Here is a 518844-nt window from a genome sequence, read left to right on the forward strand (position 1 = left end):
TTTATTTCTTGGTAAGGAAATTTGATCAAGACACAAAGATTTAAAAATTTGACCATATTAAAAATTGAAATTTCCGTAAAATAAAATACACCATGTTTGAATTAAAATATAAGCCCCAGGAGTACATACTTGCAATTCCTGCAAATAAAATATTAGTGTGAAGATTAAACTTATGCAATTCATACAACAAAAGCTATCTTGGCATCTGGATGAGGGAGCCCCCCTGCCCTCACCCAGAGGTAAATGGCTAACGGGCATGAGCAGGTAACTCGAGGAAGGAGAAGGAAAGCCAACTGGAGGCACAGAGAAATTATGTTTTAGTTTCACAGGGAATTGATACAACAGGTGGTGCAGAAGGAAAATGAGGGTGACGGGAGGAGAGATACTCTAGTAACTGCTGCCACGAACGAGGTTATGAACCAGGGGATGAAGGGAGACAAAGGAGCCAGTTAGTAGTTAATTGAGGGGGAAAAAAAGGTCAAGGGGATTTGTGGGGTGAGGAGCAGACAAGGTGGGAAGAAGTGACAGTGGCCGTGCTGGTCCCGCAGTGAGAGCGTGAACGCCTACCTTTGAGCGCTCAGAGGTTTGAGAACTCCGATGGCTAAGCCCAGAGTTTGTCCACGAAGGTGGCAGGTGGAGGGGAATGAGGGTCCCTGCGACTGAGAAGGTCAAGGTGTTGTGGGCGGATCCACTGAGCACTGAAATTGCTAGAATGGGAGGCAGAGTTGGTGCAGACAGTGGTTTTTTAATTTATTTTAATCCTGAACAGTGCAATCAGGTCGCCAGGTATAAAACCTATGAAGCAGTAATGGAAACGTAAGGATGTAAAGCCTTTACCTTTTGCAGATCAAGTTTGGCAAGCACGTTTCCCTCCTGTATTGACCTCTAAATTAATATAACCAGGAAACAGGATTGAGACAAAGGATTGTCCTACATGCCCTAAGAACGGAAAAAAATGTAAAAGGCCAGCCTCTCTGTCGGAACGAGAGAGGGTACTGGGCGTAATCCGGCAGCTCTCACCTGCAGATCAGTGTGTTTTCACACGCTTTCACTCATCCCCTGCAAACTCCTTGATTACTAATTGATCTTCTGCTACGTCCCAGGTCTGTTGCTTCTGATGAGACTTCAAATCAATTCTAAATCATTCTCCGTGGCCCTGCGAGCTCCTGCAGGCGGAATGCTGAGTATTTAGAGGCTGTAAGAATTGATGGGGCTTCCAGCTCTCCTTTCAGATACACGGCCTGTCTTCCTCCGCAAGTGATCGTGTGTCATCCCACTTGGTTACGTGTGTCCCAACAGCTGACGAGCAATGACGTGCTCAGCGGAACTTTAAACAGGGCACGGAAGCTTCTGAAAACACTGTATATCATTGACAGCGGCAGTGCTTAAAATTCCTAAGTACTTCTCAGCGTAGAGGAATTGAGAGCACCCAGCTGAGACTCAGGGTCCCGCGTTCCAGGCCTGGCTTGCCTCCAACCAGCTCTGCACCCCCGGGCAGCTCACTTACAGAGTGTTTTCATCTCTACACGATTCTCACAGGCTTCACATATAATAGGGGTATCCGAGCTGTGCTGATATTGTGTTTTTAAGAAGTTAAGGAAATAATACAAGTTAAATGCACACACACATGTTCACAAGCTGCCAAAAGGAGGAGTGGAAGACATGCATTAAATCAATTGTTACACTACAGCGCACCTCCCTCCTTCAGAAGTCCCCATTCGCGTCATTGCAGGTGGATGTTTTCCCAGTCGGAGCCCTGCATCCTGGCAGGCTGGGCCACGTGATGCTGAATGCCGGAGCTTTAAAACAGCTATAGTGTTTTGAAATGTAAAACAGCTACCTCTAGGCTGACCATACCGCTTTGTGATGTGTTAAGTGTATTTAGAGACGTTTACTGAAGAATTACTATTTTAACTTCCTCAATTATTTTGGATTAATTCCATACTGCTCTCAAGTAATAATGCATGTGATAATTTTTAAAGCAGAATTTAATTTTTCTTCCTCTAAAATAATGAAATAAAAACAAAGTATTAATATAGAACTGCATTCATCGCTACGATTTAATCTGTGTCTAGTTATTATTATTATTATTAATTTAAATTAAGAAATCTTAGCCCTCTTTGTCTTGAGAAAACCGAACAATGAGTAGGGTTTTATGTAGTATTATTTCACGTATTAAAATAAACCTCTGTTTCTCAAAGCAAGCTGAGGGGATGGAGTCCCAGAAAGTGGATCTCAGGGATCACACAGGTTAGGGGGTTTGGGATATACTTTTACTTACTGGTGATAGATTTCCAACCATGGGAATTCTCAATGTCCCTCCTTGTCAGAAAGCTTCAGTGTTCACTGAAGGAAAAGTAACAGACCTTCTTTGAATTCACTTCATTCAAATCAGGAAAAGGACAAACATGGAGACAATGGCTGCAATTTGCAAACTGTTATGCTTTCTAGAATCTTGTGCTTGAGACTCGCCTGCATTAAAAATTTTGAGATACGAAAGAATGAAGCCCCAAAGAAAACATTTTTGTCATGTATTTGTTTTTATTTCAAATTGTAAGTGACTTTGCATGCTGAGACTGGAGTCCAAATGCAGACTGGTTTTTGACCGTAACACACGCCATTCATTTTGCGCAACTTCAAGATACACAGTTGGCTTCATCTTGCTTGAATATTATAAAACATAAATCAGAATACTTTTTGAACCTATTTGATAGCAGTTAGCAAAAATTCTGATTTATCTAGAATCAAAATCTCAACAGTGAGCCAGATAACTAATGTTGGAAAAAAAACAGAAGACTGAGAAAATGAGTTAATTTTCCAAGTTATTTTTCTGAAATGTGATATTCTAGAATGCATCAAAATAACTTCAGTTGTCTAGTTCATTAGGATATTATAGTCAAAATAAAATAAAAATACTTAAGAATGACAAATTAAAAAAAATCCAAAAGTGTTGGAACACCCATGATCGAGACACATACATTGTATCCCCCCATAGTGTCTTTTTTTAAAAAAAATTTGGGGGGGGGAAGAAATTAGGTTTATTTATTTTCATTTATTTATATTTTATTATTTTTAATGGAGGCACTGGGGACTGAACCCAGGACCCCACGCGTGCGAACACTCACTCTGCGCCTGAGCTGTACCCTTGCCCCTCCCGTCGTAGTGTCTGGATTCTACTCCGTGTTCAGGAAGTTTGCTGTATGAATGATTCTTCACCTGCTTCTCCACTGTGCACCCGCAGGTGGGACGTTCAGGGGAAACAATTCTCATTTCTCTCGAGTATTTCCTTTCACTCACATCACATATAAAAGCCAAATAAAGCAGTCTCTGGGAGTTTCTGTGGTGGTGACGTGCGGGGCTCTGCCCTCCTCCCCTGAGACGTCTTCAGAGCAGAGCTCCTCCGCTTGGATTCAGTCTGCGTGTTAGGTGTTAATGTGAGAAGGTGTGTGGATGAAGGGTTGATTAAACGGGTAAAACCGCTGTTTTAACTGTTGCTTATGGGGCATTGCCACGCGACGCGGGAATGAGACATCACCACGTTAGCACAAAGGTCCAGGCACGCGGAAGAGGAAAGTGGTGCCCGCGGGGCGGTGAGCCGTCCACGCGCACCTTCCAGGTGGTTCGCTCACATCGGGGAAGTTTGGCCAGTTTCTGTCTCGGGCGTGTGACTTCTTGCCAGTTAAACGGTAAACAGCAAGTCTGTCTGTGCACACTGGGTACCCCGGGAGGGTGCCGTCCCAGGTGGGCGAAGTTATCACTGTGGTCCAGGCTGACCACGCTTCTCCGCTCCTGGAACCTGGCTTTATATTGCAAGTGCTCCGTGTGGCTCTCAGCTCCACTAACAGAGTCACGCTCCCAGGGATTACAAACAGCAAGGGTGTATCACAGGCATTTGTCAAAAAATGTGATTAATTTTGAAACTTGTGCACTCATTTTTGCCAGCATATTTTTGACTCATCCAGTTCTTGGCATTTACCTCCAGGATTTTGGCAGACCATGTTATTTTCCAGCAAAAGAAGAGATATTTCCTTTTTCTGGCCATGTGTATTTTGAAAATCAAAGACCTAATTGTTTACCATCGGATTAGAGAATCACTTACCCTGTTAGGACTTCCATCGAATGGGGACACTGACCACCATCTGAGTCTATGGCAAATCCCACAGAACTCTTAGTAAAGCTACATAAAATCTGGCTTCTTACATGTTTTCATTTTTATAAGTTGTGTTTCTTTGGTCTGGTTTCTCTCAAATTTGTCACGAAGCGTGTATTTGCAATATAACACCATCTTATATTAAAACCATGAAAAGGATGTAGAAGTCCTACTTTTGGTTTTTAGTTTTCCTATTTGATATATTTAGGAAACGTAGCAAAATAGTGTTGGTGTCAGAATTGATTGTTACTGAACCAAAAGAAGGGGTTATTTTTCGCTCACAGAACGTCAGACCCGAGCTGGGTGACGGGAGGCTGGTGTGGTGGCTCCAAGTGTCACTGGAAAAAGGTATGAAGTTCTGGTTCTCAGCTGCTCCGCTTTCCGGGTGACAGCCACAACTTCGTAGTCTGAAGAAGGAGGCTGGGCTGAGCCACCTGTTTCAAGGGGGAAGGAGGGAAAAGGAAGAGAGACGAAAGGTGGCTGATGCCCACCGGTCTGCTTGTGTGCAGAGCTTACCTCGAAGTGACGCCCTCTCTCCCCTAGTGGCTTGTAACTCTTTAGCCAGAACTGGGTCCCACAGACCTCAAGTTGCAAAGGACATCTGGGAATCTAAACATCTAGCTGGGCTTGTTGCTGCCACAGGCAAAAGGATCAGGGGCTAAGAGGAGAATTGCATCAGGCAGCTAGCAGTGTCTGACACGCCCAGAAACACTAAATAAATTGAGAATTAGCGACCGATAGAGAACATCCCTGGATGCAGCTACCTACATCTTTCCACTTTCGGAATAAAGAAGGTCTAGGTAAATAAAGGGTGACGCCAACTGTACCACAGCCATGTAATAGCCCTCAGGTTGACTAAGAAATGTCAAAAAAAAAAAAGAGAGAGAAAGAAAATTAAACGTCGAGTGGGAGAATCCACCAACACGCCTCTGGTCGCATCCCCGAGTCTGCGCCTGGTGCCCTCTCATCAGCAACACTGAGGTGCACACCTTGCGACGTGCAAAGCTGTCAAAGCAACCAGTCGAAATGTGACAGTTACAGGTCATAGAGACCAATGTTGCCCTTAGTTTCATCAAACTAACCTGCCTGGGTTTTTGGAAGAGTGTGTTGCTCATTTGTTTGAATTCTTTTCTGTAACTTGTTATTTCCATTAGAATGCAAAAGGTACGTTTTACACATCAAGCATCATAACGTTTCAAGGAAGTAGACACACCCTCCTTCTTGCGTTTCTACCAGACAGCTGGTTAGATTGTTACAAAGGAAGGACCTGCCCCTACCTCCTCTCTCACGTTTCCTTGTAGCTGGATCAGCAAGCCCTTGAAGAAAGATTTCCCTGAAGTCATAATTCCACTGAAAGAAATGTCAATCTTGTTATTTACATCTCAGTATTTCTTTGATTTAGCTAGGAACAAAATTATAGTTTCCATTATAAAAGCAGATTTTCAGTTACAGTCTAAATTTGCTTAACTGTCTAGGACTACCAAAAGCTTCCAGAACACATGATGGACTCTGGGTGATCATGATGTGGGAGTGCAGGCATCAGCTGTAGCAAACGCACCCTCTGGTGGAAGAGGCGGACAGTGGGAGGGGCTACGCACGGGTTGGGGTAGAGGTTATGCGGGAAATCTCCATGCCTTCCTCTCAATTTCCCCATGAACCTACTAAAACTGTTACAAAAAAATAAAGTCTTTTAAAAGATGACTCATATTTGGTAGATTTACTTTTTAAAGCATTAATTTTAATCACATTAACTTTTTAAAGAAAATTTGAAAGACTTAAATGGAACAGAATAAGGAAGCATGACATTAGATTTCTTCCCAAGCTTGTCGGATTTGCTGTTTTAACCCAGGAAGATGAAAAAGTGACATGATCAAGAGACACGGGGAGAAGCCTGTGGTCAGAGGAACACTTGAAATTACTTCCCAGGCTTTTGGGTATGTAGCAAAACCCAGAATTGTCTAAGAAAATTTATTTTGCAACATTCTGCCAAATCCCAAATGCCAGAGAATCTTGGCAGACGCCTTGATAATTCAGTCTCGCTGCTCTAAATCATTTTCCAGGGACCAGGCTTTGTGATGCTACATGCAACAGTGTTGAAAGGAAGCAAAACTGCTCAGATACCATCCTATTTTAGAAAAATGCCAAAAACCAAATATGCTTTGACTTCTACTATGGAAAGGTTCTTGCTCACAATGCCTTTGTATTCAATTTCTTTTTCTTTTCTTTTCTTTGTTTTGGTCATTTTACAGTTGCACGTTGAGGGCATAATGCTATGATTAACGTTTCTTGTCTGTTACCTGACCTACATCTGAAGAGAGCAATCAAGCTATACAAGGCACTGTTTGGTCTTACATATTAATTTGTTATATTTAAATGGATACATGTAGGACATAATTAACAGATCAAAGCTTTTGAGTCATGCTGTGCACTTTGCTCGTGATAACTTCTTACTGACAATGAAATGAAGATAATTTCTCTAGTTCATGTAATACTGTCTTCATATAGATGAAACATTATTTCATAGGTAAGGTGTAAAAAAATAATGTAGCAAGTCAAAATTTTTATATTGGAACAAAATCCTTAAAAGATGATTTAGTAATTTTAGAGGTAATTGGGAAATGCCATGTAAACTTGAGTCCTAATATATATATGTGTTTTTCTGAAAAAAAAAAAAAATCATGGCCCTCAGCTCAGTGGCTTAAACCACTGACAGCAGTACTCATGTGAAACCACAAATATGCACCTTCCTTTAGGACTGTTTTTCAGATAAAGGGATGTGGAGTCCTTTGAGAGTAGCCCATTCTATTTTGAGGAAGAGGAAAGAATTCAGGGGATCCGGCAGTATTTTACTGTTGCAGGCAAGCAAAGATACTTTAAGGAATTGTCCAGGATCGTGTTGAAAGAGGAAAGAGCCCTCCTACTGGTAGGATGGCGGCCAAGATGTAGGTATTTGAGCGTCAGTAAAAAAAAAAAAAATTATTAGTTATGCCAAGGTGAGTCAGTGTCTGTGAAAAACTGTGTATTCATAGGAATATTCAAAGAGAGAAAAGTTAAAAATAAAGTTTAAGAACTACTTTTACTGCAACTAAAAGACTTATCATAGGGTACCTATTTAGTGAGCTTTGAGTGAGTACTGATGAATTTGAGTATTTTTCTGTCAAGAGTATGTCAGCTTATAAAGTATTGATATGCATTCTTTCTCTGTAAAAAGAGTTGGCACGATATTGAAAATTTTGAGTAAGCTGAGTAGTTCTAGGGAAAGTAGGGATTGTCCTGAGAATAGAAGAACAAATGGACCCAGCTGGTCAGTACCAGGGCAGGGTGGAAGGGGTCCCGCTGGGAGTGGGGAGCTGATGGATCAGCCACAGGCTGATATAAGAAACTGTACCAATAACTCGCTGTGGAGATGCTCTCTTCCTCTCTGTCATCTCCTGGGAGATAAAAATCACAGAATAACTCTACGAATTATAACAAAATACTGCTTAGAAATATGTAGTTTTGCAGATTTGCTAACAGATCAGGTCAATGTAAAATACTGGTGTGGCCATAGATTATACACCTCGAAAACACATCATTTTGGAGAAAGGCTGCATGTAACAGAAACTAAAACTCGTAGGAAAGATGTAAGATTCAAAAGTTCCATGGAGGTAACCACTGAAGCTTAGCTGCATAATGAGGGTCCAGGAAGAAGGCACAGAACTTGCAAAGCCAGCTTGACTGGGAAGATGGCTAAAACCCGAGGAAGGTACAGAAACGTTACAGTCCTGTGGCGGCACAGGAGTAAATACCGAGGGGACCCTACAAGGCACGCAGCGGCGGGGCTCCCAGCCGGCCGCTCACGTCACCCCTGTGGGTCCCCCGGCCCCTGTCTGGTGTTCTTTGATCAGAAGCCTCTCTGAGTCGTTCGGGACACACGAGGCTTCCAGCTTCTCCCCAGAAAGGCTTCTTGTAGACCAGCTATCTTAGAGGACCTTGGAATGCAGGGAAACAAGCAAACCAGGGCTCCCTGTGTCTGGAGAAACCGATTCGTGGGACACAGCTTCCAGCCTCCCAGCCCGGCTGGCTTGTGCCCCTTCCAGAAAGACAGGGGCGAAAGGGCAGTGAGTTGTGAAATTAGACAATCCGTGTTCGTGTGCCAATCCCACGGCTTCTGTGGGCACTCACTGGATGTACTGGCGGCTTACTTTCCTCATTGGAAGAGTGGGTCTGCTTGCACTTTACAGGCTTGTTTAAGACTGAGGAGAGAGCGCACGTGGGCTGGCTGCATTCTGTGAGTGGCGGCAGAATCGATCGGGACATGTTCTCAACGCCCTGCCCTGGGTGGCGCTGTGAGCAGCACCTGGGGCGTCCGGCTCCGGAGACTGGGATCAGAAAACACACTGGCAGTTCTCTCTTTGACGGTCTTTGCTCTAGTCCCAAGTTCTTACTACTGCTCTTTAAAAAAAATTCCCCCCATTGTTACCATTTCTGGCTTCTCTTTACTTGCCCGTCTTTCATACTAGAAAGTAGGAATGGTGCCGTTTTAATGCCATTGTCAGTGATGATCACCACTATTTACTGAGCTCCCCTAAGTGCCAGGAGCGGTGCCAGCTGCTGACATACGTTATTTCATCTCATTCACAACTAGCACATTTTACGGATGAAGCGAGTGAGAGGAGGGACTTTGAATAAGTTTTAAAGCATCAAACGGCTAAGTAATGACCAAGCTGGGTTCCAAACACCTGTGTGGTTCCAAAACACTTGTTTTTGCTGCTGTAATAGTTTCCCTCCGAGGGTCCATGGTGTGCAGACCATGACAACGGAGTCCTCTCCACGGTTTTAGGTCCAAGCCACCATGATGAAATGAAATAATAAACTTGCTATAGTGCGTCACGCACAGTATTATTTTATAAACATTTTACTCATTCATGGTGCGTGTGTGTGAGCAGGGCCACGATACAAAATGGATTCTCCAAGATTATGAAAACTAATACATGTCTGTTCGCGTGCGGCTGAGCGTGGTGCTGTACACCGGAAATCGGCACGACTTCGTAAACTGACTTCAGTAAAAAAATCCGTGGGCACACAGACTGGATTCTCAACGCTGTCGTACTGAGAAATGCTTGAGAGTCCCTGCTGCTGCATTTGCCAACCAGAACAGTAAGCCTCAAAGAAGAATGCACACAGCCAAGGGGTTATACTGGAGAGAAATACTAGGATCTCTGTTTTTGCTATTTGTTTTTAGTGTATAAAATAAGGAAAGAAACGATGTTGTTTGGCCACGTTACGGGTAAAAACAAATGGAAATTTGATAAGAAGTCATGGAAAGAAACACTCCAAAACTAAATGATCAACTTTTGTATGTTAACTGTACTTCAATAGAAACAGAGAAGAAAAAATAAATTACCAAGAAGACTGTTCAGAATATAGGTTTACTCACCATCCTTCTTTAACAATGAAATTTTTCTTGACGTATATATAGATGGGCCCTGCAGATGTATGCAAAAAGCAGGGTGAAGCCGTGCCGCAGAAATGTGCACGGCATTTAAAAACTGAACAAATGGATTATAAAAACAACTGTCTACCTAGTTTTACCTAGTATAAATTATTTAATCCACAATTTACATTTTATAAAACTTTGCCAAAGTTTATGCTAAGGGTTTAAAAGTTTCTGTTTTGTTTTTTACTAATAGCGGAAGACAGAAATCCACACACTGCCAGAGAAACGTTTTTTCTTCCTACAGTAGCAACGAAAGTGGCAAAACGCATGACAAATGGATAGCCACACGAGAGCAAACTACAGTGTGTTCCTTTGTGAGCAAATACTCGTGTTATTGGAACACACGGGGAAAATATTGCTTAAAGTTGAAAAAGCACGTATCAGAAAAAGTTACGCAGTTTTGGACAAGTGAGACCAGCGCGGCTGGTTGGAAGTAGATGCATGTTTCTGACTTGTTCTCACGGTGGTGCTCAGCGAAGCAGCTATGAGATGCAAGAAAAATCACTGTTTCTGTGGGTCACTAAAAGAAAGAGGTACCAGAGGAGGTATCAGAAGTGAATAATATTTTTAATAAAAATAAATATTTTGTGGAAAAGATGTATGTGTAATCACTAACGGAACAATTGCTTTGAGCTTGGGATAACAGAGGATTTCAGGATAAGGTCACAGAGCTGCAGCCTCATAATATTTATTCACTGAATTTTTCATAGGCAGGTTATTGCAGCAAAGAAGCTGAGAGCAGGGATGTACAGAGTTCTCCAGGACAACATCTGTATCTGTGTAGTTAAACTTTAAAATAGGACTTTTAAAATGTGGCAGGATGCTCACAATATTTTGTAATGAAATAGGGAGTGATCATTAACTATTTTTAACACAAGATTCACTTGTCATTTTGTGGCAAAGCACTTAATAGAGTTATTGAACTTAAAGATGTTAACTTTTTTCCTTTTATTAAAAAAATGGCATTCCAAATTTGCAGACATTTTCTGTGATAAGTTACTGATCAGTATTATGCTACCAAACACAAATTAAAAAAAAAATAAGTGCATTTACTCACCCTCTAAAGATTAAAGTGAATTTTAAAAAAGAGTAGAAATTTGACTACTTGTCAAAAGAAACCCATGCCATGGAGGGAGAATTTTGAAAGCGGCTATCTAGAAATGTTTTCTCCATTATTATATCAGTTGCTGAAAACAACGTATGTGCTACCTATAAAAAATATTTGTGAATATAAACTTTAAAAATTTGGAATTAATCTAAAAGGCCTTAGGCAAGAAAGTTACCATATTAGAGAGATAGAGAGAGAGATTTTAGTTAAACCAGTATCTTCCAGACAGATCTAAAAATATATGAAAGTGAACAAAATATAACTGATATGAAATAACATTTCTATGGTGTTTCCAGTCTTGACATTCAGTAGATTGGCTGTGATTTCAAATCACATTTTTTTGACTGAGGACTAAAGGAAGCTGCTCAAAGCAGGCAGTGTGTGTGAGCCTGACTGAGAAAACCTAGGTACACAGGCTAATGTTGATAGGGGAAAAAATCCTTTGTAATCAGCAAAAATAATAGTAAGGTAGTTGATTATTTTATTTTATTTCACTTTATTTTTATTTTATTAAGAATGGGTTTGCATTAAGCCTTCTTTTTCTTGTAGCTTTAGCTCAAAGACAAGGACACGGAGGAAGACTGGCCTTTCTAGCTGCAGGGATGCTGAGGGGAAGTGTGGCCGGGTGCCCAGCCACCCGCCAGGTGACGCTCCCTGAGGGAGGGGCGCCCCTGAGGCTATGGTAAACCCCCCCCACCCCTTCCCAGTTCTTCTGTCACGTACCTTGCGTCAGGCTGAGTGAGCCCATCTTGCAGACGGTTTCTAGGACACTAGATTTCAGGCAGACTCCATCATATCTCTATTTTGGAGATTAGGGGTTTCAATTTTATTTCTCTGTTTGCGATTTTAGACAAATAACATTTTTTATTAAACCCAATTTAAATGTAAGTGTGTATGTTTTTTCACCCCAAATGTCTGTTATCTAATGATTATCGTTAAAATTCAAGGCCAAAAAAAAAAGTGAAAGTAAAAGAAAAAGAAAAAAGACTTGTTTAGGTACTTTCACTGTAAGCTTCTTTGCCACAAGCTGCATGACTAATTGGCTGGAAGGCAATTTTGCCACAAAAAATAAAATAACTGGTTGACAGTGTTTAGTTTGACAGTTTGGTTTCAACTGGCTGCAGCGCATTAGCGACGTTAGAGATGGCTTCATCAAACTGACAGATGACGATGACTTGCCCCAAGGGCTGGTTTCCTGTTTTGAAACGTGCAGCATTGGAGGAAAAAGAGGCAGCGGACGGCCTGGAAGGAGCGGACCCGCACCCACACCTCCCACAGGACTTCGGGACGTCTGTCAGGGGACACTGACGCCATTCTGAGAGCAAACAGGAGTGTGGAGGTTTCACCGCACGATGCAGAGCTCAGTTGCAAACACGCATCCTTGCATTTGGAAAAGGACCCCTCTTTTAGTGAAGGAAGAAATTTTAGTGAAAAAGAAAAAAAAGTGATGCTGAGCAAGGAGACAAATCATCAAGCAAAAAACCAACAAAAACCAAACAAAAGAATGTATACATGTGCCAAACACTACGGACGAACGACTCGGAAGACAGGCGCTTGGTGCCGCCCACAGCTGAGCTCAGCTGCTGGAGCAGGGCTGCCGGGAATCTGCACGCGTCTTCAACGTCTTCAAATATTTTTATTTCGCAATAAAGCCTTCAATTCTGTTATTCATTCCTCATGTTTCATTATGCCCTTTTTAGTGTCCCTCTTTTATTGTTTGCTATTTTATCTTTTGTATGGCAAAAAAAAAAAAAAAACAAAAAACCTCGTGGCCAATTAATTGTGCAGCAAAAACGTCCACGGCAAAGGTGCTCGTGGTGAAAATACTGGACACACTTTAGAACTAATGGAAGATATTCTGACCACATAATTTGCAACACTTCAGGTGAGACCATCTGTGTACACACCTGTTTGTGCACTGCATGCACAAAGGGTCTGCTTTTGAGTGTCAGCCTAGGGGAATGTCAATCAATAATTCCGCAGAGAGGGCTGGCCAACGTGCCTCAGAGCCGGGACACTGGTGAAATTGCGCGGTGCGCGGATTCAAGGCATTTAATTCTACAAAGAGTTTATGCAACTCTTGTTCAGATATTCTGATGGGCTGTCTAAGGATGACGTGCTGCTTAACTATGCGTTGCCTTCTGGAAAACATGCTAAATGGTCATTGCTGTCCTGTGTGAAAACTGTTAATGCATCGTGATGGGAAGGTGGAGGCCTCTTCCCAGACCGCATCCCCTGGAGGTGACGGTGATAACCTGCCTGAGCATCCACGCTCACTGCTCGCCGGGGAGAAAGAGTAGAAATTCTTCCTGGTGAATTTTCCTCTTTTCATTCACAAAGTCCTAGAGCAGGTAAGTAAACTGTAACTAGTCAAACTGAACGGGTGTTTTTGGCTTTAGACAGAAACCTGATCTAGAATATTAACATTCTACTTTGGGTCTTGGGAAGCATCTGAGAATTGATGGTATAGGAAGTCATAAAAGAACACTTCACGGAGTAACTCAGTCTATAAATTGTCCAGTAAAGACCCTAATATCTGTGTGCAAATTTGGTGGGAAGCAAACACGATTGACTCATGATCATCCTCGAACAAAACATAATCTTGACAAAATATTTCCCAATATTAATTCTGGACTCAGGAAGTAATACACATCTGTTCATAAAGTTTCTTTTTTGGTGTTTGCATTAGTAAAGGTCTTGAAGTTGTTTCTCATTCAGTTTGTTTCACTAAGTTCTTTTGTGACAAATGTGCTTTCCTTGGTCAGTGTCCGTACGGAGGTGCCGTCTGCATCGGGAACAGGTAAAGACATCTTCCTCATTTATTTCAGGAAAATGATCATTCCTATAAAATAAAACTCAAATATTCCAGTGGAAAGGCGTGTTTTGAAAAGGAAGAGCTTAGCAGAAAACCCAGAAGACAGTCACTGTAAGCGTGTTTTCTCACGCCCCAGCACACTTAGTGCCCTCTGTCTTTAACTAAGGTGATTAAAACAGTTTACTTGAAACTGTATTTTCATTCCTGCACAGGAGTGATTTTTGAAAAACATCTTGTGAATGATATTTTATGTGAAGATTAAAAAACTGGTAAGGTTTTTCTTTTTTCCATTTCCTTGTTGATGGTCCCTAGACATGGACGTCTGGGGACAGTGTTTGTTGCTTTACTGAAACATCAGACCACGAAAAATTACAAACTGCACAAAGTAACGAAGACACAGCAATTTCTCTTTGAACAATTAAATCAACAGCTTAAAATAGCACAGACACTCTATCCACAGTGGGAAAAGGAGTTAAAACAAATAGGTCCGCTGACAGAAAAGTAAAACCAGAAATTCTTTAAAAAGCATTTATAGCCCTCTCAGCATAGGAATCCAGGAGAGCTTCCTGGCCTTTGTGTGACCGGGTGGTTCTCTCTTAATTCTGCTCCGTAATGTGCAAAATTCCGTCAGCCACTGAGAGGACTATGTACGGACTCACTTAATATTGGTAAAAATAATATGCAAAGTATTACTGATGCCACAGGAATGCAGACAATGTTCGTTAAACCTCAACTTAGTGTCTATAATTTAACAGTAAAAATAAATTCAAATATAATAACTTTCATGACAAATCAATGGGGTAAATTATTTTTGGAGCTTTTCCATAACTACCTCTTTTGAAAATTACAAACCATCCCTCCCAACTTGCAAAATAACGTTCAGCTGAAACAAAGACTTCGTCACAGATGGGATGCTTACACTGCGTGCGTAGTTAATTCCAGAAATTTCAGAGTTCGGTACTTCTTACTGTGAATTTAATGTCAGAGCATGGATTTAATTGTTTTTTTTTTTCCTTTGGCCTATTTTCTTGGATTACCGTGAATGAGAATTCCAGTATTTACTTGATAATGTTTCCTTTAAGTTAGGTTGGCCATGTTAAGATGACTCAGATCTGAACATCTTATCTTATCAGCAATTACACTATGGAAATCAATTCCTGCATATGGAGAAAACTTTGAAAACCGAGAAGGTAAGCGTGAGATATAAAATACTGTGTGATAATCATGGTACAATGGAAAATATGATGAGAATTCAATCAAAATAATGGCTGATTGCGTCCATCGGTGTCTAGCTGTTACCCCCAAATCGGTGGCAGATGACGGACTTCTGCTTGAATTCCGTTGGAAGGAAGCTGTGAATAGAATGCAGGTACACTGCATTTTCTAAGTGAAGCATCATCAAGGCTGACAAATCAGTAGTTTTTTATTGGCTTGAAAAAGAGAAAAATAGCTTTGGGAGAAAAATGAAGTTTTATACTGTTCTATTTATTATCTCCCTCTTTGAGGCTCACTTGGAGACACCGAAGTCGTGCAGAGAGGAATCGACCACGGATAAAATTTCCTCCCTTCACTCCACATTCCCGCTTCCTGCGGGCTCTGTGAGCGGCGAACACCACAGGTCGGGGTGGTGGAGGGAAGCTGGATGAGAGGCCACGTCCATCCTTGTCCCTCTGGTCCTTGGTCCTCCTGGAGCCATACAGTGTCTGTTGAAGCTCCTGCTTGACCCCTCTTCTTGGTCCCATTACGTCACCCACACATTCACCCACGTGTCCACCTACACACGTGCAAGGGGGATGGGCAGTTGGAGTGATTATCCGAATAAACTGGCCTAAAACACTAGAATGGAAACGTCTCGTTGTAACTGGAAAATTGGAAAAATAACAGATGGAAAGAGGAAGAACAAGAACCTAATACACTGCATCACTTTTCTTTCCGAATTTAAAATCATGTCGGTTTGACCCAGGCCGGATAAACCCAAGATTAAGACCGATTCTCTGGGTCATTTTGCAGTTCCTGTGCAAGAATTATGATCAAGTTTTTCTCAGTGTTTGTGGAGCCTGATGGATCAGAGTCAACTCATCCTGTAATGGTTATTAAACACCCCACATGTCTTCTCCGCCTTGAAGTTCATCTGTTTTGCTACCTCTGCTATTCTTACGTCCCAAATAAGAGGGACCTGCATCACATTTCTCACGAAATCTAGTCTAACCTTCTCCTCTTTCAGCCTCTCCTTGCTGGTGTCAGTCGTTGAGCTGAAAGTGGTCTCCAGGAGCAGAGTTTTGCTGCCATTGACAGACTGAGCGGTGCGGGAGAAGTTGTTCCTGCCGCGTCTCCATCTAATTTGTCTTTGTAGGCAGTACAAAGCCAGATGGACGGGGGGAAAGGGTCTATATTGCGGCACGCCTTACCAGGGGACGTGCGGTCACATCTGTGCGTCCAGATGTTGTATCTTTAGTGCAGAAATAAACACAGCCCCTGACACCCATTCACCATCAGACACGGTGCCCCCTCCCCCGCCCCGCCATCAGCACAGAGAACCCGGAACAGCTGGTCTTCACGTCGGCGCCTCTGCTGTGTGTCGCAACCCAGCTCCGTTCCTGGGGGCCAGCGTCCACGTGCCGCCGGGCCGGCCAGTGTGGGAGGCGGGCGCCAGCCGAGCACCACCGCTAGGGACGTAGCTGCTGCAGACGGAGACGTGGGAGGGTAAACAAATACACCAGATTGTCAACGTAGCAAAGGTTTTGTCTGGTTTAGTTTCCTTTTCTTCTGCAACCCAGGGCTTGTCTGCCACTCCCAGTTCACTTTTAAAAGCGTTTTCTTAAACCAAGACAGTTCTCTCCCTTTTAAATGTTCAAGCTCCAGCAGTCATGGAGAGGGCTACTGTCCCCACCGACCTGGGGGCCTGAAAGGGGGATCCTGGGGTTCACCCCTGACATGAAGTAATTTTGGAGTGTGCTCTTGGAATGGAGCTGAAGGTTGTCGCCGGCTGTGATGTGCTGAGGGGTCGGGAAGCCAGAACCCTGGTTGCGTGTCTGTAGGGATGGTAGGCTAGAGTGCACCAAACCCTGGAGCCCGGCTTGCATTGAGGGCTGTTACGGGTTAAACTGTGTCCCCCCGAATTCTTATACCGAAGCCCCAACTCTGGAACCTCAGAAGGTGACTGTATTTTATTCTCAAGCATCTCACCACTTGCAACCAGCTTTATGCTGCTCTGAGCTGTGCCACACGGTCCCCCGGCTTCTGTCCCTGCCTGATAAAAATCACCCAGAGTATGTGTCCTCTATTTTAGAAAAACAAACTACACACATTGGCAAAAATGTGGGGGCAGATCTGTGAAGGTTTTAGGAGTCATCCGTGGGGCGCATGAGCGGCTGCAGCACGGTGACCGGTGACCGTGAACCATGACCGCTGGGGATGTGAGACACAATGAGTGCCCCCGGGGAAGGGCTGAGGTGGCGGGGCTCCTGCAGGGAGGCGGGGGAGGGGGGGAAGAGCTGCCATTCACGGCCTGAGCGCTCCTGCACTGATCTTCCTACAGAGTCTAAAAACAATGGCGCCCACAGCCATCCGTCCTAGCTGCGGATCAGAATTTTACCCTCAGGGCAAAGGCCTGGCTTTTGCTGTAATTTGCTCCTGATGAGCGGACACCTTCGCTCTGTACGCAGGGGACCTGGGCGGGTGAGGACGAGTGCCTATTAGACAAGGGTGTGCTGGGTGCTGTCCGGACCAGCTCTCCCTCCAGGGGCAAGTGGGGCCCACAAAGCCTGTCCACCTCCTGCCGCAGGGGCGGACGTGAACTTCGTGGCTGATGAACTCAAAGGGGGTTGAAGCCCCTTGGGTGTATCCACAGAGAGATGCTGCCTGATTCAGCAGTCAGGGGAGCTGTCAGTGCTAACGAGCAGCACGGAGGACCCACTGAGCCGAAAATGCTTTCACCCAGCGCTGTGTGTGTGTGTGTGCTCGTGCAGAATGCTTTTTTCCCCAAAATGTTTCGGGTGACACTGTTTCATATATTTAAACCTTTTATTCTTTAAAAAGTTATACTCTTTGGTAAAATGTACTTAAACAGCTTGCATAACTAATTTCTTATAGACACCCCCAGATTATGCACATTCAGGACCGACATTACCGTGTAAGGTGATACTGAAGCGGAAGAACCTGCCTTCAGAGCAGGAACGTGCGCCCGCACCCTGAGCAGACGCCGCGGCCGCTGACGGCGCCTCTGGCTGTGTCCGAGCTGGCCTGCTCGCCTGCGTCCCTGCCACGGACGGGCGCGGGGCTTGCTAAAACCGGTCATGTCAACGTACGCTGTCTTCACGTGCGCTTGCTTCGTTGCCTGGCTGATCTAAGTGGCTGGATTCAGTCTTTCATGGCGATGGAGCTTATGGCTCTCTCGCTTTGTTTCTGCTTTCTTCCAGCACAAAATGAGGCTGAACACATCCCCCTGAATATGATGCTTTCTGTAGAATCCTTTCTCCTGTAATTCTTGTCCAATCTGCCTACTGTAGGGGCAGGAACAAAATACAAGGTCATCTCACTGGTGCCTGGTGCCCACGGCAGCCGTGAGCACAGCTTAGCAGGGACCTGAGTGTCCTGAGGGCCAGTGAAGCTGACAGTTCAAATCCTACTAAACTTTAACGCCCAGGGGTAAAGACACCCTTTTCTGTTAGACGCCAACCTCCTGTGCCTTCTTTCTGCCCCCAGGCTGCTCCTCCTCACATTCCTAGTATTTTTCTTGTTCTTTTTTTACTGAACTATAGTTGTTTTACTGTGTAGTGTTGGTCTTGGGTGTACAGCTGACGGACTCGCAGTCACAGAACTTTCCATTGCAGGACGTTAGAACAATGACTGGGTCGGTGCTGTGTGCTCCACGGTCCCTGTGACAGCCAGCTGGGATCTCTGTATGTCTTATTCAGAGATTTCCTCTTTACTGTGTCCAACATTAGGGATACCTTTGTTCCTTGCGGCCAGTCCTTTTTACTTCCTGCTTACTGGATCTGTAATTGCTTATGCATTCCGTTTACTCAAGGTAATACATCTGTCTGCCTGAGTCTGCCCTTCACATCACCGAAGCTGCTTGTACCCCTCTACCTGGCCTGCCCTGCACCAAAGGACAGTCATTCCCAGCCAATCCAGCTCTAATTTGGGCTTTCGCACGCCCATGGTACCCAGAGAGTTGAGTATGCTTTTGTGATCTCTATTCAGGCACTTTTGAAATTTTAAAATTAACCAGTTGGTAAAATATGAGGCAGATTATATATTCTTGATTCCTTATAGACTTTGACAAATGTCTACATGATTTCAAATAATAACAAGAATAAATTATAATGGGGAAGCCCTAATAAAATAGGGTCCACACGTTGTTATTTTTTATATCTTGATTTATGGATGTCAGCCCTTATCATTGGTAACATGTTGCATAAAGCAGGTTTGGGGAAGAATCAGGGAGATTCATGAGGAAAACAGTTTGGACGATCATGTAGTTACAGTCATTTCAAAATGAACAAATGACTTCCACGTCACTGCATGGTCTTTCCCTTAAAATATTTGGTAACCAACAGACTCAGTCTTTTAATACCAGCAATTTTCTAAACAAAAACAACTTTTTATTCACCCACATAAAATGCTAGGTTTTTGGAAACAACAGGAGAAAAACCCAAAGCCGCAGCAGCAGTTTCAAAGGCATCATTTGTAATGCTCCCTCAGATTACCTCGTCAGGCCCTTAGACGGATCTGCCTTTGAAATAACAGAAGTGAATGCTTCTACGGTTTGAAATGGAAACATTCCTTGCTTCTTTGTATTTGGTGAATGTGTGTAGTATTCTACTGTAAAACGCAAGTCAAAAGCTTGCAGTAATTGTGTCTGTCTCGTGCAGAGCAGCCAGCTGAAGGTGAACGGTCACCAAGTTTGGGTGCTTCCTTGAGCTGTCATTTGAGGAGGTCACGCCACCCATCCCAAAGTGTCTGAGCGTCTGCAGAGCCTGGTCTACTTCCTATGGGGTGGTTGTGCACAGCGCAGGTGCCAGGAGACCTGCTTCCCGGATTCACCTCTGAGCACACGTGTGAGCTTGGGCAGGGCAGCCAGTCACACTGGACTGCACTGTCCTTACCTGGGGTGTTGTGGTGAGATGCCTGCCTTACATAGTGTGTGTGGTCACACTAGGGGAGCTGCAGATAATTCAGAATGACTAGGTCACGGGGTGGGATCAGGGGAGTGGGGAGCAAGGAGCCTGGAGCAGAAGACAGAGGCCAGCTGACAAAAGGCACAGAAGCACAGTAGTGATCTAGGACTCACCCCGCAGGGTTTGTGTTAGCCAGAAGTTTGTAGTAGAACCGTATATTTTTGTTTTCATACCTCCTTTTCAATTAAACTTTTAATTTCTTTATTACACCCCCAAGCAGGCAGCAACTTTAGGTATCCTTAAGAAAAGTTACACCCTTTATTCAAAAAGGTGTGTCTCAGAGAGTGTCACCTCTTGTGAAGGCACTGCCGGATAGCATTTCAACTAAGGAAATAAACCACCAGGAAGCAAAAATTTAAACAAATGTCGTCAAAACTAAAAATAGTAATGCTGGGGTAAATAGCACATAAAATACGTCTAATCCGATCATCACACACATCCGCGGAAGTCCAAAGTCGGATCTTGCCGTCGGGGCCGGCTCTGCCGCCTGGGGTGACCTCCAGTCACGTGGGACTGCGGCCCACTTGGCAGGTGCCTGGCGCAGACACAGCTGTGCTGTGGGTGTGAGACACACCACGGGCTTCAGACAGCTCACATGAAAAGCACGTAAAATTCTTCAGTGGTGTTTTTATACTGATTATACGTTGCATGACAATAGTGTCAAATAAAATGTATCGTTAGGCTTAACCTCACTTTTTCCCTCTTGTTTAACGAGGCTACTAGAAAATATAAAACTGTATACGTGGTACATGCACATTCCATTTCCATCCGAAAGCGTGGAAATTCTAGATCATTCTAGAGCAGGCCTAGAAACAGGGGCAGCGACTCAGTGCCGTTATTTGCTTTTCAGGTACTTTCTGAAGAATGACTAAAGCTACTAGAAGACAGAGGTCACGTTTCCTTTCATTCCTGGAGCAAGTGCTGTGTATCTCGGAGGCCATGCGTGTATCCTTCTGTGTTTGTGCTTTGAAAAAATAGTCGGGAACTCACCGCGGAGGCTGGCGATGTTCCTGCTGAAACTTGCATCTTGGGATGACCTTGGTTGCTGGCTGGGATGAGTCTCTGTGCGCGTGTCGCCCCTGAAAGACCCTCTTCAGAAAGCACAATGTGCGAGGCTGCGGTGCGAAGAGATGGGAATCCGGGGCGTAAAGAATGAGGGCTTCACGTCCGAGATGCCCCGCGGGGAGCAATCAGCCACTGCCATCAAGTAAAGAATTAAGTCCTTTGCATTGTCTCATGTCCTGAGCCAGCGTTTACCGTTACCTTCCTGGAGGACAGGAAGTGTCACCAGCCAGCCTCCTGTCCCGCGCAGGCAGGAACTGGGCAGGTCCTTTTCAATAATAAAATTCACAGAGTGATCTGACTTGCCCTTTTACAGTCGTGCTAATGGTCTGTGCTCCCACATCAGGTTCTCCTTAAATTTTTTTTTTTTAGCTGCTAAGTCTCAGTGTTAAAGACTTTATATGTGATGGAAAAACACACTTCTTGGGCATTTTCACTAGATGAGATAGGAGTTGTACAATTATTTCTAGCTGGAGAGCAGGAGGTATTTGCCTGTCTGAGTTCAACCCATTTTCACTTTTGTGCGCACGCAAGAGATGAGGACCGAAATTCCAAATCAGCAGCTATGTGTTCTGGACACCTAATCCCCAAACGGTAATAAACTGAGCTTCTGGAAATGCCTTTGACAAAAACATCTGCCTCTTGGTTGACATGCTAAAAATGAAATGAATAGTTTAAGGGTCCGAGATGCTGAAGATAATCCTCTGATCACGTCAGCGTCGCTGTGCAAGCCCCCCTCCAGCAAGCAGATTAGCTCCTGATCCCCTTGTCTTGGCCATAAAGGAAAAAGAGCAAGGATGAAAAGTCTCCTTGGAAGGTTTACAAACCCGCATCTAAGAATATCTTGTCGTTTTTCTTTGCAAGAACAGAAAGGAAACCTCTTCATCAGTTGGTAAGTGCTGAATCTGGTAGAACGATGAGACAAACAGCAAACATTACCCGGCGGGACCACATGCCAATTCACCTTCCTCCTCCCGTGAAAGGTGCACCTGTCAGTCCAGCTGGCAAATTGGAAAGTGATGTTAAAGACTCAGGGATCTGAGCAGCAGGCCCAGACTCGGGGCTGGAGCTCTGAAATGAACTGCTGGCGCAGGACCCGTGGTGAAAGCGGGTGGCGTTCAAAGCCACGTTCACAGAGGAGAGCGGCTGGAGGAACAGCGATAATTCAGCCCCGCAGGTTTTCACAGCTGGCGCCTCAACTTGGCGTGGCTGCTCCCTTGAGCTGTTAAGTACGTCAGGTTTTCTCGTGACAAACACAGAGGTGGGGGGGGGGTCCCCACACAGCCTGTTGGGTCTGAACAGCTTAATGATAATCACACTCTTGGGGTTCTGAGCCCGCCCCACAGGGGCTGTTAGCTAATTGTCCAGAAAGCCCTCTGTGATGAGTGCACTCGGGGTGGTACCAGCTTCCGTCTGCTGGAATGCCAGGAGTCTCCGCTATCAGTCTGTTAACAGCAGCCATGCAGTGATGTACGTTTGTGCATTTAGGTAGAGCGTCCTTCACACTCACAAAAGAAGTGCTTTTTTTTTTTTTTTTTTTGGTCTCCTCACCTAATTTACCCAAGGGGCTCTTGTCTTCCAGACATCATTAATGTTGTAATGTTGTCACTTCCAACAAAAATACAATTTTTAGCAGTCTTCAATATTTGAATATACACTTGCTGACTTGATGCTCCTCTGACATTAAAAGCAGGTAAGGCGGTGGGGTCTGGAGGCATTGGCCCAACCCCGCGAGGCCGGGGAGCTGGGCGGGGGCTCGCAAAGGATGTCCTGACGCCCCGTCTGGTCCCAGTCTAGCCACAGCAGAAATGAAACAAGCACCTTAAGCTGAGGGTTAATATTCGTGTGTCCACAACGAGGGTGCTGTTAAACCGTGGATGCCAGGAAGCACACCGTGGCCGGGCCGGATGTTGCCTCACAGCCTGTCTGGGACCACATCCTAAGGGCTGTGTGGCTCCAGCGGCGTTCTAGAATGGAGGGTGTACTCAGGGTTGCTCCGGCTCCAGCATTTCATTGCCTCCAAAATAGAACGTGCCCATCTGGGAGCACCTGATGTCATGAAGGGCAGAGGAACCGGCAGAGAATAATAAAGCCACAGGGCTCTTGCCAGAGGCAGGCCAACGCTCCCAGGCTTACCGCTCGGACAGTCGTGAAGGCAATTTATATCTTCGCCCTTCTGCAGTGAGTGCACCGTCTTCGCAGCTCTGCACTTCTCCAGAACGAAAATCGTGTAACTGAAACAGTGGGTGTCTCACCACAGCCCTTGGCTCATAGCTTGGGTGCTGGGTCTTTATCTCCAGGAGTTCTCCGCCTCTCCTCTAGAGGAACTTGGTCTCACAGAGCACGGATGGTGATAATGGAAGTGATGCTGAAAATGAGACTGGCCCTCTTCGGTCCCGAGCCTGCATCTGAGATCCGCCTCACCGGCTTTCAGAAAGACGCTTACCCTCCCAGAGCACCAGCTGCCACATCTGCGGACAGAGTTGCAATCACGCCTGTTGCACAGGACCGCTGCAGGATTATGCGAGCCCAGAGGTGTAAACATGCTGTGCAGACTGGCAAACATCTCTCCAGCATCAGCTGCTTCCCATTCCTGCTGTCGCAAGTCCAGGGTCACAGGACCGATTAGCGGAGGCGCTTACAACTGATAAGGTCTAACCCTGGAGCAAGGTCACGCACGTGGAGGACTCACTGCCTGCTGACAAGGACACGCAAAGTCGATTGCTGAGGACCTTCAGCTCTTTGGTACAGGATACGCGCCCCCTCCCCCTCCCCCGATTTCTTTTTTTAACAATTTGACTTTTTTTTCCAATAAAATCTTCCTGATACATTTAAACTACTTAAAGAGACAAGTGGTTTAGTCACCTGAAATGGAGGCAGTTTGGGTTGAATTTAACAGGCATTTTGATACTATAAGCAAAGCCACCTCTATCTTTAGTCTTCAAATATGAGAACATGTAGCTCTATTTTGATGTTTGTTTTCATTCTACAAATCACTCAAAGTGTTACCTCTGTGTTCTTTGAAGTTTTTTTCCAATTACATCCTTGACTGAGGTCACAGGCTCTCTTAACTGCATGTTAGCTGGTTTATTAGTCTGTCTGCATTCCAGTATTTACAACTCAGGCTCTGGGACGCGGGCTGCACAGAGCAGTGCCTCACCTCGCTCACGTCACGGTGATAACTACGCGTCTTTGTGTCTGGCTCTCTCAGTTAGCGCCGTGCTTCCAAGCCGCGTCCAGGTGTTGCTGCTTCAGCCACAGTTGCAGTGCTGTTCCAGCCCTTCCTTTCCGCTGTGTGTACACATTTCACTCACTCATTCATCAGTTGATTGATGTTTAGATTGTCTCTATTTGTTTTACCATTATGGGCAATTCTGCCATGAATGCCTTATGTAAAAGTTTCTATGTGAACATGTTTTCAATTCTACTAGTTACATACCTAGAGGTAGACGTGCCAGGTCAAAGGGTAATTCTGTTTCTAATCTTGTGAGGAACGGCCACAGTGGTTGCCCCGTTCTACCTTCTCTGCATGTGTGCAACGGTTCCGGTTTCTCCACATCTTCTCCAGCACTTGTTATTATCCGTCCTTTTAATTTTACTCATCTTAGTGTGTGTGAAGTGGTATCTCACTGAGGCTTTGAGTTACGTCGATGGCTAGTGATGTTTTCACGTGCATGTTGGCCATTTGAATGTCTTCTTCAAAGAAAATGCCTGTTCAGCTCCTTTGCCCACTTTAAAATTGAGGTTTTTTTTTTAAATTGACCTTTGTATGTTCTAGATATAAGTCCCTTCTCAGATGTATGATTTGCAAATATTTCCTCCTATTCTGTGGGTCACCATTTCATATTCTGGATAGTTTCATTTACAGCGCAATTTAAAAATGTTGATAGTAGCTAATTTATTAATATTTGCTTTTGTGTCGTGTGCTTTTGCTCATTATGGTAAAAAAAAAAGTAGAGACAATCTAAACACCAATCAACTGAAGAATGAGTAAGTGTGCAACTCAGTGGCATTTGGTACATTCACGTTGTTGTGCAGACACTCCCTCTTCTAGTTCCAAGATATTTTCCTTCACCACAAATAAAGCCCCCAGTCACGTAAGCAGTCCCTCCCTTACCCCCGCCTGCCGCAGCACCTGCTGCCTTCGGTATCTGTGGGCTTACCCAGTCTGGATATTTCTGATGTTTCTGTGGTGAGATGGGCGCTTTGCGCTGTCTGCTCTGCCGTGTGCCTGACGTGACTCCTCTAAGAGTGCTTTCAGCTTGAACGCTTGTAGCTCTGTGTATGAGACCTGTTGTTTGAGCCACCCATTCAACCTTGCTAAAGGTTTGTCAATTTTGTCTGTCTTTGCAAAGAACCAGCTTCTGGTTTTGCTGCGTTTCTGTATTGTTTTGACTCATTTACCTTTACACTCATTTATTCCACATTTATTTCTGAGGGACAGCCACCATGCTAAGGCTCTGGAAGTATGGATAAAGAAGTCCACTTTCCTTGTCTTCATGGAGGGCACCAGCTTCTGCATTCTTCTCAGACTTCAGTGTGAAAAAAATCTTCCTGTAAATATTCAAAGGGGACTATTGCTCGGTCATACATTACATACATTGTATCTCCTTAAATCTCTGCTAGGACCCAGGGCAATTGGGTGATTGCGATGCATTCATCTGCGCTCTGTACACTGAGATGCACAGCTCTGGCGAGTGAGCCAGAAGCACCACGACATACTTGGGGCACAGTGAAAAGCGGCCCTGAAGGAAGTGTGCAGAGGCAGCTGGGAAACAGAACGACCGAGGAGAATCAGTAGGACTTAGAGGCAAAGTAGGGCGTGAACAGGGAAAGGTCTCAGAAGGAAACAGCAATGGAGCTAAATTTTAAAAGTATAAATAAGGCTTAACTAGATGAAATGATTGGGGAAGAAGAAGCTAAGCCGGCGGGGGGTGGCCAGGGTGAGCGAAAGCAAGGCGGGGAATTTAGCATCGTCCTCGCGGGGAACCACAGACAGTCTGATGCTGCTAGACGGCAAAGTGGCGTCTCTGTGTGAGTGACTCGCTTAGTTATGTCTTTTTTAATTTTTCCCTTTTAAAAATCCTGATACAGTCTAGCTGGGTTATCATTCTTCAAAGAAAACCTGTGTGGACTTAGGTTTCAAGTTTTTAAAATTTTTATTAGGTCATAATACCATCACCAAGGCACTGTCATGCTGTTGGAGGTTACGTACCAAGAGACCCAGCTGGTTCATTAGCTCAATAGACTTGGCACATAAGCGAATCAGTTTTCAAGGTATGTGAGGAGCCAGGTGGCAGTGATTATATGAAACTTGACATCTATGCCGGTCAATTAATTAATGGCAAAAGCAGAAACAAGTGCTCTGAGATAAGGGACGGCACATTTTCTGCGCTCTCACCCGGAAGAGTGTCATACATGCATGGGGGCGGCAAGGGGGAAACAGCGGAGCTGACGACCACTGTGAAAAATCAAAAATAAGCGAGAGTCCGTGCTTCTTACTGTGTGGTTCGAAGACCGAAAGAAATTTCCGGTGTGCGTAAAATATGTTTCTAAAAACGTCTGCATTGTATACCTTTATATTCAGAGAAGCAGCAGTTTTAAGCCAGAGCTACTTGCCTTCCCACTCATATTCTTGATTTCTCACTTAAACAATCCTGCTCGTCCAGTCAAGGAATCTCCCCTCTGAATTTTCTGTTAGGCCTGTAGAATTAATGTGGAAGAAAGCCACAGTCATTCATTCAGCAGAATTTCCTATTATGTTTTCAGCTCTCCGGGAAGACTTAGAACTCTTCCCTCCACTGGATGTGACATTTGTTCTTAAGAGTAAAAGGTGGGCCAGGGAAAAGTTATTAGAAAAAAAAACGGTGCTGCAAAGCCAGACTGAGCCCAGAGCAAGAAGTCCTTTTCCCCTTGAGCCCTGGCACAACCTCTCCATGGAATGAGATTTTATTCCTGGAGTCTCAATGGTGGAGAAAATCACCTAGGGTTTTTTTTTATTATTGCTATTACTATTATTATTATTATTTTATTTTGGCTTTAATCTTAAACAATGTAATAACTGAGTAGCATTTAACTGCACACTGACGGCAGCATGTAACCAGTGTCACTGCTTGTGATAGAAACAGTCACTTTGCATCAGGTCTGCTCGGGTAAGTCCTCAGCGCAGGACCAGTCAAAGGTGTGCAGGGTTCCCTGTCCTGAATCTCTTCACAAAGGCAGAAGGTGCACAGTGTCTGAGGGCGAGCTATGTTTCCTCACCACATCTGTGATGCTTTTGAGACAAAACGCCGAAGGGTCAAGCAACGTCTTGGGTTGATGGTATTTTAAATTGCGTAAAACAGCTACCCGTCACCCAGGGAGTGCTCGCTTAGAAGAGCGCTCCTGCTGCTGCTTTCTGTGCTTCTTTGTAAGCCTGAAACGCAAGGTCTGTGCTGGTCGGGCACCAGGCTTTCCTGGGTTGCTGTTCCCTTGTCTGTGACGTGAGTGAGTTGGACAAATGGTCTCTTCTTCCCAGTTCTAAAAGCCTGCACTTTATCTTACAACACCCAGAGGTTGCCCTAGTGAAGACACCAACCATGCATGTTGCATTCCTCATGCATCATTTTCAGACAAGCTCCTTGAGCAGTGGGCTGGCAGGCACCACGTCCTTCCCCGTGCTCTGCTGCACCTGCGCCTGCTGAGACGGCGTGCGGGTTTTGGTTTGCTGAGTACGATTTCATTAAAATAAGAAAAGTGATCCCCAAGAAATCACCTTAATGATCTCTATCTGAATACATGAATAATATTTCCTATTACTCTGTTTCTAGTTTTAGATCACTCTAAGTGGGCCACCTATTAGACACTTATCACCTGGGTACAAATGGCGCAGGTAGGATCAAGTGAGCTACGGGAGACAACAGGATAGGGGGGCAGCTGACCTTCTGCCTTCCTCCCCGGAAGTGCCTTAGTTTATTCCTGGAGTCCTGGCCCCCAGCCTGATGCAGGTGCAGGCTAGATGATAAATGCAAGTCACCCCAAGCCTTAGGAGGTCAATTCAAAGGACCCAGAGGGCGCTGAACATCCGGCCAGGAAATTAATGACCAAAACATCCCAGTGGTCTTTCTTCCCTCCCTCCCTCCCTCCCTTCCTCCCTTTTCTCTGCTGTGTGTGGGTCTGTTCAGCTCTGGAGCTCTGTGGGCTCACTGGCTGATGGAGACGGTAGCAGTGTGAGGCCGTGACCCTTGACTTCTTACTGCAGAGGCGTCATCGGGCTCCTGGGTGGCGGCGGCACCTGTGCATGTGTTTTTCCCTAACTCTGATCCATCAGATGTGTCCACCTGGTTGCTGGTCCCTGATGGAAGACATAAGCAGAACTTGAAGACAGGCTTCAGGGTGACCCCCGTGCACTGTGGACAGAGGCAGCCCAGGACACCTTGCTTCCCAGCTGTCTGAGCCGCTGGGCTTCACATGCCGCCCGATGGGTCTAAGTCATAGTCCCCAATTCTGAAGGAGACTCTCCTCACTGAAGCGACCCTCCCGTGTGAGCCGGCTGCACTTCCTGGCGTGGGCAGAGGTGGGGACACAGCCCTGCGGGGTGCCCTCTAGCTCCTGGAAAGGGCACGCAGGGAAAGGCAGCAGGAGGGGAAACAGCCCCAAACTCCTGGTTCTTCCTTCTCAGTCACCTCGGACTTCAAAACCAGCATTTATCTTAAAGCAGCACCGACTAGTCCTAGCGCTGCCTTCAGACTCACGTCTGACAGAAATAAAACCAGTTGTAGTGAGCTCTTCCTCGGTGCCAGGTGCTCTTCTAAGTCCCCAGTAGGTGTTAAGCATTTAATCTGTAAACTAATTACATAATTCAAGCTCTATTAATATTCCCTTTGTGTAATGTCCAAACTCATGTACAACTAAGCTAATAATTAAGTTAATATCTTGTTCTTGGTAATAAAATATGGCTAGAAGGTAAAAAGGCTGAAATTTGAACCCTTTACTAACCCATTACTAACCCAACCCTAAACCTAACCCTAACCCTAAGCCTAAGCCTAAATCCAAACACAATCCTAACATACTGTCTCCAGAAACCTCACTCTTAGCCTCTGTGCTATAACGAACTATCATTTGGGCACTAGTCAAATCATTCAATATAAAAAAATGCATAGAGTTCACCATCTGCTGAAAATGATCAGATAACTTCACTAAGCACAGTGATAGATCATGAATAGCTCAGTGTCATGGCTTTGAGCTAGTGACTGGAAGGAAATATTTAAAAGATGTATTTGTCATTGTTCCAGCCTAAGTTCCACATGGTTTTCAAGCAGAAAAATGCTCCATTCGGAATAAAAGAAAATGCATTTGTGAGGGTAACAGAAATGGGAGTCTCATTTTTAAAGTTGCCTTGTCATTCTTAAAAAAAAAGTCCTTTTTGTTGGTAAGACTTTATCTTGCCTCAGAGATGCTAGTAAACAGTAACTGTATTCTATCATCGAAATAAAATGCTGTCAGAATATTAAGTTAGTTACATAGCAAGCTAGTTACGGAGCACACACATACTAGGTCTGCTGCACCCCAAAGACTGGCAAGGGGCGAAGGAGAGCAGAAACCATCAACGTTCAGATGGATTTGCCATGAACTGAAAGCTCATTTAGAAAATGACAGATTCTTTCCCTTCGTGAGCCAAACTCGAGCCGTAGGGTCGATGGAAGTTAAATTTCACATTCAGTTCTACGTTCAAACACAGTAACAATCAAAATCAGATCCAGAGCCCACAAGCAGGCCGATAAAACAAGGCAAAGAGACAGCCGAAGAACAGCCCGCAGTGATCCTGTCCATCCCAGGGCTTTTGCCCCAGCAGAGATTAGAGGCGGTCCCTACGCACCAAATATGTGCTTCGCATCTATTGTTGACCGAGTGGAGGAAACGCGCCATCACAGCTGATCTGTATGTCTGAACAGATCGAGAGAGGGACACTTCAAGACAGCGATGAACCATGCCATGTAATTTCAGCTAAACTGCATCTTCTAAGAGCATATGGAGAGGGTAATATACTTTTAATGTGTTTGGGTTTTTTTTTTTTTTCTCAGCTGATAGAGACATAAGATGCTTCATCTTGTTAAGGAGCCTGAACATGTTAAAAAACCACTCTCTGATGACAGATTCTCTCCAAAACGAGATTTACGGAGGAGTGAGGACTGGCCTCTGCGTTTGGTAACTGTGGGCATGAGCGTGTCCTGATCAGACTGTGTGAGTGAATGCAGCGTCCAGCGCAGCGGGGGAAGGGGGCCGAGGGGTGCGAGCAGCAGGCGGGGGCTTCGCAGCCTCTGCTCCCAGGAACAGCAGCAGGTCAGCGGGGGGCGCGCCCCCCTGAGGCACCTGGGTGCTAACTCAGCCCGGTCGTGGTTCCTCTGCCCCTCCCCTCACACGGGCCGAATGGTAAACTTCACGGCGTGCCCGCAGTTGGGCTGCTTGCTTCGTAGACGTATGTGACACAACCTGCAGAGGTTCATTTTACTCTTCTGCTGAAATCCTGTCATTGGACTCCTTTGTCCTCAGGATAAAACTGCAGACTTTCGAGTGTGGATTCTGAGCCCCTCCGTGAGTGCCCTCCCCACTCGCTGGGCTCCATCATCTTCTGGCAATTTCTCCCTCGGTCATCAGGCTTCAGTCAATATTTTTTGCTCATGATATTTGGTTCTTCTCCTTTCCGCTTGCCACTGTTTCTGATCATGCATCTGTAAGTGTGCTGATTTGCTCAGTGCTCTCCTTCTGGAAGGAAGTGAACGGTCCCCAGCAGGGAGGTGAGCCGTCAGGGTGGGTGCTCATGAAATGAATGAAGCAATGACCCCTGACCTCAAGGACACTTGGAATGCAGTGGGGAGACAAGACAATGAACACAAACCCAAGGATCCCACAGGAGGGGGAGGATCCTACACATTCTCTGACTGCAGTGTAGACAATATGGCAGCCAAGGAAATGAGTGATCTGAACTGGGGCTTTTGGACACAGTTTTGGGTGGAATTAAGCCTGAGTAGCTATAAGAAAACTGGTGGGAGAGGTGGTGTAGGTGGGGAGGTGGCCTGGGCGATGGGAGGGCACCAGGCTGGGGGCGGCTTCCTTGCAGGAGGTGTTCGTGGGGTTCTGGGACCTGTGTGCACCTTGTGCCCCATCACAGCTGCTTGTGGTCCACACGCTGGGCAAAGGTGAAGGCTCAGAATGTCAACTGCCATCAGAGCTCTGGGAGCCGCAAGGTTGATCAGGCCAGATACTGTCTCTGTTTTAGCTGGCTCCCCTCCCCACAACACCTGTGTGGGGGACACTCCTGCTCAAACTATAGTGTTGCATTCTAAGTCCCTGACGTCAGAGGTCACTCCTTCATTCACTTAACAAGCACGTGTCCTCACAGGTGTTGGAGGAAGAATTCTGACCAAACAGAGACATCAGATTTGGCCAGAGGAAAATGAAAAGAAATGTCCCGACTGTGGGAGGTGTGGTTCAACAGAGGGATAAAGGCCCACATTTGTGTGACGAGCATCTTCCTGACAACTCCTTTGGAGATGACGTCAAGGTCTCAGTCAGAGGCTGGAGGCCCTGAGTGTGTGCATCACTCAGTGAGTATCAACTCGATGTGCACTCTGTGCCAAACACTCTTCCCAGCGCTGAGCACAGAGCCACGAGCGGGCTCCCCGCGGGGCTTACGGGCTGAAGCCGAGAGGCGGGCCCCCTCTAGGGACTCACGGGGGCGCTCCAGGCCTGAGAGCTGACACTGGACAGAGAGAAAGCGACCAAGCTAAGACAAATTTTGAAGGGAAACAGAGCTGTTAGGTGTACATTAAAAATGGCAGTACAGCAGAGTAGGACCATTTTTAAGGACAGCAATATTGGGAAGGGAGATTTTTGGGGGCAAGTCTGACAAGTTAGGTTTTATGTTCACCTGCGTTGAGGGTGATGGTAAAGCAGACAAGTCAGAAACTACTTGAGGCCTTAAAATGTGAAACAAGAGAACAGCAGATAGGCCAGGGCGGAAGTCACCATGTGAGTGCTGGACGGGAAAGTAGTTGCAGGTGTAAAAAAGGGAGATTAGACTGGCAGAAGGATTCATAAGACTATTTTTAAGAAAATCAAAGAGGTAGAGTTGATTTCATTAATGTTGCACTAAATCATCCACCACAGGAAAAAATACGGAGTCAAAGTTGGTGATTTTTGAGACATCCCAAAACAGTTCATCTTCAGTCTTAACCAAGTTCGGTGGCTTTCTCCCTCTTCTCCTAAGGTGGGAAGCCCCATGAAAAAGATGGCAGGACCTCCAGGCAAGGCCACTACCCTCCTGCCAGCACCATTCGGTTTCCTGGCCCTTGGCATTACCTCACTTTTTAAACTCTGAAACAGCTTACTTCTAGAAAAGTGGAAATTAGCCCTAAAATTCTATTGGTTCCCTGAGCTAACTCCTGATTGGTCCATTTGTAGTGCTTCATTTGCTTGGAGCTCACTCCTGATAGGTCCACTTCCCTCACTCCTGATAGGTCTGTTTCCCTCACTCTTGATTGGTCCGTTTCTCTCACTCCTGATTGGTCCATTTCTACAAAGCTTGTTCTTAATTAGTCATTTTTGTTATACCTTATTTGCATATGATGTTACAAAATGTTGCAAAGTATAGACTGGTGTCCTATAAAAGCCTGTGTAAACCTACGGATGGGGTCCAGAGCTTGGAGTGTTAACTCCTCTGGGACCACTGGTGTAATAAACCTGACTTCTCCAACTCTCCGAGTGCTGCTTGGTCTCTCGCCGGGATCCAGGTTTTTGTCACAACTGAGCTGTAACGCTGAGCTGTAGCACACTTTGCTGCAGCACTCCGACACGGGTTTCCTCTGGCTGAAGTTGGTACGACTAGTTCCTTCACTCAACCTCATGTATCCATAGAATAGTTGAATGACTATGTGGATATTCTGAGAAACAAAGTAGGAATGAGAAATTTTAGTCTTTGGATGAAATATTTTTCTAAATACTCGATGTTGAAATCTACTAGGTGATTAACATCTTAGCAGAAATTAATTTTTCGGATTTCTTTTTTTAACGGTAGAAAGAGAAGTCGGGGCCGCGGAGAGTGCTGATGGTTTGGTTTGTGTGAGGGGAACGGAGGCAACCCCATGGGGTCTGGAGTGGAAGACAAATGTGGGCCCCCCACAGACAGTGCACTCGCCTGCTCCCGCCCCAAAGAGACAGCCTCTGGGATGCTGTGTAAACCTGGAGGTCAGTGCTTAAAGCATCAGCCACACACACAGGACCGGCTTGCCCAGGACTCCCTCTCCCAGACTCTGTGTGGCTGCAGAGACAGAAGCCCAGGGACGCTCTCCGGGGCCGCAGCGGCCTTGACACAAGCAGCCCTGCTAGGGCTGTTCTTACACCCACCCTGGGGGTGGGCACTGCTCCCAGCCCCATTCCCAGCCTCTGACCTTTGATCTCCAAGGCTTTGGAGCTGGGTCCCCCGAGCACGCAGCCAGCGTGCCCTCCCCTGCAGGCTGCGCTCTCCAGTGTTAGAGTGGGGTGACGCTGAGACAGTCTCACTCAAACTCTACCTGACTGTCAAGACACTTGCTTTGGAGGGACCGCTGCCCAGTTACCACGCAGCTCTTGATTGCAGAGACCCGGCGGGGGCAAACCTGGGGTTGAAGGGAGGGCAGGCACTTCTGCAGCCAGGTGCCCTCATGGTTTGGACTCCAGGTCTGGGCCCCCGAGGAAACTGTGTTTTGGGGAAGGACTCTTCTGAGACAAAGGAGTAACTTGGTTGGTGTGCGGTTCAAAGAGGCTGGTTTTAAAATAAATTAATCTGCTTTTCATGAACAAAACCGGACCAGGGCCAAATTGGTCCTTTCATGATTCAATCCACTCCCTTTTCCTCCTGACTGCTTCATGTCCTGTGAGATGTCTCAGAGACCGAGCTGCGGCTCAGCACGCTGGGAGAGGGAAGGCGCGTGTCTCCTGCCGTGCTCAGGGGTCTTGGGACGGACGTGGCCACTGTAATGGGGTGCCATCTTGGCTGCTCCTGGCTGAAGCATCTTGTGACACAGAGAGTCATTCCGTGCTCATGAACCAACACAGCATCTTCTTTCTCTGGGTTGTGACTTTGGAGCACAAGTCCTCCCGCCATGTTTCCCCCTTAATATGTATCTTATTCCTTCAAACTAAACTGTTTTGAGCCCCCCAAGGGCGTCTCTCCTGGGTTATCTGCTGTGCGTTCTACCTACTGGAGAGTTACTAAAATAGCCTTTCTAGAACATAATTGTTTATCCCCCCCAAACTCCAAAAAAGCTTATGATCTTTAAAAATACAAACTTTAAAACAACATCAATAGGATAATGCAACAAACGACCTCAAGTTTAAATAAAAACTATAAATCACTCTTCTCCTTACATCTGAAAAATAGTAGATTAAAATATATCCTTCTCCCTCAAAAAAAAAAAAATAGTGACACAAGAACATTTATTGTCCTTTAGTCGTCGAGAGCAGATGAAATCTTTTATCACTATATTTAGATGTCAACCAGGCAGGTTGGTGCCATGGCAACGGCTGCACAAAGAAATGTTAGCAGGAGACGCAGGCTGGCTCGGAGAGGTGCTTAGTTAGTGCTGCTGGAGTGGATTAAAGATTGGGCCCCACCAAGGCCACGTGCCCAGCTGCTCCTAAGCCCTTGCAGTGCAGCGGGTGGGGGGGACCTGAGCACTGCTGTCACCAGTGATCGCTCAAGTCCAAGAAATGACTGAAGGGTGGATGCAAATGGCCCTCTGTGCGCTAGTCCCCTCACCTGGATCCAGGCTCCTCTGATCCCAGTAATGCTGCCTTGGCCTTAAGAATTCCTATTGGCCTTGAGTCCCGGGATTGTTCTAGATGCTCACTTTGTAATGAGATACAGATGAAAAGTTCATTCCCTGCAGGGGTGTTCCGTGTTATTCCCGCACACCGACCTCCTGGAAGAACTCACAGAGCTGACGGTTCTCACTGGGAGCCTGCCTTTTGTCCAAGACTATTCCAGGCGCCTGAGATGGAGAAGCAGAAAAGACAGGCAGGACGTGTCTCTCCGGCTCCAATTCCTGGGAGAGAGCCAGACTGCAAAGTGCAGTCAGCAGTAACAGCAGTAAATAGTTCGTAGGCAAACATTTTAAAACTCCATACATGCAATGACGTGAAAACCACCACGTGAGGCACACGGCGGGGCTGGGTTGGTGGGTGGAGGACCCAGGGGCGGCTGCTGGGAAAGACACTTGAGTTGAGACTTGAGTGATGGGAAGACAAGCCGCCCAAGACACAGAGCACGCCTGTCCGGGCGGGACCGCAGCGCACAGGCCACGTGCCAGGATGAGACAGACATCCTGTGGGGCAGCAGAGAGGCAAGGGCCAGGCCAGGGCCGCACCAGCTTGCCTGGTCCGTCACCTGCACCCTCTTCGGGAGCTCTCATGTCTTCTGGAGCCCCTCAAATAGCCTAGGAGCCCCCAAGAAGTGGCCTCCCCTGAGATCTGCAAGGAAGGGTGCGCGCCTGCCCCGCTCCTTCTCGGTGGGGAGCTGAGCTCGCACAGCTGGGCCTAACGCCCTGGGCGGCACTAACGCCCTGGGCGCCCGCTGAAGGGCCGCCGCTCCTGCTGGGAAACAGGAGGTGCCGCCTGACGGCGGACTCTGCTCTGGCTTTACAGCCGCCTCCCGTGGCACCTGCTGGTCCCCAGGCCTTTGTCTTGCGCTCACAGGCACCCCGACGGCCCCAGGCCTCGCTGTAGGGTGGCCACGGTGGCCGCTTACGTCAACGCCAGGGTGACTGTGGGAAAGCCCTTTGCTCGTCCTTGGATGGCGGCCTTCTCTCCCAGGACTCAGTCAGAGCACGTGGGGGACCCCTGGAGCAGGAGGCAGGCGGGTGCCTGGCTTAAAGCCACCTTTCCCCTCAAGGACTCTCAGCTCCGAGCACCTCATCTTCCTCTTCCCTTGAAGTGAATCTTTTCTTCCTTTTCCAGGAGGCTTCCTAGTTCCTCATGCAATGGTACCTCCATCAGGCCTCCGCAGGTACAGCTAGGCCAGGCTCTGAGAAGGAACTCAAGTCGGCTTCGTGTGGGTTCTTTATCTAAGAGCATTTACGTGTTAATCGGTCTTGGACGCCTCTCTCCCCGGAGCTATTCAGAAATGCGCATTGCGTGGGTGAGCTGTGTGGCCAGGACCGCAGAGTCCACAGAGTTCCAGGAAGGACTCGGAGGGCGCTGGCTTTCCTTTCCTGGGGGCGAGGACCTGCCCTTCCCGATGGATGGCAGCAGGGTCCACGATGACTGGGCAGTTCCACGGCAACACTCTCTCTAGCAGAGTAGACGTAGGAAGAATAAAGTCATCTTAGAAAATACGGTTTCACTGGCAAAAGGAAGGGTCTCCTGTGACCTTTTATCTAATTTCTACCTAATCTGGCCATAAACGCTTGAGGGGGAAAGAATTCAGGATGCGTAGGAATATGGGACATGGTCCTGAAGACACGTGTTTCCTTAGACTGCCCGTGCGACCATACTGTCCATGTCCTGGTAAAGAATATAAAGTCAACACCAAAGAATTAATTCCCTTTAAGAAAAGGATGGTGCATGTGGGCAGGACACATATGGGGCTATAGCTTAGGTTAAAATACAATTCGTTTTGTTTCATATGAGCTTGCTATTAGAAAGGAGAAAGTGGATCTTCCTCTTTGAGATACTGACCCTTAAAGGAGTGAGAAAATTTATTATGTCCCACATTTAATAGGAACTGCAGAGAGTCAGGACATTTGGCAACCTGCTCAAGAAACATTACGAAATACCCATCAAGGGGAAAACAGGGCTGAGGCTTTGGGGTGGTCGAGCCCAAGCAAGGGCAGAGGACCGTTACCTATTCACTCACCCAAGGGTCGTTTATTGAGTGCCGCCGGGGAGGTGAGCTCCCACGGCCGGCGTCCAGCTCACAGCAGTGCCAGCAGCGCCTCCTGCAGGGCTTCTTGTGAGGAAGACGAGGGATGAAGTTGCGTGACAGTGCTTGTTAACCCGTAAGCTGGTGGGGGATTGGTAAAAAAGTATTTTTCTGCCTCTTTCCACCTTTTTCAAGATAAAATACTGACTTGGTGTTTATGACTCTTAAGGGAAAAACTCCCGAACACCTGTTGGGAACCTGGAAGTCCTGTTACAACAGTGGAGTGTTAGTTTGTGAGTCCTGACATAGCAAAGCACCACAAGTGTGGCTTTAGCAACGGGAGCTTATTGAAGCCTTCTGGCTGGAGAGGCTGGACGTCCCAGATCGAGGGCACAGTGGGGCCGGTTTCTTCTGGGAGGGACGGGTGTGTTCCAGCCTCTCTCTTGGCGCGTGGACGGCTGCCTTCCTGCTCACAGGCTTGCTCCCCTTGCTTCTGTGCCCAAATCCCCCTTTCTATGAGGACACTTCACTGATGCAACCCCACTGTAATGACCTCATCTTAAGTCGTGACATCTGCAAGAACACTGTTTCCAGATAAGGCCACCCTCTAAGACCCTGGGGTCAGGACTTCAGCAAGTGAGCTCATCAGGGGTGGGAGGGACGGGGAGGGGAGGGAGGGGGCCAATTCGACTGTAAAAGTGATGAAGCTATTGTTTGACTTGCGTTGTTCGGACACATCCTGTTCTCCTCCACTCTCTGCTCCTTCTGTTCTCCTGAAACCCCTTCCTGTTGAAGCCGCCCTCACCCTTCAAGTCGAATCCCAGGCCCGCCGCCTCCACGTAGCCCTTCCTGGTTTCTCTCGGTGGAGTTGACTCAAGTTTTTTCAATCTTGAATGCACTTGTTTCACTTTAGTTTTTAAATAGCTTTTTGTATCCCAGGACTTGTTTTCTGTATCATTGACAATATGGTACCATTCAGTCAATAAATATCTTGAGTAAATGTGTTTGTAAAGATGTTTCTTCTCCCTAAATAGACTATAAACTCAGAATAAGGGGCCATGGTTATATTTATTTTTATAACAGATCTTTTTAACATTCAAATGCAGGGTGGATGAACAGAGGAAGTGCTCAGGTAGGAAAGAGGAGGCTCATCTGAGGAAGAACCCCGCCCAGACAGAGCCCCAAAAGACTTCCTCAGTGGCACGAGGGGCCCTTCCTTTGCAGACTTCACAGTACAGAAGCCAGCTCTTGGCTTTGTTAGCTTTGAAAGCTAATTCCAACAGCAAATGGAGAGTGGTTTTATCTTTAAGATAAACACATGCATGAGGTCGATGGATGAAATCAGAACATCGATTTATTAATTCACAGTGAGAAATGAACTGTCATACACTCTGAAGGGCAACGTCTCTTGGCTAGACCTACGTGGGAAGCCAAATATAATCAGAAGTTTGCCGGGTGAGCATGGATTCAGATCAAGGGAAAATCAATAAGTGATTTAAATATTTAATGGCATCAGGCTAAGATAGTTTGATGCGTTTATCTGCATAGTCATGATTATGTTGCCAATGCAGTAACATTCTCAAGCCCATTGGCTAAATAAACAGCCACCAATGTTTGAATCTTGGGCCCTTCTTTCTCTGTGTAAACTGGGTGTCTTGCTTTATGATCCCCCTGGATCATACCCTCCGTTTAATATCCAAATAAAATACATTATGACTCCCATATGGTGTGACTATAAAAAATCCTGTCATCTCTCAAATATTTCTGATTTTATACTTCAACTCAAAGATGTTCATAATTCTTTTAGTGCCAAGTTCTTCAAGGCTACCCTTAGTGGCTCATGTACTTCATAAATGTATTGAGTGAGTAAGTCCCATCAGAGCACAGAAATAAATGAGTAAGAGTAGATGGCTACAGCTTTTTTTCTGTTAATTTTTAAAATGTTCTCTATTTAAGTGTTTTAAGTTAGTGTGAAAGGACCGCCAGGGTTAACCCAGCAGCAGTGTCTGGGCAACCACAGACAAGCCCCTTGGGGTGGAAGCTACCCACGTTTTACTTGGAAAGTCTTTAGATGAAGAGTCAAATTATCACAGTAAAAACGTTTCAAGTTGATAAGGTGTCTCTGAACTTCCTGCCCGATGCTGCAGAACGGAAGGCAGTAGTCCCCCTTTCCTTTCCGTTGGCCACCAGGCTTATGCTTTCCACTTGTTTTCATGGATAATGACACACTTAAAACAATTCTCAGTGATTTTTCTCAAGGTCCTCAAAGTTTAGAAGAAGGCATCTTTGCTTTTTTTTTTTTTAAGAGAGTGGTAAATTTATTAAGGAGTACTAGGTTGCTACACATTTTATATTTCAGAGTGAAACCAGTTATAAATGAGCCCAGCAGCAACTTTGCTTCATTAATTACTATAAATAGCCTTCAAAAAATTGGGGTGGGGTCTTGGTTTTATTATCAAATCACCTTTTATAATTTTGTAAGTGCAGAATTTGGTGTGTTGAGACTAAATGAGATCAGAGTTCAGACTCAGCTGCTCTGACCCTGTGTCTCTGTCCTCTTTTCAGAACGATGCATGTCGCACCCAGACTCCCACTTCTCCCCCTTGTATTTTACTAGCAAACTGCTTAAGTTCCTTTTCAGTAGATGATCTGTGGGACACTGGGCAAGTCACTTAACCCCTGCAAGTTTCAACTTACCTCTCAAGTGAGAAATAACGCAGCTTATAGGGTGATGTAAAGACTAAAAGTGCAAAGTCCAGCATAGTAGTGGATGATTAATACTTAGAAACCCTTAGTGTTGTTTCTTGATTTTATATATCACTTATCAGATTTGTGAATTTAGGAAAATTAATATGACCTCTCTGAGTCTCTTTATGCTCAACAGCAAAATGGGGAAGACAATGTGAACCTCAGGAATGTTATGAAGATTAAATGATTGTATATATATGTGTGTGTATAATCACTCAATGCATATCAGTTCATTCTTCTCTCCCTCTTTCCTCCTGCTAATAATTTGTTCTAGTTACTCAGAACCAGTGAACAGTTTAGGTTGAAATTTAGATTGAAAGGACTTAATGGTAAGGGTGCTCGTGTCTTCAGTTTCGGGGGCAGGGCATCTGCCCGTCCACTCCAAATGTAGAAGCAACTCATCTGTTGAGCTGTGGCTTTCTTTGTTTTGAAAGCACCTCTTCCCTTCTGATGAGAGGTTCTTGCATTTAGAACCCCGCCTTTAGTGTTTCTTGCATCGCAGCAGCTCTCACTCGGGGCAGAACTGGTCAAGGACGCCCTTCTTGGAAAGGCTTATGAGCTCTCGAGTTTACCTCACAAAGAGAGGAGGTTGGAGCCTATGGCCCAGCTTCGCTCAGAGTCAGCCGTCTTTCCGAGAATGATAATTTTGTCCTGCTTCTCTCAGGGTGCAGGTGAGGATTCCATCCTTGCTAACCAACACGTAACCTCTGGCAGGTGGATATGTTCTGCGTGGAAGCAGCGGTTACTTCGTTCTTTTGCAAACTTTGGATGTGGAGAGGGGCAAGGCATTTGAAAAAGGATTGTGAGAGGCACCAAATGGATGCAAACAAACTGCTGTTTCTGCCTCACACCCTCCTCAGAAGCAGAACAGGATGCTTGCTGATTATGCCAAAAACCACAGGTGATTTGTTTTCCCTTTTATTAAAATAAAATGATTCTTACAATAATTATCAATGTGTTAATAAATGTTTAAAACAGTTCTGTGGGGAAAGTGACCTAGCCGAGCATCTTTGTTGCTGGTGTTATTAGAGGACATCGCGGCTGCTTCCAGTTTATAGCAAACGTAGGAGCTCAGACTAGACTCCGTGTAACAGCCAGAGCTGGAGTCAGCAGAACTTGATTTTATTTCCAATTCTAGAGTTTACTTATTGGAAGAACCTGGAAAAGATAATGATATACTCACTCTGACAGCAACAAAGCTGAGATTCTCTGAGCTACGGTCACTGAGAGGGAATGTGAAGTTCAATCAGATGGTCCATGCGTGTGCAACTTATCGCAAGTCCCAGCATCATTCATGGAACAGACTGTTCCTGCATCGCATCTTGTTTAATTAGGAGACACAACTGGAAATTGAAGTCTAGGAATTTGTTAGCTCCATTTAACACTGCTCGCAAAAGGTCCCGGGGTGATCCAGTTGCAAACAGCAAAATGCTTTACCCCTTACAGGTTTATGATTTATTGATAAGAAAACAAAGGAAAATATTTTGATATTGTGCATTATTTCTACAGAGAGATAATGTGTTCTGCTAGCATTTGTTAGCATGTGCATTATTATCTAATTTTTAATTATCTAGCTTTAATTTTATTCCTTGTTTAAAAGGAAATGAATCATTGTCATCTGCTTGCAGCAAATTAAGTTATAGACAATGTGCTATTAAAAATCTTGAATAGGCCTTGATAGTCCAGCAAATAATTCTCAAGCAAATACTTTTCAATTCTTAAGATACTGCAAACTTTGGAATGACGTATTTTGTGACCTACTGGAACAAAAATGGTTTTTAACTGACTTCACCACAGAAATCATAGAAGAAAAAGTTGCGTTTTATTGTATATATTTGCATCTTGTTATGATTTAAGTAGTTCGTTTGGTATTAGAAGGATCTGATTAATTCAGACACATCCAGACCAGTGACAGCAGTAATTATGTAAATGAAGCATAAATAATTAAAAATGAAAAGCAGTGAATGTCTAGATGTAAAGCTTTCCAAAGTATCGTGTGTGTTCTAGAACCAGCTCATCACACAGAGCAGTGTCTAGGAGGGTAAAGTTAAGTAGGAAATCACACTGTAGACTTCTCACTTTAATCTTCTAAATAATACTCAACTGCCTACCCACAAATGAAAACATACTCTCATTATCATTTAGATACTGTTTTGCCAAAACATTCATTTGGATTTCAATCTCCTTTTCAATTAGAAGTTCAGGAAAGCAGACATGTAAATACCTTACCACTAAGACACCAGCGCTGGAGATCAGGTGAGACACCACTGCCACAATATTGTCCCGGTTTAGATCGAGTCATTTGTTTGCTGTTGCTATGTGAGAATTGCCCTTTGCAGGAAAGTCTTTTAATATTTTCCTTACAGTACTAAAAAAATGGAGATAGATTTAGAGTATATTATCCAGTCAAAATACACATTTTTATTTATTAGAGCAACTTCTTTGGGGTCTCTAATTTACTGTCTAGTATGAGTTTGGCCCCAGAAGAAACATAAATTTTCTAAAATAGCTCATTTCCCCTAAATGCCTGTCTTTCTGATTTAAAGTAGGAGCAAGAGAAGCAATAAAAAGCGCACTTGTTGGAAGTTGTCCTACCCAGATAAATGCTTGATTGAAACAAAGGGAAATGTATTTCCTTCTCCTGAATTTTTTTGGCTATCACAATTTTTATAATGAAAACAATTTTATCTTCCATTTATTATACCCTTATATAATATGGTTAAAAAATCACATGGAAAATATGCCCAAAGGTTAAAGAATGTGAAAAATTTGGGCTAAATATTCCTTATTTGAGGGAATGTGTGTTTCCAGGTGGATGGAGTAGAAATGCTCTTTCTACATTCCTGCCACTGAACACAGCTAAAAACCCTGGGCGTTACATGGGTACCAGACATAAGAGGGCTCTGAAAGGTGCAGAGAGGAAGGAAGACTGACTGGGGGCATCAGGACCCGAGGAAACACATGCAGGTGGATTCCTCAGTCTTTCTTTTTGCCTCATACATCCCAGACCAAATGCCAGAGAAGCTAGCAGCCTGGAAATGCTAGTAGGCACAGGTTAAAAAAAAAAAGAGCCCCAATAAAAATCCTGCTCTTTCTAGTAAAATGTCCAAAAAGGGAGAAGTCTAGAAAGACAGAAAATCTTTTAGGCAGTAACCACTCTACTTTGGCCAAACACCACAGAAAAAGTGTGGCTGCCTGTCCACTCCTGCTACCAAAGACAGAGGAAAGCCTAGATTTCCACTCTCGTCAGGCTGTAATAAGATGCTCAGCCACATGGACAGGGCGACATCTGAGAAGAATAATAGGAAGTCAAAACGTTCACCCCTGCTGGATGGTAATGAGGCCCCCTCCCCCCCATGAGATGTCAACAGAGACCCTGTTAAACTCCTGAACCTCCATCCCACCTGGCAGTGATGAAGTGCCCCTCCACCCCCTCCCTGAGGTGGTATCAGGGGAGGACTAGTGGAGAGTCGGGGCTTTTATCACTATCCAGAGGTGACAAGGCCACACCCTCCCCCATGGTGGGAGTAGAGGACACCTGGGGAGCAGTAACAGCACACCTGACACTTCTCCAGTGGAGGCCCTATAGGGTGAAGGAACCCCCACCCCATCCAACAGTAACGAGGCTCGCATCACCTCTGGTGTCAACGCATGTCAAGTGGGGAAGATGTGCCAACGGTGATGGGGCAGCACCCACTCCTTCCCCTGCTAGAGTGGCGTCAGAAGAAGCCACATGAAAAAGAAGATGTGAATAAGATCTAGAGGCTTATCACATAAAACCCAGAGTGTCTAACCTTTAATTAAAGATTACACATCATATTAAGAATCAGAAAAATCTCAACTTGAATGTGAAAGAAACAATCAATAGACATAGTATTGAGAGGACAATGATGTGAGAGTTACCTGACAAAGACTTTTATGCATGCATCATAAAAACGATCCAGTGAACAATTATGAGCATGTTTGAAATGAATGAAAAAATAGAAGATATTAGCAAATAAATATAAAGGAGGAAGAAGAATCAAATGGAAGTTTTAGTACCGATAAAATGAAAAGATCAATGGCTCAAGAGTGAAACGGAGATGACCAAGGAAAGAATCAGTGATCTTGAAATAGAACAGGAGAAATTACTCAATCTGAATGACAGAGAGAAAATAGATGGGGCTAGGGTAGGAGTTGGGGGTTGAACAGAGATGCAGGGATTTGGAGGACGATAATGAAGATCTAACGTATACGTTATTGGAGTCCCCAGAAGAAAAGAGCTAAAGGCATTTGAAGAAATAATGGCTGAAATTCCCCCAAATTTGGTAAAAGATACATACCTACAGATTTAAGAAGCTGAGGAGACTCCAAACAGGATAAATCCAAAGAAATTTGTGCAAAGACACATCATAGTCAAACTTCTACAAAATAAAAACGAAAAAAATTGAAAGAAGTAAGAAAGAAAATCTCGCCTATAGAGGAGAAACAACTTGAATGATGGTGGATTTCTCATTAGAAACCGCGGAAAACCAGTGAAAGTGGCACAATATTTTCAAGCGCTGAGATTAGAAAAGAATTCAACCAGAATTCTAAGTCCAGCGCAAATGTCCTTCAGGAATGAAGGGGGACTCAAGACATCCTTAGATGAGGGAAACTAAGATAATCTGTTGCCAGCAGACCTACTTTAAAGGAATGACTAAAAGGTCTGCACACCAAAAGGAAATGATAGAAGGACTCCTGAAACACTGAGACAAAAGAAAGAATAAGATAAAGAGGACACTATGAATGAGTATCTACTTTCTTCTCCACTTGAGTTTTCTAAATTATGTTTGGCCGTTGACATAAATAGTACCACATGGACTGATGTGATTCTCAATGTAGGTTGAGGAACTGTATAAAAATTATATTATAAGTGGGAAGGTAAAGGAATGTAAAGGGAAGAAAGATTTCTATGTGTCAGACACACTAGTTAAACCAGAAGACTGGGGAAGGTTATGCTTAAATAATATAATACCTAAATAAAGCACTAAGTCTCTTTGTATAAGGAACTATATAAAGAGAAACACTCAATAACACTTTAGATAAACCCAAACTGGAATTCTAAAAATGAAAAAAAGTTCAACTGACCCAGAGGAAGGTAAAGAATGGAAACAGATCAAACATAAAACAGAGAGAACAAACAGAAAACAACAACAAAAAAAGAGGACATATGTAAGCTCTATAATATCAACAACCACATTAAACATAAACAGTCTAAATACACAAATTGAAGGACAGAGATTGGCAATTTGGAATTTAAAAAGAAAGCTCAACCTAACTATATGCTGCTTATAAGAAACTCACTTCAAGAATAATGATATATGTAGGTTGAAAGTAAAAGGATGGAAAAAATGCCCCATAAAAATAGGAATCAAAATTAAGCAGTAGTGGTGGCTACATTAATATCAGATAAAGTGTACTTTAGGGTAAAGAAAATTGCCAGTGATGGAGAGGGCCGTTATATGATAATAAAAGGTCAATCTAAGAAGAATAACAATCCTGGCATATGCACCTTAAACAGTAGAACCTTAAAATATGTGAAGTAAAAGTGAGAACAGAGGAAAAACCAGACAAATCTGCAATTATTGTTGGAGGCATCAACAGCCCTCTCTCAACAATTAACTAGACAGAAAACCAGCAAGGATATAGAAAAAAAGTGTCAACTGACATGTATAGGGCATTCAATTCAATAGCAGAATGTACATTCTTTTCAAGTGCCCAAGGAGCAGACATCAAGACCGATCATATCCTGAGCCATAAAACAAACCACAACAAATTTAAAAGAATTTAAATCAAAGCAAAAATGTCATGATCTAGAGTTGCACTAAAAGTTATTACATGTGAAAAATCTGACTCACAAAAAAAAAAGATAAATTAAAGTTTAAAATTTTTGCTTTGCAAAAAACCCCTGATAAGATGATGAAAATATAAGATACAGACTGAAAAGACATTTGCAAACCTTGTATCTGTTTAGGGACTCATATCTAAACTCTATAAAGAACTCTCAAAACTCAACAGTAAAAAACAAATAAAAAATCCAATTAGAAAATGCAAACAACATGAAGAGACATTTTATTGAAGAAGACATACAAAGAGCAAATTAGGACATAAAAATGATGCTCAACATCACTAGCCGTTAAGACTACAATGAGATATCACTACACACTTGTTAGAACAACTAAAATTTAAAAATAGTGACAATACCAAATGCTGGTGAGGATGCAGACAAATTGGACCTGTCATTCATTGCTGGTGGGAAGGTAAAATGGTACAGTCATATTGGAAATTAGTTTGACAGTTTGCTAGGAAATCTAAACATGCACTTACCTTGTGAACCACCAATTGTCCTTTTGGGCATTTATTTATGAGAAACAAAAACTATGTCCACCCCAAAACCCATACATGCTTGTTTATAGCAGCTTTATTCGAAATAGCTCCAAACTGGAAACAACAAAAATGCGCCCTACTAGGTGAATAGGTAAACAAACCCATCCCGCGGAATCCCAGCCTGCAGTACAAATGAAGGCTCACAAACAAAAAGGAATGGAACAGCTTGGAAAGATCTCTCAAGGACACTATGCCAAGTGAGAAAATCCAACATAAAAAAGCCACTGTGTAATTTCCTGTATGAGTCCACTTGTGTAACAGTCTCACAATGACAGATCTATGGAGATGGAGAACGAATTGGTGCCAGGGCTTAGGGGTGGAAGGGAGAAGGGAGATGAGCGTGACTACAAAGGGCACCACGAGGGAGAACTTTGCGGTGATGGAGTAGTTGTGAATCCTGGTTCCGGGGGTGGTGACCTGGATCTACACGTGTGGTAACACGACAGGACCCAACGTCAGCTGCCTAGTTTTGATGTCATACGCAGGAGGTGACCAGTTGGGAGGCAAACTGGGTGAAGGTTTACAGGTCCTCTCTGTACTATCTTTGCATTTTCCTATGAATCTATAAATATTTTAAAACAAAAAGTTCTATAAAAATCCTAATTTGGCTCTGATGTTCTAAGGCACACACTGTATATTTGACATCCTGTGGTGCAGGGTTTTTTGTTTTTTTTTTTGAGAAGCTTCTCCAACCTGGTGGTAATCTGGTCATCGCCTTCTAGGTTACTATCCCTTCGACTTAGGAATGATCAAGAAAGTCCTACTTGGGCTGAAGAGTTTGGGAAGCAACCTCCGTTCCTTCATTATTTTAAAATGCAGAATAAAGCAGTGATGGACACTCTTAGTCTTCTATAAATAAAACGCTTCCTCTTTCTTTCAATGGAGACGGGCAGATTGAGTCCCTGCTGAGCGGCCATTAAGGGAAGCACCATCTGGCAGGTGCATATCTAGCTGCCCGGGAGGTGATAAACGGTTCTGGAGCTGGTATCAAATAACAGACATTTTTCTCAAAGTACTACACTTTTTATGCTTAAATCTTCCTGAAGAGCCATGTATTAATCCTAGATTTAATCTTAATTAAACTGAAATTTAATTTAGTTTTTGTTCTAGGATTAGGGTAACTAAAGCAAGCGCGTTTGTCACACACCTAGCTTTCCTCATAGCGCACACCTGATGTGATTTGGCAAGTTGTTTTAGTTCCACATCCTTCAAAATAACTTTTGTGCTACTTTCTGGTGCCAGGGCGATCCAGATCATAAAACTGAAAAAGAACTTACACATCGCCTGATCCACAGTGCTCAGATTGTCACCAACAAGTGTTCTCTTTTGGAACACGACTATTTATTTATTTACTGGAGCTCAAATGTCTTTCAGTTGAGCACAGATATCCATTGGCCGCAGCCCAAACTAGTCTCTCTGGGTCACCTCCATTTTCTCACGATACATTCCTTGCTTGGGATTTGAGTGTGACACTCGCCCTCCCGGTTTAGTTAGCACTCACACAGCGGAAGAAACAGAGAACAGAGGCCAGAGGAGGTTTTTTTTATTACGATCATACAGCTAATTCACTGCAAAGCTGCGTCTACACCTGCCTCAGTCTTTCTGTTCCTCACTTACTCCACTGGACTGTCTACCCAGCGGGCATGAAAGAAAAGCCAGGTCCTGGGGAGAGAGTTTCTATGTGTGTCCAACAACACTCCAAGGGGCAGCCCAGTGGGACACCCAGGCCAAGTTCAGACTGATCTCTTGTTGTGTAATGTGGGTCACTCGCTGCGAGAAACACCCTGCGTCTCTGCTGTCTCTCTCCTACCCCCACCCCCGTCCAAATTGATTTTGTGCTTCCTGTTTTTCTGTGCTTGACAAAGAGAGCAAAGTAACATGCAGTCGGTGGGTGGTTGCCGAACAAGCAGAGTGGCCCTTAAAAAAAACACTTGCTTCACATTTCCAACAGCAGTTCAAAGTTGCTCTCCAAGCAGACGCTGCATTATGCTAATAATATGCTAAATCATTAAGGTCTTCCGATCTGTCTATTGATTGTTTAAGTAGAGCGTTAGGACAGGGAAGCGCTGGTGCGGGAAGTATCGGCCCGCCCACCGTGCGCTCTCCAGCGGGCCACGCCGGCGTGCGCCTCGCACTAACTCTGATACGTTGCACATCGTGAGCCATTTCATCACGCACAGAGATGGTCTTTGGGGAACATTGACACTCTAGAAAAATTGTAAAAATATAGGTCATATAAAAATAATAACAATTCATTATTTATCGAGTGCTTTCCGTGAGCCAGAAACAGTGCTGGGAGCTTTCCCGGTCTTGTCTCTAGTATGTCAAGGCCACCCACAGGGATTACTGTCCTCTGTGCACGCCTAGCAGAACTGAAGCTCAGAAAGGTGAAGTCATGCTAAACTCTCTTGGCTGGTCATGGTCGCCATCAGGATCTGGACCGAGACCCAGCAGAGGTGAGGTCCCTGTCTGCCTAAGGAGCAGCTCAGATTTACCGAATCAGCTCTCTCTTTAACCTCTGGGGCCCTGGACAAAGAGTTAGTGGTTTGGGGGCTCCATCTTGCAGTAAAGGCAGTTCTCGGTGACCAGGTGAGGGAACGCTGAAGGCGGAGCTGGCGCATCAGGGTGGGGGCCCCCGTGACGTGGCAACAAACACGTAATTCAGGCGCACCCCCGGCACCACCCAGCGCCCGGTGCACACTTACTGGTGATGTGGGCACATCTGCCTCTAAGGGCACATCTCCCTGGAAGCCGGCAGAGGGGACGTCTGAGGGGACAGAGAAAACCTGGTTTAAGAGGCTTACTTTGACACCTGGTAAATAGGATTTTCAAAATCTTGGATCGTTTGCAAAAGGCTAAATAAATTACAGAACAGTTTTCAAGTTGAGATCCATGGGGATGTCTTAACAGACAGGAGCCTGGGGCAAGGGGCAGGTTGGAGAGGTGGGGACTTGAAATGGCCACACTCTGGGTCCCACCCCCACGAGCAGAGCCCTGCCGGTGGTTCATGACACAACACAGACACCGTACTAGCTTCGTCCTTTCAAGGTAGTGCTTCTGGGTGGGGGGCGGGGTGGGGGTGTGTGTGTGGTGGGGGGTGTTGGTGGTGGGGGAGAATCTCCAAAATAGGAGTCGAATTGGCCTGAAATGTTTGGAAACTAATCACAGATGGTATAAAGACCTATTTAGAATTTTCTCACTTACTTTACTTTATCTTTAGAATTTTAGAAAGATTTGTGTTTTTGAACCATCAGATCTCTGTCTGTCTCTGTCTCTCCCCTGCTCCTATTCGATCCCACCACTCACCCCAGCTCTGAGCCTCCCGTGTTCCTCCTCGGGCGCCGAGAACAGCCCCCGGGGAACGTGGCTGCTTCTCCATTCACACCCCTCACGGATCAGCCTTCGTTAGACAAAGGGGCGGCCACTGGATCCCACCCAGGAATGAACAGCAACATCCTTTCTGTCATCGGGGACTAATAGTTTTTCTGCCTTTTCTAGCGCAGTGCACTCAGAGCTCCAGAGCCTCTCTCACGTGCATGAGTTTTCCATCTTTAGTACCTCTTTCTTGCCCAGGCCCTCACTCATGAATCCTTCCTACGCGAGCCCCGTTCCCTCCGCACGTAGGGCTGTCCCCTCTCCTGCCTCCGCTCCAGGCTCTTCTGTTACTCCGCTCTGGGCTCTGTTCAAAGTCTTTTTACATACCGGTCTCCTCTTCTTTCCCTTTTCCTTTCCTCGTGGCATTATTTACCTAAAGCATTTAGGAATGAAACTTCAAGACTTTTCCCAAGAATTGACTCTCACGAGCTATTTTCCCCAGAGACGTGGCATCACAATTAGAAAAACCTAGCGTTGCTTTTGTCTCAGTTCAAGAAACCTTTGCTGTGCCATGTGCACGGCACCCAGAGTTGCACAACTCAGCTGAACACTAAGTGCCAGAAACTGTCCTGCCTGACCGCTCCGCACGCTTCCTCCCGACCCTCCTCAGCACCCACACTTCGTCTCTCACCTTGAAAGAAAAACAAACAAAAACTTCCCGAACACACCCATCCCCAAGTACAACAGATGCTCTCAGCTTCACAGACACCCTTTCAAAGCTGGTATATTGCATTTCCTGTCCCCACGCCCTCATCTCCTGCTCGATGCCCCACTCCATTGCCACCTCGCCCATCTGTTCCCCTACCACCCCATTTTGCTCCTACTTTAAAAAATATATATCCTACCATTAAAAACGCACTCTCATTATTCACTCTGCACTTGCACGTGTGTGTTGTTAAGGCTGTTTTCCCTGCCAGGCTGAGCCCCATGAGAACAAGGATTATGTTTTACTTATTAAGTTAAATCATGTTAAATTGCTGTTTAAATTGCCATTAACTGGTTTTAACTTACAAAAGCAGCAATTACGGTTCAGTCTACTACCCTTGTATCCTTAGCACCAAATACGGTTTGTGGTGCAAAGTTTAGGTTCAATAAATATTCCATAACTGAATTAACACATGCAATGTCCACACTTTATGGACTTATTGAATAGTTGTTGCAAACTTTTAACTGACATTTATTTCTCAGAATTGATCACCTCTTAAGTGATTTGTCCTTTTAAGCTTCAAGAATCAAAACATATTTTGCTGAGAGAAAAAGTTATCTCTTAGGCTTACAGAATCTAATACATTATGAATATAATATACATAAATTCTTGTCTATATACTGAAAGTATATATGAAGCCATGTCATAGATCTCTGAAATACAACATTTAACTTGCCATTATTATATTACAATCATGAAAGTTGTAGCTAAAATTTGAAACTCATATTGCTTCCGTGTGAAAACTATTTCGGTTTTCACTTGGGCGTGTCACTTTAAAATAAAAAGGTGACGCCATCTTTCAGAAGCAAGTTTCTGAGTTACATTTAGAGCAGTAACCTGTTTTGTTTTGTTTTGTTTTGTTTTCTTATCACTTGGCAGCGTTTAAGTGTCAGGTAACACTGATTCCTGGCCATTTCCCTGACTTGGGGAATTGAGTTCACCTTAAAATTTTCATCTTCGGAAGCAGCACAGAGACCTTCTCTCTAACCAGAAGCACATCCTGAAAAAGACAGCGAGGTATTCTAGCTTTCCTTCTCTGTAGGAAATGCATTTCATTTTTCCTTTGTCTTTGAATGAGTAATGTTTTCCCAGTGCTCTTTCCAATGGCTTGATTGTGATCCTGGATGCTTTTTGGATTGCTGGTCCTGTGGCTTGTTTGTTTGTTTGTTTGTTTTGTCTTGAAGGCTGTTGAAATGGGAACACTGAAAATCCAGTGCATCCTTTAAGTAAGCAAGAAGAGCAGAAGGAAAAGTATCCAGCACAGGTCTCGGGGACATGGCCGCCTTTATGCCGGCGGGGAAATCATTGCCCGGGCACGGAAGCCAAGTCCCCCATGGATTCCACTCCTGCTCGCCCCCAAAGCCCAGAAGTATAATGGAAGGGACCCTCACCGCTGTGCATCCCTGAGGCGGGAGGCCCACACCCAGTGGGTTGGTTTGTCCGACTGCGAAAGCGGGTGAGAAGCAGAGAGCTCAGCGGTCCCAGCAGAAGGAGACCCCAGGTGAGGGGGAAGGAAACAAATGATGACTGTGCAGATGCTGTGCGCATTCACATCCACCTGCGTCTAACGGGGGATGAAATGGCGTAACCGGGTAAAGGGAAAGGGTAGCCCAGGTCTGAGGTCGTGCTTTGGCAAGAAAGATCCAAATGGCCGTGCTAAAGGTAAAAAATTCTTATCATCGTGCAAATTTCACATTCACAAAAGATACAGTGACTCCGATTCATTTCAAAGGAAAGAAAGAACCCAGCTTTCCAGAGGGTAAAATGTTTACGGAAAACCATGTGATGGAAGAACTGAGGAGTCTGAAACCAGACGCAGTGGGTTAGTGTTGCACACGGTGGCCTCGGGCAAGTGGCTGGAGGGTTGGGCTGTGGCTTCCTCGAATGGGAGCGGAAGCAATCCTCACTTCTCAGGGCTATGGAGAGCGCCGAAAGCACTGCACATGGGGAAGTGTCTTGTTCATGGAAAATGTGAAACGAACGCTGACTATCTTAGCTCCGCTTCCAGGGGAGACGTCCACGGTAGGTGCTGCCTCTGAGCGCCCTGCGAGCTGCCTGTTACCTTCTCACTGGCCTTTAAACGAAGGTGAGGCCAAGCACGAGGAGGGAGCTGGATGGTCAGAGAGACTTTAGCTCAAACTCCGGCTCCGTTGCTGAAGAGCGGAGCCAGCCTTGGAAAGTCCCTTGCCGGGAGGCCGGGCGGCAGCACGAGCGGCGCTTACGGCGCCTGGCTCTGGGTTTGAAGTCTCGTCTCTCTTTCACCCCTGCCACATAGCAGTCGTGTGATGTGGGGGAAGTTGTCCCACCTCCACTGATCCTTCTATTAATTGGGGATGATGAAGTGTATTTCTCAGAGTATCGAGAGGAATGCTAATAATGGCTAATATTTCTCAGTTTGTGTCTCGGGAGTGTGAACCAGAGCACGGACGGGCGGACCGTCCCATCGTGCTGACAGGGCCTGGGAACGCGGAGGGTCCGCTTCGGGGCAACACTCAGAGGCGGAGCTTGGACAGCGACGCAGGTAAGTGCCCCTTTCCTTCCCTTGTGTTGCCCGTGAATTGGGTTTTAAAGCTCTGCTCTTGAAGGAGACTTGTGGACGAGAGATCATTTATGCTTTTGAAGTGAATAAAGAAGTATGATTCTTAAAACTCACCAGACAATCTGGTGTGTAGGGAGCTTGGGCGAAGGGCGTTGAGCAGATCTGCAGACTTCTGAGTCTCCCATATGTGAGAAAAGCAAACTGTCACTTGAAGGGTCCGGTGCTTCCACAAGGCTCACCAGGCTGAGTCCCACGCCACATGGGCTGCCTATAAAATGGGCAGAAAAGGAATAAGGTTTCTAAAGATACTCACCTCCAGAATGTGGTTTGTCCTCAATGACCCTCAGAGAGCCTATGGACAGGACACTAGGCAAACGTTTCAGTGGCTGTAAACCCTACAGATCCTTCTAGGTCTCCAGGAAGAGGGGCAGGAGACGGGGCGTGATTCACACACAATGGCATAGAAAGCCAGTTGCCATCACGGAGCGCAGCCCTGCTATTTGGGGCCCGTAAGGCCTATTCTATATCATTCATGAAGGAGAGATGCCATCATCCCCCAGCCCAGGCAACGGTCCCTTAGTGACAGGCAGCACCCCCAGCTCTGATCTGGAAGGGTGGTGCAGCCTGAGAAAGGCCGGGAACAGCAAGCCATCTCCTGCCTGCAGGTTCAGTGCTGTTTCTCCACATTCTCCTTGTGACCAAAACCCCAAAGCAATGCTGGAGTCTCAGCTGAAGCTCATCGCAACTGGAAATCCACCCACTAGGGCGGCAAATAGGTTAGTGGAACAGATCTCGTAAATACTCTTACTTACAGTTAATTAATTTCCACAAAAGCATGAAAGCGATTCAATGGGAAAAGAAGTATCTTTTCAAAAAAAGGTGTTAAAACAACTGGTTAACTACATGGAAAAAATTACCTCTGACCCCTTCGCCAGACCTTAATAAAAAAATGTATCCAATAAGAATCACGGACCTAAACGTGAAATTTTACAAGTACGTAGCTTCTAGAATGGAGCATGGGATGATATGTTTTTGACTTTTAGGTAGATGAGAATTTCTTAGAACACTGAAAGCAAAAGAGAAAAAAACAGAAGAAAAAGATAAATTAGACTTTATCAGAGTTAAGACTTCTGCTCTTCAAAAGATATCATTAAAAATTGAAAGACAAATAAAAGACTGGAGAAAATATTTGTGATCCTCGTATCTGACACAGAGTTGGTTCCAGAACAGATTAAAAAAAATTTTAAGTGAAAAAGTACAAGAAAAGAAAAAATAAAAAACGGCAGAAGGCTTGAGCAGACTTCAGAGAAGATCTCTAAATGGCTCACGAACTTACCAGAAGTGCTCAGTATCGACAGTCATCAGGGAAAGGCGGATTAAAAGCACACGAGGAATCCACTCCACCCCATCAGAGTGACTAACTACAAGTGCACAGGACATTAGAGCCCTCGTATGTTGTTGGCGTGTGTTCGTGACGGTACAGCCGCTTTGGAGAGCAGTTTGCCAGACACTTACAGATTTACACACAAACTCTTCTATGACAAAGCAAAACCATGTGCCCGTATCTGCAGGAAGAGGTTTATATAATAATGTTCATGGTGGCTTTATTTGTAAGTTCCTAAAACTGAAAATAACAGACATGTCCATCAAGAGGAGAGTGGAGAAACACGTTGTAATATTCATACAGGGGAGTACGTCTCAATCATAAAAAGAACCAGCCCCAACACCACAGGATGCACTTAAAAACAAAGCCGTGCTGTGTAAGTGGAGAAGCTGCAGGGAGAGCACCAGCTGCAGGGTTCCATCCCGGGGAAGTTTAGAGAACAGGCGAAACTAAGTTGCAGTGATAGAAATCAGAGCGGAGTCAGCTCCTTGGGGGGAGGTTTAGTGCAAAGAGGAACAAAGGAACTTTCTAGGTTGATGGTTAAAATGAAAAACATAATTATTTTTTCCTGTGTAGAGAAAAGCCCAGTCCTTCCCTGGTACAATTATTTTTTTCCTGTAAGTCTCCTTCATGACTCACATAAAACAGTTCCCTTCTGGTCACCAAATGTGTGGAAGTCCTTCCCCCACCAAACAATTCTTGTGACACCAGATGGGTGCCCTATAATTTAATTCAGTTCGGATACTGTTGACCCAGAGATGGCGTCAGATCCCACCGGCTGAGGGCTCAGTCCCGCACGCCTGCTCCCCACCTCCCACCAGCACATCCACGCTTTACATGCCAGTCGCGAGCTCAAGTTAGCTCCGGTGCTTCCGACCATCCTGCCACAGATCAGAGGTTCCAATGACCCTCTCTTTCGGTTCAAATAATTTGCTAGAGGAGCTCACAAAACTCAGAGAAACACTTCCTTACATTTATCAGTTTATTAAAGGATAGGATAAAGGATACAGATGAGCAGCCAGATGCAGAGACACACAGGATGGGAGGTCTAGGAGGGTCCGGAGCTGAGGAACTTCTGTCCCCATGGAGTTGGGGCCTTACCCTCTTAGTGGTACAAAAGGTCTAAGAGCCACCAAGTAGAAACAGGACTTTTACATTTTTTATCCCAAACTGTGGCCTTGTAGGCCCGGATTCATCTTGGGGTGGAATTGAGGGAAAGGATTGTGGTGAGAGATGGGCAGGAATTAGGGCTTCCAGTCATGTCAGGATGTGCAGCTCATGGCATGTGTTTGTGTTGTCATCATGACACTAAAAATTATTGCCATTCTCTTCATTTTATGGATTAGGAAACCAAGGCTAAGAGAAACAAAATTGCCATTTTGAGGTTTCAGGGCCAGTGAGAGTCAGAACCAAACTGGAGAGTGCCCAAGACTCCAGTCCCCCATTCCCCCCATTCCTGGACAATTTTCAACAAGAAGGTTAGGAGCCAGCAGTTTCTGTGTCCTGATAGGACAGAGACACTCTATCCTGGGCTGGACAGTAGACTGAGGAGGTATGATTTATGAGCTAATGGGAAACCCCACCTTTTCATCACCCCACTCGACCCCAATGCCCGGGGGTTTGGAACTCTACAGTCAAAGATTCATAGATTCAAGATTAATTACTTTCATAGGCATTTTTAAAAATCAAAATATCCCTGAAAAAAAACTAGCTTCCTCCATCACTCCTACGTTAGCCTTGTGCTTGTCTGACAGATGGCTTCCCTCTGGCCAGCTGACTCCAGCCTCACGAGAGCACAAGCTACTCTCTTGGAGAGGAAGGGGACTGTCTCCTGGAAGGTGGAAGGAGGTGGACCCCACCGCTGAGCGGAAAGAGCTCCTCCTTCACCCCTCGTACCACCGAGAGCCTGCTCTTTCCTCAGGTGAGTGTGCCTCAACAGAGGGCAGAGATGATTCGTGGGTCCTGCTAAGTCCAGAACCTCGGTTTGAGCTCTGGTGGGAGAGTGGGTCCTCCCAGGGGGGGGAAAAAAACGGGGGGGGGGGGGACTTTCATAAGGCAGATTTCCAAGCTTACTACTTGAGTTTAACCTGTTTTTCTGATGCTTTCCATTTAAAGTGCTAACAAATCTTATTTTTATATTAATTTACTTGGCAGGAAGTTCATGATGAACACTGACAAGCTTGAGATGCAAGAAAAAAAAAACAACTCAGCCTCTTCCATTATCGATGAAAGGAGGGAAACAGGAAATCAGCGCTGACCCTGGTGCTGAAATCATTCTTAAACTCCAGGATGCGGAAGGTCCGGACGCAGTCCAACAGGGTACCCAGGTAAGGTGTATGCAGATAATGCTAAGGGTACAGGTAACGATGCTGACGTCCACGGACACCATTATTCTCTTCATTTTCTGATGTAAAAGACATCTTTGTAATACTTGATATTTATGCCAGTTACATTTCTCCCTTCTTAAGGCTCAGAGCATTGGCTGCTGAATTGCCTGCTTGGGTGTAGGCAAAGGAGCAGGCTGGGTAAAGAGTGTGAGGCTCTGACCACACAGTCAGGGTATCGTGGCGGTTGGTGGGTGTTCCCCCGGTGCCTCCAGGTTAAACTCTTACTTTTTTAATATCTGTTCTCGTTGCACAAGACCCATACTGTCCCTACTTCCTGTGCCATTGCTCTGATTGTCACGCAAGTCTCTGATGGCCTCCTCAGTCTCCCTCCCACGTAACATTGCTAGTGAGTTCCAGAATCCTTCAAGATTTCCTCCTCTAACAAGACATGTTTACCTTGACAACCACATTTGCAGGCTCTCTCTCCCCAAACAGGCTGATGGAGAAGGAAGACAGAGATACAAAAGCTGGCGAAGGGCTTCTTACCCTCCTAAAGATAATTGCATATGTCAGAACTCCAATGGACCAACTGCTAGAGGAAGATGCCCGGGAGGAGCACAAGGAGCATGAGGGGGTCAGACGGCGGCCGTGAGAGCCTGCAGGAGGTGGCAGGACAGGACCGGCGTCTCACACCTGAGGAAGACACTCGAGTTTCCCATTCTGAAAATGAAGGTGACCGTCCGTCACCTGCCCTGCTTCCATCCGAGTGCGTTGTATTAAGTGTCATCTCTGGGACAGCCTCTGGAACCATACATTTTTCTTGTCTGTATATTTATAATGCTCTGAAGGTTTTAGTCTGAAGTTTGTTGCTGTCTTTTTACCAATAGTTTTTGAAAAATAATCTTACATTTTCAAACTAAAAGGAGGGAGGAGCTGAGCCATGGGACAAAACCCCGAGCACTGATCTGCCTCCTGCTTTTCTCCCACTGGGCTCCCTGTGCTCCGAGCGCAGTGAGAATAAACAGTGAAATGTCGGGGCGTCTTGCACAGCTTCTCAAACTGCAGCTCCAACCTTTCCTGCCCCAAACCCTTCAAACTGAAGTTCAGATCCCTTCATCTGGGGCTCAGCGTCCTCTTTGGTGTCTTCATTTCATCTGAACTGGATGCCCTTAGGGTTTCTCGAGTTCACTCCACCCCAGCCCCCTCCCCAGAATCTTCATCTGTCAAAATCCTGCTAATTCTTGATGGTCCATCTAATTCCTTCCCCTTGATGTAAACTCTACCTCTGTCCATCCCCTTAGCACACTTGCAGGGGGTGGTCTGTGTGTGCTGCATCCATTCTGCCCTGTATCACTCGGTGTCCTTTGCAGTTTCTAGTGCTGTAGTGTAGTGTCACACAGCTCTGGTGACATGAAATGACCGTTTGCTGAGTCCCTTTGTGAAATTATACTTGGGTGGGGACCTCATCCCTCTTCAAGGTTAAGAACTGTTAGCTGATAACTTGGAAAGTATATTTCTCATGTTTAAAGAAGAGAATATTAATTCCGGGCGAACACGGAAGGCATCCTTTGTCCATCTCTTTGGTGCAGTCACGAACCTGAACCAGCCAAGGTCTCAATTTTTAATGTCCTGACTTCTCCATATTTTAATAGCCCCATATCTTTCTATTTTAAAGGCTGAGACATTGCATATTAAAACAAAGAATCTGGGACAGCTAGAGAGAACTGAAACTGGGCATAATGGAAAAGGACTTGGTAAGTTCTGTTTAAGGAAAATTTAACTGAATTGGACTTACCCCAGATATCTATCAGTGTCTTTTATATTCAAAGCAACTTCCACTGACTGTGTTGCTAAGTGTGTGGGGAGGAAGGCTGAAAAGACCAGGGTGACCAGCTGTCCCTTCTGCAGTGCATTTGAATGAGGCCTGTGCTTCCTCACTTAGCAGCTGTAGAGGCTGTTCGCTGGGCTTGCTGCTATTTTTGGGTCTGCCGTCTTCACACAGAAGAGAAAGAAGAGAAGTCAGGCCCTCCCTGGCAGCCCCCACCTCCCATCCTGCTGCTCTCTGTCCACCTTCCCCGGGGTTAGGACGGTGAAACAGCATGCAGCCCTGTGATTTTTGTTCCCTCTTTTCAGTTCACTTTATTGCAGTGGCTTCTTATCCAATCCACAGTCGAACATTAACCTCACTTCTGGAGCAGTAGAGAAGCTGCAAGCACTGTTTCAGTAGAGGCAGCTTGCTGGCTGCATTCCAAGGCTTCACTCCCCCCTCCCCTCATCTAGAGGTTTATTAATGGGTATTAGCTCCAGGGTGACACTGGTTAAACCGCCCAGAACAATGCCCTTGAAGTGTGAGGTACACCCAAACCTCCCAGCCACATGTTGTCCCCAGTCAATCTGTTGTCCCCGGCATTACGATCCACAGCCCAACCCAGACCCTCCATGGACGCGGCACCATCTTGAACGCAGCCCTGGGGTGTGCTCACTGGATGTCTTGCCCCAGGGAGCAGAGTGTGATGACTACGTCTGGATCTTAATTGGTGAAGGAAATCTCTGGCTTTATGCAGATGGATGTGTAGCATCTATTTCGCATGGGCTCACTCTCCCTCACTGGGTGATGGGCCATTAGAACACATTTTCTTGCATAAACCTCCAGGCTCTAGACTTTATGCTTCTGGCCTACATTCACTGACGTTGAGGACCTTCTGCTCCTGCCCGCCAGGTCCTCCTGTGTGGCTAGAATACTTCGTTCCTTTGACTTCACACTATTTTAGCTAAACAGCTTAAATGTCCCCTACTGTGACCTCCACACGCAGCGCCAGTGTTTTCCCACCTAGCAGGGAAGACCTGGGGGAAATGCGGACTTGCTAGTGTTTCCCTCTAAACAGCGTTCAGTGGAAACCATCCTAGAATATTTGTACAGTTTATAAACCTCCATGGTCTAACTGATGTAAACGCACAGGATCCTCCAGAGCCAATCCTGGCCCTTCTCCTCCTCCTGGAGACAGGCACTGGGGTATCAGGGTCACAGGTGTGGTGCTGGAGACTGTGACTTGAGTTCATCACTGGGCTCTGTCCCTTGTGAGCTTCAGCCCTCTGGAAGCTATTCACTTCCTCTCTCCTTCAGGTAAATTTTCTGTACAATGAGAGTAGTCATGGTACCTGCACCATGGAGTTGCTGTGCAAAATTATACAAATAAATGTAAATTAGTTAAGCTTTGAAAAATTCTCGTTTATGTAAACAATGTTATATGATGTATGACTTATAAAAATCTATGAAGTCTTTGAAATCCAGTTTTCAGAGTGTTGTAACTGGCCAGGATCTTGCCTGCAATGGATAGTTGACAGATGAATTCCTTTGATCAGTTTTTGATAATCCATGTTTCCCTTCCTGGGTGTGATTATGATAAGGATTTGAAACCCTTATCTTTCTTCAGTAGTTTAAAAGTCATGGAAAAAATATGTAGAAACTTTTGGTGTCCCCTTATTCTCATCATTTTGAGACATTAGAGGCTGACTAACTTTGGGAACCAATATCTATACATACTTAGTCTTTCCTAAAATCTTAGCATGCAGAGAATCATATATTTCAATCAAAACTTCCGTGAGCATTTATAAATGCACTGAGATATGCCTGAGCCGACTGTTGCCTTCATATGTTTTGTCATAAGTGAAATCAGTAAATTCCATGTCAGCATTTCTCCTCGGAATGCTGGTAGAAAAAGTATATTTCTTATAGTTTATGAACACAAATCAGCCAAGATCACTTAGGCCAAGAAAACCACCACTCAACGTTTACTAAATGTCGGAACTATGGTGGGATGTTACTGCAGAGTGAGCTGGTTCTGTACAAGTGAGAGGGACACGCAACACCATTCTCTGTGATCAGCGCTGGTGCTTGTGTTGGTAGAAAGTTACAGTTTGGTGGGTCTTATAAACGACTTACAGCAGTCCTGTAATTTTATCAATGGAGTCGCTGAAGCTCAAAGAGGTGAAGATCACAAAGCTAGTCATCTTGTGACCAAGTTCATTGATCTTCTCGCCACACCTGCGTAAATCAGAGCAGCCCGTGAAGAGAAAATGCAGCTCCTTTGAAGGGTTCAGAGTGGACATCTGGAATTGCCACGAGCTTACGGAAATCTGTAACCTGTGAAGCAAGTAAGTGCGGCCCAAAGCCCCGAAATGATGCAGATCTTTTCTTTAAGTCTGATCTACTCAGAAATCTGTTTTTCTCAGAAAGAATGAAACCTCCCCTGACTGGCCGTCTTCGCTGGCCAGAGCGCCGAGACCGACAACGCTGGGCTAGAGCACCTCTGTTGCGTAGTGCTTCGCTGTGGGAGAAAGCACCAAATCAAAATGTAAAGCTGGTCGTGTTGATTTGATCTGATTCACGAAGCTGCTGTCCTGACTGTACTTTAAATGAGATCAGAACTCTCCTTCAGAGTTTCGAGAATTGTCCTCAAAACCCCTACCCTCACCGCTGACTTTCTTAAATGCCATGACAGCCGTGTGTTACTGCTTTGGCGTGGGGTGTGGGGACAATGGTAAATAACTCTCAGGTCATCTCTCTCTACAAGCGTCAGGCCAGCAGTAAGAATAAAAGCACAGAGAGTCTTTGTCTGTATCTGAATGTTTGCATATTTAAATATTTTGTCACTTGAATACTTTCCCCCGATAGCTTATGACTGTTTTCTTTTTTAAAGTAGAAATCATAGAAATGTTCAGGAAGAAAACGCAGTTCCTTCTTTGCAGTAGGTCTGTACGTGGATTTGGGTTTCGTCTTGGAGTGGAAACACCTTTTAATCTGTATTAGCCTAGTGACACGCTCTCATCTCTGCCTCTCGTCCTCCCACCCGGCTTCACGGCGTTACAATACGTGATCTGGATCGAGATTCTTTTGATCGCTGGAGATAGACTCTGGACTCAAATGAGCTCAACCCAAAAAGGAAATTTATGCATTTGGTCTCTTAGGAAGCTCAGACTGGATCTTGGCCTCACACAAGGCTGAAGCTAGGAACTCAGACAACATTGTCAACTTTTCTCTCTTTTTGCTCTCTCTCCTCTTTCCCAGAACTTCTTCGGATCCTCTCTTGCTGGAGATGTAACTCTGTCTGGGGCAGGGTGGGTGGCAAGACGGAACCCCAGGTTCATAACTTCCCAGTGTCTCCACCTAGCATCGTTTGTGGAAAGACTTCCTCTCTTCCCATGGACTCTGACGTCAGGTCCCCAGCCACGGGTTAATTAATAACTATGGCCAAAGGGATGGGTTACTGCTGCAGGTCCAGCCTGTCACGCCCACCCTTCAGGTGAAGGCTGAGACGGGGACACTGTATCAGAGCCACAAGGAATGAGAAGCGCTGCCAACAGCAGGGGTTATAATCAGCAAAAGGACACGGGAGAACGTGGCCAGCAGACCGAAGACGGCAGCGACCGTGGCCCGGTGCGCGTGGCTTCGGGTGCTGCGACGAGGCCGGCCTGGGCGCAGCTGACGGATCCCGCCCGCACGGTCTGCGGCTGCTGCTGCTGCCTCAGCCCCAGCTGAGGAAACGCCCCACTCCTTCGGCCCCCGGGGGCTCTCAGTCATTGTCCCTTTCATGAGCCTCCCCCTGTCCTCTCTGCCACGGACGGATGGGTGAGGCTGAGCTCAGCTGTCCTGCTGAAGGACAGAGACAGGCCTGTGAGCGACCAGGGGCCGCGGTCACTAGAGCGCAGGCCCTGGCGTCAGAGAAGACGCAGGGTCACACCCCAGCTTGACACCTCGGCGACCTTGTGACCCTAACTTCTCTGAGCCTCGGTTTCTATCTCATTGGGGTCTTGTGAGGATTTATTAAAATAATGTATGTAAAGCGTTCAGCATAACATGTGGTGACAGGTTCGTTCTTCATAAGCGACGGTTGCCATTATTATCAAGAATATCTTCTTACTTCCCCCCGCCCGCTGCTCAAGCCGGGAGTGGAGAGCGGCAGCCCGGGGGCGTGGGGCCCTCTTGACTTAAGAGCCCGGTGTCACAGCAACACGCACGTGGCTGCATCGGCGCACAGAGCGCCCTCAGGCAACAGCTGTGTGTCGTCTCATCGAGCTCTCAGAGCCCCACTGAGCTGCATGTCATTAATATCCAGCTTTCAGGGAGGAAGAGGAAGCCCGGTGGGGCTGCGATTTTGTCGGGTCACGTAACCGCGGAGTCACGGAGACAGGATTCGCACGGAGGGCTCTGGACCCCAGATGCCGTCCCCTCCCAGTCCTCCCACGCGGGGAGGACCTGCTTTCCTGGGCTCGCTCATCAGGCAAATGATGGAGAGCGATGGGGGCTCGAGGGGACCCTGACCGTCCTCGTTAGCTCGCCAAGGGTTTGCACATTCTTGCCAGGGATTGTCCCCAGAGGTGAAACCAGCTGGCATGCTGTGACCTGTTTGGGAGCAAAGAGGAGGACAGAGTTGAGAAGAAGGAGGAGACGCTGAGGGAAAGAAAGGAAAGGAGGAAGGTCGGGATGAGGAAAACTGAAGTCTGTTTCACAGAGCCAGTGGGACGCCGAAGTTGTCCTTTAAACGTATTGCACTTCTGGATACAAGAAAACAACTTATTCTTGTCCAAAGGCAACAACGGTTAGTGAGGGAGCCTGAGAAAGGAGCAAGGGAAACAATAGTGCTCGTTTTAGGACTCACTTGAATTAGGTTTCTCTCTGAATGTGTAAAATTTTTAACCTTGAGAAAGTGATATCTTTTGGGATTTCCGTAAGTGCAAACTTATTTCGTTTATTTAGTTTATTATTATTTAGTTTATTCCCTTCCCATACAAAATCTCAAATTTTAACTTATGTATCTTTTTATTCAAAATCTCACCCTATAAAAGACTCTTCATCTAATCTTGACACAGGCATTTAATTTTTAAACCCAATTTCCAGCTGTCTCCAGTTTTCTCTGATAATCGCACCTTCTCTCAGGGAAGAGGCTTGACGATCTCTTGAAGACAGCAGCAAACACATGGAAGTGGCACATGTCCTGTGCACTTGAGCTTTGCGAAATGTCAAAGGGTGCGTCTAGGGACCGGCTTTACCTGCAGATCCCACGTCTCCAGCTCTGCCTTGCGCCCTCCCATCGTCCTCTTACTCCCTCTGGCCTCCTGGCCTGCCGGCTGCGACGCCAGTGTGCCAGGAGCCCTCCTGCCTCCAAGCGTTTGTGGAGGAAGGCTCCTCCCCAGATACCAGCACAGCTCACTGCTTCTCCATCAGGCCTCTGCTCAGTGACACCTGCCGGAGAGGCCTCCCTGAGGACCTGACGCAAAACGACACATCCTGTTCCCTGTTTTCACCCTTCTTGCCCTGCCTTATCGTTCCTCGTAGCCCTTGTCAGCACCTCAGCGCGTACATGCTGAGTGTTCATTTGTTTTCTCTTTTTCCCCTAGACGGGCCAACGTGGGTTCTTAGTAAATATTTGTGGAATAATTGGATAAATAAAAGAATGAGCGAAGAACAGACACCAAGTTGGCTTTAGGGACCGCCTCTGTCTCCTCTCCTGTCTCTTGGTGTCTCTGCTTCTCTCTCTGTTTGCTTTATTCTTGTTCTTTCAACCGACTTCTGACTCTCTGCCCCCTCATGACAGTGGGGACGCAGAGCCTAATGACGGGCACCCCCCGGCTCTGCTCACAGCTCCACCCACACGTTTGCCTCCCACTTCTGGTCCCCTCTCTGTCTCTTAGTTCAGAGACACTATTTACCCAGCAGGAATTTTCCTTGTTAGTTTTCTGTCTTTAGGTTTTTGGAGGAGGGGAGTTAGGTATTACAGGCCTTGCTACCTGCTCCTTGTAGGTAGGGATTCTTCCAGAAATGAGCGTGGAGAGAAGGCAGGCACTTGAAATATGTTTTTCAGGGTAAGATTTCAGCAGAGGGAAGCAGAGAAAGGAGCTAGTATGTTTGCTGAGTCTCTGATAATTGCCAAGAATCATGCTCAGCACGTGGAACGCAACATCAGTCAACCTCTCTGCCGGCTTTCCAAGCTGGACCTCACCCTCACCTTCTCACAGAAAGGTGAACCCATCAGGACAGGATGTTAGACTGGTTCAGGGGAAACGGAGCATCCAACCCTGGGCGGCTGACTCCAAAATCACTGTTCTTCCCTAGAGAACACTGGAAAGTGTTTTACCTTTGGGTGGGGTTGACTTTAGAGTGGAAAAAAATGTGAGGGAGGGCTCATAATGGAAGGAACATTTGAGACAAGTCAGGTACAGTGTGGGCCGGCCTGAGAGAAAGACGCTGCCGATGGAGGGAGTGGTACGAGAGAAGGGACAGGCGGCAAGAAGGCAGGGGTGTTTTTCTTTCTCTTTCCCGCTTACTTCACTTAAAATGACGATCTCCACTTCCATCTATGTTACTGCAAATGGCATTATTTATTCTTTTTTTACTGCTAAGTAGTATTCCATTGTATAAATATACCACAATTTCTTTATTCAGTCATCTGTCCTTGGACATTTAGGCTGTTTCCATGTCTTGGCTACTGTAAATAGTGCTGCTGTGAACATTGGGGTGCATGTATCTTTTCTAATATCACTCAGATGTGGAATCTAAAAAAAGAAAATTAAAAAAGAGGACACTAATGAACTCATCTACAAAAGAAACAGGCTCGCAGACATAGTAAATAACCTTATGGTTACCAGAGAAAGGGGGTGGGAAGGGATAAATTTGGGAGTTTGAGATTTGCAAATGTTAACAGCTATATATAAAAATAGATTAAAAAACAAATTTCTCCTCTAGAGCACAGGGAACTATATTTAATATCTTGTAATAACCTTTAATGAAAAGGAATATGAAAATGAATATTGTATATATATGCATGACTGGGAAATTACGCTGTACACCAGAAATTACAGAAATCAACACATTGTAACTTTTTTTCAACAAAAAAAAGAAGGCAAGGGGAGCACAGAGGGGAGGGGAGAAGAAACGGGGCTGGAAAGTCATTTGGGATCAGTTGTTCATGCAAGACCTTCAATGCCAGGCTAGGGGCTTTGGATCCAATAGACTTCATACAACTGGGGTTGCAAGTTTCTGACGAACAGAAAGATTCAGTTTTTCTGGCATGCATTTTAGAAAGTGGGATTTTCTGTTGCTATAATGACTTGTATTAGTCTGCTCAAGCTGCTGTAACAAAATGCCACAGATGTCTAGGGTGGCTGCAACATGTATTTCTCACACTTCTGGAGCCTGAGAGGTCTAAGCTCGAGGTGCTGGCTGATTTGCAGCTAGGTGAGGGCTCTCTTCAGGCTTGCAGATGTCTGCCTCCCCACTGTGCCTGCACATGCCTTCTCCTCAGTGTGTGTGCACGGAGAAAGGGAGAGGGCGCTCTGGTGTCTCTTTCTATAAAGGCACTAACCCCATCAGACCAGGACCCCCATCCTCACGACCTCACCTAACCCTAATTATCTTCCAAGACCCCATCTCCAAGTATCATCACACTGGGGGCTCGGGGTGCAACGTACGAATTTTGAGGAGACACAAACCTTCAGGCCATATCTTAGGCCAATCCAAATAAAGTAAGAAACACAGTTAATACAGGGACAGCTTTAGAATGATTTCCTCCCTGGGGAGGGTCTGTCTCCTGCATAAATCGGCAGGACCTTCAGAGGGAACTGGTACCCACAGAGGCAGACGTGCGAATTTACACTGAGAATCCAGCACTGAAGGGCTCGTCTTTCTACAGGCAGACCTCGGAGATGCCGTGGGTTTGGTTCCAGATCACCTCAATAAAGCAAACGTCGCAGTAAAATGAGTCACGTTAATTCTTTGTTCCCCACTGCAAATAAAATTAGGTTTACAATATAGTGTAGTCTGGTAAGTGTGCAATAGCATTGTATCTTAAAAAACCCAGCATACATACCTTAATTAAAAAGTACTTTATTGCTTACAAAAATATGCTAACCATCGTCTGAGCCTTCAGAGAGAGGCAGTAATAACATCAAAGATCACTGATCACAGATCACCGTCACGAACATGATGAAAATGAAAAAGCTTGAACTATCATGAGAATTATCAAAATGCGACACAGAGACACAAAGGGAGCAAATGCTATTGGAAAAACGGTGCTGACAGACACTCATCGCAGATCGCCACAAACCTCCAATTTGTAAAAAAACAAAGCACAATAAAGCAGAGCCCGGTGGAACGAGGAAGTGTTTCCAGGAGTGCTTGCTCCGTGTCCGAGCCTGAGCACTTCCTCCTCAGCTGTTCTCTTTGCTCTGACATGTCCCTCAGATCCTCACCGCCTGCCTCTCCTGACGGTGCTCCGGGAGGCGTATGAACCAGGAAGGAAGCCTGTATCTCAAGAACCATCTCATTTATAGGAAACATAAAGCAGGGATTTTCTCTTGTCCTGAAATATCCAAATAATCCATCCACAAAAAAGGAAAGAGTAAATCCCTCGCCCCGATTCCTCGCTTTGCTCTTATCTTCCGCTGTCCTTCTCAGCCACCTTGTCCTGGCAAAGCTGGCTCAAAGTCAGAAGCCAGTCAGTGTTTGGATGACACTCAGGAGGAAAAGGAAGGGAAGGAGTGTTTTCTAAGCATCCGCCCACCAGATAGCGCATCAGACGCTTCACACAGTGTTCATTTAAAAACCACAAAGGCCCTGCAGAGAGGGTACTAGTATCTTTACTGTATGAGTGAGGAAACTGAGGCTCAGAGAGCATTCAGTCATTTGCCAGGACTCTCTCACTGGCAAGTCAAGGAGCCAGCGGAGAACCCAGGGTCCCATGGATGTTTCCCTGGCCGCTCCCCATGAATCTGTATCACTGCAATCTGCAGGACTTCAGTCACTTAAAATAGGTTGGAATCGCTTAAGAAGCCTCAGCAAGGCTTTAAAATTCCTCCTAGGTCAGAATGCCAAAAGGCTGCTTACTAAGTCTCCTTCCCGAGAGAGAGGAGGAGTAGGGTTGCTGTGGAGCCCCATCAGGGTGTCGCCAGCACTCAGGCACACGCTGCGGCTCCTCCGGGGACCCCCGGGTTCTCCAGCTGAGGACCACGCCCCCCTCTTTGGCGCGGTGCTTCTGCGTGTGCAGCGGGCATTCCGCTGCCCTGCTGGCTCCCCGTCTCTCCATTCCTGAATCACGTTTTCCAAGGAAGGTACGTATTATCGGCTGGACTTTTAACAGCTACTTCCGTATCCCTCAGTCAGCACCGCCATTCACCTCCCTAATGAGCCCAAGTGATACTTTTAAAGAGCCAAATGTTTATTCCTGCAGCAGAATTTTATACCAAACAATTAATTCTTTAAAAAAAAAATAAAGTCCTTCACAAGAATCCTAAATCTTACCCTTCTATATTCTCATGGCACCAAAATAAAACTGGGAGCAAAAAGCAGGTTTTCAATGGCTGTCCACTGCATGTGTGATTTGGGGAAAGTCTTAGATGGCAACCAATCGTTATTTTTCCAGCATGCAGGATGGAAACTAGAAACAGCAACTTAGCTCCCGCACAGGCGCAAGCAGGGCGGAGGGGTGGCGATGAAGTGGGGTTAGTCCTTACAGTCAGGGAGCGTATCTGCTAACTGCCTCTTGGACTCGCATTGGGCTGTTATTAAAGCAAGCGTGCTTTCATTTTCTCACACACACGGGGGCTTTGGCGAAGGATAATGGTGTCAGTCGTCTTGTGATGAAGCTTTACCAAGGAGTCCGCTTTTATTTTTTTTCCAGTATTAATCTCCGTGTTACTTCCTTTTTTTTTTTTCAAATAAATGCCAACTTGATTTCCCAGATTTCTTCATGTGAAATTATAAAGGTACCACAATTACTTATGAAGAATGTCAAAACAATACATGAATAACATTGTAGAGTTAACATGTGATCTGTTCACGGGTGATACTGAGCACTTTGCTAGAACGGTGTGTCGGTAAAGAACAAATGACTTGAGCTGTGAGCGTGTTGTCTCTGCACTTTTGACATGTTCCAGCCAGCTCGTACTCCGTTCTTTAACCTAAGACCTGTCCTTCCCTCTGAGAGCTGATTGTCCACGCGGCTTTTCATAGGATGACACGAGAGAGTGATGATCCTATGTGGACATACTTCTTTTTCTCCAAAGAAATTTTGCTAGCTCTACTGGAGAATCATAGCAATGCATCAAATCAATAACAGCAAAAGCTGACATGGACATTTCATTGGAAAGCCTTTCCATCTCCTCTTTCCATAAACTCCCAGCTGTGTGCTTTGAGTGGGGCTACCCTCATGCCCCACTGAGAAGTGAGCCTGATTTAGCCCCATCTCTGTGGTCCATCCCTCTGGGATTTGTTATGAATGAGCTCATGTTACCGTTTGGGCCAGTAAGACTGAGAAGCGCACTTGGGGGCCTCTGAAAAAGAAGCCGCCTCTTTCTTCCTCGGGGCCTACCAGGAGCTAGTTTCTTTCTCTGGATAATGTGCTGTGGATTTGAGGTCTGAACCACCACCGCTACGATGCCTCTGGGACAGGGGTAGGAGGGCCTCGAGATGATGGCGACACCCAGAGGAAGCCCCAGCTGAACAACCTGGAAACCCTTGGACTAAGCCTCTCCCGAAGCCAGATCTACTATCATTTGTTCACATCAGTCAATATATTACCAGGTTTGCTCAAACCAGTTTGCGACATGTTTTCTATTTCCTGTCAGCAAAGCAGGCTGATAAATGCAGCCTTCTGGATATCTGAGAGTCACACGGCTACCTTCTGTCGGTGGTAGTCTTTCTAGTGCCCTTTGTTTCTCTTTGGATCTTTCATATGTCAGAAAGGCCTTAGCTCTTTATCTGAAATTTCAAAAGTAATTTAGCCAAGGTGTGGATTTCCTCATCTGCCTCTTTAAGGAACTTGAGAGGCAGTCAGTCAACAAGTATATGCTGAACACAGACTGTGTGACCACTGCCCTTTCTTCTAAAAGAGCACCTCCGTTTCCATCTGTCTCTATTATTTGATGTCCACATGGTATTCGTTTTGACTGAAGAGTTGCATGGTTAATATGCACGACTACTAACTTAGTCTAAACTCCTCATCTTAAACATCACAAAATTGAGCCTGAAGGAGAAGTTAGGTGATCTGTCCAAGGTCTAAAGGTAAATCTCAGAGTTAGAAAAAAAATTCCTGGTTTCCTGACGCATGGCTCAGCGGTCTTTCCTTACTGCTTCCTCGTGTTGATTGTCACTGCCTCTGGTAATAGTTATGATTTTATTGTTTTTTTTCCCAGGCTTTAATTATCCAAGTCAATTTGGTCTGTAAAAATTGAATCAGAAAGCTAACAAGAGCTGACTTTCCTGTGAAATTTCCAGCACCTCCTATTTTCAGACAGGCTAGAAATACCCTGTGAACAGCCTTTCTCATAAGAGTTGGCATCTGCCTCTTGCTGTGATCAGAAATAAAAAGTGTAGAGGTTGGAGAAAATTAACTAGAAAAACATACCTGCACTTCCCAACGTCAGCCCCAGACACTAGTACCACCCAGACTCTCTTGATTTTTCCCTCCAGACCGAACGTTTGTCCCGGCCGGTCCTGTTTTCACACCAGTCATTTGCTTGATACAAAATCTTTATGTTGTGATAACACTAATTTCAAAATTGAGGTGAACAATTTTTGTTTTTAAAAATCAGATCCAGGAATGATTATCGATTGACCGTCTCCCCTAGGCTGTCCACTTTCTCCCAGGACAAAACCACAGGGTCTCCCGGACGCTCATCTTGGTTTCTTTGTGTCCTAGTAAGTGATGACTCAGGTGATCGCTGAGAGGAGCCAAGGGGACAGAGGATGACATCGTGATGCTGCTTCAGACGTGTGACCTCCTTCTGTGCTGCTGCTGTAGGGCCTGGAATGGATCTGCGCTCCAATGCCTGGAGTTCAGGCTGCTTGCTTTGTATCTGCACTCACTATACTAAACCACTTCGTCGTGACCAGCTACGTGCTCTGTTTAATTACTGTGCTTTCCATTAATTGTGTGTAATATCAATTCTCTCCGATGCCACACTTGGTCTTCACGTGTAAATGAGCCCTGTCTCGCCTGTCTGTCGTCCATCACTAATGAAGACCCCTTCCCCGTGGTGGCCGTGCTGCTTGCTGGGGAGAGCGGACCGCACCTGTCTGGCTGGCTGGCCCGCCCACCTGCGTGGGCCAGCCACTGGGGAACAGGTTTTAGACTTAAAACCCACTCAAACGTGTTGTTCTTATTTTGATCAAGCCGTGAGGGCGGCAACTGTAATTTTAGAGATTGTCCTTGGGGATTATCATTCCAGCCCTTCAAAAAGGGGGTTAACTCCAAGTTGCTTACATGAATGAAGTGTAAGGAGAATGAAAACGGAATGGGTGACTGGAAAGGACTTGCTTGAAGAGAGCGCAGGAGGCCCAGACTGAAGAAAGGGGCGTTCGACCTTAACAGAGAGGAAGGATATTTCTCTTTCTGTTTCTAAACTTCCTAACACTTCATACGGACACTGAATACAGGAGATTCTGGATGGGCAGGAGGGGGGATGGATACTCACATGCGTGTGTACATGTTTAACGAGGAAACTTCATTAGGAAATAAATCACCCCAAAAAGTTCATCCAAGTCAGGAAACAAATAACCAGGAAATTTTAAAATTCACTTGGGTAGACAGATCTATAGAGGAATAAAAATTTATTTTTATCCTGGCAAGTATTTATTGAGTTACTTCTAACAGTTTTGATCCTGGCTCCTTCATCCATCATTGCTCTACAAGGAAGTTGTTGCCAGTTGTCTGTAGCATTTAGATAATGGGGAACATGCTGCAGAATACTGGGTTTTGTTCACTTGAATTTGCTCCAATGATACACATTTGAATAGATCCACTTTGGATATATCACAGTTGTTAGTATATAATAAAAAGTGAACACTACTCAAGGCTTCTTAACCAAGAAGGAAGGTCACTAATCGGTCCCGTGGTGTGGGCAACTTCAGTGATTCTTCACAGTGTGTTTTCAGGACAGCAAGCCAAGTGCTGCGTCTGAGTTTTCTGTTTTTAAAATCCTCATGATACAAGTTCATTTCACTCATTGGTTTCACCTAAATAATTTACCTATTGGAAAAGCCCAGCCATAGGTAAATATCATTTTAAGAGTTGACGTGCCATTGGCAGCCAAGAGCAAGAAATCCTATGACACCCCAGGGGACTCCAGCTCACGGCTGGCTGCATGGTCGTCGAGCCAGTGTTTCTGAGTGAAGATCATTGTCCTCTTTTCCACAGTCCTCGTCTCTTACAAGCCTTTATACTTATAGTTTCTACACAATTGGGAACAACCATCCCTAAGAATGACTTGGTAAGAGCATTTGGTACACCAGGCGACTCCAGGGCTTCAGCTAATTTTGATGATCAGCAGGGTTACTTTCCAGGTTCAAGGGCAACACAAGATTTAGCAGCCTAGCACCTACCTTAATGTCACTCTGTTGATCCTAATACCACAGCAGTGGCAGATCTTGACGTCTTCCCCCCAACCCTGGTTGATCCTCTTCCTCCCCATAAAGCATCTCTCATACCTACACTCACCACCTGTGAAGAAAGCTGTAGACTCCTCCTTTTCTTGATTCAGAGAAGTCAGTTGACTTCCCCAAGTTCTGAAAGCAGGAAACCTCGTTTTACCTTTTGAAGAACAAAGTCTGACTGACCTTCATGCCCTTGGACTCAATGACACCAGGGCTCAGCCAGAACCAGACATCCGTGAGTGAAGCGTGTGCTATGGTTTATAACTTGCCTGTTCAAAAACACGCTTGTGTTGAATACACGATGTGATGTTTGCGCAGTAATCAACTCCAGGGCTTTCAAGTTCTTGGGAGGCCCTGATGGTTGGGCAGTCCACACAGCATCCATTATGTACCCTACCATGCTTAGCTGAACCAAATGTCTCGTTGGAACCTGCCTTCTGAGAGTTATTTTGTGAGAGACCACAATTCTGTCTGTTCTTGTTCCTGTGTGAATCTGGTAATGGGACCCAACCTTTGTAAATTTAGAAAATAAAAACTGCGTGTGAGTGGAGAAATTATTTGCTAGGCTTTTTTATGCTCTTTAATTTAATTATTCACATTAATCCTCTGTACGTTTCTAATATATATTTATGTAATTTCTTAGGATTTTCCCATTGTCCAAAATAATATCTATATATTTTGGTGGATGCCTTACTGACTAATGTCTTTATTATCAACTTTTAAAAATTGTCATGACTCAGTTTAATTCAACTGAGTTCAAATTCTCCTGAGACTGTTTATGTAGAAGACTATCACATCTTTATTCTTCCTGACACATGGTTTATTATTATATTTCTCCAGTTTGTCTGTAACATGTGCTAGAGCGTTTTGGAAGCAGCAGGACCATTAATTCTGGCTATGGTAATCCTGGCTGAGGGTTGCTGGGTGGTTTTGTTTATTTGTTTGTTTGTTTTGATTTGGTTTTTGGTTTTTAGTTAGGTTTTTTTTTTTTTTTGAAAGTGCTGTATAAGGGTGAGAGAAAAGAGAACTGCTCCAGGATTGCCCATTTTAATTTTTATGTTTAGTCATATCTTTTTTATTAGAATCATTAACAGTAATTTAAATCTACATCTAATTTATGAAGAAGTTAAGTTGAAATGTAAGGCCACTGGGTTTTTCAATTACTTCCAGTTTATTAGACGAACAATAGGGAGTTTCCGTGTCCGCTGCCTTCCCACCCTCGCGTTTTCCGAGGCACGAGTGAATCACCCCCGTCTGCCGGAGTGCTCCTTCTCAAGGAACTTGGAAACTTAATTAGAAAAAGGGAGTTTGGCAACCACTGGAGCAGGGCCCGGCCCTCTGACTTGAAGGAGCTCCCGCTGCAGAAGCAGTTCAGGAGAGGCCAGGCGAGGGGAGCCCGGCGTCTCTGGGCAGTTTTGGGGTCTGCGGGCTCTACCCTCTGAGAATGAGGGGGGCCCGGGGACCCAGTCCAGAGGAGGGTTAGGGGTGGCGGGCGCCAAGTGCTGTGGGGTAGAACTTGCTCGTATCAATACCAGAAACATTTATATGACAACAATTACGGTTCCAATGCACCCGTTTTTCACTAGCCATCTTGAGTATAGTCCACTTGGATTCATGGTTTTGAAAATCCTCCTGTCCTCGTGTGCTGTATCTTCTTGTGAAAGATTGCTGCGCAGACTCAGTAAACGTGCCACGCTGTCTCATGCCAATTTATTCTCGGAAATTCTTCTTGCTCTGCACGGCGCGCACTCCCCTCTCTGCTTGTCTGAGAAATTCCCGGAAGCCCTTCAGGGACCCTCCTGCCGTCACCTCCTCTGCAAAGCCATCCGGGTTCCAGAGGGCTGACTGCTCTCAGCTCGGAGCGCGCGCTCCGTGGTGCACGCGCGGCTGCCCCGCGCTCCCCGCACTACTGCCCGCACCTCCGTCTGTCTGCCAGGCTGGGCGGAAGCTCTGAAGGCACGAGTCCCGTCTTCTCCGCTTCTGTCCTCCTCCGCCAGGTACAGAAAGTCACTGCCCTCAGCTGCTGCTACCGTCTCTAAGGCGTGCGGCCGTGCCACAGCCGCCACGTGAAGGAAATACAGGATCTCCAGCTTACCTTCAGGTGAGGAAACGGACTCTCAGAATGTTGTTCAGAGAAGCAACCTTCGTAAACACCAAGGATTCCAGTCCAGAATGACGTCACGGCCAAAGGGACCTCGAAGTCCAGGCCCCCACGAGGCACCGCTGTGCTCGCTTCCTGCAGACCCACACACCAACCACCATTTCAGACACTTGGAAAGTGTTCTGCCAAAGCCTGTTCAACCAGTGAAGCGATCGACTTTAAGAATTCACACCACCCTTGGTACTGGTGGTCTGTGTTAATGTGCGTGACGATCGGCTCGTGGTCAGTAAGAGACGCTCGTCTCCAGACGTAAGGGACCCTGGAAGGCAGGGCTACTGCATGTCACCCCCTGGAGTAGATGCTGCGTGACTGTGAAGCGTGGGGTCCACACAACACGGTGCGCCTCCATTATGGTCACATCAACAGACCACGACCCACAGGGTCAGAGCACATGTCCAAGGTAACCAGCTAACAAGTGGCAGAGAGGGGACCCGTTAAAAGAGGCGTTCAGCCTGGACTTCACGGCGTGACCCTGCCACGTGGAGCTGACGGCCGCTGTGGCTACTGCTCCTTCCCTCTGCCCTTCACCACCGGGGGCTCCTTATCACCGTTAGCATCTCATGTTTCTGCATTCTCTGCTTTGTCAGTTAGGACCACTTACCGATAACCCGTATCCCCCTTTGTTGTAAGTCATTGCAGTTCATCTTGTTGGGGCTTTTGTATGACTTTTTGATGCTGAGTGTGGGGATCGAGGGGTGAGACATCTAGTGGAACCTCTCTTGGTTCCAAGGTGTGAAATTAGCCCAGATCCATGGCCAGCATAACTGGGCTCTGGGCGTGTGTTGATAAGAACTCAGCAGAATATGGGGTGCGACTGCCAAAGCAGGCTTGGTGGTAAAAGTTACACTTGTGATTCCTCCTCATAGTGCCCGGGCTGTGGTTGGGGGGGGGGGGGTGGGAGGCCACTGCAGGGAAGGCAGAGAAACGGTTCACCTGGGGAAGGATTCGTTCATACTGTGGTGGGAGAAGGTCTGGCATATAAGCCTTGGCCAAAACATTGACTTGAGTGAGGTCAAAGACCTTCCAAGTCTTGCCCCTGTGATGTTGGCTAGAAGAATCACATCACAGGAACATCCTATGGTTCTGTGACCCAGAATGTGGATCCACTTCTTCCTCTCCCAACCAGGATGCAACCATCACAGAAAGGAGGATCGAAGTACAAACAGCACTTAGAACCCAGCCTTCCCGGCTCCCGGCGCAGGGACCTTCAGTCTCACCACACAGCTTCTTACTTAGGAAACTTAAGCTTCTGTATTTTCAGAGCAATGCGGAAGAGTTATAGACATCAAAATGCAGGAAGAGAATTTTAAGGAGATGATTTTGTTGAATTTGAATTCAGCTGATCTGTATTTTTGTATCAGAGTTAGAGTCAACGTAATGGCTTACTTCAAAGTCAGTACTCTCTTTTTGACGTAAAAACCATTGTTACTGCTTTATTAAAATTCCACCTTTGTGTTTTTATTAAAAATGTTCTTATTTATATTAACGATAATGTTAATTTCCAATTTCTTACTTTTGTATTTTAATAACCTTTCTACAAAAGAAAATATTGTTGGAGTTCAGAGATCATTTTACCGGGCATCCAGGACAATGAGAAGACAAAGTTTCAAAACAGATTATTATTCCCACTGAACTGGGTAAACAGCATTGCAGATAGCTTCACTGGATTATCTGGAGGTGCAAAAAGGAAAAAAACCCAGAAAGGCAGAGATAAAGGGAGAAGGGGAGGGAAGACATACTAAAAGCACACGAACAAGGTCTATAAATGTACAAAAGAAGGACTGTAATGTTTCCCTTCAATTGTTCATCAAACTCTATCACGTTACTTTTTTATATAAAATTTCTTCCAATAAGAATGTGATTTCATATCCTTCTATAAAATACAAGTGGGAATTACTTCATGTGAAAATATTTTCCTAACATTAAAAGGCTCTAGAAAACAGATTGAAAAGGTCTGTTATTGGAGGAAATAAAGACACTGTATCACTAACGTGGTCGGCTGTGACAGTGTGTTGTTCAGCTGTAAGCCTATGTAACAAGGAAGCCGCTTGATTTGCAGTTCGTTTGTGTGACCTCAGATGTGAGTACAGTTATGTCAAACGGCAACATGCACGTGCGCACGTGCATACGTGCACACACGCGAGCATACGTGCACACACGCGTATGTGCACACACATGCATACAAGCACCCACTCGCATCCCTACTTTTATGAAAATAATAGTTTTCCTTTGGTCTTCACTGTGTTTCTTCCTTCTTCTTCCCAGTTTGTCTTTTCCTTTCCTTTTCAAACATGCAAAAACATGTTTGCTCAAAAGTGCATCAGAGAAACAACAGTGGGGGGAAGTAAACACAAGAGGCTAAAAGAGAACTAACTCCAGGTTCTGACACGTCACCAAAAGGGTGGGATGAAAATAAATCCACACTGAGCTCAAATGAGCGGGTAGTCATTTGATTGCATCATTATGGCCCCTCCCTGCGTATTTCTGGTAGACGTGTAGGTTACTCTCTCAGGACTGCAGTAACAATTCACTACAAACTGGGCGGCTTGATATGATGGAAATCAATTCTCCTGCGGTTCTGGAGGACAGAAGTCTGAAATCAAGGTGTTGGCCAGGCTCTGCCCTCTCAGAAGGCTTAAGGGAGGAGCCTTTCTTCTCTTCAGGCTTCTGGTGGCTCCTAGCAATCCTTGGCTTGTGGCCACATCACTCGAACCTCTGCCTTTGCCATAAAATTGCCTTCTCCTCTGTGTCTCTGTGCATCCCCTTCTGTCTCTTGTAGGGACTCTGGTTGGATTTAGAGCCCACCTTACTCAGGGATGATTTAATCCCAATCTTCACCTTAATTGCATTTACAAAGACCCTATTTCCAAATGAGGTCACATTGTGAGGTTCAGAGTGGATGTGAATTTTGAGGGGATGCTATTCAAGCCACAACAATGTGTGTGTGTGTGTGTGTGTGTGTGTGTGTGTGTGTGTATAAATGCCCCTAAAAGCATGGCTGACGATGGATCCTGTGTACATGAGCGGCATGGTGCCCATTGCTGTTCCTTCAGGCCCAGCCTTCCCACTGGGCTTCCCCTCCTCAGTCTGTCCACTGCCAGCCGACCTGAGCCTTGGGGTCAGCCACCTGGCAACCTGTGCTGGGCTTTGTTCCCACCCAGTGGCCTCTGCCATGTCCATCCTCTGTTCTGCCCTCCAGGTGCATGTGCACACCTGGAGTAAGGGACTCCTGATTGGCACCACTCCCTCCCCTTGCAAAGGAGCATCCATCCAGCAGCAGCGGGGCGAAGCCTCTGCCCGAGGTTGCGTCGTGTCTGGCTCACCCTCTGCTCCCGGGCTGGTCCTGGACTGGCTGTGCGGCCGTGTGCTGGCTCCCTCCTTTTACCTCATTTTGTGCAGTCTTGCAAGTTCATCTCTTTATTATGACATGTTTGTTCTTTCTGCTTCTCCTCCCAGTCCTCTTCCAAATTCCAACGGCTCCCTCGCAAAAATTTGCCTCACTTCTTCCTGACTTCCTCTTCCTTGCCTCATACGAATTTTTTTTTATTAACCTCTATCTCCCCAAAGCTGAAAAGTTAAAAATGCTAGTGATATATCTGCACCAAAGAAAAGGAAGACTCTAAATTGTGAAGTAAAATTAGAATGAAGAACACTTACCATCAGTTTCTAATGTTCTTGAAGGTGGGAGGGTCTCCTTCAATATCTTTGTAAAACTCTCATATTTTTTCTTCTAAGTTGTCACATTTCTTTTCATAGAGTTGTTCATCGTGTCTCCCCTTACGACCCATGCGTGCTATGTTCAGTTCTGTGAGGTTTATCACCTGTGCAGGTTCATGTAGTCCCCTCCGTGGTCAAGACACAGAACAGCCCAATCACCACCAGATCTTTTTATAGCCCCCACCTCCATCCTTAACCCCTGGCAGCCACTCCCCTGTCCTCCGTTTCTGTATTTTTGTCATTTGAAGAATGTCACATAAAGGGAATCCCACAGTCTACACGCTCTTGGGTTTGGCTTTTTCACTCAGAGTTGATTCTCTGCAGATTCACCCACGTTGGTGCCCGTATCACTATTGGAGTGTTGCGGTTGGTGAGCGGCACTCCACGGTGGGGATGTGCGCTGGTTCCGCTAGTCCTCCACCCAGCTGAAAGACGTCTGCATTGTTTCCAGTTTGGGGCCACTATGAATAACGCGTCCATGAAGATTCTTTTTTTTGTGGGAATATAAATTTTCACTTCTCTGGGATGAATGCCCGGGACTACAATTGCTGGACCATATGGTCGTTACGTATCTTACTATCCTTTTAACGTCTCTGGAATTTGAAGTGATGTTCCCTGTTTCACGCCTGATAGTGATAACTTCTTGTTCTCCCTTTTTATTGACCAGTCTCGTTTTTAACTCTGTTGATCTTATTCATATTTCAAAGTATGATTTTTTTTCCATTTTTCAAGAAGCTAAATTTTAGAATAGTTTCAGATTCACAGAAAAGTTACAAAGATGGCACTGAGAGCCCCATCTTACCATTTCCCTTATTGCTAACATCTTACACTAGTGGACTTACGTTTGTCACAACCAAGAAACCAGCACTGAGGTATTACTACTGATCAAATTCTGGATTTTATTCCAGTTATGCTGGTGTAGCCATTAGTGTCTATTCCAGGATCTCATCCAGCATTTCACATCACATTTACTCGTCATGTTTCCTTGGTCCCCTCTTGGCTGTGGCAGTTTCTCAGACTCTGCTTGCTTTTGATGACCTGGACAGTTCAGGGGAGAACTGGTCAGGTGTTTTGTAAAATCCCTTCCGTTGGGATTTGCCTGACGTTTTCCTCATAGGAAACCTCGCAGGCTTTTGGGAAGATCACAGACAAGAAGGGTCCTCATCACCCCATCAGGAGTACCTGCTGTCGACGTGACTGAGCGTCACCGCCGCTGACCGAGGCCACCCCGCCCGCAGAATGTCTCCAGGTCCCCTTTCCTTTCCATACGCTGTCATTTGACAGCAAGTCCCTAAGTGCAGGTCACACTCAGGGGGAGGGTGTGGGGAGGGGTTAAAGTCCTTCTTCTGAAGGGGCTCATACGCTTTTAAATTCTTCCACTTTTCTTTCAAGCACCAGGATCTAATACAAATAAAACTCATTCAATATTTTTAAAAATTGGCCTAAGTGTGAGTATGGAAATGATATGTTTTCTGCTCTTTTTTAAAATTGCAAATGTGTATTTCCGCTGTGTCAGGGTTAAATGGGTTTTATTGGCTGGCTTGGGGACTTAATCATTGTGTACCATTTTGTTCTTATGGGAAAGTGCATTTTAAGACTTAATGACTCACTAACGTACTTCAGAAACAAAACTTACTTCCCAGTCAGAGACTATTATGAAATATAGAAAGAAACCCGGGGCCCCTCTTTCTTTCCACATCACATCTAAGCCTGTGTTCCCAGCTTTGGAGACACTTCATTTCAGACCCTAAATTGCATCTCATTCTATTTCTTTTACTCAGCTAGGGTTGCTATGCCAATTTGGAAATTAAAATATTGCGGCAATTCAACCCTCTAAATTCCTCTCACCATTTTTGGTAATTGTATCCCTCAGCACTCATCTGCTCCTTCCCCGACTTACTTCTAAACTTCAAATTCCTTAGTATTGCTCTAAATCTTGTTTAAAGGCTCATTTTTTGTTTGTTTGTTTTGTTGGTTTTTTTTTAGCATTTCAGAAGTCTCTGTGCTTTTGCAGCTTTAGCTTTTTGAAAGCCACAGTTGCAGCCCCAATGTCATCAGAAGAGGTGCCGACTATTTGTCTGGGGAACCTGTCCCAGAATATTTATCCAATGACCACTGATACGTCAGTCACGGTATTAGGCTCTGGGCACGGAGTGTACGTGGAGGGCGGGGACCGTCATAACTCACGAAGGGCCTTGCACAAGCCCCTGTATCCTTCTTCACTCTACTGCCAGCATGGTCATGCTAAAGTGGAAATCTAGCCACGTCTCTCTTTTATTTTAAATGCTTCAGGAGTCTTCATAGTTTTGGGGAAAAAACATTGTATCTTCTTAACTTACCCTGTAAGAGCTGTGCAGTCTTTCAAGCTCTCAGAGTTTCGCCTGACTTTCCTTTTCACAAATGCTGACAGGATGTGTCTGGGTTCTTTCACAAATGCATCAGGAGGTCTTAATAAGGCAACTGCGCCTGAAAAACATAGGGCAAATTATAGTTTTATTTCCTCTTGGTTGCAAACTCTTTATTTCACATTTTTTTCCCATTAAAAGGCTATGTATTATTCTATTAATTTAAATGAAAGCTTGAAGAATGGCTAGAAGTCAGTTACTAAAATGAGTCTTGGGGTTAGGCAAGGAGTGTGTGGTCCAGATGTCTGGAGAAGAGCGAAAATCGCCCCACATCTGGAATCAGGCAGTGCAGGGTACCTGGCATGTGGGAGGGGGTCACTGGCCAACACATGAAACCAAACGGCTCCAACATGATGGGTTCCTATCAAGACCCAAGATAAAGGTGTCAGCAGATTTGGTTCCTGGCTTGAAGACAGCCTCCTTTTGCTGCGTCCTGACATGTGAGATAAAAAGAGGAAGCTCTTTTCTCTCCTCCTCTTCTTATAAGGCCACTAATCCCATCACTGGGGACTCACCTACATGACCTCATCTAAACCTGATTACCTTCCAAAGGCCCCACCTCCAAGTACCATCACATTAAGGGTGAGGGCTTTCGCAGGTGGATCTGGGGGGAACACAAGCAGTCCGTAACACACGCCAAGGGGAATGCTTAATCCGTTTTAACGCGCGTTTGACCACCGGCTTTTCCGGCTGACCGCAGGAGGCGGCTGAGTCTGCTTCTTCGTTTCACCTCTACCCTTTCAGGGTCAAATAACGGGAGTCAAATTATTTAATAATGACTCTTTTCCACTTCCTACCTCTCCCCTTGGTCCAGAAGTCTCTTCCCTATTAAGTTCCGTATATCTCCTTTCTACACTTAGATTGTAAAAAAACAGAAACATACCCTGGATGGAACCAAACAAACCCTGCTGTCCACCCTCCAAATTCCCCTGATATGAGTCTTGAGGGCAAACGCGCATATTCTGATGCGGTTCTGCGCTGGAGCTCAGGGGTGAGCTCAGAGCCCCGCGGGGAGTGTGCTGGTTCTCTGCAGAATGGGGAGGCTGTCCCGTCCCCGTTCCCCCACGTTAGCTGCCATACTACACAGCACAACCTTGAAGGGGAGATCAGAGTGGTGAGCTCGGGCCCCAGGAGACAAGCCAGGTCCCCTCCCCTCGGCCTGGATGTGAGGACTCCGCCTTTGAGTGAGGTGAAGAGAGCATCTCTGTATACCACGAGGCTGGCCAGGCTGGAGGTAAAGGAGGATATGAAGTGAAGACCTGAAGAAAGTGAAACCAGCAAGAGGATAAAGTGAGCAGAGCAGCCCAGGGCAGCAGCCTTCCTGCTGTGTTTGAGATGTGCGGCTGGCGTGGGGGGACGGCGTGTGCGAACAGTAGGAAACAGGGTCAGAGGGAACCTGTGGCCCAGAAGTCAGACTGAAAGGAGCCTTGTAGGCCAGTAGGAAAATGTTCCTTCTTACGTGAACAAGATGCACAGATGCTGGATGAGCGTTCAGTCGGGCTGCTGCGGGGGTGTGTGACCAGAGCAGGTGCCGGGGCTCCGAGGGGCCTCACACTTTAACGCTCTGTAGTTGGTGTTCTCTAACCTTTGAGTCTGTCTTTTTTGAGTGAAGTCTGGCAGGACAACGGAGCCTGCGCCAGGGGCTTGGCACGAGTGGTCCTGCTTCCCTAGGATGGTTCTCACTACCTACCCACCACCTCCTGGTCCTTCAGCCCCGCCTGGCGTCCCCTCCGCACCCACCCACCCCCTTATCACTGTTGTCTTCCATCCCCCAGGGGCACCAGGCATAGAATTGGGGAGCACTGGGGCCAGGGCGTGCCCCAGGCACTTCAGGGGGACACAAGGCCACGGCCCTCCCCTCCTTGGGCGGCAGCACCCTGCGCACTCGCCGGGCCCCTCCAGGCTTCAGGTGCTGAGCAGGTCCCAGCCGGAGGGCTGCAGCCTCTTTAGAATTGCTGGTCTAGTGTGGGTGGAGGCAGAGGCCCAGCGGAAGGGAGGCTGACTTCCCTGCCCCCGGCTGGGGTCCTGCAGTATCATTCTGCCCTGGGCCCCACAATATGCAGCCCATTCTGTGTTAGCAGGTGAACAGCATGAACCAGTTCGCTTTTTTAAAGGAGCTTCCTGACGGTTATGTCAACTGTAGGAGAGAAAGGGTGAAAAAAGGAGGATGAGTAAAGAGGCAGAAATCCAGGTGGGAGATAATTGGGAATCAAATCAGAGTGGTGTCAGGGAAGATGGGAAGAAACGATCAAATGAAAACAGATTTTGAAGGCAGAAGGAAAAGTATTCTCTGGCAGATTAGATATGGGGTCTGAGAGACAGACATGGTCAAGGAGGACTCCGCTATTTTTGTCTTGAGACTCAGAAAGAACGGAGTTGTCTTTAACTGAAGTGAGGAAAGAGGAACAGATCTGGGGGAGGAGCTGAAGGTCAGTTTCAGACTATTTAAACCTGAGATGTCTACTAGGCACCCATGTACAGGTGCTGAGAAAGCAGTGGGGTGCATTCTGAGCTTAGGGGGACAGATCCAGCCTGAAGAAATAGATACGGGAGTCACTAGCATATAGGTGGCATCTTAAAACATAAGATTTGATGAAATTAGAGGAAGATTTGAGGACTGAGCCTATATAAAGACAGAGGAAACAGGAAAGAATTAGCAAAGGACCCAGAATTAGCCAAGAATCAGGCTTTGAGATGGAAAAAACCAAGAGTGTGTGGTGTAGTGGAAGCTGAGCAAGGACCACACTTCAACCAACGCGCAGGGAGCAATCACGGGGCAAGCAGCAAGAGGGCTGAGCCAGGTGGGGAGCGGCGCCGCAGACGTGGTGCGGGCAGTTCCCGCGGAGCACTTGCTGGTTTGTTTGAGTGCGTTCAGGAGGACAGGAGGACGGGGACAGAAGGAAGCCAGGTCAGGCAGCTCCAAGAGAAGTTTGTTGTAAAGGGTTTCGGAGAAATGCAAGGGTAGCTAGAAAGGGAATTGGAATCAAAGGAAGTTTCTTTGTTCTGTTTTTGTTTTTTTGGTTGGCTTTGGTTTTCTTTTGGGGGTGGAGAGGGGAGGTAATTAGGTGTATTTTAAAATTTATTTTAATGGAGGTACTGGGGCTTGAACCCAGGACCTCGGGCATGCTAAGCATGCGCTCTACCACTGAGCTCTCCCCTCCCCACTCCCCAGCTTTGTATTCTAACTCATGAAATAGAAACACGTTTGTATGGGGCGGGGATAATCCAGCAGGGAGGGAGTTCATGATCATGGAAATTAGTGTTGAATTGTACTCTTGAGCAGTGAGATGGGGTGGAAGCTGGCGAACAAGTGGAGGGGTCCCCTTGTGGAGGCAGAGGCCCAGCTCGTGGGTGTAGAGGCTGGTTGGCGGGTGCTGAGCGCTTCATGGGTTCCGTTCTGCTGTGGTGGCTTCGTTTTTCTCAGTGAAATGGGAAGCAGAGTCAGCAGCTCAGAGCAAGGGTAGCAAAGGAGGCAGGTGTTAAGTGTGTGAGGAGGGGATGAGAAATTATAATTTAAAAAGTAGGAAAGCGAATGGACCAGGAAGATGTGGTGTGATCTGTGATTGCAGAGCGGCCCCAGACTCTCCTTCAGGTTTGTGGTCACGCAGCTAAGGGAGCCGGTCAGCATGGCTGCCCTTTGTCCAGACACAGCCAGTCCCACAGGCTCAGGCCTGAAGCTGGCGCAGAGTGGGGTTTGGGCAGCGTTGGTGTTTGGTCAAGTAAGAGGGACAGCAGAGATGCAGACATGTTTGAGGGGTGCTGACGGTGCTTGATCATGGGGTTTAAGCTGTGCAAGGAGAAAGGTGAGGGCATGAAGGGGTTAAGAGGCATGAAAGCCAGGCAGAACTAAGTCCAAGGGAACTTAAGGTAGCGAGCTGACCGTTTGGGAGTCAGAGAGGGAGAGGCTCGAAATTGAGATTATGAAGCAATTGAGTGATGACGTGGTTTAGGTCATGACAATGGGAAAGAATCTCTTGAAGACAAGAGCATTGAAGGAAAGGAGCTCACAGTACTGACAGGCCAGGAATGTGAATTTAAAAACAACGGATTCTGATGCAGAGGGTCCAACAACTGTGTTCCCAGGAAATCTTATTTTAGAGAGAGTTGACTAGCTAGCAAAACGTAAAGTGTTAGAGTTAAATCAGAAAACATGAGGAGGTGGAAGAAATGTGAAAAAATATTAACAGAACGTTGTGTGTTGAGTGCACAGGACTTGGTGTCAAACAGTTTACACACGTCGCTTTATTATTCCTGGAAGCAATGCTGGGGCTAGAGATTGCGGTCATCCCTGGTTTACAAATGATGAACATGACGTCCAGGGGGTTAATAATACGCCCAGGAACACCTCTGTCTGAGCCCCAGCTCCGAGCTCTTAACCAGTGTGTCCATCTGCCTTGACAGGTGCAGCAATTACGAGAGAGGGGGTGGTATTAAAATCCGTACCCTGAGATGTGAGTAATAGGCTCACGGGGTTAGAGACTCTTAAGAACAATATTGTATACAAAGCGCAGTAAGAAGCATTGTCTCATCCAGTCCTCATATTAATCCTGTTTATTAAGCAATTTGCCCAGATCATGGGGCCAATAAGTAGCAGAGCCTGGATGTGAATGTCCATCCTCTGACCTCCTGCTCATGCTCCTCCCATTAACTCCCACCACCACTTTCCAGAGATGATTCAGACAGAAACTTAAAAAAAAAAAAAAACTAAAAATTTTTGAATAAATGTATTAATAAAGAAAGTATTACAAGTTGTTTCTTTTTTAGAACCTAACAGGATAAGTCTCATACTTCTGGTTTCCATGGGAACATTCGTACAGAATGTAGCATTCTTTCTGTTGGGGAATATTCTATCAATGCAAGCATTCATTCAATGGGTATTTATTGAGCAAAGAGTCAATGCAGCCACTGTGACAGATGCAGAGGATACAGCTGAGTGAGAAACATCCCTGCCCTAAAGGAAACCCCAGGCAGCTCCAGGCCTTCGGAATCTCAGATATTCTGCAGCCTTTGATGTCTGGTGCAAGTTAAGGAATTGCCCTTGACCTAGAAAACACTCTGTCCCTAAGGACCCAGTTACCTAAGAAATTATTCCTCTCCCCAATGGTTTGGAACAAAGTAAGATCAGCTACAGTGCCCTGGAGATGGAATCTTAGATTTGGACCTTGGGGAAAAAAAAACCAGTGTGTTTTCCGATAAGAAAAAAAAAAAGATGGTTCTATTCCAAGAGGGTCCAGTTTTAAAGCTAGATTTAAAATACACCCTTAAACAACTAAAAATAGACTTACCATATGATCCAGCAATCCCACTCCTGGGCATACAGCCACAGGAAACTCTAATTTGAAAAGATATATGCACCCCAGTGTTCACAACAGCACTATTTACAATAGCTAAGACATAGAAGGAACCTAAATGTCTATCAACAGATGACTGGATAAAGAAGCTGTGGTATATTTATACAATGGAATACTACTCAGCCATAAAAGGAATAAAATTATGCCATTTGCAGCAACATGGATGGACCTGGAGATTGTCACACTAAATGAAGTAAACCAGAAAGAGAAAGAAAAATACCATCTGATATTATTTATATGTGGAATCTAAAAACAAATGACACAAATGAACTTATTTACAAAACAGAAACAGACTCACAGACATAGAAATGGGTACCAGGGGGAAGGGAGTGGGGAGGGATAAACTGGGAGTTCGGGATATGCAGATACACATTACTATATATAAAACAGATAAACAACAAGGACCTACTGTAGAGCACAGGGAACTATATTCAATACCTTGTAGTGGCCTATAATGAAAAAGAATATAAAAAGGAATCTATATAAATATAACTGAATCACTATGCTGTATACCAGAAATTAACACAACATTGTAAGCTGACTATACTTCAATAAAAAATAAAATAAAATAAAAATTAAGTTAAATATACCCCCTGCTTGGCAGTCTAACTGGCTCCATGGTCCTGCACTGACCCTCATTCACCACTTACTTGGCCATGCTTTTGCTAGAAATACTGGGTTTGTACATGTCAGGTAATGTTTATGGGCTCTCTGGCCCCACACCCTCCTGCCAAACTGTCAGGCAAAGGCCACGGAAGGCAGCCCAGGACACCAGTCTATAAGAATAAAGGACAAGGGTGGGCAAGTTCGGCTTTGTCGGGGTTGGTGCCAAAACAGCGGCTGAGCCGCAGCACAAGACGCCTGAGGCGGCTGTTTCCACGTGCTGAGACAGGCGTGCACACCTACCTCACAAGGCTGCTAATTAAGAACGGCACACACAGTGGTTCGAACTGAGCGTGGGGTCTACAAGCGAGCGGGAAGGGTGTTAGGTTTTGCCTCCAGATTTAGAAGACCACACTGGTGCTCTTCGTGGCAGGGTAACTCGTGTTGCCTCACTTCCCTCTGGTCTTAAAACATGTGAGTCACGGTATAATTTAAGAATTACACTCTCTATCTCTTACATTTGCAAAAGTTAAGTGAGACAAATCAAAGACTAAGTTTTCTTATCAAAAAAAAAAAAAAAAGAGCGCGCGAGAGGATCCTATTACCTATCGGATTTTTCAGAATCTTTTCGATCAGGAAAATGTTTCATATTCTCTTTAAATCCAATTTGGTGAACCACTCCGATCACAGATTTATTTTATTCGAGTCTTTTCTGTAGTTGCGGGATTACACAACTCTGCAACTCCTATAGCTTTAAGAGCAAGTAATTCTGTTTTAAAGCAGGGGAGGTGGCGCCAGCTCCCGGCTCAACCACTCCTCGCCTACGGGCCGGGCTCCACTACCGGCGGCGGCCGCCCCGCCCCGCCGCCCGCAGCGCCGAGAGCCGCAGCCGGTGTGCCGCGCTGCCCACCTGCCCGAGGGCCCGGCTGAAGGCCGCCTCCCGGCCTGCCCCGCCGCCGCTCCTCCTGACTTGGCCGTTTCCGGCCGCTGAGAGCGCATGGGGGTACCAGCCCCGCGGCCTGAGTCTGGGCGGCGGAGGGCGCGTGACCGCCTCCTCACCCCGGGAGCCTGGGGCGCCCCGGCCTATCCAAGAAGCCGGAGCCTTCGGGCTGCGCCCTCCTTCCCCCGAGGGCGCGGGCTCGGCGCTCCCGGAGGACCCGCCCGTCCTCCGCGGCCCGGAGTACGCTCTCCGCGCCTTCGCGGGCCCTGCACGCCCTCTGCCTCCCTAGCTCCCCAAGGCCGGGCACACCCACTGCCGCTGCCAGCATTCGGGGCCCTGGCATCCGAGTTAAACCCAGACTCCCAACCCTCATCGGCCCCAGCTGCACACCCAGCCCTTCTCCAGGTACCCGCAGCTCAGAACGGAATACAAAGAGGCCTGCGCCTCCCCAGTCCTCGCCGCTGCCACACCCGCCGGTGCCCACTCTCCTAAGACCTCCGCGCTGGCTGGACGCGGCGACCCCTCCCCTCCGCGCTCTCCTACTCCTCCGCCAGGGTCGGTCAAATCCACCCAGCGTTCTCCGAAATCCCGTGAGCTGGGGTCCTCAACCATCTCCCTCCATCCTCTTGGCCGCTCCTCCCGGCCCCGGGGACCGGCCGCCCCCCACCCCCACCCAGCCGCGCTTCCCGGCCCCGGCCCCTCCTCTGGGGCCCTCCTCCTCCCTCGCCCCTCCCGAGCCGGGGTGGGAGCGGCGGCAGCTGGAAGAGAAGGGATGAGGTCATCCTCTCCCTCGGAGTCAGCTGGTGGAGGAGAGGAAGCGGGAGGAGGGAGCGCGCGCGAGGGGAGGAGAGGAATGTGCAGGTCCGAGGAGCGCCGCGGCGGCCGCTGCTGCTCCTGCTGCTGGCGGCGGCGGCGGCTCGGGCGGCAGCCGCGAGGCCGGGACGGCGAGGAGCGCGGGCGGCGAGCCGGGGCGCGCGCGGGGCGCCGCGAGCAGCTTGGCTCCGCGCAGGCAGCCAGGCGGCGCTCCTGCCGGCTCCAGGCGCGCCGCTAGCCCGGCCCAGCGCCCAGCCCGGCGGGCGGCGGGCGGCGGCGGGCGGCGGGCGAGCCGGCGCAGGAGCAGGAGGAGGGGAGCCGCGCCGCCAGGGAGGGAAGCCGGGGCGAGGCGAGGAGGTGGCGGGAGGAGGAGACAGCGGGGAAAGGTGTCACATAAAGGAGGGCTCTCCACCGCTTTGGAGGCATCATGGCCGCTAAGTCAGACGGGAGGCTGAAAATGAAGAAGAGCAGCGACGTGGCGTTCACCCCGCTGCAGAACTCGGACCACTCGGGCTCGGTGCAGGGATTGGCTCCGGGCTTGCCGTCGGGGTCGGGAGCCGAGGACGAGGAGGCAGCGGGGGGCGGCTGCTGCCCGGACGGCGGCGGCTGCTCGCGCTGCTGCTGCTGCTGCTGCGCCGGGAGCGGCGGCTCGGGCGGCGGCTCCGGCGGCATCGGCGGCCCGGGCGGCGGCGGGGCGGGTTCGGCGGCGCTGTGCCTGCGCCTGGGCAGGGAGCAGCGGCGCTACTCGCTGTGGGACTGCCTCTGGATCCTGGCCGCCGTGGCCGTGTACTTCGCGGACGTGGGCACGGACATCTGGCTCGCCGTGGACTACTACCTGCGCGGCCAGCGCTGGTGGTTCGGGCTCACGCTCTTCTTCGTGGTGCTCGGCTCGCTCTCGGTGCAGGTGTTCAGCTTCCGCTGGTTTGTGCACGATTTCAGCACCGAGGACAGCGCCGCGGCCGCCGCCGCCTCCAGCTGCCCGCAGTCTGGAGCGGACTGCAAGCCGGTGGTCGGCAGCGGGTCTGCAGCCGCGGAAGGCGAGGCTCGTCCTTCCACGCCGCAAAGACAAGCGTCCAGCGCCAGCAAGAGCAACATCCCCGCCACCAACAGCGGCATCAACAGCAACGGGGCCACCCGGGCCAGCGGCAAGCACAGGTCTGCGTCCTGCTCCTTCTGCATCTGGCTCCTGCAGTCACTCATCCACATCTTGCAGCTCGGGCAGATCTGGAGGTACCGTATCAGGGGTGGGGGAAGAGGGAGATTTGCTGCTGCTCCTACATCCCCACTGCTTTGCTCTTGCACGAAAATCGTACAGGGTTGCTGTGGGAGTAACCCTCGTCTCACTCTTTTTGTTTTGTTTTGTTTTAACTGGGGCTTTGCATTTTTAAATGTGTGATCACAGCCTAGGGTGGGAGAGGAGTGGGGAGCAAGGGAAAGGCAGCAGAGTGGCTTTGAGCACCTCATCCCTCTGTCTCCCCACTGTTTCCCTGGCTTCTCTCTTTATATGCTACAACCCCCACCCCTACACACACATATTTTTAGTGATGGTTTTAGTGAGTAGGAGAGGATTCCTATCACGTTTTCTAAAAATCTTTTTTTGTTGTTATGTTGAATTTGAGGTGTATGTTGCAATTTGGATGGCTTCTTTTGTTCCCTGTGAAAAACTGCCAATTTTAGTTAGGTGGGAATTGTTGTTGCTCAAAAGTGCCCACATTTTAATTATCCTGGCTAGAGAAGTACTGTGCTTCAAGTAAAGAGCTTAGTAGGGACACACCTGTCTTTTTGGTAGATTTCTGTATTTATATTTATCTCCAGGTGTAAGCACACTTGAGGGGGCCCAGACTTATTCTAATGGTGCACTTTCTGATTAGCTTGCAGTATCTCCGTATCTGAGCTCTCATATAACTAAGAACCCTTGGGGAAAGGTGGTGCGTCTTCTAAACTTTGATCACACTTGGCATCTTCATTGACTGGCTTTGCTGCTTGTCATCTGATTCACCAAGTCCTTTTACACAGTTGTTACTTCCACTTACAAACTGGACCACAGGGCTAAATTCTTTGGGCAGAGGGAACCATCATTTGAACAGTCACTGCCCGGGTTTAGGAATATAATAGAGCAGTATGCTCAGAACCATGCTTCTCAGAACCATGTTTTTGAAAGCTTTTTGAAGTGATATTTTACATCTACAAAAATTATTTGTGTTGAAGCATTTCAATGCTAACATCCCAGAGTTTTGTTTTTTGCTTTTTGGATTTTTTTTTTTTTTGGTTTAAAATGACTTAGTACATGTAAGTAACGTGAGGAAACTTCCTCACAAGTGCACTGATGTGGGGCTACGTTCTGCTAAGCCAGTGTCCTTTTCAATTTCATTTGTAGTTATTTTTGTGATTTTAAAAAAAAGCATTAGAAGTCATTATCTATGCTGAGTTATCCCACATGGAGACAACTCAGAGAGTTTGTGGAACAGAACTAAAAACTTCTTTTTGTTTCTGGTGAACTGTAGTGTTTTCATTAAGACCAAGTGTGATGATTTTTCAGCCTTTCCTGGGACCATTGCTTTGTAAAGCAGGCTAGACATAACCATAGACACAGACACGTAGCATTGCCGAAGTTTCAAATTGTGAAACTTTTTTTTTTTTTTAAAAACAAATTCTTTCTGGAAAAGTGCTATATGTTATGCAATCAGACAGACTGATGTTGGGAACCTCCCTAGTTTGGACTCAAAGGACTTTTTGAAACGTGTTAAATATGACAGCTCTATTTCCCATGATTGACTATTGCAAAGACTTACTGTTTGATGTGCTTCCTCAAGTTTGGTGAAAAACTCAAATGTTTTATTTAATTACTGAAACTGTTTAGTGGCTGGGATTCATAGGATAAGCAGGCTTAATCTGATAATGTAGCAAATGAAGCTTAATGCTCCATTTGTTAACTTCTGCAAACTTTACCAGGATTTGGAAATCGCTCACTTTCACCTTTAGAATTTCTAGATTTATGTAAATAATGCAAACACTTCTCAGCTCTGTTGACTGAAGAACTATCTAAGTTTCTTGCAGATTGATACTTTATGAAAAATTGGGTGTCAAATTCTGTGAACTGAAGAGTCGTTTTAATTATAATTGTGTTTCCTAGACCTTCTAAACTAAATACTTTCCCAATTGAAAAATGACGTTTAATATCTCAGGACGTAAAATGCAGAGAGTGAGAAATAATTAGGAAAAGAAAAGGGGCCTAAACACATCTCAGTGAGACCGCAGCCACTGGGTCAACTGGCCACACAGCAAAGCTGTCAAGGGGGAAGGGGGAGATTGAATGAAGAAGGAAGACCACAGGCCGTCAGACAACTGCATTAACCAACCCAACACTTGGAGGAACTGTGGTCACACATGGCTCCTTTTTGTTAAGCATTTCTACAGTGTTTCCCTTAGAGGCTTTGAAGTTTGTTCTGCTAACACGTGGTCATCTGGGAGGAAGTATTGTTGGAAATGTTTTTAGATATTTGTCTACATGTTCAGAACAACGTATTTAATATGCATGTCTGAATTATCTAATCCTACTGTTCCTGGGTTCTGGTTAAGATATTTGGAGGATGGTGGTAACTTGGTGGAAGCATGATCTAAGACTCAGCCTCATTTTCTCCTTATAATGATTAAAAGCAAAACAAAACAAAACACTTTAGCCTAATGTAGGAAACTGAAACGGGATCGGAGGGTTCATGAATTTTGCACTTACATGCATTCTGAATTGTTTCGACTTCCCTAAGTGTACAATGTTTGAATGGAGCTTGGGGCTTAGATGTATCTTTGACAGTAAGCTGGTGAGATGCAGTTCATCTCAGATTATTATAGTAGACCATCGTCTTTGGCCACTATGGTTCCTTAAATTAGGAGCATCTCTGCTTCTTCTAGCTTTTCTTTTCAAGGCATTGTACACAAATGGTGCAGAAACACCAGGGTGTGAGTGGTTCAAGGCTCAGGGGCCATTATTCATGTTTTAACGTGCTACTTACTAAGATCAATAAAATAGATTTTAGCTAGGCTGGTTGGTAACTGTTCATTGTATTTCCATGGAAATCTAGTTATTTTAGGTAAGGGCCACATTCTAAAAGCTCTCTGTAGAGAAAATCCTTTGAAATAACATCAAAGTGTTTACTTGTTCAGGAACAGCTATTTGAAAAAATTTGGACACAATTTGCATGTGTTCGTACATGTATTACAAGTGCAACCGCTATAAGGAATGATGCATATTCATTTCAATTAAAGTTTACTAATGGGAAGTTAATGGCAGCTTTTAAAGTTGCAGGAGTTGATACTGGGAAAGAGCCATTTGAAATAATGAATTTTTGCTACCATGTGAAAAGAGCAATTACAACTTTAAAGGAACCGCGCCTGTGAGTGAATGAAAAAGTACTGTTCTTTCTTGCTCACGCAGTGTGATCCCGGAAGTTCCTAGGAATGCAGTTCAGCCAGCGGGAATCATAAATGCCCAGTCAGAACAGTGTTTGGTCTTCATCCCCATGACCAGTTATACCTCGGTCTTCTTCCCTCAGAATTTATGACTTACCCTTAAAATTCCACCTGAACTTCTCCTACCCGCGTATGTGTATAGGTTTGTACATATTTAGTTGTCTCCTAGAAAACAGGCCCGTCGCAAAGTCAATGGATGGTAGAATGGAGCGTATTTTTACAGTTTTGGTATTTGTCTCTGAACATTTTATCGTGAGAGTCGCCTGATGAAAGAACAGCTTTTCCTGCGTTTCCCATGCTTAATCCTCCACAAGGTGTTAGCGTGTGTTCCACATTCACGTGCGCTGAGGGAATGACGTGCTGAAGACACTTAAACAGATCTCTCCACAGCAGCGCTTCTCACATCCTTTACTTAGTCAGCTCTCGTGCAGTTGTCAATCACTTTTTAAAGGCACGCCTATTAAATACTGTCATAATTGTGTGGCACACAAAGTACTTTGAGAAACATTGTCCTATGCCCTTCCTAAACATGGCCAGCAAGAATTATAATAACAAGAATTTAATATGGCTCTTAAAAAAATCTACAAATATTTTTATACTCCTTATCTTTTCTAATCATTAGTACTTTTACGTATGATAAAACTGGTTCAGAGAGATTAAGAAACTGGCACAGGATTACCCAACTGTGACGTGCTGTAGCTCGGAGTCCAAACCAGGCCTGTCTTATCCTAAAGTCTGTGCCCTTTCTGGCTCAGTTAGCTAACTCCAAATGCCAACTTCGATAATAAATACACCATGTATGAAAATGACAATTTACCTTGACTAAGGTTGGCAAAGTCCGAGAGGGAGCTGAGTTTGGATAAGGTAGGCTGTTTCTTCAATAACATGCCAGTGGCTGAACGGCAGACCAGAGGCTGGAGCTCAGACCATCTCCGACCAGCGTCCTTCTTTGTTTCACCACTTGGACATGCTGAGATTGCTGCCTGAAATCCCAGCTGAATAAGGTGATCTTGCAGTGGCCTTAACGATTAAATGGTGTAACGTACGCAAGCAAGCAGAAAGTGCTTTGCAAACAATCAACAGCTCTAGAGATAAAGAATGGATAGGAAATTAGCATATAGGTCACACCTTCAGCTACTGGAAAAGTTCCTTATTGATTCTGAGTTAGTTCTGGATTCTGCTGTAGGTCAGGAAAGATGGGTGCCCTTCCCTGCGTTTATTGAATGGCCATTCCCCACATGTCTGAGCTCCTTCGACTGCACATTAGCTTATCTGTTCATCTGTGTTGAGCACCTGCTCTGTGCAAGGCACTGTGCTAGTTACTAATCATCCCAGGATGAGTGAAAAAACACATCTTCTTTCAAGGAACCTAATGTCTCTGACAAGGAAGACAGAATAGTAAACAGAAAATTTCAGTACAGGGAATGAAACAAGAAACTCAAACCACCTTCATGGTTGAGGTAAGGCTCTGGAGCAGAAGATGTGTGAGCAAAGGTTTGAATGGGGGGAAGATCTGTTATCTGAATCAAGCTGGGTGTTGGCCGAGGAGCCTTGGGTGTGACTGTGTGTAAGGGCAGAGATGCAAGCAAGAGCGAGGCAGGACAGAGAGTGAGTGAGAGTCACTAGAGATGAAGATAGACTAGTTGGGCTGGACGGTGAAAGGAGCTGAGGTTTTATTCCGAAGGCGCCGAGAAACCACGGGAGGGTCATTAGGAGGAGGACTGGTCACAAAAAGGCAAAACATTGTTTTATTTCGAAGACAGGCAAGAAGTTGAATGTTTCAGAAGACTTGTCATCAATTCCTCTCTAACTTGATCATGTCCTTTCTTTCATAAAAGTTTATTGATTTTAAAGGGATTGAGTTTGGATATAATTAGGGCATATAAATAAGCCCAACGTGGTGAGAGCTGATTTTTCAGAAAAACAGATTGGTTGAAATTAATTATATTTATACTAAAGTAGATTCTTGGCAAAAGTTTATTTTGTGTTACTTTTTGAAGAGGTTTTCCTTAGGACATGGTGGGCTTCACCACGCTGAGATTTAGGTTTCCTGGGTCTCAGAAGCGTGTCCTTTGTATCTGTGTCGCACTTCACTTTTCAGAGGGTTTCCGTGTCTTCTTTCTTACGTGATCTTCAGAATCATCTTTGAGGTGACGCTTTCATTTTGCCCACGTGGAAACTGAGACGGTGGATTGTAAGTGTTTTCCCCTCCAGGTCACATAGTTCTGCACAGACTCTAGGCTAGAATTCATTATTGATGTGGGAGGTGGGGGAAAGGAACATGAAAAATGGTTGATACGCGTGAGGATGGTTAGATAGGAAAGAAGCCTGAAAACCTGAGAGCTCTCTGGTCACCACTGAAGGATTATAATGTGGAAAAGACTTTTGTGTCAACCCTCTGGGACGAAATGGATGGGACCTACAGGAAGAGATTTTGAATTAATGTATGTAAGGGAAAACAATTTAAGTAGTCAAAAGTATCCCAAGATCTACTAAGATTCCTTAGAAGCAACGAGTCCTGCATCGCTGGATTGTCTGTAAGTACAGTGTGGAAACCACAGGCGGAGCTGTGGTGGAAGCAACTTTAGCTCGTACACAGAGGGTTGGACTAGATCATCTTCCAGCTCTGAGGTTTTATGACAGTTTCTCGTTCTATGCTGCTCTAAACGTAGTGGACTAAGCTTTGCCTTTTTGCGCATGAGAGAAGCACCAGTTTGCTCGAAATACTGCAGTTGTGTCACTCTGAAATCTATTCATTGGTTCATGGACCCAGTATCTTCCCTGGAGCATCACAGATCCATGCCACATCCTAGAGTGTGTTAGCTAACAGATGACAAATCCACACGCAATCAGACAGCCCTCTGTGCGTTTACTTGGGTTTCTGTACGAGTTGGAATAATTTACGCTTAAGTCTGTGTGGTAGATACACCTGTTTCAGGGTCTTTGTCGTAAGTACAAAAGTTGTAATTTTTCCGTTCACTTGAACTCTACACCGTTTGCTTCACAAAGATAAAAAAAAGTTAGGCTTATTACACCCCAAGAAATTGCAGGCAACTTTCACAGAGCAGTTGAAAGTAGAATCTATACGGATGGATTCTACCATTTTTGAATAATGTCCACAATCCCTGGGTCAGGAGCTTTGAAGGTCTTTGCTCAGTCACTTACAAAAAAAAAAAAAAAATTCCTTAATGTTTGAATATCCAAGTACATGACTTGCTATTAATATGTCCTATATTTTGCAGTTTCAATGAAATAGGCTACCCATGAATTTAAGTAACACCAGTCACTGAGTAAGAGATACAGTGATTCCCCTATACACGAAGTCGCTGGCTAATCTGATCAGCACATTTTCTTGGCTTGTTTTAGAGTCTGAATGGCACACATTCTAGGCGTGTGGAAGGAAAACTAGGAATTAGAATTGGATTTGCTATTCTCATGCATTATCAAATATAAGGTTCAAGGTGGTGCTAGTCATGAGAAAGTGTTTATTAGTTATAATCTTATAAAATACTTGTAGTATGTTGATATATTTCATGGAGACAGCATTCAGTAATTCTCAACAGGAAATATTCTCCTGAACAGCCTGTGTCGTTCTGACCACCACACCAGCTATATGATGGTGTCCCCAGTAACTGTTGGCATGACTGGTTGGGAAGGAGGCCCATGGACAAATCTCATGAAGTCACTCAGTGTTTGGAACTCAGGTGTATAGGAACGCATATTCAGTGAATATTTACTCAACTGTGAAGGAAGCCCAGGTTATTCTTTCTTCTCTGTAAGGGTGTAGCTGCACTTGCTTGATTACTTCTTGAGTTTCCAACGGTGCAGTGAGTCAGAAATGGTGCAGTGTTATCTAGAGAGGATACAAGTGACCCAGCTCTTTTTAGATTGTTAGTGCTAGGGATGTGGGGCTAAATTTCACAAAAAAAAAACTAGTTCTCTTCTGAGAAAGATGCAGCCAAAAGCCCAGCTTCACTTTCCTGTTCCTGCTGATAGAAAAGTCAGATGGGGGAGGCTTTGGGGTAGATATTTTCCACTTAATTCTTACCTGCGTTTGACCTTCTGAGAATATCCTTATAAACAGAATGATTTTTGGTGTTTCGGGTGCTCCCATTTGTCTGCTTATGGAAAACCTTCGCTTCCATTGTTACTACCACCACCCACCGCCACCGTCATGGCCATAATTCTTGTCACCATAAAACACTGCTTCCAAGTCTAGCATCTGTACAGAACTAATACATACTGCAAGGGAAAATGAAGATGGGTTAATCTGGCCATGAGTCAGCCCAGAAGTCCCCCAGAGGCAGGAAGGGGTCTGTGGGACTGTTAGCGGTTCTCTGGCCCTGGGTTGAAGGGAGAGGGTCATAGCTAGAATATCAGTGGTGGGTCCTGTTTAGAGGGGCAGCTGCCCTGGGGGGCACTGGACCCAAAGGGGAGACATTAGAGGTGCTTCAGCGCTCAGTAGCCCAGACCCAGGCAGGCACTGAGCTGTCGCGGGTCACCTGTGGCAGCACGAGCAGCCGATGTGACAGCCCCGGGACCCCACGAGCTGATCTTCTTTTGGTTTCCTCCTTCTGGGTCTTACTTTTCTATCCGTGTGATGTGATTGGTCAAAAGTAACGTCCAAGGTTCTTTCCAGGTTGAAAATTCTGATCCTGCTCTTCCCATGAACACTTGCTTGCTTGCCCAGCCCCCAGAGCGCGTGCGCCGGGAAGACCGCACCTCTTCCTCCGAAGCCGCGCCTGCCGGCGTGTGAGTCCGTCAACGGGGATCTCCAGGGGGGTTTTCCAGAGCTGACAATATCAGTGTCTAAAACACGGGACCTCGTACCATTTACGCGTAGAGAGAGAATCTTAAGCTCATTTGTATAATGCAACTTATTTTGTGTCAGTTCTGAATTTTAGTTATAATCATATCAGAGCATTTTCATTAAAACCCATATCTTAGTGTTTGAAGCTGATGTTCGAAGTGTTGCACGTCGCTCGTTCTGAGAGGTGTGCCGCACAGGCTCGGGGAGCCGGGCTGCCTTCTCCATGCCACACGGCGAGGTGTGCACAGCTGGAGCGCTGTGATTAGCAAATGGGAACAATGCTTCACAAGCTTAAAAGGAACGATCCATTATGTCAACGAGAAGGCTGTTGTCAGAGCTAGATTTGCTTTTAAATTAAAAGCTTGTCCTGGGTTACACTGTCACTGGTTTAATATGCTAGAAATTGAATTAAACTCCATACAAAGATACTGTATCCAGGCCTGCACCTGCTCAAGGGCAGGGCTGTGTCACCCTGTGCTGGAAGAAGAGATCCACGCCGTGCCCTTTCCTGGTTGGGGGCTGCCTGGATCTCTAGGATATTGGATTTGTCACGACGCTGAACAATTTTCAACCCCATGACAAGATTTCAGACTTTTACATTAAAAAAAAAATGTAAGCATCTATTTAAAAATTATCTGAAGTATGTCAAACTATTTTCTCTTCATTATGACTCAGAAGGAGGCTGTTTGAATCAGTTCTACTTCTTTTGCTTGATTTATGCACATGCCCTGTTTTCCTGTCAGGAGACTCCTTCTGCACAAACAGAGCAGTGGGCAGCGTGTGGGGTGGGCGAGGATCAGGCAGTCACAACCAGGCATACACAGAACAAGTAGGCTCTGCAGTGAACATGAGTCTAAAAAGACTTGAGCTGACTTTGATTTGACTTCCCATCAAGTCCACAATTTAGAAGGACAAAGTCATCTTCTGGAACCACCAACCTAGGTGTCATCATGCAAATAGCAGTTTGACTTCCTCTTTCTGCAGCTGAGATAAAAACTAGGAATAAGGGAAAGGTATCGGACTGGGGCTAGCTTCTTCACTTCCCAGGTCTTTTTTTCAGTAGCAGGGAGTCAATACTCAGAACAAAGGCAGCCCTTGTGGCTGTAACAGTAACAAACGGTTCCCCATCACTTCGGTCATTAGATCATGGCGTAATCACCGCCTCGGTGTAACGGTGACAATGAAGACACCATGCTTCAGGAAAGCAGGGGAAAGGATTTGTAAAGGCTTCTTTTGTCTTGACAGACTTTCAGCTCATTAATTTGCTGTTTTACAAAACTAAAATTAATAGCAATCATTTTTTTAAAATGTAGGTCAATTCTAGAAGACTATCCAAAGTGATTTATCGTATTTGCGTCTGTTATTATAGCAGAAATAAGGAAGCATATCCCACAGGGCTTCGTATTTCCAGGGGATGCACTACGGGTAAGAACGGCAGTCACGGATCTCCTTTGGGATTTTTCCTGATTTGGTTCGTGATGTTTGGGTTTGAAAAGCTGAGTCCTAGATGGGAACAGGTTAATGTAACACCATCCCAATGAAGGCATAAATGTTAGTTGTGTTCCTGCTTCTGAAAAGTAATCCAGTTTTACAATTACTTAAGGACATGCTAATATCTACCTACTTTAAAATAAAGTTGGAATCAAATGAGTAAGGGGGAGAAACCCTGAAGTTTTTACCAACGAACGTATGTCCAAATACCCTGGAAACTATCATGACATCCCATTCTCTGATCTGCTGGTAGGAGAGGAGGGTGCTGGAGATAAATCATGCATTTATTACCTGGAGGAAGAAAAAATCAGCCGTGAGAGAAGTGCATGAAGATAGAGAGATTTAGTCCATAATTAGAGGAAGAATTTTTAATCCTTGGTAGTGGGAAAATTGTAGTGACCCCTGTTGTAAATAGCACATCGCAGCAAAGCTTGAAGCCAGGCTTCATCAGCCAGACCAAACTCCCATCAGACAAGTCTGTTCTGGGGGCAAGACGGCAAAAGCTCAGGTCGTCACTGTGGTCAGGTTGAAGGGATCACGTTGAGGCTGAGGGCACCAGTGGGGTCCGCAGTCTGAGGGTGTTTGACCTGAGCCCTGTGTTACCACACAGGTCAGAAGTAGGAAAGAAGTCAGCTGGTGGTGGGGGGGTCAAGGCGAGGGCACGTCCTCACAAAGGGGGATGGATTCGGAACCCGAGAATCTGAGCGAGGGACAGAAACAAACCTGACAGTGGTGAAAAGGTGAGAGTCTGAAGTCAGGGGCGTCATGAAAGCAAACCATGACACTCGGGCTTCAGGGTGGAAAACTGAAGGGAAATTCATTTCATTTACATTCTCATTACATAACTTCTTCCTGGTCAGATAGCGAGTAGGACCTAAAGTTGGAGATTGAGTTCAGTCCCACTCGGGGGAGGGTGGAGAGCTGGGATCGAAGGCAGGTTCTCACTCAACCACTGCTGACACGTGCAAATTCCTCAGTAGCCCATCGACAGGATCACCACCTGGTTACTGTCATCGGTTACTGAGAATTAAATGAAAAAAATAAGTGACCAACGACAACCTTTTAATCATGGATTCCACAAACATCTGCTGAAAATCATAGGAAGGAAAACACGTTAAAAAGAAAATGCTCTCAGAAGGTTGACTGTCTAGGAAAGGAAGCAAGTCATGTTCAGACTCCCAAAACCTGTCTGTGACGAGGCTTTGTGTGGAGCTGTCGCCTTGCAACTCGAGGTCAGGTCTTGCAACTCGAGGTAGAGCCTGCAACCAGCGGCTCAGCGCCACGAGGCAGCATCTCAGAAACACAGGAGCTCAGGCTCGCCCCGGCCTCCTGAGTCACAGCCTGCGTTTCAAGGTCCCCAGGGGATTCGTACACATATTTAGACATTTTTTTTTTAATTGAAGCATAGCCAGTTTACAGTGTTGTGTCAATTTCTGGTGCACAGCATCCTGTTTCCGTCACACATAGCCATACTTACATTCATTTTCATGATAGGTTAATACAAGACGCTCAATGTGGTTGCCGTGCCACACAGAAGGACCTTGTGGATTACCTGTTTTATGCGTATGTAAGTTTGAGAAGCAGAGTGGCGTCCATTCTGCTACGGAGAAGGGAGCGTCCCTTTCAGCTGCAGTGATCAGGGGAAGCCAGTCCGAACGGGACATTCGCGGAAAATGCGCTCGATCAGACGCTTCAGCCGGCGTCCTCACCCGGTGGTTCTCTCAGCGTGACGGGGAGGGTCGGAGCTTAGAAACTGTGATGGCAGTCGGGACACGGGTACACAGGGGCCCCTTTACAGACAATACTGTAAGTTAAAGTATGACAAAGAAAGTGAAAGGTTTTAGTAAAATCTTTATTAAGAATCCATTATTTTATGGTTTTGTTGTCCACAACTGGTCTCTAGGGAAATAACGCAGCACGCCAGCTGCCCTCCCCTCGAAGTTTTATACTGTACTCAGACCTCATGTCACTTGTTCACCTGGGATGGAGTGGTGGGAGGGGGGCCAGACCTCCTCAACAGAGGGGGGCCCTGAGGAAAGCGCTGGGTTCAGGGTAACCAGACGCTGAGGCTAGGGGATGAAAAAAGGAACATGAGGGTGGCAGCTCTTACCAAGAAAGACATAAGCTGTCTCTGCTTGGAGGGGAGGAGTTGGACTGGCTGTGGCATCCTTATTCATATTTTTCTGAAGAAGCAGCAGCCTTGAAGGTGAACAAAGGACATTGCGTCACTGGGTGTCGGGGATGGTGGAGCGGGAGGCCAGGTGCTGGGCATCCCTCACCCTCAGCTTCTAGTCTGATGGACCAGGGGCCTCTGCACCTGCATGGGAAAGAGGAACCCCGGGAGGAATAAAGGAAACGAGCCGGGACTCCAGGCTTGCCAGGCTAAGCGCTGGCCAGGAGTTAGGAGGGTATTTTTATAAAATGATACAAAAAGATTTCCGATGACCAACCCGCTGTGTGCAGTTCGGCTCTTCACGGTGACCCTCGAGGTCCACGGGGCAGGTTACACCGTGAGAAGAAACACAGTGGTTCAGCCTGATTTTGTGCTTTCCTGTGTGTCTTCCCAAGTGCGAACTGGAGCATCAACAGTACGGCAGCGTCTGTCAGAATCTGTGTTGCGGGATAACGAGGTAATGAGACCGGAGCCTCAGAAGAGGTGCGTTTGTGTAGACGTGTTATCACTCTCCTTGCGTCACGTTAAGCAAAAATAGAAAAAGATGACCTTCCCAGAAACGCGGCTTCTCAGAGTAGCGGTTCTCTCATTTCCCTTCCGTGGCACAGCTGGAGTTGCTCCGCCGTCACTCCTGTTGCTAGGGCTCCCTCCCCCGTCTGTGCGCTGGGATGTGGTTGTTCTGTCCACTGTTCTCAAGTGTTTCCATGGAGAGTCACTGAGTTAACTTCCCTCAGTCGGCATTATCAGTAGGTGTGGCCGCCCCGCCGGGCTCTAGACCTGCATGCCTTTCTGAGATGGTAGCTGTGACCTGCACACGGCTGTTGAGATGTGGCTGTTCCCGACTGAGGTTAAAATGTGGCTGTTCGCGACTGACGTGTGCTGTCACTGTCAAACGCCCAGGGAATCCTGAGGACTTAGTGGGGATAAAAAGGGATGATAACGACCTCATTAATAATTTTCATATGAATTCTATGTTGAACTGATAGCATTTTGGATACACTGGGCTTAATAAATTGTATTATTAAAATTCATTGTTCACCTGTTGCTTTGTTTAAACTTTTTAACTGTGACAACAAGAACATTAAAATTACAGACATGGCTCGCGTTACGTTTCTACTGGACAGAGATGCTCCACATGATATGAGAGCTCAGATCTTGGGACAGAGAAGAGGATAAACCCAAAGGGAAATGTTTCAAAGTGCTAAGATAAGACTTGACTAGAAGTTACCAGGGGGAAGGACAGTGAGTGGCTTCACTGCTGAGGCAGGTTGACTTAATGGGTTTTGCAAATAAGACTACCTGCTGGTAAAGACTGGCTCTTTAGGACATAAAACCCCTAATGTGGGTACAGCCCATTGTCTTCCCTGCTTCCTGCCTTGCTGAAGGCCCAGCGACCCGCTACGCTTCTTTGGCGGCTTGATAAATAGTATTTGATGATGACAATTAGGACTAAATCTTTGCAAGTGCCGCTGTAGCTCGCCAAGCCCACTCGCTTCTGTTAAACCATCCAGTCTTCACATCAGCCTCTCAAGGCAGGAATTACTGTCGTTCCCCTGTGAAGATGAACAGACTGAGGTTCAGAGAAGGTCGGAGGCCGGCCCTCGGGCACACAGCTAGTCAGCAGCAAGGACCTGCGCCCACATTCATGCCTTCAGCTTCCGAGTCTCATGCTTCTCCCACTGCAACTTGCAAGATTAATCCGAGAGCATCACTTGGAGAAGCACTTCTTCACCTTTCAGGCTGGCGGCTGTGCTGAGGACTGTTTCCTGCGACATCAGTGGGGATCAGTTAAGACCAGTTATGGGGTTTCCTCTGACCACCGGGAAAGGGAGACACACACCTGAGGAAGGGAGGCCAGGTTTGAGTCTTGACTTTGCTGTAAACTCCTCAACTACAGAACAGTGGGTGGGAGCTAACATCAGATCATTTCCAAAGTCCCTTCCACCTCTGTAATCCTCTGCTGTCTGGTGTCTAAATGGAACACAGTCATTCTTTTCACACTCCTGATTAAATGTCCATTCTGGGGCAATATGCATGTTGTATGGACCTGGGCTGGGTTTCTGATAAACTACTCCTGCAAATGATATTTTACCCTGAGCTTCAAATACAGGGATGATGGATCAATTTTATCCATAATGTGTTGCTTTCATTTGATACTTGCTGGTGAAACATGTGTTGATTCCACTGGGAAATGCGCGACACTCGAAACTGTGAAGCAGGCTGCGGTCCCGTGTGGGTAGGACGTCGGTGGCCGGTATTTATACCCTCATTCTGCACGCAGTCATGCCTTGTGCATGTCGGCGCTCTGCCCCCCATGTGTTCATGAACTATGAATTCAGCTACAACCATGAAAGGCAAACCCTGCTGTCAGTCCTCTCTCTCTCTGAGACCAGCAGGGTTTACAGCCATATGACACAACTTCAAATTCAACTCCCAAGACCCGTCTCCGAGGACCAGCACTGCAATAGTCCAGCATGTGCACATGCTGGGAAATTCACCCTCAGATGCACACAATTCAAAATTTTCTGAGTCAGACACAGCTAGTCTTTGTAAGAGCAGTTCCAAATATTCATTTCTAAATATCAAAAAATCCTCCCCAGAGACCCCCACCCCACCCAGTGGATGTGACTTGCCGACCGCATTTCTTATTATTACTTGGTTGTGGTGGCATCTCATGGAACATCTCATTATATTTCAGTGGTGTCATTTTTCTTTTTAGTTCAATGGCATCTTTGGAAAGTATAGTTTTTCCAGAGAGACTGATTTCCAAGCATGTTTTTGATGTTTATGACACTAAATGGGTTCTGATTCATTGTTGTTTTTTTTTTAATCCCAAGTGATATAGTCTAAGAAGCAGACGTGTCTGTACCACTGTTACTTTTCTCATGATTTTCTTTCACATGTGTGTATACCTGACCATGCAGTCATGTAGGTTAGGACATGCTGAAAAGAGCAGAAATGATTTAATTAAGCTCAGGAAGTCTGGCATGAACGTGCTTTCACTCATTCATTCAGTAAATGTTTCTCAGATTCTCTGGGGGCAGGCTCTGGGCGCACTGAGACGGAAGAAGTGCTCCCTGTGACTTAGGGGAGTTCACTGTCTGGCAAGAGAATGTCTCGTTTGCACCTGCTTGCACTGCAGAGGGTCATGCGGCACCAGCAGGGGCAGGAATGGGATTGTTGGGGAGAACAGGGGAGGGTCGGGGGAGCCTCTGCCTGGAAGATTCCACGAGGGAGTAACATTTGGGCGGGACGTAAGAAAATTTCAAGCAGAAAGCAGAGAAGGGACAAAGACATCTCATGCCATGTTTGTAAAGAGCTGAAAGGGAAGGTGGGAGGGGAAGGTAGTGTCAGCTGATGAGTTGTGAGTTTGGGGCTGAACTGGCCTCGGCCTCGGTGCCTTCCTAGGAGAACTGGACTTGATTCTGTTGGTGAATGAAGGCTCGGAGGGACACGTTCAGATGTGTATTTTCAAATAGTTCCCTTTTGGCAGTGGGAAAGAGCGAATTGCAGTCTGGAAGCACTGGAGAAGGATGTCTCCTGTGCTCTTCAGAGGCAGGGGAGAGAAACTGGGAGTGAGGGCTGGACTGCAGAAATATTTGGAACTTTAAAGTGCATTGTAATGAGTGAGTGACATGGAAACATGGCAGGGCTTGGCGATTCTCACTAGAGATTCTGACAGTACTTAATGAGCTATTGGAAAAGGCATAAACATAAACAGAGTTAAATAACGATGCTCTGTAACGTAGGCCGGGCAATTACACAAGATTTACCAGAGTAAAGCTATGTACAGCATAGTGGATAATTAATGGGCCCATGACAACCCAGTTAATAACCACCCTGAACCTTTACAAAAGTGCACTAACACACGTGCGTGTCGGGGGTGGGGGTGGGGTCTGCTCTTAGCAGCCAGCACCAGGTAGCCAGGAAGTTTCCCCAGGAGTGAATTCGGGCTTCCTGGAGATGGAGGTCAGGTGGACTGGCCTCCCGACCAGCCATGACTGGCCGCTGTTTATTCACGGCTTCCTGGCTGAGCCTAGAAGGAACTTGGTTATAAAGTCCATGCTCCCTTCCCGCGGTTCCCTGGGCTCTAGTTGCTATATTAGCTCTCAGTGAGATTTACCTTTCCTAGTTTGGGAAGAGAACTTCTGTCCTCTTTGTGGGTAAGTGAACTCCAGCTTGGAAAAGACCTCTGTAGATGAGGGCGCCTTCCCCGAATGGTCCCCTTAGCATCTGGTGGGAGCAGAGATTCCTCAGAGGAAGGCGCTTTGAGACCCAACTGGCCTCTTTTATTTCAGTATGTCCTCATTTAACAACTTTGAAAAATTTCTTAGTTTTTAGTTTTTATGTGGTAGACTTTTTCCCCAAGCAGTTACAGGTTTACAGAAAAAAATGGAATTGAAAATACAGAGTTCCCATATGCTCTTTTCCCTCGCCTCCAGCTCCCTGTATCACTGGCACCTTAGATTACTGTGGTTGGTACAGGATTGACACATGGTCATGAACTGAAGCCCATAGTTTAGAATTCACTCTTCGTGTTAAAAGTTCCATGAGTTTTGGCAAATGTGTAATGACTTGTATCCACCATTGCAGAATAGTTCACTGCCCTAAAAATCCTGTGTTCTGTCTGTTCATCCCTGACTGTCCCTCCCAGCAACCACCGATCTTTTTACTGTCTCCAAAGATTTGCCTTTTCCAAAGTGTCATATAGTTGGAATTGTACAGTATGTAACTTCTTCAGACTGGCTTCTTTCACTTAGCAGTATGCATTTAAAGTTTCCTCCATATGATTTTTTTTTTTTTGTGGTTTGATAGCTCATTTCTTCTTAGTGCTGTGTAATATTCCAGTGTATGGATGGACTACAGTTTATTTATCCACTCTTCTACCGAAGAACACCTTAGTGGCTTCCAAGTTTTGACAATTATGAATGAAGCTATTATAAATATTTGTGTTCAGGTTTTGTGTAGAAAATAAGTTTTCACCTCATTTGGGTGAATACCAAGGGGCACGACTGCTTTGTCTGATGGGAAGGAGATGTTTAGGTTTATAGGAAACTGGCAAACCATCTTCTGCAGTGGCCGTACGATCTCACATTCCCCTACTGAACAACTTCTGAGTCGGTACCGCGTGCCAGCCGCCCCTTGTCTGAGGACACAAAGGCAGTGAACCAGGGCGCGCGATGTTATTCCAGAGCAAGTTAAGATACCATGAACTTGTTCACAGTACGAGTTCGAAATTTTGGAATGATTTGCTGATTAGATCTATGCTTTATGGTACAAATCACGTAATTATTCTTAAATGAGACATGAGTAAAATAAGTAGAAATTTATCTCGTAGTGAAATCCTTCAGGTGCTCCGGGGGCGCGTGCGCGGAGCTTCCAAAGTCGCGCTGCTGGAGCGCCAGACGCCGAGCCCTGGTGCCCGCTCGCTGGTTTCACGGGCTGAACAAGTTACTGGGACAAAATTAGTCTTTTTTTTTTTTTTTTAATGTCCTTTGAGATTAGTGATATCACAGATATATAAAATTTCTTGGTAATTATTTCTTTAAAAAGTGTAACCATGGGGTAAATGATTTCTGTTTTTCAGGAAAACAAACCCGCAGCATGCGCACACGTGCACACACACACACACACACCCCTCTGAAATACGGTGGCGTTCTGCCAGGGTGTGGACAGTTGCCCTGGGCAGCAGCAGTCTGACTCCCTTTCCCTAGTTCAGCTTGGACTTGAACAGAAATTGTACACAGATGGACGGCAGAGAACTGGTGTCCCTACCTCTTAAAAGGCCTTGTCAGAATCTTTATTAAATCGTTTCATTATTAGCTAAGATTGGAGTGCGTTATTTTTGTAAGTCTTAAAAGCAGATAGTGAATTAGAACTTTGTTCTCATCTGTTCAGCCAAAGCAACAAAGAAGACGTGCATGTTAATTCTTTTCAGCTTAAACTATATGATCAGATATTTTTCCTGTTTCCTTTGTACCACAGAGAAATAATGTTAAGTACCTGCATCAAATATCTTTGCATTTCGCACAAGGATTCGTTTCAACCCATGTTCCCACATTTGCCTCCATGTTTCCAACTTTTTCGGTTTTAAAATTTTATACAATATTTGTGAAACCGAAAATTTTGCATGATGTGAAACGACAGTTCCAGTCAGACTGTCCGGCTGAGGAGGTCAGTAACCTTCACTACTTTCATTAAAGAGAATCAGCCATTCTGTCTGGTTGAGGCCTCGGCTTTGAAAGGGGTTGACATGTTGGCTTCTCTGTCATGAGGATAAATGTACCTCTGCTGACTACAATGGGGTGATTTGTGAATGGGCAGTCTGTGGGCACTTGATTTTGGGGGGATTAGTGAAGAAATGCTAAAGAATCACTTTTTCATGTGCTTGGAAGGAAGAACAAAGTTTTATCATGTTTCCCTTGGAAACATGAATGCTCTGAAATCCACTGAATTAGGAACAAGGAGGAGATACAATGAGAACAGAAAAGGAAACACCTCACCTGACTCTGGTCTGCCTGCCGGGACTTGCAGCCAAGTGCTGCCTTCCCTTCTCCATGAGAAATAATTAAGCCTGCAGTCACCTGGGGCTTCTGCGGTGTCACGAGGTGGGTGGGGTCTCCTGGGATGTGGGAGGAAGGTGCACGGAAGGGTTGGGCGAGGACAGGACGGGCAGGCTGTGGCTGGGTCAAAATCGCCTTCGGGAACTGGCCTGGACCTGCCACGTAGGTGCTGGCTTGCTCTTCTTCAGTAATCCCTCTTGCTTGTTTTGGAATGTAGTTTCTGGTTAAGATTCGCGCTTGGTTTTGTCAGCGTCACACTGGCTCGTTTCATTTGTAAATTCTGTTCCTTTTCTGGAGTGTGTGCTTCGTGAGAGCAGAAACAGATTTGTTTGTGGCCGTGTCCGCAGCATCTACTCCGTCTGGCACGTTGCTGTCATTTAATACAAACTTGTTGATCAAATGAATGAAACGAAAATTAGTGAATCATCTGAGGGCTTTCTTTTCATTCCAGTAAAAGACGTGCGCACGTTCCTAATCTCTGTATGTTCTATTCTACTTGCGAATTTAACCCAGGGATTAAAAAAGCATGTGATGCCCAGGGCAGCCCCTTGTCTTGTGCCTGATGACCCCCCTGTTGACTTTTGCAGTTGGCATCAGGCCAGTGGACAAAAGAGCTGGACTTCTGCAGCTCCAGGACTGACTTAGACGCCAGAGCGTAGGCACCCGGTCTTCAGAGCCCCAGCATGAAAAGACACTGCATAGTCTAAGTGTGCTTGTCAGTCCCCTCTGAGAGCATCCCGGGAGCAGCTACCTGCCGAGATAACTGTGTGCCTCCCGTCCCAGAGCCCGGATGAGCCCGGCCCTCCGCACGCTGTGGCTGTGGTTCTGCTGGTTCCGCGGCCCCTTCCCAGAAGCAGCCTCCTTGCATAATACTCTCCCACAGTGCGTGTCCCACAGGGAAGGTCCCCGAGGGCCTCCTAGTGACAGCCATGATTTATGACTCCAGGTGGTCCCATTCTTATTTTGTCTTGCGGAGTAAGAGTGAGCAAGAGATACAATTTGCACCATTTTCTTAGACCCTAAACCTTCACTCTACACTTAACAACTCTGACTGGACAAAAACCGACGGCAAAGTAATCCTAGCGTCACGTCATTTTTACCTGCCTGCTTGCCACCCTGGAGTCCATTCATTACAGCAGTCCCTCGACGTCTGCTTTCTTGGATCTTGCCACTCTGTGTAAAGCCAGGTGAATGCTCATGTTTTAATTGTGCCCCGTTTTCCTCCCCCCTCCCTGGCCCCAGTGCTATAATCTTCGCTTGTGTAATGGTTTGCAGATGCCTCCCCGCGTCCACCTTTCCGACCCTGGGCACTCTCCTCTCTCTAAGTCGGGTCCCTTCTCCTGTGCCCCTTGGTGGCTCTTCTGTCTGCTGGCACTGCCTCTCCGTTGCTGTGCCCTCTGCTGAGCTCTTCCTGGGAAGCCAGCAGAATCTGCGTCTGCCTTCCTTCTCCCCAGCCTCCTTTCCCCGCAGCACAATGCGTACCTCCTGAAGGCAGGGCACCAGGTGCCTTGGTCGTCCTCGTACCGGAGTTCCGTTCTGTTTGTTTGTGACACCAGGGCTGCTAGATTTGAAGCCCATTGCTGTTGACGACGGTGGCAGAGAAGCAGTGCGGTGATACGGTGTCGCCCTGTGCTGGTGTGGTTTACCTTTAGTCCTTTACAAAGCATTCTCACGAGCTTTTAAGGCTAATTGTATTTTTATGACAACTTCTTCTATAGCATCAGAGTTAAGTGCTGAGATTCAGAATAGTTGTTTTTTTTTTTTTAAATCTGAATAACGTGGAAATTTGACTGCGGTTTTACTGGTTTCTCCTCTTATTCACAGCCACCGTCCAAACCATTTAAAATATCCTTGTTTTTAACTGGAAAGCCAGATTGAGGTTTCCAAGTGTAATACAAGCTCACCATCGTTTTCTTTGGTGATAATTAATCATCCATGCTTGAAATATTATGCTCAGTAATTCATTCGAAGTATTTAATAAGGTCCTACCAAATGCTGGGAGTTCCACACCGCCACCTAGCCTCTGCGATCCTCTGAAGATATTTCCCATCTGTAAAGGTTTTAACATGAAGCCATTTTTCCTGTAAAATGATGTTAATGGGAGAAATAATGTCATCCTGCAAAGAAATCCAGCTTAGCAAGCATTGTTCAGATGGCTGCAGATTGTGTGTGAGAGCCGGAAGAAACAGTGCTGGCTCATCCATGTTATCTTGCTGGGTTTTATTTCTTTACAAATAAGTGGGTTTGCCCATTAGTGTGGTAAAATCCTTTTGCATGCACATACACAAGCCACACACTGTTGAATGGTATGTGATAAACTGGATAAATATCTTTGCAACACATACGTTGTAGACAAAGGGCTATTTCTCTTAACAGAAAAATTCTCACCAATCAATATGAAAAAATGGGCAATAATCACTTTGCAAATGGGCAAAGAATGTGTGTAGACAATTTACAGGAAAAGAACGTCTGTAGTGCACCACCAAGGGACAGGTTTACCTCCAATGGAAGAAACTCACTTTGGTTTTCAAGCTCCGTTTGCCTTTGCCTGACGTAGGGGGTCTGCCTGTGTTTGTTGAACACAAGTGCAGGACCGTGTGCATCACCCAGGTGGTATGTGTGTGAAGCGGACCCTGACTCTAGTCTTCACCTGGAAAGCTGAGATTTTTTTTTATATATATTTTTCTGTATGTATTTCCTACTTCAGTTTGGCTCACCGAACCCCCACGGCAGCTCCCTTCTAGGGAGTCTTAAGTGATAGAAACTGGAAAGCTTAAAAAACAAAAGTGAGGATAGGGTGGGGAGGAAAGGAGGAAGGGATCAAAGAAGAAAAAGTTTTCAGTCCTTTCATGCAGCTAGAGAATCTGGTTCTGCCGAAAAGTTGCATTTGTGATAACCTGGAGTGATGACATGAGGAGGTCAAGGTGATGGCCACGTGCTGGGAAGTGTTTTGTTTTTTTCCGGGAAACCGTGATGGAGAGTGTGGTGTCCCCATCCTGACCCTGTGGTCCTGAGAGCTGAGCAGCGGGTGGTGGCTGCGCAGCACTGATGATGGAAGAGAAGCCTCAGGATGTGGTCAGTCATCGCCCAGCTGCTTTGCTCCTGATCGCGGAGCATCCCGGCGGGTCCGTGATGACCCAGAAGTTCTTCAGGTCATCTAATGCCTTGTAATAAATCTTCCTCTTAAACTGGCTGGAGTGGAGTCAACAGATACATTTCAAAAGTAAAATTGTGTTTTGGGAACCAGAGGGTAGAGATGGAAGATGGTCAGAAAATAAAGGCACATAAGTAAATAAGCCAGTCAAAACCAGAAGGAGTTCCACAAAAAGGTTCCATTAGGAATTTTCAGTTCTGGCTATTTTACTGCCAAAGAACACTGCAAATTAAAGCTAAACTTGCTTTTGGGTCTCCCCACTGAGATCTCATAAGATGTCATTTTCTAGACATTTGCTCACTCATTTAGTCAAATAACATATATCAATCAAGTGCTTCATCAAATTAACCACAATTACAGAATTCAGGCACACTTTGATTTAGATGATACGTGTATTCCTTAAAATGTATAAACCCACGTAACAACTTGCCATTTTCAAACAATCTTAACAGGAATCCTTTTAAACATATAAAGAGGATTCAAAGACGAACAGAATGTAGTTTCTCAGCCTCAAGGAAATCTCATCCAGTTGGATAAACAGGTTAGAAAACCGGTCATAACAACGCAGCATAAATTGTCTGTCGGTCGGTTGCATGGAGCACAAGGAAGACGCGAGACGGGTTGGCAGACTCAGGGTTCCCCCACGTTCCAACCATTCTGCTGTGAGGCAGCTAGCACGCCCTGCAAAGAAGCATTAAAACCTACGGGTGCCCATCATTTCAGCTTAGGGGTCTGACCCTTCAGTCCAGAGTTCTCCTGGGACTTCCCTCCTTGCAGGCGTGTGCAAGGAAGTGTGAGCATCGTCTGTGAGTGGTCCCTGAGGACATGCAGGCTGGGGAGCCGGCCTTGGCTTGGCTTCAGCCACAAATGTGCATTCCCGCTTTGTTGGATAAAGATTTAGCCGAGTCTGTGCTTGAAGCCAGCCTGAGCAGACGGGGTTAAGTGTCTTCATTTTAAGGAGGCGTCTTGCTCATTGTAACGAAGCTGGAGCAACATGGCTGAGTCTGTCCTGGGTGATGGTTTATCCTTTTGGCTCATATAAAGCTAGTGATACGGCCTGGAGCTTTCCTCTACTGAATATCAAACCGGAAACACAACAGCCCCTGATATTTCAGTTCTTTATGTCTGACCTGCACAGCAAATAGATTCTTGACATCTCTTTTGGGAAAAATTTTACAGGAAAAAAAATAATCTCTCCAAAAAATGAATGGTACACCACAGTTGTAAAATCTGAGGTTGGTGGTTGGAAGCAGGGGTACATAACACCATGTTGTGAACTGACATCAAGGGGTTGATGGAATCAGATCTCTAAGGCTCTGTCACCACCCAGTTCCGGGGGCTGAATCCGTCATCACTGGTTTGAGTCTGGAGCCATCCCTAAAGGTTCAGCAGGTGTTCTCACCTAGTGTCCTTTGAACCTGCTCCACATCTTCTCAGCACCTCTGGAGAAACCATACGTCTGCTCCACCTGCTGACAAGACTCCTCAGCTCTACTTCCAAAATGTGTCCAGTGGGTTCTCTCCCCTCCATCTTCATTGCCAACCACCACCACCACCACCACAGCTGCCACCAAAAGCATTGTCTTTGTCTGGACTAGTTCAGAACCCTCTTCACTGTTGCCACCCATCCCCACCCCACCTCCAGCACAGTCTCCACTCACCACCCAAAGCGATCCTTTAACATGAATAAAGACTACAATACAATCATGTAACTCTCAAAGAAAAAAAGGGGATGGTGGTTCAGAGTGCCAATGTTCATGGTGGGGCACCATCATTCAGGATGTTGAAACACAGGTGCTTGTCGCGAGGGTGGATTAAGAACTGGGACTTGGGGGAAAGGTACCCCGAACTTTTGATTTTGGGGTCATCTCACTCGTGGTAAGAGGCTCTGAACCCTTCATCAACCAACCCCAGGTGAACTGGAAGCTGCTACCAACATTCTTAGATTCCAGCTGAACTCGGGAGATCTTTGAATCAGAAGAGGGAAATACTGAACTTACAGCAAGAAAAACGTATTTTTCAGCAAAACCCTGAGAAGGGATGAATGTCTCTTGAGTTTTGAAAATGGAGAGGTAACCCAAAGACCTCAGTTTTGAGGGAAAAAGTGTATTTTTCTTTCTGGTTGCAAGGCTGGTTACCCACATTACATTCTGAGAGCCTGTATGCCGCGTCACGAAAAGAACTTCCCACGATAAAGAAGTGATGGCCTCAGGGGACTTCCCCCCTCGGGGCAAATTTCTGTAACATAATTCTCTCCAGCACTCTGCAAGTCTGCTGCCAGGGGCGGAACGGCGCGTTCGCGGGGCTGCACCCCAGCGCGAAGCCAGGCGGGGTCAAGGGACGACTTCAGCTGACACGCTGTTCTCGTCACTGGCGGCGGCAGCTTGGCCTCGACTCTGCGGATGTTAGCTTGCGGCCTGACTGCGCGGCGTTCGTAGACTGAGGAACGTGGTGCGCGGCTGTCGCGGGGCGGCAGGCTCCGCGGGGAGCAAGTGGGGGAGGCGCGCGTGGGCAACGCTGGAAGGGCCTGACCGCGAGGCGGGGGCGGGGGGGGGGGCGGGGATCGGGGGCGAGGGGGGAGGGGTCGGGGGCGGGGGGGATCGGGCGGGGGTCGGGTCGTGGCGGGGGGGGAAGGGCGGGGGTGGGGGCCGGGGGCGGGGGGGGGCGGGCGGGGGGGGGGTCGGGGCCGGGGGCGGGGGGGGGAAGGGCGGGGGCCGGGGCCGGGGTCGTGGCGGGGGGGGGAAGGGCGGGGGTCGGGGCCGGGGGACGGGGGGGGCCGGGCGGGGGTCGGGGCCGGGCGGGGGGCGGGGGCCGGGGGCGGGGGGGGAAGGGCGGGGGCCGGGGCCGGGGTCGGGGCCGGGGGCGGGGGGACGGGGGTCGGGGCCGGGGGCGGGGGGATCGGGCGGGGGTCGGGTCGTGGCGGGGGGGGGAAGGGCGGGGGCCGGGGGCGGGGTACGGGGGTCGGGGCCGGGGGCGGGGGGATCGGGCGGGGGTCGGGCCGGGGCCGGGGCCGGGGTCGGGGCCGGGGGCGGGGGGACGGGGGTCGGGGCCGGGCGGGGGGGGGGGTCGGGGGCCGGGGGCGGGGGGGGAAGGGCGGGGGCCGGGGGCGGGGGGGGCCGGGAGGGGGGTCGGGGCCGGGTGGGGGGGGAAGGGCGGGAGTAGGGGTCGGGGCCGGGGGCGGGGGGACGGGGGTCGGGGCCGGGCGGGGGTCGGGCCGGGGTCGGGGCCGGGAGGGGGGTCGGGCGGGGGTCGGGGCCGGGAGGGGGAGACTGCTAGCTTTTCTTCTTTCCTCTTCTGCAGTTTCTATTCCTTTGTGCCTTCTTCTCTTTTGAGTGGGAGAGTCTGAGACTCGTTCGAATATGGTTGGATGGACCCACGAGAGGGTCCTGAGGCCAGCCTTGCCATCACATGTAGGCTTCTGAGAGGCAGAGGGGAGTGATGCCCAGAGCACAGGCAGGAATGGCCCTTCTCTTCTTGGATGGCGGCGGGAGGAGGGAGCCTGGACGGGCGGGGGCTGCTGGCCACGCGGTCGTTTCCGTTCTTTCTGTGAACTGGGACACAAGGTCATCTTTTGCGGGAGAGATAGGTATGTGGTTAGAGCAGGGTTTATGAGTTTGAACACATAATGACTTAAAAGGATGAAAAATTACCAGACTAAAAACAGCTGGTGAGATGAAGTGTTGGGGGCCAGGCTGAGTTTGATGCCCTTGATTCTGGAGCACTGCCAGTCTGCCCGATGTTTTATTTCTCTCTGCAGCATTCAGAGTCTCAGAAACATTCATTTAGACGTTTGTCAGCATTCAATCAACTTCTTAAAAAAACTTAGGTGCTGTTGTTGGCGCTGAGTATATGGCACCGTACACCCCAGGGAGGAAGTGTCAACAGTAATTTTAAAAGCTAATAAACGCGCAACGTGCCAGGTGACGTGTGCTGTGAAGAAAAGGAAGGTGGGAGGCAAAGATTGCTGATTCGTAGGATGTGGTTAGGGAAGAGTGTTTCCAGTAAGGGGACATCTGAGCAAAGAACTGAAGGAAGTGAGGGGCCGGCCATTGCAGGCACCTGGGCAGGAGCAGGAGCATCCAGGTAGCAGTGTCTCACCTGGGCGGCTGTGGAAAGGAAGAGGGACCAGAATGGCAGGGGCACAGGGAGCAGGTGGCTGAAGAACAGGAGGGGAGGTAGCAGGGGCCATGCTTCTTGGGGCCTTGTTGGTGACAGAACGGACTTTGGGCCTTAATTTGAGCGAGTGGATGTAGACTGCAAAGGGTCGACCGTGAAGCAGAGTTTTGTCGGGGTGTTGAGCAAAGGGCAGAAGAGCACAGGTGGACGGTCTTTGCAAGAGAGTGGTGCATCGAAGTTGGATGGGGCGGTCACTGCAAAGAGAGGGAACTGACTAGGAAAAGTGAAATGGCCCAAAGCCTGCCACACCCCATGATCTTAAAGGACAGCTGCATTGAGGGTGTTTGAGGAAGCCCCCTGGAAGGACGGGAGGCTGTGGTCAGTGATGTGGGAGACAGCGTGGAGGAGGTGGCTCCATTCCAGTACACACTGGGCCGCATGCTCACTGAGGCCAGTGCCCTGCTGGGTGGGGGTCAGTGGCGAAGGAGGTGGACCAGTGTGCTGATGTGGGGACGCTGTGACCGAGAGAGCTGCAGCCTCACACAGAGGCTGAGTTACCTGGAGTGGCATGAGTGGGAGTGGACAGCCTGGCCAGGGCTCTGGCGCTGTCTGTGAATATTCCTTCTGGTTTTGCCCTGAATACTGTTTCTAGATTCCAGTCGTCTCGAGGCAGGAATGACCAGATGACCAGGCGCCCACCGATGAGAGAGTTTATGTGACTTGTGCTGTGTGTTTGTGTGCGTGTGTGTGTGTGCTGTGTGTGTGTGCTGTGTGTGCGTACACACAGGCTCCTTGGCAGAGGGCAGGTGAAGTCAGCCCGCGGCCATCTGGATGTGGCCAGCTGCCCTGTAGTTCACTTCCGTTGCCACTGTCAGCGCCCTGCACCTTGATCCTCAGAGCTCAGTCCTCACCCGCATATCACAAACGCAGACTCTTGGACCTTAAATCTAATGGATTAGTATCGGAATTCACATTTGAATCCCCAGGTGCTTTGTGTGCACATTAAACTTGAGAAGTGCTTCTCTGGAGATCCTCAAAAACAAAACAAAACAAAACAAACAAGCAAAAACTGAAGGGTTTTAATTTTTTCTGTTTAAGATCTTTTTTTGCCAAGGTCCTTCTGGTTGGAAGCACGCTCTGTCAGGCCGGCTCTAAGTTCTGTGAACAAAGTAGAAACACTTGTATGGTCACGTTGCTACAAAGTGGAGCACACATTGCCTAATTGCGTCTGTAATGGGAAATCATTCCTTTTTCATCGTATCCTTTCCTGCAAGATCCAGATCCTTTTGTCTTTCTAGATAAGAGTCCTCTCGCCTTGAAACTTGGACCACATCAGCCACATCAGATGCCTCACTTCAGCTTCCCCCAAACGTGGCCGAGTTAAGTAAGTCACACACACACTCAGTATGCTTTTCAAAAGGGTGTTCATGGAAGTTTTCCAACATCTCCTGATGTCAGCTGCAGGACGGGTGCTGCCCGTGCTTGGCCTTGAGCAAGTCTTCTCCAAAGTCCTTCCGGGTAGAAGACGGTCCTGTCTCTGCCCTGGCAGAGCACGGCAGAGCGGTTTCATCCAGGGGGTGAAGTGCCCAGCCCAAGGGGTGTGGCTCCGCCATGTCATCGCTCGGGCCATAGGCACGTTCAAGCAGCTGGACACCCTCGCAGGCGGGCAGAGCACGGGGCAGGGACCCATGATGTGGCTTCAACGTGTGCCGGGCACTCTGCTTTGCATACGTGATCTTTCAGTCTCATAACCCCACCATGTAAGCTCTGTTATTTGCCCGTTTTACAAAGAGATAAGTTAAAGGCTCGTCCAAAGTCACTTAATTAACAGCTAAAGCGAACCTTCAGATCCAGACGTACCCGACTCTAGGGTGATGTTCTTAGCCTCTGCGTTAGAACTGCTTGTGAGAAGCTTGGGGGTCAGACCATTAGCTTCAGGGAGCTTGGCAGCGACGGTCAGGAGTGGGAAACCTCAGGGATACGGTGGGACTGGCACATCCGGGATGTTCTCAGGAGGAGGAGGAAGAGGAATGAGGAAGAGGCCAGGACCCAGGAAAAAGGCAGGTGACCTGTTACCCAAACAGGTGTGCCCGGTGGTGGGTGTGACCTGAAATGATGCCCCTGAAGATTGGTAGGGATGGCTGCACACGCCTGATCAGCAGTCAGGCTTGGTCCTGCCTGGGGCGGGGTTAAGTCCGTGGATGAGAAGTGACTCAGTGGCCGGGCTGGTGCTTGGAAGACGAGAAGGTCTGGACCCATCTGAGAGGTGGCGGTGGGAACGAAGGGGAGCGACGCATGTTTCCTGAGCAAGAAGTGCCCGTGTGCCTTGCTCCTTCCGTTTCTCCAAGTGCACAGTCATAAAAACGGGATTGGTCATCGGAAGGCAGCCACAGATTTATGGAAAAGGAGGTGATGGGATAGGCAAGGGTTTTTTTTTTTTTTTTTTTTTTTTTTTAATCTACCATGAAGGGAAAATGCTGGGGTCAAAGTACAGCTCATGAAACTGCTCTGGTGGGAACTGCCGTGCCGCAGTCCGGGGGCCGGAGCGCGCGCTTCGTCCTGCACAGGAGCGTGGACGGGCAGGCTTCAGCGCCCGCGGCCTGGGAGTCGGCCCCGGCCCGCACACACGGCTCCCGTCCGACTCGACAAGTTCACTTCCGTGGGAGACGAGCGTGCTCCCCGTGGGGTGGAGTTCGGTGGCTGGTGTGATGGGTTAGGGTGAGAGGATGGTTCGTGGATGGGGACCATGTGCTGGGGCATCCGGGTCTGTGACTAAGCAGATGACAGGTTCCTGTGGCGGCGGACCCTGGAGATCGCTGGATGATAAGCCAACACCCCAGGGCACAGGGAAACAGAACTGCTTACTCACCAAAGTCGTCAAAGTCTTGAATTAGGAGTTTTGATACATAATGGATGATGTTTGCTCCCCTCAGTAACTGTCATCAATTAAAAAGAAGAGATGGATGGGGAGAACCGTGTTGCACTTAATTTTGTCTGAATATTTAAGCACAGATAATGGAGATGAAAATCCATGAGAGGTATTTTGACCTTCTGGGAGATGCGGCAAAGTTACTGCTGCTGGAGCCTCCGCAGTCACGACTGCTTAGAAAGGGAGGGAGCCCGCAACAGCGCCAGAGGCCTGAGGCTCAGAAGCTCAGCCTCGTACATGTTTGGGGAGAATTTTCCTTCCAGATAGAGTTTTTTCTCTAAAATCAATTTGTAAGTTTCTTCAATTATTGAATTTGAAAAGAACATAAAAGACTGTTTATAACAACTGATTAGAGAAAAAATATTTTCCCCACAGTGTTAAAATATATCAATACCTTCTATACATTGAAATTTTGTCCCAAGTGGGAGCTGCCTAGATCGGCTGCCCACATCAGTTCGCCCAACTTCTGGCGGAGAAAGCGGGCAAACGTTAGACTCCTGGATCTATTTGGAGCGGACATTTCTTTGCCTTCTTTCAAAATTAGTTGGATGTGCTCAAGAATATTTCTGAGATTACAAGAAGCTATTTGCATATGTTTATACAGATGACACAGCCAGTATGCACTTTCTGAAAGTAAAGAAAGGAAAGGTCAGTACATTCGCATGCAAATGCTGCCTTCATGTAAAACCTGTGAAAGGACCAAAAGGAAGGCAGAGGAAAAGACAGTCAAAATCATGTTCCCTGCAGTTGTCTATCCATTCGGTGCTCACACCTCCCAGCATGGTGGCTGCCCCACCTTCATGGTGGCAGAGGCAGTGCCGTGCAAAGGGAAGTCACAGACCTGGTTTCTGCTTCCTCGCTGCCCTTCATTAGCTGTCTGACTTCGAGGAAATTACAGCCTCTGAGCTGTAGTTTCTTCATCTGTAATCGGGGCAATACTTCTGTAATCCAGTCCTGGCAGGCTCTCGTACCAGTTGAAGAAGGTTGGTGAAATTCTCTCATGCCTTTGATGAAAAGAGCTTAGATATGTACGCACTGCGGTGAGCATTGCAGGTGATTCCCCTCATGTGATTCTCACAGCCCCGGCCCCAATTAGCAGGTGCAGAATACGGGGCGCAGAGAACTTTGAAGGCTCCAGGCTAGTAGGTGGGGAAACTGGTATTTGGACCCTAGTGGCAGGGAATCTATGATAGTTTTTTTCTCTCTTTTTTTTTAAATTTTACAACACGCATAGTAAGAAATATATTTATTACATTGTGAACTAGTACAGAGAGCCATGGTAAATGCAGATGTATTAGCTACACATGTGTATCTACACATATCTCGATGTGTATGCGTGCAGAGTTGAAACAGAAATTTCATGAAACAATGGTCACATTTTGTGTCATGCAAACCATATGTACATATGTAACATATATACATGGAACAGAGTGTATCTCTTTATATATATGGACTAGAATGTATTCTTTTTTATGATGGTGTTAATGTCCTAGATTGATTATGCAAATTAATTATGCTGCACAACTTCAGAAACACTAGTCTAAACCTCACACTCTCTAGCCCCTGTGTTATAAACCTCTGTATTTGACAAAGTTCTTGGTACACAGTAGGTATGCTAGAAGTATCGGATGAGTGTTTTATGAATAATGAATAGGAATAATGAAATGTGCAGATCCTCCAAAGATTGCATCTGAACCAGTAGCTTCAGCCTTTCTCCACCTGTGAAGGTAACTCTTTTCCTTCCACTGAGAACAAGCGGTGCAGGCCGGTGACAGCACAGCTCTCGGCAGCCGCCGCAGGTGAGTGGTGGAGCGAGGGCAAGCCCAGGGCAGGAGTGTCGCCAGGTAGTTGAGTTTTCAAAGAACAGCAGAGTAAAGCCCCAGCTGAAGTTTGCCGTGGATCCCATTACACCGTAACATCAGCTTCAGATTCCTGGGTGACTCCTTTTCACAGCCTCAGAGTCAAGGTGAAGGAGATGGGCTGGCTGAGTGGCGGAGCAGGGCATCCGGTCACACCCGCCTCGGGTGCCTCCCAGATGCCAGTCCTGCTGTGTGGGTCTTGCCCCATGGCTACTGTTTTAGGAGGCGGGGAGCTTCCTCAAAGAAGAGATTGGATACAAATCTTTTATTTTTCTCCTAGATTTTCTTTCAACATGGTCAAAAGTTTGCCTTTACTGCAAACAAATCACACACAATACAATTACACACTTATTTTATTTTTTTCCCCAAATTTTTAACACAATTTGATTTTGTGATTTCAAAGATGAAACTTGATCCCAAAAGAGCCTTCCAGGTTCACACGCCCCAAATGCAGATTAAACACCCTGTGGTTCCATACACATTGCTTATAAAGTGAATTTCTCTCTGGATGTGACTAAACCTTACAAATCTGTATCTTTTTTAACACCTTTATTGTGACATGGTTCCTGATGGAAATGGTCGCTGTCTTGATGATGGTAGTGGTTTCACTGGTGTGTACATCTATCAAAACTCATCAAATTGTACACTGGAAATATGTGTAATTACACACTTATTTTAGAACCGGGGTGTATATTGGACACACCTGGGGTGAGTAGGGAACTGTTTTGGGAGTCGAAGATTTTTTTTTTCTTTTTCCTTCCTTCAGAGAGAACAGTCTAAAATTTCTAAATATTCACCTGCCCATCCCTTACAGATTGGAAATGAAGGGATTTACCTATAAAGAAAGTATCTCCTCAGTTTAGCTATTGGTCTAAGGCTTTCTGTAAGTATGTGCATTTCAAATAAAGACCATATCCTTTTTTTCTTTTTCTCACATGAGCAAGGTGCTAGGTGCATGAGAGTTGGAATAAGTGGTATTATGTGGGGTGATAGTATATTTGACACAATATTCTTGCTTCCAAAAACAGTGTAAAAGCCTGTACGTGCTGTGTTACCACAAAGGCTGCCCTTTAATAGTAACTGGAGTAGATCAAGTCTATAGGTCTCGATAATTTTTGTTGCCTGATAGTAAATGAATTGCGGTTTCTCCTTTTACTGTGGATAAATCTGGTGTGATCCAACAAATCGATTACTTTCTTTAATTAGAAATGAAGAGTTTAAAGTGGCAGTTGGGTGAAGAAATGAGAAAGCCTGCTGAATGATTTTAGCTAAAGTGTAAACCATTTGCGCTCCTAAAATAGTTTAAAACAATGCCCTTGGCGTCTCCCCTGCCTTCCGGTTGTAAACAGCCTTCAGCACGGAAGGAAAGAAAAAGCTAGATGTTTCTGAGAAAGACGGGACCCTTTAGTCCTGGAGCGGGGCTTCCGCGGCAGAACTTTACGTCCAGTGATCTTTAAGACGAGGCTCTCATGTCAACTCCGGGACAGATATCCAGAGAATCTGCCAGAAGAAAGTTTGGAAGGAGTTCTATGAAGTCAAAGGAAAGTTGGGAGGTGAATGGGTAGGGAGGGAAAGAAGGAGAGGGGAGAAGAAGAAGATAAACAAGAGAATTCCTGAAATTCCTTCCAGGTTTCTTAACCTCTGCCGAGATAGAGACCTTAAAATGTACCTTGAAGGTGATGACTCCAACTGTCCATTATTATCCAGTCAAGTTCTATTTTGAGCACCGACTCTGATGAAGGCATTCAATTAAGTAAAGAGAAATCTCAGAAAAATAGCAGGTTTTCTCAAGCCCTTTAAGAGATTATTATATAATTGAAGAGATAAAATATAAAAATACACCCCCCCAAAAAGCTGAATAACTAACAACCCAAAGCTAAAAATGAGGAGGGGCACAGACACTTCACAGAAAATTATAGAGCAGCGAAGACCCAACCTTGCAGTGAAAGAACAATTCGGACAGAGTGTTCATAATCCCTAGTGCAGAGGGCGCACGTGACGGTGTTATTTGCACTAAGAAGCAGTGGCTGTCCGTGCATGCCTAATACAGAGTCTGGCATCACTCAGGGGAGCGTCCAGTGCTGGGGCAAGCTCTCTAGGCGGAGGCTTTTGCAGGGGAGTGGGGCGCAAAGATTTCTATCACTGGAAAGACAGGAGGAGGGAGGCTGGATCAGTGACTCCTTGAAGCCTGCATTACTTTGTGTCCTAACATGGATACGAAGGAGTGGGGCCAGTTCCAAAGCAGGTCTCTGTGTATGGCTCCCTGGTCCAAAGGATGCTTTTTTGAAATTGTTGTCTCACCCATTCTTCATTTGCTGACATTTGGCTCAGCTGGACAGTTTACTAGCTGTTAGTAAGTTAGGTGAAAAGGTATGATGGGTGAGGAAGCCATTGAAACCAATGGACGTAACCATCTGCAGGTCTCAGAGTTCATTCTGTTCTTGCCCTCCAGTAATGGGTCATCTTGAAGGGGCTGACTCTCACGTTGCCAAGACTCCTTCTCTTCCTCCTCGTCCTCCAGAGCACACTCTCCGGGAAATATTCAGAGAGCCTTCCAGGAAAAAAAAAAAGGTGTAACCGATAAAAATGAAGTTCTTCATTGGATGCTCTAGAAATACATTAGTTACAATGACTGCCAAAGAGGACCTTGGATATTTCTAAAACATGGTAGCTAAGAACGGATGCTAAGCCCCGCCGAAGCAAAGGCCGGGCGACTGATGAAAGCTCACTGTCGGTTACTGATTTCTCTTCTCAGTGAGGCCTGCATTCAGCTCATCTTGTTTTTCCAGCAAGTATTGTTGACAGTCGGCCATGCTGGGCACGGTGCTGGGGGAGGTGATGGCAGAGGTTCCAGGTAGGAATGCAGGGTTGAGGCAGGTGATTCTTTTGTTCATTGTTGCTTACTTTTAAATTTTTTTTAAAAATGAGAGAGAATTAATACTGGCAGCGGAGGAGTCACGCCGGAAGATAAGCTGAATCTACGGGAAAGAGAGGAAGGAACCGTGGAGGCAAGCTCGGGAGGAGAGCAGAGGAGTGAGACCAGGGACAGGCGCCAAGGGGCCACCCTGGGGTAAGAGTGAGGCAGCGCCCCGGCCTGCGGGGTTAGAACTCGGTCCCTGCTCTGCCCGCAGCGGAGAGTGAAACCGCTAAGTGTTGCCGTGTGTGTATTTTTTTGTGTTGTGACAAGATTGTGGAGGCTCCAATTCCACTCCTCACACAGCTCTCTAAATTGAAACTGGTCCATCTTCTCTGAAAAGGAAGTAGAGATGTTGACCCCATCTCTGTCCCAGGAGGGTCCAATTCGTCGACGAGAGAGGACTTGTAGGAGGGAAAAGCTAGAAGTGCTGTTTAAGTACCTTTGAGCCCTCACTGAAATAGGATTCCACCGAGACGGGTTACTCAGAGGACAGGATACTTGCTGTCAGGGCTCTGCTGTCAGAACGGGGGTGATAACACCGGCTCTCTCAAAAGATTCGTGCGCGCATTTCACGAGCTACCAAATTTAAAGTGTGCCTGGCATGCAAGGCGTACTCAGGAAGGGTTAGCTGCTGTTTATGTCGTCCTCGTCGATAAAAAATAATATTAAAACCTTTTTTTTGTTTAATTAAATATGTACACCACTAAGCACATGTCCTTAATTTACCAAATTATGCATAATTAAGGGTAATGTATTTATAAATCATTCGTTCCTTTTCACTTAAGTTAGCTAACATTTGATTTTTAAGCTAGCAAAAAATTGGGGAAGTCTTACAGGAAAGTTCACATCCTATATGATTTATTAAATTAGAAAAATATCACTTTTTAGACCATTTTATATGGTGAACTCTTTCTTTATAACAAAAATTCTAAATTATTCTGGATCAGTACCATCTTGGCAGAATATCTGTTTCTTTCTTTTGTAATTATCTCAGAGTTGAGTTTGATCTGCACACTCAAATAATTGCTCATTTCAAACCCTGGAGTTCATTTCAGCTCTTAGGGGGAGAAGTGTGAAAACTTAAGCGTGTGGTCATCATGGAAGTCTGTGGAAAAGGTTTTCTTTGGGGGCCACTGTTTCGATCATAGACTGTTATTAAGGCTTCAGGTTGCGATGCCGTGTGTGACAGAGAGACGTCTTCCCTTTGCTTATTGAGAGATGTTCCTGTCACCGGGGCCCCGTCTCAGCACCTGACACTCTCAGCTCAGTGAAGGGCTCCCTCTCCAGGGCTGGGTCGGAGGCCCCCATGCCCCCTGCCAGCACCTCCGCATGGGTCACTGTCTCAGCCTCTCTCCCTCAGGTGCACTGAGGACCACTGACACTGTGGCACTGGAGGTGCGCTGGAAAATACGATGCTGGGGTTTTCAACTTCTCTGTCCTTTCATTTCCTTTCACACTGAAGTGGACACACAAGCATGTGCAGGGGGACAGATGGCACACATCAGCCTGAGTGTTGCTACTGGTCTGAAGGGTGCTTGTCCCGCCTGGCTCCGGGGACCTCCGGCTTCTGGGGGCTGTCAGCCGTCACCCCCAGCACCGGCGGCTCACTGCTGCTCTCCTGAGTCTTGTCCTGTCCGTCTGTGGGTCTCATCAGAGAATTGTACTTCACTGAAACTGGCTCTCAGCCCTCTCCTTTCTTTCTCCTCTTTTCTCAAAAGCAGAAGCAGCTGCCATTCTGCTAGAAGTGGAAGGGGCAAGACTCACAAGGCTCTCTTCAGCTGCTCATCAGCTGCTTCTTTCCTCCTCGTCCTCTCGAGGGTCCACCTGCCTCTCCCGGGCCCTCCGTCTCCGGGTCCCGCGTAGCCCTCCAGAAGCTGTCAGTGGTCCGATCTGTCCTTCTGGGTCCTTCTGAGGGGCAGACCTCAGGGCCAAGAACTTGTTCAACATGAAAAGATTTCTGTATTTTTAAATATTGATTACACATTTTGTTTTACTCAAGTATATTTTAAAACATTTTATTTCAAGTGTATCGTAGATAATTTTTTTTTTTTACAACTTAGATTTGGAGAGTTGACCTACAGAGATTTAAATATAGAGAAATAAAAAAGTGGGACCTGTAAGTGTATTAATCCTTAGTATTCAATAGACTCTTTTTTCTTTTAAAATTCCCATTTTTGGTAAGTAAATCCACCAATATTCAGAACTTTGAAACTAGAAATGCTGGATTTACACCTTCTGTGGTTGTGTCTCAGTAAGCATGTATTGTGTGAGTGTATGAAGTGTAACATACATGCACAAGCATGCACAATGAAGTCCAGCCCAAGGCAGACTCACCCAACGAGCCCAGCCGTGTCACCAGCATCCCAGTGAAGCAGCAGGACCCAGCAGCCCCTTTCATGCCCCTCCGGCCAACAGTCCTCCCAGGGTGACTGCTGGCATGACAGCTCACACTCGTTACTTAGTTCTGCCTGCCTTGTAACAGCACATAAATGGAATCATACGATGTATCTTCATTTTTGTCTGACTTCTTTCATTCTACATCAAAATGAGGAGATTCATCCCCATCGGGTGCTGTTGTGGTTCATTTACTCTTGCTGTGTAGTATTCCATCTTACAAATTTACTGTGTCGTTCAGTTATTGTTGGATGTTTGGGAACTTCTTTCCGAGCTGGGCTGCTGTAGAAGGTGCTACTGTGGTCATTGTTATGCAGTGCCTGCCTTTTGGTGAACATATGTGCACATTTCTCTTGAGCCTTGACTAAGAGTGGAATTGCTGAGCTCGTAGTCACTGCCCAAGAGTCTCCAGAGTCATTTGATCTCTGATTCAAAATGTAAAAAAAAAAAAAGAAAAAGAAAAGAAAAAGAGTAACATTTGATACCATTTTGATTTTTCTCAAAAGAGCTAATATCTTTGAAATGTAAAAACTTCATTTTGTTCACTTCTGCAAAAGTAGGAATCATTATTTAAAGAAGGAAAGAGCACAAAAGAGATTAAAAATTTTCAACTTAAAGAGACCTAGCTGAAGAGGGTGCGGAAAAAAGGGAACCCAAATACTCTGTTGATAGGAATGTAATTTGGTGCAACCACTGTGGAAAATAGTACGGAGTTTCCTTAAAAAAACTAAAAATAGACTTACCATATGATCCAGCAATTATATATCTGGGGAAAAGTCTAATTCGAAAAGATACATGCACCCCAGTGTTCATAGCAGCACTATTTACAACAGCCAAGACTTGGAAGCGGCCTAAATGTCCATTGACAGACGGTTGGATAAAGAAGCTGTGTGACTGAGTAGTAATGGAATAAGTAAAAAGAATGAAATAATCCCATTTGGAGCAACATGGATGGACCTAGAGATGATCATAGTAAGTGAAGTAAGTCAGACAGAGAAAGACAAATGTCATATGTTATCACATATAAATGTGGAATCTAAAAAAATGATACAAATGAACTTACTCACAAAACAGGAACAGACTCACAGACATAGTAAGAAAACTCATGGTCACCAAAGGGGAAAGAGGGGAGGGATAAATTAGGAGTTTGGAATTAGCAGATACAAACTACTATATATAAAATCAACAAGGTCCTACTGTAGAGCGCAGGGAACTATATTCAAGATCTTGTAATAACCTATAATGAAAAAGAATATATGTATGTATAACCGAATCACCATGCTGTACACCAGAAACTAACACAACATTGTCAATCAACTGTACTTCAATTGAAAATAAAGAGAGCCAGACCTAGAGGTCATCTCGGGCACGTCGAGGTATGAACCACATGCCACCGGGTTGAGTGGCACCGTGGGTGTCTCATGGCCACGCGGTCTAACTGTGGAGGAGAGGCTGGGCAGAACTTGCACTGAGTCCCTATTTATACGATCTGTGTTCTTTTCATTGTCACTCAATTCTACAAACAAGTTTGGTGTCCATCTCTGGGCAGGGCAGTACAGTCAGCAAGGTGGGACTTTCTAGAAAAGGGAGAAAAGTGCATTGTGTGTGTGTGGGGGGGGGGCTTAACCCTTAATGGAAAAGCAAATTCCTACAGTATTTTTGCTGGAATGATTTTTGTCTCTTACCTGACTTTTCCCTCTAATAGCTAATCTGTCATTTATACCAAATCGACCCTTTCCCTTTCCTGTTCCATTACCTTTCCTCCAATTCAGATCTTCACCACACCAGGACTGAACTATTGCAATAGCCTCTTGGCTGGCCTCCTCAGCTGTGTCTTCTGCCATCTCTAACGTACCTAGCTCATTGCTGATGGGATCAGTCTCTGTGACACAACGACACGTTCATTGTGCCCCTCTTCTCATCAGGGCTCCTCAACAGGAGCGACACGCCCCTGGACCTGTGGGCCAGGTAGTACAAGTGTGTGTGGAACAGCGAGTGAGAACTCTGCGTGTTAAGTCTCTAATGTCCCTCGAGACCACAGAGAGTTACGCTTGGTTCCATTTTCCTTGAAATCTCAGGGGCCTCCTGGTCTAGGTGTCATTGCCCTGATTTGGTAAAGACTGAGTCATGGCAAAGATTTGCTTCCCTTTTCACCCTCCAATACAGAAACCAACAACAACAGCACAGCCCCAACTAGACACAGGAGTGGAGCCCAGGAGATCCCCACTTCAAGAGAGCTGTCTGCTTCATTCAGCTCTAGACAACCGTTGCCATGATGGATTCTGGCCTAGGGTTTTTACATCTTCCAACTTTTCAAAATAATTGGGAAAGCCAGATTTTTCTATGAAATCTCCTTAGATTTAGATTTTGGCGTACAATCCATGTTTTGGGGGAAAAACTTGTACGTCAAATACAAAACAGAACAACAGAAAAAAGAAGTTCTATATGGAAAGGGTGGTCCCTGATCTGCCCTGAATCAAATACGTTAAATGCACTTCCACCGTCCAAACAGTTGGGACCGTTAGTACTAGGCCTCGCTCACGGCTAACATGATTTCCCGTCCTCCCCGGCACAGGGGCTTAGCTTCAGCGAGATCCGCCCCTCCCCTCTCTTCTTCACGGAACACGTCCACTCATCCCTGCGTCCATCTTTTAAATTAACCCACTCCCGCTCCCTCCCGCCAGCCATCCCAATTCCTTCTTCCTTTAAAAAGCTCCCTGACATCCCACTTTGTCCTTGAAGCCAGTCCTCATATTTCAGGATACATAGATTCTCGTTCTCCTGAACAGAATATATTTAAAATCACTGGCACCAAAATTACCATAGAATTTTTTCAAATTTAATTTTCCTAGCAGGATTATTCGCTCCTGTGTTTCAGCTCCGTTTTGTAGTGCCCCTTCCCCCGGGAGCATTCAGCCCAGTTTGGGCGGGAGGGGAGGGGCTTCGATGGCTGCTTTGCTGGCTGATTGATTATGAATATCCTCATCTAAAGAGCATGTCTAGCTCTTTAAAACAATCGCATTATTTTAGCAACTATTCAGTTAGTTGCAACCCATACATACTTTGACTTAAGATGTTTTGTGCGCTGTTTAAGAACCTGGAACAGATTTCAATAGTCTAGATTTTGAAATAAACTCCTTTAACTATATGTGTGCCCACCGAGGTGCATGCCCCTTGTGAAGTCCTTAAGAACAGGGCCATCTATGTATATCTTTCCATTCATGTGAACTTTGTCTGCAGGAGGTGCAGCGTGAGACCACGCTGGCAGGGTGGTTCGCTTTAGGAGTCTCGAGGAGTGACTTGCATGGTTTCATTATTGGAAGCAGATCTATTTGTGAAACAAAGACATTACCACTTACTTAGGTTTAGAAAAACAGCTAGCCTCAGTTGGTAGTGTAGATACTATCTTGGGTTTATTTTATTGGTTAGGTAAGCTGTGAAATAAAGCTGATGCTTTGGAAATGTGAACAACAGGAGAACGCTGTAACCCGAGTCACCGCCCGAGCATGAAATGTGATCTGAAGCGACACTGGTTGTGTTCTGCCGCTTATGTTCTGCAAAGTGGCTTGACTATGAGTTCTAGGAGTCTGGGGTATGCATTCCTCACGTGCTCCAAAATAAAGGATTGAAATTCCCCAGGAAGAGCCAGGCTGTCCCTGGGAGCCCTCCTAAACCGCGGAAGTGCAGCCCGGAGTTGGGGAGGAGGATGAAGGGGACTTTCTGAAGCAGCGTGAGTAGCATGTAATCAGCACAATGAAGTGCAAACGAGTTTCTAACAGGACGAATAACATCCCATTACGAAGTGCTGTCTGTTCTAGAGGAGCACTTCTCCTGGCAGAGCTGCTCCAGGGACGGACGTGCTCTGCTGCCGCGCTGACCCACACGTGGGCCGCTGAGAACTGGAAATGTGGCGGCTGTGACTGAGAACCTGAGTTTGTAATTTTAATTGCGAGTAGCCCCCTCGTGGGGACTGCGTTGGACAATCCAGTTCTAGAGGAAGATGGCTATTCTTCATATCTTTAAAACAGGCTTGAAATAATTTTTCTCTTTGGTTCGGATCAAGAACTTCAAACACCTTCAGCGAAGGTCTTTGCTGTTACTGTCTCAGAGTGGGGGACTTCAGGGAGAGGGGATGCGGGCACTGTGACGGAGAGGCAGGGCCGGCACCGCGCACGGGAAGAGGCCCAGCCCTTCCGGCGTCCCCGCGGCCGGCCGCCCTCCGCGTGCGGCCCCGCGCTCAGCAGCAGGTGCTGCGGCCGAGAGACGACCGTGCCGCAGCAGGAGGAGCCAGGCTGCGTGCAACACGATGGGACGCGGCCTTCGAACATAACGCGAGCTCTTTATTGGAGTCAAGGGCAGAATGGTTGAGTAGGTCCCAGCCTTGAACATACTCATGCTTATCTTTAAAGCAGGTTCTAGGCATCTCTAAGGTCAGACATCTATTTTTCAGCATGTGTCCCCGTAAATGTGAGAAGTAGGGATCTAAGAAAATCAATTCACATCTGCTTCATTTTTTATTTTATTTTTTAACATTTTTTTATCGAGTTTTAGGCATTTTACAATGTTGTGTCAAATTCCAGTGTAGAGCAGTTATACAAGAACATACATACATTCATTGTCACATTTTTTTTCTCCGTGAGCTACCGCAGGATCTTGTATATATTTCCCTGGGCTATACGGTATAATCTTGTTTATCTATTCTACATTTTGGAATCCCAGTCTGCCCCTTCCCACCCCCCACCCCCCTGGCAACCACAAGTTTGTATTCTATGTCTATGAGTCTGTTTCTGTTTTGTATTTCTGTTTTGTTTTGTTTTGTTTTAGATTCCACATGTGAGCGATCTCATATAGTATTTTTCTTTCTCTTTCTGGCTTACTTCACTTAAAATGACATTCTCCAGGGACATCCATGTTGCTGCAAATGGCGTTATTTTGTCGTTTTTGTGGCTGAATAGTATTCCATTGTATAAATATACCACCTCTTCTTTATCCAGTCATCTGTTGATGGACATTTAAGCTGTTTCCATGTCTTGGCTATTGTAAATAGTGCTGCTGTGAACATCGGGGTGCAGGTGTCCATTTTTTATCTTACAGATTCAATAAACATCTGTTTTCATTAGAAAAGAGACTGAAACTTTATTGAAAAAAAAATCACTGACCATAAATAACCAAACAAATCAACCTATCCAACGGTCAAGCACCGTAAGTGACGGACTGGAGAGGCTGGCTAGACCAGCTGCAAGAGTGAGCTGAGAACACTGGAAGGGGCGACCGCTCTCCAGTTTTTAAAGACCTGTAGGGAAGAGGTCTAATAACATCTTTCATCTTTTAATCATGAGGAACGTCCTGTTTTATGCTGAACCTCATAGTTCAGATTCTAATTTTCGTGCTTTACAGATTCTCTCAACTCTTAGATGACAAACTAAACGATTTCCAGTGCAGCAAGAGCAGAGTGCGTGGCATTGTCAAGTCGTGGATGCTGTGATGCGGGATGGAGAGGCTTTGCCCATGGCTGAGGGACTCCTCTTCCCAGCAGGCAGGAGGCTGGTGCCTGCTTATCCCTTCCTCCTCCTCCTCAGCCTGTGCATTTGGCTTGAAGTGCAGTGTTTCTTAGCTTGTTGCATCTAGGCTCTGGAAGAGCCTCTGTGAGTGTGTGATGTCAGGTGAACAGATTGCCAACGATGGGCGAGAAGTAAAACCACAAGTCCTTTGGTGCTTCGGTCCTATTTTGTATGTTTTACAGTTCCCTGTCGGAAATATGACATTGTGCCCAAAGGGGAAAATATAACCAAATGAGTGACATAAATCAGAAAAATTTAAGCGTCTACATTTGTGAGCCAAGACTTTTGTCCTGCAGAGAGTCGTAGCTGTGTTTATCTCTGGAGGACAGGACTGCAGGCAGAAAGGGACAGGGCTGGGACTTCTGGTGGCCTTGGACTCTCTGTCCTCCTTCCTCTAACCTGCTGAAAAAGGTGGGGGCTGGAGGAGGTTGCACTATGGGCACCCTGGTCCATGTAACAGCTTTAATGCACAAACTCATTAGGAGAGTTCCAGTATTTGAATTTTGAGAGGTTTGGTTTTAAGAAGGAAGCATTTCACAAGGCACACAGCTTCCTTTTCTTAAGAATTACCATAGCTCAGGTTGACTCGGAACTCATGGTCTCCGTCTCCTCAGTGAGAAATGTGTCTCATGTCCAGACCTGGAAAGTGATGTGAATTTTTCTCTTTTCAGCCATTGTCAAGTCATCAGGTCAAATAATGTAAAATACATGACACCATGAAATTCTTAAATTCTGTCTTCTCCCCCACCCCTGCTCCAATAACCAAGCTGAATTCTATCCAATTTAGTTATCTAGAGTAATTATAATTTATTATTTTGTCTTTGAAATAATTAAAAATTTTCCTTTTTTTTCTTTATTTCCTTTCACAATCAAAACCCAAACCTAGACCCATGAAGTGGTCAGTTAGCTTAAGGGGAAATTAAAATTCTGTGCAGCTACATTCAAGCTGGTGGTTTATTCCTCAGAGCTGGGCTGTATGCTTCCGGGGCTCTGTCCCAGAAAGAAGCCTTAGCAGAGAATGGGCTTTCCTTCTCAGTGACTTGCTTTCCTACAATTAACCCTTGAATTCTTGAGAAAGAAGGTAATACTGGAGACACGAGTACAAAGGAGACAAATTCTCCCACAGCTTAACTAGATGGCACGCAGAACCCGCCGTTGAGGAAATGCTTGACTTTTCTGACTTCTAAGGCGTAGTTCTGTTCAGTGTTTGCCTGGGAACAAGCTCATACGTAATTATTTGGATGATGGGTAGTGTCCCTGGTCCTGGATCTCAGAGAGGCAGCTTGCCAGCTGTGACTTCTCCATTCGAGGTGCTGTGACGTCTGCGTACCGTGCTTGGGCCCTCCGAGTGTTCTGGTTGCCCGTGGAATCACCTAATTGATTTGCTTTCACTTACATCAGTCAACTAGTTCTCTTTTTCAGCTGAACTCCTTTGTTTAAGCACTTGTAAGGGGCAAAAATTGCAATATTGTCATAAAGAGCAGCACTAAGCATGTGAAACAGGAGAAAATGCAGGGAGGCAGGTGCCCAGGACAGTACCACAGAGATGTTGCATTTGAAAAGCTTCACACACACACACACACACACACACACACATATACACAGGAGAAAAAGAGAAAGGAAGAAAAGAAGTGGGTCTAGATGGGGTGGCGGGGAACCTTCGGAATGGAGAAAAAGTTTAAATTTAGAGATTATGTAATATTCCTCAGGGTTTCTCAGCAGCATGGGGACCGTTTTGATAACTAACAGGATGATCGTTCTCTTCGTGGTCATCCACAGAAAAGAGCGTTTCAGAAGCTGCCATGGGCTCTGCCCTTTGGAGTATTTATAGCTTAGCTGCGGCCCCGGTGGGGCAGCGGCCGCCGGTGGGAAGGAGGGAGGGACTAGCTATTGCATTTGAGCCTAGTTCTTCGCACCCGCAGCAGAAGCAGCGCTGCTTTAGGTGCAAAGGACAACTTACCCGGCAGCATGTGGTGCTGGGTCCCCGGGGGCTTGCCCGTCAACACCCATACCGGGAGCCTTGGCTGTTTATTGGTAATAAGTCCGTACAAGGGGAAACCATATTGACCTGCTGTTTATCTTGGAAATGGCTGCCTTCCAGCCGTGCACCGAGGTGCAGCAGGAAGACCCTGGAGATGCAGATCCAATTCGGGCCACTCTACCTCTAGCTGTGTGCTCCTCGATGGTCAGCACCGAGCCTCAGTTCTCTCACCTGTGAAACATGGACCAGCAGGACCTCGATTATGCTGTGCAGCTCTAAGAGGACCTGAGCACCCTTTCACGGGTCACTGGCTAATTGTGCGGGTTTACATAACTGAGTCTTGAAATTAATCAGAGCAGCAGTGTTATCATCAAGCACTTGTCGTGACTGTGCGCAAACACGCCGAGTAACTGTAACCGCAGCCGCTTTTTTCTGCCATTTCTTTCTCTTCTTGTTTGGGTTCAGTTTACATTCAAATCTGTGCTTATAAGTTAAACACAGCAGATTTACTGCAGACTGATGCCGGTATGTTGTAGTTGACTGTACGAGTTACTGAAGAAGGAAGTGGGAGGGAGACAGTTGTTAATAGAGGGTTAGATTTAGCTATTCCAGGCTATGCAGATAAAATAAAACTGTAGCATCCAACAACTGTGGAATGCTCTTTGCAACAGTATCACTCACACTTAGCAAGTCGGGCCTGAGCCCTCGTCCCTCTCCCATCCTCACCTCCACGCTCGCGACCCTACCAGGGCCCCCAGTGCGTGCCCCACCCGGCCATCACTACTCCAAAAGCAGACCCCGTGTCTCCACACTGCCGAGCCCGAGCCCCGTGCTCCACGAGCTCTCTGAGCTTGCTCCCTCTTCCCTTTCCCTGCTCAGCAAATTCCTCCTCGTCCTGGAAATTCCAGTTCAGATAATACCGGACAAGTCAATGCTTTTTTTCCCTTCTGGACTTGGCCCAGGCCATTGTAAGTGTCTCTCATGTAATGTTTATCACCTGTCACAACTGCTTGTGTGTTTTATACTCCGATAAACTATGAGGTCCATGGGAAGAGGGTGGTGTCTTCTTCAGAGGTATCTCTGCAAGGTCTGGTGCACAGTAGGTGCCAAAGAGCATCGTTTTAAGGAAGGAAGGGGCAGATGGATGAAGGGAGAATGAATGAATGCGTTTGTCTCAGTTCATGTCAGTAAGTGAGACAGTTAATGTTTCCCTCCTCATTCCATCTCAGCTCTCTAAGGAACAGGGCTTTGCCAAGGTATAATGGGTTGAAAATAGCAGTGTTTGATTTAGTAATTACTAAACTTGCCTTCAGTATTTAAAGGAGGTTTAATAATAGTAACGTATTGGTGCTTTCTGTCTACGCAAGGCTGTCTTTTTCTTTCCTATCCATCTCTCAAGCTCTGGTGGTGCATCCCCAAACCCCACCAGAGTGCCTGTGCACAGCCTGTCTCACCCAGCAGCATGCTAACAGGTGATGACCACGAGTAACACTCTCTTACTATATCCAGAATCTATACCTACATTTCTGGTTTACAAAGTGAAATTCACAGGTGCATTGAAAAGACAGTGTCTGAACTTAAAAACGGACCTGGCCCCACACCAGGTCTGACAGTTCAAGAAGCAGAGGCTGAGGGAGAAGCGGCAGGAACGGGAGGTGGATTTCTATCACCCGCTTCATCTGAAGCAAAAGACATGCTGCCAGTCACACTGCAAATGCAGGTCCCTCCTTGTCGTCCAAGTGACAGGCCCATACACTGATCAGTGAGGAAGCCATACAAAAATGCAGGCATTGTGCCGTCTTTCCCAGTACAGAGATCTAGCTACATGGCAAAAACAGGTAATTATCAGGTAGAGTGCACTTAAAGCATGTTCAGATATTCAGAAAGGCAGATGCTGCATGGTCCCATCTATACGTGAGATATGAAATAGTCAGACTCACAGAAGCAGAGAGGAGAATGTGGTTCCTGGGGCCTGGGGATTGTCAATTATACCTCAGTAAAGCTGGAGAAACAGTTTAAAAAACTCAGATTTTGGTTTTCATAAGTATAAAAATAATACATGCTATAAAAATTCAGAGAGGTATAAAAAAAGAGGATCCAAGTCACTTTATGCCCCCTACTTACTATCCGTATAGTTGTATACTTCTGTTGAACGGCAAAGACAGACAGTTTGCTCTGTAGATGGACTGTAGTTAGAGCTGGAATCAGGCTGCATGTGTGTGTGTCCTGTTTTTACCTAACCTTGCGTTACGAACGTTTCCTCTCATCGCTAAATGGTTCTTAAAGAAACATGATTTTAGTGCCTTATTAATATACCGTGAGTGATTATATCCTAATTTATAATCATTTCCTTCATGTTTTTACTTAGTTTACATCAAAACACAGTGAAGAATTTTGTAAAAAAAAAAAAAAGAATTTTGTGAGTAATTTTGTGTGTGTGTGTGTATCTTTCTTTCTCTGAATTCCCAGAAGTACAATTGCTGAGTCAAAGCATGAAGGTTTTAAGCCTGCTGTTGTGATGCCCACTTGCTCATTTTATCCTGTACGTCTTCTAATAGCAGCAAAGTCTACTTAAATGGAAATAACTCCCACTCTTACAACAGGAAAAAGGTAGTTTTGCATTAACCTTCGCTAGAAAGCTTGCCTGGTAAAGCGGGTATTAACAGAAGAGGGTGCTTTCAGCAGAAGCTGTACTGACGAACGAGGACCCTAGACGTCAGATTTACCAGACGTCAACGAGGTAGTGGCTTTGATAGTTTAAACCCTGTCAAAGCTGGGCAACAGGTGCTGTGTAATTTTGGAGGGCTCTCCAGAGAGTTTTAGGGCCTGATTTGAAATCCAGTAAGATACTCATTATGTCCCCTTGTCTTTCCTTCACAGAAAAAATGGCAGGTTTTGTACAGAACCTTTACTGGGGCAAAAGTTAAGAAAATATTACACAGGCTATGGAAATTCTGTTTTGTCTTCAAGTAATGACAAATGAACGGTCAGTCATTTAGATTCCAAAGTTCTTAGTACTTACAAAGTGTAGAGCACTTTTTAATGGATTCTTTCCAATTTTCATGTAGGTTAAATTATATACTAAATCTAGCAGTGGTACTCATCCAAACAAAGAGTGAAAAAAGTTATTCATGCTGATGACCTGCGAAATTAGAAACATTCAGATCATTGATTACAAAGTGAAGGCGCAAGTCACTGGCCTGTCTGGCTCTGGGCTCAGTCAGTTCAGCAGTCAGGTCCAAACGAGAAGTGATGTTTGTCAGAGAACTAAACAGATCACATGGCATTGTGGACTAAGACACTGAGGTCCGATTCCAGCCCATCTCTTGACTATATTTGACCCTCGGTAAGTTACTGCATGGCTACATGCCTCAGTGACTCACCTCAGAAGAGTGACGACTGAATGATGTAACTGGGTGGGGGGCTGACTTGAAATATGGTACACATCCTTCTAAGTCTGAACCCCATGCTCTGGGGCTGACATGCTGCAGAGCTGGGGGTGATCACTCCTATTCCTGGGAATGCCTTTCAACCAGTACTTTTCTGGTGTTCCCTTGGGAGAGTCAAGGTGGTGCTGGGTTGTTTAGTGCACCTCCTTGATTTAGAATGGTCTACACTCAAGGTCCACACTGGCGTTGATCATAATCGCCTTAATTGCCACACACATCTTGCAACACACTGGCCTTTCAAGGGTCTCCCACGTTTTGAATGGGATGGGTTATTTCTGTTTACTCAGCTTACCTACACGTCTTGGTCCCAGCATGGTACAGAAAAAGCTTCCACTGGAGCAAACACTGAAAAATGAATATTGTCAGTAATTTCACCCTACAGTTTTTCCCCCAAGGGATGATATAAGGGAGAAAAAGCCAGTTACTTCTTAAAGCTTTGGACCTGTACTGGGAGAAAATGTTCAAAGACTATCCTGTGACCAGTGGACCGTCAAAGACCGTAACACCAACCTTCAGCCTTCCAGAGAGAAGAGCAGGAGGCAGTTGGCACTGCTGTTTCTAGGAGAAGAACTGCCTTCATAGATGTGTTTCCACTTTAATGACAAAAATAAAACACATGAGGTGTGGGTCAGTTGAATCACATGTTTCTTCATACTTTACTGTACACGGTGAACCCTGAGAATCATCCCATGAGTTCCAGTACAAAGACGACATGCTCAGATTCATAACAATTTCTCCCTCTTTGAGAGGCTTGTTTTGATGTCAAATCTTAACTAGCTTTAAGTGCCCAGTTCTGTTTCCCTTCTGACCATAGAAATAGACCAAGTCCTTGGTGCAGGCAGATCAAGGGTTTCCTCTGCCACTAGCTGGTAGCTCAGTGCTGCTTGAGTCACCGCAAAGCCTCTCAGAAAAAGGAAAGCCAGGCTTGTTAATTCATGAAGATATGAGACCTACAGACACCTCCGAGGGCCTGGGGATCTGGCACAGTGTGCTGGCTTTGGCTTAGAGCACACTTTTGATGACAGTGTATTCCCAGGAAGGGTAAACACATTGATAAACTCATTGCCCTTGATCATCCAGCACAGTTTCTATTGACGTTTCTCACAGCCCCAGGCAGAGATTAGAGCGTATGCGGCCCACTGACCGCACTCAGGCTCTCGATGACGGGGAGGAAGGCTGAGTTCCTCTCTCCACCTGCGCGGGGAGGTCGTCGCACTTCCGTCACGGCCTTCAGACACTTTTGAACTTGAGACTCTGTTTTCAGCTTCTGTTTTCCTAATTCAGAGATTGTTTTTCAAGAGATGTTTTTGTTACCATGCTTTCAAAAAATCTTAGTGATACATTTTAAATATGACAATTCAAGCCATTGTTGAGCCTCTACACAAATGAAATTTTGAGAAAGTTGCATGAAAAAAGGTTTGCGGCATTCTTGTGATGTTTGCTAGGAGTAAAATATCTGTCCTTACGGACTGCAACCTGAAAACCCAGCAAGAGTTGATGTTTCTGACTATTTGGGGGGCGGGAACTTTTTCTATTTTGAAAAGTTTAAGAGTCCTGAGAAAAATGCCCTTAGTGTCGGAGACATCAGATACTAGATTCCACCAAGCCATGCACAGGGCTGGACAGGAGATGGTTACCCAGCTCCCTTCGGTTTGCCGCGGACCTCACAGCCTCCTCTCCATATTCGCGGTACCGCTACCGGGGAAAGTCCTCTGCAAAGCTTTTACTGCGGATATGCTGGGGCCAAAGGGCTATTCATCAGGACACTGCACTTCAATAGAGATATGAAACTCATTCCCATCGTTAGATCATTAGCAGGTTGCAAATAGCCTACAGTCACTTAAGATGCTTTAGTAGAAATTAGTTATAATTCATTAAAAGCAGATTATTTATTGAGAAAGGAAATAGGTCGATTAAATTAAGATTTGGAGATAGGAACTGACCGGGCAGGATCCCCATAAAACGCATATTCACATGGCCAGGAAACGTTTCTGTGCACAAAGCAAGGACTAAGCAAGGAGTCCGCTGTTACCATGTGGAACAGGAGACACACGAGCGTCCTGGGCAGTTCAGGGACCTCTCTCTTCCACCCCATGTGGACAGATGGCTTTTCTCCCTCGTCCTTTGGGTAGACCAGACATTGATTCTCTAGAGACGTCAACCCACAGAGCCTCAGCTTGGTCAGCAGACCCGGGAAGAGCAGGAGGGAGATGTGAGAATGACGGCAGACAGAATACAGTGCCGCCTGCTGATCTGTGCGACGCAAGCCCCCTCTCCACCCTGCTCCCAGGGAGGCTGCAGCCCGCTGTGGGCCCCTCAGTATCCACAGGAGGCAGAGAACAACCCCAGAGAGAACAAAGTCACAAGTGCTCTTATGTGAACAGGTAGCGAAAGTCAGTGGGCACGCGAAGAACAGCCCCACTGTGAGAAGCCGGGAACAAAAAGAATTCTGAAATCCCAGTCTGTCCCTTCCCACCCCGATTTCAAATTGTAGAACAGATAAACAAGATTATACTGTACAGCACAGGGAAAGATACACACGATCTTGTGGTGGCTCACAGCGAAAAACATGTGACAATGAATATATGTATGTTCATATGTAACTGAAAAATTGTGCCCTACCCTGGAATTTGACACAATATTGTAAACTGACTATAACTCAATAAAAAATGTTAAAAAATTTTAATGATAAAGTATTTTGTTTTTCAGTTTTATTGAGATATGATTGACATACGGCGCTGTGTGAGTTTAAGGGGTGCAGCACGATGGCTTGCCATACACAGACTGCAAAGCAATTAGCACGGTAATTTTGGTTAACTTTCATCACCGCACACAGTTATCAAAAAAAAACACCTGTCTCTTCCTTGTGAGAACTTTTCACCATGTGCTCTCTCAGCAACTAGCTATCAAGTATACCGTATGGCAATGTGACTGTGGTCGCCATGCTGTGTATTACACCCCCAGTGCGTATTTATTTTCTAACTGTAAGTGTGTAACTTTTCTCCTAAATATTTGAGGAGACCTTCTGCATGTACTCTTTTAGCCCATGAACCTGTATTAGGTGCCTGCTGTGCACCGTTCGCTTCAAAGCCCTTGAACAGTTGTCAGTGAACAAAGCAGAGATTCCTGCCCTCATAGAGCTTAAATTCTAGTAGGTGAGACAAGAGGCAAATAAAAAGCAAAATAAATTGTATATGTGTGTGTGTGTGTGTGTGCATACACACATTTTTTGTTACAAGGCAATACATGCTATACAAACAGAAAGGGGAGAGGAGTGTGAGGTGGTTTTGGAGAGCATGCAATTTGAATGCTATGAAAATCTGAGCCAAAATGGAAGAGGTCATACTGCTCTTGATATGCGGTTTAGGAGCGATAAGGATGAAAGCCTTAAAGCCTGTAGCTAGGAGAGGACATGAGGAGAGAAGCGAATTGGAAACATCGTGTATAGATGACCTTTCAAAGGAATTTCGATGAAGAGTTGAGCATCAAAAGGAGGCAAGATAAGATACTTAAGATGGAAGAGATAATTGCTGTTTTGAATAATAATCCAGAAGAGGTGGGGGAGGTGGGATTGATGATCTTGGAGGAGAGATGGAATCAGGGTACAAACAGGGGGTCTGGCCTGAGATGCCAGCAGGGCTGCGTCACCTGCCGTGGACTCAGGTGGCGAGGTGGGGGTGGGGTGGGGGGCGGAGACGGCTCCTCTCCGAGCGCTACTGGGAAGGAGACCCCTCGGCAGGAGGAAGGCTGGGAAGGAGGCGCTGCAGTTTGTGGAGAAGGGAAGCTGCCTGATGGCCGTGCAGGGATGAGAGAATAAATGGACAAGGGGGGCGTGGTGTTGTCGGAGAGTAAGGGCGCTGTCGCAGATGTAAAGTGACACCATCTCTGTGGTCGTGTTTCCACTCCAGCCACATTCAGCCCCCGGGCGCAGCCCTGAAGTGGGCAGAGTGTTGGATTTAATCAGGAGTGAGGACAATGCAGCGATACGGGTGCCACGCAGGAGTATGTAAATGGGTTGGCATACAGTGTAAACTGGGGAGAGAGGGGAGAGGGTGGGGGACAGGGAGGAGGTGGTAGGATCAGCAGGTCCAAAGTTCCAGTGGGCATGGCGCTGGAACTCTGTAGGTACGAACCAGAAGGAAAGACGGGATGGTCGGCTGGCGGAATGCACAGGGCTGAGATTTCAGAGGGCTTTCTGGCCGCAGCTCCCGGCAAAGACGAGGTCCAGAGCGAGTCTCAGGAGAGAGGGTGCGGGGCACGCTCATCTCCCAAAACCCAGTTCCTGGCAGAGCCTTCCTGCCCTCTCAGGGAGGTTCCCGTGCCTCCCTGGGTGTTTCCATAATTCCCTGTGCATCTGCATTCCATAATTCCCTATTCTTCACCATCATCAGCCTCCTATTAGGCTGAACCACATGAAACTGCCAATATTTGACTGTGTTTGCCTGTAAAAAGGGCAATTTCATGTGGTTCAACCTAATATTTCTCCCTAGTCTGAGCTTCTTGAGGGCAGGGACCAGGGGCTATTTACCTTTGTACTTCCAGCACTCATCACAGGGTCTCACAATATAATTGGGGTTCACTAAATGTTCCTGGGTAAATGAAATTCTGAAATACGACCCAGACGCGAAGTTCGAAGGCACTGCACGCTGCGCTCCGCGGGCGGGGGTCTTCAACAGCGCGTCGGGGAGGTCCTGCAAAGGTGCGGGGGCTTCCGGGACCCACGGCAGCGGCCGGGGAGGGTGCGGGGGCTTCCTGCATGCAGACAGGACTTGTGCGCTGAACTGTCACGTCCGTGGCGAGCCTTCTCCACGCGCCCCTGCCAGCACCCGGGCCCGAGGACCCACAGCCAGCCGCTCTCGTGCTGGGGCCGCTGGGGCGTGCGGTGGGGGCGCTGGCAGCGCGCCGCAGCAGCCGCGGTCAAGTTTTATGACTGGCCGTTCTCGTTCCTGCTTTTGCAGACACCCTTATTTCGTTTGTAGACGCGTTCCTGGAACATAAGACAGAGCCCTAGACTTACTCACCTATATCAACGCCATTTTCCCATGCAGCTGAGTTGATGGGTTTCGTCCTCCCATCATGGTCCATGTCCTAACTCCAGGATTCTCTGAGGCCCTGAGCGGGACCCGGCACCCTGAGCGCCCGCTGTGGACTGGGCAGCGACGGGCCCTTCACAGCCCCCGCAAAGCGCATTCACCGCTGGGTCTGAAGAGTACAGTGTGGGGCTTTGCTATGTGAAACGGGGCCTCTTGTGCCCTCTTAATATTCTAACTAAGCTCGCTTAGAAATGTCCAAAATCTACACTAAAAGGGTTTTCTTTTCATAGTAAGAAAACTGTACTGTATCTGTTCATATGAAATGGCTATTCGGAGCTAAACGCTGCAGAGTATCTAGACTTAGTATATGTCTCTAAAGGTATAAATGGACACAATTTAAAAAATATAATAACCCAAATTATTATGAAATACATATTCCACAAATGTATCATATTGTACAAGGCCTTACATTGCCCGTGAACGTCCAGGTGTACAGAAGAGCTAGAATTCATGTGCGTTTCCAGTCCTGGGCTTCCTGTCAAAAGGCAAGAGCATTTACGTTGTAATTTCAGTGACACGGGGACGTCCCTCCCTAAAATACATCTGCCCCCGCCCCGGACACCTGCGTGTACCTGCCAGAACATCGAAAGCTTAGTCCTTTAAACGTAAGGCTCCGATCTCTATTGCCATGCAGATAACCCTGGGAAGGGAAGACTTTGGCTTACCGTAGCCGCTTGCATTTAAGTGGCTTTCGGAGTCTTTCCTTTAAATAGGTTGTATTGAATTCAGGGCTGCAGGGGAGACAGTGAGGACCCTCTGGGCCTGAGGGAGAAAATACAGGAGCAAATGACAAAAGGGGGGAAGCTCCTGTTTCTGGGGGACCTGCGTGGCTCCAAATAGAATTCCTCTTCAATGGAGACTTCCCAGGATTCCTGGTTTGTCCCCGTGGGTTCTATGACTTTTGATTCAAAGATCAGGCAACGATGTTAAATAATTAGCATTATTATACATAAGTGTAAATGCTGTATAAATGCTCTTTAAAATGGAGTGAGGAATCCGATGGAGAAATGCATATCCATGTATATGTACCGTTGCCTTTTTAGAAACATTTTTGGGTTTTATTCCAGATCCTCCTAACGAAGTTGATATACAGTCCTCAGTGCTCAGGCGGAAAATCAGGGCCATTTTCCTTGCCCAGCAGTGGTGTACTCCGCTTCCCGATTCCCCAGAGACGACTCCCTGACCCACCCCAACCCCTCCAGTGTCCTTCAGGATCGGTCCTTCGAATTCACTTGCATACAAGGTGTTCATTTTGCGTCAAAGGCAAAATCTGTGGAATTACGGGCTGGTGGCATGGAGGACGGCCCTGGGAAGTGCGATGGTCAGGTCCCGGAGGAGGTGAGACAGAGAATCCACCGTGCTTCTTTTTCCCGGTGGTTCCTTTTTGGATGAAGATATGAAACGGCTTAACTGGTCTTTATTTGAAATTAGAGTGCTGATCTGTAAGACCCTCTCAATGTGAGACTAATGACATGTTAGAGGTGCATTAATGAATCCATGTGCAGGAAGACAAAAGAGGAATCAGGGCTAATCAACTTGCCAGCTATTTAAAGATCTTCCCTTGACCATGTAATGACCTTCATATACATTATGCACCATTAGTATTCATGGCAATTATATATTTTTAATTTTCTCAGTGTTATAAAACATTAATCATCAGCACCAGCAAACAAGATATTTTTGCTTGAGTAGTTTATATAAAATTTTGGCAGTACTAAACTTGCAAATATCATAAAGTATGCTAAAAAAAAGAAAAGGAACTCCAAAAACTGAAAATAATCGGCAAAACAGTCACTGAATTCTCAATGTCAAAAAGACTAATTTTGGTGTCATAATCGATGTCAATGAAGAGGCATTTCAGAGTTAAAGGGACCTGTCTTCATCCGAGAGCTCATAAAATATGGTAGTTGAGAGTCAAAGAAATTTGTGGAAAAAGAGGATGTCAGTGTTTATGTGTCTGAGAGAAAGTAACTACTTTTAAGCACAAATAAAATGAGCCAGGACACTTTTTACCTTTGCTTTTGGTCTGTCTGTCCCACTCAGGGTCAAGGGCGAGGTATTCAGAAATGACTTGGGGCATTACTTTGAACAAAGTTAACGGGGAGGCAGGGAAAATGCATACGTGTAGTGAAGTGCGGAGCTGGCTCTCCGTCAGGCAAGCGAGCTGGGGACGGGATGAGCGAAGTGCTGGGGAGGCCCAGCTGTGGCCCTGACTCACGTTGCATCAGCAATAAATCATCAGCCAGTCCAGCTGCCTCTGCCGTGTTTGCCTGTAGAAGGTGTTTTGTTTTTTTTTTTTTTTTGAAGTACTTTATTTATTTGTAAAATCCATTATGTGGTACATCATACTTCCCAACAATGCTGGATATCTTTTTTTTTAAATTCTGAGTTTATTTATTTATTGATTGAAGTATAGTCAGTTTATAACGTTGTGTCAATTTCTAGTGCATAGCATCATGTTCTAGTCATACGTATGCACACATATATTCCTCCTCATATTCTTTTTCATTAGAGGTTACTACAGGATATTGAATACAATTCCCTGTGCTGTACAATAGAAACTGGTTGTTTATTTATTTTGTACATAGTAGTTAGCATCTGCAAATCTCAAACTCCCAATTTATCCCTTCTCACCCCTTCTCCCCCTGGTAACCGTAAGTTTTTATTCCAGCAGCACAGGAGCCAGGGAAGGGGTGACCAGGGAGGTAAAAGGACCCCATGTGAAATCTAGGAAATTACTTAAAGCAGAATTTCAAGGAGGAGGGAGCGACCCACTGTAAAATGAAGCTGATAGGTCGAGTAACGTGAGGAATTGGGAATCACATTCTGATAAGTGTAGGTACTTTTGGGTAACTGCATAGTCGAATATAACACAGCCGTGACATTTGGTAAGCTCTAGCCTCTTTAAAAACAATACCCATTGTTTAAAGAGGCAAAAACCATATAGAAAACATGCTGCTCTAAATGATAGCCCAGTGAAATATTCATTTCTCATTACTGCCCAAAACTGTAAATCTTCTATTTGCCAAACGTCCCCTTTTCTTTGTTTCTGAACAACTGAGACCTTGAATGGAAAAGCTGTTTGCATCTGCATTGCTTGTTTGGTTCCGTCTGCGGTGGTGTCTCTGATCAAGGGTACAGAGGGAGGATGGGAACTGGGAGACAAGCGATAAATACCGAATCCTTCATCCTGTGCTGTTTCACTCTAAATTACGGAAGCAGCTGAGAGGTTGTTACTTCATAATGATTTTTAAACACATCCATTTTCCCACTTCTGTACACTTCCTATTTCCTGTGCTTTCTTCTGTGGAGGCAGGAGAGTCACTCTGGAAACAGTGCTCTGAGGTCGTTAAGTAAACGGTGCTGGTCTGCACCGGGGGAGGAACGGGCGCCCCGCAGTCTGCTTGCCCCGTGTCATCTCGTCTGTGCGCCCCAGTTCCGGTTCACTCTGCTGTTTGTAATTCACATGCCTATCCGTGTGTCTCCTCCTGCCCAAATCAAGGTAGAAATTCTTTCAGATCATCCTTATCCTTTGGGAACATTTCCAAATCACCTTCTCAGTGTGTCGTTGCTCATCATACTCTTCTCCTTCCATATAAGCAAGAAATTGCAGGGCTCTGGGTCTTTATTTTACAAACCAGGACATGGCGATGAATTCTGAAGTCTATCCACTGAACAGACCCTCTGATGCTACCAGCCTGTCTGTATCTAGTTAACAGCGTAACCACCACCCCTTGGTACAGTCCTAGCAAACGGCAGGCCTGGGGAAAATCCACTTCGTATTTGATAGATTCCTTCTCAATGAGCATTTCAGATACAAATAGGTTTTTTCAAATCATTTTCCTTTAAAATAATTTTGATTCTAGTTTTTATTCTTTCAAGACACTCGTTGTCTACTAAATTCTGAAAAGTAAACAGGCTTTTAACACGTGCTCTTTGAAAGACGGACACGATTCAAAGTTCTTACCCTTGGTGCCATTTGCTAATGCCCTCTTGTAGCCTAAAATGCAAAGCTCATCTTATCCCCACGGCCTCGGTGCTGGGGAAGGCCCCGAGCTCTTCCTGCCAGCGGTGCTTTCTAACCAGCCTGTTTGGAGAGAGACCACAGGGAGGAGGGTGGTAGGGCAGGCGGAATGGTAATAATTCCCACCAGTGGTTTCATCCCTTTGAGAAGATTGAATCTGGACAGTAAATGCCAAAGCCAACATGAAAGCCATCAATTCAGGGTTGCGGAGGGGCGCCGACTCGTTACTTTCTCAAGGTCCTGTGTGTTTTAAGTCCCAGTTCCAACATAATACCAGAAGGACAAGAGTCCGGCACTGGGGCTGGTCCTTCCACAAAGCCATTGTGACTGAATGGGCAGTCAGGGCTGGGACAACCTACCCCCTTTGTCAGAAGCACCAGTATGCAAAAATAATTCATTTTTCTCTGTGTTCCACCCATCTAAACTCTATTGATTTTCAGATAAAGTGATATTAAGCTGTTTCTTCAACTAAATACAAACTTAAAATTGTAAAGCCACAATGGAAATATCTACCAATCAGAAATTTGTTTTAGACCTTGAGTAAAGGCTGTTTGTACAGCCAAGAAATCCCAAATAAAAAGGAGTTCTTACACTCTTCCAAACCAATATTAATTCTGGTAAAAATAACCGAAGTGAGCTGACATCCTCTTACACTCAGTTTAACTTTTATTAATCTGCCACTTTATAATGTCGCGTGTTTCTTGGCTTACGGAAGTCACTTACTGCCTTACACGCTAACAAAGCAGGCAGTAGATGTCTTTCTCTAAGTGCATCTCCATCTCATACTCTTTCTTTATGTTCATATCCTTTAGCCACAAGGTTACAGCATATTCCAAACCTACTGCTCGTGGATGACACACGATGAGCTGGTCAGGTGTGTCAGACACTGGCAGGTAGGATGATGGCCCCCAAAGATCGCCACAGCCCAGTCCCTGGGATGCGTTGGGCCGCAAGCAAAGGAGGCTTCCAAGGGGAATTAAAGTGGCCCATCAGCGGACATGGAAGGAAGGAGCGCGCCCTAGACCATCCAGACGGGTCCAGGGCAACCACGCAAGTCCTTAAAAGCAGAAGAGGGAGGCAGAGAGAGAGTCAGAGCGAGATGCGACCACAGGAGGGTCAGACACAGGTACTCATGAGACGTACGCGTCCATCACCTTGTAAAGTATCAACTGGCCGCACCCATTTTATTCTGGAAGGCGTGGAGACCATCTCTGCGCAGACGTGTCAGGGCTGCCGCTTTCCCCCCACGGTTAGAGTTTCTGGACTGAAATCCCCCTCTGACTTTTCAGATATTGGCAAGTGCGTGGTAACAGCAAAGGGTGGGGCTCGCCTCCTGGTCTGCCTGTCAGACCTCAGAAGGTCAACGTCTCTCAGCCCTTCCTTCTTAAGCAGTGAGTTCTGCTCCCTGGAGGTGTCACCTAATAATTTTCTGTCACTTCTTCTGTGGTATTTTTGGCACCAGCTTATTAAGTACCTTCTAGAAATTGATATTAACTGAAATAGCCAAGGTATTTACTTCATAGATTGTATTTCTTCAGTGAAGGGCAGAAAAGTGGACCAAAGTTCCTCCACCTGCATACACCACACAGTGAGAAGGCAGCTCGGGAAGCCGTGAAGACGATTTTCAGGAGTCCTGACGGGGGATAAAAGTCCCCCCACCCCGGGCAGTTCAAGCCTGTTGTCGAGGTGCTAGTGCTGAGTCTGTCTGTGACGCACTCGACAGAAACCGCGTCCAGCGTCCGTTCCAGCATCTGAAGGAAAGCGGTGTGGGAAGAAGGAAAGGCAACGGGACTTGGGGCCAGGCAAGCCTGGGCTGCAGTCCCAGCTAATGCCCAGCCACAGGCCTTCTGCAGGTCTCTCAGCAGCTCAGGGTCTCCATACATCCACGTGCAAGACGGGACAACATAGGTCTCACTCAGAGGTCGGCTAGGTCCTTGCACCTAGTTATCAGGGCCTCCATGTCGTTTTACGCAGGTCTCCCCGTTCCTTACTTCCAGCCGTGACTTGTACCCCTGCACAGTTCCTAATGAGTTGAGAGCTCTGCTCTCAGTGGTGCTTTGTTTTCCCTACCTCCGTTTGGGACACTACAATCTGTGCACTCTTCAGCCCCAGACCCAGGAATCGCCCTCACCCTTCCTTCCCACCACCTGCCAATCAGGTGGCAAGCTCAGTGTATGTCGCCTCCTGACATCCCTCAGCTACGTTCCCTCTTCTCCATCTGTACCTCCTGAGTTCAGGCCCTCCCCGCCCCTCACCTGAGCTACTGCCATTGCTCCCAGGCTGGACTCCTGGTCTCCATTCCCAGCCCATCCTCTTCCCTCCTCCCTCTGTCCCCAAGGGGGTCTTCATAACATACACACGCCCATCATTGAAATTCTTCAACAGTTCCCTTCTCTTACAGGATCAGGGTCTTAGGCAATGACTCCCTTTTTCTCTGCTTCAGTTTCCTCGTCTCTAAAATGGAGATAATAGTATGCAACCTTATAGGATTTAAAATTTTATTTTTAAGTAAGTAATATATTTCTATCATTCAAAAGTTAAACCAGTGCGATAAGTCTCACTCCCACACGGGCCCCGCCCAGTTGCTCTTCTGCTGAATGGACAACAGTTTCTATATTCCTTCTGCACCCTTTCTGAGTTTCTTTATAGAAACAAAATGCATATATACATTTTTTTTAAGTTTCCCTTTCTTATAACTAAAAAAAAAAAGACTCAGTCGAAAGATTTAGAAAAGAAACAACGTGCACAAGTCCAAAAGTGCTATTAGACAAATTTAAAATAGCACAGTTGTTCCTCTCTCTCACACACACACACACACACACACAGTTGCCAAATTTATCAAGTTCGCAGTTTGTTCATAAAGAAAAACTGTCATTTTCTCGTATGATTAGCATATCCACGAAGTACGGGACACATTTTCAGACATCACCAACGGAAAAGCCAGGGTGAAACGGCTCTGTTAGGGTATCAGCAATTGATGGGAAAATGTTCAAGGTGTGATTGACTTGGGGAACCAGACCTAGCTGGGTCGAGCCTGTTTTCTGGTTTGTTGATTGACTGCATGTGGTTGTTCTCTTTTCGTCTGTGGGGCGCACTTATTCATCACGGCAACAGGGAAAGATGTCAGGGTTTCCTCCAGAGTTCTCCAGCGGGAGCAGATGCTTCCGGCCTCGCACGCCGTCCCAGGCCCCGGGCTGCGGGCTGTACGGCCGCCCAGCCCCTGCGCGTGCGCGGCGCGCTCGGCGGGCAGGTCCCTCCCCGCCCAGCCGGGAGGCTGCGCCCGGGCGGGCTGGCGCATGCGCACGAAGATCGACCCTGGAGCAGCGCACGGGCTCAGAAAACTGCGCGGGTGCTGCCTGTGGTCGTTATCCGTGTGACTTTGTCCCGCTTTGCTTCTCCAGCCGAAATTCTGAATATTCCCCTAACTCTATTGTCTTGTCCTCCATGCCCATCAATATAAAAACGTGCGTAGCTTTAAAACGTGTGACGTTGTTTCATGCTTTGTGCCTTCAATTGTGCTGCCCTCTCTTCTTGGACTGCCTTTCTGGGTTGTTCTTAGACCACCTTTTCTGGTCTCTTCTCAGAGGAGTTGACTTTCATCCTTCTAGGTTCCCTCATCTCTGCAACCCACTTGCCTAGCATAGTACCCAGCACATCATGGAAAAATGTTTGTTGAGCTAAGGCATGATTATAGGACCAGGCACCAAAGCCTTTCTCAAACATGCTTGCCTTGCCAATTAATTACACAGATATTTAATCCAATATAGGTTTTCTTTTTCATGTCAGAAAAATGAAAAAAAATGACTTCTAGATTCCTTGCATAAACCCATTATCCTAAGACATCAAGCCACCTGGCTTTGTAGGTCCGTTTCTGTTTACAGTACAAGCCCGAGAATAAGTGGATCTTACATCCACGTAAAAGAAGGGTGAAACATGCTCCTTTGTATCCTGCACTGAATTTCTTCCAAGGAACGAAGGAGGTTGCTTGCAGTAGAGCAGAGGCAGGGAGACCGCCTCTGTGCCTTGGAGTGTCCAGTGCCTCTCACTGCTCTGGCATTTAGCAGATGTCTAATTAAACATTTTCTTCAGAAAAAAAAATAATAAAGCCACTATCCTGTGATTTTAGGTTAACTCCTTACTACCATCCTTCCATGACTAAACGGCTCCTCGTCCTAAGGTGCCGGGCAGTACATGGTAAAGATTGGAAGCCGGGGGACTTAGCTGAAACTCCGTTTAGCAGCTGGATGGAGTAGTAACTGTCAGGAGTCTTTCCCAGCTGACAGGATAATCGTGTACCAGTTACAGATAACTCAGGGATTATCTCATCCAGGAGGTTTGAGGTGGGGCTGATTCGGCAGTGCTGGAAGCATCTCCCGCAGAGTGGCCTGAGATGGGCATGGTGCCTCCACCAACGACCCCACATCATGACCTGTCTGGCTCAGGCTGTGCCCCAGGGTCCGACAGGAGTCTTTAGTTCCGCCTCAGATGAGAAGACAATCAGAGAGATATGACCAAGGCACTCTTTCTTTGAGTGGTGACCTGGAAGAAAGTAACGTTAGGAGACTTCAGAATTTTACAGGTACCTACATGTTAATATCAACTAGTATAATTCAAACTAACACGTAATAAAATGCTGTTGCATTTGGCTCAGAATACACCCAAAGACAGCACTTTGAACATGATTATCATCCGTCTGAGATCTGTTAGAAAACCCAGGAAATGGTGGTCTGCTGTGAATAATTAAGAGATTTAAAACCAAATTTCACCTGATAGTTGAAGAGGCTTTTAAGACATTTTTATGAGACCCTAAGGCTTGTAACTTAAAGCTATGATAGGAATTGGCCTTGTCAGAAAGCAGTTTTGCATCCAATACTTTGGTTGCCATGGAGTCAATTTAGGCAGATTATGAATAATATGAGAATAATATGAACTCTGGCTTCCAAAGGGTTGGAACCACAGTTAAGGGATGCAGCTACCTGACCAGAGAACGCTGACTACTTTTTTAAATGTCCAGTTTTGTTATTAAAAATTCCTCCTGAAATAATCAAGATTTATGCTTGGTCATTCAATGACTCAAGAAGTCTTTTTAAAACGCTTTACTACATGTTCAGAGTTCTATCTGGATGCGGGGTCCATAAAGAAAGCATCACATTCAGAAGTTCAGCTTTCTTACTGGCCAGACCTTTTGTCATGGGAACAGAGACATCAAAGAACATCAATACTGTCAGAACAGAAATAGAGCATTATGCTTAATTAAGCTTTATTGTAGGTTCTGCTCATAAAGAATGATCTGCCTTTGAGTCTTCCCCTTGTAGATAAGAACTCACATACCAATGTGTACAAATATTCAGAACAAGTAGTAAGTAAATGAAGTAAGTATATTATCAATTATCTAAGTGGTCCACACGTTTTAGGGAAAGTGCACATTTAGGTGTTTGGGGGCACAGGACCCCTCCCTGGGGAAAATGGGTTAAAGCACTGGACTATTACTTCACACTCTGTAGAATTAATTTATTAACATCCACACACGTGAGATTTTTTTCTCTCTGTAGTCGACAAATGTAACGTCGAGACTCCCTTATAAAGCTTGAGATAAGTGTACATCCTCTTTCTGGGTTGCCTAATAAAGTAAATCATAGAGATGCAGGTGGCCTGTGACAAAACACAAATCCATACTGTCAGAACTAAAGAACAAATCGTGCACAGCCGCTAATGTTTATCTCTGGCGTATAAAACTTAGGTCGCATCATTTTCCAAGGAGCTCAGAAGTACGTATTCTATAAATATTGCATCCTGAGTTGGGGATTATCATCTCAGTGTAGACAGATTAGGTCTCATGACTGAAAGGGCTCACAATGGCTCTAACCCTGCCAGCTCTGCATCCTTTTGCGGTCCCTGGACCACTGCCTGTGGAAGAGCCACATTTAAACTCAGAGTCCATCCTGCACTCGGGCTGGGGGCTGGCGTATGAGTGTGCCTGTGCATCTGGAGGAAAGACTCCTATTCATTCTGATTGTCAGGTTTGGAAACACCGCGTGAAGCCATTCTTTCTGAAAGAAATCCATTCAACTTTTGGTAGGCACTGACATTCAGAAGGGTTTTCTCTCTAGAGCTCTGTAATTACCTGAATTTTCCAATATGGGTGGGCTTCTGACTTTGATCTGAACTCATTTCTGTTGGGAATCCTGTGTCTCCTGTCCACGGCACACCTTGGCAAACTTTTGGCATCTATTGAATTTTTCTCCTGCTGGTTGGCCGTTGTCTTCCGTTCTTTGTGTCTTTCACAAGTAGATAATGATGCGATGATTTCATGGGATGCGTGAGCCAAGGAGGATGGTAGTGGGTTGGTCATCTCAGTCCCTGGCTAGATTGCTTCTACGTGCCAGCATCCATCTCTGTGTGCATGAGGCAAACTTGTGCTCAGCCAAATTACAAAATAGCAGATGTAATTGCCTAACAATTTTCAAATAACCACCAACAGGGATGTTAAATCCATAAATGTCAGTGGTCTACCCTCTGTAACTATTAGAGAGCATATTTCTCCTTGACTGTCCGTTACGTTTGAAAGGCTACCTAGTAATGCCGTTAAGTAAGGCTCCCCCCCAAGGGGCCATCTCCAGCACAGCAGGTGCAGCCAGAGCCTGAATCAGGCAGAGCAGCCACTAACAGGAAGAGGATCTTTGCCCACCTTTGACTCTCTCTCCTACCGGACGCACTCCTCCTAAAGTATACGCATGCCCGACCTGTTGGCTTTGAAAGGTGTTCCTCCTGGCTTGAGCTAGCTCTGGGGTCGCAGCGAGCCTGTGACCTGTGAGTCCCAGGAAGTCTCTCCTGCTGGGAAAAGGTGTGTTCTCTTTGTCATTCCTTGTAGGTATGACACTGACACCAACCCAAGAGATGCCACCGTTCTGAAGTTACAAATGTCACACTGCTTCTTTCCCGGAGGTTTTGGTGTCATAGCCTGGCTGCTGGGGGCTTCGAGTTGGTTCTGATTTATTTTGCATTTCTCGTTGTTTTTCTTCATCCTTTGAAAGCAGATTTTTAGCAAATGTGATGTCCACAGCTTCCCTGTTTAACTCCAGTCCCCCTCTTCAAATGTCACTGGCTAGCGCTGAGTGGGCAGCCAAGGACCAGCGCCTGGCCAAGACACCCACTGCCTCACAGAGGTGCTCCAGAATTGTCTCGTCAAGGATGAAAAGAAAGCTAATAGCAGTGATTTCTCAGGAAGAGGAACCACTGTCAGCAGTTTCTGAAGTGTCTTCTGGTTGCACCGAGGTCGCACAGACCATGCCTTTGGGCACAAATGCACAGAAGTAAAAGGCACCGGACGCCTTCTAGGAAAATTGCCACAAAGCAGAGAGTGTTACCCCTTACGTTCATTTCACAGCCTACATGGCCGTAGTGTTCGAGAGAGGTCAAGTGGCCAGTCGGGTCAGTTTCAAGGACAAGCTATGGCAACGACTGTGCGATCTTGGGTTTGCCATTTAAACTTAGTGCCTCAATTTCCTCGTCTGTAAAATGGAAATGGTGACATAACCTAATCCATCGAGCTGTTGTGAAGTTTAAAAGGAATCGGACATCAAGCATTTAGTGCAGTGCCTGGCCTGCTCTTACTGGCGTCCCCCGCAACAGAGCTGTGCGCATCGTTACTAACACAGGTCTCCTGACCCTGACCCGCCGAGGGCCGCTTCTGTCCTACTCTCAGTGCTCCCCTGGTGAAATGCCTGCCCGGGGTGTGTGTCCTGCGGTGGGGACAGCCCTGCTAACCACCAGAGAGCCTGCGTTCCAGCCCCCGCGGGGCACGCAGTGGTCACGGTGACCTGAATGAGTTAGTCTCACTTCTTTTGATCTTTGTCTCCTCATACACAACTTAAAGACTAGGAAATAGAAAAAGCCTTAGCATCCACTGTGGAAAACAGTATGGTAATTCCTTAAAAAACTAAAAATAGAATTATTATATGATCCAGCAAACCCACTGCTGGGCATATATCTGGAGAAAACGCTAATTCAAAAAGATATCTGCACTGCAATGTTCAAAGCAGCAGTGTTTACAGTAGTCAAGACATGGAAGCAGCAGATGACTGGATAAAGAAAATGTGTATTTTATATATATATATAAATATAAATACACACACACACGCACACACACACACCCACAATGGAATACTATTCAGCCATAAAAAAGAATGAAATAATGCCATTTGCAGCAACATGGATGGACCTAGAGGTTATCATACTAAGTGAGATAAGTCAGAAAGAGAAATAAAAATACCATGTGATATCACTTATATGAGGAATCTTTAAAAAAATGGCACAAATGAACTTATTTACAAAACAGAAACAGACTCAGAGACATAGAAAACAAACTTACCAAAGAGGAAAGTGGGGAGGATAAATTAGGAGTTTGGGATTAGCAGATTCAAATTACTATATATATAAAATAGGTAAACAACGAGGTCCTACTGTATAGCACAGGGAACTATATTCAATACCTTGTAGTAACCTATAATGAGAAAGAATTTATATATGTATAACCGAATCACTATGCTATATACCGGAAACTAACACAACATTGTGAATAAACTATACTTCAATAAAAAAAAAAAGAAAAACCTTTAAAAACTCCACCATGTCTAAGAGTTCTGATCTACAGAGAGGAAAACAGCCCCTGCTGTCCACCCTTCTTGCTTCAGGCTCTTATCATTGGTTCTTATTGTGACCCCAACAACCTCAGCCTCCCCCACAGAATAATTCAGTCCTCCTCTTCTACGTAGCAAAGATGTCAGAATGTTCACTTTTTCGCTTCTTGTGAGTGGAATGTGGGGAGGAAAGTGGATTTACCCGAGTAGCGGGAAAGTATGAGGGACAGTGAGAAAATGCTCCTTATCTTTCTTGAAAAATTAGACAAGAGGAAGTGAGTTAAATGCATCAGAATGAGCTAGAGATGATGGAACCAGAGGTTGGTGTAGAGAGATAGAATACTGGAGTTTGTCAGAAGAAAAAATCCTGGCAATATTAACTGTGAATTCAACTAGCAGATGGTATTTGGAATGTCTACCTTAGGAACTTTAGAATAAGAGAGATGAGTTTACCTGAAATGGTTTAAGTACAACCCTGTCCGATGACAGAAGCATGAGGACGCCCCACCTAGTCTCTTACACTCGCTGAGTGAGTGCCTGGTGTATGCCAGTGCTGACGTGCAAGGCTTCTCAAAAATCCCTTTCAGTCCTAAAGTTCCCCAGTTTTAGCCAGAGGGGTATCATTTTGCACCCCTCTTCCCACCAAACAGGTCGTCTCTCATATTTTCAGATTGCTCTCTATCTGTGGATTTCTACTGATTAATTGCTTTTGTGTTATGCTTCTGATCATTAGGAAATAATTGGTAGCCTACACATGATTGCATTTATAAAATCTGGTTTATTAATCAACTCATTGTAAAGATTGAGGGAGTAAGTTTTAGCTTTGCATTCACATCTAAGAATGTCAACGTCGTGCCTAGCTCAAGGTGGGGCATTTATTCTCTACGCTTTTCACTAGAAAATGTGCAAGTCTGTTTCCGTTGCCTAGGTAATAATACAGCTTTGCCCTGGCTTCCTGGATCCGCAGCAGTGGTTCAAAATGGACTGTGATAAACAGCAAGTTGTGGCTGGTGTAATGGGTTATTGCAGGAAGTCTCAATTTTACCCTTTTTTGTTTGTCTTTTGTGTTCTTTCCATTAATATCATATTATAATAAAAATAACTGGTAACTTAAATATCATCATAGTTTCTTTTCAATGAAAATTGGGAATTTCTAAGAAGCCTTTATAGAAGAGTTTCTTCCTCTTCTAGCAGAAACTGGAATCATCCAGTGTTATCCTAGAAGGTGTTGATTACAGTCATTCTTTTTGTGCAGTGATGTTTAAACACAGTATTATTATAATTCTATGCATAATGAGCTGAATCTTGATGCCAACACATGGATTATAAACCTCTCTATTTGAATTAAAGACTGGTTCAAATGAACTAAATCACGTTAGATTGGATAGTTGAAAAGATTCATGAGTCAGAAGTTGCTTTATGAAGGCCATCGGTGGCATCACGTGTGCATTTGTTGACTGTTAATCCATCAGGGACTGTCTATGTAGGCATAGCTGCCTGGGGTGGTGTGTGAATGGTTTACCTGAAATGGTTTAAGTACAACCCTGTATATGGATGAGTGTGAATTAGATACGCAGCTGGTGCACTGAAGTCTTTGGTAAGGAAAATGAACATGCAGATTTCAGGGCTCTAATGGAGGCAGATGCAGATTTCAGGGCTCTAATGGAGGCGACCTGCCTACCTCATGTAAGAGGTAACTCATTCGCTGTGCACCTCCTGTGCTGTGATAGCTCAGGGTTGTCAATGTGGCCAAAGGAACTTAGGAGTCATTTTTTTAAGTATGTGCATGTTTGTACAAAAATATCTTGTATTTTTGTGTCATTGTTTCTCCCTCTTCAGGCTTCCTTGTCTACCATTTGCTCTCAAATACGACACAGATCACAACAAACTTACTGAAGAGTTAATATTGATGGATGATGTAGATATTTGATATTAATGCAAATTGATTGATGAACTCATTGAATAGCAACCTTAAAGTAAATGGGGACTTAAAGTCTTATTAGCAGGTCTTCTATGAATGGATCCAAGTTCCTCCTGTATCTCAATATCGTAAATGTGCAATTCCAAGGAAAGGGACCAAGTCTTATTTATTGTCCCTACTCTGGCTTCCAGTGCTGTTCTTCTAGTTCTTAGGCTTGATTGTTGAATAAGCATCTTTATTCTCCAGATCGTGCTTTGTGAGGATTAATTGGTTGGGTTTAAAATTGTTGCTTCTTTCTCTCCATGTGTTTCATTTTGGTCCTGGACCCTTCAGTAGGGCCATCTCATTGTGGTTTTAATTTGCATTTCCTAGATGACTAAAAATGTTGAGAATTTTTCCATATGCTTATTTGCCACACATAATTCTTTTTTTGGTGAAGTGTCTACTCAGATCTTTTTCCCATTTTTATCAACTGTCTTCTGATTGTTCAAGTTCAAGAGTTCTTTGTATATTTTGGAAAGGAGGTCTTTATCAGATACGTGATTTGCAAATATTTTCTTCTTGTATGTGGCTTGTCTTTTGATTCTCTTAACAGTCTGTTTCACAGAGCAAAAACTTACTGAATTTTGATAAAGTCCAAATTATCATCATCTTATTATTTTATGGATTTGTGCTTTTGGTGTATTTCTAAAACTGAAAAAGTAAGGATCACAGATTTTCTTCCAGAAGTTTTAGAGTTTTATGTTTTTCATTTCATTTCATTTTCAAATATTGAGTTAATGTTTGTATAAGGTATGAGGTAAGCATTGAGGTTTAATTTTTGCATATGGATGTCTAATTTTTCCATTGGTTGAAAAGATTTTTCTTTTTCATTGAATTTCTTTTACACCTTTGTCAAAAATCAATTCACTATATTTGTATGCATCCGTTTCTGGGCTCTGTTTTCTGTTCCATAGATCTGTGTGTCTGTGATTTCACTAATAACACATGCACACAGCTTTAGTTACTGTACATTTGTAGGAAGTTATTCAATAGTGTAATGTGAGTCCTTCAAGTTTGTTCTTCCTTTTAAATGTTGGTTTGGTTATTCTAGGTCCTTTCCCTTTCATATACATTTTAGAATCAGCTTGTCAATATCTACTAAAGAAAAAAAAAAAAACTTGCTGCGATTTTGATTGGGGTTGTGTACAATCTATAGATCAACTGGGAATGAAATTGAGATGTTAACCGCATAGAGTCTCCCAACCAGGAATATGATATCTTTTTCCATTTATTCAAGACTTAAAATTTTTTAATGTGCATTTTATAGTTTTCAGCATAAAATTCCTGAACATAGTTTCTTCTCACGTGTGATTGCTTACTTCTGTGCTCACTTTTTGTTGCTATTGTGGATGGTGGTGTTTTGTTTTGTTTTTGTTTTGGGGTGTGTGTGTGTTTTTGTCCAATCGCTGAATGCTGGCATTTGGAAACACATTGCCCTTGTATCCTGTGACCTTGCTAAACCCACTTTTTAGCTGTAAGTCAGCAGAGCTATCTGGGACTAGATTCTTTTGTGAAAGATTTTAACTTTAATCCCATCTCTTTAATAGATGTAGGATTCTTCATGTTGTCTGTTTTTTCTTGAATGACTTTTGGTCATTTGTATCCTTCAGGAATTTATGATTTCACCTAAGTTGTCCAGTTTAAGAGGATAGAGTTATTCATAGTATCCAGTGATCCTTTTACTGTCTATAGGGTTAATACTGATCTCTCCTATTTTATTCTCAATATTGATCATTTGGATTTTCGTCTTTTTTTCTTAGCCAGTCTGATCAGAGTTCTATCAATTCTATCTAAAACTAGCTTTTGATTTTATGCATTTTCTTATAATTTTTCTATTTTCAATTTCATTTATTTCTTCTGTAATGTTCGTTATTGCCTCTCTTCTGCTTGCTTTGGGTTTAAATTGATCTTTTTCTTCTAGTTTTTTCTAGTGGAAACTTAAGTTAAATATATGAGACCTTTCTCCTTTTTTTTATTGTAAGCATTAGTGCTATGAACTGACCTCCAAGTGCTGCTTTAGCTGTACTCCACAATTTTTTATATGATGTATTTTCATTTCCCTTCAAAGTCCTTAAAAATTTTCCTGATAGTTCCTCTTTGATTCATGGGTTATTAACAAGCATGCTGTTTAATTTCTAAATGTTTGGACATTTTTCTTATATCTTCTGGTTACTGATTTAGAGTGTAACCCCATTATGATCTGAGCACATACTGTATGTGGTTTCTAGTGCTGTACATTAGTCAAGGTTTGTTCTATGCCCCAGAATACGGTCTGTTATGGTGAGTGCTCCTGGGCACTTAAGAAGAATGTGTACTATGCAGTTGTTGGATAGGACGTTCTATAAACATCAACCAAGTCCGGCTGGCAGGCAGTGTTGTTCTGCTCACCTACACCTCTGCTTATTTTCTGCTGACTTGTTCTGTCCGTTACTGCAGTCTCTGACAACAGTTGTGGATTGGTCTCTCTCTCTTTAATGCTATTAGTTTTGCCTTGTGTGATTTGAAATCTCTGCTAGGTGTGTGCACATTTAGGATGGTTACTCTTCCTCCCTCCTCCCACCCCCACCCAGCTCCATCAAGGGAACTTTCCCCAGATTCCCGTCACACCTGCTTGGGTGCCTGCTAGGGTTCGTGGGGAAGAATCCTACAAGGAACGTGAATCCCCCTGTTTGGCATCCCCAAGGGTTCCCCCCCTTTCCCCACCTCAATAACCTACATTTAACCTTCAGCAGTTCATCAAAAACATTTTTAGCTGAACCTTCTTACCAGTTCATACAGGGTGTTCAGCAGCGTTCCTTCCAAGCAGTTAGATGCTTGGGAGCTGCTCTCTGCAGGTGCCTTTCTTCCCCAGGTTTCACCTCGGTTGTTTGCTCTTCAACCTGATTTCTCATGGGCTTAAGAAAAGTTGTTAATTTGCTGTTTGTTCAGCATTTTCCTTGTTGTAAGAGTGGAAGTGGCACTCTCCACACTTCCAAGGGGAAACCAGATGCATCACAAGGTATTTCCGAGAACTGAACTTCTATGCTTCTGCTGTTGCCCGCACGTCGCTCATAGCACTTTGTGCTGCTCTGCCCTTCGGCCTCTCTTGTGCGTAGGAATCGTGGGCCCCTGAAGCTCTCGGCAGCAGAGTATTGCTTCTGTCTTTCTGGGCACCTGCGAACACTGCCTTTCCACACTGGGAATTGTGTCTGTGTTTACGGTTCTCTTTCCTAGTCATGTGTGTCTGTTCTGTGTGTCTGTACAGTTACACCGGTGCTTCTTTTTGGAAAATAAAAACGACTTTTAAATCTCTGAGCTGTGTCAGACATCACTGTTGTGTACGTGTTAAATAGAGGTGGTGGTGACCTCAGTGATGTCTGTGGTGCTTACCACTCACCTGTACAGTCTCCGGGGCAGTATTTCTCCAGCATTAACCTCAGCTCTCCTGTCTTCTAATCGGGATATGTGTCGTGTTTAGATAACAGAAATCTCCTCAGGAATATTTCTATTTTCCCCTTTTTTAGGGATAAACCATTATTAGAAACAGCATAGTAATTTAAAACTGAAGAATTACCTAACTCCAAAAAGCTGTGACTATCAATATCTTAATATTCAGTAATGAATGCCAATCATTAATTATAGCTTATCTAATCTTATATAATTTGAAATTTAATTTAAAATGGTAAAAAAAAAAAAAAAGCAAACCCACAAACAATAGTTTTTGCATATGAGCTGATCTGAGACATTGGGTTGTTAAGCAGTGACACAAAGCAGATTTATTTTTTAACAGCTTACCTTGATGAAAAAGGGTCAGAGAAATATGGGGATTCTGTTTTTACTGCTTGAGGCAATCTCATTCGCAAACCCCTTTGAAACCAAGCCCATCTATCACTATGTAAATAACTTTGAGAAATTTTTTCCCGTATTGATGTGTTTGGGTTTGAAATCCCACTTCTGCCTAGTGGCAGTGAGGCGATACTTCCGTGGGAAAGGTCGCCTTCTGCTCTGTATTCTTCCTTTAACTTCTTCACGCATCCAGTCTACGCACGTTTCCTTTCATGAAGCTGTTTTTTGTATCCTCTGGGTGGACACAAACAGCAAATAACGACAGTTTGAATTCCTTTCAATAACAGTAAGATGATTTAGAAGGTAATGAGCACCCTTGCTGGCATACGTATTGGTATGAGATTTAGAGTGATTGGTGGAAAACAGCTGTAACAATCTAAGTGTTATTTGGTATTTCAGAGCTCTAGACTCTTAAGGGCTTGCCATCACTGTCTCTGGTTAGGTGAAAAAGTACCTAGTTAAAATAGTTCTCGTTAGAGAATGACAGGCATCGTGGCTGTCGCTGAACCAACAGATTATTTTGATGGACAGTAGCGGTTCCCCAGAAGAGAATGCAGGAGCCTGACCTAGGGAGGCTGAGTGACGGCTAACTGCCTTGCCATCTTTGCCTACTCAGCCCTTCACATCGCCAAGTCAGGCTCAGTTCTTGTGAACTAGAGCTCTGTAGGCTCAGAAAAAGCCAGTGAAGTTGTTAATGGAACAAAGCATGAAGTTGACCATCAAAAATGGTTAGTAGTTACCAAAATCTTTATATTTCTTTTGGAAATGCTTCAGAGTTACATCAAAAGGGTCTCTCTAAAGTTCTAGACATTCAGCTTACACCAAAGAGTGTGATAAAAGCAAACTGCAAACTCAATACAGTTGACCCTTGAATAACACGGGTTTGAACTTCGGTATAAGTGGGTCTACTTATACGCAGGGTTTTTTCAGTAGTAAATATCACAGCATACAATCTGCAGTTGGTTGACACCCTGGATGCAAGACTGTGGATACAGAGGAGCTGTGAATACAGAGGGCCAGCTATAACTTACACTTAGATTTTCAACTGCATGAGGATCAACAGCCTTAGCCCCTCATTGTTCAAGGGTCAACTGCAACCCAATTTTCCCATCCTTGCTGCCAATGGACTGTCTTACCTCTCAGAAAAATGCAAAAGATCAGAATACGCACAAGCTCTACCTTCAAAACATAATCGCTTATTTGTGTTTACATGAACCCCATTTATGTTAACGAGGTGCTTAATTAAGCCAAAGCAATGGCAGTATCAGTAAGAATTTAAAAACAAGATTTGGCTTTAAAAATCCCAGTTGGGGTGATCCATCTGAGATAATCTGCAGTGACTTGTTTTATACAGAGCATACACTTTTTTCACCCTCAGATGTGCTTCAGGATATATCCTGCTTTTCTTGAAGGAAATTATGCTCCCAAGATTAAAATAATAATAGTAATGAAATAATAGACCGTTATATTTGTAATCAGTAATTATGTAGTCATAAGGGGCCAGTATCTGGGGAACAAGCAATTAGATGAGCTACGATTACTAAAGAAGTAATTATGATGAAAGATAAACCCTCTTAGCTGTGCTTTTTTTTTTTTTTTTCTCTGAAGACTGTCATTTAAGTAACAGTCCCTAATCCATAGAGAATGTTTGTTTCCATTTACGGGAATGTATGTCTGTCATGCACAATTTAATGAAGGAACACTTGGCATTCGTGAATTTGAGATTCTCAGTTTCAACCTAGAGACTAGCTGTGCGAAGGACAGTGGCTCACCTGAACTGCTCCACAGCACGGATCTGAATCCTTGGCTGCAGTGCTTCTGTGGAGGAACCTAGACGGCCACCCCCATGTCAAGACACTCAGGGTCTCTTGTCTAGTGGGAGACGACAGAAAGACAGAAACGCCTGCTATTGATAGCAGGGAACTCGGGAAACAGAGTTGCTGTGGTCTGAACGTTTGTGCCCCGCTAAACTTCAGATGTTAAAATTCGAAGCCCCAAAGGTGCTGGTATTAGTAGGTGGGGCTTTGGGAGATGCTGAAGTAGGGAGGGGGGAGCCCTTATGAATGAGATTACTGCCCTTGTAAAACGAAGTTTCCAGAGCGCTTCCCAACCCCTTGGACTGCGTGAGGACACGGCGGGAAGCCTGCCTGCCACTCCCGACCTCAGGCTTCCCGCTCCCAGAAGTGCGAGAAATGAGCTTCTGCTCTTTATAAACTACCCAGCTTGTGGTATTTGTGTCATGGCAGCCAGAATGGACAGGGCCGTAGTAAACACACGGGGAAGAACTACGCAGTGGGAGGAAATCCCTAACAGAAGGTTCTTGATTGAGTTTAAGGATTCTCAGAGTTCTCAGAGCATGAGCCCGTGAATATTAAGGGGTCTTCTGAGACCGTTAGACGTGTGAATGGAGCAGAGTAGTTTTCTTTTCCCAGGAATCTGACTTTCTAGGCCATCACGGCCTTATTTTAGCTGGTACAACGTGACAGAAGAATTTTTCTTCAGAGAAAATGGCATTGAAAAAAAAAAAAGTTCTGTTTCGTGAAAACATGTACATTTCAGATAGACCTCGAGGCTGCTGATTTCTGCCTGTCTCTGTCTGGGGACGCCGTATGCCTCTCAGCTCCCGGGTAATTCTGTGTGTTTGTTCATCCCATGGTAGGCACAGAGGGGTGGGGAGAGAGAGCGTGCCGCCAGACCCCGTGGATTCCACATCCACCTGGAACAGACTGGCTTTGATCTGGGCCTTGTGAGACAGCTGTCTGCCGGGCCGTGTTTGTGAACGGAGCCTGAGAAGGTGTGTGCTGTGTGGCGGTTTGTGCATCTGCCTTTCCGCGAGGGCGTGGGGGCAGGAGCGGGCTGGAAGGCCTGCCCTCGCAGCAAGGGGCGCCGTCAAGCATCTCTCTCACCAGGTAGAATTCCCTGTGCCCGGTGATAAGGGGGAAATAGTTACCGGGCTTCGAAGGCTTGTAGTAAGGGGAGAGCCCTTGCCAGTGGCCGCAGCTCCGTGATGAAGAAAGTAAATACTTCTTTTCAAAAGGTATGAGACAGGAAAAGCCGCCTTTGTTTAATGCAACAAATCTTTATCACAGTGTTTCCCAAATTCTGCCTAATCTCACCCCGGGGGACTCTCTGCAAATCCAGATTCCTGGGCCTGCTCGTGAACTAGTGAGTCAGAGGGCCCGGGAGGTGGGCCTCTGGGGTTACATTTTTAAGAAGGACTCAGCGGACTCCCATGGTCATTAACGTTTAGGAGACACAGCTATGCAGGCTTAGATAAACATAAGAGAATAAAAGTGTGTAATACTATGGATGGAGCTGGAGATGATCATATACGTGACTTAGCAAAGAAAGACAAACATCGTAGGATACCACTTATGTGTAGAATCTAAAAAATTGGCCCAAATGAATTGATTTACAAAACACAAACAGACTCACAGACAGAAAGCAAACATGGTTATCAGCATGCAAGGTGGGGGAGGGACAAATTAGGAGTTTGGGGTTTGCAGATACACACAACTATATACAACAAGGTCCTGCTGCAGAGCACAGGGAGCTACATTCAATATCTTGTAATAAACTGTAATGGAAAAGAATCTTCCCGTATACACACGTGTAGCTGGATCACTATGCTGGACACCAGCAACTCACGCAACATTGTAAATCAACTACAATAAAAAAGGCATAATAATTTCTGAAAAATCACGTGTGACATGCTGAAACTGGATAGATCTTCAAATATTTTTGAAGTTGGTTATGTTCTGGATCCATGGCAAAAAGAGCCAAGTGCCAGAACCCAGAGGGGCTTTGCTTTATGGAAACGCACGTGTGACACGCAGCCTCGACGAATCTGAGAACGCGTGTTTTTGAAGTTACTGAAAACGGGGCTCTTTCCATCTTTGAAACAACACGAAACAAGAGCAATCTTTCCCTCTCTCTGCCAGTACTTCATCTTAGATAGACTCACCGATAACATCAGCCCTTTTGTTTGTCCGCAAAGGGCTGCCACTGTTCACTGAAATTGAGAGGACAGGGCTTTGGGGCCGAAAACCACTGTTACATAAACGTCCGGCCCTGAGGAAGCCCCGTAGGACTAGAATGAGGAGGGCTTCCCTGGTCTTCCTGAAGATCTGTAATCGAGTTTGCCTTAGTCGCTGGCTCTGTGGAAAGATCCCCTCCTGTCCTTTACAGCCGGGGTGAAGAGGCGGGCTGCCACGGCGTCTGTCTGCATCCTGCCCTGTGCACTCCCCAGAGGCTTCCAGACACCGAGCCTCTGTGAAGACCTCCACCCGCTCCCTCCGCCGCGCCAGGCTGCGGGCTTCGCCACCTGCTGGGACCGCGCCTCCCCACTCCCACGTCCTGCGACCGTCCTGGGACGCAGCTCGCAGACAGGACGGTGTAGTGGCCAGCTTTCTACAGCTGATGTTTGTTCCGGGTATACGTTCTGACTTAGCCACTTGGGCTTTATTTAAAACCAGATCTCTGCCGTAAGACCGTTAGCCCTTCAACTGCTAGGACCTCCCTTTCCCCGAAGACTGTGACCTGCTGTCTGCGGGTCCTCCTCTTTCCATGAGCGTCTGTTACAAGGGTCCAGTGAGCACAGCTTAGTGTCCAAGTTAATGGTTACCAGTAAGTCATTCAAGCATTATGTAAACACACACTGTGACACGTAGGGTGAGGCCATGGTTCCAGTTCCAGATGTTTTTTAAATATAACTCTTGCAAAGCTCCTTAACGCCTTTGTTGAAATCCCTGTGCTATCCATTCCACAAAGAATTACAGTCCGAAGTGATTTGTAACATAAACTCTCTAAGTTAGGTGTTTTTTTTTTTTTATCAAAATATTAAAAAATGGTGACTTGAGTGCTTATATATCAAATTTTGGGTACTTTCAAGTGATTTGTAGTTTGATTAGTCGTTTAAAATGATCAATGTATACTTTATTTATCTAAATTTTATGTATTTGTTTTTATGCATTTAGGCACAAAAAGGAAAATCCAAGTCTGTCCCACTGGATCCAACTTAGTCTGAAAAATAGAGCCACGTCCATAACTGGGGACTCTGGGTTACTGAGGCAGGCTATGGGGTGGAATGCTAGGTTCTTCTGCTATCGGTTATATAACAACGTAATAGCGGAATCGTGCAAGTACATTGAACAAAAGCGAACACTCAGGGATTGCTCTGCTCAACTTTTTTCTTTACATTTTTTGTTGAGTTATAGTCATTTTACAATGTTGTGTCAAATTCCAGTGTAGAGCACAATTTTTCAGTTATACGTGAATATACATATATTCATTGTCACATTTTTTTCCACTGTGAGCTACAGTAAGATCTTGTATATATTCCCCTGTGCTATACAGTACAATCTTGTTTATCTATTCTACATTTTGAAATACCAGTCATTCCCACCCCCCCCCCGCCCCCTTGGCAACCACAAGTTTGTATTCTATGTCTATGAGTCTGTTTCTGTTTTGTACTTATGTTCTTCTTTTTTTTTTAATTCTACATATGAGTGATCTCACATGGTATTTTTCTTTCTGTTTCTGGCTTACTTCACTTAGAATGACATTCTCCAGGAACATCCATGTTGCTGCAAATGGTGTTATGTTGTCAGTTTTTATGGCTGAGTAGTATTCCATTGTACAAATATACTACATCTTCTTTTTTTTTTTTTAACATTTTTTATTGATCTATAATCATTTTACAATGCTGTGTCAAATTCCAGTGTAGAGCACAATCCTTCAGCTATACATGAACACATATATATTGTCACATTTTCTTCTCTGTGAGCTACCATAAGATCTTGTATATATTTTCCTGTGCTATACAGTATAATTTTGTTTATCTTTTCTACAATTTTGAAGTCCCACCCTCTGCACCCTTGGCAACCACAAGTTTGTATTCTATGTCTATGAGTCTGTTTCTATTTTGTATATATGCTTTGTTAGTTTGTTTGTTTAGATTCCACATATGAGCAATCTCATATGGCATTTTCCTTTCTCTTTCTGGCCTACTTCACTTAGAATGACATCCTCCAGGAGCATCCATGTTGCTGCAAATGGCATTATGTTGTCGGGTTTTATGGCTAAGTAGTATTCCATTGTATAAATATACCACCTCTTCTTTATCCAGTCATCTGTTGTTGGACATTTAGGCTGTTTCCATGTCTTGGCTATTGTAAATAATGCTGCTATGAACATTGGGGTGCAGGTGTCATCCTGAAGTAGGGTTCCTTCTGGATATATGCCCAGGAGCAGTATTCCTGGGTCACACTGTACGTCTATTCCTAGTCTTTTGAGGAATCTCCATACTGTTTTTCACAGTGGCTGCACCAAACTGCATTCCCACCAGCAGTGTAGGAGGGTTCCCTTTTCTCCACAGCCTCTCCAGCATTTGTCATTTGTGGACTTTTGAATGATGGTCATTCTGGCTGGTGTGAGGTGATACTTCATTGTACGTTTTGATTTGCATTTCTGGTAATTAGTGATATAGAGCATTTTTTCATGTGCCTATTGATCATTTGTGTTTCTTCCTTGGAGAATTGCTTGTTTAGGTCTGCCCATTTTTGGATTGGTTGTTTGGTTGTTTCTTATTAAGTCTTACGAGCTGCTTATATATTCTGGAGATCAAGCCTCTGTGGTTTCATTGTTTGCAAAAATTTTCTCCCATTCCGTAGGTTGTCGTTTTGTTTTACTTACAGTTTCTTTTGCTGTGCAGAAGCTTGTAAGTTTCATTAGGTCCCATTTGTTTATTCTTGTTTTTATTTCTATTGCTTGGGTAGACTGCCCTAGGAGAGCATGTTTGAGATGTATGTCAGATAGTTTTGCCTATATTTTCTTCTAGGAGGTTTATTGTGTCTTGTCTTATGTTTAAGTCTTTGATCCATTTTGAGTTGATTTTTGTGTATGGTGTAAGGGAGTGTTCTAGCTTCATTGCTTTACATGCTGCTATCCAGTTTTCCCAACACCATTTGCTGAAGAGACTGTCTTTATTCCATTGTATATTCTTGCCTCCTTTGTCGAAGATGAGTTGACCAGAAGTTTGTGGGTTCATTTCTGGGCTCTCTGTTCTGTTCCACTGGTCCATATGTTTGTTTTTGTACCAGTACCATGCTGTCTTGATTACTGTAGCTCTGTAGTATTGTCTGAAGTCTGGGAGAGTTATTCCTCCAGCCTATTTCTTTCTCTTCGGTAATGCTTTGGCAATTCTAGGTCTTTGATGGTTCCATATAAATTTTATTATGATTTGTTCTAGTTCTGTGAAATATGTCCTGGGTAATTTGATAGGGATTGCATTAAATCTGTAGATTGCCTTGGGCAGCCTGACCATTTTAACAACATTGATTCTTCCGTTCCAGGAGCGTGGGATATCCTTCCATTTTTTGAAGTCTTCTTTAACTTCCTTCATCAGTGGTTTATAGTTTTCTGTGTATAAGTCTTTCACTTCCTTGGTTAGATTTACTCCTAAGTATTTTATTATTTCGGGTGCTATTTTAAAGGGGATTGTTTCTTTACTTGGCGTCTTTGCTCTAGTTAGGTTCCTGGGAGCTCTTGAGGGGTGGGGGCAAGCAAGGACTGACACTGACGAGCCCCTACGGAGGGAAGCCTGGTGCGCAGCCAGGCCTGGTGCGCGGGCGGGCGCGGGGTTGCAGGGGGGCCGTGGGGCGGCGCTGGGAGCGTCAGTGAGGGAGCCACCCTGAGGGGCGGGGCGCTCGGAGCGGCGGTGCCACCCCCACCCCACCGCGGAGGCCCTCCTTGTCCCTCCCCTCCATCCTTCCCCTGCTGTCCTCTTCCCACGACAAAGGGGTGCCGCGGAGCTGGAGCGATCCTATCAAAGGACACTGTACCCAGGTCTTGGGATGCAGGGTCTGATCGGGTTGGGCAGGGGTGTCACTGACCTCTCGTTTCCCCCGTCGGCCCCACACTGCCGCCTGAGACGGATACCTTCATCATTTCTGCTCCCCAGTCTCTTTCTGGCTCCAACCACTCTGTGGTGGTTAATCTCACGGATGCTTTTCACCCCCTCCCCGGACCCCTCCTGCAGGCACAGGTGCATTTTGCTCCGCTCACACAATTGTGGGGACAGCACCCACGGGTCAGTCCCTCCGTGCCCTGACCTCCGCTCCGCCTCAGGCTTGCTTCCCTGACCAGGTCTTCCTGTGAGCCCCTCGGTCACATCCTAGGGTCCAGAAACTGAGGTCCCCTACGGGACTTCCCTTCCCCAGAAACGTGTTGCTGGGGTTCCCTCCTGTGGTGACTGCTGGTCTGCAGGAACTGGGGTGCCCAGGCTGGAAAGCGCAGAGCCCAAGGAGCTCCAGGGAAAGACAGGAGCACGTGTGTGATTTCCTTAGAAGCCGTGGGGTAGGAGGACCCCGGCGCCCCCCAGGGCTGGGGCTCCCCAGGTCTCCTGCTGGTGTCTGGGGCTCTGAATATGAGACGGTTATGGACAGACACTGCTTCTCTCCATCCGGCCAGCCGCTCCCCGAACTCAGACACCAGCAGCTGAGACGTGAATCCTCCACCGGCTCCTTGCCGGCCTGTGCCCGCTTCCCGTGGGGCCCTGCCCCCGCTGGCCCTGCGTTTAGCCCAGGCCGCAGGGCTCCCTGGCCAGGTACCTCTTCCAGCTGCCTTTCAGCCTGTGCCCAGGACACCTTGCAGCACTCACCTGTGTTCAGGATCTGCAGAGTAACTAAATGCCCGTCAGATTTCCTGATGTCCCAGAGAAAGAGTGTTTCCTTAATCCAGATTGAGTGGTCTCGCTGTTCTGCACGCTGACAGTGTCCGCCGCAGCCACTGAAACGACTGGTCTTCCGCCCTGCACAAGCTGTCAAGTATTTTCAGTCAGCTCCCGGTAACCCCGAATGACCACGAGGTGCCTGGGCACTCTCTCTGGATGCTTCAGGGAAAGCCTTCCTCCTTGAGGAAGGACTGGGGAGCCACGTAGCGTCTCAGGGCTGACCCGCTTAGAGGACTTCGCAAGCCAGGGCAGCAGGCATCCCTTCTCCCTGTGAGGATTCAGATTTAGGGGGCCTCAGACCCCGTACATCACAGTTGTTGGCAGCCGTTCTCCCCACCCTAAGGCACCAGCCTGCTGTAGAGAGGTTGTCAGCACACGTCAAGGCAGCAGTCTCTATAAATACGGCACAAACATACCTCTGGAGAAACAGGATGGCTTTCTATAGGGTACGTGGGCTCAGAGAGCTTTCAGGTCATCTACATCTCTGTGCGCTGTGCCCAAATTAATCACACAGCTGTCCCTTTCTCCCACCCCTCTCACAGTCAGTCTTTTCCAACTTTATGGAAGACAGACATACCCACTTGAAACCCTAATACGATTCACAGCCGTGGAGCCCTGACACCTCCCAGGTGTCAAAGGTATACCTCCAACACTGTTGTTGAAAGAAGTCAGTGATACTGAAGAATAGGGAACAGTTACGGCTAACAAACCCTTTTACAAATTAGCCAGCCTCCAGTGCTTTGTTGTCAGGTGATGGATGATTACAAATTATATTTCATGACTGATGACTGTGTGATTTGGGACATATGACTTGGAAAGAATACAATGAGTTGGGTAGATCACTGCAAGGAAGTTCCTTCCATTCCCACCCTATTTCTGTGAACGTTTTTAGTACTTGATTCTAAAACGAGGGAAAAAAGGGACAGAGTTGATGCTGACTCTTGTCCATTCCAGCGATAAATAATTTTCAAACTCAGGTACATGAACTAATTGAAACACAGCGTTATCCATCTAATACTAGAGGCATTTATCCTCAAATTTGTCTCAATGTTAATAATTATCAAAACTATAGTAGATTTATGTTTTTGATCAGTTGTACACTAATAATGTAATGAAAACAAAAAAGATGTTTTTTAACACTTTAAGGATCTACAGTCACATCCTTTTTTTCATTTTCTTTTATATACATAATTTTTGTGTTAGAAAAGTCTAACGTATGATCAATTAAATTTTCAAAATAAAAATACACTAAATTATATTAGCCTAAAGTTTAATAAGGGAATTGAAATGGAAATTAAAAATTCATGGAGAAAAAAGAATTACAGAAAAAGTCTAGTTGTTTATGTAAAAAATATGTAAATATAATGTTTACATTTTTATTGAGATATAATTGGCATGTTATGTTGGTTTTAGGTGTACAACATAATGACTTGATATGTGTGTATCCTGTGAAAGGAGAACCACAAAGAGTTACAAATTTTGTTCTTCTTGTGATGAGGACTTTCAAGATTTACTGTCTCAGCAACTTTCAAATATACAACACAGTATTACTAATGACAGTCACCACACTGTAATTACATGCTGGTACTTATTTACTTTGTAACTGGAAGTTTGTACCTTTTGACCTTCTTCACCTATTTCCACCCACTCCTGCCTCTGGCAACCACCACTCTGTCCTTTATATCTATGAGTTTTTTTGTTTTTTGTTTCTGTTTTTAGATTCCACTTATAAGAGAGATGATAAGATATTTGTCCTTCTCTGTCTGACTTTATTCACTTGGCATAATACCCTCAAGTTCCATCCATGTTTACGCAAATGGCAAGATTTCCTTCTTTTTTATGGCTGAATAATATTTCATTGTGTATATACATCCCGTATTTTCTTTATCCATCCATTTGCTGATAGATACAAGTTGCTTCCATGTCTTGGCTGTTATAAATAATGCTACAGAGAACATGGGGATGCAGATAAAATTTTGAGTTAGTGTTTAACTTTCCTACAGATAAATAAACACCCGGAAGTGGAATTGCTGGATCACATGTCAGTTCTATTTTCAATTTTTTCGAGGAACCACCATGCTGTTTTCTTTAGTGGATGCACCATTTTAAATTCCCACCAACATTGCACAAATTTCCCCTTTCCTCCACATCCTCACCAGCACTTGCTAGTTCTTGTCTTTGTGATAAAGGCCATTCTAACAGGTGTGAGGTGATATCTCATTGTGGTTTTGATTTGCATTTACCTGAGGAGTGGTGATGTTGAGCATCTTTTCATGTACCTTTGGCCATCTTTATGTCTTCTTTCGAAAAATGTCTGTTTAGTTCTTCTGCCCATTTTTAATCAGATTGTTTGTTTTCATGCTTTTGAGTTGCATGAGTTCTTTATGTATTTTGGATATTAACCCCTAACAAGATATATGATTTGCAAAATATTTTCTCCTGTGGTAGGGTTCCTTTTCATTTTGTTGATGGTTTCCTTTGCTGTGCAGAAGCTTTTTCATTTGGTGTTGTCTTGTTTGTTTATATTTGCTTTTGTTGCCTTTTGGTGTCAAGTCCAAAAAATCATTGCCTGGATCAGTGTCAATGGACTTACTGCCTGTGTTTTCTTCTTGGAGTTTTATGGCTTCAGGTCTTTGTGTATGGCATAAGATAGGGGTCCAGTTTCATTCTTTTGCACATGTCTGCCCAGTTTTCCCAACACCATTTACTGAAGAGACAGTCCTTTCCCCACTGTGTATTTTTGGCTCTGTTGTTGTACATGAGTTGACACATTTTCTTCCCGGGCTCTCTATTCTGTTCCGTTGATCTGTGTGTCTGTTTTTATGTCAGCACCAATGTTTTGATCCCTACCACTTTGTAATGTAGTTTGAAATCAGGGATCATGGTGCCTCTAGCTTTGCTCTCCTTTCTCAAGACCGCTTTGGCTACTTGGCAGGGTCTTTTGTGGTTCCGTATTTTCCATATATTTTTTAAATGGACAGTTTTGGCTATCAAATTGCTCAGATACTTAGATTCCATCGCAAAGATTTTAAAGGATGACATAACAGTTGAAACTGAAAATGACATCAACTTTACATCTTTTTATGATTTTTAAAGCTTACAATAAAAAATGTTATACTTCTCCTTTTAAATGCCAGGGAAGGTGTCTCGTCTTCAAAATTCTTTTGAGTACACAAAGAAATACTGGAAGACTACTGTTTAAGATCCTGAGCATGGTCTCTAAATGAGCCTGCCTATCAAAACCACTTCCAAGTCTGCTTACATTCTACCAGTACTGAAGCTCCAACCCCCAAACCTGCCAGATCAGAATCTCAGGCCGTGTGGCTCTGGAATCTGTGGTTTTATAAATCTCTCCAGGTGTGTCAGCTGAGCCGCTGGTTTACCGTCCACTGCTTGATGGTACCAAGGGATGCAGTCCAAGCTTGTCCAGACCCCGCTGGAGAGCTTCTCTTTTCTGTTTCTTGGAGCTGAGGGTGCGGTCCTCATGCTGCCAGCGGAGCTGTCAGGGAAGCAGCAGGTGAGGCAGGGGGGCAGCCACTGGTCCTGGAGAGCACTGCGCTGGCACTGGGCTCTGCCACGTGCTGACGGTGCAGCCTGAGGCAAAGCATTCCCCCTCTCTGGGCCCCAAAAGGCCTTATGAGGCTCTTCAGTGCCTGGTGCATGGTAATCTCTTAATAAGAAGCAGTTTCTCCCTTCTCCTTTGTAGTGAATATATTAACCCCCACATGATCATGTGCTTGTGCTTTCATGAAGGATTCTAAATTTGTGTTTCCAAAGCTTATAACTGAGCATCTTAAAAACACTGCATTATTTTCTTACAACCTTAAAAATCTCACCAGATTATGGGTTTGCAAGAGCAAACACCATGTGGGGATAAAGACATAATTTACGTAAGTAATTTACCTGCTGGAAAATAATTAGGAAACAATTGAATGTGTTGAATAAAAGACAGACTCAGGAAAAAAAACCCGTTAATATCTAGATTTCTATTAAAAGAACAAGAATGGATTGGAAAGAGGGAGAAGGTGTTAGAATCTTCAAGACAGGATAGGAAGGCAGGAAGGAGGGGTGGCCGTCTCCTTCTCTGTGCGTTTCGGGTGTGCGCCCAGTAGGTGTGGTTTCATGCTGGGCGAGGAGCTGGCAGAGCCTCTCTGGCGCAGGGTCTGTAGAAGGCTTCCGTGCTGCTTCGTCTACAGCCATTCCTGGTACAACTGATGGATGCAAGGAAAGTAACTAGAAACACAACCCTGACTAGAGGGTAGATACGTGGAGGGAAAAGCCATCTGTCTTCTCTTTTTATAATCGATTACTTATGGATCTCAGTAGGGAGAACCCTAGACTCAGTAGCTGACATTGCTTTTGAGGTGCTGTGCAAATACCACTGGCGTTTTAGGGCGATAAAGTTTAAGATTGCCACAATTCTTGAGGACTCAGTTTGATCATTGTTTGAGTCATTTTCATATATTTATAATCTGAATTTCTTATGCTCTGGGACTTTTTTAAAGGGGTGTATCCATACACCTTCATAGTAGGTAATATGTTGCTAGTGTATCAATAACATTTAGTGAGAAGTGTCTTTAGCCACAGCAACCATCAATGAGCTTCTTGCAAAAATTCGGTTTTTGTTACTTTATGGACAAAAGGCATTCACTTTGTGACAATTTTAGTGTAATCAAGTGAACAGAGACAATAAGCTCCTTATGAGCTGTATATTTTAAATTTTTAAATGGAATCTGTCCAACACAGAAACAGGGGCTCCAGCCAAATTTTTTACTCATGAAGTTTTATGACTAAGATCCCAGATTAAAACTACAGTAAGAAATTTCCGCTAAAGCTCTTCCTAATTTTATGGTGGCCCTAAGAATCCTGAGACTGTCAGAGAAAGTAAATGCCTGAAATGCCCAACCTAAGAGAGTCTACACTGGCCGAATAAAGCGTTTCCCTGGGTCAGAGGTCTTGCCTAATTGACAGTATCAGGATTTGGTTTCCTTGGTGTGTCTTCATGAAGAACCAGCCCATTTCCGTCATGACTGCCGCTGATGCCGAAACAGCAACTAAGACATGACGAGTGAAAGTTCTCTGCCCAGACGTACTCCCAGGACGGGGTTTCCTCTGCGCTGCCCCGAGAGCGCTTCTATCAGAGTGATGACTGATCATGGCAGTGATGTCAGCTCTCGTCCCCTCTGCCTCGGTAGCTTGTACTTCGATGTCACCTCCAGACACAACTTCCTGAATTTCAGTGACCTTTTTCACGGGGTATAGAATAGATGATCAAAAGTCAATAAAAATGAAACTGATAATAAAGATTAAATTATTGAGGCTTTAAATCAAGATATAATCAATAATATATTTTACTATAACATTATATATAAATATATGACATACAAGTACATATTCATGGAGACACAACCCAGTAGGTGCCTTCATGTAAATGAAGGAGTGGATTCCACTTTTGAGTACATTTGTCATCAATTAGAAAATTATGGTAAAACACTGATTTTGTTTGAAAAATATGCTAATATCTGTCATAATAAATGAATAATCATTACAATTTGAACAGCACTTTAATAGCTGTACCAAATCCAACTCATAAATGTAGGTGGCGGCCCAGAGTCCTTTTCAAACATTTGGACAAATGCAACAAATATACCACAACTCTCTCTGTTTTATGATGAGAGTTACTACGTATTCTGATGTCTTCAAAAAATATAATTTGACCTTAAATTTAGCAAATTAATAATATAGCCATTGAATCAGCTTCCTGCAGTTGGAAAGGGCAAGTAAAGCAGTTACAAAAAGCAAATGAAGTATTCAGCTCACATTTAAAGAAGCTATTAAGAACTCGTCTCAGTCTCAGGCAACAAGATTAAGGCCATAAACACATCTGTAGTAGTCCTTCGTACATAGTGATGTACATTATAAAATGGCCCATTACTGCGCTAGAGATAATAGCACAATGACAGAAGTTCAAAGGCATTTCCCAGAGCCACAGTGGACTGGATCAGACTTTGATTTTTTTAAGAAACAATAATAATAAGGTAAGAGAAGAGAGGTTAAAATCAGCAATCCAGCTGTTCATAGATTGCAGAACTGCACAGTCCCCCTTGTTACACGCAGGGACAGGCGATGGCACGTCTGAAGTGCCCGGCACGGCGTCTGCCTCGTGGTGGGCACTAAGTGACGGGCCGTTGCCATCAGTTCATCACTCTTTTTATTTAGAATACTCGTTAATGGTAACTTACATCTCTTAGGTGCCATACAATTCCCATAATTCCCTTGCATATAGTTACTTTGTTTCATCTTCACAAACTCCTCTATAAACTGTGTCCCCATTGTGCAGGCGAGGGAACAGAAGCTCCGGAACATGGATCACCTGCACGTAGTCGGAGAGTTAGGACATTGCAGGACCAGCGCACAAGGTCCCTGGACTTGATCCGGGGGCCCCTCGGGGAGGCCGGCCCTCCTCACGGCAGCTACATACCAGCAACGCTGGAGAAAGCAGACAAACAAACCAAAGCTCCTCTAGTCGGATCAGCGGCCAATTTGCTGTTGGACTAGATACAAAATAGCTGCTTGATACTGACCGCGAACGTTTATCGCGGCTTCTGTGTGAGGAGCGCTGTGCCCGGCGCTTCATCTGCGCTGTCCTGCGGCCTCTCCTCATCCTTCTGAGGTTGGTGCCGCCGTTTCCTCCCCCCTTTAGATGCGGACCCTGAGGGTAAGCTGCTTGTCTGAGGTCACGCAGCTGGCAAGTTTAGAACCAGGTACTGACCGATTCCGGAACCCTCAGCTCCCAGCCCCTGCTAGTCACTGCATCACTCACGTAGGTACACGGTAGCAGGTGGGTATGTCTGTGCTGTCATCCAGCAAGAGGTGGTGAGGACAAAGGCAGCTAGAAAAACTGTTACAAGTGCAGTGAAATATGCGGAACCTTTGGTAAGTGTTTTAGGCAATCTTAAGCTTACATTTGATCTATTTTCTGGGGAAGTTAAATGTAAAAATGATTCCAGTAAATGATTTTGGAAATAGAAGTGATCATGTTTTGTTTTTTTTTCCCCCAGACATTTTAGGAGTAGGTTAAAAATAAAAACATTTTATTTATCCAACAAATCAGGTTATTCTCTAATAATCAGGTTTGCAATGTTCTGTTGACACAGCTGTGTGAGTTAGCATCATTTTTACTACTGGAAAAAAGAAAGCCTTGTTTATGAAAGTTATAACGGAGAGAGGCTGTTTGTACCTTGGTTGGGTCTACCCCGGGTCTACACCTCCTTGACTTCTGGGGCATCTTTCAGCAGAAACAAGTGTTTGTAATGTCTTAATGACAGCTAAACAGGTTAAACATAAGGTAACAAACTAAGACAAACTAAATATTTGTAAACAGCTGCTCTAAGCTGTACCAGTATTGAATCCTAGTTAACAGTAAGCCAGCTGAATGTAACTAAAACACCCTTCTAGTTTACCTTAACTAACACTGAGGCACTGCTACGATCTGAGTGAACGTTTCCTCTCAGCAGAACATTGTAGATTCTCTTCAGGGAATTTGTTGTTTCTGTCATTTGCGTGGTTTTTTTGTTAAAGGGTAGATATTGGCCCCGGCACAGATAATGACACAAATGAGAATCTAAAAGCGAATCAAATGAATTAGGTTGACGTTCTGTCTCCTACCTGAGAGTCAGGGAGAAATCAAGACCAGTGCCTTCCGTGTCTCCTCCGTGTCCATCCGCAGCCCCTAGGCCCGCGCCGGCGGATCAGAGGTGCTCACACACATTGTGGCTGCGGCTGAGCTCAGAAGACGGCACCCCTGGAACACGGTCACGTCCCTGGGATGTTTCTGTGCTAACAGTCAGAGTGGTGACAGGGCTCATGCTGGAATAACGCAAACTCAGTTTACCCCGGACAGTAAGGAGAGAGCTATGTTACGGCTATACATCTCTGTCCTTCCTGGACTCCAGGGTAATTTAAAATATGTCGTTTTCCTCATAACATTTCTGGGAAAATTGAGGCGTGGAGAAGTTTTACAATTCACCAGGGAGGACACAGCTGCTTTGCAGCGGGCAGCCCCCTCCCCCCTCCAGTTTCACCCCTCCCCCTGCCTGTAGGAGAGCTTGCCAGAGAGACAGACAGACAGGCAGACGTGGGGGAGCTTTGTAATCATGAGAGAGAAGGAAAGAGCCTTTAGATCTGATTCTGGAATTTTCCAGTGTTCTGTGAAGTGAGGGGTGACTGAATGGCCCAGTGGCCCAGTGGAAAGCCAACATTCCGGCGGCTCTGGAGAGGCCCTGAAATCGGCCGTTGGGTTTGTCCGGCCTCTTGCTGCTTCCACAGTCAGACATTTATAGGAAGAGACTGTTTCTAATCAATACCTTAGTGTCCAAATAGGGCCTCTCTCTACGTTGTTTGGGAAATGTGTTATTAAATCAGACAGCCTCTTAATATTACAAAGGAGCACCATTCTTCTAGACATAATTTCTTTATGTCTGGCAGCTTCGACATTAGTTTTGCTTCTTGTTACCTACTTTAAGGCATGGTCCCTGCTCAAGAATGCTCTCATTTAGGCAACATTGTGAAGAGGGAGACACAGTGCCAGCAGCCATTCAGATTCCAATAAGGACGGAACCCTAACAAGGGAATTGGCTCCGAATTTGAAGGGTACTCGATAGCTTGGCCTTGCCTCTTAAAAGTTAGCGAATCTGTAATCAGCCAGGGGCATAAGGGACACAAAGTTTGATATTCATTAAACCAACTGGCTCCAGGCCTTGGAGTGAAATGATTTATAGAGCCTGAGTGGCGTGGCTACCGTGGCGGAGGGAGAGTTGCCTTAGGAGGTTTATAGGAAAGGGCTACGTGGTGCACTTTCTAGACGGGAGGACCCTCGCCAAGGGGCCCCTTCCCAGACTGTGAATTCACCCTCGGTGCCGTCCGGATGATTCCGTAGCAACAATGAGCATTTCAAGATTCACCAGTGACGTGGTCTTTTTGTTTCTCGAGTACGTTACGTTCATGGCTCAGCATTTTACTTACCAGGAAGGCTCTTTAAGCAGCATTTCCAATGTTTTGACATCACAGCCCACCTGGAAATGACCAGCATTATGGCTGGGGGCCAGGAGCCTGGGCTCTCCTGCAGCTCCGAAGCCTCGTCTGTTACCAAGTCCAAGTTGTTACCGCTCGCTGCACGACAGGCCAAGAAATGGAGAGATGAACTGCTAGGGAAAGGAGTAGTGATTTTATTTGGAAAGCCAGCGAATGAGAAGATGGTGGGCTAGTGTCTCAAGAGAACCATCTTCCCTGACTTGGAATTCAAGCTTCTTTTATAATAAGAGGGGAGGGCATGTGGCTGGTGGTTGCAAACTTCTCGGTGCTGGAATTCTTTCTTCTTGCAGCTGTCTAGGTAGGTCTGGTCACAATGTTCCTACAAACCTCCAGTAAGACAGATGTTATTCTCTGTTCTGCAACTTTTCATCTCTGTATAAATGGGAAAGTGTTATAACTTTAAAGGTTAGCGCGTTGAGAATGGGCTGCCCCGTATGTTTCAGGCTCTAGGCAACATTCTTTTCAAAAGGTGCAGAGCCAGCATGACTCAGCCCAGGAAACAGAGCCCGGGGTTAGAGCTAAAGGAACAGATCAATATAGAGTCAGGTTTGTTCTTCTCTGCTACGTGTCCAGGGATCTCAACACACTTGTAATCCCTTCAAGGTGTAGGGCCTCCATTTGGGTAAGATTTAATTCTGCGCTCTAAGCAAAGGACAGACCAAAATGTATCATCACTGAAGACGAAGATTTAAAAAAAGAAATGAGGCCATTTCTAAACTCAAATGCAAACCCTCTTTTTTAAAAAGCCAGCCAGAGCAGCCATTAGAGATAGCAATTTCCAGAATCACTGCAGTCTGCAGAGTGGCTGTGCCCACTCGCACCTTCAGGGACAGCCTCTGAATCCAGCCCCAGCTGGAGCGGATTCCCGAGGGTGCAGGCATTTCAGATGACGGATGAGACCACTTCACTGGGGCCTTGTTCCATGTGTAGCTTAGCAAAATGTGGGGCAAGAAGCTTGGCGTAGAATAGCTACCAGGGTGTTTGATGAAATGACAAGCATGTAGAGTGCAGATCACAGTTGACACCAACCGTGACATTGTCTGTAATAGCAAAGCAGACATGAAGCCTGCCAGCCATTGCCCTTGCTTCCAAAATCTGTGACTTGGCTTTGGACTCATACCATGTGGTCCTCCCCTTCCCTGCCTCCCTCGCCACCCAAACTGCACCCTAGCCCGCCTCGTGTCTGCAGCCCCTGGGCACTCATGGGTGGAAGCCGGCAATAGTGCACCTCATTACGCTCAGGGCAGCTGTGAGCCACCTTTTCTGCCTCTTCAAACTGTCTGATGATGACAGTTCCTGGAGGGGGTGGTTAGAGTGTATATGAGGTGACTCCATCTCAGACCCACTGGATGAAATTGATGGGATAATCTTGCTAAGCTGTGAAGTTCTTAAGTTTCCACGTTATTCTTTTGGGGAAGTTTGGGGAAGATGGCAGCTGGAGCAGTGATTCTCAGCCTTGGCTGAAGATGGAACACCTGGGGAAGCTGAAAAGTCCGGGCCACACCCAGACTAGTTAACTCACAGTCTTCCAGTGAGGGGCGCAGGCACTGGTGTCTTTCAGACTCCCCAGGTAACTCAAACGTGTAGCCAAGACTGAGAAGCACTGCGCTGGAAGGAAGGACTCAGGGGAGTTTCCAGCAGTCAGGAAAACCCAAGTCCCAGCAAGCACGCCTTTGGCAACTGTGTACAGAGAATGTCACTAGGCATAGGGACTGCGAAGATGCGTGGCCTTATTTTAAGTGACAGCAAGATCCCTGCCTTTCTGGAACATTTGATTTGCTGGAAGTGATGTGTAGACGCAACGAATTCCGTTCTTGAGCGACAAATCACAACGTGAGGTGAAGTGGCATTAAAAGCTGAATAATATTTATCTGAGGGCACAGGGAGTAGGGAAAGAATAGAATTTGGAGTTGGGTAAAGAGGGGACGATTCTCGGAAAGTAGATTTTGAGCTGGAATCTTGCGTGTGCGCCCTCTCGTCCCGGGGGCACCTCATACAAATGTAGACGAGCATTTTCTTCACTTAGTTTCTAGTGGTAACAGAGATGGCACAGTGGAGGACAGCAAGAAGGCATCAATGATACATCTCGCTGTTTTCAAAGGTAAATAAACAAACTGAGACAACTTTCCACAGGGCGGCCTTGGGGATGGGGGAAGGCTGGTCGGGCCCACCCGGGGGCCGCGCTAGGTGCTTGTTCGGAGCACGTGTGTTGGGTGTCACCGCTCTCCTGACTGCCACCCTAACTAGCTGCGAAGGCAGCTGTCTAGAGGCTCTCCTGAGCGTTCTGATTAATGCCAGCACGGCTGGAAAAGTGAAGAACATGCATTTGATTCTATACTTTCTTGCATTTCCTAAAACAGAAACAGCAAAAAAAAAAAAAAAAAAATTCTTATTTTGAGTAAAGGAGATGACAATTAGCCAGCCTCTTATGTTTCTTACGTTTCCTTTCTTTTCTTTTTTTAAGGAGAACAAAGCTTTCCTGCCTAGTTGATCGCATTTCAGAATTTTCATACACGCTTGCACCTTCCGGTGTTTTATTTTGTTTTAAACTTAGATGGTTGGTTAGACGTGCACTTGTGGTTATAAAATCAAACTCAAATTCAGAAGCGGGGAATGTTCCTTCTATTCTACTTTCGTGCTGAAAGGCTCAATAAAGACTGGTGGAATAAACGAACCAATGTGCTTAGGATGTCAGCAAAGTGGAAACAGCAAATTCAGAAAAAAGAAGTGCGGGGGTACCTCCTTCGGGGCTACTGGACCAAGAATGTGTCCTCCAGCTTCTTTTGAAAAATTGTTAGTAAAGAGTTTGACCAAGAGAAGTCAATGCTGTTTTATTTCCATTCTTTTGCAAAACAGTATATTCAATAATTGTAAGGAAGGGGTACCTCCACAATATAAAGTGTCTGTATTTGATGAAAAGAGCAGGTGCCAGATTAAGTGACTGGTCTCTGGAGCATCTCACGATGAGGACTTCATGTGACACGTCTTCTGATGACACATAAACAGAGCGAATGAAGGCCGTGAAACTCCCGCCGTCCACAGCACACGACGATGACTCGGCGGGTTTGTTCCTGTGTGTCTCCTGTGTGTCTGTCTTGAGCCAGAGCTGAGACAAGCCCACCGCTGTGATGAAGAGACCCAGCCTCTGAAAGAGACGCTGCCAGATGGGCCACAAAGATTGTCACAGAAAAGCTGGCTCAGTCACCTTAGGAGGCATTCGATTTTTGATAGTTATGATTTCGTAAAAAAGGTCCATTTCTAATGAAAAACACAATTTTGGAGGCCTTTTTTGGTTTGTTTTTCATGGTCAGGAGTAAAGATTTTGATTGGAAGTGGTGAAAGAAGTTGCATGTAATTATCACAGAAAGGAGGTAAATAGCACGAAAGACACCAAGGCCGGGCGTGAGAGGCCGCTTCTGCGGGGAGCCGGCCCGCCCCGCGGGAGCCGCCTGCTTAATCAGCAAAAACGCAGCTCTGACTCCCGTGAGCCTCACGGCGCTGCCGCCAGGAACACAGGCCTGGCGGACAAACCCACGCTCCTGGAGCGCCTGCCCCGCGCGGCGGGGGGGGGGGGGGGGGGGGGATGGCCGCTCTTCTCTGAAAGCCTCTAAGCGGGGAAGGGGCCGCAGAGCTGCAGTTAGCTCGGGTGCATGCCTGGACGCAGCTGCTGCTGCTGCTCCGCAGGCTGAGGGGCCCCTCCTGCTCGCCCTTCACCGCACAGCTCAGCTCTCAGGGGGGCACCCACAGCCCCAGAGGCGGGGAGCGGCCTGAGCTCCTGTTGGGAAGATGTAAACGGCAGGGCCAGCGCAGAACCCACGTCTTTCTCCGCTTTTATGTGCACATTTCTTTCCCTAGACGTGAGTGTCTGAGCACAGAATCTTTGGTAGCACTTGTTTCCTCGCAGACCTGGTTATGGGAAGATCCAGCCACTTGCCCGAAGGTGGAACGATGAACTCCTGTCGGAGATCAGGCCAAGAAACACAGAGCTCACCTCTTCGAGTCTTGTGTCTCCCCCTGCTCCGGCTTTTGGTCTGCTCTTGCCGTTGGCGTTTCCTTTGACAAACCTGTCACACGTAACTGTGATCAAGATTAACTAGCGTGGTGACTGTAAGGTATTCTCAGTGACAGTCCTAGGTGCCCTCCCGTGTTCTTTCGCTGTCTTCCGGGAATAAAATAACAAGTTCGCAAGTAATCAGAAGAAGAGGTAAAACTGGAAATGTCTGAGGGATTCAAGCTAAATTATTAAATTATGAATCGGTCAGAGGCAACTTCATTAGAAGGGCCTACATATCCAGACGTCATTCAGAGCATGTCTACGTTTATTTATTCTGAAGCTCTGAACATTGCCATTTTGTTATTTGCACATCTCTTTAAAAGAAGAGGGAAATTTGATTGCCTATGCCAAAAATTTGATGGCTTGGAAATCAATTAGGTTGTTGCATAGATAAGATTTGGTGCACAACCCCTTGGACAGGTGCCTCCGGGAACGTCCCAGGATAGGAAGGCAACACGAACACGAAGGACCCACGTGGGCTCTTCACCATAGTAGGTTACTATGTTCATTTCAGTTTCTAAAATAACTTTTTAAAATAACCAGCAGTTAGGCAGTTTTATTGGATGACTCCCTGTGGAAGAATGTGGACACCAGCCTCTGTCTTTAAAAGGGTTGCACCTCCGTGTCCGTTGTATCTCAGTAAAGCTGGCGGGGTGGAGGGTTTGTGCTTCCTCACCCACTGAGGTCAAGCGGCACCCTTTATAGTTGTGTCTGAGCTATGCCGTCCCGGGTCGGATATTAGCCTATTGGCTTCAGGTTTAGACACGGAAGGATAGTTCTTTACTGTATTCTCCATTGCCTTGTTGTTTTGGTTTTAAAATCCAAGGCTAGGGTTGACCCTCTCTATGTAATTCAGCCAGAAGTAAATCTCATTAAAGTAGCATTCTGTAAAGATGACGCAGTCCTAGTTTTTCTCTCTTCTGAGTAATAGACGTTTGATCAAATTGTATGGTGGTGTTCACCCTGTTCTTATGTCAGTTTATAGCCATAGCTGAAGCAGGTCGCGTATTAAAGAATACTAAAAACCGAAACACAGTTGGCTGATAATGATTGCACACAGTAGGACAAGAATAATTTATTATTGATTATACATTAGGTATAAACACACATACAGAACAGTAAGGAACATCCAGTAGAGCATGGGTAAAAAATGTACAGTTCTTTTTTAGTAATAATTGATAAAAACTTTTTTTTTCAAGTTTTGCTGATTCTTTTCTCAGTGATTGCTCCCAAAGTCTGAGCTGAGATCTACCATTTTCTCACACCAGAGCCTTTGTTACTATTAGGGGATGGTTCTGTGTCTTTGCATCTTTGGGTCGTCACTGTCCATTGATTCCTACTGAGAGGCGCTCTTTTTTGCATCGCTCCACGTAGTGCTGGCTGCCTGGCTGTCGTGCATGCTGGAGAGCACGAGCTGCTTGCTTGGCCGTGCAGCTCTCACTGGCCAAAGTCCTCTTCAAGTGTCTTGTCAGCCCCGTGTGTCCTTTGACGTACTGTCTGTCTTTTGTGACGTTGTGCATTCTACACAAATGTGGCAATGAAGGGGCATTTTAAGCACACTTCGGTGGGGTCATTTGCTGGTAGAGGTCCAAACTGACTACGGTTGACCTATCCCTCCAACTCCTACCTTCCATCAATAGTGAAATCAGACCATGAGAGGACTTCCTGCGCAACAGGGTCAGACATCTTCCCTGCCAGGGGGTCTTCTGTGTGGCATCTACCGCTACACATTTGTTTGCTGAGTCTGGAAACAGAGCTGTCAATATAAGAGCAGCTCAGACAAAGAAAAATAGAAAATTAAGTAACCAAAGTACAACTCAGCACGTATTTCAAAAGGATTTGGTTTGCTGATTGTGAGTAAAAGTGATAGACTGTCAGCATGTTGAGGACAATATTGTTTCTAAGGGCATCCGAGGCAGTGATGTTCATAATGTTCACCATGTGTAACACGGTGCCTGGACCTTAAAGGGACTTAATAGATGCTCACTTAGTGGAATATTTTATTTATGTTGCCTACATTATACTCGGCTCAATACCTTGACTATAGTGAATACTTGATACAAGTTGATGAAGAATAAATAATGAATGAAAAGATTAACTCGTCCTAAAGGCCCAGCTGTTACTGATCGTTTTCACACAAACACATAGATGTCGGCAAAAATATATCGAGGTGTGATGGTGTTTTAAAATAAAAATAGTACCGTTTAGGCAAGTCCCTCAATCTCGCTGAGGTTTTGCTTCCCTGCCCTGGCCGTGGTAATCTGTGGTGTAATTCTCAGTTCAGGGAGTGGAATGGGCAGGGCTGCACTGACCCTGAAGTTTCCTTCTCCTCCGGGTGGAGAAGTAAGGGGAAGAAAAGCTGACCCCCCACTTCTATTTGTAAAGGAGGCTCCCGCTTGCATCTGGGGCTAGTAGCAAAACAAACCAAAACATCATTTATTGAGCAAGTTACCTCTCTTGATGTCAGAGAATTCTGATTTATGAAATGCACGTTTTAGAGCTGTGCACAAAAGGAAACTATTCCTCAAGGCTATGTGTCTTTAGCAAAATAGGATAGTAAATTCTGATTCTACTGTCAGTTAATATTTCCTGTATGGTGAATTCTAACATCTTTATCATATGCCTCTTAAACTGATTCGAGTTTAGCGTATACTACAAAAACACTTCCTAAAGCCCAGGCCAAATTTACTTGCTTTGCTCATACTCTTCATCCAACTGGTGAGGAATATCCCATCAGCACAGGATAGACAAGAACTCCTCATGCATCTCCTACATTCGGGGACCCCCTTAGGGCTCACTGTTGAGGTCAGAATTTACCCAAACGCTGAGACTGTATAATTTAATCTGGCCTAACGAAGTTACTTAGTGCAGGTAGCATAGTAAGTCTTTTTCTGGATTAAACAAGTAAGATTTACTTCACTCCAAAGAATTAAAAATTAATTTTTCCCCAAAGAATAAAAAAAGGAACACCTCCTAATTTATATTATGATGTGAAAACTGAAAAAGAGCAGTATAAAAAATAAAAATTACTGAACAATCACCTTTGTGGATACAGATGTAAAATTACTAAAAATACTAGCAAACTGAATCCAGCCATGATCAATCTGGATTAATATTAAGAATGCAAGAATAGTTTACCATTAAAAAATTTACAAATATAACTCACCATAATAACAAACAAAAAGTTTAAAAACTACATCTTACTAGGTATAGAAAAATGATACCACCCAACACCTTATCATAGTTTTAAAAATAAGCCCTTAGAAACTAGGACAAGAATATACTTCCTTAAATTGATAAAGGCTATCTACCCAAAACCTGTAACAATCACTACTCTTTGTAGTGAGCCATTAGAAGTATTTCCTCTAAAATCAAGAGCAAGAAGACAAAAGTGCTCACTAATGCTCACTTTATTCAGAACTGATTTTGAGGATTCACTAATACAATAAAAATAATTTCAAGAAAATAATTCAAGAAAAATAATTAGGAGGATTGAAAAGGAAAAAAAAACCATAGTGTTTTCCTGTAAACGGCACAACTGTCTACACTGAAAACTATTCTCCTCTTATCCCCCCCAAAACATCATTTACAGTAGAATCTAAAATACTAAAGAAAAATACATGTAACAAAAAAATCAAGGCCTTCATGGAAAAATTTTATAAGTTGTTGGAAATTTTTAAAGGGAGAACAAAATAAGTATAGATATATACCATATTCATGGATAGGAGGATTAAAAACCACACATTATCAATGCTCTGATATTGATCTGTACAGATTGATTAAGGAAAGTCAAATCAAAATCCATCAAGTACTTTCACAGGAACTTGGCAAAATGATTCTAAAATGCACATGGAAGGGGAAAGCATAGCCAAAACTCTCCTGATGAAGTACCTGATAGCAAGACTTACAATAAAGCTATTGTAATCAAGAAAGTGTATGGTGTCGGTGCAGGGACAGACAGACAGACTACAGAATGGAACTGAGAGCCCAGAACAAGACCTACATATTTGTGGTCACTTGATTATGATACAGATGGCATTGTAAACAACTGGTGAGAACTAACTGTTCAATAAATGGTGCTGAGTCATTTATTAATATGGAAAAGTTGAAATTGGATCCTACATAATAGCATACGAAAATAAATAAATTCCACATGGGCTAAAAGCCTAAATATTTAAGACAAAGATTTTAATGGTCTGTAGGGGAATATCTCTATGAACCCAGGGTAGGGAAATATTTTTTTAAACAATGCAATAAAAAGCATTATCTGTAAAAAGACTGATGAGTTTTAAACAAAACAATAAAAACCATAAAATGTTAAGGAGTCAACAACATTAAAATTAGAAATTTCTGTTAATAAAATTACTATAAATATAATGGAAAAACAAGCCTTGATATGGAATAAGATATTTTTTCTCACATAAAACAATAAAGGATTAGAATTACAAATAAATACCTTTCACAAAAAAAGTTCAGAAGAACTATGCAAAAAGACACGAATAATCCTTTCACAGGAAAGGTAAGTTAATGACTAGTAAACATATGAAAATATGCTAAACTATATTTGCCGCTTGAGAAATCCAAATTAAAACTGCAGCATCATCCCATTTTGCATTATAGATTGATGAAAAGTTAGAATTCTGGTAATACCAAGTATTGGAGGAGATTTGAAACTATAAGATCTGCTCACATACTGCCAGTGGGAGTGTAAATTGGTATCACCATATCAGAAAATCACTTGGCATTATTTCATAAAATTGAATATGTGAATACTCTTTGACCTAGCTACTCCTTTCCTGAGTCTCTAACCCAGAAATACCCTTGCATTTTTGTGGTATATTCAAACGATGGAATATTACTCAGCAATAAAAAAACGAGTCATCTACAACTGTAAACAAATGAATTGTAGACACAAGCCAGTTGCAGAAGTCTTCATAAGTATGATACTGTTTGTTCATAGAGATGAAAAGGATACAGGGCAAAACCAAGTAGATTAGAAGATAGATAGATAGATAGATAATTAGATAGCTGTGTAAATAGATAGCTACGTAGCATAGCCTCAGAAGACTGTCTGCAAAGACAGTGAAATCACAAACACAAACCTTAGGGCAGTGCTTACCTCTGGCTGGGGGCAAAGTCATGGGGTCCGTGATGAACACACAAGAAGGCTTTGTTCTATTCTGTACCTGAACGACAAAAACGAATGACAATCAGAATAGGTGATCTTTTCTAACTCTTCCCCCTGACTCTCCTTCATTTTTCTTTAGATGTTTTTTCAAACTTTCTCTCTCGAAAGGCGATCAGAGACAGAGGAAGGGGACTGGGGGGCACCACTGAACAAGCGTCCCACTTGCTCTCATAAGAACCAGTGAGCCGCACGTTACACCACTTACTCTAGATGCGAGCAAAGGAAGCCGAGAAAGCATGATCGTCCACGCAGGGCCGCGTAGCTCCAGGGGCGGGCTCCGTCTTGACTTCACTTCTCTGTCGTGAAAGCCTGTTTTTGTACCAGGTGATTCAACGATGTCATGTGATATGTGGTTATTATCATTTAAAACCAAAGGACACTTTATTTAGGAAACAGAGGACCTTCAATTTGCTTTTATCAAGAAACTGAACTCCTTATGAACGCTGTTGAGGTGACATGACCTAAACTTTAAGTGGGAGTTATCTGTACATCAGAGGAGACTGAGATTCTGTCTCACACGTGTTTGTTCTGCCTGGATTTTAGTGTTAAAAGTGCACAGAAATCACCGCTAGAACTAAAACGAAAGGGGAAGCACTCACATCAAAATCATTGCAACCTGTACCTTTTCAGTCATAAGAAATTGGAAGACTTTCAATCTCTTCTGAAAACTGATTTTAAAATAGTTCCAGTATTAGTGGATCCATAGATTTTTGTTTTTCTTCGTGATACAAACCTTCATACAGAACATTTCCATTTTTATTTATAAGGCACCTTTAATAACGAGTTATCAGGTTCTTTGAAAGAGATGTAAGTTTGAACAAACAATAGATAACGATTCCACACTTTCTGAGGCGTTGTTACACTTCCGTGAAAGGGGCACCCCCTTGTCTGCTGCGAACCCTTACCTGGCTCGTCCTTACCTGGCTCGTCCTTACCTGGCTCGTTGCGGGGACGTTAGCGCCTCCAGGAACCTCCCCTGCGTCGGAGACACACACAAAAGCAGGTATTCCAAACACCTCCAGGTTCAGAAAGAGATTTAATCAAATGAAAGACTCTAAGATCCACCTCATATCAAATTCTAGAAGCAGTCTTTTTTTTCCCCCTTTAGACAGAGGCCTTTATTCTGGCATGAACCCTGCCAAGACGGAGAGGCATGTGTCCCTTGTCAGAGCCTGGACGTCTGTAAGCCTTTCCCCGAGCCTTCGGGTGGTCAGTTCCCACCATCTCTGAGTGACAGCAGGACATGGCAGTGATATCTGAGGGGCTCGTCAGAGCACTGCTGCTGGGCCCTTAAACAGTAAATGACAGCTGATCCGTTCACAGTCCAGCCTTGGATCCCTGGTTCCTTCCCATTCAGAATAGGCTCTTCCCGCTTAACTCCGGATGTTTGCAGTTCATGCTGAGAGTGGAGGTTTGTTCTTGGCAGAGGCTTGGGTCACGCAGCTCCTGTGTGACTGGGCTCCGAGGTGACACAGCAGGCTGCGGTTGGTGGCGGGAGCGGGCCTCAGTGGTGTTCATTCTGGTCTCTTTGACGTTTCTACACGTATTTGCCTTAGATCCCTGTAAGGCCCCAAGTTCCCAGTGGCTGGGGCCATGTTCCCGCCTTTACAAGCCCTCCCTTGCTCCATGCCTAGCAGTGACTGGCACTCGGTGCATGAGCTTGGGTATGGAAGGAGAGCTTAATGAATTATTATCTCATTGCAGTCTCACAGCAGCCCTTTAAAGCAGGTCCCTGTAAGGTTCCTAATAATTACAGAAACTTGCATCTTAAAGTTCATATGCAAGCAACAAATAGATACTACTAAAATTAAGAATTAAAAAAAAAATAAGTAAGAGCATGTCCCTCCATAAAATGCGGGAATGTATGCCCATAGCCAATCCGTTGCTTAAGTAGGAAATGCTAGAGGTTTTTCAAAGTCCAGGCATCTAATTTGACATCTGTCTTTCCCTCCAAATGACTGGGTTCTTAATACGTTAGATCAAAAACTTAGGAGAGCCCTGAAAACAACAGATTCCGAACCTTGGCTTGTGTAATCAGATGAATAGAATAAACAAGCGGTCAAGTGTGACAAAGGCGAAGACTCCGAAATGTTCCGTTAGGGGCCACACGGGAGAGGAAGCACGTGAGCCTTCCTGGACGTCAAGCGTCCTAAGCAAATGCTGCAGAGCCAGCAAACGTGATCATAAATATTTAATTTTCTTGGGATAGAAAACAATTTAAAAAATGCTTAAAAGAATAGAGCCGCGCCGCCGCCCGCGCCGCGCGCTGCAGTCGGCGGCTCCGGAGCCCTGGCGGTGCGGCCCGGCGCGGGGGTGGGGGCGCGGGGGCGGGGGGCGCGGGGGTGGGGGGGCGCGGGGGCGGGGAGCGCGGGGGCGGGGGGGCGCGGGGTGGGGGGGCGCGGGGGCGGGGGGCGCGGGCGGGGCCCGCTGTGGCCGCGGAGCCCCCCGGACCCGGGCCGCTGCCGGGCTGGCGCGCCCCACTGAACCCCGCACGTGTCCGCTCCCGTGCCGGGTCGGTCTGGGCTCTGAGTGCCGCCGCCGCGAGCTCGCCGTCCTTCCCCCAGGGGCTCCGTCCGGCCTCTCTCCTGCGCGCCGAGAAGCGGGTTCTAGCTTCACCGCTTACCAACTGGCCGATCTGGAGCTAGTTACTTAACCTCAGCTCTGATCTTCAATTTATACTCTTTAAAAGGAGGATGTTTACTTAATCGTGAGGATGAGTGTGAGTACTTCCCACGTGCCCTGCCTGGGGCGCAGGCTGCATCAGAGCGGCTACCATTAGCGTTAATAGTCCAGTGTGGACAGACCTCTCCTTACCTGCAGCCCATCTTCTGTTTCTCGAGGGCATTGTGACTCTTTGCCTATTTCATTTACCTGATCCTGCCTAAAATATTGATTTTATTTAAAGGAGAGCACTTTGCATTTTGAGGAAGATGAAGTCATTCACACCACAGAAAGGGCCGAAGCCAGGCAGCTTCAGGGATGGAGGTCGTGGACACAGGGGACTTTCTTTAGGGCAACACCATGAGGTTCAGTCATCTCCACTCAAAGTTCAGAGTCCTAGAAAAGCTGGCTGAACTTGAACCTCATGCCCCACCCTCGTCCAGGAGAGGAGAGAGCGCCTTGCTGGGGGTGAGCCTCCACACCGAGCGGAGGCGCCCTTACTTACTCAAGGGAAAGCTGGGACGCCACTGCCACAGGTAAGGCTGGGCAGCAGGCCCAATGGACGACCACCACACACACGTCAGTGTGACCCCCAGTCTTCAAAGAATTAGCAGGGACATCCAGGCTGCGGTGTTGGCTGGGTGAGAGAGTATTTCTCTCACAAACCCTTCACTCCTCCAGTCCTTCATATGACTAACAGGTCTCCCATGGAAGTCCTCTTTTGTCCTCTGATTTTGTGTTAGTATTATTATTAATCCATTTATCCAAAAAGTATTTAAAGTACCACTCTGTGTTCAGTAATAGATGAGGCAGTATGGAAATTTGTAAGTCAGAAATAAGGCGTGATGCTCCCCTCGAGGGGTTTATAATCCAAATAAAGTCAAGACATTTGACACACAAGAAAGTAGTATAATATAGGATTGTGTCCAAATTTGTAAAGTAAGTGATGGCATTTCTTTTATTCCACATTTCTAGAAAGTAGCTTAAATTCTTCCAATGCACATCCAGAAAGTTGCTGAAATTCCTCTAAATTGTTCACGGTAATTAGAATGAAACATATGCTGTGGTTGTTCACCTTTGCTCCAGCCTTCCTTGTGCAGTTGCTTGAGTTGTTTGTTGATTTAACACAGAGATAAGGGACAGAAAGACGCTCAGGGTGGAGGCTAGAGTCCTGTCGCGGGCAGCTGGGCACACGCGATTCCCTGTCTTTGGAGGGTAGCAGGTGTTGTGGTGCGAGAAGAGAGTTCAACGTGGGATGTGATGAGGTTAAGGTTCTTGAGCCTCCACTAAACTCTTTACTCCTTTTGCGAGATCCACTTCAGCCAGTAAAAAAGGAAAGAAATCAAAGGAGAGGGAGATAACAACGAAAGAAACAACTGACATTTCCAAAAATGTATGTATTTAAATGTACTTACATTCTATTTAGTGAGACGGAAAGCGCATTGCTTCACTAGATTTATTTATGTTTCTTACTTTTGAATTTTCTTCTTTCTCCTTGCTTCCCCCTCTTCATTTTTCTCTCCTTTCTCTAACAGTTTTATCCTTTTGTTCTCTCAAGCACTGAGTATCCTATTTCTTTTCATTTTGTGATAGTCCTCATAACGCCCAGAAATACTAAATTTCTTTCCTTCTAAAATTAGTTCCCATTAACTGAGTCCAATTTAGCAAATCTTCGAATAAAAAAAATGGATGGTCCTCAAATAAAGGATATGGATAATCTTACTTGTGTCTCGAAAGTAAGTTTACTTTTCTAGATGAAATTTCCATAGTGTCAGTTCCAAAATTTGCCAACTAACATGTTGGAGAAGAAAATTTAAAGAAAAGATCCTTGGCTCTTGTGCAGTGGACAGAACTAACTCAGTGACCGTGTCATGTGATTTTGTTCCATCTCAATTGTGTCATTTACTTTTGATTATTCTTGACTCTCCATGACTGATTTGGGCCATACAATCCTTTTAAAATAGCACTCCCCAAAGTAAGCTCTAAGAACTCTGATTTCATGAAAATATAACATTCAGGCTTATGGGAAAGAGAACGGGCTGGGGGAGTCCTGGGTTAAACCAACACGAGGGTGTCATTTCTCAGGCGCACTGGAGAGTCTCCGAGCTAGGCTGCAGCCCGTGCCGCTCCTCCTGAACTCAGGTAACCAGGCGTCCTTCTTTCTTCCTACAGAGAATCATAAGGTTTATTATTCTGTGGTAAACATTTTGGGAAATGCAACATTAGATTGTCTGAATATTGCATTATGGCATTTCTCATTCTATAGAAACATTGGTGGCGAGTAATAACATTTACTGTATACGATTTCAGAGGTACTGAAGGGGCTATACAATCTTTTTTTTAATTAAGACTTAGTTGTTTTCTGATATTAACTACCGTTGATGATATTAAGATCAATACACATCCTGATTTTGGCAAAAAGAATCACAGCAGTGAGTTAAATAAAATAACTAAAAAACTTAGCACATCACACATATTTGGAATAAAATGCAGCGTAAGACTTGCTGTTCCCTCATCCTCCTGGCTGGGTGTCCCCTGTGCTTCCCGTCACCCCTCCCAGTGAGTGTGTCTGTCTCAGCATTTGTGCAACGTAAGTCACACCGTGTGCCTGTGCGCACTCTGGATTTCACAGGCCTGCGTGACTATCTCACTTCCTCGCCTGGCTATTTTTGATTTCTGTAAGGTACAGTGTTTCAGTTGACAACTTAGTTTTGTAAAAAAGATAATGACGAATTCTACAAGTTCAGTGGTTATTTCCAGATAATCATTCGTGTTGCACGCACAACTGCAATATTTGGAAATTGCATTTTGCGTGGCGTGGACTCTGCACTGAACTGTGCAGGATCCGTCACATTGCAGCAAACACCCATGTGAACATGTGCACGTCAGTCGTTCCAGTGCAGTGACTGTTAGAATGAACGACATTGCACTGCGTGGGGCTGACAACTGTCATTGTTTTCTAGAGAATATTGGAAACAGGCACCAACCGGAAAGGGAAACTAGACACTCCGCGTGAAATGTACCGTCACGAGTCTCAAGCGTTTAGTTTATTTGTCTCGAGTGTTTTGGTTTATTTATCTCAAGTGTTTTAGATTATTTGCTTTTTTTAAAATAAGGACACTGGTTTTGTTGTGTGAGAGGTGAAGCAATACAGGAGCATTCAGCGATCAGAGCTGTAAGAGTGGAAATGGCCAAGGTCCTGGGCTCCGTGTGTCCATGTGGACAGGGCAACTCTGTCCTGTACCATGGCTCCCCACTCAGCGTCCACTGGCGACCGTGGCCCACGTGGACACCTGGGCCAAAACAACCAATGGCTGAGGTCCCCGAGTCAGCACGCCAACTGGGTCTGTCTGACCCACACTCTCTCCACTTTTGATCAATGTTGCGTCCTTAAAGTGTGGGAACAAAATTTGTTGCCTGAACCCGTAAGCCTTGGAAGGGCCCTGGTTGAGCTGCTTGGCTCACAGTTACAGGGGGCAGTTTGGTGGCACTTCTGCACAAACAGCCTGAGGACCCTGAGGACACAGGGGAGGGAGAGGGTGGAAAGGCAGGGTGACAACTTGTGGATTCAGCTTGTGCAGTCCTGGGCCCTCCACGCTCCTGCATGACCTGACGGTGCAGCTCAGGTCCTGACCGAGAGACCTGACCGAGAGAGTCAAAGACAGGAGACGGGAGGCATCCACATCTATGAATATAGCTCTACAACACACTCTCTAAAAATAGTTTGCTATAAATATTAAATGTCAAAAAGAACCAAAAATAACTGCTGCTTATCTAAAGAGGATGAACCTACAGGAAACGATAATTTTTAAGGAAAGTCAAATTTTAACATAAAGTCGTTTGAGAATGTGTTTTATTTACTGTGTGTTATTTATGTGACTTATGACCAGCGCTCTCATTTCTCAGAAGCCTGGGGCACATGTGTGAAATATAAATGGAATAATTAAATCCAACAGTTAAAATCCCCACAAAGGAAAAAAAAAATCAATGTAACGTTCTTATTTGCAATTTAATTGAAGAAATCACTTAAAACATGTAACAACTTAAAGAATTTAATAAGGCCGTCCCCTCATCTCCAAAACGAGGAGACTGACTCTAACCTAATATCCGCCCCCGGTTGTTTCTCACACAGAAGCCCCGCGCCTCTGGCCTCACAGCCCACCACAGGGGCCGTCATCTCGTTTACTTTCAAGTTCTGTGTTTCAGTAAATATTTGCTAAAATGCATGTATGTGTACATATGTATCTGGTGTATGCGCATGCATGTATGTATATAGGTACACACACACACTTCTATTTCTGGTTCGAACTGTGATTCTGGATCCAGGAATTTATTGAAACAAAAGGTTGTCTCTAAACAGCACTGGTCATGGGGCTTTCTTCCACTTGAGTAATGTTTAGTTAAAAAGGAATCCCTTCACTTCAGCCAGAAATTTTGGTATCTCGCCACTAAGGCATTTTTCTGTTTAAAGGATGAAGTGAAGTCTTTGCAAAGGCGCAGGCAGCGACTGCTGCCCCTGGTCGGATGGGTCCCGTCAGGTGTCCGTGGCCAGGTTTCCAAGCTGAGCTTACCCACCTGGGATGAGAATCCTGATGGTCCTTGCTTTGATTTATTCTGCCTGCAATGTAGGCAACAATGCAAGCCTGCCCTACACTCCCATTGGGTTGGCAGTTGGTGTCACTGTCCACATTATGTGGATTTCCACTCAGCACTCTGACAGTGCGCCTGGGCATGACCAGAGGTCATGAGCAAAAAAAGCATGAAGTAAAGAGGGTGCGGGGAGACTGGGCTGGTGGACCCTGCGTTCCATCTTTCCTTGGACCCTGATCTTTCCTTTGTTTGTCTCAGCCTTCTCCCTGCCTAGACTTCAGCCTTTGGCTTATCTGGAGCCAAGTTCAGGGTCTGGAATGTAGTAAGTGCTCAATAAATAGTTGGATGGATGGAGGATGGATGATGGATAGATGGATGAAATGGAGAAAGAGGAAAGGAGAGAGGGAGATAAGAAGGAAGGAAGGACTTGAACACCATTTCCCTCCTAATGAAAGTCTCCTTCCTTGCTGGGTTTCTTCTCTCTCTTGGACTGATCCTCTCTGTCTCCATCACTTTCTTCTATGAAGGACATATTACCCTCTCCAGCCCTTGGTCCTCTGTGTGTCTCTTTTCTCTCCATTCTTGTGGCTACCACATTCTTGTGGGTTTCCCATAGGATTCGCTCAGCCTGCCTACAGAATCTCCTTCTTGCATCGCCAAATTCCAACTGGACCATCTGCATTATGCGTCTCCCACATCCTCAAACCAAATGCAGCTATCACAAAATTAATCCGGTGGGTTGTTTTCCTCCCAAGTTCTCCAGGTCTTCCTGGTCCCTATGTAAATTTTGGTGGCCGGGCTCAAAATCTCACAGTCCTCTTTGCCCCTTGCCTCTCCATTGCCTCATTCTGTTTGTCTCGGCCCCAGCACCCCCCCCACCCCCGTCCCCCACCTCATTGCTCTCACTCTGTGCTGATTGTGTTGCAATTTTCTAAACAGGCTTCCTGACTCCATTTTCTTCCCACTAAAGTCGATACTATGCACCGAAGAACAATTAATTTCCCCAAATTACTTCCCTGTTCATGTTACGCTCTGATTTAAAAATCTCCAGTGACTTGTTATAGCTTAAGGCAGTGGTTTCCCGGAATTTTGGATATGATAGAGCAGTAAATAAAGCAATTAGAAAAAAAAATCAAAACTAGAAAAAACTTAGGGAGGGAACTCATGTATTTATTTCTCCTAGTAAAGACATTTGTTGAATCTCTGTCGGCGGAGCCATTATTATAGTTTAGCCCTGGGCAGTAGGCATGGCAATCTCAGACAACCTTTCACATGGGAAACAGCACTTTTGTGAAAATCTCTGACCATTGGCCAGCTTTATCTCCTTGCTCCTTGGACGGGTGACACCGTTCCTACATCAGCAGGCGCTGTCCAGCCCTGTGGAGCCCCACGCAGCACGCACTGGCCCCTCTGCCCTCGCCTCTCCTCCCACCAGCAGCTGCCCGGTCTGACCACATCTGAGCACTGACAGTGTTACTTAAGAGGCAGATGCCATGTCCCTGACCTCTTCACAGGCCTTGGTTTTCTCCTCTTTACAATGAAGACTTTGAAATAAACGATGATGAGGTTTCTTCCAGTCCTAAAGACTATATTGTTGACTGATTGAGTTACCTAATCAAAGGTGATAGCTCTGTTCCTTTAAATCTGGTTTTCTGTTGCAGAAACTTGAATTAAAATATCGAGGATTATAGGCAAAAGTTTTCCCATCGGAAGATGATGAATAAATCAAACTATGAAACTGAGGCTGTTCTTTCTTCACACCTGGGTAGCTTGACGTCTATAAATTGGGGAAGCAGAGAACGTCCTGAGTGAACGGGACAGAATGATGAAGATATACATGTCACGATTTCAGTCGGAGGGGAAAATAAAACCACTGCTGGCATCTTAAGAGAGAATTTGCCCTCCCACCTCATTCAGCTGCGAAGGACCCACTGATTCAACTTACATGGGCGTTTTCCATCCCTTTGGTTTTGCTTTGTGCTCCTCCAGCCCACCTACCCCTCCCACCCTGACTCAAGTGGAGTTCAGATTGAGGTTAGCCAAGAGAAGGAGGAGGGTGCGCCATCAATCATGCCAATTCTTATTTTTTGGCAAAGGAATGATGAGGCTTGGGATCCCTGGTCTTGGCAGATGGACGTGATCTCACAAGTCTGCTATGTGGGCTCCCAGTGCTCCCCAGAAATTGCTGAGGGGAAAATGCAGAGGAGCATGGACACAGGTCCACATGGAAGCCCCACCTGCAGAGCAGAGGGCTTCATCGACCCTACGCGTTCCACCCAGTTGATCTAGTTTGAAAGAGTTCCTACCCCTCTGTGTATGTGAGGAGCAGGGAGCGAAGTCAGCTTGAGATTCTTAACTCCAGCATAATCACCTGCAGAATTCCAGCCCCGAGGGCCGGTTATCATTTCAGATCCGTTTAGTGTAGCTGGGAGTTTCACTAATACTCGATATTGACTTCCCTATCAAACTGATGGATGGGCTCATGAAAGAAAGACGTTTTGTCCTTTCCCGTTTGATGTCTTCCTGACAAGGCGTGTTGGTTCAGAATTGAATCCCTTCCCAAGCTTGTCATTCCTGACCACCGATCACTTATTGCCTCTCAAAAGTCATTGCCTAGTAGGCTGTGCATCCAAGTCCCCCAGCTCTTGTAGCCAGAGGGAGGGACCTCAGGATAGCTCTTAAATACGAAAGTGGAACCTCACTTTTGGTGTGGGCAGGGACCTTCTGGTCATTAGTGATGCTTGACCGAGTGCCAGGAAGAGGCCATTAGCCGGGTTCACCGCTGGGAAGTGCTCATTGACGCCCACCTGCCAGCTGTGGTTTGGATGTGCAGCAGCTGCATGTTCCCAGCCTGGAGACCGTGCTTCTCTCCTGGAAAGCGTGCAAAGATGAATTACACTCCACCGTCATTCTGATGCTTTGCCCCAAGACATCAGAAAGACAGGAAAAATGAAAATGGTGGTCAGTCCCCCTCACGTTTGGTGTGCATGAGGCTTTTTTGGAAACATCAGGTGAATGACCAAATGTTTTCATGTTTATGAACATATAGAGACTCGTGGATAAGCTTGACTTTGTCCCATAAGAGGGTTTTGTTATGTGCAAAACCCATACTTTAAAAATTACTTATGAGCTAAATGAAAAAATAAAAAAGAACGGTAATAACAATATATCAGAATCTTAGGGTGGTGGCGTCTGTCGCGTTGAGAATGCATGTGTTTGGCCCTCTCTGCCTCCTGTCTCATTTGCAGGCATTCCCAATAAGGAGGAAAAGGATTGTATTAGTTAGAGCTTCCAGGAAAAGGGAACCAACAGGGTGTATTATGTACAGGAAGAGATTTATTGTGAGGAGTTGGCTCATGCAACTCCGGAGGCTGAGAAGTCCCACGGTCGGAGACACAGGAAAGCCCACGTTTAGTTCCAGTCTGAGTCCAAAGACCTTCCCCGTCCAAAACCTCCCCCGAGACCAGGGCAGCCAATGGTGTAATCTCCTTCCAAGAGCAGAGAACCCAAGTAGGCAGAGAAAAGTGCGAATTTCTCCTTCCCCCATCTTTCTAGTCTATTCAGGCCCTCAGTGGATTGGGTGATGCCCACCCCCACTGGGAAGGGAAAACCAGCTTTGCTGAGTCCGCTCATTGACATGCTAATCTCAGCCAAAATGCCCTCACAGACACCCCCAGAGACCATGTTTAACCTGGGAACCTTTGGATCCAGTCAGATCACCCATTACAGGGATCAGCCAGTGCGCGTCCATGAGCCGACCACAGCGTGGCCCGCCTCCTGGGGCCTGGTTCTCTCCACTTTGGGCATTTTCAGCTCTTCTCTCTCTCCCCACCCCCGCCTCGCCCCACGCTCTGCCTTCCGGCTCTGTGTGATGCTCTGTCTCTTGCAGCCATCTCTGAGCCTGCATCCTTCTCAGGCTGTGTCCATCAGTGTCTTTTCTGCCCTCTCTGAGTAGGGCTTGGGTGGGAAGGGGGACGGTGCAGCTTTGGGAGAGGAGGTAGGTGTAGGGAAGGCTGGGCAGACTGGTTCGGGGAAAGTTCTGTTCACGGCTCACTTTTCACTCTGTGTTTTGATCCAGGTAATTGATTATAAATTAGAGTCACTAAGTTGGAAAGGGAAATTCATTGTAAGGACACAGAGCTGTCTCACGGACCCGGCCTCAGAAAGGGCAGGAAGTACAGGATGTTCACTGGTCCCAGAGCAGTAGTTCATGGGCTGTCCCGCCAGTGTTCCACCGAGAACAAAATTCCCCTGTATTCCTGCGTGTCTACTGGTTTGGGTCCTGCTACTGACTTAGTCTCTGGTTCCACTCCACGCTCCCCAAAGGGGAATCTGCTCCAACCCATCCTTATGTTCACCAGGACACAGTTCTGGCCAGAGTGTCGATGACTCCCTTCCAGGTCAGGAGCAGCATTTGGTCCAATCAGCTGCTCTGGGAGAAGGATGTACCCTCAGGCCTGCAGTCCGCAGGCTCCGGAAGAAAGCAGATTCTTTGAGGAGGTGGGGGTGTGCCATACGTGCAGGGCACATCTGAGTGCAGGGCCAAGGGCTGTGACATTGCACTGCAAGGCGGGCCTTGTTTCCCAGTCATAGAGCTTTTGGGAGGGGGAAATGCCCCAAAGTGTGCAGATGCCTGCCTGCAACTCTACAGGACCCTGCAAAATGGTGATGTCTGACACATTTTCATGAGCTTTTCCCACAATTGTCCTAAATGGGAACCCAGGGAACTGCGTCAGAGCCAGAAGGAGCTAGCGGACAAGCACCAGAGGCAACGCCATCATCGATCTCCTAAGGCCCAAATTAACATCGCACAGAATTTAGCAAACAGTGGTCAAGACAGGTATTCCCAAGATGTCATTCCCATGGCCCAGGAGTGAAGAAGCCGCCATTACCCACCTAGAGGCCGCTCCCAATTTCGCGTAATTTTAGCAGCCAGGGGCTCCTTAGACCTAAAAATGCCGTCAGGCTTGCACCCAACCCATAGGCTGCGATATTCTTCTCAAAAAAAAAAAAAAAGTTCTTACTGTATTTAGAGCACGCAAAATCAGATCTTTGGAAAAATACTTTGTTTTCATCCTTGTCCACTTACAGCTACCTCGAGAATATTTTTCATTGAAAACATGAATTTTGAATGAAAATGGTTGATAAGGGGGGGTATAGCTCAAAGTGGTAGAGCACACGCTTAGCATTTATGAGGTCCTAGGTTCAATCCCCGGTACCTCCTTTTTAAAAAAAAAAAAAAGTAAATAAATAAACCTAATTACCACCCTCACTCCCCCCAAAAAAAACCTGAAAAAAAGAAAAAGAAAAAGAAAATGGTTGATAAAAACCAAAGAGGCCCAAAAGTCACCCCAAATTAAACACCCCGGGGGCTGAGTCTGAAGACCGCCTCTAAACTTGAATGTCTTCAGTCTGAACCAGCCATTTCTAAATGTCTTCTACTGAAATCACCCCACATTACACATATCACAAAACCTTATTACTTCCAAATTCGAACTCTTGTTAAAATTTGTATCACTCCAGTAGTTTTATATCAGGAGGAACAGTGGCAATGTTGAGTGATTCTAAGGTAATTGAAGCATATTTATTTTAACAGGCATTGTAATCTGGCAGCCGGTGAAGCAAACGCAGGGGTACTGCAGCCAGTGGGGACGCTGAATGCCTTATCGCCAGGAGGACAATAATCAGATGCAGTAAAGGCACCGTGAGAACCAGGTGTGGTGTCCCTGGGGCCCCCTCAGGGCATCCACAGACCCCTGGCCATGGAGGCATCTCAGCGGAGTGACAGGAACACGGACTCTGCGTCGGGGCTCTCAGTGTCCATGGACGAGGGTTTCAGTTGCCGTAATAGCCTCCTGTGGTGGCTGCTGTGACAGATCATAAAACTGAGGGGCTTAAGACGACAGAAACTTATTCTCTCACAGTTTAGGAGGCCGCACGTCTGGAATCCAGGTCATGGCAGGGTCGTTTGGTCCCTTCCGAAGCCTCTGAAGGAGAATCCGTTCCCAGCCTCTCTCCCAGTTTCTGGGGGTGCCTGGCATTCTTGGGGTCCCTTGACTTGTAGACGCATCCTCGACTTTCTGCCTGCATCTTCACGTGGCCTCTCCCCGGCGTCTCTGTGCGCCGTCCCTGATAATGTTGCCTGCCGTTGGTTGTAGGCCCCACCGTAACCCAGGAGGCTCACACCTCCATCCTTCCTTCAGTTACTTCTGCCGAGGTCTTATATCCACGTAAGGTGACATCATGAGGTTCCTGGTGGGCAGGAATTTTGGGTGGGGGGACTCACTGTTCCATCCACCGCAGGTGCCTCAACTGGATGCTAAGGACACCTGCCTCCCTGTGTCAGGGAAGGGAGGCAGCGCTCAGAACAGAGCAGCCCTTCGCAGGTGGTGATGGTGTGTGTGCGTCAGCGGTGATGGCAGTGGTGAGTAAAGCCGTCACGCTCACCGAGTTAATAGAAGTTCGCTTTTATGTGTCGTGGAATCGTTTGCTGGTACATCTATAAGAACGTCAACTTCCCCCTCAACACCCGCCGTCTCCCTGCCTCCCTTCTCCTTCACCTACGAAGTGTCCATGTTTAAAAACAAAGAACACCCTGAGGGCAGACCGGGGCGCGGCTGCGCAGCGGTGGGAGGGGAAGGGGACTCCTGGGGACGGAGGACAAAGGACCCGGCAGAACCGCGCACCGCTACTGGTTGCCAAGTTACAAATAGGCGAGCCTTGTGGGCCTAGATAACCTACTCGCTTTAATTAAATTGCCTCTGATTGAGCTGCGGGTTTTGATTTCTCATACTGAGTTTGGCTCCGTGGTGAGCCGGCTCAGGCCTCTTGGAATAGAACTGTGGCCGCCTGAGCAGATTTCAAACCCCAAAGCCTGCCTCACCCGAGGCCCGCTAGGCCAGTGTGGGCATCGCACCTGTCGTGGCCGGATCACAAAGCGCAGGGGCCCAGGTCTGCGGCCCCCGGGCCGTGGAGTGTGGAGGGGCGGAGACACCCGCACAGCACCACCCAGGTGCGGGCCGGCAGGTGCAGGCTAAACAGGGGGAGAGGACTGGTCTTCCCTTCCCCTTCCCTCTGTGCGGGAAATCCGGGGAAAGCTGGCCACGCGGGGCTGCACCGGTCCACCGCTGCCTGGATTTCCAGTGGCCTGTGCCCTCGTGTCTCGTGGTCCACAGGAGTGAGGATGTCACACTAACCCTGATGAATGATGGTTTGTGCCACCTGACCTCAGCACAGGCCACACCAGGCTGGAGACCTTTCCAAATGCAGACTCACGGGAATCCCGCGAGCCTGCTTGTCCAGAGGAGAGATGACCGAGTGGGCGGCACAGGGCCCTGGCCTTGGGTGTCGTCACGTCCCTTCTTGTCACCGCGTGTTGCAGGACTAACCAGTCGTGTCTTCACACTGTCCATGACCAGCACTGATCGGCTGAAATCCAAGCGTGCCCTGGGTGGGCCGGTGACTCCCACCTGCCCTCCATCCTCCCTCCCTCCCCCTCTCTGGCCCAGCCACTCCCACCACAGCTGCGTCCAGCACCCTGAGCTCCAGGCCTTCCCCTCTGGATCCTGTCATCTGTCCTTCCCCGACTTCCCACCTGGACGGTTTCTCTTTATCGCTAAACCAGAAGCGAGGCCATTTTTTCACGGAGGAGAGTAAGGATTGTTCGGAAACCAACCCACGCTTTAACCACCGGTCTGCCCTTCTCTCTCTCTCTCTCTCTCTCTAGTGCTGCTCAGTCAGTGTGCTCTCACCGCCTTTTTAATGATGATGGTCTTCAAAACCACGCTTGTGGCCGCCTCTCACCTGATTGTGGTTGAGAAGTGTGTGCTCAGGGGAGTGAACTCTCTCCTGTGTCCCTTCAGATGCATTTCCACCTCGAGGTCTAGGTCAGGTGTCACTCTGATGTCTAGTCTTGAACTCTCAGAGGCAGAGGTGGTGTTTCTCCTTCTCGAGTCCACAGCACTTCACAGAAAACGTTGAACCCGCTTTGCTGAGTTCTCGGAGGAAACCGAGACCGTATCTCAGCCGCTTTGGTGCCTTGGTTGGCAGTGGAGGGGCTAGCTTACAGGTAATGATCCACACGAGGAGGGAAGGGAATGAGTGTGTGTGACGTGTATTACAGCTTGTTAATTCATTTTATCTGGTGAAAATCTTAGCCCAGAAACTCGAATGTGAAAGAAATAATCACTGTCTTTTCTGTAACTCCCAGGTCTGTAGCACTGACCTCCTCATGCTGCCGGCTGGTAGAAAGTTACCCTGTTATGTATGCTGCGACCCCGGCCCTGCCACCCCCAGTCCAAGCTCTCATGTAACACCAAAGCTGGGGGTGGGCCGCGGGCGCCTCTGCCCTGGGGATTGTATGAAAGAAGAATCTGCTGAAATTCCCCCTCCGTGGTGGGAAGTGGCCTCCCAGGCCAGCAGACGCCACGGCTCCTGGCACACCCGGGACGTCCAAGTCTTCTTGTGTCTTCTGGGCTGTCTGCCTCTTCTCTGTGGGTCCCACTTCCTGCCCCAAGGGCTACAAGAAAACCAGACCCTAAAGCCACGATCTTGGCCACTTGAACTCTCCACCTTTTCCTTCTAGCCCTGGAGAAACATTTTTTTTTACCCTTGGCTGAGGATGGGGAGACAGTGGGGAGGGAGCTGGGGGACGTCCTCGAGAACTTCACTCTCCTGCTGCTTTTTCAAGACACTTGTTTTTCTACCAAAGAATCCATTTCTGTTATTTTTGCTTCCTTCCAAAATCTTCCAAGTTCTAAGGAATTAGGCTTTGAGAAAACAAAGGGTAGAAAAACTCTTGGTCACATATTTCCTCTGCAGCAAAGATACTGTGAACTAGTGTGATTTGGGGGATGGGACAAAGATGAAAGTGAGAATTAACCAGTAGGAAAGGAGCCCCCAAATACTGTAGCTTAAATGCATGGAAATTTCTCTCTCCCTCTCTCCCTCCCATAAAGCAGCCCAGAACTAGGCAGGCCACCCATCCCGATGTACAGCTGTGCACCGGGAGGTCAACAGTACCTTTCTTAACATGGGGCTTCCATTTCTGGGTCCAAGGTTGCTGGTTCAGCCACCATCTTCCAGCCAGCAGGGAGTGGGAAGCAGAATTCAGGGCAAGCCTGGCTGAGGTGGTGACCTGGAGTTACACACACCACTTCTGCTCACTCCCTTTGCCCTGAACTGCATACCTATGGCCACGCTTAGCTTCAAGCCCAGGAAGACGCAGTCAGGAGCTGAAACCCCAGTGGAAGGGGTGGTTCTGTTATTAAAAGAAAAAGGAGAGAAGTAGTCCCAGTGCCCAGTCAGCAGCTGCCACTAAATCAGAAAAATAAAACGACATAAATTAAAATCTCAAATGTGGTCCAAGCATGTTGGCAACCAGGCTATGCTGGTTCCATTTGAAGGATGAGTAAATAAGGTTCAGAGGACATGCTCGTTTACCTGGGATCACATAGGTAGCAAATAAGTAAATGGTGGCGTTGAGACTCAATCCGAAATGTGTCTGACTTCAGAATCTGTATGTTTCCCCAGCACTCGGGTAGTTATGATGCTTTTAAGTGAGCACACTTTAAGGTTAACTTTCAGTTTCCGTGATTGACCAGCAGGTTTTCTTTTTTCCATATTAATCCATATGAAAAATAATTTGGGCCCAGTTCTAATGTTCTTTGTCCTTTACAATTACATAGCATATTGTTACAGAGGCATCTGAAATACGTATTTATAGGATCTTGGGATGTTGGACCCGGAGAAGCACCGTTAGCTTCACTGCTCCGTGTTCAGTAGAGATATCATGGATTCGTGTCACTTTGTACATGAAGTATCTTGTTGTCTGGTCACGGGTGACAGCTCAAATCGTGTTCAGATAGAAGCGGATGGCAGCGGATCAATAGCAATAAACGCTGGGCTCTGCCATATGATACTTTTTTACATGCAAAAGGCGTACGGCCCGCAGCCCAGAGCAATTCAGAAACGCCTCCTGCTCGCTGAATACCAAGCAGCGCCTTTCCGCTGCCGTCCAGCCCCTGAGACCTGGTGCGTCTCCTGCACTCGGTCGGCTTCCTGTGTGGCCCTTGGCTTCTGTGCCTCCCTGCCCTCCCCCTGGTCTCCTGGTCTCCACGGCACTCCTCTTTCTCCCTTTAATTCCTCTCTTGTTGGGTGTTTGCTCTGCTAGAAACCCATCCATGCTCACATTTCTTCAATAATTTGGAAAATTACCAAATTTATATATCGAGCTATGCCCCTTCTGGAAGAAGGCGATGATTTCCCACTATCACGTCTCCAGCCTGGGTGGAACCCAGGTCCCATTCCATTCTTCTGCTTTCCAAGGTGGCCTCCTTCACACGGCTTGCTTGGTCCCTGACACTTCAAAGCAGCTCCCAAGAGCAGTGGCTCCTGCAAACCATTTCTTCAAAGTTCTTCTTGTTCACATTTGCCCTAATGCTGTTTCCCGGATCTCAGCCTCCTCTGACACCACCCGGCTAATTCAGGAGCCCTGCCCCGTGAGCCCGCAGCCCTTGCTTGCCTTCTGTCGCTGCGTGTGGGACATCTCACTGAATGTGTATATGTTTCTGTCTCCCTTCTAAACTGTCAGGCCCTTAAGTCGGGGCCATGCCCCTGCCCCTAGCGCCCAGTGCCGTGTGTGAGACCTGGTCTTGGTGCGTGAACTTTGAGCTGAATTAAACAGATCCTTCTCTTCCAGTGACTTCTCATGAGTCGGCCAGAAGGACCACATTTATTATATACCCTCAGTAGTAAGTATCATAAAAAAAATACATAAAAATACAGCTCGAAATATACAAAGAACACTTACATCTCAAACATAAGAAGGCAAATAGCCCAACTTAAAAAAGGGCTAAAGATCTTAACAGACACCTCATTAAAGAAGAAATACAGATGGCAAATAAGCATATGAAAAGATGCTTCACAGCGTGTCACTTGGGAAATGCAAATTAAAACAGCAGTGAGATACCATTACGCACCTGTTAGAATGGCCGCATCCAGAACACTGACAACATCCAGTGCTGACGGGGACCCTCATTCATTGCTGGTGAGAATGCGAAATGGTACAGCCACTTTAGAAGACAGTTTGGTGGTTATTTTACAAAACTAAACATCCTCACCATACGACCCAGCGATGGAGCTCCTTGGTATTTATCCCATAGCATTGGAAACATATGTCCACACAAAAACTTGCACGGGGCTATTTACTGCAACTTTATTCATAATTTTCAAAACTTGGAAGCAATCAAGATGTCCTTCAGTAGGTGAACGGATAAATAAATCCATCCAGACAATGGAATGTTATCCAGCACTAAAAAGGAATGAGATTTCAAGCCATGAAGAGACATGGAGAAAACTTAATTGCACATTGCTAAGTGAAAGACGCTAGTCTGAAAAGGCTGTGTCCTGTGTAATTTCAACGATATGACATTCCAGACAAGGCAAACCTATAGAGACAATAAGAAGACCAGTGGTTGCCAGGGGTTGGCGTGAAGGGAGGCCTGGACACGCAGAGCACAGAGGATTTTTAGGGCAGTGAAAGTACTCTGTAGGATATCCTAATGATGGGTACATGCCATTATGCATTCGTCTCAACTCCCACAACGTACAGCACCAAGAGTGAAGCCCAAGTGAACTACGGCCCTTGGGTAGTTACAATGTGTCAATGCAGATTTACCACTTGTAACAAATGCACTCTCTGGTGGGTGATGCTGACCACCGGGGAGGCTCTCTGCGTGTGGGGCCGAGGGGGCACGTGCAAAATCTCTGCACCTTCCTCTCAATTTTGCTGTGAGCCTACAACTGCTCTAAACCCCCCAAATCTTAACAAGATGAGATGTAAAATGAAAGATACTGGACAGAAAGGCTAGCATTCACATACTAAGCAATCTCCGTGTTCTTAGAGACATGAAAAAATATTTAAAGACTGGAGCGAAGGGCTTTATTACTTCTGGTGGTAAATCTGGGGCAGCCTGACCAACAGCGGAGGAGGATGGCGTGGCAGAGATACGAAAGACTGAAGAAGTTTGGGAGGCTGTTTGATCTGGGGACTTGAAGGCTGCAAAGGGTAGGCCTGAGGTGAGGAAAATTTAAAAATAGGGGTTGAAGAGAAAGAGAGAACATGATTAAATGGAATGGAATATCAAGATGTCAGTTGGCCGAGAATTATTTGAGCCTCATCAGACTAGAAAGGGTGCGAGGAGAGAAAATTAAGCCGCGGGCTCCCCCACGGGGAGCTGAGCCCGGGAGGCCAGGCAGTAGCTCCAGGACACACAGGCAAGGGGATAGCTTCAAGTCTCTGGCAGCCAATTGCGTTTAAAAATAATCGTTTTCCAAATAAATTGTCATTTCGCTAGACAACACGTTAATTTTGAGTTTATGACCTCAGCGTTTCTCAAGACTCACACGGCTCCAAAATGAAGCAAGGACTGAATTGCACATGGCGAGGACACACACACTGTGAGGACACACACACGGCGAGGACAGCAGCTGCGCTCTGAGAGCGCCCCTTCTGTCCTGGCCGCGCTCAGGCGCGCAGGAGAAGCAGGGCCCTCCGGCGGCCCTGCAGGGCGCCGCCTGACCCTCTGCTGTGGCGGGTGAGTCCACCTTCCAGCCAGACTGCGTCCTCGACCAGCAGGCCCCAAGCATCCAGCCCGTCCTAAGGATAAAGGCTTCGCGCTTTCCGTGCCAACATGTACTTAAAGAAATGGAGTTCATTCAAAAGCTGGTATGCGTAGCCTTGTTCTGACCTCAGCCCATGAGCGTCTGGTGGAGTCTGGCCTTCAGTTCTTCCTATTTTTGTTACTGGAACTTCAAACCCACTCATTCGCTTACGCAGCCATTCGTTCTTCCGGCAAGGATCTACTGTCTATTCCAATGGGCGTTTTCATATCTATTCTCTGCATGTCCCCTTGTATGTCCCTGCCTGCCTGGGGGGTGCGTAGCAGCCCCTCCCCTTTCCTGGGGGTCTCTGAGTGGGTCCTGAGATCTGCACTCGGTGGCCGTGTTCCCTGCTCTGCAGCAGCCCTGGTTGTCCCCGCGTGGCTTTTGCACTCACTCTTCGCAGAGCTACACACGCACTTCGGCTGTGAGTGAATAGAGTTCTTTCTTTTAAGCCCTTAAAAGCCAGGCTTTCTTGGTCTTCACTGCAGTCCCTCCAGCCCAGGAACGCAGTTCCTTCTGGGACCGGCCTGGGGTGCCCTGGGGGAGCCCGTGTCCCTGCATGTGTGTTCTGTTTCCTAGGCAGGGACTTTCTGGCCTGCTCAGAGTTTGGCTTGGCTTCACACCCTCTTCTTTCCAGAGTCCGAACAACAGAATATCTGAGTTCTGATTATTCACCCCAAGTACCCTTCATTATTTTTCATATTTGGCTGAAGAAACTTGATGCAACTACGTCAACTTCTGGCCCACTTTGATATCTCAGAGTTCCAGAGCTGGCTTTTAATCAAATGAGATAATGTTTATAAGTGCTTAACATCTGACATGTTGCAGATAATAAATGATAGCTACTATAGTTAATATGTAATTACTGTGATTAGTACAGAGATTAAACTTGAAGCATGAGCCTAACTTCCTAGCTGTGTGTGACAGCAACAGTAGCGGTGGTGACAATAATAATAACAAATTACAGCTATAAATACATTTACAAACCTGAGAGTCCTGAACTTCTAGTTCTTACCTCTTCTAGAAGATATTACTATTAAAAAAAAACCTCTTTCATATCTTAAATGATTTATGAAGTGCCAAAAGAGAACTGCAACTTATATTCATCCATTTATTCCCTTATTAAATATTTGTTCTTACTTCCTTTCAACTTAATTCCATGCGAAGCTCTTTGCAGTCCCCCATACGGTGCCACAGCTTTGTTCTTGTCCTGGTTGGTGCCCCTTTCTTCTTCCTTGCACTGGGGAGGGGAAGTCAGCATCACCATCTCCGTGGTCTCTTCTTCTGCTGTGTGTAGCTTATGCGGACGGAGGGCCTGGGGGGGAGCCAGCCTGCAGTAGCCTTGTCCTGGCTTACCCCTGCCACGTCAGCATCCCTCGTCTTCCTAAGTCTCCGCGGCAACCAAGCTGGACCACAGGGCATCGTGACTCACCTGTGAGACAGGAAATGAGATGAGACACTTAACAAGACAGTGCAAGAAGGAAGGTGTAGAGTCAAGATTCCTTGTCACTTAGTTCAAAAAGGAACAGGACTTTAGACTGAATAAAAATGTTTTAAAAATATTCATTGATAATCAAGGGAATGCGAATAGAATAATAAGATGCCATTACTACTTTCAAAATGGTAACGATTTAAAAAATAATAACTCAGAGTGCTGGTGAGGGGGAGGAGGGTGCAGCCTCACTGCAGCGAGGCTCGGGTCAGCCACGCCCCCAGAGGACGGTGGGTGTGGACAGCAGAGGCAGCGCGCGTGCAATTTTAGTTCTTGAAATTTATTCTGGATGTTGTCAGAAACGTGTCCAGAGATTTCTATTTAAAGGCATTCATTACTTGAGATAAACTGCAGTGAGCGCCATACCTCAGGCAGCCAGGGCGAAGACTGCAGACTGGGCGGCGGGAGCAACAGAAATTTACTTCTCACGGTTCTGGAGGCAGGGGTGGGGGTGAGGGGGTCCTGAGATCAAGGTGCCCGCAGCACGTCCCACTCTGAGGCTTCTTCTCTTGGCTCGTAGGCAGCGGCCACCTTGCTGTGTGCCCACGTGGCCTCTTCTTTGTGCGTTCACAGAGAGGAAGAGCAGCTTCTCTGGTGTCTCTGCTTAAAAGGGCACTAATCTCATCACGAGGGCCCCACCCTCATGACCTCATCTAACCTAGTCACCTCTCAAAGACCCCCTCTGCAAATACCATTGCATTTAATTGTAAAATAAATATAAAAACACAGATCAAACTCTTAAGATGCTAAATAAAATATATTAGACCCTGCATTAGTCCACCCTGGCTGCTGAAACAAAGTACCAGGAACTGGGGGCCTTCAACAGCAGGAACCGGAAGCCTTAATTCTCATGGTTCTGGACCCTGGAAGTCTAGGATCAAGATGCCAGCGATTTAGCTGCTGGGAAGCACTTTCTTCCTGGCTTTCAGATGGCCGCCTTCTTGCTGTGTCCTCGCATGGCCTTTCCTCTGTCGTGCACGTGTTCCTGTGTGCAGACACATGGTTGCACACGCACGTGCACGCACACACACACTCATGCACGCACACACTCAGCAAGAGCTCTGCTGCCTCTTACTGTAAACACATCAGTCCCTTCAGACCCTATCGGAGGCCCCCCCCCCTTATGACTTCATTTAATCTTAATTGCTTCCTAGAGACCCCTCTCCAGTCATGACCACACTGGGAATTAGGGCTTTAACATATGAATTTTGGCCCCAAACATTCAGTCCAAAACATTTCACCCCAACCCCCCAAATTCATGGCTTTATGCATTAGTTCTTTCCAAGCTGTTTTGCGTCCGTGGTACCCCCAGCCCTGTGGAACATGTTTCACATCTCAGAGTGTCTTAGATGACCTCGAGGTCTCACTCTGTGCTTTTCTCTTAACTAAAGCTCAGTTGATTTACAAGGTTGTGTTAGTTTCTGATGTGCAGCGTGGTGGTTCAGTTATAGATACACATATTCTTTTTCATATTCTTTTCCATTTTAGGTCACTACAAGATATTGAATATAGTTCCTTGTGCTCTACAGTAGGACCTTGTTGTTTATCTATTTTATCTGTATACCCCATACTCACAACTTACCCGTCTCCCACCCTCTCCCATTTGGTAACCATAGTTTGTTTCTATGTCCCCGAGTCTGTTTTTGGTTTGTGAATAGAATGTGTATCACTTTTTTTAAGATTCCACATGTAAGTGATATCACATGGTACTTGTCTGTGTCTGTGTGACTCCCTTGCATTGTATCCTCTTGCTGCAGAGATGTCACTAAGCACTTGGGGAGCTGGTGCCGGGACACCCATTGCAGCCCCATTGCATTTTCTGCCAGACGGACGATCTGGTTTCTTCTCCTGCAGTTCACAGAGCTGTTCTTTTCTCTTATGAGCTCTATGGGGCTATTCTGAGCGACCACAGTGGAGCGGCTTCTTCCCGGTTACCCAGCCAAAGACCCAGGGGAGCCTCTAGAAGCCTCCTTCCCATGAAGGTTTCCAGTATCTTTAGTCTTCCCTTGTCATGGGCACACAATGTTAGATCTGCTTTCTAAAGAGCTGATTCATCCCTACAGAAGAGCATTCGTCCTCGGTTCTGAAGTTTAATTTCTGCCGTTTGACATTCCTACATACATGCAATTGCTTCCACTAGCATCATAGCTCAGAATTAGCAGACGTGTCAAATTGCATTACACACAGATTTTCCCTCCATGTCCCTAATTCAGTAATCAATATTTTATTGTTTATCAAAATAATACATAACAGTAATAGTCCCTGCGTTTACAGAGAGACTTTCTACTTCTTCGAGTCCTCCGGTAGTCTCTCTGCCTCATTTATCCTTTTTTGCATGCTGCACAGGGGCATCGCATGTACATAACTTAAATGCTCTTATACAAGTAAATGTATGTATCAGCAGATTTTCAAACTTAATATTCCTCCACATAAGCTAAGCTTTCTGTTTCTTTTTTTTCCTCTCCCTTTCCCAGACTCTGCCCTGTCCCTATAAACTTGAAAAATGTATACAGCGTGACAGTGCCCAAGGCGGGCAGGCTGGAGTGTCAGAGTAGGTGGCCTAGAGCAGCGTGGTCTCATACCAGCTTGTAAGGCACTCCTTATGCGTCCCTCTTCACTGTCGAGTCTCGATGGAGGCACAGAGAAGGGGAGACTGGATTTCCAGGGCGTGGTTAAGGCTTTGAGGTATAACAGCAAAGCGAGGTCCTCTGTTAGTAATGCCCGGGAAGTCACGTTGCCGCATTGCTGGAGCGCGGGTGCACACTGAATGCTGCTTAAATCAAACACACTGTGCTGGTGCCTCATCTGCCTGAAGCATCTTCCCCTTCTCCTCTGAGGCCTCCCAGTGTTCAAGGACTTGCTCCGCTTCTGTCCTCAGCGTGCATCCTTCCCACGTTCCTTTGGTGGAATTTATGTTTCTATGGAGTCTATTCATTCAGCCATCTTTGCTGGTTGCTAACGTATGACTCTTAAGTCATGGTCAAAACAGGCAATGTTCCCGCTTTCTTGAGGCTCGGATTCTGGTCGGGAACTGTTTGTGAATAATAAAGTGAAAGCCACTCAGGCTGGCAAAGTGGGAGGCCGTGCCGTTCAAGGACGCGGACAGAACCAGTGCACAGGAGGCACTAAACCTGAAATGGAGACGTCACAGGAGATGAAGCGGTGACCTGTCTCTCACCCTCCGTCTGCTTCGCTTGCTGAGGGGGCATATGGATGTCTGTGTCTGTGTTGTTGCTGTTCGTGGCAACGTCGCCCCTCCGTCTGCAGACGGGCTTCGCTTTCTCCTCTGTCTGAGCCACACGTGGTCGGAGAGCTGCCGGAGCCCAGCCTCGCGTGACCTCCCAGTTGGCCCTCCGGACTCCCGGTTCTCAGGACTGGCTCTGTCCACCCAGGGGGCTGATTCCATCCCTGCCCAGCTGTGTGGTGCTGCTCACGTGGTTTTGAGGGTCCACAATTTCCGACCGGCCACGTGAGTTTTAAGCTTCGGGGACTTGTCCCGTAAGGGGTTCGGTTCTTTCCACCTGTCTGGCGACTGCATTGCGCTAGGCATCGTCTGAAGAGGCATCAAACCCTGTCCGCAAAGACCTAATTGAGATGAAACAGAAAGATTTCGCTCACAGCCGGCCAGCGACGTAGCTGCGTGGCACTTAGTGTCCCTTTTGGGGCTGGCGTCCTTGAGTCGGCGCGTCAGCTCTCGGGACTCTTTATGCCCACGCTGGCGCCCTATGTTTGTGTGCAGAACTGAACACCGTTAGGCGGCCTCCTTTGGCCTGAGGCCTTCTCACATACCCGGCTGTGAGTCGGGAACTTAAAACCTCCAATGCCAAGGAACTGCTTACTAAGGCTTTTTTAAAATACCTTCCTGGATCGGGGGCAATTACCTGAAAAGTTAGTATGTCCTTTTTTCTAACATTTGCAAGTTGCATGAGCCTTTTCTCATTCACAGAAATCTTAATGGCATTTAAGTTAATATATATATTTCAAGGTCATTTTAAAATTTCATAATTCTGTCAGAGACAGTGCCGTAGGTTTCTGATGGTTTGACTAGAAAGTTACTAAGGATGAACTTTAGAGACATCAAAAGGTAGCTACATGTGAGTCAAAGAACACATTTTTTTTTTTTAGAAAGATGCAACAGGTTGGTTTCCACACATAAAATCAAAATTCTCTCTCTTCCAGCAATAACATGACAGAACGACTCACATTTACTATGAAAATAAAGCCATGGATTCTAAGGAACGTGTACAAAATTGGGTCATCTGTCCTATCTGTTTGTTTGTTTCACATTCTGGCTTTGATGCCCTAATTCTATATCTCCGGATGCCTGATTCGCTGCTTCATGAGAAACTTTTCTATGAGCGTTGGTTGAGTTTCCTAATTCCTGGGGGTGTCCAGAATCACCTGTGTGGGCTGGACACCTCAGTTCATCTAGCGCGTCCTGCCTGGCCCAGCTGGCTATGGATTCCCCTCAATTCAGAAGATTTTTAATCCATGGCCTTTTACCACCTTTACTTTCTAACATCTAATACATCCTTTGACTTGTGATCATCTTGTTTGAAATGGAATAAAAAGGTCACATCAGCTGTGAATGTCAGTTTTAGCTCAATTAATGCAGAAACGAAGGCAGGATGCAGTACACACCAGCCAGCCCTGGGTAATTTTTGAATAATTCAGTGAATGGTCCTTTCCTTTAAAGTGGTACAGACCTTGTCATTAGGCACGTTGACAGCAAACTGGCACTTTGCCACTTTCAGTGGTCATCATACGTCAGCCTTGTTTCTGGGAGAACAGTGTATCCATAGGTTCCCCGGCATTTACCAAGCGTACTGCGGCGGGCAGCGCTAACGATTCAACAGGGAACCAGACACGCCCTCCAAACTCTACACGAAGAGGAACGGAATGGGTGTGGCGGTAACGATGGATAAGATCCTTTTCTGTTACCTGCTCCCATCAATGATTCAACTTTCTGGTGTCATCCAGACCTCTGACAATAACCCACAATCATTTAAGGTCAAGATGAATGGAGTCAGAGACAGCGTTCAGCTGCTGAATTCTAAAGGGGATGTTGAATTTCAAATTGCATATAAGTGGCCGCTGGTTCTTCTGCAAGATTTATATGGAATGTAGTCTTGTTGCGCTGTAACCTACTGACTTGGTTTAGACATGAATCCCATTGCATGAGATAATTATGGAGCTAGGAAAAAAGGCGTCCTGTAACCTACGCAGCTTTGGGAGACAGTGAGTGGCTGCTTCTTATCAATGATTTTTAAGCTTGTTGAGTTAAAAAAAAAAATCCACGAAAGTTTTAGAAAGTCAAAACCAAAATCTCTACGCCAGGAAGGAAGTCCATGATTGTCTGTTTGCATTCAGTACAGCAGCCCAGGAGGATCAGAACGATCGCTGCTTCGCCTCTTCTCAAATGCACTAACGGCGGTGATGTTTGCTTTGCCTTGAGGGGCTTCACAGGCTTGAGCCATCAGGAAGAAAACATTCCAACGTAGTTTATCAGTCTCTGAAAAAAGGTATCAGCTTTCTTCTTCCCAAGGCTGCCTGGCTCCAGCACCTGGCCAAGTTTCGTATCATGTACGTGTTCCATTTTCATTATTGGTCAGGGTGGGTTTTTTTCCCCACAGCGTATTATATTAACTGAATGTCAGCGGCTTGTATTTCTACAGAAGTGTCACTTTCCTCCCAGAAGGAAAATCCAGAAGGAAAGTCCCGCACTGGATTCGAATGGATAAAACTTTGTGAAAATGTCATTCCTTTTCCAACAGATTTAAATTGTGTGCATGTGTAGAAAGCATCCCCAGCTAGATTCACGAGCTCTGGTGCGTCCCAGTGATTTAAGAAAGAGCTGTTCAGAGCAGCCGCAACTGCACACCGAGGAGGGGAAAAGCAAACGGGTCCATGACGTCTTGCTTTCAGTTAGATTCTTGGCATCCAGTGGGAGAAGCCTGCTGAAATTTCCTATTCAAAAAAAAAAAAAAAAAAAAAAAAAAAGAAGAAGAAGAAGCAGAAGCAGATGTAGAACTGAGTACACGCGTTGTCTTGACTTTCCTGTTTTCCCCAACCTGCAGGATCTCAGCCACGCCCCCCGCCAGGCCGGGACTGGTTTTGCTTTACCGCTGTGTTTTGCCTGCTGGTGCTTGGAACAATGCAGACATTAAGTGTCTGCTGAATACAGGAGTCGTTGTCTGAGCAAGGGGGCTATGGCATAGGAGGATGCACAGTGTGGACTAATTTTCCATAGATGGAAAATCAGGAGTTGCTGCAAATAATAGTCTGGAATCTAAGAATTCTCAGTCCACAGTCTGAGGCTTAAACCGCCAAGGTTGCCCTCACCAATGGCCGCTCCCAGGATAAGCTGCCTCAGGGGCTGTAGGAAAGTGAGGGCGGGTGTTGTTTACGCCCCCAAAAATGTGTTGATTACTGATTACTGAGCACTTGGGCTGTGGGGAAGCATGCTTGGAAGAGATGCCCTGCTGAAGGCTCTGAGGTGACATCAGAGGTGAGGAGCTGGGACTCAGCGCATTTATGTGTCCGCCTGGAGGGTCGGGGGCAGAAGCTACAGCAGAGAATGAATGTGAGTCAGAATCAGAAAGAGCAGAGACCAGGTGAACTGTGCACAGGCTACTCCTGCAGTTCACGCCTCCAGGCTCCTTCTCCTGGGTAACTGTACGCAGGCAGGTGATGGATGCAGGTTAACCTGGTCCCCACATTTCCTAAAACCAGAACCAGAGGAGTATGATGCCAGAAAGCCCGGGGCAGTGGCAAAACCGCAAGTCAAATGAATCTGTCTGATTTTAACTGCTTTGTGGAAGAGTTTTGTGTGCAGAAACAATCTGCAAAAATGGGTGACCTGAGGATTGATTTGCTTTTATATATGCTGTGCCTTTTCCTCTCTGTGTAAATATTCTATTCCTCCCTCAGCTCAGTGGTACTAACATGTTATCACTAATCTTTTATCCAGTTTGGGAGCCAGATGCCAAGCAGTGACCTCATGCCGCCATGTTTTTCCCCTGGATGCCTCTTCAGCAAAGACAATGGATTTAGACCATTTATCATGTGGATACTAAGGAAACACTTTTTTGGGATAACTTTCATGTACAAGTTTTACTGGGTTTATTTTTATAGCAATAGTTAAAATACCAGTAGACTGATATTCAACCCCGTGATTTTTTCAGACTGAGCATTATGCAGAATGAAGGACCAGCGCGGTCCCAGAGCGTTTGCTCTTGGGCACTGTGTAGATGGCATCTTGTTCCAAGGGTTTTATATCTCAAGGGTTTATAGGCGGAAGTCACTTTTTACTCATAAAAGATCGAAGCCAGGAGGGGAGGGGGCCATTGTCTTCGCGACGCACGCGGCGCTGTGTTTGGAGAGCGGCTCTCGGTTCCTCCTGCGTCCTCTCGTACACGTGGTGTTTCCTCCTCCACTCGTGCTGAGTCTCTTTCTCGTCATCGAGTTAAAGTGCTGCCGGCAGAGAAGTCATGACATTGACACAGATTACATTTTTCAGTGGAGTCTTTCTTCCTTCTGTCTGTGTTGTACCCCCCAAAATAAAGCAAGCAGAGAGCCGAGGCAAGCTCCCTCCGCTCTCACAGCCCTCCTCTTGTTCTCCAAATATGAAAAATCGTTAACTTGTTCGTCCCCGTGAGGATGGCCCTGACCAAATCTTGGACACACTGGAACTGCTTCTCCCAACCGCACAACCAGTGTCCGCGTCCTGTCCCCAAGGGCAGGCTTGTCTCCACCGCACACAGCTGCCGTGGGCGGGCTTTAAAGAAGTCCACCATACAAGGCAGAGTACGAACTCTAAGGGCTTTTCTTTTTTCTAGAAAATCTATAAATGGCTCTTTTTCAATGCCTTGCTTATAATCTCATGGAACAAGTGGTCCTTTTTAAAACTGAAGGAAGTGTTCACACTTGGATAAAGACAGCCATGCTGGAAATGCTGCTGGAACGTCCTGTCCCTGGGGCTGGCGAGGCACTGGGCGGCGGCTCAGGTGGCCATATCTTCTGGGAAGGGGGTTTGGACTGCCGGTGACAGACCCTTGCCTAAAAGCGCTGACCTCCTTTACGTGGATTCCTGGGGGCAGAAAGGGATTCACCCGAGGGGCCCCTGTTTCTCAGCTCCGTGGGGAGCTTTGCTCAGGGCTCTCCTGGAGCTGCAGTGAGGTCACTGGGGGAAGAAGCCGGTGCCTTGTGGGGAAATACTCCAAACTCTTTCCTCCTCCGTCCTCACTCCGGAGCCCATCTCCTCCTTTCTTCCTCCCCTTCTCCTGCCCCGCCTCTTCCCTGCCCTGTAGTGCCAGGGCCCCTTCTGCTGACGCTCCCTTCGTTGGAGTGTTTGCCATCAGCTGAAGTCTGCATGGTTCGTCTCTCCTGGTCCTTTACGTTCAGGGTTTGACAGCCAAGTTTTGGGTCACTGCAGACCTTTCTGGTCTTTACCTCTAATATTTTTCTAGATCACAGAGAGAAGTGCCACAAACATTGAACAAATAAAGCGTGGATTCACTCACTAAGCCCAAACATCATTTTATTGGCATAAACTGTACCAACGCCAGGAGAGTGGGCTCACCTGCGGTGAATGGCTGGGCTCTTCCCTGCTTCAGTGGCAGGTCCTCTCTGGGCCTCCGAGAAAAAGATGGTTCAGCAAACACATTACAGTCTGCTTAAAGGGGCACTCACATTTGGAAAATGCCTGAGATTCTTTAAGCCCCCGTATCCTACAACACAACAGTGCGTGGTGTGCAAGAAGATGCAGTCAGCGTTGGCTGAGCACGTGCACCCCCAGAGAGACCCCCAGGCAGGAAACGCAGTGCAGCGGTGAACTTGCCTGGGGGCTCTGGGCCCGTGATTCTGGGTTCAGGTCCTCTTGAGAAGATTCTTTAGCCTTCCAACATTTGGCTTCCGTATTTGTGAAATGATGAGGATAATATCCGCTTTATTCATGAGCATTAAATTAGATAATGTGTGAAGGGACTTAACATTGGCCTGGCATTTACTAAGCCATTTAATACCGTATGAATGGTAGCTACTAATAGTATATTAATTGATTTATTCCTTACCCACCTATTGTGGATAAGGACACAGGGGCGCAGAGAATTAATGCAGTCTGTCCAAGGTTACAGAGCTCTGAGAGCCGCTGAGGGGGGGAGGGCTGCACCTGGCAGCCAGCCCGGGCGCGCCTGCCCTCCCCAGCCCTCAGGCACCCCGAGCTCCGAGGAGGCACAGTGGCTTTGGGGGGGTGATGACCCCCCTGATGAGCATGAGGCTGAAACACGTTGAGAGAGCTGAGGGCGGTGATTTCTTTCTCCCAAGGCTCTTGCACTGTAATGATGGATCCACCTATCTGGTCATTTTTATGGCACTTTTCAGTGTAGAATTTGAAGGGTCAGACTAATTAATAGTTCTGAATTCTAACTGAATATATTACACTCAGAAATGAGACATCACTATTAGACTTAATTAACTGGATTCCCTCCAGAGCTTTTTCTAATAGCATCACACTGAGGCCTGCCCTGGCCGACCCGTCTAAAATTCCCGGCAACACACATGCGCACACAACCCCTCACCCGACAGGGGAAACTTCTGTCGCCCTTCCCTCTGTGTGTGCCCCTCTCCACACTTACAACACCTCGGATTCTCTGTGTTACTCACGCACCTTGTTGGCCATCCACCTCCCCTACTAGAGTGTGAGCCCACGAGGTGGTGCCCAGTGAATCCTTGCAGGATAGATGGACAGATGCACCCCTGCTGTCTCCCCATGACTGGTCACCCTTCAGCCTGCCTCTTTCGTGGAACCTGCGTTCTCCAGCTAGTCCGGCTACCTCCCCTCTTTGACAAATTGCCCCTAAAATTCTTCATGGTGTTTCATTTCTAGTCTATAACCTACTGTGCCCTCAATTAAACTAGTAAATAAATAATACGGGTCTGTTTTGCCTTAGAGGTACTGGATTTACTTTTCTGAAAGGTGTGAAAAGACCATTTGGCATCTCTGACATTATACCCAGGGAGGTGAGACTTCAGGGAAACCGTATTATATCAAAGGAGGTAAATGGAGAGGAAAGAGAAGATACAAAGGAAGGGATAGTCAACTGGAAGTCAGGAACCTGGGCTCTAATGCTGGGAGTTACTGCTCGTGTGGCTCTGGGAAAGCACTGGGTTTCTCCAGGACTGAAATCCCCCCCCCACCCCCGGAAAGTGAGTGGCTCAGCTCAGATGAGCCCAAAGTTCTCCAAAGGCCTATCGTTCTAGGCGTAACCAGGTACCACAGGTCTAATCAGCACCAGCATTCCACGTATCAAACTTAAAACATGTCTTGTAATGTCAGGGACACTTTACAAGCTCTACATCTCTCTACGGCGCTGAAGAAATTGTTTTCCTTTCTCAGGTGTGAGGGTTGCTCCAACAAGGTTTAGTTGAAAGAGCTTCTGTTTTGAATCCCTCCGCACCCGAGACAGCCCTTCATTTTCTGAATAGTAATAGAAACGAAACTGTCAGGATTTTCAAATCTGATGGAAGGTGGCCTTTGGCAACCTTTTAAATTTGTTCTCTCGGCTCATGCAAAACATGCAGCTTTCTTTGAAAATAAAATTGGTTTGAAACAAATGGGGATTTGGAAACAGGCAGCTGAGCAGATTTCCTTCTGTAAATATCACACTGACTCTCCGTAGGGGTTGGGAAATGCCAGGAATTTAAAAATAGGCTTTGGTCGTTAATAGGTTTAAGTGTCACCCTTCTGGAATGTTAGACGCTGCTAGTAATATTAAGTTCTCTTCACTGAAGAGAAGAGTTGGCTTAAAAAAAATATATATATATATATTTATATGAAGGATCTCCTTTTAGACTATGATCAATCTTTATCCATGTCCTGGAAGAAAGAGACTTGTTAGTTTTAATGAGATGAGATATCACGAGAGCACTAAGTTGGGGAACTGACCAAAGGTCAAAACCAACACCTCCTGGATACCATCCGAAAACTGCCTTAGATAAGTTCTAAAATGGGTTCGCCTTTGCATCGCTTTATTGGAGAATGCACATGTGAATATTTTCTGGACATTAACAAAGAGGCAGGATGCTGATAAATAAATTCATTCATTAATAAAACATGTTGAGTGACACTGACATTGATTAAGATCCTTCTCAGAACAAGACTTTCCAATAGACTGCCGAAATTAATTCATGCAACAAATATGTGAGGGTCATATTATTTTCCCGTGAAATGCTTGAGGAAACAGGCTCAGAGAAGGCTGATAACTTGCCTAAGACCAAATAGCTAATGAGTTGTTAGGGACTGAATGCTTGTGTCCCCGCAAAACTCCTGTGTTGGAGCCCTAACCCCCAGTGTGACGGTGTTAGGAGGTGGGGCTTTGCAAGGTGATCAGGCTTAGACGAGGTCGTGAGGTTGGAGCTCTCATAACACGGTTAGTTCCTTAGAAGGAAAGGAAGACAGTCCAGAGCTGTCCCCCTCCACGAGCACACACTGCTAAGGGAAAGCCCACACAGCAGGAAGGCGGCCGTCTGCAAGCCGGGGAGAGAGCCCCACTGGGAGCCGAATCACCAGCCCTTTGACCTTGCACTTCTTATCCTCCAGGGCAGTGGGGAATCTATTTCTGTTGTTTAAGCTGCTCAGTGTGTGGTATTTGTTGTGGCAGCCTGAGCCAAAACAGTGCTATTAGGACCCATTTCCGTCAGATTTCAAAGTCCAGGCCGACAAGGATATGGGGTCAAGGAAGCTGTCATGCGAGAGTGGTGTCGATGGGCTAGCTGGAGGTACAGAGCATCGGGGACCGCTGTGGTCCAGGAAGCTAGAGCCTAACGGAGATTAGCTCCTTTCTCACCGAAGTGGAAACCAAGAAAGTGGGCAGATACCTTCCTAGTTTCTCCCTGTCCTCCGTGTGCCCCCACAGAACCGGTCTCTAAGCCTAAAGCATCTACCTCTCCACCTGGGGGCAAGTCTGTCCTCTGCCCACCTGCCACCTGGCCATAGTCCAGCACCTTCTCTCCCCATCGGTCCTCCTGCCTTCAGCCTGACTCCTTCAGTCGCTCCTCCCCCTGGAATGATCTCTTTAAAGCTAAAAATTGTTTCTGCTGTTTTCTTGCTTTGAGTCCTTCAGGGGTAGCAGGTACGATGTAGGGAGTGTCTGTGAGCCTCTGTGAGCAGGGTGGGCGATGTGGCGGCCCACAGTACCGTGGTGGGAGATACAGCCCATCACAGGTGATGCGGACAGCTGTGCTCTGGGCCTTGTCTCCTCTGCCTGACCCGATGCCCTTCCTCTCCACCCCTCCCCCGCTGTCCTCAGTAGGACCAGCCAGACCCAGGAAGCAGGTACGCTTTGCTAGGGATAAAGACAGAAATGAATGCAAAAATAGATCGTTATGATTCTGAAGCTGGAATTGTATGCAAATGTAAAGTAAATAATGCATATTTAAAGTAATCACAGTAATGCTATTTATGTGATAGCTTCGCACCTAAAGACGGCAAAGCAGTTTACGGAGATTTTCCCTCTGTAATCCTCACCATTCTCCACTGAATTGTACTATAAATGCTATTTCAAATCATGAATGTCCCCGCTCCCCTTCAGCTTCCAGGCCATCGCTGGGTGTTTGACTGGGTCACTTAACGCAGATGCCACATTTGAGAATCCTTGTCTTTTCGACTAGAGGCTGAAGTGCAGTGCTCAGCTGTAACGAACATCTGAGTTCGGGCCACCAGCAAGCCACACTCAAGTGTGCAGAAATGTACCAAGGGTCCATCCGGGCTACTCCTCACTGTTTTGATTGAAATTAGGAACACAATCTTTGTCAGCGTATTGAAGGCCAGAGCAGCCTCCGTGGCTGAGTTGTTCCATCAAAACATACTACTTTCTGCCACCCGGAATGGGCTCTGTGGCCGAGACACAGTCCTCCCAGGCTCTGCAGGATCTGCCTCCTGTCCTCACGTGCTGCCTGATCGCCTCTCCTTTGCTCCTCTCGGTCCTGTTACTCTGGCCCCTGTTCCCAGTCATGCTCTGCCCCAGGACCCTTGCACTTGCTGTTCCCCTGGCTGGAGGCTCTTTCCCCATATGTCATCCAGCTCCCATCTTTGTGCCACCCCTGATTCTCCTTCCCCTCCTTTACGTTTATCTGTCTTTATCAGCACCCGGCAGACTTTACATTTATTGGTTTATTGTTCTTTTCTCCTTCTCAGATTATGAGTGCCATGAGAGCAGGGACTTTGTCTAAGGTTTTCCACCGTTGTGTCCCTGCTGCCTAGAACTGTGCCCCAAACAGAGAGGCCCTCAAAAACTATTTGATGAATGAATAAATAAGTGGATAGACAAAAGGCCCTCGGCTTACATCTGAGGGGTAATTAGAAAGAGTCGTATGCTTGTTTACAGCTGAGTTGAGCTGTTCTTAAGGTAACTTGTTAAACTCAAAGTTTCAGCCACAGTGAGTACATGAAACTATGTTTGAATTTCCATGAGATTTGTCATTTCAGCTAGGAGCCAAGGAAAGGGAAGATAGTCCCATGGGCTACAAGTGTCATCAAGACAGAAGCTCTTACAGAAACAATGAAGTAGCATGTGAATTGCAGGGCATGGACGTGACCCTTATTCACCACTCCTCCTGCTGCGTGATTGTTTCTGTCTATACAGACCGTGGACAGAATATACATACACACACATACATACTTAGGTACACACATACACACATAAGCATATGTATACACACATACCTATATACACATTCATATATACACACATACACATAAATATATACGCACGTACACATATATGTATACACATACACACAAATACACATGCATATACACACATAACATATATAGTTTTTATTTGCTTCTAAAGATGCAGTTTTAAGACCTGTTGATATATGTAAAGAATTCCAAACTCTTTCCAAAGTGAAATCTCTTCTGCTAGCTGCCAGGAGGTTACTTCAGCTGTTTCCCAGAATCCCACCAGCCGTCTCGATTTTCTCAAATCAGGACCTTGGAGCATTTCTTTTGGCCACTCGGCTCGCACTCACCATGGATGTCTGGTGTCCCCTCTACTGTCAGCCCACCATCCTCCCACGGAGCAGAGGGCACTGTAGCACGGGCAGAGGGACTCTGTTCAGGAGCTTCAGTCCTGGTGAGCCTGTCAGTTCTGTGACCCACAGAGAAAATCTATTCGGAACACACAGACCGAGTGTCACACAGATAGACAGTCCTCTCTGCTGAGTGTGTTCACGGGCTGGCTACTGAGTGTCCCGGGAGAGCTGCAACTGCTTCACAACGTGGATGAGACGTGGGCCTGTTTCAGGGCCAAGGCCGATGCTGCTTGGAGGCAGCTGTGAACTATTTCGGAGGCTCATTTCTCTTCCACGGCCCAAGGCTGGGCTGGAAGCACACCATCGGGGCAGCCGGTCCCGCAGCAGTGGGGTCCTGAAGGCCAGGCTGGGTCGGAGCGAAAGTAGTGAAGAAGGTGTAAAATCGTCTTCAAGCTGAGAGTGCGACATAGAAAGTTACAGGTCTGGCGGCTGCTCGGGCTGGGCAGCCGCGGGAGCAGTTCTGAGGCAAAACGGACCAGGAGCTGGGTGTGTAGTCAGGACTGGAGGTGGGAGAGAGGGACAGAGCAAGCGTCTCAAGTGGCCTGCGCTCCTGAGCACCTCCCCACCCACCGGTGCATCACACGACTCTGGACAGGCCTGACTGAAGGGTCCACAGTCAGGGTGGCCACAGATCCCATCCACGCGCAGGGTGACAGAGTGGAAGGAGCTCGCGACAGTTACTAATGATAGCTCACGGAGGAAGGAGGAGCCTGCAGCCCTTTTGGAAGAAGATAGAAATTCAATACACCCTTGCAAAAGTTGAAGGCCAGGGTCAGTTTCAACCAGGATCAAATGCAGGGAGTACATCGGGAGGGAAAAGCAATTTGCTCAGATACAAGGTCAGAAATGAGAGGTTTTGGACTTTCTGGGTGGTGGGCCGTGTCTTACTGTTAAAGCACCAGGAAACTGAGATTCTCAGTCAGAGCAATCACCAGAGTCACCCAGCTTTCTGTTCGTCACACACAGGACCACCCCCCGCAATTCCAGACCCCTTCCCTGCCCTGGGCCGGTTTGATCCACTTAGAGAGACGTGGCCTCTTCCTCTGAGCTGTTCTTATTCAAGCCACGTAGGAAGCACAGGCACAGAGTTCCATCGTGTCTAAGTAGCGTTAGCATCACACGCCTGTGGGATAAATTGTATGATGTGCTGGCGGGAGTGGCCGGGATGATAGCATTTGCGCGAACGATGATGTCAACGGGCACCTGTCACCTCCTCTCCCAGCAGCAGGGAAAGTGACAAAGAGGAAGTGCAGTTTGTGCCTGCTGGAGTGGAGGAAGCTGGAGAACGCTGATGGCAGTGGGGAGGGGAGCGCTTTGCAGGTTTCAGTACAACCAGAGCCTTACGGGAGGAGAAGAGAGAGGGGCTGAAAAGCAGTGAGGCTAAGGCAGAGGCTCAGACAAGAATACAGTGTAACTGGGATTCCTTCAGCTGGAGAATAGAAACTTGTGGGTTACTGTGTAGCAGGCATCTGGGTTTATGAGGTATGACAAATAAAACAGATAAAATTGGAGCACACAAGGGGACTATGGCTACAAGTCGCATTTCTGTGACACTGTACAGGTTGCACAGCACGTCTCCGTATGATGTATACTTTGCTTTTTTCTAGCAACCCTGTAGAACAGGCGGGGTTATTACTCTCACTTAACAGTTGGACTGAGACCCAGAAAAACTTAAACGACCATCTGGGACACAGAACCCGTCTTGGTTAAGGGAATGCACACTAGCCGCTAAAACAAATGATTCCCAAAGTTAGGTGGCTTCATAGACGGATTTCTTGCTATTATCAGAGACATACGTACTTATATACTTAACACACATAAAATTAGCCTCAGCATAACTAAGATGTCAGGCATTAAACTGTAACCAATATGTAACAATGGTTGTGATAGTGAAGGGGTGATTATGAATTTTATTTCCTTGATCTGTTGTCTCCTGTTTTTGTGATATAGGTTCATTTTTTTAATAATGACTATAATAATTTTATAACTGGCAAAAGATGGTCCTTTTACCACTTTCTGAACTTGGGAGGATGGTCTCTTTTAAGAGCCCCTGCCAGCTGGTGCCTCACGTGGCGAGTTTCTCCTTCTGTACATAGAGGGTAAGTGCCCTGCAGGGAGACGAGTGGTCTTGGAAAGCGCTGTTGATCTGCTGAGTAGTTTGTAGTTATGTACAAACTGAGACAACCTTATTTCTCTTTTGAATGATGCTGATTTAGGAAAAAAAGATCTTAGCTGAGGAATAAAAGAGGAGGTTAAGAAATACATGGAAATGAGAGATTGAGATGAACTGGAGGGAAAAAAAGCAGTGCGGCTGGGCTCTGCCCTGTCTTCGGTGTTCATTACACCCATAATGGATAATATCTAATTATGGAAAGACAAGGTTGGGGCAGCACGCAAGCCTATTGATTTTGCCGTCATGGGTACATTATCCTCCTACCTTGGCGAGATTAAAATGAATGGGGAGAGTAATGAGATTCTCCATAAATTAGAGTCATTCGTTTTAATCTCGAGAAAGGAAAGGATGTCATATTCTCAGCTCTTTAATTGAGATCTAGCAGAGGAGAACTTTGCAAGATAATACTTTTTAAAGGAAGGTGTTTCCATCTTAACAGTAAATAAGTATAATGGTAGCAATGGTAGCAATGGTAGCCTCAAGGCGACATGTTGAAGGCATTTAGCGTGTAAAGGAAAGACAGTTGCAAGAGATGTGATACTTTTAATGGCGCTGTCTCAGATACTTTAATACATGGTATGTAAATTATTGTATTATATCATCAAGTTTTTATTCGATGGATATTTACTACATACCTGCCAAAAGCAAAGCCCTGTCCCAAGTGGTAGAGGTAATAAAAAGAATTTCAGTATATGGTCCCTGCCTTCAAAAAAGGATGCGAGCTAGCTGGGGAGGCAATATTCGCACCTGCAGCAACCAGGGACAACCACCCAGCGCTGCAGGCTGAGCATTCGCAGGGCGCCACGCCCGGGTGCGAGGCCACAGCCCCACGGTCACCTTGTAAGTGGCCTGGTTTCTACCCACATTTATAAGCAGTTCTAGGAAATGGGAGTTCAGGCCACGGATCCAGCTCTGCCAGAGAATAGGCAGTTCTCCATAAAGGAGTCTCTGGGTACATGAAGAAATATTCAAAGTCCCTACATTTGTTTTAATCATTTTGAATGAACTTTGCTAAGGCGTGTGGCCCAGGCTCCGTGAAACAGAAGAATTTGGGAAAGCTTTCCTTGATGACCTGGGATGGTGCGCGGCCGACTTTTGGTTTCATTTTAATGTGGTGGTTCCGGGGCTCCGGCCCCAATTCTGAATGGTGTCCGACGGGCAGGAACCAAATTACGTAGAATTATGTGTCAAATAAGAGTAAACTGTCTCCGAATGAAGTCCCGGTGAACTTGCTCTAAACAAAGTAATACATTTTTGAAATAAATGTTGTGTGTTCTGGCCCCTCGCGGGCTCCTCGTGGTTGGCCTGGGTTCGGGTCTTCCTCTGGTTCTGTGCGGCGACTGGAGCAGTTAGGCTCTGGGGAAGATGAGCCGCAGTGGCATTTGGTTGCCAGCAGAAAACACCAGCAAGACTGGGGTCTAACACAATGCCCAGAGCGCTACAGGAACTCAAGTAACGTGGTTCAGTTTAATCTGAGCTCCTGAGAATATACGACCCGGGCTTGCCTGCGTTAGAAAATGCAGGCTAGACTGCTGTCACGAGGTGTCTCCGAGTTATGCAGAGTGTTAGCGTCTGGAATGTCTGGAACAGGTGACTGACCGGGAGAGTGGCTCCCTTTTGCTGATGGCTCTCCTCACAAGGTCATCAATTCCATCTTCAGCACATGGCATCCAGGCCACTGTGCACGTGGCCATCTTGGCCAGGACAAGCCAGTGAAGGGGGAGTGGACCTTGGCTTTAGAGGCCCTGCCCAGAGTGGCCCCTAGCATGTCTGTTCAGTCCCAAGGTCAGAACATTGTCCTCTGGCCATACCTAGAGCAGGGCAGCTGGGACACGGGTTCTGTTTGTGTGCTCAAGAGGAGAGGAGGGCATGCATTTCGTGGACAGAGAGCATTCTCTGCCACAAGCCCCTTCCTTCAGGCCACCTTTGCTTTTTATGAGCATGACTGTATTCCTATCATTGGGCTTCAAAATATCACAGTCATCTTTGACTTCTAACTCTTCCTTCTCGCCCTCCCCCATCTAGAAAGTCATCAGGTCCTATATTCTTGACCTGTGAAGCCTCCTTTTCTTCTTCACTGCTTCCTTCCTGGTTTAGGAGAACATAACATCTCAAAATTCATCACTGATTAACACAAAGCTAAGGGAACGAGGGGCTTGGAAAGCAGAATGACAGTAGCAATGATTGCTAAGTAAAGTAAATTTTGAGCCTACAGTGAATTAAAGCCATGGAAGGCAAGGCTCAGGGCCCATATCTTTGATGGCTTGTTTTTGTTTTAAGAGCTCCAAACAGTAACAATAAAGGGAGAAGGCGGAGAAGGAAAAGGTTGTAGAAATAAATGATGACTAAGCAAATGAGTAAAGCAAGACTATTCTGGGCTTGAGACGGCCAGGCGGCCAGCCACGTTCCTGGCATCTTGGCAGAGACTCAAAGGCAGGCAGAGGGGTGGCAAAGCTTGACAGTGGGCAAAGGGGGAGACTTCAGGTGCCTGAGCGCAGCGCAGCCCTGGCCTGGGGAAGCCGTAAGAAGGGTAAATAGAAGCGGGGGACTCAGCGATGGGTGGGGGAGCATATTTAGCTCTCTCTTGTTCCTCCTAAATTGGTAGCCGGAACAGAAATTAGGGAAGCTGTCCGTTATTAATCACGTCCTCGCCACTTGGGGCTGATGGGTACAGAAGTTATCGTCTAGCTTCCTGGACTGTCACCCAGGATAGCAGCCTGGCTTCCTGCAAGTCTGACTTACACACGCTGTTTATCAGAGATAAGGGGTTGGTTTTCCGGGCAGGTGGCTGCAGGTTGTGAGCCAAAGTTCTATTTTTATATCTGTCACCTGGCCATTGTCCATTTTTATATCTAGTTTCCTGAGATGTAAACGAAGAGTTTGCTGTTTTATGTGTAAGTGTGGTGGCGGCAGGGAAGGCAGGAGAGGAGAGAGCTGGTCACACAGGTGTCTAGGTGGGGGTGGACCTTAAGAGAAGCAGCTGTTAACAGAGCAAGCAGTAGGAAGTGACACCATTCTGTATAAGACAAGCAGCACTAAGGAGGGGGGGGCATCTTTGTACAAGAATAGGTCCAGCGCTGCCACTGTTAAAGCAAGTACAGAATTGAAGGATTCCACCTTTAAAAAAAGATCCAGCCCAAGTTAGTAACCCAAATTAGTAAGTAATTGGACAGAAAATAAAGTTTGGATTTGTATGAGTAACGCCTTAAAGATGCTGCCAGGGGAAGCCTGGGTAACGGGATAGCCCAGTAAAGGCAGCAGCACCAAAAGGGAAGCCATCCACCAGGACCATGCCCCCCACCACTTGCCACAGAGCCTCCGACAACCCCCAGGTTTAGGCGGAAGCTGGGTTGCCGCTTTGGAACATCCCTGACAGGGTCTTAGCACTTCACGGCAGATTTCTGTTAATGGTCCATCTGCCAGCCTCCGCTCTGCTCCCAGGATCTCTCACGGAATCTGTCTTTGGCACCTGCCTCTCCCGTAGATTCTGTCTCTGCGACCTCCAAGTCACACTAAATCAGCAAACACAAGTGCTCCGTTCCGCTTAAGCGTCCTTGTTCCCCCGGAGCTGCCGCGGACGCGCCTCTGCGTACAGCTATCACCGTGCTGAGCAGTTAATTACTCTGCGCCATCCGTTAAGGAAGAATTCTAAGAGTTATGTTTTAGTCTAAATTTTAATTAGCTGTAGAATGACTTACTTTCCTCTATTAATTAATCCTGTCTGGAGGTATTCAAACGATTGGCCATAAACTCCTCTGGTAAATAACATCACTGCCCACTTCAGGCTCGTTAGTTGAATTTCAGTAATAGTGCCTAGAATGCGTCAGCCTGTCTCTGAGGGGCGCGACGAGGAGACGGGATCCCATGCAGCGGGAGAAAGCGTTGCAGTAGCTGTCAGCTTGTTTCCTCACGAGTGTAACAGGAATAGAATGCAATGGAGGAAACACAGTACCAGGAAGAGAGAGGAGGGTGTGTGTGTGTGTGTGTGTGTGTGTGTGTTGCCGCCACTGACTATGACGCCCTTGTTAGTGGATTTGTCAGGAGTCGGTACCATCTAGTGACGCGCAAAGGAGAGAGTATTTGCAAAGCTCTCTCATTCTGAATTCCTGCCCCTGAAGATGAGGAATACAGGAATAAAGCTTGTTTGCCTAGAGCCCTTTCTTTCACTGGGTTCATGCATAAGAAGTTCTGCAAATTGAAATGAAGGCACTGAACAAGCTCAAGTTCAGATAAGCCAGATAAAGATAAGATAAAGATGATGCATACGGGAATCGTGAATCCAGAAATGTGAAAAGCAAAGTAATAACAGTGTCCCTCTTGCTCATAGGATGCCTAATGCTGTATTAGTCAGCTTGGGCGGCCGATACAAAACACTGCGGACCGGGGGCGTACACAGCAGGAGTCTGCTGTCTCAGAGCTCTGGAGGAGGCTGAACGCCCAAGACCAAGGTGTCAGCAGGGCTGGTTCTTCCTGAGGTCTCTCTCCTTGGCTGGCAGATGGCTGTCCCCCCGTGTCCTCAGATGGTCATCCCTCTGTGTGTCTCTGTCCTGATTTCTCCTTCTTATAAGGACACCAGGCATTTTGGATTAAAGCCCACCCTCGAAGCCTCATTTAAATTTAATCACCTCTTTAAAGGTCCTATCTTTAAACATAGTAACATTCTGAGGTCTGGGGGGTTAGGACATCAACATGTGAATTTGAGGGGACATTATTCAGCCCATAACAAGTGTCTCCTGCAGTACAGCAGGCTCCTTTACTGTGTGCGTGGTGTAAAAATAAAATGGACCCCTGTGTTGAAACAAATCTGGAATAACGTTTGTTTCCTAGGAAAATATTAGAAACCTGGAATTCTAAAATATTCTAAATTTCATGAGTTTATGTATTTTGCAGCAAATCTTCCCTATAAGATGAAACGTCTATACAAAATATTCGAAAGATAGATGTTTTAGTTTTAAAGAAAATCATTTCAATCTTGAAAGTACAAGGATTCATTATTTCGTATTTCTCTTTTAATAGCTACTTAGAATAAAATGTCTAAACATAGTTTTTTAAAGCATGTGATTTTAAAATATAACTTTATCATGAGGCTATCTTACTTGCTATTATTGTACAAGATGGTGTGGATAGATTTGATAGTAATAAAGAATAATTCAGCTTAACTATTTGAAAAAAGGAAGATGATAATGAAATTTGATTTTTAATTACATAGGGAAAGGAAATTTAAAGCTCATGGATGTCTTTGACTGCTCCAAGATATCATATAATAATACATTCATTCACTTGGATGACATAAACAGTGTTGTTGGTCTGTGTGGAATGAAGATAGAGAATGTCAGGGAAGGGTCTTAGGACGTCAGACCCAGGACCTTCCTTCCTAACTGGGTCGTCCTAAGAAGACAGGCTTCCCCAGCTTGGCGCGGAGACCTGCAGCGCGAATATCCTGCCAGAGCCCCCCACAGGCTATTGTTTTTGCTCCTCGTGGATCTCTCCTTGAGCAGTCTGCTCAGCCAAGAAACTTTCACGAGTCCACCAGCTGTTTGCGTCCACCCCACGTTTATCTACTTCGTACTAATGTGTCTAAATCACCCAGCGTACAGGATTGACTCTAAGTGAAATTGTGTGCTTTTCTTTTGCTGAATTCCTCTCAAAACACCTCATCCTCACTGGGGAGCTTGGCCAGAACCACCCCACCTGGGCCAGCTTTCCCACAGGCCCTCCGGCTCCAGGTGCTGCCTCATCCTGTTAGGAAGTAAAAGGTCACTTGCTTTAACATTCTAATGGCTCATCTACATATTAATTCTCCCAAACCTCCCCTAACGGCACTGCTAAGAGATTTTGAAGCCTCTGGCAAATTGGCAAAAACAATTGCCTCTGCTAGAGAGTCCAAAATCACTCCACGCAGTGCACACTTGGTAATTGAAATACATGCAACATTTAAAATGCCACTATTCTCCTGGGCGTCTTAGACTGTTTCTAACAGGGTATCCTCAATGCTTAGTATCTTTGAAGACACTTGGTTTGGTGATGAATAGTGGGAAGCCGAAGGTTCTTTTACCCGGAGAATTCAAGCTTCTCAGCAATAAACTTGACTGTCTCCAAAATGGCAGATTTGGGACAATTCTGTCCAGTGGTCTGACAAATACACAAGAAGGTCACTTGCCTTTCTAATCCCCTTTGCTCAAGTAGTCATGGCTCAGATAGCAAAGAGGACAGTAGTAACCACCAGTGAGTAACCGTGGAAACCAATCCTCATTGTCAGCCTGCTTCAGAAGATGCTTGGACACCGGGAAGCCTTAGTGCGACTCTTCACATTAATTTGTAGACAGAGATGCAGAGATAAAATCTAAAGTAATTTCTATTTCCTGTTCATTTCTTAGAACCCCATGATTTCTGAGAGTCCTGCTGTGACCCAGTCAACCATTTTTCTTAACAGTGTTCCAAATAAGTGATTACAGATAAATTTGATTTATACGACTTCAGTAAATTTAGGGCACATTAATTGTTTTTGAAATGTCAAGACAGAAACAAATCATTGACTGTTATTTCATTTTGCAGTAATTTTTTAAAGGCGGTTTTATTTTTTTTTTTTTTTGTGCAAATTCCAGAGATACAGCAATATCCACTAACTGAACTGGAAAGGGAAGCATCAAAACTAATCCAATCAGACAATAGAAAAAATAAAGTATGTTTTAGGCAAAGCTATGTAGACCACAGTATTACCATGGATTATTTGTTTTGTGTGACTATTTATGGAGGATTTAAACCAAAGGACTAGATGTCATTGGCTGCCTCTGAATAGCTGAGGCTGACAGCACTTGGAGAAGCCAGTTAAAAGCCAAGTTGGATTACTGAGCAATGCTTGACAGAATGACTGCCTCCAGGACTGGAGTCCTGATCCTGCCTGGGAGAAGAGGTCAGCGTGAGCTCTGGACTTGGGTCCTCCAAATGATGGTGGCCCAACCATGTGCTTGTCTCAGTATCATGTGTTTGCTGTACCTCATTCACAAACCCAGGATGCTAAGGTACCACTAATGGACTAGACCAGGAGATCCACTGATCCACTATTTGATAACTGCTTTGCAAGTGTGTATACATTCTTACACACACATTCCCTGAAACACTCCCAGGCTATGGAGGAAGAAGCCAGACGGAGCTCCATGTATCGTGTCTAAATACTTAAAAGCCATAAATCAATCTTAAAAACTTAAGTGAACAACATTCTATTGTGTTTATCTTCCTACCTTGATTAAATATACCTTCAAAAGTATCAGAATAAAACTTATAAATATCACTTCTATTGATTATATGAAATATTATTTATATTACTTATATCAGATATTATTTATATAAGTCATCAAAATATCAATGACTACTAAGCTTAATTATTAATGCATAAATCTAAGGATTAGTCATGAATCAGCAGCATTTTCTAAGTAATAAGATAAAGTATAACTCACAAATTATTTTCTATTTATTTCAAATATTACTTTTCTTGACTATTTCAACAAAATCACTAAAATATTGCTGTAATCAATATCTTCACAAAATCTTTATTCTAAAGATAGTAATATCATATTAGTAATTTTTCTTGGGTTATTGTCGTTTTCAGGTTTTTTTTTTTCACTAATTTCTATTTGCAGAAACTTCATTCTAATAAAGAAGTATCAGCTGGGATTATTAATGAAATTTTTAAGGCAACACTTAGATTCAGAAATCATGCTTATATTCAAATATTATAATGGGTCATGTGTGACATAAATTGTGATTATTTTATAAAATAACAAAACATCTTCATTTTGTTATGTAAATTACCATCCCAGCACACTTCTGTAAATGATAGCGGAATCCATCTAGCTGAGTAAGAATTGTCCTGGCACTTCTCTCGTGTTACAGCCGCCCCTACATATATGCAGATTTAACTCTATCATGACTTGTTTAATGTTTCAAAATCTTCTTCACCTTCCACGGGCAACTCTTGATACGCTACGCTATTTCATGAGTATCTCATGAAGCACAAATCGCAACATGAAGAGAAGCAAAAAAAGAAGTGGACTTTCAGTGGTTATGGGAAATAATCCTCTATTATTCAAGAACCTACTGTGTCCATGACATCTACAATAAAGACTCAAAAATTAATTACTTTTCCTTTTCTCTCTTCGAAGCTATTCCACTGCTTCTGTCCTCCCCACACACCAAAGAGCCTCAATTCCAGCAGCAAATAACACAAAACTCACAGGCATTCATCTGTGGTCGCCTTTTGTCTGGACAACACAGGCAAGCCCTGTCGAGAGGGATCTCCCTGAAGTTTGAAAAATGTCAACCACAAATATGTTTGTGGAGTGCAGGGCCGGGGACAGGCTCCTCTCTCCCGCGTCGGCAGCGCCCTGAGGTGCTGACTCCAGCCCCGCGGTCCCCGCCGCTGGCTGTACTCCTGTAAATTCCAGGTGAAGCTGAGGTGCCAGCCTTTTCAGGGGCTGCACACAGCTTGGCTGAAACCACTTCTGTCGTTTCAATCTGGCTCGTTGCTCATTTTTTAAGGGTGCCCAGCTGGTGTTTTCTCCTGTATTTTGCTATATCAGAAGTGATGAGGGCAGCAGATTCCATAGCTCAGGAGACCCAGTGCGGTTACAACCCACCATCATGTCGCGCTGGTTGAAAGCTGCCACGCTCTGAGAAGAGCCTTCATTTCCTGATTGGGCCACCTCTTCAGATGCCAGCAGAGCGAGCTGGGGTGGCGTGCTGGGGACATCGCTTCCTCTTAACCTTGTCACCTAGTGTGACCACGTCTCCATCACGAAGTCACACTCGTTTCCTCCAGAGGGGTGCCAACTGTCTAGGCTACTGGCCCCGAGAGACTTACCATGGGGAGACCAACACAGAAATGACTAGATGAGGGGGGAGAAGATGCCGGCAGTGGTGCTTTTTTGGAGCAATAAGCCGGGTATTTGCTCGTCTCTGAAATAAGAGCCGACAGTAACTAACGAGAGCACATGGCAAAAAAAGAGTAGACGAAGCTTGCTCGCTTGTTCTTAGACGCATCAAATTCCTAAACGTAGCAATGTTGTCTCCCCTTGGCTTTGTAACGTGCTTCGTGTTTCATTCAAATATAAGCTGTCTGGTTAGAGGAATGCCCACTTTTGAAATAAAAATAAAGCCGTTTTATTCAGGTTTGTATCAGGAGAGTGGGAAAAGCATTCATATGTTCCTGACCCAATGGTGTATTTCGAGTTTAAGTAAGAGTTAACTGAAGTGTTCTTGTCTGTCAGAGTCACTGTTTCCATCTGGCACAAAAGAGAGTTGCTCTGTGCACACTGGGTCATCACACATAGAACTGCGAGCATTGTCAGGATTTAGTAAGTGTGCAAACGGGCAAACCCACTGTGCAAGCTTGTGTGAACTCGGGGTGTTACTTAAACACAAACGCTTTTTGTGAACTCGCTGCCGTTAAGCAGCTTGTAAGTAAGCACATTATTTTAAGAGCAGAAAGTTTTTTTCCTCTAGGCCTCTACTCACCGTGTTACCTAGCTCCCTGCCTTCTCCATGACACTGAAAATGAGACCACATAAATGAGGAGCCCAGCCTGAGCTTGCACTCTGCTTGAGCTCTATTTTTTTTTAATGAATGTATGTGTAAGTCTACAAACTCTTTACTTTTCCATTACCATTCCTAATCATTCATAAAGGAGAAAGCTATTCGAGATTTTTAAAACATATTTAATTTCGATATGAAAATAAAGGTTATTCAGAGACCACTTAATGATAGATATGAGGTACCAATGGCTTTATTGAAACTAATGAAAGTTTGTAAAGCAGAACTAAATAATAACTAATTATATGCTAAAATATAATACACGTAGGTTTGAAGACTAAAAATTCATTCACTTCCTGTTGAACATCAAAGCGAAATCTCCTGTGTAACAGCTTGGAGAAGGTTTTATTCTGCCTCTGTACGGGTGGTTTGTTACCGTGTATCCTCTCAAAGCTGCGTGCTCCCCCACTGTGCGCTCTGTCCCCGGGAGAAAGGCCCACTCCTTCACGGCAGCTCACATTTCAAATGACAGAGGTACCAGCGGAAAATAAAACCCTAACTTGCCTCTTGCAGAGTCATGGAACTTTTTGGGGGGCTTTAGTTTTTCTCTCTGTAAGAGTTGGGCAATGATTTTCCTAAGAGAATTTCAGTATTAATTATTCTTAATTTTGGGGAAAATGACTAAGTTTATGATGATATTGGTGTACCCTAAATGATCATCCTGTTTCTCAGCTGAGTTGGGCGGTCAGAACGGAGCAGCGCATCCCAGAGGCACACACCTTCATTTAGTGAAGTTACTGTACAGAATTATTGGCTACTGAGCAACATAGTTTATCTTTTTGTCTTGTCATTTTATCTTCTCCTAAAGGAACGTATTTGAGGAGGGAGAAGGGGAGGAGGGGCTCTCGAAGTCTAAAGTGGGACGTGAGAAACTCCTAAAGGTAAAAGTTGAATGGGAAAAAAATTATTTATATCAGATGAAAAATTTAGAAACACGTATGTCACTCGTATTGAACTTGGAGCCTCACAGTCAATGTCATGTTTCGTTAACCTGTAAGAAAGGAGGGAAATGCAGATTCCATGAGGAGCATTTCTTGTCGCGACTCACTCTTGATTTGAGACAAGTTGAGGGACAATGGGAGGGGAGAATTTTTAAGTCACTTCTCTCCTTGTTTCTATTCTGAGGCCCTGGCATGCTGTATCAAAAAATCCCCTGAGTGATTATTTTTTCAAGAAAAGACTGTTTCAAAACTTTATACCCCACTATGTATAAAATAGACAACAGGTTTCTTCTGTCGTGCACAGGGAGCTATACTCAATATCTAGTAGTAAAACTATAACGAGAAAGAATCTGAACAGGAATTTATGCGTGTGTGTGACTGAAACGTGACGCTGTGCACCAGCCATTGACTCAACATTGCAACTGGCTAGACTTCAACACAAAATAAAACAAAATACTTTAAAAACTTAAAGAAGCAGGAAGACAACAAAAATGTACGTTGGAGAAAATGTTTACATCAAGACAAAAAAAAAAAAAACTGCAATTTTTTACACTTTTCACCAGTTTAAAATGTTCATAGTCCATGAGAAAAAAAAACAGCTTTGCAGCCCAAACATGTGACACGGCTATCAGACGGCGCATTGACAAGCACGTGTGAGTCCGCACTTGCTTGGCCGAACCTGCATTGCTCCCCAGGTAAGCGGGCGAAGCAACTGGGGGCTCACCCAGTACCTCCCGTGGCCGTGTGCTTCCTCCCGGGACCCGGTCCGTGGAAGCTACGCCCCAGCGTCAGCTCTGTGAGCGACGAGGCACCCGAGCTGGTGTTCTGGCGGGAGGGAGTCAGGGGACTACGCGTCCACGCCGACCCCAGTGAAGGGACTCTGGCCACCATTCTTGCTCAGAGCACGTGTCACTTTTGTTCCTTTACTGACAGTAATCTTCTGTTGCGCTATTACCACAGCCCTGGCATGGCGCTGAAGGCTTTGTTTTTAGTGACAGCTGGGAGCTTTGGAGCGGCAGCTGTGGAGCAGTGGCCCTGAAGCTGGAGGACCCCCGCGTCTGAGGACCAGCTGGGCCACCGGCGCCCTGTGCGGGGCGCTTGCCGGGAGCCTGCAGACACTAGCCACTCCTCCCTCACCCCGCGCGCGGATGAGTCTGTCTGCGGAGGAGGCCGCCCAGGGCCCTCCAGCACCTGGCTTGGGAGTAACAGTCGTATTTATTTCCTGCACGAAGAGAGAATGGTCATAGGTATCAACCAAGGCCCCCAGTGCAACATGAAAGGAGAGTTTTCCAGGGTCTCCTTTCTCAAGATAATCGTGAAATGAGTGGTTCCAATTCTGATAATAAAAGCGACAGAGAAATAGAAAGGAGTCACATCACCGTGAGATCATCGGGGAAGGTCAGAAGACGGGAGGGTGCGTTCGGGCTGTGGAGGGAGATGAGGAATTGATGAAAATGGGAAGAGAGAAGCCAACCCAGAGAAAGAATTTTGTCCCCGAGGCTGCTGTTGGACCCCAGGCAGCATTTCTGCTCCCGTGGCCCTGCTGTGAGCGCACAGAACAGCATCATCTTCCAAAGGCGCTGTGCCAAGTGGCTGCCCCTCTGCCCTGGGAGCATGGGGAGGAGGCAGCGTGCCCGGCTTCACAGGGATGCGGGACGGTGAGGGTGGTGTTTGAGTGGTGAGCTCACAGGAAGGCAGGCGTGGGCATCCTTGGAAAGGGGGAGCCCCAACGGCAGGCCTGGCAGGAGGCCCTGGGCCCCAGGCCAGCAGCCAGTGTTGTCCAGGAAACAGGTCTGCTCGCCTTTCTGGCTGGGTGCCTGCGGCCGAAAGCCGGTGCCTTCTGGGGGCTGTGCGCCTCTGCTCCTCCTGGGCTCCCAGAGCCTTCGCGTTTACTCCTTCAGTGACTGTACACGAGAGGGAACTTCCTTGGGTGGGGCTAGTACCCCCCTCCCATCAAACAGGAAAGCCTTCTTCAAAATTCCAAGATTTAAAAATATTTAGAGCCGAACGCTGAAGGGTCTGTGTGCTAAGGACAGGTACCTGAAGTGACCTGACGCTCAGGACCAGGCGGATGCCCTCCGGAAAATGTCCTGAGCCAGTGTTCTAGTCAGCGCGGGCTTTCGGTCTAGGTGGTTATTAACTTCCAAAAACACAGCACAGTTTTGTGAGACTTTGTGATTTTCACTGGTTTTCATTTTCAGGGTCCTTTTTTTCCCCTCATGCTTTAAAGATTGTTTTACAATAAGTTAGTGCTAGTTTGCCCCGTACCTGCGCTATGTGACAACCAGGCAAACACACTCTAGTTCGTCGGAGGTGCTATGTTTTTGGTTTCTGGTAGACCTTCGAAGTACAGCAGGGGAGGTTACATTCTGAAGTTAGAAATTGAATTGTCAAAACAAGGCATTTTAAATGTTTCTTGAAAAAACTTCAATAACCCAGAAGCATTTTAAATTTTAAAAAAAGACAAGAACAAATCAGCAAACATTTTCAAATTTCAGTTTATCATTTTCAATTATTTCAATTTATATTTAAACAAATTTGAACTATAAATAGGCAAATTCAAAGTGTCAAAATTTGCAAGACAGCCAATTTTCTCACTGGAGATACTGGTCACTGGAGGCTTCAAAGGGGCAATCTTGTGCAGGGCTGCTGTGTCCAAGGCCGTGTCTAGAAAAATCAGTTTGGATCCAAGCATATTTGCATGTTATAGACTTCAGGTGCATCTGCTCAGCCTGACGTGCTGGTGAGAGTAGGCATTAAGGTGCTCAAGTACCAGTTCTCAATATTCAAGGTGTCTGGAAAGTGTTTACCCCTTTTTTTATATTTTAAGCTTTTTCATCCTAAGGAAACCTTTTATGTACTAGGTGCGCTCTGCTTTTGTTTGTCTGTCTGCATAGGTGGGTGCTAATGAAACTGAATGAGAAGTCTGAGCCTAGGATGTTGATTTGACTCTTTCTGTCATAATCAACTCGATACAGCAAGTCTGGACGAACAGTTGGGAAATCAAACAGGAAAAAATATCGATCCATTTTTGACTTATGTCTGAATCGCAGCTATCCATTCCTGTGGTCATCAGACTGGCTTCCTGCTATCCCACCAATATCTAAGTTTGATTTCTTGAGACAGTAACCTGTTGAAACCCCCCCCCCAACACACACACACACACTCAGGACACTAGGACACGGGACTATGAACATTTGGACTCGTGTAAAATTTTCAAAGGCTTCTGTCCACTTGCCTTGCTGCACCTTCAAGTTTATTTTCCATCCTCCATCATCATCATCCCTATTTCCCAGCACCACTCAGGAGTCTCCTGCCTCACAGTTTGCTCATTTCTGCTAGTTTGCCTCCCATCCTAGGGTTTCCTCCCAGCTTTCTCTGCTGTTTTCGTGAAGACTTAATTTAAAACTTTTCTTCTCTAAGAACCCCTTGAATAAGTGACACCGTCATCGCTGCAAGATGTCCACGTCCCCACCGCCTCCGAGCACACACTGACCTCCCTGCCTTGGCCCATGAGCGGTGGTCTTGCCTGAACCCGCCAGCAATTTCTTACAGCATCAAACTGTAAAATCTTCAGCTTAGCTGGAGCAATGGATTGTGGGAAGGGGCGGTGGGCAATAAGGAGTAAAAGCCGCGTCTGTGTCTGTAGGACCACTGAAATAAGAATAGGCACTTGGTGATTTACAGGGTGTGTTTCCTTGTCGCTGCCTGGATTTCAGGCTTCTTCTCCATTCAAATTTTGTCTTCAAAGCTAATTGCCAAAAAAAGATAATTGAAATGCTCAGTAGAGTATAAACACTAATTACCTGCCTATTCCTGATTGCTTATAGATGGGGTAGATTTATTGATCGTATGTATTCACTTTATGTTCAGGTGGTTTTAGTTAATGTTTTATTCCATTTTTATTATTTCATACTTCACAAATCTATTAAGATTTGGATTGAATAGCATTAAATGAGGATTGTATTTCATAAGCCATCAGTTTGCCTGCTGCAACAGAGAATTCAAAATAATAGCGACATAGATAAGATAGAGGTTCATTTCTCTCTCATACAAAAGGAGGATAAATGGTCCAGGACTAGCATGGGGCTGGACAGTCACCAGGGATCCAGGCTCCTTGCATCTTGTTGCGCTGACATCCTTGTCACGCATCCTCTGTCTCATGTTGAATGTGAACGCTGCGTCCTCCGTTAATGTGCAGGGTTCCAGCCAGAACAAGGGGAAAGAGGAAAAGGTGGGGCCGTGTTCTTTCTGTTTAAAGGAATGATCCGGATATCGCACACATCACTTCCATTTTCACCCCACTGTTTAGAAGTTAGTCACAGAGCCACGCTCAGCAGCTGCTTCTGGGGAGACTGCGAGATGCAGCCTTTGGCTGAACGTCCACAGGGTCAGAAAGGCGGAATTCTGTTATTAGAAGTGTGGATTGGATGGATACTGGGCTGAAGCTGGTGGTTTCTGTCATAATTACCTGTTAAAATTATAAGCAGATCATTTCATTGATGAAGACCTTTCGTTCCTGTATCCATTTGCCTCATTTGCCACTACTGTACTTTTTTCCTTATGGAGAAAACAAATGCAGGTATCACACAGAAGCTCATTGCTGGAATCCAATTCCAGTTAATATGCAGAGAGATACTGAACAATGATGAAGCAGTCGTGCATACATAAGAGGTCATAGTTGAGCTCCGTTGAGATCAGAAGATGGTAACAGTTTCAGGTATAAAGAAATTGTATAAGACTAGGCAGGCTCCGAGAAGACCTGAAGACGGGGAAATCGAGCAGGGCTGCTGAGATAGATAGAATCTGAAATTTTGACTCACTACAGCTCTTGTTTTAGACCAAAACATTTATGTATTTGTGAATATATGTGGGTGTTCAAAAGAATGAGCAGAATCATATTATTTTTAAAAAGAGTAATGGCTCGTAAAGAATTCTGTTACCAAAGGAAGAGCTGCAACTCCTCATGAGAAGTCTGGGTTCTCATTGCCGTCTGAAGAGACCCAGTCGCGTGGTCCTCCACACGGCGTTTCGCCAGCAGGGTCTGAGTGTCTTCTTAAAGTACGGGTGTCAAACTCGATTTATCAGCAACAGAAGATGCTCTTTGAAAACCTATTCTGTGCCACACATCATTCTAGACATGTGAACAAATGCTTCAGGGAACTTATGTTCTTGAAGGGGGGTTGGTGGAGACTAGTCCACGGACATCGCAGCGCAGCCTGGTGAGTAGCAGGGAGACCCGTCAGGGGCTTGGGGAGCGCGCAGAGCGGAACCACCAGTTTGATGAGCAACACTGAATTATAATTTCGTTCTAACAACAAGATCCCACACTAAATTAAAACTGACAGATTAGAAAGGGCAGAAAATGTCCAGTTGAGGCAGGATGTGTTAGAATGGTGCTGTTTCTGCATGAAGTGTTTGTTAAAAATCACTATGTATTGGGTGCTCAACAGAAGCCGAAACAGGCTGGAGCTCTATCTTCAAAGAGCCTACAACACACACCACTGGCCCCGATAATCCAGGATTCAGACAGATTTTTGAGATACGTCAGAAGGTGTCTGCCATTCAATCTGTCAAGATCTAGTGTGATACAACAGTTCATCTTTGTAGGGCAAAGGCTGGGGTTGACATTTCTTTGGAAAAGGGATGGAAATAAGGCAAATGTAAATTTTTTTGTGACTGTCTCTAAGAAAGATGTAACTAGACTCCTTAGGTATGTAGACAACCAGGCACCCAGGATGCTTCCCAGGAGGGCTTTGTCTGAATTTGCTTTCCTCCCGGACGCCGTTAGCCAAGGCCACGGGGATGTGGAATCCATCTGCTGTCTTTTCTTTTTTTCTGTACATTGTTAAAGAACCTTAGACCTTTTTTCAATTTTATTAACTAATTTATACATATTTACTGTATTAATTTAGGAAAAATAAACAATAAAAATAAAGGAAATAAAATCATGTAAGATTCCATCAACAGTTCCATTGTCCAATGATAGTATTATTTTATACACACTCAGAATTTTTCTAAGCATTGTATATAATTAATTACACTTACAGTCTATTCTTCTAGCATTCACCCAGCAATTTTTCTTAAATAAAACATTTTATACTGTAAGAATTTCTACAGCACCTTTTAATTTTAGCTCGGACAAAATTAAATTTAGCTCAGACTTTACCTATCTAAACTGGGTACAATAATACCTCACACTGGCCATAAGGATTAAATTTTAAATAGTGCATAAAATTACTTATTAGCTTAACAAACATAGCACTATTTAAATATTAGGATTCATACTAGTAATGTCAGGGATATAAGCCTAATAGGATTCCAGCAATTACTATTTCCAATCCATCAAATCCAATATCCCTTTCATAGCACTGAAGGAAAAAAGAAATCTGATTTGTTTATTGATTCATGAAATGTCTTTACCACTCTCCCCTCCCAATAAAAATAGCACTCTTTTCTACCTGAATTAGCTATCAAAGGCTTTAAAGTATAAGTGAATGGCAGATGTAGCATTTACACATAAATGAATTTTAATACATTCAATCAAGAAATGTAAATAAGCAGTTTAGTTCTTCCCTTTCTGACTATGAGGAACTAGCAGAGGGGGCTGCAGAATTTGGGTGCAGAAGAAAGGGCCAGAAAGATAACAGCTAGTTGATGCTTGAAGAAGGCAAACTTCAGACGCCACAATTTTTGTTTAATGTAGGGCGTATTCCCCTAAGCAGAGACAAATAAAATTCATGTGCTTTTTTGTCAGGAAGCTGGGCATGTGGGCAGATAAACTTTACACGTTTTATAAACATTGGAAAGAATGGTGGGCAGCATTCATTTAAGAAAACGCTGATAGAGGTAATGTTGTCCTTTGCTACTCAGCATCTCCGTAGGTAGCTACTGAACTTCTAAGTACAGAGAAATGGCAAAGAAGATCAGATGTAACTGAGACTAAGAAAATCAGCTCTTAAAACAGTACAGAAAAGCCATGTAAGGAAACACGACACGGTATAAAAGATAGTGAATCCACACAAGTGGGCTAAACTGATTTTTGGCGAAGTACAGAGGCAATTCAGTGGAGGGAAGATGGTCTCGAAGCAGGAGCAGCTGGTCGCAAGGCTACTGGACTTTCACATTCACAGTCCGAATTCTCTTGTATTATTCAAGTTGCCGGAGCAATTGGACATCTGTATGCAGTAAAGAAGATAAACCCTCAAACTAAGCCTCACAACATTTATACACAGATCAGCTCAACATGGATCATAGATTTAAATGTAAAACTAAAACTGTGAAATTTTTAGAAAAAAAAATAGGAGAGAATCTTTGGGATCTAAGACTAGGTAGGCAATGAGTTCTAAGGTTTGGCACCAAACACATGATTCGTAAAAGGAAAATCGGTAAATTGGGCTATACCAAAATGAACAACTTTTGCTCTGCAGAAGAGCTGAGTAAAAGGATGGAAAGACGAGCTACAGACGGGTAGGAAATATTTTCAAACCACATATCCAACAAAGGACTAGTGCCTAGAAATACAAGGAAATCTCAAAACTCAGCAGATAAAACATACGCAATCTAATTAGAAATTGGCCAAGAGGCATGAGGAGACAGTTTACTAAAGAGGGCGTATAGATGGCAAAGAAGCACATGATTAGCAGTTAAGGGAGGACAAGATAAAAGCACAGTGAGATGTCACCGTACTCCAAGCAAAATGGCTAAAATTAAGAATGGTGACACCACCAATCGCTGGCAAGGACATGGAGAAACTGGATCACTCTGACACTGCTGATGGGAATGTGAAACGGTAGAGCCACGCTGGAAAACAGCCTGGTAATTTCTTATAAAACTGAACATGCCACTACCACACAGGCTAGCAATTTCAATCTTGAACATTATACTAAAGAAATGGGAAAGGGGGTGGGGGCGATAAACCCGGGAGTCTGAGATTTGCCACTATAAAAATAGATTTAAAAGAACCAAGTTTCTTCTGTGTAGCACAGGGAACTATATTCAGTATCTTGTAATAACCTATAATGAAAAAGAATCTGAAAATGAATATATGTATGTGTATGCATGACTGGCGCATTGTGCTGTGCACCAGAAGCTGACACATTGTAACTGACGGTACTTCAATTAAAAAAGAAAAAAATGAACATTTATGTTGTACAAAAGTGTTCACAGGCACTTTACTTGAAATAACCAAAAACTGGAACGAGTCCAGATATTCTTCGACAGGTGAACGGATAAACAAGCTGAGGGGCATACATATTGCAATGGGCTACATCCACATCCTAACCCTCAGAACCCGTGCGTGTGCCATGTCACGAGGCAAAGGTGAATTAAGGCTGCTGATGGAATTAAGGTTGCTCATCAGTTGACCTTGAGAAGACGGGCAGATTATCGGACTTTCTAGTGGTCCCAGTTTAATCTGAAGTGTCCTTAGAAACGGAAGAGGGAGGCAAAGAGGAGACTGGAGTGATACAGTGTGAGACAGACCTACCCCATTCTTGCTGGCTCTGTTGCTCGCTCACTGAGAAAGTTTTGACAAGCCATGCTTTCTCTGAACCTCAGTGCATAAAATAAGAGGGTTAAAGCTTTGTGATTTGGAGAATTCTCTGTCTGTACCAGTTATCAAGATGCCTTACTAAATTCACTCAACAAGCACTTATGGGAAGCCCCTTGGGCTCTTAGGTTGAGGTCCCCAGAAGTTCCCCTGCTCAGGATTCATGAGAAAGGGTTTTTTCTGGAGTTCCCAGGACAACTGGGAGAAATGGGGAAGTGGGACAGAGAAGAGAAAAATGTCAAGCAAAGACCCATGGAAGGTGGTCAGTCCTTCAGAGAGCACTAGAGACGATGTAACTCACCCCACACCATCGCCACCAGGGGCCGGGGGCCGGCGGCCGGCGGCCGGGGGCCTGGGGTAGTTACAGCCTGTGCCAGCCGGTCGTTGTTCACGGCAGTCTACACTTACCTAAGTTCCCAGGCCCTACCTGCTCCGTGCAGGAGCGAGCAAAGCAAGTTCTGACCGCCCGAGGGCAGCCCTTTGGCACCAGGAGGCCAGTGCTGGCTGTTAGAGGCGTGAAAGCACACGGGGAGCTGCTGTGCTGGTACTGAAAAGGGGTCCAAAGGGACAGGGCAAAGGACCAACAGCTTCTGCAGGCCTCCCACTTCACTCTTCCTTCACGGCACTGAGAACCTAGTCGGGGAACGTGACAGGCAGACCCACAGAAGAGGCCACACACACGGTGCTGAAGGACACAGAGCAGGTGACTCAAGTCACCTCGGAGGGGCTGGAGGGGGGTGTGCAGGGAGGGGCCTGGAGGCACCCTCAGGAGCAAATGAAGGAAGAGAGGGAGTTGGCCAAGCAAAAGAGGGAGGAGGCGGGGGGTGAGCATGGGAGGCGAGTGTGGTCCACCCAGCTAAAGAGAACATGACGCCCAATTAAATTACAACAAGCCCAGCGTAACCAGGTTGAAGGAGGGAGGAAACGAGGCTGGACGGTGCGGAGAAGCTGGATCATGAAGGGGACCACGGGGGCTGAGTTGTAGGGTCTTAGGGTCGCACATATCCTGGGGAGACGCAAGCAGCAGCTGAGAAGAGGGTCCAAATGTCTTAACTGACGACGAGATGAAAACCTGGGGGCTGGGTCCTACTTTCCTCTTAACATCCATGAATTATAGAGAAAGGAGTCACTGGGGACATACAATCATTTTGAAAGAATTGAAGTGAGGTAGGTTTAAAAGTCTTTTTCTATTCTTTGCATGCTCAAAGGTAAAAGAAAATTTATATAGAGCCTAAAACAACAAAAAATGTGTCCGTGGTTTAGCTTAGAAATAAAGGGGGGGGGGGACTAAACACAAGAAGAGTTTCTGTGGTTGATTATGTTAATAATGTTACGGAGTTTCCTCATTCCATGGTCCAGAGTGGTCTACCATCTACTGAATTAAATTTGTAGATTCTCGTTTAGATTTGCTCTGAAACAGACTGTTCTAACACAATTTAATTTCATGGTCAAATGAGGATAATTATTCCAAAAAGCTTTTAGCCATGAGCCTCTTGTGATTTTTAGTTGCAAATGTAGCCACTTTAAACGTTTTCCCATGTTTTTTAGGTGTGGATACAATGAAGTGTTTGCCTGTGCCCACTAGACTACGTGTTGTTGGTTTTTGTTTTTTCAAAAGGAAAACTCAGAGACTTTTATCTGAAAATAGGAGACCACCTCGGTATTTTTGTTGGTACCGGTTCATAATCTTATCTCCTCAAGTCAGTTGATGGCAATCGCAGTAATTTAGACCTTGCCAGCCTGCAACAAAAAAGCTCTGTGTTTTTGTTTAGGTCTATTGCTTGACACTTCTAAGCAGTAAATTTGATGTTTGATTCATTTATTTATAGGATTAATTACAACAGCATTACAATTGCTTTGCATAAACTTAACAAGTTGATACAAACCCCCAAACTGTGATTATTTCTGCCACCTCCAAGATCTCAATCTTAGGGTCAGAGGTTAGCTCTTTTGGTAGGATTTGAAGAGTAGTAAGTCTTTACGTACAAAACTGAAGGCACTTGAGATACGACCGTTGGAATCTGACAGAGGTACCAGCATTCCTTCTGTCGGGTGCGGCAGAACAGTCGTCCATCATCAGCGTAATTAACGCCCATCAGGATCTTGTCAGAAGCATCCTCTTTTCCTGAGTTGCATGACTGTCGTTTTTTACAATGAAGGTAATTGTTTTTCTCTTCTGGAATTTAAATCTTTCTAATAAAGCTCGAATCCCTAGACCCCGAAGACCAGCCGCAGTGTAAGACACCCCCCCCCCTCCAATCACGTTCAACTCGCAGGTGGGATCAAGACCAGGAGGAAGAGCCAGGACCCTGTTCTCGGAGCTTTGAGGCGGGAACCCTTCAGTCTCATCCCTCAGGATGGTTTTGCATTTGGATTCTTTAAACAAAACAGAGCATTTGGTTAGTTTTTCTTAAGGAAGTTCACATGACACAGTTGTTTGGTTACATTATTCTTCTTCCTTTCTCTGGGTTTATGGCATTTTAATTGCTGTTTTAATCTTGTGCTTCATATAAAGCACGCATAATTCCCTTGGCGGGTAGAACCCATGGAAGTAAAAAGCGTTGTTATTATGATGCATTTCCCAGTCTGTCAGTGCTTTGATAGATTCTCCTAATTCACTCTCCGAAGTAAAACGGCTGTCTACGTCGTGTGCTTTTTACAACATTACTGTCATGAGGAGGAGGACTGTGTTAGGTTAGGATAAACAGTAACTGGCAAGGAGCTAAAGCACTGATTTGCACAAGCTCGTGTCCAGCCCATCCTGAGGACACTGTTAGAGGAATGGGTGAGATGAAGGGAGCTCTCGTCTGCTAAAACTTCCTTCGGGAAAAGGTCAAAATGGCATCCGGGCAGGGGAGGCAGCGCACTTGGCGGTTTCCTGAACATTCTCTGGCACCACGGCAAATAGGTGCACGTGTACGCAGCAGAGGCATGACGTTTGGGAGGAAGAGAGGCCCAGGGCGCTCCGAGGGTAGGGTCTGTGGAAGGCCCAAGCTGGGGGTGTCTGCTTACTCAATCTGGTCGAATACCCCATCAGGCCACTGGCATAAAAGAAGCGAAGGTTGATCTGAGGGTAGGTCCCACACGCCTGCACGTCCTCCCTCTACAGAAAGGGGAATGCTCTGAATGCCAAGGGTAACTCCAGGCCGCTGCGGACACCTGCCACCTCCCAGGCTCCGAGTAGGGGGATGGCCATGGCGGGCCTCTGATCCTCAGGCTCCTAACTGAGAAAGGCACTCCTCTGGGAAACTGATCAACACAGAATGACTAATTAGCACGGAAATAAAGAGTTTTGCTCAGTTTTTCTCCCAAATTCTGAGTCATCCTGGCCTAGTCATTTAAACCCTGGATGCCTGCATTTCTCTTTCCAGCGAACAGACAAATCCTTGTCAATGGCAGCCACCAACAATGACATTAACTTATATATTACAAGGGAGCTCCAAATGTGATCGGTCCTCCACTCAATGAACTTGAAGAGGAGGAGGAGCCACAGCAGTGGCAGTAATTCCAGGATTCAGCCAACACCAGATGGACACTCCACCCTTTGGTTAAAATTCTAAGACCTTGGCCAACTGGCGAACTTGGCAAACCCAATTATGATAGCAATTAAGATTTTAAAATGTGAGTCAAATTATGAGCCAAACTTGTGCCAAAAGCTGGCAGACAGATACCCTGAATTTAGGTCAAGGATGCTATTCCCTTTAGCAGGGGCAATTCAATTATATCCCAGCCCCAGGCATGCAGGCTCTGACCCCAGGAGACCTGGTAGTCATAATAGATCTTCTTGGGCTAAAGATACCCTGGGACGCCCTTGTTGCCCCAAACCCACATCTCTTGGACACTGACCTTGAAGAACAGCAGGTGGGTACCATTTGTTCTGACACTCAGCTCCTTGGGAAACTGTCATGCTGATGGCCAAATTCACCTTTGCCGTGTTTATTACAAAAAAGATTCCTGGAGGATTGTTTCATATTTATGATAAGGTCTCGAAGTGGAAATGTTTTTCTTTAAGGCATAGAATTTTTTGAACATAAAATGTTCTTTTTAGCATTAAGTATTCCGGCTTTAAAGAACTGCTATGGCTGATCATTGTCATTAGCTTTAGGTACCTGAACACTGTGAAAATTCAGATAGAGTCACATCTCTCCATGAAAGGCATTTTTATATGACAGCAAGCATGCAGCCAGGATGATATTTGTGAAGTGATATTAAAGTGTGGTTAAAAGTAAAATAATTCCAAGCTTCCTTTTTTTTTTTTTTAAAGAATTTTGGGGTTAATTTGCTCTCCTGTTTCTCATGATAATAGAAGAAAACAAATATTTTTGCAAAGTTTGCCTTTTCTGTTCACACTTGCATTCCTGCTCTTACCTCAAGAAACAGCAACAAGAAAAAAATATTTGACAGATGGAGAAAGAGAGAGAGAGAACGAAGATTAACAACCTGCTGAAGTCCTGGCCCTGGTCCCCTCTCTCCCACCTGACTGTTGGGAAAGTCATCTCATATTCTGAACCTGTTTCGCATCCGTAAAGTGTGAGGATAAACTTAGTCAAGCAGGGAAGGCGGGTCCTTGTGCTGTCCAGGCCCACACGGACAAGTGACACTGACCACAAGGACAGGAGACGAGAAAGCAAAAGCGCCAAGCATTTGCCGTTCCTGAACCAGGGGGTTTTATGGCGTCGCCTTCATTACTAACAGTCTTTAAGGCTAAAAATGCATCTCCTGAGTGTTCTCGTGAAAAAGCAATTCTAGGGCAGAGCAATTGTCCACTTTCTCCCCGAGTGGAATGGGATGGCAAGACCTGTTTTAAGTGACAGGTGCTAATTTCATTAGCAATTCGCTTTAGCACTCGTTCACGGACCAGCTGCCCTGTCCCCAGCCCTGTGCTGGGCTCCGAGGACAGGGGATGAGCAAGCCAGGTGCCAAATGTCCGGAGTTTACAGCCCAATGGCGCCTGTGGAAGTCTGGAAATGCAATAAACGGGTGGGTTTCCTGTCCAGCTGTGGTCAGTGTCAGCGAGGGGCATTCTTCTGGGCCATGTTTCCAAATAAATAAACAGAGTGCTTTGCAAGGCATCTCACCTGCTCTCTGGCGGGGCCTTCTGCCCGGTTCGCTGCTGGCGACCACAGCCTCGGGCTGTGCCATTCCCGGAAGGGCCGAGAGCCCATTCAGACAGGGAGAACTGTGGACTCTACAAAACCACCTCGCTGTGCCTTTCCAGTCCAGAAAACCCCCAAGACGTGTTTCACCGGTGTTCTGTGACGAGGAGAAGGCGGCTAGCCAAGATTCTAGCAACTGAAAGAAACACTGGAGTTTTCAATGCACTTTTGGTATTTGCAGTGCTGTTCAATGAGTTAAAACCCAACATAAGAACACCATGGCGCCGCTCTGAAAGTTCTAGAACTTGGGTGGACCCTCATGGTTTAGTGTGATTTGAACTAAAGGCAAGAAGACTGCCCGGTGGGCCTTGTGAAGCCCCCGCACCCTGGGGTCTTAGACCCTGGCTCACGGCTACGTGAAGCCAAAACAATCAGCCAGAGAATAAAGAAGCCACTCAAACTGGTTGTTTGAATTAACAGACTCTTTAAAACATAAGGAACTGCCTCATTTCAGATGCACCGTTTTATGTGGACCCCTTCCATAATAACAATACCTCACGCTCAAGTTTTATCATTTCTAAAGCATGTTCTCATGCATTTTCTTGTGGTTTTGAAAATCTGTTGAAGTTCCTCACCCAAACACTGGATCTAGCCTGAGCCCCAGGCTATAAAGGAGGAACAGTCACAGGCAAGCTGGGGCCTCCCCAGGTCCACCCCACACTCCCCGACCCACAATGCCTGTTATGTGCCTCTGACACAGCACGCACCTCTGATTCAGGTGCCAAGTCCTGACTTGTCTAGGTAATATCCTTTTCCCAAGATGATTATAGCACAAATCTATTTAAAACAGAAGCCCTGCTAACTCTTATCATTTATGGCTGTTGTTGAAAGAAAATCATGTTGACTTTGGTTTGGGAAGATGGTTTATGAAGCTCATCTGCCCTGTGTTGCAGCTTAAATCTCCCACTTGAATCTCCCATTCCTCCTTCTTTTCCTTTGTCCCTTCCTCTGGTCCTGCTCCCATCCACCCATCCTCAACTTCAACCCCCAAGCGTGTTTGCTCTGACTCAGAGGCACAGTGGTCTGGGTGGAATTAAAAGAATGGGGGCATAAAGGAATTCTTATACTTTCTGTATCTAATGAATTTCTCTGGTGCAAATTCAATATTAAGTGCAGATTGCAGCTAAAATGGTTCTTAGGGGAATAACAGAAGGATGGCAGATCTTAAGGGGACTGCTAATTGAAAGGAATTGCTGGCTGAGAAGCTTTTAATAAACATTTACTTTCTCTGGCTTGAAAATAAGGCTCCAGTCCCCACCACCCCCCGGGGGCAGGGGGTGGGGACTGGAGGTGACTCTGTAGGCTTTGTTAAAACAGCCTGAGATTGGTTAAACTCGCTTGTCATGGTTCAGGACTTACCTTTCCTTCCTGGCGAGTGAGAGGTGCTCGGCCAAGGAGACTCATAACCAGGGTCTCCGGTGAAACGGTCGCCTCAGGGAGACCTGAGTTAGCGGTGGGTGCCTCTCTGTGCGTCACGCATCGGAGTTCTCCAGCACTTTCTTTGTTTAAAGCACAGGCTTATTATTACCTTTAAAAGTTTTCAGCTTTCAGCATCGCTTGCATTCTGTCCTAGGTCACATCGTTTCACACCTGCCCTCTCCCTTTTGCTGTCCTTTCTTTTCTGGGCCATTTTCCCAGAAGACAGATTGTTCTTGAAATTTCGCTCATTGAGTCTGTCCTACCTAGAGGCTGGACCGAAAGGGTTGGATTTACCAGAAATGCGGTGTTTTCCCAACAAACCTTGATGTAATTCCCCAAATAGAGAGGGATCGAAACACGTGTATGCGCACGTCTAAAAGCACAGCGGGCAGAGAACCTGCGTGAGGAGATCTGAGTTCTAGTTCTGGTGCCTCCTGCCCTCACTTAGCTCGCTGGTCCTGTCTCCTCACGTGCAAAGTACAGACGTTTCCTGTAGGAACTTTCTACGGTCATCCTTGGAAAAATATTTGTAGCCTTGTCCTGGATTCCTATACCCTACAGTAGCTATTGTTACTATATTATGCAGGATAGAACAGTGCAACACTTGAAGGGAATAGCAACTCAACTTATAGTGTTTAAACAATTTTTACTTTCTCTCCCACTATTCCCCACCCTTCCCACCGTCCACAGCGTCCCCACCACTCCAACCACCTCTACTACCCTCTAAAGTAACAAAAATCTCCTTTATGCCAGAATATACGAAGACATCTATTCTGGAAATTTATAAACAGGAAAAAAATTCAAAATTGAGGTAATCTTTAGCTTGCTCACTTCTGAAGGGTTTTATAATCACTTCTTTCAAATATTTGTCTGAATTAGCTGGCACACTCTCCCAGATGAAGCGTGACCAAAACAATCACTTACACTTGAAGTAGCGTGGAAGCATGGAGTTAGTCTTTTTTTGCATCTAAACGTCTCTGAAATATTGATCACGATTAAATAAATTTTAAAACACCCAACCCCCTCCCCCTGCTGCAGTTAGCCATCATCTTGCCAACCTCAGAACTATCGTGTTTCTTTGGGTCTGGGGTTTTAGTCTAAGTTCTTTGAGCAAGACTTTGGTAAAACAAAGTATCTGCCCGTCATTTCATTTTTGTCAGAAGAAGTGATTCGTACCACGTCTGACCAAGCAGGCTTTACCCGATAGCATTATCTTCTTTATCTTACAGCGTCTTTGTGCTGTTAATATTGGCCCTGACATCTTTACGGATGGGAGATGGTGGAGTTGTCAGCTCAGGGTTTGTTGAGAGTCAGCCCCAGCTTCCAGCAGCCAGAGATCAATGCAGACCTTGATCGGGTCCACGCTGGGCCAGGCAGGGGTTTAAGGCTGAGTACCCAGGGGTCACTGAGCTGCTGTGGGAGACGGAGACCGCAGTGGACAACAGCTGGTGGTCAGGGAAAGCATGGTGTCAGGAAAATATTGTGGAGATCATCCAGCAGTACAGATTTGATTGGTAGCAAAGAGGTCTGTGGGAGGAAGCAGGGTCCTGGCCCCAGGGGCCGAGCTCCAGAACAGGACACTGAGCCCCAGTGAGAGCTAGACGTAGTCGGAGTCCAGGAAAGGAGAAAAGACAGGAAGCCATTTCCTGAAAATGTAGTAATTTATTCACAGGACCAAGTAATAGTCCCATTTACTAGCACCAGTGTTCAGGACTAGACTGAAACCAGGGCAAAGGTGGCTTGATGCTAACTTGTCTCAGTTGTTGGCTTGGGTTTCCATTTCCACTGACACTGAATCATTTTAGGCTTGGAGCTCGGGTGAGGCAGAATGATCTTCTATTTTGCAAACATCTTCCTACAAATTTACCCTGACTAGCCTGACTCATCAGCCCATGGCTTCCATCTATTTGAATCATGACAAATAGGTACAAAAAAAACCAGATAATTGGGAGACTGGTGAGGCCAAAATTTACATTACAAATATTTTGATTATCGATAAATGGTTTTTCTTGAGTAATATAAAAATTCGGTGAAATGTGTCTCCTCACATCAGCAGTGTTTAATTGAGCGCCTGATATCAACTGGGAAGACTGCGAGAGGCTCTGATTAAAAAACAAAGCAGTGCTGACATCAGTGCTTCTCCTCTGCTCTCTAGCCCGAACAGAGACCAAAGGCTGTCTCTGCATGGCCTGGTCTCGAACCAGGAGTGACACCAAGTGCAGTTCTGACTTTTTGTGAAACGAGCTGTCTCAGAAATGCGGAGTTATGCTTGGTCGTTCTGGGAACATTTATTGAGAAACTTTGACGTGTCGAGGGTGGTGCTGGACTCTGGGGATACAAAGATGAGCACAGAACAGTCACTGGCTTGAAACAGCTTACAGTCCAAGAGGGAGGAGTGGACACGACATGTCTGCTGCCCTCAGACAAGACCGTGCTTCCCGCAGGGCAGGAAGGGCTGTTACACACTTCTCCGTCATCAGATGCCACTAGCAAACAGGGCTATATAGATCCACAAGAAGGAAGAGCATTGGGGGTTAATAGAATTTGGTTTCAATATTAAAATTGTAGGATAAGAAAGCCCTAGTACAGTACATACTGTCAACACAGAAGAGCACAGTCTCCCAAGAAGTTGTAATTTATCCGATGTTTGCTCGTTTCTGTCTCTGTGGCAGCCTGTTCTTTCTGCATCTGATTTTTCCACGGGAAACTGCTGAAGCCATCGTGACGTCCTATGTTCCTGAGCAAGAGAAAAAAGAGAAAAACATGGGGGAAATTTCATAAACAAGTCAGATCAAAGGAATTCCTATGTTACCTGTTTTTGTGCGATTTTTTTTCAAAGAAAAACTCAAAAGAAAAGTAAAAGCCAGACTCATAAGTTTTTGCCTGATACTCAGAAGTACATTTTGCAACGTGGGAGTCTTCGGTGAATTTTAAGTAGTTTTACTACAGAAAAGCAAAGGCATTGTTCCTTAGCCGTTAACGTATCATGAAATACAAGGATCTAAATTGTTTTCGTGTATCAAATATATCACTCTTTCAGGGCACGCACTGTTGGATACCAGAAGGCGAGTACGCTCAAGCCATTGTGTGTGCTCCTCAAGGCCGTTCTGTTGTAAGAATAAAAAGGTGAAAATCACCATTCTCCAATTTACATTAATTCATGGCCAAGAAGCTCTCATATGTGCTGCTGGTCTACAGAGATGACTAGGCCGTGGTGCCTTTTCTCAAGGAGCTTACAGTCTCCTGGGGGACACAACACAAGCACACTGAACTTCCAGGTGCTACAAAATACACGTAACATAACATAACAATGTATTAAGGACTGAATTAGGCTAAAGCTACTTTTTATCTCTTAATTTGCAATCCTAGAAAGTATTATTTTTACTTTAAAGATCAAACATCTTACTTGGAAATACAGAACAGCCTCCCTAGTTCACTCCCAGTTCAGCAGTGGTGGAGACGAAATTCACGTCGACATGTGACTGCACCCCTGACACCTCCCAGCAAAGCATGTGATCAAGAAGGAGGTGGCATTAGTTGAACAAGTAAAATAAAGGTAAGCCTTAATGCAGTTATTATAAACTTCCTCCTTAAGAACGGACCGCCTTTTTCTGACTCTTGTATGCCATGTGATTTTGAGCCGCGTCCTGGACGCCGTGCTGTGCTGTGTGCTGGACCCTGTTACTATCCTCTGCGGTGTGTTCATGCTTGTTTCATTGGTCCTTGGAGAGGAAATCTGTGCGGTTTGATTCAGACCACAGTTACATCTCAGCTTCTTCAGGTGGCAATTCTCATCTCCGTTCAGACTTCAAAGCCACTGGTTTGCCTCTGTCCCGTGCAGGCACCACTCAGGGGTTTGTCTGAGATTTGGAAAGTTGTTTAAACATTAGTTCAGTTTTCAAAGTCTTGACTGCGTGCTTTGCAAATTGTGAATAAAGCTGAGAAGGCAACTTGACACTAGGGGTTTATGCAGGGAAACAAGGTAGCTTCTTCCTTTTTTTTTTTTTTTTTCCCTAAGAACTAGCAGCTTCAACACTGTTGACATTTGGGACCAGATAATGTCTTAGTTGGGGGTGGGGTGGATGGAGGCTGTCCTGGGCAGAGACATTGAGCAACGTTCCTGGCCTCTGTCTGCTGGATGCTGACAGCTCTCCTTCCCCAATTTGGGAAAATATTTCCAGACATTGACAAGTGTCCTCCGGGAAGGGAGGGGAGGCACAATTGCCCCCGGGCTGGGCACCACTGCTCGAAGTCCAAGCACACGACCATTTCGGGAGCAAGGAAGAAGCTCGTCTCACGTGTTTCTGCTGCTTGAAATCATTCTACCAAAGGCGAGAGCTAGGATGCCAGTAGCCCCAGGAGAGTAAAAACACAAGTCAAGTTCGCTCCAAGGCATATGTGAAGCATGTCAGGCTATTTCTGGCCAGAAGGTTTTGACCGGCATGTGTGGAGACCAAAGCTGGGCCAGCAGGCCCCTACGTGAGGGAGGCCAGGTGCGCACGGGACCCCGGCTCACTCTGCAGTTCGCCCCGAAGCCGCTTGGCTGTCAGGGCCCTTTCACTGAAGTTGCTGGATTTTCTTCCCCATTTAGAAAAAATTAAATATTTACAATGTATGCTTGAGATCTGTTTCTTGCTTAGAAGGCCTCTTTCAACTCTCACAAGATCAAGGTGGGGGGGGGAGGGAAATCAGTGCCCTTAAAGCACACAAACTGCCCAAGTACTGTGTTTAAGGCCCTCTCCCCTTTAGTTTCTGACACACACTGTTATTAATTCATTGCTGGAGACCTCACTGAGCTCAAACCGGACTTAACATAGGCCTCCTCACTGCCTAATAATTAAGGCCATTATAGGCTTGAATCGCTTCCAGGTTGTACTTCGCCAAAGCTGTTCTTGAATGAGACCTTGCCGTCAAATTGTACTTGTGCCCTTTAGCAGATGGAAGTGCAGCACAGTGTCTTTCCAGTGGTTGCCTCAAACTTTATAAACATTCTTTAGCCTTAAGGAGCCATAGCTGACACAGAACTCAGCAAACTGTCAGAGTCAAAATGAGCGCTCCCCGTGATAACTTTGACTTTTGTGACATTTTGCATGGAAAATAAGCCTGCCTGACCTTTCGGCCAGAACAAAACAGATGCCAATTGCCAAATTCACGTGGTTAACTATGGCAGCAGAACATGAGACACGGCTTTGCAATCAGAATGCTACTCTAGTGGGCGATGGTGTCAACCAAACCTTGGAAAAGTTCACAATCCAGTTTCTACGGATTGAATTTTTCATGTGTAGGCTTCCAGGAAAATGTTCACGGTGTGGCTGGAACAGTACGTGGGGAATAAGGAGCCAATAGAGCCTGTCTGGAGGCAGGGACCCAATACCAATGTCCCAGAGAATGTCACAAATAGCAAAATCATATCTTATAGTGTCTCAGGTTTTCTCAGTCACTTTGGGGTGAATCGCCCTACTCCCAGGACTTCCAGTCCTTGGAAACTGCCGTCAGCTTGGCCTCCAGAATAGATCCCCGACCCATCTACTTCCTTTCAACCTCGTCACCACCATCTCTTACCCAAATCCAGTTTCCACAGGTGGCACTTAGCGGGGTTCACCCTGCACAGCAAGGACCAGCCTCCTACTGAGGCAACCCGGTCCCACCGAGCCTGGCCCAGCTCCCCGACCTAGCCTCACCTCCTGTCACTCACGGTGAAGCCACCTCATCGCCGTCTTTCTGCTCTTTGAATATGCTGACCTCAGGGCCTTTGCACTTACCATTCTCTTGCTGCAGCTCCCTTCCCTGAACCTTCTCAGAGTTAGCACTGCCATTTCATTCAGATTTCAGTGGCAATGTCCCCTCCTAAGAGAACCCTCCCCCAATGACTCAGTTGAACTTACCCACCACCACACACCCTCTCTCTGTTTTCATTCCTTCATGGAAATCATTCTCTGGAATGAACTTGTTTGTGTATTTGCTCATAATCTCTTCTCCACAACCTCCTAGACACCCTGAGACAGGGGACCCTAGCCCTCTTGTTCATAGCTTTGTCTCCAGTGCCCAGATCACAGCCAGGAGTGAGGTGGACCCTCAATAAATATGTGTGGAATCTTCACAATAATCCTGATTTAATAATATGGCATTTGCCCTTCAACCAGGAAAGCTGGCTTCTGAAACCTTCTTATGCTCTGCCCCAGGAGGGTAGAATTCACAGCTGATGCATTTAAAATCATGGAGGAAAACAGAATAGGGAAAGAGTTGGAAGAAAGAGAGGTCTACAATCCCAAATTAGCCTGTAGAGTCTACATAAAGCGTCTACATGGACTAAATTTAAGCAACAAAAGCAGCACACTAAATAAGAGAGAACATGATTGTATTTAACAGAATTGTATTTAAGTTAGTAATTAAGGATTCTAAAGATTTAATTTCTGTTTATCAAAAGCACACCCACACACGGCAGCAAGATGCGATGAAAGATGCCAGTGTAGCGTCTGGAGGGCGGGTTTAAATGTGAGCTCTACCACTTCGGTTTTCATTTAACCTCACCGAGCCTCCAGCTCCATCTGGAAAGTGGGAAAAATAACTAATCCACAAAGTTAATTTCCAGATGGCGTGGAAGAATGCACATAAAGCACTTTATGAATCAGTATGGTTACACGTGTAAGGTGCATAGTTACCGTCATCACCATCATCATCTCTGAGCCAGATCAGACATTACTGGTGGTTTTGTAATTGGCATATAATGTTCCTCCTTCCCCAGAACGTGTCACAAAAATAAGGGAGGCGGTCCAGCTGAGAGCGCTCGAACATCCAGCCGTGCCACCTACTGGTCATGCGGCTTCTCTCCAGTTACCCAGCCTCACTGAGATCCAGTTTCCTCACCTGGAAAATGAGGGAAATTACTGTCTTTACCTCGGAGGCAGGAGATAAGGATTCAATAAGGAAATGCCCGTAGGGTTTAATGCGGTATCGTCACATGGTGAGCACTCAGTTATCATGTGTGTTAGTACAGAATTCTCTGAGGGTGAAAAAAAATGAGAAAGACAAGCTGTTCTATAAAAATATGTATTAGAGTCCGCAGAGCATTAAATGCCATTTAAATCCCCTTAATGTAGTGCATTGAAGGGTTGCTGCTTCTACCCAAAGTGACTGAGTTCACCGTAATGAAGCTGCGCTCCTCTAAGCTTCCTGCTGCGGTCCCAAATGTCCTGACATTTGCACCTCTGTATCCCTGAGCTGGCCTTATCCAGGTGTCTCCCACTGTCCCCAAGATGAGGCTTGTCATCTTCCTCGCCGGGGGTCAGAAGCATCCTCTCCATGAAGTGCTTCTTCCCCCAACCGCTCCCCCACCTTGCTGACCAGAGCAGGATGGCGGGTGGGGGAAAGTCTGCACTGCCGCCTCACCCATGCATGGCTGGGGAGACCTGCATTTTGCACAGGTTCTGAGCACAAGGGGACAAGTTGCATGTTATGCAATCTTTTTTTTTTTATTTTGGTAAAATATCTGTAACATAAACTTTACTATTTTAACCATTTTTAAGTGTATGGTTTGGTGGCATTAAGTACATTCACACTGTTGTGCAACCATCCCCACCATCCATCTCCAGAACATTTTCATCATTCCAGACTGAGGCCCCATCCCCACTCCCTCCTCCTCCCAGCCCTGAAAGCCACCCTTTTACTTCTGTCTCTATGAATTTGACTATTTTAGGCACCTCATGTAAATACAGTATTTTGGGGGGAACTCGTTTATTCCATTTAGCATAATATCTTTAAGATTCACCCATATTGTAACATGTGTCAAAATTCCCTTACTTTTTAAGGCTAAGTAATATTCTATTATGTGTATACACCATATTTTGTTTATGGATTCATCCATTGATGGACACTTTGTTCCTTCTAACTTTGGCTATTGTAATTGGGTGACCGAATATCTGTTTGAGTCCCTGCTTTCAATTATTGGGAATATGCAGAAGAGGAACAAACGGATCATACGATAATTCTGTTTTTAATTTCTTGAGAAACTTCCATACTGTTTTCCAAAGGAGCTGCATCATTTTAAACTTCTAACAGCAATGCACAAAGATTTCAATTTCTTCACACCCTCTCCAACATTTGTTATTTCTTTTTTTTTAAGTAATAGCCATTCTTATGAGGGTAAAGTGACATCTTACCGTGGTTCTGATTTGCATTTCTATAATGATTAGTGATATTAAACACCTTTTCATGTGCTTATTGTGTCTAATTGCTGTGACGAGAACTTCCAATACTCTGTGGAATAGAAGTGGTGAGAGTGGGCATCCTTGTCTTATTCCTGACCTCAAAGAAAGAGCCTTCAGTCTTTCACCATTGAGTATGACATTAGCTGTGGGCTTTTCTTATCTGGCCTTTATATGTTGAGTTAATTTTCAACTATTTCTAGTTTGTTGAGTGGTTTCATCATGAAAATCTGCTGAATTTTTAAAATATTTTTTCTGCATCAATTGAGATGACCATGTAGTTATTTTTCCTCCATTCCGTTAATGTACTGTATTACCCTGATTAACTTTTATACATTGAACCATTATTGCATTACAGGATCAAATTCCACTTAGTCACAGGTATGTAATCTTTTAAATATATTGTTGAATTCAGCTTGCTGTTACTTGGAACAGGAATTTTGCATAAATAGTCATCAGGGAAATCGGTTTTCTTTTTTTGGGGGTATCTTTGTCTGATTGTGGTATGAAGGTGATGCTAGCCTCAGAGTGAGTTTAGAAGTGTTCTCTTCTCTTCAATTTTTTGGAAGAGTTTGAGAATTGCTGTAGCATGTAGTTAGATCCTGTTTTTTATTCATGCAGCTAGTCACTGCTCCTTCCTGGTTCTCCTGTATACATGACTGCTTTTAAACACTTTAATTTCCCTAGGAGTCTCACCCTCTGCTTCTTCTCAGGGACTTAGCTGTTCTGTCATCTTCCTAAATCAATAATCGCTTGCTGCAGAAGCCTGAAGGTCTGCAGTCCCTTTGCAGTTCTCTTGAGCACGACAGTTGCCTTCCTTGGCATCTGCTAGCCTGGAATCTGAGCTGTGCTTTTAGCCATCAGTGCTCCAGGTTAGGTGGCATGGAGAACAATCCCTTAGGCTGCCCCTAGACAGGTTAAATTGTTGCAGATTTTGTCTGTCCTGCATTCTCTTGTTTGTGGAAGGGACATGGGGACCAGATGGCTGCACCCCCCAAATCAGGCTATAGGGTGTTGAGAAGGGGGTGAGCCAAGGGTGAGTCAAAATGCCACAAAATCTCCTACCCTTTTCAACGTGGCTTTTTCTTGATTGTGCGTTCTCTTGGTTGCTGTAGTTCTTTGACTTGCAGAGTTCCAGTCTCTAGTGTTTATTTAATGTTCTTCGGGGAGCAAAGACCTGGTTGGCCATTTTGCTGACATCACTCATGTACAATTTTAATAAGAAAAAAAGAAAGAAGCAGGAAAGAATAACATTTCCTACTTAACCCTAAGACGTGAGCACAGAGGGCATTACTTGAGGGGAGACAACTGGCTGAGGGGAGTGAATGTCCTGGGACGCAGAAGCTCAAGTGTTTGGTAAACACCGTGAATGACCATGTAGGGGCACAGAAGTGGCTGCTGCCAGAAGCTAAATATGGTGAAAGTTACTTCAGCGATACATTCATGGAGTCCTTTGTGAGTCTGGAGGATACAAACTGAATCAGGAGGACTGGCACAAGTGTGCACATTAATCAGACGTAACTGGAGCTCAGGGCTGGGTCCTGGTCCCACTTTATCCACAGCAGAGATTCTCAACATGTCGCCCCAAACCAGCAGCATCAGCAAATTCCTGTTCCCTTTCTCTGATTTGCTGTATCAGAAACTCTGAGGGAAGGTCTCAGCGCTTCGTGTTTTAACCTGGCCTCCCGGTAACTCTGAGGGACACTCAACTTTGACCTGATCAAATTTGCAGCAATGTTCCTAGGCCGCCCTCTCAAGTCCCAGCGCCCTGGGGTCACCAGAAACACAGCCTTCTGTAGCGGTGATACCTGTGCATTCCAGAATTTTAAAGCACTTTTAATAAAGCAGCCAATGGCCTGATGACCTGAGATATATATGGGTGTACATATACATGTATAGATAGCCTGTGGGCCCTTCCAAGCATTACCTCCTTTTATATGAAAAAGTTACAGCAAAAAATAATTCTTGTGTGTCCGAAGGACTGAGGATGTGCGCCCTCTAGGCTTGTGTGAAGATGACTTACTTGAGGCCTGCAGAGAGTTCCCCGGGCGCCTTGCTGACGATGACATTGCCCCTGGGTTCCTTCATGCAGCTCTCAGGTCCTTCAGCCGTATCCTTGGGATCAGATCCCGGGATCAGCTGTTCTGAGCTTGAGAGCAACCTACAGAAAGAGCCCGAGTCTGGAGCTGCTCCGCGCGTGAGTGGCCAGCTTTGCTGCCATGAGCTTTGTGACGCTCTTAGACAGATGGGGACTCTCCTGTGTGCACGGCCCGAGTCTGAGCTTAGCCGCTGCGGGGCTCTCGGAATATTTCCATCAATATGTAAAGCCATGAAGCAAACCCAGAGGCAACAAAGATACACAGCACATTGGGCAACCCAATAAGCAGAAACTTAAATTCACTGAGCAAATTATTTACCAGGATACACATTTCCAAAGAATCACTTGCTTTATAAAATGACTAATTACAGGGTTATTTGAAATAAAGAGCTTCCTTGCAATACTATGCAGCAATGAAGAGATTATCTCTGTGTGAATTAGATATGCATATAGCAATATACATGGATCTTAAAAACACGGCAGTGTATGGAAAAGGCAAGCAAAAATATTTTAACACAGTGTCACTTAGTAAACAAATGCCACTGACAGAACAAATGCAAGAATGAATGCCAGTGTCTCAGACCATCACACATACATCTACCATGGGACCCGGCAGTTCCGTTAATAGCAATTTATTCTAGAGAAGGGAAACACGCTCACACAAAATCTCGCAGCTGAATATTTACAGGCGCTATATTCATAATCGAAAACATGGAGACAATCCAAATGTCCTTCAGAGGGTAAATGGATAAGCAAACGCGGCTCATCTGCACAGCGGAATACAGCTCAGCCGGAGAGAGAAATGAATGACTGACACGCAACTGCTTAGACGGGTCTCAGGGACATTGTGCAAAGTGAAGAAAACTGATCTCTAAACACTGTATGATTCCCTTTGTACAACATTCTTGAAATGTCAAAAGTCCGGTGATGGAGAACGGATCCGCGGCTGCCAGGGGTGGGGTTAGAGTCGGGTGTAACTGTGAGTGGGTAGCACAAGGGAGTTTACTGGGATAAGCTTAGCCTGATTGTGGTGAGATTTTAATGAGTCTACACGTGTGATAAAGTTTCATAGAACTATACACCAAAAGAGAAAAACAGCATGCTTATAAAAACTGGCGGAAGCCAAACAAGGTGTGTAGCTTAGTTCATAGTATTGACGATGTCAATGTCAACATCCTTTTTTTTTTTGCCTAATGTTCTTTTAAAAATTTTTTTATTGAAGTACCGTCAATTACAACATGCCAGTTTCTGGTGCACAGCGCAATGTCCCAGTCTTGCACATACATGCATATGTTCATTTTCATATTTAATGTCAATATTCTGCTTGATAATTGCACTGTGATTATCTGAGATGTTATCACTGGGGGAACCTGGGAGGAGGTCTCATGGGAGCTCTTGGTACTGTTTGTACTAGTTTTTTCAGTTTCTACATGAGTCTATAATTATTTCTAAGTGAAAAGTCTTTTAAGAACAAATGCCAATTAAAAGAATGCATATTAAACACATTTTAATGGTTGCCTGTGTGAAGAAACAAATGGGGACTAGAGGGGGAGAGAGAACAATATTCCAGGGTGTATTTAAGTACTTGATTTATAATTTTAGGAGGGTACATTTCAGTTCTCTGTTACTAGATTATAAACACCAGGAAGTCAAGAACTTTTTATTGGTCATTTCTGGATCTCTCAGTGACTAGCATGGCAACATATGTATGTTGGGTTCACAATGAACACTCATTCTATCATTAAACAAAGGAACTAGTGAACTTACCTATTTTATAGCCAAGCTCCATAAAGCAAACAAACCTAAATTTGTAAGTCTCTTTTGGTAGAAATGTTGATATTCTGTGAATACATACTTTAACCATTCTGCTTTATATTTAGCCCTGAAACATTTCAATGTGAGGTCGTTACGTCACGCCTCGATCACTTCCCCAAAAGTAGATGTGGCTGCCGCCAGTAAATTCAGGAATTCAGTGGGAAATAGCGATGGGGAACCCATGTGATCTTTCAACAAAAAGGAAATTATAGTTCCTGGAAATGTCAACATGGAGCTTTCCGGAACCCCAGCTGGACCCTTGAATGAGGATGCCCCATTAATCAAATCACATTTTTTTGCTTCACTAGTTTTTATACTTTCCTCATGTTTCTGTTCACCTTCAGAGGGCCTGTATGCAATTCAGTATTCCTTTATGATATTTTGTGGATCAAGCCCGTGCTTCTCAACTAGTCATTGCAGTCCTTAGGTGTGCAATGAAGGCTGCTCAGCAACGCCCCAGGCTGTGTGTTCTTACTCTTTGTTGCCAGTTCACACTGGGGCAGTGTGAAAACATCCAGGAAGAACGTATCACATTAAATGTTAACGTGGAGAAAAGACAGAAGCTAGTGAAAGGGAGAGAGGGAAGAAGGGAGGGGATGAGAGAGAGGGAATTTATATGTGGTGGGAGGGGTGACGACAAAATAAACGATTTAAAAAAAATAGGTAGACATGAAAGGGGAGGCCCTGAAATGCTCCTACAATCTGAAAACATTAAGATACCTTGAAGGATGCTTTTCTCAAAGAAGCCCCTTTGCTAGCGGTTCTCATCTCTGAGCGCTGTGGTCCTCCTGGGAACAGGGTAAGTAGTTTTCTTACTCGTGATGGGAAAGGCGGGGTATTTTCCTCGCTGTGTTATAGGAAAGTCAACCATGTGACATTTGATTATCCTGCTGCCATATTCCATGGGAAGTGTCTCCCTTTTCTATAAACAGCATGTCTCCCGTACCATCTCTTGCCTGAGCCCGCTGGAAACAAAAACTGATTACAGAAATAGGCTGGTTTGGCATGCCCTGTATGACAAACTTAACTGAGCAATAAGTTAAAAATGTAAGAATTTTGTTAGGCGTCATGAAAATAGAAAGTCGTGTGAATTTGAGAGAGATCTGCTCCCAAAATTTTTTAAAAAAAGGATCTGTTTTTAAAAATGCTAATTGCTCTCCCAAATTTTGGGTTTAAATTTGCACCTTTAATTTGGGCAACTTGCACTTACCTAGTCCCTCCTCCCACACAATTCATGAGGAGAAAAATAAAGTTCTAGATTCACTGAGAGCGAACATCTGAGCCTGAGACAAGAGCTAGTGTGCATGTGGCTTGTCTGCGGAGGTGGCTCCAGGGTTTAGGAGCGGGAGACCAAAAGAAGGGACCACCAGCCCGGGGTGTACTGTTGAGCCGGTCACCACCGGGGGCAAAGGGCTGGACACACCTGGGCAAGGGAAGAGGGGAGTTCTGACCAAAGAGTCCTCTGATCCTCCCTGGTCAAGGGTGGCCCCAAGAACGAGAAGTCCTGGGGCACAGATTAGGAGAAAAGACTTCAGCTGCAGCACCGTTCCACCCCGTTACCGCTGCGTGAAGCCAGTGAGCTCGGCAACAGCTGAAGCTGGACAGGAGCCCGGGAGGCAGGGCACAGGCAGCGGGGGTTTCGAGAGATCACTTGTCAACATTTTCAAACACTTCCATGCTTACGTGTGACAAAATTAGTTAAGGAATAAATTAGTATCTCATGCAGCCGTTGACAAGCAGATTGCTCCATGTTAAGAACCAGAATGGGAACCTCAGCCTGGCCTTCGAGAAACTCACACCTCACAGGCTGCTCTGAACCATACAGTGTACCAGGTTCTATCCGTGTTAAAGGAACACGTTAGTTCTGACCCAAATCATATTTTAATCTTTTACTGAAGTATAGTTGATCTATAATATTAACATTAGCTTCAGGTAAACAGCTTAGTGATTCAGCATTTTTGCAGATTACACTCTACTAAAAGTTATTAGCAGATAATGGCTCCAATTCCCTGTGCTGTACAGTGTATCCTTGTTGCCTGACTGTTTTATACATAGTGGTCTGTGTCTGTTAATCCATACCCCTAATTTGTCTCTGCCCTCTTCCCTCTCCCCTTTGGAAACCACTAGTTTGTTTTCTAAGTCTGTGAGTCTGTTTCTGTTTTGCAAATATATTCATTTTTGTTATTTTTTTAGATGCCACATATAAGTGATGTCACACAATGTTTGTCTTTCTCTGTCTGACTCAGTTTCACTAAGCATAATATTCTCTAGGTCCATCCACATTGCTGCAAATGGCAAACATGTGTTTCTTTTTTATGGCTGAGTAATATTCCCCAAATAACATTTTGATGATTCAAGCAAGTGGTGACTCAAGCATAGGGAGCTGACATATTTTCCTGGACTGGGAGCCTGGCGGGGTTTGATAAGCAGGGATGCTGAAGTGGGTGTGACTGTGTGAAGATGGCATGGACTTTGGAGGCCAACAGAAAGGGCCTCTATAATCAGCTCAACTGCGTACTAGCTGCACGACCATCCTAAATGCCCTCTGATGTAAGGATTCCCCATGGGCCCAAGGGAGTCGATAACACCACCATCATCAAGCATCCGAGGAGACTGAGAAAACATATAGAAAGCTTTCTACCCAGTGCTTCTGTGTTTTAGGCGGGAAGTTCTTGTTAATTCCTTTGTCTGACCTTTCCAGAAGGCTGAAGGCTGAAGGCTGAAAGCAAACCGTGAAACTGCTCAGACATCCTCTTATCCCCTACCTCCCTTGGAGTTCCCTGCACACCCTTCAGCTACCATTCAAAACCAAATTGGAAGCTCAAGTCAGGGGCCATGACACCCTTTTTTTTTTTTAATGTCAGCAAGTGTAACTTAATTCTGGGCTATGATAAAACAACAGAGGGCTGTAGGCAGTCTTGTTACTTATGCAGTGTGCTGAAGATTACGTGATAGGCAGTAAATTAGGAAGAGCTACCCTCTAAGTTTCAATTAAATCTTACATTGGTTTTAATATTTAGTACATCATCATGAATCACATTTCCGTAAACCACAATGGAAGTTCACACAAAGCCTATGAGAACGTGCTGGATTCTTCTAGTATTATTTTTCCTCAACTAAAGCCATCCTCTAAATAATGTGAGAAACCAGTTGGCTTTTCCTCTGTGATATAAAACACAAAATCAAGTCTCATTGACCACTGATGTTGCTGAATTGAGTCCAAAGCACAACGTACAACGTTAGTTCATAAATTACTGGAACAGCTCCAATTAGATCCTGAAAGAATGAGAGTGCGTTCCCATTCTCTCTTGATTTATTTTCTGATTTTAAAGAAAATTAGCTGGGAGGCACTAGTTGATAATAAAATACGATATGGCACAGGAGGAAGAGCCGTGCAGCAGAACGCTCAGAGGTGGGAACGGCAAGGAAAGGTTTTAAATCATTTACAGTCAGTTGCGTGTATAACTCGCGGTTGCCAGCCAGGGGAAATGCATTTTCAGCTGAGCCTGTGGGATGTACGGTGAGCGTGTGGTGGTGGTGTTGGTTCGTGACACACTCAACGTGTGTGTGTATGTGTGTGATATATATATATTTGAACCTCATAATTCAGCTTTGTTTAGATTAATGAATCTACGTTTAGACTGATGATTTGTATAGAGACAAAGAGAGAGAAAATATGTACCACCGAATATCCACCTTAAGGGACTTGTAATCTACTGAGAGTCAAGGTCAAACAGCACATTGAGCAACTGGAGCAAATACCTGCCTGATGGCAGAGGTCACCATGTGGTCCCCAGGGGCTCAAAGGCAAGCTCAGAACGCTTCTCAGCATGGTCATCTCCACTGCATCAGAGTTGGTGTGCAAAACAAAACCTACTTTTCGTTCGTGAATTAGGAATCACTGGGCATAAGACTGGGTGCTGCATGAGTTCAACAGCATCTCAGGGGATACGAATCACTGGGGCAGAAACGGAGGTAAGGAGAAGCTTGAGCCAAGCGTGGAGGAACGGCACTTGGATCTGGTTGGACACTTGGTGCAGGGAGGGCAAGTGTGAGCAGACACCGAGGGAAGAAGGAAAGGGGGCACGCAGGACCGGGCGAGCTGTCTGCACGGGTCCTGCGTGCATCGCCAGGCAATGAGATAACCTGTGACGTCGAGCCTGGCAAGAGGAAGTCTGGAGAGCTCGGCAGAGGAACCAAGGCACAACAGGAAAGTTGGGAGCCATGTGGGGGCTACTGAGCATGGCCCTGATGCAAAGCAAGTGGTATTTGTGGAGGATTTTGTCCAGAGGAAGAAAGTGCATCATTCTGGCTGTTACTGTGAACCTGTAATGTAGCTAAAAGGAGGGTTTGAGCATAAGTGGGTTGTTTGAAGGCAATCCCAGGAAGCACTGATGGGAGGTGAGGGACGTGGAACAGGGACGGGAAGGCAGTCAGAAGGGGGCGTGTCAATGAGCAGGTGACACTGTGGGCCGCCGGGACTCGGGGCCACAGGGACTCTCCCAGGCAGTGGAGAACACACTTCAGAATTACATCACCGGAGGCAGCTGGGGTGTTTATCCAACCATCCCCATTGTCACTGGCAGAGGACTGACCAGGGCGTTCACTCCTCAGCCCTTCCAAGCTGCCCTGCACAGGGGCTGGGGGACAGCCCTCACCATGCAGCAGGGCACGGGTGACAAGGGGCCACGGGCAGGGGTTTCACTGTCCATGGAGGGGCCCTAGACTCTCTGCATTTCCGAGTCCTCCCCATCCGGTTACGGGGCTGCCCCGCCGTTTCTGGCTACTCTGCAAGGAAGAACTTTCTGGAGACACCTGTGTCATTTTCACCAGCACATCCGCTGAGGAAAGGTGACCGAAATGGCTTCGAGGTTTATACGTCGTGGAAACCTTCTCATCACATTAATCTCCAGCCCATGGCGCTCAGCGTTCTCCTGGGGGTGTGAAAGGACCCCGGTGCCCATCTTCGGCAGCCCTATTTCCCGCCTCGTCTGGGCCTCGGGAAGGGAGCGCTCCTGAGCGGTCACGCTCCCTGAGAGAAGCGGCAGGCCAGCCCTCGGTGTCACCGATGCGCCTGGGCGTGGTCGTCTTCTGCAGTAAAGCCCTCTCGGTGGACCTCAAATCAAGCCCGGTCAGAGGCACACCGAGCTCAGCGAGGAGGCACCCTTTCAGGGTAGGTAAGGGGGGGGGGGGGCTCCCTCTGGGGTTTTAAATACTAAAATGCCTCCCGAATCCGCGCTGGAATTCAAGGCTTCCCTCCAGCGGCCGAGCCAAGGCCTCCACTTGGATATTTAAAAGCTGCTCACAGAGAACACGTCTGTGTCATCATCGTCTGCTCAGCGCAGGTTCCTCGTCCGTAGACGCGGCTCCACCTCTGCAGCAGCTCAGGGCAAGGCTCTCGGAATCAGCGCTGCTTCGTCTTTCTCTCACACCCATGTGTGACCTGGCAGGAAATGCCCCCGGCCTTGACTTCCGAGCAGCAGACACCTGCCCGGTTCTCCACCGCTGCTCGCAGGTGCACACGGGCGTCACTTGCCGGGTTATGGCAGCAGCCGCGCTGGGGCCGCGCCCCGTCATTCAGCGCCCAGCACAGCCCCCAGCGGCTCCTCGGGAAACGGCGCAGGTCACACTCTTCGCCTGCTCAGACCCTCAGTAACTTCCTCCCTCGTGCACACAGCCGCGCAGAGCTCTCCCATCTCCTCTCCTCCCCACCCCCACCCCCCGCCCGCTGGTACCCACCGGCCTCGTGCTCCGGGACGGACTCCGGACACCCCCCCGCAGCTCGTCCCGCCTGCGCCGCTCCTCCTGCAGTTTTACGTGAAGGAGGCTCACTGCATCCCCCTCTTCGGATGCTGACCCAGACTTCATCTCTCCAGAGAACGTCCCTGGCTGTATAACTAAATTGACAGACACCCCCTGACAGTCCTTATGCCCTCTCCTGGCTTATTTCCCCTTGGCATTTAGCGTGAGCTTTTGTATTTTATCCTCTGCTTGTTTACCTCGCTTATTGTCTGTGTCCCCCACTGGAATTATGTACACATTTCATTCCCTGCTCTCTTCCCAGAGTCAAAGAGGAGTCCTGTCTCAAGTAAGTGCTCAATAAATACTTCTGAGTGAATGGATGAGGAAATGAGCGCGTTGGTTTAGATCAAGGGGACTTTCCCTTTGGAAACACTGAACTTTTTGTCTGTGGGCACAGTTCCCAGGGAACGTCTCTATAGTTACCAGCTTGGTAAGTGGTCTCCCCATTTGGGACTCCACATGCTCTTAGACTGCTTAGATGGGGGACCAGCCCCCTGCCCATTTAGCACATTGTTTTTTCACATCCCACTCGCTGAATTTTTGCAGTTGATTGTGGCATGACAATTTTTTCTGGGTTATTCTAAACAGTTGAGAACAGATTGCTGAGCATATAGGATAAGGGGATAATTACGTCTATGATGGTGAAGAAGGGTCTCCCCCTTTCCTGCCTCATCTCCGTGAGCTGCTCTGGAGGGTTATTACACGGAGCCTCCCCCCGCCCCCAGGAGGGGACATTCCAGTCCTGGAAGGAGCACTAGCTGTCAGCACGGGGTGACAGTCAGCACGCCTTCCTCCCGCTGCACTGATGCCACGGCCAACACTCCGGCCCGCTCAGCTCTCTGCTCCCAGAAAGCCCATGTTCACAGTGAACCTGTGATACACTCTAGACTGACCTAGCCCAGGTGAGCGTGAGCAGGTGAACACTGAGCGCTCTCCTCTCAGAATCGCGCTGCACGGGGCACAGTTGAAGGCCTCCGTGGACGATGAGGCCGCCTGGCTAAGGGAGGGGGGTCTGCGGCTCAGGGTGACGGTCTCCTCCGCACAGACCCAGCGCGTGCAGCCCCACAGTCCTGCTGTCCCCCGTCTTCCCACCCCGCTATGTTTTATGTTGTCCCATTCTGCCAAGATTCCGGACAGACACGATTTAAATCTCTTCTTCCCTTGCAATGGATGAATAAATGAATATACAGTAAAATTATAACGACACTACGGACAGTAATAAAGCTTCTCTTAAAGAGAAGGTAAAATGTTTGCGTTTGGACCTGAACAGCTCTAAGCACCCACAGGTTCTGGTCCCTGCAGTGTATGTCTGCTCAGGGACCCTTCAGACAGGACCGGGTACCGCCCAGGAACACAGCCTACCCGGGGTATAACCAGGTGTTTGCCGCCTTCCCCCCACCTTCTCACCTCCCTCCCCGCTTGGTCACCCCTGGATGTGACTGGTCAGATGCCCCAGGCCTGTGGATTTTTTCAGCTAACTTTTAAAACTATAAATGTCCATAAGTCTGCTCAAGTGAAGGATTAAAAGTCTGCAAGGCAATATGTTGTCTTTTAAAAGGAATAAAACATTACACACACATACACATACACACACACATGCACACACACACACACACACACGAAGTTTCCTCATTTGTCATAAAATCAACCGGTTTGACAAGGCTGATGATAAAGTTTCTCGTTCTATTAGAATCACTATTTCCTGAATCATAAGAACAAATGTTCTCTTAATCTATTTTTTTTAAAAACATAGTTAATAATCTCTACCAGAGCCATTCCATCTTTTGAAGGCTTGAGTTTAAGTTCCACCACGCCAGCATTTTGTCAAATAGCAGCCACTCGTCTCTTTGCTCCAAGCCACCTTCTCCATTGTAACACATATTTTACTATTAAAACGTTAGTGTCCTGGGACTCTCAAGAAAAGAATAATCTGGGGGCCCGGCCGCGGTGAGGTGTAGGAGCGAACAGAGTCTTCCTTCCAAGCCCGATACCTTTCTCATCCGTTTCAGCTGAACTTTCCAAGTAGCCCCAGAGGCCCTGGATACGCGGTCCATTACAAGGAAAATTATTTGGTGGAGAAAGAAATCCTACAATTTCCTGCTCTAGGTTGGAGGAAATACATAAGGCCCTGTTTATGTAACAAGTGTCTTTATGAGACGTACGCATGAAAACTAAAAATAACCATATCCCATAGGTAAATTTTATTTTCAGAGATGAATAAAAATAAAATCGATAAGAGAGCCTTTTTATTAACTACAGGACGCCAACTGAGTGTGCCTCTCCGTTGTGTAAGCCCACGTACGCAAGAGGGCTCTATACCGTGATATGAAGCTCTTAATATCTTAATAGCACTGGAGGCCCATTCTCCTCTGAGGACCCAAATTAATTCTAATTATCCGAGCAGGAGAGAGAGGTGAGGGAAGCACAGCTCATGGGTCAGATACACGCAGAGAAAGCTGAAGCCTCATTAGTTTGAGAGGCAGGGTTGCGCTTGGGGAGAAAAATAAAAGTATGATGAATGAGCAAAAGGTGTGCAGATTCTTGTCCCATTCGAGGATTTCCAGTGAGACCCCGAGTATGTTCACCACCTCTCTTTCCTTGTCGCGAACACCTGTGACCAGCACAGGAGACACGCGCTGCGCCCGCGTGCCCTGGAGCACTCAGGGGCTGGTGGTGAGCGGGGTCACCCACACCCAGGGCGCGGTGACCGCCGAGCGTGGGGCCGTGCGAGGGGCCGGCCCTGCAGCGCAGTGACAGCTCTCTCCGGGCCCCTCGGGTGAGGGTGGCTCAGGCTGGCCTCATACCTGTGACCCCTGATGCTTGTGTCAACCGTAAAGTTACCCAACGCATTCTTCCCCTACTAAGGCACGTCTTCCCCCGTGAGATAATTAATGGGAAATAGAATCTAACTTTAAAACAATAGCCACGAGGAAAAGTTTCCACTGTTGAAATACAGGCCAGAATATTAGTCGTTTTTACTATCACTGGCATAAATGGAGACAACAGAAATGTGATGTTTTGGTGTTAAAATAAGGTTCTGTGGTCTTGGTCATTGTTCAACCTATTCCATACAGAACATTTAAGGTGACAAAGCACACAATTCTGTTCCTTATCAGCACCTGCTGTTGAGGAGATTAGATACATAGACACATAGACACATAGACAGACAGACAGACAGCCGTGTGTACTGTGATATGTATATCCCGTGAGTGTACACACACATACAACAGTGTGACGCTTTGCTTGTAGCCCGCCAACAGAAGAAAATAGCAGTTGCTGAAGTCACTGTTTATTAATGTGTTTCTTTAAAGTTCTGTGCAGATTTTACTCTGCATTTTTCAGCTAGTAAAAACAAAGCTGTTAACAGCTAAACTGTTTAATGTGCTGTAAGACAGAGAAATTTCAGCGTTAGAATATACATGCACAGCATCCTCACAGCTACTAATGATTTCTGATTCAGCTACTGATGTACCAGTAGTTCACATCTGATCGAACAACAAGGACTGAAGCACTGTTGTGAGTGTGGCCCTCTGCAACAGGAGCTACACACACCTTGCTTCCCCGCAGGTGATGTGAAGATGATCTCAGTCTCATTAAATTGTGGATCACACACACACCAGCTATACAATGCTTGACATGCTGAACATTTAGGCTTTTCCTCCCAAGCTTACTACTTTTGCTGTGTTACGTGCAGGTCTGAAGTTGGTAATGTGAGAGGCTGTGACCTGAGTCCAGGTTGCTCGTTGCACCCGGAAAATATTGATGAAAAGAGGCTGAGAATTTGAATGCAATTTAAATCTTCAGGAAAATCACTGGACTAGACTTTCTGTGGGGGGCGTGGAGCTACGTGCGGGCGTCTGCACACGAGGCATGACAGGGAGTCATGTAGGTGTGTTTGTGTCCGCCTCTTCAGCAATGCTGAGGATGTTACAAAATTGAGATATTGTTGGATCAAGATCAAGACTATGTTGGTAAAGTTGGTGCAGAATTCCTGGCGACCTTTTGTGATTTAAGAAGAACTCTATCTTCCATTAGCATTGTTCCACAAGACAGTAAATAATAAGAATGACCCTGTCAGAAAATGAATCAGTCATTCAGAAAAGATGGCAAATGTCTTCTGAATGCGTTCAGCGCAGAGGAGGAGGCGGACACACTGACACTGCAGAGCGGGCTTCGTCGGAACATCTCCCACAGCACGGAGGGGAGCTGTGTGTTTAAGCCTCTGCCCTCTTGTGCTCACTGCGGACTTCATCTTCCACGGCAAAGACTTGAAACTTTTGGCCTTCTTAAGTGATACCCTTTGGTAATGGCTAAAATTTTAGCGGTAAATATGGCCTTCTATGAGTCCTCCCTGCCATCTATGAGTATCTTTTCATTACCATGAACTCCCGTGCTCCCCTGTGCCTCTTCAGCAATGTTTGCACGGACCCAGTTTGGAGGACTCGTCACCGCATGAGGAGTGAGCCCATCGTGACTCAAGGAGCAAGAAAGCGGAGCGCTAATTAGATACAGGGCCGTGTCACCTTACTTTCTTTGCAGTATCCATACCTTCTTGTCTTTTCTCTTCATGGGATAATTTGGCTTCTTTTTTGTGTTATGAAAGAAGAAACACAGGTTTGTCAGAATGAAATGTGATGGCCTTTCAGAGACAGCATTTTTCACACCCAGCAGGAAATGGCACTGGCTTGCAGGATTGCCCAGTTCATTCTTACTTGCAAAATTAACATATGGTACTTAATATTCTCACATTGGTGATGATTACCAGGAGATTTTCTTCAAGCAGCGGAGTAATCTCATTGTTTTATTTTGTTTTCTCTTTGGAAAGACTAACAAAAATAGATGAATGGCTGAGTGCGTGGATGAAGGGATAGACAGATGATAGGTAAGGTCCGTAGACTTTGAGTTCTCTGAAATAAGGTGCCCCTCACATATGCTTGAGTCTTGAGATGACTGGAGTCCCAGGCAGCTGAAAAGGAAATCCCAAATTGAGGGTAACATTGTTACTCCGCACTTTACTCCTGAAAAAATTAAAACAACTCGTTGCTAATAATTTCTAACGTTGAATGACTACTTGCCTGGTAATTTATGTACATCATTTAATCTTATTTTTAATTATTTCATCATCTTTTCTTTTACAGAAGGTTAAAGCTAGGGCTCAGAAAATAAACGTAAAATAAACTCAGAATCCCTTGAGTCAAACTGGAATTCTGTTCTGTCTCCAGAACTAAAATTCTTAACCTCTACACCTAGACATCTATTGTCTCTTAGCTAAAAACAAACAAACAAAAACATGTAGAAGACAGAAGAAATACAGTGAATTCTGTCTGTGAGTATGTTTCTGCATATGGTAAATCGCAGGATAGTTAGAACTGGACAGGGTGATGAGACCACGTGACTCGGCAGCAGAACGTCTGGGGTCTGGGTCCAGCTGCCACTTTTCAGCTGTGTGAACTCGGAGCCCTGATCCCTAAATCCCCTCCTAGCTACAGCGCTCCATGGCTCCAAGCTGTGCTATCACAGGACCAGGTGTGTGGTGGAACGTGTCGGTGGCGTGGTTACTGCGGTCCATGTAAGGAGTTAAATGTGAGACTCAAGTCCTTAAACATGAACGTGTTACAGTTGAAAATGACCTTCGGGCAAATCACAGAGCAATAAATAAGTGACCAATAGGCATTTACAAATCTAAAACCTCAGTAGTAATAAGAGAGTCACTGATTGAAACATTATTTTTCACCCATAAAATTAACAAGATTTTTCTTTCAATGATAATACACAAAGATTTAAGAAAACAAACACACTCCTACACTGTCCATTGGTACAGTCTTTCTAGAGAATAATTTTATGATATATACCAAAAGCTTTAAAATATTAAAGCCATCTCAGCAGTTAAAGTTTAGCCATAGGAAGTTCATCACACTTTGCTTATGAGTTTCAAAAATAATAAATCCATAATCTGCAGTCCCACTCAGAGAATCACCACATTATTTTGTTGTTAATCTTTATTCTGTACACACACACACACACACACACACAATAGTTTAAGTTATTAATTGGGAACTTCACATATGCTGTTTTAACCTGCTTTTTGCCGTGAATGATTGCTAATAATGATTAAAATAGAACCTGATCAAAATTCTAACACTAACTACCCAATTGAAGAAGACACGAAGGGCTGATACGTTAACCACTCCATGCAAGTACAACCATCAAAAGCAAGACAATGCAAAATTCGCAGGAAATAGGAAAGAAATGGGAGGGGCCTCCATGCTGCGACAGAGACTAAGACACATATCAAATAACCATCATGTATAGACCTTGTTTGGACTGTATTTCAAACAAACTGTAAAAAAAATTTATGATAATCAGGAAAATATGAGTACTGAATATTTGATAATAAGAAATCACACTTAATTGTAAGTGTAATAAGGGTATTTCATTTATGTCTGTAAATTGTTTTTAATAAAATGCTTACAGGTGAAAAATAATGCCGGGGTTTTTCTTCAAAATAACCTGGTGGCAGGGAGTAGGTGGAGGTGTAAATGAAAAAATATTTTCAATATATTGATAATTACTTAATCCAGGTGAAGGGTATTATGGATTCAATATGCTATTTTTCCTTCTTTGGTATAGGTTGAAGTTTTCAATAATGAAAGTTTTTAAAAAGCCATCAGGAGGGTTTATAAGTCCAGAATGTCAGACTTGCGTCCCGCCCTGGGGACCCCCGTCTCCTGAGCAGCGCTGAGCTCACAGAGGACCTGACAAGAAAGGTGTATGTAGATTGTCAACGTAGCAAGTCCCTCCCACACTTGAGTCTCACCATGGTCTTCATCTTGCAGTGCAATGGAACGCCTTTAAGGAGGACCACGGTCGCAGTGACTTCTCAAAGTGAACATTTAAGAATAAGGGCTGACTTTGAGCCTCAAGTTATAAGCCACTAAGGCAGTCGTGTCTTGCGTGTGCTTGCGTGTACATGGTGGCTGGCAGGAAAGAAAACAGCCCAGTGTTTGAGGGATCCATTATCACTCATGCGTTTCCCGTTCTCCATGTCTTCTTCCTAGATATTTCCACACCATATACTTAGGCATCCGAAGCCGGCAGAGCGGGGAGAACGACCGATGGAGATTCTACTGGAAGATGGTCTACGAGTGCGCGGACGTGAGCATGCTCCACCTGCTCGCCACCTTCCTGGAGAGCGCCCCGCAGCTGGTCCTGCAGCTCTGCATCATCGTGCAGACGCACAGCCTGCAGGCCCTGCAAGGTAAGGGCCTGCGGTCCGCTTCGTGCGTCTGGGGAACCGGGGCTGGCTGCTGTTGTCACAACCCAAGGACCACACGGTACCCCCTGTTGACGCAGGCCACGCGGCTCCCTGTTAATGCCCGCTGCTCGACGCCTGGGCTTGTGAACAATGCCTGTTTTCTCCTTGGTCACCACTCACCATGGGTAATTTATAGAAAGACAACTCTTTTTTGCCTTCAAGCTGTCCTCTGAGCAGGAAAAAAAAATTCTTATGATTCTACACTTGGTCAATATGAGAATAGTCAAGTGAAGCTTTCCTGCTTGTCTGATAATTTACAAAAATTTGAAAAAAAAAAGCTATAACCCTCTCTCTCTTTAATAAATATTACATATATTTTATATATAAATTTATACATATATTTGAATATTAGGGTAATATTTCCTTTTGACATTAAAAACAGTGAGATTAAATGGAAATGATAGATTACCTTAATATTTTTAAAAAGAAGGTCATAGGGAAGAAATGTTGTCATTACTTAATAATATGCTGCTTATGTAGTACTAAGTTTTATAAAACGAATGTTACTGTCAGATGACTATTTCTGCGTTTTGCCATCTTGTTTGGTCAGCTCATCAGTAAGACTATTCCATCAGTAACAGAGCACCGTGGTGCCTCCTTAGGGTCTGCTGCTCAGATCTTTTCTTGAAGCAGGAAGATTAGACAGACCAGTGGGTAGACAGGTGAATGAATGGGTGGAGGATGATGGCTGGGTAGCCATTTCCTAAAGAGTTTCCTGGTAATTTGTCAACCCTGCGACTAAACAGATGTTGTTAAACAGTTAACGTTCTGAACTGTGCTTGTTTCATTTCAACCTCAGCGGAGCCCGGCTGTGGCTTCCTCTGAGTGCAGGGCCACCCTCTAACCTGAGACACGGTCTGGCTGGTCTGAGGAATGTCTGCAGTGTCGGTGTGACTTTTATAGCAAGGAGCACATTAGCCTAGGCTGAGTTCTTTACTAACAGGAGGGAAGCGGGAGGGAAAAGAAAGGTGGAGAGTGTGCTGGTAGCCTGCGACCCATTTATTTATGAATTTTTGGCCCCAACCCTGGCTCCACACTAGAATAGCTTCGGTTCAAGAAGTGTGAGAAAAGGGTCAAAGAGCTCCGTGGGGTGTGAGTCTCACATGCTAGGATGCAAATTGGAAGGAAGAGAAAATGGGTGTTGGCACGGAAACAGAGGAGAAAAGCTTGGCGATGAGGCATGTAAATTGCCTGCGGACAAGCATGTTTGGGGGTAGAAGGCTGTGAGCTGCACCGGGGGCTCTGGCTTTATCTCACGTTCCTGCTCTGAGACCTGGTGCAAGTCACTTAACCTCTCTGGGTCCCGGTGTCTCAAATGTAAAGGTCACAAGCTAAACCAGATGACCTCCGGACTCCTGGACAGCACTGTTCTGCCTCGGCGTCTGGGAGTGCCCCAGAGGCTCACAGGGCCAGGCGTGTGCGCGAGGGGCGGTCTGTGCGCGAGGATACGAATTCAAAGGCAACATCAAACTGAATCTGTCCGATTGCTCGGCTCCGGAGCAACTTGGCCGCGCCTTGGTATTTTTAGCCAAGTGAGAGCTCTCGAGAAGGGAAGACCCCAAGCACAAGCGGGGAGTGCTGCGCGTCACCTTCCCGGGACCCAGGATTACAGAGGGTTTCTACTAGTTTCTTAAAGAGTTAGAAAATCACAGTTTTTCCCCTGAAGACAATGAAGAAGGAAGGAAGAAAGGGAAGGGAGGTTCGAAGAAAATGAGATCACCTTTTCAGTTTGAGAGTTTGATGTAAAGTTTTCTGGAGGAAAAAACATGGAGACAAGACAATTCTTTGTCCTTATCAGATTAAGAATCAAGGTTTGTGTTTCTTAGAGGTGTGGCCCTTCCCTGACACCTGGTGTCCCCAGCTTACTTGCTCAGCTCACTTTTGCATCAGATTTGCTACACACTGTGGGAGGAGGACCTTATCCTCAGCCAAGGAAAGCCTTGCTGTGAAAATCAGAAGGCTGTAGGGAAGACGTGTCCCACATCGCTCCCGAGGAGGGCAAAAGACAGTTTGATCCAAAGATCACCAGGACCGATGCAAGTCGCTGAGCACACAGTGGGGAAGAAGGCCACTGGGTCCATCCAGCTGTTGCCATTTTTTAAGCAAGAAGGTGAGCAGGAAGTTGTGTTAAAAGCCTGAAAAGTAGAAATACCTGACAGCAAACAACCACCACCACAAAACCTCCAGCAAATGAAGATCAGCTCAGGCAAATCCTTTTTTTTTTCCCCTTTGCATTCTGAAGAAAAATCTATCTTCAGAGAGAACTTCTAAATCCAAACCTCTGTTGATTTGCAACCCGCTTGCAAATGAACCAACTTATAAATTAAGTTGATGTGAATGATAAGAACAGAGCCTTTCCCCTCCAGGAAAAGAAAAATAAATATGCTCGAATCTAGTCCAACATTTATTTTCACACATCTTTACGGTAAAAGCTGCTTAGGATTTATATGTAAAAGCACAACTTCCTGTAATGAATGCAAATGATTAATGGTGTGAAAGCCATGAGGTATTTGCAAATGACTCTGAATTAAAATCTCCAAAAGGTTTTTATTTAGCAGGTAGAGAGTGGTCCTAAGTCTGCAAGTTATTGCCATTTATGTCTGTCTAAACTTATTAATTTTAGGGTAGAAGATTGCTTTTTGAAACCCAATTTCAATTATCTACTCCTTTCTGATGAACACTCTCTTAAAACCAATTTTTAAAGAAATCAAACAAGAAATACGGCATTTTAAACTGATGCTTACAAGCTGTATTCTCCTTATGGAAGCTGGTGTAGCCTTAAAGCTGTCAGCTGTGAAAAGCCTTTCTCAGAGCTCCCTACTCACTGAATAATGCAGCCAGAGGTGCCTCTTTGTGCTGGAGGCTGAGGGCTCAGTGAGAACTGTTTCGGTGAAGCGTAATTGTTTCTCAGTTTGTCCCGCGCCGGTAAGGGCAGTTTGGCTCCTGCTCTGAGGGCAGAGTAGAAACTGAAGATGAATATTCAGTTCTTGTCACTCCGCCTTGTCACCTTTGGCACAGCTGCTGTTCTTCATGGGACCTGGAATTTCCCTGGGAACAGCTGTGTCTGGAGTGTAAGGAACAGTCAGGAGGTGCGACTGTGCGCAGGCAGCTGAGGCGGCAGGGGGTACGGAAGACAGCTTGGTGCGGCGCCCTGCGCCTCGAGTTTCCAGTCCACACCTTGTTATGGTTTGCATTCCGACCCCATATCCCCACTGGGGTTGGGGTGGGGGTGGGGGGCCGGGGAGAGGAAGAAGGCAGGCAGCCAAGAAGGATGGTGGGTTGGAGGGAGAGACGGCGGAAGGCGGACTCTGTGCAGGAAGCAGAGATGGGAACCGGGCTCCCGTTGGCCTCCGGGTGGAGGGTGCAGCTCCGGGTGTTAAAGTGTAAGGTGTGGTCCAAGGCCTGAGGGTCCTATTTTCAAACAACATCTCAAACGCATCCGGGACCGCTGAGTCTACGCACATGGTGCAAGCAAAAGTAGAGGGCTAACTGCCGTCTACAGACCGAAGTCCCCCGCCTGGCCTTTGGGACGACCCGGAGAGCCTGCGGAAAGGCAGGCTGAGCCGGACGGCCTCTGAAGCCACTTCTAGCTTTCCGAGTGCGGCCTTCTGAGCCCTTGGCTTTGGATGTGCAGACCCCGCCTCCCGCAGCCGGCAGGAGAGAGAGTGGCTCGTGCAGGCACAGCTGTCCACGCTCCCCCCCCCTCCCCGCAACCCCCGCGCAGCAGTGCAGAGGGCCGCGCTCCCGGCTCCGAGCGCGCGCTCCGCGGAGCAGCCCGGGGAGGCAGCGCGGTCGCCGCACGCGCCCCGCGGAGCCCCCGCAGCACAGCCCGCTGGCTCGGCCGGCCAGGTGCGCAGCCCGCCCGGGCGCCTTCAGGCGGGAAGGGTGCTTCCCGGTAGGGAACCGTCCAGGTAAAGCGAAAGACATCGAGCCTTCCGCAGGCGAGAGTGGACGCCTGCCTGCCAGCCCGAGTGTGTCCTCCGTTTCCAGGTGGCTGTAGTTCATTTCCGATTTCCGCCTTTGCTTGCCGTGACTGGAAAATCTCATTTTACGCTCTCCCCGTATTGCGCCGTGATGCGCAGAGCGAGTTGTGAGCAAATGCTTTCCCACGGGCCCTGCGCCCAGGAAAGCTGTGCTCGGCAGGGAAAGACACCCACACCTGCTTAGATTCTGATTTCTCCACCTTCAGACCCTCGCGTGCTGCCCCCTTGCCTCCGGCTTATCCTGAATACTCTGTGAACGGAAGGAAGGAAAGGGGGCTAGACGATGTTTCCAATTATCTTTCTCCTGCCTTCACCCCGTGAGACGACTCGGGGGTCGGAGATTAAGGGGCTTTTTCCCCTTAAACGTCCAGCGGAAACGTCCCCAGCCAGCGAGGGGAAGACGTGTCCGTAAGTGGGCAAACCGCCTCCCTTGTCCTATTCTGATGAGGACTTTCAGACCTAAATCATTGGACTTCCAGTTGCTCAGCCTGACGGTGAAGCCAGCAGAGCCACACCCGCTGCCTTCACTCGGCCCAGGGCAGAGGAAAAACCCAGCTGCCCGGGTCCAAGTCCCTCCATCGCCTGCCTGTCTGCACCCGCCGGCACCAGCCCGGGTTTCCGCGGGGGGCCGGGGGGAGGGCACCCGCGACAGTGCCCGCCCGCGAGCGGGACTGTGCCGTCCCCTGAGCTCTGTCTACTCTGCAGTTGCTCTTTTCATTCGTTAATTAACACATTTATCGGATGTCTATTGTGTGCATGATGGTGTGTGAAGCTCTGTAAAACTCGTCCTAAAAAGGATTCACTTTTCATTAAAAGTTTATGATGTGACATGATAAACAACGTGACAACAAATTTAGAAACGCCGAATTCATCTGGGTGTATTCCAGAACGAGCTGCTCCGTTTTCTAGAGGGGAGAATATACAATGAAGGGGGGCCCAGAGGGCGTGTCTAGCTCACCCTCCCCACCAAGGGGCCCCTGCTCGAGCCTCTGGTCACTGGGGGCCGTTCCCACTGCACCGTGGACCCTGTGTTGGAAGGGACCGTAGTGGGTGTCCAGCCCATCACCACTTGACACAGGGTCTCTGAGCAGTTCCTCCGCCCACCACGCGCAACCTGAGGGTCCACCATCCCAGCTGGAGGGCTGGTCGTTGCCCCAAGGGTGACGCAGCAAAAGCTCCCCTCTCCAATGCCAGGCCAGCAGGTCCCCATTCCCTGCGTGGAGTGCCCTTCCTGGTGCCCTGAGTGCACTGAGCATTCCCTTCAAGCAGGTTACCTGGGTCCATAGGCACAGCTGCCTCCTCAAGCTGAGCTGAACACTTAACGAGGGTCAGTTCGGGTTAAAGACGCTGTTCACTTCACCGTCTTGTTCTCGTAACCATTTGGTTTAAGTAGACAGCATATAAACTGATGAACTACGAGTGCAAAAAGAGAGCTGTTTCTATGAAATCTACACTGAGTGCTTTGGAAAAAGTGGGTCAGACCAGAGGGCTTAGTACCTTTCTAATCACATGGCGTCAGGACCCCTCTCCTAGCGCCTGGCGTCTGGCTGGAGGAGGCGGTCTGCATTGCCCTGGAAGGCTGCGGTCATGAGGGCCGCGCCCCTGCCGCATGGCTCTCCTGCAGCTTGGTGCCCCCCCCCCCCCGCTGCCGCCAAGGGCTGATGCCCATACCTCCAGTGTCCCTGCCCGCGTCTGGGGGTTTTGCTGGTGGTCATTAGCTGCTGTGACAATGTGTCAATTAGAATACCATCCCCAGCCAGGAAAGCTGAACACGTGAGGTATTTCGAAAGGAAGGGATTTAAAGCAGGGAGTCCACTCCACAGGTACTGGGAAGGAAGGAGGACAAAAAGAGGATGCGTGTGGAAGCCAGGCATTACTAATCCAAGGAAGAAGCTCCCACCCCTAGGGCTGGAGGTAGGAGGAGAGATGCTCAGATCCCCGGCAATGCCCGGCCTGGCAAGCGCTGCGTGACCAGAGGGGCCACTGCGGAGGCTGCCCAGGGAAGCATGCCAAGTGGTGGCGGAGCGAGGCACAACACAGAAATATTCTTGCTGCTCAGGGCCCTGTCCCAGTGCTGCCCCACCCGCCGCATGGTGAGGCTGTGCCAGGCGTGCCGAGGGCCGGACACAGGAGAGGTCCAATGATAATGGGCTGCTGATCTGAGCTGGAAGCCAGAAAAACATCTCCTTTCCCCTCCTTTGACCTTTTAACTTCCTGCCAGTGCCACCTCTTGGCAGGACCTGTGGGAAGCCAGCAATCAAGGAGTTGGGGAAATGCCTGCCACGGTATGTCTTTCCTTAAATGTCTGACCACAGATCTCAAGTGGTCAGTCAGCACTGTTCAGCAGTCCTACCTAAGTTCTCCGTGAAATGCCCTTTCTTGCTCCAAAACTGTCTCCCACCTTCTTCTGTGTCCTCACACTGCCAGCTATCTGCTTCCGTCACTTGGAACCCCTGGTCTCCTTTCCCATGTCGGTGAGAAAACAGAGGCCAGGAAGCAAGATCTGCTTTATTTTCCCACCGCAAACTCCACTGCTCCACCTGCTTCTGCACCCATGCCCCTGGCTTCTCTCCCTTCCCTCGACCCCTCCTCTCCCGTGCTGGGTCCCATGCCCTCTCACCTGCTCAAGCATCTTGTTCAGGGAATTATCCTCTCTCTCCCGCATTATCAATTTTTCCTTTCTCCTGGATCACTGCCACCACACCTAGACAAGCATGCTGATGTAATAATTCTCATCTTTATTAAAGAAAAAAATCAGCCCACATCAGCTACTACCTTATTACCGTAACTAGTGATTATGTTTTACTGTTTATCGCTTTCTTTCCTGTTTAGTACTTATTGCATTAAAATAGAATTAAAATATGGACATTATTTTGTCACCTCCTTTTTTGACAACATGACATGAATAAATGTCCATGACAACATATGTAATTCTGCATCATTTCTAACAACTGCATAATTTGCCAATATAGAGGTTATCCTGTTTTCCTATTAATTTCCTGTTTTTGAAATTATGTTATCATCTATAGTTGCCATAATAAATAATTCTATGACAAACACACTACAAACTTAATCTTTGCAGCCTTAGTTATTTCTCAAAAATAAATACCTAAAAGTGAAACGGACTTGAGGTCAAGCTGGGTTTGAGGGCTTTCATACATAAAATTGGCAATTTTAAGGTACATTTCTTAAGGAGAATTCTTCAGTGTCACAATGTTCTCATCCAAATGCATAGGATGTCAGTGAGGGCAATAAGTGTGACAGGAACTGGAATGGGGCAAATCTCTTGAGATTTGGGAAAGAGCTCTCAATGGTACCCATTGGAATAAGAAGGGTTTAATTCCAAGAAGTGTCCTAATTTCTTCCCTTGTTTCTGCATTGTACCCACCACATACACGTTACTGAATCTACTCTATTCAGCAGCAGCAGCAGTTCATTACTGATTAAACGAGATTTTAAGAACAGCTTCATCAGAGACTTCTGATTTGAACTAAAATTGTTGGGAAAGCAGACATAAGTTCCTCAAAGCGCACAAAAATCTGACCCAAGAAAACTTGTAAAGAGCTACATCTTACAAAAATGATAAAGTAGTGACCTCAGCACTGGACTGTTGTGATTTCTTTTTTGGCTTTATGAACATATTTGATAGTACCGAGTGCGAAGTCCCTCCGGGTATTAAAAAAAGGCAGCGTGTCCCCCTCCCAGGCGCTGACAGACTCAGGAGCAGCGGCTGCTGGTGCCGATGCTGCGTCAGGGCTGGGACACGTCCCTCCTGGCGCCCGGGATCACCGCGCCCCGTCTGAGCAGTCGGTGGGCGTTGGTGGATAAAAGGACGAGTCAGCCTGCTGTGTGACAAAGCAGGCGCGAGGCGTGCCTGATACAAAACCACATGGCATTGCTCTGCTCTCGAAGAATTCAACCTAATAGAAAAGAAAGATTTATTATAATTCAATGTGCTCACCCAGTGGGTGGCCATGTTAAGGCCCTTTGGTGACACAGGATGGTCTCTTAGGGAAAACCATACAGAGGAAGTAGAAATTCCATGCTGTCTTTGACGTCAGGGAAGGTTGGAAGAATTGGGGAAGTTTTCATAAAAAGAGTGGCCTTGAGGGGGAGGGTACCGCTCAGTGGTAGAGTGCATGCTTCACATGTATGAGGTCCTGGGTTCACTATCCCGGGCCTCCACTAAAAAAAATTTAATAATAAGAATTTTTTTTTATTAAAAAAGAAAGAGTGGCACACTCCTGAGCTGGGTCACAAATGGTGCTCAGCATTTTGTCATGTTCAATAAGGAAAAGAGGGCAGCAAAAACAGAGCCAGAAGAGGGAAGCCAGAGGTTTTGTCCACGCCTGTCTGTCCAGCGATGCTGGTGGGTTACAGTGTCCTCAGAGCAATGGGGACGTTGGTGTCACCTATAGCACGTGGTTAGACTTAGTCCTCACGCTTGAGAGATATTTCTAGTCTCCGGGTAAATCTTGCATAGATGCTTTAAAAGAAATACCTATTTTTCTGTATTTCTTGATTTTTCAGCCCATATTTTCACATGGTTCAGTACTTGGATTTCTCGATAAATCAATCAGTGAAATAGTAAACTGCCAGTCTGCTTAGTCAATTCACATAGGGAGTTGAGTTTTAAAGAGTCAGCTTCGTCAACAGCCTTGTAAAGAGAGGCTCACGCACCCGACATGGCACGCCGGCCACACCGCGCCACTCCTACGTGGCACGCCGGCCACACTGCGCCACGCCATTGAAAAGTATTGGCAGAGTCAGTGCTGAGTTCCGTGGGGGTGATGACATCATCGATCCCTTTATTCCACACTCAGGAGCCTCTGAGTCATGGTGCCGCTCCAAGTTATACTTAGAAGAACAGAGAGAATCTTCATTTGCTGATCATTGATTCCAGGGCTTGAAATCAGCTCCGTAGGGCAGATCAGCCCCAAGCACAGCTGTGAAGTGTTTTGAATTTGAATCATTTCTAACATAATATGAAATAAGGGCCTGACTATTTTTAGGTTCTACTTAATTATCTCCAATAATCAGGCACAAAATTTGGTCTTTTTCCACTCAGTGTTCCTTCCGTCTCCCCCTCTCCTCCGCGGTGAGATGGGAGGGAGCGAGCGTGCGTGTTCAGGGGTCGGGTGATGGGTCGGGTCGTGTGTTGGGGGGGGTGAACAGATAATGTGAGCAATTGCACATGCGTGCCGCTGGAGAGCAGCGACCTGGTGGAAGGTTGCAGAGTGGTTGGTGTGACAGAGAAGCAAACAGACATAAATGCTGTCTGCAGTGAATGGCGTCCCCAGACACTCACGGATCCCTTGTCTTTCTTGTGGCTTCCTTGTTTGCCAGCCTCCAACCCACCAACTTTCAGTAATGTGGCGACACTTCATACCTTCATGGTACCGACTCCCAGAGAAAGGCACAACGTAAGAGTTGTGAGCTTAAGTTGTATTCAGGGGCCTCACTGAGGACAAGAGCCCGGGTGACAGCCTGCCAGTGGTCCCCGCCAGGGCGGTAGGGGAGGGGCCTGTATGGACGTGGGTTTTGGCCAGGGGACAGGTGCAGTCTCCCATACGCCCTGGTGGAAGATCACTGCTGGTGGCAAAGAACGGGTATCTGTAGTGAATGGTTTTAGTGCGTTTCAGTGTATGGAAGACGTAGGGTCATTGAGGCTTCCTGAGTTGCACAGCCAGCCATCTCTCAGTTTTTCCAAAGCTCAGAGAGCCTCATCCCGATTGCATCCTGAACCCCTCCCAGGGTGCACCTTCCATCAGCTCCGCAGTGACGAAGCCTCAATCCTTGGAGAGCTGGGTGGTGAGCCACGCTCTTTGTTTTTCTTTGTTTACAGAGGGAACAGCAGCCCTCTTGCCTGACCTTTAGCCCAAATGCAGAGCAAATATTTACTTTGAGTATCAACATACTATAATTATTATTTCTAAATACTAAAAATAACTAAATAGTAATCAAAATGCTCACTGCAGGGGGGAGGGTGCAGCTCAGTGGCAGAGCGGGTGCTTAGCATGCACAGGGTCCTGGGGTTCAATGCCTAGGACCTCCATATAAATAAATTAGTTAAATAAATAAATTAACTAATTAATTTTTAAAAACTCAATTACCTGCCCCCCCAAAAACAGATAAAATAAAGTTTAAAAAAATTTTAATGCTCCCTGAGCAGGAATGAGATCAACTTAATAAAATAAGATCAACTTTAAAATAAAATAAAATGAGATAAACTTAATAAAAAATTCACAAGTGGTTTACTATGGTGTTTTCCCAAATAACATTTTTAATATCAAGCAAAACATATTTTAATGCAAAAAGTACTACTAAAGATTAAATACATTGACTGTTTCATTCACCATGAAAATATTAAAATTCTATTATTTTCTATATCTAATAACACAGCTTCAAGAATACAAAGGGGAAACTGGTGGAACTATGAAGGAGCAGAACTCACGTGTTCAGGGGATGATGTTAATACAGTTCCCTCCAAAAATGATAAATTGAGCAGAAAAAAGGTTAACTAGAAATGAAAGCATTGAATGCCACAATTAACACACTTATTCCAATGGCTACATATAGAGCTCTGAGTCCAATGTCGACTGAAATAAACGCACAGCCTATGAGAGTTATGTTTTATTTGGCGGACAATTCTGAGGACTCAGTCCGGGATGGAAGCCCCTCAGACGGCTCTGACGGACTGCTCCCAAGAGGTAGGGGAGGAGCCAGGATATACAGGAGCTTTACAACAAAGACCAGGTAGTTGGAACAATAAAAGATTGCTTGTTATCTAAAGAAAACCAGGCATCTTAAGTTAAAGAATTTAGCACTTTTCTGTGTATGGGAGGAAGCAAACATTTGGGCTCATTGAACTCATGACTTTGACAAGCACCTAGCCATCTAGGGCCAGTGTCCTGTCCTTTCTTGCTCTGAATCCCCTCAGGGTGCACCACTGTGAGTGGCTGCAGAGGCCGGGCTGCAGGCTTGCCTTCACTGGGGAGGTGGTGGCAGCCGCTGATGACTTGATGGCTTCAGCGTTCTTTGTTTACTGATATGGTTTGCAGTATTTTATGTTCACACCGACAATTGGCAAAAACACATCATGCTCAAGCGATCGACCAAATGACTTTTTTTGTAGGAAGCACAGACACAGCTCCACCATCGGGATTTTCTGACTGAATTCTGATTGGGTGGGTGGATGAGGGAAGCGCCCCCCACCACTTAAATAGCTTTCACTGTGAAACCCGCTCGCTCTAGACAGACTTTCGCCATCACACATTGGGCCTAGAAATATTTTGCATTCGTTGGGCAGACTGGAGAGAGACTGAGTCCTTAGACATGCAAGCTGGCATTTTCTCGATGACTCAGCAGGAGTAAAGAACTGGGGTCATTTCCCGTTGAATGATTTAAGAAAGGTTTTTTCAGTGCACTGCTCACTCATGCACAGGGACGTATATGGATGCAATCTAGAGAGATGAGATCCCACCGCACTCTCAAAGCCAGATGTGAGGAAGAGGAAAAAGGAGGGACTGATTCAATCGGTCTGTAAGCGGTCCTCAGTGCAAAACCACGTGGAGAGTCTCTCCCCCGCGCGCACAATGAGCTCCTGATTGCAGGACAGCGCCTGCCGAGCGCTGCCTGCGGAAGGTTTTGTCAGCACTTTCATTGTGATTCTAAATTTCCACAGCTTTCCACTCAGCTGTAGAAAAAGTCTACAGAGTCTGTGAGCCTCAGGAGACTCCAAACCCCCAAAACTTTTTAGCATCCACAATAGTGTCACTTCCCACACTAGGACAGCTCTGCAGTGAAGTCCTCCAGCGCAGGGCTGAAATGCAGGAATTCCAGTGCGTAGGCTTCTAGAAAGGCGGGTGCCACCAGATTTGTGTTAGTTAAAACACTGAATTAAGATTCAAATTTAAAAAAAAATCTAAAACATATCTCCTAGAATGTAAAAAGGAAACAAATAGTTTTATCGTAGACTTTTGGAATAAATGAGTAAATGAATGCATAGGTTTTTTTTAAAATCACAGATTCTTGAAAGTCAACATAGATAAGTGAAGCGGCAATAAAAAGCCATTTGAAATAAATTTCATTTTTGAAGTGTTTTGTGACTTCAGAGGGAGATACTTATTCCAAATTTAGAGATGCTAGGGAATTTTATGAAAGAGGGAGTATTGGAACTTAAAGAATGAGTGGAATGATTCTGAATGTAGAAATGGGAGGCAGATCTGCTGGGCCCTGAGGAGGGAGTCGGAGCGCAAAGAGCACGTGTTGTGACACTGCCAACCCCGAGAAATCAGGGGGGAATAACGTGAACTTGATCCTGAAGCTTAAGGGTCCTGAACATCACTCTTGGGTCTTAATGTCCAGCAACACATCTCTCAACAATAGGCTATAACATCTTAATTAGGACCTGAAAGAAGTCTCCATTAATTATTACACTGCTGGCTGAACAAACATTATTTGCTGAGTCCCTCTCCATGGGGGCATTGATTTGGACACTAGAAAGAGGAAGAGGACCAAGACCAGTCAGTGAAGCAGAGGAAGTAAGAGAGAAGTGGGGAGATCAGAAGAGACAAGGTAGAGGAAGGGTACAGCTGAAGTGGTAGAGCCCATGCTTAGCACGCATGAGGTCCTGGGTTCAATCCCTGGTACCTCCTCTAAGAATAAATAAATAAACCTAATTACCTCCTCCCACAAAGAAGAAGAAGAAGAAGAAGACTATAAAAAGAAGAATAAAATGAGTGATGTGGCTAAGAGGATCAGTTTCAGGACAGAGACATAACCAAGACAATGGTGGAGGGTCCACTTGAGAAGTCGAGCAAAAGCAAGGTCTTCATCTAATCCGTTCCAGCCCCCGACCCTAGTAGTTCACAAAGGTTAGTGTCAGTTAACAAAGGTACCTCCGCCAGTAGCAGGTGGAGCTGGGACCAGAGCCCAGGGTTCCCAGCTCCCTCCTATCAGTAAAGGAGCCCAACGTGGAGAAATTTCATCATGAATGATCTTTTATGTTCTCACTCACCTCGTCGCCTGAAGTGTGTTCCTTATCCACACTGACGATGTGCCTCTTTGCCTGGAAAATGATGTAATGATCTGAGTTGCAGTGTTGTGTTGGGATCAGATACGTAACACAAAGGGCCTGAACCTCCTGCCTGGCACGCGGGGCTTCAAGCGGTCCACGTGAGCCGCCATCTTGCTTCCTTCCTTCCTGTCTCAAGTGGAGAAGGAAGTGCCCCCCCCGCAGGTGTTTCTAAATTTGCTATGAAATGAGGTTGCAGAACTCGCATTTCATTTCTCTTCTGAGTGGGTGTAGACCAATTCGAGCTCATTCTCCTCACTTGTGGTTAAATATGAGCCCGCCCTCCCCCAGAGCGCTCCGTGTCCTGCAGAGCTGGAGCCCGCTGACGGCGCTGTGCTCTCGACTCTTAATTTCAGATTCGTCCCAGGGGGTCTTGAAACCTCAGCTATCTTCCAGCAAATGCCACTTAGGCTTTGATCTGTCCACTGACCTATATTTTTAGCACGAAGTACTTTTCAGCTTGGATTGTGTGTGTGTGTGTGTGTGTGAAAGAATACACATTTATGAGGAAAACAAATGCTGTGCATTTTCCTTAAATTCTCCAAGCACATCATCTTCATGCCATGGATATCAAAACTAATCTCTTCCCCACAAGCTTATGAGCATTCATGTCATAAGTGCTGAGACATTTTCTACCGTTTAGGACCGTATAGGATTCCTGAAATTGGTGGTTATATCTTCTTCATTTTTTAATAGACTTTATTTTTAAAAGTAGTTTTAGATTCACAGCAAAACTGAGGGAAGGCACAGAGATTCCCCATACACACCCTGCCCCCACAGATGCATAGCTTTTCCCATTGCCAGCGTCCTCCACCAGCTGGTACATTTGTTACCAGGGATGAACCCACATGGACACATCATTGTCACCCAAAGGCCATGCGGTTCACTCTTGATGTCATACATTCTATGGGTTTGGACTAATGTTTAACAACATACACCCATCATTATAATATCATGCAGAGCATGTTCACTGCCCTAAAAATCCTCTGGCCCCTCCCTCCCCACAACCCCTGGCAACCACTGGTCCTTTTACTGTCTCCATGGTTTCGCCTTTTCCAGATGTCATATAGTTGGAACCATACAGTATTCAGGCTTTTCAGACTGGATTCTTCCACTTAGTCATATGCATTTAAGGTCCCTCCATGTCTCTTAATGGCTTGTGAACTCATTTCTTTTGTGCTGAATAATATTCCATTGTCTGGAGGTACCACAGTTTATTTATCCATTCACCTACTAAAGGCCATCTTGGTTGCTTCCCAGTTTTGGCAATTACAAATAAAGCTGCTGTAAGCATTTGTGTGCAGGGTTTTGTGTGCACATATGTTTTCAGTTCTTTTGGATAAGTACCAAGGAACAGAGTTGCTGGATTACATGATAAAAGTATGTTGAGTTTTGTAAGTAACCACCAGCTGTCTTCCAAGGTGGCCGTACTATGTCGCATTCTCACCGGCAGTGAGTGACAGCTCCTCCCCACATTTGATGTTGTCGGTGCTTTGGATTTTGGCCATTCGTATAGGCGTATAGTGCGATCTCGTTGTTTAAATTTGCATTTTCCTGATGGCGTATCATCTAGAGTATCTTTTTTTATGCTTACCGCCATCTGTATTTCTTCTTCGGTGAGGTGTCTGCTAGGGTCTTCAGCCCATTTTTTGAGTTGGGTTGTATTTATTTTATTGTTGAGTTTTAGAGTTCTTCGTAATTTGGGTTAATAACCCTTTATCAGGCGTGTCCTTTGTGAACATTCTCTCGCAGTCTGTGGCTTGTCTTCTTGTTTTCCTGACAGTGGTTTTTATAGAGTAGAAGTTCTTCATTTTAGTGAAGTCCAGCTTGTCCATTATTTCTTCCACAGACCCTGCTGTTGGTGTTGTATTTAAAAAGACATCACTATACTCGAGGTCATCTAAATTCTCTCCTATGTTATCTTCTAAGACTTGCGTTTTACATTTAGTGTGACCGATTTTGAGTTAGTTTTTGTGAAGGTTGTGTGATTTGTGTCTAGATCCATTTTTTTTTGCATGTGGATGGCTAGTTGTTCCAGGACCATTTGTTGGAAAGAATATCTTTTCTCTATTGTCTTTGCTCCTTTGTCAAAAATCAGTTGGCTACAGTTATGTGGGTCTATTTCTGGACCCTCTATTCTGATCTACTAATCTATTTGTCAAATTTTCACCAATGTCACATTTTTTGATTACTGTAACTTTATAGAAAGTCTTGAAGTTGGACAGTGTCAGTCCTCCAACTTTGTTCTCTTTCAATATTTTTTAATTCCTATTTCTTTAATTGACATGTAGTCGATTTATGTTAGTTTTGGGTATACAGCAAAGTGATTCAGTTATACATATAAGTATGTAGATACACACACACACACACACACACACACACATATATATATATATTTATATATAAAGTTTCTTTTCCATTGCAACTCATTCCCAGAAGTTGAATATAGTTCCCTGTGCTTTACAGTGGGTCCTTGTTTATCTATTTTATATATAATAATGTCCATCTGTTAATCCCAAACTCTTAATCTATCCCTCCCTACCCTTTTCCCCACTGGTAACCACATTCTCTTTCAATATTATATTGGTTTTATTGGCTCTTCTGCCTCTCCATATAAACTTTAGAATTAGTTTATTGATATTTACAAAACTACTTGCTTGAATTTTAATTGGGGTTTCACTGAATCTATAGATCAAATGGAGAAGAACTGACATCTTGACAACATGAAAGCGGAATATCTTTCCACTTATTCAGTTCTTTGATTTCTTTCATCAGACTTTTGTAGTTTTCCTCATAGGGATCTTGTACATGCTCTGTTAGATGCATACCTAAATATTTCATTTTGGGAGGTGCCAATGCAAATGGCATTTATGGTCAATGGCATCAAAGACTGCTTCTCAAATTATAACACAATATTTGAAAATCATAGTGCCTAATGCCAGTGACACTTGTCTCCATCGCCACAACCACCCAGAGAATCAGAGAACTATGCAGGCTGCTTCCTCAAGGAGCCAAATGGAGAGAGAGTTCATATTCAGAAGACTCTGTGGTGATCTTGGCTCCACCACCTAATAACGTTGAGCTGCAGCTCATTTCTCTACCTCTCTGCATCTGCTTCTTCATCAGAGGAGTGGAGAAGGGAAGCCCTGCCTCAAAGGGCAGGCACCTGCAAGAATTTGCTGAGGCACTGTGAAAGGCAAATGCCCCAAATCATACCCGGTACATGGCAGGTACTCAAGAAGAACCCTCTTCCATCACATGGGGGGTGTTTAACTCTGATGTGTCAGTAAGACAACAAAAAAACGGATCATTTATGACTAAGGAATCGACCTTTCCACCAGGACCACCAGGGACTCCACTCTTGGCCCTCCTGCTAAGTTTGTTGTGCCTGTGTGTCCCACTGTGCCTTGATTCTCCACTTCCTTGATGCTTGTCAGGACATCTGACGCGGCTCCCGCACCTCATGGATACAGTGGAGGGGGGTGGGATGTGAGACAGTAATCTGATATTATCAGACCCCAGAAAGGTACTTCTGGAAACCCTAACTGGATTTTCTTCAGCCTTTTTTAATTTAGTGGGTTCTAGGAGCAGATCACACCTCTCCGAGCACTTATAAAGAGAATTTGTGAGCAAGACTGTGTGCGAGTAATACCTATTGGTGCTCGAGGCAACGTGTTGCCATGGTACCAATCAGATTTTGTCCTCACCAGGGAATAGAAATTAAAACTGACAATGTTTGAGTGTCACTGTTTTTGTTCATCCCCTGAAACCGTTTGAGTGCTCAAAAAGGGAGGAGGTCTAGTTTTGTTGTGTTTGGGGGCTTTGGAACAAAATAGTGCACTAAAATGAGCAGGACACCACATAGTCCAATGAGCTGAGAGAAACAAGGACTTCCCCAGAGGAGCTCATTATTCTTATAAATTTACATTATCAAAGGATGTGGAAATGCCAAAAAGCAGGTTCTTAATGGTCAGGAGCAGTGGTGCCATCTCCCAGCCAGGGAGAGTGAGTCGGTGTCTAATGGGGGTCAAATGCAAGATTGATCCGGAAGCCTAATTGGCTATTTTTATGGCTTTAAAATTCTGATCTTATATCAGAGCTGTAAAATATCCATTGTGCTTCGGGGAACATCTGTGCATTTGGCTCTCACAATAAAAGAAATATTCTAAATCGAGAGAGGTAGCCTGATACGGAGAAAAAAGCAAGAGAATGATTAACTTGAAATGCAGGGACGTGGCTGCCCACGGGGATGCAGGGGAGGGAGGAAGAGGCTTTAGAGACATCGGGAACGTTCCATTTCTTAAGTTGAAGGGCATTTAATTCTTCTTCTTGGAACTCCACGTGGACATTGCATACACTCGCAATAAAAATTTACTTAAAGAGGGAGAGAGAGAGAATGGAAGATAAGAAGTAAGTGGGCTAGGGGCAGGGGACTCCACTCTTGGCCCTCCTGCTAAGTAGCTAGATGGTTAGCCTGCTGTGGTGGCTGAGACTCAGTTTTCTCAGCTGTAAAATAAGCCAGGCTGAGTGGTCGCTTCAGTCCCCTCCAGCCTGAGCTTCCCCAGCTCTGGGTTTATCATATGGGATGCAACACTGCTGAGTTCATCATGTTGGGGAAAGTCTGTTTTTCATCATGCAAAAACAAAAAATGCAAGTTACCGTCCAATCATCACCCCTCCCACAAAACCTTGACTAGCAGAGTAAATTATTCTTATTCCAGGTGAGCCCTAGTAAGAAGCTGCTGTCCGTTGAGTGGAGTTTTGGAGATTCTTTTTACGACAAGCTGTTATTATGAAGTCGGTGATGGGGTTTACAGTGTGGGCGCCAGCGGTCCTGGCTGGCACCGCATGCCACATTTCTCCCTTGGTCTGTCAACTCATCTTGTCGCTCAGAGCTTCTCTGAATGTAAAATAGCAACATAATGAACTCAAGAGGCATCTAATTATTTCAAGTTCATGCCATCAGGAGCTTTGTATTTTCTCCCCAAATTACTGGAAAGTAACTGGGCTTTTCAGGGCTGGCCTAATCATCACTACCAACTGGGTTTCAAGGAAATGCTCCCTTTCAGCTTGTAGAACCAAAAAGTCAGAAGCATCCACTTCCCTTATTCTTTCGACACGTGTCTGGAGAGTGCATGGGGTGGACCCTGTGCTCTGCCGGCTGGTGGCTCCTATGTAATTTCTCAGAGCATGGGGAGGAGGCGTGCTTGTTCCAAATGTGCTCTTGGGGCGTCAGAGCAAATTTCTCAGGCCCTGGGATTCCTTCGCACTCATTCGGATTTGGATTCAGATTCGAACGTCAGAGGGGAATGGATTGGGGCTGCTGTCTCCCAAGTCTGGGTCTGTTTGAGGCTCTGGTGACAAACGAATCAGGATGCACCTCCGTCGGCCCTGCACAGCTCCTTGGCCTCCATCCTGGGAGTGGGGCCGTGCGCACATCCCACCCAAGGGGGTTCCCAGGGCAGAACCGTGCGGCAGGTGTCAGACAACCCACCCCTGTGGTTTCTGAAAACTGGGGCACAGATCTTAAACTCTCAGAAGCTTGATTTATTTCCTCTGAAATGGGGAACTACCTCGAGTGTAGTAATGAACACTGGGAACACGTACTGTGGCATAAGGCATGTGACACTGAGCTCAAGATCTGGCACCTAATCTTAACTCGAGAAGCAGCCTGTGTGCTTCCTCTTGCTGTTCTAACATGATTAAACACACAGTCGTGTTTCAGAGGGAGAGCTGCTGTCCTCAGAAGAATTGTCTGCTGCCGTCCTGCTCAGCTGGTTCTGATGAAGAAGGTCTGGGAATCTGGTGGCATCCAATTCTTTCAAATATGTCAAGGCATCCGGAGGAATAATCAAATTAAAGCACCCACTGAAGGGGGACAATGCTGGACCCCAGATGTGCTGCGGCGTCTTAGGAAGCAGAAGCAAAGGACTGATGTTGTCAAGAGGCTACCTGGGAGGAGATTTGGACACTTTCCGTGCCCCAGCTTCCCTCAGTAAGGGCTCAGTGTCAGGGCGAATAAGAAGTGTTTGCAGAATGTCCGTGATAACACGTGAGAGCACAAGCCGCTCCCGTAACAGTCAAAAGTATCCAGAAAAGACGTGTTCATTCTGAATGCCTCAGGAAATGAAATCTGAGTTCTGGGACATCCCTCTGCGTCTGCAAACATCCAGACAAGAACAAAAACATACAGTTTTGGTGAGCTTTCGGCTGCTGTATTTTCCTCATTTTATTCATTCCCAGTTACTCTTAATGTTTCCTGTGTGTTCAGAGAAACAGTGAGTGAGTGCTCGCGGGGCGCCACGTGCAGAGAGCCTGGGCGTCACCTGCTAAGTCGCCCAAATGAGAACCCAGGTCCCTCGCCACCACCGGCTGCTTCCAGGGCGCTCCTCCCTGCTTCCGCGGACGTGTCTTTGGTGTCTGTAGCACCTGCTCTGTGCTTGGCACCTACTGTTTATTCACATAGTGACCCCTGACAGCATAGTGCAAAGGTGACTTAGGCATTCGATGAAACAATCAGACTAGATCACCTTTAACTCTAAGGTTCAAGACATGTAAAAACATGTTTATTTCAGTCTAAAAAATGTTTTACTCATATTCTGTTCATCTGTTTTGGTGGATCTAATATTGTGATAACAATTATCCTTTAAAACCATTTCACAGGTAAAAATAAATTACAGGCTGATGTGTTGAATATCCAGCACAAGAGATGTGGCCATACATTTTTTCATATAGTTAACAGTAAAACCAGATATTTAAAAATCCAAATTTGTTAGTCACATTGAAAAAAGGTGATTATTTTCATTTTGAGATGAGAAAAACAGTTATTCTGAATATGATATATTTCAGATCTCAGCTTTCACATTCTGTCTTATTGTTGGTTCCAAATTGTTTTCTTTTGCTTCTTCCTCTTAACTGAGAAATATTTTATTTTTGTTGTCAAGGCAAAGAAAATAATTTAGAATCAATAATAAAGCATCTTAATTTCTAAATATGACTTCTTTGAGGATGCTTGATAGGTTCTCAAATTAAGGAGAAGCTCTGGTGATAAACACCTGCATGGCATTGCTTCATCAAAGCACTTCCGCCCCAGCATCTCTGCCTCTCCCCTCTCCCCACAGGCGGAATCTCTACTCTTATTCCTGTTTTCCAAATGGGGAGCTGAGACCCAGAAGGTTAAACACTAGGACTAGGAGGAGATGTCAAATCAGCGTCAGAAAGAAACCTGTGTTTTGTCTTCCAGTTGTGTTGTGTTACCTAAAAAAAAAAAAAAAAAAGCAAATTCTAAATACTACTATTAAAGAAAGGAGTTACTCTTTAAATCTTCATATCATTATAGTTGGAGCTGCCTTTGTCAACTTGTCGCAGCCTAAATGGCCAAGAACGGCAAATAATTTTTCTGATGCTGAAGTCTGATATTTTAGTAGAAGAACTAAAAGTATGACTCGCATTTGACTCTATTCCAACAAGCGTATGCAGTCATGAACGACAGTGGTCACTGACCTGGAACGAGATCACTCGGAATGTGACACTATTGCACAAAGTGGCAGCATTTATTTTTAGAGAACCACTTCTTCAAAGCTGTTGCAAATACACTCCGAAGACTAAAATGCTAGCTACCAGGTTTTGAGAAGCAGAATAAAATATGATTCTGAGTTCCTGCAGGGTGATATGTTTGTGCTGATATGGCTGAGGTGGTTTGTTTCAGAGTTTAGAGCGATAAAGGTAATCAGGTGATTCTTAATGTTGCCAAGAGTACTGCAGTGGGGCCATTAAAGGAAGGAGAAAGGGAGGGCCCTGGCAAGGTCAGAACTTCGATTCTGGAAGATTTCAGTTAGGTATTGATGCCATTGACACTTGGAGCTGCCTAAAGGTGGAAAAGCAGTTTGTAAAACATCGCTTTGTTGCAGAAGGTTGGGTGGGTGCCCAGCTAATACCGCGCTTTATCAACTTGTGTTCGGGAGGGACGTTCCATTCATTAACACCTGCTCTTTTTTAGCATCTCTTTGCTTATCACTCAGGACTTTAGGTACATGGTCTCTTTAATTCCCAAAATATTGCAAAGGGTGGGCTGGATGGTGGGGAGAGTCAGATGTGTAGAAGTGGACACCAGAGGCCAGGGCTGTGATTGAGGGGTTAATGCGTGTCTATGCTGAGACACAGAGACGGGCAGCAGCTGCCTTCTCCCAGCCTTGGATCTGCCTGATCTCCCCTCTAACCTGTGAGGTTCTTACGTATCTCAAGTCTCTGGCGTATTTTTTGATCCTCCGTGCAACAGAAGCTACAGGATCGGCATAAGGGCCCGAAGAGGGACAAGGAGAAGAAAGTAGAGCACTTAATCAGGTGTGAAGGAAATCATGGAGACACCACTGTTTAGGCATTTGAACAAGGACTTTTTGGTTGGAGTTTTTTATTTCAGGTGTGACTGATCTTTATTTTAGGTGAGTTGGTACTATGATTTGAAATTTGCTAGGATGGTAACAATTAAATTTCTAAAATGCTTTCCATTTTGCTAATAATTAGAGCAATGTTCTAATTAATGTATGAATTTCATTTCATCCCCCCAGTGGCCTTTAAAGTCCTAATATTATTGCACTTTTACGTGAGTCTCATGAGAGATTGGCTAGGCCCTTTGTTATCCCAATGTCACGTGAAACAGAGGTGCAGAAAAACAGCTTGTCTGAGGGCACAGGAAGCAAAAAGAACAGAACCATGATTCAAATTAAGGCGGTCTGGCTGCAGAGACAGCACCGCACCCACTCCTCTCTGCTGCAAACCATGTTTACCATAAGTTGCCTCACACTGTGTCTGTGTTTGGATGTGTCTCAAATATACATCGAGTGAGCGTCCTGAGCCCTAGTCCACACGTCTTCCCTGGGAATCGGGGCCGGTGCTACTGCATCCCCTGGGGACGTGCAGAATGTGACTGCAGAAGGCGTAGCGCCAGAGGGGAGAGCTTTTCAGGAGGAAGGCCAGCCCGTGTCCCAGCACAGGGAGAGCAACTTGCTCCGCGTGCCCGGAGGTGAGCAGTGGGGCTGACGGTAAGTCACGGGCTAAGCTGGGAAGAGCCCGTGGAAGCCGGGTCTTCCTTCAGGTGGAGAACCATTTCGGGAAAATACTTCTGCACTTTTCTGGGGGGAACGTGAGTGTACCTCGGGAAAACTGGCTCAGACGGTGTGTGTTATTTTGTATCACTTCTTTCGCTGTGTTTAACCTGTCAGGTCGTGGTGAGAGTGAGAGTGGCTGCAGGGCTGGACCAGAAAAGGTCTCGAAATAGTAGCCTTGTGACTGACCGCGTGACTGCTGAGCATTTTCACCAAGGGGGAAGGCAACAGACAAAGATAGAATGAGAGGGGGGACTCCAGGCGAGGACTCCGGGCTTTTTGCTTTGTTTTTAACCTAACCGTTGGATAGAATCACTAAAGGAGTTAAGTTTCGTTTTCTGACTGGAGGAGAAACATCCCTGAAAATAGGGAGGCCGCAAAACACCTTGGGAACACTTACCTACAAATTAGTAAGCAGGGAATTAGGCGTAGTGACAGTAAATGCGGGCTGTCAGGACAACCCCCCGAAGCCAGTCGCACAGAGCGGTTCCAAGGCGAGTCTGAAAGCGTCCCCCAGCCCACACGACGTGTGTCTGTAAGGCAGGAAGTCTGATTCTTTAGCAAACACACTCAACACACAAATTTCAAATAATTTTGGTCGCTTCCAAAACAGAGTCCACGGGTAAGCTTAGTGAGTTACTGTCATGGCTGAAAGCACACCAGGGATTCCTCCCGGAGAATTGCCACCATCCTGGTTGGCAGCCATTCTTTTGAATGTCCTTAATCAAAAAATAGTATATTTTTTATCTTTGAGAGTAAGTGTGATTTGGGGGGAAAAATTTACAGAATTAAGTCTAGTAAAGAAGGGTGCTCTAAATTTGCAGTACGCTGCAGAGTCAGGCAGAAAGTGTGATTATAGAGAAAGAGACAGGTGGTGTCGACTAAAAGCCTTTCTCTGGCCAAGGCTTCCTGTGTTTCCCATCACATCCTGCTTGAGAAGCACCGCCCACTGGAAGCCAGCAAACTGACCTCGAAACTCGAGGCCCAGGTGTGTTTTCGTTACTATTCAGCCCTGACCCCTTTCCAATACAGCCTGGCAAAACCGCTCCCTTTAAGAATGGTTCAGATATGGCCTCCTTGCTGTGAAGCCATCTCTGACCCTCAGTAGAACGTGGGACATGCGTCCACTGGCAGGTGCCTCACTCTGCCCTTCCTCAGTAGGCTGTGTGCTTCCTGAAGTCAGGAAGCACGGCTTATGTGTCTTTGTGTCCACAGCTTCTGCAGAGTACCTCTCACACAGTAAGTGCTCAGTGTTTCTTAAATAAGTGAATGAAATGAACCAGTTCCAGAAAATGTTCAGCAAGGCAGCATCACAGAGGAGAGGAGACGGACTGTCTTCTAAGAAAGTGGCTTTGAAACATCAGTAACTCCAGCTTAGATGTGTGCCTTTTGGTACATCTGTTTAAAAATGGGCTCATTTTCAGTCTCGCCTTTTAGAAAACACATGACCTCTAGTGCTTAACCCATCAGAAGGAACCAAGAGGAGAGATATTAAATTGCACCAACCAAAAGAATCCAGAAAGAGCTGGTGGTGAATGGGAGAGAAACAAAAAAAGAATTATTCTGTACCTTCAATTTCTGTGTGTTTTTCTCTATGAATTGCTTAGTTATTTGATTTGTACAATATTTTTAAATTCCTTTAAAGCCATTTTAATTCAAGCATCTTTAAAGAGAGTCTAAAAACGCAGCAGCTACTGTCTGAAATGGAATCTACCCGTGCTTCACGAAATGTCCACACATCGAAACGCTCATCACTGTTTAGGACTTGGAAAGAGTGAAGCATCACCGTGAGCGAAGCATCCATGATGCCACATGTAGGAACAGTCAGACCCATAGGGACGCTTCCTGGGTCAGGCTGTGTATCGCAGCTACACTTGGAGCCTGTTGGGCCTCCTCTGGGCCTGCCCCCGAGTTCCCACTCCAAGCACGACCCTTGCACGATGCCAAGAAGCCCGATGGTCCCCACAAAGGGGGCTCTGGCCTTGCTCGCCCCCTGTGGTTGCTGGTTGCCAGTCGCCGTTAACACACTTCGCAAAGCACCGACTAAAAGCCTTTTTCTAAAAATCCATCTGATGCTCTGGATGTAGCTGAACCAAAAAGGCATTCATTCAAACGACAGCCAGACAGATTGACATCTTTGCAACCCGTGTTCCCGCTTTGCTAACTGCTGACTCAGTAAGACGGTTCGGGACTGCAGAAGCCCTATGCACCACGGCAGGAATGGAACTGAAGGTGGTTCTGCTCCTGCCACCCTCCATGGCCATCTGGTTCTCACAGATCCAGGGAGGTAGTCGCAAAGGAGAGATAAGTTTGCAAGTAAGTAAGTAAGAACATCTCTGGATCCTTGCGATCCACAATGGGAGGTGGGAGTACAAACCAGTGGAAGTAATGCTCCTCATTTTACATTGGCAGGGTTCTCGCCTGGCACTTTTTATTTTATTATTTTAAACAAATCTTCAATTCTTTTCTAGGAAGGAACTTTGTTATAATATATATTATATAACCTAGTTCCTCTCTTCTAAAAACAAATCCAGATCTAACAAGTGTTATTTAGCAAATATCTTATTGACAACATAATATGTTGCATAAAATGTGAAGGCAGGGAGACTTTGAATCCTGGTCTTAATTGGGTGGTTTCAGTGTGGCTTTAGCTGGACTCTGTCTCTTTCCCGGGTCACCCCAGCAAGCTCCCGCCTGGTCAGGCTCTACGGTGTCACACCTGGCCGTGAGCCTCCGTTAATTACTAGCTGGTTGCCCTGTGGTCTTCGACAGCACCCTGCAGTGTAAATCACCGCCTAGCCTGACTCTCGTTGTAGAGGCAGGACCCCCAGTCCCCAGGCTGCTCTGACCCTGGAGAGCTCTTCTCCGCAGACCCTTCCCTTGGTTCTCTCTGTTAAACTTCTAGATCATCTACATTTTACTCCTGCTGTAAGTATCAAGGATTACATTCTAAATCGCTCACCATCAAGGTCTCCCTTCTTCTTGACAATGCCCTTAGGCACGAACTTCCTCGTGCTCTGTTCCAAATCAAGTTAGCCCCCTTTAAGCAGACCCACTGGCGTCCTCTGTTCTTAGAGTCTCCCACTCCCCAGAGGCAGAGCTTCTGTGCCACCAGGCCAGAGCCGGCGCTGGGGTCCACCCACTTCTCTCAGAACGGCACCCCTGCTCTATTACTGGGGCTCTGGGTAGGAAAGGTAGACCCTAGTCTTCCCAGCTTGCCCAGCATGGAACTTCTGCCCTGTGAGCAAGCTGGGGCGGGGGAGACCAGGACGCAGTATTCTCAGCCCACAAGGTCGGGATCAAGCTTTGACCCTACAAGTGGGGGCTTGGTGGGAGGGGGAGCCCCGCCCTCTTGCTGGCACCCACCTGGAATGGCCCTTCTGCAGTACAAAGCTGGGAGCTGGAGGGGACGAGTGATGCCAACAGCCTGCCCTGCTGTGTTGAAACTGTAGGTCTAGACAGAGAAACAGAGGGAGTGGAAGCCCCATCTTCACGGCCACGCCCACCCTGAGTAGAGCTTCTTCCTGTCCCACGGTGCTGGGGGTGGGGGCAGTCATGTGAGCAGGTCCCGGCTCAGCGGGACAGGGTCTCACTGTCCTCACAGAGACTTAGCGGATGTTCTTGAATAGATGCTTCTCCCTGTGATCTAGTCCCCAGGACAATTTTCATGGACGTGTGTCTTTTCTATTTAATAATTTTCAGCAGTTAAAGGATTGTTTCACTGGAGAGAGGGTCTAGGGAGCTCCTAACTCTGCTGTTTAAGAAGTCAATCTCTCCTTACTTTTAAGTTCTTGCAGTCATGGCAATCTAAATATTTACCTTCTGGGCGGTGGGGCATAGCTCAGTGGTAGAGTGCGGTGCTTAGCATCCTTGATGTCCTGGGTTCAATCCCCAGTTCCTCCATCAAAAAAATTAAAATAAAAAATAATAGATATTTACCTTCTTTTCATTGTAGGATCAGAAGAGTGTCATTAGTATCAATCAATATGTGACTCTATAAATTCTAGTCCATGTGTTCTGGCACCTCAGTGAGATAATTTCCTTTAAGGCCAAGTGTCTCTCTCTTATTCTTATTGGCACGTTCTCAAAATCCTCCTTCTGGAATAAAAAAGAACAATCTTTTACTCTTCAATTCCCCAGCCACGCCCACCTCCTGGGACAATGGAAGATAGTGGGTTTTATTAAGCCCATGTTAAGATCTGTCAGCCTCAGATTGCACCCAGGCATTTAGTAGCAGTAACTGATTTCCACAGATGACCTCGCCACTGAGGTCTCTGTTGTGCGTTGAACTGTGACACCCAAAAATTCATATATTGGAGTCTAAAACCCCAGTACCTCAGAACGTGACTTTATTTAAAAACAGGCTTGTTGTAGATGTAATTTGTTAAGATGAAGTCATTATGGTGAGCCCTAACCCAGTATTACTGGTCTACTTTCTAAAGGGGAAATATAGGCACAGACATACACACACACAGAGGACACCGTGTGAAGACAGGGGTTACGCTGCCACAGACCTGGGAACCATCAGATACTGGGAGGGAGGCCTGGGACAGACCCTTCCCTGGCCCCTCTGGAGGGAGAATGGCCGTGCCAACACCTTAGCCTCCAGCTTCTAGCCTCTAGAACTGTGACGCAAAACATTTCTGTTAGGTAAGCCACTCAGTTTATGGTGCTTTATTTCGGAAGCCCTAACAAACAGATACAATGTTCACATTGATGAAAAGTGATTTCTTGCTAGCCAGTGTGTCGCTCCAAGTCATTTGCAACTTACTCAGAACTTATATAATGTTTAGAAGACCCAAGGTTGTTTAAAATTAAGAGCCACATAAGATGAAGACTAGATAGTGGCTAATGGATACTGTTTGTCTCAGAATCCAACAGAAAATGTATTGCAAGAAAAGTGCCTTTTAGTATGAAATTTCCAAGGGAAAATGGGAAAATCAGCTGGCAAGTGGTGAAGAACGCACACGAATGCATCACACATGTGAGAAGCGTAACGTCGGTGCTACATTTTGTCTCCTGCAGCGTCTGCTCCAAGGTTTCACAGTCGCTGACTCATTTAACAAATATTTATTGAGTGCCTGCACCTTGCCAGGCTCTCCTCGCCCCAGGGCTTATTAAATATCTGTTGAAACAAAGTGAAGTTGTAAGTCTATCTGTAAGTCCCTGGCAACCCACTCTCGTCTCTGCTTAGTTACTGCTCTTTCTAGTTACTTAGAAACACATCCTGTCCTCAGGTTCCCAGAGACTGCTGGAGCCCATAAATCTAATATTTCTCTTTTTCTCCGTCTGCCTGAGGCTCACAGTCAATGTCTCTGCCGGGGGCTGGTTTCTATGCTCTAATTGTTATGTGCTAGTTTTACAGGGGCCTCTGCAGTCACCCCTGAACCTGGGAAGACGCTAAGGGAAAGAACCCAATTTTGAGAGATGGAAACTGACCTGTGGTTATCTCAGTTTCCAGGGAGGCTGCTCATAGGTCAAGAGATAAATTTAAAACTCATTTGTGCGCATGCAGAGGCTTCTGGCTGAGGTATATTTAAAAACAAAACAGAACAAATCTTTCTTCCTCTAGCTGACTTCTTGGCCTCAGGCTTCCAGCGATGTATTTGTGAATCACGTGAAGAAAACCAGGGAAGGTAGGTTAATGGGATCATTTGTCAATTTCCACGTAAAGTTTACAATTAGTGATATAAAGCCGCAGTAATAAATCTAACTTTCACATCAAAAAGGAATTGGTCTTTGTCCTGGATCATTTGGTCTCACGTTAAGAGAATCCTGGAAAGGGTTCTTCACAAAGGAAGCACTGCGTTTTTGTTCCATCAACATGCACGAAAGTTTGCATCAGACGATTTATTTTCCTTAACATGTGAGAGATCCCATGTTGTGAAGCGGAGTCTTTCTCCTTCTGTTTGCAAAAGTTTAGACGGAGGGGGTGGGGGAGACTCCTGCTCCAATGAAGCTCAGTGCTCCGCTCGCGGGCTTAGTGTTTGCATCACTTTCCCACGTACTGATTTTCAAAACTTTGTTTTGCTTTCTCCCTGCTGGTCTTCACAGGCCAGCATCTGGCCCCAAGCCGCCTGGAGCTGGCCACTTCCCCAAGGCCACAGGGGTGACCTTGACCATGAATTGGCTCCTTGTCCATTGCCAGGTGCACTGAGAGATTTAATTATCTGAGGGAGCCCCTGATAGATGACAGAAAAAAAATAACTTGGAAATCTTTCTCACCTTTTTTCTTTTCTTGCTACCAAATCTTTAAGTCTGAAAATAAATGTGAGCCCCCAAGTTGGCAGGTTACATGGTGAGTTTGATTAAGTGCTTGACTCTAAAAAACCTGAAAGTTTTGACAACATTCTGTGAAACGTGCAAAGATGGCTTGCCTCCCTCACAACAAAAGCGATCACACTGAGGTATTTCTTTCCTATAATATTGATAAAAACCCGAATGTTCTCTGCTGGGGAGGCTATGGAGAATCAGGAGCCGTCGTGCCCTGATGTAAGGATGGGGTGGCAAACGAATGGAATGTACCTCTCAAGGAATAAAGAGAAGGAAGGAAAGAAGAATGGAGGAAAGGAGGAAGGAAGGAAGGAGGGAGGGAGGGAGGAAGGAAGGAGGAAAGCAAGCAAGGAAGGAAGGAAAACAGATGAAGCAAACGTGGCAAGGTATTAAGTCATTGAAGTCCTGTGATGAAGTATGAGGCTTATTATACTAGTCCTTCCACTAGGTTTTGTTTGAAACTTTTCTTAATAAAAAATTAAGAAAATGTTTAGTTTTATGAGACAGAAACCTTGGAGCAGCTTGTGCTGCCTGCAGGCACCAGCCTCGCTGTAGATGACACTGTCCCTGGCAATGACGTCAGGCTGGCGCCCAGTTTCAGGTGAAAACCCAAAGCACAGATGTTGGGTTGTAATAATAAATAAACTCTTTTAAAAGAGATCGTACCATCTTAAAGTACTAACTGTAAAATGTAGTTTAACTGGTCACATAGGAAAATGCAGGAAATAGATGTAAGGAAAGGACAGTAACAAGACCTCAGTGTGGGAGCCAGGATGCACTGCCAGACGGCGTCTCTGAAGCCTGAAAGAACCCTGTTCTCAGTGCCCTTCTAAGCAAAGAAAACCACCCCGTTTTCACATTTAATGCTCATTTTAGCTAGCTTCCCCTTCCTCCGCTCTCCCTTGATTCCTGACTGCGTGCTGCGGAGGTGAGGATGGGGACATGCTCCGTGCCTGCAGGACGCTCGCCACCTGCCAGGTGTTTAGACAGCTGCGTGACTGACCACGGGAGGTCCTCACTGAGGGGAGAAAACTGACACCAGCAAAGGGCAAGTTAAAATAAGGACCAAAACTTCACTTAAAAAAGGGAGATCTAAAAACCTGATTGAGTCTCTATCTTAAAAAATAAACCAACCATCATGACAATGGGCTTGTTTTGTTATATTTGGTTAGACATAGATATACTTAAACCATACAGATTCATGGAGCAAAGAGTTACACATGCTGTTGGTGTAGCCATAATCTTACCGACAATTTGTCTAATAGTATATAATACCCTTCACTTCCTGTTTGACTTTCACAGCAGATCCTAAAGAGAATTATTTAAAGAACACACGCACTCACGTTTCATCAGCATCTCTTAGTCAGTTCTCTGCAAGTCATTCTCTTTTAAAAGCACCTATCGCATGTGTCAATAATTACCAGTCTTTCGTTTCTCTGCTTCACCTACCCGGCTGGCTTGTGACTTAGGCTGTTCCCCATCATCGGTTCCATCAATTTCATGAAATTCTGTATATTTTCATCCCCACTTTACAAACACTTTGCTACCTAAAACCCAGCAGGACTGACCAAGAGACACCACCAAAGGGATGCAGGTGTCAGTCGGGGAGGCGTGGCTGCTAATTGTGTGAGGTCAGTTTATTAGCAGTTTTTCCTTCTCTGTGAGGCGGTATCGCTCTAGCGAGCACTCAGGCCATGGGCCCCCCGTACCTGTCAACGCTGTCACGTGCAACGCCTCCACCTCGGGGAGACATCCCATCACCTGAGGAGCTTCATGAAACGATCTGAAGGCAGGAATCGTCTGAGAAGGTTCCTCAGGTAACTATGACAAGCGCCCCTTTCCATGGAGAACCACCGAGGGAGAGCAAGTGAACTAAAGCCTGACACATGAATTCGGCAGTTTGCAAAGCAGAGCCTGGAGGGAGAGCCCAGACCGAGGCAGGGTGTGGCCATGCAGCAGAAAAGTGCAGACATGGGAAGCAGCGTGAAGCCCAGAGGGCCAGGACTCGTCCTGGGGTTAGTCACACACGAGGCAGGAGGGCCGGAGGGCCCAGCCCACAGCACCTCTAGACGACAGGGCTGGTTTGGTAAGAAATGGGAACCAGGGAAGGTTTCTGAGCGGTCGGCGGCCTCAGCACAATGGGCAGGAAGTGAGGACGAAGAGTGTCTTTACGAAGCTGGCTCCATCCTCCTAGCTTGGGTCTCGGTGGAGAGCGTGTGGCAGCGCAGTCCTCCAGGGGGATGGTTTGAGGGGCCGTAGAGAAAACAGTCCTTCCTACAGTATTGCCTCACTGACCTGAAAGAGGGCTGGTGATTTCTGTATTACTCAGTTCCTGTGGGACTCTGGCCTCTGTTGAAATGCACGTGCTATTTGGGGGGAACCCACAACAGCAGCTCGACACCTTCTTGTCACTGGGTTCCCACTCCGGGCGTGGCAGGTTCCTGCAGAAGTTTTGTTAGGAGGAAACACAAAAGGAAGATCTATTCCAAGGGATAAGATCGGCATCGTGGGAAACTCGGGGCAGTTGGGGGTCAGTCTGAGCAGCAGTGACGGAAGGAAGGAGAGTGATGCCGCCAGAGCCCCCGAGGGTGGGAAGGAGCCAGAGCAGGACCAGGGCAGGGCTGGCAGAGCCTACACCTGCCTCACAGCCGCGGGTAAGGCCAGCGTCATCCCTGCATCTCTCCCTTCCTCGCTCCTGGATGCTGACTTGAGGATGAGACAAAGCAGAACTGAAAACGTTCTGTTGTGACGTCTTTGAAGAAAACTGGATCCTGTTTCCACATATGTGTGTTCACAATCCATTCCAGCCTTGGCTTTTTGGAATAAGTTAGTGGGGTTTACCCGTTCTCCAAGAACTAAAACCACGCTGGAAAGCACCTACGCGTCTTCCCTTTGGATTCCCCAGCTGTGGTCGTGGGCAGAGTCGTACTCACGTCATTTACAGTAACGTGTAAAAACTTGCTAAGAATTCTACCTTTTGGAATATATTTTCCAACTTTTCACAATAATTATTATCATCCTTTCATTTTCAGGGAGCGGTTTGTGCATTGCCACCCATAAAACAGTATAAAATCGAGGAAACACAGGTTCATTTTCAAATTCTGTCCTTTTGTTTAAGGATGGATATGCCCCCATCATTTCTCTGCGATTGGCTCACCTAATTCTCTGTCTGCAAATATAAAGTGAGAAACAAGGCGACATTCTTGATAACTTAGAACAACTTTCTGCCTCAACCGTTCTCTTTATTTCAATTGAAATACAATTTAGGGGTGAACTGTGTGACTTTCACGTCAGTTCCTCATCAGACACTGCGTGTCTGTAAATAACGCGTGTCTAATTCACACTTTGTCCTCCACAGTCGCTGCCACCTCTGTCATGTGAGCTCAGTGGAGAGGTTTGCAGGCAACCAGGCAAGGGAAGCCAGAGCCCCTTGAAGAACCGTATTTGAAAGGCTGCCAACCCCTCCCTTGGATCCTTGCACTGAAGATAAAGCGAGCGTGTGTCTGTGAGGGGTAGCCTGGGTTTGGAAACTTGTGACCTGAAAGGAAGAGATGGCTGAGTGGCATGGCCGGAAAGACCAGTGATCAGCACCGTTCAGTTAGCAGAGTGTGACTTTGTCATGATCAGAGCTGTGCTCTTAATGAAGCTCAGCTTTCTTTTTATAATTTTTTAAATTGAAGTAGAGTTGATTTACAATGTTGCATTAGTTTCAGGTGTACAGCTAAGGGATTCAGTTATACATACATATATATTCTTTTTCATATTCTTTTCTATCATAGGTTATTACAAGATATTGAATATAGTTCCCTGTGCTGTATAGTAGGTCCTTATTGCTTATCTGTTTTATACGTAGTGTGTATGTGTTAATCCTAAGCTCCTGATTTATCCCTCCCACTTTTCCCCCTGGGTAACCATAGTCTGTTTTCTGTGTTTGTGAATCTCTTTCTGGTTTATGAATAAGTTCATTTGTATCATTTTTTTTGATTCCACATATAAGTGATACCATATGATACTTGTCTTTCTCTGTCTGACTTACTTCACTTACTATGATAATCTCTAGCTCCATCCATGTTGCTGCAAATGGAATTATTTTATTCTTTTTAATGACTGAGTAGTATTCCACTGTATAGATATACCACAGCGTCTTTATCCAGTCTGCTGTCGATGGGCATTTAGGTTATGAAGCTCAACCTTCTTTTTCTCTCCCAGGAACCCCTTCCTGCCGTTCCACTGCACCACACACACATACACACACGATGTTCCCTGGCCCAGGTTTGCATTTAAGTCCCATCACAGTCAGCCAGTCTTGAGCTAAGCTCCTGATTGGTCAGTGCCCTCCAAGCCTCACTGCACATCTGTAAACATCACAGTGTTTCCAGCCCTAGATGTTCTGACACAGCTGGCTGACCCGACATGGCTGCGTCTCTGTGGGCTCTCAGCAGGGTCCCTGCTGCTATGTGTCCCCAGCACCACGTGAAGGCCGTGCACCCCCTGAGAGTGTGAACTCCCTGACAGACCACGGGGCTCCAATCTAACCACTCAGTGCATCATTTCCTCTTTGGGGAGCTCCCAGGGATGCACCGCAGCATTACTTGAAATCAGGCCAACCCAGACTGTTACCCAATTTTAGGGAAAACTTATGCAGGTTTTTTTCAAGTAATGTGATAACAGGTAGAAAACTAGATTTTCTAGAGAGAAAATCTCCTGATATCCCACCAGGCGTATGTGCACTTTGGGAAAAATGGAAGGGATAGAACCTACCCTCCCTCCTTGAAACCTTCCCCTACTTCTCTTCAACATGGGCCAGCCCGAGCAGAAAGGTTCCCAGGAGCGACGCTGACCCCACACCTGCACAGACCCCGCCGGCCACCCCACACCAGGGCAGCTGCAGAGGCAGGAACAGTGACTCTACTGGCCGCCACTCCACTTTCCGCCCACCCGGCCAAATTAGGAAGCAAATGGAAACTGATCAGTGACTGTTCTGATACTGTTTGGACTTGCTCCAGTGCTGCCATTCTGCACATCTCAGTTTATGCCTTTGCAAATTTCCGTATCAGTCCAAAATAGCACGCTAGGTGAAGATACATCTGAATAGATTTGTTCTTTATTGGTTGGATTAAAAACCATTAAGGCGACGCAGCCTCGTGCGAGGAAAGAACACCAGTGGAAGTGGTGGAGGGAGGTGTGTATCTTTGCTTAGGTATTAATAGGCTTGTGACCTTAGGCAAATCCCTTCACCTCCTGGGCCTTCATCTTTAAAATGAAGACCCTGGGGGGAAAATCCAGCATCAGATTCATAATCATCGGGAGGAGACAAGAAGGAGTCAGAAAGGAGTGAACAGACGAGGCTGTAAGGAAATGGGCTTGATGGCACCCGGGGACATTTATATTTAAACATTTAAAGGCCAAATAAAGCGCGTTGGCAAATTCATTATGAGAGCAGCCAGATGACCCCTTCACCAGAGGGGCTTTAAGGTTCTTGTTGCCTTCAGACATGAAGATCTGAAAAGAAGTTTGGTTAAACATTTATGTTATTTGGAAAAATTAAATATTGGGGTCTTTATAGAAACAATAAAAGTTTTCTACAAAAGTTCATGTTGAATTCCATAATATTTCAAATTTAAAATTTTATTACACATCATGGCAATATTTGAGTACACAAAAGTACCGTATTTCCCATCCATCCATCTCCTGCTCACAAAGATGGCCTACAGTTAGGAAGTTACTGAGCCGTGGTCTTGATTTACCTCAAGGAAAGAGCTTTCTTCCAAGTCGGACTGGATTCTGTCTCCTGCCCCCGACTTCACAGCACGGAGTTTGAATTTCCCACGTGTCCTGATGGGACGACATGGCATCTCCACTCCAAACTCTCCAGGCCTGGTGTTTTCTAAACCCATTGTTGTCACACGTGCAGAAGGTGGACGTCTGATTTGGAAGGAGGCAGAAAGAACCAAAGGGAAAAAAGGTACAATTCAGCAGAATATCCAGGTGGCATTTACGGCCACTTTTTCTGGGACAAGCCAACAGCTAAACAATAGGTTTATGTGTTAACTTCTTCCCAATGACGGGGTGCTGGATTAGCTCGGCCCCTGGTACCCGCCCAGGGAGAACTGTCTCTGCCTCGAGCAGCCAGGGGCAGCGGGAGTGGAGATGCACAGGGAGACGGACGTGGTGCTCCTCTCTGCTCTGGGGCTGAGTAGGCGCCTGTCAGGGGCTTTGCGCTCGACTTGGTCCACCTGTAACCAAAGAGGACGCACCAGCTGAGCTGGCATCTTGGGGGCCATCCTGAGGGCAGCTCCCTTTGAGAGCGAAATGGTCCAGCTCCTGCCATCTGGTGCCCACAGCCTAGAGTGAGCAGGATGCATGTTAATTATCACGGATGTTCAGGAGAGGGCAGATAGAGAGGAGGACGAGGACTCATGAGTGAATCGGGTCCTTCAAGTTCACCAAAGGCAGCCTCCTCCTTGCGCAGGGCTGAGGACCCCGCGGCAAAGGATGTGAGTCTCCTGGCCAGCCAGTGGCTAAGGGACCCGAGGGCTGGCAGTGGGCTCGGCTGCGGCTGCAGCCTGGCCCGTGCCCCACCCCCGGGCACCTGCTGCCACCGCTGCTCTCCGCCTGCATCTCCGAACCTGCAGGGTCTCACGGGGCTCAGCATCACCCACCTTGCACAGCTGAGTAAACTGACATGCAGGGACGGGAGGAAGCTGCCTCAGTCCTCGGAACTCAGGGACAGGTCAGGATGCAAGCTGGTCTGCTTGACTTCAAAGCCCCTGTTTTCCCACTAGGGCAGCGAGTGGTTCACCTGCGTTTTGTGCTCAGGACCCTTTGCGCTCTCAGAGGTTGTGGAGGACCCCACAAGGCCTTGGCTTGTGTTGGTGATGTGTGTCATTATTTATCACCTTAGATACCGAAGTTGAGAAAAATTTTAAATATGCGTTTACTCGTTTTAAATTAACAATAATAAAATTGTATGTTAAAAATAACCTATATTTGAAAAATCTCTTCACTGTTCAAAAGAAACAAACAATAATGAGAACGACACATCGTTTTACGTTTTTGCAAGTCTCTTTAATGTCTGGCTAAGAGAAGATTCTCGTATCTTCTTCTGAATTCAGTTTGTTACAGTATCATCCTGTAGCCTGGAGAAAATTCCACTGGAAAACTCACAAGGGAACAACGTCTTACCATTATTTTGAAAACAATTTTCACCTTGAAGACCCCCTAGAAGAGTGTCAGGGACCCCAGGGCTCTCCAGACCGCACTTTGAAACCCGCTGCGCCGTGGCACACCCGCCTGCATGGCGGTGGAGGTTGGGTCTGCGCCGTGCAGGTCCCCTGGCTGTGTCTGCTCAGGACCCCTCCCCAGCGCAGGGCAGTCACAGGCCAGGAGCCGCTGTGCGAGGGTCTTAGAAACCCCGCCTTCAAGCAAACGTCCTTAAAGATCTCACGGTTGTGGCTTCCTGTGAGGATGACAGAGTTTCTCATTTACCAATGTGGACCCAAAAGAGTAACCCTGTCACTCTGACAGTGCCTGCACGGCTGTGCTCTTAGAAGGGGGGACTGCCGTGCCCTGGGAGGCCGCACTGCTCCTCCCCTACCAGACTGACCCAGCCGTGAGCCATCTTCTGAGTATCAGTTTCTGCAGCTCGTGTGCAGAATGTTAAAGGCATTTACTACAGAGTGCTGCTTTTAATTTTCAGTGTGAAAATGTGAGCCTTCGTATGTGCTGGGGCAGACGGTGGGCACTGCCCGCTCTTCTCCTTGGGTGGGGTTGGGCAGAGTCAGGGTAGCCTTCTGGATAATGATCATCAAAAAGAAGCCTCAAGCAAGGGAAGAGACAGGACCCAGGGTCAGGCTAACAAGCTGGAGTGAGCTGAACAGAGATGAGGACCCAGCAGGGGAACAGACCCACCTACCAGCGCCAGGTGCCGAGCACGGTCAGGAAGACGGACCCCTGCCAGCTCAGCTCAAGGTCAGGAACATCACGGATCAGAACCAGAAGGGGCAAGGGCAGGCCAGGCGTCGGCTCCCATCCTGAAGCACTGTGCTGGCGGGAAGAGGCTTCTCGGACACTGAGGTCCTGCATCGCTGTTGCCTTATCTGGTGCCACGCGGTGTCCTGGCAGAATGTATCTGACATCATTTCTGTAATAGGATACTATGTACTTACATTCTACTTTTCTCAGAGGCTAAACTTTGTTGTTTTTAAAAATAATATGTCAGGTCAGCTTGAGCATTTACAGATGTCTACATACATCTTTTCTGAACTACAGTTTCCGTTAACTTCGGACCTTTGGACCAGGAGTAGTTCTAAAAGAGTGTACATGAATATGTGTGTGTGTGTACACGTGTGTGCATGCGGAGAGGTGTGTATGTGTATATATGCATAAGTGTATATATATTTGATTACTTTAAACTCTGCCTTACAGTATCCTTATATTATTTCTAACCGTTGACTGTTTCTCTTGGTATCTGCCAACATTAGGAAGATTGAACGATGCACGTGAGAAACGGATGCTAGGTAGATCGAAAGACGATAGACATGCAGAGAGAGACAGGTGACAGGTGTTTAGGGCACAGTAGCTTCCTTCCACGCTTAGGGACCAGACAACGTGGACCTGAAGCCACTCGGCCGCCGCGCTGAGCAGCAGACCCGTTGTCTCGCATCCGGGGTGTTCGGAGGCTGCGGCGGAGCCGCTGCCCAGGGGCCTCCGAAGGCAGAGCAGGTAGACAGACCCCCACTTCCACGCTCACTGCAGAAGCGCCCCGTGTCCGTGCGTCTTCCTAGTCCCGTCGTGTCCCCTTTCACTTTTGTGACCGGTCCGTGACGGGACCCGGGCTCGGCACGCTGCCCTCCCGGCTCTCGCCTGTGTCTCTCGGGGCCCGGCCCGCCCCGCGGCTTCTGTGCAGCCGAGAAGAGGAGAGCCGCGGCCCGGGGGCGGCGAGAGCGGGACCCCGCCCGGCCCGCCTGCGCGCCCGGGAAGCCCGGACTCGCCTCACCCGAGGGTGTGCCCGCGCCGCCCGCCCCCCCGCCTCCCAGAGCCACGGCCCAGATTACAGCTCCGAAGCTGCGCTGTGCTGCGGCTTTATGCGACCTGACATCTTCGCAAAATCTGTCTCTCCACAGTGAAAACGGTCTGTTACAATTTGTGCAGAATGTGATGCCTTAACACACCAGGTGATCTAGGCATTTCTTTGTAAAGTGTCTCTGCTTCGTGAGCGAGAAGGCCTCTGCTGGAAACACAGGAGGGGTCCCAGTTCTCCTGACGCTCTCTGGACCAGAGGAGGAACCCTCTCGTTCCCTTTTGAAATCAAGCCATCGGAACTGTGATGGTTGGGTTAGACACATGTAGCGAAGAATCAGGCCTGACGGCTTGGATGGGCGAGCAGGGACAGGGCCAGGACAAAGGACGAGGAACTCCTGTAGCAGCAGACGGCAAAGTCGCTGCCCGCGCTGGGATTTGCTTCCCAAAAAATCTCAAATTACAGTCATCAGGAAGGCACAGCTAGCTGGCTTTATTGTCGTTTTGTGAAACCAGAAATCCCATCTTTTTAATGGTGAGGAGAGCAGACAGAGTTGCGGCACCGTGAGGAGCGAGCCCGGTTCCGGCGTCCAGGATGGCCTGAGAGGCCAGGCCTGGGATCAGGAGGAAGCCGCGGCGCAGAGACGCATGCACATCCCGGTCCTGGACCTGCGCTGCTGGGGACTGGCTCCCGGGAGGTCAAGGTCGAGTCAGAAAGACAACTCGGACCTGCAGCCGCGGGGAGCTGCGCGCTGTCTCAGGTGGTGCCCGGGAGTCGTCTGAGCACTGGACTGTGGGCAAGACATCCATAGCTGGAGCGAGGTTCGGTCTGCACCAGGAGAAGGTGGAACAGGGTGGATTCCCAGATACTTTGCAGTCTTAAGTCAACAAGAATAGATACTGAAATGTGATTTGTCTGGAAAGGTCAATGCAACATGAAACAAAGTTTGGTTTGGTTTGGTTTGGGTGGGTTTTTTGGATGCTGCCTGATGTACAGTGTTTAATTTTAGGAAAACGTTACCATCGATTTGCTCAGCTGTAAACTGGGGATAGAGTTCTTTAAGCAAGCTAAGGTAATTTAGACCAAATAAAGTGCTCCTATGCTTAGACCATATGCATGATGTAAATACTGAAAGTATGGAGCTCTGTGACCCTGGGGTTGCTTTAAAGCAAACAAACCAAGCAACCCTGCAGGAGAAGAAGTGTCTTCTATTCAGTTCCAGCAGCCGGAAGGAACGCTGGGTGAGGGATTTCTGATTGCTGAGAAATGGAGAAAGTGCAGCTGCAGAAGAACTAAAGCGTAAATGCTTCTGCTGCAGTAGCCGTTCTGCCTTTAACCCCTCTCACTGACTGCTCCCGCTGCACCGAGACACATCTTCATCTGTTTGAAATAAATTGTGTTGAGCGGTCTAACGAGCTGGGAGAGCATGGAGAGTCACTTCATGTCTGTTTGCCATGGGGAGTGGATTCCTCTCTATCATTTGCCTTAAAAAAAAAAAAAGCCTTTGAAATGGAGGTGGTAAGTGTTCTCTCTCTCCTTTGAGGGCTCCCCCTCCCATCTCTCAACTCACCCCCCTTCTCATTGCATCTGTCAGAAGCTCCCCCCACCGGAGTCCTCCCCTGCTGCTCACAGGGGAAGGTGCCTGCAGTCCTGTCCTTGACTTCTCTCTTCCCCCACTGCCTTCCTGGACCACCCACCGACTGTGGGATTTTGTCAAGCACCTCTGTACCAGTGACTCCTGCCCTGGTCTCCTCCTAGGCCCCCAGCCCCCACTCCAGACCCCCTGGGTATTTCCACAGAGCTGACCTGAGGGGCTCTCATATGCGCTCAGGAAAGGAGCCTGTCCCGGGAGCTAGAACCCTCGGCCCCACAGCGCCTCCTACAACCTCCCCTGCGCTGTCTTGGCTCCTCCAGCCTCCCTGCCACCCAGGCTGGTCACCAGGGCTCTTCCCCCGGGTGTGTAAGCTTCCACCAGGCCTTCCCTCTCCACGTCTCCGCTTCTCCTGTCCATCCCCCCCGTCCCTGCCCTGCTTGGGCCTCTCCCACATTCCGTCTCTCCAGCCTGAATCCACCTACTAACATCAGAGAACCTCTGTGAAACACAGAGCGGCTCACAGCATCCGCCTCTAAGACTTACAGGTGGTGCCTCTTGTCTTTGGGATGAAATCCACACAATTGGTTTGGATTCAAACCCACTCGTGACGGCTCCAAACTGTACTCCAGGTTGTTCTCTCACCCTCGGCCTCCCCGGGGCAGGCAGTCCCGGCATGCCAAGCCCTGTCTTCTTGAGACATGGCCCCTCCGGGTCTTCACGTCTTGTCCATCCTCTGCTCAGGCCTCAGCCAGCAGCATCTGAGCTAGAAACACCTTTTTCTCCCCTGTGCTCCCACATCGCATTGCTTTCACTATTTAACATTTATCTAATTTTGTCTCTAATGAATGTTCATCCTTTGCGTCCCTAATGAGATAGAAGTTTCTTGAGTGCCAGCCCCCGGGAGGCTGAACGTTTCTTGAGTTGTGGGTGGTGGTTGAGGAGCCAGGCCCTGGAGAAGGACCACTGGGACTTGACAGCTGAGTCTAGCAAGAGTGAGCTCTGGGTTTCTGCACAAGCGACCCACTCACCCTCGCTCCCCCTTCCCGGCACACACAGTGAGGTGGTAACTGACCCTCCCTCATCAGCGTCTTGTGAAGACTGAATGTTGTCATGTGTGCAAAGTGCTTAGCACACAGCCTGGTACATGACACACACTCCAGAAGTGTGAGCTTTGATTTCTTCATCATTATTATTTGGTTTTGTACCTAGAACAGTGGAAAAATACTCAGTGAGTTTTTTAAATTGAATTCTCCCAAGAAAACATTCTTAAATCCAGGGACATGGGATCACATGCAGTCAATCTAAGGAATGCTCTTAGGTTAGAATATTTCTGCTAGTTCTCAGTCAGTTGACCACTCGCCTATCTAACACGGACGCCCCAAACACAAGATGGAAAAGCAGTCTAGAAACTGGAGACCAAGCCCCTTGGCTCTGTGGGACTGAGGCCAACCTTGTGAAGTGGGTCAGCTTTCCTCCCTATCCCTGACCATCAGCGTCTGTCTTCCAGCCAAGTGAAATGGGATTTGACACAGGGTATAGCCACCCACCACGAGTGCAGGGAAGTTGCCCAGGTGCGGTAATGATCAGTCACAGTGGGCGCCCGGGTCCCCAGGCCTGGAACTGCCTGGCGACTCTCAGGCTGCACTCACCCGTGAAGGGCAGCGGCCAGACATCCTGTCAGCTCCTTGACACAGAAGTGACTTCCCTGCCAAGCCTGCCTCCCTGGAAGATGCTCATCTTGGGAGAGTCATGTTTAGTCTCCCAAAATCAGGCAGGGAGATTACCCAGGGAAGCACCGCATCACATTGCAACCTCTGCAAAAACGTCACAGGGCTTCGGACGGTAGGGAGCTCACAAATCTGTGGCCGGTAACCGGGAAGGGGCAGCAGGGCAGATGCTAATTCACGTGGAGTTGCACATGCCCCTTGACTGGTCACTGAGGGAAGTTAGAAAAGAACCAGAAGCAAGCGCTGGTGGCTTGTGGGCGGTGTCCTGAACCAGTTTCCTGTCAAGCTCTGGCACCCACTGCTCAGCTGTGGAAATGAGAACCCCCTCTCTGTACATTTGAGGAAGGAGGTGGCAACTAAGTGACTAAGTTGTCATTCTGTAAACAGCAAGCCCAGCCCTAGTTCTCAGGGAAAGTAACAACCGCTCTTATTTAAAAAAAAAAAAAACCCCGCAAAATCCAGGAAGTTATAATGGCCTAGCCAAGAATAACTACCCAGGGCCCCGGTCCCTGGTCCAATATTCACTTCTTCATGCCTTTTGCACCAGGCGCCATTTGCTCGCCCAATGCACGCTGTCCCTGTCCTTCAGTCACAAGAGGCCATGTGACACCGAAATCGAAACATTTTAAGCCCTCAAAGAATTCATTTAAATAAAGGTATCTGAAACTGTTGAAACAAAGAGTCATCGAGTTCTTTCTTGCTAGTCAGCCTGAATTGAATCAGAGACTCTTGGCTCAGGAAGAACCAGCCGTGGTGGGTTCAGGATGCGATTAGACTCGGGAACGCCCTCGCACTTCTGTCCCCACCATGCACGCACAGCTCCTGAAGGACCTGACTGAAGCCACGTGAACCTAATGACTTCCTGCCATTTCTGATGAACAGCTGAGGGAGGAGAATCATTGTCCTTTAAGGTGTCCTAGGCGGCAAAGAGGAAATTTCTGAAACTGCCCGATGTGGCTTTGAGGAGAAAATAATTAAAGCCACCAGCAGAACTGTCCTCACGTTTGAGTCAGCACAGTCACTGACAGCAGCGGTCTGCCCGAAGGAGGGGAATCAGAAGACAAGTTAAACCAGATTCACCCTGGATAATTTTGTTGACATTTCCAGCTCCTTGGGTTAGTAATACCTAGTCCAAAATCATATATAATCAGACACAATATGTATCAGATGTATATATATAATCACACACACGACAGTGTTTTACTGATTATTTTTTCTCTATGTGAGAAGAAATGAAGAAAAAGAAGTCAGCTGCAACACTGATCCCGTGACAGTAACGTATGGTCACTTTCCTCCGACAATCTTCACTTAATGAAAATCTCTTTCCCTTGTTACCGCCTTCTGTGATGGCAGCAAAGGAGCACCCTTTAGGTAGTCTTAAATATAAATAATTTTTTTTAACTCCGTTTCTGTTCAAGTCCTTCAAAGCTCAGGCTGGTTTCTGTCAATCTGCGTAACAAGCAGAGCCCACCGTGCCCACGTCTTGGGTGGTCTCAGCGCCCCTCCTGGCCTTCCTCTGCCAGTTGCGTTTTATATGAAAAGTTAACAATAAGCCAATACGGGACAGGACTTTAGAAGTAAAATTTTAGGTGAAATTGCTGCTTTGCTGCTCATTAGCAGCGGTTCCGTGCATGGCCGATGAAGACAAGCTCATTTCCTAAGTGCTTTCAAGCGATTACTTCTTTCTTACATAAACCGTGTTTTTTGATAGTCGAAATAGAGATGAAGCTTTGATTCGTGATTGCACGTTATAGTTTCCTTACACCATAAAGAAATAATGAAGCCACGTCATGTACTCAAGCTCTAATTGTGTTTTCTTCTGTAGAAAGAGAAATCACAGCAGAGATTACGCTTGCAAGGCAGCTATTAATGTATTAAGATATGTGAGGAATCAAGAAAATGATGAGCAGGTCAGATGGATCCTTGTCTAACACCACGCTACTCAGCTGCATCTGGTCCTTGAAGGAAGACTCAGTCACGTGTTTACTCATCAGATAGTCACTCAGCGTTTGCTGTGAGCAAGGCTCATTTCTGGGATCCAGAGGATTCAAAAACCAGTAGCAGTGAGTTTCTGTTCTCCAGAAATTGACAGACAAGTGGGAGAACTGACACATATCTGTAATACAGGTTAAAGGGGGCAGATGTCACTAGTGAGTGTGTTAGTATTTTATCACAAAGGACAAGGGACAGAAAACACAACTGGAGTTTAGTAGAATGAAAGCTTTTGCATCTTTAATATTATATTCATTATTTATTGCTATTCCATAAATTGTCCCCAAACGTAAAGGCTTGAAACAGTAGGTATTTGTTATCTCACAGTCACTGTTGTGCAGGAATCTGGGTGCAGCTGAACTGCGTTCCTCTGTCTCAAGGTGTCTCGTAAGCTTGCAGTCAGGCTGTCGCCTGTGGCCGCAGCCTCATCTGAAGTTTCGGCTGAGGTGGGGCGGGGAAGGGAGTGTCTGCTTCCACGCTCAGCAGTGCGGCTGCGGGCCAGCCCCGGCCCCCTGCCCTGCGGGCCCTCCACAGGGCCACCACATCCATGGCAGGTGCGCCAAGGAGCAGCGCCCCATGGGGAAGCCAGGGTCTTCAGATAGCCTGATCTCGATGTGCTGCGTTCTGTGCGTTAAGTCCAGCCCACCTCCGAGCACAGGGCGCCGCGCAAGCACACGAAGTCGGGGGCCTGGGGGCCATCCGAGAGGCTGTGCACCACAAATGCTCCACTTTCCTGGTTACCTGCTGGCACATTTGCGTCTCCTCTTTGAATGCTCTTGTGTCTGGAGGTCCCCACCCAATTTTCCAAACCTATCTTGGGTCAGAACTAATCAGAATGCTGGGAAGAGGACAAACATGCTACGTGTCTCTTCCTCTGCCTTCTGTGTACGATTAAGGAATCGTAGCCTTTGTTTTTTCCGGCCACCTTAAAGGTAGATCCTGAGAAGTAATGTGGTGTTTCAGGGCCCCCGGGACAGGAGACCTAGGTGTGCAGGGTAGCTTTACATGTCCCTTCTCCGTGTTTCCTGGTCAGAATGTTTGGTCCTGTCAGAGCAGGCAGAGCACACCTCGCGTAGCTGACAAGTCTGTGATCACGCAGAAGAGGAGCTGGAATCTTCAAGACAGAGTAACAAAGAAATGCCAGGCAACAACAGGTGCCGCCTTTTCAAAGTCGTGATTTTATCTCAGTTTATTCAGATCAGGAAGAAGGGGAGAGTCTGACCCTTTCCAATTGCCCTGTTAATGTTTGTGTGAGGTGTGGAGGGCAGGGGTCCCACAATGGGACAGGGGTGGGCCAGGCCTACATATGGAGGAAAAGTTGGGAAGAAAAGAATGCATTAATGGGTCAGAAAAACCACAGTTGCCAAAAGTTATGAATACATCAGAAGCTAAGAGTTTCCTCTTTCCTTAAATACAGCTTTCAGGAGTCACATGGGTGTTTTTAACCCTTGTGGGCGTTTTGAGAACAGACTAGAGACGCCAAGGTGTGGTCCGTCCTGCACACAGAATGTGGGTTTACGAAAAATATTTCTCTTGTGTTCCCTTCCCAGGCTGTCCAACTGGCCAAACATTTCATAAATTGACTAATTCAGTTCACAGATCAGCCCATTCCAAAGGGTGCAGTCAAATCTGATGTCATCCGGTATGATGGAGACAGAAATGATTGCTTGTAGATGGCTGGTTTTTTCTGTTTTGAAACTGTGCGTAGAATGCAGCCTGAAGTGTAGAGGCCTGGGGCGAAAAACCGACTGCAAACGGGTCATCACTGTATCAGACTTCTAGCACCAAGAGGCCTGGAAAGCAGCGGCTGCGCGGCGTTACGGTTTTGCTCGCTACACGTGAGTCACAAAGGGAAACAGACATCTGAATTCAATTCAGAAATACTGCTTTTCAGCTTTAATGTCTCGTTTTTAGTTCCTGTTCAAGGGGATTACAGTTATCTGTTAGCCACAGGACAAGGGTTCACTCACTATCTTTAGGACCAAAGTATAGAAGTAAACACAGCGCAGTGCTGGACTCCGGAGAATCTCACTCGGGAGACGATCGGGACCGGGACCTGTAAGGCAGATACTGAGTGGAACCGGGCGCACTGGCCACTGCAAGAAGGACATGGCTTCCACGTTGGGGACCCATGGAAGCTGCCTTAAATGTGGCCCCAGAAAGCAGAGATTTGAGTAGAGACAGTTTACTGGGGTGCGTTCTCAGGAACGACCCTGTGAGGGTGAGGGAGCAGGACTGGGCTGAGGGAGGGGCTGAGCGGCGAGGCCCGGGCCCACCCGGGGGGCCCTCCGGTCCCGCGTGAAGGCCCGGGGGACGAGGCCTCCCAGCCCCACGTCGCGCTGGACCCGGGCTGCGCGCACCAGGAGGCCGTACTAGCGGGCGGCGCCTTCCAAGGGCGAGGCCCGGAGGTAGGAGCCATCAGGCACACAGCACTTCAGCCCTGGCCTGAGCCCCGTCGTCCTCCCCGAACCTGTTAGTTTTCATTCTTCCCCATCTCAGTTGGTGGCAAATTCTTTATTCCAGTCGTTTGAGCTGAAACCCTCACCGTCACCCTCGACCCTGCGGTGGTTACACCCACGTCTCTTCCATCAGCAAACCCTGCTGGTTTAACTTAAAACAGACCCAGAATCCGACTGTGTCTCACCCCCTCCGCGGCCATCATTCTGACGAGGCCGCACTGTCCTGGTTCTTAACACAGCCTGAGAACACGGTCTTCCTCCTCCCTCTTCCTCTGCCAGACTGTTTCCAACACAGCAGCCAAGCTGATCCTGTTAAACAGAAACCCAGATCATCTCACTCCTCGGTCCAAAGTCCTTCAGGGTCTTCCCAGGACTTCCCAGGCCCTCCCTGGCCCACAGCAAGTCACCGCCCCAGCCGTAGGGCAGGGCTGTCCTCGGCCCTGGCCTCCCCACCCCCCGCCACTGTGCGGGGCCATAAGCTGTTGTCCCACGCCCCGCGCCCAGCTCCTGCACACTCTCAGGCACTTCCTCCAAGGTCACCTTCTCAGCAAGACCTTCCTGGCCATGCTTCCCTGGATGCATTCACCTCTCCAGTCCTTGCCCTGCTTTTTCCTCATTACCATTTATTTCCATCAAACGTCATTTATCTTTCCTTTTTAGATGTGTTTGTTGCCTGTCTTTCCTGGTAGAACATAAGCTCCATTAGAAGGGGAGGGGGTTTTGTGTGTTGTGTTTGCTCAGTGTCTCCAGGCACCTGGCGCAGTGCCCGGCAGAGGGCCCAGGCGCCAGGCGCCGCCACCAAAGCCCAGGAGGAGGCACTGATCTGCAGGCCTGGGAGAACCCCCCACTGGTGTTCCGACGGCTGGACGCATCTTTTAAACCTGACCACTCCAGACTCCGTAGTGCGGTACGTACCGCTAGTTCTAACAGTTTTCATTGGGTGTTTTGTTATTCCTACTACGGCTTTCAAGTCTGTTGCTGCATGATGTAACTGAGCTGCTCCCTGAGGCTTCTGAAGGGAACGATGCATTCTTAAGCAGATAATGCGCCAATAAGATGGTCTCCTGAGATCCAATAAGGATCCTCCTACTTGACAAGTTAATACTGGATTGATTTGTTCTTCAGTGACGTCCAGGCCCTCCCTCCCTCCAATAGCTGACCGTTCTTCCCATCCCATGAAGTGTCAAGAAAGTGCGTGGTTTGCTTTGGTCTGGCCGCTGCTTGTTACCCAGGGCGCTGAGGAGAACTGGATGGCGGACTGCACAGGTCTGCGAACCAGTCCTCTCCAGTTTTCGTCAGCTGCTTCTTCCCATATCTTCCTCCTGCATTCAGCTTACAATAGCACGATGATAATGACACAAAGTCCTTTTGAAGTTAAAGTGAAGTTCTTGCCATTTGATTTCTGAAATAAGAATCACTCCAATAATTTTAATAAAAAGCTTTGGCATTTTCAGTCAAGAACTACTACAAGTGTGGAAAGCTCTTTCTTGCTTTGTTCTGCTGCGGTTCGGTTTATGTTTTATATTTGCTCTCGCTGTTGCTTTTGAGATCAAATCCTTCTCTCTAAGAAGGCCAAAAGGACAGTAAACCGAGCTGACCTCTCTCAATTTGAAAAGACTGCACAAACGGAATCCATGTTATCTTTCTCGTCTAGAGCAAGGCAAGTCCAGAAGAGCATTTATAAGTCTCTTCTTGCTGTTGTTCAGACAGAACTCTGAGCTAGATTTTTCTTTCATATTTGATTATTTTTATAGATTGTGAAGGTTACTGCTCATTCCTTGTGTTTTAGTTATTAAATCTAATTAGCAAAGTTGAAAAATATATAAAGGACTTGTGAATATACTTCAGAATAATCCAGCAAACTCTTTGCCAGCTTGGCTTTAAAAAAAATGCTTTCTCCAAAAAAACTAGCAGGTAAGTCGATCAGGCTTTGGATTCAAACTTTTTAACAGAATTGAATTCGAAGCCTTGCTTTATTCCCCTGTTCTGCTAATAACACTTCGTTCTAGGGAGGGGCGTTGAAGTTGATAAAGTGACTTCCCACACGTCATCCTTTCTGATTCTCATGGTAACTTTATTTGGAGGTCAGGTAGCCAAACCTCTGGTCACGTAAGCAATTTACTCAAGGTCACAATTAATGGTGGAGCTGGACGAAAAGTGAACATTTATTTTCGAAATTCCAGTCCACAGATCTTTCTATCCTACCATACATGTAGCCTACTTGCTGGAGGCAGGTCCACTGAACAAAGAATTTTGGATCCAACCCATGGGCCTCTGTGATGTCCTGCAAACACCAGGGGTCTCTTCTCTTCTGAAGAAGGAAGAACAGTGTTGCTGAAGAGGACGTCCAGCCAATGCACCACCCCTCCTCTCTCCGGGGGTCTGGTCAACCTGCGGCAGGTCTGTAAGTAACAGCAGCCGTCAGAAATTAGGTCAAGGCGGGTATTTAACAAACTTAGGCTGCAGGAACAGACATGGAACAGCTGGGCTTCTCGTCTGGGTTCCGGCTGGCACACCTGGCTCCCTGCACCGGCCCAAGGGCAGTCCCTTCCCTCGAGTTGCTGCAGGAGCCCTGGTCAAGCTTAAGTGGCATCTGCACCCAGTGAGAAAACACTGATTTGAGTAACAGTGTTTCCATTGAACTGGGTCTCCAGAGGAAGGAAGAGGCACGGGGGAGCCGCTGCAGGTGGTAAACGAAGAACAAGAAGAACTCCTGTCCCACCTCTGGTCCTTGCTAACTCGGGGACCTCCAGGGAGCCTCTCCACCTCTCTGCACCTGCGCCAAGGAGATGCTGTGTTGATACACACTTCAATGTCCCATGAGTCTTAGGGCATAAAATAGAGTGGCAAACACAGAATCATTCATAAAAGCTAAGCACCCTGTATACAAGATAAAATAAAATGAGTCCATGAATTGAGACCAAACAAATACAAGTACATACAATCAAGTCTTTTCAACAGAAAGAGAATTAGCCGTGAGAAAATTTGCTAGCTAATAGAATTGCTAGATGTCAATAAATATTAATCCCCTACCATGTGAAGAGTCCTGTGCTACAAGATATAAAGGAGGCACAACTGAGGAACGCGTAGCTCTTACCCCGTCAGAGTATGCCCACACATTACACTAATAGGCATAACTTCACTAGTGTGACACGAGACGTATACACATAGAGCTTCACGTGGGGGTTTAACGGAAGGAGAAAGTACAGTCATGGGAGTGAGGGGCTTGAGGGAGCACTTCACAGTCGTGGGAGCATTTGAGCTGGTCCAGGAAGTGAATATTTCAATGTGTACTGGCTGGGGACGTGCGTCTGAAGCTGAAGGATGTCACAAACAAAAGTGAAGCAAAAGAAGCAGAAAAGTAGAACAAGTAGCCTCTGCTGATTCCCCAGGAGCAGAGAAGGGCAAGGCCAGAGAGGAAGGTGGGCGGGGGTCACAGGAGGGCTCTGAGCCCGGGGACAGATGGCTCATCGCTGCCACCTCAGTCCGTGGGGACTCCCAGAAACTGTATGAACGGGAGTGATAAAATCAGAGCTTCGCTAATGAAATTTAATTTTGCAGCAAAGCATAAAAGGAATTGAAGTGGGGAAAAAAACTGGGAGTTAAGGAAACCAGTGAAGATGATATTGCACTGATTCAGTGAGAGACGGAAGATGTCATGCAAATCAGTCAGTGTAATACATCACATCAACAAGAGAAAGGACAAAACCCACGTGATCATCTCAATAGATGCAGAAAAAGCATTTGATAAAATTCAACACCCATTTATGATAAAAACTCTCACCAAAGTGGGTATAGAGGGAACATATCTCAACATCATAAAAGCTATATATGACAAACCTACAGCCAGCATAGCACTCAATGGTGAAAAACTCAAAACTTCCCACTAGAATCTGGGACAAGACAAGGACGCCCACTATCACCACTCCTATTCAACATAGTCCTGGAAGTCCTAGCCACAGCAGTCAGGCAAGAGAGAGAAATAAAAGGGATAAAAATTGGAAAAGAAGAGGTAAAAGTGTCACTATATGCCAGTGACATGTTACTATATATAGAAAAGCCTAAAAGGTCAACACAAAAACTACTAGAAATAATTGAAGAATTCAGCAAGGTAGCAGGTTACAAGATTATCATTCAAAAATCAGTTGCAATTCTTTACACTAATAATGATTCAACAGAAAAAGAAAGTAAAGAAACAATCCCCTTTAAAATAGCACCTGAAGTAATAAAATACCTAGGAGTAAATCTAACCAAGGAGGTGAAAGACTTAGACACAGGAAACTATAAACCATTGATGAAGGAAATTGAAGAAGACTTAAAAAAATGGAAAGATATCCCATGCTCCTGTATTGGGAGAATCAATACTGTTAAAATGGTCACACCACCCAAGGCAATCTACAGATTTAATGCAACCCCTATCCAATTACCCAGGACATATTTCACAGAACTAGAACAAGTCATAATAAAATTTATATGGAACCATCAGAGACCTAGAATTGCCAAAGCATTGCTGAAGAGAAAGAAAGAGTCTGGAGGAATAACTCTCCCAGACTTCAGACAATACTACAGAGCTACAGTCATGGCAAGACAGCATGGTATTGGTACAAAAACACACATATAGACCAATGGAACAGAATAGAGAGCACAGAAATGAACCCACAAACTTTTGGTCAATTAATCTTTGACAAAGGAGGCAAGAATATACAATGGAATAAAGACAGTCTCTTCAGCAAATGGTGTTGGGAAAACTGGACAGCAGCATGTAAATCAATGAAGCTAGAACACTCCCTAACACCATACACAAAAATAAACTCAAAATGGATCAAAGACTTAAACATAAGACAAGATACAATAAACCTCCTAGAGGAAAACTTAGGCAAAACATTATCTCACATACATCTCAAAAATGTTCTCCTAGGGCATTCTACCCAAGCAATAGAAATAAAAGCAAGAATAAACAAATGGGACCTATTGAAACTTACAAGCTTCTGCCCAGCAAAGGAAACCATAAGTAAAACAAAACGACAACCTACGGAATGGGAGAAAATTTTTGCAAATGAAACCGACAAAGGCTTGATCTCCAGAATACATAAGCAGCTCATACGACTTAACAAGAAACAACCAAACAACCCAATCTAAAAACGGGCAGAAGACCTAAACAAGCAATTCTCCAAGGAAGACATACAAATGATCAATAGGCACATGAAAAAATGCTCCATATCACTAATTATCAGAGAAATGCAAATCAAAACTACAGTGAGGTATCACCTCACACCAGTCAGAACGGCCATCATTCAAAAATCCACAAAAGACAAATGCTGGAGAGGCTGTGGAGAAAAAGGGAACCCTCTTTCACTGCTAGTGGGAATGCAGTTTGGTGCAGCCACTGTGGAAAACAGTATGGAGATTCCTTAAAAGACTAGGAATAGACTTACTGTATGATCCAGGAATCCTGCTCCTGGGCATATTTTCAGAGGGAACCCTACTTCAAAATGACACCTGCACCCCAGTGTTCACAGCAGCACTATTTACAATAGCCAAGACATGGAAACAGCCTAAGTGTCCATCGACAGATGACTGGATAAAGAAGATGTGGTATATTTATACAATGGAATAGTATTCAGCCATAAAAACAACAACATAATGCCATTTGCAGCAACATGGATGCTCCTGGAGAATGTCATTCTAAGTGAAGTAAGCCAGAAAGAGAAACAAAAATACCATATGAGATCGCTCATATGTGGAATCTAAAGAAAACAAAACAAACAAACAAACAAACAAAGCATAAATACAAAACAGAAACAGACTCATAGACATAGAATACAAACTTGTGGTTGCCAAGGGGGCAGAGGGTGGGAAGGGATAGACGGGATTTCAAAATGTAGAATAGATAAACAAGATTATACTGTATAACACAGGGAAATATACATAAGATCTTATGGTAGCTCACAGAGAAAAAAATTTGACAATAAATTATATATGTGTTCATGTATAACTGAAAAATTGTGCTCTACACTGGAATTTGACACAACATTGTAAAATGACTATAATTCAATAAAAAAAAAAAAGATGGCAGATGTCAAAGAGAGGGGTGCGATGAGGGCTGGCGGGGTAAACAGGAGAGGGGTAGTGTCTCTCTGTGCCATCGATGCACGTACAGAAGATCCCTCTGAGATCTATGAAATATGTCCCTTTCGAAAAGGCAGTAAGTCCAAGACGACGCTCCAAGTCAGCGTGTAGTTTAATAATAATATAGTCCATTAAACCATCAACAACACAAGCCTTGAAAATTATCCTAAAACCAATCTTGACACGTAATTAAGAAACGGTGACTGAGCTGAGTCGAAAGACACTTCATTTGACTCTGCAGCGTAACAAACACTTGTTCCTGCTCGTCTTGGCACTGCCAGCACCTGCCCTTGTCTGGCTTGCTCCTCTACCCAGTTTTCAGTGTCAGGTTTCCCATCACTTCACTCGGGAAGTCACCGTGCTCCCCTCAGATTAGGCTGGGTGCTCCTTAACATGCTGCACTGAGGCCTGAACTTGGGCTGTTTCTTGCTTAATGGCCTGACTTCTTCATTAGACTATAAACTCCATGAAGGCTTGGAGTTTGTCCATTTTGTCCTCACACCCAGCAGCTGGCTGAGCGCCTGACGCACAGGAAAGGCTTAATTAATATCCACTGGAGTCATAAATGCTTCAGGGTGCAGGGCAGACTCCTTACTGCGCACAATTCTTGTCAGACCCGATCAGACTCACAGGTTCTGTCTTGAGAGGTCAGCCAGACCCCCTCACCACAGAGAGTCAGGAACAGATTTTCTATGAATCTGTTCACTTGAAAGACAAAAGGTGCCAGTTTGTGGCAGTGGGAGCAAAGCTGTTCCCCACCGACTCCACCGTCAAGAGCACCTCCCGACCCCTGCCGGATCCAGATGCAGGTCTGTGCCGTCCCAGGAGCACAGCACAGGGATCTTAGTTGTATTAACATATGCAAATGATTGGCGACTGATTTGATTTTGCACCTGCCTAGGATCTCCTCGGGGCATTGCTCTATACCCTGGGAATCAGGTTCTTCAAAGTATGGCTTTCAAAAATGTGAGTTGCCTCTCAAACTGCTACTCACACTTGCACATGCAAACGTCACATTTCCCTCCGGAAGCCTTATAAAATCACCGTTTCAGAGTCGTGGGCAGGGTGCCAAGTTGGACATCCTGCTGTTTACTCCAGCTAGCCTTTTGCATAGTTAATAGGAGCCAGAACGTGGGCTGACCACTTCATGGGCACCGTTTTACTTCATTCACGATAATTCTGTATGTTGGCATGTTCATTATGCATGTTCTACAGGCAAGAAAACAGAAGCACAGAGAATTCATGAACCTCTCCAGCGTCTGTTTCCAATAGTTGCTGAGCTAAAAACATGGCATCTGTTAAGCTAAGTAGGAACCCGTCTGACACCAGAAGCCAAGTGCTGGCCTGCCTCTCCCCTCACAAACACTGAGGTTTGTTGCAACCACATGTCAATGTCACAACAAGAATAACCACAAGAGGAAAAAAAATCTCCTTATGTGTAATTCGCTTTTTAGGATTTTTGACTCTTATTTACCACTAAATCCCTTGAACCTGAGCAAGCATGAAGTAAGTACTTACGGATTGAACAGGGTCCCATAAATGGGACATCACCACTTCCCGACCCAGAACATTAATCTCAGTCACCCGAGCCCAAGTCGCCCACTGGAGAAGGCACAGCATGGGAGACCACAGATACGTTTCTCTTCCCCTTGGCCCCTGCATAGACTTCTAAATTTTAATTAGCTTCCAAGATGTAAAAAGTGAAATATTTTACATGAATATCTGGATTCCTTCATTCTTATGAAAACCTACATGACCTGGCAACCTCCACCTGTATGGCAAATTTTGGGCAAAGATGCAAAGGAAATTCAATAGACTAATGACAGCCTTTTCAACAGATGGTACTGGAGCAAATGAACATCTATAGAAAAAAAAAAAATTCAACCTAAGAGTCTCAAACTTTATACATACAAAATTATCTCAAAATGGATCATAGACTTAAATGTATAAGGCAAAACTACAAGAACTTTAGAAAAAAATACAGATGAAAATCTTTGAGATCTAGAACAAGGCAAAGAACTTTTAAACTTAACACAAAAAACAAATCCATAAAAAGAAAAATTGATAAATTGGACTTCATAAAAATTAAAACCTTTTGCTCTTTTAGAGGCCCTATTTAGAGGAGGAAAGGATGGGCTGCAGATTGGGAGAAGTATTTGCAAACCATACTATCTGACAGAGGACGAGTACCTAGAAAATATAAAGATGTCTTAAAAGTCAACGGTGGGGGAAAAAATCAACAACAGTCCAACTAAGACACAGGCAAGAGACGTGAAGAGCATTTTACCAAAGACTTGTCTGAGTGGCAAATCCGCACAAGACAAGACGTCCAGCATCGTTAGCCGTTAGAGAAACAGGCACTAAAGCCCACGTGAGACGGCACGACCGCCCTGTCAGAATGGCTACAGCAAACGGTAGTGACCACTGCAAATGCTGGTGAGGATAAAGTGAGAAACTGGACCCCACATCCACTGCGGGTGGGAGTTACAATGGTACAGTCATCCTGGAAAAGAGTCGGCCAATTCTTACAGCAGTAACTGTGGAAATCTCAAGTGACCCAGCATCACACTGCTGGGCATTCACCCCAGAGAGAGGAAGACTCACATTCACATGGAAAGCTGAATACCAACGTTCACAGTGGCTTTATTCATAACCCTCAAAAACTGGAAACAACCCAGGTGCCTCCAGTTGGTGAACGGCTAAACAAACACATCTCCATTTACACAATGTCCTTGAAATAATAAGATCATACACATGGAGAACAGGTTAGTGGTGGCCCAGGGCTAAGGAGGGGGTAGAGAGGACGAAAGAGGGAGTGGCTGTAAAAGGGCGACAGGTGGGAGCCCAGTGCTGATGGGAGCGCTCTGCCTCTTGGTGGCGGACTGTGACTGGTTGTGATTTTGTGCTGAAGTGCTGTCAGATGTTACCATTGGGGAAAACTGAGGGAAGCCTACATGGGACCTCTATGTATTATTTCTTACAACTGCACGTGAACCTACAATCTCAAAATGAAAAGTTTAATTTAAAAAGTGTGCATAAAAGGGTTTGATTAAGTAGTAGGTCAAATGGAGTGGAAGTGACTGGACCTTGATTAAGTGGAGAAGTAATTAGAGTGGCTCACACTGAAGCTGAGTCCTCTCCCCGAGATAAAGCGAAGTGTTATTAAAGAGGGAGCAACGTCTAAGTGCCTCTGCTGGCTTTATCCAGAGAGAGAAGCTTTTTAGTGATTTTAGTTGACAGAATCTCTTTAATCCCCAAAACATCATTAGGCTGTGTACCTCTGCATATAGATTGAATGTGAATTCATTTCAAGTTAAAAGGAATCCAGAATCGAAGTTCAAAATACTCTTAAATTCCAGTGTTTAATAATATCAGTAACTGTAACTAAACCTCGGTTACCTCGGCCTGAGATTCCAGGCGTGTAGCTTGAGGACAGCTCTGCTTGTCTGTATTACTTTGAGCATAAAGTACGCATGCGTGTGTTTACGCTGTCAGAGTGAATTCTTCGTTGGCATTTATCAAAAGCCTCTGACCTCTACACGGTGCGTGCAGCCTCTCGACCCTGTGAACGTTTTTGAATTCTAGCAGCACATCCAGTTAATCTGAAATTGCACACTTCAGTTCCTGGCTTGAACACTTTTTGTACTAATTTTTTTCCATCACTATATACGTCCTTCTATATTTTTCCTTAACTGTATCCTTGGAAAAGCTAACAAAATACTCAAGGAAAACTCACTATTATCAGACAAGATGCATTTCTTGGGGTAGCTCAACTGAACTCATCTGACATCTGAGTCTTTCTTCATGGATGGGATGGTTAATCCAATCCTGCCCCTGTGACATTATGGATTGCAGCATTTAGTTCTTTCTACAATTTAAAATGCCATCTCTTACAGTTGTGAAGGCTGAGTTTTATCCAGGAGGAGGCTCCCTGCCATCTGACTTGTGCACGATGCATGGTGGGGGTGGGAGGAGCGTTGTCTTTGCAAAGTGAAGCATTTACTACCAGGTTCAACTCATCAGTCCGCCATTTATTCTCTGTGTGACCTAGGGTAACTATTCTAACTTCTCTGCACCTCAGTTTCCTCATCTGTAAAAGCTGGACAATGATAGTACCCACCTCCTGGGGGGCTGATGAAGGTTAAATGTTCGTAAAGCTCTTAAAACAGCCCTGGCACAAAGTAAGCGATGTGTGCAGGCATTTTTTTTCACCCCAGGGCTCTTGTTAACCACCTACTCCTTGCACGTCCCTGGCCCCCAGCCTGGCTTTGTCTCCGGTTAGGAAACAGCAGAGAGTGGGGGCGGGCGTGGGGGCCAGGATGCACTGGTATTGACTTAACTTTAGAGTCAACAAAGTGGTGGGCGGTTGAGCATACACCACACGTGTATGTATTGTTTTGTAAATAAGAAAGCATTTGTGGGGGTAAGTCTGAAGTTCTCAAAATCCGGCTGATCAGAGAAATTATATTACTTACATCCTTACGGTTCCTCTTCCTTCTGGGAAGCCTTCTTATCTGACTTCCTCCCTCGAACTTATTTTCATCACCTTCTCCATGAAAAGAGCATACGTGGTGCTTTAAAATCTAAGCTCCCTCCCTCATGGGCTTTCTCTCCCTCTTGCCGTCAGAGGAGGATGAAGGAGAGGAAGACTGCGGGAGACGTTTCAGTCTGGGTCGTCCTCTGGGTCACCTGGGCCCCGCTCAGCATTGACCGCCCTCCTTCCTGGTCCCCCTGCCATCATGGTTCACCCCCCTGCCCTCTGCATCCAGCTTCCAAGGAGACAAGCTGGCTCGTAGACAAGCATTGCTTTTCAGTTTACTTACAATATTTCAAATTTTAAATTTAAAATACAAATTTATTTTTGTGAGTATACGTGGCACTTTCCTTATAGTAGCAGTGGGGTTTTCCCCACCCCAAGAATGATTGATTCTATTCAAAACATTGAGACAGGAATACATCCCAGAGGAAAATCATTAGCTCAACCTTTATTTACTATTTTGTCCCCTTATTCTCAAGACTACAGATTTGAGTCAAGTTCTCCCTTCCTAGGAGTTTACTGATGGTCATTTGCACGTGAAGAGAAGTTTGAGTTTCTGAGTCACTATTTCAACCCAGAGAAAAAGGCGTTGTCTTCTCTACAAAGGGAAAAACCTTCCTTAAATGAATACAGTCCTGTAGATGTTTGTTAAATGAAGAATGAAACGGGGAGGTGGAGAGCAAGGAGCCACCAGCCACCAGCAAAGGAAAAGCGAACTTAAGATAATGCGCTTCTCTTTTCCTTTCAAATGGTTTACTTACTTAAAAAGATACATACATACGGATACGTGTTTATAGTGTGGAATACGGTCAGCTTATGTTACACATCAGATAAACTTCACCTTGAAGCACAGTGAATCTGCTGTGCGTTTTCTCTCTGGTCTCCAAAACTTGTAACATAATTGCATCAGCTCTGAAGGGAGTCTTCCTAGTTGAACTTTTGTAGATTTGCGTGGTCCTACCTGTGGAAAAGAGTGAAATGCAGCTTTGAAAATATCTCATGAAAGAACGTAATGTGAATTTGAAAACCTTCATTTTGGTGGTTTTCCCTGATACTAAGTTTTTGTCCTTAATTGTGTGTGTGTGTGTGTGTGTGTGTGTGTGTGTGTGTGTGTGTGTGTGTGTGTGTGTGTGTCTACATTCAAGACTGTTTAGATACTAGTTCACTGGGTAAAATCCAATCACAGTGTACAAGCCAGACTGAAAGTAAGATTTCATCATGGGGTTGGTGCTGTGAAAACAGAAGCCATACCTCATTAACACGCATGGAATAAACAGTCCTAAAAGTTTACTTTTATCATTATTATTCGTCACACAACGTTTGCAGTCTCCTGTGCAGGTGCCGGACTTACACGTGGAAATCTGTCCCTGGCACTGGGGTTTCCTCCCGCTCAGTGGGGTGACGATGAACCGCACTGTGCTTCTGCTTAACTGCTTTTTCACTTGTTCAGTGGAGGGACAGTTTAATTCAAACATTCTTTGCACAGTTAAACTGTGCTTGCCTATTTAAGCCCCAGGCCTGTCCTTGCCTGGTTTCAAAGACGACACGGGGGCTCACATGGCCAGTTCTCGCTTCCCTGACATGCAAAGTGGAATTCGCCCTGCGCCCTCACACAACTCCCTATCGCACAAAAATCAGTAAGAGTTCACCACACACACACCCGAGCATACACGCAGGCACTTCTCAGTCTAAGGAATATTCGTGCTTCTGAACACAGGGCCTCTCACACACATGTGATGGTACCAGAAGTCTTAGCTGGTCAAACAGCCCCCATCAGGGAGGACACTAGTGTCACTTGCTTAGGGTTTTCAAGGGATGCGTGCATTTTATCTGGAATAAAACATTCCATCCGCTTATAGGGTTACTGTATTGATCTGGTGGCATATGAACTACGATTAGTTTGCAGACTGGCTCATTAGTACCCATCGTGGCCTGGACGGAGGGGCGGTCGCCCTCCCGGAGTGGTGTACTGTGGAGCAGAGCATTCAAGAGGAGGGGAAGAGGGGACACATCCGAAGCTTAGGGCTTTACATCTCTGGGAGCGTGTGTGTCCCCTCAGGGCGGGACACAGAGCAGCCTAAAGGAGGAAAGGGACTTGCAGGGAAACTTTGCCCCTTTCATGGTTGTGCCTGTGGCCAAACCTAACAGGCATCCTAACTTTTCAATCCACTTAAAACCCACGCTCAGAGATGCTAGCGCCCCTGGAGCTTCCAGCGGCTCCTCGAAGGGCTGCTGCTGTTCCGTCTGGGGACAGAGGGACAAACGCTCCGCGGCAGCTTTTGCACTTGAGCTGCTGTTCTGTCTGTTCGGAGGAAGGATAGCTTAATCCCCACAGGCTGCCCTGCTACAAAGCACTTTTCAATGCAGCGTATTTTTCTCGAACGCTGCGAATTTCTCAAGTGCACCGTTTCCCTACGTACGCGAGTGAGTGGCCCCGTGTTCACCTTTGACGCACCAGCCATTTTCCAGATTGGGTCTCACCGTGAACCGTGCAATACGTTCGCTCACAGGAATTTTTCTTATTAAGACAAATGAGCAGGTTCTGGACGCCCACAGAAGGCCTGGGTGTTTGACTTCGTGGCACTTCTATTTTTAATGACAATATTCAGCCAAGCACAATTTAACCCCTGAGAGCCCTTCGTCGCCATAGTCAGTTAGAAGCGAGTGTCACCGATGTTACCGCTCTGCTAAGAATAGTCCGCAGATGTGCTTTTAAGCAAAGAGGGATTTAAAAATAAATGTATTTGACAAGTTGCTGATCAGAAGCCTATATTTACCACAACCGAATTAGAATGGTGTTGCATAGAAGCTGGAGTTTATCCTGGAAAATTCCTGAGATGTGTTCGGGTTTGACCTCGGAAGTCTTCCTTCCATTACTTTGGAAATATGTCTGGGCTCCTCTGGGCCGCACTTTTTCTTACAACTCAAAGAGGACTTTTCTGCTCATGGTCTTTTGACTTCTAAACTCACACATTAACAAGTCACTGCCAAGTACGTTGTCATCAGAAATGGTCCGATCCTTAACATAGGTCACGTTGCTGCACATGGGGAAAAGGGAACACTTTTTTTTTTTTTCTAAAAGCCAAATAGGTAACTCTACATAACCACTAAATATAATGTTTTTTGAAATTAGATTAAGTACTAAAGTGTAACACTTTTAGAGTTGCGCACATCTCATGGGTCAAATACTGCTGTTTGAGGTTTCAGCCGCTACCCCAGACTCTGGAACGGGAGCACTGTTAGGCCCAGCATAAGCAGGAGGGAGGCCCGGGCTGGACTCAGCAGCAGAGGACGTCCGTGTTCCCGGCCCCACCAAGGCTCCTCCCGAGCCTTCTGAGCGGAGGACGAGAGGGCACGCACATCTTGCAAGCTGCCATTCGTAATCACAGGGTCAGAAAACTGGCCCAACTGAGGCTCTGCTTTTAGGGCTAAATCCTCATCTCTTGTGGGTCTTCATCTTGCAGGAGAAATAGAAAAGAATGGACAGCGCAGACGTAATGAGACAAATAGAAAGAATACAGTTTGTTACGCCGTCAGGTTCAGTTGCAAAGCTATTTATAAAAACAGTTAAGCCAGAGAAAGGTCCTCTGTTCTGACCACAGAAAATGAAAGAAAGAGAGAAATGCACCCCCACCCCGTGCTTCTGTGACCCGAGGCCCAGGGCTGTGGGGTGACCATCCCGCTCATCAGTTCCCTTCTCTGGGCTCTACATCCCCTCTGCGGGACAAAGCAGTTCGACTTGATCGTCTCCATGGACGTTTCCAGCTTCAGGAGCTGACGGACGCAGACACCCAGGGAGGTCCGGCTGCCGGCGCACCTGAGCGCAGGGTCTGCCCGCTGCGAGGGTGCACAGGCGTCCGTGCTCAGTGTTTCTCGTTACTTCCACTGCTGTTTCTGCCGTATCTAGTTTTCTAAGCAAGGGAAAGAAATCTATGTTACAAAAGTTATGGAACTTGCTGTTTCTGCTCGGAATTCAACACAGGGATTGAAGATTAAATATGTGTTCTTCATAGTAAAAAAAAGAAATTCTATAAAGGAAGTCAGTTGTGCATGGAGGTACTGACAGCCGGATTCTGATATCCAACCTGCGTCAAGAGATGGTTTCAGCAAGCAGCTTATTCAGTTCACTATATTAAGGAGGGAGGTTCCTAGCCCAAATCAGATTTCGAAGTTGACACGTGATTTCTGAATCAAGGTGAAGTAGAGAAACAGATGATGGTCTAAGGATATTGATCTAATCTCAAGGGTTTATAACACGAGTCCAAAACTTCCCTTACTGTAATTAGGTTCCCAGCTACCTACATGGCCAATTTTAGAGTCTTGCTGGAAAGAAATCCCAAAAGCCAAGCCCCCCCCACCACCAATTATATGGATCTGAGAATATGAATGATGCAAGGAGGAGGGACAAACACTTGCTAAGTGTCCGCTGTGTGACACGGACAAGGCTAGTTACTACACATGCATTGTTTTATTTACTGAAAGGCAGTTTTCATACTGATAAACTTATGGGCTCTAAAATCAACTGTCTGGGTCAAATCTGTCTATCTTATTCACCATCAATAAAATATAGGCATGTTAGTCGGTTTGTGTATGCTTCAACTTTCTCATCTATATAATGGGGATTTTAAACAATACCTGCTTCTTGGGACAGCTGGGACGATTAAATAAGGTCATGCCACACAGCGATTCAGGCAAGAACCAAAGGAAATCCCCACATTGACAAACAGTATACCTGTGTTTCTTAAAATTCATGACTGAGCCAGAATTGTTTGGCATGTGGTTCAGATAGACCCAAACTGGTAATTTAGATGTGGGAACAAGAGGAATGAGACTTTTTTAAAATTAAATGTTAAGTGAGCAAAGCATAAATGTGAAGACTGGTGGGACTTCCTTTAAAGAAGCGAGGAGGGCACAGACACAAGATGAACGGATTGAAACTGAAAAGGCTCTTGGTGATCACGAGTGAAGATGTGGCAACTAGAGCAGCTGAGGGGCAGAGAGAGCTTGGATCCAGCATGACTCAGTGAGTGGGGCACCAGGGACGCATTACCTGATGAAGAAAGCTAGCTTAGGTCTGAACTCAATTCAGAGGGGAACACCTGAAGCCATGCACCGAAATAGCCTTGCGTGTTCATTGAGCTGTGACTCAGAACAGGCTCCTTCCTGGCCTGAAGGTGAATGAAATATGGAATAGGAAGCAAAACACAAAGAGAGGATGAAAAAAGGGAGAGGCTTATAAAAGAAGATGCTAAGAAATGAGTGTGCCCAGATCAGTTTAAAGAAGAGCTCAGTGGTCTTCTATGCCAGGCAGTACAGTCTATTAGACAGATAAAGAAAACCCTCTGGTACAAAAACTCATAATGTGTTAGACCTAATGTATTAAAAAAAAAAAATATGGAGCATGGCTGAGTTGGCAGGAATACAAGGACAAGAGAAGTTACCAACTACAGGAAAGCATGACCCAGTGCAGTGAGTTTGAAGCCAGCTTTTATTCTGAGAGCATCTGCTCATCCCTGAGCTTTAATGAGCCCAAGCAGTGAAGAGGGCCAGTCAGAGATCCCAACAGAAAGACAGAGCCTCCGAGTGCGGGGGAACCCGAGCAGAGATGAGGTGAGAGATGGAGGAAGTGACCTTGCATAGGGGAAACTGCACGGCTTAGCCTAGACTCTGGGCAGAGAAGTGAACACAATTAAAATGTGCCCTAACAGAACTTCCCGCCACCTGCTCCGTCTGACACGGACATGTGTTTTAAATTCACATCCCCTGAGGGAACTGAAGATCCTAAAAATTTAATTGAAAGTGTTATGGATTGATTTTCCCCCCAAGCACTTGTCAGAAGGAAACACAAATGCACATTGAATCCATGCCTCAAATAATGTGCATATATAAAACCCCAAGGAGCCTGAGTGCCTTCCCAGCTAAAAGTCTCTAAACACACAAGGAAACAAGCCACCATGAGCGAGAGTCAGAAGACCTCAGAATCAGATCTACAAAGTCAGCAGATATTAGAATTATGAGTCAAAATATAAAATAAATGTTTTTAATATTTTTCAAAAAATTTAAAGCATGGTGTAAAAATAAGAGACAGTCAGGTAGACCCAGGCCGAATAAAATGTCCAGAAGTGAGACATTAAGAAATTAAAATTAAAATCTCAATGGATGGATTAAACAGCAGACTAGATATAGCCAAAGAAGTAATTGGTGACTTGGAAGAGAAATCTGAAGAAATGCAACACAAGGAAACAAACACATAGAAAATACTTTTAAGTGTTAAAAAAGATGTAGAAGATGGAGTAAAAATGGGTTCTCATATATTTAATTGTAATTCTAAAAGAGTTAACTAAAGGATAAACATTATTTGGGATTAGGGATAGCCAATACTTGAAGACATAATGGCTGAAAATTTTCCAGAATTGATTAAATATGCATACCTTCATAATTAAGAAACCTAACAATTTTAAACAGAATAAATTAAATAAAAATAATGGTATGAAAAGCATAAAATAAGAGAGAGCAAAATGTAAGGCAAATAGAAAGTATAAACTATATGGTAAATATAAAGATGAATATAAATACATTGAAAATAACAGTGGTTGTAAATAAACTATAATCACCAATTAAAACACAAGAATCCTCAGGCTCTTTCTACCAAAACAAAACAGAACAAAAACAAAAAAACCAAAAAACAATTTTAAAATCTGCAGAATCGTTCCGCCTTGGTCATGTAGCAGAGCCGGATTACCAGAGTGCTGTTCCATCATAGCCACGGCCCCACCTCACCCAAGGGGAGGGGCTGCACAGGCAAGTGCACCAGGAGGCGGGGAAACTGGGGGCTCTTGGAAGTCTGCCCATCTCAAAAAGCTTGCACATTTGCTAAACTAGGGTTCAGATTGCCAGATTTTCTGACGAACATTTATCCCGCCCCCCCCACCCGCCCACAGCGTGCTTGCGTCTCCAGCACTGGGCGTCATCATTACTCCTAGTCTTTGCCAAACACAGGCCACCACTGCCGGCTGGGACCATTGCACGGGGTGTGGCAATAGGAGAACAGTCTCACATGTCTTCATTAACATTAAGATTTTTACAGTCTTCGGTAACTTTCTTTTCGTTTGCAAAATATCTGACCATTTATTTGATCGCTTTTCTCTAGGGGTCATGCTCTGTTCCTTGTTGCTTTGTAACCTCATTTTGGATGTTAAGATTGCTAACTACTAACGGCCCATACGGCCAGGGTTTTCTCTTGGTGTATTTTCTCGTTCGCTTGGTTATAGTGCCTTGCACTGTGCAAAAATGTTTTTGAACTTTCATAATCAGACATACTAATTTTGACGGTTTCTTTTCTGTGCTTTTTTAATTCTCTGACATATTTTCCTGAGCTTTTAATTTTTAAAAGGAGAGAAGTAAAGGAATCAGTCGGGATTGCCGGTTTCCATCCCAGGTGACAGTTAGGATCTAGGCTGGGGGAGCACTGCGCAAAGATGGAGTTTCCAATAATGCAGTGCCCATCAGACTTCAGACTGTTATGTCAGTCGATTCTTAACCTAAGGTGCCCAGCCAGAGATGCATGCATTATTCCTTACATGGCTTGGCCAAGGGGAATAGACAGCATCGTTCTGTTAACAGGTCAGGACACCAGCTGTCAGCTCCATTTTTTTTTTCATTTCTTGTCTTTGGTCTATCAAATTACAGCTCTGAGTATTTGAAAACAAACAGAAGAATGAGATCAGCTTTTTTCTAGAGCATGTAGTTTTGGTCTTGAGTTTTATCCTTATCTCTAAGCAGTAATTGAATGTTATATTCACCATTTCCATTTCCATCTGGGATTTTAAACTAGTCTTGAAAGAAAAAAAAACACTTTGGATAACCAAGAAAGTGTGCCTTTCAGGCAAAATCACTTCTCCCTGCTAAATTAAAAAAAACAATGAAACATTTCCTTAGCAGAAACAAAATCACCCTATGATTTACCTGTTAGAAAGTAGCCTCAAATCCTCCACTTGTGGAGGAGTAAGTCACAACATGAGGATTGATGTAAGTTCCTGAAGCCTCCCTTGAAGTTTGGGCATTAAATTTCCTTGTCCAGAAAATGAGAAAGTTAATCTGGCTGACTTCTGAGGTCCTGCTCCAATCTAACCCTCAGGTTCTAATTGATGCTACTCAAGGTTTTCCGCTTACATGCTTTCTTTGGCCCTTTCAAACTCCTAGTCGTACGTCTTGCCTCCAGGTGTTTCCTCTTTCAATGTTCAGATCCCTGCTATACATTCTTGTAAGACACCTCATCACTGTTTCAGCGTCAGTGGATCCAGACACTTGCTACCGCCTCAAACATCACTTGGTTTGCTGGGACTGGTGCCCCTCTCCTTCTCAGCATGCAGTCATGGGAGAAGGGATCACTTCTCATTATCTTCCTCTCTCGCCATATTTGGTCAGTATCCAAAGCCAGAATATTTATCTGCTGCAATATTTGTCTTCTTAACCTTCTTTCAATTCTTACGAACATGTTGTTTCAGGCTCCTAGTACGTCATTGTAGGACTCAGTGTTGAAAATCTCAGTCTTCTTTATTTTTCCTGATGTGAGTAATCCAAACCTCTGCATCCAGGCTGATGTCTGCGTAGCTCCCTATTGTCTGATGAATTAAGAACAGACTACGTAGCCCGGCCACGCAGCCCCTCTGCAATATGCCAGGCTTAGCCTTCCAGTCCCTCCCCTGTCTTTCCCTCTGTTTACTCCCAAGGTCTTGGCCACCCAGGATGCTTGCTAGTTCCTGAATACTTTGTGAATATTTTTGCTGTTTCCTTGTCTTTTGGGTTTGATTTTTGAATTCTTATTTTCAGTGTTTAACATTTCTGCAAATGTTTGGGATATCTACTTTAGCTAAAACAAGGAAAAATAATAAGTAATCATTTAAAATCTTTATCCTCATTCAAAAAAACCCAACATTTATTTTTCTTGGGGCTAAAAAATATATTACATACCAGGGAAATACAGTAGAACCCAAATAAAATATCTGTGCAGAAGACACTGAGGGTTGAGTGTGTTAGAATTAGATGCACCTTTGAGCCTTGACTCCAGTCTCCTGGTGAAGGTCAAAGAAGCAAGGAGCTCACGAGGCCACATCGCTGCTCAGGAATAAATCTTGGGCCAAAGAGTTTAACATTTTTTTAGTTCAAAGAACTATCCAAATGCACCTTTTCACAGGGCCTGGCCCATTGTCCCCTCAACAGTTGGGTATTTAGTATCTGCAATGTGTGATGTGCTGGGTCCTGGGAATATAAAAACGAAATGCTTTCCAGAAACACGGCCGAGGAGGAGATATGTGTAGACAGATAAATGTGACAAAGGTGACAGGTGCTGTGACAGAAGCTGTGCGTTGTTCAGACAGAAAGGAGGTGGTGGCTGCTCTACCTGATGGGACAAGGGAAAGCAGAGGATTTCACAGACAAGGTATCCCCTTCATAGAAAAAGAAAACTGTACACCAGAGCAGACCAGCAAGGGACCAGCACAAGCGAAGGCACAAAAGCATGAATTAGAGGAAAGTATTTGGGGAAAATGCAAACAATTTGGAGAGTCTGGAAGTCCAGGTCCAAGATAAGACACAGCGAAATTAAAACTGCTCCAAAGTGTGAAGGGACCTGTGATACCTTACAGAGGAGTTTGGAATAATTATTATTGTTACCACCATTTTTAATAGTGATGGTCAATTACTCATTGCAATTAATGGGTTCTATATTTATTTGATCACTTGTTATGACCACTATGATCAGTGATTTACATTAACAGACAAGGAAACTGAGCATCCAGGATTAACTCACTTGCCTAAAGCAAGAGAGCTATTAAGTATTGGGGCCAGTATTTGAATAAGGTCCACCTGGCTTCAAAGCTGAACATGGATGGATTTCACTTTACCCCATCTTTAATCCATGGACAATATGGACCATCAGAATATTAGAAACAAAGAAGAAATAGGAAGAGATTCTTGTCTTGGAACAGTCTGGCAACAGTGTAGAGTTGCACTGTCCGATAGACTTACCACTTCATACATTGAAAATTAAATACTTTAATAATTAAAAGCTCGGTTTCTCAGTGGCAGTAGCCACATCTCAAGTGCTCGACAGCCACATGTGACTGATGGCTGCTGACTGGCTGGCACCAAATGACCATTCCTACCGTCACAGAAAGTCCTGTTGGGCAGCACTGACACAGAGGATGTACTGAGCTCTGTGCGACGGGGCAAGGGAGGGCAAGGAGACCACGAGCCAGGACAGGCGAGAAAGGAGCCGAGAAGAGATGGAGACACTGGTTAGCAGGGCTCACGCCAGGGATTCTCAGAGCGTGATCTGTGACGTCCTCCCCGCTCCACCAGCAGCAGCAGAGCACTGGGGACTTGTTAGAAATGCATGTTCTCAGCACACACCAGACACACTGAATCAGAAACGCTGAGAATGATGTCCCGCCACCTCTGCTGTGACAAGCTCTGCAGGGGATTCTGATGCTCCCTGAAGGGCGAAGGCTACTGACTTCGAGGAAGGGACAGATTTGTAACGTATGTGCAAAAATCCGAGCACCTCTGTGGTCAAATGTGAGGTAAACAGAAAAAAGAGCAGATCTAGGCTAAGTGCGGGTGGGGTGGGTGAGTGAGTCTAGAAGGAGACGCACATCCAAGGGGAAAAGATAATGAGTTTGAGTTGGAGTTTGGGTTTGTCAGGGACACTCAGTCCATTGAGATCACCTATTGGAAGTGTCAGTCTGGAAACAGGGAGAAAGTTCTGGAATGGAGACACATATTTAGAGTCCTCAGAATTTAGGCACTAGATTAGCCAGCAATGGATTGGATGAGTACCTCTACCAAAAAGAAAAGGAATTTCTCTATGTGTCTGTAAGTGCTGAGGGGTTATCTAGATTTGAGTGCAATTCTCTACATGCTGGTTCCTTTTATCTCCTATTCAAGGAGGCATCTCAAAATGCAAATTTGGTCTGTTGGATGTGAATATGTTTTATTTTTAAAAAATAAATAATTAATCTGCACTGTTATTCTGAGTAATATTAGTGTGTGTAACTTGTTAAACAGGATACATACAATCCTAAAGTGTGTACGGTGAAGAGGGGACGGACGACTCCCGTTCTCTTGACCCTGGAGTGTGGGCTGCAGCGGAGGAACCAGCAGGGTGGGAGGGGAAATGGTCAGAGAGGTAATAGGGTGATGTCCCAAAAGTCGAGAGGGGAGCGTTTCCAGGAGGAAGTGATGAGCACTGCCGTATTCCAGATGCCGGTATGATGAGACCTTGGACTTGGCCTTAGGTGGACATCAACGAACTTTTCAAAATCATTTCTGTAGAGCAACCAGGGACAATCTGGCCAATCAACCAAGCAGACCAAAATGGTTGAAACCAAAGCAGGAGGTGAGGAAACGGGGCGGCAGGGATAAATTTACCTGTTGCCCTGTTCCTTGGTCACAGAAGAGTCACCTTTCCTTCTCAGTATCTTACAGAGATTTCAGTGAAAACAGCTTTTTCTAACTTTCATACCTTGTCTCCTCAGGGCTCCAGCACAAGCTGGCATGAAAGGCCAGCTTACTATAAATAAGATCACTGCACCCGCTAACAGGGGCCCACTGACCCCGGGCGGCAACTGAGCTCACCTTAACTCTCCCTTCCTTCCCAGCACTCCTCTTACCCAGCACATCTGGCTTGTCCTGCCCCACATACCTTAATGACATGTCTGAACCCTCAGAGCAAATATAGCTCAGGCTCTAAAGCTTGGACCTTCTCTACAAAAATACCGTGTGTATTGTTCCTCACAACTGAGTTGGCCTAAATTAATCCTCACAGCCCTCCTGGGAAATAGGTTAGAAAGTATTATGGTGCTTATTTTGCAGATGAAAACTGCAGTCCTGTGGCTTGTCCAGTATCCTCCTGTCCTTAATCACAAAGCAACAATCCTATTTTATTTGTCTTATTAATGTATTCATTCCACATTTTTCCATGAAGGACTCCAGGTAGGGGTATGTGAAAAATATTAAGAGTAGAATGTCAAGACTAGGTGATGAGAGAACGTAGGTATTCAGATGTTAAATCTCTGCATAATTGGCACAGCTCAGCTTTAAATTTAGCTCTGAGGTTTTTGGCAGCCAAACAAAAAAGCAGACACTGTCAACTTGGCAGTTCCTATTTTCATAAAGGAACAAGAGTGCCAGTTTCTCAGAGCAGCCAAAGCACCTCCTTGCCTAAGTTCTAAGAGGACCTTCAGATCCGCATCTTCACACAGAGAGCATTGCTGCAAACAGAGGTAGGGGGACCATTTCATACAGCAGCTTCTGATGATTTTCTTCAGCAAAACTTTAAAACGTGAAGTTAAAAACCAACTTTCCAACACAAGCAAACATACTCATTTACTGATCACCAACAGGCAGTACCATAAGGATATAAAACCTTACGTCTTAGACAGGATCTCAGTTTTCATGAGTGTAGCTAAATGCTACGCACTAATTAGCACGCAGTGGTAGAATATGCTCTCTCCTCATTAGAGCTAAAACTCTGAAAGCCTTGCTAAGCTAACTGTATACCCACACACACCACACACACATACATGCACACACACTCTACCATCCTAATAAGAAAAAAATTATAAAAAAATGTTTAAGAAGAAACTAAAGCATACTTGGGGTTTCAGGAAATGCTAATTGGCTGGAGTGAATTGTCATCTATTGTTCTAAGATGCTCGTAGAGTAACTACACATTGAGGGGACTAAAGAATATAGGTAATTTTGGGGGGCACGTAAGTTATAATGAGAGCAAATGCTGAGTAACTGTCTCCCCTGACTCGCAGGCACTGATGATCACTATTATTTTTAATTAATCACGAATCTCCCCTGGATGCTAATGAGGCTCCACCGGAATGGCCCCTTCCCCTTCGCGAGGTGCCAGCTGAGCCGGGCATCTAGCCATCTAGCCCTGTATCCGCGTGTCTCATTAGGTAATCTGCCCATGGACATCCAGTCACCGCATCACTGCAGAGCTCCCAAGGCGCACCTGTTCTTCTAAAGCTGAATGTGTGTGTGAGGAAACCAGTCTGTTAAAATGCATTTAACGAAGCCTGCTGGCCTCAGAGCTCTGAGCAAGGCAGTGGTCCAGAATATTAAAGAAACGAGCTATCCTCTCTGTCTTCAAGGAGTTTAAAATCTGGTCTGGGAAACAAAACAGTCACACAAGTTATGCAACCAAAAACAATAACCTAAGGACCTATAAATGCCTGCAAAGTAATGTAATATGTAATCAGTCACACTTAACAGCACACGGACACACAGCAGGGAAGGAGAAGGACGACCAGCAGGAGGAAGGATGAGCATGCTGACCTCTGCCCCCACCAGCCCTGGGGCACCCGGACACCGAGAGCAACACTAGCAGAGTCACAGCCCTGCTCTGCCCGGTGCCCAGGGGTGTGGGTAGGCAGGCCAAATTCTGCTATGCACAGAGAAATGCCAGACTTGAGAATGGGGATTTCTTGTTTCAGACCAGTGATTTATACATTTTAATGAGCTCTGACTTTACTGAGCGATTTTTAAAAGGAGATTTCAGGGTCACTTTTGTATATTCTAATTCCATATCCGGGGGCAGGGCCTGCGAACCTGCATATTCACAAGGCTTCCAAGGGTAGAGTGAGTTCAAGGGCCCCAGTGTGAGGCCCACTGCCAAGGGCTCTCGCTCAAGGCCCACTCATGTGCGAATTAAGGGGGAAGTCAGTAACGGGGCTCATGGAGTTCCCGGCCCCCGTTCATGAGCCGTACAGAGGAAGGGACTGGAATTCTAGAATGGTCCCTCCAAAGGCCCAAATGCCACTCAGAGCAAGAAACGGATAGGATATTAACCGGTGAAATTGCACGTTAGAAATTGTAAACACATGTACAAACCTAACACAGAAAAGTACCATTCTATGACTCATTTACCAACCGGCAGATTTTACTGGATGATTATATGTTGGCTTAAATCATTCAATTAAATTCTTTGAATTTACAAAGGAGTACAATATAAATTCAAGGGGTTACCACAAAATGGAATTTTTGCATTAAATTTGCTACCTAATAATTTTCATTGAATGAATTTTGGGTTTCCAAAAAAAGAAGTTTTTCATTCTTCTCTATTTAATAGGCCTCAATTAGATGTATTTGTTCTCTCACATTAAATACTGTAATAATATTCTGTGAAACCTTATACCGTGCTGTTATTATATTAAAAAAAAAAAACTTTGCAGGTACAAGATTCTATTTCCACAGGCATTTTGCAAATGAACCATCATTAGCCTTGTTCAAAAGAAACTCAGAAAGCAGGAGGAATTTACTCAGACTCTCAGGGCAAATGACACGAGTGGGAATTGACTGTGGAGTCCTTCAGTGAGACAGCAGCACTCATCACACATTCCCAAGGCCTGGGTTCAGTCCCGCAGGTTGGGAACAAACTGAGTATGTGGCTAGGAACCCGAACTCTGGACATTAACTTGATCGCTCTTTTTAGGCTGTAATTTATCCCCCCAGAATCATCACTCCTTGTTAAATTTCCATAATTTCAAGTACAATTGTGTTGGAAGCTGAGAAGTGGATAGCCCTGCAGTGACTTTGCAGCCATTCTTTGGGAAACTAAAAACAGAACAACAACAACAACAACAACAACAACAAAACTTGATTATCAAAGAATCCTAAATATAAGCAAACACGCAAAGCCAGCAAGACCCAAGGTAACATTCAGAGAGCGACAGGGAACATTTTGTCCGGAAATAGGGTTTCTGCCCCAAGCAGTCATGGGCAGTCAAGGGCGCCGTACAGGCGACGGAGCCAGGCTGTGGGGGACGCCAGAGCCCAGCTGGTCTCTTCATCCCTGCGTTGTCCGGGGGGCCAGCTGGAAGCGCCTGGAGACTGAACGACACTTCAAAATGGGTCCAAGATGGGGTCTCAAGGGGAATTTTTAAAAATATGCTAACTGAACTTCTGAACAAGGGGCGGACTTTCAGAGTGAGTAAGAAACCCCAGATCAGAGGAGAGCCCCAACGTGGAGCAGAGGTTCAAGGCGGCTCTCAGAAAGAGGGGCAGCCTGGGGGTCCTGGGGGCACTGCCCACAGAGGAGCGGGACGGCGGGACGGGCGGTGGGCATCCGAGAGACAGGGACCCGTGAGAAGGTAATCAGCGCACTTTGCGGAATGGACAACACAGAGAAACCGCAGGAAGGAGTGTAAGTGTCGATCATTGCAGGCTGGGGATGGAAGATCAAATGTGGAGAGAAATGAGACACCTTGGAGTTGATGCATGATGTGAGAAAGGTAGCTGCAGAGAGAGTGGGAACAGCCTATATTTTGACAAGGCGGCAAGATCAAGTGAAAAAAGTTTTAATTAAAAAAATTTTTGAAACACACAAATAGAAGAGGCCCAGCAAGTTTCTTGGCAGAAGGAAAAAAGCATCTGGAAAGAAACTGAAGATGGTTGTGGGAGAGAGGATGCAATTAAAAACGTGAAAAAACAGCCTTCGTGAGAAGGAATAAATTAACCTGATGAGCAAGGCTACATCTTCCTCAAAAGGGAGGAAGAAGAGACGGGAGGGAGATTAGATCTTCAATCGTGAGGATGGAAAACAAAGGTCTCGCTGGACCACTTCCCTCGCTGCCCAGGAACTGGGGCTTGAGGGGAGGAGAGTTCAGGACACGGGTCTTCAGAGTGGGGTCCCAGGAACCCTGGGAGCACAGGGCATGGATGCTGGGAGGACACTGACTTACGGATCCTCTGATTCCTGGTGACTTGCTAGCGAGAGTCCCAGTGGGGCTCTTCTCGCCTCACTCCCCCTCTTAACCCTTCATCCTTCACTTCCTCAAAAGTAGGCAAATTCTCAGCCATCTCATACTCTGCCTGGGTGGAAAAGTTCAGGTGCACAAAAAAAGGAAGAAAGTCAGCATTTCTGTTTACTAAGGAAGCAGATACCCATTCCTACCTGTCTAATTCAGAGATACCTTTCCAGTAAAATATTTGCTTAGTAAGTATTTCTCAAACTCTGCCAGACATTTAGGATGTTTTGAGCAACTCCAGACTTACAATAAATTTTCATGATAACCCAACCCAGAAAAAAATGTTTTAACATGGACTCTCTTAGTCATAGCAAATAAAAATCTACCAATAAAATACATACACACTTCACTGTGTTAGAGGGCTGGTCGAGTGAGGAATAGTGATGTGAAGCATAAAGTACATCAGGACAAAACTGGGGGGAGGAAGGACGGAATATGAGCTCAAGAAATGAAAGGAATAATGTGAAACCTTAATCTGTTAAAAAAAACTTTGTAGGTGTGTTTTTCAAATGGGTAGCATACTCACTTTAAATGGATACTGCCAGGTGTCAAATTAGCATGGTATTTCTGTCACACTGGATTCATTTAAAGGAGCGATGCAAACTTGTATTTTAAAATGTCACCTTTACAATAAGCCAGGCAGCACATATTTTTTAACTGTGTAAACTTTTGCTGGAGACGTCTGTGTCTCCATTTCAAAATATAGGAAGGTGCACACAGATTTTCAAAATTCTTTTAGGAGGTACACCAGAAACAACGATGATGATGAATGACGGAGTTGATGAACAGAAATACACACCCAGCTGAAGTGGACGTGAACTCTTGGGAGAGCAGGTGGACAAAGTCCAGGGCCTTCTCTGGCAACGATCTGTAGCCCAGAAGCAAAAATAAAGAATGAAGGATACGAAATGGTAGAAAACTGAGAACAGCAAGATGCTAAGAAGGTCTTGAGTAGTGAAGACACATTAAAATAGCTGCCCACGGTACCCCAAGTGGACAGGGAAGTAATGAGACCAGAAACAGGTTACTGAACAGTCTAAGTTGGCTGGGTCCCAAAGGTTGAACTAGGGCTGTAGAAGGGGAAAGAGAGAAGGGCGTGCCAACTGTCAGTTTTCCAAAGCAGAGAGGTATAGTGAAACAGTGAGGTTGTTACTCTGTGGCTGTGATGAGATGGAGATTTTCATAACAAGGAAGTCAAGGAATCATGAGGCAAAAAGCAGGAACAAAAGGGTGGCACAGATACTGAAATACACTGGAATGGCCAGAGGTGCTGTCGGGGGACGAGGTGAAGCAGACCCCAGCTGGGGGAGGGGCTGGGCAGGCTGCCGCGGCAGCTAAGCGAGGGAAGGGCGGGTGAAGTTAGAGAAGGACGCTGTGATTACACAGCGTGGACTTTAAGGACCAAGGAAAGAGCTTCGTATTCCAGCACTGACCCGGGGACGTGTATAGAAGATGCAGACTCTCACACTCCACATCAGTGGTGCAGAGATGAAACTTCATTTCCCACGTCTTAATTTGCCCAAGAGCTCTGATTTGACACTGAGCACAAGGGAAAAGAGAAACAAAAAATCTTTACCCCAGTCCTTCACTGCAAGTCGTTTCCTCCTCTTTTACAACATTGTCTATAAGGTCAAACTCCGGCCTCTCCCAGGAGGTGATCTCAGCTCCCTGGGTTGGTATCTGGCTGTTCATACCCAGGTCCAGGTGTCAGAGAAGAGGCATCTGTCCAGGTGGTTAATGACAGCCTCTCCCTCCACTTCGCCGCTAAGCATTTGCTGTTAATTGATCCAAGCCAGGAGCCTGGGTGGCTCTCCCTCCTGACAGCACCTGGGGCTCAGACAAACCCCAACCCCATCCAGGCACCAAAGACCTGACCACACGAACTGGGGTCCAGCCACCACAAGACCAGGGCGCTCCGTGTGGCTGGCCTGGGACACCATCTCTTCCTCTCGTCTTGGGCGGGAAGCCAAGGGCTCACCCGCGCAGGGGTGCCGGCGTCTTCTGCTGCCCTGTCACACGCGGCATCTCCCCTCTTTGCGGCTGAAACGCCAGAGGATTCTCTGAGCCAAAGCCCCTTGAGAGCCCAAATTAAATCATTTCTCCCTCACATACCATCACACAACTGAAAATCAGATTTCCCAGACCCTGTTCCAGCACCTGCAGCCCAGAGCCTCCTGGTGCGAAGCCCAGCCCTCCCCTGAGAGCGGCGCGTCTGGAAAGCTTTGCTGCCCGAATGGCAGAGACTGAGAGCCGGCCCTGATGCCAAGGAGCCGGCAGCGCTTCCCCTCTGAGAGCGGCCTTGCTGCTTTTGAAGACGAGGCCGCTGAAGGCACGGGTGCGAAGAAGCTTCCACAGGAGGCGGCGCGGGGACCGCGGTGTCTCTGCGGGAGGGCACCTGGCCCCGCTGTGCGAGTGCGGGGCCCTGATGGCCCACCCAGCCCCTTCTCCCGAGTGCAGTGCATTGTGACCAGCTGGGTGCCCCAGGGGGCCTCCTCGTGGGCACCCGAAGGGGCCTCAGAGCCAGCGAGCACAGAACTGAGCTCATCTTTCTCTCAACACTGTGTCTTCAACACCAAAGGCGTGACCAGTGAAAGAAAGAATGGATACGTTGGGCTTCATTAAAATTTAAAACTGGTCTGTGAAAAACAATGTCAAAGTGAGAAGCCAAGCCACACACTCGGAGAAAACAGCTGAAAAAGACACATTTCTGACGGAGGACTGGTATCCAAAATATGTAAGGAATTCTTAAAACTCAAAAATAGGACAACAAACAATCTGACTAAAATTAGGCAAAAGACTTTAACAGAAACTTCCCCAAAGACAGACAGATGGCAAACAAGCATGTGAAAAGATGCTGCACATCTTCCGTCGTCGGGGGCACACATTGAAACCACAGAGAGAGACCAGCACAGCCCGGTCAGAGCGGCGAAGCCCGGGACGCGCACAGCCCCGGGTGCTCGTGAGGACGCGCAGCCGCGGGAGCGCTCGTTCGCGGCTGGCGGGGGTGCGCGATGGGACAGCGCTTTCGGAAGACAGTTTGCCAGTTTCTCACAAAACTAAACACTCTCATCGCACAATCCATAAGTCTCGCTCCTTGCCATTTACCCAAATGCGCTGAAAAGCTTATGTCTCTTCAGCTCATTTGGGTAAATGAGCCCAGCCACCTTGGAGGGTGGCTTGCCAGTTTATTACAAAGCTAAACGTTGTCTTATCGAATGATCCAGCAATCACACTCCTGGGTATGTTACCCAAACCAACTGAAAATTTATGCCTGCACAGAAGCCTGCACACAAATGTTTATAGCAGCTTCATTCATAATTGCACAAAACTTGGGAGTAACTGAGATGTCCTTCAGTGGGTAAACGGATAAACAAACTGTGGTCCATCCAGACAATAGAATATCATTTGCTGCTAAAAAGAAATGAGCTATCAAGCTATGAAAAAACATGGAGGAAGCTTAAACGCATATTACTAGGCACAAGAAGCCAATCTGAAAAGGCTACATACCGTATGATTCCAACTATATGACATCTGGAAAAGATACAACTTTGGCGACAGTAACATGGTCAGCGGTTGTCAGGGGCAGGGAGGCAGGGCTGAGTGGGCGGAGCAGAGAGGATTTTTAGAGCAGTGAAGCTACTCCATCTGATGCTGCGATGGTGGATACGTGCCGTGCCATTATACATTTCCCACAACTCACAGAATGTGCAAAACCAAGAGGGAACCATAATGTAAACTCAGGAATTCAGTTAATAATGTGTCAATATTGGCTTATCAAGTGTAACAAATGCCCGCACTTATACAAGGTGTTGACAACAAGGGAAATTTGGGGAGGGCTCCAGAAGGGCTCCAGCTCTTGCCTCCGTAGAAGTCCACGTGCGTCTTCCGGTGGTACTCGGACTGCAGTCTGCAGTCACCTGCCGCTGCCAGAAACAAGGCACTTTGTTTTCTTTTCACAGTTAGTGAGTTATCCGTACCTACCATTGTCTCCCACGGACCCCGGCTAAGCAGGGAGCCTGGAGAAGGAAGTTCGCAGGTTCCCGGCCACAGGGGCTTAGGGGAGAGTGTGAAAGGCCAAGTAGGAGCCGTTTCAACAGAGGACACTTGGCAGAGTTCACGGGGCCAGCCAGTCCACCTGCTAAGAGTCACTGCTCTCAGCTATGAAATAGTGGTGATAGTAGTACCTATCTGACAGGGTGACTGCAAGAATTAAAGGAGCTCTAGTTTATAAAGCTCTTAGAAAAGGGTCTGGCACAGAGGAAACTCACCATAAATCATTGTGGATTTTGTTATGAATAGTTAATAAACAGGTGAATGGAAATCTGGGCAGATCGTACAGAAACAGCCTGTGACGCTGCCTCTGCCCTTTACTCCACAGCTCTCCCCATCCACCCGGCTCTCGTTTTCCCATTCAGGGAGGGATGAAACAAAGACTGTATTGATTCCCTGCTCACTTCAATATTAATTGCTTGTGGTCCCCAAACACTGTGTGAGTTAATAACCTTTGTATCTGTCCATTCACAGGGAAGGAGGTTCTTTACCAAATGCAAATGTTCACACACCTCAGAAGCAGCATATGAGAAATGTTTTAGGAAAATTGCCTTGGGCATAACAAAGAGATCAAATTAACTTGAGAATACAAACTCAAAAATGTTTGCTTATAAATTAATTCAGTTGCTTAGTGAAGGCTCCCCTGCTGACCCTGTGGGAGCTCGACTGGCACTGCAGGCTTTGGTAATACAATACATCTGTAAGAAACCCAGGGCAGTGGTAGGCATTAGGCATATCTTAAGTAATAGCAATAAAGGCAGTAAGTACTTGCATACTGAGTGGATGGAGCTAGTCAGGTTAAGGAGAATCCCTCTAAGCAATGATGGTTAATGGATAGAAATTAAGATTCTGGAAACCTTTCCACATCCAACAGAATCACTATCTCTTATTCAGCATCTCAGCCAGTTCCTGGACCAGAAACTAACACCAGTATCTCTTTAAACAGCAGCTCGCCCGCCCCCAGAAAGCAATCATATTGTAGTTTTTGAAAAGTATCAGCCTTTGATCCAGCCAAAGATCTGGGTTCAAATTCTGATTCCGTCCCTTAGAAAAGGGATCTTATAACAGCTTCCTAAGTTTCAGATTATTCATCTAAAAATTAAGGGCATTGATAATAACGTTTCAGGGTTGCAGAGTACTCACATAAGCAACGCATATTTTTATTATAAAACCAACCTGAAATCACAGGAAAGTCTGGATCAGTTATCCTCCTTAAAAACTAAAACTGAAAGCTCGACTCCAAAAAGCAATCAATTTGGCTTTTGACTGCGATTTGGAATTTGAGTATCTGTGTGTCATGCACACTACACATCCACCTCAAACAAGACACTAGATACATACTTCCAGGTGAAGTGGGGGGTTAATTTTCCTAGTGTGATAGTTCTCAAATGCTTGAAGTATTTTCATAAATTACGATCCCATCATAAGAAAAGTCGCATTTGATGCATGAGGATTTATTCAGGAAATCTGAATAATCGTAAGGGAAAAAATTAAGTCAAATTCCCACGCCAGTCTACCCAATCTGTCCTTCCTTCAGCGGTGAATTTCACCTGGAAAATGAAGTCTATAAGAGTTTGCACAAGAACTCCCCAACCCCATACCTGAAAGTTAAGTAAACACTTTCATTCCATGGGACTCAGGGTAAGGAATTTGACTTATCAATGCAGTTTTGTGCATGAAAGTGTCTCTCTTCTCTTCAGAGATCAGTACAAAATATTTTTTGAGCTCTAAACTCACAGTTCCAAGCAGCATCTCCCAGATACCCATTTATCAAATTGTCATTTCCTCATTATCTTTAGCACTGCTTCTGAATGGGGAAAGTCACGTAAGAGGTTGAGTATAAACTTGGATGTGCCAATCAAAACACAATTAGATAAAGGCTCTGATGAGAATTTTACCAAACCGCTGTGGGTTGTTTTTATTATTTTATTATTTCTTAAGTGGACCGGAGTGACAAATATGCAGCTTATCTATTCTGCGGGGTTTTTCAATGTGCTATTGCTTCGGGGAGAAAGTAACTCGTATCTGTTGAGTATGTATTACATGTCATTGTTCTAAGTTTTATTGACTTTTCTACCCTCAAAACAGCCCGGCGAGGTGCGTACCATTATCTTTATGCTCATCCCAGGAAGACCCCATCTCAGAAAACGCAAACTCCGTTCTTCTGGTTTTTCAGGCCAGAACTCTGGCGTCATCCCAGGTTCCTCTGCAGTTCGTTCTCGCCCCACACCCAGACCATCAGCGAGCTGGAAACTGGGGACTGTGCGCTTGCATGGCTTATTCTGGGGGCGTCCTCCTAGCGGGAAGCCCGGCTTTCGTCCTTGTCCCCTGCAAGGACCACACAACAGCCACGGTGACCTTTTAAAAACACAAGCCCAAGCCGAATGGGGGGAGATCCTACCGCCGTTGGCCCAAGACCCGCCCATCCCTCCCGCCCCTCGTCGCAGAGGGTACCCCAAGGCCCGCGCTGGCCCGCCAGCCCCTCCGGCCGGGCGCGGCCTCCTCTCCGCCCGCATCCCCGGCGCGGGCCCCGCGCTCACCGCTCCAGCCGCAGCCTCGCCCTCCCGGCCTGCGCCGCCCACCCAGCGGGGGCGCAGCGCCCGCTCCGAAGGGTGCCCGCTCGGGTTTAACGCTCTGTGCGCAGCCCGGTAGCTTCGTAATTTTTCCTCTGAACGGGCGCCGGGCGAAGACCTGTGGGGGTGCGACGGCGCCTGCGAGGGCGGGACGCCGCCGCCGCCCGGGGGTCCTGCCTCCGGGGATGCGCTCTGCCGCCCCAGCCCCTGGGACCCGCCCGGCCGCCGCCTCCCCATTGGCCCGACGGAGTCCCGTCGCCCCCACTCCCGGGGGGGGGACCTGGGCCGGGCGCCGGGAGCCCCGGGTGGCCGCGGGCCCCCAGCACCTCGCAGGCTCCGGCACCAGCGCGCATTCAGCCCCGCGCGCTCCTGGCCCGAGAAGGCCGCAATCTCAGGTTCTCTCGTCCGCGGTGGGTGACCCACGGGAAGGACAGAGGACCCTCCGCCCGGGCCAGCACCCCGCCCTCCACTTGGCGCTGGGCTTACGGCTCCTGCAGCCGGCCCCTGCCCGCCTCCCTGCCGTTCCTCTAACGGACAGGCAGCCCCATCTCAGGACCTGGGATGATGACCGCGTCCTCCTTCTGCACGGTCACCCCCACCTCCAGGCCCCACAGGACTTGTCCCGGAGCGTCCCATCCTGCGCGGGTTTCCACCCACCCCAGAGAACTAGCCTCCCTACCCATCCTTCTCCAGCCCCCTTTCCCGGTTTAATTTTCTTCCAGAACACGTCCACCCTCGTGGATATGTGTTTATTGCATCCTCTCTCCATAAAATCTAAGTTCTGGGGGAGCAGGACATGTTAGGGTTTGCTCACTGCTACATCCCTCACATTGAAAACCTGGAAATGGGAGTTCATGAAAAATTGCTGAGTAACTGGATCCCGGTTTTGTCCATGAGGAAGTTGAGACTCGGAGATGTGAAGTGACTTGCCTAATGTCACAGCACCGGAGTCCACCCAGGCAGCGTGCCCAGGAGACCCTGCGTGGAACCACTGGACTTTTCCAGTGCCTTCCTAGGCAGCAAAGCTTGGAGTGAGAAGGAAGATTTCATCGGCCATAAATCAAGCCTCCACAAATATATCTGCTGATATTTGAATCAAACTCAAGATAAAATGCCATCTTTTTAAATTTGGTCATCTTCTGTTTAGATGCGAACACTTTAATATCTTCAGAAACCAGGAGTGTTGACTGGCTTCTAGACAGTCATCTTATGAAAACTATAGGCATAAAGGTTGAGCACCACATGTGAAAAACTTCAAACCACGGTCTGCATTAAGACAATATATGAAAAAACATTTAGAAAATTACTATTACTTGAAATCAAGGAGTCATTACCACTCGTTTAAATGCCTGGAGTATAGAGGTTCATTAAAGAAATGGGTCATTAACATGTTCCTTAAATTAATGCAACTTTTTCTGAATATTGTCCTTCCTGCCATTTGGAAAGCATTTCCTGCCGACCACGTGACGCACACTGGTTAATCCTTGGGACTCCAGGAGCAGAGCTTTTTCAGCTCCAGAGGGCTTCATCTTTGAAAAAATAATGATGGGTAAAATATCCTTTCTGGTATTATTTTTGCAAACTTACAAGGTGAGAACCTGAGAAGTGTTCCCAAAAGGGTGGGTGGTTAACAAGCAGAAAGAGCTGGCTCTCCACATCTGCTGTGACCTATTGTGACATGACTCCTGGGACCAATCAGACCACGAGCTGAAAGTTGCAGAGATAATGGGGAGCGTTCAAAGCCCCTGACGGCAGCAGCTTGGCAGGGAGGGCCACCCGGCACCAATAATACTAATCTGATCTCTAATTATGTATTTGCACAGTGGTCGGCTAACTATCCAGCTGTCGCTCCGTCTCTAGCCCACGGATCTTCTTTCTGAGTTTGTTGTATTCTGTCTGGGCTACACCTGGCATGCAGGATGGAGCCCAGAGGTTTTCCTGCAGTTTATATCATCTCTGCAGGAAAGAGAGCATGCATATCTCTTGAAAGTAAGAAAATAATAGCCAGCATCAAAATTTGACAGCATTTGTTTTCTTCTTTCATTTCTTCCCTCCGACTCCTCTAGGGTTTGAGAGTTGAGGTGAGAGGAAATGCGGTAACTGCCTACAATGTAGCCCCTGCAAGTCTCTGTACCCCGGGGGGAAGGGCAGGTTTCAGAGCAAGTTGGTCAAAGATCTGGGGAAGACATCTGTTCCTGAAAACTGGGCCAAAAATCTTAAAGAAATGAGAGCATTGCAGTAAGAAGGGGCAAATGAGTAATAAGATCTTAATCCTTGAGTTCCCTTTTTTTCCCTAGTTTTAATTTTTCTCTAGGTTTCTGCGAGCATAAAGTATTATCTTCACTAGCATCGAAAGCCATATTCTATTCCCAAAGGTCCAAATGACCTATTTTTTCCTCCCTTTCATCAGAGCTAGGTGAATGCCATTTTGACGTGTGTTTTACCACTTCGACAAAATTCAATCTTTATTCTCTAAGCATTTATTAAGCAGCGTTGTGAGACCTACAGATGAAAGACAAGGCCAGCCAGTCCTTGTCACTCAGGACCTGACAGTTTAGCTAACCGCAAGAGACCCTTATGCAAATCACCAAGATCAGGTTCCTCGTCTTCCCTCACCGCGAACCTGTGAAAACGGCACGGCGCGGGCACCATTCCGTGGCACGAAGACTCATCACTCATGGAAGCAAAGAAAAGAAAGAAACCAGCATTTGCCGAACGCTCTGGTGCCTGCAGGCACGTACTCGGCGCTTTTGTATTTACGATCTCATCTAACCTTCCCAAAGTCCAGTAACAAAATTACTGTTATTAACCCTATTTTACCAATAAGGAAACAAGTTCCATGTACCTTAGGGCTGATGAGGGCAAAGCTAGCATTCAGTTCTCTGTCTAAACAGAGTCCCAAATCCAACCTCTTGTCATTCTACCCTGTGTTCCCAGGGGTGACTAAGGACAGCTCCTCACCTTGCAGACATGTGCTGGCAAGAGGGCAGAGTAGGAGAAATCAAGGGGGAGTTACATGGGTTTCAAGCCCAAGTAACTTTGGGGTCCTGGCAGGTAATGAGTTTGGTGAAATAGACAAGGTGTTAATACTTAAGGTAATCTAGGACTTACGGCTGATTGGAGAAACTAGTCAATTTTGCAGCAAACTCAAATATGTTTAAAAACTGTGTAGAAACTGTGTAAATGTATTGGCTGCCAAATCTGATACTCAATAAAAATGCGCAACTTCTGCTTTAACTGTTCAGTTTAACTAGAAACAGCCCCTGATTATTTTTATTGTGATAAAATACACAAAACATAAAGTGTACCATCTTAACCATTTTTAAGTGCCTGGTTCAGTGGTATTAAGCCCATTCACATCACTGTGCAATGATCACCTGCAAGCATCCCCAGAATTTTTCATCTTCCCAAATAGAAACTGTGTACACATTAAACAATTATTTTTCATCCCTAATCCCTAGAAACTGACCTTTTTCTATTTCTATGATTTTGACTCATCCAGGTGCCTAATATAAATGAAATCATGCAATATTTGTCCTTCCGTGGCTGCCTTATTTCTCTTAATCTAATGTGTTCAAGGTTCTTACACGTTGTAGCATATGTCCAAAGTTTCTTCCTTTTTAAGACTGAATAATATTCCACTGCGTATATTCCACATTTATTATCCATTCATTCATTCAACTGTCAATGAACATTTGGGTTATTTCTACCTCTTGACCATTGTTAATAATACTGCTATGAACATTCGTGTGCAAATAACTGTCCAAGACCTGGATTTCAGTTCTTTTGGGCATATGCCCGGAAGTGGAATTGCTGGCTCATGCAGTAATTGTATGTTTAGTTTTGAGGAATTGCTGTACTGTTTTCCGTAGCAGCTGCACCACTTAACATTCCCACCAACAGTCTACAAGTGTTCTTACTTCTCTGCCCTCTTGCCAACACTTGTTATTTCCTGTTTTTTTTTGTTTTGTTTTGTTTTGTTTTTTGGTAATAGCCATCCTAGTGGGTGAAGTGGTATCTCGCTGCAGTTTTGATTTGCATTTCTTTAGTTGTTGGTAATGCTGGGTATCTCTTCATGTCCTCTTTGGCCGTCTCTGCATCTTCTTTTGGAAAAATGTCTGTTCAAGTCCTTTGCCCGTTTTAATTGGGTTCTTTGGGATTTTGTTGTTGAATGGGAGGAGTTCCTTATATGTTCTGAGTAATAATTCCTTATCAGACACATGATTTGCAATTATTTTCTCCCAGTTTGTGGGTTGCCTTTTCACTCTGTTGATAGGGTCCTTTGATGTACAAAAGTCTTAAATTTTAAGTTTGATTTATCTTTTTTTTTTTTTTTTTTTGCCTGTGTTTTGGTGTCATACCAAGAAATCACTGCCAAAAGCAAAATCTTCCCCCATGTTTTCTTCTAGGACTTCTATAGTTCTTTAGCTCTAGCATTTAGGTCTTCAGTCTTTTTTACCTAATCTCTATACATGGTGCAAAATTAAAATCCAACTTCATTCTTTTGCATATGGATATCCAATTTCCCCAGCACTGTTGTTTGAAAAGACCATTTTTCCCTCATTGAATGCTCTTGGCACCCTTGTCAAAAATTACTTGACCATATATTTGAGGGTCTAACTCTGGGCTCTTCGTTCTCTTTCATTGTCCTAAGTGCCTGTCTTTATGCCAGCACTTCATTATTTTGATTACTGTGGCTTTGTACTAAGTTTAAAAACAGGAAGTGTGAGTCCCCCAACTTTATTATTTTTCAAGGTTTTTTTTTTACTTTTCAAGGTCCTTTGAGATTCCACATGAATTTTAGGATGGATATTTCTATTCCTGCAAAAAAAGAATTGGGATTTTGGTAAGTATTGTATTGAGTCTGTAGATCACTTTGGGTGGTATTGACATCTTAACAATATAAAGTCTTCTAATTCGTGAACACGGATACCTTTGTATTTATTTGTGCCTTTAGTTTCTTTTAGCAGCATGTGGTAGTTTTCAGTGTACAAGCCTTCTACCTCCTTGGTTAGTTTATTTCTAACTATTTTATTCTTTTTCAAGCTATTATAAATGGAATCATTTTCTTTATTTCCTTTTCAGATGGTTCATTATTAGTATATAGAAAGGCAACTGATTTTCACATGTTGATTTTGTATCCTCCAACTTTGTTCAATGTAGAGACCATATTACACACACACTGCTTCACTTATGTGCATGATTCTCATCCCCTTTCCCTCTTAATGTCTGATAGGAGCTGGCTCCACACCCTGTTTGATTCAGATTTTAGGTCCTTTCTGTCGTTTCTCCGTTCCTGAGGGGAAAGCCCAGGCAGAACAGACTACTGTGCATATAAGCCTTCTTAGATTTTTGGCAAAGTTTACAGTGGAAATCATGGACTGCGAATGCAGCATTTGCTGGTTCACCACTTTTGGAATATTTTACCAGGACAAGCAGTACTTGCTTTTATTCAACAGTGAGAATTACTTCGCCCATTTTCTTTCCTCTGGCATCTGGGAAGCTCAGACATAAATTTAAGTGCTCACTTAGAATAATAATATTAGCCTAGAGTTGTGATGTCCCTCCTGTATTTTTTCCTTATTCTCTATTAATCATTTACTTCACAGTATTTATTTGATAGTCATCCGCCTCATCTTCTTTTTATAAGTTTATCATTCAGAATAAACTGAAATAGACTTGTTTCAGAGTGATCGTGTAATTACCATGAATACTGGACCACTTGTGTATCAGCGTCTCCAAATTGTGCCATTCCTTATATCGTACTAATCAAAAGATTCTGGAATGTGTATAATTTCAGGGATTTTTGTTGAGAACTCAGACTTCAGTTTTCCTTAATGCAAACAAAATCGCCCCATATGTATTTTAGAAAGCTCAAAATAATTCTTCTGGTCAATTTTAGAGGACTGAGAGAGGGCTTTGAATCTGGAGTTGGTCTTTTCCATTTAAAGGTCTCTGTCTTGGGAAATTGCTGTTCTTTGCTTGCTAGCGTGCAAAATCCTAATTGAAAAGCCTTTACACCTGGTGATGGCTTGCATTTAATTTACTTCTGTCCTATTAGGAACATGTCTTAGAGAAGGAATGGGCATGGGAATCTGGATGATTTGTGTTTTATATAGTCTGTCCCTTAGGGTGAGCTCAGCCCCAGGGCACTAATAAACAGTCTCAGACCCAGGTCATTTGTATCTTTCTTACAGGCAAGCATGACATGCCAGGAATACCCCAATTTAGAGCACCTCCCAATGCAGTGCAGCTCAAGTCAGCGCAATTTATCAAGTCATTATCAAGTGTGCTAAGCATTTTCAGAGTCTCTGGGAGTATAAGAATGAATAGGATTGAGTACTTACCTTCATGGATCTCACAAAAAAAGAAAGCTAATAAACAGCTCAGAAATTGAAAGCAAGGTGTACACGAGGAGGTGCAGGAGGACAGAGCTTCTGACCAGCAGGGAGGGGGCAGGATGGGTTTTCCAAAGGGGGTGGCTCAAGCAGACGTCAGAGAGCTCTCAGCAGGGGAAACGCGATGGAGATCTAGGCCCAGATATGTGTCCAAAACCCCAAAAGTTTCAAAAGAGGTGGAGGACTAGGATCTCCTGAGGGTTCTCAATGTTAGCCTGGTGGTAGAGCCAAGGTGGGCTAGGAAGGCGCCCAGACGCTTTGTGGGGCCGAGCGAGCGAGGTGTGAGGGAACCTGAGAGCAAGCACAAGGGTGTAAAAGGGGCGGTGGAGAGGGGCCTCCTCCTCGTTACCCAGGCTTCTGATGGCCTTCCCACCTCCCGCTGCCGACCACTGGGGACCCACGTGCTGCCCTGATTTTCAGGTGCTTCTGCACATAAAGCAACTCTCCATTTGTTCAACGAAAGGAGGAAGTCTGAAATAGTTCTGAAGCCAATTTGAATAGATAAACTGTGGGGGATGGAAATGAAACAGCTGAATGTCTGTTCATACTGTTGAACTCAATTTAGTGACAAACACATATCAAATGTTACCCAAATTGAGAAACGTCACCTTTCTCGGTCACCGGGAGAGTCTCAGTAGGCCTGCCTCCCCTCCCTTCTGTTTAAGACCCTGCAGATCCCGGATAGGTCAGGGGGGCTGTCGCTCGAGACCTGTCACCTGGTGCGGGTTCTCCTTTGCTATCAGTGACCTTCATCACTACTCGCGATGTTGCTTTAAACAGCTGATTTATAAGAGCTGCTGGACCAGGAAAGTATCTTTTCCTTCTATCCTTCTAAGTCCTTGGCTGGAGCCCCCATAACAACAGGCCGATAAACAAGAGAAAAGCTTACAAGTGTATTTAATAGAAGTTTTACGTGACACATAAGCCTTCATAAGGAAATGAAGACCCAAAGAAACACAGATAAACCCAAGCATTTTGATGAAGATGGGAATGTCATGGAAACGTGCGTGAGCACCCTGGGTGGGAGCCAAGGGCATGTAGTGACCTGGGGGGCTTAGCAGGGCCTGGTGGTTCAGACGTGCCCCTCCGAGCCCCTCCGTCTTTGGAGATAAGGATGCTCCTTTCTTCCTGGGATGGAAAGGACACCGCTCACATGAGGGTCTCGTAACAAGTTTCAGGAAAAGGCCAGGAAATACTTTCTGAACCTGCTGCTTCTCAAATTCCTTCAGCCTGAAATATTTAATATGCCAACGTGTCATATTCTGGGGTAGCATGCCCTCAACTCTGTCAAAGTCAAAACTTCGCTGTGAACTCACACTTCCAGCAGTAATTTCTAAACTGAGTTAAATTTCTTTTCCTTCTTTCCTTCATCCAGTCGTCCCTTTCTCCCTTTCTTTCCCTTTCTTTCTTTCTTTTTCTTTTTTTCTTTCTTTCTACTACTGACTCTGTCAGTAAATCTCTATAATCATCCCAAACTAGCAGTGACATAGGTCATTTCAAGTAAGTGTGTCTCCCCAGAGTTTTGTGGCTCAAAATATTAAGGGCACCTCAAACTATGACAGCTCTGAAAGGGGACCGCTGTACTCATAGCAGCAGGCGCGGTGGGGAGCCTCGCTGTAGTCACGAAGGTGCACGTGGAGCTGGCTCACCTGAGCTGGGGAGAGGCCTGTTTATTTGTAAAACAAGGTTGTGCTAGAAGAGGCTGGTTGGATGCGGCTCAGCTCCCCTGGACAGAGGACCTGCAAGCTGGGTATCATTCCCAAGGTTTAAGAACTGCCGATGTGCCAGACGCTTTGTCCTCTAAGACCAGAAGAGCCCTTGCCAGGTCTGAGGCCACCTTTTGGAAAGGAAGGCGTCTCTCACACCTAGAGACGTATTAAAAGAAATTTCACGGTGCTCCTCAGTAATCCGGACTGTGAGGTTCTTTCCTTTGCATTTATTTTTGAGCAATGAAGGTAACACCTAGTATTTGTAAAACTCTCATAGTTTACAAAGTGCGTTCACAGCCAGTGGGGCGCTTTCTCCCGTCGGGCAGAGCCCAGCCTGCACAGGCGACTCAGCCGCAGCACCGCCCCCCACCCCCCCGGGGGGCGCAGGCTCCCGGGACCCCCCTCGGTGTCTTACTTCGGGGTGGGGGGCGTGGGGGGGGGCGGCACTGGCGGTCCCCACCCCCACCCCACAGGAGATGCTGGGAGCGGGGCGCGGGTTGCGAGGCCGGTGACCCCCAGCTTTGCGCCCCTGCGCGCCCTCGCGTCCTGGCGGGTCGGCTTGCGGAGCCAGTCCAGCCCCGAGAACAGATGATGCTACAAATGGCTCGCGCTCCGCGTATTCGGGCGTTTTTTGTAAATCACCTAGAAAGGCCTTGCCGGGCTTGAAAGCACAATTTATTGCTGCAGTATGAAGTGGCCCCAGCGCAAGCCGTGTCCCTTTTATTGACAAAGTGAAAACGAGGTGATGCAAAGGACAGGACACCCGAAAACAGGGCAGAAGCTGGGGGTTCCGGCCCCACCCCCACCCCCAAAAGGGCCTCTTTCCCTGAACCTCTCAAGAACCCTCCAATTCGACATTGGTGATCCTTGGAGAAAGCTACAGCGTGTGAAAGGCTTCTTAATTTAAAGAGCATCCATTCCTGCCAGAAATCGTCTGAGGAATAAAGCCAGGAAAAAGAAGCCGTGGGAAGCAGATAAATGAAGTGTCCGTTGTCCTTTATGGGGACCTCACAGCGGCCTGGGGACAGCTCGGGGCGGGGGCGGGGGGGGGGCCGCACGACCACGGTCTCCTGGCGTCCTCTGGCCAGCTCCCTGCTCCTCCCCAAACACCCCGAACCCGGCCTCGGCCACACCTCCAGCTCCGGCTCGTTCCTGGGCTGCCTTCCCTCCCAGACAGAGCATCCTTCGGGCGCAGGCCGCTCCTCTTCCCCCCGCTCACCAGGCTGGGCCAGCACGTGTGTGTTTCCACACAGGCCTGCTGTTCCTCTAGGGAACTACGTCCATGTCCTGGGCGCCTGGCCCTGCAGATGTGTTCAGTAGACGCTGATCAGAGGAAAGAGTGGAGGGAGGGGTGAGGGGGGAAAGGGGAGGACCTGGGTCTGCGCCTTCAGGATGCGAATCTATTATCCTTTTATCGTTGAAAGGTAGCGCCAAGCACACGTCTGCACAAATGGGTGGCGTGTCCTCGGCGAGGGCAGAGTCCCACTCAGCAGGTTCTCCCACCAGACAAGTGCTTGGCTCCCCATGTCTGTGAGCGCAAGTATTTATGCCATCTCATGTCACCACGAGCATAACATGCCAGTGCCACCCCACAGGGCCTCAGCCCTCCTCCCCTGCCGCCCCAGCCTGCCTCACTCTTGTTCATTTTATTTACCCAGGGTCAGCATCACCGTTTTGCATCCTCTGGGCCCCCTTCCAAGTCCTCGAAGCATGAATAGCTCTGAATGCGGGTGACTAGACAGTAGGTCTCATCAGAATTAACACTTGATTATAAACCCGGGGGACCCAGACTCTGTCACTATCCCGTGGATTCCCTGAATCACAGGCCCTTCTAAATAGGCCAGTAACTGTCAATACTGGTGACACGAGCAGGTGATTTGAGGCACACGGGCCGTCACACTTAACACGCGCGGCAGCCTGCAGAGGCACCCTGGGGACATGAGAAAGAGAAACAGCCAGAGGCTCTGTCCCAGACGCTTCGGCTGGTGTGGCTGGGGCCCCGACGGGGGGGGGGAGCCAGCCTTCCTGCAGCCAGGGGCCAGCCTGACCCAGGGGGCCGCCCTGCCCTTTGACTTCACAAATGCCCACCTGTTTTCCTTGAAATGATGAGGAAGTTTACTACTGAGGCCAGACATCCGCACTCCTCGCAGGGAGCTTTAGCGCTGACCTTCAAGAGGCGAGTTCACCCCGCGCCACCGAGGTTTCCGGGGACTTGGTTTCTCTGGCTGGGTGGTGGGTGGCAGGGCCTCAATTCAGGGCTTCAGTTCAGGCCGTGAACACACTATAACCATTTCAAAAAGTGTCCCCTAAGTCCCCAGGTTTCATCATTGGCCCAAAATATCTCAATGAGTTTAGGGAAGAGAGTAAGGACTTTAAAGTCGGAAACATGGGTAAAACCCTAACTCCGCTGCTTGTTAAAAACGTGTCCACAGGTTAGACGAGGGGTCAGGAAGCTAAGGCCCGTGGCCCACATTCACCCCACTGCCTGTCTTTTCTCCCATGTGAGTGCTGTCCAAGGCTGCTAACCCCCTGCAGTGCCGAAGCCGAAGGCTCCGACAGAGCCGTGTGGCCCACAAACCCCAGAAGATTTATTATTTGGTCCCTTACAGGAAGAAGTTGCTGCCCCTTGGTGAGACTACTTCACCTCCCTAAGCCTTGTTTTCCTCATCTGTAAAATGGGCAAAATAGAAGAAGTGATGCTGTGGGGAGCAGAGGAGGTTGCAACGGTGGGAAGGCAGCCACTCAGACGTGTTTGATACGTATCGGGGTATTTTTAACTATTATTCTATTTTGGCTGCTGTCCATCCATATCCCTCTTTGCCAGGGGAGAGGAGGACACAGCTCCTGTCTGCCTGTCTCTGCCCCTGATTCCCGCTTTTCAAAAATTTTTTTTTATTATTGAAGTATAGTCAGTTACAATGTGTCAGTTTCTGGTGTACAGCATAATGTCCCAGTCATGCATATATATACATATATTCCTTTTCATATTATTTTTCATTAAAGGTTACTATAAGATATTGAATATAGTTCCCTGTGCTATACAGAAGAAATTTGTTTTTAACTATTTGTATATATAGTAGTTAATATTTGCAAATCTCAAGCTCCCAATTTATCCCTTCCTACCTCCTTTCCCCCCGGTAACAGTAAGTGTGTTTTCTATGTCTGTGAGTCTGTTTCTATTTTGTAAATAACTTTATTAGTGTCTTCTTCGTTCTTTTTTTAGATTCCACATAGGAGTGATAACATACGGTATTTTTCTTTCTCTGTCTGACTTACTTCACTTAGAATGACGATCTCCAGGTTCATCCATGTTGCTGCAAATAATATTATTTTACTCTTTTTTATGGCTGAGTAGTATTCCATTGTATAAATATACCACCGCTTCTTTATCCAGTCATCTGTTGAAGGACATTTAGGTTGTTTCCATGTCTTGGCTATTGTATATGGTGCTGCTATGAACATTGGGGTGCACGTATCTTTTTGAATTAGAGTTCCCTCTGAATATATGCCCAGGAGTGGGATTTCTGGATCATGTGGTAAGTCTATTTTTATTTTTTTGAGGAATCTCCATACTCTTCTCCATAGTGGCTGTGCCAAACTGCATTCCTACCAGCAGTGTAGGAGGGTTCCCTTTTCCCCACACCCTCTACAGCATTTACCATTTGTGGGCTTTTTAATGATGGCCATTCTGACTGGTGTGAGGTGATAGCTCATTGTAGTTTTGATTTGCATTTCCCTGATAACCAGTGATGTTGCACATTTTTTCATGTGCCTGTTGGCCATTTGTATGTCTTCACTGGAGAATTGCTTGTTTAGGTCTCCTGCCCATTTTTGGATGGGGTTGTTTTTGGTTTTTTGTTATTAAATTGTATGAGCTGTTTGTATTGATTTCCTCTTCATTTTGCTCCACTACACCCCCTACCATCCAATGGAGGAAAAACTTCAAGAAAAAATAGTGTGGTGGTTAAAAAAAAAAAAAAAATGGTATGGAAAATAAACTTGTTCTAAAGGAAAATTTAATTCTACTGGGCATCTCAGGTTATTTGTTTTTTGTCTTTTGAGCTGTAATTTCCATCATCTTTTTATTTTCGATGTAAATTTAGCCATGCAGTTTGTAACATTATACAAGGAACAGTGACTTCCTGCCTTCTCCTAAATACAGAACGTTTTCTTTCCTAGAGAAAAAGTATTAGACGTTTCAAATTCCCACACACCGAATGTTTGCCTTCTTGGGAAATTTTAATAAAAATCTAAAAATAATAAAATTAAAGATTAAAAATGGGCTGGAGCTACATGAGGTCATCTAGGATTTTCTTTTTTCCAATCAGAAAGAAATAACTTTCCACATTTCTTAAGGAGGATGGGAGACACTTTGCTTCTCCCAACAAATTTCTTCAACTGCTTTCATATTAAGATTTTTTTTTTAATTTCAGTTCAGTGTTTCCCTTCCTTATCAACGTCTTGGCAGCCTTACAATTTGCCTTGCAAAGGAGTTGAAATTCTCAGGATGGATTATGAAGAGAATGCATATCCCTACCAAAATTAAACATTAAAGTGTTTAAACATTTTTAATCAGAACTATTACAAGGTTTAAAACAGAGATAACGTGGTTTCAATGCAAGGAGGTACAGAGCATCTTAGATCCCATGGGGCTTGTACTGCTTTCCTTCCCTTTACCTCACTCAACAAAGATCACAGCGGAGGGGGCTCAACTTTTTTTCAATTATTACATTCTCCCAACTGGGTGAATTCGATAGGAGTCCAGCCAAGCAGGTCTCCTGCTTTTATACCTGTAGCTAAGAGACAAGCTCTGAACACACTGAAGAAATGGAAAACCATTCTGGTTTCGTGACCTGCTACTCTGGGCTCATATAATCAACTCAAATTGGGCAGCATTTTTCTTCCAATAAAAAATCAGGAGCACTAGGAGGGCTGTTCTCCTCCAGGAAAGCTGAAGACGAGAAAAACATGGCTTTCCTCCCAGGTGCTTACGCTTCTGATCCACTTTGTGAAAAGAACCCAAAATGGGATCCTTTGGCCTGGGAACAAGGAGGGTCACTGTGAGCTTGAAGGAGCAGGCTTGATGGAAGCCCTTCTGGAGTCAGATGTCTGAGCGGTGGCACTATTCCGGGGTCACCTCCATCCTGCCGTGTTGTTGCCCACACGTTCAGGTGGTGGGAAGTTCGAGGCCTCCCGTTCTTGTCTACACCTCATCTCGCCTTTTGTGGGTGCTGATCCCATACCAGTGGCGGGGGGGGGACAGGGTCTGGAGACAGAACAGAGAGCTCAGATGCCTGCTGTCCTTGCTAATCACATCAGCTTGGGTAAGTTATTTAGCCTCTCTTTGGGTCTGTTTCCCTGAGTGCAAAACAGTGCTGGCCTCAGAGTGTTATCCTGAAATTTAAATTGGACAAGGGATGAAGAGACCTGGCTCACCCCTGTGCACACAGCAGGGCCCCCCAAACACTCGCTCCTTCTTTACTTGTCCACAGTTGTGTGCCTCCCAGCCACTAAGGAAACCATGAGGTTTTTTGACAAGAACTCAACGTGATATTGTCATCTAAAATCCAATGTGTTGTCTGTCAGTCTGTCTTCTGTTTAGGGAGTGTACCTTGAGGGGGAAAAGTTACCATGTTTGTGATGAGAAGACTATATATGTTATGAATGGTCATGTGATAATCTCACCGCCATAAAGAGGAAGGTTATGCTGTAAATCATACATTCCCAAACCATTGGCGAGAAGATACTTAAAATTTCCTCCAAAAATACTTAAACTGACTGCAGAAATAAGGTGAAAAGAAGGGAAGACAAGATGTTTGCGATCAAGATAGTGGGCAGATTGGGGGCAACTTGAGGGGCAACCCATGACGAATGGACTCGTTTCGGAGACTGGTACCCAAGCGGACTGACAGGTGCGCTGTGACGAGCACGGGGTGTGGGGCGCGTTTATAAGGGGGAAGGGGGGGGCGCTTAGATCAGGGGCTGGGACAGGCTTTCCTGAGGACACGAATGGTGCTTAAACTGGACACTGAGGGATGTGTAGGGATTAACCGGAGAGAGGTGGTTTTTCAAGGCCGAGCACAGCGTTTCTTGTCTCCAGGAAGGGAGTACGTCCGGGGAAGGAAGAGGTGGCGGGGTGGCTGCGGGACCAGAAGGGCCAGGGGAAGCCGGCCCCGGAGAGCTGGCAGGCCAGGCTTCCCAGGCTGGGCCGAGAAAACATCAGCTGTCAGTCAGCTTTCAGCACAGCCCTTCCATCTCTAAGGAAAGGGAGAGGAGCGTCTGGAAGGTTCAGGGAGGAGCGAGACATGGCGCCCCCTGCTGGCCAAAACTCGTGCTTCCCCGGTGACGGATTTCAGAACTCAGGCCGGTTAGTTGATTCCGCAGGAAGGGTCTACCTGTTGTATTATTCTCTCTGCTATTGTGTATGTTTGAAATTTTACAAAGTAATATTTTTAAGAGATCCCTTCTCATAAGTTGCAGTTTGGTAGTGAACGTGGGCCAGTGGACAGGTGTTTTTCTGGGACTAACCCTTGGCTGGCCTGTGATGGGGAACGTCTCTGGACCTTCCTAAGGAGTAGGAAAAACACAGGTTCATGCTGTTTGTTGAAGAATCAGAGAACTAGAGTGTTTGGTTCAATTCCCCGAACCTCCTACATCTAGGGAATTAGGCTATAAAACCTACAACATGTTCTCTGGGTTTCTCCGGGAATTCCTTTTTACACCCAAGCCACAAAAAATGCATCAGGAACACAGATTTTATTTCAGTGTTTTGGCTTTTGCAGCTCAGGCTGAGATTGCAAAGAAGCAGAATAGGAGAGCGATGAAGAAATGTGCACATTTTGTGAATATCTCGTTCTCCCTGTGCTTCTGACTCTGTATTTGGAATTCTTTCTTCCTTCCTTCACTCATTTCTTCTTCCTTTCTTCCTTTCTTTCGAGGTACCATACTCTTCAAAGAATGTCAAGTCATAAAAATTAAAGAAAGTCTGTGAAAACTAAATCGATAAGACAACTAAATGCAATACCTGGTTCTAGACTCAATCTGGTACCAGAAGAAAAATCCTGTAATGAACATTTTTTAGGTCCATTGATGAAAATGGAGTATTGATGCAGGACTAGAAAAAAACAGTATGGTACCCAAGTTAAATGGGCAGAAGTTGATACACTTACTGAGGTCGGCTAAGAGTATATCCTCCTTCATAGGAAAGAGACACTGATGTAGTTTAGGGTAAAGACTCATTGTCTTAGTCTGTTCCGGCTGCTGTAACAATACACCGCACACTGTGTGGCTTATCAACAGCAGCAATGTCTCGTTCACGGTTCTGGAAGCCGGAAGCCTGAGATCAGGTGCCAGCCTGCCCTGGTGAGAGCTCTCCTCTCTTCACGGCGAGGACTTCTTATTTTATTCTTACACGGCAGAATGACAGCTAAGGCTCTCTACAGAAATCCTGTGCCCGGAGGCTCCTCCCTCAAAGCTTAAGCACCTCCCAGACGCCCTGCCTACTAAAACCATCACCTTTAGGGGTTAGGATTTCAATGTACGAATTTGGGAAGAACACGAACACTCAGACCATAGCAGCCATAACGTACACAACACACTCTCAATTACTATTTTTACTATTCTTGCAATTTTTCTGCAAGTTTATGATTACTTGCAAATAAAAAAGTGTTAAAATGTTGTTGCCTAAAGGAGCTCTTAGAGTTCCGTGTTCCAGCCGCAGAAGTTCCCGAGAATTCTACCCCAACAGTAACACAGTGCTTTGCTGAGGAAGTCTGCGCTGGGGTGTGAAACAGCTGAGCTGACAGGGTTCTCGTGAAAAGCAGAAGAACTAAGCATCCTGTGTCAGACGTGAATTTGTAATGAGGATTAATTCTAAGACGGCCCCCTGTTTTCTGTTCAGGCATGTGTTTGTCTTATAAAAATTAGCTGCTAAACAGATGAAAAAGAAAACAATAATCAAATGAACAAGGGGAGTGCTAATTCTTGCCAAAGCATACAATTCACAAACTGGACGGCTACCATGGACACGAAATTTGCCCCTGGTAGAGACTTTTTAAATTGCAAGATACATAGAAAGCAAAGCTGATAAATAATCTTCCTTTTTCCACCGCCAGCATATTGCCATAGCAGGTTCCTGGAGTGCCAAACGCAGGCTGGACTCCTTTCTCAGGACATAACAGTAAAAGGGGTAACGATGACGGGGGATTTTGGAAGAAGCCAATTTTTCAATTCTTTGAAATGTGACAACAGATAACTTTATGATGCCATGTATGTAAGGTGTTTTTTTTTTTTTTTTTTTACTATTTTTCACCACTTCGAAAAACATCCTTTATTCACTGGTACCCTGATCTGAAATTATAGCACTGTAAACGCCTTGTGCACCAGCCTCTAACTGACCTAGAAATATTGCCAACACTGCCGAGAGGTACGGTAATGAAAGGGCTTTGTGCTGGCCAGAAAAAAACCCGGAAATCCAGTGTGAGATGTGGATAGTCTGCTGGCTTGATTGGGAGTAGATATAAGAAGTGGCTGTTGGAAAGGATTTTCCTTATCAATTGTTTTTGGAGCTCACCTGACTCCAGGAGCACGCGTAAGAAATGATTATCAAAGTTGAATGCTTTTTTTTCTATCAACTAATGTGGCTCTTTCCAGCAAGAGTCCTTTTTGCTTTTAAACTAGACTTTACTTAAAGTACTACTTACCTGCTTTGGGGTTCGTATTCATTAAAGAGTACACCTTACAAAGAAAATGAATTTGAAAATGTAAGTATTACTTATCTGCTAATATTTTTACCCTTTGCCTTTAGCTTTTTTTGTTTGTTTGTTTGTTTGCTTCAGTATCTTTTTTTAAAATAGTCATTTTTTAAATTCATTTTTCAAGGTCCATAGACAACAGCTTTTCTCGATCAAAATATAAAAAGAAAAGTACAATTCCATCCTAAGTTCTTGGCACCCCCCTCTTCTGTCATTTCCACAGGATTAGTAATAGATCTGGTGAAGAAGAGCTAGCTGGACTTTAAAACGTGCAAAACTGTGTTAGTCTTGGTAAGTCTTGTCACGGCTCGTTGAGTAACCAGCTGCAATGCCGGTTGACCTGGTGTTTCAGTGACAAAGAGGAATTCTCCAAAGGGCTGTCTCCTGAAGGGGGCAGTGTGTCTTCAGGGGAGCCCTGTCCACCTCTGGACCACAGAGGTGATGCTTCCAGGGTAGGAGAGGGAAGCAATAAAAATGATTTTTTACATTTAGAAACCTACTTTTAGGGGCGAATCTAACCAGACAGGGCTCGCTGCATACCAAGAAAAGTGGTTGATAAGTGATTTCTGTACAAGATTTAATTTGTGGAAGAATAAGAGACGAATGACAATGTGCAGACATTTCCTCTCCTTAGTAGCAGGAAGCTGTAAGAGTAACAGATGATATTAGAACAGACTGAACAGCAGGTATCACGAGAAAAGGCCAGCGAGGGTCTGTGAGCTCCTTTTCTTATTTCCAAGAAATAGTTCACTCTCTTTTGGGGAACGGACTGCATTTATTCTTGCCTCGAAGTAGAAAGGTAATCCAGCTAACCCTCAAGTTTCCTGTGATTATTCATCCCTTCCAATCGCAGAATCTCACGGGGGACAGGGAGCCCAGGAGATCGCCCACTTTTTAAACAAGGACACCAATCTAAATGGTTGTCTGAAGTCATGCAGGTAATAAGCAGCAACGTTGAAAGAACGCCCCAGTTCTGCCCGCTCCCCGCCCACAGCGCCAGTCCTACCCCTCAAAGCCGCCTCCCTAGTCTGTTCACACCAAGTACACAGACTCCTGCCACCCCCTCCCAGCTTTCAGACCCCACACGCCACGCTGGTCTTGAGTGGCACTGCCATTGGCTTCACAACGTCTCCATACGGCTGGGACCCCATTAAGGACAGATCCTTGGAGCCCCAGCTGAGTGTTTAGTCCAGCTGAAACCCAAAGAAATTGAGAGCTAGGCTGTGGTCAGAGCCAGGCCATCCCAAGCCGCCAGCCCCACGTGGCTTCTTTCCAGGGACGACAGCACATCTCACTGCTGACGACACGTCTTCCTGCTTGCTTTTGCAGGTTTCACAGCAGCCGCCTCCCTCGTGTCCTTGGCCTGGGCCCTGGCCTCTTACCAGAAGGCCCTCCGGGACTCTCGCGATGACAAGAAGCCCATCAGCTACATGGCCGTGGTCATCCAGTTCTGCTGGCACTTCTTCACCATCGCCGCCAGGGTCATCACCTTCGCCCTCTTCGCCTCGGTTTTCCAGCTGTACTTTGGGATCTTCATCGTCCTGCACTGGTGCATCATGACCTTCTGGATCGTCCACTGTGAGACGGAGTTCTGCATCACCAAGTGGGAGGAGATCGTGTTCGACATGGTGGTGGGAATCATCTACATCTTCAGCTGGTTCAACGTCAAGGAAGGCAGGACTCGCTGCAGGCTCTTCACCTACTACCTGGTCATCCTTCTGGAAAACACCGCCTTGAGTGCCCTCTGGTACCTCTACAAGGCTCCCCAGATCGCAGACGCGTTTGCCATCCCTGCGCTGTGCGTGGTGTTCAGCAGCTTCCTGACCGGTGTGGTTTTCATGCTGATGTACTATGCCTTCTTTCACCCCAACGGACCCAGGTTCGGGCAGTCACCCAGCTGTGCTTGTGAAGACCCCGCCGCTGCCTTCTCTCTGCCTCCAGAGGTGGCCACGAGCACCCTGAGGTCCATCTCCAATAACCGCAGCGTGGCCGGTGACCGCGACCAGAAATTCGCAGAGCGGGATGGGTGTGTCCCTGTCTTTCAGGTGAGGCCCACGGCCCCATCCACCCCATCGTCTCGCCCACCACGGATTGAAGAATCTGTCATTAAAATTGACCTGTTCAGGAATAGGTACCCAGCGTGGGAGAGACATGTTTTGGACCGAAGCCTCCGAAAGGCCATTCTGGCCTTTGAATGCTCCCCGTCTCCTCCGAGGCTGCAGTACAAAGACGACGCTCTCATTCAGGAGCGGCTGGAGTATGAAACCACTTTATGAGACGAAGGGCCTGGAGGAGGGCCACGCCCTGCAGGTGCAGGGGCGACAGCAGGGCTGCGGCAATAACGAACCTGCACCCAAGAGCGGGGCGGCGGGCGGCGGTGTCCTAGCCTGACCGCCGTCAGGACGAGGTCTGACCCTCCGCCAGCCGACTGCCTGCTGCTGGCCTCCTGTCAAAGAGCAGCCGCGAGCCTCCCGTTCCACCTGCAGGGGGCGGACCAGCGCAGCAGGACCCCTTGGGGCTGCCAGCCCCTCCCGCACAGTCTTTTAGCACATCCGCCGGAGGGCACCGTTGTGATGGAAAGTGTTGCCTCCAATCAGTAGGGTGTTTTGATGGAGTTAACTGATCGTTGCATAAAATGTACTGAGTCATACACACACGTACACACACATGTACACACACACACACACACACACACACACACCAGTCCTCCGTCAAAATAGCTTAGGTGATTTTGCTTGATGCGAAGCTGTGATTCCCACAGGAACACAAAAAACAAAGAGAGAAAACATACCCCTCCAGACCTGAGAAGAAACAAAACACAATTAGTACTGCTTAGACAGAATTCATAAACCATTCTCATGTGGAAACCAGTACCCTGTGTGAAGGGCCGATAATCCAGCGGCAGACAACCCAAGTGAGTTTACACATGCATTAGAGTTGGTGGAATGGTTCGTTTTCAACACATTTCAGGATTTTTTTTTTAATTTTAAATTTTCAGTTCAGAACATCTTTGATGACAGAAACCCTATGCAGCCCACGTCTGGCTTTTGACAAGACCAAGGAGCTCCATAACTTAGCGATGTAGGTTCAGTGATAATCAGGATTCAGTATTCAGTTACGAAACTGTAATAAATACACAAAGAGGAAGCGGGGGGCCGGGGGGCAGAGAGGCAAAGCGAGCGTCTGATTCCGCAGCTTGCGCGCCTCGCACGGGACGTCCGGGCAGAGCTGCGGGAGAGACAGGCTGTGTTCAGGCCCGGGGTGCAGGCGGGGCCCCGGAGCACGCCCCGCCGCCCCTTCTAGTGCCAAACGCCGCCGTGCGCCGGGCTGCCGGGGAGCCCGGCCAGCCGGGCACGCGCCCCACAAAGCAGAGGAGAGCTGCGCCGTCACGTTCTCCTCTGTGGACAGACTCCCCCTCCCCCACTCAAGGGCAAAGTGACGTGTCTTTCGGAAGCTTTGGGACGCTCTTTAGTAAGTATGAGCCGACAGGTGCAGTGAGAATGCTATGGGAAATCCCTTCTGAACTGAGCGGGGGCCTATCACTAGATCCAGCTAAGATCTGAATTGAACCATTTGTGAAGTCGCACTCCTACAGGCTTCTGGGTTTTAAATGCCTCCGTCCAGCAAGTAGACGTTCCCCACTTTCTGTTCCCAGCGTCCTCGGTCATGGTGCTTTTTGTTGCATTAAAAGTGCCGGTCAAACTTTGATAGTATTTTTTTATAGTTGGTGCAGAGTGGAATAACTCATGGATTATTTCAATATTTTTGTAATAAAAATATAGGGTACACGTCTAGGCATCATCCCTTTTTTTATAGACCTGGAATCGTTTAAAACACTTTAAGCATCATAGTTGCTTGGGACGTCAGACACTGGTCCACAGATTCCCATCAGCCTGCCTCGGCAGATTGAGAACACCTGTCTCTTGCAAGACCCCCCTACTTTACAATGTTGGTGCCCCCAGGAACCTGGCCAGGGGTGCTATTAGAACATCAGGTGACGAGAGAGTCCGCTTGACTAGAAAGGGCTTGTCAAGACTGGCCAATGTTTCCCCGGAAATCAGAGACATAAACGATAACTTCCATCCATCCACTATGACAAACCTGACCACAGTGGACGACGTCTTAAACTCCCTTCCCTGGTTTTGTATTATCCCAACTGATAGACTAAATATTAGTTGTCACTTTAAAAAGAAAAAGTCAGTTTGACATCAATCAGTTATTTGGACTGTCCAATTCACTTTAAGTAGTCGTGTTCTAGAGCCGCCACCCGTAACAGGCAGCTGCTGTCCCTGTGGCGGCGTCCACAGGAGTGACAGGCAGCTCCACCCACAACTTTTTTGATACAAAGCACCAAAACGATGTTTAAAAAATAGACAATTTTTTATCAGTAGACATGATAGGATCCTCCAAGCAAGATTTCACTAAAAAAAATAACATTCTCTGGGCAAACATTATCTAGTCACCAGTAAAGGTCCAGGGAGACGCTCTTCTTGTCAACAATTGCTGAGAACATTCCACCCCCCCCCAACTGTAGAAGGAAACAAAAATGATTATATTGGCAAATTCCTCACTTTCGGTGCAGAACCATGAGTTATTAGCATCATTATTTCCAAGACAACTTTTAATTGATGATCTGTGGAAGTTGAATTGCTCAGTTGAACTATAGCTTTGATGCCACGTGTAAATAACAGGTTATAATATTGTCAGTCAACACAAACCCAGCAGCCCTGTCACTCTCCAGCCATGTAAGACCTAAATTATTTCTCAATTATTTCTTCATGTAACACGTGAAGAGCCAAAATGAGTGCTGCGTGGGTGTGAACCGAGGTGCTACGCTTTGTCTTGGAGGTGAGGATGCATTCGGGAAGGTGTCAGAAGTGTGAATTTTTCAATGATTTCCCAAATACGGTAAATACTCTGTTATCCAACACACTTGAAGGTTACAAAATTCTAGTCAAAATCCTTGTTAAGGAAATATCTCCACCATGTTCTGAATTACAAACTTCCTCAAGATTATAAACAAGAACAAGAAAAAGTTTGCTTCTGAGGAAGACGATGACTTAATCGTGCTCCCAAGACTCAGAAGGCTCTGGGCTGCCGTCAGACTGTGCGGCGATGAGAGCTTTTATTGGCTTCTAGACACGCTGATAACAGAGAGTTTAAAGTATTAGGATTTAAAGAGACATCGTCAGTGTACAAAGGAACAAAGTTTGATTTCCCTATTTACATTTCAGTTCTTTCTTAGCTTTTATTTTCAATTCACCACTTAACCCTCCACAGAGAGTGACCCAGGAATCCAGAGGGAGCACCCCACAGTGAGCGCACAAATTGGAAGAGCTGGATTCTTTCTGTGGCCTCCAGCTGTCTATTCTGAGTCCACCTGGGGTCCCTGTGGGGTGGAAGGGTCTGCTTTTGGTATTTGATTTTTGCGCAGGGCCATGAAATGTTCTGCAGGAAAATACGTTTTTTCGCTTTTAAATTAGCATTTCTAAATGAAACCCTATTTGAGATTAATGAATGTATATGTCTTAACCACACTGAGACTTTAAGTATTTGTGTGGAAGAAAAAGATTTTTCCATGTAAGTCAAAGTTTGGTCCCCAAAAATGACCATGTCCTTTAAATCTTCTCTGATTTCCATTTGTCCTCCTTAACCATGTACTGTCTAGTTCAGTGACCTTGACTTTACACTCTGTTACTATTCATTTATGACATTGCTGTGAACCCAACAAATGAAATAAATTTTCCTACTAACATGGCAAGAATATACAATTCAAGTATGAGCAAAAGATAAAATACAAAGATAATCTGAAGATATTGAAGCACATTGAAGTATTTACACTTAATTTCTAAATGCCCTATTTCTTTGGCTCTGTGAATAAATGAAGTGACGGCACTGACCAATTTAAGGGGAATAGGGATAATTGAAATCTCAATGACTTCTTTTAAAATATCATCCATGTTTGTGTATGGTATAGATTACAAACATGTATTCTATATAATACACAAACACACAGCCACACAACTAAAGTGACAGAGGAAGGGCGTAAAGTATACACTGCCCTTTCATGTCTGTAAATGGGTATGTTATTGACACATGAACTTTTAGATAAAAAGCTTTTTCTCGCTCCTTTCGGCGCCAGCCCGAGCATATCGTCCACATCTGTTAAGACGTCAACACACCTGTGATCTTCAGTTGGAAATACCTAGATGTAATTTAGCTCTTTTAACTTGAATGAACTCTCCCACTCCTGGAAGGGCTCATCTTTTAAGCAGTTGAATAGAACAGTTGTGAGTCATTGCAGAGTTTCTCTCTCCGAACAGACTGAATGGAGCGAAGGAAACCCCTGGGGTCCTTACCAGGATTCTGTGAGGTTACCTGTTTGCCTTGAATTGTACCAAATGCCATCGAGTGGAAACAACTTCTGACACAATGTTTGGACAAGAATTCAGAGGAATTTTTTTTTCTAATGAACCATTTTCTAGACTACACGCACATTCCCCTCTGTTCTCACAAGTCTTTGCCATTAGCCATCACCCCCTGTGTAAAGCTGGGACGAGGTGCCGCAGTTTTGTTTCTCAGGAGGATTCCTTAAAGCTCTTGTAAAAGTAGCTCGGGCCGTCTTTCAGAAATAGAGCTCCGAGGACGGCTGACGCGCCTGCTGCAGACACAGAGGGACTTAGTGGCCATTTCTCTAATTTCAGTGATGGATTCAGATCAACTCATGTTCATTTATCTTCAGCAACCCAGTGTCACTTGTGGAAACCATCAGAACGATTGCTCCCGCCAGCTTGTGGCTCAGAACCCCCCTTCTCCCCCTCTGAAGCAGGAGCGCCTCAGACGGGCCAAGGACGAGCGGATCCCCCTCCGTCACCACCACCCCGCCCCTGGTCTCCGAGGCTCCGGCCCCGACCCGACCCGACCCGAGTCAGGCTGGGCAAGGGTCTTGACCTCTGGGCAGTACTTCCTCCCCCTACTGGGGCAGAGCGCTCTCTGTGGACACACATCTTGTCCAGTTGCCTTCCTGAGAACGGGCACCTGGAAAGACACAATACGTGTCCCTGATCAGCACCCTCAAAAGCAGAACTCTGCGGGGTGTGGGCGGGACTGTGTAAAAACACGAGCCGTTCCGCTGCGCTGACCGTGGCAGCTAGGCAGCTGGCACACAGCCTGCTCTCACGCAGAGGGCCTGGCGGCGGGCGAGGCCAGCAGGAACCAGGGGTCTGGAAGCTCTTCCTTGAGTGTCTGAGGCATCACGTTGTCTCAACACCCATCGGAAGCTCTTTCTCTAGATTCCATAAGGAAAAAGAAAAATCAGACTTTTGTAATATTGCAGGCAACGGCTTAGCCCAGAAATCTAACACTTTGGTCTTTTGTGCTGCTAAATAAGAGGTGATTTAATGTCGCTGCGATGGCTCGTTGCTTTGTTAAAATTGTTTTCATAATATTCCGACGGGAGTCAGAAACACTGAACCCAGGTTTCACTTTGGTTCCTCTCCCCCTGTATCGGTGGTGGCTTCCCAGGCCTGAGAGCCTATCTGGTGCCTGGGCTGTGCCCACAGCTTCACCTGAGTGACCTCGGCCCATCCTCAGAGCCATCCTTGAGTGGAGCCCCATTTACAGATGATAAAACTTCAGCTCAGAGACATTAAACTAGCCAGGGGTCCGCAGCTGAGGATCGCTAGAGCTGAGCATTGAGTGAAACTGATAATGACTTCTATCAGTTCCAAATCCTCCTAGAAAACCAAGGAATACTTTTCCACCCAGCTCTATTCCTGACTCGGCAAGGTCTCAGGAGAAACAAAGCGTAGTCAGATGATCAAATTTTTCAAAGAAGATTCCATTTAAGAGTCAAAGATGTCTTTCAGTGTGAAAAGCTGAACATTTTAAAAGTCAGTGACAAGAAACGGAGGTCTCTTCCACCTGTCACTGAGTCTTCCTTCAGCTCCCTAATTCGCAGCAGGCAGATGAGTGCCCGTCTTCCGTTCCAGAAGACTGTCCCCCAGCCCCACTGGCCTTGCTTTACATTAAAGTAAGTAATGAATACAAATGAAGCTGATGGTTCTTTTCTTCTGGTCTCTACATGTACGCTACCATCAGCCGGTTAGGCAGACGGGAAGATAGCTAACCCCCACTACTTCCTGACCTCTGACTGATCAAGAAACAGAGAGGAAGGAAGGAAGGAAAGAATAAGGGAAGATGGGTCTAACAAATCTTTGAGTGACATTGCTTTCATACTAAAAGGTAATTCTATTCCATTTTTATAATTTTCCCCTAAATTTTATTTGCTGTCTTGCAGATCACAAAATGTAATCCTTAATGGGATTTTTATAGCACTGGTCGAACCATCACATAAATCTAGAAACTTCATCTCAGATGGAAAGCTTACATGTAAAGAATGTAGCAAACGTTTACCAAATATTTGTTGAATCAAATTATAAGACAATGTGTGTGTCGTTTCCCTCCTCAGCTGAGACGTACCATGTCTGAGGTCTACAGGACGACAGAGTTATGACCTAGTCAGGGATGTGGTTGTGCAGGGAGCTGTGTGTGTGTCGCTTGAATTCATGCTAAAAAGGTAGCCAATCATAAGCCCCAAATTTTCTCAACCCTGGTGTTTATTTTCAAAAAATATATGCAGTGATCAGTCTGAATTTAACACATTAAGACACAAGCCATCCCTAACTTCCTGCCTTTTGGATATGATTTAAGCAGATCTTTATAAAGTTAGGTTAAATTAGGAGTCACTAACTTTTAGAGGAAATAGTGTCTAAAGTAACGTTTCTTTTTATAGATGAGCCCAAATGGATCCGAAGAGACCAGGCATTGTTTATCATCATTCATTCAGTCAGTCAGTCATTTATTAGGCACAATCAATTTGCCAGCCAAAGCACAGTCACACCCAGAATGAACCCCGCGTTCGGCATCTCACACTGCGGTTACTGGCAGCAGCATAAGCGCCTTCCGACCTCAGCCCTCGTTCTGCCCTCCCACACTGCTTCTCTTTTTAGTGTCTATGTTTAATTCTATGCCAGAGCAATAAAGAAACAGAAGCTTTTCCAAGGTTGTCATGTGAGCCCCACGATAAACAACGAGCACACATCATGGCGAACGTAAGGTAGTGATAGGAATGGAAGGATAAATCAACAACGGATGACTGCTTATAGAGAGGAAGGTAACTTTACAATTTGTGTTTATGCCTCTCCTTTAAAGCAAGGCCACAAAGCAACATCAACAAAAAAAAAATTGATATACTCTTTTGGCATATAGTATTTGACTCAAAGCAATCATCTCTGAATAAGGTTTGGAGATATTTCTAAGAATTTCTTTTAAGAAGAGACATGAAATTAGGATGCCTCTGAAATGTCTGAAAAGTTTTCTAATGGTCACTTCACAGATCCTCAGGAAGCATTTTTCATGAGCACATACGATGCTTTTTTTCCCCAAACCCCATTCTTTCCCCTTGCCTTCTTTCTTAAATGGAGGGACTGGGGATTGAACCCAGGACCTCATGCATGCCAGGCATGCACTCTACCACTGAGCTATACCCTTCCCCCACCGAAATCACCATTCTGATTTTTCACAGAGTGATTCTTTCTGGCCACAGAGGAATGGAAGAGGGACCATCAGGTGGACAGAAGCAGGACACAGAGTGAGGGAGCCAGAGGCCCCCTGGACAAGTAGTGGGACGTATGGGTTCATGAAAGATCCCCCTTCCCCATGACCGTGGAGAATCACCACAAGAGCATCTCTCTGTACACAAGCGTTAGAGGTGGTGGTGGGCCTCCCCAGAATGTAGTCTCCAGCAGTCACGTTATTTAGGGGTCACAGATTTCCAGGCATAAACCTCAGTTACTGCAACCTGAGAGGCCGTTCTGAAGCCTCGCTCCCCACGCCCAGAAGAGCAGCACTGAGCTGCAGCCCCTGTCGTGGGTCGGAGCCATCAGCCCCACCCCGTGTGGACACATGCTGGCTTGATACCGAATCCAAGCCTCTCCTACAGTATGGCCCAGTGTGGTTGGCTTTCCACAAGGTCAAGGGCACACGGTTTAAAGATAATGATTAACGTGCATAACTAATTTTCTCTGAGTGAAATAATGCTGGTCAGGGGATGCTATAAACCCATTGGTCCTCTATGGAGGAAAAAGAAAGAGAAGAAAGCATACTAATTTTTATGAGCACAGAATAACTAAAAGAATTCCATGGTGAGTCCCATGAAGTAGCAGCAAGCAGCTGACCTGAGGACAGTGCCAAGTCAGAGCCACGACCTCTAGCCCCCTGGCACCATTCATAGTTCGTTACGAGGTTGGCTGCTGTGTCCGCTGCTGCACCAGACAGGACGAGTCGTTACCGACATGACGCTTCCAGAGAAAGAGCATGTTTAACAAAACCGATCAACATCAAAACTAATTAACCATCTTGCTAAGAAACCATCACCGCACGGTATCAGCCCGGAACTCTCCCCTGTGCCGTCGCTGAAGCCTGTCAGCTACTCTGTTATTAGAATTTCAGAAGATGCAAGATTTGATGTTTTTATTTTACTTCCATCCACCACATTAAGCTGGTGGCCGTCTCCTCTCTCTGTTGCTTGATTTGCATTAAAATGGAACTCATCAAATTCTTACTTCATTAAGAGCTACGAATGTTAACAAAAGGAGACGTTGTGTTTAATTTAAGCTAACATAACTGTTCTAGTGAGGGTCTGGTACAGAGTTGTATCACGGCAACACTCCTAATTATTCCAAGTTAATTCACCCATCAGTAAGTTCTAAAACATCCCTTAGCATGTTGAAAGCACACTTTGGGTCTCTCAACATCAGAAGAAATTCCTATTTGGATTACAAGCCAGTAGGACACGTCTTCATCAACACTGGCATTTCAGCACATTGTGGTTCGGACAAATGAACACTTGTGTTTGGCGTGTTGGGCACGGCTACTAAAACTCGGCAGGTAGCCCTTCCCTGGGCCTCCCTGCTTGTGCTGCTGACAGTTCCTCTTCTACTCAAATCGGAAGCAATAGCGCGTCCTCCTGTAACCAGAGATCTGTCTGCCGGTCACAGCATTGTCATTTCATATTCCTCTTTCAAAGAATATCCAGCTACTCCTATTAACCTTTCTAATGTATTGTACACAGAAAAAGAAAGAAATCTCTGAAGTGCGTCTTGACAGCCCGAGGTGGGTTGAGTCAGAGCCTTGGAGCTCTGCGGGAGGAAGGCCATCGCTCCTGCCTTGAGGAAGGGGAAGCGGCCGGTCCGGATGAGCCAGCCACGCCGGAGGCTCGAGCCTCGGCGTCACAAGCTGCCGACTGCGGATGCTGTCAGTTCCCTTCTTTTTTTTCTCCCAGAAACATCTTGGAACTTGTCGAGCTTTACTGAAGGCTGATTGGCATTAATTAATGCAACAGACCTTTGATCTTGCAAATTCTTGACTTGTAATGTGATCGCCAAGCTGCTACAAGGGGACAGGAATCAGTGAGTGGAAAGGGGCGCTCGCTCGGTGGCGTGGGGTGCCGCGCCCAGCCCGGCCGGACAGCAAGAGCTCTGTGAAGTGGCGCGTTCCGGACTCGCGCTCGCTGCTCCGTCATTCATGCTGTGAATACTCACCTGCTTCATTTGGTTTTGCCAGTAAGCACGGCTCTGAAAAAAAGAAAAAAGTCAGTGGACTCCTGGGGGCTTGCACAGCTCAGAGAATGCATACTGGGACATGGAGACTTGCCTTAAATAGATACACATCCACTTGTGTTTAGAAATGGAAAACAAGTCATTGTCATCTGTTGAATGATTGATCTGAGTACAGTGCTGCCCTTCATTTCTTGAGAGGACCGTTGTCAACCTTGTCATAACCAATTTATACAAACGGAATTTAGAATTCAATTTCAGAGGTAAAATCTACATGGCTGTGGCTGTTGAATAATTTGATTCCCACTTCCCTGGGAGGGGACACTGACAGTTTCAAGCTGAGATATATTTGTACGTGGAATTGGCTCCCCTGTGGCGTCTCAGGCCCTGCAAAACCTTGGGTTACGAGTTCTAAGATCAGCAATCGGAGGTTCCTAGCACCCGAGTGTTCACTTAAAAGGAAACAAGTGGTCTCATAATTTAAAATCACGGTTCTTTTCCCACTTGCTTCTCTGTTTTTAAAGAAGAGTCTGAGCTGCAAGGTAAGGAGGAATGTGCTTCAGATCATAGTTTCCAAGTTCGCAGGAGAGTCAGGCGTCCTGATGTTCTTATAAAGCTGTCTGTCTGTCCTTTCAGGGTAGCGGCTTTAGGAGTTAACACTAGAAGCATGAGTGAGAGTCATCGGATTTATCCAATAAACAACCTCACAGGAGAAGAAAGAAGGGGAAGCTGGGGTCCTTTTTTGTGTGCATTCCAGACGTGTTTCTCCTTCCTCAGTGACCGTGTTGGTGATTATTTCCAAGCTGGAGAGAGAGAGAAAGAAGGAAGGAAGGAAGGAAGGAAGGAAGGAAGGAAGGAAGGAAGGAAGGAAGGAAGGAAGGAAGGAAGGAAGGAAGGAAAGAAGGAAGGAAGGAAGGAAGGAAGGACCTTCCACCATGTGACTTCTTTTCAATTGCAAGGCAATGAAAACTACCAAGTTGAAGAAAACGTTGATCTCCTGATGTCCGAAGCCAAAAGAGGCACCAAGCTGCCCTGTGTTGCACGACAAGTTGGTTGGCCGGGGGGAAACGGGAGGGATCAGCAGCCTCTCGACGAGGCTAGAGAGGAAGAGAGGCGATGAGCTGGGCTGGGACAGGGGTGTCTACTAATGTCGAGGTGCAGGTGTGGGGCTCGAAACGAAGGCTGTCGGGGGCTCGTGAGGAATACTTGGCTGTTGGTAGCGCAGATGTGGGTGGGGCCCCGCCGCTCCATGACTGTGACCACAGACGCGTCGCCCACTTGCGAAAGGCCAGGGCGTGACGGAAGTGGGAGGGCAGGGAAGACGCCAGCGGCTCTGCATCTGCTTCTAACCCTGTCCTCCAAGGGGCTCTCCCTCCTGGTACTTCTCCTCGGTCGTCGTCCCATTCGCTGCTAGCTAGCCCCCCATGCCAGGAGCTGCGGACGGACTGTAAAATGAGAAGTTTTAAGGTAGAAGAAGTGCTCTGGCTTGTAGGACATGACAGCTGACACATCCATCCATCTGACAGCAAGGAGATGCAGGGTCACCATGGCCTTACTCATCACCCCATTGTAAATAGATCATGACACCCCAAAACCTCCGTGTTCAGTCACTAAACCAGGTTTACAAGTATTCGCTGAATCATTTCAACATATTTTGGAACTTGATTCTGCCCCTCACCTAGTCTGTGTCTCTAACCCCAAAGAGGAAAAAGAATTCTTATGAGAATGGTTTTCAGCATAATGGACATTAAAAAAAAAAAGGTGGACAGTGAAGCGATTTTTCAACATAGACAAAACCGCTAGACCACTGACAGCCCTGAAGCTCTGATCTTTCCTCATGACTAGGTTTCTTCTCATTCGGGGGCTTTCAACATCTGAATTTTCCGGATGATTGCTGAACCATCTTCACTAAACAGAAGTAGACACTATGGCGTTATTAAAAAATAAAAACTGCCCACACGAATGCAAATGTCCCAGTGAAAAGTAAAGAAGTAGGTCACTCAAGGAGCAAGTTTGGTCTTCGCAATGTCAAACAGATGTCTGAATCCTAGGTCTTCATCTGGCTCTGGTGTTGGCTGGAGGGACAGAAAACACTCAGGTGTCATAGGGAACGGAGTTTAACTTCCCCGTGTGTTCATCTATGGCTGGTGATATCTTGCTGCTAACAATCTCTTTGTGGTGCAAAGAGAAATAAATAATGCAGAGCAAACACTATTTAATTTTTATTTACCTTCAGCAAACACATGAAGGAAGAGGTTTGGGAGGCTGTCCTGGGTGTACTGGGGGTTAGAGCGACTGTCCTGGAGGTGCACCTCTCGCCCCTGCCTGTCAAGGAACCTTGTTATTTAGCCTTTTTATATATATATATATATAATTTTATAATTGCCCTTCTGCTCTCCACATGCTCTTAATCATTCACAAAGCCTGCCTGACAGAATCGTTCAAGGGAAATACAAATTGGTTAATGTTTTATTCTTTGAATAGGAAGTTTTAATTTTTAAGGATTGCTTATACCTTTTAAGCATAAAAATATTTAAAACTACAGTCGGTCCCCCTATCCAAAGTTTCCACATCCACAGATGCAGAGGGAGGGCCACCATAAGGGACTCGAGCATCCCGGATTTGGGTATCTGCCTGGAGTCCTGGAACCAGTCCCCCATAGACACCAAGGGGCGACTTTACTTGCTGCAGTTATTTGATGGTGAATTTTATGGTGTCAATAGAAGTAAACACTGTTTTTCCCAAATGAAACAAAACACATCATTTTTTGGTTTCCTTTGTTGATGTCATTCGGATGGTCAAGGACTAACCAGTTATCACACACTGGAAGATTTGTGTTTTCTCTGGAGTAACGGTGGGCGGGGAAAAAGAAAGCAAAAGATGACGTGGAAGGGAAACGGACCCCCCAGCAGGGAAGTGTGAGACGGTCCTCGTTTCATCTGATTCGCCTGGTTTCATTTTCATCAATTGTGTGCTTACCTCTTCCCTGTCCTGAAGCTGGTCCGAACTCAGACTCATCTCTCAAGTACGCTTATGCTGCAGAGCAAGCTCCCAGCAGGCAGAGAGCCCCCTGGAGGCGTTCAGCTATGCAAAGATCGCGAGAGCATTTCCGGAGAAGTTCTAAATGTCTTGTAGGTGCTTACGGTGTGTTTGTGTAGAATTCCACACATAGTGCCAAGTTAGAACGCCTTCAGGGGTAGGTGGTCCCTTATCGGGTCCTCCCTTCCATCAGATGCAGACGTTTCCTGAAATCAGATGGATCCTCCACCTGGTGCAGAAAGGGCTGCCAGCTCCCCGGCCGTTGCTTTGTGTTTTGTAATCGCTCCTTGGAGGGAGGACTTAGCCACTTGTGCGCCTATGAGGGCCTGCTGCCCAGCAGAGCTGCAACCCCAGGGACACAGGTGTGCCCACCAACCCAGCTCGGATTTGTCTTCTTCTTCCCCGAGATTCTTCCTTCACTAAGTCCTTTTCCAGCTGTTTGCCTTCATGTTATTGGCAGGATGTTCAGTCCAAGGTTTCGGTGAATTGACCGCAAAGAGGCTACCATAGTTTGCAAAAACATTAAGCTTTTTTTTTTCCCAGTTATCTTTTATTATGTAATAATTGAATGCAATTTATGGTTTAGTAGGAAAACCAAGGCTCCCTGTGTTGAACGTAAGGACTGTTTTACAAATACTTCAGTATACTCTGCGGAACAATTTTCTTATACTATGACATATATTCTTTTCTGGAAACAAAGACACAGAGGAGTTGGGCCAGTGAGGGGGACGCAGGGACAGGGAATCTGAGTGCCTGTCGTCCTCATTCTCAGCCTCACTGTTCCCACACGTGGAAGAGAGATAATATTTATCTACCTACCTCACGGGGGTGTTGGGAAGATTAAGCAGAGTTCGAAAAGGGCTTTGACACTTGGTGACTAGCGTTCGCACAGGGATAACGGCGCGGCCGGGGTGGGGGGCTGCGGTGGGGAGGTGCGGGCGGCTTAGGGGCGCCGCGGCGGTAACGCACCAAGCAAGGAATCGGACTCTCCTTGGCGACGGAATAAAAGTGAAACTTTTTCTTCGAAGGTCTAGGAGGACCTTTTTTTTAATTATCAGCTTTTTAATGAGAAAATTAACTCCTTTCACACAAACATCGAGAAGCTTCTTCTAGAACGACAATTTTCTTCTTCGCCAAACTGAATTTTTCTGAATAACCATTAAAGGTGCCCGGGAAGCCCGGCTGCTTCTGCCGCCTGAAGCGTCTGCACGCCGGACCCCCCCGCTGCGGGTTCCAGAACGCGTGTGTGGCCCCCGGTTCGGTGCCCTGAAAGCCACTAGCAGGGGGGACATTTTTAATAGATATTATTGAGATTAGACCTTGTGTGGTTCACCGTGAAATTCTTTCTCATCCCTAAGATGACCCCTCGCTCTTTACAACCCAATAAAAGAATCGAAAGCCTTATTTCTTCCTGGAACTCCTGAGTTGATTTGTTTTCAGATTATAAATATATTTTAAATATTTCAGAGAAGCGTTTGTCTACATAAGGGCTTCCGCCGTACACAGAGATCCACCTGCACTTACACGGGCACCGATGTGAGTACGGCTCCAGGACAGAGGCGATAGTGAGGGAACAACCACTGAGAACGTCCCGTGCAACTTCCTGCCAAAGTAACACGTTTTCTCTTCAATATTGAGTCCCTATAAGAACCAGTGCTAAGTAGTATGATTTGTCATTTTTGCATCAGGGAGGTAATATTGCAAAGTAGGAACTCACCCACGCAACTCTGCTGACAATGCAGAAAACGTTTTAAGGATGTGACTTTATGAGGGAAGTTGCTGTACATAAATATTACCATTGGCCCCCTATTTAATAACTGTATTCCTTGGCAAAAAAAAAAAAAAAATGCATGCTCTTAAACATATGAAATAGGGTTTCAGAAGGTTTCCTAGATAAGTGGTTTAAGATCGTGGGGTGCCTGGAGCTGGCATAACGTACACACCCAGCATAATCTCTTCTGGATTCTAAAATCTTGTTGCCAGTGGTATATCAAAGGCTGAACATTTCAGCCTGGCTAAACATTTCTAATGCATGGTATTAAGCATTCTGAAGCATGAATTTAACCTCAGCAACTACCTGACAATGTTGCTACATCAGACTTAAGTATCGTTTTGTTATTGTTGTTTTGGTTTTGGGTTTTTTTTTAAGAGTCAAAATACAAGAGTAGTGAGTCAAAATAATTTGGACTTCTCTGGCTTTTTTTTTTTTTCCAGTTCCTAGCAACAATACCATTGCAACCAAAAGTGCAGCAGAATATCCCTGTTGCTGTGAAGGGAAATATCCATGCCCTTCCTTTGGTTTTGCACAAGAAAGCTGAGGTTGACTGGCCAAGGTGCGAGCCTTAGAGATAAGGTGAAATGAGGCAGCTTTTCAGGCGGATCGGCTAGGATGGGAGGAGGTCGGTGGGCAGAATGTGTCGTTTCACCACAAAGGTACAAAACAGAATCTAAAAAAAGGTTTGAGTTGGATAATTCTTCCAAATGGTAGAATCTGAATTCTAGATTTAAAAAAAAAAAGTGGAGACAAGATGTTATTCGATATAAACTATATATCTAATCCCTGAGGAAAAGGAAATTTGAATGCCCCATCCCTTTTAGCCTTTTTAAGACTTTCCAGCCCACGTGAAACTCTCCAGAGTCCTCCCTGAAAATAAGAGACTCTTTTCGAAAAACTAGTTTTTAGCAAAGATAAACGTGATCACTGCTGTGGACCAGTCATCACACAGCCATCACTCGTGTGATGCCTTTTCAATGCAGTTGTCGGCTTCCCAGTTAACATTCCATCCCATAAACAAGCAGCAGAAAACACATGAAAAATCCTGTTTTGCTCGTGTCTCTGAGCTGAGCTCGTGAATATCCATTCACATCCTTGGCATGTTACCGTCACAAAACTCCTTTCCACCAATGAGCCAGACGTCTCCTCCCTCTTCGAAACCAAATGGTACATTGAATTTAGGGCTAAAGACAAATCGTAAAAGCAAGAGCAAAATCATCCTTCCTATTCATTTTCCTCAGTTTTCACAGAATTCTTCAGAAAGTTTAGATCAAAAGTTTCCAGCAATGATAATGAAATGCCTTTTTACATGATCGCTTCCATGCAGAAACAGTGAAAGCTCAAATTATAAAACTTCGTCTGTACTGACATCCTATCTAGCAGATTGGAAACACATACCACCACCACTAACAGTTTGGTTTAATTAATAATATCCGTAAAACAGAAGCATTTTGCTCAGCATTAAACCGTTGCACAATATAAACCTGCTTCCAAGGGCAAGCATTTTTGCCATTGACATTTGTTCTTCATTCTCCAGTTCTTTTAAGTAAGTTTCACATCTAACTACCTCAGCTACTGTTTTATTTCAAAACATGAAATCATGCACTTTGTAACCAACCAGTTTTTCATTTAAAATTTCAAAAGGATACTTGGTGCAAAGCAATTTTCAAAAAATTCATACCTGATGGAAGCAACCCAACCTTAAGAGGTTGTGCTTCATTTTGTTTGTTTCTCAGTTCGATTTGGGGTGAAATCCTCGTTTCCACTCAACACCAAGAGAAGCTGCTCTCTATTTGCTTAATTTGCCTTAAGCATTCTGTGCTCCTCTCCCAGTTCAATTTTCTGTTGTTGTTGTTTTAAACTGACCTCTGAAAAGAAAATGAAACAGGTGGCAGGTGAACAGCCAGCCGAAGAGAATGGACCCATCCTTTCTCAGTCCCCTGTTGTCAACTCTCTGCATGACCTTCCGAGCGTGTGCAGTGGCCGTCCCCGTGCCCCTCGCTCCCGCGCCCAGTGCAGGAGTCAGGTCTGCGAGGCCCCGTGCGTGTGTTCAGGGCACGGCGTAGACACTTCCCCGGTACAAGCACAGCGCCTGGACCCGAGTGATAACCTTGGCAGTCCCTCGTGCTTTTACTTTGTAAACACTGTACAAATGTATTTGGAATTTTATTTGAAATGAAGAATTAAATGAAGCTATTACATTTTTTTCCTTCCTGTAAATATATATATTCAAACTCCATGTATCCAAACTTTCCTTTAGCGTCCGGATCGTAAGAGTGTCTTTCTTGGCTGGCGGCCTCCGGCCCGGCCGGCCCCACCCGCTGTAGTGGAGAGCGCGGTGCGTGGAGTGTTTGGTGTGCCGCGGTACCACCCTCATTCTGGTCTGTTAAGTAAGTTGCAATTTGTGATGAAACGAAGTGGAAAGTAGTGCTTCATAATAAACCAACTTCCTTGGTTACATGATTTTTCTTGTAAAACTTAAAAAAAAAAAAGAAAAGAAAACTTGAAATTTTATATATTTGGATTTTGTAGATTTTTTTTTATTTTATTGCAACACAAGGTACCAAAATCATTAAATAAAGTACACTGTGGTCATTTTAACAGAAACCGAGTTCCTGATTCTTTTTAAGTCTAGGAAGGGGGCAGGAGGACCTCGTGGGTCTGAGACGGGAAGGTCACAGGCATAGACTGCAGACAACATGCGTTAGACCCGAAACAAGCAGAGCTGAGTTCTGTCAATCTGAAATAAAGTAAAATTACTTCACTTTCTGGGCCATGTTTCACTTATTCATTGTACTTTTGAGAAGTGCTAAAGAATGTTCCCCTAGAACCACTGTGAAAACAAAGAGATGTTTCAGGTCACAAAGAGGCTTAAAAATCTAAATAATTTGTTTAAACATAATGAAAGGAAACATTGTCAATGAACAATGGGACTTTTTAAAAAACAATGTTTCTAGGTGGTTTTTCTACAAAATGAGGGTTTGTGCTTTACATAATTTTTTTCTTAAAAATATTCCAATTTTTAAAGGAAATGTTCTATTTTCTATATGCTTTGGTGAGACTCCTACTGGTTTATAGAAGCCTTTCCTTGTAAAATGTCAAAAAGGAGCTGCAGCAAAGCTCTGTACAGAAACTGCTGTAAGTAACGAATAGGAATGAATTAAAAACTGTTAGAAGGAACAAAGAAACGAAAAAAATGTCAAGAATTCACTTGTCTCTCTTTTAGAGTAATTTATTAGAGTTTTCTTGTTTCCTGACTTTAACGTAGTAACACAGGCTAAAAGTAAAAACATTTGAAGCCCACTGTTTTGAAGGACCTCCTCCCAGTCTTTTTGCAAGCATTTATTTTTTTTTTACATTAGGATTTTAATGAATATTTTAAAAAATCACAACCATTTGATATGCATGATATTGGCGTTATAAATTTGAATAAAACCCATTTTCTTCTTAAAAAATACAATCTAGTGGGGAAATGAGTCCAGAGACACTCATTATTATATTCTTTGGCGGTAAAAGTGGAAGTAAAGATGTGCACAGACCCTCATGGGAGCATCTGATACCTCCTGCAGAGCTGGGGTGGGGGAGGGAGTCGCGCCAGGGAAGGAGCCTGGGTCTCTGAGCAGGTGGATGGAGAAAGGTCCCCACCCCGCCGGCTGACCCAAAATGGACACAAGCCAAGTACAAACTTCCACTGGGTTGAGCTACTGACATCTGGGGCTGTTTCTTACTTTCTGACTTTTAAAGGAGCATTCCATGGACGAGTGATGTGCAAGTAGCTGAACCATGAGTCTGACAGATTTAAGTCTTTCTCTACTTGAGGTCCAAAATCAAGGAGGAAAAGAAATGGCTACTTGTTTTTGTTTTTGTTTTTTTCATATTCTTTACAATGAGTGGGTGTCGTTACTATCATCTGAAAACAAATAAAATTTATATTTAAAGGAAGATTTTTTTTTTAAAGAAAGGAAAGCACATCCTACACCTGAGTTAGAAAGTTTAATTCGGTAAGGGACGCAATTTGCTGCTGACTAATCCAGAAACACAGTGCAACTCCAAACAGAGCCCCAAAGACATTTTGTAGAACGTGACAAAGTGATTATAAGGTTTATATGGATGAATAAAAACAGTAAAATAACCAAATGATTTGGTTTTAAATGAGCGTTGATGCAGGTTTCCCTCCCAATCTATTACAAGTTGCAATAATCGTAAGAGTGTACCTACCAGCACAAGAATATATTAGAAAGTTGAGAAATAGAATGTACATATTATATAAATGAATTTAATATATGATAAGTTAAAATCAGTTGAGAAAGAATGTCTTCTTCAGTAGATGGTCTTAGGATCGCCAGCTCACACCAGGGACACTTCCTTCCCCAAAGTCAGATCAAATAGATTAAAGACATAATTACAGAAAAGCACAACTACAAAACTAGCATATTAATATCACCTGCGGGAGGAAATACTTTCTAAGTTTTATTCCAAAGGAGAGAGGGATTATAATCGAAAAGAAAGCAGGCTAAAGAGATACAGATGAATAGATAACAGATTGATGATATCCATGACTTTCCTTCAAGGAGAAATACAAATGTCCAAAAACAAGTGCAGAAAAAAGTTGAACCTACTAGACCGGACAAATATCCTACGATGTCTGTACAATGATGCTCTCACAGGGAAAAATCAAAAATAACCGAAAGCCAAACTATAAGAAATAAAATTAACTATGGTACATTCTTACAACGAGACACCCTATGACAACTAACAATGATAAATACTCCTTTAAAAGTGTCTTCTTTGTGCTAAATAACAATCTAATTGCTAAAACTTCAATTTGAGAGTAAAGAACAAAGAAACGAGAGTCTTGGGAAAGCACAGGCAAGAGGCAGGTGCACAGCAGAGCCCCGAGCGAGGCTGGTCTGAGGACGCAGGGGGGAGGGAGCCGGCTGCACCGAGGAGGCAGCTCCCCGACGGCCATCTAGTCTGACACACCAGTAGATGAGTGAGTGTGAAACTGGCAACTATGCTAGGTGCAAACTGAATTTATTTGACAGATTTGGGGAAATGTTGGAGCCATAGAGGGGAGCAATTGAAAGTTTCTCTGAAAGATTTGTACATGGAGCTGGTTCACAGAAAGTGACTGGGTCAGTGAGACTTTTCCCAAAGCCTGCGTTTTGTTGGACAACCGAAGAAGTGCAGACTGAAAAAGAGAGGCGATGAGAAACGGCCACCTTGAACGTGGATGCAGGAACCCTGGACTGCTGAGGGGGTCTTGCAAAGGCACCACCTGTGGATACTGGCCCGTGCCGAAAGCATCGCCGTGCCCACACCATGCACAGCTTCTCGGCTGCGTAAGAGCATCGAAAGCCAACGATCGCCTAGCAATTCAGCTGAGCCAGAGCCGTCTCTAGAGTGCTCCTGCTCACCTCCGGCCAATTCCCTTACCTTGCCTCTTTCACATAATTCACGCCCTTTCTATCTCACAGACAAAATGATGGACAGAAACTCTGGCTCTCCCGAAAATCAAAATCGACTGTATTTACCACCACCCTCACCACTGCCTCCAAGAGACATTGCTGCGTCTTTCGCCAGCACTTACCTTCCACCTGTGTTTAATTCCATTACTTTTCACTTATAGGCCATCACTCCATTTACTCTCCCCCAACTTTCTTATCTTTTCTGAGACTGTTTTCATTCTGTAGCATTGAAATCATCCAGGACAAAACCCAAAACCCAGACATTTGCCCCCCCCCCCACGACTCTGCCTCCTGTCTCCTTGGCACTGTGTTCCGTTCTTCTTGAAGGAAGGATTTATCAGTTTAACATGATGCATTCAAAAGCAGAACAATAAAAGTGTAAATTACTTCAGAGGAAGGACCATTTCACATTTTGGTTTTGATTGAATGAATGCATGAACATTGCCAGAGACAAATCCGTTAAATTCTTGGCACCTAACTTTTCTCATGGAAAAGATGGTGGTTACGGCAAAGGGAGAGATACTGTACAGAAACCAGCCAGCACAGTGGCTGAGACAATGGACAGGACTCCATGCTACCGAATGAACTCTGGAAAACAGAAGTTAGCTGCCAGTTCCCAAGTTCAGCGGTCTTTTTGCTCTTCCTGCTACTGGACTCTCCCAGCTGCGTTTGACACTGTTGGACGTTACCGTCTGGAAACTTACAGGTGTGATTCCCCACTGAGTCTTTCCCGTCCTCCTCTGTCCCCTCTTGCCTCTCTCCTGTGGCTCCCCTCCTCTTCTCACACTTGCGCGTGGGGATTCTTCATGTTCCTGGAGCTCCCAATGCATCCCATCCCTCTGCCTGCAGAACACCTGTCCTCAGAATTGTCCATTTTCTCAGCCTCTCCCCAACAAGCGCTTCAGCACTGCCACATCAGGGACCACTTCAGTGTCTCGTGAGCACCGCGTGCCCAGGGCTTCGCAGAGGGCCAGACACATGAGATGCGTGGAAACTTCATCCCCCTTTTGCTGAGTCACTTTTTATTTTAATCCTGTTTGGGGGAAGCTAATGAGATCATGAAAGCACAGACGGAGTGATGAGCGTTTAAGTTCCCACTAATAAGAAATGGAGTCTTGTTGTAACTACCTTGGGAACATGGGCGGAACATGTCCCCTACCCTGGAGCCATCTGAAGTTCAGAAAGTGTGGGGAGGAGGGTGGCCTCAGATATGCTCACCGTGGCTGGGTATTTGCACCTCGTCAGCTCCAGCTGCTGTAATGAAGCCCGGGTGGCTTCGACAGCAGGTGTGGACATCTCACAGTTCGGGAGGCTGGGGAGCCCGGGGTGCCGGCACTTTCGGTTCCTGGTGAGAAGCCACTTCTGCTCCCACGTGGCTGCCCTCCCACTGTGTTCCCACGTGGCCTTTCCTCAGTCAGGGGGAGAAAGACAGAGAGCCCTCCGGTCTCTTTTCACATGGGCTCTAATTCCATCGTGAGGCCCCCAGCATCATGACCTTACCTAAAACTGATCACCTCCCCAGGTCCCTCACCTCCAAGCCCCACCCCAGTGGGGGTTAGGGCATCGCCACACGAACTTGGAGGGCGACATAATTCAGTCCACAGCAATGCGTAGCAGCTTTCCATCCCCAAATATGAAATTTTATTCTCTTTTAACTGAGCTTAATTAAATACATAACATTTTTACAAATTTTTTTTGGATGAATACTTCCTTGGGGGCCTTGCAATGATGGACAGTTGCTAAAAAACTAAAGTCTTTGTTAATTTCTGAGATAATGAACTCAATTGTTAAACCTACCTTTAACAAGAAAAGAAATTTAGGGCAGTAGGAAGTGATGAAGTCTTTGCCAAAAGCAGCAACTGATTTAAAAAAAAAAAAAAAAAGCATGTGAAAGAATGCCCTGGAAGTGTCATTACAGGTGTGGGTTCTGTGTTCTGGAGTCGCTGACCCACGCGAATGTTTTTTCTCTGCTCTTGTCCTTTCCCAGAACATACGTGGTTCAGTATGTCGTCAATGTAATGCAGCCACACATGGCAAAGCGCAGTTCTTTTATTCTGTGTGTAAGTTGAGTCTACGATTATTTTAAATAGGAAGCAGATACTCGAGGATATTTTGAATACATTCAAACCGGACTTCGAGGAGATGGATGAGGATTCTTGCCATTCTTCGTGAGAAGCAGAGTTGGAAGAAATGCCAGGGAGATGTCAGCGCAGGGGCCGGGGCCAGGAAGCCTAGCAGGATGTGCTTTGGTGGTTTCTAACGATTAAAAGTATGGAGGGGAGTTTCAGAAACAAACCTCCACAGCCTTCCGTGGGAGGAGGCCCAGGACAGCAGCACAGCCTCCTCGTGAGGACACCCGGTCTCGCCGGGAGGCAGCACCTGCCGGCTTCCTCCCTGTCTGAAACCAAACTGCCTCCCCTGGGCTGCGAAATGCCCCGCGGTTGCGTGGCAGAGGACGCTGGCATGTCGTGAGGTCACAGCAAGGTGGGGTCCCTGCCTTAAACTTCGTACTTTCAGTTAATTACATGCGTTAATTCAGAGGTAAAAGAGCCCCAGGGAAGAGAGTCGTACCAACTAAATGCAGGAAAACCAAATTAGAGTAAATGAAACCGTCTCACAGCGGCTTCCTGCGGCAACCAGGCGGCCTGTCCCGCCTCTCCTGCCGTCAAGGCGTGGAGTCGGCGCCCCCGCAGACGGGCCCAGGGGCGCACGGGCGTCCGGGGGGCCACCAGGCGGCGTCCAGCATTGCTCAAGCTGGAGCCTTCCCCTTTGGCCCCGGAGGCCGAGCCGTGCTCGCAGAAGAAAGTCAAAGCTTGGAAAGATGAAGAGAAGTGACGAGCGCGTTCTGTCACGTCCCCTCCCGCAGCGAATTCCAAAGGTGCCACGTTTAACTCTTGCCGGTTACGCGGGCCCAGGGCGCGTCGGGAACGCACGAAAGTAAAACGCGTTTTCCCGTCCTCCGCGGCCTCTTTCTGGAACCGTCCGGGTGTTTTCATTTGCGCTTTCTCGTCGCGCTCCCCGGGGCGCCGGGATCCCGGCGACCAGTCCTGAGCATCCAGGCTCCCGGACCTTCGGCGTCTCCCCCGAGGCGCGGATCCGGAGCAGGCATCTTCCTGTCCTGCCCCGGACGGAGGCCCCCCGGCCCGAAGGCACCGCATCTCCCTCCCTCGCCAGGACGCGCGGGGCGCCGGCGGGACAGGTGCGCGGCGGGCTCTCGGCGCCCCGGGCGCACCGCGCACGCCGCCAGCCCCGGGCGAAGGGCAGCGGCAGCCAGGCCCCGCGGCCTCGCGCGCCCCGCCGGCCTCCTCCGGGCTCCCCACCCCGACCCGCCGGCGGCCAAGGGCTGCAGAGGGGGCCGGGCCGGAGGGCTGCGCCGGGTAAAACACCCGGCGCCCAGTGCAACTTGAATTTCAGGTCATCTGCGGTGCATCTCCTGCAATATTGGGATATACTCATGCTAAAAAAATGATTCCTTGTTTACCTGAAATTCTAACTGAGCCTCCCTTCTTGTTTCCTGATTTTTGTCTATTTGTTTTCGCTAAATCTGACAACCCTAGCCCTGGGCGCCAGGGGCTGGGGGAGTGGGCGGTGCAGAAGGCACCCTGGGCGGGCAGGGAGGCCCAGGAGCCAGGGCTCCACGCCTCTGACACATGCTCCATTGTTCCATCCGATTTTATGTACAAAACACAAATTCAAAGGTACAATTATTAAGAATGTCAAAATGGCAACCTCAGAGCCTTTAACACCCGGTGCAGGGCCTCTCTGAGTGTGGGTTCTGGACACTACCTGGTCGCAGGTCTGGGAAGCCTCCCCAGCGAGCCCCGAACTCTGGTCTAATCTAGTCTGAGTTGATTTCTGCTACTTGCTCACAAGAGGATTCTGATGAATACACCAAGATTTATATTTGTAAACCAAACGGCCAAGATTACGCATTTACAATGGCTGTGAAACTGGCAGGATACATGCTTCATGACAGATTTTTATTTTCTGCTCTAGGGAAAATTTTTCTTCCTGTCACCTGGAGCTGTACTGTATTCAAGAAATATGGGGAAGTCTTACTTTTCCTTCTGTTTCAACCTCTATGCAGAGTATCAGTCTCCCGCTCATCTTGACAATAATAAATGTCATTATTAATGAGACCAAGCTTATTAAAATATATTCATATTACTTTCTTGAGAATTTTTTCATGTGATTTAAAGGGCTTTCTTCCTAGTCTCATCTGTCACAAATTATCTCTGAAGGCGATTTTCCCATTTTCATTTCACTCCCGAGTCCCGAGGGCACACCCGATTTGTGGCTGACATCGCTCTTGCACAAACTATAGATTCTGCTGAAATTTCATCTTGAGGAATCTGTGGTGGGAAGGAGCATCGTCCCCCATAATCCATCTATTCAGGGATTATTGCTAGGATCAAAAAAAGGAAAATATTTGGCTGAAGTTATTTATCAGCACAAACTTACAATATTAAGTGGCAAATTCTGCAGAGCCAAGGGGGATTTTCCCAGTTCACTGTCCAAGGGAATAACCTTATTGACTATTTAATAATTGTCCTTCATGGCTTGTTTCCATTTTTAAGATGGATTTCCAGACTGTTGAAATCAGAATGTCCCCTTGAAATTTATAACAGAGTTCAGTTTGCTGACCCTGAACCTGACTGGTCCTGTGGTAATAATGACAGAAGGGGGCAACTGGGATGGGAGGATGAGGGGGCGAGCTCTCCATTTCCTTGATTTAATTCCCTGCGGCCTGAGGATTGATATTGAAATAATAAAATAATGTCATGCATTCATAGAATTAATAAACCATCTCCAACAGATCTGACGGCTCTATTTTTAAGATTAGCAGAATTTGTGAAAAACAGGAAAACAACAGATGTTCTCATTTGGAAGTTCGTTAGTCTATCAAATACAACAACTTTAAAAATCTACTTGCAAGATTATGACATTAAGTAATGATACCATCAATCATAAAAAAGATACTAAAATGGCCATGGCTGTAACACCGTAACAATTGGATGCCTCATTAAGTAGAAGAAAAAAAATACTGCGTTGTTTTGATACGTGATTGTTCAGGTTTTCACCAGAGAAGTCCACGCCGTCCATGGCATCACCCTTCTCAAAGGTTCGCTGGTGTGTATTACCCTCTGTTCCTTCTCCCGCCTGGCTGGGCAACCTTACCAACTAAGTAATGCTCTCCCTCATTCATCAGCTGCACCCCTGTGTCGGGAAGGGTTAACACAGGGCTGAGCAAGTCCCGTTTACATTAAAAAGGAGAGAAAGCCTGTGTCTTAATCGGCTGTGATGAAACACCATGGACTGTGTGGCTTAACCAGCAGACATTCATTTCGCAGTTTCAGAGGCTGGGATGCCCACCATCAGCGGGGACCTGCTCGGTCCCTGGTGAGAGCCCTCCTCTGTCTGCAGGTGCCACCTTCTCATCGTGTCCTCACGTGGGGGAGAGGGAGAAGGCTGGTCTCTTCCTCTTCTTGCAAGGACACCAGTCCCATTAGGGGGCTCCACCCTCATGACTTCATCTACTTGAATCACTTCCCAAAGGCTCCACCTCCCGGAACCATCACATGGGGGTTAACGTTTCAACATATGAATTTTTAAGGAACTCTACGAATGTTCAGTTCATAACAAACAACCTGCAAATTAGAACAGGACAGTTAAGTAAAATGTGTGGGTATAAATCACAAGTGAAATTAATGACTTTTTTAAAGAACAAAAATTTTAATTAATCGATCTGTATAGAATTCGTTCAAATGAATATATTATATTAAAAAATATTAAGTAGGTGGTGGGTATAGCTCAGTGGTAAGGTGCATGCTTAGCAGGCACGAGGTCCTGAGTTCAAGCCTCTGAATTTAATCCTCCATTAAAATAAATAAATAAATAAATAAATAAATAAACCTAATCACCCACCGCCAAAAACAAACAAAAACCCCTAAAAACAAAACAAAAAAAAAAGAGGTTTAAGTTATTTTTTAAAAATGAAAAAGACTAAGTACTCCCAAACAGGGGACGTTGTCTGATAGGAAACCAACTGTACGGATGCCTAAGCAGCAAAGGTGTCAGCTCCAGGCACGCCATTAAATTCTTCCTTCCAAAAGTGTTCTAAAACATTTTAGATTAGATGTTGTCCTTTTGTTGTGCATTTCAGTGATTTCACAACGTAATCCCGTGTATAGTTTAGTGATTGTTTCATTAGGAACCACTCCAAATTGAAACGAATCAGTGACAAGAAAAATGTGTAATATCAAAGGAGTTCCTGGAAACGCAAATCTAAATGCGAGCAAGAAGCTAAACTATAGAGTAAGCAGAGTTCTCACAGGGCTTTGAGCGGCAGTCAGTGGGATGAACACAAGACACAGGCTCTCCCTGACCACAGGGCTCACGGACAGCCTGAACGCACTTGTAGAAATGACTTCTCCAAAATAACTCTGGATTTCAGCCACTCATACTAAGGCACGTCTCCTGGGCCGTCTGTATCTCGAGCATCCCCTGCGTTATCCAACCATCGGCTTCCAAAGATGATTGAGCATAAAATCTTCCCAGTTTGTTCTCCAGTAAAGACTAAAATAAAATCTAAAAATTATCATTGTGCTGTTTTCCATACCAAAATAACAGTCATGTCTTTCACAGGAGTGGTTCTTGGGTCTCTTTTCAGTTTTGTCTTAATTTCCAACCATTTCTAGAAAAGGGACAGAGTACTTATGTAGGGGAGTGCTTAATCATCCAAGTCAGCAAATATAAACTTTTAAGACACATTATTCTCATTTTATGTTTAACATGTTTGCACTTAACAAATAGAAAACTTTGTTCTTGGCTTGGGAACTTCACTAAGATTCTAAAACTAAGCTGTTTTTAAAATTCTTTTTTTTTCCCCTGAAGATTAAAATTGTTTCATCCAGTGCCACCAAAATGCTTCAGGCTCAGTCTGCACACTGTAATACCACGATGTGTCTTCTCAAGGCCTGAATCAGTTTTCCTAAGAATCCTTAATACCAGTCAATGGCTGACAATCTGAGGAGGAAGGGAAGGCGGGTGCGGTGGGGCGTGGAGAAGGGAGTTCTGTTTATATTATTCCATTTAATTTCCATTAAAACTCTATAAAGGGAAGATATTGTTCTAACCGTTTTGCACATGGTGAGTCACAGACAGAGGGGAGTTCAGCAACTTAGCCAAGACCAGGCAGGTAAGAAAGAGCAGAACCCAAGGTCACATCTGGGGGATGTTGTGGCTGTTTGATCTTCCTCCCAGACCACTACAGCTTTCCCCATCTCAGCAACAAGGCTGCTTCGCTTTCCTTTCATCCTGTGGAGCAGCACTGGAGCAGCACCTTTAATTGCCGTCAGGCACTCTTCCTTCACAGGCACAGCCTGGCTGCCGGGCAAGGGCCTTGCTTTTGGCCTGTGGGGGCTTTGGGCCCCCCTTTCTCACTAAGCTTGATCCTTCCCAGCTTTTGATCTAAAGTGAGAGACGTGGGATTGACTCTTCCTCTCGCTCGCCCTAACTTCAACATTGTTGTGTCTCAGAGAATAGGGAGGCCTGAGGAGAGGGGCAGAGATGGGGGAACAGCGAGTGGCTGGAGCGTCAGAACACGCACAACGTTTATTGATTAAGTTTGCCGTCTTCGATGGGCGCGTTGGTGCCCCCAAAACAACGACAATAGTAACATCAGAGACCACTCATCACAGATTACCATAACAAATAAAATAATGACGATGAAAAAGCTTGAAATAATGTGAGAATTATAACTTCTGAGAATCCAGGAAAACAAACTCATTTAGGATGCCTGGACAGGTGCAATGGGAACTAAGGTGACCAATGAGAGCCCTGTGGAGGCTACGAGTCCTGGGTAAGAGAAATAATTCAGGCACTCAAGCAAACTGAAAGGGGATTTACTGTGATCTGCAGGGCAATGCGGATATTAACAAATGCTACAGAAGGCCCGGGGAGGAAGACGTTAACGATGACTGGGGATCTGGGGTGGGCTGTTGGAAGGGAAGTGTTCCAACAAGGCCTTGGGGTAAGAAACAGCTTTACAAGAAAAGTAGAATTTTGACAAATGGAAAAGAATTAGCTTTGAGGGGTTCACTAAGGTTTTAAACTGTAAAAAGAGAAAAGCAGTTTATTTTTAATGGCACTGACATTAGTATGTCTCCGGATGGTTCTTGTTTACAGACCAGTATAATAACTTCCCTTTCCAAAAATTCTTGCTTAATTGGCAATAACGTGCTGGCTTATAGGCTATGGTTGATTTAAAATAATGGTTTCCTTTCTTTTTTTTTTTTTTTTTTTTCCCCTCGGAAACATTGATTCAGGTAAGATTCTCTTCGGATGCCAAAAACCTCCCAGCTCCCTCCTCATGCCCCACCCCATCCCCAATGCTGCTCTGTCAGGAGAGGGGTCTTCCCAGCAGAGTCTGAAAACCACAGATATAAGTTAAAAGCTACCGCACAGCTGGATGCCCAGATACAAACACTAATATTGCCGTAGGTGGAAGCAGAAACATCCCGCAGCTCACGCCTAACGTGTCTTCAAACACAGATGTGTCACATAAGGTACCCAGGTGGCGTCACTTGGCTCAGCAAAAAGGAGCTCTTCCCTGAACGTGCACCTTGCGCTCCGAGGACGCGGTCTCGCGTAGCTGGCGGGACGCAGTTCTGAGATGAGGTCGCTGGCCGCGCCGCCTCCCAGCTGATCGGTAGGGCTGGCCTGCGTTCTGACGCGGTGCTTCCCTTTGAGGCTGTCCTATCAGAACAAGGGCCGGGTTAGCTCTGACGGTGGAACTGTTGACAGTTCCAGTGAATATGGAAGAGAAACGCAGCCGATGGCAGGCATCATAAAGAAGTGGGGATTAAGTGTCTCTCTCCGAGCGCACCAGCAGAATGCGGGGCAATTTCAAGGAGGTTAAGCTCGGTTCTCACCTACAAAGATACTCACCTTGGGAAAACAAGCCCCTGGCTGCCTCCTCAGGCCTTTGCAAGTGGACAGAAGCCTGAGGGAATGCACACCTCCCTTTCAGCTGCCCAGAGTGGGTACCGCTGTCAAAAACAATGGAGCTGCAAGGATCGTTCATTCCTCCCCTTGCTCCGCTAAATCACGTCACATTACCAAGCGTGTGCTGAGCACCTATGTCCCTTTAGTTCGCATTTCGATCACCTTCATTTCTACCAGCTCTTCCCCCGTGTGATGCTCACAGGGGCCCTTTCACTTACCTTACTCTGCGCTCAGTCCTGCCCTTGAATAAGAGGCAGCTGCCCACTACGCTTCCTTTTCTTCAGTCTCATTTCCTTTAGCTACTTCCAGATTTCTCCACTAAATGACTCCTTTGTGCATCTCTGATCTTTCGCCTACCATCAAAGGCTTTTCAGTCTGTCTCCTTTAAAAAGCTCCCTCCAGACTTCTGCCTCGTCCGCTCTGGCCACCCTCGTGATGGCTGATCCCCTTTCCCTCCCCAGCCCTCCTCTCTCAAATGGAACGAAAGAGAGTTGCTCTTTCTCTCTTTTTCCCACCAATGCACCCCTGAGTCTGGGTGGCCAGACTTCTGCCATGTGACTCCCCTGAAGAATCCCTCCCAAATGTCATCGCGACATCGCTGTCCTCAAACGCGATGGTCCGTGAGTGCTCTGCGTGAAGCCACACTGCGGGCGCGGCCGCTTCTGCCCGGTCCAGAGAAGCTGTATTCTCCCGACTCTTGCCTTTACCTCTGGGAGCCTGGTCTCCGTGTACAGCTTCTCACTCTCCTCCTAGACGCTGAATACAGGTGTTTCTCAGATCTCTGTTCTTGGACATTCTTCTTAAAAGCAAACCTGTCCAAACCATGACTTGACTCTTTCCATCACAGAGATGGCTCCTATATCAAGAGTTTCCATTACAAGGAAGATCATGGCTGAACTGAAAGTGACTTAGGCAAAAGAGGGCATCGGCTGTGTAACTGAGCACCCTTCAGGCACAGTTTGATCCAGGGCTCCAAAAACATTTCCAGGGCCTGGTTTCCCCTCCTCCATATATCTGAGCCTCATTTCTTATTTTTTGCTCTATTCTAGGATGCGCTCCCTTTGCAGTTGCTAAACAGATATCAGCAGCTCCCAGCTCGTGGTCTCAGGACAAATCCAAAGAATAGTTCCTCAGCCTTGCAGATGACTATGACTCCCTGTTTCTGACTAGATTATGCACAATGAAGCAGACTCACTGGAGCTTGGGGGTGAGGGGAAGGAATTAGAGGACTGGCTTCCTTGTTCAGCATTCCAAGATTAAGCCAAGATCCAGAAGACAATGATTTCATCTCCTTGACTCATATCTAACTGGAAAAGAAGTACATTTTGCAGAAGACTGACCACTGTGTTCCGTCAAATACAAAGCACCTTATTAACAATGTGAGAAATGTCTCTTATTTTCTGTAGAAGTCTCAACACAGGCAGGTAATCGTTTGCTCTGCCGATCCTTTTTAGAAAGAAGTGTGCCGGCATTTCTCACTCATCAGCTGCGATTGTTGCTAAGTATGTGCTCACTGTATTTACGAGTTTGCAGCTGCAGGAAAACCAGCATGCACTGGGACTTTTCAGAATGCTTCCCATGCTCAGTTATTGTGCAGGATATAAAAGCTGCACCTGGTTTTGGAACAGTAAATATCTTAGTGAGTGTGATTTTTAGGAACAAGGGAAAAATATGTTTGAGCTTAATGGAACCTAGTACCTAGATGATACCATTACTTAGATAAAACTGTCCTTAGTAAAAGGATCACAATTTCTCTCAAGTTAAAGACCCTATAAAGTGCTCTGTGCCGGGGGAAGTTTCCCTGCACCGCTCTGCAGTGCAGCACCATCTGCCCATAAAGGCAAGCGTGGCCAGAGGCCGGAGGAGGCCGGAGGAGGCCGGAGACCGGGCGTTCGTCCTGGCCCCAGCTGATGGCACCCGCTTAGTGACTTGGAAGACGACACTCGCCTGGGTCTACGAAGCCTCATACACAAATCAGAACTTGATCTATGAGCCTTAAGGTTGTGTGACAGTGTCTGTTAGAAGGTCCCTCGGTTTCATTCAAAGGCCTGGAAGCTGACCATTGAAAGCGGTGACAGGGAGAGATGACAGCTAACTTTTTCTAGACTTCAGTCGTTAACCCTGAGCCGCAGCACGTTCACTCCTGCTCTGCTTCGTCTGAGGAAGGTTGCTACCGACGAGGCTGCGAGGCATCTGTCCTCCTGGCCCTGGGCTCTCCCATGACGTAAGTGACATAGGTCTACATCTTATGTTGTCACCTCACAGTGCGTTGTTAGAGTTGAGACGGGAAGGGATTAAACCTTGAATACACGTGTAAATGCATTTGCTGAGTGAGTCACTGAGAGATGGGAAATTCATGCCCGAAAAAGACTCTGCTTTTACTTTAATATTATTAAAAAAAAAAAAAACAAACCTCCTGGCTGTTGCTGTGTGGATGTGTGTGCCTGTCTTCCTCTCGTTTCCATCTCAAATGTCAAGCAGAGGTTTCATTTTGGAACTTCCTTTCTCTGAGGAAAAGGCCTGGACCCTCTTCAGCAGTTGCACGGATGCTGTCTCATAGGGGTTCATCCCGCTGACAGTGGCCATGAAACTTTTATAATAGCAGGATCTGCATGGCTCATTTTTCCTGTGGAAGGTCTGTGAGGACAGCTATTTTTGTCCTAAATGTGTGGAAGTTACAATTAAGAATGGAGTTGAGAGGGGAGGGTATAGGTCAGTGGTACAGGGCGTGCTCAGCACGCAGGAGGTCCTGGGTTCAATCCCCAGTCCCTCCACTAAAAAAGAAATAAATAAACCTAATTACTTCCTCCAAAAAATGCATAAATAAAATAAACTGTATAAAAATAAAATTAAAAAGAACAAGAACGAGTCAACAGGCTTACCGCTGCATTAGAGGACAGGGTGACTAGGAATGACGATGAATCTGCAGCTTCCAACAGAAAGTCACCCCTTCCTAGGCGCTCGGCTCTTTGGTTGCATTAGCGACTTTCCTTGGGATGTGTTCTCCAGGTGAGGGGACCGTCACAGGGCCATTTCCATTCCTTAGACTACATGGAACGTCTGTCAAACAAAGGTGTCATCGAGTGTTCTTAGCAGAAACTCTAGGCTTCAAGTTGCTCATTCACACACCCTTGATCTCAACTTTAATTAGCAATGGAGGAGCCAAGATAAGGTGTTCGAAAGGGAAATTCTCACCTGCTCTGCCTGTTTCCTGTCCATCTCCATTCCTCTCCACGCCTGTCTGGGTGACACGCTGTGTCTACACACTCCTCGGGTGGCACAGGCCCCTGGCCATCCTACATCCAGTAAAGAGGAACCAAATAGACTGGAAAAAGTCCTGGCAAATGAACGAAAATTGTCCTTTGTAGAAAAAGATCTTTATTTAGCACAAAAAATTCAAGGGAAGAGTCTTAACACTGTAGCAGTATCATTATGAAACATTTCTCAGCGGGACTCTGGGCACCGAGCAATATCCTCAGAAGGCTTTCTGAGGCTGGATTGTCTGTGTTCAAATCCTGGCTCTACCGTCTTCTTCACTGAGCAACCTTGGGCGAGTTACTTAACATCTCTGTGTCATCCTTTCATCATCAGTTACTGGGGATATTAATAATCCTGAGCTCACAGGGTGTCTTGGGCTAAACTGCCCCCTCAAAACGTCATGTGTTGCAGCCCTAACCCCCAGCCTCAGGACGTCACTATACTTGGAATAGGGCCTTTGGGGTGATTAGGTTAAGTCAGCCTTGAAGGCGGGGCCCTGGTCTAATTTGACTGGTGTCCTTACAAGAAGCGAGATTTGGACGCCTGAGACACCAGGGATGCGCACACAGGGGGAAGGCCGTGCGAGGACCCGGGGGAAGGCGGCCACCTGCAAGCCAAGGAGAGCGGCCTCAGGGTGCGTCAACCCGCTGATGCTTTGCCCTTGCCCCTCCAGCCCCTAGGACTGTGAGGAAATAAACCCCTATGGCTGAAGATACCCGGTCTGTGTTTTGCTATGGCAGCCCCAGCTCTGACCAACATACAAGGTCATCACGCGGGTTTAAAAGGGCTCGTGAGTTTCAATAGTATTATTTAGCTCGTAGGATTCGTTCCTTTTGCTTCCCATTTCTATGTTCTAAGTCTGTCATAAGCCTGAGGCGACACTCGGCTGACAAGGTTCCTCTGCTCTCCCAGTCCTTGTGTACCGCTCTGAGTTTCCATTCCCACATCCATGAAGCAGGGATACTGAATTCACAGTCTCCAAGAAAATCACACTTCTCCAAAATCAGCGATTCAGAAGTGGATTCAGGCTGCATGAAAGAAGTGATTCTAAGCAGTGTGGTTTGGCTCCAGCAACAGGCGGGGAGGCCCAGGCTGGGAAGAGGAGCAGGCAGACCCATCGCCCGTGGCTCCGCAGCGCAGGGACAGGCCTCCAGAGCCGTCTGGAGGCTCCCGCCCACCCTGGGTCTGAGGGACGCAAAGACAAGGAGCCGCGTGGAGTTCCACTGAGCAGAAGGAAGGACAAAGTATAAAACCGAGGCTGGGCAGAGTGAATGGCATGTCATTAGAAAAACCCTGAATGATATCAAATATTGAAAAGGAACCCTAGCCAAAAATAAAAAGATGTGGAAATTAATTCAGGAGCCATAGCTAGCAGTTTAGGAAAAGAAAGACATGAAGTTAGAGCCCAGGGAATGTGGAGAACAGACGGCAAAAGCAGAGCGCTTTATAAACAGCCGCTTGCAGCTCGCAGACTGCTAATGCCCTGCATTCTCGCCTCCAGCCGTATATCTTGCCTTCTTCCTGGTATAAGATGTATTATTGGAAAATGGGGCATTAAAAAAACCGCGCCAATGAGGGAAAGCTGGATGCATTTGGTCTACATTTTAGCACATTTTAAACTGCCTTTCACGTAAATAGAAAATAATTAACACCGATGTGTATCACCCAAGTCATCAGCATGAGGTGACACGCAGAGATCAAGCTTCTTTCTTCAGCTCTGACCCTGCAAGATACACATGGGCACCGAAGGGCACCCTCAGATATTCTTGGTCAGTTTTAATTTAGAAAGTGTCTGTCTCCCCCGAGCTGTCTGAAGGTATCCTTCAAATTTTTCCTGTAAAGTGAGTATGCATTTGGGAGCGCTTTCTCCCCAAGCAAACATTTGCAAACTTCAGCTCCATCACTGCAGACAAAAATATCAAGTTATCGCTAGACCTGGCAGTCACTGGCTGGGGAACCGATTACTCCAGAGACGGTTCGCTCTCCTCCCCTAGCTGCCCAAAGCGGCATTGCCTCTAAACAGAAGTGAGGCCACGCTCGGCTCTCTCCAGGTGGCTGAGGGTGTTTTATCAGTAGGGAAAATGAAAGGCAGAGATAAAGACACGCACAATTCATACAGAATGTGTGCCTTACTCTTACTCATTCGGGCAAAGGGAAACCATTCTAGAGCCCCACTTTCATGCTTCAGCTCTTGCTAACTTACTAAGGAGGCTTCAAATGAAGGAGAAATTCAACAGAATTTTCAGACCTGGTGCATTTTCTCTTAATATGTACCTTTCGTGGAGAATTTAAAGGGGAGGGACTGGGAAGAACTGAAGTCTCCCACGTTTTTATTTCAAAAACAAAAACCCTCTGCTGATGATTCTAGAAGGGATGACGCATCATGGAGTAGAAAAAAGAATCAGCAGAGTGACGGGACATGGGGGTTCTCATCTGATTTTGCCACCAATTGTATGATCTTAGCCAAGTCACTTAAATTCTGAAAAATTGTTTCTTCATCACTCAAGAGAAAAATTAATCCCCAACTGTAAATATATATGCACCAGCCATTATGAAAGATAGTATGGAAATTCCTCAAAAAACTAAAAAATAGACTTACCATATGATCCAGCAATGCCACCCCTGGGCATGTATCCAGAGGGAACTTTAGTTCTAAAAGATACAACCACCCCAATGTTCATTAGCCAAGACATGGAAGCAACCTAAATGTCACTGACAGATGACTGGATGAAGAAGATGTGGTATATTTATACAATGGAATAGTACTCAGCCATAAAAAAGAATAAAATACTGCCATTTGCAGCAACATGGATGGACCTAGAGATCATCATGCTAAGTGACGTAAGCCAGAAAGAGAAAGAAAACTACTGTATGATGTCACTCATATGTGGAATCTAAAAAAGACAAAAGAACTTATTTACGAAACAGAAAAAGACTCACAGACATAGAAAACAAACTTAGGGCTACCAGGGGTGGGGTGGGGGGAATAAATTGGGAGTTTGAGATTTGCAGATACAAACTACTATGTATAAGATAGATAAACAGCAAGTTTATACTGTAGAGCTCAGGGAACTATATTCAATATCTTATAGTAACTGATAATGAAAAAGAATATGAAAAGGAATATGTGTATGTACATGTCTGACTGAAACATTATGCTGTGCACCAGAAATTGACACAACGTTGTAAACTGACTACACTTCAATTTAAAAAATATGTATACAAGAGGATTAGAGGAAATTTTGGGAGACTGCTTTATTATCCTAAAGTGGGAAAGGCCTTTGTTATAAAGACTCAAAATCCAAAAGCCACTTAAAAAGGGAAGAAGTAATTTGACTACATTAAATTCTTTCCAAATGTCTACGTTGAAAAATAAAACATAAAGTCAGAGAAGTAATATTTCTAAGTCCTCTACCACCAATAAGACAAAACCTTGTCTGTGGTAGAGAAGTTTACAGACTTGGGCTCAAGATAGATTCAGGGCTCCGCTGCTTTGGGAAAGAGAGTGGTACCCTCTTCAGAGGTTGTCGTCAATGACGTGGAATGTTCACGACCATGTGGAGTAACCAGGAGTCCAGGAGCACAGCTGTCTTCGCTCCTCCTGCCAACATCAATACAGCACGAGGAGCAGCGCTTTAAGAGCGCAGGAAAAGGAGGAGTCACGTCGAGCCGGGAGATCAACAGGGGCTCGTAGCAAAGAGTGCGGGGTTGACAATCAGAGGAGGACACCAGGGTGCCGCCAGGAGCCAGCCCACGACAGTGTGTCGCATCTCCAAACAGGTGCTGCCGGGGCACAGTGTGAGCCCCCGCGTGTGAGCTGTCAAGACGGTCCCGCAGGTCCGGCCGTTTGGCATGCCACTGGCATGTCTCCTTTTGTAAATGGGCATTCTTTGTCCTGGCAGTTTATATTTGGTTTTTAAATTGTGCAGATTTATAGGCTCATCACAGTCAGATCGGTGCCAACCAGATGCCAGCTGTGCAACTAGTCCGTTTTCTCTAATCCCAGGATATTAGAGCCGGAGTAATAAGGACTAATCACTACCGTGGACTCACCATCCATTCTCCAACGGGCGCTGCAGCCAGCATTTCGTATCCATATTCCATCCAATGTTTACGAAGCACCCGATGGCCCGCTGGTGTCGCAGGTGCTGGGAATAATTGTCCCTGACAACATCCCTGACCCCGGAGCACTCAGCGTGGCCCCTGGACCAGTAAACAGGCAACTGTAACACAATGTGACGAGTGCTGAGAAGGCACTTGCTTTGTTATCTCTGCGCACTATTTAGCTCTGTTTCCACAGCTCCGGGAGAACACTGACATTTTGATCTGAAGTGGATCTTAATTCTCTGTCCCTTTTCTAACACAAATGCAAAGTAACCATTTCATTGCCCTAGGATTGCTCTCTAGTCTGAAAGAATCTTTTGCAAACCCCCTTGGCAAAGACATGCTGCTTTTTACCGAAATTATGTCCAGTGATTTGCAAACTCCTGGCGGAGACAGTGTTTGCAATATTCATATTCTGCTTCTCTGGGCTCTGACTTATTCTGTCCTCTGCTCTGGGTGAGTCTCCTCACGGTCTCGGGCCTCCTTCCACGCTGGTCTTTTGTGCTTTGTGAGCTTCCCGTGTGTGTCCTCCATTGTGCCCCCCTTCCCTCCCCCACCAGGCGGGCTGCCACAGCTCCCTGACAGCTGTCAGAGACACAGCGTTTTCCTTCTGTGGTCACGGCCCCTCACACTCCTTGCTGAGTTTGGGCCGACGTGATTTCGCTTTGTCACCCTGCAGTGATGAATGGACCAGGCTGAGGTGGTATTTCCCTAACAAGACAACTTCTTTCTTTTTCCTGGATTCGTTTGGAAACCCATGAGCAAGACCCATGGGGCAGTAAGAGGGCAGTTGAATTCAACAATCCCACCATTAGGGCGATATTTTCCCCCTTCGTCATAGTTATTCCCATCTCCAAAGAGCTAAAAATGGGCTATTTACCTGTTACTGTAACACAACCATTTTCCTGGTTACCCAGATTCTTTTTCATTTAATTACTTGGTTTTGGCTTCTCAGAAGCCCTCTTGAAATAAACAGGTAGTGAGGTCCAAGCTTGTACCGCCTTGTAGCTTCAACTGCCTGACACCGCGGACCCGTGGCTTCCACTCTTCATCTGTCACCTGGGCATCCCACCAGGACTGGCTGCTACGCGCAGGCCCGGAGCCGGGTTGTATAGAGTTCTGCTGGAGGCCAGCAGCCTCTCTGGGAGAGTGTCCTGAGGGGTTTGCCAAGAGTGATCGCTAGTTTTCTGAGATGCGGGGAAAAAGCAAGAGGACTAGCAAGTCTTGCTCGGGGCAAAGGCATATCAGTCATTCAGCTCGTACTGCGATTGGGAGGCTGTGAACTCACCAAGCAAGGGGAGCTGGACCTAAAGCATGAGGCTCAGGACAGAGACAGGGCTGTATCAGATGTGGATGTAGACATGCCAGCCAGTTACTTTACAGAGGGTAATTGAAACAAGAGAGACGTTCAAAGCAGAGGAGGCCCAGGGCAGCACTCTGAGGACTAGCGATACTTCGTTAAGGAATGAATATTGCAACAGAAATCAAAAAGGAGCAGCAGGAAAATAGACGTAAAATCAGAATACGTTATCACAGAAAAAAACTGAAGCAAGTAAATCCAGAAAGAGAACATTGCTCAGAATGAAAAATGCAGCAGAGAAGCAAAGCAAGACAGGACTGAAAGTGTCCAGTGGATTTTTATTGAGATATAATTCATGTACCTTAAAATTCACCCTTTGAAAGTTTACAGCTGAGCAAGTTCTACTGTATTCACAAGGCTGTGCAACCATCACCACAGTCTAATTCCAGAGTATTTTCATCACCATTGCTGTTTGCACTGAGTTTCCACCTCTCCCTTCACCCCCCGCCTCATACCTGGCAACCACTTTCTGTCTCTATGGATTTGTTTATTCTAAATGTTTTGTAGAAATGGAATCATCCAATATGTGGCCTTGCTGTGTCTGGCTTCCTTTGTTTAGTGAATTTTCAGGATTCATCCATAAAGCCATAAATATCAGTACTTCCTTCCTGTTTGTGGCTGAATAATATTCCATCATGCACCAACTGATTTCTACAGTGAGGTCTCAAAAAGATGTGAAAACTCTCCTGGGGGTTAGAAAAGAGAAAGTAAGGAAGCCTCTCCTTCTTTCCTGGACTCTGTCCCAGCAACCTGCCAGGGGACCCCGCCCCTCCACTGCCTGTCAAAGTGATGCCAACAAAGCGGTGTTTACATCACCAGCCACATCACAGGTGAGCAGAGACGGGAGGCTACAAGGGAATTCAGAGACTTCGGAGGGCAGGTATGTGCCCTTATATCATCCATCTTTTTTATATACTGTTTAGACTTTGTCCTATCTGCAGTGTTTTACAATTTCCACATAGAGGTCTTGCATACATAATGTACATTTATTTTGAAAATGTTCAATTTTATTATAAAAGATAGAAACGTTTGCAGTTTGTAAAACATTAGCAAAAAAAAAAGCTTCTAAAATGTTTTAAGTATAGATAATTTAGTAAGCAAAATCTGTGTAAGAATAAATAATTCAGGAAATGTTAAAATTTATAAAACATGTCAAGTGAAGATGAGTTACAAAGTAGAGCATGCCTGTGCTAAACACAAGTAAAAGGGATGGAGGGGGCAAAAGCCTCCTCATATCCATGCAGCACCTGGACACCACTAAGTACCTTGGAGGTACTAATATTCAGGATATATGAAACATTTATGAGGCATATACGGTACTAAATATATAAAAAGCTCAAAATATTCAGGCTACATTAAATATTCATGGGCCCTCAATGTTCAAGAAGCCTCAGTTCACCCCCATTTGTGACATTCATTCTGGCCTCAAGAGAAACGATCCAGTACTGTTCAACAAGATGACATCAAGGGGCGCCGATGGCAAGTTTTACTGTGTCTGCGTCACTCCAGGAGAGCAAGGGGGTGTCACTGGCCCAGGACATCTTCTGTCTGTGCCCCGCCTGCTCAAACCTCAGTTCTTGTCCTTACAACCACATCATCAGTGGGGAAGGTGGATGAGCAGAAGGAAAGAGAGGACAGGTGAACACAGCGTAGCCCAGGATTCAGACATTCAGACACATAGCCCTCCCATCTGCCTGCCCTCTCTCCAAAGTGTGCTGAATACCCCATGTCTTTTTTCTTGCTTTTTTTTTTTGCAATTTTATGAATTGATTAATTAAGCCATGTGATTTGCATTTTTCTCTTTTTTTTTATTTTTACTAAGACAGCTTTGCAGAGCAGTTTTAGACTCTCAGCAAAACTGAGGGGAAGGTACAGAATTCCCACACGTCCCCCACCCCTGCATGTGCCTGGCCACCCCCACCATCAACATCCCCCACCAGGTGCTGCATTTGCTGCAGCTGATGAACCTACATGGACACGTTATCACCAAGGCCCACAGTTTACACGAGGGTTCACTCTTGGTGGTGTACATTCCATGCCTCTGGACGAATGCATAGTGACACGCATTCACCATTGTGGTTCCATACAGAGTATTTCCACTGCCCTGAACATCTCCCGTGTCCCGCCCATTCACCCCTCCCCCTCCCCCACCCCTGGCAACCACTGATCTTTCTAGCGTCTCCATAGTTTTGCCTTTACCGGACGTTGCCGCGGTATGGTGTGTGGCCTTTCCAGACTCGCTTCTTTCACTCACCGTTTTATTTAATCCATCTGTCTTTGTACTGAAAGTCCACCTCTACCGACAGCACGTAATTGGTGTCAGAGGTTGGATCCTCCAAGGGCGGGTGCCGAACCAGAGTTTGCTGTGCAGGGTAGTCATTAGAATCAGCAGCTGTGGAGGAGGGGGCGGGGGAGCGAGCAGGACGAGGCAGAGGGAGAAGTCAAACCGCACCGAACCTTCACAGAGCCTCAGCGGGCCCCACGGGGAGCCCTGGTGCGTGTGGCCGGTCCGAGTTGTCCCACGGGACGCTGAAGTGGCCAGGTCTTCGTGCTCTTGCCTCACTCAGCTACTGGATGTGGGCCACGTCGGAGAGGGCGCGGGCAGCAAGGCCTCCCAGGAAGAGGGCCTGGCCGGGCAGCTGTATGGCCATAGTCTTGACTTCCATCCAGTCTGTCTTGAAGTGGGATGTTTGGCTCACTTACATTTAATGTAATCATTGATATTGTCGGGTTTTAATCTACTGTCTCTTTGTCTTCTATTTTTTCATATTTTTTGTTCCTGTTTCTCTCCTCCTGCTTCCATTTGGGTTAATCAAATAATTTTTTAAATTCCATTTTATTTCTTGTATTGGCTTTTTAACTATCCGTCCTATTGTTACTTTTTCAGTTGGTACATCTTTAACTCATTTCAGATCACTGGCCGTCCTCCACTTCCAGCCACGATGGACTTATCATCCAACTGGAAACAATTAAAAACCAAACATAATATATGAAATATATTTTAGTCGCTGACACCAGGCAGCTACTTGGCTGCCTGTTACCTAGCACATGAAAAGACTTGCCTCTGACAAGTGCTGGAGAGGACTGGGGAAAAGGGGACCCTCTTGCACTGCTGTGGGAAATGGTCTGGAGGTTCCTTACAAAACTGAAAATAGAGTTATCATATGATCCAGTAATCCTGCTCTTGGGCACATATCAGGAAAAGACGAAAACTTTAATTCAAAAAGATGCACGTACCCCCATGTTCATAGCAGCACTATTTGCAGTAGCCAAGAATGGAAACGATCCAAATGTCCATCAACAGCCGACTGGATAAAGAAGATATGGTATGCAATGGAATATTATTCAGTGATAAAATAAGAATGAAATGTTGTCATTTGCAGCAAAATGGATGGACCTAAAGATTATTATTAATATTATTATTATTATTATTATTATTATTATTATTATTATTATTACTATTATTACCTAAATGAAGTAAGTCAGACGGAGAGAGACAAATATGACATCACTTATATCTGGAATCTAAAATAACAATACAAATCAACTTATTTACCAAACAGAAACAGACTCATAGACATAGAAAACAAACTTATGGTGACCAAAGGGGGGAAGGGGACGGGGAGGGAAAAATTGGGAGTTTGGGATGAACAGATACACACTGCTATATATAAAAGAGATAAACAACAAGGACCTACTGTAGAGCACAGGGAGCCATCTTCAATACCTTGTGTTGACCTATAACAGAAAAGAATATGAAGCTGTACAGCTGAAACTAATAGAATATTGTAAATCAACTGCAGTTTAATAAATAAAATTTCAAAAATTTTAAAACCAAACTACATAATGTTAAAAACGCAAAAAAAAAAAAAAAAAGACTTGCTTCTACGTTGTATCCAGTTTTAGATATCTTGGTGGGAAAGTCTCCCGATTGCTAAATTTTGTCATTAATGATAACTAAGATTGACAGCGTGCATTTACATTGTTTTTCATTATTTAGTATTTATTGATTGAGTTGAGTATTTGACTTGCATCACTTGATCCAAGTCTCACAGAAGGACCAGGGTTTCCTCAGGCTTGTGAGGACAGCCCGAGCCCCCAGCAGCTCCTCGTCCACTCCAGTTGTTTGACTTGGAATATGTCCATCTAATTCCTCCTAACAAGCCCCTGAGGACTATATTGTCAGCCACATCCATTCAAGGAGGAAATGGGACTCGGAGAAGTTAGGGAGCTGGACCGATGTCACTCAGTCAACGAGAAGTGAAGCCTGGTGGCCAGACGCCGACCCAGTGTTCTCCAGGGACAGCATTGCTCAGAGGCTCCCCCCGCAGCGGCCGCTCAGGGCAGGTTCCAAGGCTGAGAAAGGCTCGCAGCCTGACCGCAGCCCCCAGACAGCGCGCGCCCGGTTCAGCCCTTTCGGTCATCAGGTGCACACGGCATAGAAGGGGCGACTATAAGATGGGCCCACTATCAGATGGGCCCACTTCCGCCACACACGCTCTAGCTGAAAGAATTATTTTGTTACCCTTAAATTCATGAAAGCACGTCCACATCTGCGACTTGAATGAGACTCCAGAAATTCTTTGCAGCTATTACCGCTGACACATTATTAAGGCCAAATGCGTTCCGGGGGGGTTGTTAGAGCCACACTGTTAATATTGTAGACAGACAAAAATAGTGCGTCTGCTGCCGTTTCTTTTTTTCCCTTGATTATTTGTGATCATCCTGATGGCTTAGTGATAAAGAGTGCAGTCTAGACAGCAGCTGTAACACACACACACCACCCCAAACACACACCCCACACACCACACACACATACACACACACCACACACACATACACACACATAAACACACACATACACACACCACACACATACACACACACACCACACACACACACAGCACACACACCACACACACATATACACACATACACACATACACACACACCACACACACCACACACACAACATACCACACACCACATACCACACACACATACACACACACACACACCACACACACCACAGACCACACACACATACACACACACAGGAACAGGGCTTGACTGAGGAAGCAGTTGTGCTCGTCGGCACTCATCATCCCCATCATGCAGGCATAGTCGAGGAAGACAGGAATTATACATCCTGCTTCTCCATATCCATTTTTCCAGAGACTTCTGACTAAGCACACAGACAGAAGAATTATTACAGTAGTGCGGAAGGTCATGCTCAGTCTACTAACAGCATCGGGCTAGAAGATTCCTTGATAGGGGCAAAAGAAAAATAAATAAAGATGAGGGCTTTATGAATTGTCTCTTGTCTGGAATGTGAGTGCCACTGTCACCAGGGGATGAATTTGACTTTCCTGCTGCTGGGATACTCCAAACAAAGAATGATTACTGGGTGTCACGCGGCACTAAGTTTAAAGCAGGCAGTAAACCTTGATTAACCAGAGATGCAAACCCACCCGAACTTTTTATAGCTTATGACTTTGGAAAGAAAAGCATGGGTCATAAAGAAACCAGATTATTTTCAGATTTATTCAAAAATTTACTGTGCCAGTCATGCCCTGGGGCCAGAGAAGACTTGGCTGTATTTCTTATGCATTTTCCAGAAGAAATCAAGGCAGAGGTCCCGGATGTTATGATAGCCTCCAGGCATTACCATAGCTTCCACTTTCAAAGAAAGATTCTATTTTGTTCAGAATATTGCATTTACTAAGTTACTAAGACAGAGAAGCTGAAACACATCTTGGCAGACTTTACAAGCAACAAAAATAGTGTGCCGGCTAACCCACTAAGTAATGAGATGATTTCATCAAAACATCTCAGTCCCTCATCCTTCTGCCCACGATTTACCAAAGCAGAAGAAAATAAAATGTCTACGTGGTTGAAAGATGAACCGTCCTCAGCAGGTGATGGTCCTTACTGCACGCGGACAGGGCTTCTACTGAGGAAGGTGCCCTCGCCTCCTCCAGGCGTCACAGCGCATCGGGTTCCGCTCCTGCTGTTGGTTTGGTCTGCAGCCAGCGTTCCTGGTGTTGCTCTGGTAGAGCTGTGTGTATTGTATGTCACGCGTTTACTTACTCATTTACAACAAGCAAATTTAGAGCAGGCGCCCTGGAGATGGCTAAATGAGCAAAGCACAGACAAGCGCGCAGTCGAAGCAGGGATCAGACGGGCTCTAACCCACTGGGACGGGCAAGCACAAGGATCCGTGGTGCACGGAGACAGTGCAGCCTCCTGGGCCCTCGGGGCTGGGACAGGTACCATCAGGCAAAATTTCGCAGGGTCATCTGGGCTGGGTCTTGAACAACGGTGGAGATTGTTTAGGCTTCAGGGAGAGCGCCACCAACATTACCCTGGCCCCCTCCCTCCAGGCAAGGCCGTTCCGTCTTTGTGTTCTTCTGTTCCTCATCCCGACAGACGGCAGCAGGTCGTCCACAGGCACCGCCACCCTGCTGCCCACTTGACCTCTTCTCAGTGGAAATACCCTCTTGGAGCAGGAGGAACCACGGGTGTGAGGACTGCAGACGACGTCGCTGGGCGATGCCAAGGGTCCGCACAGCCGCAGGCCGGGAGCACAGCCATTAGTGCCGGGTCTGCCTCGTTCAGACGCCTGTACCTCGAAAGAAGCCAAGAGGCTAGCGACATTTCAGAGACGAAACAGGCAAAAATTGCAGCTCCTCATCTGTGTACAGAGTTTACGGTTAGGGGACCTCACGGATGCTGGAGCAGCACCCGCCTTACGGGTCCGTCGGGCTCACAGGGCTCACTGATAAAGCACGGACCCTGCCCCCAAACTGTCTTCTAGACAAGCTCTATGCCTTCCGTTTTTGTGGACTTAAATATCAGTTCCAGTAGTTTGTCCAGACCCCTGCCTTTCCTTCTGGGTGTTAGAAATGTGGGTGTTTTGGGGTCACGTAGACCCTTTGGGCCCATGTAGGAGGTCTAGCCGTTGGAATCTTTGGTCTTTGAAACAAATCTTTGGCGCAGATGAAACAAAGTCCGGGGGCGCTGGTGGCAGGCGGGGCAGAGGGCAGGGCAGTGAGAGACTCGCGGGACTCGGTCCCCTGGGTCTCCGCTCTTGTTAGTTTCTGGTGGACAGCACAGTGATTCAGTTATATATATATATATTCCTTTCCAGATTCTTTTCCATTATAAATTATTACAAGGCATCCCCTGTGCTACACAGCAGAAACCTGTTGATCTCTTTTACACACAGCAGTTAGCATAGCATCACTGTATTACAATCTTGATGCTTACTGGTCCAGTTCCGTTCGGTCTGTGTCCCCCGTGAGACTGCAAACTCCTCGGGGCGGGCCAACTGTCTGCCTGCACAGTCAGACACGCGGCACCTGGGAGAGGGCGTGCGGTCCCTCCGCGTCCAGGGCACCCTTGAATCGTGGCGCCAGTTCAGGGAAACAGGTCGGGGCTGGGGCGAAGGGCTTCAGGTTCCCGCCGAGCACCCGGAGCTGCCTTGTCGGTGAGAACTTTTCCCGTAAATGAATTCCTGTCCCAACGGTAACTCAGCCTCTCACGGATCCTTACATTCGGAACAAAGGTTCCATGAATATCACCCAAAAGGAGCAAAGCGAGTCTTTGTCCCAGCAGTTGGACTCTGTGAAGCCACTTCTCATCTCCATTTCCTCTCCGCAGGGTGGCTGCTGCTCTGGGGGCTGACAGGCGTTTTTTCCTAGCTACACTTAAAGATTAACTTGAGTTTCCAAGTACAACAGAAATATGAAATTGCTTTACGCCGACTCGAAGGGATGGGAGGATTACTATAATTTAAGAACCATGATAAAATGAAATGAACATGCCCTTAAAGGGCCGCGACAGAAGTCATTTTAGAACACCACCAGGATGAAGGAAGATTCAGCTTTAATTCTGTTAGAAGCACAACTTTTGAAACCCTGAAGCAAATACTTATCTCCTAGTGCACACATTGCCAAAGGGAAGGAAATGTGAGTTGAAGGGGACTTCCTTGAAGAAGATGCAAGTTTCATTCTACCCTTGAAAATAAGATCTTGCACAAAGTTTCTTTTTATCAGTCTCCTCTTTGGTGTGAGCACTCAGCTCCTATTTCAATAAATGAGAGTAATATGCATTCGTCCGAAGGATGTCTGCGTCTCTGTGCACCGTCATTCCAGCAACCTGCTTGTAAATTGCCTTTTCCAAATGTTCTCTTGCAGATGAGATTTGGCATGTTGAGGGGAGGGGAGGCACTGTGATGGATTCAGCTGATTCTTCAGCTTGGCAGTGATGAGGTGAACTGAAACTAATTCTGGGCTCTACATTTTTGGCAAATGAGCAAATATGCAGATTTGTACCAAACACGTGTGTCTGCCAGCTACCCCTCCCCCACCCCCGTATTGGTTCCCGAAGCCGGGTTCACTGAGCTAGTGCTCCAATTAGTGAGAACATCATAACAAGCATGTAATTATTCTGGAACCTGTTGAGCTTTCATTTGCTATCAATTGCATTTCATTTAAGCCCAATTCAGGCTGAACCCACAGTGAATTCCATCATTTACAGTGGAGACCCTAGATGGTCATGACTTCCGTGCTTCAAAGTGGTGGTCAGGAAACTGCCTTTGAAATGGTCGCAGTTTGTATTCAGATGGTCTCTCTGATTGATTATAATGCTTTATTGGCACTGCAATCATGATTATTTACAGTTCTCTCCAGGAATGCTGGAGTAAATTGCTTCCAATGAAAAATGTGAATCCTAAAGGAGAAATGATGGTGGCTCGACAGGTCTCTTGTATCATCATTCAGTCCATCCATGCAATTAGCCAGTCACTCAGAGGGCACTGGGCAAAGGTGCCAAGATGAGGTTTCTGGCATTGTGGGACTCAGACTGGGAGAGGGAGTTGAGAAATCCAGACAAACTACACACAGCGACCCACTGTGGGCATTGGAGTGGAAGGATGACCTGGCCGTTGTGAGACCACTGAAGATTCAGCAACCGATTACGCCTGGAGAGCTCCAGGAAGGCTTCCCAGAGGAGTGGGTATTTGAGCAGAGTCTTCCAGGGATAAAAGGTTTTCCAGGGAAAAGAAACATGGAGAGAAAGGGGGGCTCCAAGTTAGAGAGACACGTGCAAGAGCCTGGACTCATGAAAGGGTGGGATATGTTTTCATTGTTTAGAAACAATGAGGGTTCAATGTAGCAAAGATTAATTAAGAGGGAAAAGGCTAGAACAAAGGTTCCCAAACAACATTCTTATTTTATTGCAACTTTCGTATCTCAGTGACTTTTTCATGGCACAGCTGAAGCCAAAAGAAATTTCTAAAAGTTTCATTTATTAAGTAGTTGGGTTCAAAGAACAGTGTTTTCTTTTCATCGGTGCTACCACCAAAACCCCAGCTTCACAAAGACATTACTCCAACAGAACGCATCACTAACATTGAAACTGTAACTGACCCTTAACTGGTAGTACCTGGTTTTGAGTACCTTGAATGTGAAAATTTTAAATATTCTTGCAGTGCCCTGGCAATTTCCTTGCAGTATCCAAAGACACTTTGGCACCCAGTTTGGGAATCTCTGGGCTAGTAAACAGGTTGAAGTCAAACCATAAAAGACTTTATATATAAACACGAGACATTCCTGAAATACAAATATGACATGACTGTGAAATTGAAGGGGTGACCAACCAACGCCTTTGAACTAAATTTCTAAAGGTAATTTGAAAATAGGTAAATAAGGCAGACAGATAACTCTCTCCCTTCACAACCCTGATGCATAATAAAGTCAACAGAGATTCTTTTCTTTCTTTCTCCCAATTCACAATGACTTCTGGACCAGCCAGACAAATGGAAAGTCTAGCAAAAATGAATTTTGTTTCACCTATTAACATTGTTGAGCGAAAATGAGGTCTCAACCACACGCACTTTAAAAAAATTACACTCGTCCAGAAATGTTCATAGCAGCATGATTTGTGATAGCTGAAAAGTGGAAACAATCAAAATGCCCATCAGCTGATGAATGGATGAGCAGGTGGTGGTGTATCCATGCAGTGGAATATTATTCAGCCATTAAAAGGAGTGGAGTACTGATGCTTGGAAGAACCTCGAGGACATTACGTTGAGTGAAGGAAGCCAAGCACAAAAGCTCACATGTTGTATGATTCTACTTAGTTAAAATCTCTACTGTAGACACACGACACAAATCCAGAGACGCAGAAATGGTTTCCAGGGGCTGCAGGGGGAGGAACAGGGAGTGACTGCCACTTGGCATGAGATTTCTTGTTGAAGTGATGAAAATATTCTGAAATTGCAGGACAGGGGTGATGGTTGCACAACTCTGAGAATATCCTAAAAGCCACTGCTTTAGAAGAGTGAATGTTGTGGTGTGGGAATTGCATCTCCAGGGGAAAAAGCCAGAGGTGACATCACTTGCTAAGACCCATTTCCCTCCTAGCCCCTCAAAGTCAGGGGTTCCCTCCTGTCTCCGTGGGTCCGTGGGGATGTGATGTTAACTGTCCCTCTTGGGCAGATCAGCAACTAGCCCCCAGATTTCCAGGGGCTCCTGTCCTGAGGGATGGCATGGAGGGCCTAGACAGGATTCAAGGCATTATCTGAATGAGCACATCATGTCCCCACAACAGTGCCTTCCCGGAGTAGGTACCGTCTTGTGGTACCCACCACCACGTCCCCCTGCGCCTTCCCTCGCTCCTCTCGGGTATCACCGTGCTCACCTCACCTGAGCTCAGAAAGCAAAGGAGTAGCCAGTACAACCAATGAAGTTCTCCTCTATTACTCAGGCAGGCGCCCGTCAGCGTCCTGACTTCACTACCTCTCCGTCGTTAGGTGCGCTGTGACCGTGGGACCGGCTGGGTAAAGACGCGTGAGAGCCGGCAGGAGCAAAGCTGATCAGGCCTGTTTCAAAAGGCAGTTCCAAGAAGTGTCAGAAGGAAGAGCTTGTGATCCGGCAGGCTTTTTAACAAGCCACCCCACAGCATCACGCCAAAATCTTCCAGTTACTTGCCTCACTTCACACCTCAAGTCACAAATTACAGTCTAATAACCTTAGAACCAGGACTCGAGAATAGGCACCATCCTCATTCTTATTGGATTATTTCTTCCACTTACTTGTAATATTTCAGAAAAGTTCCTTGATAGTTTCAGGCCTTTATTGCACCATGGGGGGGGGAGATAAGAGGGTTTTTACTGGGTAGTATTTGTAAAGCATTTTTGGTTTTCAGTGCACAGTAAGTATATAGAAAAAAAAGAAAAACTAGGTAATAACTGCAAGGTCGGCGCACACAGAACGGCCAGCCCGCGGCGGTGACCCATGCAGGATCATGACCCAGCCTCACCCGGCCGCCCTCCCTCGGCCCGCGGAGAAGCACCTGCTCGCCGAATCATGGCACGACCCTCCCCAGGGGCTTAGCTACATGTGCACTAAGGCCCATGCAAGGTGCTCTCCCGAGTTACAGGAAGAAAACACCAGCACTTCATTTATTTCCTTGTATGCCTCTGTTTGTCTGATTCTTTGTTGATGGTCGTTTTACCCTTAAAGGCAACAAAGATTGGGGACAGTCTAGTCTGTCCCCTATTTCTTCATAACAATCAACACTGGAGTAAGTTCCCGAAGACCACTTACCAGCCTGAGGAAAGACACTAGCAATCTGTCAGGAGCTGCTGCGATCATGAGATGAAATGTCCCAAAGGGGTCAGTAATTTAGGGGAGTAATGAGTTTTCCTGCTTAAATACAGGATGGACCAGTGGGTCCTTGAGTGGAATCCTACGAAAGAGAAGGGCCGGGAAGCTGGGGTCCCCAACTCCCCCCGCAGCCCCAGCCACAATAGCTCTTATTTTGCCTGTTTTCTTTGGCTGTTCTTCTGGGTAAGATTTGTCTGGGGTAAAAAGCTGTCTTGTGAAAGCTTTAAACAGAACTTAGAGGAATTCTACTGAGTCCAAGCAGAGAGGGCACTCTTAACAGAGTTATTATGAATAAACGAAACAGCCATCCATTACAATAGACCTGGGAGAATTCAGGGGGCAAGAAGTCAGGTGTTTTCACTAACTTTGGTGAAATGAGGAAGCATTCTCAGACCAAAGAAAGGAAGTGCATGCAAAGTTCAGGGCACTTTGTCCCCTGGGTTATAAATCTGGACAAGGGCAGCTCCAGAGAGTCAACAGAAAGCTCTGCGTCCCTCCAGTTTCACTCACAAAATTTATAAACAGGTATCTCTGTCCATCCTGGTGCCATCAGTCCATTCCAGACGCCCAAGCTTAGAGCCTGTCACATGGAAACGATCATTCTTGTTTTGGAAGAAGTGATAGATTTGAAATGAATCGGTGACGGCCTCTTCCAAATTCTGTTTCATAGGAGAACTCATAGCCTGGTCAGTTCAGAGCTATGATCTGCCTGTCTCTTGTTTCTTTATTTTCCAGCAAACAGAGAGTCCTTGCCAAGTCAAAAGTGTGGAGGGAAGATTTACAACTTCCCCTGTGATGAACTGATAAACTCAGTTGAATTTGCCCACAATTTGTTAAAAAGAAGGAAGAGAAACTTATCAAAGAAATGGAGACTTTGATTCGAGATCTGCAAACAGTAAAAAGCCAGCAATAGACTAGGAAAGCCTTATTCCACCTCCCTCTCCTCACCCCCTGCAGTCTCACTGTTCACATTCACAGAACAGAGAGCCAGCCGACGGGATGAAATCGACCACTCGGGCCAAGCCGTGAGCCCCAGGGCTGAGAACAGAAGAGGCTGACCACTGAGCCTCGGACACGAGCTTTGGGGTGGAAACCAGACTTACCCTGTGCAGCCATACAGATTCATGCTTCTTTTTCCAAAATGTCATCAATAAGATTGAAGAAAAATCATCTAGCCACTTGAAATCTTCTTAAATCTTTATCCTAAAAAGAATCATGATCTACTTGCACAGCTCTATGAGGGATACACTCTTATAAAAAGAAAGGAGAGAAACTTATCAAAGAAACGGAGACTTCGGCCCCAAAAAGGATTAAAAAATTGGCTTTGAAATTTTGAGTGAGAAAGTATCTTTGAAGTAATTAAGTCTAGCTGTCCACTGAATGCCGAGATTTCCTCTGCAACATCTCCGACTGGCGATTATTTATTCTGCTTGAATACTTTCCGTGATTTAAGAAAAGTCATTTCACTTGTGAGCATCACTGATGATTAGAAGGCTCTTCCTCATATAAATGGAAAATCCACTTCTCCATGCATGTCTCACTGGGTCTTAGGGCTGTGTATCTACACAGAATAAACCCAACCCCTCGGCTGTAGAAGCCCGAATGTTTGGGAGGTGGTGACTTCAGCTGGTGGCTTCCACACCATGTGAATGCCACTCATCCTTTCTGGTTACACTTCAGTTCATAAGGAGCTCTCTCAGGAAGTCATGACCCGGGGGTACAGAGTGTGCGGTGGGGAGCTAGCACATCCCTCACCTGGACACCAGTGCTGGCCATCCTGACCCTGTATTTATACTGCACTTTTTAGAGCCCCATGTCCCACACTACAGCCTCTCTTTCCTGTGAACTATATTGGAGCTACCGGTAAGAAAGTGATTTCTTAATAGCGTTCATCTATTCTCTTCAACTTTCTCTGGTTGTCATTAATGATAAATTTAAAGTGTCAAGATATTTTTAAAACATGATATCTCCATCGATCACGTAAGTGTGACCTAACCACACCACGCCTGTGGCATTCACTTAGCCATCGAGCTGAGATTTTCCAGAATAAAAATTTCCAATATGAAAACAGAGAGAGAAAATGTATACCGCGAACAGACCCTCAGGGAACTGAGACATCCCCAGGTGAGAGCAGGTCGTCAGTACACGACTGTCCTACGTAACCGTCCTGAGAGCTCCCGCTAGCCAGGTGTCCCAAAGACAGAATTATCCCTCGTGCTCCTATGGACAAAAACTCTGCAACAGCTTTATTAGATGCAATGCCTACAACTCATACATTTCCAGTAACACCAAGAAATTGGGCCACAAATGGCAAAGTAAGCTTGATAACACAGACCATGTGCAAGTCAAAGAATATATCATTTCTTGGAAATACATGAAGCTTCAAGAACTAAAATCCTCCTAAAAGACACGGACTTAAAAGTCTCCTTGATGTAAGAGAGAAACTGAATTATACAAAGAGACTCGGCCTTTTTACAGAGGCTCACATTTAAAGGTCTTGGACACCACAATGGGTGCTGGGTCCTGATCAGGAACCAGTTATTGGACAACCAAATCCTGCAGCCTCAGCTGGTCTGAGGAAGTATTCTTTTCGTCTTAGGTCTCTTAAAACTCTGCAACTCTAGGAAGGCATCTTCAGAAAAATATAAGAAATCAGTCCATCGATCCATGGCATTAACACTTTTGCAGCCGGTATTATCAAGCATAATCAATTTGGTAATTATCACTATACTTTCATGCAGGTTTTTCTGCTTCTTAAGGTGTTTGAAGCATTGGATGGGCGAAATCCATGATCTTATTTAACGTTTTAGAAGAGTTTGATTAAATACGTTTGCAATCAATGCTTCAGCATTTGGATAATTTAACTTGTTAAATGCCTATGTTTTGATTTATTCATCTTAGGCAACATGCAAATACTCAGAGGACTATTAATCATTTATGTTTAATGTTTGAAGGTATTTAAAAATAAATTATAATATTAATAAAATGGACATTAAATAAAATATAAATAGTGTTATTTACTGTTTGAAGTGCTTTTGCTCACTGAGAAGAATCCAGTCAATAATGTTTATAAAGTTCTACAGCAAAGGTGAACACAGCCTAGAAGGAAACCGACATTTTACGCATATTTGCATAATATCGTGTGGCATACGCTCAAGTTCCAACAGCTAGATTTTTGCCTGTCGTATCCCAAGTCCTGTTTTCAACAGATCAAATTCAATCCCCAGTTCGGACAAAAGAATGACGTACCATTGTCTCAACAGCGGGAGGCACAGCTCAAGGAAGATGTTTCTGCCTTCCTGGCTGAGATCCATGCCCCACGGGAAACACGGGTGATGCTTGATTGTTTCCCTTTTGAGTGTCTGTGTCTAAGCTCCTCTGCCAAGCTGGCAAGGGGCCCCACACCAGGGACAAACAGGTATCAGGTAAACAGATACGAAATAAGAGGCTAAGAAGACAGACCAACTGGCTGCAAATGTTCTTTCTCCCTACACACATCTTCTCCTTTTTTCATCTTTCTTTTCCTTTATTAACCAGTTTTCAGAATAACAAGTTAATTGGTGCCCCAACAATATCCAAAAGTGACTGATAAGTAAGATATCCTTTTAGTGTCTGAAAGTTATGCATTTTATTATTACTTTTTTTTTTTAATTGAAGTAGAGTCGGTTACAGTGTGTCACTTTCTGGCGCACAGCACAATGTTTCAGCCATACGTATACATACAAATAGTTGTTTTCATATTCTAGAAACCTTATAAATTTTAAGATGGCATATGCATGTATTAATTTACTGCCATCATTGTTCTTTTTGATGGTTAAATTGACCTCTGTAGATGCCTCCTGTGTCCTTTGGAGGTAACTCTAGGAATTTTTTTAATTGTGGTAAAGTATACATATCATAGCATTTACCACTTTAACCATTTTTAAGTGTGTGGTTCAGTGGCATTAACAATCCACATTCTTGTGCTACCATCACCACCATCCACCTCCAGAACCCTTTACCTTCCCAAACTGAAACCCTATGCCCATTAAACACCACCTCCTCACTCCCTCCTCCCCTGGCCCCTGAAACCACCTTTCTCTCTGTCTCTGGATCTGATCGCTCTTGGTATCTCACAGACGTGGACTCATGCTGTATTTGTCTTTTGGTGACGGGCTTATTTCACCGAGCACGGTGTCTCTAAGGTTCATCCATGTTGCATCAGGTGTCAGAATTTCACTACATTTCAGACTGAATAATATTCCGTTGTAGGTGTGTACTGCATTTTGCTTAACTATCCGTCCATCAATGGGCAATTGGGTTGTTCCCATCTGTTGGCAATTGTGAATGATGCTGCTGTGAACATGGGTGTACAAAACTCTGTTCAAGTCCCTGCATCAGGTCCTTCAAAGTACATACCCAGAAGCAGAATTGCTGGATCATATGGTAATTCTGCGTTTAATTTTTTAAGGAGCTACCATACTGTTTTCCACAGCAGCTACACCATCTTACCACCCTACCAGCAGTGTGCAGGTGTTCTGATTTCTCCACATCCTCACCGTCACTTGTTATTTTTGTCTTTTTGACAATAACCATCCTAAAAGGTGATTTTTACCTTCCTGGCTGAGATTCATGCCCCTCAAGAAACACGTCTGATCCTGGATTATTTCTTGACTGTCCGTATCTAAGCTCATCCGTCAAGCTGGCAAAGGGCCCGCTTATTAGGGAATAGGGAGCAACTGCTTCAAGGGGTTTGGAGTTTCCTTTGGGGATGATGAAAAGTCCTTAGAACCAGACAGAGGTGATGATTGCACACACTAAATACCATTTAATCGTACACTTTAAAATAGCTACTGGTAAAGGGAGAAGGAATAGCTCAGTGGTAGAGTGTGTGCTTAGCGTGCACGAGGTCCTGGGTTCAGTCCCCAGTACCTTCATTAAAAAAATAAATAAATAAAAACTAATTAACCTTCCCCCCAAAAATGTTTAAAAATAAGAAGCTACTGTTCAGATTTGTGTCATGTGCTATTAATTCAAAAAAAAAAAAAACCCAGCAGAATGGGGGGAAAAGGAGCATATCACTGCTGGATGAGAAAGAGAGTTTTTGAGGAAAAAAAAAATTCAAGCAGGAGGTGTGAGGACGCAAAGAAAAGGGAGACAGTTGCAGGGGTGGACCGGAGTGTCACGGCTCCACTGTCACACTGAGGTGAGGGGGGTTTGAGGCTTGTAAACAGCTTCTTCAAGATCCTCCCAAATTCTTCTCAACTTAATTTTGGAGATTTGGGAACACAGGGGGAACTGAAAATCAGAACAGCCAGTAACTTACCTGTACAGTCCTTAAGATTAGACTGTTAAAGGCAGTTGTGAGCAGGATGTCGCTTTCGCCTTTGTCAGATTCAGCTCTCTGTTTACTTCCTCAACGTGGGGCTGAACCCCAGTGGCTTCCAAGGCGAAAGTGACATTTCTTCGCCCAGATTTTGATCAGTGCTTCCCCTAGGAAGTGATCAGAGTAATTAAACAATAAGTATAATTTTGCCTAACAGACTGGCAAAATGTTTAAATTACTAAGAGCTTGTACTGGAGCTCTCACTCCATTCTCACGCCAAGATCTCAGCAGTGTAGACGAGGTCAGCTTCCCTGGGGGTAACTTGGCAACATGTAATCAGTCTCTTAATATGCAGATCCTCTTACCCAGCCAACTTACCTCTGTGAATTTAACCTAAGGAAAGACCTAGAAAGGCGTCCAAAGCATACGTACAAACTTGTTTATCACGGTGTTATTTGAAAGAGTAAAACAATGAAAAGCATGTTTTCTCAGTTCTCAGTAGGGAACTCGTTAAAGAAATAATGGTACCGCCCTGCAATGGCTGCTGCTATGCAGATTCAAAACTAATCATGAAGTTCAATATTCATTACAAAGAAAAATGCCCATGATATGTTACACTTAATAAAAAAAGATTACAAAACAGCATTGTAATATTGTCACATTTTTTATATGTATAGAAAAATACGGAAAGGCCCACATCAAAATGTTAATAAGATTTCTCTCTGGGCGATGTTCATTTTCACTTCACACTTTTTTGTGTTGCCTGGATTTATTTCTATTAGCGTGTCATTTTCATTACAAGAAAAAATAAAGTTATGTTTATTTTGAGCAACAGTCTAGGAGCAGAAAAATTAAAGTGAAAAACTTTTTTAGAAAAGAAAAGAATCTCCCGGGCAAAGAAATGGATGGACTCAGCCTGAGCTGGAGTGTAGGCTGAACTGACGGGCTCTGGCCACTGGATTCCCACCTGTGAATCAAGACTTGTCTAGATTCTCCATGAGGCAGCCGGCCTCCCTGTTTCTGTGTATTAACGCAATTTCAGCGAGTTTATCAACACCCTGAAGGCAATTCTTAGGCCTCTAGGTTTAGACCAGGAGTTCATGGCTACACATTAGAATTGCTTAGAAGCTTCAAAGTACCCCACCACTACCACCCGCCTCTACCAAGATCCTGACTTAATAGTTGGGGGTAAGATCCAGGTGTCACATTTAAAACCCTCTAGGTAATTCAAACACACAACCAAAGTTAAGAAGTCATGATCTAGGCCCAGACTGAGAAGTCTTTGCTCTGGAATTAGCTAATATTAAATAGGTTCTCAAACACAGGGAACAAGTTAGACACGCAGAGTCCTTGGCTTCAACCCAGATATTCTAATTCAGTAGGTTTGGGGTGGGGCCCTGGCATCTGAATTTTTAACAAGCACATTTCAGGTAATTCTGGTAAAAGTGGTAGGAGAGAAACTAGGCTAGGAAAAGACCTTCCGACAAGGGACTGCACATTTTACAGGAAACGTACCCTAAAAGCTGTGGCACGCCTCGAGTTAGGACAGTGAGGTCACAAGAGGTACTTGTGCCAAGAAACCTAATACTGACAAGTATTTATACTTCAAGAAGCCATTCTCAGCAGGAGGGCAGTGGGGACAAAACCTCTGCGGCTGTGAGCAGAGTAGGGAGGGACTAAACTCAGGAAACCACTGTACACACGTTCCCCTTATTCCATCAGGAGAGGGACACTTCATACTGCTGAGGACTCACTTTTATTTTAAGCCTTGCTCTGAGAAAGCTTGGGAAACGCAGAGCTAATATGCTTGCAGCTACATCTAAAAGAAAGTCCTGTTCTTTTCAACCAACGGCGCTGGGAAAGGCGATATCCACGTGCCAAAGGATGAAGTTAGACCTGTGCCTGTCACCACATGCAAAACTGAACTCAAAATGGATTAAACATCTAAAGGCAGGAACTAAAAACGATAAAACCCTTAGAAGAAAACACAGGGGGAAACGTCATTTGGACACTGAATTTGGCAATGATTTCTTGGATATGACACCAAAAGCACAAGCAACAAAAGAGAAAGAAAGTAAACTGAACTTCTTCAGAATTAAAACTTTGTTCATTAAAGGACAGTGTCAAGAGAGTGAAAAGGCAACCCACAGAAAGGAGAAAACATTTACAAATCATGTGCCTATTAACGGTTTAATATCTAGAATATATAAAGAACTCCTAAAAATCAACAGCAAAACAAATAATCCAGTTCCAAAACGAGCAGAAGACTTGATAGACGTTCCTCCAGAAGAAGATGGGCAAGTAGCCAATAAGCACCTGAAACGATAGTCAGCACCACTAATCACTGGGGAAATGAAAATCAAAACCACAGCGAGATGCCCCTTCACACTCACGAGACGACTACTAACTAAAAGAGCAGGAAAAATATTGGCAAGGATTTGGAGAAACTGAAACCCTTTTGCTCTGCTAGTGAGACTGTAAAATGGTACAGCTGCTATGGGAAACAGTAGAGCTGCTCCTCAAAAAATTAAACAAGATTACCAAATGAGCCCACAATTCCACTTTTGATTATATGCTCAAAAGCAGTGAAATAGATATCAAATAGCTATTTGTACACTGGTGCTCATAGTGGTATTATTCACAGCAACCAAAAAGATGGAGACAACCCAAAGGTCCATAGACAGATGAATGGATAAAGAAAATGTGACTTCTACACACTAATGAATATTATACAGCCTTCAGAAAGGAATGAAATTCTGCTACATGCTGCAACACAGATAAAACTTGAGGGCACTTTGTTAAATGAAATAAGCCAGACACAAAAGAAAAAATGTCGCATGTCATAGTCAAACTCACAGGACCAGAAGGTAGAATGGTGGTCCCCTGGGGCTGAGGGGAGGGGAGCGGGGCAGTTAGATTTTAGTGGGCACAGAGTTTCAGTTTGGGATGATGCAAAAGATCTAGAGGTGGATGGTGGTGATGGCTGCACAGCAGTGCGAGCGTGCTTCACGCCACTGAAATGCCCACTAGAGAAAGTTTAAAATGGTGCATTTCATATATATTACTACAATTTTTGGTAACTTTTAAAAAACGATAGGTGACACCATTTGGCAACCATCACAGTAATAAGTGATTTAGTCATCAATGGAAACTAATACCAGCGGGTAACAGTTTAATGAACAGGAAACTTAGCGTGTCGAAGTACCTCCCTGCAAGATATTTAGACATTATAGAAGGAAACAGTGGCCTCAGAGTGGAGAAGCCAGGCAGCCGGCCTCAGCCAAGCGGTCGAGTGATCCTCACCAGTTTTAGGAGAAACAGACTCTCTGTGCCTCCCGGCGGCTGCATGAACAAAACACAGCACGTCGTTTCGGCAGTGCTCCTGCCCAAAATGCACAGCCTGTGTCTAAATCTGAGGGAGTATCTGGATAAAAAATATATCAAGAAAAAAAAGGAATTCTCCATTCAACTGGCTTACAACAAGGAAAGTCTCCTCTTTTGCCATGTGGTAGGACAGCGCCAGGCTGGGCGGATCTAACATGTCATCATTTGTTTCTGTTTCTGTACATTTTCATCCTTCGCCTGTCAGTGTACCTTCCCTACGGTGGCAAGTCAGTGGCTGTGGTTCCTGCGTCATGTTCCAGACAGAAGGGCGGGCGAGGCAGAGCGAGGGCTACTTCTTCTGATGGCCATCACTTTCAGTTGGTGAGGGAAGTGTTTCCTAGAAGCCCTCAGTGTGGTTCCCTCCTGGGTCCTTGGTCCAAAGTGGATTGCTTGCCAGCCTCTGGCAACAGGAACAGAGTCCTCTACCCCAATCGGCAACTCCCCAGGTGCCTTGTGGGGAAGGTGGTCCCTCAAACCGAAGTGTGACTCTCCCCGACCCTGGATCCAGAGTCACAGTGCGGGGAGGCTTGGGGAGGAGATGGTCAGTGACATCAGGTCAGTAAGTGGCCACAGCAAGGACACACAAATGAATGATGCTGGAGCAGAAGACATGAACCTTAAGAAAAAGACTTTTATTTTTATGTTTGGTTAAAAATGGGGAAATAATGGCCTCAAAGCGGTAACAGCCATGACCATGTGAAGGTATAAAGAATCTTGTCACCCTCCTTTTTCATAAAAACTAAATGGTCCGTGTTAGGAGGAAAGAAAGAAGAGAGAATGAATCTGTGCTCAAATAACGTGCCGTGGGCTGGGGAGGGAAAGTAAAGCTTTTCCAGGAGAAAATGGATGGAATGTGTCTTTCATGTACCATTATCTTTCTTTAAAAAAAAAATCTCTGGGATTCTCAGCCTCGCTGTCCAGCCCAGTATAGCAGCTCGTCAACGTGGGGCTCAAAAAGCTTGATCGATACCATGTCTGCCTAAATTTAAGGCCCATTATTCTTTTTCAGCCTTGAACACACACAAAATACACCATTCATTTCTAAAAGTTATCCCACACAGACTCCACAAAATCTATTTAACTGCATCCTGGAACACTTTAAAGTTATCTCCTTATAGCATTTCATGATGGCAGAACCAACCAATGAAAACGAGCAATTCCTAGACTCGATCTGCAGAACACTCAATACGTTTTACAGAGCGGGTTTGCTTGTTGTCTGCCGTCTAGGCGCAGCGCAGTCCCGGACATCGGGGAATCCAGTTCTTTGGATTTATCAGTAGAGGAGACCACTTTTGAACTGGTTCTAATTTCCTAACTGGTAGACCTTGTTGCCTGGGATTTAATTTTTACCAATCGATTAAACTGCTTTTTTATATGAAGTCAGTCAAATGATTTTTGTCACAAAAGAATGTTTTAATCGTCTCATACACTTTGTTCATTTATTCAGTAACTGTTTACAACATGCAAGGGTTCTTCGAGGAACCAAGGACACGAGAGCCAGTATACAAACCGTTGCTGACTTAACGTCAACGCTGTATGACATGTATCCGGTGTGTGCACCAGCGCTGTGCCAGGCGACTCATGCACCTGCGTTTTGCTTGTGGAGGTGATGTGAGCTGTCCAAGCCACAACAACTAAGATGTGGAAGAGAAAACATTGAAGCCCAGTTTGGCCGCTTCTGGCGCCCAAGCTCAACCACAGCGTCGTACCGTGATTCCGGCAGATAAGGCTTATTAAATTGCTAGTGTGACAAATGAAAAAGAAAGGAAATCCAAGGCACCCAAGCCTGAAGAGGCACAGAGAAGACCATCGTGGGTGGGGCATTTTAGCTGAGCGACAGGTAACTGAGGAAAGCTGGAGCTGTTGACGGGGTGTGCAGCTCAGTGGAGGAAAAGTAGGAGCAAGATACAGAGAAACTGAAAAAAAGAAAGAAAGAAAGAGAGAAAGAAAGAGAGAAAGAAAGAGAGAAAGAAAAGAAACGAAACTGTACAATTAAAATCAAGTGATGGGAGGAGGAAGAAAGGGCCAGTAGTAAGATGTTGGCTTACTATGGAGAACAGTATAGTTTCCTTAAAAAAACTAAAAATAGATTTGCCATATGTTGCAGCAATCCCACTCCTGGGCATATATCTGGAGGAAACTCATTCAAATAGACACCGGCACCCCAGGGCTCACAACAGCACTATTTACAGTAGCCAAGACATGGAAGCAGCCTAAGTGTCCATCAACAGATGACTGGGTAAAGAAGCTGTGGTGTATTTATACAGTGGAATACTACTCAGCCACAAAAAAGAATGAAATAATGCCATTTGCAGCAACATGGATGGACCTAGAGATTATCACACTAAGTGAAGTACGTCAGATAGAGGAAGATAAATATCATATGATATCAGTTACATGTGGAATCTAAAAAAATGCTAAAAATCTTATTTACAAACCAAAAATAGACTCACAGTCATGGAAAACAAACTATGGTTACCAGGGGAAGGGAGGAGGGGGAAGGGATAAATGGGAAGTTTGGGATTAGCAGATACAAACTACTATATATAAAATAGATAAACAACAAGGACCTACTGTAGAGGACAGGGAACTGTATTCAGTTTCTTACATTACACATAGTGGAAAAGAATCTGAAAAAATATGTATGTGTGTATATGTATAACTCAGTCACTTTGCTGTACACCTGAAACTAACATTATAAGTCAACCACACTTAAAATTTTTTCTAATTTTTTAGTTAAAAAAAAGTTGGCTTGTTTGTGAACATTGTTGGTTACATGGCACTTAATCTAAATGCAAAAACACACAATCCCACCACCCAGACTTGAGTTTTTCATAATCTTCTATTTTCTTGCATATTCTCTGTTATTTTTAATTGAATATTTCATTTTTTAATTATAAATTGAATATTTCATTTTTTAAGTTATATTGAATGTGTGGAAATTGGTTTTCTTCCATTTTTAACACAGTAAATAGAGACATGACTTGGGTTACTGGATGATTTTTTCACATAAAATGTCCTTTATTGGACACACCCCACCTCTTGGTGAGGGTCCTTCATGGCGGTTACGCTTTGACTGGTTTTGCAAAATTGAGTAGGAAGGGGATCCTCGCATTTCCCGCTGCTTGAAAGGCTTGGACCTTATCATGAGCGGACATTCTGCTTTGCAAACACTTTGCCAGCTGGTTCGCAGGTGCGGCCAGCTCCATGGCACCCAGAGCCGCAGGTCATCCACCTTCGCAGCCCAGAGCCTGTGCTCCCACCTCTAAGAGGTAAGTCCCTGAGGGCACTTGCTTCTGATGGATACCTGTTACACCAGCATTTAAAATGTAATTCAGGCACAGGAGCATCCTTCTGCGTCAGTGGAAAACCAGCTCCTGGAGACCAGCCCCGCCTCCTCGCCAGCACTTACGGCTTCCCTGGGTGACTCAGCTCCCTGGAGGGAGAGAACCATGCTTCTTGAATCCACCAAGGCAGCCACGTGCCCTGAAGGAAGAAACACTTCAGCAGAATTCCAGCCTTTTTCTTAAGTTTTTAGAATTTTGCTAAGGCTTTTTTATTTTTTAACTCAGGAAAAAGCTTACCCTTGATCAATTTAGAACATGAGCAAGGCGGGGTGGGGGCAGGGGGACAGCATCTGAACCCTGACCTCAGTGTCCCTCTTGCTTGCTGGTTGCGTGTGAGCTGAAGTGCAATGGGGATGCACGTGATGGTCCCAGGCTGTGCCTCCTTCACAGGGTTGTCATGAGATTTTAGAAAGTAAAGGGGGAAGGTGCTTTGAAGGCAGTGGCTGGTGGTGAGCCTGGAGGGGTGCTGGCTGTTACTGAATGGGGGTCCTCACTGATGTGCAGCATACAGTGAAGAGGTCCAGACTGCTGTGTGTAAAACAGACAAACTACAAGGATATACTGCACAGCACAGGGAACGTAGCTCCAAACCTCTGAGTCCTGAGATGAGAACTGGATGTAGTCCAGTTTCCATCTCCTCTCATGTGCAAATTCCCTTCAAAAATGGTGTTTTATCCTCTACTGTCTATTTCAGCCAACACTGACAGCAAATAGTTGATGGTTCAGTTGGTGTCATCACAACGGTCCCAGTCAATGTGAAATAGAAAAACGTAACTGCATCGAACAGAATTGCTTTCATAGTACATGCCTCGGCAAGAGGAGCTGTCCCAGTGCAAGTCTTACTTAAATTCACTTCATTAAATATTTAAATTACAAAAGCATTACATCTTTTGTCAAAAGCCAAAAAAATTAAAATGTGCACTTGAGAAAAGTTCATGCCTTACACAGAATGTTCACAACTTGCTTTGAACCCCTGTCCCTGGGCTAATATAAATAATTAAATAAGTTTATAATTAACTAATTTAAAAAATTAAATAAGTTTAGAAAACAAACCAAAAATGAACTGGACTTGACTTCCCCCCAGTTCAGTCGAACCCAGGTCAGAGTTGTACCAGACTTGGGTTTATCACTTTTCCCCAGAGCAAGCAGAATGTCTCATTTCTGGGGACTCCCTTCCCCAACATTTCCAAGTTGCGTGCCCCTCACACCCTAGCTCTGACCATGTCACCATGCCGCTGCTCCCCCATGTTAGTGAGAAGGCAACAAGCATGTAACAAATTGTGTCCTAGCCAACTGATCCCCACATTAGTCAGTATATGTAAGTTGCAAGTAATAAAAAATTCTATCTAAATAGGTTTAAATAAGAGAGAAAGTGATTGGTTCCTATAACCGGAAGCCCAGAGCTAGAATGGCATTGAGCGTTGACTTAGTCTAACAGCACCATCTTTCTTTCCCCGCAAATCTCTCTGCTTGGCTTCCTCTGGTGTTGGCTTCATCCCAGTCTGGGAGTGACAAGCTCACAGCAAATCCATGGCTCATATCCATGTGAAATAAATCCAGACCAAAAGAGAAAGGCTTGTTTCCAGGAGCTCACCCAGAAAAAAATGAGAAGTTTCCCAAAGGTCCCAGCTCACCTCTACTTCCGTCCCCCAGATCACAATGATTCACAAATCAAGAGCATGGCATTAATTTTAGACCAACTGGACACCCCTGGAACTTCAAGTGCCTTTAGCATCCCCTGAGACACACGGACTTCCTGGAGAAGGGAGGACAACTGAATACAAAGGGTTCTGCTAGGATTACCTTTACAGGAAAAAAACCTGGTGGGCACTTGGCTAAACCAAGTGATCAAAGTTACTCATTGCTAATAACACAAACCAGCATTGTGTGCCTCCTGACATGACACACTGGAAAAGGTGCACAGCGTCATTTATGCAATGTTTCCAGAATAACGCATCACCTGAATCCAATCATGATGAAATATCAGAGAAAACCAGCTTGGTTACCTACCACATAGCTTGTCTTCTCCAAAAATGTCCATATCATTAAAAGTAGGGCTTGGGGAATCATTCCAGATTAGAGGTGACTAAAGAGATAGGAAAACCAAATGCAGCGTGTGGTTCTGCTATGAACCATGCATCAAGAGGAAAAATGCAAAGATTACTGAGGCAACGAGTGAAACTTGAATCCAGTCTTAAGATCAGATAAGACTATTATGTCAGTGGAACACTTCCTGCCTTGGATCATTGCTCTTTGGTGCCGTAACTGGATGGCCCCATGGTCAAGCATGAAGATAAGGGATGCGGTATCTGCATTCACCATCACACGATTCAGGAGAAAAAGTTGATAAATAGATAGATGGGGACAGAGGAGAGAGAGGGGACGAGGGTGTGTGAGGAGAATAAAACAAACGTGCCGCGACAGTGTGGAAGCCAGTGAGGGTCTCTGCGGTACCCAGCACGGTCATTGCAGCTTTTCAGCAAATTTGAAATAGTTCCAAAATGGTAGCTTTTTAAAAAGGGTCTGAAAGATTTCCCATAAAGGGCCACGTTCATGCTTCCCTGGCCTCCATCACATTCTGACTTGAGGAGACAGCTTTCGAAAAGGGTCAAGGGCACCCCGCCCCCACCCCCCCTCACATCCCTGCGTTCAGCCGCATTCCCTCCTTCTTCAAGACGGCATTTAAATGCAAACAGAAAAGATAAAGCTCTTGCCTCAAATCAAACAGGAAGCCTTCCTATTAATCTGGGCATCAGAGAAGAAAAAAACATTTTAAGTAAAGCAATAAAATTTAAATACTGTAAAAAAAAAATAATAATAATGGCTTTTGCTATCCTTTCTTCAGGTTTTCAAACCCAATAGTTGCCAAAAAATACTATCCTCTTCATATTATGATTATTTATTCAGTCACTCTGGAAATACTGATGACTTTTAAACAAACATTGCTCACTGCTAGCGGGAAACAAGCTGTAACATCACTAGTTGACTCTTCATTGAAAGTGAAATTAAAATATGTTTATTACATTGGAAAGTGAGGTCTATTCATTGTGGCTGAGATCGATGAATATGACGGTAGGTGAGAAACATCTAAACAGGAAAACCAGAAAATCAGTTTAAAATAAGGAAATGTCACATATGCAATTTTACAAGAAAATGAACTGTAATTCAGCATTACTTTTATTTTTATGCTGCTTAATTTTATATACATGACATCATACAGACATACGTGTTATACAAAAGTCTCTAAAAAATCCAAGTAATTTAATATCTAAACATGGGACAGGGAGATACTGCATTTGATTCCTGTTACTATTCTGTTTAAATACTTTTTAAAATTCAGATTTCAAGGAGACAACAAATCAAAAGCCATTAATTTTTCAGAAAGCTTTGTGTTCACATAAATTCATCATTCAAGGATATTTTTATTGAAACAATAAACCATCCGCCTGGTTGCAAAGTCACACTGAATGAGCCAGGATGTCGTGCAAGAGGAAGGCTTCCTCTCTCTGCTACAGCAGCCCAGGGAGTCAGCTTCTGACGCGTGAGAGGCCGAGCACAGCAGCGGTCTGCGACCTCACACTATGAAACGCCGCCTCACAGGGCGGACGAGGCGCGGCACACCCCGCGCTGCTGGTCCACGGATTCTCGTCAAACATGTAACACTAAAAGTAACAATGACTGGAAGTTTTACATTTCCTAATTTCTTTTCTATTCAATTTGAAAACAGTACATCTTTTTCGTTGTGCTTGGCAACCTGACATTACACCTGAAGGAATAATTTAAACATCCTCTGGACAAAATATATACATAAACCTGTAAAAGATCTTGGTGTTATTTAACTAATTGAGTCATAATTTTGGTTCTATAGTTATCAATTGCAGCAAATATAAAGAATTTAAAACAATATTCCTCACCAAAGTATTAACATGTTTTAAAAAAGTGAATTGTTGAGGCACGAAAAACATTATGTGATTTACCCAAGGTCACAAAAGGAATGAGGGGCAGATGAGAGAGTGTCTTTTTCCTAACTTAAGTGTCTGTACTAAACCCTAGGTTATGCCATCATTGCAAAACTGGCTCATTGCAGGAGGTAACAGAAATTAGAGGCATTATTTAGGAATGTTCGTTTAACCTAAATTGCTGTTATTAACAAACTTAACTTTAAGGATCTATGTTTATCATACATTATTAGGAAGTTATAAAGAGAACCATGATCATTTTCTGAACGACTAGGCGTGTAGTGAGTTATGGTTTCAGTCTGACAGTTGATTGCAGAAATGCAACTGACAATACAACTTGAAACAAACAAGTTCAGCAAAAGATGCTTATTTTTAACATGATTTTTTAAAAAATACTAATTATAGAACCTACAAAATTTAGAAGAGTGTACTTTTTTGCACAAACATATTAATATAAATGTATTAAGTCGTCTTCTAGCTGATCTTTCGTTTCCGATGAAAACGCTCCAGCAGAGCACTCATGATGTTTCCTGGTATTCTTTGGTGCTTATCGATCAAAGCTTGAACAGCATCCTTCGTCTATTAAGAAAACAAAAGAGAAGCCATGATCCTTTTTGTTCTCAACATAGGTGTTTATTTTGTGAGGACTTTGACACACTACTGCTTTCAAGAAGTCCTCCCTAACTTAGCACCCGTCTCTCCTGAGAATTAACGACTTCCTTCTCGTACACCCACAGCGTATCTCTTATATTTACTTTATTATGCTTGAATTACAGCTACTGTCCACATGGAGACTTCCTGCACCAGACTGTAAGCGCCTTAAGACACATCTTAGCATTCCTCTAGCACTGAGCACAGCAATGCCTTGCACGCAATAAACACTAAAAAGAACCAAAGGAAAAAGATCAGAGGGAAAAAACAGTAGGGAGTCTTCTGGGAGGCAGATGGAAGTTTCGCTCCTTTCCAGCCATTAACAAACTTCCACATACTTTCCTCTCATCAGCATACGCACCGATTACATCAGGCAACGTGAAGGGAAAAGTGAGAAAAAACTCTCCATGAGCTGACCTGCTTCAGCCCTTTGCACCAACGTCTAGACAGCTTAACAGGAATTTAAATTAAGTCATAGCAATGGAAAAGCCAGTTAGGGTATATCAAGAACCCTTCTAACACTATTTGTTTCCCATTAAGTTCATGGCACATTTCAGCAATTTTTACTTTTAAGTCAGTTTGTGGCTATCTAAAAAAACGCTTTATTTCATATACACATTGTAATTCAGTGCGCATGCGTGCGCACACACACACACACACACACACACACACACACACACTCCCTCCTTTTCAGATGCTAATCCTTCACTGAGCCTCCTTTTCACAAATCCTGGACCTTCCCTCTTTTTAAATATAATTAATAAATCCTAGCCCAAAGACATATTTTAAAAATCTGTCTCTCTAAACCACAAGTTTTTTTAATCTGTGAAATGAAAACTTATTAGACGGATTATATGAAACTGAACCCACATCTTCCAGTATTTAGCACAGTGATCGACACACAGGTTGTGTCCTGTGAAGTGGATTTTTTTTTTTTATTTTATTCATTCATTCAGAAAATACTAGGTGCTTTGGAAGCTATCGCATTAGGGAAACAAGTGTCTAGTCTGAAGGAGCTCATCACTTAATAAGCACAATCAAGCAAAAGAGGTTAAACCGTAAGATCTCTGTGAGCTGTGCCATCCGAGGAGTGAGACCAAGGCATCCTTGGTGCCCTGATGGGCATGACCAGAAGGGCGTGTGACTGGCATACCGTTCGGTCTGGGTCTCCCAGGACCAGTAAGATCTCAGTAACGGTGAAGAAAGGAGCACGAGGGGCAAGACCACGGGAAAACAGCTAAGGAAAGGCTGGAGCTTCAGGGGTGTCCCCACGCTGGGCAGTATAAGGCTTATGAAGGGAGTTAAGTACCAAGTGAAACAGTACAGACTCTGTTCAGTATGAACTGCGGTGTCAAGGAAGGACTTCTGGGTGGAGAAGTATCAGGGCTCTGCATGAAGGACACACATCTCTGGCAAAGATCACTAATGACCCCCTTTTGTCACTAAATCCACCGGACAGTCTTTTAATCTCACGTGACCTCTCGGTCCCCATCGATCCTGTTTCTGGAACTCTCACGCTGGAGGGAAGGCTTGGTTTTCAGGCCACCCCTTTCAGTCTCCTTTTGCGGATTTCTGATCCCCAAGTCCGGCCCTGATTCACTCCTCAAGGGCTCGGTGCTCTCAGCCGTTCTCACAGCTTAGCTACCGCCCGTTTGCTGGTGACTCTCCAGATCCTGCCTCCAGCCTGTCCCACTGTTTCTTTGTTCACCCTCTTCCCCCCGCCCCGAGCCCCCATGTCCAAGTCACGCCCGTCTTTCGAGGCCTACCTCAAAGGCCCTCAACTCCAGGACGCCTTCCCTCGTCCCTCCCGCACAGAGCAGGCTGGGCTCCTTCCCTCCCGGGCTGCTCCTGGCCTCACTCAAATTCAGCCTCCGCGTTCCTACTAGCAATCTTTCCAGAAGCCAACCTATGACATCATTCACCTTCTTTCAGCAGCTACAACCCCTGGCTTTCAAGAAACAGAATCAATTGTACGCCTTCACCGCCCAGACCCTCCTACGTTTCTCTCATCTTCTGTAAATAATGTCCCTTCAGCTAACTACCCTCTGCTCCGCAAAGGTTTTATGTGGTTTCGCCATTTCGCGTGGCCGTGCTTTATACATTCCGTTCCCTCTACCTCGTTACTCTTTGTCCAGCTCATCCCTTTCAAGACTGAACTCAAGCATCACCTCCTTCAAGGAGGAGTCCCTGATTGAATTTAGATGTCTTTCCTTTGTGTCTCCCTAATAACCTAAGACAGCAGTTCTCAACCAGCGGAGATTCCGTCTCCCAGGGGACACGTGGCAATGTCTGGGGACATTTTTTACTGCCACGATGAGTGAGGTTTAGGATGAACAGTGCTGCTGGCACCCAGTGAGTAAACGGCCCCACAGCAAAGTATCAGCCATGCCCTGGTTGAGAAATCAGGCCACGAGTGCACCACTGTGGTCACACGTCACCTTATGAACACTGATTTGGTTACGCACCTCCCAGCCGGGGTAGCAGCAGTAGCCAGCGTTCACCGAGCGCTTAACCGTGGGGCAGACGCTGCTCTAAACCAGGAACTGAAGCGACCCCGTGCGGCCCTCAGGGATCACTCCGGAGTGGGCACCGCGCTCTCCCCTGCTCCGCAGGCTGGGGGAGCGAGGTGGGCTGCCCGAGGTCACACAGCCAACCGACAGTGGCGCCGGGAACCACCTGACTTCATAACCCACACTCTTAAATACTAATCCATTTTCCTCCCAAGATATTTCTACCAGACAAAAACACTTTCTTCCTTTTCATGGAGGAAAAACTTTTTCCTTCTGAACATCACTTAGGAACCTTCAACCTCGGCATGACTGGCGTTTCAGAAGGAGTGGTTCTCTGTTGCAGGGGGCTGTCCTGTGTGCTGCAGAACGTTTACCAGATCCCTGGCCGCGACCGCGGAACGTCAGTAGCATAACCACCCCCACGTCCTGTCCATCATGACAACAAAAAATGTTTCCAGGCACCATCAGATGTCCTCTGGGGGAGAAACACCACTGATCCAGAACATGCTTACAGAATCAATTAATTAACCTTTAACATCATAACTGAAAGTAAAAATATGTCCTAAAACTAAGAAAGAAAGAATAATTTACCTTAGCGGGGAGGGTATAGCTCGAGTGGCAGAAAGCATGCTTAGCATGCATGAGACCCTGGGTTCAATCCCCAGTATCTCCATTAAAACAAAAACCTAATAATAAATAAATAACTAGACCTAATGACCCCCCCAAATTAATTAATTAATTAATTAATTAAAAAGAAATATTGGGGAAAAAAAGACTAGTTCACCTTTTCAGCTAATTCTTCTGCTGTTATCTTTGGATCATATGGAATGGGGTCACCTAAATAGGTGCGTAACTTCACGGGAAAACCTCCATACATTGGAGCAAATGGATAGCGGAACTTTTCATAAAGCCACCGAAATAACCCTGTTTGAAAAGTAAACAAAATCATTTTAATTGGTTAAATAATCTGAGCATATAATTGAAAACTTTCAAATCAATTATGTAAGACTGAGAGGAAGGCGGCAAACATTATCACCTCCTGGCAGTTAATACAATATAGTTTTTTTAAAGATGAGCTTTTCATCGATGGTAACAAATGTCCCATGTTAATGCGGGATGCTAATAACAGAAGAAACTGAGGGGGTGGGGGGTTTACGGGTACTCTCGGTGCTTTCTGCTCAACTTTTCTATAAACCTAAATATGCTCAAAAAAATAAGGTTCATTAATTAGGGGGGGGAATGAGCTTTTAAAAACGTAAGAATTTTAAAACCAAACCAATTACTATTATTGCAAAACACAGGATAAAGACTGCAACAAAAAGCTGAAACTAAAAAGTCTAGACTTACAAATATGTGACTTACGTGAATGAAAGAAAAAATGGAAGCATAAAACAAACTCCAGTAAACAGGAGACTAACATGCGCCAATAAACTAAAGACCAAAAACATAAATTAGGAGAAAGACTTGTTAATGCTAATGACCAAGTATGAAATGTAGCAAAATTAAAAATGGTAATAGCAAAATAAACTGATGAACTAAAACTAAGTCTAAAAAACAAAAATCCAAAAAAGGCAAGCATTGTGGAATACATAATTGTAAACTGCACTGAAAACTTAAAACACTGTTTACCTATGGAAATACAGAATATTTCACCCAATGTAATACTCAGAAAAATCACTACACACCTATTTTTGAGATATTCAACTTCTAAAGTGAAATAAATTTAAAAAGCAGTCAAAGAATTTTAAAACCACTTTAAAGGTAAAGAAACAAAGTTAGGAACAGCTCCTGGTATGCAACTTGAATTCTAAAGAAATGATCCGAGAGAAAATTAGAAGAAATAATTACACAACAAAAATTAAACATCGTCTCAATCTGCCTCTCCATTTTAAATTTGAAAAAAGAGACCTAAAAAACAATATCAACAATATACCACCATTAGACAGAAAAGAAACAGCAGAAGTTTAAAGTTTTCGGGAGGGGATTTGTATGTGGCTAGCTAAAGATATAAAATATAATCAAATATAATAGATATATACCATAAGGTACAAAACAACCTACACAAATTTCAAAATAAAAGAAACAAAAGAGACACTGCAAAGAGAAAGCACATTTTAAAAGCTTATTTTATTATCAATAAATTAAAGGTAAGCAAAAAACCTTTTTGATGTAAACCTATCCCGCCCCCACAAAAAAGAACAAGCAGCAACAGAAATAAACTAAAGCGAATGAAATCTCCTCAGACTGTTCATCTTAACTCAATATTTTATTGTCACCCATTTCTAAAGCTGTAATTTCTTTAGGGATGAGTCCAAAAGATAGTTGGGTAACATGTAAATTTGCTCTAAACCTCAACAATATGGCTTAAATTAGAAAATTCAATCTGTAATTTTAAAAGTCCATGATAATTAAGCTTCAGTATATACATGAGCGTCTTAACAAAAATCTAACATCCAGAACTTCCATTACTTAGAACCAGTTATCACCGAGGCTTTAGCTAGAAAAACATCTAAACAGTTACCTGCATTACCTGAAGTAGTAATTCAAAAGGCTTTTCTCTAGTGTTCAAAAGCCCAAATATTTAAAATATTACATTCTAAATATTACATTATAATTAGAAAAAAACATATGAATCAGAACTTACTTGTTCCTCCAAGTGATCTAAATCCTTCTCGAATATTTTGTGTAAACATGGGAATAACGGGCTAAAGAGAGAATTTGAATTGAAAAGTAAACATATTAATTCATTTGATGTCTCCATTGAGCCACTAATGCAAACTTCTGAGGGCCCATTTAAGATGACAAAAATAAGGTGTTTTAAAAATAAATATACACTTTTATCACTAGTGTGATTTATCAGACTTAAGTTTAACTTGATCATATTTAAAAATACAAATTGGAAACACTACCCTCTAGTGGTAATATATAATATTTCATTTACCAGCTTTCCTATCATTCCACATGAACTCTTGAAACTCAAAATAAAAATGAATCATTAATTTCATTAATTAAAATGAATGTGATAATTAAACTGGTTTTAGTGGGCTGCTGAATAGTATGCCCGCTGAAGAAAGTTACAAGACAGAAATTCTCTCTACGGGGAAATCTATATAAATTTAAATGACAAGCTTTGGTAAGATGCTGTCATGGAATTAGTGAAACACTTTTTTTGTGAGCTTACTAAATCTAAAAATGTTCAACATCAATGAAAAGTAAGTATAAGACTCAACACCAAAAAAGAAGGGAAAAGCATATACATAAAAGAACTCTTTATATCATTAATTTGGGAGGACACCTGCTCAAGTTCATGGTTTTTATTTTTTCATAAAAATCAATGATTAAATATGGTTTTTTTTAATGGAGACCTTATCTAAATGTCATAAAACAACGGGTAAAGTAACAAAGGATCATGTAAGGAGGTTATGCCACTGTGAAATTGAAGTAGATAAAAAATTGAATGAAACACTTTAAGATGTACACAAAATAGACTGAATTAAATGATGGTTTAGAACAGATAACACTGGAGGGGAACAGTAAACATCACTTCACTTACAGTCTGCCACCAGCATCTGCCTGATACAGACTCACCTGCCTTAGTGAGCAGGGTTTGAAACACTTAAGTAAGTGACATTTAAAAAGCCACTCCTATTCAGCTTTGGACAGAAGGAAAGAGGCTATATGGGTACAGCTTTCTTCATAAGACTTTTTCCAGAGTATATAAGCAGCTCATACGACTTAACAAGAAACAAACAAAGAACCCAATCCAAAAATGGGCAGAAGACCTAAACAAGCAATTCTCCAAGGAAGAAATACAAATGATCAATAGGCACATGAAAAAATGCTCAGTATCACTAATTATCAGAGAAATGCTAATCAAAACTACAATGAGGTATCACCTCACACCAGTCAAAATGGCCATCATTCAAAAATCCAAAAATGAGAAATGCTGGAGAGGCTGTGGAGAAAAGGGAACCCTCCTTCACTGCTGGTGGGAATGCAGTTTGGTGCAGCCACTGTGGAAAACAGGATGGAGATTCCTCAAAAGACTAGGAATAGACTTACCATATGACCCAGGAATCCTGCTCCTGGGCATATATCCAGAAGGAACCCTACTTCAAAATGACACCTGCACCCCAATGTTCATAGCAGCATTATTTACAATAGCCAAGACATGGAAACTGCCTAAATGTCCATCAACAGATGACTGGATAAAGAAGATGTGGCATATTTATACAATGGAATACTATTCAGCCATAAAAACCAACAACATAATGCCATTTGCAGCAACATGGATGTTCCTGGAGAATGTCATTCTAAGTGAAGTAAGCCAGAAAGAGAAAGAAAAATACCATATGAGATCGCTTATATGTGGAATCTAAAAAATAAATAAATAAATAAATTCAAAACAGAAACAGACTCACAGACATAGAATACAAACTTGTGGTTGCCAGGGTGATGGGGAGTGGGAAGGGACAGACTGGGATTTCAAAACGTAGAATAGATAAACAAGATTATACTGTATAGCACAGGGAAATATATACAAGATCTCGTGGTAGCTCACAGCGAGAAAATTATTTGACAATGAATATATGTATGTTCATGTATAACTGAAAAATTGGGCTCTACACTGGAATTTGACACAACATTGTAAAATAACTATAATTCAATAAAAAAAAGTTAAAAAAAAAAAAGACTTATTCCCTCACATATGCTTAACTGACCATTTATTTACGGTCTCTCTCCCTTCACTAGAAGGAAGACACCCCCAAAGGCAAAGACATTGCTTTGTTCACTCTTGTATCTCCAGTGCCTGGAACAAAGTAGGTGCTAAAAGAAAGTGTGATGGATGGACGAAGCAGAGAGAAAGTGCTTCCAATGAATTCGTTTGTATTCTGTGAACACAAAGGGCAGGGAACAGGCGGCAGCAAGCTTAACGCCAGTCAGGACAGAGCAAAGCCAGGCAAGGAGAGGCAGTCAGATGAAGAGGTTTTGGTGGAGTTAATTCATAAAGCTAACACACCTAAGACAAAGTAGACAGACCCCTTTGTGAAAAATTCAAATTATGACCTAGGAAACCATAAAATACAATGCTGTAAATAAAAGGTTGCTGTAAAATAAAATGATGGCTGAAATCCTAATGTTTCAAATAGTTCTACAGTGTCTTTAGAGTCAAGAACTTAAGATGCCAAGAAGGAACAGAGAGCTTTCAGCTCCCGTCTACACCCACTCTGCCTCTCTGACGGGTGCTGCTCGGTTTTTGTGTACTGACTGGCATGACCCCCAAAGTCTGCACTCAGGTCTGCACATATCATCCTTAAATGGCGACCTCTCCAGAAGCTGGACACTTCTAGAAGACACTAAACAGGAGAAAGGTGACCCCAGCAAGCTCAGGATCCCAGGTGGTACTCTGGGTACCTGGCTTCTGAATTTATACTCAAGGGTGCAGCCCTACAGCGACAAGCATCACCTCACGACGGCTTTGCACCGTAGCACAATTATTCATTCCTTTCTTTGTGCACACTTGGTATAGCAAGGCACCTGCATAAGTAACCTAGAATTCAGTTCTGCTTACACGTGTACATGTACCAGGTACGCGTGTGCACATGTGAGAAAGAGACAGAGAATGTGCATTTCGTTAAAACTAATTCTTGGGGAAGCAGATTAACATGGTCTTGGAGTCTTAACTTTGCCAGTAAAATTTAAGTGGGAACCACTGGACAAGTGACCAGCCATGTCTAAACCTCAGTTTCTATGTGTATGAAATGGGGACAATAATAATTATCCCACCTCAAGGCGTTTTATAGACTGAGTTAATACATACAGTGTTATTGAAATGAATGCTATTTTGTTTTATATCCGTTACGTGCTTTCCAGTTAGAGTAAATGGGCTAATTTTCCCCCCAACTCACTGAGATGTGAAGTTACCTAAAAATTCTTAACGAAGTCATCATTCTCAGGAATTCACACAATGAGAATGATTTATGTCGTATCAATAAGCCTGTAGCTTTCAGATAAACATTAAATATCTTCTACCAATATTTTATGAACTTCCACTGACAATCTAGATTTTTTTTTCACTTGTTTCCCTTACTTAGCCACAACTTAAACGTCGTTAATCCTACAACGATAGCCTTAAGGCTTCGCTCAAGGTGCATGATAGTTCTGTGAGACCTGAGAACGGCTTTTCCAGGTAAGTTACTCGTGCCATTTACAACTATATCCATAAAGGACTGGAAGGCGTCCCTCGCTTTCTGGGAGGCCCCTCTTATCCCGGGGTCCGCGAACTCACTGTGAGATGCCGTCCGGTGCTGCAACAGCACTGGCTGCCTGCGGTCCTGCCCTGCCAGCTCTGCTCTGCTTCTGCCTTGACCCGATCCCTCCATCCCTTGGTCTCTCTGTGCCTGAGTTTCCTCATCTGCAGTGCTGGAAAAATTACATACGCCACCTACTGGCTGCGTAGCAGTACCAACTGGAAGCCTTTAAAAGCCCTAAAAAAAACAGCTGGGGGTGGTACAAGATTATCAATCTTAGGCTATTTTGTAAATCAGCGTTAAAGAATAGTGTTTATAAACTTGTAAAAGACTGCTTATTCAATTTTCACAAGTTTTGAATAAAAACCTTAAATTATCTAGATGATCTTAATGAACTATCTAGAAACTCAAGGATTGGTAAAAATAATTTCTTTCTCTTTTATATAGTTTCTTTCTTTCAAGCCTTCTTCCAGGCAACGTCCCTTAAAATTGTAAACTTGAGGATGAGGAATTAGAATCCCATGATCAATTTATGTGATTCCAAATCTACTTTATATGTCATTTTTATCTTAAACCTTAGAAGAATTCATTCTCTCAAAATACAAACCTGAAAAATTGAACTGTCTTTCCTTAAGTCTCTAGCTTGAATCATTGCTTTAGTGCACACTGCACTGATTACCCTTCATCCCTGAACAGCTGGGCGTGCTCATTTTGTCGTCTATATTATTCCCACAATCTAAGGCTTTGTTTTCTACCTTAGTACATAAGACGTTTTGGAAACTAAATGGGCTATGTGTTAATTTTCTATACCACTAATGCAATTAACATAGACTTAAATTCAAAGGACTCCCTTCTTGTAATGTTTAATATTATGTTTAAAAAAATCAGTTCAACAAATACAGACAGCCTAGCAGGTGCCAGTTATTATTCTAGGAACGGAGAATATTACGAGGTGGCTTTCTCCTCAGGGAATTTGCAGTCCACTGTAGGACAGCAGTGTGTAAACTTGTGCGCTGTCCATTATTAAGCACTTGGGCAAGAACCCACCTTACACCAAGGGCACATTATTAAAGCACCTTAGGGCAGCTCAGTGGCAGAGCACATGCTTAGCATGCACGTGGTCCTGGGTTCAGTGCCCAGCACCTCCATTAAAATAAAACAAAAAAATTAATAAAACATTTTTTTGCACCACTTACTTACAGGGGTTACATATAAGTATGTACAGCAGCTAATCGAGATCAATGCGTTTTATTTTATAGTAACTCCACAATTAAAAACTAAAGAGAAAATGTCCATTCTTCTTCAAGTGCTGCTCTTGGGTTAGAATGAGTCATCTATAATCTTTTCCTGCTTAATCAAAAGTGTGTATTTGGAAGATAAAGAGGCAAGCTAAAGGTGCAGGTTGGTCTCTAGGTGACAGTAATGGAGACACAAAAACACAGAAACGTGGAAAGCACAGGCAGCAACCTCTAACTGGCCTGGAGAAAGAAAACCACCGTGACAAGCACTATGATTTCTTTTTCTGATAAGACAATATAAAATGAAAACAGACAGAGAACAAAGAGGAGCATTCCGTAAGTAACAAGTAAGTGTCTCATAGCATAAAGTACAATACGGAGACCAAAAAGCTGAGAAGACTTTCCAGAGCAAAAGAAAAGGGCAAACACGGCGTTCACGCTCTCCAGTCTACCAAGCAGAATAATTACAGTGAATCCCAGAGGAGCACTTAATTTTATTGAGAAATTCACTTGTAAAGTTTTTTAAAAAAATCTGACTTACATCGTATCTAGTTCTCACCTTTATTCATCCTATTAGACAGCAGATCACATTTGCTGATGAAACGACACGAGCCATGCACTGAGTTCTGTTGTTAAATAAGTTGGTCACAGATACAAGAATTGTAATGAAACCCGCCAACCAGCATCACCGAAATAAGCCAACTTAACTGAACCAAAGGATTACAATACACAGAACTGGACTGATTATACTTGTGGGGAAAAGTATAACTGAAGGAATATCAAAAATTTTATAAATTTGATTAAAAGAAGCTAGATTTTGAAATGTAAAATACAGCTTTGCTGGACATTTGCAAATTTCCAGATTGGTATTTTTTGTGAAGATGGCTTCCCACGCACAAGGAATATTTCTCTGTTGTCACAAGGGTTACATATACTAATTTTTAAAGGAGTGCAGTGGCAGTATCTACATTCTTACACACTTCGGCTGTTCAAGCATTTATTCTAAAATCGACCTAGCCTTCCTTTAATGATTACTTTTATACAACTCACCACTTTTGCATCGATTGCAACCTGAGCGAAGCCTTTCCGATTGCCCCAAACAATGTTATAGGTTTCATCGCTGATTAGGGCTTCTCGAACTCCGCCTGGTGAGATAGCTAACAAGTGACCACTCCTCAGGATTTCAACACATTTTTCTCTTGGTCCATGGAGAGCACAAAATACATCAAGTAATAAACTAAACCCTGTAAGAAACATTAGCATGAAGATATCTCTTAAGTACTTCTTGTCCCATTCTTCAAGAGCAAAAATCTACACAATGTACTATCTATGCTTAAATCAGTAAATTCTTTTCTTTTTCACTTTTTTAAACCAACAAGAACTCTGAAAGTTAACATACGATTAACATTGCTGGTAAAGTAATAGCTCTGTCTTACTGATCACCTCCTTACTGATCGATCACCTACGACTCTGGCTACCTACAGAACTTGTAATCAAAACTCACAAAAACCCTGGAAGATAGGGGCTTTTGTCCCCATTTTACAGACGAGGGAAGTTGGCTCAGAGAGTTAAGAAGCTTGCTCAAAGTCACACACCTATCTAAGGACAGGGCAGAGATTCTGGTCCAGATACATCTAGTCCACAGCTCCTTCCACTGCATCTCCTGGCCAAACTCCGGCCACAGTATTCATTAGAGCAAGCCGAAATGATATGTCATTTATAATCATCAGCAATCACAGACCTAATCTTCCATTAACCCAATAAGGAGAATCACTCAAGAGAATGTGCCCAAATCTGACCAGCCTCGCTCTGCCAAAACTGGCAAGCCACAGCTAAATCCATTGAAACTGAAGTTAAATAATACTAATTCCACAATTAAAATTTTTAAGTTAGTAATAATAGCAATATCATTACGAGTTTTTAATAAAATGAGTGGTTCAGGAACAGCGAATTCCAGTCCTACTATTCCACAGTTTCTCAAATTACAACTGTTTAGGGATGAAAGAAATAATCCTATCAGTAATTAAGTATTTTAACCAAGTCCTACACTGGAACTTTAAAGGACTGATGTTCCTGCATTTTTCCCTTGAGACTGGGAAATACGGGGCTAGGTAGTGAAAACTGAGCAGACTAACCAAACTTCTCACAGGTTTAAGGATCTGAAGCAAGATTACAAATATTAATTATTAAGAAAGCATTTTCATCTTTCATTATATTAAAAGCTCATTGATTTAGCTAGATGAATTCTCATGATAAATGAATAAAAAGGGAAGGCTTAATAAATTACAAGATCATAAAGGGGGAAAATGTTTAAGTCGAATGCTAAACGAAGATATTCACATTCTACTATGTATAAAAAGAAAAAAAATGGGAGCATCCTAATGTTCCATAACTGAAAACTAGTTAAGTAAATATTTTAGTCAGACATTAAAAATGTTCTTTATAAAACATGGGAAAAGGTTAATGCTAAGATTATTAAAAAAAAAAAAAAAAGAACATAAAGAGGGGAGGGTATTGTGCAGCAGTAGAGTGCATGCTTAGCATGCACAAGGTCCTGGGTTCAATCCCCAGTATGTCCATTAAAAACAATAAAATAAAATAAATAGACCTAATTACCTGCCCTCCCAAAAAAAAGAACGTAAAATAGTTTGCACAATATGTGAAAACATGCAAATTAAAAATGAAGCAAAATAAGTCAAAATGATAACTGGATCCATGTTAGCGTGGTAAGTAAGACCGTACAATGATGTTCTTGTTTCCTCTAGTTCCCAAGTTTATTATAAATTGATCACATTACTTTCTAGAGAAAAACTAAATTTACAGCCAATTTAGTTTACACACAAAGTACAATTGGCTTTTTAGTGATGCAGGACACTGGAAACACTGACCACGTCTACGGCAGGCACTAAGGGACTGTTACTTCATTCACTGCCCGGTGTTTATCTGGCCCATGGGTGGCTGTTGCCTTTGTTATTCCAGAGAACGTGCCATAAACTTCCGTGGCTTGTTTCTGGTGACTTAGTGACAGAAGAAAATAAGATTTAATCTCAATGAGTTTACTTTAAAATGATTTTTTAAAATTCTTACCATGTTTGAAATCATTCAGTTAATTAATCTCTTTAAAAAGGTACAAAGCCTTTATGAACATGAATATTAAGAAGAATGTAGTCTTCAGTCTTAGAGTTGTAATTCCACCAGGCAAGTCAAGTATGGGAAGAAACCTAACAGGCTCTTTTTGGACAGGATTTCTGAGGCACTATTATATTATTATGTGAAGACAAAATATATTCTGTCTAATTTTTTAAATTAATTTTGATTTGCTATCAAACTGACAGTAATCAAACTCTAATTACTGGAAAATTAAACTCCCAAATCAATATCTCATGGAAAAATTCTTCATACGAAAAATCAACTTCCTTCTATACCAAAATATAAATTAATTGTTTGGCAAAAGTTACAATTTCTTTTTAAAAATGGAGTTTAGAATTTAACTTTGAAAAATCACAACTAAATACCTGTTAAAAAAGAAAGAACTTAGATAACATTTTTGGCCATAATGTTTCTATTTTGAGATATATTACCTGAACAGCATATATCACCTAAATAGGAGAATGTTTTTATATTTATATGTTTTACCAAAAACGGATGCTCCTAAATTGGAGTTCCAAGTGTTTTACCTAAAAAGGCAAAAAGCTTTTCCAAATGACACTAGAGAACTCAGATATAGACCATCATATAATTTGATCGTGTTAATTAAACATCTTTATGTCACTATCTACAGTGAAAATTTACCTGGAATTTTAAAGACAAAGTGATCGGCTACTACTCGGCAGGTTCTGCCTTTATGGATAAAAATTTTAGCCATGAAATAGTAAAAATCTATGGGAATAGCTCCATGATAAAAAATTATCAGTGCTGGTCCTTCTTCTGGTATTTTTTCCATCCCATGAACTTCATAACCTGTTAGAAAGACAAAATACAGATGCTTACAATATATTTAATATGAGTTTGTTTATACTAAAGGACGACTACTAACTAAGTCAGAAACTCAGATATTTCTTACAGAAGTGCATGAGCCTTCCTGTTTCCATCCACTCCCCCCTCCTCCCGTGCTGAACACATCAGTCCTACAGCCTTTGGGTGGGCCAGACCACAGCAGGTGCCTATGTGGAGGGAGGCCTGCAGTGGGTGTTGGAGCCCAGGCAGGGTGAGGCGGGCATCCACGCAGGGTGGCCCTAGGGACGAGTCGAAGCCCAAACAGTCCTTAGAGCACCCACCCAGGAGAAGAGCCTAGAAAGGGTGCAGGGGCCTCAGTGGGTAAAGGAGGGGTCAGGCTCACAAGCCTGGGGTCCGAGTCTGGTGGAGGGAGACCATGTCTGTGAGTGATGGGGCCCGGGGCGTGATGGGGCCCGGGGGCATGATGGGAGGCTGGTTACATCCAGGGGGACTGATCAAATACGTTTACGTACTGAGGGCAATGGAAACAAGGCCCTACTGCACGGCGGAAATATATACTCAGTATCTTGTTAACCTATAATGAAAAAGAGTATGAAAACGAATATATGTATGTATATGTATGGCTGAGCTATTGTGCTGCACACCAGAAATTCACACAACATTGTAAACTGACTATATGTCAATTAAAGAAAAAATGGGAGTCTGGTTTCTCACTGTCCAGGAAGGTAACCGCGGGAACACAGAAAAGGAGGAAACTGGGATAAGCCCCGTAGCCGTAAGAGAACCTCGCGCCCACTCTAAGGAGGAGAAAAGGCAGCGGGTCAGAAAGCGGAGGTCACTCTCCCAACCAGGTGAGTGGCTTTGCGAGGAGGAGGCAGGTGCCACAATCGTGGGTGAGAAGAAAACCAGAACGTTAACCAGCACTTAGAGACCCAGTGCGGGCGAGCACGCGGGCAGAAGCCCCGGGAGCCCCGGCACGGGAGCTCCCACCCGGGCACCAGCCTTCCCCCACGGCCTCCGCGGGCGCTGAGAGGGAGAGCCAGGCGCAGGGCGGGCCGGCGGCCCAGAGAACAGACTCCCACCCGAGGAGCTTCTCCCGTAAGGGCGAAACCGGGCGCTGGGGGCGGTGCGGGAAATGCTTCCGCGCCTCCTGAGAAAGGGTACCTGCCATTGCCATGTGACGCCGGGAGGCGCAGGGCTCCACCCGCCCCCGCGCTGCCCCACCCCAGTCTCGGGCACAGTCCACGGCGGCCGCGCCAGGCCAGGGGCCCCGCATCCGCCCCGGGCCGTGGTCCCCGGGGCTCCCTGCTGACTTGGCCCCGGTTCGCCAGCACGTGTTTCACAGCAGCCCTGTGCTGTTGGTGGATTTGGGGAACGGGAAGGACTTAAGTAAGAGCCACGCATGCTTCAGGGTGTTCATCACAGGAGCTGGGAAATGACACCGAGGAGGCGACGGGACGTGACGGTGGTTCTGGTCCCACCTGGCCGCAGGTGCGCCACCGCAGACCACGGCCTCAGCCAGCCCTCAGCGAGCGCTCAGGGGCCCGGGGCAGAAGGAGCCTCAGAGAAAAAGCAAGGGTAACGGGGAGGAAGTCTCGGGGGCCGTAGCGGGAAAGGGAACGTCCCTCTGGCCTGACTGCCCGCACCGAACAGCGGCCAGAGGCCTGCCGCTCACACGAGGGAGACCGAGCAGAGTCCCGAATCCGGACACCTGAAACCGTCAGTTTCTCTCCCTATTTTTATCCCTGTTTGATCTGCTAAGAAACGAGCATTTAAAAAATAAAGGCGTTGGTGTACATTTTAGGGCAGGAAATGCATTTCCAAAGTAGTTTATAACGTTTTCACCAGACAGGTTAAATTAAGTGTGGTAACTGATTCTAGTATTGAAGTAATAAACTAGCTGGTAATATTTCAAATGGACTCAAGAGAATGTTTTTGAAAAGTAAATTTAATATTTCAAGATTTTGTATGATTCTATACTTTAACATTTCTTTCCAATGACCTAATTCTAATTCAAATATTCGATTTACTTAGAACAGTCACTGAAGTTGTCTGAAGTTATCAATAGGATACTTGTCCCATCAGATACATTTTCTAAGAAATAAAGAAAACTTCTTCAAGGGAATACACAGAATATTCCTGAGGTTGTCTTTTGTTTTCAGAATACTTTTTTAAAAAAAGACTTGAGAAATGATTGAGCTACTTACATCATATCAAATCACCTGGTTGAAGGCAGAAAAATTCAATCAATCAATTCATTACTGCCATTATTCAATTAGTCAGTTCATTATTGTTTACCATCATTGCGCTTAACAGGAAGCCCAGGTATTCAGCTGTGTCACTTGTAAAGCAGGGGTGTGGTCACACCACTCTTGCTCAGAAAGTGCAAGATCACTCTGGTCACACTGCCAAGGCCTTTTGGGTCCCAACTGTCCATCAAGTGATGTTAGATTCCTTCATCTCTTAAACCTGTCACTTCCTCTTCCCAGCGTTGGTTTTAAACTGTGGCCCCGTCATCTCCTACCTGTGGTACATCAATCCTAGGGGGGTCTGATGAGCAACAGAAGCTCAGAGAAAGTGACCAGGAAGGCAACCATGGCCACTGTCCATCCAACCGCGGTCCAGGGAAGGGAGCCCCAGTATACAGATTTCCAGTAGTCTGGGCACCACCAGTAAGAATGTCTCTACTCCATGGTGAGTGTGGCTCTCTTATTTTATGCCATGAAATACAAATTTTTTTTCTTCCCTGCTCTGCCCAGTAACCACTAAGCACTCTCCAGATTCTCTGGCTTCCCAAATAACTTAGCCCAGTGGGAGAGGATCTGAAGGTCACATGGAGCTCAAGAAGTGTCATCTCCACAGCAATTATTATGTAAATGAGTCAACCGCCTACTGGCTTCAGACAGCAGCATCATGAATCTGGGGATGAGGGTATAGCTCAGTGGTCGCGCACATGCTTAGCAGGTGCAAGGTTCAATCCCCAGCGCCTCCATTAAAAAATAAATTAAAATTTTCCAAGGAAAATAAAGACAGATCCCTTCTAAATTTATTAACAAAAATCCATTTTCAAGGCTATACGCCTACACACTATGGTAAGGTAACAATACCTTCCTTCTGGGTCTTCCTCAGCAAATAGAGCTAAGCTACCTACAAGACGAAGTCAAACTCCTGAGCACAGCCTTCAGGACCCTCCGAACCTGACTTCAGTCTACCTGTCCAGGTTCCTCGTCTCAGCACAAGTGATTCATCTTCTAGTCCTGAGCACCCCTGCACTGTATCCAGTACTGGGTGTGTGTGTGAACATCAATGGTATCCTACTATGACTGTTGAAATGAATCAGTCTTTCTGTTCAACAACAAATCTGGGACATCTACTTGAGAGACACATGTAGTAGTCATGTTTTTTGCGTGATTTTTTTTGATGGCCATGAAGTATTCCATAATGAATTCCTACCATGGTTCATTTAGCCATTTCCTTATTTAGGAACAAGTGGGTTGTTTCTGATTTTTTACAAATATTGTTGCAAAGAACACTCACTTATATGCCTCCTTGTGCTTTGAACATGTGAGTTTATCACTAGATTAGATACAAAGACAGGCAACTCTTGATACGCCCACTTTAAACTATAAAAGATACCAGTAAATTGTTCCCCTGACTGGCTGCATTATGGTCCCTTATCGCATGCATTGAATGAGAGTGCCCATGTCTCCACATTCTTATCCTCTGATATTAAGAAAGTTTAATTTTTGCCAATCTTTTGAGTAAAAATGGTATCTCAATGTAGTTTTAATTCACACTTTCCTAATTACTAGTGGGCTTGTGAATTTGTTGTAATTATTGGCATTTATGTTCAGACCAAGAGCTATGCTGCAAATGACCCCACCTTTTGACATGTCTTTTAGTTACGTCTTTTTGGAACAGCTTTTGTGTGGGTGTGTCTTTTTTTAAGACCTTCCATAGTTGATCATCAAATATTGCCCTACATCTTTTCCTACTGACCTGGAATACCACTTTTATCATTTACTAAATTCATGTTTCTGACTTTTTAATCTGTTCGACCCAATTGTGACAATCGTTTCTTTGTAACAATGCCACGATTTTAATCATTATAAACGTTTGTGTTTTTGATACAATAAGGAAAAACTCCCTTTTGTTTTTTCAAATTTGCTTTCTTTATTCTTAGTCTTCTATATGAATTTTAGAAGTTGATGAAAAAGTCAGAATTGCACTGAATAAATGAGAGGAGACTGAGGGCTGCGGCGTGACAGCTCTCCAGGCCAAGGCTTTCTAGCCCCTTCCTCAACTCTTTTTTGAATTTCATCTGTAAAGTATACCATTTCTCCATAAAATTCTTACAAGTTTTTTGTTAGATTTAGTCTCACGTAGAATCTTTCCTTTCCGTTTTAAAACTTATGGTTGGTGGTATATGACTAGTTACTAATTTTGTGTTTACATTTGCCCATTTCCCTTGCTAACCACACTTACTAGTATTGATAAGTGGATTCACTTGGTTCTTTTCTAATCTTCATACTTATTTCAAGGACCTCCAGGACAATGTTAAGTAGCAGCAGTGAGAGCATCCTTACAGGGGAGGATGTGGCTCAAGTAGTAGAGCACATGCTTGGCATGCACAAGGTCCTGGGTTCAATCCCCAGTACCTACTTACGGGGACTACTTTAACACTTCTCCACTTCTCCACCGTGGGTCACGTCTGTTGAAGATTTCTGGTACATTCCCGTTATTAGGGTGGTACCCTTTAGTCCTCACTTGCTTAGATTTTTTTTTTTAATCGTAAGTATTGAATTTTATAAAACTACTTTCTATAAGACTGACCTGCAAACCTCCTTTCTGTGTGAGTTCTTAGTTCTGATAGCAAAGTTATGCTCCTCTTGCAAAACAAACTGCGGAGCACCACATTTTTCCTACACTTTCAAACAGTTTAAGATGGGCATGATTTGTTCCTCGAAAGTTCAGTGTAACCTGTGGGCTCCAGCCCCTTTGTGAAGGGAGGAGGATACAGACTTTGCCCACTGTTCCAATTTATTTTATGATTATTGGTCTGTACTGTTTCTCTCTCCTTCTTGCCCCAATTTTGATACTTCTCCTTCCCTGCAAAACTGTCTATTTCATTGGATTTTTAAATACAGTGGTGTGAAATGGTTACTCATTTTTTCCCACTCATTCTGCAAAGCCTCATTCCAGTGACTTCCTCCATAAATAGTGCTTTTATTATTGTCTTACAGAAAAAAGGATGAACACTCACTGAGCATTCACATGCCAGGCACTGTACTGGATCCACAGTGATTATCTCACCTGGTCCTCACAGAATCCCTGCACTGAAGAGGAGACCGAGTCAGGAAAGGCCACGTGGCCCGCCCGAGGGCACGCAGCGGTGGGGCAGGCTGCATCCCACCTCTGTCTAGCTCCACAGTCTGTGCTCTTGCCCCACACCATGCCTCCTACTGCAGGACCGCCCATGCTACCCACGTCTGTGACTTTCAAATGCTGGTTGCAATCCATTAATTGAGTTGTGCAATCAACTTAGCGAGTTATAATCAACAATTTTTCTTTTTAAATGAAAGAGTAGAATACAAAATAGAGCAGATCGCTTGAAGAAAGAATATACACTTTTGATGAAATAGCATATAACTGTGTGTATATACTGGGTGGGCAAAATGCACTTCTTGCCAGCAACAACAGTCAAAACTTTGACAGCTTAAAAATGTATCTTAATGTCACAATGAATATATGTATGTTCATGTATAACTGAAAAATTGTGCTCTACACTGGAATCTGACACATTGTAAAATGACTATAACTCTATAAAAAAATGTTAAAAAAAAAGAAACAAAAAAATAATGTATCTTGAAAACACTAGGAAATTTGATGATAATAGGTGCGTGAAGCTGAACTTAGTAACGGCCAAGAGGTAAGTGACGCATCTTAGTGCCTTCCAGGTTACTGGAGAAAGGCGCTCTGTAACGGACAGCCAGCGTCTGCTGCACTTTCAGTGTGTAACAGAAACTATGCTAAGTGCTTTACACAGCTGCACTGAATCCTTACGACAACCCATTTCACAGAAGAGGAAAATGAAGTTCAGAGAAGTTAAGGACCTTGTCTGAGGAGAAAGGTCATTCACATAGTTTTAAGGGAGCACTCCCAAGACGTTTATCAGTTACAAGGTGAAAAGTGGCAACTAAATGGTGGGGAAGCCTAGCAGACACCTCCCTAGCCACGCGCTCAAAGGCACCACCACCAGTGATGAGACACGTCAACATCATGAGCCTCTGACAAAGGCTCGGATCAGGGCACGTCACCGGTGGGATTCTTGCCAAAACTGCGCAACTTCAATCCAATCGCGGAAAACATCAGATCTAATGAGACACAATCCACAAAATCACTGAGCAGTACTCTTCAAAAGTGTGACGGTCACTAAAGACTAAAGCAACGCCACAGACTACAGGAGGCAGGAGAACCAAACGCAGTTCGGGATCTTGGTAAAAGGACACTGGCAGGAAAACGGGTGAGGCCTGAACGAGGTCTGGAGTGGAGCTGACCTGGCACACCGCTGGGAATCGGCTGTGTACGATGGCAACCCCAGGGGAAGCTGGGTGACCAGCAGACAGGAACTCTATGCTATTTTTGCAACTTTTCCGGACTTCTAAATTTTTTCAAAACGAAGTTTTAGAAAATCGCAATTGTTGTGAAAGGAAGGGAGGAGGAGGAAGAGGGCGAAGTGGAGAAAGAGGGGAGGGGGTTGGGGAAGGGGGAAGAGGGAAGGGGAAGGGAAGCTAGGTAACTGTCCGAGGTCAAGGGCTTCCCAGCCAGTATCAGGGAAAAGCCCATTTGCATTCCGGCGGATGGAGGAGTGTTTTTCTCCGTGAAAGGCAGAGGAGGTGAAAGGAAACTCTTACCCAGCTGACGTAGAGTAGGAATATGCTCTCTTGATACCTCAATTTAATTTTCCCCTGAAAAACTTCACTACACATGGTTTAATTTATGGGACCCCTTTGGGGGAATAAAATATGTCCAATTCTTTAAAAAACAATAATAAATATGAAGTAAAAAAAGTCAAAAATAGTTTAAAGGCTGTAAGCAACTCGAGGGTAGGGACTTCACTGACATAATATGTAGAAATGTACATATTTAAGAAATATCAAATTCATGTGTCTTGATGTATTCGAATCAAAGAATTTTTTTTTTAATGACAGAGCACTTATATACAGTGGAGGGTAAAACTTTACTTCAGACAGGAAACACTGGACAGATTCTTGTACGAAGATACTTATAGCAACAAATTACATATAAATAACAGTTCAGTACAGAACTGACTGAACTAGTCACAGGACTGGCAGAGCACCAGACAGCGACCACAAGTCGTGTAAGAAGGCTGAGCGACGTGAAAGCACGAGTCGGCCACACAAACAAAAACCAGCACAAACACCCGGACTCAGCTGTGTGACAAATTTTAGGGGACTATTACTTTCTTCTTTATATTTACTTCATTTGCCACAGTTTCTACAGTGAACATTTTTGTTAGTTAAAAAATTTCTTTGAAGATTCTTTGAAAAGCATAAATTAAAACCAATTTGACATCAACACAAAATCCAAGTAAGCACACAAATGCCTTGTGTATACATGTCACTAAAGAACAGGGTGAAGAAAATCATTTTAAAAAGCATCACTTACCCTAATAAAGTATAATGTTAAATTATTATAATAAAATATTAAAACTGGCTAAGAATATTTTATTTCCTGAGCCATAAGTGCATATTTAAAAATACCTCAGAAAAAGGGATAATACCTCAAAATTACATATTCTCCTACAGAATAAGTTTAACACTTGAATTTATCCAAATTAAATCATGTCCCCTGAAATGTGAATAAACTTCAAATCCCTTACAATAGACATCGTCCTGAAACACAGGGGGCTGTTAGTGGGAGGGGGATTACACCCCGAGTCCCGCAAAGGAGGCCACTGAGCACCTGTGTCACGGGTTTAAAGCAGCGGCCAGCAGCAGCGCACGCAGCACAGTCTGGTCACGGAGCGCCGCGGTGTCACCTGGCCTGGTGTGAGGCGACCACGAGAGGTGCGGGAGCGGTGCTGCCTGGCAAGGGCATTAGCATTAGCTGGTAGACACTAGAAATGCAATACACCGGTGGCACGGGGTTCCCACTTGCAAGCCTGCCGCAGACCACTGCTCTGACCCTGAGTCCCCCAGCGGGGACACACCTGGCCCACAGCGCGGATCACAGGAGCTCAGGCCTGGCCCTGACATCCGAGGCTCTATGCTGGCTCCTTTTCCTGGCTTCCTGGTGTGTCTTGGGCACACAACAACCTCTCTGCTCCTCAGTGTCCTTATGGGAAAACCGTAAAATGGAGATAATACATGGACTCAGTCTAGCGTAAGATTTAAAAGAGCCGATGCATTTGACACCACACAGCGTAGTTAAGTGCTCAAAACAGACTTGCAGGCACATGCTGGATTAAAGTGACAACACATTAGCCTGGTAAGCACGTCGCTGGAGGTCTCTGCTAGCAACAGCCTTTCATTTCAGGGTGCACACCCTCAAGCGTCTATTTCAAAATCTGCCCTTCCTTCCACGTCTTTCTGGGAAACCACCTTGACACCCAAGACCACGGTATAGAAAGCACATCTTTGTTACTCCTATTAAGTCCTTTGTACTTTTTTATAGTCCCAAAACAAAAGAGACCAACAAGGAAGTTACAAAGTGGGAAAGAAAAACACCAAGTCCCTGAAAACAGGCCGCTCCAGGGCAGCATCCACCACGGCCAAGTGAAGAGCCACCACCAATCATTAAATGCGCGTCACAGTCTCTCCAGTGGTGAAGAATGAATATCCTGGAGAGAAACTTATTGCTGACTCAGTTATTCAGAAAGACACAATGATTTCTGAAGTGAATCAAACAGGAAATGGGTAAATTTTGGTGTATCAGTTGTATATAATATTATTTCATTTTTAAAAATCTCTCCACTGAGAAAATCAACCTTATTTTGAACAAAACGGAAGTAAATGCTAAGTAATTAAAGCATCTTCAGAACAGTCTTCCATACTGCTTTAACTAGCCTCTTACTCTTTCAGACGTCTTAAATGTAACCGTTTTCATTTTAGCTTATACTAACAGCCTACACTACCATGTGGTTCTTTGTTTAATGGAAACTAACGTGCTTAGGAAAAAAACCATTTTAAAAAAGACATACATACACACACTGCATGCAGCAGATGACAGGAAACTGTAACCATCCCTTCCGTCGCGCTTTTCAGTGTTTTCTCAACCAGTCAAATGGAACGACGAGGCGGTTTCAGAGCCATGCAACGCACAGGAGCAGCGGTCAACGCAGTTTAGCTTACCGTGCCACACTGCCGCGTGTCCGTCCCACAGGGTCGCCACCGTCTTCCTCGCACCATCCCACAGATTGTGGGAATAAGCTTCTCTTAACACATTCTTCCTCTTATAAATGTGTAAGAAAATAATGGTAAGGTAGAGAAGAAAGATGGTAAAGTAGGGAAGTATTAAAAGTATCAGGGGTGTGAAAACCCACAAGAGGTAGTTGGCAAAGTTCACATAGTCCTCCAGCTGCTCCACACCAAACCATTCTTCAAGCACGTGGATCAGACAGGTCATATAGGGCATGGAGTCCTGTCCTGCACCACAGGTCTGATTTTTGTCTATCATTTTTCTTTAGGTGAAAATGACAAATTCAGTCTCTTTCTTCATCGTCATGGCAGGTCTTTAATTTTGCCACTAGAAGGGAAAAATAATCCAATGTTATTCTCTTCAAGGCTGAAAGGTTAAATGTTGTAGTCCACATAAATACTATGTAGAGCATTCCTTAATCCCCCAAAATGAGATTATTAACGGTTAACCGTGTTGCAGATTTAAATGTTAAAATTATATGGTTTCATTTGTCCACCATGAAGTGTGTCAGTTTAGCTTCTGAAATAACTCACAAGCTATAATTATGAGAGGAAAATAAAGCTGACGAATGAAATTTCAGATTGGTCTTAATAATCAGACTTGTATCTTAAGTGGATCATTCTAAACATCTGTATCAAAATAAGTTACACTGAGATAACTGTTCTTCACAGGAAAGATCACTCTGCTTCAATAAAAGTTACCCAATTCTTCAGGAAATGATGACACACATGTAGTATTACCCTTTACAAGTAGGTTTGTAGAAAGGCAATCTGTTCTTTTGACATTACGCAATAATAAAATTCTATCAGTATCACTTTTATCTTATAGTCACTAAAATTTCTCTTGTATCTTAAATGATTGAAAGTGTAGCATACAATTATTTTATGTCACTCTGTAAACCAGTCATTTAACTTACCAGAAATGTATAAATGTCTTGTCCCAAGCTTCAACGTATGTATTCTGGAAAACACAGTGTACAAACGGAAGAAAATGTGATTTTAAAAAAAGATAACCATTAGTACCCAGAGATAGAATTTCTATAAAATAGAAAGAGACAAAAGTATGACAAATGTGCTTACAGCCCTACGCTAGTGTATCCCAATCGAAAATTACACTCACGCTACGCAAGCTTTCAGTGAGGACACCTCTATACACTGCTTAGTTCCACCTTATAAAGCCCCACCTGAGGCTTTTAAATTCAGAGCTATAATAAATTTGCTTCCTCAGAGGAAAAGGAGGAAGATGTGTAACTGACTGTGACTCTTTTCGGTGACTGCCCGGTAATAAGTGGTGGTCAGACATGACCTTCGATGACACAACTGTATTAGCCCTCACGATCACCTTCTCCCACGTAAGACTTCCTTCTTGCATTCCTGTTTTCTCTGCTTCTCATCGCACTCTTAGAGAGAGTTCACCACTATTCCATACCACACAACCGTAAGGAAAACCACCTCAAGCCCTTCGTGGATGAGGCAGGAAATGAAAAAAAAGAAAGGAGGGGATGGAGGGAGGGAGAGACAGACACAGCAGCAATTAGATGCTGTCTTCAAGCCAGCATCGTCCAGCCCACCAGCGTATCAGCAGGGCACGCACTTTGACTTGTTCTTCCAAGGATGGAAGATTTAGTCTGATCTCCTGGTAACCAACAGAACCCATCTGTGAGAAATCTGGGCCTGTTCTGGTAACAGAGGGTGAACATGTAACACATTACACCCACAACCTGTGCTTTATGTACACGACAGTCTAGGCAACCCACCTAAAGAGGCAAACCACTATAATTTACCAGGGTTTGATCATTCAGAGCGCAACGCAGCAAAACTTACTACTTTTTAACTTGAGAGCTTTCCTCACTAGGATGGCTATAACCAAAAAAAAAGGGAAAACAACAAGTGTTGATGACGATGTGGAGAAATTAGAACCTTCACATTTGCTGGTGGGGATATAAAACAGTGCAGTCACTGCAGAGATCAGTGTGGCACTCCTCAAAAAGCTAAACACAGAGACGCCGTTTGACCCATTAATCCTAGTCCTACATAAACACCCAAGAGAACTAAAAACATGTATCACCCCAAAATTTGCACACAAACATTGACAAGAGCATTATTCATAACAGCCAGAAAGTAGAAACAACCAACTGTCCATCAACTGACGAATGGATGGAAATACACTAACCCATAAAGCGGACTGTCACTCGGGCACAAAAAGGAATGAAATACTACTTCAGAATACAGTATGCGTGAACCTTGAAAACGTCATACTAAATGTAAAAAGTCAGATACTAAAGACCACATTTTGTATGATTTCATTTATATGAAGTACCCAAAGTAGGCTAGCCCACTCGGACAGAAAGGCTAGTGGTGGCCAGGGCTGAAGGGGGCAGTGGCTGCTAATGGAAACAGTGGTGTCTTCTGGGGATAACCAAAATGTTCCAGAATCAGGTAGTAGGGATGGTTGGAAAACCTTGTAAATAAACTAAAAACCAATGGGTTGTATATTTCTAAATGTTATGATTAACTTTATCAGAACAGAAAAAGAGCTTCAAATATTGTTAATAAATTAAAATTTATGATAGCTTCTCAAATATGTTAAAAGGAGCTTCTCCTAGGCCTGACAATCAGTCGTTTTGGTGCTCTGACCCTTGCTGCTTGATACAATTTTCCCAGGAGTCCAGTCTCATTTCCAATTTTCAGAAGGATTGTAAAATCTTGTGGTTCTAAAAAAATTTTTAGTGCCTCCTCCCACCCAAATCGGTAGTAGAACTACACCTCTCAGCCCCAGTCACACTCTGCTTTATGACACATACTTAACAAGCACAGTCGAGGGAAGAGGGGCTGTGCACAGGAGGCCCCGTGACAGCGGCCACACAGAGACCTTCCTGAGATCCAGCACCCCCCGACAGCGCCCTGGGAGCTGCAGTCAAGAACCGCCTCCACAAACGGCCAGACTGGATCCTGACGTGAAACCTCCAGAACAGAAAGCTCAAAAGGTGCCGTTCCATCTGCAAACCAAGATCGCTGGATTTTCCCCACCGGACCTAGTTCTGTACCACAGAGCCTCTCCCAAGAGACAGCTGGTGTGAGCTGCGTCACAACAGGTGGTCTGGGAAGGCCTCTCTAAAAGGTATATTTGAACAAAGAACCAAGCAAACCATGTGGGTATGTGGAAGAGAATTCCTGGCCAGAAGAGCAGTGAGTACAAAGGATGTGCACTTGGCGTGGTCAGAGGTGCAGCCACCGGGCAAGCCGAGGAAGTGACACGGTGGCACCGGTAGGCCGGCTGTTACCTGGTGAGATGCAAAAGGCAGGGCGGGGGATGCCTGCCGTGGGCTCCGAATGACCCTGTGCCAGGAATACACTGTGCAGGAAGCCAACAGGATGTGACCGCAGGAAGTGAGACAAGTGAGGAACGTGGCTGGGACAGGTGTGGCAGGGTGAAATCTACAACAGATGATCAGCTTCTGGATATATTTTGAGATTAAAACCAACAGGGTTCGCTGGGGAATGGACGGAGCATGTGAGTGAGAGGAGTCTGGGATACTGCACAGTTTTTTTGGCAAAGTGGGTTTGTATCCTGGGAAGCTCTGCCACTTACTGTGTGACCTAGACAAGTTACCTAACATCTCTTTGCCTCAGTTTCTCCACCTACAAAATTAGGATAATAACAGTCCCTACCCAGTAAGACTGTTGTGGAGATTGTAATTAAATAAAGCTTAGAAGCGTGCCCCCACCATACACACACCAAACAGGTACTGCCACCATCAGCGTCATCGCTGGCTTGCTTGTGAAGAGGGAGTGGCAGGCAGAACAGGCTTAGGGGTGGAATGGCCATCACAGATTCAGTTTTGAACATGTTAAGATTCTACTGGACGTCCCAATAGGCAGCAGGACATAAGCAGAGTTTAGCAGGAAGATCACGGCTAGAGAAACATACCTGGGAATGGGCCACATACAGACCAGTACTGAAAACCATGAATCTAAAGAAGATATAAAATAAAAGTGAATCTCCAAGGCTAAGCCTTGGGGCACTCAACACTTCAGAAGTTGGGAAGACAAGAAGGAACCAGCATCCTCCTGCCAGGAGTGGCATCTTGGACAGCAAAGTAAGACAGTGTTTCAGGAAGGGAAGAGTGCTCAACTGTTTCCAGTGATGCTGGGAGGTCTAGTCAGATAAGGAATGACCACTAATCACCGGACTGTACAACACAAAGGCACTGGCAACCCCTGGTAAGACATGTTCTGATACAGTGGGGATGAAAGTCAGATGAAGTAAGTCCAAAAAAGAACAGGAGGGGACGAATTGGAAATAGCACATATGGACGACTCGTCAGAGGAATGCTGTTGCAAAAAGGAACAGAAAACAGGTGGGTATCCAGAAGGGAATGTGGGTCAAGTGTGCTGTTTTACGATGAAAGAAAATACAGCAGTTTTTAATACCAAGGATGATGTGTCAATGGGAGAATGCGAAATGGATGATTCAAGAGAGAAGACAGCTGTCGGGGCCCAGGCCAGAGGGGGAAGAGTACAGTGTACAGGAACCAGGATGGCCCAAAGAAGACTCGCATCGCTGGGTTCTTAGTTCACTGACTCAATGAATATTTATCATGTAGTTTGTGCTCGGCACTATTCTAAGCACAGGGGATACATCAGCAAACAAAACAGATGGCTATAAGGCAAGACATACGTAAAAGCACCTAGAGTAATATGCCTAGGTCACAGCAGGCACCTGACACACGCTCGCTAACTAAATACAGGCAGATCTGAACTCTGTTCATCCCAATCTTTGACAAAGATGTGGACCAAGACAGCGTCTGAAAACTTGTCACTAGAGAACTATCAGAGGAATTTAAGCAACAAGGTTTTGAGTTGATAAAATACTTCTGATAATATGAGAAAATGGCTTTAGAACTCAATGAACGCAACCACTTGATTTTGCAACAAAGTTAAACACAGAAAGCCAATGTGACTTGTCCAAAGGTATTAAATTAATTCAGGGAAGAGCCAAGAGCCAAAATGAACACCCAGCACTCCGGCTTCCTACTCTGGTTTCATCATACCTTCTGTAAGTCTCTCTCTGACAGAAAAGCGGGAAATATTGAGATTACAATTTCTATCTTTCCTCTACTTCTGCCTGGCCCTCTCCCTCTCCAGTTTACCATGGGCAATACTTGACTCCTCACCACTTTATTTTCATTCAATAAAAACTATAATTGTTAAAAGATGTTTTGGGGTAAATATAGTATTTCAGTTACCAAAAGTCCAGATTATTTCCTTTGGGGTAGATATAATATTTTAGTTACCAAAAGTCCAGGTTATTTCCTATCCAAAAGAAAAAAATAATCTATAGAAAAACAGAGTCCTATGCATCACATACAAAATACTTTAATTTTCCCATCTGGAATTCATGTAACTTGTAAGGAAAAGTTGGTAAGTTGAAAAGCTAGCATGTTGATACTGATGGCAAGGAACATCTACAATAATTAACTTTAAAAATATTTAAAGTCACAATGTCTAAAAAATTAAGAAAACAGGAAATTTTTTGGTTTTTTTCTAAAAACCTTAAGGAAAAAAATCTTTTTTAAACCATCATGAGTACTTTTACCACCATGGATGGTAGCAGATTCATTTTACTTTTAGTATATGAGCTGCACTGAGGATGTGCTGAAAATGCCAATTAAATGAAATACTCATTGAAATAGAAATTAATTTTTCCCTTTTCTTTTCACATATTTAATAATGGTTTAACAGGGGTTAAGTACTCGTTTTAGTAAATAAGCATTCTACTTCAAACCATCAACAAAGCTGAAGTTTAAGATTTCAGTTACGATATCTGCCAAACTCAGTATTTTAACTTTAAAACAATACCTTCTGGATTTCAAGCTTCAAAATCTAGGTTCTGGTATGGATTACCTTTCAAGATGCCCCCCCCCCCAAGCCCCTAATCCTAGAATGTCTTTCAACTTCTAGCTAAAATCTTCCACTCTGAAAATTACTGTTCTACCCTTACTTTCTTGACTATTCTCATCCCCAAAAATGCTGCACACCCATGCTGGTGTTTCAGTAACTATGCAGCACTCTTATCTTTTCGAATCACTAAAATGGGTGTATCTGACATCAAAGGAAGGCGGCAGTAAGGATGCGGGAACCAACATTTCATTCGAAAATTAACCTTCAATTTCCACCCAACAGTAAACGCGACTACAATATTAGGGACCATTCCAAGTGTCTGATTTTACCTCAGCTCTAATATATTCTGAAGAAACATCAACCCAGTTTCAGCATCAACAGACAAACCAAGTCCGAAGGACCCCAACAGCCTGCGGGTCTGAACACGCTTCTCAGAGGAAGCTGCCTGGGCAGCCGCCTTCGGCAAATCCAGCGGCGCCGTTCCAGCTCCGACATGCTGGTTGGTGCACAAGTTGTTTTTCGTATTAACCAGCAGCGTGAGGGCAGAGACCTGTTCCACAGGCTGCAAACCCCGGGCCGAGTCGGTGCCAGGAGCCGTCGAGTGTCCTAACAGCACGCAGGGGCTGGCCACACACGGCTCCCTCCAGTCCCTTCGGCCGCCCTAGGACGCAGGGCTGCTAACGACCCCTGTTCACAGGCGACCACAACAGGGCTCGGAGAGGTCAGGTCTCCCGCCCGGGGACACGCAGGAGGTGAAGGGGCACCGGGCAGGACCCCAAGCCCGGCGCGTCTGGCCCCGAGCCCCTCCCCACTGGCATCCTCAGCTTCCACACCCGCTGGGCGGGATGCGGATCCCGGTTAAGCCCAGAGGCCTGCACCGAGGGCGTCCGCGCACCGCCCACCACGGAAGCGGAGACCTAACCCGCCGAACCGCAGCGTCTGCGCGCGAGGGGACATGCGGGACGAGGTGAGTGGGCTCGCTGGGACCCAGGCAAGGCCTCCTCTCCCGACCACTCCGCGCCCGCCGGAGCCGAACCCCGAGTCCGGGAGAAGCCGAGCCCGCCCGCCCCGGCCGGGGACCCCGGGCGGTCCCGGGAGACCAGACGCGCGGCCTCGGTGTCCCGGCCCCGGAGTCTGCCCGGGGGCCGACGAGCGCGGGGAGGCGCGGCGGGGACGAAGCACCTCGGGCGGGAGGGGCAGACGCGGCTCGACTCACCCTCACCCTGCAGCAGCGGCGGGAGCTCTTCGGTGGTTCGCGGAGGGAAGTGCAGAAACTCCAGCGGCTGGGTCTCCGGAGCGACCCGGGAGCAAAAAGCCGAGCAGCCGCTGCAGCCCGGACGGCGCTGAGTGTGACACGGCCCTCGCCCCTCCCCTTCCTGTGGCCTCCCGGAACTACTTCCGCCGGCGGCTCCCAGCTCGCTCCTGTCTCGAGCGGCCCCGGGCTCGTTCCTCAGCCTCAAGTCGGGCGCACCGGCGGCGGGGCCTCCCCTCCGTCTCCAGGAACCGGGCAGTGGCCGGGAGGCCGTCCCGCCCGTGTGCCGCGGTAAGATGTGCTGCGAGAAGTGGAGCAGCGTGGCCGAAATGTGCCTCTTCCTTGAAGACCGGGAGGAGGCCGCGACGATCCTGTGCCTCTGCTCCCGGGCGTTCGTGGAGTAAGTGGGGCGCTCCCCTCGGTTTCTCGGACTTGATGGCTTGCAGACCCGCGGTGGTGGTCGGCCCCGAAGCCGCGGCCGGGGTATCCGGGGGGCGGGTGGAGCGAGGCTTAGGAAAGAGGGAGAGGCGCTCTCGGACCGGAGGGGCGGTCGCTTGCTGCGGTTGTGGGAAGGGGTCAACCCACCCTGCGGGCGGTTAGGAGGAGATGTAGCAGCGATGTCTGTCCTTTTACCCTTACGCCTCGAGGGGAAAGTTACCACCCGGGGGAAGTGAAATGAGAGATGAAAGCGCTCCGGGAGGTGACATCACGGAATGAAGGTCTGAAGAGCGCCTTTTTTGGTTAACATTTCTTTTCAAACCTTGAGACTTATATTCAAGGGCACATGCACGTGAATAGAACTCGCGTTTAACTACGATTACATCAGTTTTTGAGCTGTCTTATTTTTGGAAAATACTTGTTTTGGCCAAAAATTGCCTTGCATGAGATAGCTAGTGGGTAGGAAAAAACTAAAGAATTGGATGCTAGAAATTTTTTTTTTTGACATTAGGTGTGTGAGTTCCACCACTTAATCCTTATTTTTAATCTCTAAAACAAGCGTATTTACGCTAATCCTCTCATTGGTTTATTATTAGATTCAGCTTGTGGGAGTGAGTTTCATGTGATAGACTTTTAATATAGTTTAATGTAGTAGAAGTTCAGTTTGATGGAATTCTTCCTATTCATCATGTGTTTTGGCGGGAGTAGTTGGAAAATTAACCCGAAAAGAAATTAAGTACTGGGTTACATTTAGTGTAAAACACGTCATCTCTGTGTTGCGAGTGCCCTTTTTGCTCCTCTGTGTTAAGTACTGGTTGGCACAGCCCGTCCCTACATCCTTTGAGTTTACTTTCTAGCAAAAGTGGTCAATATTGAGACAGCTGTTACCTAATTATTTGGTTAATCATCGTTGTAAGTACAAGATGGGAGAGAAGTATAAGGTGCTACTATAGCAAAACCGCAACCTTTCACCACAGATCACAGAGACTCCTTGGAGGAAGTAGCGTTTGAAAAGAGGTCCAGAGGGTTAGAGGAAATAAACTGGGATGCATCTGAGTGACCGGAAGCAATCCCAGCAGAGCAGAACTTTGTGAAAGCCTCGAGGGAGCCAAAGAAAGCCTGGGAAAGAAAAACAGAAATAGGGTTGGTGAGATAGTCAGGATCAAAACGCACCACTTTGTGGAAGACACGTTCAGATTTGCATCTTTAAAAGTTATACTAGTAGCAGCAAGGGGGATGGTTTGGAGGAAGAGAGCCACTTAAAAACATTTTCCACTTAAAAACAGCAGATTATGGTGGCTTGGATTAAGATTGGTAGTAGTGGAAATGGAGTGGGTGAAATTATTGGAGAGAAACTGTTGAGGTTAGAGGATTGGCTTGAATGTGAGGGAATGAGAGAAAGATGAGGACTGGAAGGTAGAGACTAGTTTTCTGGCCTAACGATGCTTTTCACTGAGATAGGGATCTCTGGAAAGTCTTGGATTTTAATTTTAGGCCAGCACAGGGAGGATAATCAGTTTTGCACAGTTTGATTTTGGAGGAGCTATGAGATATCCAAAGGTAGATGTTAAAAGGTGGTTGGTTATATTGGTTTGGAGCTCTCAAGAAGTCTGGGCTGATCTTAAGAACTTGAACCATTCTAGTGCAAGTAGTAATTAAAGCCACTCATTTAGCACCAGATCCATCCCTGAGGAATTGCAATGCTTTTTAAAGAGTAAAAGAGAAGAAGAGATGGATTAACTGAGAAAGAGTAGAAGATGAGTTCAAGTGTACGGTCAGCAGATTTTTGGAGGAGGGAGTCCACGGGAAAGCTGCTAGAATACCCAGCAAAACGAGGACTGAAAATATCTACTAGAACTGGGGGGAAAAAATTAACTCTGTCGGCTTGATGTCTTGCTAAATGCCGGGATCTAAGTTTCACATTTCATACTTTTCTTTCCTATTTAAGCATCCCAGCAGCCCCTAGCTTATGACTTGTTATCCTTCCTTTATGAGTAGGAAACTGAGTCTCAGTGACGACCTAAAATAAAATCTCACAGCCAGGCAGGTGGTTTATACCCCAGGTCTGCGTGGCTCCGTAACCTTTCTGCTGTCCCACTAATTCGTCTGGAACGTGATTCTGTTGACTCTTCCTGCTGAAGGTGTTTCAGTGGTCTAAAGTCAGTGGGACCACGGGAGAGCTGTCCAAATGCTTTAACACAGCGTGTCTTAGTTAAGGTAGAAGAGCCTGTGTTTACCTCAGACCACACACCCAGTGTCTGTCTGGTTTCACATCCCGACTCTACCAAAAACGAGCTGTGTGGCCTTGGGTGAGTCACAACTTTTCCGTGCTCAGCACCTTCAGAAAGGACTTCCTTTCCCTTTTACTGCTCAGGGTGAATCCACAGTCCCTTGGCAGTGGGAAATTCCTACTTCTGCCTCAGAAATTCCAGGAGTCACTTATTCAGCCCGTGTTTTGGCCACCCACGCGTCAGGTACTGTGAGAAAAAGATGGCTGGGCATCTTAGGCAACGTAGGGATGATCCCTGCGGTCAGAGGCGTGCCGATCAGCTGCCCGGTCAGGCCTCTGAGGGGGCGGCATCTTAGTGGGGCCCCCATGCTGCAGGTCTGGTGTCCAGCTTTATAGTTCAACTCAGCATCGAGGTTCACTTGGTCTTTATACTCTGTGCCAGGTCCAGATGTTCATCCAGAATCGCCATGCTTTGTGGTTTGAGTTACGCTTAGCAAACTCAGGTTGCTTTGTAGAGAACACTTAGCAGGCGTAATGGGAAATTCTTCAAATATCAGCCATTAAAAATACACCTTTCTTTGTGATGCATGCTCTTAGAGATTCTTTTTGCCCTAAGGAAACAAAGAATTTTCATAAAAATTTAAAAGCTTGAATCCTCTCCCTCTTTTCTTAACTTTCCGTGGCAGATTATTCGTAGCCTTGGGATACGCTGGCAATATCCTTGGACACCTGGTTCACCTCTCACCCGTGGGGCATGGCTTTGTGCTCCTTCCTCCGGCCCTACCCGACTTGTTAGGCTGGCCCATTCCCCCCAAAGGCATGCAGGCTGGCACTGTGAGCGGGACTCCAGAGCACCCAGCTGTGTGTGGATGTGGGGCCAAGAGAGAGATTGCACTGGGACCAGCCAGAGCGCACGCTTAGTTCTCTGCCTGCAGCCTGCTAGTTAGCACTCTGCATGGAGCACTCGCTCACTCCTTTATTTATATTAACATGGACTCTGGACTGCTAGTTTATTATTAATGGGTTATATTCTGTTACTGTCGCCACTTATTAGGGTGTTCATATCATGTCAGATGTTTGATGGGAGCCCCTGGAGGTGGGCCTGTGTCCTTTCGATGTGTCCCTAGCCATCTTCTAGCTCTCCTAACCTTCTGGGACAATAAAGTAATCTTACAGTCCACGCTGCGACAAGGAATTGCCGCTTCTCCAGGCGACCCTGGTTCCTTGCAGTGGAGAGCAGTGTTTAGAAGCCAAGACGTGGGTGCGCGTTGTGCTCACTGCCCCTGGATTTTCAATGCTCTGCACCCTCTCCACAGACAGTTAGGCCACAAACGCATTCCGCAGACGAACGTGAACGTGTGTGTTGACTGTCCTTACCCTCAGTACGTTTACTTACTTGCTCACTGTAAGCAGCCCTGCAGCCATCCTGGGCCTCTTCTCCACCGGCACCTTAGTGCCCACATCCTTGTGTACTGATGGGCACACCATGGATGCCCTTTTGCAGCTCCCAGCACCCCTCACCCTGGGCCTCACATTAGGGGTCAGTGGACGAGCTGCCAGAGGACATTGCTCTTCATCCCTTCCCCATTCACTGTCCAGCTGAGCCCCCACCTACTCTAAGTTTTATAAAGTATCAAAAAATAAACAAGGATGTGAAATGAAACATGAAGTACACAAGAATTTTGTTTTGTTGAATTTATTGTCTCTCCATTAGAAAAGCAGTATTAGCTGTTACTTGCAGACGGCTTTGTTACAGCAATTATGACAGAGCTTATTGCAGCGTGATTTACTGGCAGGAAGATAATAATAGCAAAATTTCTCCCCTTCCCCTTTAAGTGTTCTGTTAGGTTTATTTTGGTTATGAAATTCCTATCTTAGTAAAGAAAAAAATTAGAAGTAGGTATGTAAAGGTTAGCCCTTCACTGTTTTTAAAACTCATTGAGACTGAATGGTTTATTTTGATTTATGTTCCAGTTTGAATAAATAAGAACTTCATTTTATGTTAGTCCTCAAAACAACCTTAACTCAGACCATATCTGCTAAGTTAGACTGTGGTAACTAAGCATGTCTGCTAGGCGATGGGTAGTTTGGCCTATTTGCAGATGGACTAGGGTCCGCATGTGGGTTTATAAATGCGTAAGATAAATCCTTCCATCTTTATGCTCACTTCTTACAGCAAATTTAGAGACTGTTTCACTGTTTGTGTGTCATAAGGTGGATCAGATTCTTCCCCCAATGTCCAGAACTGCCACTTAATCAATAAATTAGTAGTTACCATTATAACATACTTGCCACGTGGTGTTCACCAAATGTTGTACATAGACTGTCAATCCTTGTAACCCCATGAGGTATGTATTATTACCTCTGTATTACAGGTAAGGAAAATGTATTAGCAGATAGCTGTTCTGGTTTTTAACCTTTTTATTAATTAACCCATGCTGCCTTAAACTTGTTTTTTCTCTAAATTTATAGTTCAGTGTTTTTCAATATTGACTATTTAATTTGCTTCACAGAGATCGGAAATTATACAATTTGGGATTAAAAGGCTACTATGTGAAGGACAGTGGCTACGATGCAGGTAATACAGTGTGAAGCCATATAGCCTTTTCTTGCTAAAATCAACCATGACTAATTTAAGTTTAATTTGTTACCATAAAATATTGTGATTGGCAAATAATCCTGTAATCATAGTCAGTTCTTATTTTTTATTGCCACACGGTTCCAGAATCGCTGTCAGAGCACATCCTCCCTTTCCTGTAGCTGGCTCGCACTCGGACTTGAGGGGGCCTCTCTTGACTTGTGTAGCATTCCTTCCTGAGTTGTCACCATCAGATATGAGAACCTGAAATTTGAAGCTTGGAAAAGTAGAGAACATAGTTTCCTCAGAACAATTTTAGTGTGTTAAAAGGTAAACTGAGGCACATTAAGTTTTGTTTTGTTTTTTTCCCCAAGAATTTATTTGAGTCCACATTGATTCAAATCAGGCAGCACCAAATCGAAGGTGGCTGGGAGCACTCCACCGACAGGAGCTGGGAGGGGGGTTTTTATAGAGAAGACGCAGAAGCAAGAAGCAAGGAGATTGTGTGACTGGCCACAGGCTAGGCGGCTGCCTTGTTTGGGAAGGCTTCCTTGGCCGCTTGTGGCTGGCCGCCATTCAGCTGCGTTCTCTCAGACTCAGTGCGTGGCCCTGGCTTGGCTGTGGTTCGTCTGGGAGGCTGCCACGGCACCAGAGCCGCGTCCGTGTAATGGCCTCCTCATTCAGACACTTAAACAGTTTTATAGATTAGTGATCCAGGATGAATTCCAAGTGAGCATCCATAGTCTTTTGCCTAAAGTAAAGATGCCACAACCTGGATTAACTTTCCCAAGTAACAAATACAATCTATTCTATGCCTTGAGACTCTCCCAGTTACCTGAAAACCTTCTTGGTCTCTGTCACGTTCCCTACCACGACCCCGCTTGTCCTCTCCGTGCACGGTCTCCAAACACGGGGACAACTGTGGCACAGGTATAGGCTACAATCAGCATGAGTACGTGTGTCACGTTACCCTGAAAATCCTTCACTCACATGGTGGAACAAATCATTGCCACTTCAGTTACACGCTGGGGGAGATGTTTGGTTTGTGCTTCAGTGTCGTACAAATAAGGTTTATTTAGACACTCGCTCCCATGCGCACCCTGGGGGGAACAGAAAGCTTCGCTGACTCGTTTCCCATATTTTGCTCTCTGCTGAGCTTTTGCGGGTTCCTTCAGGGGCACGGTGAGTAGGAATCCCCTTCACTACTTAGGTGTCATCTTTCCCTGTTTTAGAGTTTGTGCATATGAGGTCTCTCTTGTTTTCAGTCTCCGTTTTTGCGGTGGTCAGGTTCGCTGTCCTGTTGCCTGAGACCACGCAGCTGGAGTGCGGCTCAGCCCTGGGTGACTGCTAGTATATAAAGTGATTTTTATCTCAAACGTTTTAAAATAGAGCATTTCAATGGTATTTGTCCAACTAGTGGTCTGATCCACTTTTAGATAACCATACTCTGATAAAGTCAACTTGTTTTGTTACAATAAAACAGGCTTTCTGTAAGTCCTAGAATCAGGGAACCTGAGAGGGTCCTCCAGTTCAGTGGATTTCAGGCTTTTAATAGCACAACCCTTTCATGAAGTCAACTTTCCCACGGAGTCCCAGGCTGTAAATCACGGCTGTGATTGAACTGCCCGTGAAGGCTTGAAGACGTACCGCCCACCTTATTAACAGCTTCTGAGCTGAGTCCACAAGCCCTCACTGTAAACCCGCGACCTAGTGCGGCAGTGCTGCCAGCAAGGGGCGGGGAAGTGTAGGTACCAGTCCGGGCCGCCCCGCTGCGTCCCCTCGGGCGTCCTCAGCCCTGTGCCCCGGCCCAGCGCGGGGCAGGTGCTCCGGGGAGAGGGCTGGGTGGGCAGCCGGGGGGCAGCGGCAGGCAGGGCCCGACCAGAGGCTGTCTCTTGATCCTTAGTGGGCTCCTTTTTCACTAGTCTGTATTTCCATCAATTCCTTCTTTTTTCCTTTTATTTTTCTTCCTCTTAAAAATCGTAACATTTACACACCTTTACTTTGGGCAAGTCATGTAACAACTCTGGGTCTTAGATACTTTTCCTTTAAAATGAGGATGATAAAACCTGCGTCTAAATTTTCTCTTAAACTAAGTGAACATAACAAATGCTGTGTGTAGGAGACCAAGCCACAGAGGAGGACAAAAGTGGTCCCTGCCCCGGCACTACTGGGTCACGTGACAGCAGAGCCGTGGGCCCAGACGAAAGCGAACTGGATTCTGAGGCTGAGCTCATGAGAAGTATGGGGCTGCCCCTTCAGTTCGGTGGGGTGTCTGCACATAAGAATTTTGAGGTAAATATTAATTTACTCCTATTGTTTCTGTTTCTTAGTTTTCTTCGTAAAATATCACATGGATTATTTTTTATCCCAAATCTAATGCATTCATGAATTGGAACACTTCACCTCTTCTTAAATGTGTATTTATATTAACCAGAACTACAAGCTGTAATCCGTCCCTCTTGGGAGTGTGCGATTGTTCCTCCTCTTGGAAACTTAGATGGTAACCCAGGGCGGGGGTCGAGGGTATTTGTATTATTCAGTGTCAAAACGGACTTGAATTCTACTCCTCTTACAGCTTTAAAGTGCAATTTATGTTCAAGCTATTTATCCTTGTAGGTATCCATGAATACTAGAAACAAAGTTAAAATTAAAAAGAGAAAGAAAAAGCATCAAAAGAAGTACTTGGAGGAAATCATGACAGAATCTTGGAGACAAGATTATGAAGAAGATGACATTTTGGCTCCACACACCCTGCCTTCAGTTAAGCAGTGTGAGAACACCAGAGCGTGTAAACTTGAAACCAAAGAAGACACTGAAACTGAAAATCTTCCTGTCGAAAATACTGTATCCCCAAAGCTAGAAATTACAGAGAAATGGGAAAAGTATTGGCATGAATATGGTGGAGGACTGTTATGGCAAAGCTGGCAAGAAAAACATCCCGACCAGACGCTGTGTCCTGAACCTTGGAACGTCCCTGATACAAAGGAAGAATGGGAACAACATTACAGTCAGCTCTATTGGTATTATTTGGAGCAGTTTCATTACTGGGAAGCTCGGGGTTGGACTTTTGATGCCTCAGAAAGCTGTGATGCAGAAACTTACGGGTCTATAACGGAAGGTGACAACAAGACAGATGAACATTGCATGAAAACAGACTCACTTGCTTCTCCATCGTCATCAACTGGCAGCGAAAGTTCTAGTTCAAGTGGTGGAGATCATAATGAAATACTTGATGGGATTAGCAATATAAGTCTGAATTCAGAGGAGGTGGAACAGAGCAGGTTGGATTGCTCTGTGCGTGGTGGTGGACGTCAGTGGCCAGGTGACGCTGACAGGGGAAGAGAATGCCCTGCTTCTGGCCAAAGTGAACCAGGCAACGGAGGAACCAAAGAAAGCGGCTTGTCTGAGAAGAGAAACACCGAGCAACCAGCTCAGGGTAAGACTGGCCAAGGTGTATCCATTTATCCTACTGAGTAATGGTTAACAAAACGAGTCTGCTTAGCGAAATAACTAACACTAGTCCTTTATGGTAGAGTTAAATAGTGCCAGCCATGTTTTACAGTGTAGCAATGGAATGATTTAATCCATCTTATTTTTATGTTGCAAGTTGTTTATTACCCTTTTACATAAATAAAAATAATATTTGCATAGGGGTCTCAAAAGTATCATTCCTGCCTTTTGTACTTTGGTGGCCAGTGAATTAAACCTTGGAAATCCGTTGAGAAATCTAATTTGGAGCTTGGAATGACCAAGTTTCTCTGGAGCAACCGAGTTCATAGGAGGCACCTTAAAGAGTGGTTGAAAGTACACGTTTGCCACTAGGCAAATCTGAGTGTGAGTCGTGTCTGGAATTCACTCTGGACAAGTGAAGTCTTGCTCTGTAAAGAGACTCCACGGGGTGTGGTGTTATATTATAACTGGACAGGTTGATTTCAGGATTCTCATAGAATTTCCAGGATAAGGAACTTGGTTGACTCCTGCTTGAGTGTTTAAAAATGAAATTGTTGTGCAGACTGGTGCTGCTGTCGGGGCGAAAGGAAGCCAGTGCGAGGTGTGCTGGGAGAAGTTAGAGGAGGGTGGGTAAGAACGCTCTCGCTCAGGAGAAGGGCACGGCCAACCGAGGGCACCAGGAAGACGGGAGAGGACAGTTTTATAACTAGGATTTGTCCTGAAGCCCCCTGATGTGTTGTCTTGGCATTCTTGATGCTTGGTGTGGAGAAGTCTGGCTTATAACAACTTTCTTCTCAGCCTCATTCATACATAAAGCAAAAGGTTTTGACTTTCTCCTTAGTGAGTGGGTCTGCCTTGCTCCTCCCAGATCACTGGTCTCCCTTCATCCTGAAGTTTCATTCGGAGAGTTACTAGAGAGCTTCTCTCTTCTCTGCCTCGTGCAGCAGAGCTAACTTCAGTGCATGTTCTCAGTCCTTCTGTTTTGCTGTTTTGTTCGCCCTTTTTAAATGGGACTGTTTTAGTCTTTTGATCCTTTCTGTGCTTATTTTGACCTTGAAACTTGAAGTACGTATACTGGTCAGTCCTTTGTGTTCCTCGTTTTGATTACCCTCCCTCGTCTTCCTCCTTTTTCCCTTCATTAAACATAGCAAACCTCACAGTCTGCCCCCTCAGGTACGTGTAAGATGTTTTCTGCTGTTTGTGGTCAGCTTCTCCTGAAATAGTTTGTCCTCACACAATCAAAGCCGCCCAGTGTGTACTGCAGACACCTCTCCACTTCTAGCCCCACCACACACGTCATTCCAGCCTGAAGAAGTGCAGAGCAGAGACAGGCATGTGCCTCAGTCGGAGCCACTGCAAGTTAAAAATACTCTTTTTAAATGGTAGTGCTTATCTTTCTGTTACTTCCATTATTATTTTAAGAGCTGTATTAGAGATAATTAAACGTATTTGCTTCTTAATAAAGGGAAATGATCTTTAATCAAATGTGATCATGCCATCTTTAAGAGTCATTTAGATTAAAATTCCATCAAAATGTCATCGCTAACAGCTATTCCAAAGGTAACTTTGTGGATTAATTTGTATAGATTTGGACAGCTATATGGAAAAAGTAGTTTTAGTTCACTTTTTAAGTAGTTAGATCATGGAAACTTTTAGATTTTAATAGACACAGCTCCCAGTTTTTGTGCTCAGACTCTGCGTGTAGACACACAGAATAGAGAGGTGTGGTTGGCACTTTGCCTGATAAGTGCATATAGTTCATTGCAGGAAAGGCCCTGGAATACTTTGCCTTTGCAAATGACAGAAGAGTTGTCAAACCGGAGGGGAGTCCACTGCAATGTCCCTGCCTCTTTAGATTCACAGGAGTCACTAGAAGCAAACGCAGCCAAAGACAGACCCCACCCCGAGGGCACGGACGGAGACGAGAGCGAGGAAGAGCCACCTGAGCAGAAGCGGAGCAAACTCCGGAGGAGGCAAGTCGCACACTCCCTCTCTCTCCAGAACGCGTGCCCCTGAGCCCCCGTGTCCTGACTGCGCGTGTGGAGGGCCTGCTGTGCCACCTGCGCAGGGGAGACTGCACATCCTGGCAGGACCCTGGTCAGAGCCCTGCTCTGCCTCTTATTCAGTCACGGGGTCTTATCTGTAAAGTGGGCCCGATGCCCTTTTTTGTGAGATTTTTGGGAAGACTTGAACTAGCATGTAATATATCTGACACTTGGTGGCTGTCAGTGGATGATTGCCTTTATCTGATATGTAACTAGGTGTCTCTCTCTCTCAAGGGAGTTCTCATTTTTTTCCCAAAAGTCTGGGTTTATATTATCACAGAGTTTTATTGCTAAGATAGACCTGAGATACAGCGAATCTAACGCTCCTGTTCTGTAGGTACGAGTCCTGGGGCAGGGCAGGGACGAGCGCCTTACCAGGGGCTGGGTTCCAGCAGGGGCAGCTCTGAAGCCACGGTCCAGACCAGCTCTCCCACAGGCAGGCTTTCTAGGAAACCATCGATGCATGCAGTTAACCAGGTGGAGAATAACGTGGGGTCAAGGGCGGATGCAATAAAATACAAGGAGAGGATGGGCGTTACAGAACGTGGACATTAGCTGGAAACAGCTCGTTTCCCTGACAGGGTATGAAGTGCTCTGCATGAGATTCTGATGTTCCATGCACCTTCCCGGAAACCAGTAAGCAAGCTTGAGAGGCAGTACATAAAAGCATGCTCTGCCATGTTCCTTCTAAGTGGTGCATCCTGCTTGTCAGCTCCTGCACTGGTTCCCACTGGTTCCTAGAGGCAGAGGATCAGTGTATAGGTATATTCTTGGGACCCAGTAGGTCCCCCGTAAATACTCAGTGAGCTTAATTTGTAAGAGTGACTTCTCATCATTTTCATCTGCTCCTGTCACCCAGACAGCAGGGACCACTAGAAGCTATCCCCGAAAGCTGGAGGGTCCTGAGTCACTTAGTGTCATTTACTTCACAATCTTACTCTTTAAAAGCAGTATTTCTTTTCCTTTGGTAGCTTTCTTGGTTGGGTTGATCCTTCTCAGATGCTTCCTTGTTTGTTTTTAAGGAGGACTCCTAGAGCTGCGACCTCGGAGGGTAGTTTAAGACTGCGGGTTAGCTGGTGCTTTTCCAAAAGAAAATGCGGAGATCCGTATTTTTCCATGTTCAGGAATAGAGATAATTACCTGCCCTGGTTTAGGATTTCAGTGCTCATTACTGTGTTCCACACACTGCTAGGTAATTTATCTCATTTGGAAAAGTCCTGATGAAAGTACCCTGTCCTGTCTCCCTGGGTTTCTGAACTACGGGTGATGGTTGTGATGGGGGAGTTTGCATGGGTTGACTCTGTGCCTTTTGGTATTTGCACTTGTGGGCTCTGGAGGTAACGGCTTATCACAGTTTGCTTTGTTTATTTGTTTAGCCATGAACTGGACATCGATGAAAACCCGGATTTGGACTTCGATGACAGCGGTTCCCTTCTAGGATTCAAGCATGGCTCCGGACAAAAGTAATTATCAATTAACGCTTTTGTCTTCCAGAAATCTTAACCACTTCCGCTATCTTAAAGCTCTCTGATGCTCAGATAGCTAACAACGGCTGTGTGTTGATACCATTTGAGATGTTACAGCAACACTAACCTCTCTTGGTGGGAGTTGTGGAGGCAACACTGTACATTTGACGCATTCCCACGCATTGACTCAGCTCGCTTCGTAGCCACCCAGCATTAGTCCAAGTTCACAGATGAAGCAGCTGCCACTCACAGAGGTTTTGACTTGGTCAGGATCAGTCGCGTCATTTCCTGGAGAGGGGATTCAAGCCCAGCCGCGGAGAAAGCCATTCCCTCCGCCCCCCGCATCTCACACGCCTGCCTCTGTGCGTCTGGGGCGTGCGGTGACCCTGACGCGAGAAGTCCAGACCTGCGGTTACCTTTGTTCTTTCTGCCCTGCCTTATCCGAACACTCACGTAGTCCTTCCAGCACAGCAGCGTTTAATTGACCGTCTCCTGAGGACATCAGTGTGTCCAGGTTGTTTCCTCAGAGCGAAGCAAACGCCCTTGAGGCCCCCGGGTACTGTGGGACCAGAGCCCCTCCTCCTCGTTTGTGAGCAGCGCCACGGGGTGAGGACCTGCCGGTGTTGCTCAGCCGCCGATCTCCTGGTTTGTGTGTGGCATTTCTCTCTTAGAAATGCAGCTGCTGTGAACTTTGGGTGCAGAGACTGTATTTTCCTGAGATTAAATGCCCAGCAGTAAATACAAGGGTACGGAAGGGTTTCCTATACGTGACATAAAGCGCGAACTGACTAGTTACCACACACTAAAGACCAGCCATTCGTGTCCGCTTACACCATGACTGAAAACAAGATTAAGGTCTTTGATGTTTCTGTGGGTTGAGACTTAATTTTGTTGGTTGTGACGTTTTAATGGATACCTAGACATTATGAAGTCCACAAGAAAAAGACACAGCTTTCAAGGTTGATACCCAGATTAGCTCAGAAATACGTATTCACAGTTACAATACTGTGAAAATTTTTGTAAAAAACTACCAGTTACCTATCATGGTATGTCAGTTATGCTGTATGTAGCTGTCAGTATGTTGCGTCAAGGTAATTATGATCATTTCTATGTACTTTAAGCCATGTAATCATTTAAGCCTAGAGTCCATAAAAATAATAGAAAGAGTTTTCCTGATATTGCCACATTTAAATTCCAGGCAGAATTCATTTCTACCCACATGTAATTTTATTGAGGAATTACTTAGGTAGCTCTTGCTGGTATATACTCAGAGATTTATTCTGTTACCTGGGATTTAACTTAGCTGTTCTCTTTCCATTTAGAGCACCCAACTTTACTCAACAAAGAAGGATAAGATACGCTTTTTAAAAGAAGCTTATAATATGGCTGGAAGAGAACACCTGAATTTAAAACCAAACTGAGCCTTGAGGTGCTACATTGTACAGTACACTCTGGGTCCCTAGGGGTCTGCAGGAGAGGCTGCCTGTGAGGCCTGGCAGAGTCGGGGAAGGCCTCATAGCAGACACAGCTCTTTCGGGGGGAAGTTCAGATGGTTAAGTCAGCAAGTGTTCTCTAGTTATTTTAGTAATCGGGGGTTTCTGCTTAGGTGAGTTCAGACTGACTGAGGTTAAGAATCTAGTGGCACTTTTAAGATGATTTGAACATACCCAGATACGTGTTAAAGAGTGTGGGCATCACCTGACTGAGAAAAGATCCCATTTACCCAGCAGGCACTGGGGTTACGTTTTTCTGCTATTTCTTTATTACGTTTTACAGTGTAACCTCTACTTTCTGTTACATGTAAGATACTGACATTCCCACCTTTGGTGTTTCACATTTACTTGAAAATTAACATACAAACTAGACCTTTAAAGTCCTCTACATTTTTAACTTTATTTCATAATTTCTGTAATTTAACAAAATGAAATTAGAACAGTTGCTGCTAAGAGAGAAATAGTGAAAATTGTTAGTTTTTCCTCTTTTTTCATAAGGAAACAAACTCATCGACCCTGAGGTTTGAGTTCACTTCTTTTGGTTTGGTCACAGATACGGTGAAATTTCAGATTTCAGCCACCGGCAGGTCAGGTACCTACAGAAGAATGTGAAGTATAAATCAAAGTTCTTGGACATGAGACGACGAATCAGTATGAAAAACAAACACATCTTCTTTACTGAAGAGCCAGAAAAAACGCTTTTTAAGAAAAGCAAAACTTTGAGTAAGGTATGTATAGATTTTGTTTTATATTTAGAGGTAGGGTGTCACTTTGTGACCTTGACTCCCTAAAATTATTGTTTGCAAATGGGAACCCTGTTTCTGTCAGATACAACGGTACCTAAAATTCTTTTCCATTTGCTTCCTAAAGGCATATATTGTGTGAAATAAATTTGCAAAAAGGGTAAGTTGAGAGTAGGGTGAAGGGACGTTTTTGAAAGCTGCAGAGCAGTGGTGTCTGGAACGCGTAGCAGCTTCTGCGCGGTTTCAGGCTACGTAGGGCCCCAGAAGCGCGATCCCTGATAGAGCGTTTGTTGTGAGCCTCAATCTCGAGGTCGTCGAGGGATGATGAGTCAGACTTTGCACTGACAGGTTCACCCCAATGGCAGGAACCTCAATGCTGACTTAGAGATTCACTGTTAGGTGGAATACTCAGCCCCTCTCCTGGACTTGGCTGAACCTGCCGTCTAAGCCCCTGGAAGACAAAAGTAATCAGAGTTGCTTTTGCTTGGCTCGGTGAGTGATCCTTCTCCATTACAGGAAAAAAGCACCATCCAGGGAGGAGAATTTTGTGTCTCTCACATCTCCAGGAGCTCTTTGGTGCAGAATCTCTGATCCCGGGATGACTCTGTTTTACCTTTGGAGTCCACGATCCTTCCCTGCCTTCACCGCCCTTCTAAACATGCTATCAATTTATAGCTTTGCTTTTATTATATTTCAGATTGGATGGTTGCAGATGGTATTTTAATATTTTAGTGGCCCTGGCTGTGTCTGGAACACATTTCCCAGTATCAGTCCAGTCAGCCCTGCAGAACTTTTTGTAGCGTGCTGGGTGGTTGGATGTGGTGGTGCCACATGTTCCTCAGTAGATGAAGAGCAGAAACACAGCCTCTGAGGAAGCAGTGCGAGCGGCTCTTGTGTCCTCAGGCGCCCAGTTGATGGACAGGCCAGTCCCCTCAGAGGGAGGTTTTGGTCTGCTGTCCGTGTGCATCTCTGTCTGTCACTCTGGTCCTCCTTTCCTAACTCTTGGGAAGGCCACGGAGGACTGTTATGAAGAATATCCTTGTTACAGAAGATTGCCGGGAAGTGTATATCATCTGACCTTGAGCCTTGTTCACATTTCAAAGAGGGTCTTATTGGCTCTCCTGCTTCATTAGAAGACAGAGTGCATTCCTTTCAAGATAGCACTGCTTTTATCCTTAGAGACAGCTCGGCGCCACGTCTTTGTGGAGTTCATCTTTGATGCTGAGTACCATTTAACATAGACTGTAGCCTGGGCCAGGGCAGAAAGCTCTGTGTAATTTGAAAAACTAAAATTGATGGCTCGACAACAGTTAGGTCCGTCTGTAGTGGTGACGCACAGTACGGTTATACTGTTGTTAGACGCCTTTGTGGAAAGTCACTGGGACGGTTCAGCTTTCTCCTTTTCATGTTGATTGATAACAGGAAGGTCATCACTTTGCATTCAGTCGGATTTGCTTTTCCTTTTAAAGAGATCTTTAATAAGGTCGTGGTGCGTCCAGATAGCCAAGTGCACTTAGGGTGGAGCGACTTACTCACCTTAGCTGGGTGGCACCGTCTACTCGTCTCGGCTGGTAGTTGTGACACAGCTTGTCAAGTCGCAAATGGTAAAGCAAGTGGGACTATTCAGTGTGATCTGGAATTAATTCATGCTTGTTACGTGTTAAAATTTCAGGTAGAAAAATTCCTAAAATGGGTTAATGAACCAGTGGATGCAGAAGCATCACAGGAGTCAGTTTCTGGTGACAACGTGCAGGACACGTGCACCAGCAGTGGGTCAGAGGAGCGAGAGAGGAATACGAAGAAAGGTGACACCCCGCGGGAGGCGAGCAGCCCGGAACCTGGGGAGGGCCGTGCCGGGTCTCCAGCGGCGGAGCTGCAAGCAGAAGAAAATGCCGGGGATGGCGCGGCGGCAGCCGCCGCAGATGCAGAGGATGGCGTGGCTCAGGCTGGACCAGACCCCCGTCAGGCGGAAGCTGAAGGTAGGAGCGCGGTGCTTCGCTCGCTGGCGCTGGCAGGCTGAGATGCGCTGTTTCCAACGTGCTTTTCCCACGGGGTCACCTACGAATCATCTCTCCCTAAGAATTCATGCGTATTTATTCTTGAGTTGAAAGAAGTCGTATTTAGCGTAAATGTGCTAATGGCTATGATTGGCACCCAGAACACCCTGCACTCTTGGCTGAACGAGCACAATAAAATAAAACCGCAAAGCACGTGGGGAAACTGAGCTCCTCTGTGTGCCGTTAGGACCGGCCTCTGCACCGCACTCTGCTCCCTGGGCTCGGGGTGGCCGGTGCCTCGTGCTCCTGTTGAAATTTAGTATTGCCTTGGTTTTCTTTTGGATAATCTTTTTTGTTCTTGTTGGTTTTTGTGGTGATGGTTGTTGGTAGCGGTTTTTGCTTTTTGGACGGTACATTGATGTAAAAAAGTATTTACAGTAGTTGGCTGTGAGAATGAGGAACAGCAGCCTTTTCACTTTATGCTCTTTTGTACTATTTGAATTTATTTTACGGCAAATGTTCTTTAATTTTTAAAATAATAATAGCAAATGTTCTTTTATAATTTTAAAAACAACTATTATTTTTATTTCATTTATATGTAATTCCAGTTATATATTTTTGGAATATTATGGCTTTTATAAGGTGGAAATTTTCCCAAGATTACACAGCCAGTAAGTGGCGTAGCAGGAACTCGGTACCAAGTTGTCTGATTCCTAAATCCCATCCTCCCACCCGCCCCTACTTCCCTGATCACCACTTGTCAGGTTGCTGGTGTTCTCAGCCGGGGTGATACCACCATCCCAGGAACTTGGAAGATGTTGGTTAGAATGGCCTGGGGAATGCTGGCGTCTTGTGTAGGTTACCAGTGTCCAGTCCCGTACAATGAGGAGTTGTGCACTTGACAGTGTTAGTGTCCCACCTCTTGAGAAACTCACTGCACTTTGCTACTGACGATGCCTTTGGCTGCTTGCAGTGGTCAGATGACCCTGTTAAGACACAGAGCAGTGTCTGAGGACCGTTTCAGTGTGGTGGAGTTACTTGTCGGTGCCACTTCTTGTCCTCGTACTTGGGTACGACAGCACTCTTGTCTTTCTGAGTTGCTGTGTCTAATCTGCGCAGAACTAAAAACTAAACTAATGAAAATCATTTGTCTAAGAAGTTAGTCTGAATGATTGAAAGCCTTTTCTATTGAATGAAGCTAGTGACCCATTTCAGTTTCCTAGAGGCCGTACGACTTCTGGGTCACGGCTGGGCTCTGAGCACTGGTGTAGCTGAGAGTTAGTTAGAGCTCAGTCAGTTCTTGGGAGCTTCTGTTCAAGAAGAGCAGGGGGACGTCTGTAACTCACCCACTATCGCAGTGTCTTATCTAAGAGAAGTGACAACTTTCACACCGTACTCGTACCTCTGCGTGTGTCCCGAGGGTCCTGTGAGGTGAGGAGGTGAAACACCACCCACTCACTCACTCCTTCAGGGGAATGAGAAATGGAGCTTAGGAGCCGAGGTTACTTTCCCAGGCTCAGGGCAGCCGGCAGGTAGCACGACAGGCTGTCGTTGGAGTCTGCGCTGCTCCTGCACGGAGCCCCAGGTGGGAATTACCTGATGTGCCTACACTTGCAGGTAAAGTCACCTGTGAGTTCCTCCTCTTGTAGTGAGCATCTGTATTACTTCTATTCTCTTATTGTAGCTGGAAATAAGAAGAAGAGGAAGAAGAAGAGAAGCAAGGACAGAAAGGCAGTTGGCCTGCCTCCCGACATCGCTGCTGTGCCTGAGCTGGCGAAGTACTGGGCCCAGAGATACCGGCTCTTCTCCCGCTTCGACGACGGCGTCAAGTTAGACCGCGGTAGAGTGCACGTGTGGTTTCTAACTTCACCTTGAAATAATTCCAGACTTAGAGAAAAGTTGCAAGAATAGTGAGAAGTTTTCATACCCGCTTTGCTCAGATCCAGCTCCTTTCTGACACTTTGCCACACCTTCCCTGTCCTTCCGTGTGGTGTGTGTGTGTTTTCTGATCCAAGTGCCCCTGCCCCTGACTACTTCAGTGTGTATTTTCTAAGAACAAGGATATTTTTATGCAACAATAATAAAGTTACAAATTGCACACTGTTACGACATTACAACCTACAATTCAGTATTCCAGTTGGGAACCTCAGTGAAGCTGGGGGAGTGGTCAGTCAGGAGAGCTGACTTTCCATTTTCCATAATAGGTCGTCAGAAGTCAGTGCTTCAAACAAAAAAGCTGGAGTCGCATTCAGTTGTGAGAGGTGCACTGGGAAAGAGTTGGGGACGGGGCGAGGCAGTTGCTTCTGCGGAAACTGGGCATGGGAATGATGCCACTCCTTCTTATAACGGGATCTGTAGACCTTTTCTTTCAAACTAGATGGCTTATGATTTTTTGAACAGAGAAACTACGTTTTTTTTAAAGTATATAACATATAGTTACACATGTGTTTGGCTTGGCTTCCTGACACTGAGCGTCATAACAGAAGCACTCTCCCTTCGCAGAGGGCTGGTTCTCAGTCACACCCGAGAAGATCGCCAAACACATCGCGGGCAGAGTCAGCCAGGCCTTCACGTGTGGTGGCGTCGTCGTCGACGCATTTTGTGGAGTTGGAGGAAATACCATTCAGTTTGCCTTGACAGGAAAGAGGGGTGAGTGGTCGCCAATGGAAGAAAAGTACTTTACTCTCAGTTTATTCAGTCAGTGCTTCATTTTGCTTCAGCCTGTCTTTGCTGAGATTTAATAATGAATCATTTAATCCCAAATATATAATAATAATAGCTAGCATATATTTAGCATACACTTTGTATACCGGTGTAAGTGCCTCTGTGTTCATGTATTTAGTCTCCAATCTTGTGATGAGTGTCTATTACTATCTGTGTTTCACAAATAAATCCAGAAATAAAAAACGAAGTAACTTGCCCGAGATCACAGACACAACTCGCGGAGCCAAGATTATAACATTATGTAAAACTAAAAATATTAAATGGGAGACTGTTCTTTAGAAGGAAAGACGAGTGGACAGGGGTTCCCAGCTTTGCCGCTCTCCACCTGTGTGACTGTGGGCAGCCTTCAGGCTTAATTGAACGGAGATGTTGAATGGAGAGGTCCTCTGTGACACCCTTCAGTGGCAACATTCTGAGGCACTAAGACTCGGAAATTCTGGATTGTCCACTTGGTCGTGTGACTTGGGAATCAAAGGAAAGAAAGCCTCTGTTACTGTGCGTCCGCCGGGGTCTGTGTCCAGTAGGCAGGACGTGTGCCGTTTCCCGGGGGAGAGGAGGCTTCACGACATTGGACAGTCTGCCCCAGTTGACACAGCGAGTCATGAGGCCAGGGCTTACTTTTTCTGAATCTACTATCGCTCTTCTTTCTAAATTCTTTTTAAATTGAAGTTTAATGTGATATTTTAGAGACGTCAACTGTTAAGAAGTCATATTCTGAAGCAGCTTTTGTGTCCCACCAGTATATGTATGGCTTCCATTTCAGTAAATTTCGATTGAGTCTCATTAATTTATATGAAGCTCCTAATGTTAACTAGGACAGCATATGATCCTGGAAAGCATGATACAGGGGCTGGAACGTGACGAAGAGCTACTGAACATCGACCTTGAGACCAGCACTGCTGACCTGAGGCCCGTATCTGGCCACGCCTGCCCCCCGGAGCGTGACCCCTGCTAACTGTATGGCCTCCTGGCAGCCTGGATGAAAGCCACTTCCATATTTACTAGAATAGGAATTATTCTCTTCTCTTCCCAGAATTCACTACTTACTCTTAAAGCTCTCCTCTGCCTTTGCCAGATAAGCCACTCCTTGTGAGCTCAAATCCATGTTTATTGGATGAAAATGATTTTTCCTCAACATTTGGAAAATTTGTCTTCAGTCAGCGTTGTATTATATAATGAACATTAACATATCTGCCCTCCGATAAACTAGCAAATAGATCTGGAAATTTTTTCAAAACATTACAGAAACCGTCCATATTGTAGATTTGTATTTCTTTGAGCATAGGTCTGTTGCCACGGTCCTCTGTAGCTTAGTACATATTTGGTAAAGGAAAATGTCTAACGTGGGTCTCAAGCTAAAGAAGACTGCATCTGCCCTGTCCTCACAGCCCGTCACTCACACTCAGAGATCGCCAGCCTCCGTCCGGGAAGAAAAGGAGGCACACTCTGGCTTCTGTCCTTGCAGCCTGTGAACCGGGGCTCAGGTCCTCGAGTGTGTTCATGCAGTCGTGTCCCACGACCTTCTCCCCACACCCACAGTAGTGACTCACAGGTGCTCTTGTGGTGGTGGTATGTGTCGCCCCTAGTGTGGGCGAGCTGCCAGCATTATGGTAGGGAGTTCGAAACAAAGTGTCATTGTGTGTTTGTGTTTATACACACACATGAGCACTCAATCAGTCACTCTTTAACTGTATATGTATGTCTATATAACTGTATGTATGTGTGTATATGTCTGTATAACTGTGTGTATGTGTAACTGTGTATGTGTGTGTGTGTGTGTGTGTGTGTGTGTGTGTGTGTTGATAGACATGCTCTGTATCTGTGCCCTCCAGTATGGCAGCCACTGGCCACCTGTGACTGTCAAGCATTTCAAATATGACAGTGTGACTGAGGATCTAAATTCTTAATATTGTTTCATTTTAATCAATTTAAAGGTAATAGCCCCATGTGGCTAGTGGCTACCATTATTGGACAGTGCAGTCCAATATATGGTCCCCTCCAGCATTTGTCAGGATTTCATTTATGTGGTAGGTCTGCGTTGCTTGTGTTCTGTTAGGCCTGAAAACAGACGGCCTCCCAGGGAAGTGCAGGTGAAAGCATGAGGGTTCACTGAATTTACTTGATGTTGAAAGTCATCTTTTTCCATCGAATTTTTGCTGTTGTAAGTATATCTTTGCATCGTCTCTGTACAATAACTGTAACAGATTAAGCAGCTAAAAAGGATGTTTCTCTCTTTTCTCTTAAGTATGAATGTTACTTTATTTAGAACAGAAAAACAGCATTGCAAATGCATGATTTTGCAACGTAATAATTGGTGCTTGCATTCATTGTTCAAGTGATTTATTTAGTACATTATTTCCCAAAAGTGTTAACAAATTCTGAAACCCACATTTTCTGGAAAACGGCTGTTTCCTTGACAACCACGGTGTATGTATCAGGATGCCACTTAGCCCTTCCAGATATAAAATACCATGAGTAACATACTGATGCCCATACAGGTGCATTTGAGTAATTTACCGCAAGACGTGAGTGAGCCAAAATTCACTTATGTTTGCGTTGCTGATTATGAAATTGCAGTAAATTAAATGAAAGCCTGTGCAGTGGGGACAGAACGCCTGCTCTTCCACCTAAAGTGTCTCCTTAAACAGCCCCAGCACGTGTCTTCACGTCTCTGCGTAAGTCGGCGACATAGGTTCATCAAACGTGTTTTATTATTTTGTCTTTCTTTAGAAGTTGTCAAATTTGTCTTCCTTTGAAAGTTGCCTTGTTTTGAGGAAATGGGTCTTATCTGAAATCTGAGCACCTGTAGGCTTCTCGTGCAGCCGTCACCTTCCCAAGTGTGGGCAGCCCAGCTGTGCACCTTGCAGAGCCCGGCCTGAGCCCAGATGGGGTGCTCAGCAGACGCCGGGCGGCCCCCACCACTGCTCGCCCTGGGCGGAGTGAGGCAGCTCTGAAGGCCAGGCCCTTCAGTCCCACTCTCTTGGTACAACACAAGGGACTCTTCTAATTTAGATGAACATTTTTGTTAAATTCTCTGTCTCGTATCTGTGGCCAAATCTCCCTTGAAAAAGTCTTTTTTAAAAAAGGGGGATCTTGTACAGAAAATACGGACTGCTCATGAGATGAGCTATTCTGTATAACGAATAACCAGTATCACCTAACTCATCTTTCTTGTTCCCGTTGTTAGTGATCGCCATTGACATTGATCCTGTCAAGATTGACCTTGCTCGCAACAATGCAGAAGTTTATGGGACGGCGGACAAGATTGAGTTCATCTGTGGAGATTTCCTGCAGCTGGCTCCTGGTTTAAAGGCCGACGTCGTGTTCCTCAGCCCGCCATGGGGGGGACCGGACTACGCCACTGCAGAGATCTTTGACATCAGGACAATGATGTCCCCTGATGGATATCCTTTGCTCATCCTAGGAGTTTACTCAGACAGTGGTTGTGGAGGGGGTGGGCGGGTGTGTGGTGTGTGTTTGAAAGAGAGAAACAAATTGGTGAAGAGGAGAGAGATTAGCTAATAGCACTTGATAGATTCCAGTTTGTTTTGCCTCAAAACTAACGGGTGAATGATCCCCAAAAGCTGTGGAAATGTGAGGTTGTATTTCCATTGTTTATTCTCCAATTTTATATCACAAAACAAGAACTAAAAAGCATTCATTGTTTGGAATTATTGTCTCAAAATTGGGAGTTTCCTCAAGAGTTGTCCCTAGAGTCCACAGCTATCCCCTGACTTTTCTTCGACTCACACTGACTTGTAACTCTCTGTGTGTCTTCAGATTTCCCCTGTTACTTTTCCAAGATACTGAAGCAAACTCTTATCTCATTTATTATTTGTCCCTTTCTTTATCTTTACTCCCCAAAGGAATCATGTGTTTGACTCTAACAGGAATTGTGTTTTAAATTACTAATTAAAATTTAGAAAAATATAGTGGGCGGAGTTACTTGTCTCTTCTCTTTACTGGGAAGAGGTGGTTTTGTCCTTTTCTGTCCTTTCTGTGGCAGAAAGAAAGAGCATGTTACTTCCCTCTTGGCTTCCTTCTACTGGGAACCTTGAATCAGTAGATTGAACCTCGAATCCCCGACCCATCAGGGACAGTAAGCTGCTTAGTTCTCTCTTAGGTCCCGTTAGGGGATTTAAATGTCTGCCTTATTGCTACATATCAGAGAACATTTCGGTTATGATATAATTAGTAAAGAGCTTACCTCTGATCAAAAATTAACTGCTGTTTTTGTTCCTTCCCCTTAACTGTTGTCCACCTTTGAAATTTTCAGACTTTCCCAGAAGATCACTAATAATATAGTATATTTTCTTCCAAGAAACGCTGATGTCGACCAGGTAAGCCGTTACTGAAGACCTTGTGTGAGCCCCAGCATAACTGCTGCGAAGAATGGGTAGAAAAGACACAGGGTGCTTCTCTAGCTGAGAACGTGTTGATGAGCAGCCCCTGGCTTTTTCTCTCTTCCTGGAAAGCTGGCGGCGCTTGGCAGTTAAGTCCATGCCTGGGTCGGCCTCCTCGTCTCCCCGGCTCCTGGCACACACAGACCTGGCGAGCACTCTGGGCTTCTCACCGCATGTCCCGAAAGGATGAGGTGTTGTGTGTCAGGGGCGCGTGCCCAGCCTGGCCAAGTCCTGTCTCTACTGAAGCCTCCCTTGGGAGGAGGGGTCTTGGGTATCCCTGGAAATGACCGCCGAAGTAGAAGTACACAGACCGGTGAAACCTGAGCTTGGCCGGGAGCAATTCTAACTGCAGCCCTGGGGTCAGGGCACTCGGCTGACGTTCAGGCGTCCTTGTCCTGTTCTTACCATAAACATTGATTTTAAGCATGTTTTCCCCCCGAGTTGGATCAGGTGTGATGAGAGCCTCCCAGAGACCTGTTGATGTTTTTTACCAGCACATACTACACACCAGCCTCGTGCTAAGCGTCCTGTTGAAAATCCGTAGTCTCTCGGGTCTGAACGTTGCTCCAGAGTTGCTGGGTTCGGGTCTCCTGTCTCTCCTGTTTGAGAGCTGGCCCTGTTGTTGGACTTTTTGACTGTATTTTATCCTGAAGAAATTGTCTCCGTTATTTGTTCAACTGTGTCCCCTCAGCACCGTTTCCCTCTTCCGGGACGTCGGTCGTGCGGCTGTCAGGCTCCCGCGACTGTGCTTTCTGGGGCCAGGCCCCCTTTTCCTCCTGGGAGATCACTGCTATCCGGCGCTCGCTCCTCCCGTGTTACAGTCTGTCTGTCCCGTCTTTTGTGTTTTTTCAGTTCAACTGCTACATTCTTTATGCTTCGTATTCTTGGATTTTTCTGTTTTCTTCTTGCACTAGAACATTTTTATTATTATATGAAGTTTAAACCCTTAATCTGTTTTATCCTTTTTGCATTTGATATAATTTATAATCCTTTTGTTTTTCTTGCATGAAGTACTTGTGGTCTTCAGATGTCTTGTGTCACTGAGTATGGGCTGTTTATTCCCAAGTGATGCAGGAGGAGAAAGGACAGGCCACAATCCAGTGAGTGTCAGCCTTGGCTGCCCTCTTTAGGGTCACTGGGACACTTGTGAAAATTGACTATCCAAGCCCCACCCCAGAAATTGATGGAACCCATTTTTGTCTAAGTTCCCTGGGTCATTCTCATGTGTGGCCCGGGTTGAGAGCCACTGTTAAAGCCTGTGTTGGCCCCGGTGATGACCTGCAGGGGTGGCAGTGGGTAAGCCCTGGGGTTGTTAACACAAGCGCTACAAGACATGAAACACTGGCTCAAGACATAGCGCCCTCTTTGGGGAGGGACTGGGCAAAGGCAGCATTTTTGTTTGTTTGCTTGTTTTTTGTTTTGGGGGGGTAATTAGGTTTATTTATTTATTTTTCAATGGAAGAACTAGGGATTGAACCCAGGACCTCGTGCGTGATAGGCAAGCACTGTCCCACTGAGCTCCACACCACAGCCCTCAAAGTGGCCTTTGAAGGCTGTGCTCCTGAACCTCAGAGCGTGAGGCACCTGCCAGGGGTTTGGTGAGCAGGGCTGAGAAAGCAGAGGCAGGGCCTGGTCCACACCTGCTTCCCCCAGCCTCTCACGTCTGGCCCTCACCCCAAGCCGTGGACCACAGTTCCTGCACGTGCGGCGGGGGCTCCCTTGATCCAGGGTGAGGGCAGTGGGGACGGACGGACTGGAGCAGATCTGCAGGCTTTTTGTTTCCTTCCTCCTAGTTTGTCTTCTCACAGGCACCTGCCTCCTGCCCCTGGCCAGAGGCACTGTCCTCCATCCCTCACCTGCACACGCACACACACTGAAACCACCCAGGTCTCCCTGCCTGTGTCTTTGGTCAGTGCTCCCTCTGTCGCGTCTGCAGGGCTATCTGACAGGAGTCAGCGGTCACGCCTGTTCAGTGGTGATAACGCTGCAGGCTTCCCCGGAGGAGGGCGGAGATGATGTGCCCAGGAGGGGGCCCTGGCGGTACAGCTAAGCAGAGTTGATGGTAGGAGTTAAGGAGAAGGTGGCTAGAACATCGATGTTCAGGGAATGGGCTGAAAAAAAAAAGATACGAAGAGTCAGACAGCCCTGAGTTTAGTCTCAGCCCTGCCACTTACTAGTGGTGGTTTTGAAGGATGAATGTAGTGAAGTCAGTGGGTAAAGCATTTATCACAGTACCTCCAGCCCATAAACCCTCAGTAAAGTCTCGTGTCTGTTACTTAGAAGATCTGAGTTACTGTGGAAAGAATATAAACGTTACTAAGATTTTGAAGAGGACCAGTATGTAAAGATGGCATGTTTTCTCAAGAGGAGAGAGTAGACAGCTTTGATATTTGTAAAATGCCAGAATTTAATTTATAAACACATATCCCAGATTATAGATTTTTCTCTTTCTCCTCTCAAAAACCAGATATGCTCACTTGTACTGGACATACTCTTATGTTAATTTGTTACACTTTTCCATCTTTGGTTCATCTGCTTGGTCTTTGGAACGCTGGGTCCCAGATCTGGCTGCAGATTAAATCACCTGAATGGCTTTTTTTAATTGTGGTAAAATACACATGATAAAATTTACCATAAGTCATTTTCAAGCATACAGCCCAGGGGCAGCGACCACAGTCCCGGTGTTGTGCAGCCACCAGCGCCGTCCAGCCCAGAGCTCTTTTATCTTCTGAGCCTGACACGTTGTACCTGTTGCACACTAACTGCCCGGGTGCTTGTCTGAATTCACCACGTTCTGTTCCTCCGTTCCTCCATGCACGGGCGTTTCAGGCAGTGCCCACCTTCTGGCTGCTGGGGACACAGGGACACATGGACACAGTCAGGCCCTGCTTTCACTTCACTTGGTTATGTTTTCAGGAGTGGAATGGCTGTCGTGTGCTAATTCTGTTTTCAGCTTTTTGAGGAATCAGCATGCTTTTCTCCACAGCAGCTGACTCATTTTACATCTGCACCCTCAGTGCACAAGGGTTCTGATTTCTCCACATTCTCACTAACGTGTGGTTTTGTTTGCTGTTTGGAGTAGGCACCCTAGTGGGTCTGAAATGGTGTCTCACTGCAGTTTTGACTTGCGTTTCCGTAGTAACGAGTGATGGTGCCCATCTTTGCACGTGGTGACTTGCCCAAGGAGAAAGTTAACTTTTTCTCTTGTGTGTTTTGGTTTGCTTCAAACCCCTGCCACAGTTACAGTTCGTGGTTCATTCACACCTCCCGCCTCTAGAGGGAGTAAGGACACTAGAGAACATTAAAAGTCCGAAAGGGGACTTGAGGTTTCAGGCATGTTATATTGGTACTGAATTTGGATCGAATTATAGTGGGAAATCAACTTTTCTTTTTAAAATAAAGAAAATCTATCCATATGTAGGATTTCCTAAGTGAGAGAAGAGACAGTACTACAAAATTGAGAAAGGGCAGAGTTACAGAGAAGTCAACGTTTTTACTAAGGAACATTTAGAAGGTCACAGCAACCTGAGCTCAATGGGTTTGGGCCCGAGGGTTTATGCGTCTGCTGTTTAAAACTCAGCCTGCATTTTCGCATGGAAATGCCTGTAGAGAGCAGTTAATTTCCCATCCAGGGAGATCTGTGCTCTGGATGACATTTATATTTAGAGCGGTTAAACTGACTGTGGACTCAAAACAAACACAAGTTGTCTCATAATCTTTCCATGTGGGAAATGAGTCTAATTGTTTTCTGTATCCAGTAAAATATTTTCCCAGGTCCCCTGTTTCCTCAATCCCTTATTTCCTTTTTCTCTTTGGGGTTTATTCCAAGACACGTGTCCATTGTTGTCCAAACTCAAGAACTGAATAACGTAGAAGCTGTTTTTGTGATGGGCTCTTTGGAGGGAAGGTGTATCTCGCCCACTGAAGTCACTGTGGATTCAGTTCAGGGAGCCCGGGCTAATTGCATGGTATCTGCTCGCTGCCTGCATCTTGCTGTGCTCCCCTTCTTTTCTTTCCTTTGACAGCCAGAGATCTGCAGCCAGTTCTAGCCGTGGGTCTTCCATGCTTTCCATACATGAGAAACTGCTCTTTTAAGTAGGAAATGTGTGCAAAATGGGTTGAGGTCTGTGAGCAGAGTGGAATGGTCAGTCTCCCCGAAGAACCTCCACACAGCGGCGCTCGCCTGACACCGCCTTGGTGTGAGGTCTGTGCGGCGGGACGCCTCACAGGGTCCCTGTCTCCGAGGTAGACCCGGGAGCCAGGAGACAGGGCCTCTGTATCCTTGCTTGATGCCGTAACTGTTAAAGCATAAGAACTCAGAAAACCGGGAGCCTTCGTACTTTTCAAGTCAAGTTAATTTAAATTACCTTTCCGTATAACTTGCTTGTCCCGGCACAGAGAGCAGGGCACACTGGGCGTCACCCCTGGAGCCATGATGCGGAGGCTCGGCAGGAGGCCAGGCGTCGTGGGCTTCCTGGTGCTTGTCCGGTAGGCCTGCCCCACCCTCCACGCCTCCTCCCGGCGGCCTTTGTGGCAGCAGGCCAGACCCACCTGTTCTGCTTCCTGACAAAGCGGGAGAAAATTTACAAAGTAACCCAGTACCTCTCAGCGTGGACAGCCATGTGAGATTTGATCTTAGATTTGATCGAGGTCTCGCTGGTGGGCAGAGTTCCTGAGGCCCCGTTCGGGGGTCCAGGAAAGGGGAGGCCCTGAGTGCAGCGGGCGTCACTCTCCCAGCAGCTTATCTCCTGAGGGAGGGAGGGCGGATTCTTTATAAGTAGCATTTCTGAAACTCACCGCGTAAAAGAAAGCATGCGTTTGACTGCTTGAAACTATAAATGTGGAAACTACTAGGTAGTATTGTTATTTGGAAAAACATTTTAAATAGAATGAAATTTGGTTCACGAGCATTTTTAGTGTTTGGTTTGAGCTGAATGCAATGAAAATTCACCACTAATTTCTCTGCAGATGCTAGCTCTAAGCTTCTGTAGTAGTCAGCTTCTTCACTGAAAAGGAAAATCGGGGCCTCTCTGGCTTCTGAATATTAGGCTTGATAAGTTGTGTCTGGCTGTTCTGAGTGGAATTCCCGTGGTAGGAATCCGGTCTGCCGGCAGCACTCTCATGTGGCCAGAGCCTTGTCCCCATGGTGCGTGTGGCAAGGCCTCCCGGCGGGTGCAGAGCCAGGCACGGGCACCGGGAGCAGGAGGAGGGCTGCGGACGCTCTGAGCCTGAGAACGCCCGGGCTGGCAGGACGCTCGGGCACTCAGGACGTTCGTCCTGAGAGCGCAGGTGCCCGGCATTTACATGCAGCGCAGGCGCTGCTTTCTTGTGATGCACTCAGAGTCTGCAGCGAGTTTCACTGGGCCACCAGCCACTCTGAGCGAGCCCGTCAGGTCACGGACAGCTTGTTGGTGAGCGAACGAGGGAAGCTGAGTGGTGCGCCCGCCATTCGGCCTCACGTGGCTCAGTCACCCCGACAAGGCGTTCACTGCCCAAAAGGACAGAGTCACCGCTGGCCAGTGTTCTGATTTTTCTGCATCTCTCTTATAATAAAGTATGTATGATATATTTTCCCATGAGGGACCCAGTTTAGAAATTGTTTTCTCTCATTCACTCGGTTACCATGTATTTTCACTTTAAATCAGCTTGCTTTTTGAAAAGATGCAATTTTGAATATTTCACTCCCGAATCTTCTACGTCTCCCCTTTTGTGTCACTCAAGTTATCGCCTGCGTTGTGGTCTTTACCCGTTTCTCTTTTCCTCGTCCCCAAGCAACAGCCTTACTGCCTGCTGTGAAATCTGGCTAATGGAAGGTCAGTCCTTAGTTCTAGTGCCAGTCCAAACAAACTGGGGGTTCTCTTGGTAGATCTGGTATATTTAGGCACCACGCCAAAAACTGGAGCCTGTAGCCCGGGACTGCTGGTCTGTGTCTGCTTCCCTCCGCCTCCTCCTCCTCATCTCCCTCCCCTTTCCCCTCTCTCTCTGTCTCAGTGTACTAAAGGGACCAGACAACATTTTGTCAATTAAACCTGCTAGTGAAACATAAAGACAGCTGGAAATTGATGGCATTAGTTTGCTTGAAGTGAAGAAGTATTTATTGGCTTGAACTACATAATTTTTAGTCTTTTCAACTCCAGAATTCTAACCTTTAAAATATACGTAGTTGTGAAAATATTAAAAAGTACAAGAAGGCTAAGGTTAGGAATTATTTTTAATTAGAACCCTTGAAAGTAACACATTAAGTTTCTTTTAAATTTCTTTCTAAACACTTGATAGGCATTTTCAGTACTTGTTTTAATTACCCATCATCTGACTTCCCCAGCTAGAATGTAAAATTCATGAAAGCAGCTTTTTCTTTTCCCAACCTCCACTGCCTAGAAAACCTATAAGCTGTTTATTCAGTAGTTATTGAGTAAAAGGATTTACTACCTTTTTTAATAGACCTCAAGCCTCCCGTGTAAGACATCTTCATTCCTCCTCCTGTGCACAGCGTCCGAGCCCAGGCGGCCCCTACAAAGGAGAGAGAGGAAGAAGGGCCCGGCCGTCTGGGTTTGCTTAGTGTGCTTGTATTTCTGGCCTTCAGGATGCCTCTGCAGGGAGATGCAGGTGGTGGTCCTGCTTCTAGATTAGACAGCCAAAGCCTAGCCCTCTAAGCTGGCGCAGCAGACTGTTGGCAGAGCTGGTGTTCGAGTTTGATCTGCGCTCTCTCTGCGGGGCCCGCCCTCGGAGATGCTTGGCTCTCGTTTCAGCTTGACTTTGGTTCTCTCAGCCCACCCTCTTCTCCCCTCCTCTCCCTCCTCCCCCTTTCTCAGCCCCCCACCCCCCCGCCCAGGGAAAACTTCTGCTTGTCCATCTCACTTTCTTTAAACAAGTCACTGTTTAAAGGAACAGGGGAAATACTGCACTTAAGTTGTATCTTAACTCATCTAAAAAGTACTATGAAATGATTATATTTTAAATATACTAGTCAAAATGCCTTTTATTGGTTAAAGACAAAATTCTTCATTTGGCCCTTCCTTATGAAAAATCAGACTGACATGAAGATAACAAAAATAGAAAATAAAACACTTAATTTCTGAGAATTGCTGCTCCGAGACTGCCTCGCTGCTTTTCATTTCTGGTTTCACTTCAGGTGCTGTATTTCTTATTAGCAGGTAGCAGTGTGTGTGTGTGCTTCTGATCGTTGTAGCAGACACCGTGTCTGACTTCTGTTGTCACCTGTTTCCATTGGTAAAAACACGGCCATCGCTCTTCTGCCTCTTCGTGGGCGGGGTTAGTGCTGACATGGTTACTGCCTTGGTGGGACTGCCATTTTTTTTCTTTTAGGAGCGTACCGTAGAATGACCTTTGCTGCTTCCCTGTTTCTGTACCTGTGAAGTTTCTCTAAGAGGAAGTTGAAATGCTTTAAAATACACACTCGTTGCTGATGCACAGTGAATCTTACCTTCGGCTCGATGCTGGTGCGGCATGTGTAACACCACTGAGATTAGATCTCTCACCTCCACGCCAAACTAGACAGCAGCTCACTTTGCAGACGCTGCTGCAGTTCTGCCGGCTAAATCACAGAGTTACAGAAGCGCGTGTCCCTCCTGCTGGAGCCGGTGCCTCACACCCGGCTCCCCTCTCCCACACTCGGCGTCTCCCGTGCTCGGACACCAGGGCTTCCACGGTGTCCCCCGTCCCTTAACCCTCACTGCTGCCCCTTCAGACTGGTCCCGGGTGAGGCCACCGTGCTGCGAGGGTAGTACACTTGCTCGTCGTATGCCTGAGAGGTTGGATGAGAAAACGCTGGACTAGAAATTTTATCTCTGTAGGAACGTAGGTGGAAGCATCGCTGGTTTGAAGCTTCCTTTGAGGGTAACTCTGTGGCAGTGGAGAGGGGAGGTGCTTTCAGCCTCCAGATAAAGGGGTCAGTCACCATGTACTGGCAGGCCTCAGGAAGAGCGATGTGTTTACCACAACAGAAAGCGGGAAGGGAGGGACTTAAAAATACACACACAAAGCGCAGCAGGTAGAGGAGGTGGTTCAAGCCGGGAGAACAGCGCAAGGGACCACGCAGAGAAGGAGGCGGTGTCGGCGGGAGAGACTGGGAGCCCCGTGAGGGTCGGCCCGTGTCTGCCTCGCTCTCTGATGTTGTCCTGGGATCACGTAGCAGGACTCAGTGAATATTGTTGAATGAAGATCAGGGTAAAATGCAAAAGATAAGGTGAACAGCAGAGAAGTTTTCAGGAAAGGGAGTTACTCTTTAAATTTCTGTCTTAATAACCTGGTATTTGGGAAGGATATGTTCATTTTCTCTTCCTCTGAGGTCTGCAGCTTCTGGCACTGGCAAGATGAGGTCCTGCACAGTGACACAGCGCTGTGGTCTGGCCATACCACCGAAAGTGTCTGAAACAACATGTATGTCTACCACCAAGTACCGCATTAATACCCACCTGGAAAGTGGCAGTGAATATTGGAGATGCCTCATTATTTGGAAGACTTAAATAAAAAGCCAGAGCTGTCTTACTTGATAAAGCATGTGAAAAGGTTTATTTTGAAATCATGCTTACCTATGTGTGATTTTCTTCTGTTCCATTTTTAGGTGGCGTCCTTGGCTGGGCCTGGAGGGCAAGTGGAAATAGAACAAAACTTTCTTAATAATAAATTGAAAACAATCACTGCCTACTTCGGGGACCTGATCCGAAGATCAGCCTCTGAATCCTAACCGAGGTGGCCCAAGGACAGAAGGTCATGAAGGAATCAGAACGTTCTTCACATGACACGTTTCGAATTTCTCGTCTGTGTTCACTGGTATTTTGCACCCATAGGCTTATGTCACCACATGAACTGGACACTTATGGGACATTAATGAATGTTAACAAAGTTCTTTGAGATCTTTGGAGAACGTTACCTGTATGTTGTACATAGGACAGTACGCGTCTGGGGGCAGCTGTGTGCTCTCCTGTGCGTGTGTGTGTGTGCATGTGTGCGTGCACATGTGCGTAGGCCTATCTGTATTTTTTTAAATTAAGTGTTTTTACTGGTGTAAACTGAAGAGTCTCCGTGTCAGTGAATACACACAGGCCCGCCTTGGGGTGTCTCGTGGTGGTTCTGACTCCCGTCTTTGGACGTGCCCAGGTAACTTAACCAGCCCCCGCTGGTGGCCCTCGGGCTGTGTGGGGCACTCTGCGGTTTCCACTGGCTCCGGGCTTTGCTGCTCCAGGGTTTACAGAAGTGACAGACCTCTTCCACTCAGCATATAAATGCGTTTATTTACTGTTCTTTTCTCACACTGTCTCATCTTTGAGTCTTTTGTTTTTAAACATCCAATTATTTTATAAAGTTAGTGTTTTTTAAACGTCTATTAGAAAAAATATGAAATGTATTTTTTATAATAGAAGTTTGTAGTCTTTTTCTATTAAAGAAGAAGAGTATTCAAAAGTGTGTTGAATCATTTTTACAAATAGGTAAAAAGACAGGACTCTGGCCATTGGGAATCCGGGATCTTTATCTTTTTAATAATGTGAGCTTGTAAACATTAAACAAAACCTGGTTTGGGCTGGAGTAGAGCTGAGGGGTTGAAATAAATTGGGGGAATTTACAATAAATACTGGGGGAAAGTGCGTAAGAACCAGCTTTGTGGAGACAGGAGAAGCAGCGCTCACTCAGTGTCTTGGAACGTCACACCGTTGCCTGATGGCCCTGCAGTAGCAGGTGAGCTGATCATTAAAAACAAGTTTTTTATTAATTGCAACATCAAAATCTGTCAGTGTTCTAGGTCTTCGGCACCTCCCTGTGCGCACGCAATGGGATGAGATGGGATTATATTATTGTGGCATTTGATTATTTTTAATTTAATACGTTAAAATTTCTCCATAGCGATACGTACACATCTTCGCTGTCATTTTTAACAGTCACATAATGCAGACCTGTGAGAGTTTCCGTAGCCATCCCCAACTACAAGTACTTGGGTTGTTCTCAACTTCTGCAATTGCAGATGGTGCTACAGTGTGTATTTTTAAGTAGCGTAGGTCCCTAGAAGTGAAATTTTTAGGCCAAAGTTCATGCTTATTTTTTAAGCAGTGTATCATGTCACGTTGTCCTCCAAAAATGTGCGTTCTCTCCAGCCATGCACGAAAGGGGCCGGTTTTCCCCACACCTTCAAAAAAGTTGCATGTTTTCACTTCTTACTGTCACCAAGCTGAACAATCAAATGTTGTCACTAAATGAATAGCTAACTGCTACATCATTTTCTATTAAATGAACTAACATGTCTCCATTAATTTGAAATCTAACCTGTGTGCACATGTGTGTGCGTCCCCTTGGCCACGTGCCCCTTGCTGTGCTGTGTGCGGTTGACTGCGGTCATCTTTGGTACATGTGTGGATAGTTGTGATTTCCCCTCTCGTTAGTGTCTTAGATTTTTCTTGGGTTTTCCTGAGCATTTTTACTGTTTTAGATGAACTTGAGTTTATCAAGTTCTATTTTTAAAATCCTTTGGGATTTTTGATGTTCAGTTTAGGAAGAGTGATGTCTTCGTAGCATTGAACCTTCTATCAAGAGACTTACTACGTCCCTCCACACTCTGATCTTTTCTTTCAGTAAGGCTTCGTCATTTTATTTGTGTAAATCTTGCATGGTTTTTGCCGAGTTTATCGCCTGATGTTTCACCCTTTTCGATGTGGAATAGGCTCGCTCTTGCTGCACATTCTAACAGGTGTGTTATTTGTAACAGTGCTTTTCATCTCTTCCTTACGTCCACTCACCTCCCAAAACTCATTTTGATTGTTCCAACAGCTTTTCGGTTACTTCCCTCTGACTTTCTAAATAAGCAGTCATGACATCCACGTGAGTTGTTTTCTCTGCCAATGTGTATGCCTCTTAATTCTTTTTCTTTTCCTGGTGCGTCTGTGAGGACACCAGGACTGTCGCGGTGATGGCACTTACTCCTTGCTTTTTTTATTTTGCGGTGAAAGGTTCGAAGCATTTGTTTGAACGTTATTGAAGCCTGCATTAAAATTAAAGATTCCACTTTTCTTTCCTAGGGTTTTTTGTTTTTATATAATCTGATAAAGTACTAAATTACTTTTAAAATTTCAAATTATCCAGCTACATCTGCATTTTGTCATTAAATCCTGCTTTATCATGTGATGTGTTAGTTTAGTTCACTACTGGACTTCACTGGAAGAGTTTGTTTTGTCTTGTTTTCTTTGTTTTTTGTGCACCTTGCTTGCTTTTGGTATTATAGTTAGACTTCTGGTGGAATGCTCTGGAAAGTATTTTATTTTTTTTTTCTGTGTCTTAAGTAACATTAACCTTTTTATTCAGGTCTTTTTAATGTCTTGATAAGGTTTATTTTTAATTTATAATTCTCTGGAAAATACTCACCCACTTAGGTTTTGGTTTACTGATGGAAAGTTAGTACATTATCTCATGGTATTTATTTTCATTCCTTAGCTTTTCACTTTTTAATAATTTCTGTCATACAAAGGTTGAAAAACTAGCACAAAAATAATTTCCACATACAGTGTACTCATCTTCCCAAATGTGAATGTCTTATCTCAGACCCCACATGATGGGCCCTGGCAGTTCTGGAGGAAATGACAGAAGGACCTACAAGGCGACGTGAAATGCTCCCCAGACCCTCGCCATCAGGGTCACGGCCTGACCAGCCAGAGGCGAGACTTAAGCCAAACTGCGGGCACTGTCTGCTCCCATCCTGGTTTCCCCGAGTCTGTCAATACGTATTGTTAGTTTTTTTTTTTCCTTCCACTCAGCTAATTTTTTAAAACTTAAAACTTATTTGAAAAAGAATTTCAAATAATACCACAAATGAAAAATCATTATCCCTTTTAATATTTGTATATTAATTTTTTTTTAAGTTCAGCCATTTACTTCCTAAATGGTACCCAACTGAAAAGCAGTGGAATGGATGGCGGTGAGTGGTAGAGACGAGACAGCACCGCCTGGCCCTCGGGGAGCGGGGACGTGAGACAGGGCTGCTTGCTGGGCAAGCGGGAAGGCTGCCCTTGGAGCTGGAACAGACATTCCAAGAAAGGAAACAGCATTTAGACGGCACAAGGGCAAAAGAATGCCGAGTACGGTGAGGCCTCTGCGAACGTCAAAGTCCTGGGGAAGCCGCGTGCCCTGTGCTGGGAGGCAGTGCTCCTGAGCACAGTGGGGGCCTCTTATTAACACGAGGTGAAGGCCGCTGCAGCTGCCCGCGGTGAGGCCTGTAAACAGCGTGTCAGGAAAGCCGCAGCCACCAGTGTGTTTCATGGGAACATTTCTATTGGCGCAGACAGAGAGCACAGGCGCTGCCAGAAGCTTGTTTTTGTTTTTGTTTTTGTTTTTGTTTTTGTTTTTGTTTTTGTTTTGTTTTGTTTTTTACCGAAGTTCAGCTGATTTACAATGTTGTGTTAGTTTCTGGTGTACAGAACAGTGCTTCCGTTACACGTACGTATTCTTTTTCATCATAGGTTATTACAAGCTACTGAACATATTTCCCAGTGCTGCACCGTAGGGCCTTGTTGTTAATCCATTTTAAATACAGTACTTTGTATCTGCAAATCCCAAACTCCTAATTTATCCCTCCCCACCCTCTTCCCTCTTTGGGAACCATGGCTTTGTTTGCTACGTCTGAGAGTCTGTTTCTGTTTTATGTTTGCCGTGCATGCTCACAGACCACTGAAGTCTACCTGTGGTCCCCATAGTGGCCCAGAGTCCAGACGGAGGAACCCCCACAGAAAGATTTCTCAACGCAAGAACTAGGCCCGTGGGAGGAAGCTCTCATCCGCAGTCAGTGATGTGCGTGTGGCGGAGAGGCCGACCTGAGAGGTGAAGGAGGCAGAGCCTGCGGGAGGGGGAGGCAGGCAGTGTCAGCCCCTTACTCACTGTTCCCTATGGACACTCAGTTCCTAGAGACCCTGTAAGACAAAACCATCTTTTCTGCAAGAGAAGAGGGGGTTAATTCTGTGACTAAGCGGAAATAATGAAGAATATCCGTGGGAGTCACCCAGCTCTGCATGGTCCCATAGAAATATAACAGGAGCCACAAGCATATTGTACATTTTCCAGCAGCCGTGTTCAAAGGTAGAAGCAAACAGGTGAAATTAGTTTTAATAGTATATTTAACTATATTGAAAAATTATTGACACATGTAAATGATATAAAAAATTATTAATGAGAGAGTTCACTTTTTCTCCAAGTTTTCATTATCTGGTGTGTTTTTTAAGTTTACAGTACATCTCAATCTGTACCAGTGGCACTTCAAGTATGTATTTACTAATCACATGTCTGGTTGCTGATGGTTCCCATTTAAATAGTACAGACCTAGATTTCTGGAGGAAAAAAAAACTTTTTTTTTTTTCATGTTGAGGGTTTGGGTACCTTAGAAATGAATCTCAAACGTTTAGGAATCTAGATTGCATCCTGAGGTGACAGAGGGTGACAAGGACTTCTTTCAGCTGGAAAGTGAAATGCCCGAAGTTGCACTTTGCAGCACAGGATGAAGCTCGGTGAAAGCCGCCCCCCTCCCAACCAGAAACGGTAAACGCAGACGCTGATGGCTTTTGCTGTAACTGTCACAGCCACCTGCTCCTGAGCCTGGGCCGGCTGCGGGCCTTGGGGGAAGGGCCTGAGTCCGGCCGGGCCTGATGGCCTCTCCCTGGGAGGCGGCAGGGAGCTCAGGTTCCAGGAAGGACGGACCTCCCTTCCCAGGGACGGGAGAACTGTTCATTGTTTTAAGACAGAATGCCTCCTTCATTCAAATTCATTTTCTTTAAGTGATTTTTCTAGTAAATAAATAGAAAAAAAAAAAAAAGCACCTAAACGTTCATTTACGTGCGGAAATGCAAATAGTCTGCAAACACAAGAAATCTATTTCTTCTCCCTAACAATCATGTATTAGATAAGCGTGCCAACCACCGCTGGACTTTGGGGATTCACGGGATCAGTTAAAGCAGCCTTAAGATAAGCCTGTATCTCATCAGTTAGTTTAAAAACAGTAACATCCAGGGCTAGGCTGTTCAGATAAAACGATCCCCTCGTTCACTTGTTCACCATTAGCGCCGCCTGCAGCAGCAGGGGGTGGAATCTGAAGCATCTCGCAGCTCACTTCCCACTCAAGCCTGTGGCCACAACTCAAGGATTTAAGTTCCAACAGGTACCTTGTAATCTAATGTGGTTTCTGGTCTCTAGTGCCTCATCCTTGGGTTCTGCCGTTGCCCTTGCGCCCTCGACGTGGTGCATTGATTGGACTGGACATCCACAGCTGCCCATTCCCATTTTGCCTCAGGACGTGTTCCTGGGCCATCCTGGCCTCTGCTATCCCGGGCCGATCCGGATAAACTGCTGTTGTCACTCACCTGACTGCTGGCTCTGTGTCCTAAGGAAATACTCGGGGGAGGTGGAGGGGAAGGCACACCAAGATGGAACTGGCCACGCAGACGTCCCCAGGGTCCAGATGCGCAGCACCACGTAGACAGAGCTCGTGGTCTCCTTATCCGTCTCTCGTCACTTCCCAGGATTGTAGCCCCTCAGAGGAGGGAGGTCTTATCCCTCGGGCAGGTCATAGCAAAAGGGTTCATCTTTCTAGGAGCTCAAAGAATGTGAAGTTGACTCTCCTCCTTTACAGGCATCAAAGGAATGGGCATTAGACATTCAGATGCGATTGGGGCCCGGTTGCCTGGCTCCGGGGGTCAGCATTCTCTGAGCTCCGTGCTGGGGAAGCCACGGCCTGTCTGCGCCGTGTGGCCTGCGATTCTTCCGTGGAGATACTGCCTGATCCGTGGACTGTCTCAGCTGGATGGTGCTCTTAACTGTTGGGCAATAAACAGTCAGCCGGGATGCTACGTCTCCTTTGGGGAAGACCTGAGATGGACGTGGGGTTATGGTGGGAGATATTATAATTCTCGTGATGGGGCCTAGGGATGACTGTAAGGGACAAGGCCATTCCTCCCATGTGCAGAGACAATCCTACCTGAAGGGGTCCCGTCACGATGGTCCATTTGGTTCCTTGGCATTTGGTTACGTCTCAGACAGAAGAGGAGAGTGAGTGGGAAGGCTGTGGGAGGTGAGGACCCAGTCAGAACACTTTTGTCCCTGACGGTTACAGAGAAGTAGGCCAGTGCCCTGGAGAAGGCTCCTGCAAGGCCAGAGACAAGGCCACTGTTGGAGCAGCAGCGTCAAATGGAAGTGTGACCCCAGTCACACATAAGATTGTTAATGTTCTCATAGCCGCATTAAATTAGGAGAAAAGAAGCAGGTGAAATTAATCTTAACCATATATTTTATTTAATCCCAAGTATCCAAAATAGTATCATGAAATTGACATATAATTAATACATTTTGCATCTTCTTTTGGTACCAAGTCTTTGAAAACAGGAGCGTGTTTTCCACTTTGGAGAGCATCTCACATCGGACCTGCCTGCATTTCTAGTTCTCCCGAGCCACAGGCCACCTCCTGGATGGAGAAGCCTGCAGACTGGCAGGGAGCTGAGGGGGTGGTCCCGGGGCCGTGAGCTCACCCACTGGAAGCAGAGGTCAGATCAGCACCGTCAGAACCCTGTTCCTTTCACACGGTGACTGCAGTTAGACTCTAAGTAGTTCCTGCTTTGGTCGCCCATCACTTTGCTGTAGATGCCAGGCCGCTGTGTCCTGTGCACTAAGTCAGTCCTGGGGTTCACCTCTCTGAGCCCTTCATCAGTATACCTGGCGTAATGTAAAGAGAAGCAGCCCCGGGCTGGGGTCGGAACTGTGGGTGACAGGGAATCACAGAGAGATGCAAGGCAAGGAGGCTGCCCGGGGGGCCCGCAGCCCCCGTCCACTCCGAGCTCTGCCTTCCAGCGTTTCTGTGCTGTGGCCCGGAGGGCAGCAGAAGCAGTGCCCTCACAGGGGCTCAGAGAAGTGGGGCCTGCAAATCGATGGAGACGGAGGAAAGAGGGAATGAAATAAAAGGTAACAGACTGGAGACACAGATAAGAAACCTCAAGCTGCTGCTTGGAATTCAGAGCCTACAGGAGCCACTCGAGGGGCTGCCCTTCGCGTGGTCCAGATAAGACACAATGTGTTGCAAATCAAGAGAAAGAAAAGAGACAAGTAGATCAACGATTGCTACAGAAGAACCCCCTGCGCAGGGGGCGAATGGACCTGATGGAAACCCTCAGGACTGACACCACCGGCAGCGAAGGAAATAATGACCCTCGTCCGCAGGTTTGGGCGAAAGTTGGGACACTCCTCTGGTGATCAAAAGTAGTATTGTAGGTGACTGCATGTGTAAAAACAAACAAGGACAAAACATAACCGTGTTGAGAAAGAAAATCCTTTAGGTCCACACCGGGTTGCAGGTCAGGCATTTGAATGGAAGGGCCCACATTCCGCCCCAGGAGTGTCCCAGCGGATGAAGGTTTCTCCTGCCCGGGTTCTGTAGAAGCCTCCGGAGTGCCCGTCCACATCCACCAGGAACAGCAGAGCCTTTGTTCAGCAAATCACAGTGAGGAGCTTGTAGGGGTGACCTGGGTACCGTGACACCCTAATGGGGATTCCCTTTGGAAGCCTCCTGGGGTCTGAGACTGATGGCTGGGAGCAGGGGTTGAGGCACAAAAGGCATTCAGAAACCTTATCTCCCTGGTCTCCACCCCTCCCCTGAAGCCATCGGGGCTCCTGGAGAAGAGCGTGTGGGTGGTGGTTGGAGCCACCATCTCGCCCTCACAATCTCTCCAACCCTGCCCTGGATTCCTCATGACTCAGCCTGGGCCCAGGCGGTGAAGACGCAGCCTGCTCAGTTACCCCTCCTGAAGGTGCGTTTCTGCACATTTCAGATACTTGCGCATCCAGAGAGCTCACTCCGACTGCACACAAGGTAGCTCCCACTTCTCTCTGCAGAGCATCTGCAGCTTCACACGCAGACCACGGGGACAGAGGTGGGTGAGGGACAGAGCTGGGTGAGGAACAGCGGGCATCAGTCTTCACAGCCACACAGCCGCACAGACGTCTTGCTTGGAGGACCTCATTCATCCCACAGCCTTCCATGAGACCAGCTTTGCTGGCGGTGCTGAGCTGGGCACTGGGGACACAAAGGCCACCAGCCTTCCCCATCCACTCTACCTTGAAGGAAGCCAGCTCTTCATCAAAATGAGGTCCCCAGGAGTTATAGGCTTAAATGTGCATGTTAGATAAGGAAAAAATAAGGTTGGAAAGCCGCCACATTACACATACCCCCTACCGCTAGGGAGGTGTGCAGGGCATTTTTGGTGAGTGAGTACTTTGGAAAATCAGGACAGAACACTGCTTAGGAAACAGAGTGGAAGCTTTTAGCTAGAAATTGAAGAACAGTTTGGAGTTTGGTTTTTAAGGAACTTGCAAGGTCCGTAACATCAGATCCTAGAGCTGAAGCCTGGAATCCAGAAGGGACTTTAATGACAACCTAAATGGCCTCATTCAAATGAGGAAACAAACCGAACCAAACCAAACTGGAGGAGGGGCGATGAACTTTACATGCTCTGAAAGCTTGGGAGTCACAGCCACCCAGTCCTGGCTCCCTGTGGTCCAGCATCTCGCGTCACCAGCAGAGGGCGTGGTGCTAGGTCTTCCCAGTGCTCTGGGGGGTCCCGTGGTCCCATTGCAGGACCTGCTCCAGGGATGCAGTTTTCATTCATTTTCCCAAACACTTAACTAATTTACTGGAGAGAGAAAAAAAAAAATCCCTTCATTAGCACCCAAATCCTTCCTTGCTTCCTAGCAGCTCCTGTGTTCAGCACTGTTACCACAGCAATTACTGAATTTGTGAGGAGAGAGAAGAGGGCTTGCAGCCTCGACTAAAGGCTGGTCAGACCCAGGAGAGCTGCACCCTCCGGTCTCCCCATCGTGGAGCGGAGTGAAACCGGGTAACATCGCGGCTGGCCGGAGCGCCTTATCAAGTCCGCAGGGGACGGGCCAGCTGTGAGCCAGCTGGTCAGCCAGGAGGAAGCCCCGGGAATGGAGAAGTGAGAACATTTCAGCCTCGTAACTAAGCGCACAGCCACCCTGACGGTGGCCGGAAAACCGCAAATGGAAAAAGAAAAAAACTGCTCTGTGAAGCCTTTGAGAACTTGCAGTCAGGCCCTATGCCCGCCCCACAGCTTGGTTTCCTTGCCCGAATTCAAACAAACAAACAAACACTTTTCTTGCTCATTGCAGAGGCCCTCTCCCGCGCAGCTCCCAGGTTCTGAATCTCGCAAAGGGCTGGGCTGAGAAAGGCAAGACTGGCAGGTCGTCTTCGGCCGGAGTTGCAAGGAAGGTGAGTTTGGTGAGTACAGTCTAGGCGAGGTGGGAACTGGGACCCCGAGTCCGTCAGCCTGGGCCCTGCAGCCGGGGCTGCCGCCCTGGTTCTGTGCGACCCAAGCTGCGTGACAGTTCTGAGCTCCGTGCCCTTATCAGCAACGTGCAGCCAATGGCGGCGTTTCTCTCCCAGCCTTTGTGAAGAGCAGATACGATTAAGCCCAAGAAAATCACTCCATAAAGCCTTAAAGCCCTGTTTCAATCTTGGCTTAACTGGTAACTGAAAGGACCACTCACCAAAAGGAAAGAAAGAGAAGCGCTCACGTAGAAATGCCATGTCGACCCCATGCCGACTTTCCCCCTCTCTTCTCTCACTTCTTCTTTTTTCATAGAATCGAGTTACACATTTTGTTATTAGGTTAAGTCAATAAACATCTGGTGGCCTCTACACAGGCTTGGGCTGAAGTGCCCTCAAGAACCTCACCATCTAGTTCCGGAAAAAACACATAAGCACGTTAGAAGCTTTTCAGTGGCACTCAGGTCAAATGGCAGAACTTGGACGGGACCTCCCTCCCTGGTGCACGGTGCGTTACTAACAGTTGGCTACGGCTGTCACCACAAGAACCAGAGACCAGGAGGCTTACGCCCCAGAAATTACTTTACTCGCAGCAATGGAGACCAGAAGTCCACGTTCAGGCGCCGTGGGCAGCTTCTCCTGAGGCCTCTCTCCTGGGCTTGAGGGCAGCCGTCTTCTCCCTGCGTCCGCACATGGTCTTCCCTTCCTGTGTGTCTGTGTCTTTGTCTCTTCTTACAAGGACACCAGGCTGTTTGGATTCTGACCCACCCTCACGACCTCTTTTTACCTCAGTCAACTCTTTACAGACCTCTCTCCAAACACAGTCACATTCTGAGGTTGTGGGAACGAGGGCTCCAGCATAGAGATTCGGGGGATCACAACTCAACCCAAAACAATTGCTAAAACAGCGTTCAGTTACTGAAGAAAGAGCGGTTCAGGTGCTGCAGACAAGTCCCCGATGGGCCGCAGAGGGACTCCTTACAGAGGCTCAGGCCCATCCCAACATGCAGGTCTTTCTTTGGTTCTTGTGGTGGTGAGCTGCCTGGAAGTATGTACTATTTAAATAATTTGTTATCCGTGGATGGACCTGGAGATCGTCACACTAAGTGAAGGAAGCCAAAAAGAGAAAGAAAAATACCATATGATATCACTTTCATGTGGAATCTTAAAAAAAAAAAAAAAACACAAATGAACTTATTTACAAAACAGAAACAGACTCACAGACGTAGAGAACAAACTTGTGGTTATGGCGGGGGAAGGGACGGGGATAAATTGGGAGTTTGGGATTTGCAGATACTATTATGTATAAATTAGATAAACAACAAGGTCCTACTATATAGCACAGAGAAATATATTCAATACCTTGTAATGGCCTATAATGAAAAAGGGGATAAAAAAGAATATATGTATGTATAACTGAATCACTTTGTTGTACACCTGAAATTAACACAACATTGTAAATCGACTATATTTCAATTTAAAAAAAGTGCTCTACTTTTGTCCAGGAAAGTAAATAAATACATAAATAAATAAACAGTTATCTTCTAGTTAAATAAGTTCAACAATTCCTGGTTTATTTTTCTGTCTACAGGGTGTTGTTAAGTAGTCATTTGAATAAGCAGCTCTGCTTGCTGAAAACAGTCAGTTTATAGCAGTTTAATTGTTTTTATTTCTCCCCTCTCCTGTCTCCCTCCCTTTTTCCTTTGGCGTGGGGAGGGTCCAGGCTGTGGAGACATCTGAGGGTCGGGGGGCCATGGTAACAACAGAGGTGGATGGTGGAAGTGTGGACGGAGGGCTGGAGACCGGAAGCCTCTCCATAGATGGGGTGGCCCTCGAGCTGGGGCGCTGACCGGATCAGCAGATGGACAGATCCAGACCTGCCCCTTGTCACAATGGCCGCCCAGCCCTTTCTCCTGAGCTCCATGTGGTCTAATGAGATAGTTTCCTCTGCTGCAGGGACCACAACTGTTTTCACAATTGCTGTTTTGGGACATCTAGGCTGTGTTCAGTCTTGACTCACAAGAGCACTGCAACAAACAGAACATCTACACTGTGAGTCTTATTTTGCATTTAAATTCTTTTTCCTGAAGCCTGGCTTTTGTTAGTGGTGTTAGTATCTCTGGACCTTTGATGGCATCTGTGGTTTGCTCCTTGCTCTTGGTCAGAGCTGGGTGGCTGCTCTGTCCTCCCTTTCTCTCCCAGCACATGCGTGCCCCCCGCCCCACCACACGCACACTTCAGTGACTGGTTTCCTCCTCCGGGGACACGAGGCAGAAGGAATGAGCAGCAAAATCAGAGGCTAAAGCACCTGTGGAGCCTGGAGCATTCAGGGAGCCTCAAGGGTTAAAAAGAAAAGCCTTTGAAATTCTAGGCAGGATTTAATCTAGTCTCCGTAATCTCGCCTGCCCGCCTGGCCGCCAAAGTAAAATAGAGAATTATGGGCATTCTCTCAACAGCTCCTGCTAAGATCCTGAATAATTTAGCCGTAGACTTTCATTTCATTTTCTATATCAATTTCCACGTAACGCCTATCCTAGAACAATTGTTTCTTTCCTTCTTTTTAGGATGAGGATTTTAGAGACAGTCATAGGCACTTGGTTTACAGAATAAAGATTATACTTTCCTGTTTTTTTGTGTAAACTTTAAAAAAAATCGAGGGGACAGGGGGTAATCAGGTTTATTTATTTATTAACGGAAGCACTGGGCGCTGAACCCAGGAACCCTGCGTGCTCAGCACGCGCTACCCCTGGGCTACGCTCCGCCCCCTCCCTCCAAGGTTGTACTTCGCATCCTGGTTTTTCCCTTTGTTTGGGTCAGTTCCTAAATATTTACAGACTAAATTCTGACATGCAGCACTACTGGAAAATCAGAATTTGTCATAGCAAAACAAAAGGATTTCTTGTTTTGTTTATTCATTCATGTTTGTTAAACAGGAGTGGAATGGGAAGTCCCAATAACAGTGCAGCTCCGCCCTCCCAGCCGGAGAGTGGGTGCCCCCGCCTTGCGATAAAACTGTATCTACAGACGCAGGAATTTGAATTTCATTTTTGTGTGTCAAAATAAAATGCTTTTCTTCTTTTTAAAAACTGTTTGTAAGTGTCCACACTGTTCTTATCTGACAGGCCTTCCAAAAAAAGGCACTGAGCCAGATTTGGTCCCGGGGCCAGAGTTTGCTGACCCCTGACCTAGAACTGAGAAATTTCCAGTTCGGTTAGTTACAGGAAGCTGAGGGGCAGTGGGGGCCAGGCAAGGGGGATGAGGACAGCAGCCAGGGCGGGGGGCATTCCCCCTTAACGGGTCGCCCAAGACCGGCTCTGGCCAGGAAGTCCAGCCTTGCCGCGTCCCTCACCCTCAACCCAGCCTGCGCGCCCACCTCCGCCCTGCTTGCCTGGCACAGGGCGGCCGGCAGCAAGGGCCACAGCATGTTTTGAATGAAAAAACACCTGCTTACGATGCGAGCCAGACTCAAAGGCAGAAAGCATAGCAAATGCAATCTTGCCATCCCAGCAGGCTTTTCCGGTAGTGAAACTCAAAAAGCAGCCGCACGTCCCGATGAATCTGTTTTCACATTTGTACTTGAGGTCACGACACGGGGGCCACACCTGTGGGTGCCTGGCTCCCGGTGCTGCGAGGGGGAACCCGCGAGCAGGGACACCGGCTCGTGGGTGTTTCCTGAGCACCCCCAGAACTACACTGCCTTTAATGCTGAAGGAGCCGAGGAGTTTAAGTCCTTATTTGAAGAGTTGTTTAAGAAGTAACAGACGAAACAGCCTGAAGAGGGGAGTATATAGCTCAGTGGTAGAGCCTGTGCTTAGAACCCACGAGGTCCTGGGTTCAGTCCCCAGGGCCGCCATTAAATAAATCAGTCAATACCTAATTACTCCTCCCCCCAAAATTTTGTTTAAAAAGAGGAAGTAACACCTGAATTTTCCCAGCGTTTCCCCAGCACTGCAGTGTCATTACCGTCAGCATCCTCATACCAGGTCTCGTGTTCCGGGGCAGCGCGGCGCCTGGAACTGGGCCAAGGGTATGCAGCCTTCCAACACCCGGATCCGCTCACGCCCATTTTACAGTGAAGGCCCAGAGGCTCAGCAAGACCCCAGGCTGCGGCCGCGGCGCGAGGGGCTCTAGGGCCTTGGCTATTAGCCGCCGGCCTACCTGCGCTGTCTCTTAATTTATCCGCCCAATTATTTTGTGAAGCCGGAATTTTTTTAAAATTTTTTTTAACTTTTTTTTATTGAGTTATAGTCATCTTACAATGTGTCAAATTCCAGTATAGAGCACAATTTTTCAGTTATACATGAACATGCATATATTCCTTGTCACATTTTTGTGAAGCTGAAATTGTTATTTCCATTTTAATGAGCAAAATGCCAGAGGCACTGAGTGACTTGCCCAAATTACCATCTTATGACCTCGAGCCTGAGGTGGACACTTCTTGACAATTAAAACAAAGTGATCAGGAAGGTAAGGATCTTAGGATTAAAAACGAATTGACAAAAACTCTACCATTCACGCCTCTAACTTAACTCATTTGCAAAAAGAAGAAAAATCACAAAATTCGTAAGAAGGCAATTTTTACGTGACAAAAATTAGAAGTTTCTCATTAACACCTTGACAATCATCTTTTTTTTTAATTGACACAATGAACATAGAACATTGTATTAGTGTTCGGTGCCCCACCTGGCGGTTTGTTGTGTGTGTATATTGTGAAATGATTACCACAGTCACTTCCATCACCTCAGAGATTCAGACCTTTTCCCTTGTGATGGGAACTTTCACGATCTGCTCTCCTAGCAACTCTGAAACATGCAGTGCAGGATTATTAACTACAGTCACCAGGCTGCGCATCCCACACCCAGGCTTATTTATCTTCCACCTAGAAGTCTGTACTGCTCGGCCCTCTTCGCTCATCTCACCTACCTTCATCTGCGTTTGAGTCGGGTTGATTTTGTGTTCTCCTGAGCCGCATGAGTTCTTTGTATATTTGGATGTTCACCCCTTATCAGATATGTGATTTGAAAATATTCTCTCCCATTTTGTAGACGGCCTTTTCGTTCTGTTGATGATTTCCTTTGCTGTACAGAAGCTTAACAGTTTGATGGAATCCCACTTGTTTATTTTTGCTTCTGCTCTCACATCCAAAAAATGAATGTCAAGACATTTACCCATTTCCTCCTAAAAGCTTACAGTTTCAGATCTCATGTTCAAGTCTGTAATCCATTCTGAGATCACGTCTGTGTACGGTGCGCGATAGGGGTCCGGTTTCATTGCTTTGCATGTGGCTGTCCATTTTCCTAGCACCATTTGCCGACAAGACTGTCTTTTTCCTGCTGTATAATCTTGGCTCCTTTGTCATAAGTTGGTGACCATGCATGTGTGGGCTTATTTCTGGGCCCTTATTCTGTTCCATTGATCTCTGTGTCTGTTTTGAATGCCAGGACCACACTGTTTTGATTAGTATGCTTTGCGATATTGTTTGAAATCAGGAAATGTGATACCACTGGCTTTGTTTTCCTTTCTCAAGATTGCTTTAGTGATATGGGGTCTTTGGTGGCTCCATACAAATTTCAAGATTGTTTGCTCTATTCCTGTGAACAATGACGTTGGAATTTTGTTAGGGGTTGTGCTGAGTCTTCAGATGGCCTTGGGTAGTAAGGACATGTTAACAATCCTTCCAGTCCATGAGCACAGACTGTCTTTCCCTTGAAGTGTGTCTTCTTCAGTTTCTTTCTTCAACGTCTCACAGTTGTCAGTGTACAGGTTTTTCACCTCCTTGGTTAAATTTATTTTGAGGCATTTTATTCTTTTTGATGCAATTATAAACGGGATTATTTTCTTGATTTCTTTTTCTGATAGTTTATTATTAGTGTATAGAGATGCAACTGATTTTTGTATATTGATTTTGTATCCTGTGACTTTACTGAATTCATTTATTGGTTCTAACACTTTTTTTGGTGGAGTCTTCTGGGTTTTCTATATTTAATACCATGACATCTGCAAATAGAGACAGTTTCACTTCTTCCTTCCTGATTTGGATGCCTTTTATTTCGTCTTCTTGCCTAGGTGCCCTGGCTAGGACTTCCAATACCACGCTGAGTAAAAGTGGCGAGAGTGGGCAACCTTGTCTTGTTCCTGATCTTAGAGGAAAGGCTATCTGCTTCTCATTGTTCATTTTGATATTCGCTGTGGGCTTGTCATTTATGGCCTGTGTTATACTGAGGTGCATTTCTTCTCTAGCCAGTTTGTTGAGAGTTTTTATCATGACAATCATCTTTAATTTCTCATTTTTCCTTAAGAATAATAATGACTAACACTAGTGAGTCCCTGTCACAGGCCAGACACACGGAACCCCCTACAAACATTAACTCACGTCATCGTTGTGGCCTGTGAGACAAGGGTCATTATTATCTCTGTTTTTCAGGTGGAGAAACCAAGGCACAGAGGGGAAGCTCCATTTCTAGACCCATCTGTGTCCTCTAGGTCTCAGGCGTGGAGGTCCCGGTCTGTAAAGTCTTGTTTGGGCAGAAGAGTACAGCAATTCCTGCGACAGATCTCCTGGATTCAAGTCCTGGCTGCCTCATTTACCAGCTTCTTGAACTTGAACAACTTCGCCTTCCGGTGCTTCCTCCTCAGCGCAGAATGCTGCGTTTTCCTCAGGGGCGTCGAGCAAGACGTGATGAGGCCGACTCACCTCATTTTTTTGGTCACTTGACGAAATCGGTGTCTTCCAGACTTTTCCACCAAACTGTTATGCTGCATCCGTGTATCATTAATAAATATTTTGTGGGGAGAAATTTTGAAACTATGGAAATACCCTGTTCCTCATCAGCATTTCAATTTATGTATCAGCATAAAGTCATTGCATTTTGTTCGATAGATTATAATCTGTTACCTAAAATCCATTTTAATCTGTGAGGCTCAGTATTTATTTTACCCTCCAGTTGACCCAGAGCTGGCCAGTGGCACCTCCTTTCAAGTGGCTGCAGTGTCTTTTTGACATGCTTCCATTATCGTTTGAGTACTTTCTTGCCTTCTGTCTCAACCAGATGTTCTAGCCTCACCTTGTATTTCCCTTGCCCCAGCCCTGAAACTGGCCGTTTCTGCAGGGAGTCCTGTATCTTCTCAGAGGGGCATGGTGTTTAGAAGTAAAGATCTCGGCACTGGGTGTGTTCATGTTTATGGGGGTGTCCCTGCTCCCAGGCCCTCTAAGCAGAATGAGAAGATGCTGGTATGTGCTTCCACACGTGTGAATGCACACACACACACACACACACACACACGCACACGCACGCACACGCACATGCTGCATGTATATGCACTCCTCTCGGTACCTCCCTAACACGTGATTCTGTCTTTGGAGAAGGAGACAACAGGGGGAGGCTGACACTGGGTTTGGGATCCTGAGGATGTGGTTCTTTCCTGGATTTGTATTTATTGGCTGGTTGGTGTGTTAGTCTGCCAGGGCTACCATAACGAAATGGGCCAGACTGGATGGCTTAAGTAACAAAAATTTATTTTCCCATCATTGTGGAGGCTCAAAGTCTGTCGAGAGCAAGGTGTTGGCTGGGTCATCTTCTCCTAAGATTTCTCTCCTTCGCTTGTGTCCACACATGGTCCTCCCTTGGTCTCTGTGCCTTGTCCTAATCTCTTCTTATAAGGACACCAGGCATATCAGATTAGGGCCCACCCATATGACTTCATTTTAACTTAAATACCTTTCTAAAGGCCCTGTCTTCAAATACAGCCACATTCTGAACTACTGAGAGTTAGGACTTCAGTATACAAATGGGGGCAGAGAGGGGTGGAATACAATTCAGCCCCAAACAGTTAATATACCAGAAAAATCAGCAAGCAATTCGGCAAAGGTCCACATGTTCTAAATCAAGAGGAGTCAGGCTTTAACAGAACAAATGAATAATAAGAAAGATTTTTAAAAAGAAACCAGTTCATAAGCCCCCTCTTTGGTGGGGAAGCCCCGTCTACACTGCAGTGAGCCACGCGTGCCTCAGTTCACCACCTCCGTCCTGTCTCTGCCTTCCCAGGCCTTGGGGCCTCTTTTCTTCATAATATCTGTAATGCAGTTACACTCAAGTGATCATTTTAATTTTACTTTTAATGTCCTGAAAAGTGCTCTTATAGAACTTGTTAATTTATTAAAAATTAGTTCTTTAAAGTTGGTCCTCAAGCTAAGCAAAAGCAGTTTGAGAAATTTCTATTTCTCAAAAATTTCATTCTCTGTTTCACGGTATTATCAGTTCTGCATTAAAGCGGAAGTTTCGCTTTTTGTCTTAACATCTAAACTGGATTGGCGCAGCAACAAATTTCTCCTTCATTTATTTCCACTTCACTTTTTTTTTTTCTTTTTTTTTTACAAATTTAGTATTCATTGGACCGAAACTTGCCACCAACCTCAGAATCAACCAGGAAGTTATTTTTAGGAAAAAGAAAAGTGATTTCATCTTATAAAGAATTTAAAGCTTAGTTTCACGGTTAACCAGACGCTGTGTTCCTTTTCTTCTTAGTCTCTCTTTTCTCCTTCATGTGGGATCATCTTTGAAAAAGACCAGAGAATACACCCTCCCACTTTGGTTTCAGGGTTCTAACAGGGCAGCTTTTTGGGTAGAGAATGTTCTGTAAGGCAGCTGAGGAG

At 45.7% G+C, this 518844-nt stretch overlaps 3 protein-coding genes and 1 non-coding gene across 10 annotated transcripts; 2 read left to right on the plus strand and 2 right to left on the minus strand.

The window, feature by feature from the left end:
* The first annotated feature begins 87873 nt into the window (after positions 1–87873).
* On the plus strand, positions 87874–380954 carry XKR4 (XK related 4). Its single transcript, XM_031441621.2, has 3 exons — positions 87874–88807; positions 274356–274555; positions 371141–380954. The coding sequence occupies exons 1-3, from the start codon at positions 88005–88007 to the stop codon at positions 372085–372087; spliced, it is 1950 nt and encodes a 649-aa protein (XP_031297481.2). The 5' UTR covers positions 87874–88004; the 3' UTR covers positions 372088–380954.
* TRNAA-GGC (transfer RNA alanine (anticodon GGC)) lies at positions 379292–379365 on the minus strand. Its single transcript has one exon. It is a non-coding gene; the product is annotated as a tRNA-Ala (tRNA).
* Positions 380955–436300: 55346 nt separating the features above from the next.
* TMEM68 (transmembrane protein 68) lies at positions 436301–468393 on the minus strand. 7 transcript variants are annotated; one of them, XM_031441615.2, is made up of 8 exons: positions 468273–468383; positions 462070–462113; positions 461087–461480; positions 451548–451715; positions 448806–448999; positions 442911–442971; positions 441051–441190; positions 436301–437684 (listed from the first exon to the last, which is right to left on the minus strand). In XM_031441615.2, the coding sequence occupies exons 3-8, from the start codon at positions 461409–461411 to the stop codon at positions 437580–437582; spliced, it is 993 nt and encodes a 330-aa protein (XP_031297475.2). In that variant the 5' UTR covers positions 461412–461480; positions 462070–462113; positions 468273–468383; the 3' UTR covers positions 436301–437579. The 7 variants fall into 7 exon arrangements, with proteins under 7 accessions (XP_031297475.2, XP_064336890.1, XP_031297477.2 ...); XM_064480819.1 differs by lacking the exon at positions 441051–441190 and adding an exon at positions 448315–448381 and having other exon boundaries at positions 437572–437684; positions 468273–468393; XM_031441618.2 differs by lacking the exon at positions 436301–437684 and adding an exon at positions 448315–448381 and having other exon boundaries at positions 441052–441190; positions 468273–468392.
* Positions 468394–468450: 57 nt separating this feature from the next.
* On the plus strand, positions 468451–501298 carry TGS1 (trimethylguanosine synthase 1). The gene is made up of 13 exons (XM_010989537.3): positions 468451–468708; positions 473490–473554; positions 475674–475846; positions 476171–476990; positions 478860–478977; positions 480426–480512; positions 482562–482736; positions 484424–484730; positions 486433–486588; positions 487251–487397; positions 490660–490876; positions 491734–491812; positions 500460–501298. Exons 1-13 carry the CDS (start codon positions 468605–468607, stop codon positions 500580–500582), a joined length of 2571 nt encoding a protein of 856 aa, XP_010987839.3. The 5' UTR covers positions 468451–468604; the 3' UTR covers positions 500583–501298.
* The last annotated feature ends 17546 nt before the right edge of the window (positions 501299–518844 follow it).

This window comes from Camelus dromedarius, chromosome 30, assembly GCF_036321535.1.
Source record: "Camelus dromedarius isolate mCamDro1 chromosome 30, mCamDro1.pat, whole genome shotgun sequence".
Lineage (NCBI taxonomy): Eukaryota > Metazoa > Chordata > Mammalia > Artiodactyla > Camelidae > Camelus > Camelus dromedarius.

Excerpts from the sequence above, each read along its gene's own strand:
- XKR4 (XM_031441621.2), top strand. The coding sequence starts at position 88,005 with ATGGCCGCTAAGTCAGACGGGAGGCTGAAAATGAAGAAGAGCAGCGAC. Across the intron at positions 88,808-274,355 it reads CAGCTCGGGCAGATCTGGAG|ATATTTCCACACCATATACT; the intron begins GTACCGTATCAG and ends TCTTCTTCCTAG. Across the intron at positions 274,556-371,140 it reads CAGCCTGCAGGCCCTGCAAG|GTTTCACAGCAGCCGCCTCC; the intron begins GTAAGGGCCTGC and ends TTGCTTTTGCAG.
- TMEM68 (XM_031441615.2), bottom strand. The coding sequence starts at position 461,411 with ATGATAGACAAAAATCAGACCTGTGGTGCAGGACAGGACTCCATGCCC. Across the intron at positions 451,716-461,086 it reads ACACGCGGCAGTGTGGCACG|GTTATGAAGTTCATGGGATG; the intron begins GTAAGCTAAACT and ends TCTTTCTAACAG. Across the intron at positions 449,000-451,547 it reads CTTTGTCTTTAAAATTCCAG|GGTTTAGTTTATTACTTGAT; the intron begins GTAAATTTTCAC and ends TGTTTCTTACAG.
- TGS1 (XM_010989537.3), top strand. The coding sequence starts at position 468,605 with ATGTGCTGCGAGAAGTGGAGCAGCGTGGCCGAAATGTGCCTCTTCCTT. Across the intron at positions 475,847-476,170 it reads CTGCACATAAGAATTTTGAG|GTATCCATGAATACTAGAAA; the intron begins GTAAATATTAAT and ends TTATCCTTGTAG. Across the intron at positions 491,813-500,459 it reads GAAACGCTGATGTCGACCAG|GTGGCGTCCTTGGCTGGGCC; the intron begins GTAAGCCGTTAC and ends TTCCATTTTTAG.